Source organism: Paroedura picta, chromosome 4, assembly GCF_049243985.1.
Source record: "Paroedura picta isolate Pp20150507F chromosome 4, Ppicta_v3.0, whole genome shotgun sequence".
NCBI lineage: Eukaryota > Metazoa > Chordata > Lepidosauria > Squamata > Gekkonidae > Paroedura > Paroedura picta.
Genome location: NC_135372.1, coordinates 54,441,464 through 54,871,877, shown reverse-complemented (window position 1 = coordinate 54,871,877; position 430,414 = coordinate 54,441,464). Strand labels below are relative to the sequence as shown.

At 43.1% G+C, this 430,414-nt stretch overlaps 10 protein-coding genes and 1 long non-coding RNA gene across 25 annotated transcripts; 4 read left to right on the top strand and 7 right to left on the bottom strand.

Moving 5' to 3' along the window:
- The first annotated feature begins 448 nt into the window (after nt 1-448).
- On the top strand, nt 449-17,736 carry RTCA (RNA 3'-terminal phosphate cyclase). Its single transcript, XM_077332879.1, has 11 exons — nt 449-958; nt 1,882-1,982; nt 4,997-5,140; nt 7,081-7,204; nt 7,906-7,964; nt 9,364-9,505; nt 11,460-11,584; nt 14,083-14,141; nt 15,115-15,209; nt 16,549-16,653; nt 17,112-17,736. Exons 1-11 carry the CDS (start codon nt 464-466, stop codon nt 17,208-17,210), a joined length of 1,548 nt encoding a protein of 515 aa, XP_077188994.1. The 5' UTR covers nt 449-463; the 3' UTR covers nt 17,211-17,736.
- A 21,266-nt stretch (nt 17,737-39,002) lies between these two features.
- VCAM1 (vascular cell adhesion molecule 1) lies at nt 39,003-53,445 on the bottom strand. 3 transcript variants are annotated; one of them, XM_077332877.1, is made up of 8 exons: nt 53,320-53,430; nt 47,860-47,953; nt 45,927-46,205; nt 44,250-44,564; nt 42,888-43,160; nt 42,018-42,284; nt 41,217-41,414; nt 39,003-40,428 (listed from the first exon to the last, which is right to left on the bottom strand). In XM_077332877.1, the coding sequence occupies exons 2-8, from the start codon at nt 47,909-47,911 to the stop codon at nt 40,268-40,270; spliced, it is 1,545 nt and encodes a 514-aa protein (XP_077188992.1). In that variant the 5' UTR covers nt 47,912-47,953; nt 53,320-53,430; the 3' UTR covers nt 39,003-40,267. The 3 variants fall into 3 exon arrangements, with proteins under 3 accessions (XP_077188992.1, XP_077188993.1, XP_077188991.1); XM_077332878.1 differs by lacking the exon at nt 47,860-47,953 and having other exon boundaries at nt 53,320-53,445; XM_077332876.1 differs by lacking the exon at nt 53,320-53,430 and having other exon boundaries at nt 47,860-48,298.
- A 21,536-nt stretch (nt 53,446-74,981) lies between these two features.
- On the bottom strand, nt 74,982-200,659 carry CDC14A (cell division cycle 14A). 7 transcript variants are annotated; one of them, XM_077332867.1, is made up of 16 exons: nt 200,385-200,659; nt 192,712-192,802; nt 179,981-180,056; nt 173,467-173,559; nt 167,148-167,227; nt 157,047-157,113; nt 154,319-154,381; nt 151,717-151,804; nt 149,759-149,989; nt 144,142-144,280; nt 140,497-140,638; nt 137,537-137,652; nt 134,925-134,972; nt 133,014-133,139; nt 132,004-132,328; nt 121,855-123,843 (listed from the first exon to the last, which is right to left on the bottom strand). In XM_077332867.1, exons 3-16 carry the CDS (start codon nt 180,020-180,022, stop codon nt 123,814-123,816), a joined length of 1,590 nt encoding a protein of 529 aa, XP_077188982.1. In that variant the 5' UTR covers nt 180,023-180,056; nt 192,712-192,802; nt 200,385-200,659; the 3' UTR covers nt 121,855-123,813. The 7 variants fall into 7 exon arrangements, with proteins under 7 accessions (XP_077188984.1, XP_077188982.1, XP_077188980.1 ...); XM_077332865.1 differs by lacking the exon at nt 200,385-200,659 and adding an exon at nt 193,528-194,303 and having other exon boundaries at nt 149,783-149,989; XM_077332864.1 differs by lacking the exon at nt 200,385-200,659 and adding an exon at nt 193,528-194,296.
- LOC143835372 (G protein-coupled receptor 88-like) lies at nt 100,131-104,122 on the bottom strand. The gene has a single exon (XM_077332872.1). It carries the CDS (start codon nt 103,645-103,647, stop codon nt 102,550-102,552), a length of 1,098 nt encoding a protein of 365 aa, XP_077188987.1. The 5' UTR covers nt 103,648-104,122; the 3' UTR covers nt 100,131-102,549.
- On the bottom strand, nt 106,998-114,006 carry LOC143835368 (uncharacterized). The gene is made up of 2 exons (XR_013230115.1): nt 110,712-114,006; nt 106,998-108,986 (listed from the first exon to the last, which is right to left on the bottom strand). It is a non-coding gene; the product is annotated as an uncharacterized LOC143835368 (long non-coding RNA).
- On the bottom strand, nt 115,683-118,908 carry GPR88 (G protein-coupled receptor 88). The gene has a single exon (XM_077336308.1). The coding sequence runs from the start codon at nt 118,534-118,536 to the stop codon at nt 117,439-117,441; it is 1,098 nt and encodes a 365-aa protein (XP_077192423.1). The 5' UTR covers nt 118,537-118,908; the 3' UTR covers nt 115,683-117,438.
- Nucleotides 200,660-206,488: 5,829 nt separating the features above from the next.
- Nucleotides 206,489-227,825, bottom strand: EXTL2 (exostosin like glycosyltransferase 2). 2 transcript variants are annotated; one of them, XM_077332875.1, is made up of 5 exons: nt 227,689-227,825; nt 214,847-214,901; nt 213,722-214,149; nt 211,689-211,759; nt 206,489-209,271 (listed from the first exon to the last, which is right to left on the bottom strand). In XM_077332875.1, the coding sequence occupies exons 2-5, from the start codon at nt 214,849-214,851 to the stop codon at nt 208,780-208,782; spliced, it is 996 nt and encodes a 331-aa protein (XP_077188990.1). In that variant the 5' UTR covers nt 214,852-214,901; nt 227,689-227,825; the 3' UTR covers nt 206,489-208,779. The 2 variants fall into 2 exon arrangements, with proteins under 2 accessions (XP_077188990.1, XP_077188988.1); XM_077332873.1 differs by lacking the exon at nt 227,689-227,825 and adding an exon at nt 219,416-220,206.
- Nucleotides 227,826-227,917: 92 nt separating this feature from the next.
- Nucleotides 227,918-270,515, top strand: SLC30A7 (solute carrier family 30 member 7). The gene is made up of 11 exons (XM_077332871.1): nt 227,918-228,142; nt 229,043-229,144; nt 230,897-231,010; nt 234,929-235,016; nt 237,939-238,065; nt 239,382-239,537; nt 240,497-240,547; nt 243,412-243,547; nt 262,761-262,851; nt 265,006-265,155; nt 265,939-270,515. Exons 1-11 carry the CDS (start codon nt 228,063-228,065, stop codon nt 265,984-265,986), a joined length of 1,143 nt encoding a protein of 380 aa, XP_077188986.1. The 5' UTR covers nt 227,918-228,062; the 3' UTR covers nt 265,987-270,515.
- Nucleotides 270,516-271,179: 664 nt separating this feature from the next.
- Nucleotides 271,180-301,939, bottom strand: DPH5 (diphthamide biosynthesis 5). 2 transcript variants are annotated; one of them, XM_077332863.1, is made up of 8 exons: nt 301,811-301,939; nt 299,642-299,832; nt 298,937-299,061; nt 294,180-294,288; nt 281,154-281,274; nt 275,249-275,288; nt 272,805-272,908; nt 271,180-271,404 (listed from the first exon to the last, which is right to left on the bottom strand). In XM_077332863.1, exons 2-8 carry the CDS (start codon nt 299,774-299,776, stop codon nt 271,202-271,204), a joined length of 837 nt encoding a protein of 278 aa, XP_077188978.1. In that variant the 5' UTR covers nt 299,777-299,832; nt 301,811-301,939; the 3' UTR covers nt 271,180-271,201. The 2 variants fall into 2 exon arrangements, with proteins under 2 accessions (XP_077188978.1, XP_077188977.1); XM_077332862.1 differs by having other exon boundaries at nt 301,721-301,882.
- Nucleotides 301,940-301,983: 44 nt separating this feature from the next.
- Nucleotides 301,984-375,618, top strand: LOC143835366 (putative oxidoreductase ZK1290.5). Of its 2 annotated transcripts, XM_077332860.1 has the most exons (8): nt 301,984-302,140; nt 330,253-330,501; nt 336,699-336,800; nt 351,558-351,649; nt 354,864-355,046; nt 356,750-356,809; nt 360,655-360,758; nt 375,022-375,618. In XM_077332860.1, exons 1-7 carry the CDS (start codon nt 302,020-302,022, stop codon nt 360,748-360,750), a joined length of 903 nt encoding a protein of 300 aa, XP_077188975.1. In that variant the 5' UTR covers nt 301,984-302,019; the 3' UTR covers nt 360,751-360,758; nt 375,022-375,618. The 2 variants fall into 2 exon arrangements, with proteins under 2 accessions (XP_077188975.1, XP_077188974.1); XM_077332859.1 differs by lacking the exon at nt 360,655-360,758.
- Nucleotides 375,619-377,646: 2,028 nt separating this feature from the next.
- S1PR1 (sphingosine-1-phosphate receptor 1) lies at nt 377,647-394,168 on the top strand. 4 transcript variants are annotated; one of them, XM_077332856.1, is made up of 3 exons: nt 377,647-378,941; nt 380,981-381,111; nt 390,857-394,168. In XM_077332856.1, the coding sequence occupies exon 3, from the start codon at nt 391,005-391,007 to the stop codon at nt 392,142-392,144; it is 1,140 nt and encodes a 379-aa protein (XP_077188971.1). In that variant the 5' UTR covers nt 377,647-378,941; nt 380,981-381,111; nt 390,857-391,004; the 3' UTR covers nt 392,145-394,168. The 4 variants fall into 4 exon arrangements, with proteins under 4 accessions (XP_077188971.1, XP_077188970.1, XP_077188972.1 ...); XM_077332855.1 differs by lacking the exons at nt 377,647-378,941; nt 380,981-381,111 and adding an exon at nt 387,222-387,609; XM_077332857.1 differs by lacking the exons at nt 377,647-378,941; nt 380,981-381,111 and adding an exon at nt 387,676-387,805.
- Nucleotides 394,169-430,414: the final 36,246 nt, after the last annotated feature.

The window sequence follows — 430,414 nt, the reverse complement described above, 5'->3', positions numbered from 1 at the left end:
AGAAGTTCTGTTTCATGATATCTGAAGAAGTGTGCATGCGCATGGAAGCTTATACCTTGGATAAAACTTTTGTTGGGCTTAAAGGTGCCCCCGGACTCCAACTTTGTTGGGCTGCTTCAAACCAACACGGCTCCGAACCTGAATCTATCTAGTTTCACTTAAGTCACAGTGCCGCTGCAAAACTTGCACACTGTGGGGTGACCTCCGATCGGAGTCCCCTTACCTGCGTTTGAGTCCAATGGCACCTTTGTCGTTTTTAAAGGTGCCATGGGCTCAAATATTCTTGTTGGCCTATCCACTTGAATCCACTTACCTGAGTGTAAGTCTCAGTTGGGTTGCATTTCAAGGAGGCCTATTTAGGACCGCATTGTGTTGCTGCTTGGTTCAGTGTGGTGTCGAGATTAGCTTTAGGGCAGGGCTAGTCAACCTGTGGTCCTCCAGATGTCAATGGACTACAATTCCCATGAGCCCCTGCCAGCGCTTGCTGGGCATCCCTCCACCCACTCCCGTAGCCCGTCAGAAAGCCTTCATCGCACATCTCGGCGTCCTTTTCCTTCCCCAAGTAAAAAGCACGGCGTTTGGACAAATAGTAATATTCGCACCTCCAGAAAATCTTCCTGGCGCTATTTGTAAATCGGTTGGCTCGTTATTCCCCTTCTGGGCGGGCCTGAGTGCTTGTGCGACTCGTGGATCCAGCGTCGCTGCGACGGCTGAAAGCCAACCCGGCTCTGCGGCTGCTCCTCCTCCGTGTGGCGAAGCGGAGCCAAGGGGAGGCGGCGCTTCCCGGCCGGGGCTGCCCTCGCCCTTCGCCCGGCGCTGCAGCGGCCTGGGGACGCGCCTGAGCTGCCGCGGCTTCCTACGACGTGTGCGCGGGGCTCAGCGCTTTCCGCTTTGCCAGCGGCGCCGCATCATGGGCGACGGAGACGAAGTGGCGGTAGATGGCGGCATTATGGAAGGGGTGAGCTCAGGCGCGGAGGGAGGCTGCCGGGGACCCCATCGCGCAGGCCTCAGGCCTGGAGGAATGAATGGGGTGGGGGTGGGGGTGGGGGTGGGGGGGGCCTTGGGGGAATCGGGGCTTGGTCCTGGCGGGAGCCGGGTTCTAGTCGCAACTCTGACAAGGGTACCCCGGGAGGATTTGAAGAACACCCCTATGGGGGCTGATTTCCCCCAAATACGTCCTGCCCTTTTCTAATAACAGTGACCTACTTCACAGGGTTTGTTGTGAGGGCAGTCATACTGCTGTAAAGTATTTTAGGAGGCTCAACGGACGTGAGTGCAGCAATAACATTTTGGGAAAGAAGCATAGGATGTCAGGTTGTGGCATCAGTCCTGGGGACCTTAGCTGCTTAATGAAAAGTGAAACAATGGCAAATTTAGCCATTGTTTCCCTTGTAATTAAGCTGTGATTGCTCAGGAGTGAGATAAAGATGTTATGCAGATATCTAAAATCTTACCTTTCCTTGATTAGCCCTAGTTTATATGACCCCTGGTAAAAGAAGCTCTGAGTGGCAGCCCCTGTCCACAACAAGGCACAATTGTAGTCTAATTGTTAATGCCCTGGACTGTAGTCCACACATATCGGATAATGCACTGCCATTGTGCTTTTGCAGCTGGGTTTTCCTGTGCAAAACAGGACAATCTAATTCTAAAGTGCATTATCCAACCTGTGCAGAATGTCAGCTGGAGGGCTAAGGTTTGAATCTGCTAGCTAGGTGACTTTAGGTGAGTTTCGCTCAACCTAGCCTTCCTCATAGGTTGCTGTTGTGAAGAAAACATGGAAGCAGGGAGATTGATGTTTTAAGTTCCTTTGGGCCTTCACTGGAGAGAACAACGACTTATATTAATGTCTAAATGATAATTGATCGACCCTTCTCTTTGCAGGGTGGCCAGATCCTGCGTGTTTCCACTTCCCTGAGCTGCCTCCTCAGAAAGCCCTTGCGAGTGAAAAATATCCGAGCTGGCAGGAGTCAGCCTGGCCTTAGGTAATTGTCAACAGGGCGAACAAAGCTTGGGGGGGGGGGGTTTGGGAGTTTTTTGGTGAAATATTGGAAATTGATTATAGAACATCACAAGCTGACAAGTGTCTACACCAATCCTTTTCATAGGCCTCACTGAAGTAGTAAACCTGTATCTTCAGTGGTCCCCAACGTTTTTATCACCGGGGACCAGTCAACACTTGACAATTTTATTGAGGCCTGGGGGGGGGTAGTCTTTTGCCGAGGGACGTTGCTGCCACCTGAGCCCCTGCTCCACTTGCTTTCCCACCGGCACCCCACTGGGGGGCACTGCCAGTAGCAGCTGCACAGTGCTATGCTGAGGGAGAAATCCCAGCCATGGTGGCCACTGGAGAGCACCAAAGGTGAGCTGATGGCAGAGTGGCAGGGCAGCCCCAGAGGCAGCAGCCAGGGAGGAGGACAAGGAGGAGCCACGGCCTGGTACCGACTGATCCGCGGACTGGTACCCGGTCCCCAGACCGGGGGTTGGGGACCACTGTGTATCTTGACTGTACCACATCAGTGACAGTGTCTGTCCTGCTTATTTCCATTTAATCGAATGTTTATAATAACATAACACCTGTAGTGTAGTATATAATTTTGTAAATAAATATATTTTAAAAATATACCCATCTACCTCTTGTCCTTCACTCCTTGTGCTTTTCCCCAGTCTTGTCAGCAAGTGTACAGAGGTTATGAGCCTCAGCATATGTCAGTGGCTTAAAAGTAAAAGCTCCTTTTTGTAAGCTAGAGGAGAATCAAGCATGGAGGAAAATGTTCTGACCGTTTAATAGATGCACACAGACAGATGACACTTGAAAAGGGTTCTGTTTCTCAAGGCTGTTGTTTTTTAAGCAGAGGATGTTATTAACTTCCAGGACATGAACATTTTCAGCTGTCCACACATTAATCCTCTATTAAAATGATAGGACTTCTTTTCCACGCTTGTTAGCAACCCTAAGGAAAGTTGTTTTCATCCCTGTCTGGAAATGAATCCTACCATAGGGAATCCAGACCAGTGGCTGTTTAATGCTGTTTAAGATGCCTTTCACATAGACACCCCTTTTCCCATTCAACAACCTCATACATAGGCTTATATGATCAGGGATCACATATATATCTAGTGAACACAACAATGGCACTCAAATCAGCTGATCACTCTTAAAAATCAGCAGTAAATGTTTGTTGGAACTTCTGTGAATCTCCTGAAAAGAGAAATTACCTTGGCATTAATGTTCTGATTATTTGGCAAAGCGCAGAGAATATCTGGATCAGACCTTTCAGTTAATCCATCAACAGTCTGTAAGAAATATTTCTGTTTATGAGACTGATAGATCAGGCACCAGAAGTCTGTTCAATTAATCTGCTGCCCACAGATGCAGTCTATTTGAGACTGGTGTTTAGGCATGTTTACATTTCCAAATATAGGAAACTAAAGGCTGCTCATTAAGAAGAGTGTCTGGTACCATTGGAGTTGCAAAAATGCTGTGACAGTTCTTTCCTGGGAGGGAAGGAAAGGAATGCTAGAGTGTTATTGTAATGGCTTATCCAAGATCTGCTCGCATGCAGGCCAACAACAAAATCTTTTGTGTCAGTCACTTTTTGTGAAGGAGGGGTGAGTTGTAATAGTGCCCCTTTACACTTTTTAGCTACCACTACAAAGACACACGCAAATGGACTAGCATTTCATCAGTCCCTCTCTGACTGGCAAAAGCACCATAGCATACTTTCTGCTAGTCTCTTGATTGCCTAGGGTTGGTGTGGCATAATGGTCAGACTAGAGTGACCCAAGTTCAACTCCCCACTTTTCCATCCAGCTCACTGGGTAACCAGAGGCTGGTCACTTTCTATCGGCCTTGTCTACATCATAGGACTGTTGTTAGGGTAAAATGGAGGAGAGTGCATGCCACTCTGAACTTTATGGAGGAAGGCGGAGATAAAAATGTAATAAACAGGTAACTTTGCTACTGGTAGCCCAGTAAATAATAGCTTCTCCTTCAGTGGTGGTGGTGGTGGGGGGTCATCCAAACTAGTTAAGTCATGCCATCTCTCACTCTAGGCAGGGCTATGTAAATTTTTGTATGCCTATCCAGGACAGAGTGAGGTAACCCTTCCTGTTTGAATAGCCCCCGCTGCTCCTGCCAGTCACCAGAGCTTAGTTCCACTTACCTGGGAATTATTAAAGTGAAAATCAGAACAAAGGCAGGAAGATCTCACTGATCTATATGGCAGGAGATTCTTCCAGGAAGGTTCTGGATCACCCGCAGGAGAAGCCCTCCCAGTTGGATGCTTTGGATAGAGGAGATGCTGCATCAGCTGGGTCTGAGGTTTTAGATCCCTCCTTGGGCTTCCCAGTGAAGGCAGCAATGGCATGGGCTCTCTCCTGCCCGACAGGAAAGTGTCAGGATGACTAGAGGTTCAGAGGAGGCCCTGGCAATGGCACATGTGGAGTTCTTCCCCTACTCTTGGCTCCTTGTCTCCTCTTCCTCCTCCTTCTTCAAATAGGAGCTGTCGAGAAAAGGCCATCACCAGCCTCAACTACAGTTTGGAGTCAGTGGAGATGCTCATCCTCAATCCAAATCCATCCTGAAGGTTTCTTCTCTTTTGTGGGGATGAAGCCATGCAATTCTCCCACTACAAAAAGGAGGAAGAATGAGTTTTTAACATTTGTGTTAGTGAACTTGACTAATAGGTCAAGTTCTAGTAGTTAATAAAGTTGTTAAAGTTACAACTTGAATCTCATGATGTTACGGGAACGGGGCCATTTTATGTGTGGAAAGTCACCCTAACTCTGACCTGGAAAAACATATAAAAACTTCCATAGCTTTGTGTGGAGCGTGAGAAGACATGAACTTACCAGATTTGGATGACTTTGCCCTGCTGGTAAGTCCAATGTTTCAATCATCGACTCAGTACCCGTGAAAGTGACACATGGTAGTAATATGCTTTGTGATGAATGACTATTGATAGGCTCCATTTCTGTTCTAATTCTGTCTTTGAAGGCCTCAGCATCTGTCAGGATTGGAGATGGTTCGACACTTGTGTGATGGGCAGCTGGAAGGTGGCAAAATTGGGTCAACAGAAATCACTTTCATTCCTGGGAAGATCAAGGGTGGAACCCATGTGGCAGACACCAAAACAGCAGGGTATGTGCGTGGGTATTTATTACACTACTATAGCAGTTTATTCTGAAATAAAAGAAACAACCTTTAGGGACTTACTGTTATGGTAAGGAAACTCTAACTTTACTCTATGAGTATTCAATACTGTAATGAACTTTCTAAAACTAGCCTTGTGTTGGTAATCTTGGTGGACAGTTATTCCCCATACAGGGCCAATAAGAATCAGGCAGACTTTAGTGGCTGTTGAATGGCCCTGCTGAGTTACAACACACACAGAAGACTCATGTGAAGGCAACTGGCTGCAGATCAGTGCATTCTGTTTATTTTAGGATACATTCTGTTCACTTACATCAGCACCATCCCACAAAGGCAGATAACCTTATAATCAATAAACTCCATAAATAGAAAATGATAAATATAATGTTCTATAAAGAGCAATAAAAACATACTTTAAAAACGGAGGCATCTAAAAACCTAAACCAATGTTTAAAATGGGAAATAGTTAATAGTGCACTCAGAAACGATCAAAAACAACTTGGCAAAAAAAGTAATTAAAAAATCCATCAAAGGGATTCTAAAATAAAAGATTTTGCCAGCTGCAGGAAGGCCAGATTTTGAACTTCCTGAGGCAGGAAATTCCATAAGCTGGGGCTTATCACTGGAAATGCCCTGCTCCATATACTGCAATATCTGACCTCCCTCATCAAGAACACATGGCCAAGGGGATGAGATTATGATTATAACTAATGGACTGGCTCATAGGCCTGGAGGTTGCCCTTAAAATATTATGGTCCCAAGCTTTAAAAACCAGTGCCAGTACTCTAAATTGGTCTCAGAAATAAACTGGTAATCAATGCAGCTGACAACAGAGCACAGGAGCAATATGAGAGTAGGGATAAGCACAAACCAGAAAAATGTGATTCCTGTAAGTTTGTGGTGGTTGACTGAACCATGAACCAAACTGAAATGGAAGGTTGTTGGCATACTGAAGCAGTTCATGGTTAGTAGTCCTACAAACCCCGTTGAAATGACTGCAGTCCCTTTAAATAGGGTTTGCAGAAAGTCTAAAAAACCGCTGAGGGCCTGCACAAAAAGCAGTGAAGAACAGCCAAGCAGTGGTGAGGTGCTGCCCACCACTCAGCTGTTTCTTTTTCTTGTGAAATCCAGTTAAAGGGTTTGCACAAGAAACTCAGAAAAACAGCTGAGTAGTGGTGAGGCACTACGCATTGCTCAGCTGTTTCTGCGGGAAACAAAATGAGGGTTAAAGAGACTCAGAGTCCCTTTAAGCCTTTGCGTTCAACTCTTTCCATTAACCTCCACGAATCACCAAGAACTACTTTAAAAGTTCATAGAAAACTGTGAGTAGACCTGACACAAAACTTTAGTTTGCAAAGCACAAATCTTGCTTCATGGTTCAATTTGAGCTTATCCTTCTTTGGCAGGGTCCAGTCAGAATCCTTACTGCTAGTTTCTACCATTTCAATGACAGACTCAAGCAGAACATGTTGCAGTACTGAATTTGAATTTATTGTTGAAGCCGAAGCCATAGCAGTCATGCAAACAAATAAAGCATTAAAACAATAAAATGAAAATATATGTACGTATAGTGAAAATATATACATATAACATGTTGCCATAATCTAATATAATTAATCAACTAGTCTGACTTTATAGAGAATGAGAGAGATGGACTTTCCTTTTAACAATAAGTGGTAGGTTTGGTTTATTAAATGGCATCTACAGTTTTCTTTGCTATCCCCAAAAGACTCCATCCTGTGTTTAGATTTTGGTCATGTGTAAATGTGCGTAATCACGTAGTTGAAAGGCAATGATTAGCTCTTTTATCAGTTGTCAGTGTGAGTATAAACCTGACACTATGAATAATCCTATATGACCTTTGCACGTGTCATCTTATCTTAGCTGCCTAATAAAGCATTTTTGTCTCTTTCACATTCCCACTTCAGGAGCGTTTGCTTGTTAATGCAAGTAGCAATGCCTTGTGTGCTGTTTGCAGACGCCCCTTCAGAGCTTCGTTTGAAAGGTGGCACTAATGCAGAAATGGCCCCCCAGATTGACTATACAGTGATGGTAAGGGAAGGCTCGCTTGCCTGAAGTTGGCCTTTTCAATCTCACAGGTCCAGTTAACATTTGTATCTACTGTTGCCTTACAATGAAGTCCGGTCTTGGTGTGAATCTGACAGAGACCACTACGAAATGATTCCATGAGCAGAGCCCGCAGGTCAGAGATTAGTTATTTGTAGTGCATGGCCTAGAAGGGGATGGGGACAGGAACTCTGTTCTGGATTTCAATAGTTTCCTTTCCTGCTCATGTGGAAGTGATTCTTACTTGTTACAGATGACCAGTTAAGAGGTAGCTCCTGAAACCAGGCAGTTGTATGTTAAAGGTTTTAACCCGATGTTATGAGTGCATTTTTCTTCAGTGTTGGGGCTTTCTATGCATTATACTTTATATATTGTTCAGAGATAATGTGCTTCTACTTTATCCGTGATGTATGAATACTGAAATATATGTGAATGTAAAGAGTAGTGCTTATTCCTGCTACTAGTAGTAGTAGTAGAATGGGAAAAGAGGGCAAAGGAAAATGGCTACACTTAAAAAGGGGAGCAAAGTTATTTTCGTTTACTGCCCCCCCCCCCGTTACTAAGTGATTATTAGGCTATTTGATATAGTCATCTTCCTACTAAGATGTTTTCTTCCTAGCACATTACCAAAGGAAAAGATCTTTTACTCAGATCTGTGTTTTCCAATCAATCTCTTTACTCTCCAGGTCTTCAAGCCAATGGTTGAGAAGTTCAATTTGACTTTGGACTGTGAGATCAAAAGGAGGTAAGCTGCAGGGTTGTGTGACCTCAGACCATGAGTGTTCACTCGAGATGACAAATTAGGATTGTGGCAGTGCAATTCCACACATGCGGGCACTATTTTGAACTCACTGATTTAGAAGGGCATTACATTATTTAGGATTGTACTTTGGGTTTCATTTCCCAGTTGTTTTAAAGTGTTTGCAGTTCCAGGGCAAAGGACAACACCAGTATTTTGGAGATAATACTTGATTTTTTGCCAGCAAACTAGAATAACATAGCTTTGGGAAGAAAATCTAATGGTACCTATGATGAAGGAAGTGGTAGTTTCTCTAATTCAACTTTTAAAAGTTCTGAAATTAAAGCATAGATTGTTTATGCCTTAATTTTTATGCTTTGCTTAGACAGGATTACATTGCATTGTTTGATTTAATTGCATCATAAGTCATGGGTGCTCAGGGGGTTACTACAATTGTAGGCCGTTATAATCCCTGCCATAGTGACTGACAGTGTCCTGTGCTTGTAAAACTGTTTCCAGTTAGGTGAGATCAAGAAGCAACTCTTTCCATATTAGAATTAGGTTATTTTATTCCAACACTGCAGATATGTGTGTTAGCAGTGGCAGAAGAAGCTATTCCTAAGTAGCAGGCACTGATCCTCCGTTCAGATACTAATACCAGGTGTAGATTGGTCACCTTGGAATTAAAATGGCCTTAAATGCCCTTGTGTGACTTGGATTACAAAAACATTTACTAACCTGCTGATGATATGCATCAAATTGTCCATCCTTCCAGTTTTGGGGAAATTTTCCTTGTCTGATCACATGGGGAAATTTCTTAGTTAAGACTACAGATTAGGAGAACTATATATTGATAGCCTGATTTTGATTGCTATGGCAGAAAAATGATTTAAAAATATCAATAAAATATACTATTAGGAGAGTTCTGACAATGCTGATATCAATTGAAGGGCATCTTGTGTTAGTCATGAACTGCTAGGAGCCATTCTGAGTCAGATTGCTTCTCTTTGTTTTGTGAGGCAAAAGCCACATACACAACTCATGTTGTTCATGGAACAACACCCAGGCTAGAAGCAAAAGATTTAGGTCATGTTCCATGCAATGTTTAAATTGCCTTTGACTTTCTTGTGTTATTTACGTTAATACCCGATTGCTGAGTGCCTGAGAATAGTCTGTGCTGGACCAGATCATCCACTTTAGCCCCAGATAGACCTCGTTCTCATAGAGGTGGTCAGCCGGTGACTGGTCTGTACCATTTCTGCCTGAAAAAGCAGGAGAGTGGGTGATACTCTTCCACGCCAATGATAATAATCCCTCCAGATTGAAAGAGAAAATGGCTCTAGAGTGTCATGATTCGATCTGTATTGCTGACAGTCTAGTACTGTTCAATTATTGTGCTTAACAGGGGTTATTACCCGAAGGGAGGTGGTGAAGTGATAGTCCGAACGTTTCCCGTTAAGCAGTTGAGCCCAGTCAATTTAACGGATCGTGGCACTGTGACCAAGATACACGGACGAGCCTTCGTGGCTGGAGCCTTGCCCATGAAAGTAAGTGTTGGTCATAACCTTGGGAGGGGCCGCATGTGCTAAAGCAGACATTGTAAATCAGGGTTACAGCATTCTATTAATTGTATTAGCCAGTCTGTTAAAAATATTAGGTTGCAATCCCAAGGAACTTTAGCTAGCAAGCTAAGAATCATCTCATTCAACATGATATTATACTGGGCTTTAACTTATATGGTCAAGGCGGGTTACACCAAAATGGGAATGAGAAATGTAGAAGCAACGTGTCTAAGGTTTAGTGAGTAGGGCTCAGCCCCGTACACCTGTTTGCAGAGCCATAGCTCCAGATTTGAGCTGCAGACACATGCTGTTGGATATTGCGCGATCACTAAGCTATAGCAGTCACTCACACCTAGATTGTTTGGTTCACACACCCACCTTGGTGTAAGACACTTGTTCTCTTGTGTAAGACACTTGTTTCCTTGTCTACAACCTGAGACCCTGGAGCAAGCCTCTCTGTGATAATAGCTAAATTTAACCTGGTTTTGGTCCAATGGACTTACAGCTACCCATCATAAAGCAGAATAAAGCTTTATTGAAATAAAAAAAGCTTTTAAATGCAGTATTATTTCACTGGTAGGTGCATACACAGAAAATAATAGACTCAAAACACCTTTTCTTGGCATACTAAAACATCAAAATCAGAGAAAACCTAATTAAACACCAAAAGATAAATTATACTGTACAAACCAGAGCTTGTCCCTTCTGCATTGACAAACAGTGACTGACACAGAAAATAATATAACTAGCTGTCTAGATATGCTCACTGGATAAAGTTTTGGTGACATAAATCTTCCTAGAATTTTAGCAAATCCATTCTAAGGCAAGTAGCAGAACTCCATACAGATGTAGCAAAAGGGAAAGCAAGCAATAGGGATGGGCGAAGGATATAGGAATAGCAATATGGCCAATCAACATGAAATACATTTTATAGAAATAACAGACCACAAGCCTTTTACCAATCCTTGAGCTGTCATTGAAGAATCTTCTGGAAAAAGCACAAGTTTCTCTCCCTCCTCTCTTCAGGCAGCTGAAACTGGTGAGCTAATTAGCAGAAGTGAGAACTAAGCATCCATGTTCGGGTAAGGGGGGTGGCTGGCACAGCCAACACCCGCTCCTTAAGTGGAACTTGACTCAGAAGATGGCTTCTGTCTTGAAAGCACAGGACAATCCAGATGTGAATATTGGCTTCTGTACAACTGATCATACAGTATCCAACAATGTTTGGCTGCAGCCCTGCTGTCGTGCAATACGTTACTTGGTTGCTAGGAAATCCCTTTGCATGAGCCAGGAAATCACTTAAGAAAGTCACTGTTCTCTCAGCTGCAGAGTATGGAATTAACAAGGCCAGCTTCCCTTCTAGGGTGGCTGTGTGGATTATTAAACTGAAGTGCTTCAAGTGCTGTATTGCCCAGCAGAAGTGTGAAGGATTAATAGAGTGGCTGTAAACACATTGCAAGAACATTTCTTTGGTTAGTAGTCACAGCTTCCTGGAATATGCTGCAAACCTTCCATGGAAGCTGGAAAGCACCTCTTTACAGGTGAAAACCTGGGATAGTGAGTCTGCTGCTTCTGGTTCATGCATTTAGCCATGTCCACAGGCAGCCCTGGGGAGCAGTTATCTGTCCTTTCAGGGCAGACACTCAGGTACCTGCAGCTGTATTTGTAAATAGCCCAATCTATCACATTTCCTTTAGCTTATGCTTGCTGAAAGATAGGTGGTGACATTTTGAATTAGAGGAAGCTGGCAGGTGGCTTTGAAAGGGAGCCTTACATTGGGTACACTACAGTAGTCCAGTCTAAAAGTTATCAAGGCATGAATTACAGTGGCTGACTCTTTGTTCTGAAAAATGGGCATCTGTGTCAGATCTTTCTTAAATGATAACTGCTGTATCATTTTGTCTGTAACTGCTGGATCATTTTTGCTTGCTGCTGTTAGTTAGCAAAGGACATGGCGTCGGCCGCGGTGAGGTGTATCAGAAAGGAAATCCGGGATCTCTACGTCAACATTCAGGCTGTTCAAGAACTTGAGAATGAAGCCTTTGGAAGTGGAAGTGGAATAATGTGAGTAGATGAGCCCTGCTGGCAGTTCTGCTCAGTGGACAAACCGGGCAACAGCCTTGGCTTCAAAGTGGGCTATTCTAACGGAAGTACCTGATGTTGAATTACTTAGATTTAAACAACTGTAATGAGTTTTCGTGGGGCAAGTTCTGCATATAAAAGAGGGTGAGTGTGTGACCTGTATATAGCTTTTTTTGTTGGAACTGATGTAAATTAAAAAATACTAAACCAAGTTTGCATAGCTGAAAAACAAAGAAGCATTTTACTTATCAACTTCATCTCTGGCATTCTTTTTAATCCATACCGTCCCTAATATAAAGGGGTACAAATGTAGTGTAAAAATCAAGGAGACCAATTTTTTTTCTACAAATAAAATGCACACTTTACAAGGCTACCAGAGCTTCACCTTCAGAATGCAGCACTTCAGAAACCACTCCAAACGGTCTCCAAATTTTGTGTCTGGCCTATCAAGGGGTACGGTGGGCTGAGACTAGGCAAGTTCTGGTGCGTGGATAAGAATGACCATTGTGTGGCTTTGGGGGAGATAAAATTCCCATCTGTTTGTGTTCTTAGTTACTGATTCAGAAATTAAATGTATAAGCCAGTTATCTGTGACTCTCTAGATTTACGCTTCCTAACAAAAAATTGTCAAGAGAATATATTGAGTTTTTTTCCCTCCTGCAATGAAATCATGTTTGATACAGTGCTTCTTTTGGTGTTGGTATCCATTCATTCAGTTGTCTTGAAATGAGAGCTAGTTGCTTCGTGCATCTATGTATTTATATGGTATGATAACACCTAGCTTTCTGTTTAAAAAGAACACTCAAGGCTGCTAACAAATACAAAACGCCATGACTAAATACAAACCAATGTTGAAACACTTACTAATAAAGCAGCCTAAGGTTGCAGCTCCTGTTCAAGGCCTAAGCAGCCAGGGGGCAGAGCTGACCAAGGGGGAAAGCTCAGCTCTTGATAGAATGTTTTCCCCAGGAGAGAGAATCCCATTATGCTTCTTTGTGGGAAAATATGTTTGTTTTGTTACAGTCTCAGTGGCTTAAGGAGGCGAACCTCTCCTATCTGCCTTTTAAACTCGGCATTCCATTCTTATCTGAGCAGATTTCATCTCCATCAGGCCATTTTGAAAGGTCATTTCCCCCTTTTGGTTTGAAAATGTCATATTTTTCTGTGCATAGTAGTTTTCTGAATATGTAGAGTCCCTCTTCTTGATTGTCAGTCACTTTCATTAGCCACACAATTAGATGCAGCAATAATCTCTTTTAACTCAAAGGCTTGTGGATGCATGTAGGTCAGCCCCCTGCCCTCCCCCTTGCAGTAAATTTAAACTGAGTTTCCTTGTGACATTGTCCTGCTTCCACTGACATCCTTGATTCTCCCAGGCTCTGCTGCAGGTTTCCTAAGCCAGGGCCCATTGCAATGCATATTAGAACTAGACTGCACAAGAAAGTCCAGCGCAAAAGCACATTGAACGTGCATAACCCTGCATTTGCAGAATGAGCCCCGGCTTTGGTATGCTGTTTTCTGGAAGGTCATATCAAAAAGGGGTTTAGGAAAGTATGGAAGGGATGGATTTCTGCAGTTCCCCAACACTGTGTTTGGTGCCATTTCTCCACCACCACCACTTGTAGGCTTCTTCTTTTTTTTAATCTATATTTTAGGGCAAAAAGCCAGGTGGGAGGGGAAATTCTCCCCACCTCCCCAACCATCTTGAAATCTGAACACAAAATTGATTCCAGAATTACTCTGTCCCAAGTGGTCAGATCTGGAGCACTCGAGAGAGTTTTTTGGTTAACAATTTTTAAAATTAGTTTTGAATGCTTTGATATTTATTTGTATATGCCTTTTATTGATGTTAGCTGTCCTGAGCCTATTCTAGGGAGAGGCGGCCAATAAATATAGTAATAAAGGTAAAGGTAAAGGTATCCCCTGTGCAAGCACCGAGTCATGTCTGACCCTTGGGGTGACGCCCTCCAGCGTTTTCATGGCAGACTCAATACGGGGTGGTTTGCCAGTGCCTTCCCCAGTCATTACCGTTTACCCCCCAGCAAGCTGGGTACTCATTTTACCGACCTCGGAAGTATGGAAGGCTGAGTCAACCTTGAGCCGGCTGCTGGGATTGAACTCCCAGCCTCATGGGCAAAGCTTTCAGACGGCTGCCTTACCACTCTGCGCCACAAGAGGCTCTTATATAATATAGTAATAAATATAGTAATATGGTAATAATAATAATAAATCTCTATAGGGAGGCATCTGCATTGCTGAGGATGGCTTTCCATGCACAGCAGCAATCTCAGCAGACAATTGTCCTCAATGTAGAAGCTGCCCTAAATTCTTGGTTGGATTTTGGCCTTTAATTTTTAAGAGTTGATTTGGGCCCAGAATATCTGTCAAGTTTGACCCTTGTGTTTTTCCAGTGCCCAGTATGGGGTGCATTCTGTATGTGCATGTTTTGATCTGTAACAGCTTTTTCCTCCCCTGTTTAGCATTGTTGCAGAGACTTCTACAGGCTGTTTACTAGCCGGTTCATCGCTTGGTAAAAGAGGTGAGAATTCTGCTATTGCAGTGAGGTTCTTATTTATTTATTTATTTATTTACTTACTTACTTACTTACTTACTTACTTACTATATTTCTGTACCGCCCTCCCCGGAGGCTCAGGGCGGTTTACATCAAACATAAATAATACATGGAACAGTCTAAAGTCAAGCTGTTTTCTGGATTCTGAGATTTCATCCCAGCTTTGAATACATATTTTCATGCCAACTTTGCAGGACTTAGATACATTTAATGATGACTTCTTATTTTTCCTTATTTGTGTTTTCCTTATCCAGGCAGCTGTGATTTACTGTGAGCCAGTATGGTGTAGTGGTTAGGAGTGCGGACTTCTAATCTGGCATGCCGGGTTCGATTCTGCGTTCCCTCACATGCAACCAGCTGGCTGACCTTGGGCTCGCCACAGCACTGATAAAACTGTTCTGACCGAGCAGTGATATCAGGGCTCTCTCAGCCTCACCCACCCCACAGGGTGTCTGTTGTGGGGAGAGGAATGGGAAGGCGACTGTAAGCCGCTTTGAGCCTCCTTCGGGTAGGGAAAAGCGGCATATAAGAACCAACTCTTCTTCTTCTTAATAACAACTGTCAGTAAAATCCCACATTTTTTGAGGTTTGATTTATAATATACGTCCAGTTCACAGGATTTGTTCTCACATGTTAACTGTAATGTGTAAAATGGCTATTTATCACATGTAGAACCTTTCTCTTCTATCTCCAGCTGAAGATGCGGGTCCATTTGAGACAAACTTCTATATATGTAGTTTCTACTTGTTGTGGACGAGAAAGATTGTGCCTACCAAATGTCTCTTTCCTTCCCCTCCTCCCCCGCCCCATCCTTCTGAACAAAGTCCTGCTATGTTGTAAATAGCATAATGTTGCAGTCTGCGGTTACAGTTTTAATTTATTAAAGAGGCAGTCATACTTGGGAGCTTTTGCTAAATTTCTACGTACTTTTTTCACCCAGGTAAAACCTCGGACAAAGTTGGAATTGAAGCTGCCGAGATGTTGCTTGGAAATCTTCAACATGGCGGAGCTGTGGATGATTATCTGCAAGACCAGGTAAGAATTGGAGCATGAGAAATATTTAAATCTCATTTTAAAGTACCCTGTGTTTTATGCTCTGGTTGGGTTTTAATGCCATATGATGATGTTTTATGATTTCAATATATATGGCCTCGGACAGGTTCCCTGGGGAAGTAGCATAGAGGTTACCAAATAAATACAGCAGTTCTCTCACTTAGTAAGGACTGCAGAGAGAAATCAGAAGAATCATTCATTCTTTTCCTATAGATTGGCATTTTGGGAGTATATTACACCAACATATGAACTGTTTTTCTTTTATTTTATGAGCACAAATTAGCAGATAAAATAATGTACTTTTGATCTATAACTATAGCTATACATATTTTAAAAAAACCCTAACCCCAAAATGTGTATGTATTATGCAAATTAAAGTTTGCATAATTTATTCTCTTCATACTAGATAGCAGGGAGCTAAGGTAGGGTATTCATGTTCTCTTTCATTACCGTATTCAAGCTGTTTTCTGGCTTCTGAGATTTCATCCCAGCTTTGAATACATATTTTCATGCCAACTTTGCAGGACTAGAATTGTGCCTTTTAAAGAAACTGAAATCTGTGGCTAATGCAAAGCAGCTAGGGCGCTATATACATCGCTTGCTTCCCACTTTGTCATTACAATCTATACAATTAATCAAAAGTACCCTAGCTATGAACTACATCCAGATAGCAAAGATACCTTTTAAATGATTCTTGGCGACATTTTCCCTTTGAAATATGTAGGCCTAAGCTTGGAATACTAGGTTAAACTGGTAAATGTAGATTTTAGTCACTTCTTTGATTTTTAAATAATGTTCTATTATGATTTACCTGCACTTCCAATAAATAAGAATGAACAAATATTGATGGGCTTAATAGAGACGACATATGTAAGGGTCAAAGATGTGATGGCATCCTCATGTCCACCATGGGGGTGCCACCACCCTTTTAAAGTCATTTAAAAATGCTCTGAGAGCCTGATTGGGCCTGCAGTGCTCTTATTCCACATCTCTGTGCCTTGTTCTAGTGTTGAAGCAGCTGTGGGGGACGGATGGGTGTCTGGCCATTTTGATACTTGCTAAGGTGCAAAGGGGGAGCAAGAATGTCTCAGCCTGTTGTGTTTCATGCCCAGTCACTATTGGGCCTTCATGGTCATCAGTCCGCTTCGGCACAGAGGGCGGTCTATACATTCAAATAAATACATCAATAAATGGGGAGGCCGTCATGTCTGGTTGATCTTTAGAGCTCATTGATGAGGAAGATTGGTTTGATTTTCTTTAGCTGTCTGGAGAGTAATATGATGTCACTAATGATTATTCTTCATTTCCCCCACTTCTGAAGCTGATCATTTTCATGGCTTTAGCAAACGGGGTCTCTAGAGTGAAAACTGGACCCATTACCCTTCACACACAAACTGCTATACACTTTGCAGAACAGCTGACCAAGGTGAGTATTTATTCAAGTCCACTGGCAAGTCAGTACTCCCAAGTGGGTCCTTTGCCTAGTTTAGCGGCAGGGTTTTGGTTCTGCAGTGCGGTTATTGCAGCTGTGGAATGTGCTGGTGTTTCTTTCCCATTTTGGTGATGTTTCTGTGAGATGTGTGCTATATTGTGGCTGTTTGGACTGCCTTGACTGCAGGGGCCAGAAAGGAGATAAATCCATATTCCCAATATATAAATCTTAACTAAATTCAAACGACAGGTGGAGACCCTTATTTTCCTTATTCAGGCTTTGAACATCTGAGTTTTTGGCTGCCTTGTTTTCATAGTGCATTTTATTATATCAATTTTTTTAATGTTCTGTTTTTAGAGTTTTAATATTGTTAACTCTTGCCCACTGCTCAGAATGATTTTTCAAATAACTGTAAAGTTGTTTGTTGAACATTTCAAATAACTTCATTGCAGGCCAAGTTTACAGTGACAAAATCAGAAGATGAAGAATCATCCAAGGATGCTTACATTATTGAGTGCCAAGGAATTGGGATGCTAAATGCCAACTTGTAGCATTTCTTCTTTTTTCCAAAAGTCTCTGGGATGAATTGCACTCCATTTCAACTGACATGATTGAGAGGGAAAATGGGGGCTGTGATGAGTAACTGGTTTGAAATCATTTCGACGAAGATTGGCTATTTTTGCTCGTTACATTTTGGGGGGTGAAAACCACAAGTACAAAGGACGATATGAGATTCCAAAAAACATCAGAGCAGCTGGTTAACTACAGATACAGTAGAGCTGCAGGGGGAAAAAAAAGATTATTTCAGCTTTTAAAAATGATTCTGCAATCCTACTTGTCCCCTGTGAGTCCCCTGTGAGTTTATCACATGAAGTCACAGGGAAAAAAATCAGCTGGTTACCCCTTAGATTTATTTCTGTAGCTATTTGTTGCTTGATGTCAGACAAAATAATAAAGCTATCTCAGTGAACTATAAATGCATTTGCTTGTTTCTATCAGTGAATGGGCAGAGGTTTGCCATTGCATTTATTTCAGGTAAGAGTACTGTTTTATGTTTCATTTGTCAGATTTTTCAGATAAGGGGTGTAACACAACAGGGGTTTCTGTCCATCCCAGAAACCATTTTGTACCATCCTCTTCTGCATTTTGTTAATATAGTACAATGAGGAATTTGTTGTTTCACCATTTGAGAAAATAAAACAGCAGGTAAAACACTCAACATCTTCATCTGCCTGTCTTCAGCCGCCAAATATATGCATGGGAAGTTAGGCCTGGATTTCCCCCCAAAAAAAGTAATAAAGAAGAACCTTGAGGCTAATCATGTAAGATGCCTTGTGTACCACCCAACCTCCGTAGGATTAGACCAGGGTTTCTTGATGGTCCTGGAAAGGTTTCCTGAACAGGTGGGAGTTAATTAAATTTTATATATTTTTTAAATTTGTTAAACATATAGCAGGTGATGTGACCATATATGGCCATGTTAACCACCCACCCCTCCCCAAATGGCCAATGACAGGCCTGGAGAGGGTGGGAAGGGGAAGGCCTTAGGTGCCACTTCTGGGGCTTCTGAAAGCCTGAAGAATGTTTCAGGGGTTTTTCGGTGATCAAAGGGTTGAGAAAGGCTGGATTAGACAAGTGACTAGGTGCCTTTTTTCACCATGTTTGTAGAAGTTGAGGTAATCAGGTCACTAAGTTACAGCCCTTCTCTCTCTCACCAACATTGGGACTATTGCCTTCAAATGTGAAGGATGTAGTGTGTTGTTATATCCCCTGTCTTGTCTTTTGTCTCCCCTGTAAGTTTATCCCATTGGTAGCCAGAGCAAACCCAGCTGGGGTGTGAAATCAGGACATCTGCCTCAGTAGCAGTGCTTATTTGACAAGCTGCTAAGACTTCCCAAAGAAAGCACTTTTCCGTAACTGCCCTGAGCCCACCGACATGTCAGCCACCATTCCCAGTCCCCAGTATTTGTCCTGACACTTAGCAGAACTCTGTTTCCTAACATGTCGCCCTGGACAGTAATAGAAACAGTCTGGGTGGCTGGAACCAAGAAGAACCAGCTGTTCAGAAGTACTGGTAATGTTAGGAATAGCCTGAAGGAGGCAGCAGATAACTACAATGCATTTGTATTTCCACAAGGAACAATTGTCTCCTGTAAAGGGATCCTGGAATTTTGCCTCATTTCTTTTAGGGCTTTGGATTAATTGATCCATCATTGGGGAAACTGAGAAGATAGCATGTGTCCTGGATATTTGTTTTGAAATAAAGGAGGATCTATTGTTGTGGGATGATGTGGTTCACTGGATAGAGCACTGAGCTTGGATGTGGGAGGCGTGGGTTAATGCCCACCCCTGATGATGGCTTATTAAGTGCCAAATCTCTTGTTTCCTCTTCCTCCCATTTAGCCATAAGCCACCAGGTTAGTGAGGCAGCATAAACGTTCTGGAAAGCCAAAGTGCTGTTGTGACTGCTGCATGGCACTGGAAGGAGTGACCTTGAAACAGGCCAGGGCTCAGACAATGTTGTAAGGTGTCTTCATGTGCTTCCAGGTGGGTTTAGGCCTCTTAGGCTGTTATCTAGTGTTCCAGCTGTTGCACCATTCATTACCTCCCTCCTTGTTTCCAGAGCTTTGATTTCTATACCACCCCTCCCTGCAAGTGGGCTCAGGACAGTGATTTATAGTAATAATAATACAGTAAAACCCAACTCCCTTAAATACCCTCCCCTCCACGGGCTAACTGGACTGGGGATGGTCTAAAATAAGAGAGAGCCAAGGGGAGGGAGGGAGGTCAGTATCATTTCCAGACCACCATGGCCTCGACCAGAAGCCTAGCAGAAGAGTGCTGTGTTGCAGGCCCTGTGGAACTTCTGTCTGCTCCATCAAGGCCCGCTTGCATTCCACCAGGTCAGAGCCAGAAGAACATCTTTAGGACAGGGATTACCTAGTGGTGTTAGCAGAACGCAGTGTTCCCTGCGGGACATATTGGGAGAGGCGCTGCCTTGTCTTCTGAGAGGAGGAGTCTAAGGATTGGTTCAGTAGTATCATAGATGCAGCAATCAAAAGCTGAGTCTTGGAGTTCCTGTTGGAGATTTACAGCGCCTGCAGACCAAAGAAAGGTGACTCCAAGGGGATTCAGAAGGTATAACTCTGCTTAGGATTGCACATCTTGCAGAAATCAATCACATCTTACCATTCACAATCCACAGCTATCAAATGGTGTCTGTCCATATCTTCTCAATGTATGAGCAAGCAGGAAATGGCTGCATGAATCCAGGATCAAGTATGTAATTCACGGCAGTATTTGTGGGAATCAGAACAGCAGCTGTTTCCATATGTAGAATTAAAGCGTGGGTTTCTTCAGCATATGTATGACTTGCTGACAAGGGAGAATATTTCTCCGGGCCTGTATGTCAGTCATCACAGTTTCATCTCCCAAGAAGCACAGTGGGTTTTTCCGTACATTGGCCATTATAGCGTGAAGCCTGCTGTATGGCAAAGCGCTAGAATGAATCGTGACTCACCAGCACTCCGCACCTCTTGAGCTGTCTCGCATGTTTCTGGCTGTGTTTGCATGTCTTGCACTCCTCACTCACTTCCGGAAAAGGGAGAAGATAGAGCAACGCGCTTTAGGCTTATGTTTGGCCTGCTTACCACTGTCAATCACCTTGGGCAACCAACCCCCTTCCAGCACTTCCGGGTGATTTATTCATTGAACTGCCTATTCACATATTCATAGGTAAAGGTAAAGGCATCCCCTGTGCAAGCACCGAGTCATGTCTGACCCTTGGGGTGACGCCTTCTAGCGTTTTTCATGGCAGACTGCCTTCCCCAGTCATTACCGTTTACCCCCCAGCAAGCTGGGTACTCATTTTACTGACCTCGGAAGGATGGAAGGCTGAGTCAACTTTGAGCCAGCTGCTGGGATTGAACTCCCAGCCTCATGGGCAGAGCTTTCAGACAACATTTCTGCTGCCTTACCACTCTGCGCCACAAGAGGCTCTACATATTCATAGAGGCACAGACAATCTTTACACGGGGAGTTCCCAGGCACACAATGAGAATCTTGCGTTGGTGAGGTTGTGTTAAATTGTAACCTGTGTGAAATTTCAACCTGATTATAAAGTATCTGGAGGCTTGCCGAGGCACATGTCCGCCTATTCATTGCTCCAGGCAATTCGTCTTAAAAAAAAAAGAAATTCCTGGCCCCGGGAAGAAGGGAGAGGGAGACAGGTGCGAAGGTGGGACGTTGGAGGCGAAGGGAGCCCTTCTTTGCCTCCATACATTTCTTTTTCTGGAGGCCTGCTGGTTGTCCACTGGGGGATAGTGCTTTTTAGGTTGGTGAATCCACTTTTGTGGATTCACCAACTTACACTTTAAAATGGCGGATGTAGCGAGAGGTTGACAACGTCATGTGGAGCGGCTGGAATATAGCGTCTTCACAAGATAAGCTTGATGTTACATTTATGGCATGCAGAAAAGCCCAGAGTGTACATGGTTCTCTATTCCATCCTCACAACAGTCCTGTGAGGTGGGTTAAGCTGAGAGAGTGGCTGTCCCATGGTCCTCCCAGTTATTTGTTTTATGGCATATGTGTAATATTGCCAGGAGGTCCTAAGATTATCTGGCTGCCAGGCAGGTGTTCAGAGGTAGTTAGTTTACCATTGCCTGCCCCAATGTCACAACTCTGAGGTGTTCCTTGGAGGTCGCCCTTCCAAGTGCTAGCCAGGGCCGACCCTGCTTAGCTTCTGAGTTCTGACTGGTTGGTTGGTCCTCCCAATATTCTTCTATAGTTGACATTTAAACCCAGTCCTAGTCTGGTTTTCTAACTTCCTTCAGGAGAAGCTATGAGCTGCTTTGTTTGTCACACAGAGGGACAATCAATTGGATCGTTGTGTTGGACGAACATACCATTTTTCGCTACAAGAAGGTCCCTCATTTATTTAAAAGTAGTAGATGCCCTCTTTTAAACTAAAGGCTATTCTAAATGTTGAATAATTGACATAGCACTGTCTTAAAAATAGATATCTGTGCACACATGCTGTCTTATGCTAAACTGTGGGCTTCCTGTTTTGACTGACTGAGAAGTCCTGAGTTCTAATCCTAGGACAACAGAACAGAACCATGGTTGATTGGGCATATAGCCTGTATTTCAATCAGCAATCCCAGTATGTGTTATGGATCTGTATTGGTCCCCCAACTTAGTTATCCTCTTAAAAACCATAGGGCAGGGAGTCTAACTCCTCCATACCATTTTCTAGATTGTAAAAGCAGGCCCCTAGTTTCAGTTAACTTTAGAAAGGCCAAGGAGACTGAGCTAACAATACCCTGAAGTGGGGGAGATCAGTTCTGATCCTGGAAACAAACAATTTACAATAAAAACCTGCTCCCCCGCCCCCCACAGACACATCCACATCCACACAACCCCACCAGCAAGGCCAAGGAGCCTCTCAGCTGCTCACAAAGAAGACTGGAGATGGAGCTTAAGAATGCTGGTAATGTTGTTCCAGGCAAAGAAGAAGAAGAAGAAATGAGGTTGCAGGGCACCAGAGCTCTGCATGTGTGATTCCATATCTATTCCGTTTGCTATTTCTCTCATTGTGTTAAAGATTCAGACAGGACTGACTATACAATTAGGCTAAGAGAAACAGTGGATTTTGGAAGGCCACAGTCTCCGCCTCCTCTGTTGCCACCTCACGCTTGCTGCTCTTGCAACTCCTCTCACCTCCACCTGTTCATCTCTACCCTCTTACCCAAGAGCTGGAGAAGTAAATGACCTCTCCACCTCAATTCCTCAGATCTGTTCAGAGCGTAGCACAGCGAGCCATGTATGCTCTGCTGTCTTGCTTTCCGAGTTTCCTGGGGAACTGTGTGGAAGAGGGGGAAACAGCTGAGGGATGGCTTTGAGGGCAGCCTCAGGTGATCCTTCCTTCCTGCTGAGCCATCACCAGCATCAGAGTCCAGCTACCAGCAGGTGGCCACAAACACAACAGCAGTGAAAGTTGCGCTGGCAGGTTTATTTGGGCTGGATTTGCCCAGCTGCTAGCCTAATGTGTTAGGAATGTTTTGTGAAGCAGGACCGTGCCTCAGCAGATGGCTTCGGAATACAGATGATTCTTGCCAGGCTTGCAGTTCTGTGATTGATTTTTGCAAGATGTGAAATGTTTCTTCACTATCTAGCCCATGAATGCTGCTGTTTGCTCCTGTTTAAAATCTGTTAGTCCTTGACCTACTTGGCCCAAGACAAATGGCCTTTCTGAAAAAGTGTACAACGAACACTTTACACAAGCACGGTAGTGAATTCTGAAGTCTAGCTTCACAAATCGCACAGGATCCATCAATCCAGCAAAAGGGATGCGATACCATATCCCATTTAAGTTCAGTGGGAAAATCAAATTGATAGTGAAATATCTCCCGCTGAAATTGGCGAGACTTTGAAGTGTTTAACCTGGCAGGCTTATGCCCAAGTAAGTGCCATTTCATCAGAATTCAAGCTCTTATATATTTGTGCTTTCACCTAGCAGACTAATTTGAGACTAAAATAGTGAGTTTTACAGCTTGGTTTTGATAAATCACTGTGCTTCCATCTTTGCCCTGAGGCTTGATTACTGTAACTTGCTCTATGCACGACTTCTCTTGTCCCTGATCTGGAAATTGCAGCTGGTCCAAAATGCAGCGGCTTGGGTTCTCACACAAACAACTTGAGGAGCCTATATAAAACCAGTTCTTCAGCAGCTGCACTGGCTTCCAGTTGAATTATGGATCTGGTTCAAGGTTTTGGTACTGACCTTCAAAGCTATATGTAGTCTGGGCCCTGCATATCTCAGGGACCACCTGTCTGCATGTCCTCTGGAAAACACTGCATTCAGCCAATGCCCACCAGCTGAGAGTCCCAGGCCTCAAGAATGTATGATTGGCCTCAATCAGGGACAGGGCCTTTATGGTCCTGGCCCCCACATGGTGGGATAAGCCCCCGGATGAGATCAGAGCCCTGACAGAACTCACTAAGTTGCCCCCCTCCCCCCACCCACAGCGTCTACTGTTTATTTTTTCAGTTGTGAATTAGATCGGAAGTTTTAAATGGGTTCAAAGAATGGGTTTAAACTTTAAATGCTTATTTTATTGAATGTTATTGATTACTTAATATTGTATATTGTGTATTTAAAAGTTGTACACTGCTCTGAGACTGGTTTGATGGGGGTGGTATATAAATTCCACAAATAAATAACCCCCCTTTTGATTTCCAAACTTTCTTGTATTAGTTTGAGGATTTTGTTAGACAGTTTAGTTACTTGGGAACAGATATTCCTATCAGCTTTTAGGGTGACAAGATCAAACATTCTGTAGAGAATACATTAACCTTCTGCTAATCATGAGAAATGAGACATCTCTGCTTCTCTGTAAATGTGCCACTGGGTTTGCTCATGTTGTTTGTGCCAATCTAGGTTGCATGCAGAAAGCACCGCAGGTGTTCAGATGAAGCATAGAAGTTTTTCTTTAATATTGCTCAAATGCCAGGGTTGACTCATAAATAAGTGCTTGTGTATTTCAAAGAAATATCTACGATTGTTCTTCTGAAGTTCTGTCCAGATGGCTGCTTTAGAAGCCAAGTGACAATTCTGAAATGAGTAAGAGGAATGAATGTCAAGTCAAAACAGGGAGCAAGAAGCCGCCTATAGAGGACAAGTAAAGTTACCAACATTCAGGTGGGTCCTGGAGTTCTCCTGGAATTATAACTGGTCTCTGGATGATGCAAATCAGTTGTTTATTTATTTAAAACATGTATTCCCCGTGTCCTGAAGAAAATGGCTGCTTTTGAAGGTGGACTGCATGGCATTATAGCCTACCAATGTCCCTCCCTTCCCTAAACTGCACCCTCCCACATTCTACCCCTCAAATCTCCAGGAATTTCCAAACCCTGAGTTGGCAACCCTAAATATGGGGTGATCATAATTTCACAAACACACACACCATGTTATAGCCCACATGATTATTCTTTAGGACATCTGGATCCATGACCGGCTGGTTCACATTTGGGAGTGCAGAACTCAAAAAGATACATGAGCCAACATGGTTTTTGCTAGCAGAGAAGTTAGTTTTACCAGCCGCCCTGCATGACATCACTAAGCTGTACCCTAGTCGTGTCCCCTGACATGTGATGTCACCTGTTCCCCACCCTACTTAGCCATGATGGCCTCCAGGCCTCCCACGGTGTCCAATATTGCCAGCTGTGGCTTCAGAAATTCCTGGGCACATGGTGACAAAATCTGGGGACGGTGGAATTTGGGAAGGGAGTTCAGCAGGGCTGTGATGCCATAGAGTCCACCTTCCAAGGCTGCTATGTTTCCCAGGATAACTGATCTACATAGCCTGAAGATCACTTGCAATCCCAGGAGAACTCCAGACCCCACCTGGAGGCTGGCAACCCTAACATCCAGCCAGGGCACCCATTCACAGGTCCTTGGCCTTGGCTCAGTTAAGAGATATGAATATATTTCAGAAGAAGAAGAAGAGTTGGTTCTTATATGCCGCTTTTCTATACCTGAAGGAGGCTCAAAGCGGCTTACAGTCGCCTTCCCTTTCCTCTCCCCACAACAGACACCCTGTGGGGTAGGTGAGGCTGAGAGAGCCCTCAAAGGAAAATTGCTGTCTTCTGGCTGTGGCTGAGACACTGCACTTATTTATATATTTAATTTATATTTAAACTTGTATCCCGCCTCTCCTGGCAATGCTGTCTTGAGGTGGCTTACAGAATTAAAATTCTGTAAAATTACATTCCCCAAACAATCTCCTGAGAACCATTCCCAATCAATCAAGGTGGCAGTGTCATCAACAATTTCCCTCATTTGACCCAGCTGTTCCAATCTCAGAACCGCTCACCACTTGCTATGGTGTCTACAATATCTCAGTAGGAAGGCGGCAGTGTCTCCTGAGCTTGACTTGCGTAACATCACTGGCAAGCTCATAGGTTCCGTCCATGAAGCAGAAAAGTACAAGTTCTGAATTTTTCAGATCATGGAAGGAGCCCAGCACCTGATCTTGGTACTCTGCTAGGCCTAGGACTGCCTGTAAACTAGTATTCTGATCCTTGCTGCCTCATTCTATGTACAACAGAGGAGCCCATTAGATCTAATCCAGCAGACTGCTGTTGGTCATTCTCTGCTCCAGGTGGCTTTCCCTCAAGCCTTACTTGGGATATCAGAGATCCTCTCAGCCTGACTTGACAGAACTATTCTTCATGTGAATTACACCAGGGTTACACTGATACGAAGGAGGGCAGAATTTTGGCACTAGAACACCTGAGTATTTCTTCCATCTGTTGAAAGACCTTAAGCAAATATGCTGCTTTACTCAATGACACTAGCCAGACTTCATTTTTAAAAAGAGATGTGGTGCTTCAAGAAATCTCGCTTATCTAGAGCAAGATTGCCTGTGAAGCCAAATTTACATTCTGATGGACGGCCAAAGGAATAGATTTACTAAATAATAAACCATCTGCAAATCTTTCAGAATATATTAGTCAGCAGTCTAGTATGCGTTCATAATCTTTATAGAATGGTACCAAAAGAAAGCCAATATATATAACTGACAAGGCTTTATTCTGTCAAATTTACAGGCCAGTTTCTTACATGTCTAAATTGTGCATTTTCCAGTTTGAAAATGCTGGGCAAAATGAAGGGCCTTTTCGCACGGGGATCTTTGTTGCAAATTGTTTGCGGAATGAAAAATCGCCATTTAAAATAGTGGAATTCGTCGTTATGCATACCTGCCTTTGTAGTGGAATCAGTTGCGTTTTTTAGCGTTTCCCACAGGCTTCCGGTCTCGGCAGAAATCGGTAGAAAGGAAGCGCTATTGCCAAGCTCGTCCCGCCCCTGGCCGTCAAGCAGCCAATGGGCAGCCGTTAGCATGCTCCCAAACAGCCCCTTTCCCTTTAAGAAAGGTTTTTTTAAAAAAAAAAACAGACCCATAGCAACGAATCTAGGTAGATTCATTGCAACGGAGAGACCCATCCAGCTGCCTAATGTGAAGCTGTCGTTTGATTGTATGATCGTTGGCACGCTGCCTCGAGTGATAAAAAAAAAATTCCCCCCCCCTCTCACGGGCCCGATTTTCGGCTGAATTAATGTGTAAAAAATAAAGGGACTTTATTTCAGCAAACGGGCTTTTATGTGGTTTGTGCTTAGTGACTAAAGGTGAAGGACTGAAGCCAGGGAAGCCTCTAAACAGAAAGAGGCTCGCTGGTGCGTTTATCCCCGCTCGCTCGGAGAAAAAAAAATGGCGATCGCTTGGCCGGAAGTTTGGAGGACAGGCTCAGGAGGAGGGACTTTGAAGAACCCGCAACAATGGTAACGCACAGGTCTTTAGCGCTAGTGTTGCAGATTGGTTGCAGGAGTGTATCGCTATCCGGAGGGTGAATCCACTTTTCTGGATTCCCCTGAAAGCGCTACAACGAAGCGCTTTTTGCTGATTGGTTTCAGGAGTGTTGCAGATTGTCTGCGACATCATGCGTTAAGGCAAATTAGTAGCGTTTTCAATTAGCAACCATTGTGCTATTTTGAAGCCGTGCGAAATGGCCCGAAGAGTTGCTGGAAGGGCACAGGGTGTGGAAGGGAGCTTATATATCGCCCTAAATTCATTTAAAGAAATGACTGCTCATAAAGTCACCATGAATTGGAAATGATCGAGCTGAACAGCAACAAAGTTCTTGAAGCAAAGGCAGGATGAAATCCACGGAAGGTCATCTGACCAAGGCATCATTGGTTGTAATGTACTCGCTCTTTCCCATCCCTAAGACCTATGTAAACACCTCCACTTGGAGGGCTGTGGAAGTCATACTCATACTGAACCCATATGGAACAATGTTGTGAAGAAGTAGCTCTCACAGAATATAATGTGTGGGGAAGGTATGTATGAATTCTAAGATACAGAAGTGGAGGAGCACTCAAGTCTATAACACACTGGTCCTGTTCAACCTGCTGATGCCACCTGAAAATGACTTCCCGGAGAGAACCAGTAGTAATCTGAATTTATCTTGAGTCATTATTTAAGAGTCTAATATTTCTGTATGTTGGATCAGTTTAAGTTGTTACAGAGTTGAATCTTATAAACAAATCTCTAGGCATCTGAGCAACTAAGTCCCTGATCATAAGTATCTCAAGTGAATGAATCTCACACTGCCGATTTCAACAGTGCTGTAAAATATACCTTTCTTTTGCTCATAATGCTGCCTCAGGAATAGTTCTAACAGAGATATAAGTGTACTTTATGGCACTTGTACAGCAAAAGAGCTTTGCACCAGGCACAATAGAGAATGCTGGTTTTTCCCCCTTCCCAATGGAGCAATATTTGTCTCTGCCGGAAGGCAGGAGAATAATATCTAACCCCATAAGAATCTATTCAAGAAATGCTCCCTTGAGTATCAGTTGATTTCTCCCTCACCATTTTGTTCTGATAAAGCATAAAAACATGGGGGGGGGGGAGCCAGTATCTCCATGGGAACAGCTTATTTTTAACTTGGTTTCAAATTTTGTAGTCATGCACAATTATATTTACAGCCTGCCAGGTGGGAGAAGAAGGGAACTCTGCTCCTTGTGGTCTTACAAGCTGATGGTGACAAAGAAGTTTGGTTTTTACACAAAGGTCCTCTGGAAGCTGAGGAAGCGACTGACTAGGGAATTATTTATTTATTATGGCATTATCTTCCTCCTTTTAAAAAATCCCCAGGACTTCACACAAGAAGTCCAATTGAAGAAAACAAAGTAATAAAAATGAATTAAATACAAATTAAATACAAATTAACCAGAATGCTGGGAGGGATCCAACCAACTTTTCTGTTGGTAAAAGAGGAGAAGGGGCCTCTGTTGACCAGTGGGGAAAAAGGTTTACTGAGGATCATGGGATCTGCACCTGCGTGGACTAAAGCCATGTGTGACAGGGGAAAAGCAAAACTGAAGCTGAAAGCACTTTTTAAAATACGTTCTCCTGATGTCCTTTATATGTACGTGGTCACACACCCATGACCTGGCATGTGTCAGATAATGTTGTATACCTCAGCCCTGAAGTTTGGCTACTCTCAGCATTTTATGCCTTCTGGACCATGGTCACCAGGCTAGTTTTCAAATTCCTGCTTTAACTTAATTTACCAAGTTCCTACAGAAAGTACAGACTCCTGGGGCGTCCATATAGAAAATACAGATCCATATCTTACGTGTCATTAGCCTGGTTTTGCTGCTTTTGTGATTGGCAAGGGAAAGAGCCCCCTTATTAGACATGATAATTTGTTTATATTTGGATGTATAGGACCACCCCTTCCGGGGCACCAGCTCAGGGCAGTTTACAACAGTATAAAACATCACATCCAAAATTAAAACAAACCGTTAAAACCATAAAGCGCATATTGATTCTGTTATATTTATGTTATTATATTTACTAGGAATTAAGCTGTTGTTTGAATACAGCGGGCGCTAGGTACGTGAGGCAAGGTGAGCGAGCAGGGAGACTCACGGTCGTTTGAGTGGCTGGGAGCGGGAGTGGTGCAGGCGCGCAGCGGGACGACGGTGGCGATCTGTAGGTGGGTTGCCATGTGCTGGGGCTGGCGGCATAGCGGCACGGCGACGGAGGAGGTCGGTGGCGATACTGCGGGTGAGGCGGCCATTTTGCTGGAAGCCACGCAGCACGCAGGCTTCGTGGCGTAGGCTTTACGGGGCCAGCGGATCGGGTGGGCGGGTGAGCGGCTCAGTGGCAGCGTTCTTGGAGCTCGGAGCGTCTTTGCAGGGATCTCGTCAGTGTGGCGTGCCTGTTGGCGGCAGGGTAGTGGTGGCTGCGGCGGCGATGCCCGGGGCCAGCCGGGGAAGCAGCAAGGAGTGAGTGGGGGTGAGCAGGAGGCTGGGGGGAGCGGCGGGTGGTTGGGGAGGCAGAGGGGGTTAAGGGGCGAGTGCTGTCACTTGGAAGGGCAGTCGCTGGGCACCGGGAAAGTGCCTTTCCCTGAGTCCAGCGGCGTGGGGTGAGGGTCCTCCTTGGCGGTGATCCTGTAAGGATGGCGGCTCGGGAGGACTGGTGAGTGTTGGGCGCGGCGTTCGGGAGACGGGCCAAGTGGCCAATAGGGAGGCGCTCTTTGCGCGCCTCCCAATTGGCCACTTGGCTCTCAATTGCCACTTGGAGGAGCAAATCAGGAGCCGCTTCGCGGCTCCTGATCCGCTTCCCTGAGTTTTTATCCCGGTCAGGGCCCGCCCTAACTCCTCCCCAAGAGCCCTTACTGAATTATTTAGTCCGCGGCGCCCCAAAGATATACCTCCCTCCCACAGGGCAGTTTACACAGAACATAGGAGAACATATAGATAAATACAAAATAATTTAGGGCCATTTCGCACGGCTTCAAAGTAGCAGAATGGTTGCTATTTGGAAACGCTACTAATTTGACATAACCCACGACGTCGTAGACAATCTGCAACAATCCTGAAACCAATCAGCAAAAAGCGCTTCGTTGTGGCGCTTTCAGGGGAATCCAGAAAAGTGGATTCACCCTCCGGATAGCGATACACTCCTGCAACCAATCTGCAACAGTAGCGCTAAAGATCTGTGCGTTACCATTGTTGCTGGTTCTTCAAAGTCCCTCCCCCTGGCTCTCTCCTCCAAACTTCCGGCGAAGCGATCGCCATTTTTTTTTCTCCGAGCGAGCGGGGATAAACGCACCGGCGAGCCTCTTTCTGTTTAGAGGCTTCCCTGGCTTCAGTCCTTCACCTTTAGTCACTAAGCACAAACAACTGAAAAGCCCGTTTGCTGAAATAAAGTCCCTTTATTTTTTACAAATAAATTCAGCCGAAAATCGTGCCCGTGAGAGGGGGGGGGATTTTTTTTTTTATCACTCAAGGCAGCATGCAAATGATCATACAATCAAACGACAGCTCACATTAGGCAGCTGGATGGGTCTCTCCGTAGCAACGAATCTACCTAGATTCATTGCTATGGGTCGTTTTTTTTTTAAAAAAAACCTTTCTTAAAGGGAAAGGGGCTGTTTGGGAGCATGCTAACGGCTGCCCATTGGCTGCTTGACGGCCAGGGGCGGGACGAGCTTGGCAATAGCGCTTCCTTTCTACCGATTTCTGCCGAGACCGGAAGCCTGTGGGAAACGCTAAAAAACGCAACTGATTCCACTACAAAGGCAGGTATGCATAACGACGAATTCCACTATTTTAAATGGCGATTTTTCATTCCGCAAACAATTTGCAACAAAGATCCCTGTGCGAAAAGGCCCCCTGTCTGAAGAGCTCCATTTTGCAGGCCCTGTAGAACTGTGCTAGCTCTGGCAAGGTCCTGATATCTTCTGGGAACTCATTCCACCAGGTGGGGGGCCAGGACCGAGAAATATCTGGTCCTGTTTTAGGTCAGACATGCTTCTTTGGGGCCAGGGATCACCAGTCAGTTGGAATTGGCAGAGCGTAAAGCTCTTTGGGGTATAGACAGCGAGGATGTCCCTCAGGTACACTAGGCCCAGGCTGCGTATGGCCAAAGGTGATTACCAAGACTTTACGTTTGATCTGGAATTCAGCTGGTAGCCATATATACATACAGTGTATACTATAGTTCCCATGAAGAACTAGACACTGGCATATGAGCTTACTTGCCAAATTACTCATATTCCAGGGGGAGGGTGCATATAGTCTCTTTTAAAAGTTTTTTTTAATGCATAAAACCCCGTATAGTTTAACAACAAGCTCATTCCATTGTGGTCCAATTTGCCACAGCACACATGTTGGACTAGATGACCCATGAGGTCCCTTCCAACTCTATTATTCTATGTCATGAAGGGAAATGGAAACAATTTCTTTCAGCACATCTTTGATCTTGCCCAAGGATTTATATTGTCTTCCCTGAATACTGTGAATAATTAGGACTGAGTCATTATCTTTCTCAAGGAGTTCGTAAAGTTATAAAGCTTGCCAACACAATTCTAACTTCCAAAGTATGTCAAAAGAAAACAAAATAACACTGGCCAATTGATTTATGAATCTGTAGCTTTTCTGATTCATCTGCTTTTCAATGAATTTATCCATCAATTACTTTTAAATAAATGTGCATATTACGCAAAGTTCAGTGTAAATGCCATTTTGACACAATGAATGAAGATTTATTTACAATTTTTTTAACACAAGTTGCCAGTCTTTGCTATTTTTAAGTGTCTTTTTCCTTCCTTATTACGGTAAAAGATTAGAACATAAAATGTTCATCAAAGATAACAAGTGTGATCTTGATTCTCAACTTTGTCCTCTGGCATTGCCCTTCCCCACTTTCCAATTAAGGGCATAATTCATTATATCCTAACTTCAGAGGTACATTCCCTATAGGACTAATTATCTGATTCAGTCAAAGGCAAATGTGTGGCCTTGCTGTCTGGGAAAGTTGTTTGATGTCCTCTTTTTGACCCCTGTTAGTTCTGGGAACTGCAGGGAAGTCACCATTTATGGAATGCAAAAGTATCCAGTGACTGCTTTGTATTCAAACCTTCAAATTCGGACACTGGGCATTCTTGGCTCACAATATCAACTTATGTCCCAGAGGTGGTGGGAGGTGCAGATGGCCTTTCTATTCTTGGTTACATAGTACTGTGCTTAGTACTGAACTAGCCCAGTGGGATAAGAAAAGAGGAGCCAAATGGTTTGATTGTACACTCCGTGGATCATCTCCTATGTCTACCATGTCCTATGTAGTCCATTAAGCTACATGTACAGGAGAGGTCGGGCTGACAAATGGATTTAATTAAAAACGCATATATTTCTTTTCCAGAGTTAAAGTGAGCAGCCCAATGAAAAAGAAATTCCAACTTTATTAGCTGGAAGAATAAAAAAAGAATAAAAACTAACATACTGGTTGTGGTATAAGGGATCATAAAACCTCCTTGTAAGTTAATGCCTGCTCTGATGGAATTTGCCATAAATTATTGACTGACTGACTTATTTCTATACCGCCCCTCTTTGACATGGACCTGCAACAGTTACTCCAGTTTCCTTGCGTAATGGAATGTGTCCTATCATTCTTGGCCAGTAACTATGGCCTTGATCTGAGCCAAGGCAAAGCTGAGGCCAGTTCTGAGTTCTGTCACTTAGTATCGAAACAGAAACAGAACCTACCTGGTGATTTGAGTATAATTTTTTTCATATACATTTTTGATGCCACCCCCATATTATTATAAATTGATTTTGCAATATCCATTGCATAGTGCCACACTGAAGGATTTCTCTTCATATATCGCAGATGTTCAAGGGAGACCTTCACTCTGATGGGATTGTTGCCAATTTTTTGGCATGCCTTGCTTTCTTCCCTGCTGACAGCATGTAAAGATACAAAACAGAATTCCCCACTCTGCATTCCCTCAGCTCAACATACTATGTAGAAAATCCCCCTAATCAATTCAGTGTCGAAATGCTGTTCAAATTTCAATCTTCTGGTTTCCTTCACTTTGGAGACCACTTGTTTATTGGCAAGGCAATTATAGTCCCTAGACAAGAATAAGTGTGAAGGACAGGGGGAAAAATCCGAATGTTGCTAAATAACAATGTCACACAGGTGTTAGCTGTGCTTAAAAGTGCCTTTTAACCAGCTTCAAGTGGTTATCTAGCTGTAGCCATTCCTGGGCAGAAAAGATCTGGCCACTGTAGCTCATGTTTTGGTTACATCTAGATTAAATACATTCTACATGGATCTACCCTTGAAAAGTGTTCACAATGCTGCAACCAGGATGTTAATTGCAGTGGGTCATAGGGACCATATCACTGCTACCCTTGCCCATTGCCACTGGCTCCTGGTCTGTTTCTGCACACAATTCAAGGTGCTGATGATGACCTTCAAAACACTACAGAGTTTGGAAGCAGCATACCTGAAGTACCCCCTAGTCCAGGCTTTCTCAACCGGGGTTTCATGAAACTCTGGGGTTTCTTGATGACTCTGTAAAGGTTTCCCAAATGGGTGGGAGTTAACTGATTTTTAATATATCTTTTAAATTTATTAAACATTTGTTGGGTGATATGACATATATGGTCATGCTGACCCATCCATCCCACTCCCAAAATGATTAGATCCTGGCAGTCAGGATCTAGTTGTGCACTGGCCAATCATGATTACAGGATTATGATCCTGCCTCGGTCCTCAGGCTCACTTCCTTGGCAGGCTTATATGCACAATAAGGGGAGAGAGACAGGACTAAGGCTAGTTACATATTAAAAATTGCATCTTGAATTGGATGCTGGTAGAACACACTTATGTAGAGAAAAATAATTATTCTGTTCCATCCTCCATTGTTGCAGACTTGCAGAACTTTTAATAGTTTGCATTAATTCTAGAGTGATTGGAAAATGTCATTGGAGACCAGGAGCATTCACTAAAGTATATATGAGCCAACTATTGCTCCCTTTTTCTCCTGCCACATTGGACAAGAGGCTGTTTTTGTTGTTGCCTTGATGGATGGACAATAGACTGTTCACTCCCAAGGTGCTTGTGTTAGCTCTATTTGACCTATCCCATGCACATATTTTGTAAAGGATTGTTTAGAATGCTTGGAATGTAGCTTGCTAACAAATGCAATAAAAACAGATCCATCCATTTTATGGGACATGGCAGGAAAGGGGGGAAAATGAAGATTTACCTTGCTGTATTCTCAGGCCGAAAGTCACCATAAAATCAGTTTGCTGACTGATGTAAAAATAGGATGGTAAGGAATGCTATGGTACAATGGAAAGAAAATGGCTTAACATCTTCTATTTCACATCACCAGTGAGAGAGAAAGAGAATAAGAAATTTAACTCACTTTCAAACCTGCCTTCTGGTCTTTCTGCTAATATTACTGACTTTTCAGTGACAGAATTCATTGGGAGGGCTACCCATCACTTTCCCATCCAATGCCCATCACAAGAAGGCACAAATGCTTTGTGACTGTTGGCGGTTTCTCATTCATCACCACAGATTGCCCGTGTAGTTAAAGTCGTCTTGTATGTACTGCAGCAGTGCATCTTTCAGTTACAAATGAAATATTTAGGAACTGATCTGATGGAAAAAGAAGGCAGAAGATCAAATAGAAGAAGAAGAGTTGGTTCTTATATGCCGCTTTTCTCTTCCCACATGTAAGAAGATTACATTCGCATTCCCTTTCCTCTGCCCACAACAGATACCCTGTAAGGTACAACAAAATCAAGCTCACACCTTGAATAAATCTCTGTTGGTCTTAAAGGTGCTCCTGGACTCTGATTTTGTTGTGCTACTTTAGACCAACACGGATACCCATTTGAATCTACCCTGTGAGGTGGGTGAGGCTGAGAGAGCCCTGATATTACTGCTCGGTCAGAACAGCTTTATCAGTGCTGTGGCAAACCCAAGGTCACCCAGTTGGCTGCATGTAGGGGAGCAGGGAATCAAACCCGGCTCACCAGATTAGAAGTCCGCACTCCTAACCACTACACCAAGCTGGTGAACATGGAGAATGTTCTGGAGGGTTTGTTCATTTGGTTTTAAAATATTATCTACTGAAATTACACTGAATTTCTCCAGTTTATTCAAAAAATGTTATTTTGGAGTATTCTAAATATTTTCAGGATGATGGGATATTTGACAGATATTTTACCCTTGACAGATATTTTAAATTTGACATCTAAAGTTCTTGAAGTAGCAGTAAAGATTTGATAATGACTGACAGATGACTTGAAATACAATTTAATATATTTTATTAACCTCATCTATAAGAGCCTCTTGTGGCGCAGAGTGGTAAGGCAGCCGTCTGAAAGCTTTGCCCGTGAGGCTGGGAGTTCAATCCCAGCAGCCGGCTCAAGGTTGACTCAGCCTTCCATCCTTCCGAGGTCGGTAAAATGAGTACCCAGCTTGCTGGGGGGTAAATGGTAATGACTGGGGAAGGCACTGGCAAACCACCCCGTATTGAGTCTGCCATGAAAACGCTAGAGGGCGTCACCCCAAGGGTCAGACATGACTCGGTGCTTGCACAGGGGATACCTTTACCTTTTTATTAACCTCATCTATACATTGAACAAGATGACAAACGTCCGTTTTCAATGAGAAAGATGAATAGCAAGTCCAAACCAGCAAAATGTCTAATGACTATTGAGCATAGGGGAAAGAAAATCAAAATAAGTACTAAGATCCTTTCTGAGATCTGCTATGTCAATACGCATAAGATAGGCACAGTTACTAAAGTTACTAAATTTCAGTTTCCCTCCTTTAGTCCTCATTAAGAAGTGAATCATCTCCTATTTTCTTACAGTCCCCACAGTCCCCACCCTTCCTTTCCAAGAGCCAAGACAGCTGTCTGTCCTTCCACCCTGCATCTCAGGGCTCCAACTACCAATAAAAGAGTTATTCTCTCAGTTCTTCCCATCAAACTCCACCCATTCCACCTGGTGGAAAATCTAAGTCTTCTGGTTCCAGAAGGACACAGCTATTGTCCTTTGTGCTTCAGGAAAGGTGCTATCGTCTTGCTGATTACTTTCCCTCTACACATCAGACACAGCCAGGTCAATTCCTTGTGGAAGACTTATTTCAGGAAACTTGTTCTTAAACAGTCCTTGTTCTCTGAAGGAAATCTATTTTGCACAAATATCTGAGTATTGGGAGAGTGCCAATTGAATATTCCCCATCACACTGGTAAATCTACACAAGTTGTGGAGATTAATTTTGCCACACTTCAGACATTAGCTTCCTCAATAGTGGGGTTCACAAACTGAGAAACCAAGAAGAATAGGTATATGTTTATCAGGTGGGTGAAAGTGTTGGAGTATGCAAGATCTGTAGTTTGCATGACTCAACAACATATATCTCTGGGCCTTGAGGAGTCTAGGGCACATTCTGCCTTCACAGGCAGGGTAAGAGAAACACAGGAGTGGTTTTTGCAGGGCCTGCAGCACCAGAGCCAAGAGCCTCTTGTGGCGCAGAGTTGGTAAGGCAGCCGTCTGAAAGCTTTGCCCATAAGGCTGGGAGTTCAATCCCAGCAGCCGGCTCAAGGTTGACTCAGCCTTCCATCCTTCCGAGGTCGGTAAAATGAGTACCCAGCTTGCTGGGGGGTAAACGGTAATGACTGGGGAAGGCACTGGCAAACCACCCCGTATTGAGTCTGCCATGAAAACGCTAGAGGGCGTCACCCCAAGGGTCAGACATGACTCGGTGCTTGCACAGGGGATACCTTTACCTTTACCTTTTAGCAGAGTACAATTGCAGTAGGAGCAGCCAGACTGGGGGCAGAGGGACCCCCCCCCACATTAGAAAGGGGTGTTATTCAGAGTGTCCTTAAAGAGGAAAAATGCAGGAGGGGAGAGGCTATGGCCTTGATGTATCAGGAGCAAAGTACCGCATGGGGCCCCTGGAAGTGCAAGTCCCATAGCATCTGCTATATAGAATCATAAAATAACGGAAGGCATATCCTGGGTCATCTAGTCCAACCCTCTGCACTGTGCAGGACACTCACATCCTTATCGCTCATCCACTGTAACCTGCCACCCCCTTGAACCTTCACAGAATCAGCCTCTCTAACAGATGGCTATCTAGCCTCTGTTTAAAAATTTCTGAATTTGGAGAACCCACTACCTCCCAAGGAAGCCTGTTTGACTGAGAAACTGCTCTGTCAGGAATGTCTTCCAGATGTTTAGATGGAATTTATTTTCTATCTCAACACTATCAAAGCTGTTACAGGGATGACCATGAACTAACTAAAAGAAGCAGTCAGAGACAGGGGCGCATGGCAAAGACTTTCCTATAGAATCGCTGAGGGTCGGACACGACTGAACGGATGACATCATCATCATCATCTTTTGAATTAATTTCATCCCATTGGTTCTGGTCCATCCCTCCGGGCAAAAGAGAACACCTCTGCTCCACCCTCTATATAGCAGCCTTTTAAATACTTGAAAATGGTTATCAGATCCCCTCTCAGTCATCTCCTCTCCAGGCTAAACAGACCAAGCTCCCCCAACCTTTCTTCATACATCTTGGTCTCCAAACCCCTCATCATCTTTGTTGCCCTCCTCTGGACACGTTCCAGTTTGTCAACATCTCTCTTCAACTGTGGTGCCCAAAACTGAACACAATACTCCAAGTGAGGCTGAACCAGAGCACATTTGCTCACCCTGGGATCTCTAGAAAGTGTGTCTGCAGCATGGTGCAGGGTACCTACCACAAGCATGACAGCACAGGGATTACTATTCCCATGTGCTAAAATGGCTGGTATAGACCACTGAAATATCAGACCTAGTGGTATTATAACCATCCAAATCACTGCAATTGCAGGATAAAGCATGTCTGGAAATGCCATTTCCTCCTTAAAAGCAGAATCATTACCAAGACAAGTTGGCATCCAGGTTAGTAAAATAGTTGCCCTTTATTAGTAGTCAGAATTTGTTCTTTAAGGTAGTACCCCTCTCATGCAACACCTTAGAGATCAATTCTGCATAGGGCAAAAAGGCAGGGCTAGCACTCACATGGCAGTGGGGCTAATCCCCACTAATGCATGATGTTGCTGCCAGCCCGGCCCCCTCCCAGCCCTGGTCCACTTTAGGGCATCTGATGTCCCATGGCAAGGGAATGCGGATGTTTCCCCCTTCCTTTTTTTTTTTTTGCTGTGGATGCCATTGGTGGCCATAGTGGGCTAGGCCATGTGCACAGGAAAAAGTCAAGCCTTCCAGGTCCAGCTCCTTCCCTGCATAGTGTGTCCCAGTAGGGACAGAAAATGCCCCATTTGGCTCTGCAGTACTTTATGGTGATGCAAAGTCAAACAAGGCATTTTTGTTACTTCCACGAAGATGGGATTGTGTTGTGACGCAATCCCACCTTCATGAAAGTAAACCACCCCCTTCTGCTGCTATGGCAAAGCACAGGGCGGACCATGTCTGCCAGGGGAAATTTCCCCCTGTTCGTACATGAGAAGTGGCGGGAGAAAACCAGTGGTGGCCTGGCATGGCCTCCACTGTGCATAATAGGTCAGAGTGTGTTTTTGAGAAAGGATTGCACAAAATAACTAATGTTGTGGCTTTTGAGAGTTCCTCTTCCCACCTCTACTGGTTCCCAATGGATTGCTCTAATTTTGCCAACTGCCCAAGGAGCTTTCAAGCAATTCATTAGCCACGTCTAAGGCACATCCTGCTGATACTATCATCACAGCCACTGGTACAAGTGGCTGATGGGAACAGAGCTACGGCTTTTGTTTTCTTCCAATGGAGGAGAATATACAAAGTGTTCTAGGGGTGGTGGGTGCCAAGTGAAAACTAGTCAAGCTCTGTTACAAATTCTAGATAGCTTTCTAAATTCTGCACAGAGTCTTTAAAAAAGGAGAATCTTTTTTTATTTAAAAAAACATCATCAAGATACAGTATTTTGGCTCCTCCATTGTCCAGGAGGAATATGGATTAACAGACAAGAAATGAAATGTAAAAAAAAACCATACAAAAACATACCAGTACACCCTTATCATACAAGACAACATTATATTTCAATGTATTTAAATATTATTGTACATGAAGTAAAAGTACCAAAAACATGAACAGATAGTGTAATCACACTTTTCCTCACAAAAACAGATCACCCACTCTCCTGGTAATAAAATGGTAGTTTCACATTTAGAATATGCAAATCACCTTTTGTAAAATAATAGACAGTGTATCTCAGGGTAAATGCTAAAATTAATTAGCCACAGTGCATTCTATTGCTTCCTATCTAAAGAGATAATCTTTTGTTAAACTCTCCAACTCCATAATATTGGTTCCACAGTATAAGCTACGGATACTGTGTAGCGGTATTTGTTTATTTAGAAGTAAGTCCCACTTTCAGAAGGATTCCAGCTTCAATTTTAGAAGGTCGTTTAGAATTAAACAGCAGAAAATACCTCCACTGAATTTTTATTTTATACCAGTTTGAATTATTGTAGCTTCCCCTAAAGAATCTTGGGAACGGTAGCTTAGTGAGGGGGCTGAAAATTCTCAGAGAACTGTAGTTCACAGTGGTGCAGCTTCTCAGAAGCACTATTGCAAATGAAAGGAAGAATGGATATATAAAGGAAAATGTAAGTAAGGGTGGTAAGGATGCATGTTAAAGACCTATGGATCTCAGTGGAAGAACTGAGTTTATAATGAATTTAGACTGCAGCCAACAGGACTTTATGGTGTTCACCTAGGATTATGCCCATCCTCAAATGTTATAATGTAAAACATCCTGTTTTTTTCCTGAACTGTGCCAACTACTTTTTCAGCTTTTGTAGAAGACAATTTCTATATACAGTAGTCACAGGCATACTGCAAGTTCTGAAATTTACTTTCAGTTCTGCGTGCTTGGTGGTAAATAAATGCTGGAAATTATACACTATAGAGAAGAAAAGTGAGTTCTTTGCAGGCAGCTTCTTTGCAAAAGGATTGCCCTGCTGTTTGTTGCCTGTATTCTCACCCACCAACCGCCCCCACATTCCGTTTCTTTCATTACAAAAACCAACTTCCTTGTTAAAGTGCATGGTTTTGCCAGGCAGGAGAAGTCGATGTGTTGCACTCTGAGTGACACTGAGGACCACGGAAGGCTCAGAGAAACACATGCATTGTCCATTTGACCACCTCCTAGAAAATCCGTAGTCACGTTGATCTTTATACTTCTGGTTTCAGTGAGCTTACAAGGCTGTAGGATCCATTGAGCTTTGCCTTCCTGGAAATGTAAACCAATATTGCTGCCATGGGGCCTGCCACTGTCGCTACAGAAGAAACCCCAACAATCATGGGAGTCACATAATCCGGATCTTCTGCTTTGACTGTAAGAATAGAAGGGAAAAGGGATGAATTAAATGAATAAAAGTAAAGCCTCCATATACAGGACCACCCTGAGATAGAATGCCACTTCAGGAAACTGCCCTCCTGCTTGCCCTCACGTGCCCTGTTCCCTGGGGTGGGATGGGCAACTGCAAGCCTGCAGAGGAGGGTATCCACTCAAGGGTAGGGTTGCTAATTCTGGAGTGGGAAATTTCTGGAGACAATGGAAATACGATCCCTATGGTACATCACAGAACCACCCTCTAAAACTGTCATTTCCTCCAGGCAAACTGATCTATGAATTCTGGAAGACTGGTTATAATTTCAGAAGTCCAAGTCCCACCATAATCATGGGGTGTGGTGCCAGATGGCATTTAACCCCTTGCCCCATAGTGCCCCACCTCTCCTTCCACTTAAATGTTAGTGGTATCATATGTGGCAATCCTCCATCAAACAAGGCACACGCTGAAAAGTTTGCTTTCTTCCACTTTCCTGTAGTTTTTATCATTTTCTGGTTTGTGGCCTCAATAAAACTAGCACAGAAAGAGGGGAGCACCTGCCCCAGGTACAAGCTGAACTGCGAGTTCCTGGATAAAGGAGTCCCAGAATACACTTTAAAGAGACATTCTGTGGTCACCTAGCTAAAGGTCAGTAGGTCTGGGCCTGCGATCTTCTTGGAACACATCCATAGAATGGAACCATAGAAGAGAGGTAGAAGATAAACAGGAAAAGTGTGATCTACAGACAGAATCTATCCAGAATGCATCGTTCCATGTGAAAAATGACATACCTATGATAATTTCTATCTCTTCTGTACCATTTGTGATAGCATCAAAGACATTCACTGCATATGTGGAACTTCTGTCCTTCGGTGCTAGAGAAAGTGTGTTTTGTGGAGTACTGGAGGATGCACTTGTACTATCAAAATCTTCTGCCTCAGTAATGTTTTCTGGTTGGTGGGTTAATGTTGCAGCAGTTGAGGGAAAAGCTAAGAAGAACAACAAGGTTAATGCTGTTAATAATATAATTCAATGATAAAAATCTGATCATCAAAAAAGAAGGGAATGCTGTGGTGTAATGCAGTGTTCCTCAATCCCTGGGCCATGGACCGGTACCGGGCCATGAAGCCCTCGGGACTGTGCCACAGCGGGTGGGGGGAGGAACAACAAATGTGTCCATCGAGGGAACTGAACTCTGTCTTCGGACTCAATCCCCAGCTTCTCTGTATCCGGCACAAAATCAGCATAGATCCCACATAGGCAGACTGACGGCAGGCTCCCCCCTGCAACCAAGAGCCCTGAAAATGCAGGGCTTTTTATTACCTACAGAGCTTGACACACAGGCAGTTCATAGGGCGTGTAAACTCTATGCCCGTTTTATACTGAATATGCAGATGGAGCTGAGCAGATGCAGTCCTTTTCCATTCCCATGCCTGTGTTCAGTGCACGCAAACACTCACATAGACATAACACTGACCTACTCTGAAGGTTTGTTGTGAGGAGCTATGCAGACTGTGCCCATGAAGGGCTTTTAACACGGAGAAACGATGCAGCAGCACTTGGCATAATAATATCCAACTGGAACAACTTACTTTCCACACTTAGTGTTGCTGCCACAGTCCTCCTCCCGAATTTGTTTTCTACTTCACATTCATAGGTTCCAGCATCATCAGGGGTCACACTTGGGATGTGAACAATTCCGTCCTGGCTTTCAAGGATCTCGTCTTTACTGGCCAGTTTTCTTCTTATGACTATCTGGGCAGCAGGGCTGCTTTCCGCAGAGCACTGCAGTGTAACCTTTTCTCCTTCGTTCACTGTCGCAGAAGGCAGTATTGAAAAGCCGGGCAACCTGGGGGCACCTGCAAGAGAATAAGCATCCATATATAAACCTTGCTTTGCTGTACTTTTCTATAGATCTGTATGTGTCTGGCCAGCAGCTCCATGAATTGCTGAGTAAGGCAAGCACAAGCCTGCACCTGCAGGATCACAGTGCACATTTAAAATGCTCTTTCCCTCTCCAGTCCCAAGCAATTAGTCTCCAATAGATAGCCATAGTGCCCTTTTAAACTAAGATAAAATGGGTGGAAAATCTGCATGCAAAGGAGCCCAGTGATTGTTCTGCAGGACACACAGAACTATGCAAAAAAAAAAAAAAAAAGGCAGGAAATATAGTTCAAAGTCTGCAAGGTATCCGAAAACTTGACTCACACATCTTGACAATTTCCTCACCACATATTCCACTTCCTCAGTTTACTGCCTCTTGGTGAATTTAAATATGAAGGCAGAATTCTGGAAGTTTTACAAGACTGACTGATGGTGGTCAGAAAGAGATACAAAGACAGAGACAGAAAAGGATAGCGCTCTGTAACTGAACCTGTTGCCTATCCATCCATTGTGGAAACGAGTGCATTTCACTTTAGCCTAACCTTGGAAGACCACGTGCCCCCTATCCTGCTTTATACCTTGTATAGAAATGGTCACTGTTCTGTTCTCTATTTTGTTCGTGACTTCATTTGTGACTTCACAGACATAGACTCCAGAGTCCTCAAACTGAACATTTGGAATGAACAAAGTATGGTTTTGGACATTAATTTGCAGAGTTTCATTAGCCAGCTGCTTCTTCCATACAATCCTTGCTGGAGGATTACTTTCAGTCATGCACTGAAGCATCAGTGTGTCACCTTCCAATTGGGTAGTTCCTGGAGAAGCAGTGATGTGAGTTTTCTGTGGACCATCTTGAAAAAGAGAGAGTCATTGTGTTAAACTAGTCATTGTGTTAAACATCATCCAAAATATGGAGTCCGTCAGTTAGTAAATATACAGAGTTTATTGTCATTTATAAATTGCTTCTTTATTAAAAATACTTGAAGCAATGAATAAATGCCAGGCACTTCAGTAAGAATAATCCCCAAAACAAAAACCAGTGCAGTATAAAGATATCCCACATCATCAGGTCTAGACCATATTTTATTTCCTCAAATTTATATACCACTTGGCCACACAAATATTTTCAAAGCAGTTCACTTTTCTTTTTAAAGAAGAAGGTAAAATGGTCAATACTGTAAAAACAGCTTGGAATAGATCCCCAAATAAAGCTAGGTCCAGATATAGTGAATGAGTTTCCACTGTTGTTTCCACTTTGTCCAAATGGCCTCAGAACATATCACATTATTATTCCCTGTGCTTCTGTATTGGCCACAGATAGTTGGTGGGTATCGCTTAAACCAATACTAAGTCTTGGTTGGGTTCATACATATGAACGTTACAGGTAAAATCAATTATATTGTTTCACATTTGGCATGCACTTTTCGTTTCCATGGATCCAAATTGAGAGGAACGGTTCTAAGAAAGATGAGATCACTATAGAGTGATACCTGCATTACAACACCTTTGAGAATTATTTGAAAAGTCTGTCCTCCTCCCCTTGCAGCTCCTGAGATTTTTCTTGTTTCCCGCCCATTTTAGGAATCTTAGAAACTAGCATTTGTTTTAAAATTAAAGTCTCACTCAGTATGGATTTCTATGTTTGCATCATACGATCATAAAACAACAATTATACGACCAGCCTTGCTTATATGAAACAGACTGCTTATAATCCAGCATTAAGCTATGTAAACATTTTTAGGCTTAGCGATCTCCCACTGAAATTAATGGGCTGAAATGGGCTTGGATAGGTTTTCAGGGTGTATGCTACTCTTTAGATTTGTGCAGTACTCCCGGGCCTACAAAAGCACCCAAAACACACACAGTGATGTATCCTAAGCTTTCAGGCACCAATATAACATATAATGTGGACCCCAAGCTCATTGCTTTAATACACTTACAATTCACATTAAATATGTGCCCCGTTTGCCTTTGTTTGGATGCCATCTTCTCAATTGACAGATTGGCCATGCAGGTGATCTTTTGTCCAATATCTCTCTCAGTGGGAGTAAAGGTAGTTGTCAAACTTATTGACTTTAAAGGCTCATTGGTAGAATCTTCAACTGGGTCTCCCGCTGGCATGAAATCCTCTCCTTTCTTCAGGGACATGACCACTCCATAAGAAGGGTATACATTCAGAATTCTACAGGTGATGCTAGCTGGTTTCCCAATAACAAGTGGGCTACTTGACTCAATAATGGGATCACTGGGAAAAGCTAAAAAAAGTGCAAAGAAAAATTATTAGAGAGATTCCAGCAATATCTGAATTAAGATAGGCAATATGGTCTACACTCAGGATTCAAAGTTGTTCAAATCTCCATTGTTCTCCTTATGGGATATTTTGGATTCAGGCTGCCCATAACCAAAATGGCACTAGGATGCTTCCATACAAGTGTTTATCTCAGACAGAAGATGTCCGAACTCTACAGAGAGTTCAAAGACCTTCATACATCTTTCATTACATATGAATCCCCCTGAATTTTTATAAAACACCATGAGAAAATGATCCTGAAGTCTCAAAGTATATGTTCCAGTTTGTAACATGTCATTTCTAGATTCCCTGTTAAGACAGTCAAATGCCAATTGTGAGGCAACTCAGCTCAAAAACATGTTAGGCTCTGATTCATCAGGGGACCATCAGTCATCCCCTAACAAGGTACACCCATCCCCTCCCAGGCCCGTAATTATGGTCCCAAGGCAACCCCTGGGCTGCTGACTGATGCTTTAAAGCCCTGCTCACTGCACCCCGTACCCCCCTGCAGTTGAATTGCTTGGGTGGCCTGGCCAGAGAACCAGTCTGGGCCAGCATCTTATTTTCAGGATAGGAAAGTTTCAAGTTTTAAAAAAAGACGAGTGAGAGCTGGTGCCCTCCGAACCTGGTAGTGCTCAATCCCACTCAATAGAATGGTCTAGCTATGGCCCTCTTTCATGCTCAGGAGGAATTTTTCAAATATTACTTTTATGTTTAAAGTGTAAGTGATCCTGAAACAAGTCTTCCTTTAGTGCTACTGCTGGGAATATGACAGATTGTTTTTTTAAAGGAAGTAAGGGATAATTGGAGTGAATAAGCTTTTGAACATAAAAATATCAGTGAACTCTGTATGTATATCACTGTGTCTGTACATATTGTTTTGTGGGGGAGTAATTACTTGAGGGGGATCTCTCTCTCTCATCTATCTACCTGTATACTGTAGATCAGTTTTAACCATCCTGATAGCCTGGATTAGCATGATCCTAGCAGAGTTGAGAAGCTACACAGAGACAGCCCTGATAAGTATTTGGATGAGAGACCACCAAGAAAGTCCAGGATTGCTACACAGAGACAGGCAACTGCAAACAAGCTCTGAGCAGCACTTGCCTTGAGGGCCCCTTGGGACTGCCATAAATCAGCTGCAGTTTGATCCCCCCCCCCTTAAAAAAACCAACAGAAAAAGTGAGACATAACCTTTACTGGATTATTTACATTTAAAATTCTGGATTTTAAAAAAAACTTAGCATTTTATCTACTACATCCAAAAGTGATGGTTTAGGATAGTTGTAAATGAGAACTGCACAAAACAAAACCACCAGTAACTTACAGAAAATGCGAATGCTGACTGTCCTTTGTTTATTATAGTCCCCACAAGAGGCACTGCAGAGATAATCATACTCATTTGCAAAGCTAACAGGATCCATAGTCAAGACTGAGCGGCTCCCCTGATTGCTCACGGTCCCTCCTAACGGGTAGTCCAGCTGGGTTCTCCAAGAGAAAGTGGGGGATTCACAGCCAGTTGCACTGCAATTGAGTACCAGCTTGCTGCCTATCTCTGCAGCAATCTCGCCACCTGGCACGATCTCCTTCACTTCAAATGCTTTGGCTGAAACGTTAGGAAGAAGAAGAAACAGTCAGATGGATCAGCATCTCTGGGTTACACCTGCCCATTTGCTGCTGCTCCTCGACAAACAGGGGTCCAAATGGTTGAAGAGCCAATCAGCAAACTTGCTCCAGCCATCTGGACAAGTATTTGCAAAAGTCAACACCATTAAGCTCTCTGAGATATGTTGGGATGGTTGGAAGAAATTCAAGTCATCCTTCCTTTCTTTGGTTGCATGATAGCAAACTGCATACAGACAAAAAACATTTAAAATGTATTTCAACATTCATTGTTAGTGCAATCCTATGTAGAATTAGTTGTGACTCTGGCAATAAAGGGGGTGGGGGTGGCGGATGGGTTAAGCCTCACCCCTGCCTGGGGGGACACTGCCTGTATTCTTCAGGGGGGCAAATAGCACCCCATGGGGCCATTTCAAATTGGACAGCTCTATTCTCCCTTTGTCCCATGGCGCTGACCCAAATCAGACTTGAGTTTCCAAAAAGGTATTTTGTTTGCTTTGTGTTGTGTTTTAATAAAATAATCATTCAGTGTCACATATGGTTGCTGGAACTCACTGAAATCAAAGGGCTCCCCTCCGAATCAGCCTCACCAAGCTGTTGGAGCTCCCAATCATGGGAATTCTGGGTCCATCTATTTTGGCCCAGGCTTAGAAGTGCATCTCATAGAGACCAGTTAGATTCCTTTCCAAGGAAACATTGCTGGGACTGGAGCATAACACTGTCCAAAGTACAGTTAACATTTTAGTTAAACCTGAACATTGGATTAATCGTCATTTAAATTTATTCACACCTTACAGAGTACACAGGTTGGGTGTAGGGCCACCAGCATACAGCTGAGGATTGCGAATTCTCTTCAGTTTTTGCACATGCTTTGTCAAAGTTGGATCAGGTCCATGTCCCATGCAGAAAAGAACATGCAGCCTTCCCACGCACACTTTTTTTCCTGACAAGTGGGCAGCCGCATTGGTCGGAAGCAGCAGAACAAATTTAGAGTGCAATGGGCACCTTTAAGACCAACACATTTTTATTCGAGGTATGAGCTTTCATGTGCACCCGCACTTCCTCAGATACAATATAATAGAATACAATACAATGTATCTGAAGAAGTGTGCATGCGCATGAAAGCCCATACCTTAAATAAAACTTTGTTGGTCTTAAAGGGGCCATTGGACTAAAAAAAATGGATGACACCTGCCATTCTAGTAAGCATCTTTTATCTGTCTTTTTAAATATTTATACCCTGCACTTCCCCAGAGGCTCAGAGTAATAAGTTCCAGCTCTTCAAAATATTAATAAATAATGTTTTTAAAACATTCATTAAGTTATTGTCAGTGAGACAATACTTTCAAGCAAGCATGGATCTTTTTCAAAATGTTTCTATTCTATTCTTTCTAGTATAAATTAATAATCTAGTATAAATACTTTGAGCTGTAAAACAGTCATTATACATGTGCCATACAATCAAGACCATCTTGTAATAATTTTTAAAAATATTCTCATCATTAATAATGACCCTTTTCTAAAATGAACAAACTTCCCTCTCAAATACAGCTATGGCAGTACATCTTCAAAGTGCAGTCTAATTTCTTGACCCCCCACTTTCCTCAAATATAAAGCAACAAAGCAAAATGACTCACAGTTCATGAAGAAGAATAAAAGAGCAATCACTTTGGAAATTCCCCTGGCCATTGGTCCACGTTGGTTGTTCTTGCTTTTAAACTGAAATTGGTTCTGCAAAGGAAGCAGCTTCAATTTCTAACGGCTAACAGATGCTGTTCTTTCAAAAGATAACCAAGGATTTGAAAAGGTTTGCTCTGACGCCAGTTTAGGAAAGCAAAGCAGCACACCAGGACCCCCATCTCTTGCTTTTATAGAGATTCTGGACTGGGGGAGGGGGCAAGGTTGGAATTTCCATGATGGGAAATCCCATAAAACAGAAGAAAAGTGAAAGCCTTCCTTAGGAAAAGTCAGTCAGTCAATTTGGCGCCCTCTGCGATTTCCTCTTCTTGCCTCTTGAGGAACTGTCCAAAGATAATATGAGCGAAAGTTTGGGCTATACCGGGAAGCTCAGAGAGGGGGAGAGAGAGTCAATAACGTGTTGAGGCAGCAAAAGAAAGTCCTCACAGTTTTTGTAACTGGTGGTAAAGCATCATTTTCAGCCTCAGAAAGGAAACGATAAAAGAAATTAGTTCAAAAGAATCTATCGACAGCCTCAGAGTACTTCTGAGGCCTCGGGGGGTGCCAGTTGCCCCATCCCATCTGATCTGCTTGGCAAGTGTGTTGTATTAATTAATAAGACAATTGGGGGTAATTTTCAGGAGCAGTTTAAGGATTCTTGGGGTCCCAGCAGAGTACAATTGTGGTGGGAGCAGCCAGACTGGGGGCAGAGAGGCCCCCCTCAGTGGAAAGGGGTGTCACTCCAAATGTCCTTAAGCAGGGAAAAGGGGAAGGAGAGGGGCTATGGCCCTGATCCATTGGAGGAAGGCACTGTGTGAGGGCTCTATATGTGCTACATGTGTAAACCAGCCCTGAGCAGTTTCCCACTGGTGCCTGCTCCTTTAACAGCAGCTTCAGTAGACATCTGAAAGATATAATGGTTAGAGAGGAACTGGCATTTGGGAGATGAGGGTTGCCAACCTCTGGATTGGCCTGGAGATTTCCTAGAATTACAACAGATCCCCAAACTATAGAGATCAGTTCCCCTGGAGGAAGTAGAAGTGTGGGATCTAAGGCATTATACTCTGCTGAGGTTCCTCACCTGGCTCCATCTCCAAATCTCCAGGAATTTCCCAACCCAGAGCTGGCACCCCGATGGGAGACCCTGGTTTGAGGCTGGCAGTCTGGACTTGGGCCATTCACTCACTTTCAGCTTATGTTACTTCACATACAAATCTAAATAATATAAACATACTAAATAAACACGTACATTAGATGAATTTCAACTAATTTATGTAGAACCCCTTGCACTAACCTAATCTACATGTTATCAGGGCATGCACCTCAGTGGCAAGATCTTTTTTTTTTTTTTGCACAGGAAGCTCCACGGCTGGTTCACCACCCAAAGCTAGTGAAAGACACTCCTTGCTGCATTGCTACTTGAGTGTAGCAACATCTCCCAGATATAAACCTGCTTCTTTAGTGAGAGTGCATTCCATCCAGAACACAAGAAACCAAAATGGAATCGAGAGTCACAGAATACCTGTATGTTGGGACATAGCAACCTCTTGAACAGAGATCCTGCAGGGGGCAGCAAGTCCCAGCTAGACAGGACAATAGAGGGGGAGTACCATTCTAAGGGGGCTTCTTGTCTGTCTGCAGAATGCTATTATTGGGCTTTTCTTGTAGAACAGTCTAGAGCAGTGGTCCCCAACCTTTTTATTACCAGGGACCAGTCAACGCTTGACAATTTTACTGAGGCCGGGGGGGGGGGGGTAGTCTTTTGCCGTGGGACGTTGCCGCCGCCTGAGCCCTTGCTCTGCTTGCTTTTCCGCCGGCATCCCTGACTTCCCGCTGCACCCCGGGGGGTGCTACAGCAGCAACTGTGCAGTGCCACGAGGAGGGGGAGCCCCAGCCATGGCAGCCCCCGGAGAGCACCAAAGGTGAGTCAGTGGCAGAGTGGCTGGGCAGCCCCTGAGGCAGCAGCAGGGGAGGAGGATGAGGAGCAGCTGCAGCTCGGTACCAACTGATCTACGGACCGGTATCAGTCACCAGACCGGGGTTTGGGGCTGGTCTAGAGTCCTCTTTCAGCTACTACAGCAGCTAGCTTGATATCTTTTCTTTCCCACCCAGTTTGTTGATTCCTAAATAAAACTTTATTTATTCTTAACCAGTTCAGTGTCCTGACTGCAGCACAGGCAGTCTGCCAACACAGCACATGACTCAGACCAGCTGGTTGTGGCCCAGCTCCAAGAAGCAACAGTCAGAACAAGCAATTAATGGTTACCTTTTTTCATGCTTCCATTGGCTGGAACAAACCTGTGTCTACCAGCATACTGGTACTTTAGCCTTATTTTGGTGTCCTAAGCAGTCACTTGGATCACTTGGTCTAAGAATGAGTCCTGAAGAGATAGGTCCACTATTTCATCTTCAAACTGGGGTTTTACTTGCCAGGGCTTAAATAAGTGGTTGCTGGGCACTGGCAGAAAGGACTTGAATTTGTTTAGGCTTTCTACTAATTCTAATACATCATTTGGAGTTGTCTTAGTCCAGAATCAGAAGACATTCCCAGAGAAAACAATGGTGTTACTTCAGATATGAGGTCTACATTAAGGCTCATAGAATGGAATCAGGAAAGGAAGCGGACTGACAGGAAACAGAAACTAAATCTGAGACTTCCCCTGGTAAACAGACAACCCAAATTCCTAATTTGTGCTTATTCTATATTCTTTCCTGTTGCTTTCGCCTCCAGTATTTGACTCTAGGAGATCATCTGTTGAGCAAGGGGAGGAGTGGGAGTGGAACCTGCCTTAGTCTTTTGCATCTAGCAATTAGATCTGCAGAAAGGGAGGTTTTCATAGGCAAGATCAGCCTCTTTCAGCTTTTTTCCTGTTGAAAAACCCCTGAAACATTCTTCAGGCTTCAAGAAATCCCAGAAGTGGCACGATCATGCAGAATATGGTTGGAAAACATAGCTGTGTACATGCCCACCCAGGGACCCTCTCCTTCCTGATAAATATTTAACAAATTTTAAAAATATTTTAAAAATTAACGCCCACCCATTCAGGAAACCTTGGTTGAGAAAGCCTCGCCTAGAGACAAGTAAGTACAACCTATCAGTCTGCTAACCAAGCCACTGTTATGCAAAATTACAGATGTTTGTTGTGAAACTGGCAAGTGTACTGTTCTGCACTATCACTTCACGTGAGGGCCAAAATCTCTCTTTTCTCAAAACCATATGCTCCATCAATCTTTTCCAGGGCAGGAGTGATAAGAGTGTCTCTTTAGCATCACCAGTCTTTTCATGGATCTTGCCCCATTCTGCAGTCACCAAAATGAAACACAAAAAGAACAGAAACAAAAAGCCAGAAAGATATGGTGACCAGCAAGGTCACCGACTGACAAAACCCAACCTGGTCTGCTCTAGTGGCTTTAAAAAGCACTCAGTCTACAGACCTCAGTTGCTGAAGCCATTCACAGTTTTAAAATAAGCATTATTGTCTGTTAATATTAGAAGAGCTAGTTTCTATGCCCTGCTTTTCAGTACCTGAAGGAGTCCCTAAGCTGCTTACAAACACCTTTCCCTTCCTCTCCCCACAACAGACACCCTGTAAGGTAAGTGGGGCTGAGACCAATTCTGCATGGGAAATGTAGGCCAGGCCAGCGCTCATCCGGTCACGAGGCTAATCCCCACTTCTGGATGATGTTGATGCCGGGCCCAGGACTGGCATAACTCAGGTTCTCAGCTAGCCTGTGGCAAGGGAATGTGAATTCTTTCACATTCCCCTTTTTGGCCTGGGCTCTACCTGAGCCTATGCCAGGCCAAGGTCATCCACCAGGGAAGAGTCAGGCCATCCTGGCCTGGATCCTCCCTCTTATACCCGGGTACAGCATCCCAAAAGGGACAAAAATATGCCCCAGGTGTATTGATTTCTGAAAAGGGTATTGTAACACAATACTCCATTCTTAAAAATTAAAAACTCACTCCCAGCATCCTACAGCATGGCAGAACCTTGCTGCCCTGGCTGTCTCTTCCGGAGGTATATATCTGGGGCAGACAAGGTGTAGCGGGCCAAAGGCTCCCCATACGGAACCAGGAGGAGGCGGGGTGACCTGCCCTGGATTGGAAGCCAGGCAGAAGCCAATCAGAAGCAGAATAGGTGTTAGAGTCTTCTAGAAGAACTGCTCTGCAAGACCAGCCCTAAAAGATTTATAACTAGTCCAAGGTCACCCAGCTGGCTGTATGTGGAGGAGTGGGGAATCAAACTCAGTTCCCCAAATTAGAGTCCCTCACGCTTAACCAGTACACCATGCTGGCTGTTGTTAAAGGAACAGAGATCAGCATAAAAGATGGAGACCTTAACACCCAGATGTAGAATCATAGAATCATAGAGTTGGAAGGGGCCATACAGGCCATCTAGTCCAACCCCCTGCTCAACGCAGGATCAGCCCTAAGCATCCTAAAGCATCCAAGAAAAGTGTGTATCCAACCTTTGCTTGAAGACTGCCAGTGAGGGGGAGCTCACCACCTCCTTAGGCAGCCTATTCCACTGATGAACTACTCTGACTGTGAAAATTTTTTCCTGATATCTAACCTATATCGTTGTACTTGAAGTTTAAACCCATTACTGCGTGTCCTTTCCTCTACAGCCAACGGAAACAGCATCCTGCCCTCCTCCAATTGACAACCTTTCAAATACTTAAAGAGGGCTATCATGTCCACTCTCAACCTCCTTTTCTCCAGGCTGAACATTCCCAAGTCCCTCAACCTAACTTCTTAACTGTAACTTCTTAACCTATTAGTTTTACGGAGGAGCCCCCCCCCCACCAGATCTGACATCATATGATGGAACTGCAAGGCTAAACATATAAACAAACAAACCTGTAACAGAGGGCTCGCTGTTATAATAACTTGCTAAGGGCTAAGTGGGTGGAGAGTGGGCATGGCCAGTGCCCCAGGGGTGGGGGACTCCATTACTGTTGGGCCAATGGGAGCCAGGGGGGAGGGTTTTTTCCCCTTCCATTGGGCCATTAAGCTCTCTCGCCACCTCACAGAGCCCAACCAGAAGCTGTGAGAGAGCCGGCGAGGGGGGGGGGACTTTCTGTTGTTCCTTGGCCCACGAGACAGCTTTGCGGCCCAACAGGAAGCTGGTGGGGGGAACCTGGGGGGGTTCCCTTACCCATTGGGCTTTCCCTTACTCGTTGGACCCCTTTCAAAGCCCATTTTTAAAATGGGCTTTGATACTAGTAAATAAATAAGCAAGAAAGTGCATATCAATATTTTGCTCTTACCTGGATAGCCCAGGCTAGCCCCTTGTGGTCAAACCTCAGAAGATAAGCAGAACGAGCCCCACTTAGTACTTGAATGGGATACCACCTAGGTAGTCCAAGGCCACTACGCAGAGACAGGCAATAGCAAGCCACCTCTGTTTGTCTCTTACCTTGAGTACTCTATGTCTATGGGATAGCCACAGTCAGCTCAACTTGATGGCACTTTCCATATCCACCTCCACTCCCACCCCCCCTATGTAAGGCTACACCCCTGCTAAAGGAATTTCTCTGATTAGGAGTTCAGTCCTGTATGTAGGCATCTTGTACACAGAGTGGGAATGGAATTCAAAGTTGATCCAACCGTTTAGAATGTGATGCAAACATTTGTTTCCATGGTTTAAAGAACTGGAAACAATCGGACATAAGTTCTTGCTAGCATAGCTGCTGTTGACCTTTTATAGAATTCTTATATGTTCATAATTTCAGAGTTTGCCCATATAGAATACCAAATTTATTCTGAATGTCTTTATATGCATTTATAGTAAAAGCATAATCATGGGTATAAACATCCAGTACCACCAAGTATTTGCTAATGAAGGCAATTTTGTTTTGAAGAAAGATATTCTATCTACAGTAATGGTCTCTTATATTTCCTAGTTGCAAAACTGAATTGCTATGCAGAATACAAATACACACTAAAGGCTCATTTCCCATGCCCATATTTTACAGATAGAATAATAAAAAACGTATAGTTTTAAAGTTGTTACTATACTGTTATTGCAGTAGTGATCTTGAAGACATGCAGCCTAATTCTATGCAGCTTTTCTCAGAAATTGTGCTTAAAGGGACTTACTGACAGAATTATTATTCATTTTGCCATGAACACTATAATCTAGAATTTACTAGATTAAAATATAGCAATTCTAAACATTTGTAGCTGGAATTAGGATGGTATTCCTATAGAGTTAGATGAAGCTATGACTATCTAATAGACTGTCATCATGTAACAAGTAGTAGACAATCCATGAAACTTTCTATCACCTCTGATTTTGGCTTCTGAGATTGAATAATTGTCTGAGGAGATCAGAGGCAGGGATTCATGATAAAGGCCATCACTTAACAATTTAGAGGAACTTTCCTTATTTATCAAGTGATGACTTGTGATTATCACAAGCATGACGACACGCACATATGTACTCTTGGCTTCCCTTCAGAAATGTTTTATTTCAATGTTCTTTCAAGCTTATTTTTCATATGGAGATTTCATTTCAGGTATACAAAACAAAGTATAAAGACCAAGTATATAATATGGTTGTAGAATAAGTGGGAAGATATGTAGATTAATAACAAACCCAAAATTTATGGTTGTGTGTACGTTTTCAAAGCTTCATATAGCAAAGGAGTCCTTGGAATTCAGAAACCAAGCTCAGAATGTCTGTAGCAGGGATCCCCTACCTTTTTGAACCTGTGGGCACATTTGGGATTTTGAGAGGAGGTAGTGAATGCCATCCCCAAATGGTTTACCACAGGAAAGAATGCCAAACCCAAATGGCTGCCACAGGAGGTAAAACTGAATGGAATACTTCCCTCCACACAACCTCTGGGAGAAGGAAAGCCCAAAAGGACAATGGAACTACATTCTGACTAAGGAACACTCAGGTGTTTACTAGTCCTGAGTGGTTCACCAGTGGAAAAACTGGCAAATGAAGGCAGCTAATACCCTGCCTTACACGTATGAAAAGCGTAGAGGGCGCCAAGGGAAGTATTTGTGGACACCATGGCACCCAAGCGCACTATGTTGAGGAACCCTGGTCTACAGTATAGCATATTATCCAACAAAGAAGAGAGCAGCTACCATGTAGGGTTTCCAACAACCTAGGGTAAAATGCCTTGACTCCTTATGTGCTGTCAAGTCACTTCCAACTTATGATGACTTCCAAACATTAACGGCTGCCAAAGCATCCTAGTGTTAACAGTCTTTGTCAGATCTTGCAGACTGAAGGCCATGGCTTCCTTGATTGAGTTAATCAGTCTCATGCTGGGTCCCTGTTAGTCCATCTGAGGATCTCCCTCAACACTGAGATCTCCAACATCGAGATCGTTATATTAGAACTACTGGCTTGACTCCCACCCTCTTCTGCGATTTTCCCACCATGTTGATCATAGGGGAATTTGGGATTGGAATTTGCGACCACTGCTGTTTTATGATGTATGATGTAACTTGGGGATTTTATGGGGATTTTATTGTGTTTTAATTGTTTATGTTGTGAACCGCCGTGAGACCTAATTGGTGAACGGCGGTCTAAAAATTAAATTCTATTCTACTCTATTCTTCTGCTTTTCCTGCTGCTTTCAATAGTCCCATCATTGCTGCAGTCTTTGACGTCTCAATTTTTTGGAATTGGAATGCAAATTGAGCATTTCTGGTCTGCGGAACATTGTTTTGTTTTCCATATTTGTTGTGATATTCTTTTAAAGATTTTGAAGGACTTCATTTCTATAGCTTGGAACAGCTCTATCGGTATCCCATCTTCTCCTGTTGATTTGTTTCTCCCAGTTGCTCCCAGTGCAAATCTCATTGCACTTTCAAAAACTGGAAGCTCTTCCTCAAAAATTTCTTCTTGCAAGGAATCTGTCAGCTTTTCATTTCTTCTATATAGTTCCTTGTCCCCTTAACAGAACTATAACAATTCTACAGGGCCTGCAAAAGGGAGCTCTTCTGCCAGGTATTTGGTTGAGGTCGACCAGAACTAACACCTTCCACTGGGCCCCAAGTCTCCCTCCCATGAAACTCAACATCTGATCCGACCAACCACAGGTCTATCAGTATGCTATCATTATGAATTACTGTTTTCATTATTGTTCTATTGTTTTCCTTACTATTGTTATATTGTTATTTACTGTTTATTGTTATTACAGTTATTTATAGCCATTGATTTCCAGTTCTGCTATGTTTCACATGAACCACCCTGAACCTCAGAGGAGGGCGGTATATAAATATAAATACATAAATTTATAATTTAGGTTTTATTAAAGATATATGTTTTCATGAGGCAGTAGGAAACCCTAAATTTTGGTGGATCTTTATGATTTCAAAAATTATTTTATTTTGTTACCCCTTAATGCCAAAAGTAGTGGGAATAACATGTCATTAAACAAAAGTAAATATATATGCACAGAGGAAAATAAAATATTCTAAATACTTTCAGTAGAATCCAGATAAAGATAAATTTAAGCTCTTCTACCCTATGTTCCATTTAAATATAGAAATAGAAATTTGAGTTTTATTTTTAAATATTCTTATGCTATATGCTATATCTTAATATATTTTATCAACAATGTATAGCTATTTTTATTTCAAAAATTAAGCTCTTCTAGGTTCAATTGATGGCAATGGAGTTATTTGACTGAAACAAGGACCAGCCAAATGTGATGAAATGAAAACTTACTTTCAAACCAAGTAATCACCACCCAAAATCCCGTGCAGATAAGTTTGGTTCTGGCTTTAAGCATGTTGTTATTGGCACTAAGTGCATACCGTGGAAATTCCAAGCTCAAAATATGAAAAGGGCCATGTGATCCTACTTAACAATGCCCTGTCTAAACTGGACTTTTTGTCTATATCCTGTTTTTAATTCAATTTGGCCAGCATAGAGTTTCAAATAAAATAGGTACATTACACATGAGGATATACCCAGGCTGAGAGAGATCTTCATTAAGGGTGGAACTTTGAAGAATAAATATTTTAACAGGGGGCTCTAAGAGATATATTTGAGTATATTTTATAAGTGTGGGAGCCTCATTTATATTTTTTCCATCTTATGGTCCCCATTGTTACAATACATGAGTTTATTTAAATATTAGACCAGTGAACCACCCAAGAGGCTCAGTGTCCATGTGTCAATATGCTTTGGATTTGTGCAATAGTGTGTCACTAATGATGTTTTAAAACTGTATATGTGCACATGAATTAAAATAAATATTTGAATGTTAATATATAATATATTCTTTTGCTGCTCAACCTTTTAGGTTCCTAGCTATTTACTTCCATGCCACGAAAGGCTTCACCTGCCCATTCCCAACATGAAGAGTCTGTTTAAGGGACATTTCCCCTCCAGGCAGATAATAATTAAGGTTGATTCCTGTTACATGACAGAGAGGAGTTGCAAGGCAGCTATTAGCTAGAGTTGCAAAGATGGCTGTGGAGCCTATGGTGTGATGTCAGTCCATAGAGTTTCCAGGGTTTCCTAGAAAGGACTCGTGTCACTTCCATGGTTTCCCCAGAAGTAGTGTCAGACTGTTGGCAACAACCTCTCACATAACTCACAGGTCTCCCACTGGTTGCCAGGTCAGGAAACACTGAGAAAAGATAGTGAAGTGTCAGTACAAAATTGGTGTCATGGGACAGAGCCAATCAAAAATGTTTTGGAGGGTTCTCATGCAAGCACAATGGGACAGTACTTTCCAGTTGGGAAAATTGAAAAGTCAAGTATCATGGGTTTTCTGAAACATTTCTTGTTTGGAGGATACACAAGAAAGCTAGGATTATTTTTATTCTTTGGAGAAGAGATTCTGTTTGATTTCAGTTTTTGAGGAAAGGAATTTCTTACTACAGGACCACAGTCCAGAGATGTAAACAAGTCTTTATCTATGAGCCACATGGGAGGGTTAGTATATAAACACAAAAATGCAAAAATGCAAAAAAAAAAAAAAAGTAGGGTACTGTTATATGTCTGCCTGAGATGAAAAGTGTTTTCTTAGTTAGCTGACTTGCTGGGAAATACACTGGGTGGCCGTGGGCTGGTCATTCTTTCTTAACCTAGCCTACCTCACAGGACTCTTAGGATAAAATGAGGAAGAGAAGACAATAATATATGCTATCCTGAGCCAAAGGGAAAATCAAAAGTACTAAATAAGACAAACTTAGCCTTATCAAAGTATACAGATGAAGTGAGCGGAACAGCAGTTGCTGTTAAATATCTGCTAGTTATGCAGTTCTTAGTGAAGCAGGAGTCTTTTATTAAAAGGAATGGATGCAAGAGGAAGCAATTCTAGAGGAGGAAAAAAACTGTAGTCAAAAACAGGATAAGTCTGTTTGGGCTGGCACTCACCCACCTGGCTATTGTCCACATCTGTAGTGCTGGTGCAGCAGGACACCAGTCTGGTCACTGAACCAGGTGATATGGTCCCTAGGATTGACAATGAGGCTGGAGAAAAGGTGGGTTTCATGCAGAGGTAGTGTAGTGTTAGACTTGCTAAAAGCTATGAGATACAAACTATACTTATTGAGCAAACTTCTCAGAAAGAAAACTTTCTCAAAAACCATTTTTGAGACTTTGGAAACTAAAACAAGGAACTTCTAGCTACTACTCACTCTTCCAGTAGTAGTCCCTCAAATCCACTTGTGACAAATGTATTAATGACACGTAGCATGTTTATGTATGCACTAGTAGTAAAGCCTGTTGCATTCTGTAATACAACGGGCGCTAACTTATGGTTTGGCGTGGGTTTAGTGTCTCAGTAGGAAGCTGGCAACCCTAAGAAGAGGTCTCTTTGTGCACACCAGTCTTGACCCAAGTCACATACATGCACACCTAGATAGTGTGGAATTCCAGAACATGAACCTACACTAATCTGGCAACTTATATCCGCTCTGCAATGTTTTCTTGACCTGAAATAGGTCAGGGGGTGCTATGTGGCTAGTTAGGTGGCTGCAGAGGTATTACACTCTTTTGAGGCCCCACTTCCAAACCTCAAGGAATATTTCCAGATCAGGGACAGCCAACCTCCAGGTGGGGCCTGGAGAGCTCCGGGAATTGCTGCTCACCTCCAGACTGTAAAGATCAGCTCCCCAAGCACAAATGGCTGCTTTGGAGGGGTGACTGTAGCATTGTATTCCACTGAGGTTTAGGGATGCCAGCCTCCAGGTGGGGTCCGAGGATCCCCTGGAAGTGCAGCTCATCTCCAGGCAGTTAGGCTGAAGGGAAAGCTCTCCCCCCTCACATGAGCCCCTTCAGAAGGAATGCACATGGCCACAGACACCCCTTGGCTAGCACAGTCTGTTGTTTGGCTGGTGATGTCTGCCCTTCTGAAGCCTGAGGCCTACTGCTGGCAACTGTAGTCCCTGTTGTTGTCCGCAAGGCCAAGTCATTGCCTAATGAAAGTGGATCACCTAGTTCCCCCCAAAGTCTCACTGTCTACTTTCCTGCAAAGCTAACTGCATTTGAAATGCCTTTGATTTTGTAGGACTTTTCCGGCAAATACTGATTTTTATTTACCAGTCAAGCTTGAGAAAAGTCACTTCAGTTCCCATGTCTTTCCAGCCATTTACTTGTTCACCATTTACAGTTTCAGGCTGTACATATTTTTTAATTTAGATCTTCCTGCAGTTTCCAGACTTGCAGGACCCATCATGGTCTGTCTGTCTGTCTGCCTGTCTGTCTGCACCACAAAATACGAACAGTTGCTGGTAAGGGCTGGCCAAAGCCCATAGCCCGGGAGGGACACACCCGCACCACTTCACCCCAACCTCAGTCTACAAGCCTCTACTATCATCTCTAGTATTGCTGCTCGTCTCGAGATTATAATGATCAGCTCTGCAGGCAAAAATGGCTACTTTGGAGGGTGGATTCTGAGGCATTGTACCATTTTAAGGCCTGCCTCCAAATCTCCAGGAATATTTCCAACCCAGAGGTAGCCAACCTTCAGGTGGGGCCTGGAGAGCTCCTGGAATTACAGCTCATCTCCAGTCTATAAAGGTCAGCTTCCCAGGCAGAAAGGGCTGCTTTGGAGGTTGGACAGGGTTGTTGTGCAGAAGAAACACTTAAGGCCTCCCACACAGTTTGTTGTGGAGTTGAAACACTTGAGGCCTACCACATAGGGTTGTTGTGCATATGAAACAGGAGGCAAAAGAACCTCTGTAACAGCATCCAGTTTCATCTGTGTGGTAGGCCTCATCTCTACAGAGAGTCGCAGAGAAGAAATACACATGGTTTGGCTGTGTCTTCCCTCCAGCAGTGAGGCTTGCCACAGCAGTATTTTAAGTGAGAATGCGCATTTCAGTGGCCTCCCTGTCAGCCAGCAGTTAGGCAGAAGGGGAAAGCTTCCCCCTCCTCAAAAACAAAGCACAAGTACGCCCACAGACTCCTCTTCATTGCTCTCGGAAATACTTCCCTCACCTCAGTCAGGGGCTGTTAGAGGCTTTCTTCACAGGAGGCCTGAAGGAAGGGGGAAGTTAGCTGCCAGGGAAGGCTAACTCACCGGGTGAACGACTCCGACAAACTGAAAGAACTGTGAGGAGAAGGTCAGGGGTGGGACACACATGCTGATTGGGTGGCCACTGGGCAGACAGCCTATCAGGCTGGAGGAAAACATACAAGAAGCCGTACAGGCGAACTTATTGGCCAGTAAATAGTGAGGCCCAACTCCTCCCACCACCACCCCCTTACCGTCTTTATTATTGTGCTAATGGTTACAGATATGTTTACACCTCAGTTTTCTCCCCAGCACAGCCCCAAATGGCTTGCAGTATCATTCTCTCCTCCTCAGTTTTATCCTCACAACAGTAGTAGGTTAACAAAATGTGTCTGGCCAGTCAGTGAGCTTCCATTGCAAAGTGTCCCTCCCTGTAACCCAAATAATCAGACAGCTGAACAAGTTGTTCAGGGAGATGTTGAAGGTCCAGGTCTGTATTTCTTAGATTCCAGTATGACATCCTGACCACTTTACCGCATTATCTGTAGCATCTGCTTCCATGAAGCTGTGAACAGGATTACAGCTTTGGACCATCAAAATCTCCATCACCAAATTGTTCAGTTGATTGTTCTTGTTACAGGTACTTTTATCTCTCCCATGCATTTTTAGAAGGTAACTTCTTGGTATACATAACTGGCACTTTAATGTCAAGGGAAAAAATTCAAGTATGTGCGGTTAATAGCCTGATAAGAAATATAGACACCTTGGTCTTGCAGACAAGCCAAGCGAACTGCAACATGAATTGCTGCGATAGTTTCCCTTTCAAGAGACTTCTTTGGCTGGGCATCAAAGGGGAAATTCGTTGTATTCAGATATACATATAGGATGGGAAAATGTTTTGCATGGCTGTGTCACCCTCTATCATAGTACAGGGTGCTCTTTATAGATAAGAGTTAACTTAGAAATATGTGATGCATTGTAAAATGGCTGGCAGACACATTGGATGGGCTTAAAATACATTTGAAGCAAAGGTCAGTGTTTCAAACTGCGACAATTCCTCCTAAAAGGTTCCTTTTAGGGAAGCAGGCATTTCTCAGCGTGTCAGCATGCTCTTGATTCCCAACTTTGCGCCAAACTGCATTTTGAGAAGGTAAATCTACTAGTTTGTAAAACATAAATGCTTTCATTTTAATTAGTATCTATATAGCCAGTGGAAAAAACACAAGATTTACCAGAGGGACTCCAGTGCTTAGCTAGCAATGATGTTTCGCTCCAAAACGTTCTGGAAGATGCAGGTTACAATTTTGCTGAATATAATAAAATAAATAATACATTGTTTTCCTCGTTGCAGTTTGTCTTTTATTTATTCATTGGACTTATAGGCTGTCCCTCTCTTATAAAAAACAGTCAGAAAATCTAGATGCGTATGTCTTAAAACAATAAAACCACAAAGAGGTAAAAATTGATTTCTGTTAAAAATGTTCCAACTTATCCCACTAACCTAGACTCTCAAATATGTATGATGATGGTGGGGAAGGAGGGGGGGAGGTTGTCAGGTAGGGGCTGAGGCCTGAGTCAGTGCTACTATGTGCACTGTATTGGCTTCAGCCATACAGCTGGCGGAAGAATGCCATGTTGCAGCTGCTTTGGAACCTTGGTATTGCATTTTCTGGTGCTACTTCAGTGGATTCTGAAACATTCTTATTTTTTTCCCCATGTTTATGGTGATCAATGAATCTGTTCTGGTTCTGGAATTCCACTTGCAATAGGTACAGTGTTTAGAAGAAGGAAGAGGAGGAGGAGGAGGACTTGGTTCTTATATGCTGCTTTTCTCTACCAGAAGGAATCTCAAAGAGGCTTACCTTCCCTTTCCTCTCCCCACAATAAACACCCTAGGAGGCGGGTGAGGCTGAGAGAGCCCTGATATTACTGCTCTACCAGAACAGCTTTATCAGTGCTGTGGTGAGCCCAAGGCCACCCAGCTGGCTGCATGTGGAGGAGAAGCGGGGACCATAGCTTGCCAGGTTAGAGGCCTTCACTCTTAACCACTACACCAAGCTTTAACCACTTACACCCTTTGCTGTGTCTTTCAACACTGAATTGTAAATTCCTGTTCTCCTCAAATTTTAGTCCATTGCAGCATGAGAAGTTTAGCCCTTCACTAACTTGCTTCACAACAATGTTTAATTTTGCTTTAAAAGCTTTCATTTCAGAATGCAAGCAACATACAAGCTTTCCTTTTCCCTGCAACCTCAGATTCAATGTGTTCAGATGCTCTGTATTAGCAGTTGAGAAAGCCGAATCAAAAATCCATTTAGGGTCAGAAAATACTTCTTGACCTTTTCCTTTCTCCTTAACTCATTCTCTATATTCAGCAGCAACAGCAGCAACAGCAGCAACACTAAGGTACGGAAAAGGGCCAAGAAGAAAATTGTGAAATCCAAGTGCAAGTCAAGACCTATAAAGAAACATTTGCTTGACATTTTAAGGGACTGTCACAAACCGTGACTTGGACATCAATGCCTTGGCTACCAGAAAATAGCTACAAAAATCACACTAAGTAAGCATGTGCAGCTAGATTAAAGGACTCCACAGCAAAACATTTTTCCAAAATGGATTGTATTCAAGTTAACATTTCTTCATTCACCTCTGAATGTTTACTTTTGATCTAAATAGGCAGTTTAATAATTTTGTTACATTTTGATTTAAGACATTGGGCCAGAAGTTTGGGTATCCCTGCTCTACATAAATCTCTAGGGATATCCTAACCTGGAGCTGGTAACTCAATGACCAGGAGGGAACTTGGTAACCCTAGCCCAACTTCATACTCTGTTTAGGATTGCACTGTAAATGTTTTCTTGGCAGTGCTTTATTGTAGGTTTCCAAGCACTAGCTATATTGATGCCATTTGATACTTCATCCGTATTTCTCATCACTTTTGAGAGCGAGGATATTCCATTTTCCAGTAAATATATAATTGTCCAGTTCTTTTCATCGCCGTACTCTCTTGGAACCAGATTATTACACAGGGCATACACTGAAGCAGGCAGGATGTCCAAACAAAACAGATAGAGAAGATGTTTTATTTATAAAATATCAACCAAAGTCCTGACGTGCTCAAGATTTTCATTGTTATTTTTCCTCTTGCCATCAGATCACTGACCCTCCTGTTCTATTTGTCTGTTGTTTTGTAGTATTGTCCATGACTCTGGCTGTTATGGCAAAGGTAAATAGTCCTTGGAAGGAAGTTTCCCCCCTGCCATCCATGCACATTTCCCTCAAGAGCAGCAAAAACATTAGTTTACTGACTTCAGCTCACTGGATAAAAGTGTATGTTTGAACTTAGCTTGAACCAACTGGTTTTAGATAATAGCAAAGAAATTGCCCCAAGACTGGAGAATATTTTTGTTTCATCAATACAGACCAAAGATCCTGCCCATGATAATGGAGAGCATCAGGTGTCATCCCAAAAGGAAGATGACAACCTTGAATGTTGAACTCCATTGTTCTAAGCTTCAGATGGTTTCCTCTCCCATGTACAGTCCATGTGACATCCTAATAAAAATAGTAGATTTAGGGACTTTCTTTGGACAATGCTCCTTCTAACCCTTGTGCGTTATTGTGGATAACAGGTCATTACCCCTCCTCTGATCACTCATTATTATATTTTTCCATTCCAAGTAAACAACGGCGGCCATAGATGTTGAACTCATGAATGCTTGTCAGTTGGGATTAGAGTCAACAAAGTGCTAGGTGAAGGTGCTTGGCGACACAGATTTTTCCTAGCTAGGTCATCACAGTGGTGGTAGTGGTGGGATTCTAACCCCAAATCACAGGTGTACTAGAGGTAAAAAACATTGGCAAAGCAGTCCCAGGATGAACCAACCAACCCCATTAGATCAAGAGCATGTAAATGCTATGAAACAGATAGTAACTGATACAGAGGGGTTAGAACATTTAGATGCCTCTTTGGAAAATCAGACACTATAAGAGGACCAACTATCACTCTAAACTCAAAGCATATATGTTATATTAACACCCGAGGAGAACATGGATTCTGATTATAGTGAACAAACGGTAGTGGATAAACTGCGTTGTTGGTATGGAGGGATTCAGGGTCGGAGGTAAGTGTCATCAAACCTCACCTAATCAATCAGAAAGTCTGATGGAGTGGGAAAATATTAAAGGGCCCACCACTTGAGAAGCCAGGAAGGCAGCAGGTAGGGCAGGGCAGAGTGCATGGCTGACTTCCTGCTGTCTGCCCCAGAAGCCAGGAGGGCAGAGTGCAGGGGGACTGGGACAGAGTGTGCACCCAGCTTCCTGCCACCCGCCACAGAATTCAGGAGGGCAGCAAGTGTGGCGGGGCTGGGGCAGAGTGTGTGCACAGCTTCCCACTGCTTGCCACAGAAGCCAGGAGGGGTGTGGGTGCAGCAGGTCTATGACATAGGCTGGCAACCCGAAGAGGGGGTCTCTCTATGCACAGCAGCCCTGACCCAAGTCAGGTTCATGCACACCTAGGAAGTGTGGCATTCCAGAGCATGAACTTACACGTATCTGGCAACCTTAACCCCTCTCTGCAATATTCTCTTGACCTGAAATAGGCTGGGGGGGGGGGGTGGTATGAGGCTGGTTTGGTGGCTGCAGAGGCATTACATCCTTTTGAAGCCCTGCTTCCAAACCTCAAAGAATATTTCCAGACCAGTGGTAGCCAACCTCCAGGTGGGGCCTGGAGAGCTCCTGGAACTACAGCTCATCTCTAGAGTATAATGATCGGCTCTGCGGGCAGAAATGGCTGCTTTGGAAAGTGGACAGTGTTGTTGTGCAAAAGGAATATTTAAGGCCTCCTGCATAGGGCTGTTGTGCAGATGAAGCAGGAAGCAAAAGAACCCCCACAACAGCATCCAGTTTCGTCTGCACAACAACTCTGCATGGTAGACTTCAAATGTTCAAAGAGTGGTGGAGAAGAGACATGCATGGGTTGGCTGCATCCCCCCTCCAGCAGTGAGGCCAGCCACAGCAGTACTTTAAGTGAGAAGGGGCTTTTCTTTGGCCTCCCTGTCAGCCAACCATTAGGCACAAGGGGGAAAACAAAAAACAGAAGTAGGATGAAGCCAGAATGAAATCTAGATATTACACCGTTTTCAAGGACAAAGCCCTTCCTCAGTGGCTTTTTCTCCCTTCTTGTTTGTTGTTGTCTTCAAGATTCACAAATAAATGTTTTCAAAACTATAAAGTTGTTCTACTATGAAGTCATTCTACGATTCTGATATTTTTTCTAGGAAATTTCAGCCATAGGCTCTTGAAAGTTACATGGATATCTTAGAAAGGGGATTCTTTTTCCCCCAGACAGGCAGCCAAACAAAGGGTTTTCTTCAGAACTATTATTATACTCATATGCAACCAGAAACAGATTTAATTGATTCATTAATTAAAAGTAATGCAATCCAAGGATCACTCTCTAACACAGAGCTGGATAGGCTGAAGCCAGTCAAATTCTAAAAGGCAAGAACAGAAAAGTAAACAACATTGTACAAGATCTAAATCAGCGGTTCTCAACTGCTCCAACTTGATGACCCCAACTGTGGCGGCAGCGGGGTCGGCATGTGCATGTGCGTGGGCAGTGTGCGCGTGTGCATGCAAGCGTGCACGCACAATAGTCGGGGCAATGTGGAGGCGGCTCCTCTTCCTCTGGCTGCCACCTTCTGCTACCGCCGCTGGCCGCCAGCCGCCATCACTAGTCACCACCACCACAGCAGCAACCAACCTGGGGACCCCACAGAAGGGGCCAGGCAACCCCAAATGTGGTCGGGACCTCAGGGTTGAGAATCACTGATCTAAATGGTAGGATATGCAGATAGCTAACCCCAGACAGTGCCTTCCTAAGCAGAGAAGCATCTTTATGAGCCTATTGATATCGACTGAGTTTAAAGGATGTATTTCTGTTTAGAGTGGAAGTTGCTGTGATTCAGCATTGCCTGCGTATCTGAAACTCCCAATCCACTCATTATTGGGGATGAATGTTTCATACATGTATACCCACTGAAGAACCAGAGCAAAAACTAAAAATGGCTAAAGTGCATCTCCTGGAGGTTGCATTATGGTTGAATAGGCAGAAGAATAGTCTAATCTTAATCTGAAACCAATTCTTTTAAAGAAAAAAAAACAATGGCTGAAATCCATCAGGGCAGCTTCAAACGTTATCAGTCTTTAATCATTATCTGTAAAATCAGCAAGTTGTAGCGGGAAATCCAGAAAGGAAACAAGTTTGTGAAATCAAAACCTATTTGGTCCAGATAGCAAAATAGAAACTGATTCCAAACAAGAAGGAAACTGCATTAACAGAATGTAAACAATGTTCCCTCTTCCTAAGGATATTGCCTTAAGGATGTACGGGGGTGGAGGAAAGCTGAATGTGAACTTAGTGACTATTCTCTACTGGAGGCTGAAGGAGGGCCAATAAACTTCAGTTCAGTAAAATAAAACTGAAATGCTGCTGGTTGATAGGAAGGCCAGTTGGAATTTGGCTTCTTATGGATATGGTTGCAGCCCTCTTTAAGGAGCAGGTGTATGGCTCAGGCACACTATTAGACCCAAGATGGAAGTGCAGATCTCCCGAGTGGAACATATCCCTTTTCATCTGTAGCTGGCACACCAGCTAGAGTTGACCTCCCTTAACCACACACACACTGATTACGTCCAAGTTACAACACAGGGTGCTCTAGTCTGAGAGTGCTCAGAAGCTTCATCTGGTTCAAATGCAAGAGCAAAACGGCTGGTGGCCCTTGGGGATCAGCCACCAGCCATTTGCAAAGAATTACAGTCTGCCAGTTTGCTTCCAGGCACAATTCAAAGTGCTGCTTATTACCTGTGAAGCCCCGTCAAATCTGTGACTTAAAGTATCTGAAAGGCTGTCTTATCTGACACAAGCATACTCGTTGTTTGAGGTTAGGTATGCTGAAGAAGGTCCTGGCTTATCTCACGTCATGATCACATGTGACAATCACAGAGCTCATCATTCAATGTGCAGCTCAGGTCACACCTCTGGCTGTTGATGTGTGTGGATGCAGAGCAATTCACACATGGGGAAAGAAGGGGCAAACTGAAGGGGCTAAACCCGCTCTTGCCTCCAGTTGGCTCATTCCCCCCCCCCCCCAATCTCCTCACATTTCTATTTTCTCTCCTCCTCCTCTCTTCGGTCCTGCTTCTTCCACTGATATCCCTTTGGTTTATGATGTTTTTTGTCCATAATATTTCAACATACACAGATTTTGTTGTTTGCTGGAAGGGAGGCTACCCCATTTTTATAAAGTTATAATTTGGGGGTTGGGATTGTTGGGGGGGGGGTTGCAAACCCGGTGCTTATAGGAACATCTACAGTAGCCCAAGGTGGCACTATTGTGTGGCTTTTTAAAATCTGCATGATTATTACCATCTCCTCTCACATGACCTGGATCGTCTGCTGTTACCAGAGCAATGCAGCTTTAGGAGACACCCTGCAATAGCTCCTATATTGCTGAAGTAATCAAAATGGGTCTGGTGTTATGTAAGTGTCCTCTATCAGAAGAAAAAACCCTCTTGTATGTATACAGTGCAACATCAGCTTTTTGGGTAACACTCAGGAATGATCAAAAGCTCAGAACTGCTGCTTATTCCTCCCATTTACTTGAGTAGTAAGGTCTGCCCCAAAAACAACCAGGGCAATTTTAAAGTTCTATTATACTAAAGGGGGTTATTTAATTGAACCTGCATTAAAAGTATTTAAGAGTAAGGTGATCCCTCAACTGCTATATGGATTGGTTATTTGGGGTTGGAATAATACCCAAATTGAGAGGTTGGGGACTATTCAGTTTTTTCTCCTGCAGAAACTCCTGGCCCTCCCCCAAGGAACCCCTGCCACTCTTGTGAGGGTGGAAGAGGGGATGCCTTCGATAAAGAACCGTGTCCATCTTGCCTTATTGAAATATTCCCAAAGTACACAATTTGTACATGAGAATTCACTTTCTAAATTTTGTTTTAATGAGTTAATAAGAATGGATTTAAAAAAACCAGACTGACTTATCTTAATACCCTTTTGGCACAGTATGATATACCTGATGGTCAATTGTAACAGGGATTGCTATCTATGAATGGGCTTATAGTTGTGATGCTGTGAAAGACAGAATAATTATTTATTTATTTATTTATTTATTTATTATATTTATATACCGCCCTCCCCAAAGGCTCAGGGCGGTTTACAGAAAACAGGAAAAGATACAGATAACATATAAATCAAATGAAATTTTCACCATGGTATGGGAAAATGTAAGAGCCTCTTGTGGCGCAGAGTGGTAAGGCAGCAGACATGCAGTCTGAAAACTCTGCCCATGAGGCTGGGAGTTCGATCCCAGCAGCTGGCTCAAGGTTGACTCAGCCTTCCATCCTTCCGAGGTCGGTAAAATGCTGGGGGGTAAACGGTAATGACTGGGGAAGGCACTGGCAAACCACCCCGTATTGAGTCTGCCATGAAAACGCTAGAGGGCATCACCCCAAGGGTCAGACATGACCCAGTGCTTGCACAGGGGATACCTTTACCTTTATGGGAAAATGTAAAATTTTGATTGCTCAGCATATCTAAATAACATCAGTAGCCCGAAACATAGAATGGCATTTTCTGCCCTACATTTCCAGACCATGCTAACAGCTTATCTGGAAGGTAGATATGCCCAGCGACCAGCTGAATCGAGGCCCTGAGTTTGTGGAGATCCAGTTACAGAAGATGCAATCCATTATGGTCTTCACTGCCCCCTCTATCTGAGTCAAGATTTCAATTCTTGGAAAAGCTTCTTGTGAAGTATAATAAATACCCCAGCCCTAATGCATGTTATTGTCGTATTTAGACCCCTGCATTACCTATATTTGTGAAACATTATTTGATTTGATTTGGTTAAATTTAATGTTATTTTATAATAATGAATTTTAGACTGCTTGTATATTTTTTATAGTTATGTAATGATTGTTGTAAGGTTTGCCATGGCCTTTGGCGACACGCAATAAACTTGAATGGACTCGAGTAGTGAGATGTTCCTGAATCAGTGTTATCAGGTTTACTTCCCTTTTGATGAGAACACCAGAGAGTTGTGATAATCCTTAAGATCTTTGCTTTATTTACAAATACACAAGGATGGCACAAATTGGCACTCTTGCAGCTTGTAGTCAGTCCCCAGGCAGCAGTTTAAACAGTATCCCCAATGCTGGATCTCTAGTTTGATTAACTCTAGCAAAACACTTTGGGTTCTCTTTTGCCCTTCCTGTCCCTGTTCATTCAAGTATCAAGATGCTTTCTCTGCAGCTCTCTAAACTCCTTCGTTCAGCTAAAGGGCTGGAGCCTTCTCTAAGCTCTGATTGGTCTCTCAGTCAAAATAAAAGCAATCTCCCGCTATCTGAAATCATCTTCCTATCAGGAGTTCCCGCTGATGACAACTAACCCAGAATCTACCTTAACAAAGTCGGCCAGCAGCTCCAACTCCTTCCCGGAAAAGATTTAGCTGCCATACCGATATCACTGAAATGATTCACAGCTGCAAATTTCTTTATGGGAATGCAATTAGACAAGTTAACAGGAAAGATTAAACATTTTAAATGTATAAGGTTATTCATCCATCTATTACAACACTATCACCAATTCACACAAATATTGCAATGGTATTTTCCTGTCACCATTTGAGTTTTCTATTTTCCCTCACCATTATTTCAAAAAGACACCAATACCTCTTTACTGAGGGCCATTATCTTGTACTCCAGGTATCCACTTGGTGAAACTTGTGCTGCAGGAGAAGTGCCTTCACCCATGCATGCTGAAACTATCTGGGTTCAGAGTGGGCTGCAGAGCTGCTGCTTCAGAAGTCAGTCCTGGCCCCCACAGAGACAGCATGGGTACAGAATGCTTGAGGTGGCCCAAAACAATGCAATGGTATTCTGGAAAATATGCTTATTTAGGAGCATGTGAGTCTTTAATGCAGATATCAAGTGCCTTGGAAATGATATGTTTCATGACTCCTTGAGCCTAGGACATAGCTCAGAATACTCAAAACAGAGTCCTAGAAGCAACAAGCGCTGGTACCAGATGTCCACCCTATCGTCTTAGGCTCCCAGGATAGCTACATGTCCCAGGGTGCCTAGTGTCCAGATGCTGCTATAGCTGTGTGCAGATTTCCCAGCATGAGAATGAAGCATGGTGCCATTTCCTCACCACCAAGGGAAGAGGGCAACTCTGTCATTCTCCTAATAAGATCATTCGGTGTGCAACATGTTGTTTTCTCCCACTACTTCACAACTTCATTTGCAGCCTGTCTTTTGCACAGAGACTCAAAACAGATTACATCAGTCATGCAGTAACTGTCCATATGAACCAAGTCTATGATCTAGGTAGAATATGGTCCAGAATCCTCTATAATCTATAGTCACTTTGTGCCTGGCTGCAGTGTAGGAGTTATTCTGGAGAAAAATCAGCATAGAGGGGGAAATATCTAAAAAAAACACTTGCTGCCAGGATGTGATGGGGTTAGACGCGAAGGAAATCCAAATCCAATTTTTTTGTTGGCATATAAAAACAGTATTACAGGTAAAGGTGGAATAAGTAGACATAAGAGCAAAATTAAATAAAAAGACAAAGACATACACACACACACACACACACACATATATATATAACCCACAAAGAATTGATAAATATACAACAAATTATCCTTAACAGTCCTGATGTAGTTTAATGGCACCTTGCAAAAATTTGGCTACTGTTTCTGCTATTTCTGTGTTGGAGTTATCAATAAGAAAGGAAACCATAAGATGGTCAGGAAGCCCCTGTGTATTTATCAAAATAAGGCTCAAAAGTTTTCTACGAAGTGTAAAAAGGATAATAGAAGAAAACATTCAAGATAGTTTCGATATTGCTTGTTTGACATGGACAGTATCTATCTGAAAATGACACTTTTTGGAATCTTCCTAGGAGGATTGCTGAAAGTAGAGCATTGCATCTGGCCAGAAAGAAAGCTCTCTGATGGAATTAAAAGATGGTAGGAGTATGGAGCTATTTGGACTACTTTAGGTGAAATCCCCAAATTCAGGGCAGAGCAGGTTTTATTAGCTGTACTGATCAGATTCGGAACCTCATTACGTAAGAGCCTGGATTTTATAGCTTGAAAGGCCTCAAATGCCAGAAGAGAGAATATTGATTCCAAGGCAATTCCTAAAGCCCTAATTTTGGTTTCAATACAAACCAGCTAATTTGAAGAATTAGATTCTTCAAACATTTGAAAAGTGAGACTCGACAGGTCTTAATTACGATGTAGACACAGCCAATATTTAATGGTTAATAGCCACACTTTTGTTTCAATTAAACCTTGGCCAGATTCAAAGCATAAGACTGCATATGGTATCCCAAAGCTTTTCTGCAAAAATAATTGCATCCCAAAGCTTTTCTGCAGAAATTTAGATTGGGTACTTTCTACAGAGCGCTCTAAAGCTCCAATCCATAGTGGTATTCCATATAGCAATTGTGTGATTATTTTTGCATTGAAAACCTCTGTTAAATCTTTATTAAAGAAGAAAAGTATAACAGCCAGAGCAGTAGTTTTAGCCAAGTCAGCTGGTGAACAGTCCAGGATGTGTTGTATTAGAAGTGTATACTAGGTACTTGAAGTGCTTGATGTGCTCTAATTGGTTCCCACTGATTTTCCATATATATGGTTTCCCGGTTCTCAAAAACACAAGGATTTTTGATTTTTCATAATTCAGTTTCAAACTATTATTTGCACAGAATTCTAAGAAACATTTTAGTAAATGTTTCAAATCCACCCTGGAGCAAGATAGTAAAATAGCATAATCAGCATTAAGCAACAAAGGAACATGGGGTTTACTAAGTCTTACTAAGGCTATGGCCATCTACTAATGGAACAGGAGCCAAATAGCTTAGGAAGATATTCAATAAGAAAAGTGGGCTAGAATGCAGCCCTGTTTGACTCCTTTATTAATTGAAGTTTTGGGGGTTAATAGTTTGTTGTTGTTGTTATGTGCGAAGTCGTGTCCGACCCATCGCGACCCCATGGACAATGATCCTCCAGGCCTTCCTGTCCTCTACCATTCCCCGGAGTCCATTTAAGTTTGCACCTACTGCTTCAGTGACTCCATCCATCCACCTCATTCTCTGTCGTCCCCTTCTTCTTTTGCCCTCGATCGCTCCCAACATTAGGCTCTTCTCCAGGGAGTCCTTCCTTCTCATGAGGTGGCCAAAGTATTTGTGAGCATTTAATTTGTCAGCTACTAGAGTGTGTAAAGCTTTTTTTTTTTGAGAAATAGTAGACTTTTATCTATATTCATCCTAGATAGTTTATCCCTGAGGAGATCCCATGGAATGGAATCAAAGACTCCTTTAAGATCAAGGAAAACAGGAAAAACCTTGCTTTTTGGGTATATTTATTTATCAGGTGGGATAAAACCACATAATGATCAAAGGTAGTTTTTCCCTCACGAAGCCCACCTGCTCTGAACCCAGTATCTTCTGCTGTGACAGCCAGTTTGGATAATAGGTGCTTGGCATATAATTTCCCTATTATATATAGAAGACTTATTGGTCTAAAATTCCCCTTCTTATATATGAGGACTATAACAAAGAAAGTAGGGTTGTCAACATCCAGGTGGAAGCCAGAATTACAAGTGATATCCAGACTACAGAGATCAGTTCCCCTTGAGAAAATGGCCACTTTGGGGGTTAGAATCTATGGTATTATATTGCCATTAGGTCCCTTCTTTCCCTCTGTCCAGGCTCCATCCCCAAATTTTTCAATCTAAAGTTTGCAACCCCCAAAAGGCTGACACATTTAGGACCATGTCTGGCTATGTTGCTATACTCAGGGTTTCCAGAATACACAAATACAGTAACAATAAGCACAAAAATAGATATAGTGGTATGGCCTATAAACCAGTCTGGAGTAATAGGTCAAAGGTCAGTCCATGGGTCAGGGTAAGGAGGGTCAAGAGTCCAGTTCCAGGACTGGGGAATAGGAGTAAGATGCAGGGTCTGAATCTCAGGCTGTAGGAGCAAGCACAAGTTATCAGGTACAAGACAGCAAGTCAGGGTAGAGTTCTGCTTGCTTAACACATCAACTTCTCAAAGGTACAACATACAACTTGCTTCCACATCAAGTCTTACTCAGCTTGTTCCTTTTATCTGCCTTCTTTGCTGACATCCCCTGAAGTCCAGGTGTTGCTCCTTACAATTAACTTGCTTCCACATCAAGTCTTACTCAGCTTGTTCCTTTGCTGACTCATCCCCTCAAGTCCAGGTGTTGCTCCTTACAATCACCTTCTGCTTCCTGTGGGTGCACGTATTCACTTGTTTCTCCATCAGCCTGTCTGTCCTGGACTCCATTCCAGGAATTAACACTGATAATTGCTGAGCAATTAGGAGAGCACTTAGTTTTCTTTCTAGAGCTGTCAAGCACTCTCTCCTCCTTCTGCGCTCTGCTGGTTTCCTCTGCTGGAGGAAATGGACATACTGGCCTCCATGGTGTCTCTTTCTTCTAGAACACTGAGCAGCTTGGCAGTGACTGGGAAGCACTCTTCCTTCCTGATGCTCGCCCTGTTTGGTCTTCTGTTGGAACTGACTGCTTATGTGGGGATTCCACCCATACAGGGCCTGTTTCTCCCCATTCCTCCAAGGTGGGTGAGGATGTGGTAGTGGTGGTGATGGCAGCTGGCTGGCATTTAGTGACATGCAACTTAGGATCAGTTCCAGATTTTAGGGAGACCCAAACAGAGATTTCCAGGACCCCTTCAACTACCACAAAGTCCTGTTGCCTGCCACCACACCCATGTGCTTAACCATCTACACACACTTCCTTTCTCTGCCAATTCATAAGCTATTCCACCACATTCTCACAGCTCCCTACATGACCTTTCCACAATGGTGCAGAGTGATGTGTCCATCTGGGAATGGTAGGGATGCCAAACCTTGGCTAGCAATCTCTGGGAGCATAGGTGGTGATGGAGAAGACTATTTGGAATTCAGTTCCTGTTCTCATACAGGAAGTGACATCACAACACTCTTAGAAACAGGAAGTGATTTCTTGTGTTGTTCTCTGCCCCCCCCCCCATTTACCCCACTGACTGAAGGCAAGAGACAGAGAAAACCACTGGAAGGTCTCCTGCCATTACTAGATAAGTAGTGACCCTAGCTACCATAACGGCTACCAGGAACAGTGCTGCTATGACCAGCCTGTCTGCCTTTCCCCGGTAGTGATGTACAGCATGTGCCACCAGGAGTGTAGGTGACAGAGCATATGTAAGAAAGGCCATACGTGAATGGCAGGGAAGGCACACAGGCAGTGGGATGGTGTTAGTGGACCTCGCTAGAAACCCTGGGCCACTGCAGCTACCCCACCTCAGGGTATGCTGATTCCGACCCTGGAACTATAGTAGTTTGCCCTAATTTGCAAACCGCACCTGTATGCCACTTCTATTTCCCACTCACTACAGGAACAGAAGAGCTTGCACTCTTTTGAATCAAGCCATCCTGTACTCGCTTTTCCAGTACCATCTTCTTAGTCAAGCTGAACACAAGAGATTTTTTTCCGATTTACTTTAATTAAATTAAGCATTTCGGTTTTCATACAAATTCCCCCTCTTGTTAACTGTAATTCTTGTGACTCTCGTCGCATCCAGACTCTCATTTTGTAATCCTTGGCAGTGTTCCATTACTCCTTTCAAATTCTATCGCACTTTTCATTCCATTGGCCCTAAGATGAAAGGAAATTAACTCTTTTCATTATTTCCCTCAGCACAAAATGCCCAACTCAAAACACTCTGCTCAAATGTGTTCCTTATGTCTTCCTCCGCACTTCATGTCATGGTAGGGGCCCAGGGAGCAGACAGCTCCCTTAAAGGGCAGGACAGGGAAATCAGCTTAATTGAACAACTTCCCAGACCATTTCTGCACAAGGAATATGTTCCTGGACAGCCTTCAAATGTTGGCAGCTTTTAGAGCCCCTTCCACATGACGTTGCCTGTATCCCAATGCTGTCCAGTTGCTGGGTCGCGATTTGGCCATTTTTAACTTGCAGTTTTGGGAATTGGCAAAACTGGATTTACCACCCTAAATTCCATGTCCCATTGATGAGCAACCAGGGATAAGACCATATGGAGGGGGAAATGTGTGATAGCCTTGGCAGCTTTGTCCCGCCCTCCCTTCTCCATTTCCTGCTCGGAGTATTATATATATATTTAAAAATAATGCAGTCCATGTTGCAGTGCAACCACAAACCTACATTGTCAAAGGTGAAATAAAATCTTCTTTAAAGTGTCCATGGTCCTTTTGGGATCAGGCAAGCAAAGCAGGAAGTGAAAAATGAGCTGGGAAAGAGGGGGTGGGCGAGTGATCTGGCAGCCTTCTCCCAATCATACAGGGGTCTGAGTACCTTGTTCTAAAGCCAAACATTTACACCAAATGTCTTTTTGGACTTCAGTTACCTGTCTAGCCTTCTAACAACTGGGGCAGGCAAAACAGTCCCATTTGCATTTTCTAGAGGTGAGAAATGAGCTGACAAAATGAAGGGGTGGATGATCTAATAGCTTTCTCCTGATCATACAGGGGTCTGGGCACCTTGTTTTAAAGCCAAACATTAGCACAAAATGTATTTTTGGGCTCTAGGAATCATGTGCAGCATCTCAGAAATCCACCCAGAGAGAAATAAAGTAAAAAAAATATATATGAATCCCCCCAAGGGGGGGAATGCTGTATCATTCTGCAGTTTCTCCATAGCAACCGGGCAGTGTTTATTTTTTATTGAAAATGCATCTGTGTTGTGGCATTACCGCATAGCAATGTGGAACTGCCTTTTTTAAAAAGAAATTATTTGGGGGGCTGAAGTGGGGAGAAAGTTTCAGTCCACAAGCTGTGCTGTGATTGGTGGCTTCATGTGCTTGACAAGCCAAGGAGTGAAGGGAGAAGTTTGGCTTGTTAACCTTTGCAGCCTCGTCAGGAGTCAAAAAGGGGCAGAGTGCTGAAAATGCGAGATTTACCATCCTGTGTTTGCAAGCAGGAAGACACTTGCATTTCCATGCAGAAATGGTCCCAATGTTACAATAAATGAAAAATGCTTTTGGATTATTTTTGGATTATTTGGATTAACATTATCAAATCTGCAGACACATAGCATGTGTAACACACACATAAATGTGAAAACTTTTTGCACACCATGTGTGGGGAACATTTCTAAATGTTATATCTTGCATCCTATCCACAGTTCTACTAGTGCAAAAGGAAGGGGGGGTCCCTTATGAACCCAAAAATGGGAACTGGGATTGTGGGATGCACAGTGAAGGGAAATCATTCAAGAGTGCCGGTCTTCCTTCTCATCCCGGCAGAAAAGAAATAGGAACCAATCTATATGACAGTTTTGCTGCAAAAACTGTAATACCTGTATATATATTTATCATTATCGTATATTTAAATTATGGCTATGAAGATGCACATTAGATAATAAATAATACTTGATAGGCCCAGCATGTTATTCTAAGTACTCAACGCATTTCACAAACATTTTCTGAGTAATCCTTACAAAAGAAAATCCTTACACAAATGAAAATAAGTTACTATTCTAATTCCTGTATTGCATCTGATAGTGCCAGCAAGCACCTTTTTTGACATTCATTCAGCAAGTTCATGAAGTGAAATTTGAAACAGAGACTTCCTGTCTTACTTGATTACTTGACCAGAATGACACTGGATAACATTTCTGTCTTCCTTAACAACAGCAGGGGCTCCTTAACAGGCATTCATCTTCTCATTATGCTTAGAAGTATTAGACTGGTTTGAAAAATTCCCCACAGGAAACATTAGTCAATGGTGTCATTTCTCAGTTTAGCTGTTATATTTACTTATATTCTCAGGGGCTGTTTTCCATCTTACAGGATGCAACTGCATTTTAAAACAAAACTGGACCTTTAATGTAGTCAGGACAATACTATGTCACCCTTCATATTATTCCATTAAGCTCTAAAACCATCAACAACAGAGAATAGAATTCAGCCACTTCATTTTTAGGCCTTCTATAAGACCAGCATTTTCAAAGTTTCAAAATCAGTGAATGCTTCCAGAGTGCCTTATTGATTTGGGGTGGAGGGTGGCTGTAGAATAAGTGAAGAAACTGGTTATTATTGTTGTCAGTGTTGGATACAGCTGACCTTACCATATTGATCCATGCTACTCTAACCTTTAGACTACTGTCTAAGTATGCTTTGTGGTGCTGCCCTTGAAGATGATGGAACTTACAGCTATTTCAAAAAGAAGTCAAACATTTGTTGACAATGGCCATCAAACCAGTCACATTAAAGCATTATTAAGCCTATCAACTGTACAGTTTACCAGTTTATTTCTAGGTCTAATTCAGGGTAGGGATGCCAGGCTCCAAGTCAGATCCAGGGATCCCCTGGAATTATAGCTAATCTCCAGGTGATAGATCAGTTCCCCTGGAGAAAATGGCTGCATAGCATTATCCTCCACTGAGGACCCTCCCCAGTCCCACCCACTCCTGGCTCTACTTCCAGAGTTTCCAGGTATTTCCCAACCCAGATCAGGCAAACCTCTTTCAAAGTTACAGTTTGTGCATTTTAGAGCCCCTTATGGTATGGTGCTCACATCCTTGAAACAGTGCCTCTTCCTCTATGAGCACAGGCAAATCATGGGTGTCTTTAAGAGATATTCTCAACCCACACAAGAATGTTCTCTGTCACAGCTCTGTCCCTTTGGCAGTAGCTGGCAAATTATGTGAGAATCATATCATCCTTTCTGCAGGTTTGAAAGAAGTGAGGCACTTTAAGAAGTGAGGCCTCTGGTTAAATTGATGGGACTATTATTGGCTGGCATCCATCTCTGGGCCTTCAGAGTGGATTTCTCTTCAACACTGAAGAAAAACTGAAGATGATTTTGGGAGGTTTTTGAGGTTGAATGGAACAATTAGACAGCTGCCAGTTATAACAGTTTTTGATCCACACAGTCAAAATCTCTGCTGTAATCTATAAAACACCAACTGAAAATTAGACCCAGCATATGACCTTTCTGTGTATGTAAAGCCCAATATCTGGTAGGACAGTTCCACAGTTGCCAGGCTGACCAGGAAGTCCTAACATAGCCAGACAACTTAGATATAAGTGTTAAAGTCTCCCAAAATTAACATCCTAACTCCAGAGTCTGCTTGCTCAGCCAGGCCCCTGTTCATCAAAGTAGACAGTAGACCAAGAGAAGCCCTAACTGTCCCTGGTATGCAATGGAAGCAACACACAATCCCTGGGCACCTGTGGCAAGCATCTTGAAAGATTGCAGCCACTCATCATTCTGTCTTCCACTTCAGAATTAACAAAGAACTGCATAGCTGGTTGGTACTACCTATTTCAGTACAGCAACATGCACGTCATCCAGCCAGGTGTCAAACCGAGATAAACCTGCTAATTTCTGATCAAATCATGAAGCAAACATTTCCCACGCACCTGCATACTTCCTGAATGTTATTCTGTGGCACAGAAGATCTGCGCTTGATTTTATTAAGCAGAGTTCAAAGAATAAATAAAAAGAATTTATGATAAGAATATTTTCTAGCTCATAAAATTCGAGTCCAGTGGCACCTTTAAGACCAACAGGGATTAAATCTTTGTTGTTCTTAAAGGTGCCACTGGACTCAAATTTTGTTGTACTACATACCAACATGGCTATCCACTTGAATTTTTCTAGCTCACAACATTCAACTGTCTTCTGAGTAGATCTACCTCATGCATAGAACTTGGCCCCCCAGTCTGATCTTTTTGAAACTTGGGAGATCTTCTGAGAGGCACCAGCAGCTATGCTGTAAATTTGGTGCCTCTAACTAAAAAAAACAGAGCCCCCCCCTGACCCCTGGATACCACCAGATCGATTCTCCATTGAGAATAATAATCCCCGTGGGGTATAATGGAGTCAGAAAAACAGGATTCCTGAAAAATCCTGAATCCCAATACCATACTGGTATTTCCCAATATTCTATACTGTATTCAGATTCAAGAATATTAAGGAATACTGATATTTTTGATCTCCAAAATGCATAAACCTGAAAGAAATTGCACTCTCTTATAGTTGAGATTTCTCATGAAGGTATTTTGTGCTTGTATTATTTGGCATTCATCACGCTGTGCCCAAATCCAGAAGCTGTTGGCTCATGCTCAGAAGTTTATCACTTTAACCTCCCAAGGTCAACTAAATTGGCCTTTTGTGTAAACCAGCGAGATCGATTTAAAATAGCCACTCCAGAAGCTAGGACTTAGCCTGAAGATCCCTGGGGAATTTTGATTTGTCCATTTTTCAAAACTGCTCTCTTAGTATCTCTTAACATTTATCAGTGCCAGCCACCTGACTATAAAATGCAAACCAGAATGAAATATAAAAATCCATGTTATCAACAGTACTGTTCCTGTTAGTAGAGCATATCTACAGGTGTGATTCCAGGACTATTACTCGCCTTGCTAGGGACCTAGATGTTCAGTGATTCAGCAGAAGAACCACAGCAGAAGCACCACCATCTGTACAAATTGTGATACACCTTGATGCTTCTGAACATTCCCCCCCCCCACTCGAAATCTGAACAAGCTCACTCAAGGCCACTTACAGTAAATATTTTTAACCAGCAGGAGCAGTTCAGTCTAAAAGCAAATGAGAAGGAGAAATAACTGTGTTTGTGAGGTTGCCAACATGGGTCTGAGTCTTTCCATTCCTGTCGGGGAAATCGCTGGCTGTTTAGTCATGGGAAAGCGTTCTCTTTCTGTGCCAAGGAAGCTTTGTTTTGTTTGGAGACAGCTTGAGGCCAGCCTTGTTCGGAAAGATTTGTGGTCAACAAGAGGGCAACAATGACTTCCCCCTTGATGGGAAATTATCTAAAGGAGCATGGCTAAAAGATGGCCAGTTGACTCATGTAAGTGTCTAAAAGAAGCTAATCAGTGACATGGCCGGAGAAAAGAAATCTGGAGAATGTGGCTAAGCAGTGATAAGCAGTTCCTCAAGAGGGGATCCAAAGGGCTAATTTAGGCAGTCCTCTCCCAGGAATGGGTGGAACTTCTTCCCTTTGACAATAGCCTGAACAGAATCTCTTTCTGAAAGTCCCCTTGGCATGTGTCACAGGTGGGAGAAGTAAGTCAAAAGGATAAGTCAGTCATAAGCTCTACTGAATGCATGGGACGAGTAGTCCAGTTTTGAGATCCAGGCTGTGGTATTCCCTGCATAGACACACACATACATCTTACAGACCAAAGAAAAGTGACAAGCTTTGAGGATAGCTGTCCCCATTGAGATCTTTTGTGAAATTAATGTAGTAAAGTGAATGTAGTGGGTTAAATCTCTTAAGAAAGCTGGCATCCCTTTCCCCCTCTCCCCAGAAACCTGATGCATAAGAAAGCTTGATGCCTGTGTTTGCTTCAGCCTGATAAAAATAAAACTTAATTACATGGCATCTGTACAATGCACACCGTGTATCGCCAAGCTCCTGGCAATTAAAGGGGAGTTGTCAGGTTTCAATCAAGTCCTCTGAATTCATGCCTTCAGCTGCCAAAAGGTAAGAGAGGTAGTGAATTGGGCTCATAGTTGTTGGTCTGCTAATAATCGGATTACAACCTGGGAAAACAGTCACATATACAGCCACTTTCTAATAGCACACAAATGATATATTTTTAAATATCTCCTCAAGTGTACATAATTCACTGCCTGAGCAATGGAAAGGGATATGGGAGGTTAACGGGATCTTGGATTGTTCATGGGCTACTTTGAGGGAGTCCATGCCTCCAGGACAGATGGTGAAATGGAGCAGCTGCTGAGGACCAGGGCTCCAAGTGAGGCCCACTGCCTCCCCAGCTACCCACCCATTTGCTTGTGAGTCCTCAAACTACCCACACTCCAAAAAGAAGAAGAAGAAGAAGAAGAAGAAGAAGAAGAAGAAGAAGAAGAAGAAGAAGAAGAAGAAGAAGAAGAAGGAGTCTCAAAGCGGCTTACAGTCACCTTCACTTTCCTCTCCCCACAACAGATACCCTGTGAGATAGGTGAGACTGAGAGAGCCCTGATATCACTGCTTGTTAAGAACAGCTTTATCAGTGTTGTGATGAGCCCAAGGTCACCCAGCTGGCTGCATGTGAGGAGTGCAGAATCGAACCCAGCATACCAGATTAGAAGTCCGCACTCCTAACTACTACACGAAACTGGCTCTCTGCATGCATAACTCAGCACAGCACAACCTGGCAATGAAGAGGAGACTGGAAGGGAGAGTATGGGGGAGTGGCTCCCAGTAACCATTAGTGTCCCGAGTCAAAGTCAAATTTACAACAAACAGGATTACATATATGCATCAAGCACAGTGTGGGGAAAAGTGACTACACCCTGGAAAGACAGTCACAGCCCCAGCTGGTCTCCACGGTCACCACCATGTCTGTTTGCATGAAGCAGCCATATTCTTTTATATGGCCTCAAAATGCACATGTAAAAATATTACTCTGGAATGTGACATCTAGGCCTAAGTGCCACCAGCCCACCAGGAGCAGCAAGGACATGGGAAGGAAAGGTTGTCCCTGCCTTAACTGGCGGCAGCCATACTGCACTAAAGCCATTTTATTTCTTAACTGATGATACGTACACTGCAGGTATGAATGGTCTGCGAGGAGTGGAAATACCCTAGCCTAACAAAAAGAGGAAATGATGCTACTGAAAGGAAGGATATCAAAAACGTTTTGTTTTTTTAAAAAATGGTGTGTGGGGGGGGGGAGGCCACACGATTACAGCCAAGACCGTTTACTTTCACTGCTTGTGTATTTATGATTACAATACTTTCAGAAGTCATTCTTTCAGGGGTTTTCTTTTTTTCTTATGGTTACAGGCTCTGTTGCCAGCGATATGTTATCTTAATAACAAGGCGTCTTGCTGTTGGGCTGTGGCTTAGGACTTTCCTTTAGATAATGCCTGCCCTTTAGATCTACAAAGGTGGATTTGTGGAGCTTATATTCTGCAAGATGCATTGGAGTCCCTGCTTCAGCCTTGATCTGGGAGGCCATCTGGCTCATTTACTTTGAACACCTTCCGCTGAGGCTTTCTCATGCTGGGGTGCAGCTGCTCAAGCTGGCTTGACCTGGTCTAGCATCAAATAGCCAAGCTGGGGAGGTAAATTCATTCCCGACTACTCAGCCTCAGAAAGACCCAGAAAGACCCACAAAGGTAAGGAGTGTCCATCAAAGGCTAAATCATCGCTGCGGGTATACATCTCATGACGTGACCTCATCACACATCCCAAAGGCCTCATGTTCATGGCATGACCATCACAGTTCTTGTGGACAGAGAGTCTATTTTCCCAGGATTTAGCAAAGCAGTGGGAATGTGTTTCTGACTGAAATGAGTGTTAATGCCACACTTTTGTTAACAAAATTTTTAATCAACAGAACAATCCAAAACTGTAGAATATTATAACAATAACAATATTTTAACCCACTGCTCCTTGAGCTATCCTTTTAAAGCATTCTATAAGTGGATTAGAAGAGCCTCTTGTGGCGCAGAGTGGTAAGGCAGCCGTCTGAAAGCTTTGCCCATGAGGCTGGGAGTTCAATCCCAGCAGCCGGCTCAAGGTCGACTCAGCCTTCCATCCTTCCGAGGTCGGTAAAATGAGTACCCAGCTTGCTGGGGGGTAAACGGTAATGACTGGGGAAGGCACTGGCAAACCACCCCGTATTGAGTCTGCCATGAAAACGCTGGAGGGCGTCACCCCAAGGGTCAGACATGACTCGGTGCTTGCACAGGGGAAACCTTTACCTTTTATAAGTGGATTATTTTTTAAATGCCTTAATTTTCTAGTGGGGCAGTTCAAGTGGCAAATGTGGTGAAAGCTTTTCTGATATGTTGAGTAGGGAGGCGGGAATTTCTGGCTTCAGCTGTAGGCAGAACAGCTCTGCTTTACAGGCCCTGCAAGACTGTCAGAAGCCCTGCAGAACCCTCGAGGGAGGATGTTCCACCAGATTGAGGCCATGGCCAAAAAGGTCCTGTACTGGTCCAGGATCATCTGACATCCTTGGGGATGAGGATCTTGAGCAGATTCTGCTCACTTGATCTTAAACTCCTTTGGGGGATGTAAGGGAGGAGGTGGTTCCACAGGTATGAACGTCCCAGACCTTTTAGGGCTTTATAGGTCATAACCGGTTATATATTTATTATCCACCATATTGATATTGTGTATTGTGTTTTACCCCCTTCAAGGATCGCTGCCTTGTTGTGGCAAGGGGGCTTGCGTAGTTCAGTGAAGCTATGAGCTATGCCGTGCAGGGCCACCCAAGACGGACAGGTCATAGCTGAGAGCTCTGACAAAAGGTGATCCACTGGAGAAGGCAATGGCAAACCACTCCAGTATCTTTGCCATGAAAACTCTATGGACAGTTCCAATAGGCATAACGATATGACGCTGGAAGATGAGCCCCTCAGGTCGGAAGGTGTCCAATATGCTACTGGGGATGAGCAGACGGCTAGTACGAGTAGCGCCAGAATGAATGAAGCGGCTGGGCCAAAGCCGAAAGGACGCTCAGTTGTGGAAGTAACTGGTGGCGAAAAGACAGTCCGATGCTGTAAAGATTTTTATTCCATAGGAACCTGGAACGTCAGATCCATGAATCAAGGCAAGCTGGACGTGGTTAAACAAGAAATGAGAAGACTGAACATCGACATTTTAGGAATCAGTGAACTAAAATGGACAGGAATGGGTGAATTTAATTCAGATGACCATCAGGTATACTACTGTGGACAAGAATCTCGCAGAAGAAATGGAGTAGCATTCATAATCAATAAGAGAGTAGGAAAAGCAGTCTTGGGATACAATCCCCAAAATGACAGAATGATCTCAGTTCGAATCCAAGGCAAACCATTCAACATCACAGTGATCCAGGTCTACGCCCCAACCACTGCTGCTGAAGAGGATGAAGTTGATCAGTTCTATGAAGCCCTACAACACCTTCTAGAAGCAACGCCCAAAAATGATGTGCTTATCATCATGGGGGATTGGAATGCTAAAGTAGGAAGCCAAAAGATAACCGGGATAACAGGCAAGTTTGGCCTTGGAGTACAAAATGAAGCAGGGCACAGGCTGGTAGAATTTTGTCAAGAGAATACAATGGTCATAGCAAACACTCTTTTCCAGCAACCCAAGAGACGACTCTACACATGGACATCACCAGACGGTCAACACAGAAATCAGATTGACTATGTGCTCTGCAGCCAAAGATGGAAAAGTTCTATCCAGTCAATAAAAACAAGACCAGGAGCTGATTGTGGTTCAGATCATGAGCTTCTTGTTGCAAAATTTAGGCTTAAATTGAAGAAAGTAGGGAAAAGCACTAGGCCACTCAGGTATGAACTAAATCATATCCCTGACGAATACACAGTGGAGGTGACAAATAGATTTAAGGAATTAGATCTGATAGACAGAGTGCCTGAAGAACTATGGACGGAGGTTCGCAACATTGTACAAGAGGTAGCAACTAAAACCATCCCAAAGAAAAAGAAATGCAAGAAATCAAAATGGCTATCTGAGGAAGCTTTACAAATAGCTAAGGAGAGAAGGGAAGTGAAAGGCAAGGGAGAAAGAGAAAGATACACCCAATTGAATGCAGAATTCCAGGGAAAAGCTAGAAGAGATAAGAATGCCTTCTTAAATGAACAGTGCAAACAAATAGAAGAAAACAATAGAATGGGGAGGACCAGAGATCTTTTCAAGAAAATTGGAGATATGAAGAGAACGTTTCATGCAAAGATGGGTATGATAAGGGACCAAAATGGTAGGGACCTCACAGAAGCAGAAGAGATCAAACAAAGGTGGCAAAATTATACAGAAGAACTATACAAGAGCGAGCTTAACATCCCTGATGACCACAATGGGGTAGTTACTGACCTGGAGCCAGACATCCTGGAATGTGAAGTCAAATGGGCCTTAGGAAGTCTGAGCAACAATAAAGCTAGTGGTAGTGACAGCATTCCAGTTGAACTATTCAAAATCTTAAAGGACGATGCAGTAAAAGTGCTACACTCAATATGCCAGCAAATTTGGAAAACTCAACAATGGCCACAGGATTGGAAAAGGTCAGTTTACATTCCAATCCCAAAGAAGGGCAATGCCAAAGAATGTTCAAACTACCGCACCATCGCACTAATTTCTCATGCTAGCAAAGTTATGCTCAAAATCCTACAAGCTAGGCTCCAGCAATATGTGGACCGAGAACTTCCAGAAGTACAGGCAGGATTTCGAAGAGGCAGAGGAACTAGAGATCAAATTGCCAACATACGCTGGATCATGGAGAAAGCTAGGGAGTACCAGAAGAACGTCTACTTCTGCTTCATTGACTATGCTAAAGCCTTTGATTGTGTGGAGCACAACAAATTGTGGCAAGTTCTTAAAGAGATGGGAATACCAGAGCATCTTATTTGTCTCTTGAGAAATTTATATGCAGGTCAAGAAGCAACAGTGAGAACTGAACATGGAATCACTGACTGGTTCAAAATTGAGAAAGGAGTTCGGCAAGGCTGTATACTGTCGCCTTGCCTATTTAACTTGTATGCAGAGCACATCATGAGAAATGCGGGATTAGAGGAGTCACAAATTGGGATCAAGATTGCAGGGAGAAATATCAACAACCTCAGATATGCAGATGATACCACTCTAATGGCAGAAAGTGAAGAGGAACTAAAGAGCCTGTTGATGCGGGTGAAGGAGGAGAGTGCCAAAGTTGGCTTGAAACTCAACATCAAGAAAACAAAGATCATGGCATCCGGCCCTCTCAATTCCTGGCAAATAGAAGGGGAAGAAATGGAGATAGTGACAGATTTTATTTTCCTGGGCTCCAAGATCACTGCAGATGGGGACTGCAGCAAAGAAATTAAAAGACGCTTGCTCCTGGGGAGGAAAGCTATGGCAAATCTAGACAGCATCCTAAAAAGCAGAGACATCACCCTGCCAACAAAAGTGCGTTTAGTCAAGGCTATGGTCTTCCCAGTTGCAATGTATGGCTGCGAAAGTTGGACCATAAGGAAGGCCGAGCGTCAAAGAATTGAGGCTTTTGAACTCTGGTGCTGGAGAAGACTCTTGCGAGTCCCTTGGACTGCAAGGCGAACAAACCAGTCAGTCCTAGAGGAGATCAGCCCTGACTGCTCTTTAGAAGGCCAGATCCTGAAGATGAAACTCAAATATTTTGGCCACCTCATGAGAAGGAAGGACTCCCTGGAGAAGAGCCTAATGCTGGGAGAGATCGAGGGCAAAAGAAGAAGGGGACGACAGAGAATGAGGTGGATGGATGGAGTCACTGAAGCAGTCGGTGCAAACTTAAATGGACTCCGGGGAATGGTAGAGGACAGGAAGGCCTGGAGGATCATTGTCCATGGGGTCGCGATGGGTCGGACACGACTTCGCACATAACAACAACATTGTGTTTTAATTATGTTTTAATGGGATTTATTGTACTTATGGATTGTGTAAACTGCCGCAAGACATTTGAGAGTATATAAATATGGACAAACAAACCTTGAACTTGATCCAGTCTTCAATCTGGAGCCAGTGCAGCTCAGAGAATACAGGTCAAATGTGTGCTCACCACTGGGTCCCAGTAAGGAACCTCGCCACTGCATTCTTGACAAGTTGTAGTTTCCAGAGCAGTTTCAAAGGCAGCCCTATGTAGAGCAAGTTGCAGTAGTCCACTCTGTGGAATGTTGTATGCATCACTGTGATGCAATTGGTTGTATCAATATTCTTTTGGCGTGATGTTTTACTTGTGCACAAATGTAAGTGTGTGACCATGCAACAATAAAACACCACACATACACAAAATCTCAAAGCAATCCTACAGACGACTGTGACATTTTGGAAGTTATTTCTTAATTTTTGTGTAATGTAGAAAAGGGGGAAAGATGGGAATAATTAAGGGACTTGAGAGCTAAGATGTTTCTGTTTGATGCAGAAATCTCCCTAATCAAAGAGGATTTAAGGAAGAGTGAAATGTGGTACAGAACAGCATTCTGGAACCAGAACACCACAAATCAGAGGAAATCTATTGTTTCCAAACCTGAGCTGGGTTGTGTGTGTGTCCAGTTTCTAATGAGAAAAAAAATCCCTGTGTGTGGAAATCTAGCATGTCTGTCTAGCTGCATCAAACTCCTTGTCTTTGTACAGGGATCCTCTATCTGTGGAGGTGATTCAAACATGGCAACTTGTTCTTTTTCTCATTTACAGATGAATATATAAATTGGCCAGAGAAAGCTTGGGCCATTCAGAAAGCTTTGTTCTCCTCAAAGGGGGGGGGGGTCTTTTAAAAATTGATTTTCACTGACATGTGTACTGACAAGTTTTCAGCACCCTAACACTTGAAGAAAGAAGAGTTGATCTTTATTACCCACATTTCACTACCTTAAGGCGTTTCCAAGTGGGTTACAATCTCCTTCCCTTCTTCCCCCCACAACAGACCTAGAGGTTGGTGGGTCTGAGAGAACCCTGACAGGATTGCTCAGTCAGAACAGCTCTATCAGGGCTGGGACGAGGCCAAGGTCACCCAAATGGCTGCATGTGGAGGAGCGGGGAATCAAACTTGGCTCACCAGATTAGAAGCTGATGCTCCTAACCACTACACCAAGCAGTTCTTTCTAAAGAACAACTGAAATATAATGATAGTTAAAGAATACATATTACTGTGCCTTGGACAGTCTTGTAGGGAATTAACAGGGGAAACACACGTTTTGTATTTGGTGGGGCTGGTACCAGAGAGCTTCCTGAATGCCTTTGTCCTTACATGCCCTTCTGCTCCATCTGAGGTCTACGGCTGTCCCCTGCAGGGGTTGTAGCCCCTAACCTTCTAATCCCACAACCCTTGCAGGAGTCACTCATTTTGCGGGAAGGAAATAGCTTGATCTGGAAATTCAAAGTAAGCATCTTTTTTGACATGGGCCTTTCCTAAAAATTAAAATAAGGTGTCTAGACAAACATTAGTAAGCTGCATTTTTGAAATGAGTAGCTGCTGCTGAGACAATTGCAGCGGGATGTACTTCATAAGTAGCAGCGGCTGTGGAGGGTGCAAAAGGAACAGAGTGTTCAGGTTTTATTATTTCCAGGAAACAGAGATAATTGAAGAAGGAAGCCTTCACATCCCTTATAACCAAGTCCTTGGCAGCGTCCTTTGTTTGTCCATGGCCCAGGGATAGCTTGTCTCCTGCCTCTATACCATATGTAGCTTGATCCATATATAACACAAGAATGATAATGATCATTAGCAGATCTTTCCTGCATTTATCTTTTCCGGGCATTTGAGCTGCCATAGATAAGATCTTGGCAAACATCCAAGGCCCATCGGAATAGCATGCATGCCTGGCCTGATCTAAGATCTGCATTAAAAAGAAATGCTTAGCTAACAATTTCAGTAGTCACAATTGTTGGGCCAGGTAAGAACTTGGTGTACTGCAAGTATAGTTCCACACTGCCAAAGTTACACGAAATATTGTAGTCATTTAACACCAGCCTGCCCTGGCATCTCTCATCTGAAAACAGAACTCATATTTAGAAATAGTTGTGTTTTCTTATTTTTATGAATGTATCTTGCAAACACACAATTTAATCTCTGGGCAGGAGTCATAATCCTGAGAAGATTAGTTAAGGGGGGGGGGAGAAAAGAACGGTGCAGCTAAAGCTAGCCATGCCTAAACTCCTTCAAAACTGATGGAACAAATCAGTCATCAAAGACAATAGTCGGGACAGATTGGAAGACTCCTCACTGCATTAAATACAATTTTCCCTTCCATTTTTTCCTGTAATGTTCCCCCTCCCCCAACAAAACACACACACTCTATATGTGTTTTAGAGTTGCCAAGCCCCCAGTTTCCTGCTGCAGCACGGCTGTCAGTACAATGGCACGATGTCACTTCCAAGGAACGCCTAGTACTATTTAGAAATTAATGGAAATGCTATGGTTTCACCATAGAGCTTCTGACTATTCCTAGGTCCTTTCCGCACAAGTTTAATGTAGCAGGGGTGTGGCAAATTGTAATCGCCACTAATATGCAGTTATGCACGACGTCGTACACAATCTGCCACACTCCTGAAACAGTCCCGCTAAAAGCGCTTCGTTGTAGCGCTTCCAGGGAAATCCCAAAAAGTGGATTCACCCTCTGGAAAGCACTACACTCTTGCAAACAATCTGCAACAGTTTCGAAAAAGTTCGAAACATTGTTGCTGTTTCAGCAAAGTCCCTCCCCCTGGCTCTCTCCTCTGAACTTCCGGCGAAGCGATGGCCAATTTTTTTTCTCGGAGTTAGCGGAGAGCAACGAACTGGCGAGCCTTCATTCACCCAGGGAGGCTTCTCTGGCTGCAGTCCCTCCACAGAGCTGCTTTAAAGCTCCCCTCAAGTCACCAAGCACAACACAGCCCCGTTTGCAGGTTCCCTTTATTTTCGGCCGAAAATCGTGCCCATGCACGGGGGGGGATTTTTTTTCACTCGGGGGAGTGTGACAACGATGAAACGGCAGCTCACGCGCCAGCTGCCAGCTAGATGGGTCTCTACGTTAGGAGGAAGCAAGGAATCAAGGAATCAAGGCATATTCATTGCAATGTGTGTTTTTCTTTTTTTAAAAAACCTGTTCTTAAAGGCAAAGAGGCTTTTCTGGAGCATGGTAACAATCACCCATTGGCTGCTCATTTGATTGATGGCCAGGGGCGGGAAAAAGCACGGAAAAACTGCTTCCTTTCTAGCGATTTTTGCCGAGACCGGAAACCCGTGGGAAACTATTGAAACGCAACTGGATTCCACTACAAAGGCAGGTATGCGTTACGCCGAATTCCATTATTTAAAATTCCGTTTTTTCTTTCCGAAAGCAATTTGCCACATTGAACCTTATGCGGAATGGGCCCTAGAGATGCTTGACATCTGCCACTTCTGGATATCTCTGGAAGTGTCATCACCCTGGCATGAACGTTACCCTCATTTTCACTCATTCCCTGCTGGCATGGCATGGCAAACTTTTACAGCAAAAATTCGGCAGTTAACAGCATCAACCGGGCTATGATGTCACTAAGATACCCTCCAATTTCTAGGGCCATTCTGCACAATGACCAATGTTGCTAAATGTTTGCAGTATGCAGAAATGCTATATTTAATAGTGGAATTTCATCATTCCGCATACCTTCAAGTCTAGCAGAATATTGAAGTCCCAGTAGCAGTTTATTCATTCCCCACAGGTTTCCGGTCTTGCCGGAATCGCAACAAAGGAGGAGATATTTTTCCATGCTTCTTCACGCCCCTGTCCATCAATCAAACAGAAGAGCCAATGAATTGTTGTGTTTGTGCTCCCGAAAAGCCCCTTTCCCTTTAAAAACTGTTTCCCTTTAAAAACCCTAAAACACCAGTAGCAACAAATATTTGTTCGTTCAGTGTCTCAGAAAGACCTTTTTTGCTGGCGTAGGAGCTGGCGCTTACCCGTTTACACGCTCTTCAAGTAAAAAAAAAATGAAACTTCCCCCCGATGGGTGCAATTTCTGGCCGAAATTACAGGCAGGGGGCTGTATTATGCTCGGAAATTTTAAAGACAATTGCAGAAAGGAGCTTGTTTTATTGTTAAGCACTTGTGTGGAGGGACTTCAGCCGAAGAAGCCTCGCTTATTTGTTGCTTTTGCCGGTTTAAGGGGGGGAAATGGTGATTGCATCTCTGGAATCTCAGTTGTCTTTTTGCCAGCTTTGAGTGGGAAACCCCCATTTAATCTCAAGCAGTCACCTGCCATGAGGGAATCGGCCTGTAGAACACTGCCATCTAGCTTTACTCCCTATGACTATTCTTATTTATTTATTTATTTATTTAAGAGCATTCTTATACTGCCAGAGGTAACTTACAAAATAAAAATAATAAAAAATAAACATTAAAATATATTAAACAACAACAACAACAACAAACTACCATAGGCCAAAAAAGTGTACATGAGAGCAAACAGAAAGGTACTGATTGGATTACCATATAGCCTAAGAAAGCAACTGCCTGGGTAGATCAGAGTAAGAGTCCAACTAGAGGCCTAAAGCTCAAAAGTACAACACTGCTGTGATAGCCATCTCCATTTGCCAAGAGAGCTGTACTGACAAGAGTGGTTTTATAAATCTAATAAATCAAATCAAGGGTCCACAAATTCAGTTGCAATGGGGGCCACACCTCCTCCACCCATTCACCCCAGCAATCAGACCATTTCTGCATGAGGAATCTGCCCCTGGACAGTCTCTGGTTGCTGGTGGGTTTTAGAGCCCCCTCCACATGACATCGCCTGCATCCTGAGACTGTCCAGGGGCTGGCTCAAGTTTTTTCCTGTTTTGCCTTAGGAGGATTTGCAAAAAGTGGATTTGCAAATCCACTTTTTATCTCGCATCCCATCGGTGAGCAACCAATGAACAACCAGGGGGTGGGGGGAAGGTATGTTAGTCTCACCCTCCCCTCTCCATTACTGCTCAGAGTAATCTTTTTTAAATGGCGCAGTCTGTATTGCAGTGCAGCCGCAAAGCTACATTGTCAAAGGTAAAATAAAATCTTCTGCAAAGTGTCCACGGTCTTTTGGGGATCAGGTGGGCAAAAACAGTCTTGTTTCTGTTTTCTGGAGGTGGGATGAGATGGGAAAGGGAGGGGGTGATCAAGCAACCTTCTCCTGATCACACAGGCATCTGAGCACTTTGTTTTTAAGCCAACCGTTTACAAAAAATAACTCTTTGTGCTCCAGTTACCATGTTCAACCTCTCACAAATCAGGCAGGCAAAACACAATCCTCTTTCTGTTTTCTGGTGGTGGGGAATGAGCTGGGAAAGAGGGGTGGGTGGGTGATCAAGCAGGCTTCTCCCCAATTAAGCCAACCATTTGGAAGCAGGAGGCCACATCCTCTGTGCAGAAACGGTCTCAGTCTTTCCTCCATCTCTGATGCCATCAGAAATATTCAGAAGAACATTAAAGAGAGCCAGTTTGGTGTAGTGGTTAGGAGTGCGGACTTCTAATCTGGCATGCTGGGTTCGATTCTGCGCTCCCCCATATGCAGCCAGCTGGGTGACCTTGGGCTCGCCACAGCACTGATAAAACTGTTCTGACCGAGCAGTGATATCAGGGCTCTCTCAGCCTCACCCACCCCACAGGGTGTCTGTTGTGGGGAGAGGAATGGGAAGGCGACTGTAAGCCGCTTTGAGCCTCCTTCGGGTAGGGAAAAGCAGCATATAAGAACTAACTCTTCTTCTTCTTCTTCTAAATGAAAGCTGTTTTATCCACAGTATCTTTCCACATCCACCAGATATAGTATAAGGCAGGGGTAGTCAACCTGTGGTCCTCCAGATGTTCATGGACTACAATTCCCATGAGCCCCTGCCAGCAAATGCTGGTAGGGGCTCATGGGAATTATAGTCCATGAACATCTGGAGGACCACAGGTTGACTACCCCTGGTGTAAGGTATATCTTCTGATACAATTTTTAAAAGAAACAAAATAATGTAAATTGCCAGTAGAAAATTTTGTTGCTGCATATGCGTATTGTTATTTTGCTAAAAATTATATTGAGGCATTCTGTGTTGCTGCAACCCCTGTGCTACTGTTTATACTTTCTGATCATATAGCAACTGGGGTAAAACCAGCTACATCATAGGTCTCACCCCCTCTCTATATATATCCAGTGACAAATGACATTATTTGTCATTCATGCACCTTCCACATCCTTACAGAATACCTGACCTTTTGAATAGTAGTTGACCTGGAGATCTCCCAGAATTACAACTGATCTCCAAACAATAGCAATATGTCCCCCGGGAGAAAATGGCTGCTTTGGAGGGTCAACTCCATGGCATTGTATCTGGCCTGTCCACAAACCCAGCCCTCCCTGAACTCTCCTTCAAGTTCTCCAGGAATGTCCTCAATTTGGAGATGATAACATTACAGTTGACTCAGCACACTTGTGGACAATGCCTGGAATGCTCTGTGAGCTATAACTAGCACAAAGCTGATCTATTTATTTACAAGAGCAATCAGGAGGTCACCCTTTAGCCAGCATAAGAAAGTCCTCTTCTCTTGTTTCCTCCAACTGCTGTCATAATTCATGGAAATTTCCTCTATCACACTCAGTCTAACACTGCCAGCCTCTCCTTGGGGTCTTGATATTGCTCAGAATTACAAATCACCCACAGAGATCAATTCCCCTGGAGAAAATGGCTGTTTTGGAGGGTAGACTCTATGGCATTATGCCTTGCTGAGGTCCCTACCTTACCCAGACCCCACCCTTTCCAGGATCCACCTCTAAATCTCCAGAAATTTCCCAAATCTGAGTTGGCAACCCTAGTTCCAAACCTTTGTAAGGATGCAGGCAGCTTTGGAATTATAATACAGCATGGGAGGTACAACTACAAAACGGCTGCCTCAGGCAGTAGAGCCAGCTACAAAATGGAGGCTGAACCAACCACAAAATATAAAGGGTGAAGTCATGAATATATCTGATGGTAACTCTTCAATGTTTCAGGTAGAAACTCATAGGGTTACCAACAACAGCACTATTAGGGTATGTTGACCAGGGCTCAGGTCCTGAAAACCGTACTTGTTGGGGCATTCTTGTCTCTTGTGTTGGAAACCCTTGACTTAAGGCCTGTTCACCACTTGCCAAAAAATGGCAGAATAGTGTGGATCACTTTAAAGGTGAGAAAGTATAGTTTTGAATGGTCTTCATGTAAGCCAAGACAAACCAACCTTTCCCCCAAAAGCAGAAAACTAGCTATCAGTGTTTAATGGTTCCAGCTCAGCTCTTTGTCTGCTGTTCTGTTACAGGACACTTTTCACCACATAGTGAAGCATTTAAGTTTCCACCCTCAAGTTGAGTTTGCTTGATTCAGCTGAGTTCTAACACCCTTCTTCTGCACCTGTAGACCAGGCTGAATCTCTGCACCAAACAGCATTTATTTTCTCACATGAAGTTGCCGATATGTAAATGCAATTCATTTCCCTCCATCTTGTTAGCAGTGGGGCAAGAATGTAAACCAGCCTGCCAAGCCTGTCGATGTGGAATTTTGGGGTTTCTTCTAACTACTTTATTTCCATGAAGTGAAGCATAAGGCTTTTGTGTATTAACAACAGCAACAAATTAACACAACGAGGTCCTCTCAATCCTCTTGCTCTGCCTGCTATTTTCTTCCCCCTCAGTTGTCTTTTTGCCAAGCAGGTCTGCTCAGAACTAGTAAGTCCCCTGCTATTCAGTGCCCTCTGGATTGCAGCCTAAATGGCGCCAGTCTTCAGGAGTTGCAGTGGGTCTTTATTACTCTTGCAAGCAAGCTGGCTCCCCATGCAACATGACCTCTGCCTGCCACTGGCAGCGTTGCTCTGATGGCAAAATCTTTGATGGCATAAAGATTTGTCATCCTTAACCCACACAACTTACTACGTTGGGACAAGGACAATACCTTTGATTCTGCATTCTAGAGGCCACAAGCAGCTTTTAACAGCTCTGAATGAATTTTGCCAAACCCACTTTGCTGGGGTAGATCAGCTGAGTAGTCTATTTCAGGGGTAGTCAACCTGCGGTCCTCCAGATGTCCATGGACTACAATTCCCATGAGCCCCTGCCAGCAAATGCTGGCAGGGGCTCATGGGAATTGTAGTCCATGGACATCTGGAGGACCACAGGTTGACTACCCCTGGTCTATTTTATTCAATCAAAAATTAACCAGAAATGTGTATTGCAGCAATTCTTCTGCCCAGAAATGATCATCTTAGGAAAATGTATATGAAACTCTCTGAAAATGGAGGACATATTCATAGTGGATGGGAAAATGCTTGGTTAACCAGCTTGGCCCTTGATCCCCTCCCCAGCCCACCCTTAAATGTCAGAAATGGCATAATTCCAATGCATTCTGTTTGCTTGGCGATGCTGTGAGAGTTCTGTCTGTAATGTCTCTTTCACACAGGCAGGTCACTAATATATGCTAGAACTAACACCATGCTGGACATGCCATGTGAACTGAACCTTAGTAATAGAAAAGAGCTAGATTTTTTTTTGTACCTAGCTTTTTACTTCCCGAAGGAATCTCAAAGCAACTTACAATTGCTTTCCCTTTCCTCTCCCCACAACAGACACCCTGTGAGGTAGGTGGGGGTGAGAGAACTGCTCTAAGAGAACTGTGACTGACAATGTTACCCGGCTGGCTGCATGTAGAGGAGTGGGGAGTCAAACCGGGTTCTCCCAATTAGAGGCCGTCAGTCTTAACCCCTGCACCACGCTGGCTGTCAGAATGAAACACTTTGCTTTCTCATTACAGTTATTAAGTCTGTATCAAGTGGAGATGACATCAGTTGTGGCAGTTCCTCCTACAGCTGTGTCTGTTAAATAAAACTGGAAATGCATATTTTACAGTTGCCGAAGGAGGAGGGCTTTATCACACCTACACCATATCGGAACAGATGCTCTTCCCCTGAGTTGTTTACTTCCAACTTGGCAGTGCTGCTACAGGCTGATATTATATAGCCTAACTTTCCATTTTTAAAACTAGCTAGATCTCATTCTTGTTTTTCTAAATTCGTAGACAAAGAAAGAAGCTGCTGTAAACCGTACAGTATTGACTATAGATCATTTGAAATTGGGAGAATTATTTGCCTCAACTTCAAAGATCTTTGGGGTAACAGTTTATTTAAAGAAAGAACAGAAAAACCTCAGGCAAAGACTTTCAGCGATGAAGTTTGCAGAGCATGGCACATGTGGTACTCCTCACCACTTGGTGTTCTTTATTGAGCACCTCATCATGAAACAGCAGGTAAGAGTGTGTGAGAAGCCAAAATTAAGCACTTTCGATTTGCATATGCATGGGATAGGGAGCACTATGGGAAACTCACAGTTAAGGATTTTTAGCATTTCATGATCTTGTGTTGCCTTGACTTGCTAGATTTCCAAGTGGAAGGCAGGCACACTTTCCTAAATAGACAGTTGCTAGGGGGTGCACCAGTTCGTCCTTCCTGGCTTTTCTTGACTGGCAGGGACCTGAATGCCAACTCACCCTGTCCCAATCTGTGCAGAGTAGGAGACAGAACTCCACCTCCCCTTTCCGTTGCTTCTCTGTGCTGGGGATCTAGCAGAAAAGCTCTTTCCTACTTGCTTTTCTCTTAATGCCTGCTGTCATCTTGTTGATCTCTTCATGTGGCATACTTTGTACAAGCAACAGTGTACGTAGGGTATGGCAGCCATGGCAGGTGCCCTGGGTGCCACTTGACAGGAGGCACCACTAGCCCCCATCCCACCCAGAGCAAAGTCTGGGCTCCTGGGCACAGCAGCAGTGGACACAGCCCGGCTCCTGTCCTGCAGTGGTCTGGCCAGGGTGTGGGGATGAATCTGCAGGAGGATATGGCAACTTGCTCAGTCCCCTAGTCTGGCCATCAGTGCTTGCCAGGGAGAGAGGGAAGGGATGGTCTGGCTGCCCCAAACCCCATGCTGCCCACCCTGAGTGCCCACGGCTGCCTTCCATGGCCCCACCAGCAGCCAGCTGCCAGAACAGACTGCCTGCCCTGCTCACTGCCTGGATGCGCACCAAATAGGTTAGGTAAACTACTGTGTACAAGCATGAGCTTTTGCAGACATGTAGTTTGCTTGCAAACTTAAATGGACTCCGGGGAATGGTAGAGGACAGGAAGGCCTGGAGGATCATTGTCCATGGGGTCGCGATGGGTCGGACACGACTTCGCACATAACAACAACAACAACAGTTTGCTTTAATGAGGAGGTGGTGTTGCCTTGATACCTGCTGGATCCTGACCCAGGAAGATCCCGGTTTGGCCACATATATTGGACAATCCACTGTTCTCTCAACTGCAGCCTAATGTACAGAGGTAACTACATTGGCCTATCTTTCAGGGGTGTTGGCAATATTCTAGGATAAATTTGTGCCAAGTACTGTAAAAACTCAATGCGTTGACTAAATACCAGTAAAGGTAAAGGTATCCCCTGTGCAAGCACTGAGTCATGTCTGACCCTTGGGGTGACGCCCTCTAGCGTTTTCATGGCAGACTCAGTATGGGGGTGGTTTGCCAGTGCCTTCCCCAGTCATTACCATTTACCCCCCCCCCCAGCAAGCTGGGTACTCATTTTACCGACCTCGGAAGGATGGAAGGCTGAGTCAACCTTGAGCCGGCTTCTGGGATTGGACTCCCAGCCTCATGGGCAGACAGCTTCAGATAGCATGTCGCTGCCTTACCACTCTGCGCCACAAGAGGCTCATTAAATACCAGTACTGGTAGTCAAATGCTGATTGCCCACTTAGACTTATATCTGTAAAGGATTTATTATGAACTTATTAGTATATGGCTGTGGTATACCACACAGTGTATGTTATATGTTATAAACACGTAGCAAAAGTGAATGATAAAGGGAGAGTTCTATCACTGTCCTATAATGCTATATGGAAATTTATTACCAGGAACAGCTATACAAACAAGAGCCAAAGGATTAGCTTGTGGAAGAACAACTTGTTCCAATTTCTTCTGTAATGAGTGTTTTGGCCTGGACAGAGCTGGCAGTGTCCTGTTTTAGTCTCTGTCTCCTGTTTCTATGAACAACGCAGGTGATGCCGTAACATACACCAGGAAGGCACAAAGGATTCTCCTGTGTGAAATCTGTGTTTCTTTAGAAGCAGCTCTTATTCAGGACTTATCCTTTGGTATCAGCTCCGACCCCTTGGAGAACACAACTAAACTGGGCTGGATACTACTAGCCATTCCACTCACTCAGAGGGAAGCAGTGATCTCCTTACTGTAGTACCCAGTGGGTCCCACAACCCCCAGCACAGCCATAATGGGGGAGTCTCTCTGGTGCTAGTGGAAAAGCACAACCATAACCATCACACATTTTTTGCTGCCTCACTAATCAGTTTGGCTTGTGAGGTGGTAGAATGCCCCCCGCTCATGTGCTGGAGGCACGAAACCCGCCATGGATTTTCAGATGACTCTACCTGACCTCCAAATTTAGTGAGGATTGGATTCATGGGGTATGAGTTATAGCTCCCCAAAGAAGGTGCCCCCAGGAAACAGCCTGTGTGTTTGGCATCCTTAGCTTGCACAAGATCTGTTCTATACACTCCTGAACCTCCTGAAAAATGACCAGATCCTGTGCAAACTAAAGACATCAAATTCACAGGGAGCCTCCCTGAGATGCTCCTCTACGTGCCTTCAGTTTCTGAAGTTTTGTAAAGATTTTGATTGAGCAGAGACAGTCTGTCTCTGAAAGTTCGTGGAAGTCTGTGCTGGGCCCCCTGCCAAAAACTTGACTTCCCAAAGCATGAACCAAGCAAAATTCATTGTTTGTTCCCATCCCTAGTTGTGACTTGATGGCAAAAACCAGCAACCAAGCCATTATTAACAAATATTATTGCAAACAGCAACACTTAATACAGGACAGGAGTCCTGGGCCTAATAGTGCCTTTAAAACAGGGGGACTTCAGCTATTGCAGCTTCTCCAGTTATAAGTCTGCCTAACAGAGGACAAAAACGAACCTGCTGAGGCCACCCGTACTAAGCTGTTTAGTGGTCCATCTCTTCAACACATCCATTTCTACCTGCAGAACCTCCTGCAGAAGCACAAGTGATGAAATGCACAGCAGAGCAATGTTTAGCAGTACCCCGTGGCAGGCCCTCTTCCCACCTTACTTTTGCAGGCTTCCCACTCTCAGCTGTTGCCAGCCCCTGCATTATGGGGGAAGGCAACATTCATGCAGGCTGGAAAATTCCATATTACAGATGACAAAACATAATTGCTTGTAGATACAGTTAGCAAATCTGCATCTGTAAGGAATAGATCACCCGAAGTATTTAAGGATTAGTCCAGAAAACCCAAAGGTCACATCGCTTTTGGGGTCTATGCAGAGTTGCCAACTCTTAGATTTGGAAGGTGGAGAGTGCTGGGGTTGCAGCGAAGAACCTGCACTGGTTAGAATGCTGTAGAACCCATCCTCCAAAGCAGCTATTTTCTCTATATATCAATCTATATATCGAACTACTGAAACTATGAGAAATATATGTAATATCCCATCTGTGCCCCGGGCCCCGTTCTCTGTAGCTAAGAAACCTTCACAATAGGTAGTGCTGACTTTCTATCGAGTCTTGAAAATGCAGTGCTGCGAATTTCAGAACCATAAATGACTGACTGGAAAACAAAATGGCTGCTGAAAACACAGTGCGGGATGTGGGCTTATAAGGAATTGGCCTGACATGGGATCGATCTAGAGTTGCCAACTTCGAGATGGGGCCTGGAGAAAATCTGCTCGAACAGCCCAGCATGGGGTCTTCAAGTCTCATTCACATACACAACTTTTGAAAGCCATTCTCTTTCCCTTACAAGTGAAAGTATATGGGGGGAGGGTCATTAATGCCACTTTGGGTATAAATGAGGAGAGATTTTAACAGTTAGAGAAAAATGTTTTCTTAGCAAGATCTGGTTTGTGGTTATCTGTTGGATATTACATGATATAATTTAAGAAGAAAATGGAACATATTCAATTGCTTCGGTTGATGTGGAGTTGGGGATGACAGCGGTTAGTGATCATTCAGGAGTTAGTAGGTTAGCTGTTCATTTGGAGGACAAACATTGGACATGCAAAATGCAAGTTGTACGTTCCTTTCTCTGATTAGGAGGTAATTAAAATATATTGATCTTTTTAAAAAATATTTTATTGTACATTTAAATGCATTTCAGAGAGAGCTTTTATCAATAAATGCGTAAATTTCCATTTTAGGCTATAAAGCTCCAGTTGACTCAAACAAATGAACCAAGAGGAAAACAGAAAACTGCCAAAGTCATTAGCCATTCTTAATTGAGAGAACATTCTTTCCTGACTCAAAACATGGATTAAACACGAAGCAAAACCCATTGACAAGCTGCTCTGGGGCACAATAATTATGCTGAATTCTTCTCCACCTACTGTGTTCACCCTAGTTGTGACAGTCTTTGATGTATTCATAGCTCAGCTGCTCAGTATCAAAAAGGTGGCCAATAGGCTGTGAACATCAAAAGCCAAGTGCATCAGTCTCGGATCTTGCATTACTTAGATCAGGTCTTTAAAAACTTCAGATTGAGGATAACATGGGGGGGGGCTAGTTGCATTTTACCAACTCCTACTTTCAAAGCACCATTAATGAACTTAAGAACATGTGAAAACGCAAAGGCAGTATTATAATATTTATATGGGATCTTCACATATTGCAGAGTAGGCAGTGTGGGCCTGGAGACCCCAACCTGTGCCAAACATACACAATCAATTTTAGGATTCAGAGTCAGAGCCCCAAATGGAACTGGACTATACTTAGTGGCTCTACTCCAGGTAAGTCCAAGTGAAGCAAGTTGGCAACATCCCATTAAAATCTCATTTCAGTCACAGAAAACTGCATCCCAATTCTGCACATCCCCCCTTGGAAGTAATCCCTACAATGGGGTTTACTCTGAAGTAAGTGTACAAAAACTATAGGCTTGGTGTTATGCTTAAGAGCAGTGGCTTCTAATCTGGAGAGCCAGGTTTGATTCCCCACTCCTCCAACTGAGTTACCTTGGGCTAGTCACAGTCCTATTAGAGCTGTTCTCACAGAGCAGTTTCTCTTGGAGCTCTCACCTACTTCACAGGGAAGAGGGGAGAAGAAGGAGAGAGGAAGGGAAGGCGATCGTGAGCTGTTTTAAGACTCCTTTGGGTAGTGAAAAGCAGGGTATAAAAATACACTCTTCCTTCTACTATGCTTAGTTTAGCCAGTGCATCACTGAGTTGATTTAACAATGTAAGAGTGTTTCACTTTCATACAAAAAAGTTCAGAAACTTATGAATCAGCTGCTCACACTTGCCTAGATCAAAATCATACCAGGTCAGTAGAGAGAGCCAACAGCTATCTTGGGCCCTTGGCAGTTATACAGATTAGGGGTTTTATGGGATTTTATGGATTTTATATTTTAGGTAATCTGCCTTGAGTCTTCGGAGGAAGGCCGGCTATACATTCAATTTATAAACAAACAAACAAATAACAGATTGAATTGTGTGCTGGAGACTGGGAAGGAACTCTGTGCCCAGGCATTACTCATACAGAGCTGGGGCACAGATAACCTTTACACACCAGAAGATCATGTCAGATAGTTTTCCTTATCATTGCCTGAGCAAATCATTATGCCTTTAAAAATAGTTTTAGCTGAGGGTAAGGTGCTTCTACTGACAAAGTCCTCAACAAGGAGGCTATTTTTTCTACTTACAGATTTCATGTGAATTCATTGTACATGCAGAAGCATGCACACTCATATATTTTTATCATGATCTCTCTTTTCTACTCCATTCAAGGAAGCCAGCATGAGACTTAGTCCAGTTTCTCCTCACGACAAGTCTGAGGTAAAATAAGGTGAGGACAGCAGCTGGTCTAAGGACACCGTTGACTGAGTTGGATTTGAACCCATATCCCCACTGGATCAACTTCCACACATGGCACTGTATTAGTTTTCTCAACTTGTGCTGCTGTTGCTGGTCCACAGTGACAGTAGCTACTTTGCTGTTATCTTAAATTCCTAACACGCTTTGACAGCACACAGACACTCTGAAAGTTAGATTATGATTGGTATCCCAAAGAAATCCACACTTCCTGAGCAGTCGAGAAATACTATTGTCAAGTCCCACTTCTAGCCTCCATGATTCATTAACGTCAATAGAAAAAGACAGAAACAATTGGAGAGGAACTTAACTTGGCTCTGATTGGCAGTAGCTTTTCAAGGTCTCCGGCAGAGGGGCTTTCCCAGCCCTTTGGACCTTATACGCACCAACTATGCCCTCAACTACCGAGCTGCAGCAATTCTACCCTTGCAAGTTGCTCTCTATTGGCACTTCTGGGAGCCAGGGAGGAATGCAAAATTTCAGGCAAAAGTTAAGACACTGACAGGCAAATTGAGGTATATGACATGCTTTCAGCCTGACTACATTAAACGACAGTAAAATTCCACAAAGTAGAAAACTGGTTTGATACAAAAATTTTTATATTATATAAATGTTGAGCTGACAAATGTCGCTATGGCAGCAATTGAGGTCTCTCTTCAGGGAGCTGTTGAGAGCCTTTCCGTGAGTCATTCCCCGTCACAGACATTCCAAATGTCTCTCAGAACATTTTCTCTTCCCAGGTTGGGTCACTGAATCACCAAGCTGCCCATGCTGTCCATCTTTGCAGCCTGCTGAGATGGCTCCTGAGGTGGGAGAGAAACTGTGGGGAGGGGCAGGGTATTGGCCGCCACCGCCGCAGTTTCCCCTCCTGGGAGAACTAAGCGCATGCAGCGCCGGAATTCCTCATTCTTCCATGTATACAGCAGTGGATTGAAGGCAGACAGAGAACAAAAGAGTAACCAGCTGGCTAGCTGGACCCCCCGAGGAGTGGGCTGGAAGAAAAAGTCTAGCAGGCTGACCCACACCAAGGGCTGGGTAGCCAGGAGAAACACGAGGCAGAGGAGCAACACGGAGACGCTGCTCAAGCGCCGCTGCGTCCGGCGTGGTACTTGGGATACAGCTGGGAAGGGCAGCTGCTGAAGCAGATGGAAATTGAGGACACTGACCCGCTTGACGCTGCCCCGCACTCTCCTTATAATCCCCATGTAGCAGTGCAACAGCACCACTGTCTGGCTGAGCAGAGCTAGGGCAAACATCAGGCCTGCGTAACTGGAGCCGTTTCTGCTAGGAGGGTTTCCAGGCCCCGGCTCGTCATGGTGCCATGTCTGCAGTCCGGATGGAATCAAGACGAGGAGCAGGGCGCCCCCCCATGACAGGCCTATCATCCAGGCAACGTGCTTCTGCTGGTAAACCGCCTGATATGTGATTGGAGGCTTGGTGATGAGGACGTATCGGTTGAGAGCTACCAAGAGGTGAGAACACAGTGAGACAATGAGTCCCAGGCCCACCAGCCCAACCCGGAGCATGTGGTACCCTTCTGAGTGAGCCGTAGCAGAGCCTGGAGTTAACAACCCTTGCACCGCTTCCTGTGGCATCCAAAGCCCACACACGCAAAGGTCAGCAATGCAACCATTCACAATGAAAGCATTACTCGTGGTGCGCAGCTTCCTGAAGGTAAAGACCAGATAAATGACGGTGATGTTGGAGAAAGTGCCAGAGACAGCCAACAGGACATACAGAAGAGACAAAGAGATCCTTGAGCCAAGTGAGTCCTCATCACAAAGCAGCAGATGCAAGGAGCTGGAGCTCCAGGAGGAAGAGCTGTTGGGCATGCCGTAGAGCATATATCCAGTGCTTTTGCAGCTCAGCCTCTAGACAGATCTCATCACTGGAGGTGGCTAAGCTGAGCCGTGAAGAAATCAAGATATAAATAAGGACCACGCATAACCCAACAAGAGCAAACGCAGATCGTGGGAAAGGTCCAAAGCATGCTGAGAACAGAGACAGCAATATCTGAGACAGACAATGCCACCTTTTCCCCACTTTAGCACATGCTGAATCCTGAAGTCAGCTGTTGGCAAAAATACATGGCATTTTCTTCAGAATGTGAAACAAGGAGAACAGGCATATTCGCAGGGATGCAGCCATCATGATCTCAGACGAGTGTTCAAAAGCCAGGCAAGCAGCAGAAGACAATGCCAGCAGCAGCATATGGAGGAATGCATCTGACAGAGGTCTGTGGTCAGAATCAAGTTCACAAGAAGGGCCAGAGCATCAAATGCCCAAAGAGGAACAAGCAAACAGAGGAAAGAGAAGAAAGGATGGTTACCTGTGCAAAAAAACGGGTGATGAACGGTCTCAAGAGAACTAAACACCTCATCTGAAAACTCAGGGCTCCTTCTAGTGCTCTACAGCACACACGATGTATATCAGCCGGGGAAAATTCGATGCTTGTACTCTATGAATTATTCAGCAGATTTCAGGCTTGTGGGAGCAAGAGGGAGGGGAGGAAAAGAGCTCAGCAGCACGCTCTGGAAAGACTGCAATTACACAGCCAGAGTATTTCCTCCCACCCCCCACCCCCAGCACCCTGGTGTTAACATCACCCTCCAGGGCACTTCTCTTAGACCCTTCCAATATCGCTGAAGCCCAGCCCAGGAAAGCCTGAAACTCCTCTGCTAAGACTTCATTGTACTTGGCTTCTTCCAGTCTGTGTTATTTCAGTAAAGGGTTTTATGCATCTAATGGCTTTTTAAAAAAATCTAATTTTAGAACAAATCTTTCATTGCCATATGCAGACACACTTCATGCTGCTCGGTAACAGAATCTTGATCATATTGCTATCTATCTATCTATCTATCTATCTATCTATCTATCTATCTATCTATCTATCTATCTATCTATCTATCTATCTATCTATCTATCTATCTATCTATCTATCTATCTATCTATCTATCTATCTATCTATCTATCTATCTATCTATCTATCTATCTATCTCTTTTAATTCAGCATGCTACAGATAATGATGGAAATATATTTTTCTTATTACAACTAACAATCACAGAAATGATGCTTCTTATAGTTACCCTTAAAAGCTGTCAATTTTTAAAGAAATTTCAGAATCCAACATAATAAAAATGATTAACAACGTCAAAAGCAGCACCCTTTCAAAAGCCCTTCTGGATAAATTATTTCACCTTATGGATAAAATCACTCAAGCAACCCTCTGCCCTGCTAGTTTCCATGCAAACACCATCTATTATATTTTTACACAGCCTCCCTTTTAATTGCTCAGAGCAGCGTACAGTTCTCTTCTCTCCAGTTTTATTGTAACAGCCCTGTGAGGTGGGTTATTTATTTGCTTCCTTCATTTATCATCTATCTTCCTCATTGGGACTCAAGCAAAACGAGAGAATTACAGAAACAATGAAGTAAAGACTAGAGCAGTATATAATATACAAGCAAGAATGGTTAAAGAATGAAATAAAAGTGTATTGTAAACAATCTTGTTTTTTTTAAAGAAAACTGCTTAACATTTCCATTGACAGTTTAAACTACAACTCCCCTGCTCTCCTGAACAATTTTGTTTTTAAGTATCCTGTGAACTAATCCAAGTGTAGGAGTCTTCCTGACCTCCTCAGGCAGGCTATCCTTTTTTGAAGAGGGGGGGGGGGAATACTTTTGTCTTCAGTTCTGATTAATTAGGGCCCCTCTGATACATACATTATACATGCAGTCCATTGCGCTATGGGGTGGTTTCCCTCCCATTTAGAAGAATAGCTTTTATATGCCACTTATCTCTCCCCAAAAGTGTCTCAAAGTGGCTTACAGTTGCCTTCCCTTTCCTCTCCCCACAACAGACACCCTGTAAGGTAGATGAGGCTGAAAGAGCCCTGATGCTACTGCTGGATCAGAACAGCTTTATCAGCGTTGTGGTGAGCCCAAGGTCACCCAGCTGGCTGCATGAGTGCAGAATTGAACCCGGCTTGCCAGATTAGAAGTCCACCACTGCACCAAGCTGGCTTTACTGAGAAGAAGCTAGGACAGTCAAGAGCACAGGGATGAATTTATACCAGAGCTAGAAACATGGGCCCTCCTGTTTCTGACTGCATATACAGTATCACAAAAGCGTGCTCTTATGGTACCACTGGCCATCCATTGTAGAAAGTGGAAGTTCACCCTAGATTTTGGAACTACTTTTTATCAGCACATCAAAGGATGAAAATGGAGAAAACACTCGTATGCAAGGAAAATATGGGACAGTATATTTAGTCTAGAATTAATATGATTAGATCAGGAGGTCAGGCCTTTAGATGGATGTTTCTGGAAAACTGTCCCTCTGCACGAAAGTGATTTGTTCTCACAGTGTTATTCCTTGGTTCCAATCCCATCCCAACTCAGTAGATGGGCATGAGGTCTTACTCCTCTGCCCACAGGTAAACTGAGAACAACATAATTCTGTTGGAGAGTTCAAAAGACTAGATCAAGATAATTTGCAAAATGTGTTAGTCTTCAGAAGTGTTGTGCAAAGCTTAGAAACAGGAGTGCAAAATCCACTTTAGTGTTGGTCAATAAATCCATTCCTTGTGACAAAACTCACTCCACATCCTCATGGATATTTACAGCATGTACACAAAGCATTAGGCAACTCACGGAAGATAATAAAGGAAGCACCTGTGTGAATGAAGTTGACCCATATAGAGCACAGCAAGAATGTGAAGACAAGGCAAATGCTGTTTGTCTCAAAACTTCCACTGCAAACTGGACCAGCACAAAAAAATGTAGTACATAACCAAAACAGGATGTATATGAGGAAGTGTGAGAGGGCCCAGTTAAACCTTCACAGCTGTTGCCATTTTGGGGGAAGAGGCTAATACAGAGAATGACAGCAGGGTCACATAAAGAAGAAATATTGGCAGAGGATGGGGAAGAAGGAAACACTAGACTTAGTTCAGGAGAATCCTTGATAAAGACCCCTCTCTTGACTCACAATTAAAGCTCAGTGTCAGGGAAAAAAATTACGAATCAGCTATAACTACACAAGAATCCGTAGTTGCTACCATTCTGAAGGACAGTTTGGGGTTGATAGAACAAAGTTCATGGGGGGCAAAAACAAGACATACTGTGAAACAAAATTATATTACTTAAAATTCAAAAGTAGCTAAAATATTTTTAAATGAAAGAAATAAGCTGTGCAATTTTTACTTTTATTATGGATTAGCATTTATACCTCTACATTTCAAAAATAGTACATCTTTCTAGTAAGTACAATAATAGCAAAATACATCTGAAACTCTGTAAGAGGTAGAATTACCTTAGAATTTGCTGATCACTCATATACAATACATTATGTACATTATAAAAAATTACATTATTGCATTCAGTGATTAAAACAGGTGCAATCGAGAATTTTTTTTACCATAATTATGACCATCTCCCTTCAATTCAATGTATGATTTTTTCTCAGAATGAATTATACTGGCTTGATATTCAATAAAAAAGAACTTCCTTTGCTTTGTTTAATATTGTGTGTTGGGCTTTCTTCCTTAGTATGCTATAAATGGCAAGCAAAACGCATATTACCATTGAGCTTGTTCAATTACACCATTCTGAATGACAGCACCTGGTAGAGCTGCCAACAGAGAAACAAATGGGAAGTTATTCTATTTCAGAGCTATTTTTGAATAATTCCCATACACAGGTACATTTCTCTCAGCAACACTGTTTGAAAGGCTTCAAAGCTTAAAGTTAACAGAGAACTAAAGCTGATATTAACCAGCAACAAGAGCATTTGGGAGTAGAAGCACAGCATGGTAGAATGTGCAATCAACACGGATTTCGATGGAATAGAATAGTCTGTGCAAAGCTTTAACAATGTACCTGAAATTTCTAATGAACGATATACAATAAACCGGCCTAATTTCGCAGCAATACTAATATGCACCTTTGATGCAACACTATGCATCCTAGAAATAAAAGCATCCAGCAAATCTAAATCTGAAGACATTACAAATTCAGAGAAACACAAGGTTTTACCTGCTAGGCACCAGCCCTTTCTGCAGTTCAAAACAATGTGTTTCCTCTGGTGTTTACATTCTGATAGAAGTACAGTTTTTAGCACTGAAAACGATAGACAGAAAACAATACAGAAAGTAAGGCTCCAAGAGTAGATCATCTTTTTAAAAAAAGTTGTTGGACTGAAAATATTCATCAATACGAAAGATTGTTTAAAATTACATTCCCTTTCCACAGGGGGAAAAAAAGAGAACACCACCAATGCAGGATTTCAGAATAGGACAGAGACACCATATCCCTTTTGAAGGCCCATTTTAAGCATTAGCATTTAAAAGCTAGAAAGAACAAGAATGAGAGATTTACTTGTTCCCCACCAGGTAAAGTTCTTTAAACTGAACCTCAGTGATAGATGCATGAAATAAAGTCAGCAAGTTTTGCCTTTAATGGCGAGGATACAGAGCTTTGCAAGTCGCTTTCTGTATAGACTTCTATGCATTCACAGGAGCCATTCACCTCCCTGCTCCTTCGGGGGCAGACCCCTTGCTTTCTGAAGGCTGGATAACCCTCCAGAGCGGCACTCTATGGAACAGTGAGGGGCTGATATCTAAAGGAAATCCCACCCCACCCCCAGCATAAGTGCTTTGTATACACAGGCTTCTCTGGGTACAGGCTAACGTTTGCACTATAAAATCCTCATATTTAAAAATACACATTTTGTTAAAAAAAGCTACACAAATCAAAATATAGTCTACTTTTTTACACAATTTATATATATTATATAATATATATATACACACAGTGAACTTACCAAAGTATTTTACTCAGTACGTATACATATACATTGTAACACTGTATCAGAACTGTACTTACAAATGTATTGCTAAAATTCATTACAAATATCCTTAAGTATTAAAATATCGTATCTGTGCACACAATTATAATATTCAGAAGTTCAGTGCATTTGCAGTAGTCACTAAGTAACGTCTGTGGTTATTCAAAGACCTAGTTGTCTTTAGAGTTCAAATCAGGAATGAGAGGGTCTCTTCCCTGTGAGTTGCTTGTTCCCCTCAGTATTGCTCATCCGTGAAGAACACTGAATTGTAAGAGCTATCCAGCTTTCACCGAAGCAACAAGGCTTTAGTACTGAACATATTCAGACTGAAGGGACTGTACAGATGAGAAACAGAAACTAGTGTTAACATTCCACTGAAGATTCATTCATCTTCAAGCAGCATAAAAACAACCATTCAAATGCAAAGCTTCTCAGCACGATCAAAAATTGCGATCCACCCAAGCTATGGCATGACCAGTTGATGGAGTTTGTCTATGAGATGTGCAATACAGATAGGAATGTGGGGTAAACTTTGGCTGCATTCAGACAATAAACTGCGGTTTGTTTGAACTGTGTCTTGTTTCAGCAGTGGCTTGAACAAAAACTGGTTAGTTTACTAGTCATTTGTATGCAAACCCCCATTACGTTTGCTTCTTGCTTCTTATCCTGGTAGGGTGGACATGCTGTGTAAACAGACACGGTTGTGTCCAGGCAATCCACAGGGTAATTCTACTCAACAAACTGTGGTTGACAACCAGTCAGTATTAGTAAATCCTGTGGCTGCACTACAACTAAACAGTTTAGTTTGATACCCATGATTGGTGTCAAACAATAAATTCCAGTTTGCCAGGCCATCTGTATCCACACGTCCCAGTTAAACTAGAGTTTCATCAAACTATGATAACTCAAAGGTTATCATGATGTCTGAATACAGTCACAGTGTATTCCAAACTTCAGAGAGCACAGGCACACTTTCCCCTCTACATTATAATTAGAGCCACATTTAATGCTTATGCCAAAGTAAGAGTTTTTGAGCCCATTGTCCAAAAAGCCCAATCCCATTCCTCTCCTTGACTCTTTACAATCATACCCAGAATATTGACTCTGTCTGGAAAACACTAGCTAGTTTCCTTTGAGGGCAGACACTCTACTAGGTGTCTCTAGCGGTACTGGCTGAATGCTCTAAAATTACACTCAGTGCAAAGACGAGGTAAGGACAACCAGTACTGCAGTAATAATCAACTGAAAAAATATTTCAGGATCAAAAAAAAATATGCTGAATTTATTTTTAGTGGTACATTAACAATTCTTTCATGGCTCATTACTGTGCCTTGACATAAAGTTGGGAATTACTGCAGTGAACTCTTTTTCTGATACAGATTATAAACGACCCCCTTAAAATTGTAATGAATAGCTTTTGGAATAGCTGTATCATAAATGGGATTCATTTTTTTATAGCTGACAACTGTTCAAAGAGATCAACTGACTACTAGGTAATTCTTCGCATTTTGATTGTTGTCACTAATTAAGAGTTCTTGTTGCCTTGCATACTAAGTACTTTAAAACAAAAGATACAATCACAGACATTTCTAGAAGCCATCTCAGTAAAGAAAAACATTAGCAGGAATTGCAAATTTTTGTAGTTTAATTGCATTTCCTTTTAATTTGAACAATGAAAAGCACTCTGCAGCTTTCTTTTTGGTTCAGAAGGAAATATGGTTAATTTGTGTGAAATGAACAAGGTAGCAGAACATTTTACAGTATATCGCAACATGTTAGATATACTTAGCATTTTGGGAAGTGGGAAGAAGGAGGAAGTACAAATGAGCATGTATAATTATTGCAAGCAGCCAAGTCAAAGAAGGAGAAAGTTAGTAAAGTTAAAGACAAGATAAATGTTATTCTGCCTGTTTATCAACTGCCAATCACTGGACCAACAGAGCATCCTGTTCACATGCCAGTGAAATGAAAACTAAGCTAAGAGTTTAGCTACAAACTGCTTGTAGTACATTATGGACACTTACCTGGAAGTAAGTTCCAGTGAAGCCAATGGGACTTACCTCCAGATAAAGAAGTTAGAAGAAACCCTTCCATCCATACGTAAGCTAAGACAGATAACAGTGACAGCCTCATTCAACTGCAGAAGAAACTTTAATACACTGCTGACAATGAGAGAACTGTGTGCACGTTTGCACATGCTTACAATGGTCCATAGTGTGAAAATTCAGTAAAGTACTAACTGTGACAATTTACCAGAATATTGACCTGGTTCCTATATCTAAACCCTGCTTTGCTTCACTTGGGTAAACAGCTATGTGTTGTAACTTGTGTTTTTTTGTGTGCTGTGCAGTTCACCAATGTAATGATCTCAGTAGTAATACTCAGTAGTAATACCTCCAAGTAGGCTGTTCCAGCCAACTATGCTGTCTCCACAACTACAGACCATGACTGTTTACACACTGGGAACTTCACTGTCCCAGCTCCCACGCAGGAGCACAAATCGGGGGCACGTGAGGTGCATCGGGCCAAATGCTCCCCTGTGTGGATACAGGAAGAGGTGGGGCAACCTGCCACGACTTAAAACTCCAGCCTGCAGCCCAGCATGAAACCTCCAGTGTATAAACAGTTCATGTGAAGAAAGGAAGTGAGACCTGCATGTTCAAAGTAGTCCTGAATGAACTATGTTGACTGCAAATGTTAGATGGCTCCCTGTCTTGCATGGATAAATATCACTCTCATGTAGAGAACTCCACTATAATTTATCTGGCAACCCACAACATTCCTATAAAACATTCAACCATAAATGCAAACAGAAGAACGGAATTAGAATGACAACTTAGGCACCATTTCATTTGTGCCATTGGTGTGATAGGCCTCAACATTAGAGAAAATAAGCACATGGCAACACACCACATGTATGCATTTACAAATACAGCATAAGCAAGCAACATTTCAAAAACTAAACATTGATCTTCCCAAAACCAGAAAATTGATTTTTCTGCATTGAAAATACCCATCTTGCCTTCCTTCTCCTATGGTCAGTTTAAATCAATTTTCTGTATAAACCCTGGTTAGTCTAGCACATATGCCTAATAAACCTAACTTTGTAAATCCCAGTTAGTCTGTTGTTTGCCTCTTTTCCTGCCTCTGAGTGTTATCCTGAATTTCTTTGTATTTCTGAACTGCTGAAAAGTCTCAATATGTATAAAGTCTGCTTGATATATGTAGGCTGTTATAAGTGAGAGAATCGTAGAAAAAGTTAAACCTCTTACACTAACGATTATTCTACCGCTCCTTTCTCACTTGATCAAAATAATCTTTTAGCTTTCATTTCTCCCTTATCTTGACAATTATTAACCCCTTCATCACTTCAAGGCATTTTAAAAATTGTACATGATGGATTTTTAACAGCCTTCAGCACCCAAGCCCAGTTGTTTTGTTAATTCTCGCACTTGGGTTCCTCTAGGCTTAGGGAGAAAACACGTATCATGGCCAGGTCACATATGTACTCACTCTTCCTATGAAATTAACGTTAGAGGAGTTGAAGAGGGCATTCAGGTGTGATCGCAAACGGCAGTTAACAATCCAGATACAAATTCTGGATTAGAATCTCAGATCAATAACCAATAAATCAGTTTTCTGGGTAGCGTGTTTTCAGAAACCACATGCAGGTTGAATTTAATCAAACCATTGCTTATAAACTATAATTTATTGTTTGAAAGCAGCCTGTGTGTGTGTGAAATTAATCAGGTGTTGCAATGATCAATTCAGTTATTAAGATCCTTAGTGTTTCAGAATCCAGAAATTTAATTTATAAGCCGGGAATCCTCAAGGACCTATAGGAGGCATCTCATTTCCCTCCTCTACATTATTCCCTCTTTTGTTCTTTCAGCAAACTGCCATTCCTCTCCCCCTTTCCTGACTCTTTCCTTCCCACCCACCAACATTCCTTGCTAGTTTTCAGTTTTTATGTATTAATTTATACCCTGCTTTTTTTCTCAATGGGGCCCAGAGCAGCTTATATAATTCTCCTCTCCCCCACTGGACAACAATCCTGTAAGACAGAAGAGCAAGATTCAAGTCCAGCAGCACCTTAAAGGCTAACAAAATTTCCAGGGTGTAAGCTTTCAGGAGACAAAAACTCCATTTGTCAAACATCAACAAATATTTGATGAAGGGAGCTTTGACTCTCAAAAACTTAAACCTGGCAAATCTTGTTGGTCTTTAAGGTGTTTCAGGACTTGAATCTTGCTCTTCAACTGCAGACCAACACAGCTGCCCACCTGAACCTGTTAAGTAGGTTATACTGACCATGATTGACTGACCCAAGCTCACTAATTCATGGCAGAGTGGAGATTTGATCCCGGTTCCCCAAGATCCTAGTCTGATACTATTACTATGACACTACACTGGCTTTTGTGTAGTGGCTGCTGTTAAATATTAATAAGTCACCAGGTGATTGCTGCTGGGCCTGGATAGGTCGTGTAAGTTGTGTGGTGGTGAGCCACAGTGGTTGTTGATAGGCTTAGCCTAGTTCTCACTCCAGGACAGGAGGAGAGCAGGAATGATTTCCAAGCAATTCTTGGAAAGTTCTCTTAACTTTTACTGATAGAAAGAAAAGTTTGAAGGTTGGCAATATTGTTATTTGGTTGCTTAGCAACCCCTACTGTAGCCACTAAGGTATCAGAGGGCATCTGTTTCTTAAAGTTACAGGTGCTATTTCTATCATTTGGGTGATGTCTTTTCTTCAGATTTTACTGCAAACCTAGCACTCAGATTTGTAGTATCTTTGCATGGTCCCAGCCTCTACAGTCATACCCAAGTTGAGAATTAGATATAATTATTAGTTATAATTTTTTGGCATCTTTCTTGTCAATAAATATGACCTCTAAACTGCCTGTACAATGTCCATTATCCTCAATTGTGCGTTAGGCTGCTCTCATTATACTTATAATATGAAGTATATTACCAGTACATTACAAGATATCTATCTTGTATGTTCATGGCCCCAGCCTTCAGAGGTAAATGTCCACAGATGGGGTCATGTTTAGAATTTTATATATATACTAGTAAAAAAGCCCATTGTATCCAGAAGACAATGGGCGCTAGCAGGCAGGGACCAGAGGGAGGGGCAGGCGAGGGACAGAGCAAGGGACAGGGTACCTGAAAGAGGAGGCGGGTGGCGGCTCCTCGGCGTCTCCTGGTTTTTGGTGGGGAGTCCCAGGCGTGGTGTGCTGGGCTGCGGCGGGTCCTGTGCGTTTATTTGATCTTCTGCGGCTGGGGGGGGGGTTGGTTCTTTCCGCTGCTTCCAGGAGGCCACGGCCGCGGATCAGGCCGCGCCCGCGGGGCCGCGCCCGGCCGCGCCCGCGGGGCCGCGCCCGGCCGCGCCCGCGGATCGGGCCGCACCCGCGAGCCGCGCCCGCGGATCGGGCCGCGTGGGCGCGGCCCGGCCGTGGTTCCCTCTCGGCGGCTGGAGTCTCGGCGGCTGGAGTCTTGCCGGGGGCTCCCTCAGGGGCCGGCCTGACTCGTCAGGCCGGGAGCAACTGCGAGCCGCGCTGCGCGCGGCTCGCAGTTACTGAGGCTGGGAATCAGAGGGACCAATCGGCAGGCGCTTCGCGCCTGCCGATTGGTCCCTCTGATTGTCTGTCATGAGGAAGGGTCCAATCCGGACCCTTCCTCATCCCGGACACATCCCGCCCCAGAACCCCTTACTATTTTATTTAGTCCGTGGCGCCCGCGGCGCCACGGGCGGTGTACAGATTATATAATACACTGTTGTAGAGGCCCTGAAAACGCTAGAGGGCATCACCCCAAGGGTCAGACATGACTCGGTGCTGGCACAGGGGATAAGTTTACTTTTACCTTAGAGGCCCTTATAAAAATGAACATAATAAGCTGATGTATGCTATATTTTGCAAGCTAGGACAAGGTTTACTACAGACCCCACACACACCTGTACACATCATTCAGCTATTAAAACAGAGATTAATCAAAATAAGTTAATTAAAAGACAGGTGTCACCCAACTTTAAATGCAAAGTTTAGAGTAGCATTTCCACTTTCAAAATTTTCTAACTCCGAGAATAGGATACTCACTATGGAACACAGCAGTTCATATGACACTTTCCCCTTTTTTTCAGTGACTTGAAGAGGGAAGGAATCTGAATGCAACTGCAATGTTGCAACCCAAGACATCTACCATGATTTAGGCTAGCCAATGTGATTTAAAATAACAAAGTCTTGTGGCACTTTAATTACTAACAAATTTACTTAATAACATGTAGGTTTTTGTGAATTGGAGACTACTTTGTCAAATGCATGGGTATTTATAAAAATTATGGCAACTACAGAGGCCATGCCTGATGGTCGTCTCCTATATTCAGGAAGTTGACCTTTCTAACAGTATAATATGCCATCATGCCACTTAAGGTGTTTGTAACCTAAGATAGAAGATCACAGAAGTGGTCCTTTTCAGATGTCCGTTCTACTATATTCTCACTTAAAAACAACAACAAACCTGCTGCCATATTATGGCAGAACACATTTCTTACATCTACTATAAAATATAAAATGTAATGTGAGAAAAGCAGATGTTAGTCTAAAATGGTATGTGTCATTAATCCTATCAGAAGTAATCTTCTTGGGTCACATGGTTTCACAACCCATAAGACCACTATTTGAGAAAAGGAAAGATTTTCTAAGGTTTTTTTTTTGGTATAATAGTGAAACAAGGCAATGTTGCTGGGTGCTCTCAAGACTAAGCCAAATGATCAGAAAAAGCAACAAAACAAAGTAGTAGAACCTGATTTAGTATACATTTTAATGCTCTTTCCCCATGACTAAAAGTCAGAGGGTTGCTGCTGAGGAGGTCTTCCCAACGAGAGCTGAACTGTGGAGTCCCACAGGGTTTCATCCTCTCTCTGAGGTTATTTAAAATATACATGCACTTTTTTGCTAAGAGCAGCAGGAGGTTCGGAGTTGGTGCCATTAGTATGCTGATTAAAATCTCATTTCAGTCACAGAAAACTGCATCCCAATTCTGCACATCCCCCCTTGGAAGTAATCCCTACAATGGGGTTTACTCTGAAGTAAGTGTACAAAAACTATAGGCTTGGTGTTATGCTTAAGAGCAGTGGCTTCTAATCTGGAGAGCCAGGTTTGATTCCCCACTCCTCCAACTGAGTTACCTTGGGCTAGTCACAGTCCTATTAGAGCTGTTCTCACAGAGCAGTTTCTCTTGGAGCTCTCACCTACTTCACAGGGAAGAGGGGAGAAGAAGGAGAGAGGAAGGGAAGGCGATCGTGAGCTGTTTTAAGACTCCTTTGGGTAGTGAAAAGCAGGGTATAAAAATACACTCTTCCTTCTACTATGCTTAGTTTAGCCAGTGCATCACTGAGTTGATTTAACAATGTAAGAGTGTTTCACTTTCATACAAAAAAGTTCAGAAACTTATGAATCAGCTGCTCACACTTGCCTAGATCAAAATCATACCAGGTCAGTAGAGAGAGCCAACAGCTATCTTGGGCCCTTGGCAGTTATACAGATTAGGGGTTTTATGGGATTTTATGGATTTTATATTTTAGGTAATCTGCCTTGAGTCTTCGGAGGAAGGCCGGCTATACATTCAATTTATAAACAAACAAACAAATAACAGATTGAATTGTGTGCTGGAGACTGGGAAGGAACTCTGTGCCCAGGCATTACTCATACAGAGCTGGGGCACAGATAACCTTTACACACCAGAAGATCATGTCAGATAGTTTTCCTTATCATTGCCTGAGCAAATCATTATGCCTTTAAAAATAGTTTTAGCTGAGGGTAAGGTGCTTCTACTGACAAAGTCCTCAACAAGGAGGCTATTTTTTCTACTTACAGATTTCATGTGAATTCATTGTACATGCAGAAGCATGCACACTCATATATTTTTATCATGATCTCTCTTTTCTACTCCATTCAAGGAAGCCAGCATGAGACTTAGTCCAGTTTCTCCTCACGACAAGTCTGAGGTAAAATAAGGTGAGGACAGCAGCTGGTCTAAGGACACCGTTGACTGAGTTGGATTTGAACCCATATCCCCACTGGATCAACTTCCACACATGGCACTGTATTAGTTTTCTCAACTTGTGCTGCTGTTGCTGGTCCACAGTGACAGTAGCTACTTTGCTGTTATCTTAAATTCCTAACACGCTTTGACAGCACACAGACACTCTGAAAGTTAGATTATGATTGGTATCCCAAAGAAATCCACACTTCCTGAGCAGTCGAGAAATACTATTGTCAAGTCCCACTTCTAGCCTCCATGATTCATTAACGTCAATAGAAAAAGACAGAAACAATTGGAGAGGAACTTAACTTGGCTCTGATTGGCAGTAGCTTTTCAAGGTCTCCGGCAGAGGGGCTTTCCCAGCCCTTTGGACCTTATACGCACCAACTATGCCCTCAACTACCGAGCTGCAGCAATTCTACCCTTGCAAGTTGCTCTCTATTGGCACTTCTGGGAGCCAGGGAGGAATGCAAAATTTCAGGCAAAAGTTAAGACACTGACAGGCAAATTGAGGTATATGACATGCTTTCAGCCTGACTACATTAAACGACAGTAAAATTCCACAAAGTAGAAAACTGGTTTGATACAAAAATTTTTATATTATATAAATGTTGAGCTGACAAATGTCGCTATGGCAGCAATTGAGGTCTCTCTTCAGGGAGCTGTTGAGAGCCTTTCCGTGAGTCATTCCCCGTCACAGACATTCCAAATGTCTCTCAGAACATTTTCTCTTCCCAGGTTGGGTCACTGAATCACCAAGCTGCCCATGCTGTCCATCTTTGCAGCCTGCTGAGATGGCTCCTGAGGTGGGAGAGAAACTGTGGGGAGGGGCAGGGTATTGGCCGCCACCGCCGCAGTTTCCCCTCCTGGGAGAACTAAGCGCATGCAGCGCCGGAATTCCTCATTCTTCCATGTATACAGCAGTGGATTGAAGGCAGACAGAGAACAAAAGAGTAACCAGCTGGCTAGCTGGACCCCCCGAGGAGTGGGCTGGAAGAAAAAGTCTAGCAGGCTGACCCACACCAAGGGCTGGGTAGCCAGGAGAAACACGAGGCAGAGGAGCAACACGGAGACGCTGCTCAAGCGCCGCTGCGTCCGGCGTGGTACTTGGGATACAGCTGGGAAGGGCAGCTGCTGAAGCAGATGGAAATTGAGGACACTGACCCGCTTGACGCTGCCCCGCACTCTCCTTATAATCCCCATGTAGCAGTGCAACAGCACCACTGTCTGGCTGAGCAGAGCTAGGGCAAACATCAGGCCTGCGTAACTGGAGCCGTTTCTGCTAGGAGGGTTTCCAGGCCCCGGCTCGTCATGGTGCCATGTCTGCAGTCCGGATGGAATCAAGACGAGGAGCAGGGCGCCCCCCCATGACAGGCCTATCATCCAGGCAACGTGCTTCTGCTGGTAAACCGCCTGATATGTGATTGGAGGCTTGGTGATGAGGACGTATCGGTTGAGAGCTACCAAGAGGTGAGAACACAGTGAGACAATGAGTCCCAGGCCCACCAGCCCAACCCGGAGCATGTGGTACCCTTCTGAGTGAGCCGTAGCAGAGCCTGGAGTTAACAACCCTTGCACCGCTTCCTGTGGCATCCAAAGCCCACACACGCAAAGGTCAGCAATGCAACCATTCACAATGAAAGCATTACTCGTGGTGCGCAGCTTCCTGAAGGTAAAGACCAGATAAATGACGGTGATGTTGGAGAAAGTGCCAGAGACAGCCAACAGGACATACAGAAGAGACAAAGAGATCCTTGAGCCAAGTGAGTCCTCATCACAAAGCAGCAGATGCAAGGAGCTGGAGCTCCAGGAGGAAGAGCTGTTGGGCATGCCGTAGAGCATATATCCAGTGCTTTTGCAGCTCAGCCTCTAGACAGATCTCATCACTGGAGGTGGCTAAGCTGAGCCGTGAAGAAATCAAGATATAAATAAGGACCACGCATAACCCAACAAGAGCAAACGCAGATCGTGGGAAAGGTCCAAAGCATGCTGAGAACAGAGACAGCAATATCTGAGACAGACAATGCCACCTTTTCCCCACTTTAGCACATGCTGAATCCTGAAGTCAGCTGTTGGCAAAAATACATGGCATTTTCTTCAGAATGTGAAACAAGGAGAACAGGCATATTCGCAGGGATGCAGCCATCATGATCTCAGACGAGTGTTCAAAAGCCAGGCAAGCAGCAGAAGACAATGCCAGCAGCAGCATATGGAGGAATGCATCTGACAGAGGTCTGTGATCAGAATCAAGTTCACAAGAAGGGCCAGAGCATCAAATGCCCAAAGAGGAACAAGCAAACAGAGGAAAGAGAAGAAAGGATGGTTACCTGTGCAAAAAAACGGGTGATGAACGGTCTCAAGAGAACTAAACACCTCATCTGAAAACTCAGGGCTCCTTCTAGTGCTCTACAGCACACACGATGTATATCAGCCGGGGAAAATTCGATGCTTGTACTCTATGAATTATTCAGCAGATTTCAGGCTTGTGGGAGCAAGAGGGAGGGGAGGAAAAGAGCTCAGCAGCACGCTCTGGAAAGACTGCAATTACACAGCCAGAGTATTTCCTCCCACCCCCCACCCCCAGCACCCTGGTGTTAACATCACCCTCCAGGGCACTTCTCTTAGACCCTTCCAATATCGCTGAAGCCCAGCCCAGGAAAGCCTGAAACTCCTCTGCTAAGACTTCATTGTACTTGGCTTCTTCCAGTCTGTGTTATTTCAGTAAAGGGTTTTATGCATCTAATGGCTTTTTAAAAAAATCTAATTTTAGAACAAATCTTTCATTGCCATATGCAGACACACTTCATGCTGCTCGGTAACAGAATCTTGATCATATTGCTATCTATCTATCTATCTATCTATCTATCTATCTATCTATCTATCTATCTATCTATCTATCTATCTATCTATCTATCTATCTATCTATCTATCTATCTATCTATCTATCTATCTATCTATCTATCTCTTTTAATTCAGCATGCTACAGATAATGATGGAAATATATTTTTCTTATTACAACTAACAATCACAGAAATGATGCTTCTTATAGTTACCCTTAAAAGCTGTCAATTTTTAAAGAAATTTCAGAATCCAACATAATAAAAATGATTAACAACGTCAAAAGCAGCACCCTTTCAAAAGCCCTTCTGGATAAATTATTTCACCTTATGGATAAAATCACTCAAGCAACCCTCTGCCCTGCTAGTTTCCATGCAAACACCATCTATTATATTTTTACACAGCCTCCCTTTTAATTGCTCAGAGCAGCGTACAGTTCTCTTCTCTCCAGTTTTATTGTAACAGCCCTGTGAGGTGGGTTATTTATTTGCTTCCTTCATTTATCATCTATCTTCCTCATTGGGACTCAAGCAAAACGAGAGAATTACAGAAACAATGAAGTAAAGACTAGAGCAGTATATAATATACAAGCAAGAATGGTTAAAGAATGAAATAAAAGTGTATTGTAAACAATCTTGTTTTTTTTAAAGAAAACTGCTTAACATTTCCATTGACAGTTTAAACTACAACTCCCCTGCTCTCCTGAACAATTTTGTTTTTAAGTATCCTGTGAACTAATCCAAGTGTAGGAGTCTTCCTGACCTCCTCAGGCAGGCTATCCTTTTTTGAAGAGGGGGGGGGGGAATACTTTTGTCTTCAGTTCTGATTAATTAGGGCCCCTCTGATACATACATTATACATGCAGTCCATTGCGCTATGGGGTGGTTTCCCTCCCATTTAGAAGAATAGCTTTTATATGCCACTTATCTCTCCCCAAAAGTGTCTCAAAGTGGCTTACAGTTGCCTTCCCTTTCCTCTCCCCACAACAGACACCCTGTAAGGTAGATGAGGCTGAAAGAGCCCTGATGCTACTGCTGGATCAGAACAGCTTTATCAGCGTTGTGGTGAGCCCAAGGTCACCCAGCTGGCTGCATGAGTGCAGAATTGAACCCGGCTTGCCAGATTAGAAGTCCACCACTGCACCAAGCTGGCTTTACTGAGAAGAAGCTAGGACAGTCAAGAGCACAGGGATGAATTTATACCAGAGCTAGAAACATGGGCCCTCCTGTTTCTGACTGCATATACAGTATCACAAAAGCGTGCTCTTATGGTACCACTGGCCATCCATTGTAGAAAGTGGAAGTTCACCCTAGATTTTGGAACTACTTTTTATCAGCACATCAAAGGATGAAAATGGAGAAAACACTCGTATGCAAGGAAAATATGGGACAGTATATTTAGTCTAGAATTAATATGATTAGATCAGGAGGTCAGGCCTTTAGATGGATGTTTCTGGAAAACTGTCCCTCTGCACGAAAGTGATTTGTTCTCACAGTGTTATTCCTTGGTTCCAATCCCATCCCAACTCAGTAGATGGGCATGAGGTCTTACTCCTCTGCCCACAGGTAAACTGAGAACAACATAATTCTGTTGGAGAGTTCAAAAGACTAGATCAAGATAATTTGCAAAATGTGTTAGTCTTCAGAAGTGTTGTGCAAAGCTTAGAAACAGGAGTGCAAAATCCACTTTAGTGTTGGTCAATAAATCCATTCCTTGTGACAAAACTCACTCCACATCCTCATGGATATTTACAGCATGTACACAAAGCATTAGGCAACTCACGGAAGATAATAAAGGAAGCACCTGTGTGAATGAAGTTGACCCATATAGAGCACAGCAAGAATGTGAAGACAAGGCAAATGCTGTTTGTCTCAAAACTTCCACTGCAAACTGGACCAGCACAAAAAAATGTAGTACATAACCAAAACAGGATGTATATGAGGAAGTGTGAGAGGGCCCAGTTAAACCTTCACAGCTGTTGCCATTTTGGGGGAAGAGGCTAATACAGAGAATGACAGCAGGGTCACATAAAGAAGAAATATTGGCAGAGGATGGGGAAGAAGGAAACACTAGACTTAGTTCAGGAGAATCCTTGATAAAGACCCCTCTCTTGACTCACAATTAAAGCTCAGTGTCAGGGAAAAAAATTACGAATCAGCTATAACTACACAAGAATCCGTAGTTGCTACCATTCTGAAGGACAGTTTGGGGTTGATAGAACAAAGTTCATGGGGGGCAAAAACAAGACATACTGTGAAACAAAATTATATTACTTAAAATTCAAAAGTAGCTAAAATATTTTTAAATGAAAGAAATAAGCTGTGCAATTTTTACTTTTATTATGGATTAGCATTTATACCTCTACATTTCAAAAATAGTACATCTTTCTAGTAAGTACAATAATAGCAAAATACATCTGAAACTCTGTAAGAGGTAGAATTACCTTAGAATTTGCTGATCACTCATATACAATACATTATGTACATTATAAAAAATTACATTATTGCATTCAGTGATTAAAACAGGTGCAATCGAGAATTTTTTTTACCATAATTATGACCATCTCCCTTCAATTCAATGTATGATTTTTTCTCAGAATGAATTATACTGGCTTGATATTCAATAAAAAAGAACTTCCTTTGCTTTGTTTAATATTGTGTGTTGGGCTTTCTTCCTTAGTATGCTATAAATGGCAAGCAAAACGCATATTACCATTGAGCTTGTTCAATTACACCATTCTGAATGACAGCACCTGGTAGAGCTGCCAACAGAGAAACAAATGGGAAGTTATTCTATTTCAGAGCTATTTTTGAATAATTCCCATACACAGGTACATTTCTCTCAGCAACACTGTTTGAAAGGCTTCAAAGCTTAAAGTTAACAGAGAACTAAAGCTGATATTAACCAGCAACAAGAGCATTTGGGAGTAGAAGCACAGCATGGTAGAATGTGCAATCAACACGGATTTCGATGGAATAGAATAGTCTGTGCAAAGCTTTAACAATGTACCTGAAATTTCTAATGAACGATATACAATAAACCGGCCTAATTTCGCAGCAATACTAATATGCACCTTTGATGCAACACTATGCATCCTAGAAATAAAAGCATCCAGCAAATCTAAATCTGAAGACATTACAAATTCAGAGAAACACAAGGTTTTACCTGCTAGGCACCAGCCCTTTCTGCAGTTCAAAACAATGTGTTTCCTCTGGTGTTTACATTCTGATAGAAGTACAGTTTTTAGCACTGAAAACGATAGACAGAAAACAATACAGAAAGTAAGGCTCCAAGAGTAGATCATCTTTTTAAAAAAAGTTGTTGGACTGAAAATATTCATCAATACGAAAGATTGTTTAAAATTACATTCCCTTTCCACAGGGGGAAAAAAAGAGAACACCACCAATGCAGGATTTCAGAATAGGACAGAGACACCATATCCCTTTTGAAGGCCCATTTTAAGCATTAGCATTTAAAAGCTAGAAAGAACAAGAATGAGAGATTTACTTGTTCCCCACCAGGTAAAGTTCTTTAAACTGAACCTCAGTGATAGATGCATGAAATAAAGTCAGCAAGTTTTGCCTTTAATGGCGAGGATACAGAGCTTTGCAAGTCGCTTTCTGTATAGACTTCTATGCATTCACAGGAGCCATTCACCTCCCTGCTCCTTCGGGGGCAGACCCCTTGCTTTCTGAAGGCTGGATAACCCTCCAGAGCGGCACTCTATGGAACAGTGAGGGGCTGATATCTAAAGGAAATCCCACCCCACCCCCAGCATAAGTGCTTTGTATACACAGGCTTCTCTGGGTACAGGCTAACGTTTGCACTATAAAATCCTCATATTTAAAAATACACATTTTGTTAAAAAAAGCTACACAAATCAAAATATAGTCTACTTTTTTACACAATTTATATATATTATATAATATATATATACACACAGTGAACTTACCAAAGTATTTTACTCAGTACGTATACATATACATTGTAACACTGTATCAGAACTGTACTTACAAATGTATTGCTAAAATTCATTACAAATATCCTTAAGTATTAAAATATCGTATCTGTGCACACAATTATAATATTCAGAAGTTCAGTGCATTTGCAGTAGTCACTAAGTAACGTCTGTGGTTATTCAAAGACCTAGTTGTCTTTAGAGTTCAAATCAGGAATGAGAGGGTCTCTTCCCTGTGAGTTGCTTGTTCCCCTCAGTATTGCTCATCCGTGAAGAACACTGAATTGTAAGAGCTATCCAGCTTTCACCGAAGCAACAAGGCTTTAGTACTGAACATATTCAGACTGAAGGGACTGTACAGATGAGAAACAGAAACTAGTGTTAACATTCCACTGAAGATTCATTCATCTTCAAGCAGCATAAAAACAACCATTCAAATGCAAAGCTTCTCAGCACGATCAAAAATTGCGATCCACCCAAGCTATGGCATGACCAGTTGATGGAGTTTGTCTATGAGATGTGCAATACAGATAGGAATGTGGGGTAAACTTTGGCTGCATTCAGACAATAAACTGCGGTTTGTTTGAACTGTGTCTTGTTTCAGCAGTGGCTTGAACAAAAACTGGTTAGTTTACTAGTCATTTGTATGCAAACCCCCATTACGTTTGCTTCTTGCTTCTTATCCTGGTAGGGTGGACATGCTGTGTAAACAGACACGGTTGTGTCCAGGCAATCCACAGGGTAATTCTACTCAACAAACTGTGGTTGACAACCAGTCAGTATTAGTAAATCCTGTGGCTGCACTACAACTAAACAGTTTAGTTTGATACCCATGATTGGTGTCAAACAATAAATTCCAGTTTGCCAGGCCATCTGTATCCACACGTCCCAGTTAAACTAGAGTTTCATCAAACTATGATAACTCAAAGGTTATCATGATGTCTGAATACAGTCACAGTGTATTCCAAACTTCAGAGAGCACAGGCACACTTTCCCCTCTACATTATAATTAGAGCCACATTTAATGCTTATGCCAAAGTAAGAGTTTTTGAGCCCATTGTCCAAAAAGCCCAATCCCATTCCTCTCCTTGACTCTTTACAATCATACCCAGAATATTGACTCTGTCTGGAAAACACTAGCTAGTTTCCTTTGAGGGCAGACACTCTACTAGGTGTCTCTAGCGGTACTGGCTGAATGCTCTAAAATTACACTCAGTGCAAAGACGAGGTAAGGACAACCAGTACTGCAGTAATAATCAACTGAAAAAATATTTCAGGATCAAAAAAAAATATGCTGAATTTATTTTTAGTGGTACATTAACAATTCTTTCATGGCTCATTACTGTGCCTTGACATAAAGTTGGGAATTACTGCAGTGAACTCTTTTTCTGATACAGATTATAAACGACCCCCTTAAAATTGTAATGAATAGCTTTTGGAATAGCTGTATCATAAATGGGATTCATTTTTTTATAGCTGACAACTGTTCAAAGAGATCAACTGACTACTAGGTAATTCTTCGCATTTTGATTGTTGTCACTAATTAAGAGTTCTTGTTGCCTTGCATACTAAGTACTTTAAAACAAAAGATACAATCACAGACATTTCTAGAAGCCATCTCAGTAAAGAAAAACATTAGCAGGAATTGCAAATTTTTGTAGTTTAATTGCATTTCCTTTTAATTTGAACAATGAAAAGCACTCTGCAGCTTTCTTTTTGGTTCAGAAGGAAATATGGTTAATTTGTGTGAAATGAACAAGGTAGCAGAACATTTTACAGTATATCGCAACATGTTAGATATACTTAGCATTTTGGGAAGTGGGAAGAAGGAGGAAGTACAAATGAGCATGTATAATTATTGCAAGCAGCCAAGTCAAAGAAGGAGAAAGTTAGTAAAGTTAAAGACAAGATAAATGTTATTCTGCCTGTTTATCAACTGCCAATCACTGGACCAACAGAGCATCCTGTTCACATGCCAGTGAAATGAAAACTAAGCTAAGAGTTTAGCTACAAACTGCTTGTAGTACATTATGGACACTTACCTGGAAGTAAGTTCCAGTGAAGCCAATGGGACTTACCTCCAGATAAAGAAGTTAGAAGAAACCCTTCCATCCATACGTAAGCTAAGACAGATAACAGTGACAGCCTCATTCAACTGCAGAAGAAACTTTAATACACTGCTGACAATGAGAGAACTGTGTGCACGTTTGCACATGCTTACAATGGTCCATAGTGTGAAAATTCAGTAAAGTACTAACTGTGACAATTTACCAGAATATTGACCTGGTTCCTATATCTAAACCCTGCTTTGCTTCACTTGGGTAAACAGCTATGTGTTGTAACTTGTGTTTTTTTGTGTGCTGTGCAGTTCACCAATGTAATGATCTCAGTAGTAATACTCAGTAGTAATACCTCCAAGTAGGCTGTTCCAGCCAACTATGCTGTCTCCACAACTACAGACCATGACTGTTTACACACTGGGAACTTCACTGTCCCAGCTCCCACGCAGGAGCACAAATCGGGGGCACGTGAGGTGCATCGGGCCAAATGCTCCCCTGTGTGGATACAGGAAGAGGTGGGGCAACCTGCCACGACTTAAAACTCCAGCCTGCAGCCCAGCATGAAACCTCCAGTGTATAAACAGTTCATGTGAAGAAAGGAAGTGAGACCTGCATGTTCAAAGTAGTCCTGAATGAACTATGTTGACTGCAAATGTTAGATGGCTCCCTGTCTTGCATGGATAAATATCACTCTCATGTAGAGAACTCCACTATAATTTATCTGGCAACCCACAACATTCCTATAAAACATTCAACCATAAATGCAAACAGAAGAACGGAATTAGAATGACAACTTAGGCACCATTTCATTTGTGCCATTGGTGTGATAGGCCTCAACATTAGAGAAAATAAGCACATGGCAACACACCACATGTATGCATTTACAAATACAGCATAAGCAAGCAACATTTCAAAAACTAAACATTGATCTTCCCAAAACCAGAAAATTGATTTTTCTGCATTGAAAATACCCATCTTGCCTTCCTTCTCCTATGGTCAGTTTAAATCAATTTTCTGTATAAACCCTGGTTAGTCTAGCACATATGCCTAATAAACCTAACTTTGTAAATCCCAGTTAGTCTGTTGTTTGCCTCTTTTCCTGCCTCTGAGTGTTATCCTGAATTTCTTTGTATTTCTGAACTGCTGAAAAGTCTCAATATGTATAAAGTCTGCTTGATATATGTAGGCTGTTATAAGTGAGAGAATCGTAGAAAAAGTTAAACCTCTTACACTAACGATTATTCTACCGCTCCTTTCTCACTTGATCAAAATAATCTTTTAGCTTTCATTTCTCCCTTATCTTGACAATTATTAACCCCTTCATCACTTCAAGGCATTTTAAAAATTGTACATGATGGATTTTTAACAGCCTTCAGCACCCAAGCCCAGTTGTTTTGTTAATTCTCGCACTTGGGTTCCTCTAGGCTTAGGGAGAAAACACGTATCATGGCCAGGTCACATATGTACTCACTCTTCCTATGAAATTAACGTTAGAGGAGTTGAAGAGGGCATTCAGGTGTGATCGCAAACGGCAGTTAACAATCCAGATACAAATTCTGGATTAGAATCTCAGATCAATAACCAATAAATCAGTTTTCTGGGTAGCGTGTTTTCAGAAACCACATGCAGGTTGAATTTAATCAAACCATTGCTTATAAACTATAATTTATTGTTTGAAAGCAGCCTGTGTGTGTGTGAAATTAATCAGGTGTTGCAATGATCAATTCAGTTATTAAGATCCTTAGTGTTTCAGAATCCAGAAATTTAATTTATAAGCCGGGAATCCTCAAGGACCTATAGGAGGCATCTCATTTCCCTCCTCTACATTATTCCCTCTTTTGTTCTTTCAGCAAACTGCCATTCCTCTCCCCCTTTCCTGACTCTTTCCTTCCCACCCACCAACATTCCTTGCTAGTTTTCAGTTTTTATGTATTAATTTATACCCTGCTTTTTTTCTCAATGGGGCCCAGAGCAGCTTATATAATTCTCCTCTCCCCCACTGGACAACAATCCTGTAAGACAGAAGAGCAAGATTCAAGTCCAGCAGCACCTTAAAGGCTAACAAAATTTCCAGGGTGTAAGCTTTCAGGAGACAAAAACTCCATTTGTCAAACATCAACAAATATTTGATGAAGGGAGCTTTGACTCTCAAAAACTTAAACCTGGCAAATCTTGTTGGTCTTTAAGGTGTTTCAGGACTTGAATCTTGCTCTTCAACTGCAGACCAACACAGCTGCCCACCTGAACCTGTTAAGTAGGTTATACTGACCATGATTGACTGACCCAAGCTCACTAATTCATGGCAGAGTGGAGATTTGATCCCGGTTCCCCAAGATCCTAGTCTGATACTATTACTATGACACTACACTGGCTTTTGTGTAGTGGCTGCTGTTAAATATTAATAAGTCACCAGGTGATTGCTGCTGGGCCTGGATAGGTCGTGTAAGTTGTGTGGTGGTGAGCCACAGTGGTTGTTGATAGGCTTAGCCTAGTTCTCACTCCAGGACAGGAGGAGAGCAGGAATGATTTCCAAGCAATTCTTGGAAAGTTCTCTTAACTTTTACTGATAGAAAGAAAAGTTTGAAGGTTGGCAATATTGTTATTTGGTTGCTTAGCAACCCCTACTGTAGCCACTAAGGTATCAGAGGGCATCTGTTTCTTAAAGTTACAGGTGCTATTTCTATCATTTGGGTGATGTCTTTTCTTCAGATTTTACTGCAAACCTAGCACTCAGATTTGTAGTATCTTTGCATGGTCCCAGCCTCTACAGTCATACCCAAGTTGAGAATTAGATATAATTATTAGTTATAATTTTTTGGCATCTTTCTTGTCAATAAATATGACCTCTAAACTGCCTGTACAATGTCCATTATCCTCAATTGTGCGTTAGGCTGCTCTCATTATACTTATAATATGAAGTATATTACCAGTACATTACAAGATATCTATCTTGTATGTTCATGGCCCCAGCCTTCAGAGGTAAATGTCCACAGATGGGGTCATGTTTAGAATTTTATATATATACTAGTAAAAAAGCCCATTGTATCCAGAAGACAATGGGCGCTAGCAGGCAGGGACCAGAGGGAGGGGCAGGCGAGGGACAGAGCAAGGGACAGGGTACCTGAAAGAGGAGGCGGGTGGCGGCTCCTCGGCGTCTCCTGGTTTTTGGTGGGGAGTCCCAGGCGTGGTGTGCTGGGCTGCGGCGGGTCCTGTGCGTTTATTTGATCTTCTGCGGCTGGGGGGGGGGTTGGTTCTTTCCGCTGCTTCCAGGAGGCCACGGCCGCGGATCAGGCCGCGCCCGCGGGGCCGCGCCCGGCCGCGCCCGCGGGGCCGCGCCCGGCCGCGCCCGCGGATCGGGCCGCACCCGCGAGCCGCGCCCGCGGATCGGGCCGCGTGGGCGCGGCCCGGCCGTGGTTCCCTCTCGGCGGCTGGAGTCTCGGCGGCTGGAGTCTTGCCGGGGGCTCCCTCAGGGGCCGGCCTGACTCGTCAGGCCGGGAGCAACTGCGAGCCGCGCTGCGCGCGGCTCGCAGTTACTGAGGCTGGGAATCAGAGGGACCAATCGGCAGGCGCTTCGCGCCTGCCGATTGGTCCCTCTGATTGTCTGTCATGAGGAAGGGTCCAATCCGGACCCTTCCTCATCCCGGACACATCCCGCCCCAGAACCCCTTACTATTTTATTTAGTCCGTGGCGCCCGCGGCGCCACGGGCGGTGTACAGATTATATAATACACTGTTGTAGAGGCCCTGAAAACGCTAGAGGGCATCACCCCAAGGGTCAGACATGACTCGGTGCTGGCACAGGGGATAAGTTTACTTTTACCTTAGAGGCCCTTATAAAAATGAACATAATAAGCTGATGTATGCTATATTTTGCAAGCTAGGACAAGGTTTACTACAGACCCCACACACACCTGTACACATCATTCAGCTATTAAAACAGAGATTAATCAAAATAAGTTAATTAAAAGACAGGTGTCACCCAACTTTAAATGCAAAGTTTAGAGTAGCATTTCCACTTTCAAAATTTTCTAACTCCGAGAATAGGATACTCACTATGGAACACAGCAGTTCATATGACACTTTCCCCTTTTTTTCAGTGACTTGAAGAGGGAAGGAATCTGAATGCAACTGCAATGTTGCAACCCAAGACATCTACCATGATTTAGGCTAGCCAATGTGATTTAAAATAACAAAGTCTTGTGGCACTTTAATTACTAACAAATTTACTTAATAACATGTAGGTTTTTGTGAATTGGAGACTACTTTGTCAAATGCATGGGTATTTATAAAAATTATGGCAACTACAGAGGCCATGCCTGATGGTCGTCTCCTATATTCAGGAAGTTGACCTTTCTAACAGTATAATATGCCATCATGCCACTTAAGGTGTTTGTAACCTAAGATAGAAGATCACAGAAGTGGTCCTTTTCAGATGTCCGTTCTACTATATTCTCACTTAAAAACAACAACAAACCTGCTGCCATATTATGGCAGAACACATTTCTTACATCTACTATAAAATATAAAATGTAATGTGAGAAAAGCAGATGTTAGTCTAAAATGGTATGTGTCATTAATCCTATCAGAAGTAATCTTCTTGGGTCACATGGTTTCACAACCCATAAGACCACTATTTGAGAAAAGGAAAGATTTTCTAAGGTTTTTTTTTTGGTATAATAGTGAAACAAGGCAATGTTGCTGGGTGCTCTCAAGACTAAGCCAAATGATCAGAAAAAGCAACAAAACAAAGTAGTAGAACCTGATTTAGTATACATTTTAATGCTCTTTCCCCATGACTAAAAGTCAGAGGGTTGCTGCTGAGGAGGTCTTCCCAACGAGAGCTGAACTGTGGAGTCCCACAGGGTTTCATCCTCTCTCTGAGGTTATTTAAAATATACATGCACTTTTTTGCTAAGAGCAGCAGGAGGTTCGGAGTTGGTGCCATTAGTATGCTGATGACACTCAGCTCTTCCTTTTGCCTGATAAACAGCCAGCAGTAGGGCTCTTGGCACTATACCAGTATCTGGTTGTGGTAGTTCAGTGGTTAAGGGAGAGCTGGCAGAAGCTAAATCTACTCAAGATGGCGGAAATATGGCTAAAAAAAAGCCTTAGATGCTGGAGGATCACCCCCGAGACTCAATGGTGTCCAATTGACAGCTGTAGACTCTGTAAAGAGCCTCAGGATGTAGTTAGATTCTGTACTATCATTGGTTAACCAAGAGCTGATGGTAGCAGAGTGAGCATTTTTTCCACTTATGCTAGGCCTATCAGCTGGCTCCTTATTTGCCTGGGTCAGTCCTTGCCACATTGATCCATGCAACTGGTAGAGCTAGATGGAACTACTGCAATTTGCTCTATGTCGGGGCTATCCTTGAAAATGCTTTGGAGATTGCAGATGGTTCAGAATGCAGCTGCTAGGCTGCTGACTGGAACATCATGACCAGCCCATATTACTCCAATTCTGCAGTAACTCCAGATTCAATTCAAAGTGTTGATGCTAATCTTTAAAGCAATTAATGGTCTAGGACCCTCATATCTATGGAACTGTTTCCCCTGTCACAGAACTCCCCCCCCCCCCCCACACACACACACAGTCCGTTCAATCATCCTTTAGATGCCTCTTGCAGATCTTTGGCCCAAGATGACTTAGTTCAATGTCACCAGGGGAAGGACTCTTAGTTGTGGCTCCTACTTTGTGAAATGCACTCTTGGATGAAACCCATGCCCTGCCTGACTTGCTTAGTTTCCACAGGGCATGCAAGGGCAAATTGCTTAGGCTGGCCTTTGAAGAGTAACCTCCAATGTTTGGGCTGTTTTAATTAGATATATGGTAATAACCATATATTTTAATAGTTTAATATTTTATGTTGTTTTTATGGTGTTTTTATGTTATTGGTTTAAATGTTGTTAAGTCACCGAAAGACCCTTTGGGTGAGGAAAATCTGAATTTTAAAAAGGTACAGAAGTTTTAAGGCTTTTAAAAAAGCAAATTACAGACTTAAGTCTATATCCCTTCACAAATTTGACTGATACTTCCGGGGGTGATAATGCTATCCCACCTAGATCAGCTTGTTTAGTAAGTAAATTAAAGTATCCTTTACATCTGTTCAGCTACGAAGATCCTACATTACTATGAGTTTTATAAGATCTCCAATGATTTATTATGACAGAACTGAAATGGACAGACTAATGGGGAAAATGTTGCACTGATGAAAGTTGTTAGAAAAGTAGCACCTCTGGAAGGAACACTAAGGAAGCAAAAGTAAGTATAGCTAGTTGCTTTGGCTAAAGAAATCAGCAAAAAAAAAGCAAAGATGCTGTGCATAAAAAAGGAGCATTTCTTAGACAGAAAAGGCCAGAAAATAAAGTTTAGAAGCTCTTCTGAAGGCGCTCTGGCTGAAGAAGAAAAGTTCTGTCAGATCCCCAGGAAGGCTGCTGTGGCTGTTAACTTACAGGAATTGAGCGACTCAGGTATCTTGTTGGAGAAGCAGCAAGCCCCGTAAAAGATCTGTAGGTGCTGTACTCATCAGTCAGGACGCTGGGAGAATTGGTATAGCTGTTGAGGTTGGTAGCACTACTGCCGCTCCTGTTGTACAAATTGTTGTTCAGCTCATGGTAATTTCTGGCAGGCGGCTGAGCACTGCCATTCAAATGACTGGAGGGCTGGTTTACAGAATAACCTGTCCTAGAGGACGATGATGTCAGTTTGCTCTCAGCATCATCTGAGGCGGCATACAGGTTCCCTAGTGAACTGGCTAGCCTGGAGTTTATGGACATGCTGAATGGAAAACACATGCGGGGAAAAAATACACACAAAATGTACATACACGTGATGGTTAATGCAAAACAGATTAAAAGGACACTGGGGGTGGGGAGTGACGAAGAACCACTGTCATAAAATTAATGGAAGGCAATACATCATTCTGTCTGTGAAATAATGAAAACTATACAGCAGTCAACGGAAAGAAGGGCATAATGCAACTATGACATCACTGTAATAAACCAAGTAACCATGAGAATGTGATCCCTGAGATACTGTGCAAAAGATGACATTTAGAATCTCTTGCAGAGCTTTCATGTCAGCATTTCCCAGCTGGCTCATTTATTTGTCTGTATTCTGACTTGTTAAAAGCCAGAGCTTAATAAAAACACCTGTAGAAGTCCTGGAGTATAAATACGGATCTTTTGACACGTGATCCTCAGGATCACAGCCACAGTTTCATTAGTGCGTAGGGTCACTTGATTCACTGGACACTGTAATTAACTGTAATCAGGAATTCAAACAGACTCATCAAATATAGAAGGGCAAAATCAGAACATCTTTCATTAATAGCACCTCAAGCAAAAAAAATAAGATCTTGATGTCTGAAAAGCATGGCTGGACCACCTATATCTCAAAATTATATATTAACATTCTGTCTTTTCCCCTAACCCCTTTCCAAAATGAAGAAAACAAGATATACCTTTTTAAATTTGAGCTGGTGGATGTAGAGCTTCTATTTATTCTCTTTGCTGCAGGTGACATTGCCATCACTTTGGAGGACTTCAGAGGTGATATGCATCCTTGTGATATTGCTGAAGTATTCAGTCTAAAAATGGAATACATTTCGTGTGGAATCAGTATGATTATATTGTTGATGTATTTATTATTCAGACACACAATTGGCTAGTATTAGTTTTAAAAATTGACCAGGATATTTTTGACATCAGAGACTCTGCTGTGCGTCCTTCAAGCTATAATTCAGTAAGTGCTACTTCTGTACACGGGGCTATCGAAATTATGTTTTAGTCCCTAAGAGAGTTTGGCAAATAGTACCTTCTATGACCATGAGCCAAAAAGACCTGTGCTTCATGGATTACTGCTCTGCAAGTTTCCCCATCTTTCAGCGGCAGTGTTTCACTAGGCTGTTGTAGGAAGAGTGGAGCTGAAACTCTTCCTAGTATGCACAGCAATTCACGTGTGGTCTTTGAAATTCTAGGCTATATATTTTAGTCAACTGTGAGGCATGGGCATTTCTTTTCAGAATTGAAAACTTCAGTGCTGTCTACACATTTAAAAACAAACTGATGCAGATTTGCAGAGCAATAAGCTTCAGTTTCTGGCACATTTGGTCAATCAGCAGCCCCCCGTGCCTTATGAGTGCCGAATAGCAAAGTTTTGCTTGTAAAACCATAACATCAGACACAAAATCAGAGCACAAAATATTATCAGACACAAATACAAAAAGCCAGAAAAATGCCACCTACTGTATTTTATTATTTTTTTAAATTTTTGTTATATATAAAGGGTTTACAGAAAAGTTTAAAAAAGAAAGAAAGAAAAACCAGCTAGCAGAACAATTATTATTACATAGGAGAAAATAGTATGATACTGTCTTAAGGAAATATATGGTCATTCCTCATCGCGTTATTGGTCCTAACCTAAAAATTACTATCTTTCTTAAGAAAGTCCAAGTAATATCCACCTACTGTATTTAATTACCAAATAGCTTCCTAAATGACACATCCACTCACATTTTCTGAAGGCAGACAAGATTGTCCTTACCATTTTCTTTGGAAGAGCCCCCAAAGCCTTTTGACAGCTCATTGAAAGTTTGGGCTTTTATTATATGCACAGCATAAACACATCAATGGATCTCCGTATGGTAAGCCACACTGGCAAAGAAATGTCTACAGAATTCATCAAGGTGTTGCCCCTGGAAATGCCCCTCTTCATTTTCAAAGGGTTGGGCGCATATCTCAAGAAAAGTTATTCTCACATGGACTTTTAACACAATTTTATCATTCCTAGTTTCTTTATCACCATTAGACCTCTGAATACAATATTCTGCAAGGATGTAGTCACTGAAATGTTTCGAAGCTTTTAAGGAGCTAGCTTCGGTATGTTTGAGGCTATATCCCTGAAGAACTGCATCTTCAGAGGTCTAATGGTCTCAATTCGGCCAGGAATGATGAACACAGTTAACTGAGTGTAGGGCCTCATTTACAATCATTAAGCAGCAGGAGCAAGACAGCTTTTCACAGTAATTTTAGATCACAGAAGTGCTCGTCAAAATAACTTCCAGAAATTTACACTTTAAAAGCATAAAAGCAAGATAGATACAAGTGTGCCAAATTGTTCTTCACTCTCTATATACCCACACCTGGCTTGCAAACATAATAGCATAATACATTTCCCTTACAGAAGACTATTAAGAGGAAAGAATTCCAAGGGCAGTTTTCTGGACAAGCAACATGGTACGGGAAGCAGACATAACAAATAACCATTGACCGGATCAATACTGAGAGTAAAACAGAATCCAGAAAATTTAAGAATAGAAGTCAATTAAAGCTGCAGCACCAATAGTTTCCCCATAAATTACTGAAGTATGTACCTGAAAGGCTGCGATACGGATCTGGTATGAAGCTTCATATCTTCCAGCCTAGAAAATCAGAAGATTTTAACATCCAAAGTTTACTTTCTCACAAAAGCCTAAGTAGATACTAAATTAAAAGCTTTTCACATCCAACGTAACAACAAAAAATCAAAATATTTTGTGAAGGCTCAAGGGGGTGGCAGGTTACAGTAGATGAGCGACAGGGATGTGAGTGTCCTGCATAGGTTGGACTAGATGACCCATGATGTCCCATCCAACTCTTTATTCTATGATTCTAAAAACTGATTAAACAGGTAAGTTCAAGAACAGTGCAAGAATGTCAACCAAGTTCTTTTCCCAGTCCAAGAAATTATTCAAGAGGACACCAGACACCTACCGATCACAAAAATGTTTCCTTGGAAAGGGTATTCAATAGGACAAGTGTCAATACGAAGACAAGTTAGGGACCACAGTGGGAGATATCCCACCTACGAACCGTAGATATTCGGTTCATATTCCACCTACGATTTGTAGATAGTCCATCTACAAACTATTTCATATACTCCTCCCCATAAAATCAACTTCTTCAAGACAAGGAAAATACCTTCATTTCTTCTTAGCTAAAATTCAGAGGTAAGTGATACTTTTTAAAGGGTATGCAATGCTTACGTCAGCAAAGCTGCTGGGCAGGGAGAAGGAGAAAGTGCCAGCTCGGGAGCTACTGGTAAGTGCTGCTTTCTTTCTTGCAGTGTGTGAGGGCATATAGGTTGCAGGAAAGTGATGGCAGTTTGAGTGTTGTTGGTTTTTAGTCTGTTCCTTGCCGGGGTGGTGGGGGACTGCAGCTAATTGCATTAGGTGGCTACCGTGATGAGGCTCTTCTATAGTTTGCACCTTACAATGGGGGGAAAATGTCTTTGCGAAGAGTTTTGCAGACCTGGTGAGGAGGGCTTTAAACTAAGTCTAATGGGGGAGTGAGACATACATTCAAAGCCTAGTTTGATGAAGATAACTGTAGATGGGAACACTGCAGATTTAAAGCAGATTTATGCAGGGAACTATTAACTTACAGGAATGTTCAAAAACTAAAAGCCTGGGGTACTCATATGTAAGATTACGATGTCTCTACTCTAATGCACAGAATATGGGAAACAAACAGGAAGAACTAGAAGTTCTAATAAAGGAAGGGGAAGGGGACTACGATCTAATAGGCATTACAGAAACCTGATGGGATAACTCTCACAACTGGAATAATAGGATTGAGGGGTACAATTTATTTAAAAGGGACAGACAAATAAAAAAGGGGGAGGAGTAGCACTATATGTTAAGAATATATACACTTGTGAGGAAACATATGTGTCTGAGAATGACAGTTCAGTTGAGAGTCTTTGGGTAAAAATAACAGTAGGAAATAATAGTGGTATTATGGTAGGGGTCTGCTATAGACCGCTAGGCCAGGCAGAGGACTTGGATGAGATGCTTCTAGACCAGATTAAAATGTTCTCAGAGAGACAGGACCTAGTGGTCATGGGAGATTTCAATTAACCAGATATCTGTTGGAAGATGAGCTCTGTTAAAACTGAAAAGTCCAATAAATTTTTGACTAGTCTTGTTGACAACTTCAATTCTCAGAAAGTGGAAGGGGCAACCAGGGGGTCTGCTGATTTAGACTTGATTCTCACCAGTAGGGAAGAACTGGTTGATGAGGTAAAAGTTGTGGATGCGCTTGGTAGTAGTTAGCATGCAATTTTGGACTTCATAATCTTGGGGAAGAGGAAAACTGTACATAGTTACACTTACAGGCTTGACTTCATGAGAGCAAATTTTATGTTGGATAGAATCCTGTGGTCAGAAAATCTTAAGGAGATGGAAGTCCAAGAAGGTTGGGAGTGAAATACTGAAGTCACAATCAACAACAACTCCCTTGAGAAGGAAAAGTGGGAGGAATCTAAAGAAACCAGGATGGCTCCATAAACAACTTTCAAAAGAATTGAATAATACAAAAGACTAATTTAGGAAATGGAAGGAGGACCTTATAATCAAGGAGGAATATAAACAACCCAGGGAATTGCTAATTGCTGCTGTGGGATGGTAGGTGAAATTCCTCCAGGCCAGGCTGCATTCTGGAGATTTTTGGTGGAGGGATCACTTGGGCATGAAATTGGGGTCACTGTGGGTGGACAGGTAGTTGTGAGATCCTGTGTTGAGCAGGGGGTTGGACTAGATGACCTTGGAGGACCCTTCCAACTCTATGTTTCTAAATCTGAGGTGAACACAATTCTAAGAGTGATTAATTCATGTTGCACTTCTAATAGCTCTGACATTGCTGAGCATCTGCTGCTTTTGATGGGGAAAAAGTATTTAAACGTACTAGAAAGTGCCTTAGGACTGCAAAAATGTACTAGCAAGTACTTTACGACTGCATTTAGTCCAGCCCAACTGGTTTTGAAATTAGTAAAAAACAAACATTTATCTGAACTACAAAGCAGCAAAAGGTATCACTGCTGTAAATAGTAAAATGTCAAGTTTCAGTGCAAACCAGGAGGCCATCCCTTAAGAAAGGTTACCTTAAAAATTCTGGTAGAAGACTATGACACACAAGGAGTAAAATGGAGAAAAAAATAGGAGATTACTTAAGAGTGCCTGTTGTAGCTGAACGTGGCTGCCGCCGAAGTTTTAAGGCACGAAGCTTGTCTCCCTGAGTCATGCCATTCTTCAATTCTACGTCTGCACTGTCTTCCACGTCATTCTGGAAAACAGATATAAAGCTGAGAGTTTTCATGAACACACACAGGTTTAAACTTTTATGCAAATGTGATTAGGTTGGCATCTCTACAAGAGCTTTGAAAATTAGAATACAAGAACATTGGTGCCATATCAGAAATGCTCCCTTGGCTCAGCGCTGGATAGAACAGCATCACAATGTGAATGACTTCAGATTCTTCCGACTGGAAAGCCTAAAATCGGGGGTGTCTGATGCAATGGATATACGAACACGTCTTCAACAAAGAGAAACTTTTTAAATTTTCAGTTTTGATCCTATCTGAATTTCAATATGGACTTTACTTGTTTCCTGTAAAAAATATAGATATATATGTTTGTCCACTTACTTGCCCTTTAAGGTAAAGGTAAAGGTATCCCCTGTGCAAGCACCGGGTCATGTCTGACCCTTGGGGTGACGCCCTCTAGCGTTTTCATGGCAGACTCAATACGGGGTGGTTTGCCAGTGCCTTCCCCAGTCATTACCATTTACCCCCCAGCAAGCTGGGTACTCATTTTACCGACCTCGGAAGGATGGAAGGCTGAGTCAACCTTGAGCCGGCTGCTGGGACTGAACTCCCAGCCTCATGGGCAGAGCTTTCAGACAGCATGTCGGCTGCCTTACCACTCTGCGCCACAAGAGGCTCATTGCCCTTTAATCAGCACTAATTGGTAACACCTGTGCAATTAAGCATTTGTTTAAATATTGACTGGAGATAGCAGTAGCTGGGCAAGCACCGAGTCATGTCTGACCCTTGGGGTGACGCCCTCCAGCGTTTTCATGGCAGACTCAATACAGGGTGGTTTGCCAGTGCCTTCCCCAGTCATTACCGTTTACCCCCCAGCAAGCTGGGTACTCATTTTACCGACCTCGGAAGGATGGAAGGCTGAGTCAACCTTGAGCCGGCTGCTGGGATCGAACTCCCAGCCTTATGGGCAAAGCTTTCAGACAGCTGCCTTACCACTCTGCGCCACAAGTAGCTGGGCACATAGGATTAAATCTGCTTCAAGACAACAGAGCTTACAGCCAAGAGATACGCTGTATTTGACTTATAACTGTTAAATGGAATGTAGGTATGTTACCAAATGGATCCAGTTTGGTATGTATTGCTTTGTACACATTATGATATTTTGTTAATTATTATGAAACTATTTATTTGTAGATTTTGGAGTGGCAAAGAAGGAAGAGGAAGAATCAGAAAACGGTAGAATAATATATACCTAATAAGAGTGGATGAGAGACTCATTATTTTGGCCTTTTGATTCCATTTTTGGCTTATTTAAAACTTAATTTGAGCTGTAGCCTTCCAATTCAGAAGTCACTACACTTTGGCCTCTTGTGCTTTATAACGTTGGGCAAATATAACTCACTGGGTAGTTTAGTAATTTCCTCACAGGTTATCTCACCGTATCTTGGGTAGCAACTCACCATATATACACAAGATGAAATAACAAAGTTGTGAGCATCCCATGTAACAGGAATTTAAAAAGAGGTCCAGATACAGAAAAGGCTGAAGACCAGGGATCTGTCGAGAGCCAGCTTGGTGTAGTGGTTAAGAGTGGCGGCTTCTAATCTGGTTGAACCAGGTTTGATTCCCCACTACTCCACATGCAACCAGATGGGTGACTTTGGGCTTGTCTGTTCTGACTCAGCCTCACCTACCTCACAGGGTGTTTGTTGCGGAGAGAGGAAAGGGAAGGTAAGTAAGCTGCTTTGAGACTCCTTGTGGTTGAGAAAAGTGGCATATATAAAAAAAACCTTCTTCTTCTAGAAGAAACTGATCCGCTCGGATTACAACAGAAGTATACCAGCCTTTTACCCACTCCGGAACCACACCAGATGGACAAAGGCCAGCATCACAAGATACCCACTGGTAACAAAATCAAAGCTGAACATAGTCCCATTGCATCACCATCCATTCTTCTTGTCCAATCCATTATGGCTTTGCACAGTTAAAGGATTACTACCCAGCAATTAACATAAATGCCATTCACTATATGCTGTTGTCTTATCTCTTCACGGAACTATAGCCAAGGGCAATATATAATTCAAATGAATAAAAATAAATGCATGATCAAGCACCAACTGCATCTATTGTTCCTAACTGACCCATGAGGTCCCTTCCAACTCTATTATTCTATTATTCTGATTCTAATTGCTGTATTTTATTTTCTCCTTGAAATCAGTTTATATTATTCATTTAACTCCTTCAACTCAATGATTATACTAAGAGTAACTTAAAACATGTTTTGAAAACTACAGATCAGCTTTGTTAATTTATATATGGTCTTCCATGAATTATCACAGTGCCTCCATTTCTCTTATTCTTTATGAGTCCCATTTTGGCACTCAATCTTTTTTCTCCATTTAGATGCCATTAGGGTAATTACTGAAGCAACTTTTGACAGTTTAGAAAGGAAGTTTAAATAATGGATTTTTGACAGACATCTTTTACCTTCTTGGTGATCAGAACAAGTATATTCAGGAAGATGTACAAAAATTCAATCCCAAATCTGAATCAGTTAGAAAAAGATGAGAGGTAGCATGGGAGGGACAGATGTCTAATTGAGATTCTGAATAAGTACTGCCAGTTGGAGTAAAAGGAAATGAGACCAGAAGGTCTGACACTGTAGCAGCTTCATATGATCCTATAAGCATTACGTGGTTGGAAGGCCCACAAGGCAGCAGTCCTGATGACATTAAACAGGTATGCCTGATCAGTGCCTGGATGGAAGACCTCCTGGGAACCCTGTGGCCACACCATCTTGGGTTAAATGATGAAAGAAAAGCAGAATACAAATGCAATAATAGACAAATTCAGCAAAATTTTACCTCCCCATATCTGTCTAAAGTCCCACTGATAGAAATGTCATCAAAGCTGGACATAACTTTGAACATGCTATCTTCTTCTACTTCTCTTGGCTTCAGTTTGGATCGGAAGATGTCTCCTTGGATCCATAAGGATGTCTGCTTCCTGTTAAAGAATAACAGAAAACAAAATGAACACCAAAAAAATGCATTTCTAAGGCTACTGCAAAAACAAAGACAAAAATGACTTGGTTGTTCTGTACCACACAGCTTATTTAAAAGAGTAGAAAAAGACATTAGCTATGTATGATATCAAGAATTTCTATCAAAATTATGTTGGTGCTATTTTATATTTCTGCTTGATATATCCCAATATATCACACATTTTAAAATATTTTTAAGCTCATTTCCCCATTTTTTAAAAATTTGCTTTGAGTTTATCAACTGTGAAAAAGGTGACAACCAATCATTGATTAAGCAGAATACACCTTGAAAATATGAACCAAACAAGTAGTTGTTAATAAATGTGACAATTCATAAAGTCATTGAAGGTATGTATAGGGGACATACTAACCAGAGATAAAATACACTGTGCTTTAGGTGAAACCCCTTAAACATGTCTTCCACAGAAGACATGCATGTCTGTAAAGTCCAACAACTGCAGACTGATTTTTTTAATTCAAGAAATTTTATATATATATATGTTATATCAATTATATATATTCTAGAGAAGTAGGCAAATGAAATAACTAAATTTTCCACTACCCATTTTGGGCAGACTAGCGTTATGTAAGTCCACACAGCCATATTAGGAAAATACCATTGTGCTCCCTTTGTTGAAAGAAAAATAAACCTTTCAGCTGGTAAATTTTACGGATTTTCTCTGTGAGCTTGTTTTCCTGCAGTATTCCTTATGGAGAAGAAAGTGGGACAATTCTGGCAATGAGCCAAAAGAAATGGCATTACCAACATACTTAAGAGTCAGAGAAAAGCTCCCACAAGGAGGTTATGTAACCAGTGAACAGGATTAGAAAGCTGAAAAAAGCATTCCTGCTTAGAGTGAGGAAGTCGATATATCCAGTATAATTAAGAGTGATCAGGGATTATACTGCTGCCGATGCAAACCAAATTAACCCTGGAAGGAACAAGCCTTGAATGTGTTGTGTGAAAACAGAGACACAAATATGCCTTCCTTCCTATATTCTCTGTGTTACAACACCACTAGCATTCTGAAACAGGGAGCCCTGAAAATCAGGCCACAGAACAACCCCTTCTCACTTAAAATACTGTTCTGGCGGGGGTTAGACACAGCCAAACCATGTGTATTTCTTCTTTGCAACTCTCTGCAGATTTGAGGCCACTGCACAGCGTTATTCTGCAGACAAAACTGGATGCTGTTGTGGAGGTTCTCCCCCCCCCCCCATTTCATCTGCACAACAACCCTCTGCAGTAGGCCTTGTCTTTCAGTTCAACAACAACCTGTGTGGGAGGCCTTAAATGTTTCTTCTCTACCACAACCCTAAAGTAGCCCTTTCTGCCCGGGGGGCTGATCTTTATACTCTGCAGATGAGCTGTAATTCCAGGCCCTCTCCAGGCCCCACCTGGAAGTTGGCTACCCCTGGGTTGGAAATATTCCTGGAGGTTTGGAGGTGGGACTTCAAAATCATACAATGCCTCAGAGTCCAGCCTTCAAAGGAGACACTTTTTCCCTGAAGTTGGGAGGGAGTGATGCAGATGTCTCCCTCTTGGGCTATGGGCTATGGTCAGCCCTTACCAGCAACTGTTTGTATTCTGGGGTTGCAGACAAACAGACCAGCATCAGTCCTGTGAGTCTGGAAAGTGCAGGAAGATCTAAATAAATATTTACAGCCTGAAACTGTAAATAGTGAACAAGTAAATGGCTGGAGAGACATGGGAACTAAAATGACTTTTTTCAAACGTGGTCTGACAAATTAAAAAAGCAGTATAAAAAACCTTACTAAGGTCAAGACTGCTGTGCACAGAGAAATTTCCTCTTAGGGTTGCCAGCTTCCATGTGAAGCTCTCTACCCCACCTCCCTCATGGGGAGTCTGCTATGGGGAGAGGAAGGGAAGACAATTGGAAAATGCTTTGAGACACCTGAGGCCTGCTGGGTCACTGCGGCCCATTCCCAGTTCTCTCAAACCTCTCACAGCCCCACATACATCACAAGTTGACTACTGTGGGGAGACAAAGGGAAAAGGTGTTTGTAAACAGCTTTGAGACTCCTTTGGGTAGTAAACAACAGGGTACAAAAATCCAGTTCTTCTAAGGAGCAATCATGAAAGAAGCATGTGGGCACATAACATTTTATCAACAGTGAAGAAATGGAGACAGAAGCAACAGGGTGGACAGCTGTGTACTGTAACTACCCCATGTGTATTAGGGCAGCGGGACATTTCAGTGTACGTGGCCTAATTCACACAAGGGAAATGATGCAGAACTGGGAGGAACTGGTTGCCACGTAATCTCCCCCCTAAGAGTCTCCAATCTGATTTTCCCTTCACATATCCGAAGACATGGCTCTGGAATCTGTAATCATTATGCCACAATTCCCAAAGGTCAGTCCTCTCCCACACTCAACGCACATTGCAAAACACATGTTCTTGACACCCATATCTCCACACCCATGCCCTCATTTGCCACCACAACCTCCCACACAACATACACATTCAACCCCATGCCCTTACAGACTGGACAACTCTTCCCCTTCCTCTTCCCACCGCCAAACTCTAGAGCCCATTGTATTCTTGGATACAACGGGCTTTGCCCCTAGTGATAGCCATGTTGTGGTTGGCTCTGCTTCCCATGGCAACCATTTTGTGTTTGTGCTTATCACTCTGTCTCAGAATTCTAAAGATGCCTGCAGGCTCAAAAAGTTGGGAACTTTGAACTAAATAAATACACTCATTCATTTCAAGAAAGGGACAAGAGTGAATTGACTTTTTACCTACTCAGTGACTGATCTTGGTGGATGATCTATCACAGTGTTTTTTTTCTAGGGTGCAGTGGCAGGTTTAGAGAGGACCTGATAACACAACCAGAAAGCTAACCCACCCAACAGTTATTACTTTCTAATTTCATTTTATGTTTCTTGCCTATCCCTTCACCTGAGCAGGAGCAGTAGTTATGAAATGCCAGAGGTTGAAATCCACTGAGCAGTTCAAAATTAGAGGCGATATGCAGCATCAGCACAAGCTGATACCTCATCTCTCCTTATTCCTATTGGAGCAGAGAGCTCTGGGCTCAAATTAACAAGAAAAGATCACAAAATGCAAACTAAATTCTAAAGAATAGAAGAATTCTAAAGAACTGAAAATGCAATTATGAACAGGAAATTTATTAATACAATATTGACAACACTTGTCTTTGGTGATGTGAAAATGAGATTTTTTCATTCACCTCTAATCAGCCACTTCATGACCTTTCCCCACTTGATATTGGTTAACAGTCTTAAAACTGTCTTATCCAACCATTTTGTATGATCCTATACAAGAGGTCTTAGGAAATGTTCATAAAAATAATTTAGAGAATTCTGCTATAAGAACAGCCACTCTATAACCTGGTCTTGCTGTAGCTCAATTCTACAGAGAGGGAAGAAAGACATATTTGGTACAGTTTATTGGATGAACATAGGGGGTCATACTTACTCTTCAAGAAACTGCTGCTGGGGTCCAATGATAGAACCAGGACGGCACATTCTTATCCAGGCAATGGCTTCAGAATGTGAGAATCTATAGTGTTTCATTATATAACAGGCTATCAGTGTTCCTGTTCTTCCTAGCCCAGCTAAAGTGAAGAGAAACAAAACTGATATTAGGAACTGAACAACATACTTAAGAATATCAAAAATACTGTTAAACAGGTCATGTTTCACACTTCAATATTGATTTATTACATATTTTAAATGCACCACTGTAATATTTTACAAATTCTACTGCTATCTATTTTAAGCATCACGAGGGTACAAGCATCCTGCTAGATCATACATAGCCTTCTTAATGCTGCTCTTAACATCCAGTGCCCTAACTATTCCGTTCATGGATAATCTAGAATATACTAGTCCCTTCTCTGCTGAATCACATTTCATTAGTTTAGAAGAAGAAGAGTTGGTTCTTATATGCCACTTTTCCCTACCCGAAGGAGGCTCAAAGCGGCTTACATTCGCCTTCCCTTTCCTCTCCCCACAACAGACACCCTGTGAGGTGGGTGAGGCTGAGAGAGCCCTGATATCACTGCTCGGTCAGAACAGTTTTATCAGTGTTGTGGCAAGCCCAAGGTCACCCAGTTGGTTGCATGTGGGGGAGCGCAGAATCGAACCTGGCATGCCAGATTAGAAGTCCACACTCCTAACCACTAGACCAAACTGGCTCTCCGCACCAAACTGGCTCATATTTAAAACATTTAAATACTATCCACCCAAATACTATCCCAACATTCCGAAATCCCAAAGGCATTAAAAATTTAATTTTAAACTAGCATTTTAAAAGTATATGGATAAATATTTAACAATACAATAATACACACACACATACATACAAACACGCACAGAACCAGAGAGGGCTAACAAGTGTTCTAACACATAAACCCAACCAACAGTACATGTTAAAAGTACATGTTATGTACAACCACAGAAATGCCACCCAAAACAGCATCCTGTATCAAATTGTCCTTCTCAACTGTAGGATCAATTATGATGTACTGCGACATCCTGCTGTATATTCCTCAGCACATATCACTGGCTGCCAGTAACAGAGGGCGGGAAACCTGATGCCACAATATAGCAACATTGATCCAATTGTCTTCAGAGATGTCTTTATCACACTCCATGCTGTTCTGGTCTCAACACAATTTTAAGTACATGACTTACTGGTATACATCCAATGAAAAAGAGAGTATGATAATCTCCCCGCTCATCTCTGTCAGCAGAACACCATTACTTAAGAATGCAATCTTATCCAAAATGTGTTTTTATGGTTACAGTAGGGCCACGATCATAATTGTTGCACTGGAACAAGTCTAAGCAAAACCAAAGTGACCTTCAGCTTATAGAACATCTAGCTGTCTTATCTCTTCCAGTTTTTTCACCGACTTGATACTCTGAGAAACTGCCTCATGAGACATGGATTTTATTATTTTTAACTCTGAGTTAAACACTCCTACTTTTTACACCGTCTGTTCTCACTCCAAAGGACCATACAGGTTATCCACTGGGCCCCTCTCTTGAGAAGAGCACAGGAAAACTGCAAGGGAGTGCTGTCTAGATCGGCTAAAAGAAAACCAAAAAACCAAAAAGAAAACAAATTGAAAGAAAACTTTGAGCAATCAAAAAGAAACATAATGGAGAAAGGAGTGAAAAGGACAGTGATACACTGAAACCAAGAACCTCTTGTGGCGCAGGGTGGTAAGGCAGACAACATGCTGTCTGAAGCTCTGACCATGAGGCTGGGAGTTCGATCCCAGCAGCAAGCTCAAAGTTAACTCAGCCTTCCATCCTTCCGAGGTCGGTAAAATGAGTACCCAGCTTGCTGGGGAGTAAAACGGTAATGACTGGGGAAGGGAATGGCAAACCATCCTGTATTGAGTTTGACAAGAAAATGCTAGAGGACGTCACCCCAAGGGTCAGACATGACTCGGTGCTTGCACAGGGGATACCTTTACACTGAAACCAGGCTAAGCAGAGAAGCTGATCTGAATGCTTTCTTCACAGGAAAACAAAAGTAAGATTTACATTGTTGAGGAGAGAATGGGATGTACCATGAATTTCTGCTGTTCCATAGCTAGGAGAATGGCAAAATAAAGGCACCAGCACATTTACTGTGATATGAGTTCAAGTTCCTGTGGACCAGAGCCTACTTTACCAGGTGCAGAGGAGATCTGATAATCATCTTCAAGTATTTAAAAGGCTGGCATATAGAGGATGGAGCAGAGTTACTCTCTCTTGCCCCAGAGGGACCGACCAGATCCAATGGTATGAAATTAATTCAAAAGAAATTCAATCTAAACATCCGGAAGAAGTTCCTGACAGTTAGAGCGGTTTCTCAGTAGAACAGGCTTCCTTGGGAGGTGGTGGGTTCTCCATCTTTGGAAATTTTTAAACAGAGGCTAGATAGCCATCTGACGGAGAGGCTGATTCTGTGAAAGTTCAAGGGGGTGGCAGGTTACAGTGGATGAGCTATAGGTTTATGAGTGTCCAGCATAGTGCAGGGGGTTGGACTAGATAAGGTCCCTTCCAACTCTATTTGTACAATGCTCGGAGAGCGGTATGAATAATTCGCTAAGAGGGGTGGGCCGAGCCCAGGATAGGAAACAGAGGCCAATCGGAAGGTGCGCAGTGCGCGCCTTCCAGTTGGCCCCTTCGTCCCGGACTGACAACAGAGGAGCCAGACTGGCTGCAGGCAGCGCCAGTTGGGAAGCGCGAAGCGCCACCTGGCCCTCCCCAACACTGATAGCAGAGCGGATAGCAGATAGCAGAGCGGAGTTCGGCTGAGTGAAGGATGGTAAATCCGCAGGGGGGGCGGGAGGGAGGACCGACCAATGCTACCCAGCCCCCGTAGAGTGCACATGCCGCCTTGAAGAGGCGATGGATGCGCTCCACGGGGCCTCCGGGGCGCACCACACCACGGGCTGGGGAGGGAGGGAGGGGACCGGGGAACACTCCCCAGGCCCCGCTGCTGTGAAGAGGCGGAGGGTGTGCTCCAATGGGCCTGGGAAGCAGCATGCGTCCGCAGTGTGGGGGAAGCAGCCCCAATCCATGCGGCGACCAGGGAGGCGGGGGGCTGGGGAACGCTCCACAGGCCCTGCGGGCCGCACACACTGCTTCAGAGTCGGTAGGTGCGTTCTGCGGGGGGAAGTGCCCATGAGGGGGCCGGGAAACGCTTCCCTGAGCACAGCTGCACCTTCCCTGGGCCGCTGGATGTGCTCACCGCGGGGTGGGGGCCCTTCCAGGCCCGTCCTTAGGAACGGGCTTGGAATCTAATGATTCTATGATTCTGTGCATGGAACAGTAATCTGAAGATCTATGTATGCAGGCAGGGGAGGAAAAACAGCAAGATACAGCTCAGATCTCAGAAGCTAAGAAGGCTCAGACTTGGATGGGAGACCATCAAGAAGGCTCTGCAGAGGAAAACAATGAGCAAAGCAACCTAGACAGTTGTGACTTGACAGCACTTATACACAGAGAGACAGATGAAAGGAGGGGGACGGAGTGTGAACCATCACAAAGTGAGACCAGAAAAGCTGGCAGACCTGGAGAGATGTGTCACATTATTATACTCGGACAAAATAAAAATAAGGTCTTGTCAAAAGATCAAAAATAATCTGCTCCTAGCAAGTAATGACCTGAATAAATCATGTTTGGGGTTACACTCCCTAGTCCAAAGGTACAGACTTGCAGTTATTGGTGCTAAGAAGTCTTGTCCTTCATATGGTTTATTTAGCCCTATATGATCACATCCAGGCTGGATTACTATAATACTCTCTGCCTCATAAGACAGAAAGCTTCCATTTGTTAAAAATGCAGCAGCAAGATTACTGGTGGCCAGAATGAATTACAGAGAGCATATGCTATTGCTATAATCCTACGATGGTTGCTAATTTGTTTAGGGATACAATTCAAAGTTCTGGAACTTATCTATAGGCTCTGAATAGTTTGGCTCCAGGGTATTAAAAAGGATCACTGTGTTGAAGACACAGTACTGCCATTCAACATTGATCTGCACATGAGGTCTTGTTCTATAACTACTACACAACCTGAAGAAAGATAAGCATCAAGGACAGGATCTTTTCTGCTGTTACACTCAAATGTGAATTTCTGTCTTCATAAATTCACCTAGTGCTAAAGACCAGATGGAAAAAAAGTTTCACTTTCTTCCAGAATTGTTCGTTTTGTTCCAAGTCACCATTATGTGATAAAAATTAGTTTCTATTGTTTGTTCTCTCGGGTTAATTTTATTGCATTCTTGTGGTTTTATTGATTTGTTTAGTTGTAGACTGATTATCCTTTATTTAGTTGGCCTTTTTGTAACCCGCTTTGTGTTATTCATGAATTTGTAATTACTATATTTTGAATTTGTTGTAAACAAAATTAATTCTGTGAATATCTAAAGAGGGACCACAGACTTTCTGTACTGAACCAGCTGTCTCCAATCTAATAATTTTTCATGCATGTGAAGCGCTGGCTTGCCAAAGCTTTTAAAAGTCTCTCTTCATGCCAGACGGTTTTGCTGCAATGTATTAGCAGGCCTACCCTTCAGGATTACATCCACACAAAACTAATTTATCTTTAGTATTTTTAAATATCTTTACCAAAAGAGAAGCAACAGCATCACTCAGTGGAACAAAAAAGGTCTGCATAAAATATTTATGGAATACAAGATTTCAGAATGGACTAGAAGTATTTGAAAAATGCTTTGTGTTTGGTTCTTCTGTTTGGCTTACAAATTGCAACCAACACCAAGGAATTAAAAAAAAAAGATTTTTATATGTTTGCTATAGAACTGAAATTTTCACACTGTTTCTATATTAAAAGAAAGCGTCAAGAGACAGTGTTCAAATCTCTGTGGGTTTGGGGCAACAAGTGGGAAGTCTTTGTGGCTTGCGTCTCTAGTGTTCCAGCCATTCCCCTTCTGCACCTCTGCCTGATTTCCAATGCTCTGTGGGACCTGCAGTTGACAGTGTAATCCTGAACGTGTGTACTGAGAAATAAATCCCACCATGCTCAATGGGACTTATTCCCAGGTAAGTGAGTTTAGGATGGAACTTACTTAGAACTTACTGAATCCAGTAAGTTCTGAACATGCACTAGCACAATGAATGCTGCCAATTAAATAGTACCATGAGCAGTATAGCAGGACATGAACTCTAAGATAACAGATTTGAAGTGATACACACAATGTGTTCATGATGACCTCAAGGCATACGTTATCCAAGCAAGTCAGTAAACAGTGGACATGCATCAATAGTGGGTTTGCAGTCACTCATATACTGAACGCCACCACTGTGCAGATGAAAAGCTATTCAAATTGCTGTTCATTTTGAATCAGGGGCAAATCACTGAGGTGACCATATGAGATGCTCAACTCAACAGTAAACAGGCACTACAAACAAAGGAAGTTTTCTTTTCAAGCACATTTCTCGTGAACATCAAATTAGCCCTCTTTTCATTTAAGGCAACAGATTTTATTTCGTTAAGATCTGGCAGGGTGATTTTTCATAGATAGCAATTTGTTTTCTCTTTATAGCAGTGTATGATCCAGTTTTATCTACCTTTACAATGTACAGCTATAGCACCTTCTGCATTCTCAGAGATGTTCAAGAATCGTCGCACTATGTTATCACTCGGTGTGCTTCCGTCTATGAAGAACAGGTCGTAGTGTTCAAATCCACCATCCGTGAAACGCTTGGCTTCATAAATCTTTTTGTTGAGTCTTATGACTGTTGTTATATTGTGCTTCCTGAAATATGGGAAATATGCTTCGGGTGCATGGAGTGGATAGCCTATAATTAGCAGAGGAAGAATACTTGGGTGTTAATATCCCAACACTGCCCAGTTGCACAAATAGCAATTTAACCGCCATAATTTAGAATGATACAATCACGCGATCTAGAATGAAAATATTACTGATGCAATGAAGTCTCAACATGTTTTGAGAAGTATGCACATGTCAGTAAGAAAATCTGTTCAAGTGCACAAAACTTTGAGAAAATGTTTCAGCTAATGAATCTAAAATCAGCAGCAAAACATTAATGATACATTCCCTGTCCTTATGTAATGGATGATTAATTAGACTCCAAAGAAAATACAACCAAACTAAAGCATTGTGGTTTACAAATATGTTTTTGTTTTCAGAATAAAAGATCATTTTTTTCTATAAAAATGCTGAATATATATAAGGAGGCCACTTTTTTTGCTCAGGCAGTTGCAGAAACTCTGGCTTTTCCTGCTGGGATGTCATGCATCCTCCTGTCGTATTGGACTCAAAGAAGATGCAGTCTTGTTTTATGGTAATCTCTTTTGATACTCAAAGTGTTTTATATATACTCTCAGGAATTTTCACAGCTCTGAGGTGCTATGACCTATATATTAAAAATATAGGGGTTGAGGCTGAGACAGCGGCTTCAACTAGTGTGCCATATTAATGGCACTACCAACATTTTCTTTTTTATTTGCTTAACACAGGGAAATGAAAACTTACACAGCATACAATTGTGAGTTTCATGATGACGTTTAGGGTTAACCATATCTGAAAAAAGTTAAAGAATGCTGGCCTAATGCAACTAGCGACCTGGTGACTGTGTTTAAGCTAGGGATTTCTTTGCTCAGCTCATACTGACATTTTAATATGCCAACCTGATCCTAAATATCTGCAGAACAGGTACATTCTGCAGTAAATTGTAGTGTCCATGTCTACCTACAACACTTTTTATTTATTTGTTTGCTTATAACAATTTTCTTTACAAAGAGTATATCAGGGAAAAACACACAATACTACCTTTTCAATTCCAACAGTCCAAGCTACATAATAAGTTCCCCCATCCTTAACACTATTTCGCTCCCTTATATTTGGGAAAAAGGCTCCTGGGAGGAGACTGTCTGGGGCCCTGTCCATCCAGGTCCACCCTGATTGGCTCTCCCCCTCCCACGAGGAGAGAAGCAGCGACAGAGCTTTGCGGCCTGTAGGTATGCTCCTGCTGGGAGGGAGCGGGGGGGGCAATTTGGAGCCTCCCTGCGGGCCGCAACGCCTTGTCACCGCCAGCGGGGCGGAGTGGAAAGGGGGGGGGCTTTCCACTCCCTTTAGCCCGCTTTGTGGGCCAAAGGGAGCTGCCACCACCCTCTCACGCCCTTCTGCCTACCGCTCCTTTCAAAGCCCATTTTAAAAATGGGCTTTGATACTAGTTATATTATATTTCTGGTACTAAAAGTATCATCTATGAATGCTGTTCTTGTTTGGAATTTTACCCCTGGCATTGATCAAAAACTAAAAACTATCCTGTTTTCCCTGTTGACTAATGCATTAGCTAGATAAGATTTGTGTAGAACAATAAAAGACTATGGAAAAAACCTTCTTCTGATATCTGCCCGATACATTCAAAACTGGAAAATCACATACTGTCCTGGGCACACAAAGTGCTTGGGCAAGCACACAGAGGTCTATTCAACCCAGTCAAAATATAAGCATATGACACACACATAATATTCTATAGAAGACAAGGGGGGAACATACCATTTTCTATTTTGGTCTTTGGATGTGGTCCACTAAATGCTAAAAACTTCCCCGGGACAATCCAATTGAAGTCACCATTTTCTACCCGCTGGTGAAAAAGAGGCATAAATGGTTATAAATCTCTCATGGTTTCAGATCTGCAAATTTTAACCTGTTGTGCAATGTACATTTACTTTTTAGAAAAATACTACCTCTCCACAAAAAGGTGATTCACATTAAAAAAAAACATGTTGCAAATAGCACCAATATCTAAGCAAAACTACAACTCACAGACTTACCAAATTGGACATTTAAAACATTATCAAGAAAATAATTCCAGTTAGATCAAGACAGAACACCCCCCCCCCAATAGCCAAATAAAAAAAAAAACAAACCAACACTTGGCCTGGCACTGAAATCCTCCTTCTCCATAAAACATGATATTATACATAAGGGTCTATCCTAAGTTCAGACCACCTGCCTTATCTCAGAAGGCAATGAGATTTTGAAAGATGCACATCTTCTTATCCAAATGACCTCAAGTTGTTTTGATTGCAATCTTTCCCAAAACATCATCAAACCAGATTTTGGAAAGATCACAGCAAAGTAGAGGAAAAAATAAAAACAGGGTGGACAGAGAACAATATCCTGTGGATAGTTCTGAAAACAGCGGTGCAGTAAGGAAGACAAGGCAGAACAAACTATCATCATGGAAACAACACAGAAGTAAAAGGGCAATGATCTTTCTCCAGTTAAGGGGCCTGCAGTTCAATCCAGCTATTAATTCTGCTGCTACGTTCTGAACCAACGGAAGTTCCTGTCCCTTCTTCAGTAATAATCTGGCTCATAAAAAGGAACTGAATTACACAATAAAAGCTTTCAGGCAATCTCTCCTTTGCAGAGATTTTTGTTTGTTTTCCCCAAGGAAGTTTTATAGGAACTAAGGATGTGCTTTAGCTCTCCTGATGAATCACCATAGTAGGAGCAGGCAATTATATTCCTTTTGGTATTTACAGAAGCAATGGAAGTCTGCCATATAATTAAGACTTGCAAAACAAGTCTTAAAAGGAAGACAAAATTAAGATCAATTAACATGGATAGATTTTTAATATGGTAAATACAGATTATTGTCCATGTAAAATTGTAGTCTTAGATGAACTATAATTCTCATGAATCATCCTCGTTATGTCAAGGAATCTACTATGACTGAGAAACAGATGAAGTCATCCTTGACAACTACCATGTACCTTTTACATTTTGAGGATATATACACTTGTGTATTAAGAAGAGTAAACGCAAGTTCATTGCCTTGTTACCCAAACAGAGGTCTGCTGATAGCAAAAGGCTTGAAAATCCTTAAATGTTGTAATGCCAAAGTCACTGTTAAATGGATCTGAGTACCATGCACAGCCTAAGATCCAAAGAACTTTGAAACTAGTCCTGCAAGAACAGCTCCGGTGGTCTGGATATGCAACATGGCAATTAACTCCTGAAACTTAGTGGATATTCAAAAGACATGAAGGTCAAGAGAAAGTCTAACATTCTACTGGACTGTTACTGTTTGGCCACAAGATGAAATTATAGCCAACAACATGACAGTACACGTGACCTGGGAGGAAAGCAACAAGCCACTCTGAATACAATTTAAACAATACACAGTAATTCTTTGGAAATTCATTAAAGCCAGATCTAGGGAAAGTGATGTTACTATTTTTTAAAAAGTCAAATTCCTAAACAATTTAACCTCAAATTTATTATTTATTTAACAAGCAGTGGAAGAGCTTTATACAGTGATTACTAGCTAATCCATCAATGCTGCAGAAACGTGACCGGGCATGTACTACACAAACATTCCCAAGTACCCTCTTCAAACAAACTCTAGATTTAGAACACATAAAACATCATGGAAGGCAAAGAAAAATGATATTACTTGCTCAGTAAAAACATTTAGCAACAGAGCTTCAGGCTGCACAGAAACCATGATTCAGAACAAGGCAGATTTCTTAAGATAAATACCACACAAGAACAGCCACAAATGTTTTTAAGGAACTGCTCAATTAACTGTATAATTCATTTTCCTTGATTCCCACTTTTCAATTTTTTTTTCTCTTTTCAACTTAATCTTACACATTACTACTTACAAGAATGTGCACTTCCAACAGACTTATTACAACACTGAGCATCATTTGTATTCTGTGCGCTTCGGCCACCAAAGCAGCCATTCGAGCCCGAAGTATAAGTCGGCGCATGCATGCAGGCACAGAACTCTGTCCCTGTGTGCAGGCGATGGGTTGCGTGACGCCACCAGTGCCGCTGCCTCCCCACCGCGCGCCATGGTGCTGGCCGCTTCGGGCTCAAGCGGCTGCTTTGGCGGACAAAGTGCACAACCCTACGTAAGCATCTTTCAGATGACACCAAGACAGTTACCAACCTTCAATTATTTGCTTTACATTAGAGGTACAAGTCTGACGTCAGAAGTAGCAGGACATTTAGAAAGAAGTACCAATTATGTAGTGCCTCCAGTACAAGGATCCCAAGCCTCTCAGCAAAGTAGATCTAGTTATGTGTAATAGGTGCCACGTTCAATCTTGGGCAAACCCATCAATTCAAAACATGCACAAACCTCATAATGTTCATACTCATCTGCATCAAATGTTCTGAAGTCAAAAAATCCATGCTGTAAGGCCTGGAAAAACAAAACAATCTTCTCAATAACTATCTAAAGAAGTTGCATACATTATATAGAAGAAGTTGTCCTTCTGCTCAGGATAGCAGCCTGTGTACATTTTAAAAGTTATATCTGAATCTCTAAGGCTGCTGTCCTGAGCAGGACAAATGTTCCAAAGGTTTTAAAGCCACAAGGAAATACAAGCCAGATTGGGATTCTACTGTTCCATCAGTTATTAGGGTTGCCAGCTCTCGGTTGGGAAATACCTGGTGACTTTGAGGGTAGAGCTAAGAGTGGATCGGATTTGGGATGCGGAGGGAGCTCAGTAGAGTATAATGCTATGAAGTCCAACATTTATGCAACATTTATGCAACATTTATATCCAGTACCTTTTCCACAGAGAACTAAAACTAGAACATGAAGTTCCCAGGAGAACTCTCATCCACGCTTTGGCCAGCCCAGAATATGCTGAATGTCAGCAAGATGAGCCTTAGCTTATTGTCTACCCTTAAATCACACACGTTAGACAGGCCACAATAGTCAAGAAAACTCTGAGCTCTTCAATAGTGGGTCAGAGTCAGAAATAGGTCAATAGACCTACGGGGACTAAATCATCTTAGTGGGGGGTTGCAGTGACAAGCAGATAGGTAAGCTGGTCCTTCTCCTATCAGTGAAGCTGTGGAGGAAGAACAACTGAAAATCTGCATGAGTCTATAAATACAGTATATCCTTATCCATTGGTGCTTTTAATATTTGTCAAACTGGCTGGGGGGTAGAGCTGTCCGGGGTGTCTGAGAGCGAAAACGGGCCAATCAGGGTGCAGATAGCAAAGCTGGCCACACCTTGATTGGGCTGGCCCCTAGAACTCCTGCTCTCTCTCAACGTTTGCTCCCTGTTCACCTGCCAGATGTGCCTGGCTGCCCATGAGGCGCTGCCACATGTGCTCTGGCCCACCGCTCGCCCTTCTCAGGGCCCTCACTGGGGCTGACGAGGTGGCAGACGCTGCAGTGCCCGCGGATGACTCCCCCCCACCATGCCCACTTGCAGGCGGCACTGCCCTCAGAGGCCAGCTGCGACTGCAGCACGTTCTCTGCCACTGCCACCCGGTGAGGACCCTCAGACGCCCAGGCTATGCAGCAGCGGCAGCACAAAACACGCCCGGCTCTCTGACGAGGCGGCTGCGCCACCTGCCGAGGGCCACCGCCAAATGCCCTACACGATCGGACTGTGCCCACTTCGAAGGAGCTACCCAGGTAGGGCGGCTGCTACCAACGCTGCCCACCAGCCTGGCCGCTGCCTCTCCATCCCGCTGCCTGCGGGACTTGGAGGTGGCCAGGGGGGCAGCGGGTCCACGCTGTCACAGACTCAGAGAGGCCGCTAGTATGTGCTGCATTTTCCACTGCAGCGGACTTCGCGGCTAGTATAACAATAATTATTAAATTCTCAATATGGCCAAATCTGTAGATACTTAAATCCAGAAACAGAAACTAAAACAGATCCCAGAATAAATAGAAATTGGAAAGAAAAACCCCCCACCAAAGCATTGGGAGCAGAACCCTCCCAAATAGTAGAAGCAATGTCTGTAGTATTAAAGGAATGAATGTTCTCTGGCTGCTGCTAGGCAACCACAACATTACTCCCCACCTTCAAACCTTAGTTTCTATAGGGTAAGTGACAGTGCTATTTCCAGAGTTGTTTTGGCCTTTCAGTGAGAATTCACTGGAGCCAGGCCCAGCAGCAATTAGTACCACAAAACTTGTGTGACTGATCTAGGACTGGCTGTCTGCTATTGTTCAACAGCAACCACTCCAACAAAGCCAGTGTGGTGTAGTGGCTAGAGGGCTGGGCTATCTGGCAGGGCCAGGTTAAAATCTCCACTCTGCTCTGGAGGCTCATTCAGTGACACAGCTTAATTTACCTGACAAGGGTTTTGCAAGGACAAAATGGAGGACAGGAGAATGATGGAAACTGCTCTAGAACCCCATATTGAAGATGGGGTATAAATGAAAATTTAAAATGTAGCTAGAATAATAGAGTTGGAAGGGACCTCATGGGTCATCTGAAGATGGGGTGCAGATAAAAGTTAAGTTGGTTGGAAGAAGAAAAGGAAACGTGGAAATGGAGAATGCCAACGGAAAGAGGAAATACCATAGGGAGGTAGATACAGGAAAAAGAGAAATCCTCCTTACAAGACCTTGCAGAATTCCTAATGAGCTGGGCCTGACTCGGCTAGTTTTCCCAAGTGGAGAGAAAGCTGGACACAGGGGAGCCAATAAATGTATGTTGGTTGGAGAGTGGGAAGGAGAGAAGGAAGCAGGAAAATGGGAAAGGCCATGAGCGCCTTCAGGAAAGGAAAAGAGAAAATAGTGAGACAGAGGAAATTGAGATGTTCACACCAAGTCCTTGTGGGTCTTCCACTTATTATCAACAGATATATTATATCATATAAAAAGTCTTCACGCTACATTGTTCTTAAGAACATATGTTGACTGAATAAAATTCTGTCTTAACATATAATTTTGTTTTTAGAATGAGTGAAATATGTCATAGGAATTTTCCAAATTGTCCAAGAGATCAATTAGATCTAACGATGGAACCTATAGCTTTTCTAACCCTAGAAACTCTCATATTTACCAGATTCCAGTGATTTAATTTTTATTTCAAATGCACTTGCAGACATTACCTTTTTAATTCCCTGTAGACAATCCAGGATAGTTAGATTATATGTGCAGTTTCCAAATGAAGCATCCCTATGGATAGAAAATGTTAACATATCTGAAATTAAAACACACATGCACACAGACAAGAATGAAGTTGGCATACAGTGAAACTGGAAGCTTTAATATCAAATTATATTTGTCTGTACACCAAAACACACACCTACACAAGTAATTGAAGGTACTGATATTTAACTCAAAATGTCGACAGGACGAAAGCACAAGGTTCATAAACAACAGATTTTTATGCAGCACAGTATCCTTGCCTGTGGAGAATCTATTCCTACTTCAACCTTACAAAACATTTTTATTTTCACTAAATTTAATAACAGCAGTTCTGACTGACTAAACAGAAGGAATATCAGACCTGCTGACCCAGTCAGCAAACTGAAAATTTTCTATTACACTTACAGTAATCACATTTGCCTAGATAAACACTCAGATCAGCTGAATATTCTTGTAGGATCTGGGAGAGAGGCTACGCACCACAGGTGGGAAGAGGCAGTAGGAACAAAGCAACTGAACAATGCCCAGGGCCTGGGGACCAAGTCCTATGAGGAAAGGCTGAGGGACTTGGTAATATTTAGCCTGGAGAAGAGGAGGTTGAAAGGGGACAGGATTGCTGTCTTTATGTATGTGAATGGTTGTCAGAGGAGGGCAGGGGAAAGTTCCTGTTGGCAGTACTAATGGGTTTAAACTACATGTAGAATGATATCGGCTAGATATCAGGAAAAAGATTTTCAGTCAGAGTGGTTCAGCAGTGGAATCAGCTGCCTAAGGAGGTGGTGAGCTTCGCTTCACTGGCGGTCTTCAAGCAGCAGCTGGACAAATACATATACTGGATGCTTTAGGCTGATCCTGCATTGAGCAGGGTGTTGGACTACATGTCCTCTTCCAACTGTATGAGTCTATGGTTCAAAACTGTGGAAAATCAGGTGAAGTACAATGTACTTAGAGCCACTGTGTAGTGATTAAAAACTTGGAGATGCAGTTTTGAATCCCTCTAATCTAGAGAACCAGGTTTGATTCCCCTCTCCTCCACATGCAGACCAGACCTTGGGCTAGTCAATGTTCTGAGTTTTCTAGCCTCACCTACCCCTCACAGGGTGTTTGCTGTCGATAGAGGAAGGAAAGGCTATTGTAAGACACTTTGAGACTCCTTCAGGTAGTGAAAGGCAGAGTTTAAAACCCAACTCTTCTTTTTCTTAGATAAACGCAGAAATAATATAGGCATAGGAAACTGACAAAATTCTACAGAAGACATAGGAAAGAAACATTTTTAATTTTGTCTTGTCTATTTATTAGTTTTAGTTCTGGAAGTTACTTTGGAATTTGGCTTCCATACCAGACTAGACACTGGGAGATACAGTTTTGGATCTCCAAGTAATATGGATGCTTGCTGGGTGACTTTGGGCCAGTCATATAGTCCTGGCATATCCTATCTCACTGAGTTGTTGTGAATATAAAACAGAATAGACAAGTATATGTAAGCTGCTTTGGGTTCACAGTAAGGAAAATGGTGGGGTATAAATGAGCTTATAATTTAATGACCATCAGGAATGACACTGGATAAAGTTCTGGTGAAATGTCACTGGTCCAATTAACTAGAATACAACTGAATTAAAAATGTCATAAACAATATTTTATTTTCACTCATTCCTCTTCTACTGCACTACCCCATTCTACCCTCGAGTAAAAAAAAATCCCAAAAGTCCATAAGAAAAGGGCTAGCACATCAACTAAAAGATTTCTTCTTCTTGGAATCAGAAATCACAGAGTCAGAGCAAAAATACATAATTCATTTCTTGACCAGAATTTTAAATTCAAAAACTATTCAGTATCTTTAACCACTCCCAGCGGAGCGGATTAAATAAAGCCGTAAGGGCCCCGAGGGCGGGCCCTGTCCGGGATGAGGAAGGGTGCCAATAGGCTCCTTCCCCCAGACTGACAATCGGAGGGCCCGATTTGTGCCTGCCGATTGGGCCCTCCGACTGTCAGTCCGGCGGCAAGGGACCAATTGTCAGTCCAGCGGCAAGGGACCAACTGCTCCCGATCCGCCCTTCTCTCAGTTCACTCCGACGCCGCGGGTCGACACCATTATCTCGCTTCCCCATCGACAGTGCAGGTCACCGCCTGCACGCGGGGAAAGGAGGGCCCAGCAGCCGCCGCTGTGGAGCTGGTGCCGCCGCAGCCGCCGCCACCAACGTCACGCCTCCCCGCCGACCTTCGCACATGGCAGCGGGCCACGCCACCACCCACGGCAGCCTCCTGAAACGGCACCGGCGCCGCGGCCCACCCTGCCCGCACCCAACGGAGATCGCCCAGGACACGCGCGGCCGCCAGCACATTTCAAGATATGAAATGATGTTTTCTAAAGGGGTTAAGGGCAAATACTAAATTTTCACTCATCTGACTGAGTAGCTCTATGCTATGAATGGCAATGGCTACAACCCAGAAAGGTCTATTAGAAGTATCTGCCTATATGTGCACTTATTGTCGTGATTAGGAAACACTTTTGAATACAGTCCCATCTCCTAAAGCTAGTTCACTTTTCTGGATCCTTTATGTGGGGAAATCGACAATAGCCTGCAATTTGCAAGGACAGGAAATACTGCTATGGGAAGACAGCATGGGGGGGGGGGGGGGGTTATGGCTAAGTGAAACCAAGTCCCGAAGCTAAAATCTAGACAATTTGGCATTAAACTCCTGGACAGGAGTGGTCAACAGTAAGCAGCTGTGCACACACCCTGTTCTTAAATCTTAAGTGCCTTGATGTTTATAGATTTTTAGTTCCTAATTCATGAAGATTAGAAACCAGGAGTCTGTTACCTCACGGCCATTTTCCCAGCAAAATTCACCAAGGTAATGACTATGACGATGATGTAGTGGGAGTAAGGAAGTAAGTTTATTATTGTTGCAGCCTTATGCCATAAAATTTTTTAAAAAATTAAAATGAAAGAGTTTAGTTAAACTAAATTCAGATTAAAAGATTTAAAACTTAATATAAAAGTTTAAAATAAGGTAAAGAAATGTCACACAGTTGTATATTTGTACAGTTTTATAGTTATACATCATCCAATCTAGGTTGCTTCGGAACCAAACCTTTTCCTAACAGATATAGGTAACAATATAAACATGGCTACCTCCAGGGCAACGGTTGGGAACACATCTGCCAGGAGAAATGTAGTACAATCCTCATCCAAACCAGAAATACAGAACAGTATTTGTTTCAGCCCAGGTCGGATAGAATCGTAAAGAGGACAATAGTGTTTAAGGCCTTCTAACCTGATCTGAACTGAAAGGGCATAGGCATGTATCTAGCAGGAGACTATTAAATCTTCCATATAAATTTGCTGACGGAAAGGTTTGGAGACAGGCCCAAGTAAAGGCTTTCCTTAGTGGAGCCTTGACTAAATCATTTAGGTAACAGGAAAAGCGTCTATTAGGTTTAAGCCTGGGATACCATACAAAAAACTGATTTTTGTGCCAAGTCATAACCACATGCTACATACTTCTGTTGAACCAAAGCCTGAATCTTACCAAATGTCCATGATTTAATCACACATGTCACTGTGTGTGTACTTTTCTTCTTGGCACGGAACCTTGTTTACCACTGTACACTTTTTTCTTCCTTTTAGGGAAAGTACACACACAGTGACCCTGCTACCCCACCTAGCCATGTTGACACACTCAGGGGATGTTGTTCCAGCAGTACTTAGCCTACCCAAATCATGTACCTTGGGATAAAAAAAAAATCACACTTTGAAACTGTGACTCTGAAGTGGCTGGGAATCAGCAAAACTACCCTCTCTTGTGCTACTGGAAGATCCACCTTTATGAGTTCTTGTGCTCTGGTTTGGTTTGTAGGATCTAATGTAACTGTTTTACCAGAAAATTGAATCTTTACACTTTCTTCCAAAGCATTCCCTTGCTAGTTGTGCATCACTACTGGCTTTATTTCTGCATACACAGTAGCCATTTATGTATGTATGTATGTATGTATGTATGTATGTATGTATGTATGTATATATGTACGTACGTATTTAATATGCCGCCACTCTCAAATGGTTTACAAAATCCACGAGTACAATAAAATTGTGTAAAAAAACCATTAAAACATAATTAAAACACAATATGGACGTTAATAAATATATAACCCACTCCCCGCCCCCCATTCAGTATGGGTCTAACACTCTCTATCAATTCCCTTAGCCTGGACTTTCTCAATCAGGGCTTCATGAATCCCTGTCATTTCTTGACAGCCCTGGAAGGATTACTTAAATGGGTGAGAGTCATTTTAAAAATATATACAAAATAATTTTTGTTAAATATTTATCAGGTGATATGATTATATCAGGTCATGTTGACCCACTCCCCAATGGCCAATGATGGGCTTGGAGGGGGTGAAAAGGGTGGCCCTGAGTAGGCATGTACACTGCTATGTTTCCTAACCATATTCTGCATGATCACACCACTTCTGGGGTTTCTTAAGACCGGTAGAATATTTCAGCAGTTTCTTAATGGTAAAAAAGTTAAGAAAGATTGCCTTAGTCTGAAAAGGCACCCAATATTGCTGCTCTAATGCTACAATATAAAACAAGGAGGTGGTCTCATCTATAGCCTTTATTCCTATCAACAGTTTTTTCTTAATAGAAAGACAGACAAATGTTAAAGTTACCTTCAATATCAAGACTTCAGATACCATAAACATCTTCATGCTGTCATTCAGTTGATACAAGAAAATTAAGTCAGTATTATGTTAATCTAGCAGTGGAAAATCTGGCAGAAAAGGCACAAAAGCTATAATGAAAACTCTGCCAAATGTTGATTGGTTTGTTTCTATTAGACATAACAGGGACTACCAGCAACTGAGCAGCTGAGTGTGCTTGGAGGTTCAGCAATTCTACCAGGAAGCTAGGCTGCCCTCAGTCTCATTCACAAGATCTGAAAGATTCACATAACTCCTCATATAGAGCTATAATAAAGCATAAAGTCTGCAGTCACCAGTTTCTGTAGTTGTGCCTCTCAGAAACTTGCTTAAACAAGCAGCATCGTCTTGAAACCAACACAGAATAATAAGCAATTTGTATTTCCTTTCCCACAAGAGATAAGCAAGTTCTGGCAAGCCCAACAAGTGTTTACAATGCCTTATTAACTTAGCCATGCCAATGCACTATAAATCTTCCTCAGTAACAAATGTCAACATAAGCTGGTCTTGTAAATAAAGACCCAGTTTCTTCTTCCTATTTGCAAAGACTTCTAACAGCTAGCGGAAGAGATTTTATTACCCTGCTTGATGAAGAATAAAATCCCAGATTCTTGAGTAAGACCCAGCACAAAGGTACATAGGAAGACCTGCAGGCTGGATCTTCAACCACTCCACCCTTTTCCAAGCACTCTGTGGTCTCTCTGCAAATTTTCTCTGAGGGTTGAAAGTCCCTTGTGAAGAAAACGCACCACAGCTTGAGGTGCAACAGTGATGGAGAAGGTAACCAGAACTGTTGCTTCCTCCTAATTCTGACACAATCTGCTAGTGAAAGAAAATAAAGTACTTTCATCAGTGTGCAGAAGGGAAACCTGATGAAGACAATGTCAATGACCCAACTCACAGGGGTGTTTTTTTTACCCTGGTTCAAATACTCAATCCTGCCCTTCCAGCCCTTAAAAAAGTGGCATACATAGAACAGGGTTCAAACCTAACATTGGCAATCAGACACAAGAATTCACTGAGTGTCTGCATATGTAAGTAAACTGCCCTGGCTGGAAGGCTGTTTTAATGTCTTAATTGTAACTTACAGTTGGGGGGGGGGGGGCAAGTATTGCTCTGTACTTGGTGGGCAGTAGAGGATTAATGGCTAAGAAACACCAGATTCAGCTGCAGCCTCACTTAGTTGTACAGTGTTAATCTTACCTCTTGTCAATCTTACCTACTGGGCTGCTTCCTAATTAGAAAGGACTACCATGTTGTCATGTGACTATTATAGATTCCCCACTTATATGATTAAACTAATACAGTCCCTTTCTCCCAAGCCTAGGTGCCTGTGAATTTTAGTTTCAGGCGGGGAGCCATGTTGAGCTGAAGAACTGAACAAAGTTTGAGTTCAGTGGCACCTTTAAGACCAACAAAGTTTATTCAAGATATAGAAGCTTTCGCATGCATGCAACTATCTGAATATGAATGCATGCACATGAAAGCTTATAACTTGAACAAAACTTCGTTGGTCTTAAAGATGCCAGCAGACTCAAAGTTTGTTCTGCATATTTTAGTGTCTGTGAACAGACTTCATGTGAAACAAATTCACCAAATAACAGTTAACCCACATTCAAACATTTTTTACTTATTTCCTCAGTAAACAGCATCCTTAAGTTGTCCTCAATTCTACTGAAGTACCCTCTTGCACTCAGTGCTATAATATCTAGAATCTACCTTGAACTGTGGGAGTTTTAGGTGGCAAAGCTTACTAGGAAAACCAGCTTTAAAAAACAAAAACCCAGAGAATTTTCTGTTCTAAGAACAGGATGTTATTCTCTCGATGGAAACTCTCATGTCACAAATGCCCAGAAAAATTATTAGATAGAACAATGCCTACCCTGGCGCTTTTGATACCCCTGCGCCCGTTAATGGCCTATGCCAGGGGTAGTCAAACTGCGGCCCTCCAGATGTCCGTGGACTACAATTCCCAGGAGCCCCTGCCAGCATTTGCTGGCAGGGGCTCCTGGGAAATGTAGTCCACGGACATCTGGAGGGCCGCAGTTTGACTACCCCTGGCCTATGCTGACTACTGGGGCAAGAGGATGACTGGTATATAATTACATACACTAAAATTCTACAAAAAGAGAATCCTGAATGTTAGGTAAGTATAACTATTTATTTTGAAAATCCACAGTCTACTGTAACAGACTCTTCTGGAAGGCAGAGTGCCTGGCCGTGATAAAAAGATTGGACTAAGAACATAATGCAAGTGCCCTCAATGCAGTATTAATCTCCTCAGCCTGCACTACCCTGCCCCCTATTCTACCGCACCCAGAGGACTGACATTGGCTGCACAATATATGTATCTGATCAAGCTGTACACAGATATTAAAGCAGCAGTTCACTCCCACAGTCTGTTATTGAAATGATGGCTGGAAGTTTAAGAAGATTAAGATTTTCCAGGTCACAGAACCAAACAATACATTATATATTGAGTACCCTTTTAAAGAGTCATTCATACAGTCATTCTGCCATTACATAAATGCGGTCTACACACATACACACACACCCCAGCACTCTGCACAACAACTCCTTATACTGGCACTGATTCCTTAGACTGAGTAATACTGGTAAGTAACTATAAACATTTAAAAAGATTATCACCTTTCCTGATAGCTGTTGTTAAAAATACACCAGCTAGAATTCAGAGCAACAAGCACTGACCAGGACTGAGGAAAAAAACCCTTTCAAGTATGTGCATCTTTTCTCAGTTCTCTCTACCACACGTCCTATTCAGACAAGGGGAAGAGGCTCTCACATTTATTTCACTATGGGATATCCCAGTTCATTTCAGCTGGACGAAGAGACTAGACAAATATTTCTCCCAGCCTCTTCCCAGCTTGAATTCTAAGCAGAAAATAACACAGCCTAATTGTCTGCAATAGTGAATGTCAAAATAAAAATAAATGAGTCAAGGGCTTGCAAGACGGAGCTCTTCCGCCAGGTGTACAGTTGAGGCCAGGGTGGGGTTTTGATATTCTGAGGATCCCCTCCTCCATGGTTTTGTCAGATATGGCACCTCACTCCCAGTGGAAGAAGGCTTGGCCTTGGGCTGGACGAGAAGGGAAGGCATAGGAGTAATTAGATGGTTTATTTATCGCCTGCCATCTTTGTTGTTGCAAGGGAGAATTTTATGAGCTTTTACTGTATTTTGTTGTAAATTGCTGCAAGCCCATTGGGAGAGCAGCAGTATAGAAATTGAAAAATTAAATAAATAAATAAAAATTAGGTCCTTCTGCCTCCCCTCAAAAGGCCAACAAAAGTGCATTACAAATGATCATGCTGCAAGAGTAAAAAGACTGATTTCACAGATAGCAATCATAAGCAGAGTAGCACCTTTCTAAATATATTAAAGTCAGTGGGCTTAGATGGGTATAACTCTGTTTAGGATTGCACTGCTAGACAGCTGGTCACTAGTTAAGAGCATACACAGGTGTTTCTATGGCTGTATTCAAAGACGTCAAAGACATTCATGTCAGGTATGAATCTGGTTGGCTTGCTCTGCTCCCTCCCATCACACTCAGAGCATGACTGGAGGCTTCCCGCTTTTGGAGGCCCTCAATCAAGCACTAAATGTGCAGTGACATTTGAATGTGGGTACTTGGACAAATTGTGAGCTTGGTCCCTCCCCCCTCTCCACAAAGCAGGATTCTAAATTAAACCAGGAAACATTCAATCATGATCCCGGCACAAAGGAGGGAGTCGATGAGAATGACGACTGGCCACGTTTGCACCGTCATGAACAAACCTCCATTTGTTTTGACCATCTGAATGGAGCCTGTGTTTTACGTACGAGTCCCATGAAACGAGCGTATAGAGTTATGCTGGCCTCAAAATACCTTTCTATTCTTTAAAACAGGGCAACATCAATATTTGAAGCCAGCAGGTCAGGATACATTTCTGGCTGTTATCTAAACTCCAGGTGATTACAAACAGCTCTATGCTGACAAAGCTCTGATCCTTGACATCGTGCCAAATACTCTCAATCAGCAGCAAGTCTGTACTAGTTAAAAGGATCATCAAGATATAGCAGCCTTATGCTGCTAGCCAGCATTGTCTCCTATTCTTCCAGAAACTAGATGCAAAGTTATTGTTGTAAGGCAGGGGTCCCCAAAACGATGGTGCCGATAGGCACCACAGTGCCTCCCCACCTTTCCTGGAGCCCAAGCAGGTAGGGCTACATGCGTCTTTAAGGAGTTCTTGATGCTTACGGCACAAGGCAGGCAGTGGCTTTATATAAAGTACTAGTAATCAAGCCCGCTGTAAAATAAATACAGCGGGTGCTGGGCATGGGAGTCCCCGGCAGTCGCGCGGAGCGCGGCTGCCGGGGGCTCCCTTGGTCGGCGGCCCGACGTGGTGAGAGGCGCTTTGCACCTCTCGCCGCGTCAGTCCGTCGGGCAGGGACGACTGCCGGGGGCTCCCTTGAGCAGTGGCCTGACACGGCAAGAGGCCCCTCGCCGCGTCAGGCTGCCGGCAAAGGAGCAACTGCAGAACAAGTTAGCCGCCTCTCCCCATGATGGTTCAACTGAGCGCCACTGGGTGCAAGGCTCATGCTGGGAGTCATCCCATAACAGGTGTCCAGTGTGGAAAAAGGTGAGCAATTCCCAGTCCTTGTTTACAAAATGCATGTAACGGTGGCTGGAGAAGAAGGGCTGACATGCACCTTTCCCCGCCTGCTCCCTCTGTACCATTGATGTAGCATGCCCAAGATGCTGTTGCAATCATCACTGGCAGTGATGGCTGGAGCACTGATAACAGCAAAGGGGCAATAAGGCAGCAGATGGAGGGTGCATTTGCATTCAGTAGCGACTGCAGAGGGGGTTCCTTCCCTCCCGGGGCATGAGACAGAGACTCCCCAGGAGATTGGGTCCCCTAACACCCTTAGATAGGAGACCCCAGCCGCTCCCCTCCAGACCACAGAGCAGCGACACCCTTTCCTGGGCTCATCAAAGAGAGGGTGGGGCACAGAATCTGGAGCAAGAGCGGCATTTGGCTTGAGGAGAGATATTCCGCCCAAAGTTTTATCAGCAGTTGCTGGACAGATCTCTTGGACTAAAGTACACACAACCCTTTGAAGTTCTATCACTAGCGGATTGAGCAGGGGAAGAACACAAGCAGCTAGAGAGGCAGGCACAAGAAAATAAAAGAACTGAACATGCTATAGTAGGAAGAAGCAGGGCAGGGCAGGTGGAGAATCAGCCTCTATACAACAAAATCTTTATCACTGTGGTTAAAATGTTTAGTATCACTGCAGAAAAACCTGGTAAGATTACAGTTGGAAATGTTAACCATATTATTTCAGTTGCAACCATACCTAAATGGAAGATAAGGTGGATTGGATCCAGATAGAAGTATCCGATAAGCTTCTTCTGGAGTTTTCTTCAAGTAAATCACCTACAAAGAAAACCAAAATAGACAAGTTCTTCCTTGATAAAAGCTAGTCACTGTCTTTCTACCTATACACTATAAATCACACATTAATTTGAAGTGTGGGTTTCTGGGAATTCTGGAAATTCAGTTATTTGGCTTGCGCTATATAGCATTTTTAAAAGTGAGCATTTACAGGCTTCAATAGAAGTCAAGTAAATATTATTTTAAATATACTGACAGCCACATCACATTTAAGATAAGCACCATTAAAATAAATACCACAAGAAACTAACTACATCTGTAAACCGCTCCGCGGGAACGATATAAATAAAAGAATAAGGGGTAATTGGGAGGAGAAAGGAGCAGTGCAAGTCCAGGATAAAAACTCGAGGGGGCCAATCGGAAGGCGCTTTGCGCCTTCCCATTGGCACCTCAGCCCACTGCCAGCCTCCGCCCTCATCCCCTCCCCTCTAAGGTGCTACAGAACTGGAGTCCACAGGTAATATCACAGGTGGACTGAGGTGCTTCCTCGGCGCCTGCCGTTGCCACTGCCGCCTCTCTACTGGGGCGATCCTGGCTATCTGCTCACTAGCCCCCCTGGCCCTGTCTTTGTTTGCGGGTGCCACGGAGGTAAGGGGAAATCCCAGGGTTCCCTGCCGTTCACTGACCACCCGGCACAGAATAACCCCCTCCCCCCCATGGCTCCCCATATTTTTTTTGACACTCCCTGCAAAAATGGCTATTTTGAGCACCTTTTCAAAAAAAATTATTTTAGGTGGGGAGGGGAGGGGGTGGGGTGGGGGAAAATGCAAAACGAATTCCAACCAATCTTGGTACTCATGAGTAATTTTGCAGTCCCTTGGGAAAGCTGCTGAAAGAAAAGAGCTCCTGCGGCAATCTCCCAGCGGCCGTTACTTTTTAAAAAGGGGGTGGGGGGGAGAAAGCGAGAGAAGTAAGCCCTGCACTTCTTTTGCGGAAAGCTTCCTGCTGCCCTTCTGACTTTCTCGGCCTTTCACAGCTCTGGATCCGAGGGGCTGCCGCGGCAGCAATGGGAGAGAAAAGAGGCAGTCAATTAAAGACCAGAAAGTAGAAAGAAGGGGGGGAATGCCATCTTCCGCCCTCACCCCCTCAGGCGCTATAGATCTGGAGTCCATGGGTAAATCGGAACAACTCTGATGCCCTAAGTTCCGTGGGACAAGCGGCACGGGGAGGGGGACTCCATTCTCATGGGAGATCCCCTCCGGCCCCTTGAAGAGCGGCAGCTGGCTTTTCCTGTCTTTTTGCTGGTGGCGCCCAGAACAGTTACAATGCATATCTTTCAAAATATATATTTTCACAACAAAACTTTATTTGATTAATCTTCTAAATTAATTATTGCCTAAATGACTCCGCTTTTTTCTTTTTTCCATAAATCCTTCAACATCCATTTATTTAGAGCATTTTAAGCCCATCGCTCTCTAATGAGGGTTTCCTCATTGAATCATCTTGGGGCTTTTGTACTTACAAATGCCTGGAACAATCCTTGTGGCTTTCTGACAATGACTTCATATCACATTTCATGATCAAAATTTCATCATAGCACATAGTACCTAAACACGACAAAGGTTCTGGCAAGTGGTAGATTATATATGCCTGTCTTTAAACAGTCAAACATTAGCCAAGCATTGCTAGGCAAGGATAGGAGCACTGTTTGCAAATGGTGGGGAGGAAATGTGGAAAAAAAGATCTTGTTGCATTTTTTACAGGCCACAATAGTGATAAGTATAAATTATAACAATAAAAAACACGCAGATAAGGAAGCTATGCTCAAGACAAAGACATGCAAGTCACACTGTGTGCCTGTTTAAGGCACATAGTTACCAATAGAAGTTCTATTTGTAGAACTTAATCTATTGTTTTGCCTCGTCTCATTTTACACATTAATATTTTAGTATCAGAAACTAAAAAAAATAAACCTCCAAACTAACACCATACAAACTTAACAGGAAAGGACACTGCTTTTCAAGGAATAACATTATACATCAGAAAACTAAAACAAGAGGAAAATCTGAACCATAGGAATCAACTTAACTAAACCCTATTTTAATTTTTCCTAAAAAGGAAATTATACTATACTGTGCAGGCCCAATTTCAAAGCCAACATCATCATAAACTATAATCAGTAACACCCCATAGATGTGAACTTCAAAACGGCAGAGACAATCTTCAACAGACAACAGGACTGTGTGTCCCTGCTGAAAATGCTTGCCTCTCATTTCAGTATCTACTCATGGTAAATTGTTGATTTATTCAGCCAACCTTAATCATTAATTTATTAAGTCGCACACTGTACCAAACCAAAGAGTCTCTTCAGTCTTGTAGATCCTTCTTCTTTCCCTCACACCATACCCCAAATAATTCTGCATAGATGTAATACTTATTTCTTCTATCACAGCAGTGACATATAGCAATTATTCTGACAGGACTTGAGAAGGCTTCTGCACGGATCCTCCTGATGGCTGCGGTATCAAACTGGCCTTTTTGCATCATGCTCAAACTGAGATTCTTGGCAAGTTAGCATCAGTTATAATCTCAGTCATGTAGAACATAAACATCATTCACAGATACGGAAACAATTCTAACGTTATAGTTGGTGAAGCAAATAATTCCTTTAATTCCAGTGAGGAATATCAAATGATGCTATGACCTGCTGAAGAAGCTCTCAAAAACAAAAAACACTTAAACTAATCTATACAGATACATGTCTATTTGTAACCTCAGATTCACAAACTAGGCAATCCTGGATGCCTCCCTATTTTATACTCTCATATCAGAGGTTTCTGTTTCTATTCTCAGGACTTATGCCGCAGACTTTCCTGAAGGAACTACAGGCCACACGTTATTCCGGTAATCATGGGTATAGAAGCTCTGCACACTACAACTCCACATAATAATGGAGTACATGTCATCAAGAATGTTTGTATATACAGATTGACAATATCCACACAGCTCCACAATATGCCAATTTATTTATGTCAAACTGTAAAATACTTCCTCATTGTGAACCACTCCAAGCCCACTTTTGTAGGAATGGGCGGTAACTACATAACATTAAATTATAAACAAATAAACATATTTTCCCCATGATGCATAAGCGACATCACTAGCATCTGGACTCACAGGATGGAAGTTCTTGAGAAATTCTAGCAGAACTTTAGTGATCACCATTTTAATAATACATTGAAACCTGGAAAATTCCGTATCGTATAAATTACGCAAATGGAGGAAAAGAGAATATTAGCCAATTTTAGTCTAGTGATTTTAGAATTTAACTTTTATTTTATCTTATTTTTGTATATTCTGTACATGTGACTGTACTGTGATGACCTATGGCTAATACAATAGAATCTATCTACTACCATATAGTTTAAACACTACTGCTCTGTGTAAGACAACTGACCAATATGTATATAGCTACAAGCTTCACATTGCCATCTAGAACACACTACATAATCTTCTGCCTACAGGCAAGACTATAGACATTCCATTTTCTCATATGTCCTTCCAACAATGACTGACACCTGGGAGATTCACATCAGGCATTTAAAAAAAATTATGCTCTCATTAGTCAAAGAAAAAAAACACAAACCTAAAATTTCAGTTCAAAAATACTACAAACCCCAATGATACTCTTATATCCATATTTCTTTGAGCAATACTATCATGGGACCAACACTATCCATAATACCACCAAGAGATTTGCTCATTTCATGCTACCCATTGCCATTTGGGACACACAAAATACATTAACTAGCTTATCACTGGCAAGCACATTTCAATCTTGCAAGATCACTTGGCCTTCTTTGGAACAAGGAAAACAGGGGTACAAACCAAAAAGGACCTCAGATTGTCACATTACAGACATCAAACAGGTAAGCCATGAAGACCATTTCAAATCCCCAAGATATTCTACAACAGACCTTAATAAATGGATTCCCAAACAGGATTCCAGGGAAACCTAGGGTTATATGGCCTTTCCCAGAAGTTCGAATGGCTGCTGACATCACTAGACATCAATGGAAACGGTAAATGATTGATTGATCAGTTGGCTGGTTCCTGCATCTTATTTCTATGCTCACTTCTCTGAAGGGGCATGTCATCACTTCTGGGGTTCCTCAACACCTGAAAAATATTTCAGGAGTTCTTCCATGGTCAAAAGGTTGAAAAAGCTGTCAATGTTATTAGATACCACTCAAAGAGTCTTGCGCTCTGCCACCATCAAATGGCTAATGTTTCCTGGCCCAAAAGAAACCCACTTCAACCAGGGCCAGAGCCTTCTCTCTCCTGGCCCCCACCTGGTGGAATGAGCTCCCAGCAGAGATCAGGGCCCTGACAGAACTAAAACAGTTCTGCAGGGCCTGCAAAAGGGAGCTCTTCTGCCAGGCATTTGGTTGAAGTCGGCTGAAACCAACAACAGCCACTGGGACCCTGAACCTCCCTCCTAGGAATCCACATACCAAACCTAAACCATGGACCTGTTGATTACTATCCTGTTAAACTGTTACCTTTGTCATTGTTATTATTGTTACAATTGTTACTTTTTAATTTATTGACAAAACTGAATTCAGTGTATAGTTCTTTATGTTCTATGTGAACTGCCCTGAGCCTCAAGAGACAAAACACTAGAGTCCTTTAAAACTTTTAGCAAAAGTAATTATGATGAAGCAAATTAAAGCAATGCCAGTACAACTCTAGCAAACACGCTAGTTGTGAGTTACCGCACTATGCAAGGGGTTGAACTAGATGACCCTGGAAATCCCTTCCATCTCTATGATTCTATGATTTCTACAGTTTTACAATGGCACTGAAGCATGTTTTCCAAGGAAGGCATTGATTGCATTTAACACCCTTAACTGCATCTTCTACGTGATAGTCCTGGGATATGTGGTTCTTTCATTGCCAATTTCTAAGTAAATACTGTTCACAAGTTTGTTGTTGTTAGGTGCGAAGTCGTGTCCGACCCATCGTGACCCCATGGACAATGATCCTCCAGGCCTTCCTGTCCTCTACCATTCCCCGGAGTCCATTTAAGCTCACACTGACTGCTTCAGTGACAAGTTACTATGTATATTTTCTCAACAATTCAGACTGGAATCATACCTTTCCAATTATAATAATGCACAGCAAACAGATGAAGTGAAGGTATATTTTCTGAACCTGGAAAAGCTGTGTTTGCATCTTACTATGTTGCTCCATAGAGGGCCGGTTTGTTTCCATTACTATACACAAGAAGACTAAGATGTATTAGCTACTTGCAGAAGCAGCGGTTCATATTCCCTAAGTAGTGTAGATTATCATCTCAGTTTACTCTGCAGAGATATTCTGTTTTGGCACTGATGTTTCCATGCTGCTTTTATACACAAGAGAGCCATTTCTAAACTATATACATTCTAGAAGTGATTTATGGACTTTTAATGATAACAAGATGAGTTTTTAAGGGTAGCCACTAGAAACCTTCAAACATTTACCTTGTAAAACTACTTAGATGAATGGAACATAATGGCAAAGATCTTTCTCATGAATACTGCAATCATAACATTAGCCTCCAAGTTAGCCAACTGTTTTCAGATAGTTGTGCAACTTTAAAGCAGCCTATATTAATACTTTGCTTTAAATTGCTTTAGATTGCTTTAAAAGGGAATCAGATAGATTCATGGAATGGCTGCCAGCCACGACTAAAGGAAACCTCCACACTGACAGGCCATAAAACACTGAATATCCATGCTAGGAGATAATATCAGGTGAAGGCTTTAGCCACTGCTACTGTGTGAAACAGGATGTTGGACTAGAGGCCCCACTGGTGCTTTTTGCTTTGTAATTCCCATATTAGATGACCATATTCTAGTCAGTCTTGTCTCATCCATTTGACTTCCTGACACCACAAGCTATGCCATGCCTGTTAGGAAACACTGCTAAGGTAGTTGGGAAATCTCCGCTTATTTCTCCCACTGGCCAAAATGGAAAGACATTAGGAGCACATTCTGTATTCATTTTTGGGGGGCTGGAAAATGCTGTCAAGTCACAGCTGTCTTACAGTGACCCTGTAAGATTTCCAAAGCAAGAGAGGTTCAGAGGGGGCAAAGCTTATCAGGATGGGTTGAATAACCATTCCCTTGTTTTTCAGTGTAAAGTTCAAGACAGCATAAAGAACAGCAGCAGAAAGACATTCTAGTATTTACACTACAGGTTTTGGCTGAAAAAAACATACATGCAGCAATACTTACCGAATAAGCCCCTATCAAAAATGCTGCATTTGCTCGTTTCCGTTGATCAAAACTGGTGTAATGCACTATTTTCTTCCTTGATAGACTGAATGACTGTTTTAAAAGAGAAATATTAAAGCAGCATTAGTTACTTTTATTAAGTCATATGTTTCAGCTCGCAAATACTCGCAGAAGAGAAATCCCTATCAAGCTCTCTACCTTAGCACTTCCTTATTACAAGCACATTAAATCTCTGGTCATGATAAAGCAAGCATGAAGAAGCAGCTGACCCCTAAGGCTCGCTGAGCAGAGAATTACCATACCAAGTTGCTGTGCCTTCTTAACTTTTGCTCTTTAGCTAACCTATCCTTGTTATGAAGCAGTCCACAGGAGCTAACTTCCCAACACCCACTGCAAGAAGCTCTTAGAATTTGCTGAGAGACATGGACAATTCCCTTCCTCCAGAAGGTGGTCACAATAAAATGCACCGTATGGCAACTGGACCTTAAATACAGTTTATAATATATCTGCTCATCCATGCTAAAGGTTTACCAAATACCTTTAGCTATTATTTTTTTATGACAAACAGTAGACATCTGCATTAAAAGTATCCTCATTCATCACCAATGCAAAAGGCAGAGAGAATGCGATCAGACATCTGTAGATTAGAATTACAACTCAACACTTGTAGATCAGTCCACTCTGTTACCACAAAAAAGCGATGTAAAATGTTAGATCTTTCTCATTAACAGGGTGTACATTTTATTCTTGTGTGAGTGGTAAGAATGGGGAAGAAGTGAATGACCACACAGCCAGGCAACCCCCTCCAAAAAAGGGGGGGGGAAGCAGCAACTTTATTAATGAAATACACTTAAAACGGTTTTAGCTTTATAGCAGTAACGTCTCTGATTAAATGGCTAAAGCAGAGATTGTTTACAGAAACTTGTATATGTATATATCATGTGTTTTATAATGTGGCATATACAGGAGACTAAACACCAAGATTAAAAATCACAGTGCAAAGATAACACAACGTTGTGAAGAAGCATTCTGTCTTCCAGCATACATTAAATACTTAACTTTTTACACTACTGCACAAATATGCTGTAACAATAGTTAGGGATCTCTGTTTATAATTAGCCAAAGAAACAGCAATGGGCAATCAAGCAAATCATCAGGACACAATTATAACATCACTTTCATGTGAGTGTCTTGAAGGCTGAGGCCGACCACCACCAGAAACAGAATGCAGAACTAGCTGGACCCTTGGAGGCAAGACAGTTCTCACCAGCACTGTTTTGATATTATCAAATTTTAGGTTTGTGTTATTTTATTACATTATTTAGCAAAGAAAGTCAACAGTAACTAGCAGGACTACCTGCAGTTTGACCAATATTTTAAAGTGATATATATTTAAAAGCCATCAAGAGATTGACAACTTTCTCTGGCATATACAAACCCTGCTTGTTGTTTTGCTCAGCTGTTCACTGGCACAACTACAGATATGCACTACTGAAGCTTGTATCACTATCAGCATGTTTCTTTAAGAATTCATTTTTAAATGGGTTATTATTTTAATTGCATTAAGCATTTTACGTATTATTTAACGCACCCAATAACTTTTTGCATAGTTACAGCAGAGCAAATACAAGACTATGGACATGATTCAGTTGAAGTATTATTGTTGGCTTCTGTGACAGAATTAATCATCATCATGAGATATAAGACTGTTAAGTGGCAGCTGGGGATATTCTGGTCCAAAACCCAGCCATAAAGTTCACTGAGTGTCCTTGACCCAGTAAACTCAGCCTCCATTCTGGCTCATACTTTGGAGTTCTCTCCGCAGAGAGATTTGGTATACTCCTCTGCTGCTGTCTTCTGCCAGCAGGTGAAGATCTTTTGCTTGGCGCTGCCCTCAGTGATTCCCCCCCCCCCCAATATGTTACCTGTTTCATCTTATTTTAAGCCAGCCTTTGTCAACTGTTTTACCATTGAGAAACCCATGAAACAGTCTTCAGGTTTTGAGAAATCCCAGAAGTGGTACAATCGTGCAGGATATGGCTGGGAAGCACAGCTGGGAAGCACACCCACCCAGTGCCCCTTCCCAGTCCCTCCAGGCCCATCACTGCCCATTTGAGGGAGGGAGAAACAGGTCAACATGCTCATATATGGTCATATCCTCCAATAAATGTCTAACAAATTTTTAAAATATATTAAAAATCAATTAACGTTCACCCATTCAGGAAACCTTTCCACGGCTGTCAAGTAACCCCAGAGTTTCACGAAACCCTGGCTGAGAACACCTGTTTTAAGCTCTAGTTTAAAAATGTTTTAATGATGTACTTGTATGCTGCTTTAAATGATTTTTAAGAAGTGATTTTGATTTGGTACCTGCTCTGATAGCTCCTGTGAGGGCAAAAAGGGGGCGGTGTAAATATCTTGTTAATAAATATCCCCCCATCTCAACATCTGGATGCTGGAATTAATTTTCGGTAAGTAACAAAAGACAGAATTTCTAGCCATTTCCAAACCAAAAAACACAGAGAGCCAGTAGTATCAGATCTAAAAAAAAAAGGAAAGGAAAAGAAAAAAGGCAGTAAACTGTCCATACTTAAAAAGAAATGGTAGAGGTAATATAGGTTGGAAGAAATCTGTGGAAGGACATTGTGCTCCCCAGTCTTGATGCAGTTCAGCTGACACTCACTGAATCAGTTAAGAGCCTTGATGTTATACTTTGCTACTGGAGAAGCAAATTAATGCAGTTGCAAAAAAGGTTTTCTTCCAACTCAGCCTAGACTTAATCAGTCCCAACACATTTCGCTGCATAGTATTATCAAGGGACATCAAATTCTTAAAAATATACAAAAGTATAATGAGTGGTCAAAAAAAATCAATAACTGTATAACAAGAATATACTTAACAAATGACTGCTGTGTCCCTGTGGCAAGTGGGACTGTTTGACAATAGCAAGTTAAGAAAAATCTTCCCTGCAGTCAGTTTAAATGTGGTTTGTACTCCTTGTGCAGCAGCTTCACTGAAGGCTCAAATTTATCGTCCTAACTACAATGTTACCTTAAAACATAACCGTTTTTCTAATTGTGCCAGTTCTTGTGCATTATAATTAATGTTATTCCCTTGTTCCTTGATTTATTTGGCAAAAGTATTCATGCCATAAGAACACGCCTGAGTGAACATAAATCCCACCTAAAAAATTGAGTTTTGTCTGCTCCTATTGTGAAACACTGCCTTATTAAAAGTCATAAATGGGAACAATTACAATTCTATGTGTTTAAAAGGTTGGAAAAGGAAGCTTTAAGAGACTAGATGTTAATCTTTTATCTGAACAGGCGAAAACCCATGCTAGTTTTAAAGTTGGTACTATAGAACCTAAGGGGTTGAATAACCTGTTGGATTTCCGCTGTTTTTGGAATTGCTGACTCATTGCTTCCTTTCTGTATCCCACAGCTGTTGCTAATTACACATGATACTTAATATTCTATTCCACCTGATTCAGGTGTGTCTAAAAGGTAGTTATCCCCTGTGCAAGCACTAGGTCATGTCTGACCCTTGGAGTGATGCCCTCTGGCGTTTTCATGGCAGACTCAATACGGGATGGTTTGCCAGTGCCTTCCCCAGTCATTACCGTTTACCCCCCAGCAAACTGGGTACACATTTTACCGACCTCGGAAGGATGGAAGGCTGAGTCAACCTTGAGCCGGCTGCTGGGATTGAACTCCCAGCCTCATGAACAGAACTTTCAGACATCTTGTAATTTTGATGTGATGCCTCTGTTGATACAGTCCAAGACTGCATTCACCTTCTTTATCATTGCATCACATTTTATGCTTATATTTAGCTTACAATCCATAAGTACCCCAAGATCTTGTTTACACACACTGCTGCCCAGATGTGTATCTACCATCCAGTATGCATGCTTCTCATTTTTGTGACCCAGATGTAGAACTCTGCACTTATCCTTACTGAACTGCATCTTGTTCTTTTTTGTCCACTTTCCCATGTTTAGATCTCGTAGAACTCTATATCTTCTGGGAAGTTCACTATTCCTCCCAATTTAATGAAGAGGCCCCTCCACCCCCGTCATCCAGAATAAAAATGTTGAAAAAGTACCAGACCCAATACTGAACCTTTTGGCACCCCATCCCCTCCCTCCAATCCAATGAAACACCACTCACAACTAATTTTCTCTTCTGTATTTTGGTTATACCATCTGCCAAAAGTAATTGTGAATATGCAATAATGGCCAAGTACGTAGTATTGAATAAACAGCAATGGTAAAACTAATAAGTTATTTGGAAAACAGATTAGCTATGAAATTTGAAATGTAAAATGCTGAACATAAATGTATCCCAACAGGAGTAATTATTATTGTATCTTATGGATACTGCTCCAAAAACCTTCTAATGTAATCAAGAACTTTTATGGAGAAATATTTCTTGTTTTTTGTTAATATTTCGTATTTTTATTTTCTATATTTTCATCACACTATTTGTCTGGTTTCCATAAATAATATATATTTTTTTAAATATCAGGGCCCAGCCTGGTCATACTTGCTTGGAAGACTGCAGCCTGAGGATGCTGACAAGCTGCTTGGAGAATAACTTAATATGAACTGGGTCTGAAAACTGATTCATGCTTTCTTGTGTCAATGGCTCCAACTGTGAGACTCTTTCTGAAGAACCCTTCCTCAGACCCAGATAACATTAATAACTAAAGTTTAGTTGCAAATATATTCTTTATGTGCAAGAAGTGCTTAAACAAATGGTATAATACTTTACCAGGAGACACACCTGGAATGGGCAAATCCAGATTAAATTCCAGTCCCCAAGTTCGGATGGAGGGGATAAGATATAGTAAGGGGAAGCCATTAATTGATGACTCCAATTGCTGGTATTGGCCTCAACCATACACCTGGTAGAAGAGCACTGTTATACAGGTCCTTTGGAACTTTGCCAATTCTGAAAGGACCTGGATCTCTGTTGGCAACTCATTCCACCACTGGCTCTGGTTGAAGCCAGCCACACTTCTAAGGGTCTGGGAACCACTACCAAGTTGGCGTTTGCTAAGCCAACATACTTAGAGACATACTCAGAGATGCGGTCCCTCAGATATGCAGGACCTACACCAAATTTATTTTATTTATTTTTATTTTTGCATTCATTCTCCACTCTTTCTCAGAGGCTCAGAGCAGTTTACAAAAGGAATAAAATACATCTGAAATTTGAATAGTAAATATTACATTTTAATAAAATAAAATCAAGTATTAAGTATTAAATGATTAAAACCACTTTCCCCACAAAGTATAGAGTGGTGGGAAAGGAACATTGTTTTTCCATAGTACTCAACATAGCATTTCAATACCTATAATTAATTAACACAGTTAAGGTTTTACAAAAAATCACAACACTTGGGGAAAAATTGTATTATTCCATTCATAACTTTGCACCAACTATTTACCAGAAATAGTGTCCCATAATATATTTTACAAGGTAATTCAGTAACTGTCTGAGTACTCTATTAAAAGGACTAGTAGAGCAGAGGAAAAGCTACTTCACTTTATCATCATAACTGACCATAGTTAAACTTGGCAGTGTTTCCACAGTCACATTAAGTTCCTTTTCAATGGACTTAATACTGTGATACTTTCAGCCACTAGACATGCTTTTTGTGTTTGTTCATTCCTACTTATATCACAAAAACAAAGTATACAGAAATCGAAGCATTTGGGGCTGTGGTGGCTCCTGGACAACAGGGACTAGGTATGCTATTAATTTAATTTCAGGGTGTTGAAGCATGCATCACTAGAGTCCATTTTAATTCCTATGATGACAGAAATAGCAAGATCACTAGTATATTTTACAGGAAAAAATACATCAGATCATAAAAAAATTTTAATGTCCCCAAAAGCAACAATTATACATAATATACATTTAGCAATTCATACATAATACATTCAGTAATTCATTCCTGAATATAGTACAACAACTTTAGAAAAGTATTAGACCAATAGTCATGAAAACCCAAATGCTATTTCATGTGAAGAGGTAGTATACTGACAATTACCAGTTATGGTGGACAAACAATGAATGGCACTCTACATGGAGCCTGGCTTATCAGTTTCTTTAAGACTGACAATTGTTAGAGACAGAATACCAAGCTAGATGGACTCTACACCTTCAATCAAACAAGGTAATCGGTGTTCTAAATTTCCACTCAGAATTCTCTCTGCTCTCAGTTTCCCTACTTTGCTTTCTGTTACAATTCACCACTGTATCACATGAAGAAGTCCTTTGTGATTTAGCTACAAACATAGGGAATCAGTTTTCAGTTCTAGAATCAGGGAGAAACAGGCCTAAATGGTCCATGTTTAAATCCCAAAGTTTGCAGTTAATCATAATATGATATTGCATTATGTAAAAAAATATATATATATATAACATAAATGACTTTGCAGCATGTTGAAATAAATGAGATTGTTATACAAGCCTATATTTAGCAAACAACAAAATCAGCTTACCTTTAGTTTCTTGTTTAATTTACAGCAGTATCGATAAAGCATGGCCAAGTTGAGAGGACCAAAATCTGCATAAAAACTAAAAGAAACATAAGGAGTGGTCAAAATACTTGTACAACATTGCTTTTTGACAGCTGCCAAATAAAACATTTCAAATATCATTCAACACAGATGTCTAGGAAGAAAATATGGAGGATGCAAAAAACTAGATTAGAACATTATTACAATACTGGATGGATTCTGTTCCAATGAATCTATCCTTAATTGCCAACAAGACAAACTTCTGTGGGAGATTATGATACAACATTCGCAGCACAAATACAGGACTATCATGGACTATATTTAATGGCTTCATCTGAATAGCAGAGAGAATACAATTTAACGCAAAGCTATGTATATTCAATGCAGTTATTGACAGATGCCATACTAACACAGAACACTCTTATTTATTGTTAGCATAGCACATATTCAAATATAACTACTTTTACGACCCGGGGCTGAACAAAAACCTCAAGTGTTAAGAAAGAAAAAAATATCCTATAATATAGGATATATATGATAGCTGATTAAAGTACATTAATTTCTGAATGCATAGATCAGCCTTACTCAACTTTTTACCACTGAGAAACTCCTGAAACCTTCTTCAGGCTTTGAGAAACCCAGAAGTGGCACGGTCATACTGAATATGGTTGGGAAGAATAACCGGAGCCTCTCCCCTCTAGACCCATCACTGGCCATTTTGGGAGGGAAGGATGTGTTAACATATCCATATATGGTCACCCAATACATTTTTAACAAATTTAAAAAATATATTAAAACTTAATTACCTCCCATCCATTTGGGAAACCCTTCCAGGGCTGTCAAGAAATCTCAGGGTTTCACAAAATCCTGGTTGAGAATGCTGGACATAGATATTTCCGTTTCATATGACCTATAGAGTACTGTGTTAAAATATGCATTTCTTCATTTTAGAGACTCTCGGTGCCACTCACTGCCAGAGATCAGTTCTGCATGTGCTAATTTTAAAAGTCTGTCCTTAAATGAAATAGCTGAATCTTGTTAATTGCCCCAGTGAAAGCCTTGTCAAATAAGTGTATATCAGAAGGCCCACACAATATTAAAACATAAACATATAGTATCAAATTATGAAAATATAACCAGAATACCTTACTGTTCCCTGCATATTTTCTGTCTGGACGATTCTGGTCAGGCCAATGCACTTTTGTTTTACACAAAGCTCAGGTTTATACTTTACTAAAGAACCCAATTCCACTGAGCAATACTAACAGCTAGATGCCAAGAAGGCATTTCACTGTATAGGAATCATATTCTGACAGAATATGGCATGTAAAAGTAATAACATCACTGAAAAAGAAGTGGAAAGGGTGCTAGCTTTAGTAAGATCGACCACTTGTACCCTAGATCCCTTTTGCTCATGGCTTATTAAGGAAGGTGGCAAAAAGATTAGGAAGCCTCTCTGGGAGATCATATATCTTTCCCTGTCTTCAGGAACCTTGCCAGGCAGTGGTCTAGCCCCTGCTAAAGAAACCAAAGTTGGATTCACAGGGCCCTGACAACTGCCACCCAGTTTCGCATCTGCTGTTTCTGGGTACAGTGGTTGAGCAGGAGGCTGAGGACCAGCTACAAGCATTCCTAGAGAAGCTTAAGTTCTGGACCCATTCCAGTCAGGTTTCTGGCCTGGTCACGGGATGGAAACAGCACTGGTCACCCTCATGGATGACCTTCGAAAGCAGCCAGACTATGGCGGTTCAGTGCTGCTAGTGTTACTCCACCTCACAGCACCATTTGACAATGTTGGCTGTGAGATTTTAGCTCACTGTAAGGCTGATCTCTTTACTCTAAGGTTGGGGTAGAAGATGGATGTTGGGAAACAGCAGTCTCGTCACTGTGCTCTCCCAGTGGCACTTTAACACATTTTTATTCAAGGTATGACCTTCTGTGTACATGCACACTTTCTCAGATACACAAAGAGATATTTTATTTATGCAATCCCACCAGACTCTTGATAGATACTCAGAAGATAAGTTAGGCAGGGGATGAAAGAAAATTGCCGAAGCAAGCAAGCCAAACATAGAACTTCCGTAAGCACGCAGGGTTAAGTGGCCATAAATGAAATTTCTGCAAATCTCCCTATTAACATTCATCAGAAACAAAAAGTTTGTATTTGCATGCTCTATTGTTAGAATCTTTCATTTTTTTAATGAAAAATTCCTTTGAGGAATATTCAACTTTCATATAATTATAGCTTGTCATTTCAGTGTAGTTGTAAGCCTCAAATGCAGTGGGGAAGCATTGGAAAGGGAAGTAGTCTGCGGCAATATGACCTTTTAATAATCCACAGTCTTATTGGAAGTGATACATGCTGGACACTGCAAAATTCTCTAACAGACTTCTGCAGCTGTTCAAAGAATTGCTGATGAGAAGCACCTGCAATGCTGGAGACCTAGAAAATTCCATGGTAGCAGAGACACAAAGAGTTAAGGCCCTAAAGAGCGAGCTCAGAATGAAACAGATACTGACCAACTGGACAACATGCTAGCCAAATGAAAGCCTATTGTGCATTTGTCAGTCAAGTGTGATATGCCAAGCTCAGATCTGCTTGCAAAGAATAGAACAAGAGCTACCATTCTTTTAGGAGAAAAGGACAATGACCAGTTCTCAACTCATTAATTAGCTACAAGATCTAAGTTAGCTCTGTATTTGTTAATCATGTTTTCTGCTTTATTCCTCAATACCTATATTACAAGTATTGAAATAGAGCACAAATTCCTATTTTAAGTGATTCTTCCCAACCTGGCAGGAAGGATAATTTTCAGAAGGACAGGCACCTTTTAAAGCATAAGAACAGTTGGCCTATTCAATTTTTTTTGTTTTCACTGGACAACACAAAAGTGTCATTTCCTTTTCTAGGCGAGACAGTTTGAGGCTTAATCATAAAATATTTAATTGGACTTGGCACAGCTACAGTAGCGTGTTAAAATAGCTGGCAAGGATGTCATGGTAGCTGCAGTACAAACTTGAATATGAGTTAGTAACGCAGATACCAAAAATAAGACATCCATCATTTACCATTACATTACCAAGATTCCACAAAATAATATTTAGATAAATAACGTTTTGGTCTCTGAAATTTTTAATATGCAAAAATCTGAACATGATTATTAGAATGTTTAACACATAAATGCCTGATGTTTGATTTCTGAAGACAGAGAGCAGAAACAAACTTCTTCCAAGAAAGACAAAAAGCTAGTTCATTTTATGCAAGTCAGAATAAAGTTTTAATGCCCTCACCGAATCAATATGCTACAGAGGTACATTACGATTTCTTCTCCTTAAACAGTAATCAAGGCCAGTTCTTGCTTTTCCTTCCACTCTTCCAACTTTAAGATGTACTAAAGTCTACTGATCTTACTGTATTTTGGCTGTTCCAAGAGCTTTTTAATGTTGAAATGTGTGATGTCATTAAGCTTTTGTAAAGCTATAAAATGGTTGGTCAGATAATCTTTCTAGACACACAACAGAACCTGCTAGATTCTGCACAGTCTGAGTTTTGAGCCAGAGTTTCTATGAGCCAAAATGAAACACTGCTACAAAATTCCACTTTGGGCAGAATTGGCAGCATCACTTAAAAAAAAGGAACTCTTAATCCAAGCATAAACACTGCCTAAAATGTGGTCAACATATAAACATCAAACTATTTAAAAAACTCATGCCACTTTCAAGGTAAAAAAATACAAGGGTCCAATTAATATAACAAGAACATCTAGAATATAATTTCAATACTGGAAATCAAATTTAAAGGAGGCAGTGATATCATCTTTGGAACCACAGGAGACTGACAACTACCGCTCATCTCACATCTAGTATTTCCGGGGAAGTTGGTTGAAAGGGCTACTGTGGACCAAATATCAGCATTCCTGGAGGAAACTTCAGCCCTTGACCCATTTCAGTCGGGCTTCAGGCCTGGACACGGGGTAGAGACAGTGCTTGTTGCTCTGGTGGACGATCTCCCACACCAGCTACACCGAGACACATCAGCGCTGCTCATACTATTAAACCTGTTAGCAGCATTTGACACACTCTATCATGAGCTCCTAGCTCACCATCTAGCTGATGCTGGGATATGGAGAACAGCCCTTAAATGGCTGATTTCCTTCCTCCGGGATCACGGACAGAGGGTAGCGATAGGAGAGAGAGTATCTGTCACCAGCTCACATGTGGTGTCCCACAAGGAGCAATCCTCTCTCCTCGTATCTTATTTAACATCTTTATGCACCCTCTGGCTCAGCTGGTGCAGAGGTTTGGGATGGGTTGCCACCAATATGTGGAAGACACCCAGCTCTTCCTCCTGATGGATGACCACCCTGACTCTCCTCCAGAATCCTTAGCCAGATGTCTGGAAGCAGTGACAGAATGGATCAAGCAGAATCATCTGAAGCTCAACTCTGCAAAGACGGAGGTTCTTCTGAGTAGGAAGGGACCATGGGAGGAAGCACGTCTGCCCACCCTGGACGGTGTGCAGCTCTCAGCAATGCACTCCACCAGGAACCTGGGCATGATCCTGGATGCTTCCCTTACAATGGAAGACCAGGTCACAAAGGTTGCATTTTACCACCTCCTCCAAGCCAAGCTACTAGCGCCCTATCTGACCCCAGACTACCTAGTCACAGTGATCCATGAAACAGTCATTAAAACATCACAGAGATGCCATATCCGTCCTACAACTCAGCTGGCTCCCAGTTGAATTCTGGATTAAGATTTTGGTAATCACCATTAAGGCCATACACGGTATGGGCCCAGTGTATTTGAAAAAGCATCTCCCTGCCTATATCCCCAAAAGAAGCTTACGCTCCACCACCTCCAACCAGCTGCAGATCCCTGGCCCCAAATAAGCATGCCAGACCTCAACAAGGGCCAGAGCCTGCCTGGTCCTGGCCCTCACCTGGTGGAGCGAGTTCCCTGAGGAGATCAGAGCCCTGCCCAAACTTCCACAATTCTGCAGGGCCTGCAAAAGGTAGCTCCTCTACCAGACATTCGCTTGAGGCTGACCAACTCAAAACATCTACTAGTCCCCCGCCCCTCAGATGCCCCTTCCATGACTGAACAATCTGACCTCCCCAGAGATATATCAGTGTTGTTATTCTGTTGAAATACTGTCTGGGTTGATATGCTATGTTATGGCTGTTATCTGACAGATTGTTATAATGTTCTATGTAACTATTTTTACAATGTTCTATGTAAACAGCCCAAAGCTATATGGAAGGGCGGTATTAAAATCCACATAAATAAATAAACTAAGCACACTTACCAAATAATTTATTAATGTTAAAGATGTGCCAGCCTAACATTCGTCCAGGCAAACTTATCAGAAAGCATGCTCAAAGATAGGATTGTCAAAGTAAAAGCCTTGCGAACAGACGTAGTATAATGGCTATAATCTTGCCACACTCGCTTATTGGGAAGAAAGAATAAGTGCCAATGGGATAAGAGGTTCTCTTATGTATTGTTAAATAATTAAAACGAAACAATGGGCATGGATGACCAACAGTTTTCAAAATACACGAGTACCTAAAGATGTGTTTCCAGACCAGTGATGTGGGATTTCTGGGAAAATCTGAAATAAGAATTTTGTCTTATTTAAATAATATTAACAATCTTTAAATGTCATCAAAAGGAGGAGGAAATAATGTACACAAACAAGCACTGGGGATATCTGTTTTTCCACATCCCATATTTAGTTCATCTGACATGATTTATTGGCAGCACAGGAGCCCTGACAGCTATAGATAACAGACTATACTTACATATATGGGTAGAAAATTACCCACAGAAAAAATACAGCCTTGGGATATTTTCTCCCTCCATCCAGATTGGGACCAGTGATGTTTAACATGCAAACGTTAATTGACTTTAGACATCAACAGATACCAATTATTGCAGATGGATCAACCATCCTTATTCTGGACTAGAAAATAAGCTCGCTGTATACACCGGGCGCTAGCGGCTCGTCCTAGCCCCCCCCCCTCGGCGCGGCCTACCTGGAGGCGAGGGGGGCCAGAGTCCAAGTGTGTCTGTGATGGGGTGCGGTGGGCGATTATTTAATCCGCTCCACTAGGAGCGGTTAAAGATGGCAAAATCCCAAGGAGTCCTAAGACTTTTAAAAAGTTCATTCTGAAAGGGCTAATAATACCAACTAAGTTTCAACATGTTTTGAAGAAATAAATCCTAGCTTCACAATATACTGACTGGATCTGAATTGGCAACACTTCCCAGGAAAAAATAACATCAAGAATAAGCAAAAATAGTTCAGCATGGAGCTGAAGAATAAAGCAAAATAACCCTCAAAAGGAGTGTATATGAATACATTAGGAATCATTAGGTGGGGGACAACCCTCCCTACCACATATTACAATATCATTAAACAAATCTACTGTGTGACCCACTTGGAATATTCCCCAATGTTTTGGCTGCCCAATACCAAAGAGGATTAGAGCTTAAAAGATACATGTGTCAAGAACAACTGCCACATGTTCATGCCATATTGATTTTGTGTTCTGAACCTCTGTAAGACATATCACTGTTATGATCTGATGTATTTACCCTGGTTTGCCATTGCTAATGTTAGCTGTGCTCAACCAAAGAACAGGGGTGGCTGGGAAATATAAACCATGTTATTCTACGTAACATTGCGGCCCCAAGGGAGGCTGGCAGTAGTCTCCTCGTGCCTCCCTGCTATCTCATGACCTTGAGTAATAGACAGCACTCCTGTCCCCTTTTGTTTCAGCGGGCTTGTTGAGCAGGAAAAAGAACTAAACCACCTGGGGTGCTAGCTAGGGGGGTTAGGAGTAGCTTAAAGCCAGGCAGGTTTGTTACTATGCAGTTTCGGAAGAGTTTTCATGTGCCTGCTTCATGAATCCTTTAATAAAGAGATTTCTTCATCTAAGAGTCTCCTTATTGGGGAATTCGACTGGAATATGAGAACATGAAAGAATTCAAATAAATCAGAGGTAGGATACCATCTGCACGATGAACTGAAGTTTTAGCTAGAACAATGACTAAGAAACACACGTGCAAACACCAGATTTCTCATAGTAACACTTTGCAGTTGCAGTGCTCAGTGTAATTAAAGATGTCCTGCATATACTGTATCACCATCATAGGAACATAATACCATCCAATATGACAATTGCCACTAATTTAAAAAGAAGATGAGTCTATGGAGACTACACTTACCAATACTTCTGAAAGATGTATGCAGATAACATGTCTCAGTTACTAGGTCTTAGAAGCCAAGTAATCAGAGATGGCTGACATCACTTTTTCTTGAGAATTTCCCAAAAGCATCCAGTTGGCTGCTGCTAAAAACAGATTCCTTAACTAAATGGGCTTCCAGTCTGACATGTGCCCTTGAATTCTACTTCTATTGCATTCAACAGCTCTGAGGAGGCAACTGAAAGCTGGACAGCAGAATAGTGTTTTGTCTTTTTAAGCAATGGTCCCCAACCCCTGGTCTGGAGACCGGTACCGGTCCGTGAATCAGTCGGTACCGGGCCGCGGCTCCTCCTCATCTTCCTCCCTGGCTGCTGCCTCAGAAGCTGCCCTGCCACTCTGCTGCCGGCTCACCTTTGGTGCTCTCCAGCGGCCGCCATGGTTGGGGCTCCCCCTCGGCGTGGCACTGCGCAGCTGCTGCTGGCAGCGCCCCCCCCAGCGGCTGGCGGGAAAGCAGGGGCTCAGGTGGTGGCGGCGTCCCTCGGCAAAAGACTACCCCTCCTAGGCCTCAGTAAAATTGTCAAGCGTGGACCGGTCTCCGATGATAAAAAAGGTTGGAGACCACTGTTTTTAAGAATAATGTACAGAATCTTTAGCATAATTTTGTGAGGCTAGAATGCAGTCAGAGTGTATTCATACAGAGTGCTATACTAATAATATTGGACTACATACTGTATAATTTACTTGAGACAAGAATATTATTCAGATGAACAAAGTACCAGGTAACTGTTCAAGCTACTATTAATGCAATCCTAAACATTCTTCTAAACTTGGCAATATCGAGTGACTTAGATAGATAAGTCTAATTCTGTTTGTAACCTAAAGCTATGTGCAGGCAAGAACAACTGTGGTATAAAAGTTTTTTTATACTTACCTGCAAGGCTTAACTCCTGTAGCTGAAATCTCTTATGATGTTGTAATGCAGTGCTACAGTGAACCACTTCAAAGAACAACTTCTTTGGTTATACCGGAGACAGGTAATTTAGTTGTGTAACAGAGTGCTTTGAGCTATGCCGGATGCGCTTTAAATATTTAATATCATGTAAATTACTATGATTACTATACAACTATTTTAAGAGCTACAAGATGCACAGCTACATTAAGGGGCCAAACAACAGAAGCCCCAATTTTTGGATGACTTAGAAGTGATTTTTGGACTCTTTCTGGTGGTTTAAGTAGCTATTACCAAGAAGTATAATTAGAGCTACACAAAAGCAGTCAATTAATGTAGGTTGACAAGACTACAGCTATATATTAGACAAATTTTAAATTTTTTGCTAAGTTTAGCTAATGGATGCAGCAGGCTGTATAGGGCATTTTAAAGTACAACTCAAGATGCTTAGTTTGCTAAGTCACAAGAATGATTCAGGTTTGTTAAGCAAGTGAAATGTCAGAGTCAAATTGCTTGAGGAGGAAAAGTTTCTTGAATATGCCAAGCATCAGCATCTTGTTTTTCACAATACCAGAAAATATAAAATGCCAAGATTTTATTTTACAAAAACATGCATCACAGCCAAGGATAGAGTGTGATCACTGATATTTTCCTCCTTTTAAAACACATTTATTTTCTATATGCACCTAAGCACATAATTATATTTTAATTTGGCTGGTTTTTGCTGTTTGATGTTACTTGCCCCGAGTCTCACAGGAAGGGTGGGTTAGAAAAATAAAGTTTATTATTTGTATTATTAAACATTTCTTTGGGAAAGAGGGGTAGAAGATAATATGATCAAGGGCTTTGGTGGTTAGTGGATAGAATTTTTTTTTATTCTAATGTTGGAAATTGGAAGACGATGAGATTGGTGAAGATTGGTCTGAGATTGGTGAAAAACTGAGAACCCAGGTGGGGTTTTGATGCTTGTTGTACAATTCAGTCTCATTCTTTCTTATTCCCACTACACTTAAGAATGCTTGATATGGCCACCATTTCATGGATCAGCTATTCATGGATTAGCAGTTCAAGCAGTATTGAGACTAGAAATACCATTGCAGTGCAACAGAAATGTACTTTGACTTACAAGATTTATTAAAATCCCCATGCTGCATTAGGTACTGTACAACAGACACTATCCCTACTAAATACAGCTGACACAGAGTGAGAGACACTTACAGCTTATTCCTACAGATGTTTTACTGGCAAATAAGTATCACTGGGTTCAGCTGGCTTACTGATTTAAAAAAACAAACCACAATAGACAGGTGTTTTTTTAACAACCCACAGTGGACAGGTTTATAGTATAAATCCCCATGCTTGAACAAGCCCTAGGAACCCAATTCAAATAAGGTTTAAGGATATGGAACCCTAAATACTATAATTAATGAGTAAACGTGAAATTAATCATGTTAGTCCAGAAAACAGAAGAAATGACATTTTAAAATACTGTGTATATTTAGAGCATTTGGCCTCTATAAGAAACAGATAAAGTCCTCTCAATTATTTAAAGGGTCAGTTCTACTCACTTGTTGGACAAATGCCCAAATTCAAGTCTGTTCTAGGAGCTGTATTTCCTTTCGTCTTCTGAACACATTTCTTCTTTCCCCTCTTTCATGAAGACTCTCAAGAATGGAACCCATTCAAACCCCATGGCCTACCATATACTACCATCTAATTAAAAAAATTATTTAAATAAAGGGATGTTAAATCACCAAGGAAAAAAGGCTCATTTAATTAACCATTTTTTCATTATTTGGATACTTTCTAAATAAAAGTGCATATTCGTGGCTTTATTAAGTTAGAAAATACATAGCATATTTCTAAGTACGTTTAATTGTCATGGTTGCAAAGGGAGGTCTCTGACAACTTAAAGGCATAGCAGTTTATTGCAGATAGGTGCAAGTTGAAATTAATATTAGAAGGTATTTCTTTCTGTTTTGGTCTGCCCCTTTGTCATTACACTGCCCTGACTCACCTGACAGACAAGTAAATCTCTACCCTAAGCTGCTGCTGATAGTAGTTACTAAGCAGATCAGTGTCCTTTATGAGACTGAAGGCATATGGTCCTGTTCTCTTATTGGTGGATAGAACCATAAACGTTTATAGGTAAAAGTCCTGAGCATATCGTAGAGATGATAATAATAAGTGTATTTGTATAGCCCACCCTTTCTGATTGGCTCAGCAGGCAAAATAAGGTCATCTAGTTGGTCCAGTGGTTAATGCCTGTGATGATTTGCCAATTTCTGTCCCACAGTCCTTTCAACCACAGCAAAGCAGCCCCAATAAGAGCAGGTCATAAATTTGTTTTTAAGAGACTGTATTTGTATTAAATTCAGACTCCACTTTAAACAAGACTAATATTTGTTGTGGTTTAAGCAAAGCAAAAAACAAAAATAAAAATAATTTATTTTTGTCCTCAATAATTTAAAAAAATGATATTTTATTGTACCAAGCATCAGAAAGTAGTGATGAGATCTTCTAATACTCTACAAATGAAGGGTCAAGTCTCATTTGTGGTCAGTCAACATGGAATTGAAGCCAGGAAGTCTGATTGTCATGGACCATCTTGGGTTAGAATGGGCAGATAGAGTAGGAGGACAACCTGTTCCCAGCCCTCAGGGTGGCAGATCCTCCCAGAGAAATGGACTAAAGGGATCCTAAACGAGCAGGACACTCAGGCCCGAGGGTCCCACCATGGACTGGCCCACAATCTCCTGATTGTGGACTGACCCACAATCTCCTGAAGCACATCAAGAGCAGAGGAGGCAAAGGGATGAGGCATGGACCAGGTGCAGGAATATGCCTGGCAATCGGAGATTTCCCCTTTGAGAAAAAATGTTAGGAGAGAAAGATAAGTCACCACAGAGCTAGACCTCAATACTTCTCATGAGTAGGGAATCTGACTCCACTTGTGAAAAGAAGTCCGATGTTCAGTCCAGCAACACTAGCATGAAAACTTTCTTTCTCCCCTTTCCTCAGAAGTACTACAGCCAGTTCAACCACCTCAACATTCCTCCATATAAGTCTGCTTCATATACAGACTAGGCCATTTACAGACTTCTCAACATATGCATCACAATAATACGAACAAGATTTAAAAAGCAGTTTCACTGAGAAATGTTTAAAAGTCAGGAGAAAAATGACAACCAAAAATGAAATATTTAAGAGTAAAGAAAGCCATCAACAGAGTTTACTGTGGATCGTTATCTATCCCTAATGGGCAGAAGTGCAATTTTCCAAACTGAATCAGTCCCAAGAGCAACCAATGGTTCCTGTTCCCATGGTTAGCTATGAGAACAGTGTTGATTTTGTGAGCTCTACTGACAAATTTGAAGTCACCTATTATACTGGGCAGAGAACATTGACTGACGCATGGATCAGCCAATCATGAGACATTTCCATCACTACCCCCCCCCAAAAAAAATTATATGTCAACTTAAAAAAAAATGAATGTCTTGTGGTTAAAAACACAAAATTCCAAAACATAAACATATGCCAGGCACCTACCAAAAAGATTTTAAAGCAACAAATCCCTTTGAAACAAAAGTCCTGAGACCCTGGGGTGCCACCATAATTTCATAATACTAACTTGATAGAAGAGTGGTTTGTGGTTTTTAAATTTTAAGTATCCATCCTCCCTCAAATTCTCATTCCTCTTCATTTCATTCAAGCGCTGATGATCAGTGACAGGCAATAAAGTCATACCATGTAATTTTTCTATATTAATAGATACTATCTCTTCATTTGCTTTATTATAAATGTCTTGTGGGCCTCCAAGAACATGGTTATATCTCAAAGGAAGAGAAGTGCACTATGATTAATTAAAGAAGTCCTCAGTATACAAATATTTTACAAAGTCAATAATTAAGAACTTCTTGAGGCTGTCAGAGTTCTTTGATAACTGTTTGTAATTGGAGCTGAACCAGAATGTTGTAGGGCAGAATAAAGGAAGACAGTCTATGACTCTACAGAGAATTCAACCAGAAACTAATTTTCTTTTTACAGTACCCGCTTCCTGAAATACTATATTAAAAACCTAAACACTGAACATGCATTATTATTGTGAATTGCTAATCACATACAACTGGCATGTGCATAGAAACTGGCCATTTTTCAAATGATAGAGTCTACTAAATTTTTTGAGACAGCTAGAAAACAAATTTTAAGAGGTGAGATTACTGCAACTGATTTGGATACTTTAAAAACAAATTCATTTCAAATTCTCACAACTGTCAGAAGTACTACCCATTTTACAATGAGCAACTAAAATGGGGAATTTTCTATTAAATACTCTAAGAAGATGCAATAACACTCATAAATAGCTCATTTAAGACTTGCAGGTATCCAAAGTCAGTACACTCCTAGCTACTCCTTTTTGCATAAAATCTAAGATAAAGTATGAAGACTACTTGCCAACACACTGTACACACACACTTCAAACTACAAAATGAAAGTGAGCATTAGCAATAAAGAAGCAACAGAAAAAAGGAAAAAATAATAACAAGCTTACTTTTCATAGACAAGTTCCTCATCCGTACAGAAATAGTGGGTGTTTATTGTGCTTTTTGGTTTGTTCCGTAAAGTAGCAAAATACAGTCGGTCTGAAAGAAAGGGGGGGTGGAGTGAGTAAGAAGAGTTGCCGGTGTAGTGCGGTAAACGTTAAAGCAAACCTACTGTCTCAATTTATCATTTACTACAAAATATCTCAGTTCTCACTAAGAAAGACATCGCTGTCTGAAATTAGCATTAGGGAATCCCACTAAAATTCTAACCCTGAACACGCTTCGTAAAATCCCCTCAACTCTAAGAGGAGTAAATGCCGTCTTAAGTCTGTCGGAAGCAAAAACGGAGGCCTGAAATCTGTGAAGCGAAGACGATTTTATTCGAGTATAAACTTTCGCGGATCAGAGTCCACTTCGTCAGATCTGAAAAGGGGGACGCGAGTCCACGCAACCGTAAACTGGATCACGATCGCGTTAGTCAAGCGACCCGGGGCTGCACAAACGACACAAATATTGGGCAATCCACCGTCGGCAACCCCGCGTGCACCGAAAAAAGCGCTGCCGTTGTCCTCGAGGGGAAGGCGAAGCCTCCCAATCCCGCCTCCTCCGCACAATGAAGCAGGGTGTGCGTGTGTGTGTGTGGGGGGGAGAAGAGTTCAACTTTTCCCGTTTCCTTCCTCCCCCCGGGAAGCTTGTTCCGCGTCGCCTCAAGGCCCCGTTTTCCCTCTCGGGGAGGCAGGCGCTGAGGAGGTCCTCTCCCCCCCCCCCCCGTTCCTAACAGGATTTCTTTCTCCCGCCCGGGGTCCGCTCCCTGCCCGCCTCACCTTTGAGGAACTCGCAGGCGCCCACCAGCTGCTCGGAAGCGGCGGGCGGGACCGGCTCCATCCTGAAGAGAGCGCGGAGATGCGAGGAGGCGCGCGAAGGCGGAGACGGCGGCTCCGCACTCATGAGTGGCCCCCAGTGCGGCGGCGGCAGCGGCAGCAGCGGCTCGTTCCACGGCGGCGGCGGCGGCGGCAACGCCACTCGGCCGGCCTCAGCGGCGCAAGGGGCGCCAAGCACAGCGGCAGCGGCGACAGGAGCGGGACATGGCCGGAGCTGGCCGCCTGGGGCTGCGCTGCCACCGAAGACTCCTGCCTCGCCGCCCGCATGGGATGGAAAGGGGCGCGCGCCAGGAGGAGGAGGAGGAGGGAGGGAAGAAGCGAAAGAGAAAGGCGGCGGCGGCGGCTGAGCGCTCCAGGACCCAGCAAGCGGAAAGCGGCAGGCAGGCAGCCGGGCGGAGAGAGGGTGCGGTGGAAAAAGGGCCGGCTTCTTTTTTTTTTTCTTCTTTTTTTTTTAAGACCCCACCCCCATCCCGCCCCTCGGCGGCTTAAAGAGGCAACGCCCGGTTACCAAGCGCCCGGCGCTGCGCTGGCAACCACGTTACCAAGGCTTTGTTACACACGCCGCTCGTCTCCGGCCGGCCCGGCGCCTGTTCAGCTCCGGCCTACTCTGCCCCCACGCGAGCGCTGCGGCTCCTCCTGGGCTCGGCCGCCCCCGTGAGGGCTGCGGGGGCTGCTTCTCCGCCCGCGGGCTCAGCGTGGAACTCTCCGCCGCTTTCGCCCTTTTCGGGCATGGTCGGGATGGAGCCCCCCTGAGTGAGGGGGAAGTGGGGCTGCCTTCCGAGTGCGCTTTTATGGGCTCAGCCCTTAGGCCTGCGCACTCTGACGCGGGAGGGAAGCCATTTCATTCCAGGCTACTAACGCGCAGACTGGGCTTCAAAACAATGCGGTGAGGCTAGGCCTTTTGGTCTGAAGAGAGACGGCTGTGTCAAAACGTAAAGGGTGATTTGTCACCTTTTCGGCGCCTACTTCTAGTGCAAGTCTGTGCCGAGTTCACTCCGATCTAAGCCGTTGGTTCCAGAGGTCTGAACACTTGAACATCGGATGTTATATAAATATTGAGCATGATCACCACTCGTAACAGTAGAACAAATTTGGAGTCCAGTGAGCACCTTTAAGACCAACAATGCTTTATTCAAGGTATGAAGTTTAGTGTGCACACACACTTTCTCAGATACACAAAAGGTCATTTGTTGGTCATAAAGGAGCCACTGGATTCTAAATTTATTCTTCTGCTTCTGACCAACATGGCTACCCACTTGAATCAACACATTCAGTTAGTCATGTCTAAACTCATGAAAATCAACGGATTTAAGACAAGTAATTCCACAAGCTTGCACTGTTCTAATGGAAACTTTAGTATTTACATAACAACAGCACTGCAACCCCGATGTAGAACTGCAATTGGTAGACTTGGAACTCAGCTCACATGTCCAAAGCTTACTCAAACATTACCCAGTTATTCTCCTTATGGTATAGCTAGGAGATTCAGACTCATAATAAAAGATTTTTTAAGTCATCTGGCAAAGGAAGCATTTAAACAAAAACCTTTACACTGGAGACCTAACGTTTATACAACTCTGATTTTGTTTTGAAGTTCTCTTTGAAACAAGTATTAAGAAGTACTTTCAGTGTTAAATACAGTCATTTTGCGTCTGGCTTATGGGGACCCTATTATCTCCAATAAGACTTATCAGTGTTCCACTCAGTTTCCAAATAAATTCCCATGAAAGTGCAACCTTTGTCAATAGCTTCATTTACATAGATTGCTAAACTTAAATTTATTTCTTATTACATTATTTGCTTAATTAAAGGTAGTATGTTATATGCAAGATATTAATTACTATGTACTTCTTAAGGTGAATGGTACCAAATCGAATTTTTATATATTTGGGGCGGTGTTTACTGTCAAATTGCAGCTGATTTAAGATGATTCAATAGAGTTTTAAAGGCAAGACCTGTTCAGAAGTGATCTGCCATTATCTGATTCAGTGTAGCAACCTGTTTTTTGGTGATCACCCATCCAAATATTGAGCAGGAGCCTCTTGTGGCGCAGAGTGGTAAGACAGCCGTCTGAAAGCTTTGCCCATAAGGCTGGGAGTTCAATCCCAGCAGCTGGCTCAAGGTTGACTCAGCCTTCCATCCTTCCGAGGTCGGTAAAATGAGTACCCAGCTTGCTGGGGAGTAAACGGTAATGACTGGGGAAGGCACTGGCAAACCACCCCGTATTGAGTCTGCCATGAAAATGCTAGAGGGCGTCAACCCAAGGGTCAGACATGACTCGGTGCTTGCACAGGGGATACCTTTACCTTTACCTTTAACCCTGCTTATCCTTTGTAATCTGATAAAATCAGGACAACATGGACTATGCATAATATATTTAATACCAATGGGTAACCCAATAGGTGCAGATCATAAAAAAGTCCCCTGGGGGTAGATACTTAGGACATTGGGTGTATGTTTCTGCAAACCTGGGGAAGCCCCTGTTCTCAGATGAATATTAACAATGGATTTAATCCCCCTTCTCAGTAACCTGCAGTACCTCTTTTATATGCAAACTAGAAAATAAGCCCGCTGTACTCTAAATACAGCATGCAATAGCGAGGCTCTCGCATTGGGCGGGGTGGCTCAGCGGTGTCACGATCGCCAACCGCGGACCCAAGGGTGGCGGTGGGTCAGCGTGGGAGCGGTCGTCAGCATTAGCAGGCGCGTGCTGCGGCCTACCTCAGTAGTTGTGGCCGGGGTCTGTGATTGCGGGCAGTGGCGTGTCGACGCTTCAGGGGCCGTCCAGGCCCGTCGAGGCTGGTCAGGCGGGAAGGCGGCTCTGGAGGGGTGGTTGCGGTCCTCGCAGTGGCAGGGGTGGGTCAGCGTCTCCTGGGGGCACGTGGAGCAGCGGGTGCGGGGCTTGGCAATGGCGCGGCCAGAGGCATGACAGAGGCAGCATTGATGGCGCCACGAGGCCAGGAGCATGCATGGACGCGTGTGGCTTTGGAGCGGTGGCTGGGCGGGGCTGTCAGCGGGGCCGCGGACCTGTCCACGGCCACAGGGAAAGGGCAGCAAGGCGTGCGAAGGGCGAAAGGGTAAGTTGGGGCGGGGAGAAGGGTTGGTGGGCGCCAAATGGATGGCCGGGATGGCGTTCGAAGTGGGAAGGGCGCGGAGAGGTGGGGTGGAAGAGTCGTCTGGGCAGGGTGGGGGGGGAAGCGGCAGGTCCCTGGGGCGGGAAGGGCTGTTGTTGTCGGCTGGGAAAGCTGCTTTCCCAGGCTGCAGTGGCGTGAGGCGATGGTCCTCCCTGGTGGTTATCCCCGTCCTCGGGGATGGCCGCTCGGGAGGACTAGAGAGTCAGCAGTGTGCTGTTCAGAAGACAGGCCAAGTAGCCAATGGGGAGGTGCACGAAGTGCGCCTCCCAATTAGCCACTTGGTCCTTGAGTGCCACACGGAGGAGTGAATCAGGAGCCGCAAAGCGGCTCCTGATTCGCTCCTCTGAGTTTTTATCCCGGACAGCGCCCGCCCACTCTCCTCCCACTTAGCCCTTACCCTTTTATTTAATACCGCGAAGCGGTTTACAGATATCACCAGAAAGTCAAGGAGGGATTAAAAAAAAAAATTATAAGGAGCAAAGACCAAAGGGGGAATTTTATTTGGTCTTCACAGGTCCTCTGAGTATCTATGTAAGCTGAAATAACATATACACAGCTTCAATTCATTTTGCTGCATTAAGTGCTGCATTGCACTGATACCCCTCTGCCCTTTTGTCTTTTCTACTATTTTATGTGAAAAATCCATCATCCATTAAAAGCTGTTGAAGAATATTTCATGTACTACTTCAAACAGGAGATTAGGAAAGGAAATTAAGTAGGAAACTGCATTCAAGAACACTTACAATGTCAGGGAATCAGGGCTTATATATGTAAACGAAGGTTAGAATTCTGATTGTCATAGGAACTGGACTCCGTAAGTAGTCCATGGTTCTCAGCTACCTGGTGACACGTTTCCAATAAATTATAATTTATTGGATAATTACCTTTAAAGGTTGCCAGAGCCCTATAAAAGGGGGGGGGGAGATTGCCACCTCGACACAACTGTGGTCCTACAGAAGTTGCGTTTCTGATTTCTGATTAGAATTTTTTTATCCTTTTGTCTGAAATAAAATCATGAGAACCAGGCAGTAATTAAAAGATCAAGAACTAGCCCAATAAGGATTTGCATGCATTTACTGCCTGAGCATTGCAAGCATTTGTTATATCACATATAGATAGGAATTTATTTGTTATTTTATTTAAGAAATTTATTGGCCACATCTATCTACCTATCTACCTACCTACTACCTCTTACCTTTATGCCACCTCTCCCAGTCCAGCTGGTCTGTGGTGGCTTACATTTTATCAGTTCCTTTGGATAAAATGGGGGCTTTGGAGAGAGGACTCACTGGTATTTACCCTAGGCCAATTCTGCATGGGTGGAAAAAGCCAGGGTGGGCCTGCCCTACGGAGGCCTGCAGGGGGCAAAAAATGCCATGGACAGCTTCACAGCACCACAGGGCGGATCAGGGCTTTGAAAAAATTTGCAGGAAGGTGGGATTGTCTGGACAGCAATCCTACCTTCCAGCTAAATTAAAAAAAAAAAAAACATGCCAGCCGCCAATGTGTACTCTGCGACACACATTTCAGCGCCAGAGACAATCTGGCACTGGAATGTGTCCCCTGTAGGGACACAGCACGCTGCAGAGCATGCAGTTTCGCAGCTATGCACTGGCAGTAGCCCGGAGTGGCGCCGCTGGTGCGGAATCTCCCTACTGCAGTTCCTGTCCTCCCCAGGTTTCTCCCTTCTAAAACTCAAGGCAGATTATAATAGGTGCCTTGTTTGGACTGGCAATTGGCTAGGTACCAGAAAATGTTCTGGAATATTAAAATTTGCATAAGCAAACTCTTTGTATAAACCCCTCAAAATGAAACTGTTTGGACCACCAAGTAATTATTTTAGTTTAATACTTTTCACTGCCAGTGTTCTTTGGAATATATGGAATCATGGAATCATAGTGTTGGAAGGAACCTCCAGGATCATCTAGTCCACCCCCTGGGAGAATCCAGGAAATTCACAACTACCTGCCTACCCACAATGACCCCGATTTCATGCCAAGATGATGCCCCTCCCCCCCAAAAAAACCCCACCAGAATCCCTGGTCAGTCTGGCCTGGAGAAAATTTGCCACCTGACCCCAGAGTTTCCCTAGACATGCAAGAAAGAGCCCCAAGAGCCAAGCATGGACCCCTTCTGCCCACCTACTTACAATCTGCCAAAATGCACAGAATCCACATTTCTGTGAGGTGGCTACCTAGACTCTGTTTAAAAACTTCCAAGGAAACCTGTTCCACTGAGGAACTGCTCTAACTGCCAGGAACTTCTTTTTTTTGCCATAGACAGTCATAACCATCTGTTTTAATGATTTCACATTAACTACTAACCCTGTTCCACAAACACATTTATTACATGGGAATTAGTATCCTCAGATTGTTTGTGAGCATACATTGAAAGATTGGAAAACAAAAGCTCTCTTTCTCAATGCCACAGCTTGGATAAAGGATGTTAAGATGTAATTAACCCACATTGAGTGATCATGAGTTCATGAATATTTTTTTCAGCAATCCTTTCAAATTCAAGGGAACTCGTTCCCGTGCAACTGTATGCAGAATTATAGCCTTTGGCTTCCACCAGAATGAGGTTTGTGCATCAGGGATAGTACCAAGGACATACAATACTTTTGATCACACAGTTATGGTGGCTACAGAGTAATCAAAGCATAAGATTGTCTATTGACTAGGAACAAACAAACCCATAGCCCAGCCTGTTCTAACTGAAGGGCCATGGGCAGACAATAGCAAGAGAGAATGCTATAAAAATAACATTATTATACAGCTTTCTGACGGTGATGTTTTGCTGTCGAAATATTTTGTGTATTTTATTTCTCTGTTTTTAAGTGTATGTTGCTGTGATCTAAAATGTTGGGCTGGATGGCTAAGTGAAGTGTATAAAATTGGATGGTACATGTACCTTGGAGGAAAGAGTTAACTGGTTTGTAGGGAGGTGAAAAAGAAGTTGAAGGGGATGAAGAGATTAAGTGGGGTGCTGTGGAGTGTGAGAGAAATCTGTATTACTTGTGGAAGTTACTAGCCTAAGAGAGAAGTGGATTGTAGCTATTTATTTAAGGAACTTTAGAGAAAGGACTGTACGTATTTGAAAGAATTACAAATATAAGCCATTTTATATCTGTTTTGCTGCTTTACTTCTAAGTAAACTGTCTGTTTAAGTAAAAACAACAGTTTTATTTAAAGGATCCCTTTTTACCCCAGAGCCAATCCCACACGCTGACTGTTCTGTAATTCTGCCAGATCTAAATAAGTATTCTAAAACAAGAGACTTTGGTGGCAATGAAGATAAGCAGGAGGTTTTAAGGAAGACAAGGAGTAGGGTTGCCAGATCCCCTCAAGCCACTGGTGAGGAATGGGGGAGTAGGATTGCCAGATCTAGACTGGAGAACTCCTGGAGATTTGAGGATGGAACATGGGGAGGACAGGGGCTTCAGTAAAGTACAATGACATAGAGCCCCGCCAAAGCCACCATTTTACCAAGGGGAACTGATCTCTGGAGATAATCTATAATTCTAGGGGATCCCTAGGTCACACCTGGAGGCTGGCATCACTAGCAAGGAGACAACATACATCATACATAATTTCAGAAAACTACAAACGAGCCGTTACAGGAGTTGCGTATAAGGGGTCTCAGAAAGAAATAAAGGGTTACACTGACCTTCCAAATAGTATGTAAAAATTGGAGAAACGTTGCTAAGGTTGTTGAGGGTAACCCCACATCCAAGGTGGGCTAGTCACAATTCTCAGAGCTCTCTCAGCCCCATCTTCCTCACAGGGTATCTGTTGTGGAGAGAGGAAGGGAAGGCAACTGTAAGCCACACTGAGATTCCTTCAGGTAGTGAAAAGCGGGGTATAAAGCCAACTTCTTTGTATGGTAATTGCTCATAATTAGAACTGCCACTGCTCAGGGGGAAATGTGCTGTCTCTTTAATAGAGATTTAATGTGTTGGAATGAGTAGGTAAAGTTTCTCATAACACAATAACATCCCATTAAGCCTCAATTAAAAGGATATATTTTTCTCTAGGCAGTTGGCAACCATACTTAGAATGCATAACAAAGAGTCTCATCTTGTGAATAAATCCTTCCCTGCTTCCTTCCTTTATAGCAGGCTTTCTTAACCAGTATTTCATGAAACCCTGGGATTCCTTTATGGCCCTGGAAGGGTTTCCTGAATGGGTGGGAGTTAATTTTTCATATTAAAAAAAAACATTTATTGGGTGATATGACCATGTATGGTCATGTCAACCTCCCCCTCCCTCTCCCCAAATGGCCAATGATGGGCCTGGATGGGGTGGGAAGGGGCCCCAGGGGGGCATGTACACAGTTATGCTTCCCAATCATATTCTGTATGATCATACTACTTCTGGGGTTTCTCTAAGCCTGAAGAATACTTTGGTAGGTTTTCAATGGTAAAAAAAAAAGTTGAGGAAGGCTGCTTTATAGCTTATCCCTCCGCACATCAGTGTCTAGTTCTGCTGTGGCAGGATTTACATTTCCCCCCTGGGAAGATGCTGGTTATAGGAACAGCCAAAGCTGTTAGTCCAGCACAAACAAATGCTGAAAGAGATCAGAGAGGCTTTGGGTGTTGTTCACAAGTTAGAATTTGTGTAAAGTGCATGGGTTAATAAGAAAAACGATTAAAAAGACCTGAAGACCTCACCTTGTTACAGCTTTCTAAGACACCTGTGTCCGTAACGGCAGTTACAGTTGAAGGGAACCATCGTATTCCGTAGATCAGTCCAAAGACAGCCAATCATGCACAGCCTCACTGTTTCAGCTGCATCTGATTGGTGGTCTTTGAATCTGGGTCACTCATGGTCCAGATGAATAACAGTTCCACCACCAAAGACTTTTAAAATCACCAGTCTGGCATTCTTGATAAATCAGTTGACCAACTTTCTGGCCAGGAGGTACAAAATCAGTTATGTATGGCTTACCATGAGCACCTTATTCTATACACACACTCCTTTTATACACTGTACATTATGTTCCTATTTATTTTCCTATTTATCTGCATAAGACCTTATCTTGCAAAACTGGTTTTCTGTACTTTCTCTTTATGCAGATGATCTCTATCCATTCTGTGCCTTGGTGGGCAGTGCTGATGTGATATCTGTTTTGCTTGTCTAATGTTAAGGTCACCATATTTTGAAAAGCAAAAAAAGGAGGACATATGGTTACCCTGCGGAATATTAAAACACAGAGTATATATACCCCATCCGCTGCCAATGGCTCCCTTAGTGGTTTCTAAGGACTCCTTAAGAGTGACACCTGCTGGTCAAATGGAGGGGGTTTATGCGGTTATAGTGACAGGAAGTAACATTGGATGGAAAAAACATTTTCCCCCTCTTCAACAGGGGTAGGTGTCCTTATTGGCCAAAGTGCAGGAAAAAATGCATCAACTGAATATATGCTGGCCAACAAAACAGGGTGTGAGGGGAGATATGTGGGCTGTCCTTGGCCAGACATACTGGAAGCAAGCCAAGCCCCAGCAGAGCTCCCAGCGTCTCAGGGATTTGCCTCATACTCATCTACTGGCTGTGCAGGCTGGGAGGAGATGAGACCCCCCTTTACAGCTGGCCCTAGACCTACTGCCAGAGCCATAGTTGCCTGGGCAAACTGGTCTGGAATGCTGTTGTCAGCACACAGGAGATAAACGGAGTTGGTTTGCCATTGCCTGCTTCCACATAGCATCCCTGGACTTCCTCAGAGGCCCCCCATCCAAGTAGTGACAAAGGCTGGCCCTTTGCTTCTGAGATCCAACAATCTCAGGCCACCCTGGTTCATCCAGAGGTTGTGTATCCACAGGGTCAGAAAATAGAAAATAGTGCCAGCTGTTTGATAGGCCTTCAGAAATGCTAACCCACCCCCTTCAATATTTCCATATTGGAATATGGGTCAAGAGGATTACACAGGAAAATATTTCCCCAGGGGTAAGAGGCTGTCTAGGATTTTTCTCCCACCCACCCTAATGCATTCATTAAGCTCAAAGCAGGCCAAGTCTCAGCAATTGAAATTTTAATCTGCTATGTAGCATTTAATTTGCAGAAAGATTGGGACTGCGGCTCAGGCTTGTAAGGAAGTCCTGGGATATGACAAACAAGCTCTGCTCCTTAATCTCAGGACAACAGAGACTCGCTGTAGCTATTATTTACTGGTTGAATTTGCTTCAACTTCATCACAGCTTTGAACAGTAAGTCACATGAAGAGTTAGATTTTAAACCAGTGACTATTGTAGTCAAACAGATATAGATGAAGAACAATAGTTGGTTCTTATATGCTGCTTTAAGAGCCTCTTGTGGCGCAGAGTGGTAAGGCAGCGATATGCTGTCTGAAGCTGTCTGCCCATGAGGTTGGGAGTTCAATCCCAGCAGCCGGCTCAAGGTTGACTCAGCCTTCCATCCTTCCGAGGTCGGTAAAATGAGTACCCAGCTTGCTGGGGGGTAAACGGTAATGACTGGGGAAGGCACTGGCAAACCACCCCGTATTGAGTCTGCCATGAAAACGCTGGAGGGCGTCACCCCAAGGGTCAGACATGACTCGGTGCTTGCACAGGGGATACCTTTACCTTTATATGCTGCTTTACCCTACCCGAAGGAGTCTCAAAGCGGCTTACAATCCCCTTTCCTCTCCCCACAACAGACACCCTGTGAGGTAGGTGTGGCTGAGAGAGCTCCAATATTACTTCTTAGAACAGGTTTATCAGTGCTATGGCAAGCCCAAGGTTGCATGTGCTTGAGCTGGAAATCAAACCCAGCCCGACAGATTAGAAGTCTGCACTCCTAACCACCGAGCTGGCTCTCTGAGTTCCCACACTGAAGACCAACAGTCTAACAACTCTAATACAGTGAATTATGGCTGCAGTGATGAAATAAATTTATTCAATACACAATTAGAAGCATTCTTTTTTCTGTTCAGATCATAGGATAATGATGCCAACTAATGCCAGTGTAGCACAGTGGTTAGAGTAGTATCTCAGAGACTTTGGTTTGTATCCCCATTCTGCTATGGAAGCTCACAGGGTGCCATTGAGCCTGTTTATACACTCTCAGCCTAGCCTAACATACCTTACAGAAGTGGTCCTCAACCCCCGGTCTGGGGACTGGGACCGGTCCGTACATCAGTCTGTACCAGGCCATGGCTCCTTCTCGTCCTCCTCCCCGGCTGCTGCCAGTGGGAAATCAAGTGGAGCAGGGGCTCAGGTGGCGGCATCCCTCAGCAAAAGACTCCCCCCCCCCAAGGCCTCAGTAAAATTGTCAAGGGTTGACCGGTCCCCGGTGATAAAAAGGTTGGGGACCACTGCCTTACAGCAGTGGTTCCCAACCTTTTTATCACCGGGGACTGTTCAATGCTTGACAATTTTACTGAGGCCCAAGGGGGGGTAGTCTTTTGTTGAGGGACATCACCGCCGCATGAGCCCCTGCTCCACTTGCTTTCGTGCCGGCACCCCTGACTTCCTGCTGCCTGCAGGGGGTGCTGCCAGGAGCAGCTGCGCAGTGCCATGCTGAGGGGGAGCCCCAGCCATGGCAGCCGCTGGAGAGCACCAAAGGTGAGCTGGCGGCAGAGTGGCAGGGCAGCCCCCGAGGCAGCAGCTGGGGAGGAGGACCAGGAGGAGCCGCAGCCTGGTACCGACTGATCCATGGACCGGGACCGGTCCCCGGACCGGGGGTTGGGGACCACTGCCTTACAGGATTATTGTGTGGATAAATTTGAGCAGAGAACAATGCAAGCTGCCTTGGCTCTCTACTAGGGGAAAAGACAGGGTATAAATAAAATACATAAATAATTTAGAATAACAAATTGGGGTGGGGGTGGCCAAGAGCTGACACTAATTACTGAAACAGATTCTAGGGTGTTGAAATCCCATATGGTAGCTCATGGTAGCTATATACACCTAGGTAAGGATATTGTTCCTGGTCTGGGAAACCCACATTTAAACAGTATTGGGAGGGGGGTGGAGTAGTGGCAGAGAATGAGAGATTTTCCTTGTTTGCCTAGACAGATGCATCAGTGTATTCACTTCACAGGCTTAGAGCAGAACTCAGATTGAAAAGAAGCCAAACTCGCCCCACCCAAGACACATAACATATCTTCCAGCTAGGTCAAGGTCATGAACACCATACAAGAGTATAAGGACGGTCTAATAATTAAACCAGAGAGAAACAGACCTATCCACTGGCAATATAATAAATATATTCATAAAAGAAAGAAAAGTGTCCTATTTTTGGAAAAACTACAAAAATAGGACACTTTTCTTTCTTTTATGAATATATTTATTGTATTGCCAGTGGATAGGTCTGTTTCTCCCTGCAAGGTCATGAATACACCTTCTTGGGTATCGTTCTGCGGAGCTCAAGGCCATTTTTAAAAAGGATTTTGATCTTGCCTCTCTGTGCAATTCAAGGTAGCGGTTCGGGATGTGTACTACAATGCCTGGGGATGAGTACTGACATTTGAACTAGAGAGTAAGCCCCAAGTTATCTAGCACAGGCTGCTCCCCAGTGGAGGATGTCATCCAAACTGGTTAGGGGTCATGCCTCCTCTCGCTCCAGGCAGGGCTATGCAAATTTGTGTAGACTGTATTGGCTCAGAGCTGACTTTCCAGTTTCCCTGTTGCTCCAGAAGGTTGCTTGAGCCTAGCTTTGCTTTCTTGAAGACTCTTACCTTATTGGTATGTAAAGAATTATGTAATTAGACCTTAGGAAATCCTTCCTTTGTGCTAAAGGTATTTTCCCCTTATCACCCCAGAGAGATTCTGGCATAGACTAGACGTATACAGGGCTCCCTGCATCTGCTTAAATAGGACAGCGCAGAGTAGGCTAGAAGATTTTTTGTGTCTCACAGTAAAAGGTCTCAAGCTGTATATCTGACAGGCATATGAAGTGCAAGGCCTGGGACCTCCAAAAGATGTTATGGCTCACTCCACCAGATCTGCAGCAACATCAGCAACATTTTCCTCCAGGGTTCCAGCGGAAGAAATCTGTAGAGCTGCAACCTGGTCCACCTTTTATACCTGTGGGAAACACTATGAGTGGGATCAGTTTAAGTCTGCAGAAACTTCATCTGGTACAAAGGTGTGCAACATTGTGGTGAAACAGAGTGGTGGTGAAGCCTTCCAGAGCTGGGGGGGGGGAGGAGGAGAAAGGCTTCTGCAGCCCCAGGGACAGCACGGCCCGCCTCACAGAGCTGCCCCCCGCCGCCCCCGGCCACGCAGAAGCCTTTTGGAGTCGGGGGGGGGGAGGGAGAAGCCATCTAGCGCCCATTTTATTCAAATATAAAATGGGCTTTTAATCTAGTAATCCAATATAGGAAGATGAAATATTGGAATTTACCTGAAGGTTTCTTCTCTTCAGTGGAGCATAGTCATCCATACCCCAACACCAAAAGACAACAACAACAACAAAACCACACACAAAAAACAAAAGCTAGTTAGATGCAAAATTCGTTATGGAGCTGGGTTATACTGGGCTCGCTCTGACTTAATACGTGAATTTACAGAGCCTTGCCTGAAGTAAAAGTAGGGGTGACCTAACCAGTTTGGATGATTTTGTCCCACTGGAGAGAAGAAATCTTTGGGTAAGTTCCAGTGTTTCATTGTCAAATTTGTGGCTTGTTTAGCTCCAAGTAAATGTTGATTAAGATCAAGCTGTGCAGCAAGTCCCTTTGCTCTGTGATCTCTGAAAACACATGCTGAAAATAAGGATTTGAGGCGTTTAGTTACTGTCCATCTAATGCATTTCCCCCAATAATTACATTTCAGGGCCATCATTACACATCTTTATTAGCGGTGTATAAGGATGAAGAAACAACAAAAAATGGCACATTAATATAAAAGAGCAGAATACACCGACTTGAACAAAAATGTACATTTTGTTATCATATACAATTGACCTACACAAACACATCTGCAATTGCTGCTTTATTGTACAACAGAAATATAGTAGCATCTTTCTAGCTTAATATCTCAAAAAGCATACAGGAACAAAAATACAAAACTCAAACATAAAAGAAAGAACAGTTGAAAGAACAGAAATAGGAATTTTGGCACCTTATCATATAGGGTTGTGACTTCAGATTCTACAAACAAGCATATATTAATTTAATTTTTTTCCTCAAGGCAGTAGCCCCTCAGTCACCAGTTTCAGGTAGCTGCAGGCTGCTGAACAAATGCACACTAGTGATGCTTCACAGCAAAGCATGGTTGAACTCCAGGGGCTATGTTGGCATTCTTATTTTGTAGCCTGCATGGCTGATGTGCCATGGACCGCTTTAAGGGTGCATTTTCTGCAGGCCAGGCCTAGACATCGCCAGCCTTTCAATATTCCAAACTGTAACAGGTCACCAGTATAGCTGATACACAGTAGATGTGGGTTGCAATCCTACACGGATATGCATGCTTAATCTTGTTGGTCAGGTCAAAAGATCCGCACCAGAATAGCTGGGTGATTCTTTCTTTGTCCAGCAGCTTCCCTATGACAAGGTAACTCCGTTTAAACACAAAAGAGAGAAATGTATTTGCATGTTTTGGAAGGAGGTCTCCCAGTCTGAAAAAGTAGGTAAAGAAGCCATGGCTGCACACACCTGGAACACACAGAGTATGGGCTCAGGATCCCAGATCTTGGCTTCAGTGAAGGGCATGCAACTGAGTAAAGGATTGCAGCCCTTGAAAATGCAGAAACAGAAATAGGATTATGGAAACCAGAATTCTCTGATGGATAGTGTCATGTTTGTCATTATAGAAACAAATGGGAAGGTCCTTGAGTTACATGTGCTGCCTGTTCCCCTCTTCCTGTTTCACACACAGCTGAGTTCCAAGCCAGTTTTGGAATCTTGGTTTGGAAGGAAAAACATGGTGATTTGAAAGTCATTGCAGGTTTAAGTATTAAGCCATGCATGGGAGTTGGGAGTGCTTGAACTCAAAGATTCCCAGGCTTTATTCATGTAATAACAAACCATGGGTTGCTACGTCTGAACTATGCCTTTTCCTCTTCTATCTATACCACTTTGCTGCATTCTCCATGTGTTTTCCATACAGCAATCCCAAAGAGGCCTAACCTAAAAGAATTCATCTATAATAGGATGGAGGCGGCAACTGCATTTTGGTTCTGGTCTCATGTTTCAGCAGGAGACACAAGGACACTGCAGACTGAAGAACTGCATGTTGTACAAGCCTGGAGTTGTTTTACAGTTATTCCAGTTTCAGGCAACTCAAGTAATTCAGTGGCAGTATAACCCTAAAGAGAATCATTATACTAAAATCTGCTAGGACTTAAAAGGATGAATCTCTGTTTAGGATTACACTGCGTATTCCTTGGCTTGAGAAACGTAGCAAAACCATTTAAAAAATATAAACTATTTGTTAAAATAAGAAGACCAAGGAAGTGGAGGGCAACTTCCTTCCATGGGCACAGAACAAAGTACACGAATATGAACAGTTGGCCATGTTAATTCATTCTTAACCATATTTCTTCTTAATTTTTTTACTGCCAAATGGATACTAAATAGAAAAGTGAAACATATTTTACTCCATGCTTTCATAGGTGAAATTAAGTGTGTGAGTGTGTGTGGGGAGATGACGACATTGGAGTAATTTATAGTATGTGAACGAAGTGTTATGAACAGACTTGCTGACATTTGCTGGTCATCTGCAATAGTAAAGATTGCTTCCAGCAGCCAGCCTTCTCTGTTCTTTCACTGTTCACAGATGACCAATATGATGTGAACCAGTTAAAAAATAAATTGGTGGCAATGTAACCTTTCTTATGGCCTTCTAAGTAATGCCAGCCATGGGAAGGTACCTGCATTCTGGGGATATTCTGACCTTGTGCAAGTGCTGTTTAGTGACTGAAGTTGTGATAAATGATAAAGCTAACTGAAGAAGCTTTTGCATGCTGAGCACAGAGATGGAATGGTTCCCCTGGATATCACATCTCCAAACAGCATTGAGGAAACAAGCTCTAACCTACAGATCCCTTGCACACCTACTTCCCTTCTTAGCTTACCATTTCAACCTGCTGAAAAGCATGTGAAAGCATTTGTTCCCAGGGCATCCTTACATTTTATTCTTGTGATTAGCATAGTTAGGAAAACCAAACTGAGAAATCATAATGTTAGAGTATTTTAAGGGCATGTTGCCATAAATACTAACCAGTTTATTTAGGCAGTACGACCTCTGGAGCAAGTGTTCTGCCCGATGCCACATTCCAGAGTAGCCGCTGTTACTTTCTTTTTCCAAATTCCGGATGTCTACTGGCTTCACAAACATGCCTGAAGGCTTTCCAGTATGTTTGGCCACTAAGAAATTCATGGCAATGTCATCACAGTTTTGAGTCTCATCTATCATAGCATGCACAGCTTCAGGCTGTTTTTGAAAGAGTTCTAGGTATTCACTGCTGAAGAATGCTGCTCCAATCAGAACCATGGAGTACTGGTCTCCGCCACCGACAACAGGACTCTGCAGCTCAAAGCTCCCGTAAGTGTAGATTCCTGAAGGGCTGGGGATGTGCTTTCTAGGCACAAATCCCACAATCTCATCTGGAAATTGCTGAAAGAGAAATAGACATTACAAAAGAAAAAGTCTAGGATTTAATAGCACCACTATTCGGAGATTTGTTGAACAATATAGGATGGGCTTCATAGCCAGGTATGACACAGTATGAAACCAAATATGGCTCTCTAAAAAAAGAAAACAAAATCTTTAAGCTAAGGCACATTGCAGGAGTAAATGAGATGCCAGGATGTGGAGAAAATGTTTTGTTTTAAAACGACTATACAAAAAGGCAAATTACAGAGGTGAAGCAGTTGCTAGTAATGCAAGTGTGAACCATGCACGGATTTGTCCCAGTGCACTAAAACAATCAGGGTGATCCTGCATATTCATATTATTGTGAGACATGTATGTAATTTCCTTGTAAAGGATCCATAACAACCAGAAACTTGGCTGTGGAAACTTTTATGGATTATTAATCAACCTGTCAATTATCATTTATTTATTGATTATACTTTTATTAAAAGATTGAATAAAATCTTTTAATGGGAGCTCCCCCATTAAAAGATTTATTCTCCAAAATTCCGTGAAACACATGAGAATGCACTCAGGCTGAAAGAGGGCTATAATAAGGGTGGAATTTTGGAGAATAAATCTTTTAATGGGGGGCTCCCCATATTTGGACACATGTTGTAAGTGTGGGAGTCTCTTTATATTTTTTACCACGTAACAGTCCCCATTACTACATTTGGGAATACCCAAGGACGCCAGTATATGGGGGACAGCCCTCAAATGGCTGATCTCCTTCCTCTGGGGTCACGGACAGAGGGTAGAAATAGGAAAGAGAGTATCTAACCACTACCAGCTCACATGTGGAGTGCCACAAGGAGCAGTCCTCTCTCCTATCTTACTTAACATCTTCCTGCATCCTCTTGCACGGCTGGCATGGAGGTTTGGGCTGGGTTGCCACCAATATGTGGATGACACCTAGCTCTTCCTCCTGATGGATGACCGCCCTGACTCTCCCCCAGAATCCTTAGCCAGATGCTTGGAAGCAGTGACAAAGTGGCTCAAGCAGAGTCATCTGAAGCTCAGCCCTTCAAAGATGGAAGTCCTATGGCTGGGTAAGAAGAGACCAAGTGAGGAAGCATGCTTGCCCAGCCTGGATGGAGTGCAACTAGCAGTAACCAACTCCGCCAGAAACCTGGGTGTGATCCTCGATGCCTCCCTTTCCATGGGAGTGCAGGTCACGAAAGTAGTGCGGCAGGCTTTCTATCACCTATGCCAAGCCTAGCTACTAGCGTCCTACTTGGCCCCAGGACACCTGGCTACAGAGATCCATGCGACGGTCACCTCTAGACTGGATTTCTGCAACTCGCTTTACGCAGACCTACCCTTATCCTTGATCCGGAAACTACAATTGGTTCAGAATGCCACGGCCAGGATCCTCACCCATACACTATGGAGATCCCATATCCGGCCAGTACTCCAACAACTCAAGTGGCTCCCAATTGAATTCCAGATTAGTGTTAAGGCTCTGGTAATTACCTTCAAGGTCATACATGGTCTGGGCCCAGTGTTCCTGAGAGATCGTCTCTCTGCCAATGCCCCCAAATGATCACTACGTAGTAGTAATCCCTGGCCCCAAAGAAGTATGTCGGACCTCAACAAGGGCCAGAGCCTTCTCTGTACCTGGTGGAATGAGCTCCCTGAAGAGATCAGGGCTCTGACCAAACTCCCAGAATTCCGCATGGCCTGCAAAAGGGAGCTCCTCCATCAGGCATTTGACTGAGGTTAATCTGACCTATATACATCCGGTGGTCCCCTTCAAGTCATACCCTCCATAACCTGAACACTCTGTCCTCCCTAGGGGTTCTGTTAAAGTTATTCTATTGAAATTATTTAACAAGTTAATTATGGTAACCTGTTAAACTTATATTCACTGTTAGAATTGTTACTGATATATTGTTGTGACTGTTATTAATGTATGACGTTCTATGTATTCCACAGTTTTCCCATGTAAACCACCCTGGGCCATATGGGAGGGTGGTATAAAAATCTAAGAAAGAAAGTGAATGAGTGAGTGAGTGAGTAAGAGGGGTTGAAACACATTTGGGTTTTTGTGTCTGGTCATTTATCCATATGTCAATATGCTCTGGATTTGTGCAATGAGATTAATGTTAATGTTTCTAAAAGCAGAGGTCTATACCAGACCCTTTTAACTGGACATGCTAGACCTGGGACTTTCTGCAAGCAAACCAGGTGTTCCACTATCCAGCCACAGTTCCACCCTCAAAATCCCAGCATTCCAACTTCTTCATCCATCTGGTCTCCAACCTCCATCACCACCACCCCGTCTCAGATCCCAATATACTTTCAGGAATTCTAATGTTAAGAGACAATTAGAAGGAAAGCAAACAACTCAAATGTGTATTATGTCTAATTAAATGCAGATATGAGAAGCCGACGCTTACCTGCCAAATGGAGAAAGCGAAAACAAGGTCATAAGCACTAACGAGAGTATCATCATCCACCATCAAAACAGCTGGAGAGAAAAAAATATATACATATTGGTGAAGGCACATTTTAAAAAGTTAATTCTGACCAAGATGAGTATGACAAAACGGAATGATTACGCTTGCTAGAAAACACTGGAAGGTTCTAATGCAGCTTAGGTCAAGAAGTGAACCACCATTATGAAGACTGGAAAGATGCCTTCCTAAAGTTACCAGTGCTCATTTATAATATGCCTGTGGGATTCCTTAGCCTTTTTTTAGACTCAAGGTTTTGTAGATTTGTATTGGGCACCTCTGGTATAAAGTATTCTGGAGATGTCCAGAAGGTCCCTTTCAGCAACATGAAAACGAGTTGGTGAACTAGCCCTTTGTGCATGTCAAGAGATGCACTGTTCCCTCTTCCATAAAGTGGTGGCAATCCTGTATGACTAAAAGTAGACCCAATTTTAAAGGTAAATGTATCCTTCGTTGATCAATGGGATTTATTCCGTAATAAACATGCTAAGAATTGCAACTTTAGATTTGTACTGCAGCTGAGGATGTTAACAATGAAAGTGGAAGGAAGTTAGTCTTCATTGTTTTACTCACTGTATATATTATTGCACTTTCTCTAATTGATAATGAAGGCTTGTTGATAAAGAATAATAACTAATGTCTGTGAAATTTTTAGAGGTTTCATATCTTTGTTCATTACATTCACCATAGCATTGCGCTGTTTCTATAATGTTGTGATCCAGTTCTGTTTCACTGTTTGTTCTATACATTAGCGATCCCCAACCTGTGGGCTGCGGACCACATGTGGTCCTTCGACTAATTGGAGGTGGGCCCCGAAGGATGCCTTCTCCCCCCCCCCCCGGCCCTTTACAACACACTTCGGGTGTCATTGTCTCCCATCACTCCCAGATGGGACTATCTCGTTGCAGAGAAACAAGCTCAGGGTTCCCATTGATTTGTCATTGTCATGAGTTAAAATTTCCATGAAAATAAAATGTTCCTTATGTTCATTGTTGTGGCATGTCTGTATCTTATTTTGAAGGGATGTTTAAACATTACCATAGCGATCAGAGAGCATTAGGGCACTGGTTGAGAGTAAACTACCCCCTCCCCCCGCACCAGGCCTCAGTAAAATTGTCAAGCGTTGATCGGTCCCCGGTGATAAAAAGGTTGGGGACCACTGCTATACATTATACTATTTTATTCTACTTGATACACTATTTTAATGCACTAAACCCATTTTGTAATCCTATTTTATTATTAAATTTATTTATTTAAAAGATTTTATGTACCTGCCTTTCTCCTGAGCATCTCGGGGCCCCAGTCAGTTCCTTGATGTGTTTTTCTATTGTCCCTGCAGTGTTTTGAAGTGTACAATACGCTCTGAGAAAGGCAGATTATAAATGAAGCAAATAAATACACACATACTCTGAAGGGCTTTCTAAGGGACCTGGGAATCACAGGCTGGACTAAGGGAAAGGACTGACAAATAAAAAGGTGTGGTTTGGCAAAGAGGCAGGAAAAGTGGGAGATGTAGGAGAGTTAGAAGAAAAAACGATAGCAACTGTTACTACGGAGAGAGCGGAAAATACAAAAGGGCCAGGGAATGGATGTTGGAGAGAGAGAATGGATAAGAGCAGAAAGTGGAAAAGCCGCTGAGGTTGGTGAAGCAACCCTGACTCTTCACCATACAAGACAGATGAAATACAGCTCCTAGGTTTTAGACCTTTTAGGACTTATCCACACCAGCATTTATGTCACTCAGCTTCTCATCACTGGTTGACTCAGAGCTGTACATACAAACTGGCTCAGTTGAAAGACATTGCATTTTAGATGCGGTGATACATAGATTTTGTCTACAGCAATTTTTCTATGATAGCTTATTTGAGGCTACAGTCATTGAGTGATGAACACGTGTTATGTGGAACAACCCTCAGTTGTAAACCACTTTCCCCACCTGAGAACGATATTGCCAGGAGGGAAGGATAACCACAGACCTTTGGTATCCAGCTCAGGGAAAATCTGGAGTCTGTTCCTCATGCGATTTGCAGGTTGCACTTTGAAGATAACAGGGACAGGATGAGGCCCCAGGGAATTCCAGGTCTCCTCAGGAGCTTTCTCCCCGACATTATTCCACACAACAATCACTTTGTGCAAATGGGGGATGGCCTGATAATGATTTAAAAGCTTCAAGAGCAAATCAGTTCTGTTGTACGTTTGCATAATAAGAGTGAACGAATCCGATGCACTCTGGCCTTGGGACTTTCTTTCCCTACGCAGGTTGAGCATTTTATCTTCCTTAATATTGGGCAGCAAAGCAGTTAATGCACCTGCCACAAGCAATAGCAAAAGGATCACTGCTGAAGAGAAATGAAGTAGTCGGATCCCCATAATTCTTCCTGGGAGCTTGCAGGTGTGATAAAACCTTTAAATGAAAGGGAAAGCCATCAGTTATGATCATGCCTTGCACAATTAAAATTGACATCAGCTACCAAAGGCTTATTAAAGTCAGGTGGATTTTTGTGGAGTCAGTGACTGATTGGCTAAGGATGTTCAAAGACACAGGAACCTTTGTCTAGAGCAGGTGTAGTCAACCTGTGGTCCTCCAGATGTTCATGGACCACAATTCCCATGAGCCCCTGCCAGCAAATGGGAATTGTAGTCCATGAACATCTGAAGGACCACAGGTTGACTACCCCTGGTCTAGAGGCTTAGGATAGCAGCCTTCTAATCAGCCATGTTGATTCTTATTTATTACATATATAGGCTGCCTTTCTTCCATCACAGAACTCAAAGGCCAACTGCTTCCCATGCAGGCACTGACCAGATCCAGCTGGTCAAAATGACACTGCATCATAAGCCTTCAGACGGTTCAGTGGACCCATAGAAAAAGGAAATTAATGACTGTGAATTAGGTTCAGTTTAAGAAAATCCCAGAAATTAGAGATGACTGCACCCAAAAAGGGGGTTTGCAGGCATGCTTCATTAATGCAAGCCAAATGTTTTTGTACCACATATGAAACTGCAATAGTGTGAGGAATATCTTTTTCTTCCATGAATTAAAAACAAAGGGAAACATTTAATTCAAAACAATCATACAGTATGTTTTTGCAGGCACTTACCTCATTCCTGCAATAGAAGTTCTATGTTAGGAACTGCTCCGTGTAACCTTTAGCTCTGTTGGAAAATGAGAATAATGCATGATCACACATTCCCAAAAGTCACGATCAGCTTACTGGGTAGTGGAAAATGTAGAGATTAGGGTTGGGTGCTTCAGTGGCCAACCCTAGTAGAGATATTGTTGGGCATAATGGATATGAATGAGCTACCAACAGATTGGGCAGGTTCAAGATATTGGTTGAATCCTGCAGTACATTTCCATGGACAATTTTTTGTCCAGCCAGCAGGGATTTCCTTGCCCTCCTCCCTTGGAAATGGGGCCGACTTGAATATAAAGACACAGGTGGACAAACAAGGGCTAGCAAGTTGTGAAATTCCTGGAGCTAAGCAAATTTATCTATCTGAAGGAAAAGGTAAAGGTATCCCCTGTGCAAGCACTGGGTCATGTCTGACCTTTGGGGTGACACCCTCTAGCGTTTTCATGGCAGACTCAGTACGGGGGTGGCTTGCCAGTGCCTTCCCCAGTCATTACCGTTTACCCCCCCCCCCAGCAAGCTGGGTACTCATTTTACCGACCTCGGAAGGATGGAAGGCTGAGTCAACCTTGAGCCGGCTGCTGGGATTGAACTCCCAGCCTCATGGGCAGAGCTTCAGACTGCGTGTCTGCTGCCTTACCATTCTGCATCACAAGAGGCTCTTATCTGAAGGATAGTAGATAACAAAACCCCTGATTTTAAATAATATGGCAGCCTTTTCTAGAATGCTGGCCACAAAAGTTAAATTTAGGCTTCAACATTTTAAATTGTTATTCTATAAGAAGGCTTTCTTTGTTTAGAATCCAAGATGTTAAGTTTCTCCAAGTTGTAGAGCCAGCTTGGTGCCTTAGTTAGGAGCGTCGACTTCTAATCTGGCGAACCAGGTTTGATTTCCTGCTCCTCCCCCACAAGCAGTTGGATGACCTTGGGCTGGCCATAGCACTGATAAAGCTGTTCTGACCAAGCAGTAATATCAGGGCTCTCTCAGCCTCACCTACTGCACAGGGTGTCTGTTGTGGGGAGAGGAAAGGGAAGGCGAATATAAGCCGCTTTGAAACTCCTTCTGGTAGACAAAAGTGGCATATAAGAACCAACTCTTCTTCTTCTATAGCATCCCAAGATATTTTGTTTCTGCAGTTCTTGAAGAAGATGGCTATTGGCTTTTGAGTTGTTGATGGCTCAGAGTGAGCTGAGACCTAGAAGTGTACCTTTGCTTTGATAGTCTTGCCCAAGAATCTGTTTTCCACCAGGCCCCAACAACATTTTTCCTCTCTCTCAACTCTATTTGGAGGAACTTAACAGCTGGCCTGAAGAAAATCCTGGCACATAGCCTGTCCATAAATGTTCTGATATTGTTATTATTTTATTTAGCTATACTCATGTTTGTAGGATTTTTATACTGCAAACTAGCTCGCAGCAGTTTACAACAATGTCATAAAAACTATACAATATAAAAAATATACAACCCAATGAATGAAAGTTAGCAATCCCACCCCCCCAACAACAAATAAAATAGCAGTACATAAAAACCCTCTCTGCAAATGAACCGTTGGAATTGGTCAAAAGGACAATATAGATATTATAATAAAATTAAATTAAATAGTAACAGGGGGCCATCCTCCAACGGCTCATGGCACTGTCTAGTACTGTGCGCTAGAGCCTGGGGGCCAAGGGGGGGGCCCCGGGGTCATGCAAAACATTTTAGCCCCCACCAGACCTGATCTTCAGGGGCCTTCCAAAAACCCATAAACTATACAAGAATGATAAAACAAAATAAACAAGAGAAGGAACACAAATAAACCTATTAAAACAAAGTTTAAACATTTAGAAAACAGTTTTAAATCCGTAAGCCAAACCAACTACCTCCAATGGTTACTACCAAAAGATGAGAACAGGGCAGACTCTGCTTGGTACCTAAACAAAGATGGTCTAGAAAGGGAGTTCCATTACTGGGTTGCAACCATCTCCAAAAGGCCATCCAATGACAATTATGGCTAGCAGGCCTTCAACTACTACAATTTGATTGTTCAGGGGTTTGAAGGTCAAAAGTTGCATTCTAAGGAAAAGTCACAAAAATCTCTTAATATGGACTAAACCTTCCTGGTCAATCGCCCAGACACCCTATTTTGGACCAGCCACCCCATCCCTTCCCATTAATGTGAAAGATCCTGCTTATTTGGGTTATATAACTTGCTGCAAGTTAACCTGCAAATATGTTTCGAATCAATCTTCCGACTAATGCAGACTCATTGGAAACATCCTCTATTACATACAGCAGGAAAAACATGGATCTTGTACATCCATCCCACTAAATATGGCACTTTCCTTCAGTACAGGGAGTCTTCCCCCTGCTCTGGGAAACTCTTATACATGAAATATAAAGTAACAACAACAACAACAACAACACTAATAATTTTGTTTTTATAGCCATCCTTGGTTGGCTCAGGATGGGCAATAATACAGTTTTAGAATCTTTTCATGGAATCACAGAGTTGGAAGGGACCTCCTGGGTCATCTAGTCCAACTCCTTGCACTATGCAGGACACCCACAACGCTATCGTTCATCCACTGTAACCTGCCACCCCATTGAATCAGCATCTCCATCAGACGTCTATCCAGCCTGTTTAAAAATTTCCAAAGATGGAGAACCCACCACCTCCCGAGGAAGCCTGTTCCACCGAGAAACTGCTCTGTCAGGAACTTCTTTCGGATGTTTAGATGGGATTTCTTTTGAATTAATTTCATCCCATTGGATTTTGTCCCTCTGGGACAAGAGAGAAAAATGCTCCATCCTCTATATGGCACCCTTTTAAATACTTGAAGATGGCTATCAGATCCCCTCTCAGTAGTCTCCTCTCCAGGCTAAACAGACCAAGCTCCCCCAACCTTTCCTCATATGGCTTGGTTTCCAAACCCTTCACCATCTTTGTTGCCCTCCTCTGGACACGCTCCAGTTTGTCTACATCCCTCTTCAACTGAAATATATTAACTAAATTATTAAATTATGTTGTTAAACTACCTTCTTGAAAACCTTATAGAGGGAAGCCAATTCTGTTTTGTGAGCAGGGAGGCCAGTGTTTTCTTGGTGTTAATTTCCTGGCCTCAACTGTAGGCCTGGTGGAACAGCTTGGCAGAAGGCTGCTTTGCAGGACTAAAATGTCACCATTAGTGAAGCCCATGGCTTCTTGGTTTCTATTCCTTGATCACTGGATGGTTTCATTTTAAGTCGAAGCATATCAGGAGATCACTCTCAGTGGATCTGGAAGCTAAATATGTACAGTAGATATACCATCTCCACTCTGTTTATTAAGGCAGTAGACTAGGTACAGACTAGTTTGCAAGTGATCTTTTAGCATAACCTTGTGTAAATCACATATCATATAACTGCAGTGAAAATTCAGTGAAGCCTGTCAGGTTAGTGCATTTACTGACATTTATTTTGCTGACTTCCTTCTCCCTTATTTTCACACAAATGTGCTTAGAATCACAGCTTGTATATGTATTATCAAAGTCTTGTGGTTCAATCCTGTGCATGGAAGCAGCTCTATTGATCTCAATAAGGCCTATTCTTGTGCTTACGTGTGACCACATTTGTGATCCAAAGATGAAATCCTGAGCACACACATACTAGGAAACAGGTTCTCTTGAGCTCAACAGGACTTTTGAGTTAACACAGATCAGGCTTTTCAATTTACAGTCAGATCCTATGGGCTGCTGCAGGTACAGAAATAAAGAGAGAGGCTTATGCTGATGCAGATAAAACATTATTTGAAGCATGATGATAAGTGGGGCAGACAGACCTCTTTTTCTCCCTGTTATATAACATAAGGAAAATAAAACAGGAGCCCAATATTACCTGAAACACAAACAAAATTTATGCCTACAGAAACTGGAAGAAATCTTGGGCAAAGCACTCTGTTCACACAGGAGACTGACCATTGCAAAACTAGGCACCCTTCACCTGAGAGTAAGTTCCATTCCAGAACTGCTACATGCATAGGCTGTTTGTCTGATCCTCAAGGATTTTGAAGATGCAGCTTGCAGGTAAGGGGGGGGGGGGGAGAGCCGGTCTCTAGCAATGCTCTTGTTGCCTAAACTGGCTGAGGATCTGATCTTCCCCACAGCCGACTCTATGAACCGTACAAGAGCATGCAATCTATTAAAGCTGCCCAATATTTGCAAAGGATTTTGCGTCACCTAAACAGGTTTTTTTTTTTACATTGAACTGCCATGCCATCACTTCAGATACCAGAAAGGCAGCTCTAAGCAGGTCTACTCAGAAGCAAGTCCCAATGTCTCCATTGAGGCTTACTCCCAAGAAAGTGTCGAAGACTGCAGCCTCAATCTCTTCCAGCGCACATCCCAGCTCGCCTCTGACCGCGACTGATTTGAACGCCAGAACCGGCCCACGCTCCACATCCCCTACGTACTGTACCGCGCCATTGTCTAAACGCAGAATGCGCCCCCTCTCCCTCCACCACCATGACACCACGAAGCCTCTTTCCAACGAGAGTGACTTCGAACTGGCCTCCTTACCAATCAGTGGGCCAGGCACGCTTTCCCATCCTCAGCGCGGGAGGGCTCGTGGGGAAACGGCGTTCAAAGGGCCGAACGGAGCCGATCCGCGCTCTCGCACCGGTTGATTCAATTGCAAAGGAAAACACACATCGCTCAGTTCGCAACGTGAGACGACCGCAAAAGGGGCCGTGCCGAAGCCTCGCCCCTCCTCTCTGGGTCGCTTTGTGCTTCCTGGTCAGGCCGCAGCTCGCCGCCCTCCGGTCCCCCTCCCACTGCTGGGAAGGCGCGACCCTGGCCTTTCCACACGTTACTTCTCTTTCGCCGGCGTATTCGGAGCTATGCATCCGAGCACGGGTCCCGCTCGTCCCGCTTGATTCTCTCAGGCCAAATAGGATCGCTTTCCCGCCTGCGCAAGGAGCCCGCCCTAAGATCTCCGCGTTCAGGTTCCCATCGAGGCCTGTTTCTGCACTGTCTCGGCCGTGGGTGCAGTTTTGTACGTGGCCAGGCCTGCAGTCCTCTCAACATTACCCCAACATCCCGAGGTGGCAGAAAGAATGGAGCGATTCCCGGCCTGGATTCAAGCGGGACACAGCAAGGTCACCCACCCAGCAGGCTTCCATGGCAACGTGATGATCCGGACCTTCAGCCAGTCTCGCAGCTTCTTCCTCGCATTTTCTGCAGCTAGCCGTCTCCCGCTCAGGAGGGCTGCTTCTTATCTGTTCCACCCTCACTCAAGACCCCATGCTCCAGTGCTTGTTGCTCTTCGAACCCGGATCTCCCCAAGCCTAGTCCCACACACCTATTCTTATCTATTGGGTCATTATGTGTGCTGTGAAGAAGTTCTTCTTTTTCTGGTCTGCATCAACTGCTGATCCATTTCATTGGCTGGCCACGTTTTTATGCTTTGTCAAAGACAAGAAAAAGCCATCTCTATCCATGTTCTCCACACCATGATTTCAAAAAATGCCCCCCTCCTTCATAGCTTTCTGTCCTAAACTCAAGAGCCTTAAAAGCTTCCACTATTCTCAGATGTACAAATTAGTTTTGAAGGTAAGGCAGTTAGAATTCTGCCTTACGCCAAACATACCCACAACACAGATTTGGTGTTAACCAGTTAATTCTCAAAACCCAATAGCATCTAGAATATAATTTGCCTTTTCCCTAACCACCTCTTTGGCCTGTCCACCATCGCTCTAACATCTTTTCCCTGAACTGTTATTGTCAGTTCAGATTTCAAAGCTGGAAATGACAAGGGTTCTAGGCCACAGTAAATTCCTTATGTGTTACTTTAATGGAAGCTCATTTGCCACTCTTGTCCTCTCATCTAGTATGGGGAAATTCTTTTGCAGTTCTTCATAATCTGCTTAAATTTTCTCCCTCCTGAATAATGGTGGCATGGTGTGATCCAAGCTCATAGGGCAGGCTTTCTTAACCAGGGTTTTGTGAAATCTTGGGGCTTCTTGATGGCCCTGGAAGGGTTTCTTGAATGGGTGGGAATTAATTTTTATATTTTAAATCTGTTAAACATCTGGTTACATGACAATATATGGTCAACCCCCTTCCCAAATGGCCAATGATGGGCCTGGAGGGAGAGGGGTTCCAGGTGGGCATGTACACAGCTATGCTTCCCAATCGTGTTCTGTCCCATCGTGTCACTTCTGGGGTTTCTCAAAGCCTGAAGAATGTTTCAGGGGGTTCTCAACAGTAAGAAAAGTTGAGAAATGCTATCATAGGATCTTAGAAGCTAAACAGGGTTTATGGATGTGAGATGGGTCGGGAGGGCTTTGTGAGAGAAGGCAATGGCAAACCACCTTTGTTTCTCACTGGCTGTGAAAGCCCCTTGCTCTGGTCACCATAACGTACTTGTGACTTGATGGCACCTATTCACATCTGCACCTCACTGCTCACCTCTCCCTTCAAGGTGTTTATGAACAAGTTACATGGCATTAGTCACCAAACAGATCCTCGAAGAATGCCATTGGTTGTTTCCCTTCATTGTGAAAACTATTCTGTTTCCTGTGGTTCACAAAGTTATACATCCATGACTGGAGTTGTCCACTGATCCTGATTGAATCAGGATTTTTATGTGAAGGATTTGACAAAGGAATTTTTGGAAGTCAAAGCCAATGAGACAAGATTACCCTTCACAAAGTCATGCTGCTTTTGTAACAAGATAAACTCTTCTTTATGCCTAATAATTCTGGGATGGATACAAAGAACATCAAGTAGAACAGGGACCCCTCATGAACAGCAGGAGGAAGAACAGAATTGACAAATCCCCCTCCCTACAAAAGTGCAATTCCACTGGCATGAGCCATAACATTTCTGGAAAAGAATATTTGGATGCAATCTTCTCTGTCTTTAATCATGCTTTTCACCAGTTTATACACAATAGGATTATCCATCCATCCATCCATTTTGCTTTTGTAGTTACTTATCCAAATTTTTTCATCAACACCTTATACTAGATCCTAGGTACACTCAGGATTAAGTGCACACAGGCACACCGGCATGAGTTGTTCCATGACCAACTGTTTAGGGCACAGCCATTGATAATTTCTGGTGATTTCTCCTTTTGTGGCAACATAAACATGCATTAAGAGCCTCTTGTGGCGCAGGGTGGTAAGGCAGCTGACATGCTGTCTGAAGCTCTGACCATGAGGCTGGGAGTTCGATCCCAGCAGCTGCCTCAAGGTTGACTCAGCCTTCCATCCTTCCGAGGTCGATAAAATGACTATCCAGCTTGCTGGGGGCTCAACGGTAATGACTGGGGAAGGCACTGGCAAACCACCCCGTATTGAGTCTGCCATGAAAATGCTAGAGGGTGTCACCCCAAGGATCAGACATGACTCGGTGCTTGCACAGGGGATATCTTTACCTTTAAACATGCATTTACGCAGTCAATTCTGGTGAAAACTGAGATCACCCATTTTTGTGACCAGTTCTGTTCCAGCTGCCTTCCTGATTCCTTACTCCATCTCAGGATCAAAATTTTGATTGGGGGTGGGGGTTGAGAGTATTTCTCCTGTGCTAATCTACTGCTGAGGCTTGGTGTTTCCACCCATAGAGGAGTTTATTCCCCTAAAGTTTTCCAGTTTATTTGACTCAATGCCCTTCCTGAAGCATGGAACAACCAATATATTATTCCTTTGTATTTTATTATGAGGGATAAATGTGTGACACTATTTCTGTCTGTTCTATTGAGGCACTGAAATGCTCAGTCTTTCTGTATTTTCATTTACCACCAAACAGCCAACCTATTTGTTCCTCTTCCAATTCCAATATCGTTCGCATGTGCATATCTCTCCCCATGCTCTTTGGTCTCTTGACTATAATTTCCTTCAGTATGTTACTCAGCCACTTCTGTTACCAGTTAGATGATCTGGAACATTGATAGCGTCTTCCATTAGGGACAGGCTCTCTTGAACCAAATTCTCAGGCACTGGCTTTCCTCAAGGGGTTAATTAAAAGCTGCCTCTCTTCATCCTGGTTCTATCTTAGCTCGTCATTCTTGTCGCTTGTCCAGGATCAGTATAGTCCCAAATGTTACCTAGTTTTTAACAAATATAATCCGTTCCATCCAACACCATCACCTTACACACTTATTTAGATCCCTTTGTTCCTCTTGCCCCAGCTATCCCTGCCCTTAGAAAAGATGGCATTTCTGAATGCTGTACTTTGGGTGCCTTGAACTTCATGACCCTACTCAGCAACCTAGTATTTTCATCTAGGACCTCTCAGTGTTGTTAGAATCATAGAATCATAGAGTTGGAAGGGGCCATACAGGCCATCTTGTCCAACCCCCTGCTCAACGCAGGATTAGCCCTAGCATCCTAAAGCATCCAAGAAAAGTGTGTATCCAAAAGTGTGTTGATGCTGACATGCGTTACAACAACTCGCATTTCCTCTGCATGACCCACCATCCTATCAACCTGATGACTAAGGGCTGCAGCCTTCATATTAGGCATGCAACTCATCCTGCAATCAAAATGCTCATCACAAAGCTATTCCCCTATCTTCCTCATTAGCAGATCACCCACTATAGTAATAATTGCTATTATTCACATATTGACCACCTCCCTGCCTATACCCCCAGAAGAGCGCTGCGCTCTGCCACTTCCAACAGGCTGTGGATCCCTGGCCCTAAAGAGGCACATCGGACCTCAACAAGGGCCAGGGCCTTTTCAGTCCTGGCCCCCACCTGGTGGAATGAGCTCCCCAAAGACCGTTTATGCACTGGGAACTTCACTGCCCCAGGTCTTGTGCAGGAGCAAATATCAGGAGCAGATGAGGTGCACCGGATCAAATGCTCCCCCGTGTGGGTGCAGGAAGAGGTGGGGCAACCTGCCACGACTAAAACTCCAGCCTGCAGCCCGGCATGAAACCTCCAGTACATAAACGGTCAAAGAGATCAGGGCCCTGCCAGAACTTGCACAATTCCGCAGGGTCTGCAAAAGGCAGCTCTTCCACCAGGCATTTGGTGTGGCTGACTGACCCATAACATCTACAGGACCCCCTCCAACCCCAGACTGAGGGACCAAACCTACTGAGAGAGTGTCAAAGTTATTTTTAAAATACTGTTCTAGTTGGTATGTTATCATTGTTATATTGATTTTGAGAGTGTTCTATGTAAATGTTTCAAAATGTTTTGTGTAAACCGCCCAGAACTGTAGGGAAGGGCAGTATAAAAATCTAAATACATAAAATAAATAAATATTGAGCACTGGGTCTGGCCTAGATGCACACGTTTCCTACTGGGGAAAGCTGTGTACATGCCTTTTCCTGCAGGCTAAACCTGTTCTTAGCCTCAGGGAATGCTTTATACATCAGCCTACATCAATCACCACAGATATGATGTAGATAATTCTGGGTTCATGCAGGTGACAGCCAGTCCTGTTGGCCTACCCCAGGGGTACCCAGTCTTTATGTGCCCAGGAGCACCTTTAGAATTCTTCTGACACAGGTGCAATGAAAAACTGGCTGTCCAATGTCATGGAGTGAGGTCATGCATAAAATGCCAGCAGCTCTTCAACATCTCTCTCTCACACGCACACATGCACAGAGGTAGTCACAATGCAAGGGAGAAGTTTAAAAATCCACTGAATAAGGGGAATTAAAGGATAAAACAAACTCTATGGCGGCAGCTGCAGCTGAGACAAATATGCAAAGCCAATCAGATTTCTAATGGCCAATCAGAATCCTGTCTGGGCAAGAGTCCCACCTGGCCATGCCCACTCTCTAACAACACTTGGTGGGTTCCAAGAGGGCCCCCACAAACTATGTGAGTGACAATGTGGCAAATGAAGTTTGATAGCTTTATGTCCATTTTCTCATTTCCCACTGGTCTAATTCAGCTCAAGGATCTATTGGACTGGAATTTTGTATCACGTTAAAAACATGCATTATACCATCCATTAGCAACATTCACAAAATATGTATGAGAAACTGACAGCATATTCCTGAGCAGAATTGCACCTTTCTAGGTCCATTATATATAGAATTATGTTGCTTTGTTTGTTAACAGACTCTAAGGGATGCTTTTAGCTTTGCTTGTGAAATGCCTGAAATTAAGAGAGAATGTCTGCAAAGCTGCCATGGGTACTAATTTCCCTGAATTCAGAGTTGGTTCAATTACAAAGCAAGGTATGGCTGTTCATTTGGCTGTGCGTCTATATAGGTTGCGATTTTATGCAGGTTGGTTTGCACATATGGCAAAATGAGAGAAACAGACTTGACTGATAGAGTACAATCTTTCAGAAAGTTCTCCTATGCAAACATGCATCGAATGAATAGGATCTGTGTGAGTGAAAACAGGGCAGGAAGGTGCGGTGTTTGCGTTTTCTGATTCAATCAACAAACTGCTTTGTGTTGGCAGAGTTTGGATATGCAGAGGCACCAGGCTGCTAAAAAAAATAAAATAGTTTTGATTCAGAAGAGAAACTACTATGTACAGAAAGCTGTAGTCATTCTGTTCAACTGTTCTGGAGGCAAGCAGGGAGGCTCAAAAAGAGCAGGAAGTCTATTGTTTATTTATCTATTTATTAGAATTTATACTGTCCCTCTCAGCAATGGCTACCTGTTGAACCAATCAGGACACTGGAGAAGATAATTTGAAAATTATCAGGAAGCTCCTATCCTATATGTGCTAAATATACATCTCCTCTGATGCCCCCTTCAGGACACCCTTTACTGTCTGCTCAATTATGCACTCTGCAGATGTTGATTTTTTATTTATTTTATTTAGGAATTTATATACTGCCCCTTTCAGACATATTGCCTCAGTTTTCACAGTCTAAAAGTTCAATAAAACCAATATAATATACAAATATAAAATTAACAAATTCTAAAAGCCATAATTAATTACTGTTGCATCAGCGAAAAATCTATAAAAATCTGTTGCAAGACAGACTTTTAAATTAGGAGGAATTGGAGGGGGAAAGGGGGGTGGGGGTGTGGAGCAAAAGGGAGGCCCAAGATTTGGAAGTAATTGTTGTTCAGTGACACTTTGACCATCATTAAATGTATGCCCGGTAGGCAGGCCGCCAATAAAAATAAAACAGCAGTGAGACTAGCTAATTGGGAGACTCCTGAAATTTATAATGCTAGAACCTAGAAGTTCATAGGGATGATAACATTCCTCATGTTTTTTTAAAGGTGATTGTTCTGGAAGAAGTAGAGGATTGTTGTGATCTCTACCGTCACATTGTGGGGCAGGACTAGCCACTGTTTTGCCTGCTCCTTTGGTTACCATCAACCCTTCAAGTAAAATCTAGCCCCTCCCCCTCACATGGTTGCCAGAAGTCAACCTTGTAGGGGTATCATTCATTATCATGCCAAGAAGCCTGGCAGTTGGATAAGGACTTGTGCAGACCCTCTCTAGTTAAGCAAAGCTTTATTTCTACAAGGCACAGACTCAGGGTGTTGCAAGTGACAGTATATATGCACACTGAAAAAAATAAATAAAAAGACAGATACTAAATAAATTGCTTACAATCCAAGTTGTATTCAATTTAGGCAGCTGCAGGATGCCCCCATCTCTTTAGCATCATTCCTCTTCAATGGCAATATAGTCACTTCCAAGAATTCCGAGCAAGAGTTTGCTAGCCTCCTTTTCCAGACCCCAGCCCACATGTGCTCAGGGGTCTTCAGCCAGTCCTCCAGCCTGGCAAATCTGCAAACTCGTCAAAAGGTACCGATAGGCCAAAGGATTTGTGTATTACCCTGCCCAGCTGGAAGGGATGCTTTGGATAAACCGCCCTGAGCCTTCGGGGAGGGCGGTATATAAATCTAAATAAATAAATAAATCTGTCAAAGAGCATCTTTGCCCCTTGTTCCTAGCTGTGAATTTGCCTGGACTGTATCCCAACATTCCATCATCATAACTATCAAGGCATCTCCCATCCCTCAGATCACCACAAGCACATTGCCTGTGTCGATATGAGGAGCACTGAGGACCAGTGTGTTTACTAGGAGGGAACAGGTTTATTCCCGTTTCACTAGCCTAGTAGCAGCTGAGCTCTAAAGCCACAATCCAAGGCACATTTACTTGTGAGGAGATCCCATTGATCTTAGTGGGATGTACTTCCAAGCAATTATGCTTAGGTTGATAGTGTAATGGTCAGAGTATTGAAGCAGGATCTGGGAGACCTGGGTTTAAATCCTCACACCACTGTGGAGCTAATTGACTCTGAGTGATCATGGGCCAATCACACTGTTAGCCTCCCTCCCTCACAGGGCCATTGTGAGCTTAAAATGAGGAAAGGAAGCTTGTTGGAAAAAGGGAGGAAAACACACATATACTACATAAGCCGAATATGCTTACTTGTGATCCATATACTACTGTATATACTTAGTAGGGTTCAGAAAGAACCAAAAGTGATAGGGATGCCAGTCTCCAAGAGGGACCTTGGGATCCCCTGGAGCAAATAATTTACTTTGCAGGGTGAACTGCACAATATTATACTCCACCAGGCCCCTCCCCATCCCAGATCCCGCCCACTCCCAGCTCCAGCCCTAAAGTCTCCAGGTATTTCCCAACCCTAACTGTGGTGCAGCCACCAAACTATTTTTTTCTCTCTCACAGGAATGTGAGCTCTGGTGCTTTCCAGGGAGATGTGACTGGTGCTCATGTTCTCAACTGCAGTTGCGTGGATTGAAAATTTAGATTTTAATATTTACAAGGATTACCCAGTCCGCCTGCATAACCCTCGTACCTACTTAGCTACGCATTTATTATTATCATTATCATTATCATTATTATTATGAAAGAAAAGATACTTCCAGCGTGTAGCCACACAATGAGTAGTCATCCTCCTTGCCGGAGCAGGGATGAAGCCAAGCGAGTGTAGCAGAGCAGATACAAACGGTAAACGTTTAAAGTGGATTTAGGCGCGACAGCCATCTTCTCTCTCTCCCTCCCCCTCCCCGGTCTAAAGGAGCGCTCCGACTTCATGACGTCAGCAGGCCCGCTCTCCTACGGCGCATGCTCCCGAGAGGCCCATTGGTTCGGCGGTGCCGGAAGTGGCTGCTGGCCGAGCGGGCCGGTTTGTCGACTTGCCAGGAGCCGCCTGGCCGAGAGCGCGGTCGCGAGCGGGGGGCTGCAGCTGTGCCCGGCTAGGCCAGGGGCCTTTCGCGTCCGCGCTCCCCCCCGCCCCGCCCGAGGAAGATGCTCCCTTTGTCCATCAAGGACGATGAGTACAAGCCGCCCAAGTACAACCTGCTCCGCAAGATCTCGGGGTGGTTCAGGTGAGCGGCGGCTGGAGCGGGGAAGGGGCCGGGAGGCGGGTGGGGAGGCGGGCGGGGGCGCCATGGGAGCGGCTGGAGTCCGCGGGCAGAGGCGGGGGCTGGCGAGGGTTTGGGCTTCCGCTCGAGTGGGGTGTGTGTGAATGAATCATTTTTAGACCAAGAGGACATGTGTTGGGAGATGGCATGCTGGGTGTTCTCTTTCCGCCCCCCCCCCCCCAATTCAGTTCCTAGGAGGACTCCGGCTAGACGCCTGGTTTGGCATCGCTTTGGATGCGGGGGGGGGGGTGTACATCCAAGCAGGATCTGGGAGACCTGGGTTCCAATCCCTACGGCCCTGAGCCGCTAGCTGCCCGAGTGATCGTGGGCCAATCACACTGTTAGCCTCTCTGGGAGGTTTGCAGGCGGTGGGCAGGAGGCAGTGATGGAGACCTCAGCTGACTGAGGAGCCGCCTGGGGAAGGGAGATCAAGCCGCAGGCAGTGCTGGGGATGGGCATCCTTTACCTTCAGTCCATGCCAGAGCAGGTAAAGGGAAAGCCTGAGCTGTGTTGGCAGCCCGGCAGGTTGTGGGGAGAGGCGGGAAGGAAGCCTAGGTGTGTATGTGGGGGAGATGTTTGAACAGCCCACGAAGGGAGCCGTGTTTGGGAAGGCTGTTTCCTTCTTCCCGGAGTCTTGGCTTTGTTGCTGAGAATGTTTCTGCTCACAGCCTAGCAAAAAGCATTTGTGGGGATGGGAGCGTGGTCAGGATGTCTGACAGGGTGTGTGGGTGGTCTGTTTTAGACGTGGAAGGTGGTCATGTGAAAAGGTCAGCCGTGCATGTAGGAATAAGGAGAGGCGAGCGATGCAGTGCTTCTCTCTCTCTCAAGGGCCTTTGGCCTGATCCGCCTCCTCCTCCCCTCTAGGTCCATCCTGTCTGATAGGACATCGCGAAACCTCTTTTTCTTCCTTTGCCTCAACCTCTCCTTTGCCTTCGTGGAGCTGCTGTACGGCATCTGGAGCAACAGGTACTGGGGAAGGGAGAGGGGAAGGAGGCGGCGCTTCTCTTGCACCAAGGCTCCGGCTACTGCTGCCACGTCTCCCTCTGGCCTGTGCAGAGAAGGAAGCTCTGGAGCTCAGTGCAACTATGCTGAGCGTAGAGAGAGAGAGCTATTGGTTTAGGGAGGAGGGGAGGGGGAGGATTGTATTGGCTTGGCTTATGTTCTCCCTAGAACAGGTTAACGGTTTGTGTACTTTTTCTTAAGGCAGTCTTTTAGGTGAGAATAGTTTTGTTTTTAGGGTAAGAGAAGTGAGGTAAGTGCAGATGTTCTTCAAGAAAGAAAGGCTTTCACAAGTAGAAGAAAGCCAATGTAGGTTTTGCAGAAACTAATGTGGTCCTTTACTTTAACTGATGTTGGCCAAGGTGCTGTTTATATCATTTTCCCCTAGCATAGCATTTGACAGATCCAGTGTTTCTGGAGAGGTTGCTTGATATATATGGAACTGCAAATAGTGTCCAAAAATAGTGTCCAAGGACTGCTGTGTTACAGTTCATGTAGAGATAGGGCAGGAAGATTTGTGGTGCTGAAGGGTAAGGAAAGTTGAATATATTAAAAGTGCAGGAAAAATGTACAAAGATACAATAGTATTGTTATTCCTTGAGTTGTTTCATGAAGGCTCAATCTCTTATGCAGTTATAAGTTTACTGAAATGGATTTCTGTGGTCACTGGAAATCTTCCTTGCTAATTTGGGTTCTTATCAGAGACACTATGGGTTGATAGCAGCTGTTTACAAGACACAAGGCATCAGATATTAAGCTGTGGCCTTGCATCCTAGTAGAAACTCAAAGCAAAATTCTTATGCCAGCAAGGTCCTTTATTCATACTGCTATCCATTCTTAGAGTCATAACCGATTCCAATTTAAAAGCTTTAGTTTCTAAAGTTAAAATCTTGACATATTATTTTTAATGCCCATCAAGGACTGCATCTCATGTGACTTCTTGAAGTCTTTGATCTCTGTGTAGGAAACATCATAGAGTCTGGGTACATAAGCTTGAGGTCACATATGTCGCAAAATGAATGCTCAGTGGCTGCATTCATATATGACATTTTTATTGTAACAGCAATAAGCCTTGCAAACCCTTAGACTTGTATACTCTTGTCTCTCTAACATAGAGGTTACTATTATGTAGAAACCCTATGACAATAATTCTGTTCACATTTTTATATGCATAATACACATACACTCAACCTTTGAAACAAGCCTAGTAAGATAATTGATGACACGTTATTGCTGCCTGGCCCACATTCTTTTTCTTGCCTGTCTCTTGCCTGCACAAACAGTTCCTCAGCAGATTCACCTGGCATTGCTTCACTTCAGTTTGGTTTGTCTCATAAAATTATCAGCAGCGAAAGTATCTGCAGAATGATACTTAGAGCAGTTGTAAATAGCAGTTGTTAGAAAGAATGGAGACTGATATGGTGAGGCCAGGGAAATATTTGTTGTAGCAGAAGGTATATTCAGAAGTCACAAACTGACTCTGATTTGTTCATAAGAAGGATAATGCTGTGGGTGCTGCCATGCATTACATTTGAATTTCTAAAGGGGCTGTTGTTGTGGGGGTGGGGGGCAGAGAGCCTTTAGATACAGCTCTGGAGAATGCTGTCATTTGGTCAAGTCTTCATACACTAGTATTGCAATTATAATTACATTTATTTGGTTTCCAATTAATTTGCTATGATTTCTGCACCTAACGTTTTTCCCCATTTGTTTTTCCAGTTTAGGTTTAATATCAGATTCGTTTCACATGTTTTTTGACTGTACTGCTCTGTTAGCTGGACTGGCAGCTTCAGTTATTTCAAAGTGGAGATCAAACGATGCTTTTTCCTACGGGTAAGAAACGTCAGCTGGTGGAACACAGATGATCCCAGAAGCCAATATGTTATATCATGAACAGTTATGGTCCAATATGTTGACAAAGCAATACTGCAGATTATAGTTTCATTAAAGCCAGTTAGGTAACAAATAGTTTAAATTTAACTAAAGGTAAATTTAAGAGATCCTTCTTGTCAGGTAGGCAAAATCTTGGTTGTTTGAACAACGCTTCTTTCTTGATACTAATGAAATATTGCTAGATGAACTGTGTTCGGCTGATGGTGGGTGACACGGAGATGTGTAGTAGTGGGCTTTTGTGCTTTTGGACAGTGCCACTCAAGAATCTAAGGCTGCTGTTCTCTTACATCAGTATTTGGGGTACATATTTAATATGCATGCAAGCTGCCTGAAAGATCTGCCAGCAGGGTTGTGGTATTCCTGTTTTTAATAAAAGAGCTGCATGATTATTTGGTCATTCCTATCGCCTAGCATAAGGTGAAGATTCATGCTGTGCCTTTGTGGCTCATGTTTCCTGCTTCATTTGCAAGTGGTTATCAAGTTGTGTTTGATTTTCTTGCTAATCTTCTTAATATTCTTAGGCTGGCATACTTCGTGGCTTATATACTTTGGTATGTTAATCTTGGTGTTCTGTTTGTGCATATCAGTAGTAAAAATATAGTTCCGTGTTGTCGGAGCAGACAAAAAGCATACATGGATGTTAATATTCATTCTCTATAGAGAATGCATTTATATGCTTGTGAGCATATATTTAAAATTTTGATTCTGCATGGTTCAGTTCACTTGGTGGCAGAATATGCGTGTGATGTGCCTAGAATGAATAACCTCTCCTGTTTTCTTGCCATATTAACTGGTTTCAGACACAGGCAGCTTTTTCTTAGTCTGCTATTAGAGTTCTATGCCGGAAAAGGTAGGTGTAAAGAAATATCAGGGGAGGCTGTAGTGAGCAGAATAGCTTTAGATGGTTGTGTGTTCAGTCTGCTCATGGAGGGGCTCATAGGTAGATAATACTACCAGGGTTTTGCCACTGGGCCTGGACTAGAAGGCTGACCTCAGCTCTGTGACTGGATCATTCTAAAATGCATGAATATCCAGTGAACAGGCAGCATCCTTCACTCATTTCTCAGTTTCCTCAGTCTGGCAGGCAGTCCTCTCACTCAGAACTCACTTGCAGAAATTCAAGTCAGTAGCCGTGTTGGTCTGAAGTAGGAAGAGTGCTTGCACTCGAAAGCTCACGCCTTGAATAAATCTTTGTTGGTCTTAAAGGTGCCACTGGACTCTGATTTTGTTGTGTCACTTGGAGAAAGGTATGCCTGGTAAGAATCAGTATGCTGGGCCCTGGCATGGTCACTTAAGAAGGAGTACTCAAGCTATGTGGTGTTTCTCACTTGACGGAATAAAGGCTCTACCATTAGGTGTCTTGGAGTTATATCCTGGTGGGGTCTCAGGGACTGCCTTCTTCCTTGGGTGTGCTCCCAGCAGGATGTGTTGAGAAGTAACACACAAGCTTTGATCTTTTCCTCCTGCTCCCAAACTAACTTGCTTAGAGTAAAATAATGATGTAATAATGATGCTTAGAGTAAAAAAAAAAAGATGTTTGTGGCTTTGTTTCTGCTAAAATCCAGACATTCTAGCTATAGATAATCAGCCTGGATTCTGGTCTGCCCTCACCATACTGGTGGCACTTAATTGAGTATCTGTCTGGAGTGCCTATGTAGAATGTAAATTGGAGGCCTTGTATTCTGGTTCCATTCTGCTCTGGTTTGTCAGGTCCACAATGTGGTACTTTGGAAGTAACCATTTGCCATTTGTGCTACGGAATGCCACAAGATCCCATCTCGCTATTTAACAATTGCATAGCACCCCCCGGTGAGGGGATACTTGGGGATTTGAAGTGATTGCCTTAAACAAGCTGGTGACACCCAACTGCATTTCTTCATTTCCTCTAAATATAAGGTGAGGCGGTGGGTGGGTGGTAATTGGCGGAATGGAGACTAATAAACTGAAGCTTAATCCACACAAGACTGAGGTTGTTGGTATTTAGCCTATTCCATATGAAGCTGCACTCTTCTTGTAAAAGAGCAGCTTTCTATCCTGGGGTGTTGTTAGCTCCAGCAATGCGAACAGCAGTAAAGACAGCTCAGAATGTCCATTATTAATTTTGGTTGATAAACTGGCTGCAGTCCTTCCTGAGAGATGTGACCTTGCCACATCCATGCATGCTTTGGTAACGTCCGTGTTAAATAACCAACATGTTATTTTATATACACTTAGGAAAATTGTTCAGAAACCTCAGTTGGCTTGAAATATATCAGTTAAATTATTAACTGGGACCTGTTCTGTAGAGGTAATTGCATCTTGTACGTGTTCAAGGATCTGTACTAGCTGGCAATGTTTTTTCCCCTGGCATGGTTCAAAATGCTGCTTCAGATTTTAACACCCTAAATGCCTTGTTGCTAGAATTGAAGGACAACCAGCCTGCACATAGCTATGTCAAGGCCTTGCTCTGAGTGCCTCTGCTTGGGGCTACTAGGTTACCTTTTCTGTGGTTTAGTTATATCCAGGCTAATGGAACTCTCAAGAGTGTGTTTTTAAGTACTCACAATACTATAGTTTGGTCATCAGCGAAATTTTTTTGTCCAGGCTCTTAAAGTATATATTTTATAGTGTATTGCATTAAACTGTTGCTATAAGCCTCCATGGAAGCCAGGAGTGGGAGAGAGCTGAAATATTAGTATTTGAAATGGACATACTGGAAAATGAGAGCTTGCCTTGAGAGGCTTACTGCAGAAGCCTTTGGGGAGATGGCCAGTTTTCCAACAGGAGTGGATGAGAGTGAGTTGCTCATTTTGGGAAACTGGCTTCTTTGGCCATGTTACACTTTGGGTTATGTTATACTTGCAGTTCTGGCCGCCAAGCACATTGATTGGTCAGGCCCTGGCCATATAGGCTCAACAAATTGGTCACCCAGCAGAAGACTTAATATGCAACCAAGTGTCTCTAATGAGAAATCTGAGGTTACAAGTGGAGATATTGGGAAATCCCATGCTGTTTGCCCACCCTTTGGACTACCCACTCACTGTCCATCCCACCTGCCTGCACTGGCTCACCTGATGACTTCCATTTGTCTTCTTACCCCACCTGTCAGGGTCACATGGCAGCAGGCAGCTGTTCCTCCCTTTACCTCATGCCACTCACAGCAAAGTCATCCGGCTGTTTGGGGCTGTTTGACAACCCAGGTAATTGTGACATAGCTTCACAAAATCCTTTTCCCGTATATGTTAATTTCCCCCCTTGTTTATATTTTTGTGCAAGCGCGGGTGCTGACTCAAGTTTTTTCCAGACATCTCTGTCCTTGACGCCGGCTTGCATGTTTAACAATCCACATGGTGAAGTCTATGGCTGAATTAGCCATAGGTATGCAATAAAATCAGAGTCCAGTAGTACCTTTAAGACCAACAAAGATTTATTCAAGACATGAGCTTTCGAATGCAAGCACTCTTCCTCAGACTATGAACTGGAATCATAGTCTGAAGAAGAGTGCTTACACTCAAAAGCTCACGCCTTGAATAAATCTTTGTTGGTCTTAAAGGTGCTACTGGACTCTGATTCTCTTGTGCTACTTCAGACCAGCACGGCTACTCATTTGAACCATAGGTATGCAGTCTGTGTGGAGGAGGTATACTCCATTTGTATTTGAATTGATTCTTTGTGAGATATCCGTGTATAAAATAACTTTTGGTTTTTGCTTCAGTTTTTTATTTTAAAAATCTTAAAATGAGGAACATCACTGAGGTTTCTATTGCTGTCCAACTTTTGAAAAGAAAAAAGAAACATGGGATGGCTTGCATACATTAGTATGCCCTTTGTAAGTAAAGTACAATGCTGGTTAATACCTGCTTTTCCTGATTTTCCTAGGTACGTTCGAGCAGAAGTTCTAGCTGGTTTTGTAAATGGCCTGTTTCTGATCTTCACAGCATTCTTCATTTTCTCTGAAGGTGTTGAGGTACGTTACAAAGCCAGTAATAAGCTTTTCTTGATTTAAGGAATTTATTCAGCTCTTCTGGCACGTGTTATGTGATAAGTTTAACCAAAATATAAGTGACTGTCATTCAAAATGAGTATAACTGAGGGAAAGAATGAGCCATATTGAGTTAGTGTTGTGTGAGTATCAGTTACTTCAGCACTATATTATATGGTGTAAATTGCACTGTATCTCGGCTGTCTTGGAACCAGTGTGTTAGTGGTCAGGGATGAAGGTTTTTCTGGTGTCACTACTACCAATTGCCCCACAGGCAGGCTGTATTAATTAAGATTGTCATGCTTTCTGGTAGGAGGAGACGCCTCTTAAATTCTGCCCTATCTGCTCCAGAGTAGCAGGGAGATTTCAGCATCTATTTTTACATTAGAAGAAGGTGGGCAAAGCTGAAATCCTTTTTTAGGCACAATAATAACAACTCATATTCAAGGGAGAAAGGAATCATGATCTTCCTGCCTTGGTAACCAATCCTGAGGCTTCAAAGGTTGTGTTTAAGTGCTAGAGCCATCCAGTTTTGCATTGAGCACTGCATTCTGATGGTTAAGTGACCTGAAACTATGGGTTATCTACTCTCCTAAAGCCATTTTGTGTTGTACTTCACTGCTGCAAGTGGTTAAGAAGTTCGGTCCCTTCTCTCTTCAGATCAGACTAATTCAGCCAGGTTTCATGAAACCCTGGGGTTTCTTGATGGCCCTGAAAAATTTTCCCGAATAGGTCGGAATTAATTAATTTTTTATGTTTTTAAAAAATTATTAAACATTTATTGGGTGAAATTGACCATACACGGTCATGTCGACCTGCCCCCTCCCACCCAAAATGGCCAAAGATGGGCCTGGAGGGGGTGGGCGGAGAGGGACCCTAGGTGTACACACTATCCTTCTCAATCATATTCTCCACAATCGTGCCACTTCTGGGGTCTCCTGAAGCCTGAAGAATATTTCAGAGGTTTCTTGGTGGTAAAAAAGTCAAGAAAGGCTGCTTCAGATATAGAATAGAACAAATAATTTGAAGAAACGAGTTCGTATACAGCATTTAATGAAAGGTGCTGCTCTGTTGGAAGGTGGAGCGCTTTGACCTCTTCTTCTTTGCACTATCCTGGCCCTTGAAATTTATATATCCCATGGCCTTTCCTAACCATCACTCTATATCATCCCTAGGCCTTACGCTCCTTCTAAGACAAAGCACTCCCCAGCCTGAACCATACCTAAGCAAACCCTAATCCCAAACTGAACCCTAATATGAATCTTTATTTTTTGACAAATTTTTTGTTTAACATTTTTGTTCGCCCTCTGGCCCAGCTGGTGTAGAGTTTTGGGATGGGTTGTCATAAGTATCCTGATAACACCAAGCTGTATTTCTTGATGGATGGCCTCCCCAACTTCCCCCCGGAGTCATTTGCCAGATGTTTGGAAAAAGTGTCGGTCTTGCTCAAGCAAAGCCGGCTGAAACGCAACCCTTCCTGTGGTTCAGTAGGAAAGGGACAGATCAGGAAGCGTGCTTGCCCAGCATGGATGGCATGTAACTAAAGATCTCACATACCACCAGGAACTTGGGTGTGATCCTGGAGTCCTTCCTTTCTGTGGAGGCCCAGGTCACTTAAATGACATTTAAGGCCATATGCAGTCCTGACCTTGTGTATGTGAGGGACTGTCTAGCTCCTAATTCCCCACGTAAGTCATTGTGTTCTGGTATGGTGAATAGACTGGAGGTCCCTGGGCCACGCAAAATCCACCTGGCCTCCACTAGGGCCAGGGCATTTTCAGCCCTGCCCCCGGCTTGGTGGAATGAGCTCCTGGAACAGCTGAGGGCCCTGCAGGAGCTGGCAAAGTTTTGCAAGGTGGAGCTCTTCCACCAGGCCTTTGGTTGAGGACAGGTGGAGGAAAAGAAGGGAAGATCTAGCTTCTCCTCTAGAATGCCATATGACCATATTTCCCGGGCATATGGTTGGGGGTGATTTGAAGAAAGTGAGTTAGTTGGGGGATGATGTGTGAGGGTAGCAGGATGGAAGGGTTTTTTTTAGACTTTTTTTTTTGTGCATATGACTGTTGTGATCCGCCGTGAGCCAGCTATGCTGAGAATGGCGAAATAGAAATGTAATTAATAAATAAAAGAAATAAAATTAACCCCAGTATGAATCCATATTTTAAAATATATTTTTTACATTTAAAATGTAAACAAAATTTGTGCAGCCTATGGTCTTTCCTAATCATCGCTCTATATCCTCCCTAATCCTAACGCTCCCTCTAGATCCAACTCCAGGATCTTGTGGAATCTTCCTCTGATACACTTCAGCTGAAGTGTACATTCATCACCAGTTCTGCATTCCTTCCCTGAGGCCATAAGCAAAACACAACATCTCTTTGAAAGACCATTAAAATTCACAAAAGGAGGGGGGGGATTCCTTGCACAGGCTTTTAAAAGCAATACAGATAGCATTGTGTGATGGGAAGAAAACTGAAAATACTTTGGCTCCGAACCTTCTGAATGAGAGCTAATTTTCCAGGGAACAGTCTTCAGAATTTTTCCTGAAGGACGAGGTAAAAGGTCTTCCTGGGGAAGTTTCCCGGGGAAGCTTTTAAAATGTATTTCTAGGCTGTCCAACTGTTTGATGTTTACTTTGTGTGATTGCACTGGTCAAAGGAGCTGGGATTACCCAAGGTGTAGGCCAGATATGGCTGCTCTGATATTATGCAACCGTTCATTCTCCTTGGTTAACATTTAGGAGTTATAATGCACTTGTGAGCTGTCAGGAAGGTGTCTGTCCACTGCTGGTGGTAGTGTCCATATTTAAACCTAATGATGCTATGCAGAACACAGCACCAATGCTTAGGGAACACTTAAAATGTTGGTGGCCTTGCACTGAAACATTCCTGCTCCATTTCATTGTAGAGAGCCCTTGAGCCTCCTGATGTGCATCATGAAAGACTTCTTCCTGTTTCCATACTTGGTTTCCTGGTAAACCTTATAGGGATTTTTGTGTTTCAACATGGCGGGCATGGTCACTCTCATGGCTCTGGTAAGTCACGAAACCTTATTCTTCATCTCCTCAGCTACTTGGGTTCCTGTTCCAATCGCAAGCTTGGTGACATGCTCTGTTGTGGAGCAGGCCACATCTCAGTGATTATATGTTAGGCTCCTACTAAAGTGTTACAAGCTGGCTCGGTGTGTTTGGTCCTGCCATCAGCAGCTTAATTATATCCTTGAAATGTGTCTCATGTTAAGGCCACTCAGGCCTTTTCCCTATAGCATCAGGCAAAAACACTACCATAAAAGACAGGTTGGGCAGTGCACAGGATGCTCTTGTGGTACAATCTTCTGTTGCTAAAGCAATGTGAGGTTGGACTTCTCTGCTGTCTTTACAACTAGTGCTTGCTTGGCTGTTTTTACTGGCACACTAGATAGGTCTGTAAGCTTTATAGTTATAGCTGAGACAGATTTTCCTACCGCTTTCCTAAATTCATTGTGTGAAATTAACATCTGTTTTGGGCTTTAAAAAATTGGTCAGTATGTAAGTTACAATCTGGAAGTGTGAGAATGGTAGGAAATGCCGGCCTGCTGCTAACTCAAGATTATAGTTGTGCTGTATAAACTTTAAGGTGCTTTGTTCGGAATTGATTTGGTGTAGGGCTTCAAGGTTTCAGTCAATTCAGTTGAGGAGATCAGTTCGTTAAAAGCCATATGATTGGGTAAAATTTCTCGTTACCCTTGAAATATACCTAAAACAACTATTATTCTAATTTGGATGGCAGCAAGCATTCCTTTCTTTGTTTGGAACAAGGGAAAGCGTCTTTTGGTGTGCATAGTCCAAAAACTGTTACCTTATTTATTCCTTAATTATGTTACTGAGATGCAGACTGGGGGGGGGGCAGTCCTAAGCAGAATGGCACCCTAGCCCATTGACTCCGGTGGACATACAAGGGTGAAATGCTGCTTAGGGTTGCACACTAAATAATTGACTAAAACATGTATCCAACTGAGACTTCTAAAATCTGGTGTCAGCCTAATATGGAATAGTTTCATATTTTAGAGTTGGCTGTACTGTTTGTCAGGGGACAGCAACCTGTGTTGGTGGCAGATCTTGGGGTGGTATTACCAGCCAGCAGGCTATGCATTGTCTTTCATTTCCAAGGGAATTTGGGTTTTATTTTTATGTTGGCCAAACCTCTTGAGCAGTCTCTACCTTTTTCCTTCTCTCTTATTGTGCAAATGAAATGGTAAGATTAATTTATCATTAAATAAATAAATATAATAAGTAAACTTGGAGGAATTGACATTAGTCTCACTGAAGAAACAGCAGTTCTCTAAATTGACCTAGTAAACCTCTATTCACAGGACATGAGCATAGCCATTCACTGTTTAATGGCACTCTAAGTCACGGACACAGTCACGGGGGACACGGTCACAGTCATGATTCCAAGCATGGGCATGGCCATTCCCATGATCACAGCCAAGGGCATGGATGTTCTCAGAGTAAGGACTACTGTCATGGTAAGTGTGTCAAACGGAAGCCCTAGGGTTATTCTGCCATCTGTTGACACTTCTCACTGATTAAATCTGCAAATGTATTGCAAGATCATGGAATGTTCAGTTTAATAATATCTACAAAAAAACTCTATGAAAATACTTGGATTTTGTGTTCTAGTATGTAATAAAATTCTTTATGGACTACTTTTCAAGAAAGTTCAAAGGAAATGGAAACAAAACAAATACCAAATTTTAGTAATTATATATATGTCTGCTAAATTCACTCAAATTATCTACCGGCCTACTGGAAAAAGAAAAAGTGACACTTTGAAACTTTTGATAGGGCTGTATATTTCTCAGTCTCTACAGGCAGGACCTTCCCGTGGCATGGAAGGAAAGCTATTGGCCAGTCTCCAACACAGAAGAGGTCTTCTGTTTTCCATAAAACTTTTACCCATTATACTGCTGCTTACCTGCTGTAGGCCTTTATTCTTAGGGAATTGAAATACCTGTGGAATCTAGTTGGCATCTGGTTTGGATTCCAGTTATGTCATGGGACGTTTCTTGTTGGAGTTCTCAGAGATTGTTTTCAGGGCCTTGGATTTCACATGTTCTGGCTTTGTTTGACTAACTCTTGGACTCTCAACCTTGTGTTGTTCTGTATTTAGATAGCAGCCACTGTCCGGAAATCCTGATGTATCCATGATTGGAAGACAAAACCCCTTTTTCCTTGGTTGAACCTATAACATTAGCTTCTTTCCAATCTCTTTCTTTGCTTTAAAAATAAGTGCTTAGGAAGTTACCTGTTTTCAAGGGTTCTGACTTCTTGACCTTTCCTCTGTATTTTTCCTCCTTGAACAAAAAAAAATGTTTTATGGGGATATTGTATTTTTTGTTGAGGAGAAGCTATACATGGTATAAGCATTGCTGAATGTGTCAGGACTGAACTCTAAATCACCTTAACCTTTATGTTGTTTCTACAGATGATCACCCATCTGAACTGGCTGTGGGGTCCAGCAAACAGATTTTAGAAGGTATGGTGTCCTTATTGCATGTTTTACATTTCAGGTTTCAGCACACCTGTTTAACAGCCACTGATGTGTGAAGCTGGAAAAAATATATATATTTCATATTGAAATTACTTAATTATGGTCAAAGAAGTTTATTTACTTTCATTGTTAATGAACTAACCATTGCTCTCTTAAGCTGAACTTTGCTGATCGAACTTGAAGCCCTCTTATTCCAAATAACTTTCAGCGACAGCCTTGCCTTACCAAAATTAATGCGCACATAAGTTAGTATCTGATTCACCTGCTACCTTTTGCATGTTCTTTTGTGAAAGCAGTAAGAGAAATAACCAGTGGCTAGATTTCTAAAAGGCATATGGGTGAGTACATCATGAATGTTAGAAATGATAGAAATATCAAGGAAGATATACAAATATCTATATCTATATATATAATTTAAATTGGGTTGCATGCTGCCTTTCGGCCCCCAAGTGGATAATTAAGTAGTTTTGGATAGTTAGGAACTACCGCAATATGTCGTCTTCTGAAGACCGGTTCTCCGTAGATAGTTGTGAACGGCATGAAGCAACTGCAGGATGGAGCTCTTTAAAAAATTGTGTGAAATTGGCTCTTTGTGTTTGAGAAGGTGCTGATTTCAGGGGCCCCGGTGTTCAGAAAGGAAATGGAAAGTGCTATGACTTTTGTGCGTAAATATTGACCTGGCACAGAAGCTGTAGTTGTTGAGTGTCATTATTTTATGGAGCTGCGTCTTTCATAATGCAGCTGATCGACTCCAGCATTTCTGAATTAATTGGCCAGCGATAATAATCTAGTCTTTGATCAGTAATGATTTGTAAATTATTTATTCTGGTGGCTTTGAGTTCCTTGTTAATGCATGCTTTGACAACAATAATACAGTATAAAGCAGTGTGCATGTTTGGTGCTTCTATAGGACAGCTTGATATTTTTCTTTACAAGACTGTTTCTAATCTGCTCTTCTGTCATATCCCTGAAGAGGGTGCCACATGTTCGTTTTGCATTTATATTTCACGTCAGACAGTTTTGCAGGTCTTTCTCGCACCGTAAGTTTGTTTTATTGAGGAATCAGTGGTGTAAAATCTTAACGTCCATTCAGCACCTATGCCTTACAATATCTGTCCATCCTTTGATGCCCTGTCGTCATAATACGGCCTATCACTTCAGAAATAAGAGAGGTATTTTTCTTTCATGACTCAGTGGGTTGGATCCTATGAATGTGTTCTGCTCATGGTGGAGCCTTGTGCTGGAGGAAGACACTGGTGGAATGGATTCATAGGGTCCAGGCTGTATCATGGTATGTGTGGGACACGATCCTGGGGGCTCTTTACAAGCTTGCCGAAAAAGAATTCTTGAGATTTGTGTGTTGCTTATACCCACTACGCTACCAGCAGAGGGCTCTACAGGATTAAAGTTTTGATAGCTGCAAACTGTTTTCTGGAGTTCTAGTGGCAAAAGCTGGATTTGTGTCATTTATTCATTTAAGAACTTGAGTAGTTCATTTGGCAAAGGCATTTATAGCTAGCATTGGCAGCACCTAAAACACAAGTCCATACAGCATTTTTTCAGAATTTGCTTCTGGCAAAATTTGTTTGTATTCAGTAGGTTAAATCTTATGCCTTGTGTGCTGTGGTATATGTGCCACCAACAAAATAATCTGACAGTTTCTAATATGATAATTTGGCAAGAGAAATTTATTTATTTATATATTCGATTTGTATGACCGCTGATCTCAGAAACCGGCTTGCGGCGGTTCACAATAATTTACTACAAATCAATACGTTAAAACCATTATGGTAACTGCACCACTACTACTGTTTAGAAATAGGGGAGGCAGGAATCTCTCATTGGGTAGAAGGTGCTATATATAGCCTCTTCTCATTTGGGATGTGTTGTCGGTTGATCCGAGCCAAGAAAATATCTGAAAAATACCTTATTGGTACTTTTTAGATATTCATTCAACCAGATTTTTTTTTTGATATTTTTCTGGTTACTGAAATGGCAGAGCTGAATAGCTAGAGTTAAAAGGCATTTAAGGGGATTGCAGTCCTATTAAATGTCTTCTGGTGAACTGTCAACTTGCAGAAGGCATTTAAAGGGAATGAGATACCTTTAAACCCTTCCCTCCCCCTCCATTTTCTCCAGGATCTCAAATCAAAGTCTTTTATATCACCTACTACCTTGGAAGCACTGGAAACAATGGAGGATGGGGGCACCTTCTTTGGGGGCCCATAGAATGGGAACCCTGGTCCAATCTCTTTCAACTATGTTGCTAATTTTGTTCCTCCACCTCAAAAAAGTAGCCCTGCCCAGGATAACTTCAGAATTATTCTCTTTATAGCTTATGGGGACCATTGACTGTAATAGTCCCCTTAGGCTATAAGGGAGCCAGAAAAATGGGACATTCCAGAATATTTATCATATCTGAATACCAAACTGTTTTGAGGATTTGGAAATATCAGGAAATACTGATATTTTCCGGGTTCAGTATACCTGAACCCCCAAATACCAATTTTTGGTACACCCCTACTTATGTGTCTGAGAACAAGAACTGCAGCAATGTGGTTCTTCTGTGCACCACTCAGGCTAATCCGCACAGCTCCCGACATCAAATTGTGGCATGAGTAGCCAAAGAGACATTGTTCTCAGGGTTTCCACCTTTGCTGCACAGGAAGGAAATATGTTGTAGCAGCTCCTACACGTAAATGGAGCATGAGAAGGGATCATAGAATATATATAGTTGCATAAACACAGTGGCTAACATTTGTGGTTATCTCTAAATGTCATTGTTAACTGAAAGGCTGCTGATTTTTTTTTAACTCACCTGTTTCGATCTTGCCTATGCTTTCTTGTAGGTGTATTTTTACACATTGTTGCCGACACACTTGGAAGCATTGGGGTAATTATATCGGCGCTACTGATGCAGAACTATGGTCTCATGATAGCTGACCCTGTCTGTTCCATGCTGATAGCCCTACTTATAGGAGTAAGGTGAGTACTGCTGTCAGCGATGAAGCCGTTTCCACGTACAACCCTGTCAAGTTTCCAGTCTTAATAGGGAACACAGATGTCATTAACAGTCTCCATAACTTTGGCAACAACTGTTCTCTTAATTTTTTGGCTTTCCCTTGTCTTGGATTATTGTGTTCACAAAGCTAGTACCATTTCCCCAGTCAGCAGCCAGTTTGCTTCATACATTTTGTGCTTTTTTAGACTTGTAAAAAGGCCCTTCCGATCCACATCATGAAACGCCTTTTCAGCATTGTGTGCGCTGCTATGAACCAATGTACTGTACTACTAAGTGAAGCAGAATGCCCTCCAATTCAGCAGAGTCCAGCCTGCTGGCACACACTGTAGCCTGTCCTTTATCTGGCTAAGCTGCCAGACTTCTCAGGGAAGGCCACTCAATATCTGGGTATCTGTATTTATGCAATGATGTGTCCTACTGTTTTGCTGTAAACTGTCAAGTTAATTCTTTAATGTATTCCACATTGCAAGGGATACTTGAGATGCATGAAAGCTTTTAAGTAGCAGCTACTTGCCCATTATTTTTGCTTTTCGAAAACATTGTAGACAGAAGTTGACGATACTGTGTGCAAGATTTTTAGTCTCATGGAGCACTTAATTAATTAAATATATTTGTTGACCGCCACTTCTGGACCATGCCAGCTTGTGGTGGTTTACAGTAAAATGATAAAGCCATATAAAACTGAAGAAAAAATATACAATGCACTGGCGATAAAGCAAGTCTCCCTTCCCTTCGCCCACCCAACCATAGACACCCATAGACCCCAACCACCATCTCGGGGGGGGGGGGGGAGGACTCCTGCCCATATGACCAGCAAATAGGGCCTATATAGGGAGGGACCCAATCTTCTAGCCTGGCCTCAACCAAATGCCTAGTGGAAGAGCTCCATCTTACAGGTCCTGCGGAACTGAGATAGTTCTGTCAGGTCACTTAGCTCTTCCAGGAGCTCATTCAACACCAAAAAGGTCCTGGCTCTGGTAGAGGCCAGGTATGCCTTCTGGGGCCCAGGGACCACCAACAGATTCAAACCTGCAGAGCAAAGAGCCCTGTGGGGCGCATAAGGAGACAAGCGGTCCCTCAGATATGCAGGGCCCAAGCAGCAGATGGCCTTAAAGGTAAGAACAAAACCTTTGAGCTGTGTAATATATATATAGTAAGTAACAAGATGAACATATGAAATTGCATAAGCCAGATCACATCATTGATTTGTCAAAATCCATATACTACTTGACCCTTTTAATTGGAAATGCCCGGACTGAACCTGGAACTTAGCAGATCACTCTCACACAGGCTTTTGGCCCCTTCTGGTGTATCTGAATGAAGCCATTTAATTAAGCCTTGTTCTCTAGGCAGGATGAAGCTCTCATGGACCTTGGGGTGGGTCATATGGCTCCCTTCTGCTAAACTGGATCCGATGACTCTCTTTCCTGATGGGGAAAATCCATCTGTTGAAGGAAATCTTTTCCTTTTAGAGGAAGGCTTTATAGAAGGGAGCCATATGCTCCAGCCCTTAGATTAGAAGTTTTCCTTCTGTAAAGGTAACATGGAGGCATTCCCTTAGTAAATGTTTATTTAAAGGGGTTAATCCTATCCCTATCTTTTGTGGATCTCTCTTACTATCTGGAGAATATAATCTCAGGCAAAGGAAGCAGGTTATTTTTGCAAGCTTGGCTTGAGGGAAAGTGCCATCCTACTCAAAGGTTTTGTATGCTACATTATGAACACTGGCTGTTTCTAGTACAGATGGTGTCTTACAGTTCCTTTAAGTTTTTAGGCGCAGGATCAACACAGTAGACGCTTCCTGGCACAGCTATTCACAACAGCAACATAAAATTTCTATAAATGACTCAGTACTAGTGATACCTGTAAAGATAAATTGCAGAAAAATTATAGATATGTAATACATTGCAGTTTTTGCCAGTTCTTTTAACTGCATTTGTTTATTACCAATATAAAATTTTAACTAAATTTAAAGTTTGCCTTTTCGGCAAGTCTCACCTGATATAAAAATACGCTGTTGCCATAAATCTCCGGTTGCCAAGTTAGCCATTATTAATTCTTGTAAGATATTATATAGAGGCACAATTGTATTTCAGTTGCATGTGCCGATGTTTTTTTTAAGCCAAGATTACTTTTTTTGACTTTTTTTTGCCTGTAATACAGCTACAAGAAATTGTAAAACAGGGCATGACTGAATGGCTTCTAGTTGATTTTCCTTTGCTCTTTGCATGTGTTCAAGAGCTGCAGGTGGATAGCAGACTGGAATTGCATTTGACCTCTCTCCCCTGTCTGTGTGTTGGATGTCACACTTGATTAGGACCTAAATGCATAGATCTCAGTACTTACTGCCCTGAATCATGCAGTCTAGAAGCTTCAGTTGGGTGGCTTACACATCACTCTGTGCCTTCATCTATGGCAGTGATCCCCAACCCCGGGTCCGGAGACTGGGACGGTCTGTGGATTAGTTGGTACCGGGCTGCGGCTCTGTCTAAGAAGTTAGGTGCTTAAGCCCACTAACGTTGACCCAACTTTGCAGAAGTCCAGGTCACAAAACTCCCCTTCTCCTTTCCTGCTCTGACCAGGACTCCCTCATCTCACGTCCAGGAGCACCTTATTCCCAGGGCAGCCCACACAACTCCACGGTAATGATATTCCTGCACACTGCCTTCAGCGACCATGGCGAAAAGAAACAGAGGCCAGCTTGCTCCCCCGTCCTTCTCATCTGTTTGCCCAATCAGAGGAGCCAAAATGGCCACCAGCTAAGCCTGCCCCTCCGGTGCCATTCAATGACGGGTCTTCTAGTACAGGGGTAGTCAACCTGTGGTCCTCCAGATGTCCATAGACTACAATTCCCATGAGCCCCTGCCAGCGTTTGCTGGAATTGTAGTCCATGAACATCTGGAGGACCACAGGTTTGACTACACCTGCTCTAGTAGACTACCCCCCCCCCCGGGCCTCAGTAAAATTGTCAAGCATTGACCGGTCCCCAGTGATAAAAAGGTTGGGGACCACTGATCTATGGCATCTAGTGGAGCTACTACGTATTGGTATATTTGCCTTAGCATGATTTGTTTCCAGTAAAAATCAGACATGGCTTGTCTTTTGAGAGGCCTTGAGCGGAATAGCCTAGTTTATCAGTCTGTAAGCACAGTGGAATATAATTTCTGAAGTTGGAGGAAATAAGAGAAATCAGAGTTGTTTTGGAAGGCGAAAAAACCTATTGCAGATGTGCTTTCTGGAAGGCAAAAAAAGCAGACTTGTCTGAAGGTCTCATGGATGGCTGCTTTTTCCCCTTGGAGTGAGCACCATGTTGTGGGGCATGCAGATCACAGAATAGGGAAATCACTTTGATCTGTGATGTTCTGTGGGGCTGATAATATAGATCTATGCCCCCCCCCCCCGGGATTCGGACCCGAAGTAAAACATCATCAGGACCTCCTCTCCACCCGCTAGTAGTGGGAGGGGGGGAAAGTTGAGCTGCCGTTCTTTGCCATACCGGTAATATTGGTAACGTTATTATTGTTTTAATGGGGATTCTGGGATGCTGTTACCCACCATGAGCCGCAAGGGAGTGGCGGGAAATAAATCTAATAATAATAATAATAAAAATCTAGATCATGTTGCCATAGGTGGCCTCCCATGATTTAGAGTGCCCCCGAGTTCTTTGAACTTTGAAAAAAACGTTAGGGCATGTAGCCACTAGCAGCAACAGTGGCAGCACAAAAAGCTGATGACTTCATTGACTCAAGGGTCACGTTTGTGTGGGTCTTTTAAAAGAAAAATGTCAGCACCATTACACTTGCAAATCAAGCCCTAGTTTTCATAGTGGAGTACACTATCATTGCCTTGGCTTGCTGCCAGGTCCAAGTAATAATGCTCTGTCTGCATGATTATATCCCATGATTCAGGTTATTATGTGGGGTCTTAAAAGAGGCTAAGTATTTATCTGAGGCTTTCCTTCCACTTGCATATATCACTTATGCCATGAAAAACACAACAGGCTTTTCTAGCCCCTTAAAGGTTTAACAGGCTTATTGTGACACAGGTTTTCAGTAGACTAGAGTCAGTGTTGTCAGATGTATGAAGTTATATCCTCAGCTTGGTACACAGAGGAAGAAAAATTGTAAACAGAGTGAAAAGCGATGGATTGCAGGATGTTATTGACTCTGGGATTTTAGACGCAAGCATAGCTTGCAAATAAGCCTACAAATGCTGATGCTTGATGCATTTTTTTATAGTGGAAATGACCTAAAAGAACTAGTGTTAACACAGCATCATTGCCTGGGCACCTGGAAGCAAGTTTCAGTGATCCTAGGTGATTAGGAAACACTCTTTTGCCCAAGAAAGCATCTGCAAAGGAATATGAAACATAGATGCTGCTAGTCTTTGCATATTGCAACATGACATAGCTTGTTGGATCTGATTCACCAGGACCTAAGTATATGGCATTCAGGTACAAGATATTGCTTACAATACTCAAATGTTGCAAGTAGTACACTATGCAGAAACAGTAGGAGACATTCCTGAACTAGCTTTTATTTGATGCAAGCACAACTAGCTGTACTGGATAGCTTCAGGCTGGTGAAGCAATGTATTTCTTATTGATTGACTGTCCCTTCCAGAGCTCCTTATTAGACTTGTATTGTGTGCTTGCTTGCTATAAGATCATTTGGGGCAATAGGCTATTTAGGAACAGGTCTAATTCTGCTGGGACTTCAGTTGCATTCCTGTAGCATACCCTGTTCTATTTTAAACATCTGAATGGAGAATTACATACTGTAGGTTCAATTGAATTTAACTATGTTATATTTCCTCCCTCAAACAGACTACAATATATATTTATTGACGGCTGCTCTTTGTTCAAGTGGCTCTCAATGGTTTACAACAGTAAGCATAAAATACAATAAAATCCCCACATTCCCATAAAATTCCCACAAACCAATAGTCCCACCCCCAACAGACTCAATAGACCCTTCTACCCAGTGTCTCAGGGAGGGTGTTTGGAGGAGGGACCCAACAGATCTTCTTTGCCCTGGCCTCAACCAAATGCTTGGTGCAGGCCCTGTGGAACTGTGATAGCTTCGACAGGGTCCTGAGCTTTTCTAGGAGCTGGGGTCAGGACCAAAAAGGCCCTGGCCCTGGTTGAGGCCAGGCGCACTTCTCGTGGACCAGGGATCACCAACCTATTCAGATTCACAGGGCAAAGTGCTCTGCTGGGGCATAAGAAGTTAGATGGTCCCTCAGATACACTGGGCCCAGACCATGATGGCCTTAAAGGTCAATACCAAAACCTTGAATTTAATCTGGAATGCAACTGGCAGCCAATCAATCAGCTGCTGCAGCACAGATTGGATGTGGGCTCTCCAAGGTGATCACAGCGGCATTTTGTACCAGGTGTGTTTTCCGGGTCAAGGACAGGGACAGCATATACAGCGAATTATAGAAATCTAGTCTGGAAGTGAACCCACTGTGGCCAGGTGTTCCGGGGCCAGATAGGGCGTTAGTAGTCTTCCTCGGCGAAGGTGGAAACAAGCCAGCCAGTGTTTGAATTCATTTTCATTCATGAAGTATAAGGAAGAGGATGAAAGTTTGGCCTGTAGCACCTGACCAAGGGACTCCTGTGTGAGTCTTCATGCGTCTTTGAGTAGGACTACTGAATTAGTATCATTGGTCCCTTTTTAGCCTTACAAGTTCACTTCATGTTTGGCTTAGTTGTGTAGTCTGTCTACTTGATGGGGGAGACTGAATCTTGGATTTGATGCAATCCTCCACAATGCTGAGTGTGAATAGAAACCTGCACTCACAATCTTGGGGTATGCATGTATAAACCAACTTCAGCATGGCTGTGCTTCTGCTGTATATATTTCCATTATAATCTGAAAAAGTGTGCTTGTACATGAAAGTCTATATCTTGAATAAAACTTTGTTGGTCTTAAAGGTGCCCATGACCTCAAACTTTGTTTGTATACTTTCTTTAAGTTGGTGAAAGGCATTGGTTCAAGCTGGTCAGGTGAATATTAGCAGTTGTTCAAAAAGCAGACTCAAGTTGGTGAAGATTTCCCATTGATAAATTTGATTAACTAGAAATATATTTTTTAAACAGAGGCTAGATGTGAAGGCAAAGGGATGGCAGGTTAGAGTGGATGAGCGATAGGGTTGTGAGTGTCCTGCATAGTGCAGGGGGTTGGACTAGATGACCCATGAGGTCCCTTCCAACTCTATGATTCTATATGGTGCTAGACATAGTGTACTTTTGTTGCCTGTCAAGAGTTTGTGTGTGTTGCAAACGTTCAAATTAAGAGTTGGATGCACAGTTCAAATGAAAGCTTTCCTCTTGAAGACATGTAGAAATTTGCATGAAAAATATAGTTGCATTTAAGATAAAGGTGTCTATAGAAACACTCTTCCTTTAAAAAAAAGCAGCTTATAAAACAAATTGCTTTTTTTCTTCTCCTCTGGCTTGGTAATATGAAATAGTGAATGTCTGTATCAGAAAGTAGCTTTCAATCTGCTGCAAACCCCTTAATGACTTATGCAAGCCCTCATTTTCCTCAAGATCGAAACAGATCTACTTTCAGACCCCAGCCAGCAACTCTGTGTGTTGGTCATATCGTAAGACAGAGGGTTCACTGTGTAGCGCAGAGTAACAGTTGCCAAGAGTACTCATGGAAACCACTCTTTAGGCCACAGCGGTGACAGGGAAATAGCAAAGACTGAAACACAAGGCTCCATCTGCAAGGGCGTGTTGGCTGCATATTAAGTGGGCAATGTAGAAAGCATTTTCCTGATGGCTTAATGGTGACATGCATGCCTAAACTACTGAGGTGGGAACTCTTTCCCAAAGAGTAAGACCTTTTTTCTCGTCTGTTTCCTTGTTTTTAGTTCTTTGCAGGGCAGTGTTTTTCAGCTATCCCGAATAACAGCATGAACTGCTTAAATATGCCTTTGAATTCTTATCCTTATGCCTTCACTCTGCTACTGCATTTTCTTTAGTTTGAAGTCTTGGATGCCAGTAATAGATGCTCAGGGATAATCGTGTCCAGTTTAGATTGTCAGATATTGCTAAACTAGCAGCAAAGCCTGTTGCATATGACAGTACAACAGACCTATGCCCCCCCTCCCCGGTACAGGCCTCAGTGAGTGCCATGTGGAGGGGGGAAGTGCCGGCAGGGAGCCATCCCCTCCTTCCGCTGCTCGAAAAATTCCCGGTGAAGTCTGCAGTGGCCTCAGCAGGGGAAGCGCCAGCAAGGAGCCCTGACTCCCCGCTACTGCCCTCAAAGCACCCGCCAAAGCCTGCAGAGGCCTTAGTGAGCACCTTGGGCAGGGGAAGAAAGTGCCAGCAGGGAGCCCTCCCTTCCCGCCACTGCTCGCAAAATGCCCAGTGCAGCCTGCAGAGGCTTCAGCAGGTGCTTTGCGGGACAGGGGGAGGGGGAGCGGGCAGGGAGCCCTGACCTCCTGCCACTGCCCACAAAGCACCTGCCAAAGCCTGCAGAGGCCCCGGCGGGCATTTGATGGGGCGTGGGGGGAAGTGCTGGCAGGGAGCTAGCCACGGTTGCCACCGGCCACCAAAGGCCAGCTGAAACTTCTAGGGGGCTTGGCAGACATTTGGTGGCGTGGAGGGCACCTGCCCCGCGTGCTGCCAGTTGCAAAAGGCATGCCAAGCCCTGTGGAGGCAGCAGCTGGCCTTTGGGGGGGAGGTGCCGGCAGGCAGTGCTGCCCTCTTCCCGCCAGCCGAGCAGCCCCACCAAGGCCTGGCAAGGCTGGGGCCAGAGCTGCTCAGGGCAGCAGGAGTACTCCCTTCCGCCTCTCCCAAGCCTGAGACTATGGCTGGCTGGCTGGTTGTGCCATCTAGGGTAGCGATCCCCAACCTGTGGGCCGTCAACTAATTGGAGGTGGACCGCAAAGTATGCCTCCCCCCCCCCCGGCCCTTTACTTCATCAACGATCCGGCAGGCGCACATGTGCAGGCTCAGAGCTCCGCGCCTATGCTCGCTGCCCAGCCACCCCGCCTCCCTGAGCAGAAGCGCCACCTCGGCTTCCCCGCCCCCCCGGAGTCCCAGCGCTTAGGCGCGCTTGGTTGATTGCCAACGGCAATCCCCCCACCAGGCCTCAGTAAAATTGTCAAGCGTTGAGTGGTCCCCGGTGATAAACAGGTTGGGGACCACTGATCTAGGGGCCAAGCACCCTGCCGGGGAGGTCCAGCCCCAGGGGCTGCTGCCCTCCCAGGCAAGAAATTCACAGGCAGGTGCAGCTCTGACTGGGCCGGGACCTAGAGCCAGAGGGAAGTGCAAGGAGGAGGTGGTGGTCGGGTGAGGGGCGAAACGTGATTGGATGCCTGTTGGATGGATGGGCAATCCAGTTGGAGGAGGAGGCATGCAGGGGCGGGACAGCCATCCTGAGTGGCAGTTAAGCCATGGGACCAACTCCTCCCATCAGCATTTACCAGAAATACGTAGTGGTACAGACAACAGATGGGAAGATGTTCTGTTGTTCCTTCTTTCTGCTCTTCCTTTTTCTTTTCTATTTTTTTCCTGTTCTTTTCTCACTCTCTCCCATTATCCGGTAGCAAAATCCTTGTTTAATTGTGCTTTAGAGAGAACAGCAGTTCTGCACTATAACTCCTTCCCCATGAGTAGAATAGTTGTTCTTCTTGGATAGCCTTACTGTGTGTACCGTATTTGCCGGCGTATAAGACGGCTTTTTCCCTCTCAAAAACATGCCTCCAATTGGGGGGGTCGTCTTATACGCCGGGTGCACTTCAGTCTGGATGCGGCGGCGGGCGGCGGGCGGCTCCCCCCCCGACACTGAGCTCACGGCAGTGGCGGGCGGCGGCAGCTCTCCCCCACTGGGCTCACAGCGGAGGCGAGCGGCGGCGAGCGGTGGCGAGCGGCGGCGGGCGGCGAGCGGCGGCGAGCAGCTCCCCCCCACTGGGCTCGCGGCGGGTGGCGGGCGGCGGGCAGCGCCAGCTCCAGCTCCCCCTCACTGGGCTCACGGCGGCGGCAAACTCCACATTTTGAGTGAAAATGTTGGGGGGTCGTCTTATACGCCCAGTCGTCTTAAGGTAAAGGTAAAGGTATCCCCTGTGCAAGCACCGAGTCATGTCTGACCCTTGGGGTGACGCCCTCTAGCGTTTTCATGGCAGACTCAATACGGGGTGGTTTGCCAGTGCCTTCCCCAGTCATGACCGTTTACCCCCCAGCAAGCTGGGTACTCATTTTACCGACCTCGGAAGGATGGAAGGCTGAGTCAACCTTGAGCCGGCTGCTGGGATTGAACTCCCAGCCTCATGGGCAGAGCTTACAGACAGCTGCCTTACCACTCTGCGCCACAAGAGGCTCTACAGTCGCCTTATACGCCGGCAAATACGGTATATATAATACAAACTTGCTGTTGAATGTTTGCAGTTAAAAAAAGATTGTAGTTTGATGTAGAAATTATTTTCTTGCAAAATGTCTTATTCAGAATGGGGCGTTAGAAACCGCAGGATGTTACAGCAGAGGCTACTGAGCATACACAGAGGGGGGAGTAGCATTCCGCCCACTTCCCCCCCCCCCCCCCCGTTTTCTGAAGAGCATGATCAGGAGTCCTGCTTTTCCAGGGTTCACCATTGTGGGGGAGAGAGCCTATGCATGTACAGTTTGCATGCATGTAGATTCTTTCAAAGCTGTTATATACATTTATCTCTTTATGAGGAGTGAGCATGACCCAGGGGTCATGGTCCCACTGACCTCTTTAGACCTCTTCACTTACTATAATTTTTAGTGCATTGTTATCTTGCCCTTTGCTGGCTCCCATTACCGCCATCCTTTGTTTTATCTTCACAACAGACCTGTTAGGTGAGGCGGCAAGAGAGTGACTGGTCCAAGGACCCCTCCCCCCCAAAGCTTCATGGCAGAACAGGATTTGAATCTGGGACTACCAGGTCTTTTCCCAGCACTCCAGCTGCTAGTGAAGAAATGAGAATTTAGCACCTGTGACTTTTAGGGGACATCATCTGAATGCTTGATGCGTGATTCTGGGTACCTAATGACTATTTCCAGGTTGTGGAACAGTTGGCTTGTTCCCACTGAGTCAACACTGGGATGACAGCTCAAGTGAAAGAGTACCGTATCAGTTAAAGTCTCCTGTGACCCGTTCTTTGGGGCTAATTCAGTTCTAGTTCACTTGTTGCATCAGGACTGTTCCCAAGCAAGTACCTGGGTCTGTTCATGTGTAAGTGCCTGTTGCACAAAGGAAATGCCTCCTGGAGGGGCTGTGATGAAGGCACTGGACAGCGTAGAAAAAGAAAGTTCTCTGGTCTGACTGTATTTATCAAAAAGGAAACCACCACCTTTTCCAGATGTACTGTCAAGAAAATATACAAATATGTACGGCAGTAAAAAAAATTTTTTTTTTGAGGGAGATATGTAATTTTTAGGGGCATCATCTTACTTTCAGGATTATCTTCCTTTTTGTGTAAATATGGTAGCTATCTTGACACTGTAGGCCAAACTTGTTTTGGTTTTTTTTTTTTGGGAAGGGGGGGTCAGACGTCTTTAAAACCAAGTGATTGAAGAGATAATGCAGTTGCCCAATTATGCACTTACTTTAGGGGCGGAATACATCTGCCAAAATGAAATGGTTTTGAAATTTAGTTAAGGCCCTCTGTGAGTACAGTATAAGACTGGATGCATTCGAGGTATTCAGAGCACGTAGATTTTGTTAGAGAAAAAACCACCACACAGTTGCTGACAGTTATGAATTTCCTGTTTGTGGACTGGCTATGGTGACTGTGTGGATGAAGTTTTGGCCCACAGCGTTCCACTTTCCCTGTCAAAGGTTTTGTATATTGTAGCAAACTTGGGTTGTCTTCCCTGCAACTCTTGCCTGACTCCCATGGGATTAGAATAGAATAAATGTGGTTAGGATGGCAATGATAGCAACACAGACTGCATGCCATGAAGCCTCATAAATTATGGCATCAGTATTTACAAAATTGCCAAAGCCCCTCATTCCCTACTCTTGGGGAAACTGTCCAAAGTCTTTTCGTCTATTTGTTTAGTATCAGCCTTTCTGCTATATTCTTTTATCTTGGGGATTCTCTCTTTAGTCAGGTTGGATGCTACTCTTTTACTTGCTGTATGGTAGAACTGGCTAAAAAGCCTGAATGCCTTCTCAAAGAGAAAGAGACCTTTTATGATAATGGTGTTGATGGGAAGTGCCATCAAGTTACAGTTGTATGTTGGCAACAGTAGAGGGTTTTCAAGGTGAGCGAAATGGTTTGCCATCACCTGTCTCTACATACAAACCCTGGATGTCCTTGGTAAACTGTCCCATACGAGTACTAATCAGGGCCTGACCCTGCTTAGCTGCTGACAAAAGCAGGCTAGCCTAGAGCAGGGGTAGTCAACCTGTGGTCCTCCAGTTGTACAATTCCTGTGAGCATTTGCTGGCTGGGGCTCATGGGAATTGTAGTCCATGAACATCTGGAGGGACCACAGGTTGACTACCCCTCGTCTAGAGCTCTCCAGGTCAAGGCCAATGGCAGGGATACCCAAGTTTAGTGTCTCAAACTCACCCTGAGTTGGCCTATGGCAGTAGTATACCTCACACCACAGCCTATGTTTGGTCCCATTGTCTTGCTGCCTTTGTCTAGATTCACTTGCTGGTTAAGTTTTCTTCTGTTTTTTGTTTGTTTGTTTGTTTTCAATCTTTCATGTGGGGACTGCTGCAATATGCAATCCTTATGACGTTTCCCTGAGCAGCTCTTTGGACTGTTGTTTACTTCAGTCAGGAGAGGAGCTAATAATAATAAAGAGAAGTCTGGATGCACGAGCTGCCTCACAAGACACAGCAGTGCAGTTTTCCTGCATCCCCATGACTAATCAAAAACCCATGGAAGATTAAAAGATTTGTAGTGAAGCTAAATATCTGACCTCACCTCTGAGCTTGGTGGGACAGCCCTTATGGCAGTGCTGCTAAAGTAGGGGGAGGGGAAATATCAGTATGCTAATTGAATATGATATTCCAGATGGTGCCCCAAAAGAGGTTACTCTTGAAAATGTGTATTCACTTCAGACCTTGATAGTGTAGTGGGAAGCTTTTGATGACTAACGATACCTTCAACATTGATCAGCTTTTGTAGTGAACTGTATCAGAGACTTTGCACCACTCAACCTTCCCTTAAACTAAGTTTTTTCACTGTAGTGGCAAAAAATAGTTCTTAAACATGATGATTATGTTAGCCATTCAGTCAAGTCCGATTCTTGGCAATCCTATAGCACAGCTGCTGTCACGATTTCCAGTCTTGCACTGCTTCTTTTAGTTGTGTAATGTTCTGGTCAGTGTCCATTTTGATTGTATCTAACCATCGTGCCCTGGGTCAGCCTGGTTTTCTTTTTCCACTGACAAATCCGGGCATAATTGTTCTCTCCATTGAGTTGGATCTCATGATACGGCCAAAGTAAGTGAGCCGGAGTTTTGTGATTTTGCCTACCAGTGATATATCAGGCTTTTATACACTGTAGTATTTTCTTATTTGTAACTTTTGCCATCCATGGAACCTGCAGAATCCTTCTCCAACAGCTCTTTAATTTGCTGATTTGAATTGTAAGTGAAATGTGATCTTGGCCAAGTCTAAGATTCATCTGGACATTCATTACAAAGTGAAAGCAAGGACCTCTTTCTTCTTTAGGAAGCACCACCTTCCTGTTATTTCTTAGGCTGTGATTGATGTGAATGGTTAACCGTATGATCACCTGGCACTGCTTTCTTCTCTTATGACGCTTTACCAAAGACATTAGAAAAAGGATTTATGGGGTAAAGGAGCTTAAAACCCCTATTTCACAGGTAATCTCTGTGGAGCTACTTTATAGAGCACAGATGAAAGCATAATAGTGTGGATCTGGATGTCTTGGCAAGGCAGGATCGATCAGAATAGTGTGTCTCTTAGGGGAAAGCAGAACTTTCTATAAAGAGTTTAAGTCCAAGTCTGATAGTATATATCTGCATATAAATTCTAGCTTAGGCACTTTTTGCTGCAGTTTTCCTTTGAAACATTTCTGTTGAAATACTGCAACCTTTAAATCTATTATCCAGGGAGGTGAAGTCTATTACCTATGCAAGTCTGTTATTATCCAGGGAGGCTTAACAATGCTCCCTCACAGAATTGTTTACCCTGTCTGTATATAATGCGTGTTCATTTATTGACTTGTGTAGTGTCAGGGTGGCATAGAGATTGCGTAGTTTGTCTAGAGTAAATGGCAGAGGACAATTGGGGGGGGGGGGCTGTGATAGCCTGTGTCACCGAGCAGCGTCCCCCCAACCTTGTCAAGCCTATGAGCACCTTTGAAATTCTGCCTCCGGAGGTGGCGCCAGCCACAAAATGGCTGAGGGTGAAGTTATGCATAATTCTAATGGTAACTCTTCAGCATTTCAATCAGAAACTTTTGTTTAACAGGATGTCTTTTAAAACGACCAGCTTGTGTTCGGTCACATAGGGGAAGGTCCCTTCTGCTGGGATGGCAGGTTCTGCATGGCCAATTAGGCCTTCATTGACCAATCAGAAGTGCTGTTGGGCCAAAGTGCCATCCATTCCCGCTCACTTTCTAAAAGCACTTGGTCATCAGCAAGTGTGTTGGCAGATCCCACATTTGGGGCTCCGCTGTAGAAAGAGTACAGGGGAATGAGCCTTTGATGGAGTGGCTAGTGTTAAGTGAGACCTTTGAAACATTTGCTTGATTGGCAGGGATGATGTAGGTAGAAGAAGTGTTGCAGAGGTTAGTTGCTGGATTTGTATTCTGGCTGAATGGTCCATCATTTGTTGGAGATCAGGTTGGCTACCTGAAGGGAAGGACTGCCATCTCCCCAACCTCTCAGGCCTATGGGAGGAGAAGGATAATCTTCTTGGAGACATTGCAGATTTTAAAAATTATCTTGGAGAGGGGCATCCTGAAGATTTTTTTGCTGGATCTGTCCCAGAGAAGGTAACTCCTAAATACCTATCTAGGCTTATAGACTGTTCATCCCACTAGGCAAGTGCTAAATTTTTAAGCACTCTTGATGTTACAGGTACATGACCGAAAGGATGATGCAGATATAATTTATGTTGGTTTGGCTGTCGACAATGGATTGTATAGTTACATGGTATGATCATTCTAAAGAGTTATTTTGAGCCAGAAAAATCCTAGTATTTGGAATGGTAAAATTGTTGGTTTGCTGTCCAAGCCCCTTCATCATGAAAAATTGTGTGCCTCCTGGCTTAGTAATATTGTCACTTTTACAGTTGCCACTGGTGAACCTCCTAATTGCTTCCAAATGCTCACTGGTTGATTTCTGCTAAAATCCCTGGATTCTCCGACTTCAACATAATGCAGAGCTTGCTGTTCTAGACAAGTCGTTTCATTGTGGCTGAACTTGTTCCTACTAATTTTTGTTTTATGACATTCCCCCTCCCCCTTTTCCCTGATTATCTTGGATCGCAAGAAAAACATTTCCCAAGCCAGACACAAAGAAAGGATGTTTTTCACATTTCTTGTACATTTTTGTGGATGCTGTAAAGTGCTGTTGAGATTGATCTTAGGTATAAAATGTAAACTATGAGTTTTATCAACACATCATATTCCATAAAGATTTTTGGGAAGAGCATAGCTTCTGTAGCTTTCCATTTTCATCTCTTAAAGTGGCAGAATAGGAACTAAACCACTGGCTGCAGTCTTTATTAGAGAGTAGAGAGGTTTCTCTTCATATCCAACAATTCTCCTTCAAAGCAAGCTGGGAGATACGCTGGCAAAGTAGGAATCAAAGCTATATCTTACATTGTCAGTTTAAATAACATTTTAAAGTACTAGAAGTTGATAAGAATCCAATGCTGGTTTTACAAAGCCATAGCCTGTGAGGGCAATGTTAGGCTCACTGCTCTAGTCCTCCAATTTTCTTGTTGTCATTTGTAATGCAAAGTAGGATTCGAGAAGTGTTAAATATCAAACATTGAACCATTTAGAATTATCCAAAGGGTTAAATAGGACATTAGATGCTTACACTTGGCGTGCGTGTGTGTGGAGGAGGAGCCATTAATTAAACCAAGAAGTCCTGTAGATGTTCTGATTGATTTCTGGAACAAGGAAATGACCTGAGCTTCTGGCACAATTGTTCCCAAGTTGCCCTTCTTAGCTTTTTAGAGTCTAGATAGGTCAAAGAAAGCAAACCAAAATCAACCAACAGTAAGATAAATATTAAAATTAAGAAGTTATGCATCAATTTTAATAAAGTAGAAAACAATAAAATGCAGGAATTAAAATAGTAGATAGGTATGTATGGCAGCTATTATCTCACCCTTATGTTGAAAAATTATGGAACAGAATACATCCAGAATAAGCTCAGTAATAAGCTCAACTGGCCATATTTGTGTTGATCTATATAGCCTTCTTTAGTGGTCACTGATAAGTTGTTGAACATCCTCAGTCTGTTTGTTACATAAGACAAAATAAACCAAACAGGTATAGAAGAAATAAAAAATAGTAAAGGCGGTCATGGGATGGGTTAATACAAAATCCAGTCTTCTGAGTAAATCATTTCCACACAGTAGGTACATCAATGATGATAATGCTCATACTTCTATATGTAGTAAACATTAAGATCATCTTCCAAGACCCTTCCAGGTTAGCTCTACCTTCTGAGATTAGATGGTTGGCAGTATGCAAGAAGACAATACCAGATGAAGTCTCCTTGGCCATGTTGCCCAAACTCTGATACATTCTACTCATCTATCCCTTTCTGTCATTGTCTTCTGCCAGCAGGTAAAGACTCAGGACAAATGATTGGATTTCCCATTAACAGGTTACAATGACATCCTTTCTCTCTGACACTAGCTTTTAAATGAAGCATTTGAGAATAAAATCTCTCTTCTGTCCTTGTGTGTACAATTTCTAGTAACAAATAGTCTTGGCCTTTTGACACAACTCTTGATCAAAATCAACTGTAGCACTCCCCCCCCCCCCCCAGGTCTATTTTTATATATAAATTTGAAAAGTTGGAATTTGGGCTGACAATAAATTAGGCACCACAGTTTCTGTACAATTAAGGAAAATGCGTACAAATCAAGCTTGTTGCTGTCTTCTTCCCCTTCCTTTGTATCCCAAGAATCTTGGTTACAGATGATAAATGAATGCTGACACACACACAATTCTGAACCTGGATTAAACCATGTTTTAGAATCCCAGATATATGGGAGGGGGGGGGGGGTTGCATAGAGTTGGGTCAGTTAACTCCAGTTCACCTTCACACCCACATGCATGTTACATGTTCTTAGAGCTGGTTTATTTATTCATCTTCATCATCCACCTTGCTCACCAAGACTCAGGGCAGCTTATATCATGCACGTCAGCACAATCGGGACATCTAATGAACAATGTCATAAGAGTAGCTTTGTAGAAATCTAAAACAAGGCATTTCAAGCTGTAAGTACTAAACTTGGTGTGTTAATGCGAGATATAAGAGTTTTATATTCTCTTTTCACTGACTGAAGGAGTCTCAAAGCGGTTTACAATTTTGTTTCCTTTCATCTTCCCACAACAGAAACCCTGTGAGGTGGGTGAGGCTGAGAGAGCCCTGATATTACTACTTGGTCAGAACAGCTTGATCAGTGCTGTGGTGAGCCCAAGGTCACCCAGCTGGCTGCATGTGGAGGAGTAAAGAATCAAACACCAGATTAGAAGCTGCCACTCTTAACCACCACACCAGTGTTACCTAAGAAATACAGTGCACTCACAGAGAGATAAAACATACAGCAGTAGATAACACATATTAGTCCTATAGGCCACATCCCCATTCCCTTTAATGAAGTGCCTTTAAATTATTTTGTTGCATTGCAGGCCTATTTTCTTTTTTTTTCTTTTTTCTTTTTTTAATGCCCTCTAGTACACTTCTGTTTTATATGGTTTTTGAAAAGCCAAAAGTTTGGAAGTCTCCTTGACCTCCACAAGCAGGCTATTCCATTACAGAGAATGCATGTGTGTAAGCATCTGTGATCTTACCCATTTCCAGGTTGGCACCTGTAGGAGGCCCAGCTCAGATAAGCAGAGTTACCCTGGTGGGGCAGACTAGAAGAAGCAGCCCTGTAGATGTAAGGGTCCAAGGCTATGTAGGGTTTTGTATGCTATAGCTAGTACCTTGAATTTGATGAACACTGCAAGTAACAAGCAGCCAATGGAGTGGCTACAGAATGAGTTTAGTATTTGGTTTATGTATGTTGTTTATGGTGTTTGTACTCTGCCTTTCTCTGAGAGACTCAATGCAGATTACACATAGTGAACCAGCACCATCAACAAGGAGGGCCATTCAGTAGCCAGAGCCTTTGATTTTAGAAGCTTAGAATCACTAGAAAGAATAGAAGCGTGGGCATAAGTATTCACATGATACACTAAAATTTATATAAATAAGATCTGGCATACAGTAAGCCATATGCAGCAGGATAGACTGCATTCTGTCTTTGTCCAAGCAAGCTTGTAGAATTGTTCGTACAACTTCTTTACCTGCACAGAATAGCCTTCTCAAATAGTTCAGTTTTGCATCGTTTTCCGAAAGCCAGGAGAATGGGAGTGTTGCTGACCTCCTCAGGCCAGCTACTCCACAAGGTGGGAGCAACATCAGAGGAAGCACATGGATGGGCAGTTGCTACGTTTGCTCATTTGCAGGCCAGCACCTGCAGCAGCCACTGCCAACTTGAGCAAAGTAGTTGTGGCAGAGCAGAAGGAAGGAGAGAGGGAGTCCTGCAAATAAGAGGGCCAAGGGATAACCAGTACCTTATACTGAGCCTGATAGCAGATGGGCAGCCAGTGGAGCATCTGCAGATTGGGAGTAATATCCATGCTCCATCAAGCACCAGTTAATAGTTGGGCCAGCGGGAGCTTCCAAGCCAATTTTTGAGGGGAACCCCTTTTTACAGCTACATTAGCTTGCTTCTTCAGTAATAAAGCATGACTCTAAGACTTTTTAACTGAGTTCATAAGCCCCTTTGACCATTTATGCACTGGAGGTTTCATGCCGGGCTGCTTGCTGGAGTTTTAGTCATGGCAGGTTGCCTCACCTCTTCCTGCACCCACACGGGGGAGCATTTGGCCTGGTGTACCTCATCCGCCCCTATTTGTGAAGTTCCCAGTGCATAAACGGTCTTTGAAAGTGATAGAGCAGGGGTGGTCAAACTGTGGCCCTCCAGATGTCCATGGACCACAATTCCCAGGAGCCCCTGCCAGTGTTTGCTGGCAGGGGCTCCTGGGAATTGTAGTCCATGGACATCTGGAGGGCCGCAGTTTGACTATCCCTGTGATAGAGAATAGTGCCCTTTAAGATCTTCCCCTTTCAAACTAGCATTACCTCTATTTTCTTAAGATTTCATTTCAGTTTGTTACTTGCAGCCAGCTAACCTCTACCAGATCACCAGATTTGGAAGGGGATATAAACCGCCAAGTATTATCCTCATATTGACAATGACCAACTTGTTCTAAGGGCCTTCTAAAAGCCACATTGGAAGTGTAAAAGGTGCATCTAGAATGGCTTGTTCTGTGCCGCGTTCAGTGCACTTCTATCACCTTCGGAACATTGTAAGACCAGAGTCCTTGGGGAGCATTGTGTTGCTTGATTAATTTGGCCAATGGCTCAGCCTCGGCAGCCGCCTCTTAACTCACAACATTAGACGGCAGCTAGAACGCTGCAAGTTGCGAGAGAAGAATTGGAGCGATTAATCAGCGAATGCTTTAATTGTAGATTAAAATGTCCTGTAGATTAAATTCCGCAGATGAAAATGAGTCCCATGGGCTCCAGACTGCTGATGGCAATTTTATCAGTACAGTCTCTGAAGGGTTCATAGTTTATGTACTAAGCGCAGATGGCTTCAGGAAACTCACCAGAGCAAGTCACTTCCTTTTCAGAAGCATTTTGTTCACCTTTACTGATCTAAATTTTTTTCATCAGTTGATGGACTTTATTGTAACATATTGTATGTCTTTTAAAAATCCCATTATATTCTTTTGAAAATCTTTTTCTGTGGTATTCTCTTCATACCCTCTCCCTCACGCACATGAAAGGCATGTTTACTTTTTCATCCATTCCTAAGAGAAAAGAGGGGGCTTAATTCTAACATCCTGAACAAATGCTGGTTTGTCCATGAATCCTTTTAAATGACTTTTCAAATTTCTTCCAGTGTCGTCCCTCTTTTAAGAGAGTCCATTGGAATTTTGATGCAGCGGACACCACCTTCCTTGGAAAGTGCTCTGCCTCAGTGCTACCAAAGGGTAAGTTGCTTCATTTCCAGCTACTTCTCCTTGGAACTCACACCCCGCTAACACAGCACCCCAGTCCGGGTCCCTTAGCTTGTCTTCCAAGAAATCTGTACAGGTTTCCTTAACAAACGATCAGAACTATTTCTTATCATGAACATTTTCACTTTGAACGGCACATAGGGTTAGAAATGCTGTAAAATTCCCTAAAGTGCCTCTTTAGAAACTTTCTGATTTGCAGCATTAAATATCCTGCCTCTTTCTCCACACCTAAGGAAAGGCAGTCTACAGAATGTGCATGTTTTCACTTGTTGAGCTGTACACATTAAGGTCAAGAGATTTAGATTCTCCCCCCTCCTTTTGTAATGGCAATAATAGTTCTGATAAAATTGCCTTTGAGGCAGAGCATTGAAAAATAATGAGTTGTCTTCAGTGATCTGCTCACATAAAGGTTATAGATCATCCCCTTTTTCTCTTCACTTTAGCAATCCCTTCCAGATATTGGGAAGTATATTAATAGCATCATGGTACTCACATGGAATGGTTGCTGCATAAGCTGGTGGACTGCAGGAAGAAGGGATAATGCTTTTTTTCATTTGCCCAGTTTCACTGGCAAAAGAGCCAAGAGGGTGATTTCACCCCTTTCCCCCTTGCCGTTGTATTCCTCCAGCCCATGTGGGTACCGTGATACCAGGGATCAACTTTCTCAGGACTGGAAGGAACTTCTCTTCCACTAATGGATTATTTATCATATGGCATGTGTGTATTGTAGGCAGGAGATCTTAACGTTGCAGGATTGTCCAGCACCAGGCAAGAGATGCTTGGAGGCGATCTGCCATTGCCTGTCCCTGAATCATGGCTCCTGTTTTCCTTGGGAGGTCTCCCATCCAAATATTAACCAAGGCTGAGGCTTGCTAGCTTCTGAGATCTGACAAGATCTGGCGTGCCTGGGACTATCCTGGTCAGGGCACTAATGAATTGTTAGATCCAAACCTGAAGTCCTGCAAACATTCATACAGAATACAAGGCAATTATCAGTGAATTACTACAGATTGAATATCCAGTTTTAGAAAAGAATTGTGTTTTTTTTAATAGAAAACCCAGGGTTGTTTATCAGCTGTAGTCTTGGCACCAAAATAATTCATTTAAGCACTTTTCAAATACGGAGTAAAGCTCTTTTTCCTGTTGAATATGATGCTATATAGAATAATTGAGCCTTGGGTTCAGCAAAAGGAGTAAATGTATGTAGACCATCTATGTGATGTTTCACATACTCCAATTTAAAAATCATCAGTTGACAGCTGAGTCAGGTGGGTTGATGGAAGTCCTGAACAGATCCCTGGAAAAGGTGATGGGATGGCTGAGGGTAGGAAAATTGTAGCTTGTAAAGGCAAGACTGGGGTGCTGTTGGTCAGTAAAGAAGCTTTGGAAGGAGCTGGTCTGTCCTTAAGGTGGCTGCATTCCTCCAAAGCAGCAGGTTCATGGCCACAGTGATACATGAGCTTTATTGCATTTACATCAGATTAGGCTGTTTGTGGGACTGCCTTTGAAAACTGTCCAACTGGTCCAAGATGTACAGGCAGGGTGCATGTCTGGGGCAGGATACGGAGATGTCAATCACCTCTGTGCTGGAAGATCTGCACAGCCTGTCCTGGTTCAACGCTCTGGTGCCCTAAATGTCCTGGGACAGTACCTGAAGGACCATCACCATCCCTACAGTCACCAGTTATAAGGTTCTCCTTACAAGCCTTGTGTTTGTGTCTCTTGCTTGCACGAGGTGACCGGGAGAGGGGGGGACTGTGTTTCCCCTTGAGGCTAACCTCCTTCATACCATATTGTCTTTCAGGTACCAGGACAAAGTGTGTTTTTTCCCCTCATGCTTTTAATTAAAGTGTTTGAGCTTTTAAAACTGCTTTTGTGGTCTACTTGTATTCTGAGAGCTGTGTTGTGAGAATCATGTTAAGCTGTTAAATGTCTCATGACATTTTCGATAGTATTTTAATAGTTTTAAATAGTTTCTCCAATGTTTATGTTCTTTTTATGATTTTTATCAGATTTTACTTTTTAAGCCCCCTTGAGCGGGTTCCCTAGATAGGGGCGTAGAAAAACTTTCTAAATAAATAAATTGCTTTAAAAATACAAAAACTGAATGCCACTTCTGTGTTTTAGGTTCAGCAGTTGCAAGGAGTTTATAATTTACACGATCCGCATTTTTGGACCCTTTGTACAGACGTTTACATAGGGACTTTGAAACTGTTTGTTGCTCCAGACGCTGATGCAAAGTGGATTCTAAGCCAGACTCACAACATTTTTACTCAGGTATCATCAGATAACTATAAATGGGGCAATGTCTTCCACTAGAAAAGAAGTAGTGTGTGTGTGTGTGTGTGTGTGTGTGTGTGTGCGTGCGTGCGTGCACACGTGTGTGGGTTTTTTGGGGAGGGTAGATTATGGAATCACAGGGCAAGATGATTAATTTCTTGAAGTTTCCAAAAGCCTGAGTGGGGTTCATAAATTTAATTCTAGCAACTGAGGGAATCGTGAGCATTTTTATGTCTGTGTGGAGAATACACCTTATGGAAACATTTAAGCAGGAAAAATATGCTGACTTTTATTATACTGAATGTAACTGAGAGAGAAATGGGTTGTGAAGCCTAGGATTGAATTCTTGTGAAGCACTTAACATTGTGGCCCAGTTTCTGTGAGAGATGGGGATATTGTCTGCTGGTGGGGGGGGGGGAGTGGGGAGGACTCCCCAGAGGCAGAGAAACTAAAGGAGGAGTGTATGGCTTTAGCAAAAGGTTCAGAAAGGGGAACTGAGGCAAGAAGAAGCTGTTGAGGGAGGTTCCTTCAGAGCTGGAAGTAGTTTAAATTGTTTACAGGCCCTGGCTCAGGGGTTTGTCCTGCCTCAGGTGAAGAAGAGAGGGTGCTTGTTAACATAGGCCCCCATCCTCAAACACCGCCTGGAGCAGGGGGGCAGTTGTAAGCTTCTAAACAGTTTCCTAGCCCATTTTAAAACAAAAGCATGGCAGGCAGATTTGTGGAACTAGTTTATGTTTCTAGAATTGTATTCTAATGTGGTTTGTTCTTCTGTATTTGCAGGCTGGAGTCAGACAACTCTATGTACAGATTGAATTTGCCACTATGTAGCACATACCTTACTGTTCCCTTTGGACCAAAGTTTTCTAGTACTGTAATGGTTTAAGACTTTGTACTTTCAGTGGAACAGAGGCCCCTTCTTCTCAACATTTCTCCAAACCCGAATAGAGACTGCCAACTTTTGGCTGCATAACGAGGAAAGAAATTGAAAGGGTACAGACCTGGATCTTCATGAACCCCAAACGTTTTGTGAATTATTTGCTGAGTTCCAGCAGCAAACTTAATAATGTGGTATTGTAATCATTGGTTATGCTTTTTCCGAAGCTGCTGAAACTATTGCTCAATCCCACAAAGCCAGTGTTGTTATGGGAAGGGGGTTGAAAGAAAATTTTATTTTGCTCATATGTCACAGTGGTTGACATTCTACAACCTGACTGTATGTTAAGACTGTTTGTACTTTTGCAAACTTAATGAACCAAACCATATTGGGTTTTAGTGCCTTTCTATCAGAATATCTGCCAGCACAGATATGGAACATTGGGGGAAATTTGTATTGATTTTTATGGCTACTACTTGTCCCAATAGAATTCTTGCTTGTGATTGGTGTGACTTATGTGTAATTGCATAACAGTAGCTATTTGATTCCCTTCTGACTATTACATTTTAAATTTCCGTGGAGGTGACTCTTCAGTTTTATAATGCAAAGGTGAAACGATTTCAGGAGGTTTGTTTACAAAGTGCTTGATTACCAAGAAGTACTACCAGACTGATAGTGCCTCAGCTCTCTCACAGTCCTGTAAAATTACAGTGTTCAGTCATTAGGCTTGAGGAAACCCTGCATGAAAGGGTCCTTGGCCCTTTCTGTTTTTCTTCTTTCCTTTGCAGACTTCTTAACTTTTACATAAGCCACGCTGCTGCAAAGATTATTAGTTGACATGCTTTTTAAAAAATGTGGCACTTGGAAAGGATGCTTTGTATGTACCACCTCTTCCTGGTGTTATTGGCTGAGGAGGGGGTGCTCTTCCTTGGCTGACTAAATTGGAAAATGAAAGCTTTATAGATGCTGGCTGATAGATGATACGAATTTTGGCTTCCAGTTCCTCGTTGCACCTAGGATTCGCAAGCACTTCAGTCTGGAACAACCTAAAATATTCAGCCAGAATGTTTGCCCAAGAAATTCCACAGGCCTCTATCTGCAGTAGTGCCTAGAGTTATATGTGGATTATCATGGAACATAATTGGTTTTGCAGAATCATAGACTGCATGTATTGAAGGTGGGCAATGCGTTTGAGTTTAAAACCAGCCACAGTTTTTTTCAGCAAACCCCTATGGCACTTAACAGCAAGCGGTTGTTCTATGGTTCAGCCAACATCTGCTCGAAGCTGCCATCTTTCGTGCTTTGTCTCAATTTGAGGTTTCTTTTGAACTTTACAGGAGCTCCATAATCAATATTTTCCCCACGGGTTCCTCCTATAATGCTTAAAGGCCTAGCGGGGCTGGTCACATGAGTCATGCCTCTGGAATCTGTGCTCTTTTGCTCATAGAACATCCAAAGGGCATCTCAGACGCAGAATTACAAGTATCTCATGAATGGTTTTCTTTGTGTCTAATGTGGAAGCTGATGATGGGGACAACTGAGATATGTGCTAGGAAGCACTCCTTACTCAGAAGAACAACGGAGAAACATTCCTTTGACAGAAGCCATTCCCTTGGTTTTCCAAAGGCTGCTTGCCCAGCTGCGTGGAGTAATCAAGACAAGGTTGCTTTAAGGAAAAACCAGCTTGCTGCTTGATGATGTCATTGCTTCTCCAAAATACATACACAGCAATGGTGTTTCTCAATTCCACCTTAGGTATTTCTGATGCTTACAATAGTGAGTTTGCTAGAGTAATGTCTAGCACGGCCATTGTTTTATGAGAATAAAACACCCTTGTAAACTCATTTCAACCCATTGTTGATCTTAGGTCATCTCTTATGGGCTCCTTAAGTGCCAGCCGTGCTTTGCTTGCTGCCAATTTAGCAAGACCCGAGCTATAATTCAAGATGTGAAGATGCATCTTGGCCCGTGACTTTTCTACAGCAGTGTGCCTGGACGGCATTCCTTTCCATGGGACGCATTCTTTAGGGACTTGTAATACAGCTCTAAGAAACTTAAATTGTACAGGCTCTAACAAGGAGGTGCCAGAAGCAGGGGAACCAAGAAATGTTCCATACAACATCTGTGCAGATGTTTTTGCCTGGAATAGCCTAAGAGCAGCTGGAGATTTCTTTAGCATGTGATATACAGTGTAACTCGGTTTGACATACACAGTGTGCCAAATATCAGTGCCATACATCATTCTTGAGTCACAATAAGTTCATACGGTCTCTACATGGAAACAATCTACCTGAAAAATAGAGTAATATGTGAAATGGCTCTTAGTCCAGCTCAGCCCTGTCTAGTTCACCAAAATGAGCTTTTTTCGTCAAAAACAAACGCCTGTCTCTGCATCTCAGCACTTCACTTACACGGTCAGATGAAGGCTTCCGTCACCTGAGAGTGCATCCTAAATCACTGGGTGTGGCTGCTTAGACTCCTTTTAGTGGTATTAATCTGCTGAAGGCTTTTTTTTATTTGGCAAGGAAGTAATCGTCTTGTTGACTCTTCTCAACCCTGTGACACACATCGATGCTTGTTAAATCATAGTCTCCCAAACACACAACTTTGAAATTTGTGTTTATCTGTTTTTGAAGGCATAGATGAATGTAGTGCATTGCTGTGGTGCAACCCACATTCCAGTGCAGCCATGTCACTACCCAGTAAACCAAATGTGCAGATTTGTCTCCATCAGAACATAAGCTTTTCAGTTTAGCGGAATGAGACTTTATTATAATAGGATGTCTGATCTTGGAAAGAAAACAAAGTATCCTGCCATCTAGTAATAGGATGGTGTTTATGGCCAAGTAAATGGGTTCAGCGTTCTTTTTTTTTTTCACGGAAGGCAGTGATAGATGTCTCGAGACTCCTGTATTTGTCTTCCTTTAGCAATCTGTCAGTAATTACAGCGGTGTGCATATATTGGGAGGGGGAGGGGGAGGTCAGTCCTGTTTATCAGCTGAAATTATTAGAATTCAGGAAAGTGAATAAATATTAATACTCTTTTTTTTAATTGCCATAATGTATTTCTCAGGCACTGAAGAGGTCACAGTTGTGAATGTTTCTTCCTGTTTTCCAAATTGGATGTTATAGCCAGGCCCTCAGTATAGGGCACAGAAGGAAAACATGCATTTGTACTTTAATGCAGTTCAAATAGTGATTCCCCAATTTTTAATTTTCAAGTCAGACTTAACTGCTCCGGTAAATGATTTGCTGCACAATCCTAGCAGAGGTGGGAATCATCTCCTTAGTCCCCCCTCCCCTGATATATATTTCTATTGTGTAGCAGAAAAACATTTGTAAAAGTGAAAGCGTCCAATCGTTTGGACATTTGACCAGCAAATGAAATGTTCTGCAATTCTGTGGTCTAGGTTTTGAAGTAATTTGAAGGATTAAACCTGAAGCAATGTTGAGTGCTAACTGTATTTTACCAAGTCCACATGCGTGCACACACATGCAAATACAAAATAAGAATTTAGTGATTGGCAGCTGTGGTCCCTAGTCATGGAGACATTGTATCTTCATCATTAACCTTGTGGGGAAACAGTACAGCATCAACCTTTGTTGTGCTGCTTTGTTCTGGCAAACATGGCTGTCCTGATTTCAAGAAAATGAAGAACGTTGGACTATGGCCTGTCCACTTTCTGATCAAGTTGCTTTACTTTGTTGACCTTGTCCTGGTTATTCTACGTAGCTATTCCGTTGCGTTTTGAAGAAATCTTTCTCCAATGTACAATTCTGTGTTCCTCATCATCCTCCCTTCCCCAATCCTGGTTGCTCTTTCCTATTGTAAATGCTTGATTTTCACTGTCCTTGCACTTAAGAACTGTCCCATTAATTTTCTGTTTAACAAACCATCATAATGGCACTCTGTTGAAAACACACAGCATACATGCCAAATCTCCGCTGGCAATCGAAAATGCCTTGACCAATACAAAATAACCCTTTACAGTGACTACTGCCTCACAACTTTTTGTTTGGGATCAGTGTTGGGTGTGAAATGCTTAACAGAAGCCACGTTTCATTGTAGGCATCCCAGAAGTCTCTCATGCAGGAAGTGGTGAGCACAGTGATTTTATTGCCAAAATTTAACCTATGAGTTCTAGAGTGGACTGGCTGGTCTGTGAAATTCTGAGTGGCAAAATCTTGCTGAAACTCTTATTTCCTAAATTGCACATGAGGCAAGAACCTTGCTGTCATCAGCCTTTATAACTGTAGGATATGAGTTCCCTGTTAGGTAAATTCAAACAGGTGACATCAATGATTGTATTTGGTATCTGGGAATACTGAAGTGAGTAGCCAGTTTGACTTGCCTAAGTGCAATATTGGATATTTTAATGTGTCTTTTTCTACTTGAATACATACTATTAAATATTTAAACAACTATGTTTGAGACAATACGATCATTTTCCTACCAATAAACTTCCCTTTTACAAAGTCCAAAGGCTGTGCATATACTTCCTTAGTCTCCAGTATTCCTATTGTGCCCCTCGAAGCCACTCAACTATCACCATGTAGGTAGTTGCAAATAACTGTGGAAATAATTTAACTCCTGATATGGTGAAGACAATGCACTGGTGCATTTTTTTTGACTGGTAGGATGGACCCATTGCAAGATGAAAGTGCAATGTTAGGAGAAGGATTCAGAGGACCCATTTCATGGATGTAGTGACAGGTTGGCAACAGTGGGTGGTGTTCAAGGTGGTACTTACCCCAGCTGTTATAATCACAGACTTTGCTGCTAGCTATAGCTTCGTTCTCACCAAAGTGAGTCAATCCTGTGCTCAGGTTGTACCTCTTCACATACTATGTCAGCCTTTCTCAACTTTTTTACCTTTAAGGAAATCTCTTGAAACATTCTTCAGGCTTCAAGTAACCCCAGAAGTGGAGCATTTGTGCAGAATATGGTTGGGAAGCATAGCTGTGTACATATCCACCAGGGCCCCTGTCCCCTACCTCCAGAGGCCCACCACTAGCCATTGGAGGGGGGATTTTTGACATGACCATATGTGATCATACCACCCAATAAGTGTACCCATTTGTGAAAATTAAGAAAGCCTGCTCTAAGTGGTGGCTACTGTGACCGAAGAAAAACTTCTACATGAAGATCAGCTGTATAGAAAGTTTTATTCAGTTTTCAAATATGACTTTATTTACAGCAAAGAGTTTAAGCATCTCTATTTCCAGTGGATGTAGAATGCCGGTTATGATCATAGAGTGTAGAGGACCTCCAAGTTCTAATGTGGTCATTTCCTGTAGCGTGCCTGAAGCAATCTTTTGATCTACCCCACCCACTCTTGCTAAGCCAACACATATGGTATCTTCTGTAACTTCTGTAAAAACAATCGAGAAGAGAATGTTACTAGGAACAAAACTCAGCACATGCCTTATTGATCCAGGAAATGGCTCTGTTGTCTTCCCCTATAAAGAGAGAGACCAATAATGGCCTTGCAAAATCCTTGTTTTACTCTTAAGCAGGCAGACCAGTGCAGGGACTTGTTTGAAGATAATGGAATACGTTGCTTAAGCATGAACCATTGTTACAAATAGGATGTGGTAAAAAAATGGTACAGGACAAACCCAGGAAGCAAGCTGTCATTGTTCTGTGGGGCATAAGAATTACTGGTAGAAGTGACGTAAGTTACTAGATATACAAAAGCTGGATTTTGCCCGGAAACTGGGGACTCACTGAAGGCTTACAATGAAGGAGGAAAACTGTTTGACAGTGCTCTCTCTATGCAATATAAATTGACAAGTAAATCAAATGAACTGATTACAGATTAGGAACCACTGCTATGTGCAATTCACAAAAGAAAAGAAGTGATGTAGAAGTTTCTCGGGAGCATGACAAGAGTGAACTGGCTTCTCTCCATAGAACCTGTAAAGCTAATGTTTATATGTTCCGTCCCAACTACTAAAGCTACTGAGCTAAAACCCCAAGAGATTTTGGACTCCCCCCCCCCCCAAGACAGAATACTATAATAGAATCATAGAATAATAGGGTTGGAAGGGACCTCATGGGTCATCTAGTCCAACCCCCTGCACTATACAGGACACAACCCTATCACTCACCCACTGTAACCTGACACCCCCTTAAGCCTTCACAGAATCAGCCTCTCCGTCAGATGGCTATCCAGCCTCTGTTTAAAAGTTTCCAAAGATGGAGAACCCACCACCTCCCAAGGAAACCTGTTCCACTGAGAAACCGCTCTAACCATCAGGAATTTCTTCCTGATGTTTAGACGGAATTTCTTTTGAATTAATTTATTGGTTCTGGTCCATCCCTCCGTAGCAAGAGAGAAAAACTCTAGTCCATCCTCGATATGGCAGCTTTTTAAATACTTGAAGATCGTTATCAAATCCCCTCTCCGTTGTCTCCTCTCCAGGCTAAACAGACCAAGTTTCCCACCTAAAATGCTTTCTCTTAATTTACATGCTTTTGGATAGCTTTTTCTATGGGGTCAAGAAATGAATGAGGCGTTTCCCACAACTGGAACGATGAGTAAAACCATAGCAGTGTATTAATAAACTCCACATGGGACTGGCTTTTCCACCTATCGAGACCATTCGGTGGCCTTAGTGGTATGCTGCTAGTGCCCCTGATGTTCATCATGGATTGGGGAGTATCTGCCAATTTTGCTATGGCCTCTTTCCATCATAAGCCACTCCAAAGCAGCATGCTCCTTCTGGGTGTCTAGTCTCAGAAGATGGAGGCAAGAACTGACTCTCATACCTGGTTCTTCCCCTTCTTGCCTTCTGTTCTGAACAATGGCAAGAAGCTGTTCAGCTGCTTCTTTCACTCTCATGTACCGTGGCGGTTCATAGATTTTCTTCCCCCTGAAGAAAGACAGAACGTAGGCAGTGGCTCAATCGTCGCCTCATCACAGTCTGTAAGCAATGCTTGAATATGACTGTGTTCCCTTTCACAGTAGCCCTGTTCACAAATACACTTGAATGTTTTTTGTGTGTGCACTGTTATTCTAATGTTACATTCACTGTATGTATTGTTGGATGTGATTTAACCTCCACATCCATCTAAGTACTGGCCCTTGATTTCATTTATAAAGTGAACACATACTGGCTCTTTCTTATAAACACCTGTACATGCATTTGCTATTACCCGTAAACAGAGTTAATGCTGCAGTATGGTTTGGTGGAAGGCCTTATAAAAGCCAAGTTCTGGCAGAAGGAAGGCACTTCCCCTAGGGAACTATTTCTTTCCCTAACAACATCTCTGCCATTGGATACCATCTAGCTGTGTGTAATGACATGAGGTAGATTAATGACATACAACCACCAACATTTGTAACAGATAACATTTTGATAATATAGCACAGGCTTTTAAATTCTCATGGAGACCAAGTAAGAATTGACAAAAAAACCAGAAAGGAGGTAGTTCCAAAAGAAAAGGATTCCCTTTTCCTTTCAGGCCATTTGTAGCTTTAAAATACACACTTTTTCCAGGGTATTAACTTTCATGAGCTTCACTTTGAGACTGATATTTAATGCTGATTGCAAAATTAGAAATGGCAGCAAGTTGTCATGTTTGAACAGATTGCGTTCCTGTCTTCCTTCTCCGGTGGCAGCCCTTTGAGTGCCTCTGGATTCTCACAAGCAGGCCATAAAGTTGATGTCCACCTTTTGCTTTCTGTTTCATGCTTTCTGTAATCAAAGATCTATCATTACCACCTTACTGGTATTTGAAGGCCCTACAGCTCGGTTATTTTCTCTGTCTTCTCTGTTTCTTAGCAAGTGATGCAGAACTAAAAGCAGATCTCTAGGAATTTGTGGGTTAGAGACTAGTGGATGTTGATTTTCTGCCTCTTTGATCAATGGAGGACACAAGACAACCTTTTGCTGCCTTGAAGGTTTTTAAATAGCTCAATCCAGGAATAGTTTTCACTATGGAAGAGCTGTAGTGCAAATATAAGCAGGATACCCCATGGGCTTCCCAGTCAAAGAGCTCTGCATATACTCTGATGAGCTGCCCTCAACAATGAAGTTGGTGGGAAGGATCCCTCCAAATCAGGGCCACCCCAAGTGGCTGTTCTGAAGCTTTCAGTCTTGTCATGCATGCTATAATTCCTAAACTTAAAATACCCTCCATTTCTGAAAGAAATGCACTGCAATAGAAAAAACAGATTCTACTTCAGTCACATAGTTTTAAACCCCTGCTAATGTACAGCTACCTACCCTTGCTTTAGAGAGCCCGTCTCCAGTGCCAAACTGAAAAGGAAGCCTGTATTTTTCTTCCATATACTATATAGTTTCATAATTATAGACCCAAAAGCCAATTCTCAAAGAGTTGTTTTCTATTGAGTTTGCCAACTCTGGATTTGGCCATAGAACATTTATGTAGCATTTCTAAAGTAAATTTCCATCAGACATCATCAGATGGTATGAATGTGAACTGAAAGAAAAGTGAGGACATGCCCCACAATGAGAAATTGTTCCAGCAGAGACGAGCTGGTGGAGACGACAGGGGAAGTCGCCTTGCGACCTTGGCTTGTCTCTTAGGTTAACAATGCTGAATAATCCACAGGAGGAAAAATAAAGACTATTGCAGAAAAAAGGACCTGAGGTCATAGCCAGCTCTGCTTCGTGTCCTTTTTGCAGGCAAGCATATGTTCTGCATCTGAAAGAAGTGGAATTGGTAGCTTGGCTGACCATGCTAGCCTTGCAGATGGAGGATGGCACGCAAAAGGGATTAAGCCAGACTAGATGTCATTGAACCGGCAGGAAGACAGGCTCATGGAGCTGGCACAGAGAGACCTGATTTCATAACAGAAATTTAAAGAGGAGAAGGAAGTGCATGATTGTGCATCTGCCCCTGAATCAAATTTCCTCCTTCTGTCTTAAGTAGAGCCAAGAAAGATGCTGGCAGCCATTAACTAGGTTTCCCCTTTAGTCAGAATTATTAACAACACTCAAACCTTGGTCAAGAATCTTGCTTCAATGGGAAGATGTCCTTCACTGCAGCAGGTATTTATTTTTTTGTGTGGTGGGGGGATGACCTCCCCTCTCAACCATGTATATTATTTTGTCCACTCCTTGTACCTTAAGAATTTTTAATGTAGTTTAGCCTTTAGTTACGTGCCAGCAATAAACTGAATTGCCTGCACAGAACAGTCCTTGCTATGTATTGAAATCACATGCATTTCTGAAAAGTCAGCTCACCTCATGAGATTCTCCAAAGACTGATCCTTTACTTTAATGTCTGCAAAAAAACAACATTTAACATACATTTTATGTTCAGCACAATTAATACTATTTTCACAAACATTTAATATCCTTCAGGATATTTTTTTCTGCATCTGATAACTCCTTCTAATACACAGCTATCTATCGTGGACACACAGTTCCATGATTTTCACTCCCTCCCAGGCACTACTTGTCATTCTGCATTATAGGATAGTATCAACTGTATATAGTTAAATGGGTAGAATTACAGCAAGGTCAATCAGTACAAGAATGGGTAGCTTTTAACTGAAGCCTATTAAATATATGCTGTGATTGACATAGCAATTATAGGAAGTAAATTACTTATTATTATTTATTACCACCACTCTCAGCAAGCCAGCTCGTGGTGGGTAACACAACAGTTCAAGTACAATAAAAGCCCCCCCAAAAACCTCTTTAAAATCCCATATACTTTACAAAAAAAGGACAAGATGGCAGCAGTAAAAATCTAAGCCCTCCCTGAACAGGAAGGACTACTAGCTGGGTGATGAGGGAGTGCAACAACTGGCCACATCAGGTGATAACAGCGCAGTGATGTATCTTCCCCAGGGGCCACCAATAAATCTCTCTCCAGCACTGGCCTCATCCATAGACCTGGAGGAAGAGCTCTGTCTTGTAGGCCCTACAAAAAGTAAGAAGCTCTCCCAGGGCCTGCAGCTCTTCCAGGAGCTCATTCCACCAGGTCGGGGCCAATACCGAAAAGGCCCTGGACCTGGTCGAGGCCAGGTGAGCTTGTCTGGGGCCGGCAATGACCAACAAGTCGGTGCCCGCAAAGCACAGGACCCTGTGGGGGGCGCATAGGGCGACACGCCACAAAGGGCCTTAATACCAAAATCTTGAACCTGATTTGGGCTGCAACTGGCAACCAATGCAGCTGCCTCAGCACAGGCTGGATATGGGCCCTCCAAGGTGTTCCTGCGAGGACCCTAGCTGCTGCATTTTGTACCAGTTGCAATTTCCGGGTCAGAGAAAAGGGCAACCCCATGAAGAGCGAGTTAGAGAAATCAATTCTGGAGGTAACCGTCACATGGATCTCCATGGCTAGGTGCTCATAAGACAGATAGGGTACTAGAAGCCATGCCTGGTGAACATGGAAAAATGCCTGGCTGGCTACTTTCTTGTCTCCAAGCAAATCGTAAATTCCTTTTGGTAACTCCAATCCAAAAATATATAGGAATTATCCAGAGTATTCCAAATCAATAACGGATCTTTTTATTTCTTCTTTTTAAATCATCCAAAATCATAACAGAAATACATCACAACCAAAACAGGTTTGTAGGTAAATAATATCCTGTTTTCCCAAACTTCCTCAGTGATTGTGATCCTTCATAATATTTTCTTAATATTTTCACTGCTCCATATTAATTATCACATGGACTCTCCTAGGTCTAGCTAATTAGGACCCAAAAGCATGATGAGCTGGGAAAATGGGATATTATTTACCTAGGAACCCATTTTGGTTGTGATTTATTTCTGTTATGATTTGGATGGTCATCCAAGATCACCCCCAAATTCATGGCCTGGGGCACAGTGATCAGTTGTGTCCTGGCCAGAAAGGCTGTGTCCTGGCTTTCTGATCCACTCCATTCCTCCCCAGCCATAGGACCTCCATCTTGGAGGGGTTGAATTTCAGACGCTTCTGCTCAAGCCATCCAGTCACTGCTTCCAAACATCTGGCAAATGGTTCCGGGGGGGGGGGGAGAGTACAGGTGGATGCCCATGAGGAGATAGAGCTGGGTGTCATCAGCAGATTCCATACCAGCTGAGCCTGAGGGCACAAATATATTGAAAAGAGTGGAGAAGAGCACTGCCTCCTGAGGAACTTCACAAGGGAGCTTATAAGAGTGCGATAGTTCTTTCCCCACTGCCACCCTCTTTGTCCAGTCCTGGAGAAAGGAGCATAGCCAACTAAGGAACCACACATCCCCCCATATCCCCATCCCGGCAAGGTGATGGGCCAATAGCTCATGGTTGACTACAGCAAAAGCGGTCAACAGATCTAAAAATAGGAAAATGCTCTGTTATATACTATTCAGAGCAAAGTTAATCAAAAATTTTGATTGCTTTATTAAAGCTTAAGAAGCATGGGTGAGCCATGGGCAGGAGCCAGGGACCATTATACCATAAGATTCAAAGCTCTTTCCTGTCACAAATTCTCAAAACATATTTTGAGAGGGTGTTTAAAATATCCTGTTGTCTATTACAGATGCAACACAACATTTTGTAGACTGTGTTCTCTGTTGTAATTGTTCAGGCAATGTGGTTAGCAAAGCCTGTTGCAAATTAGCATTAGATCACTGTCAAATGTGGCTAGATGGGTTATTTCATTGTTTTAAGCTTGGAAATACTCAGCTTTTGTTAGCCTCTTCAAAGAAAACAATTTCAGTGGAAAATATCCGCTTGGATCCCCTGAGCTACCAGTGCCTGCAAACCTACCTTCCCTCCCTCTTCCCTGAGCAGCTTCTTAAAAAGGTGGTGCTTGGAGTTATGGGAGCTCTGGGAACAAAATAGGAATGGGGCAACAGGGGGAAATCACACCGCCCCAATTCTTCCACTGGCCAAGTTTCCACTGAAGATGCAAGGTAGGAATACGGATGATGTCATCTCCTAATCCACCCCCCTCCTCACATTCATCCATAGGACTCATGTGATTCCCAGCATGAACTATTCAGAGGTCTTGGAAAGTTGCTGGTGGAGGGGGCCAATGGAACAGATCTGTGACTGTTGTCTGTTGTGGGTCTAACCCATTAATGTGTGTCTCTGTGTTAAGTGCTGTCAAGTTGCTTCCGACTGATGGGGACATTCTCCCAATTGTGGCCAATTGTTAGCAGCTTCTCTTGGGTCTTGCAAGCTGTGGGCTGTGGCTTTCCTCTTTTCCTGCTGCCTTCAATTTTTCCTAGCATTATTGTCTTTTTCAGTGATTACTGCCTTCTCATAATGTGACCAAAGCAGGATAGTCTCAGTTTATTTATTTTAGCTTCTAGGGAGAATTCAGGCTTGATTAGGTCTAGAACCCACTTATTTGCCTTTTTGGGAGGGGATGGATAGCTGAGATACTTCACTGTGTCTTTATATCCCTGTTTCATTAAAGTCCTGATCTGGATGGCCCAATCTAGTTCAATCTCATCAGATCCCAGAAGCTGGCTAGTATTTTGATAAGATCCTCTCAAGGAACACCAGAATCATGATGCAAAGGCAGGTGATAGCAAACCAACCATCCATCCATCTGCATTTATATACTGCTCTTCCTTGTGGCTCAGGATGGCATACAGAGAACGTTTGATGGGTAACAGAGTACATGTAAATTTAGTGGTTGTCAACAGTTTTAACAACAATTTTAGCAACAATTCTAACAACAGACATAACCTAATAAGGCAAGCTAGTATCAACAATCATAGTGTCAAAATCAACCATAGTATGATATAGCATATTTCAGGTATGTTACTTCTTTTGCAGTCCCGTAGAGTGTGCTCATCTGGTTAGGGGGGGGGGGGGGCTCAACAGATGCTATCATTGGCCTTGGCCAAACAGTTGCCATAAGAGCTCTATTTTGTAGGCCCTGCGGAACTGTGGTAGCTCAGACAGGGCCTGGATCTCCTCTGGGAGTTTGTTCCACCAGGTGAGGGCCAGGATACAGAATGATCTGGCCCTGGTTGAGGCCAAACTTGCTTCCTTGGGGCCAGGGATCACTAGCCAGTTGGTATTGGCTGAGCACCATGCTCTTTGGGGGTATAGGCAGAGAGGCGGTCTCTCAGGTATGCTGGACCCAAACTGTGTATGGCTTTAAAGGTAATTACCAAGATCTGATCCGGTATTCAACTGGTAGCCATTCCAGCTATTGGGAGTATGGGCCAGATGTGGGCCTTCCTTGGTGTTCCCGTGAAGACCCTGGCTGCTGCATTCTGGACCAGTTGTAGTTTCTGGATCAGGGATAAGGATAGGCCTGCAAAGAATGACAATCACATGGATCACTGTGGCTAGGTATTCCAGGGCCAAGCAGGGCACTAGTGGTTTGGCTTGGCATAGGTGGAAGAATGCTAGTCACGCTATTTTTGCAACCGGCACCTCCACAGAGTGGGCAGCAACTAGGATCACACCTAGATTTCTGGTGGAGTGAGCCACTGACAGCTGCACCCTGTCCAGGTTGGGCAATTGCACTTCCTCACTTGGACCCTTCCTGCCCAGCCAGAGGGCTTCTGTCTTTGAAGGATTGAGCTTCAGATGACTCTGCTTGAGCCTTATCCTGAAAACCCTCCAGGGTCACCATGTGACTTGCTGGTACTTTACACACATTTCTCTGAGAAAAATCCAACCAGTGCATTTGAATAGCTACAGTAAATTCCCAATGTGTAAACTGCTTCCAGACTTTGATTCCTAGAGCAATTATGAGTGCATGTGCTGACTGACAAACTCATTATGTGCTGGCGAAACACAGTTGATTTCTAAAACATACATATACATTTCCTTTCAACTCTGAGGTTTTGGGACATGATCGTGAAACTGCTGGCAAGTAAACAAGAAAACCAAAGGAAAGCAGAGTGGCTCTAGATGGTTGCAGGAATCAGGCTTATGTTCATCAGAATGTCTCTACCCAGGGTGAAAGGTTTTTAAACTCATAGGAAAGATATTTGTGTGTGTGTGTGTGGGGGGGGAATAATTCCCTTTAGACTAAAGTCATAGTCAGGAAAAAAATACTCATTCCCACGCATCAACCTCAAGTTTAACAAAAGACTGAATTCTTTGCCACATGCCCATCTGCTATCCATTCTGATCAGTAGATATGCAGTCCCTCTCACTGGCAGGCTAGTGTTTGTCTGAAAAGGACCATACAATTAACATGAGTCCTAGCTTGGCACAGAGGCCACAGAAGGACAGCCATTTTTCTACTGACCCAGTTCTTGATGCTTTCAAGAGTAGCCTAACCACAATACGAGCAGGTGAAGCTTTTCCTGCCACCTCTGCAAGGGCAATCCTCATCAATTTAATTTCTCCAGATCAAATGATATGAAAGCCATAGGTACAAGGCCTTCAGTGCTACTGAAACCTGGCATTCCTTTCAAAGGAACAATCATTCATTCCCTAAGGAGATGAATTATAAGGGATGCTGAACTCTTCTTCCAGCCCCCCCCCCCAAAAAAAAAACACATTAAAATAGGGGGGCAGTTAGGTTGAATGACTGTCTATGGCATTGCTTAAGTTTTTCAGTGTACTGTGTTTTTCTACCATCTCGTGGTAGAGCCAGTACCTTCAGCCCCAAATGGCCCCAAGTTCAATCCTCAGCATCTCCAGATAAAATAATTAAGCCAAAAGTGATGTGAAAGACCCAACCTCAAACACTGAAAAGTTGCTGCCAGGTGGAATAAAAGCTGACCTTGATTGACCACTGGTCCGATTCGGTATAAGGCATTACTGTTCATGAGTGCGTTCATCATGGAGCTCCAAGCAATGTCCAGACCCAACTTGCTACGTTTCGGGATACTGTATCATATACCAATCAATCTTACAAAAAAAAAAAGGGCAGGAGCAATCAAACATGCCCTCTGACCTGCAAATGGATATGGAAGGGCTTGGCTTGGAAGCGCTTGGCCAACATAGAGTGTCAAAGCTAAGATCTGGGAGACCCATGTCCAAATCCTCACTCTGCTATGGAAGATTGTATCGTATACCAATCAGTCACTAATTTGGAAGCACACCCAAGGCCAACAAAAAGTGCTGATGTCTTGATCTAATCCACTTCAGTCTATGCTTTGCTGCTGCTTCTGCCTTTGGGCTAGGATAAGGAATTTTTCACTCCTTACTGGGCTAACCATGACAATTTGGCGCAGACACAGGTGCTCCTTACCAAGCAAGCAGAGAGTGTGCATCCCGTTCTTCTTATTTTTGGTGATTTTATCAAAAAAACTCTCAGGTTTCCAGGTATCTGTCCAGAAAACGATAGAAACTGTTTCTCCAAAACTGTAAAGCTGCCAGGAATATGTGACAAAGAAAACAGGAATCGAAATTAGGCTGTAGTATTTACATGCAACATTGTTTTTTATACTGTATCAAAAGAACCGAACTTTCCCCTAGAATTAAATGGCCTTGGTTTCAAAATACTGCCTCTGGTCATGCAGACATTCCTTGAATTTCTAGTTTCCTTACTATTCCAAAGATGTTTTTTGAATGGTGTCCTTTTACTCTTAGGAATGCCCTAATATATAGTTCTCTCCGCACTCGGGTATTCTAAGACTAGAATTAAACTAGAATTTAAACCTTCCATTATTATTTTTTTCTACAAAGTGGGGAGATTTCATCCCACTTACAGAATGGTCTTCCATTAGTAGGAAGCAACTTTTCAGGATAACAGTTTGTTTATAGCCTCTGAAAAACTGTAAGGTATTTTAGAATCATAGAGTTGGAAGGGGCCATACAGGCCATCTAGTCCAACCCCCTACTCTACGCAGGATCAGCCCTAAGCATCCTAAAGCATTTTAAGCTTGCATTTAAAAGTTTAACTTGGGGATGTGACATGACCATGTTTTTAGACAGGTTTATTACACAGACACACTCCTCAGGAACCCAAGATTGGCCTAGTTCTCTTGAGTGTTCAATGACAACTGGAACCTTATATACTCATTGTAAGGGTTCCTTCTACTCTGTGGACAGGAAGGCATCTATAGGGGTGATTCCCACCAATCGTTCAGGGAGGCAGTACTAAACTCTTCCAACCCCCTGGGTGGACATTACCCCAGCTCAGTTTGTGACTTTATGAGCTAATGAACTCAGGAATAGGAAGCAATAGAACAGTGGTAAAATGACAATCAGAACAGGTAAGCCACAGTTAGAAACAAAATGACAATACCAGAGTAATAATATAAGCAGGATTAAGGAAAGATTAGAGCAAACAGGCATCTTAGTCTTCCCCTTATTCAGGGCTGTTAATGTAAAGAGAATCCATCTTTCTGATGAACTGTAAGTTGGAGGTAAATTGTGAGGACCCTCCAGAGGTCTAATGAGTGGAGATCTTTCTCCTTGTAGTGGCTAGGTGTGGGTATGGATGGGATATGAATTTTTTGACTCCTGTGGAAGGTTGGACACCAGCTTGTCCTTGTGTAGGCCTTTCCTGGCTGACAAGGTTCCCAGTTCTGACACCCCTCTAGCAGAAGTCACCACTATGAGGAAGAGGGTCTTGACCTGGAGCCATCTCTAGGGAACCTCCCTTATGGGTTCAAAGGGAGGTTTTGTGAGGGCTGAAAGAACTACGTGCAGTCTCCATGAACAGGCTCTGTGGATCACTGGATGGTTGCTCTGCATGACGTCTTTGCGGCAAGAACAATATGAAGATGACTGGGTAAGGGGATGCCACCTGTCTGTAAAACAATCATGGCTACAGCTGTTACCTAGCAACAAAATATAGACACCCTCTCTTAAGAAAGCAAACCAGTGGCCCTGTCCCATGTTGAGGAGACTGATGCTCTTGCACTGGTGCCACCTTGTGAAGGCTTTCAAGGTACTATTGCGCTTTGCACAGGCCTTCTGGAGGCCATGATGAGCTGTGCAATCTCTGACAAGTAGCCTAGGGTCAGGAGCCCATTCCTTTCAAGAGCCATATGGTCAGATGGAGCTACTCTGGATCCAGGTGCCAAACTGAAGCTTGCTGTAACATATCCGAGCCCTAGGGGGGGAAATCCTAGGTCCTGGGAGGCCTGGATTTACTCTCTGAGGGTTCCTTCTTGGGGTTAGGCATTTCTGTGAGGTCTAAGGCCAGGATGACTTTGGATAAGAGGGACTGGTATTTATCTGCATTGAGCAAATTCACGGGCTGTTCAGCAACTATGGGCTCCTTCTCTGAGGAGAACTCTCCATCCTCCCTCCCAGATTCCGACTGGGATGTGAGGCTTTCCCCTCCCTGTGCCTGGATCTTTCCTTGGGGGCAAGAGAGGGTGATCTCAGATTGGAGTATTTGGACCCCCAAGATGGGATGGAGAAGGAATGCTCTTGCATTCCTTGCAGCTCTTCCTTCAAGGCTCTCCTTAGAAATTCCGTAAGCTCAGCCGAGCAAGGATTCTACCCACCTGTAACATCAGATGTGGGCTGGGAAACTGTACATTCTCCCCTTGAAGATCCATTCTTGTGGTCAAGGGGTCCATCTGGGTCATGGAGGTCATAGTGGAGGAGCATGTCATGCCATTGTAGCCCTCAGGGGCTAAACTAGTTGCTGAGAGAGTCATTTTCCTGCCTTTTTTATGGTGCATCTTTGTTATTTTCAGAATGGACACCATCTCTTCCCATTTCCTTCAAAGTCTCCAGGGCCTTTTGCAGGGCCATTAAGAGAAAGGAGGGAGGAGGATGAGGAAGCAGAGAAAAAATCTGGACAACAAAGGAAGCAGCAGAGTCAAGAAGAGATGTGAAAAGGAGTTGTGAAGAGAAAGAAGGACAGGCTGGAGAGGTTAGCAAACTCTCCCTCAGGTCTGAAATCGCTCTAGGGGGAAAGCAGTCAAAAAAAGAGCAAGAACTTTAATCCAAAACTGCCCTCCCTAGCAAGGCAAGGAACAAAGCCAGCAGGGTGAGACCCACCCAGGAGAGAGAAAGTTGAAGAGGTTAGTCCTGCCTCACTGAGCAATTGGAGGGAATCACCTATATCAAGATGCCCTTCTCCTCAGAATGAGAACTTGCATTTTCCCTCTATGTAACAAGTGAAAAATCCCAAAGTGTACATTCAAAGCACATATGAAATTGCTCTTGCAGCAAGGGCAAGGAGGAGTGCTCCCATTCCCAAGAGGAAAGAGTTTACACCCTTCCATGTTGGTGTTTGAAGCCTTATATAGAAGTTCTTACAACACTTTAGCCTACCAGGGGTTTCCCCTGCCTCTGCAATCTGGACTTGGCTTTTTAGAGCAGCCTTGAGACATCTATCAAGCCCTTTCACCCTTTTGCATCCCGTAAAAGAGTGCCTCAGTCAGCAATTCCTGCAATATTACACATACAATTTTTTAATACTACCCTCGAGCGAACTAGAAAAAAAAATTTCACAACCCATATGGGCCTGCCAGTAACTTCAGGAAAAAAATGTTACGCAAAGGAGGATGTCACGTGTCACGCCTTGCTATCCCCTAAACATTCAGCTCCCCGTTTCTTCTCGCACCTTAAAGAATTAGGATGCATATGTTAAGTCTGAATATAAGACTCGATTTTTTTTTATGTATTGGTAAAACATTTGAAATAACTTATTCCTCCACTTAAAAGAGATCTAACTTTAGTTTTAAAGAACAAGCAGCTCACATATCTTAGGACTGAACTAGACAGGATGGCAGCGGTGCTCTTTCCTGTGCCACCCTCTTGATCTTTAAAGCCTAGTGTATTTTGCACCCAAATTAATCTGTGGTTTTGTAGCCGGAGCTCGAGAGAACAGGTGAAGAACCTCCTTCCTTCCGTCCCCACCAGTAAGGTGCGTTTGAAACCCCCCCCCCAAAAAAAATTAAATCCCAGTCAAGCTTCCCCCAGACTTTGCAACTTCCTCTTCCTGGGTTACAGCTGTTATGCAGCTACTGCTCCTCGCTCGCTGCTGCTGGTGTCCGTCCAAGCCAAGAGAGCTAGAAGAAACATGCTGCTCAGACGTGGAGGCAGCACCAAGCCCGATGCACCCAACACTCCTCCCACCAAGCCCAAAGAGCATGAAGCATGCAGCTCAGACTCTGAGCTTCTCTCAGAACAGCAGCGGAAACAGAAAACAAGCCCAAGTTGAAACTCCCACCCTCTCTTAAGCATGGCAAACAGGTTTCCCAGTGTGTGCCCATTTACAGATTCGCATGCAACGCCTGCATGTCATGCATTTGCTGCAGGAAACACCAGGATAATGCCAGTGCTTCCTGCAACCATTGCCATGTTGGGATCTGCCCTTAATGTTTACCAGCCATGACTCACTTGCTCAGTTTGGTGTAGTGGGTAGGAGTGCGGACTTCTAGTCTGGTGAGCCGGGTTTGATTCTGCACTCCCCCACATGCAGCCAGCTGGGTGACCTTGGGCTCACCACAGCATTGATAAAGCTGTTCTGACCAAGCAATAATATCAGGGCTCTCTCAGCCTCACCTACCTCACAGGGTACCTGTTGTGGGGAGAGGAAAGGGAAGGCGATTGTAAGCCGCTCTGAGACTCCTTCGGGTAGAGAAAAGTGGCATATAAGAACCAACTCTTCTTCAACTTGTTCAGCAGTGAAATGAATCTGAAATAGCAGAAGTCCCCACAGTTGCTTTCCATGTCAAATGTCACTGGAGAATCAAGCTGCACAAAGATGTTCTTGATGGCTGCCCACATAGAACTCCCTTCCGTTAGAAGCTTGTCAAAGTGTCTTTAATAATATCTATATTAAACTCCTCTGATATATGCCTAGGGCCGCCACTCTTAGCTCAGCACAACATTATAAAATAACGAAGAGTGGTGACCCTAGGCATATATCATAGGATGTGGTCTCCAAAAAAGGTTAAAATTCACATATTGGTTGGAGCCGTAATTTACAGATCCCATTCAACCACTCAGCTACATTTTATAAAGAGTTTAATATACAGTATTTGCCGGCGTATAAGACGACTGGGCATATAAGACGACCCCCCCAACATTTCCACTCAAAATATAGAGTTTGTTACATTACATTACAGTACTATGGGCACTATGGGCAACTATGTCTATCCCAACTGAAGTGCACCCGGCGTATAGGACGACCCCCCCACTTGGAGGCATGTTTTTCAGGGGGGAAAGTAGTCTTATATGCCAGCAAATACTGTAGATATTTTTAATATAGAGTATATTATCACAGTTCTGACCACTGAGGAAGACCCAGTAGGGTCGAAACGCGTTTCGTCTTATGTGCTGTTAGTTCTGTATAGTTTTTATTCTGTTTTTAATTGTGCACTATAATAAATAATTAACAAGTTTTACATTATTTTATTGTACAGCTCAGCTTCTGAGTTCCTACCTGTTAAGGTTGTGTTGTGTTACTTCTTTGGTTTTGGTTTTGCACCTGTTTGGAGGAGCTATAGTATTTGCCAGGCACTCTGCTCGAATCTTTTTGATGCCCAATGCAAAAGTAGCAGCCCTTTGGGACCTGTACAGGTCCATGACAGAAAGCAAATATATTAGTTTACCATTTGCTGAAGATAATACACCTGGAGTAATTTTACACAATTTCATCCCCTGAGATCTGCATAAAGTGGACAATCCAATAAGTAATGCAGGAGATCTTCAGCCAATCAAATCCCACAAATGCAGAGGCATTGTGATAAAGGAATCTATGTCTACCTCCCAGTGAGGACAGCCGAAGACATTAGCTGGAAACTCAGGCTGAGGAATTGCTTATGAAGTGCTGAATGGGGTGGACACAAAGCCCCAACACTCTTGCACTCGTACTTTTTGAACTCGAGTAGCTGTTTTAAAGCTGATCTTTTCCTTGTGGGGTAGACCACTTTCCGTCTTTGAGCCCTAGCTCAAGAAGTGTGACTAAAATAAGAGGGTTTGAAGAAAAAGCAAGAGGGGAAGATGGGTGTTTGACTCTTGTTTCTGCTACTGATGCACTTAAATACCACCACCATACCACCCTATAAGTCAGGTTTTCTCAACCAGGGTTTCATGAAACCTTGGGTTTCCTGACAGCCTTGGAAGGGTTTTCTGGGTGGGTGGGTGTTAATTAATCACTAAACATTATAAAGTTGAAGTTGCCTGCGGCAACTCACTCCCTACCTTATTGGTCCTGGGGGTGTGCAGCCAATAAGGAAGAACACTCTACCAGTGAGGACCAACCAGTTCAAATTGTACTCTGCCAATTAGGGCCAAGCAGTGCAAATTGCACTTTGTCAATAAGGACCAATCAGTTCAAATTGCGATCTGCCAATGATGACCAATCAGTTCAAATTGCATACAGACAACTCAATCCCTACCAGATTGGGCCTCCCTGGGAGTGTGCAGCCAATAGGGAGAGAACACTCTGCCAATGAGGACCAATCATGGGGCTTATCTATCCTCTTCCTGCTGCTTGCTGGGTGAGAGATGTGCTGGCCTTGCTGAATTGACTCAGGTGAGCCAGGTGGGCTGACAAGGCAGGGAGCTTCAGCTGGAGGCTGCAGGAATTAGGAGCTCCTGCAACAACTTTGGAATCTAAGCCTTGGTTTATTTGCAGCTCCATTCCCTCCTGCTGGTCAGAGTTCACTGCCTGTTGAACTGGGCTGGGCTAAGCTCTCATTCAGCTGTTTATAAGATATAATTATACTATGAATACATTTGTGTCCTGGAATTGTTACTTATAAGCATTTTGTTACTAATCAAACACTACTTTTTTTGTTCAGACCATAACTAATGAAAGCTGTTTAGCAGAAATGATAGCTTTGCATGTCACTGCAAGCAAAATAAGATTTTAAAAAGCAGCAAGCAAGTTTGTTAATTGCATCTTAAAATTCTCCTGTTTCAGTCATGTTTTTTCTGTACTGTGTTGGTAATTCCTCAGTTGGAGTCATGGGCTCCCCTGGTTTGGATCCTCTCCCTCCATTTCAGTGCTCTTAGGAACAGGGGGGATCTTAACGTAAGTGGGGAAGGAAGAAGCAGGAAGTAAAAGTAACATTGCTACATCACAGGCATGTTGGTGATGTTGGGGTGTGGTGGGGTATACTCTGTTTTTTTGGGCAAAATTGGGAAGAAGCTAATTCTACCATAGAGGTTTTACCCACAATCCAGAGAATTGCCCCTGATGTGCCTATGTCACTTCTGGGTGAAGTAGCAATGTCATGTTTACTTCCTGCTTGTTCCCCCCATCCCTCGTCAGCTGGTCTGACAGACCTGGCAACCCTATGTGCATCTATACAGAACATGAAATGGTTTCCAGTATGGAAATCCTGCAATGAAGATCACACTGGAAATCCACATTTCCAATCTGCTGTAATTATTTTATACACTAATAAAAGAAAAAAATTGGCCAGTTTAGTTTCTTACTGAGGCAATGTTCCATCTTTGAAGAGTTGTCAGAGGAATGTTTGTTCCTTCTGCTGGCCTTTTGCACAAAATAAATGAAGCAAAGACATATTCACATCCAGTAATGCAACAGCTTGACAGAAATTAAGAAATAATCTTTTTAAAATACAGATATAATTTTTAGTATCCTTTCAAGAATTATTGCCGCATCAGTTGGAACAGTGGAGTCTGCATTTCATTAGAATGCCCCCTATTCCTGCCTAAGAAGTCTGAAAAAGGCTGTGCAATGACCATTTGGATAGAAGGCAAAAAGATCTTTGCTGCAGATCTTCCTACACACATGTACTAAAGCAGTGGTCCCCAACCTTTCCGAGGCTGGGGACCGGCAGGGCATCGGGCCGCGCCCCCGCGGACCGCGCCCGTGCGGGCCACGCCCGCGGATCGGGCCGCGCCCGTGCGGGCCACGCCCGCGGATCGGGCCGCGCCCGCGGGCCGCGCCCACGCTGCGCCCGTGGGCCGCGCCCACGCCGCGCCCGCGGATCGGGCCGCACCCGAGCCGTGCCCGCGAGCCGCGCCCGGGCCGCGCCCACGAGCCGCGCCCGCGGATCGGGCCGAGCGGGCGTGGCCCGCACAGGCGCGGCCCGGCCCTGATTCCCTCTCCCCGCCTCCCGCAGTAAGAAGCTTCCCGGGCCGCAAGCTTGCGGCCTGGGAAGTTTTTTACTGCGGGGGCGGGGCGGGGAGAGGGAGCCGCGGCCCGGTGCCATGGCCTTTGCGGCCCGGCACCGGGCCGCGGCCCGCAGGTTGGGGACCACTGTACTAAAGGACTCTAGGGGGTCTTTCACATGGGGTTCCTGGTTGTTTTAAAGAAATATCCTGTTCCCCCCACTTCCTCACAGCATGGTGATGCATTCTTGTACCTCTGAGGTTTTCTTCAGACTTTCTCAAACTGGCTTCACTCCAAAGGTTTGGGAAAGACTGCAGTAAAGCCTAGATGGCAGCTATGTTGGTGGGAAATTTGGGTTTTCTGGCCCGTATGGGAATTGAGAATTGTTACTGGTCTTGTACTCTTGTTGAAGAAAAACTGTAAGGCTAACAGATCCCCCTAAAGAAGCCTTTTGGCAAAATTTGGTGGGAACTTTTGGCTGAGTAATAAAATACATATGCTCCTTTATTTGCACCAGCAGCCTTATTTTATCAGTGACTGGTGTGGCCCCTTTTCCCTTCTAGCCCACATGGGAGTCATTTTCCAGACCCTGTTTTCCAGACCAGCAGCTATTTCCTCCCCCTGCTATGGGGAGGGGACTTTTTATCTTACAAAAACTAATGCTCGAAAAGCATTTATATCAATATACCACCATCACAATAGCATCAGGTATTCTGAATTCTTAATTTTTCATTCTCTAGTCTAGCCCACTCCCTTGTGGAAAGGTCACCCAGCTGACTGCATGTGGACGAGTGGGGAATCAAACCTAGTTAGTTAAGTACTGACCCAATCATAATTTGCCAAGGGCGTGACCCGCCCTTCTCTCTTATGGATTGCATCAAATGGCTTCCTCCAGCATCCAGAAAGACCAGCGAGGGTAGCTACTGCAACATATACAGCTTTTAGCAAAAACTGTCCAGGACTTTTTTTGTTGTCTCCTTACTGAGGGGTTGATTTTACTTTTTAAAAAGTCCTTTCTCTCCCTAATCAGAAGTTGTTTAAGAAACAGGACAAAAACCAGTCTGGGTATAAAGTGGCGATTCTTAATAAGGGTCCCACTGGGGCTATGTACAAATTACATTCAGAACTGCAGGAGACATTTGCTTCTCACAGACAGTGGAGACAAGTTCCCATGAGCATACAGGAAGCTGTCTTATACTGAGTCAAACCACTGGCCTATCAAGGTCAAAAGGAAATACTTTTTTACGTAGGGAGTGATTAAAATGTGGAATTTTCTGCCAGAATATGTAGTGATGACCACAGGAATAAACAGCTTTAAGAGGGAATTGGATAGATTCACGGAGGATAGTTCAGTGGCTACTAGAGATGCGCCTCCACATTCAGAGACTCTCAATCCCAGAGCCAGGAGGCAACGTCAGGGGAAGGTCTTGGCCTCTATGTACTGTTACTGACCCTCCAGAAGAACTGGTTGGCCACTGTGGGAGACACCATGCTAGACTAAATGGTGCACCAGTCTGATCCAGCAAGGCTGTTCTTAGTACTGTCTACTCAAACTGGCAGTGAGTCTCCAGAGAATTAGGCTGAGGTCTTTCACATCACCTAATCCTTTTAATGGGAGATGCCAGGGACTGAACCTAAGACCTTCTGCGCTGCCAAGCAGATGTACTACCACTGAGCCACAGCCTCTGCTCAGCACATCTCAAAGATCAAATCCCCTATTTCTCCCCCAGGCTTTTAACAAAGGGGTACAAAAATACAAATCAAACGTAAGATGAAGTTGGTTGATGGCCATTCGGTTCAAGGGTTCCATCGAATGCATACTTAAGTTCCACACGCCTTTATACTGAACGACAAGGCGGGCCCCTTGCTTTGGCAGGAGACTCCATTCAATGGGAGATGCCACTACTGTCACATGCTAGGAGGAAAATGGATGCTAGACTACTACCTTGACATGCTGGTTTCACTTTTGGTTCGTGTAGAAAGTGATGTTGTAATACAAGGGGAAGCTGAACTAGTAGGTCTCCATTCCCACCCACCCCCAAATATGCCCAAGGCTGATAACCCTACATATATTCTATCATACATCCTATCCTATATAAACAAAGTTGCTTTGAGGGTGGTTGTTTGAAGATAATGATGAGTACTTGGTGGGTGTTTGAAGAACAAAAGGTAAGAACGACTGGCATAAAGAAAGTGGCCACAAGTGTTTAAGCTCTTAGCCTATTTTCAGTGCCCAAGTTACCCCACAGACATTCCTGCACATATCCCTAATATTTATTTTCAGTACTTCAGAGAACTGATGATTCTATTCAAAGCGACATGGTGCAGGCAGATTATATCTTCACTCTGAAGCACGTCTGACAACCATTCATAGAATCATGGAGCTGGAAGGGACCCCCAGAGTCATCTAGTCCAAGCCCCTGCATGATGCAGGAAACTCACAACTACCTGCCCACCCAGTGACCCCAATTTCATGCTTAGATGATAACACCTGAACACTTCACACATAATGAGGTTGCAGAATTGACCACTGGATTTAATTATATCAGATGCACATGGGGATGGTCACATTTTTGGAATGTTGTGTCACATAATGAGCTTTTTACAATATTGCCTCTGTCCAAAATGCATACTATACTATCTCCCCATGCAGTTTACATATGCTTTATTGATAAAGGTGGGTTTTTTTAGATGACAAAATGTTCTACCACCTGAAGTAATCTGGTCCAAAATTCAACCTTTTCATTGTGCAGAATGAATCATTTACATGTAAAGGTCACCTCGCTGGGCTATGCAGCAGTAAAATGGCCTTCAGGTATGAATTGATGCAGATGGAAAGCAAGCTCCAATTCACAAGACAGAAACAGGTTTTTTTTTTAATGGCTCGCAACACTAAAGAGGGCAGTTCTGCCCAATCACTGCAACCTTCAAAAAGCGTGAGCTAAAGCTTTCTCCTCAAACACTGTGAAACTGGCTGTAAAAACCCTTACAAGACTGAGATGTTTTTCCACCCCCCACAACCATCATTGTGTACCCTGGCCCTTTTAGGATTAGCAAAGGCACAGCTGCTGCCCTTCTCAGACAGAAGGAACCACCCTCATGTGATGTGTTTTCAAAAGAACTTACAAAGGTGTTTCCTGTTTTTCACTTCTGGAGTATGAAGCTGTGCATCGCGATCAGATTTAAACATCGCACCCTTACCCACAGACAAAGAAAGTCACCCCTTTTTTCTTTTAGGAACTGGAGTTGCTGCTATTCCAAGGAAAAATAAGCCAATTAATGGCAAATTTAGAAGGGTGGTTGACAGGCCTTGTATTTTGTCCCCGTCGTACGGCATTAGCAAGTACATGGTTCTATCACTGAGTGGTTGTTTAGCTATACAGACAGGGGCTACCAGCTGCTGGTTGATCTGTTTTCCAGTACTTTGGCCAAGCCACTGTACAATGTCATCTGAGGTAGTGGGCCTTGCCATATCTTGTTGCAGCCATTCAACTTAAGATAACAGGCACTGCACTTAGATGTACTTCCTTTTTTTGCACCAAATTAAGTGAATAATTTGCAAAACCCCATCAGTATGGCAGGCCAGAAGCCTCCCTTCCCCTGTTGCTCGATCTGGAATATCCTTCTGTTCCTAAAGAGGTCAAGAACTGGTGGCTGAATCTATGTTATTAAGTATACCTACGCAGTGCTTCCCAGCCCAAACTCAAAGTCTATTATTCTATGTGACGATGGCAGCAAGACTAGTTCTGGCCAAGAAATGGAAAATGCAAAATGCAGAGAGCCCCTCTATGCTGCTCTGAGTTTTTTATTGGAGATAGGACAAAAACATTAAATGAATACTGTTAATGAGTGGGGAGATATTACTATTAGCATAGCTCTACCTCCCGCTGGTCTCTGTGCTGCAGAGTCTGATAATCCATACTTTTATAAACAATGATGATGACTAAATACCAAGAACCACTATAACACAAGAGTCAACAATGCTTGCATGATACATTACAATTTCACAAGACAGGAAAAACAGTTTGCAATATCCTGTAAATACCTTCTCTCATCTTAGACCAGTGGCACAAGGCTGCCAAGTAGTTTTGGGCCAGTGGGCAACAATGAGCTGCCCCAATAGAACTTCTGGGGTTTCTATAGCAGGTATGAAAAGAAAAGAAAACCCAGCCCTACGTCAAAAGACATTTTATCTGTGATCATCTTTTCCATTTTGGCAGCTGTAGCCCTTTTAACATGAAGCAGCAAGTAAATTTGTGGTAGTCTTGGCGTTGCTCCTCTATATTTACAGGGACCGTAAAAAAAATTGATACAACCATGACCACAACACGAAAAACATAAAACCTGAAAATATCAGCTTTCATATTTAAAAAATCCCACCAAATTTCTGTCCATGCTCTGGTTTTGAACTGCAAAACAGAGCATAAGAAAAAGACTGCAATACCCTTTCCCTCCCATGCTCATTCTCAAGGCAGATTAAGTTTGCCAAGCCCTCAGTCAGCACTTCCATCAGGGGAAGATGGTGCTATTACTGCGGTAGATGTATGAGATTCCACTCAAAACACAGAAAGAGGTGAAAATTAAATTACAGAGGGGAAACAATGAGATGGTCTCTGTTGTACGTCAACTGGGCAAGGAGTCAGAGTACCAGTTCAAAGCCACCATAGCTCCCCCTCTTGGCCCCTTTCTTTCACTCTTCCCAGTGAATGACCAAAAAGGGGTCCGTCAGTCAATGCATGTGGGGTATGGAACAGAGGTGGAGGACAGGAGCACCTCCTCTGGCCACATCAGAGTTTTGAGTTGAATTGGAGTCCTGTGGCTTTTTAAGATGACATTCCCTGCAGCTGCTAGTTGGCTATAGGGAAAGCTAGTCAGATCTGGGCAACCTGTACCCTTCATGAAAAAAAGGGGGGGAAAATCCAAAATGATCAGGTAGTTTGGCTTTGAGAAATCACCTGGTTCTGTACCAAAGGATAAAGAATTGCACTGCTATTTCTATTTTATGCATACACTGGATAAGAAAAAAAACTTACTTTATAAAGATACTGTTACATCATGAAAAAACATTTTGCAGTGCTTGCAGGGGGGCGGGGGGAGAGGAGGAGGAAGCATCAACATATTCTGAAAACCAGGCCAGAAATTACATAACTTTCACAACCACTTCCTGAAGATTTGGTGACATGTCATGACCTTTATTATCCAGAATCCTTGCAGTAAAGATGAACTGATGTAGCAAAGCTTGGGCTGATGTTGCATAGGCAAGCAAGTTACCTGTAACCCGCAGCAGCCGACAGCATTGAGTATAGAAGCATTGTGTATAACTCGGTAGGGAATCCCCAGCTTCACTGCTCGGAGAACGAGGTCGCTGTGCGTAGTAGCCCTGTGGAGAGGAAGCAATGGGTTATGGGATTGCTTTTCAATTCTTTCAGGACCTGTCTGAATCAGTTCTCTCACGACTTAACAATAAATCTGGGATTCATAGCTTCACAAATAATGTCCGCTTGTGGAGAAAGATGGAATAGAACCACGGTAAATAATAAAATGTGCCCACATTATTTAGCTAGCGAGCACAACTGCTGTGCGTGTATTGATCTCATGCTGGTGTTTCCCACAGAGGACGGACCAACAGAATTGGGCCAGGGAGCCTTGACACATACAGAGCCAGATGCTGAAAAGCCTGCACACTTCACCCCCCGACATGGGAGAAGCCGACACATGCCCAGCACCCCTGCTACTCTCACTGTTCTGACAATGGTACAGTCCGGAAGCACGTTGCCCGTTTAATTCTGGGGACTAGATACACTGATCCTAAAAGACAAGAAATAGTAACGTGGGTGCAAGTGTATACTTAATGCATTTCAGCAATAGGGCTGTACAAAAGATCAAGGGGGAAAGCAGAACTGAGTTCTCCATGTCAAATGCCCAAAGGGTTTCCTTCAGCTAGCTAAAACAGAAAAGTACAACACACTCTAAACGGTCAAAATGCAAGTGTTTTACATTTTTACTCTAATAAAGCAAATTTCTGCCTGCTACCTAGATGTTCCAGTTTCTTTGTCTCTCGCAAAGTACTGCAGGACATCTGTTGACTGGCAAACATCAGCTTTGTTGAGTGCACAGAGTAACTTCGGCATGACTCCAATCCTCCTCCTAATTACTGAGGAAACAGGTCTCCCCGAATTGAAAATGAGAAACTTTGCATGCATGCTCTGCATTTGCACCAGTATACTAAATGCCTGTTTTCATGATACATTGAAAAGTGCCATTCAGGACTTCGGGGAAGGTCCATTGTACCCATCCCCACCCCTCCTAAGTCTCAGTTGCTTTGAAAAATAATTCTCTTGGGGGGGGGGGTTGTTGCAGAAACAAAAGGTTGCAAGAAGTCAAGGGAAAAGTGCTAGTGTGCACCAACAGCATGCAAATGAAGGCTCCAACTAGGGAAGTGTAGCCCCCTGTTCAACTGATTAATGACTGAGGTTTGGCTCAAAGGGTCACCCATCTAAATATACGCCGTTTGTGCAAGAAATAACAGCACTTTAAAAAGGCAAGGGTAGCCACCATGAAGCAGGTTATGCCTGGAAAGGCATGAATACTGAAAACACTGCATTTGTAAAGGCTGCTCTCCAAGTACGTATCCATCATATTTATTGCATTACGTACTCAAGTATGGAAAGTCATTTAAATAAAGCCCAAATCTGAACAATAGCTTCAGCTGCCCTCTTTTCCCAAAGGAATCTTCGTTCAACGCTGCCCGGGCCCCAGAGGTGAGCAGCATCTTGCGGAAAACAGGCATCAGGCAGCCTTGCATGGGTCTCAGATACTTCCCAGTGTAAGCTAGAACAGTGGTCCCCAACCTTTCCGAGGCTGGGGACCGGCAGGGCATCGGGCCGCGCCCCCGCGGACCGCGCCCGTGCGGGCCATGCCCGCGGATCGGGCCGCGCCCGCGGGCCGCGCCCACGCCGTGCCCGCGGATCGGGCCGCACCCGAGCCGCGCCCGCGAGCCGCGCCCAGGCCGCGCCCACGGATCAAGCCGCGCCCACGGGCCGCGCCCGCGGATCGGGCCGAGCGGGCGTGGCCCGCACAGGCGCGGCCCGGCCCTGATTCCCTCTCCCCGCCCTCCCGCGGTAAGTAGCTTCCCGGGCCGCAAGCTTGCGGCCTGGGAAGTTTTTTACTGCGGGGGCGGGGCGGGGAGAGGGAGCCGCAGCCCGGTGCCATGGCCTTCGCGGCCCGGCACCGGGCCGCGGCCCGCAGGTTGGGGACCACTGGGCTAGAAGATGCTGTTCCACGGCTACCATTTGTTACTTAGAGGTCTCAACTCTGGCTGAGAAATGTGTCCCCCGCCTTCAAGCTCAGTCAAAGGTATAAAAGTATCCAACAATGCCATCCAAAGCAAAGTTACACTTGTCTAAGTGCACTTACTTCAGTGGACTTAGACTACAGTAACTCTGCTTAGGATGGCGCGGCACGGGTCCCCTTTCTTCTACCACATTACGTGGGAGGAGGGAAATGAGTAGGGAGAAAAAGAAATAAAAGAACTTTATTAAAAAATAAGCTTGTTGAACTAGGACATCAAGAGAGAAGACGGGTCTCCATCAACTGCTCTTCCTGGATGGCTAGCTGACTGTTGCTTTTCCCCTTTCCCCCCAAATAATTTAATAACTAAAGTTAGAGAAGCACATACTAAATGGTCAAGCAGCCAGATCTTGGAAGTCCATGAAGCCTACTTGGTTGGGAGCCTATTTGGTTTCCAAAACACAGCTTTATGTCCCCTGCTGGCTGTCTGCCTTTAGTTTTACCTCAAATATTAAGTGACTTGTCAAGTAGGGGAGAAAAAAGGAAAGTTTCAATAGTCCTCTAAACAACATAAAAAGTTGATGTAGGCATCTCTTTTCTTTCCTGCTTCCTGAAGGCTATTCATTTATTCTGAACTGAAATCCTGTATTGTTTTGTTCCCCTGGCAGCGCATATTCACCTCCAGTTTGCTATGAACAGGAGGGGCAGCATGTAGAGGTTTTAAGTTCCTTTGGCTAGCTCCTAACATGGAGATGTTTAAAATGTGATTTAAGAAGCAGCAAACAGAATCTCACACATCAAAAACTGCACACCTTGAGGGCTGCCACTGGCCTCCAGTTGCCAAGGCAGAGGCAAAAACAGGAGTGTTGTAAGTGACAACTATGACTAAATTGCAGAATTCTTACAGGGTGGGAATGGGGGCTACGGCCCATCACCTTTGCTCTGCTCTGTTCTCAGTGTGGTCCTCTAGCAAAACTAGCTCTAGACTAGAGATGCACCTAATGAACAAGTTCTGCAGTCAATGCAGGTCTGTCCCAGCCTCACAAAGCCAAGTGTTGGTGTACAATTTGGCTTAGAGACTAAGGGCTCATTCAAAACAAAGCACGGCTCCCAGTTCTCACAGAAAGTCAAAACACAAACAAGCACTGGTGCATGTGACGGAGGTTGCCCACTCCAGTTCTAGTACCTGCTTCCTCGTCCCTTCCTGCCCTTCATCATCCTCCCATGCCTTTGCCTTTCCAATTGCTCCAAATTCCATGGTAAACCCCAAAGTGGCCTTCGGATTCTGAGTGTGTTCCAAGAACCTGTACTTGAATTTTGCTCCCAGCCCTTCCCAGCACAATATCTATGCAAAACCTCCCCATTGGTGCTTCAGTCAAAGGCTTCTCTTTGGGAGACTTGAACATGCCCTGTTGCTGGTGTGGTTTCCAGTACAGTACAATAGAGCTTCCGCGTGGGAGGCTGACCCCACAGTTTCCCTGCCCCAGTCACCTGACAGCGGCTAGCTTCATCCCCTGGGCCACAGAGGCTTTTTCAATGTTTTTCTTTTAAACTGGCAACATCGTATTGTTGCACTGACATTCTGTTATAACAATACATGTAACAAACTCTGAATTCCCAACTTTCTTTTTGGGGGCCAAGGGGGGAGGAGATAAGCCTCTGGTCCCTTCTATTGCAGAGACACCCCTGCAACAGAAAGGGCTGCAGGTTTACCTTCTTAAAGACAGGCCAAGATTTTAATAATGCCACTGCTTGCTTGAATGGTTGCAATGACTTTAACTCTCAAAGGCTGGCATCATCTGCAGTTAAGTACCCATTCAATTAAAAAAGACCTATTCTTAATATCCCTCAGAGCTATATTTACATAAATTACTCTTTTTAAAAAACACATACACCTCTTTATGAAGACAAACTCCTTGTGCGGCATATACGGTGATTACATTTCCCTAGTGGGGCCCAACCCCACCTTCCCCCCATATTAATTTTGATTCGCCAGTTGGAGACAAAGCCCTCTTCTCTGTGGCTTGACATTACAGATTGATGATGCTTGACTGGTCTGGGTAGGAGGACAGCCTTCTGGAGCACGGAAGGCCTACCATCTCCAGTGGGAATAAAAATTGGAACTAAGAGGCTTAATCAGCCAAACTGATAAATCATTTGCAATGACCCAGATGTCCACATAAGGCTACAGCACATGAAAGCCACCAGGAAGATGCATACAACAGATAGGCAACATCACATTTTAAAAGCAACCACATGATTTGTGGCCAGAAATGTTTGAACAAGCATAAGCAAGAGCCTCCAGCAGCAAACACCATGCAAGAAAAATGCAACCTGGGGATTTATTACAACTTGCACATTTTTATTGAGTTTTCATTGTTTAAAATATTTAATGTATATTTGCATTTTAAATGCTTCTTAATGTCTGAACGGCTTTAATGTATTTTTTAAAAATACATTAAAAAAAAGATACATTAAATCCTAAATAGGAGATCCTGATTTGGGTGGAAAGGCAATAGAAAAATGGTTCCAAATAAATTAGCACAGTATGAAGTTAAAATGAAATTAAAACATGGGAACGATGCAGTGAGTCACTTCTGTCAACAGTGCAAGAAGTCAAAGCAGTCTTATCTCATACCAAAAATATAAGTCCTTGGAAATGAATTTTTTCCATATGGTCAGTCCTGAATTTACCACCACCACAAACAAGACTATTTATAACTGCTGCTGCTTCTTACCCAAAAGGATCTCCAACTACAAGAAAAGCCACGTCACATTGATGGGCATCCTTCAAGACTAAATCTGCATTCTGTTCCACCATTTCTCTGTCAGCAAGAATTAGTTCTTTGCCATAAAATTCCTCCTAGAAAAAACAAAAAACATGATGTCATATTTAGTTCCATTCTTTTCCCCAGGGAATTCCAGACAACAACTATGCTTCAATAAAAATACCTGAATATCACTTAAACATCCCTGCAGCAACCTCTGAGGGAGGCTTAGAGTCAACAATTGGACCAATATTTCCCAGTAAGCTTTATGGCTGACCAGAAATTTTTCACTCAGACCAACTAAGTTCAAAGTCTACAACTCTGTTCCTTACACAACAGGCCTACCACGGCAGCTTCTTGACCCACATTACTCCATGCAAGTCCCATGACCCTGGGAATAGAGTTTCCTAGGGTAGAAGTGGCTGGTGGGGGACAGGGGGAGCCAGGAAGATTGAAAATCCTTATAGGGTCCTTGAGTTGGATTCAAACTATTGATTTACCCATAGTAACACAGTAAGTTTATAGCAGACTGGGATCTGAACCAGGTTTTCTGGTCCAAGTCCCCATTCATGCTGTCTCTCTATTCTCTCTATTATTACCATATCTATTAACACTATTATCTCGTAGTGTTGTGGTAGATTCCACAGCTTGTTCTACACGTCTGTAGTCACCTACCAGTGCTTCCTTTCCAACGGTGAGAATCGAAGTGTAGGCCTCCAGGTACACTCGGTTACACTGTTGCACAACCTCCAGGCCTTTCACTGTTATATCTTTGGCATCTCCAAGTCCAAGTCCAATCAAGTAAAGCATTTTTGTTAAATCAAGGAGTGGAATACGTGTCAGGTCTAGAATGGGGATTTTGGAACCTGTGAAAGATGAATTTAAGAGGAGGGGGGTTAATGTTGCCAAAATAACAATTCTGTTGGCAAGATTTCTCACAACAGAAGTAAGCTTGTAGCACAAGTGTTTTATAAACATTCTGGAAACAATCATTTATTGTAAAGTTCCTTGAAATAGCCTCAGAATACAGGGAAGGGATATCTTTTATATTCTGATAACTTTTGTTTGTTTGGAGTAGGGAGGTATTAATGGAGGAATTACTGAGGCCTGAGAAAACAATGCTAGGTTTGTAATATTGATGGCACAGGCGCAGGTCAATAGACACTCTCATCTTTTTCACAGTTTAGGTACAACTCTTACATGTTTCATAGTGTGCAAACAGTGGAAAGGAAACAGAGAGAAGCACCAGTGGATATTGCACATCAAGAACACAAGCCATGTAATACCTTATGTTCAGACTAACTAGCCAACCAACTCAGTGACTCATAACAGAACACAAACTTTTGAGCTCTTTATCAGGTGGGCTTGAAAATTTGCACATAGTTATGTGCTAGTAGGTTGGTTGGTCTGAACAAAAGGTATTACATAGACTGAATTCTTGATTGTTTGGGATTTTACTTTTGGGTCTGCATAGATATAAATAACAAAGACCAAGCAACAGCAGGTGCTAAAGTTGGTAATCTTAAAAATACACACTGTAGCTGTCAATTCCCAACTGTGAGATGAGCCCCACACAGCACTTTTTGAGATCCTGAAAACTGGCTTACAGACCAGAAGCATGGTTTCCAGGTATACCTGAGCCTCAGCATTTTGCTTTTGAGAAATTAACTACTAGGGCACAATCACATTCTCACACACACTTCAGCCTCTGTTTCCATCCCCTCCCTGACTTGTTGTGAGAAATGTTGACATCTTATCAAGGATTCTGTGATTTAATCAAAACAATGGTTTCTAGCATAAATAGATATAGGTCAAGAGCAAAAGAAAAAAATCGTAGCAACTGAGCCTGAACTTTATTTGGAAGTAATCCCAAAGGAAATTAATGGGACTTTCCTTCAAACAGCTCAGAGTGACTTTCTTGAGCATCAACACTGGGTTCTTTGGACTTGCTCCTGAGTAAACATCCATAGTCAATCTGACATCACTGAACTTTTATTTAACAATGCATAGCCCACTCAGTCCTAGAGGAGATCAGCCCTAACTGCTCCTTAGAAGGCCAGATCCTGAAGATGAAACTCAAATACTTTGGCCACCTCATGAGAAGGAAGGACTCCCTGGAGAAGAGCCTAATGCTGGGAGCGATCTAGGGCAAAAGAAGAAGGGAACGACAGAGAATGAGGTGGCTGGGTGGAGTCATTGAAGCAGTCGGTGCGAGCTTAAATGGACTCCGGGGAATGGTAGAGGACAGGAAGGCCTGGAGGATCATTGTCCGTGGGTCGGACACGACTTCGCAACTAACAACAACAAAGCCCACTCTTTCCCTGGACACTGACTTGTAAATAAGGCAACAATCCTTCATGCATTTACCTCACTAAAAACTGATATTGCTTCTAATAAAACATGCATAAGACTGCACTTTAAACCCCATTCATTTGAATAAAAATGTATTTCCAATCCAGTGCAGCCGTAAGAACATTCACATGGAAGCTAACCCCACTTAAACCAATAAAGCCAGAGCTGCAATCCTATGCAAACTTCACTCCACCGAAATCAATGAGCATAGACTGAAGTAACACTGGAATCGCCCCGCAGTGCTATTAGGAATCAGCATGCATCGGATCAGGCTGCACGGAAGTTTCAGATGTAGCAATGCTGCCTATTTGTCAGAAATATGCTCCTCTGAATTCAGTGGCGTTTCATCCCGAATACGCGCCAACACAACATGCCCCCTTGCTGCCATTCCTGCCCACTTACAAGCCCGCGCTTCTGCCGCATGCAAATCAGTACTAGCTACTCCAATCTCTATGGGCCGGAGGTGGGAGGCTCCCGCGCCCCCCGACTCACGCTGGCGGCGTCAACCCCTTCTATTGGCCTCGGCCCCGCTCTTCCATGCTTCCAGCGGGCTTCGCGAGCGCTTTACGGTCTGCCGTAAAGAACCCCTGGCCTCTTCTTTACGATATTTCGCGTCCCCCGCGCCCGTGAGGGGAAAGTCCCCAAGAGCTCTGCGCGGGGCTTTGCGGCGGGTTCGGTGATGAAGGAGGCGAGGCGGGCGGATGGTGCCCTTGCTGCTGAGGTGTAGGTGGTTCAGGATGAGTGCCTGGGAGGCTGGCAGGGCGCCGGGGATACCCACCGTGCCCCTCGCCAATGGCCTAAACATCCCCGTGTTGGGGTTGGGTAAGTGCAGCTTTGAACGTGCCCCTCGGTCCCGGTTGTTCTCTGAGCCAGGTGGGCAGAAGCTGCTGGGAGAACAAACTCGAGCCGAATGCATGCCCTTCCCAAGCGCCCCTTTCTGCTTGGGCGCACGCTGTGAAGCAGCGTTCTTCCCAAATGGCATTCCTTTTCTGCATTAAAGTTTGAGTCACACTTTCCCTTCTTTCCTCTCCAAAGCTTTATCCCTGGAGTGTGTAGGAAGAACATTTACTTTCAGGGGAGTCCACCTTCTGTGTTTCTGCATGAGTCACTGGATATGCCTTCTGCCTAGTGGCACCTTAGGCCCTAAGAAAACTTGTCCCAGTATAAGTTTTCAGGATTCCAGAGCTCAGTTTATCAGATGTGCACACCAGCAGAGTTCTAGCTCATAAAAAAGTTATGCTAGAAGATCTCTTGTTAGCCTCTGCTGTTACTAGACCCCTAGTTTATCTTGTTGCTGTGGACTAAATCCCACCTGGAATTAAACCAGAGCAGAGATTCAGCAGGCAGCTTGCAAGGATAAGGAATCATTCTGTTGGACCTTTGCTTTTGCAACAAATCAGTTACGCCTGATATAAATGAATGATGCAGTCAGTTGATTAAAAGAAGGTGGCTCAGGGCTGTTTCCAGATTTCAGAGGGCCCTGGGCAGAGAGTTCTGACCACGATCAGGACTCCCACTCATGCCTTCCTTCCCACATGTTCACATTCCCACCTGCCTGTGTATCCTTCCTTTTCCCACCTTTGTGATCCTCCCCATTGGCCAAGTGTGTATCCCCAGTGGTGGTGGGTGGTGTATGCAGATCAAAGTATCATCAATGTGCTTGGAAAAAGTGCCACCACAGTATGTTACCTACAGCATGGGGGGGGGGGGGGGGCTCTGCAACAGCGGGCCCTGGCAGAAACTCTGAACTCTGGCAGCTGCATCACCTTGGGGTATGATGCTGCTGGTTCTGAGGTGCTACCAGAGCACAGTGCTTTGTATCAAGGCACAACAAGTGTCCCTGAAGTCACACAAGTGTTTAGATTCTTAGCATGCAATGCGTTGAGTAGTTTTGAGGCCATAAACATTTGAAGATTATCATAGAATTATAGAGTTGGAAGGGTTCTCCTGGGTCATCTAGTCTAGCAATCCCCAACCTGTGGGCTGCGGACCACATGTGGTCCTTCAACTAATTGGAGGTGGGCCCCGAAGGATACCTTCTCCCCCACCCCCCCGGCCCTTTACTTCATCCCCCCAGCCATTTACAACACACTTCATTGTTGTGGCGTGTCTGTATCTTATTTTGAAGGGATGTTTAAACATTACCATAGCGGTCAGAGAGCGTTAGGGCAGTGGTTGAGAGTAGAGGAGTAAACTACCCCCCCCACGGGCCTCAGTAAAAGGCATTGAGTGGTCCCCGGTGATAAAAAGGTTGGGGACCACTGTCCATCCCCCTGCACTATGCAGGACACTCACAACCCTATCACTCATCCATTGTAACCTGCCACCCCCTTGAACCATCACAGAATCAGCCTCTTCATCAGATGTCTGTCTAGCCTCTGTTTTAAAAATTCCAACCACCTACTGAGGAAGCCTGTTCACTGAATATCTGTACTGTATCTGTTTTGTAGATGAAGCATTATGGGTGACAAATGATTTCCCTGATACATATGAAATAGGCCTGGTGAACTCTTGTTGGCATATCCTTCTCTCCTAAGTCTCCATATTTGTTGGCTCATGACACACATTGATTCAACAGGTATGGTTTTCTCAGCTTGAAGAAAGAACTGTACCTGTAAAAGTTCTTTCTGACATGTGGTGGTAAATGTGTCTGTCAAAAAGAAACATAGTTAGGAAATGGCTATGTTTAAAAGACTTAACAGTTTAAGGGACTAATTTGTACAAAATGTATGTGGAAGACCTTAGAAATATAAAAGATTATTATCTATCTGGAGGTGATCCTAAAATGCTATATGTGTTTTGTTGACACAGGAATTCAAAAACTTCAGCCTTAATTAAGGGGAATTAGGATGAGGGTCATTGAGCTCCCTTACCACCCATTAAGTCCTGTTCTTCTTTATTTAAACTGATGATTTTCTGTACTTATCCTAACATACGTTGATGAAGAAAGGTGGTGTGGGGGAGTGGTGGTATTAATAGAATAGTTTTGAATTCTTATGGAATATACTGCATATCAAAAACAAAAGTGGTATAATATCTTATTAGAACCCCCCAAATACGAAAAAAGGATTGAACAAACTCTTGAGTTTCCCTGAACTCTTTTTCAGGCTCATGTTCACTGATTATGCTAGTCGGCTTTGTATTAGCAATTATTTATAGTTGAGAGACATTTCATTTTATCAAGATACATCAAAGCCGTTACATGCAAAATTTTATTGGCAGTTGCATAGTACATTGCAGGTGTTCAAAATGTTCCACATGAATTTAGTGATCCTTTCAACAGTCCTGAAGATCAGACCAGTGATTTAACTCCATATTGAGATTAGAAAGCTGACTGTGCATTCAAGGTTGAGGTGGGTTTCAGCTGGGTCTCCTTGGTTCTCAGTCTTATCTTTCCACCTTCATATTTTGCTAAGGAGTAAGTGGGTGGATAGTGGGCGGGGCCTCTCACCAGGACAGACAGCAGTTCTAGCCAATTGGGTGAGGATACAATCTAGGCCCTGGGGGCAATGTGTCTGCTGGGCGGCCATGGCATGGGGGGTCTTTCAAAACTCATTCTCACAAATGGGCATTGAATCTAGTTTATTATAACTCACTTTTCTCCCCAGTAGGGACCAAAAGTGGATTATATTTTTCTCCATTTTATTCTCACAACAACTTTGTGAGGAAGGTTAGGCTGAATTTCACCCACAAGCCCCTATGGGCAAGGTGGGGATTTGAACCCGGGTCTCCCAGTTCATAATGTAACACTATACTGACACAAGTCGCACTGTTTATTAACTTTAGATATATAATATACTCCACAGCAGAGCAAAGGTTTGAAATGTATGTTTTATAAGCAAGGCTACATAGCTTTTCAAAAATCTTGGAACAAGTGCAAATATAATCCTTCCTATACTTTTCAATGATGAAAATGTATCAGAAGAATATAAACTTAATCCTATGGTGATATGTTAGTGTGCATGGTTTACTCTCCAAATGGTGACCCCAAAGAGCATTTACACTTTGTTATGTTAATACTTGTAGACCTCTGTATATTGAACACTGTAGACCCATTTTTCATCATTGAAAATAATTTATTTAAAGAGGAGTCATTGGTAAAATATTAGGACTATCACATGTCACTGACGAAAATACCGAAAATGGAATATACCTTGAAACTCAGTTCTTTTGCTTGTATCATGGCTGGCAGGTCTCATCCTGCGATGGTGCAGAGTCTTAGACCTTGCAAATTCTCATTAAAGGGACAAAACCTGTAAAAAAAAGTGGGCTGTGTCTATATACATGAATTATCATTATCTAATCCTGTTCGATAGTCTTATATCAAATTCTGCATGGTATACTTTTTGAGCGAGTCAAATCTCTCCTTCCCCGATTTCTTTCCCCCCTGCACTTTCACATTGGTGCATGCCATGGCAATATAGCCAGAAATGATATAAAATAAGCAGAAATGTGCTTTGCCATGGTCAGGCACCTGAGCTTTCACTATGAAGTTTAGTAAACTTTTGCCTCTATTAGCCGGGGAGGACAGCAAATAAATATTGTCACTTCCTGTAGTTCTCTGCAAATCAGAGACAGCAATTGTTCTTTTCAGTAAGCCAATTATGAAAGTGTTTTCTTGGATTCGGATGTTTCTTTTGGCTGACTGTAGAACATGGCATGGTGTTCCTTTGAAAAGACTGTTTCCTTCCTATGTAGCCATCAGGACTGGCACCTTGGCTCACTGCTCATCAGAGCCCAGGCGACAAGGTCTTGCCCTGTTCATCCGATACAAGACCTCTGTGGAGCTGGTACAAAGGGAGAGATGAGGAAATGGGTACAGCTGGCAGTCTGGGAATAAACAATGCAATACAGACTGGAAGGCGGCTGGATGATGCTAATTAGTGAAGGCAGTGGTTCTCAGTCCCTGAGTCAGGGCTCCAAAGTAGATGGCGACTCTCTTGCAGGTGGGTCATGAAGCTGACAGGACGGAGAAGGAGCAGGGCAAACTGGCAGAAGAGTCTCTGAGTGGCTTGTGTGCATGGCTGCTCAATGCCACTTTATATATCATAGTTCTCTCCATGTTTTTCTTTGACATGTTCCTCGCTATATGTTAACTTGGGACACTTGTAGAGAGGTCCCTGATCCTTTATAAAGCAGCTTTGCATGAATGTTGATATGGGATGTTAAACAACTCTTTGGAAGGCTATGATCTCTTCCTTTGAGGGTTTCATACCTACTACTTGGTTAGTCCTCCCAATGTTGGACTGCACAGAAGCCATGATGATAAAAACAGGGTTGCATTTACTTTTAATTTTTTCATCAAGAAGTCTTCTGTGCAGGCACACATCCCTCCTTCTTGCCTTGCTGTGATTGCTTTGGCACCTTAATTCCTTAAAGTCTCTGGTGGTAGTATGAAGAGAACTGAGGGGGTAGCGCCCCTCCTGTGGGTCTGGTGATGGGTTTGCCTTTATGTAAAATATGAAGTTGCCATGAAACACATCTGGTTGTTTGCTTTGTAATTATGCATACTAAGCATGGGGGGGGGGGGATGAAGACTTCATTGTTAACTGGTGCAAAATTCCTGTAGGAAAACTTGCAGAAACAGTTGGGTTACAGAATGGTACAACCAGAGAAAATTTGCAATGAGCAGTGTACCACTGTGCTAATAGGCTTAATTGTTGCTAGGAGCTGGAGTATACTGTTCTCTGGCATTATGCTGGGAGTAGATTTTTTGTTCTTGATGGCTGTGATGTTGGACAGAGAATTTGGAAGAGCCATCAAGTTACTATATTCAGGCCCGGATGTATGTTACAGTTCTGCAGAACCTGGTGCCAGGTGCAACATTTATTATCCAGGGAATCTCATTGCAGGATGTACTGGGCATTCCGACATTACCAGTTTTCTTCTTCAGAAGGTCATGAGCATTGTCCAGTGAAATCTGAGGCCAGCGATTGTTGCTCATGAAGGGCTTTGGAGCCCTGAATAACCCCTTGCCCAGAACTTTCAGGATAAACCATCCAGACCTAGGAGAATAAGTCTCCCCTGTTAGTCCTGGGAAAACATTTCATCAGGGCTGAGCTTTTCCATCTACTCAGTCCCACCTCCTGGCTGCTTAAGCTTGAAGAATAACTACAGTCTGGTGCTATATTTATGTATGTACGTACGTATATACTATACTATACTATACTATACTATACTATACTATACTATACTATACTATACTATACTATACTATACTATACTATACTATACTATACTATACTATATGAGCCTCTTGTGGCGCAGAGTGGTAAGGCAGCCGTCTGACAGCTTTGCCCATGAGGCTGGGAGTTCAATCGGCTCAAGGTTGACTCAGCCTTCCATCCTTCCGAGGTCGGTAAAATGAGTACCCAGCTTGCTGGGGGGTAAACGGTAATGACTGGGGAAGGCACTAGCAAACCACCCCATATTGAGTCTGCCATGAAAACGCTAGAGGGCGTCACCCCAAGGGTCAGACATGACTCAGTGCTTGCACAAGGGGATACCTTTACCTTTACTATACTATACTATACTGTACTATACTATACCCCCTTGCCACTTCCTCTATTGGATCTTATGGGGGGTTGGATAGCTGATTTATACCACCATGTTTCTTAATTTTTAATGTCCTGTCTTAATTTTAATGGGATTTTATTGGGGGTTTTATTAACAGACTGCTGTAACCCACCACGAGCTGATCTCGGGAGTGGTGGAGAATAAAAATCTAAAATAATAATAATTATAATAATTATTATTATTTCTATACTGCACTCCTGTGAAGTTCAGGCTTATCCCTTAGAGACCTATGCTCCAGCAGTTTAGATAGGCCAAGTTGTTTAGGAGCACTTTGACAGATTGTTAGACAGACATAAGACAAATAATATATAGGATTATTATGAAGGGAAACTGGTTAATTTACAAACTACGTCACTGCAATCCTACGTCACTGTGGACCTGTAATTAAAGTCCCACTGAATTTAGTAGAACACTATTTTGGGCAAACAAGCATAAGGTCACATCATAAATGTTGTGTAATCATTTTTAGTCCCTTAGTGGCTTTTCTGAATGGCTTTTTGATGTGGCTTTCTCAAAGCACTTCTTCTAAACAGCACTTCCATATTTTATTTATTTATTTATTTATTTATTTATTTATTTATTTATTTATTTATTTATTTATTTATCATACTTCTATACCGCCCTCCCCGGAGGCTCAGGGCGGTTTACATTATAACAGAGAACCATACATAAAACATACAATATAAAGGTAAAGGTATCCCCTGTGCAAGCACCGGGTCATGTCTGACCCTTGGGGTGACGCCCTCCAGTGTTTTCATGGCAGACTCAATACGGGGTGGTTTGCCAGTGCCTTCCCCAGTCATTACCGTTTACCCCCCAGCAAGCTGGGTTATTTTACCGACCTCGGAAGGATGGAAGGCTGAGTCAACCTTGAGCTGGCTGCTGGGATTGAACTCCCAGCCTCATGGACAGAGCTTAAGACTGCATGTCTGCTGCATTACCACTCTGCGCCACAAGAGGCTCTATTTTACAATATAGCTTAGTGCAATATTGCAACTTTGCCACAACTGTGAGACTATACACTTTCTAAGTAGGCCGGAATTAAACCTAATGGAACCTACCAAGTGAGGTTATGTTGTGACATAAATGGAACATTGACCATTCTGATGTATGTTAAACTACAGTTTGCATTATACAGTTGTGCTGCTCTTAAAAAGAACAGTGTAGGCAGTGTAGAGCTGACACTGAATGTGCTGAGCAATTTGAACTTGTAGAAACCCTTTGTATATCGTTTGATCTACTGAGCATCCCCAGTGTATTGCAGAGCTTCTTATTTTAGGCCATATTTTCAGGTAAGTTAGGCACTTATAAGGCTGTTATGTCTTATTACCCCACTAGAAATAAAGCCCATTTTATAATCAAATAAAATGGGTGCTAGGGGCCATTCCCCAGGGAAGCCCTTGCAGGGTGAAGGCTTCCCGGGGCTCGTACCAGGGCCTTCTCCTAGCCCCAGGAGAAGGCGGCTGGGCCCCTCCACCGCGGCGCATACTGGGGCCTGATCCTTTCTGAAGGGGGAGGAGGACCCGGTCCGGAGGACTCACCGTACGGGCTGCCAGCTCAATCTGCATGGTGAGTTCCCGGCCGGGCTAAGCTGCCAATGGGCAGCCGTGCTTTGCGCGGCTCCCCATTGGCAGCTTGGCCCTGGATGGACACTCGGAGGGCCCAATCAGGTAGCCGCTTTGCGGCTCCTGATTGGGCCCTCCGAGTTTTTATCCCGGACAGGGCCCGCCCTAACTCCTCCCCAACAGCCCTTACCCATTTATTTAATCCGCTCCACAGGAACGGTTTAAGATGGTAACTAAAAATATATTGAAGAGCAGAGGGTAGACTAGAGTTTACAGGCCATTTTCAGGGAAACACATGAAGCTAGCTGATGTGGAAATTGTTTAAAAGAATGCTAGTCTAGAGGAACTTGTTCTGCCATGAGAATTACTACTTGAGCTCTTAAACTAGAGTGCATATTCATGCAGATTAGCTATGCCTTAACTTATAAAGAAACTTTGAGGGTATATCCTTAGTTTGTAAATGTAAAGCTCATCAGTGGTTCTGGGGGAAATTCGTCGACTCTTCAAGACTGAGGTTGGCCTATTGTTGTGTTAGGTAGAACTTTCTAGCAAAAGATCAGACTAGGTGAACAAAGCTGTTTTCCAAGTATGATTCTGACATTAGCAGTTTTCTTCTTCAGAAACTCATGGCAAAGAATCCCAGGATCTTCCAGAAACACAACAAGCCAGAGGTCTTCCGAATAACATCTGCAGAATACCTTGGCTTACACAGACTGCTTCATCTCCCTTTAAAAGAAGTCTGTGCATTGTTCTATAGAAAGCCAAATTCTTATAAGTAAGGAGACCTCACTTCCTGGTCTTTATCAAATCTTCCACCATGGCCTTGTAAAACTTTTGTTTGTAAAGTTTTGTTGTTGCAAAATGCCTAGAGCATTTTGGGAGAAATATCCAGTAAGTTAAGCAAACCTGCTCTTTGGAGACTGCATGACACATTCAGCGTGATGACATTCTTTGTAAAAAGACTACGTGGGAGGTGAAAAACATAATAAGTGGAGTCTCCTGGTGTTACAAAGTATTTGATTAGCTACAGCCTTAGAAAGGCAGTTCTGTAAACTTTTAATCAAGTAAGAGCAAAATTGCCCCACCATGTACTGCTGCTGCAAATTTGTAGGTGCTGTGCTTGTTCCAAACAAACTGTGTATGACGTCTGTAAAAGCCTCCAAAAGCTGTCTTTTTCGTGGTCTAAGTCTTGTTTTTCCTTCCTGTGAAATCTGAAATTTTATTTTCATTGCATATTCTATAATTAAACTAAAAAGCATTTTCCAGGTGCAAAAAGGTTAAAGATTTTCCATCAATCTGACAAGAGTCTGTGTGATAAAGTAGATAAAAGTACTGACCATGGTCAAAAAGAGTCAGGTTTAAATACTTGGCATCAAATCCTCAAATTTAACCAAAGTATTTACTTCCCCCCACCCCTTTTTTACATCTATAATTAAAGTGATTACATCAGGGCTAATTAGTTGTTTCTTTTAGGTATGTATGTTTCAGTTGGCTTTAAAATCATGACATTTATTGCAGGCTTCATTTTACCTATTCTCCTTCACCTTCTTGTGAGAAATTAAGTCAGATTAATATATATAATGGTTGGAGCCATGAATAAGATCCAGCATACTAAGGTAAGGTGACCAGATTTTAACATTCGTAAAACGGGGCACCATTGACCCGGGGGGGGGGGGTTCTGGATTAAAAATTTGGTCTATATGGAGCAACAAAATGTTTCATAGAATAAAAAAATAGTATTGTAATATATATATTTTTTACTTGCAACATAAGTACAATTTGCCAGGTACCCCCAGATGTCCTTCCAAAAGTGGGACAATCTGGTCACCACTAAGGACAGGGGGAGGGGGACTATATTAATATACTATAATTAATATACTATTAATATATTATGTTAATTAATATAGTATAAAGTATATATGACTGTACCTTACAAATCCACCAAGTAAAGCCAAAGTTATGATGAACACTGATACAGAGCAGTTTTGGTTTGTAAAGCATAGGGCCACTATTTTTATTTATGACTTATAATATGACCTTTTCTGTAAGAGGGTGAAGGTGATCAGTAGTTGTTACTGTGCGGATAGAATAAGCTCAGAAAATGGCTAGTTCAAAGTCATTAATGAGCTCTTGGAAACATTACTCGCCGAGAATCTAAAATCAAAGAAATAATGGATCATACTGATCCTGAAAGTTTACTTCTACTGTGGATGCCATTTCTAGTTAAAACTGAAAATAATAAGGCACTTAACAATATGCCACCCCCAATTCATCCCAGTATTTTGCTTGCTGAACTTTAATTCTTAATGTAAAGCAAAACTCTTGTTATATTTAAGTCAGACATAGTTGCATAGAAATATGGTGATGAAAGTGTTAAGATTAAACATAGTTCAGAATATTTTTGGTAATGAGTACTTGATTTGTATAATAGTCCTATACAAAGCACTAAAATACATTTATTTATTCATCTGTTTATTGTGTGGCATGTGTGTGATATAACCAAGAGATCCTAAGATTGACTGGCAGCCAGACAAGAGAGAGAATAGAACCATTGAATCATAGAGTTGGAAGGGGCCATACAAGCCATCTAGTCTACCCCCCTGCTCAATGCAGGATCAACCTAAAGCATCCCTAGATATTCGGAGAAGATTTGCCATTGCTTGCCCCCACATCACAACTCTAGTATTCCTTGGGAGTCAGGGCTGTCTTAATACATGGGCACATGGAGATGTTGCCTGAGGGCCTCACGAGCATACGGGACCCATGCTAATCTATGTATTCACAGTTTGTGATATGTTAAAAGACAAGTTGTTTATATAAGATGTGAAAATTGTAGAATGTAGACCTACATTTAGAATGGTACTGGCTAGATATCAGGAAAAAAATGTTTCAGTCAGAGTAGAATCAAATGGGTATCCATGTTAGTCTGAAGTATCACAACAAAATCAGAGTGCAGTTTTACCTTAAAGACCAACAAAGATTTATTCAAGGCGTGAGCTTTCGAGTGCAAGCACTCTTCCTCAGACTAAGAACTTCCATCATGACAATGGGAATATAAAGCAAAAATTAATTCTGTTAAATTAGTAAACTGTGTCACAACATCCACATACAGCCATATGACAATATGATAATTCAACAAGGACATAGGTTTTTATCTCACTATGGATGCTAACCTTGTTTAACTCGTGTATCCACATTCCTCACAATTTATTTTATTTGGGACAATGTGACTATAAGGTGATGTTAGTAATATATAATGTAATTTTGAATTTAACTCTCTGGTCTCAGGATAAGATAGTTGCCAGCACAGCTTTTTCACTTGCAGGAATGTTTCACACTTGGGTAGAGACAGATGGGGCCAGCAACAAATGGTAAAGTGAAAGCCATTAATCACGAACATAGGCAGTTTTATTTCCCCTATGTTTTTGTGAACTACAGCTGAATTCGAGGGGACTGATTGACTGTTTTAGCAAAGAATTATCATATGGCTGTATTTGGATGTTGTGACACGGTTTACTAATTTAACAGAATTAATTTACTTTATATTCCCACTGTCATGGTGGAAGTTCATAGTCTGAGGAAGGATTCTTGCGCTCGAAAGCTCACGCCTTGAATAAATCGTTGTTGGTCTTAAAGGTGCTACTGGACTCGGTCAGAGTAGTTCAGCAGTGGAATCGGCTGTGTGAGGAGGTGGTGAGCTCCCCATCATTGATGGTCTTTAATCAGAAGCTGGACAGATACTTATCCTAGATTTTTTAGGATAACCCTGCATTGAGCAGGGGGTTGGACTTGATGGCCTGTATGCCCCCTTCCAACTGTAAGATTCTATGTTTCTAGGTGTCAAGTTTATGAGTCAATATGCAGTAGAGCAGGGGTAGTCAAACTGTGGCCCTCCAGATGTCCATGGACTACAATTCCCAGAAGCCCCTGCCAGCGAATGCTGGCAGGGGCTTCTGGGAATTGTAGTCCATGGACATCTGGAGGGCCGCAGTTTGACTACCCCTGCAGTAGAGGGTTTGGATTAAGAATAAATACTGAAGTATAACGCAGGAATGTTTGCATGCTAAAATCTTTCCTATGATTTGAGTTTGAATTCTGCTTGTGTAGTTTTTATTCCTGTGAGTGGTTGTGTAGACTAGCAATCCCCAACCTGTGGGCCGTGGACCACATGTGGTCCATCGACTAACTGGAGGTGGGCCGCGAAGGACGCCTTCTCCCCCCCCCCGGCCCTTTACTTCATCCACGATCCGGCAGGCACGCATGGGACTATCTCGTTGCAGAGAAACAAGCTCAGGGTTCCCATTGATTTGTCATTGTCATGAGTTAAAATTTCCATAAAAATAAAATGTTCCCTATGTTCATTGTTGTGGCGTGTCTGTATCTTATTTTGAAGAGATGTTTAAACATTACCATAGCGACCAGAGTCACAGCGCGTTAGGGCAGTGGGCCTCAGTAAAATTGTCAAGCGTTGAGTGGTCCCCGGTGATAAAAAGGTTGGGGACCACTGGTGTAGACAATGTACACTGCTTTGCCTGGGGGCTATAATGCGATAAGGAAAGTCCTGCTGGAGATCGCCCTTCCAAGTGCTAGTTTATTGTGAGTAAGCCTGTGAGTATCCTGGGCTTAAGAACTTCTTCAAGTGTAGTTCAGAAACTGAAACCTCTTTTATTTGAAATCATTGTTTGTTGTTTCAAGCCAGGACTGAATCAGTGTTCGGTATCATGGTTTGGAGGAAACACAACAAATAATAGTTTGTGGCTTGGCTATAAGAAAAAAATGGTTTCCCATGAAAGTGTAAATTTCCATCTTTCAGTTGTTTTCCCCAGTAGAAAAGCAGGACAGAGAGAAAGGGCAGAAAGCCCTCCCCTTTTCTGCTGGTGAAATGGTGTGGGAGGGAAACTGGAAACTCCACCCCCCTCACAGCACCAGGAAATGAATGCCTTTTAAGGTGAATTCACCCAATTGAAGTCTGACTGCAAGCCGAGTTATGCTCACTTGACCTGCCATATGTTAGGTGTGTCATGTAGTTATGTCCCTATGTCCCACTGTATCACAGGTCTGGATTGGCTATAAAGTGGGGCCATTGATTGGAATTTGTTGATAAAATGTAAACAGCCAGATAATGTAGAAGAGTGCTTCTCCATAAAGTATGCTTTCCCATCTTTGTCTTTGAAGTGTGTTCCTTGCAAATACATGTCTTTAAAACATGGTTGTATTTACTTGAATCATACTAATATCTGAAAATGGGTACAAAAAAGGGCTTCATTTCTATGGAACCCTTGGTCTTAATGGAATTTCTCAGCAAGGGAAAACACTGTTTTTCCCACCCCTTCCTACCGGAACAATCCATGCCCTGACCTGAATGGCACAGCTAGCCCAATCGAATTGGATCTCAGAAGCTAAGCAAGGTCAGCCCTGGTTAGTTATTTAGATGGCAGACCACCAAGGAATACCAGGATTGTGACATGGAGGCAGGCAGTAGCAAACTACCTCTGTCTGCCCCTTGCCTTGAAAGCCCTACTGAGTCTCCATAAATCAGATGCAACTTGGTGGCACTTTCCACCACTACCATGTTTTCCAAAATGGAATAGGATCAGATGATGTGGCTATCGCAAGCCTTGTTAGATATGGAGCATACAGAGTTCTTAAAATCATCTGGATATAATGGAAATACATATATATCAATAAAAAATCGGAATTTTATAGTATACAAACCAGATGGGTTGAGTATTTTGTACTGCCTGCTTTGTAATGCCAAGAATTTTGTGGTTACCAGAGAAATCCACTCAATTGCAGCTTGCACCATATACATACATTTAAAACTATTTTTAACCCTAAAGTAAGTTAATAGGTGCCTTATCCATATCTATGTTACAGTTATCAGAATTGCTCACGAACAGTTTGAGCTGTAAATCTGCTGTCTGAAACTAGGAATTTCAGTAATATTTCCATAGTTGTGATTCCTCTTCCTTCCCCCTCCAGAACTTAATATCTTAATGAAAATGCTGTTATTTACAGATGTTTCTGCTGCTAGATTTGGTCTACTAGGCAAAATAGTTCTGCTATTTTCTCCAGGAAAAGCAGTGTCACTTTGCGTGGCTTATAGGGTTGCCAAGTCCCCCTTGACTCCCCTTGTGGGTGGTGAGGGGGGGTAGGGTAGCCAGGTTGAGAAACTCCTGGAGATTTGGGAATGAAACTCAGTGAGGGTCTGTGCCACAGAGCCTACCCTCCGAAACCCCACTTTTCTCCAGGCTATCAGATCTCTGTAGTCTGGAGATGACCTGTAAATCAAGTGGATCCTCAGGTCCCACCTGGATGCTAGCCTCCATAGAGCTTTAGCTTCCAATCTATGGAGTTGGCAGTGCAGCATCTGTAAGGTAGGCCTGAAGGTGTGTCATGATCAGGCTTTAATCTTCAGGCCAAGAGGGCCATCCCATCTTTATTTTGTGTCACGTAGACCATTTATGCACTGGGAACTTCACTGCCCCAGCTCCTGTGCAGGAGTACAAATCGGGGACGGATGAGGTGCACCGGGCCAAATGCTCCCCCGTGAGGGTGCAGGAAGAGGTGGGGCAACCTGCCACGACTAATACTCCAGCCTACAGCCTGGCATGAAACCTCCAGTGCATAAACAGTCTGAGAGGCTCAGGGCTGGTCAGCCCCCAAATCAGTGGATGATTTCATTAAATAACTTAGGCATGGTGCTTCCCATTGGAGTGAAGACCACTTTGTTTAAAAAATAGTATGCAATTCTTTTGGTAAATTAATCTGATGAAGAACACCGTTAACCCATGGTTATTTAAACAAAAAGTGAATGTTCTTAAAACTGATAATGCTGTCTCCCCTCCCCCCAATACTTCTAAAAGCTAGGAAGGTGGCCTACAGCAGTTCTTTTTACCCTGTAGTCAAAGGCTCTTGGCAGAACTGAATGGCTGTATCATGTGAAGCCAAAACTTGGATTGCAGCCATTGTGTCCTTAGTTGAGTCAGGGGGAGAATGCTGATAGACATATCCACCTTGGGGTCATTGCTGTGTGTGTATTAGAGGTCCGGGGGCGGGGGTGTTACAGTGCTCAGTAGATGCTATTACCTGGATTACTTGTTTTAAAATCCACCTCAATTTTTTCTTTGTAAATGAATGGAAAAATAGTCTTTAGAAGACAATTTCCCCCCCATGACCATAACTTCTAGAAATAGTGGAGCAGGAGAGAATGTTGGCACTAAATACATAAAAATAATGCATGTCTGCTTGGAGACACCTCCTTTGTGAGAGTAAAGTCTTCCCTGTCATTTGACAGTGGGTGGTCTGATTGCTGCTTAGTGAGTTCTGCAGGTTTCAAGGTTGTTGTGGTGGTGCTGGGGGGGGGGGGCAGGGGCTTAGTGCTTATCTGTTAGTTGGAATTTATACAGTATATATTGGTATTGCAGACACTTTTCTAGTTTTTAGACATCATCATATATATATAATAAACAAAAGATTTCAGAAATTAAAAGCATTATTTATTTATTTAGGATATTTTTATAACAGCATCCTGCTCAAAGTGGCTTGTAAGTGAAAGCACCATAAATTCATCATAAGTGATCAATATAAAAATAAAACAAGCCATTAAATAAAACAGAAAGAAATTTCCAAGCTGGCGATGGCAAAAAGCTTTATTCAGAACGAGTTCCTAGGTATAAAACCTTGTTTTCGTATTTTACTTCCTCAGTAAAGTTATTTCTTTATTGTTTTTTTTTTCAGGGATACAAAGTCTTCAACCCACTACCTTATATTTTATATACTTTATACTTTATATTTTAAGCCATATAATTTGGGTCTATTAATATCAAAGGTCCATAAAGGTAACTATCTTATAAACAGGGCATGGGCATAATGAAATTAATAGTACTCTAATAAAACATGCTGGTTTAACGACTGTGGCTTTCTGTAATTTAGTGGGGTTTCTACTTAAAATTCTGTAGGTGATCTCTAGCCTTTAGTGTGCAGAATCACAGTACACTGTGGTGATGAGGGAAGCTTTATAGGCAGAAAACCAGTCGAATGCTGCTATACCCAGGACAATAAGTATATATCTAAAAAATGCTTTCTAACTTTCTGAAGTATTACATAGAATTTCTATGGGGAAAGCAGCCTGGTATCCTGTTTTCTGATCAGTTAATCTCGGAAGGAAAAGAATTTGATCTTTTGTTGAAAGCTATAAATCATGGCATTCTTTTGATTGGTCTCATTAGCAAAACAGTTTCACAGTAAGATTACAGGTCTCACAATACTCTGACAGGCTTCTCTCTCTGTCTTGTCAGGAATTAAAACAAGTCCAGGGAGATGGAGAACCCGTCCAGGTGTATGAAGTACGGAAAGTGATTTCACTTGGCTTTAACAAAAGGAGTAAAGTGAAATCATTTAAAACTGGTTCACACCAGCAATTCTTCGTGCACTATTAACTGTTCAGATCTAGTCACAAAACATTATTCTGGAGATAAAAGGTTTAGTGAACCCTAGAAATTGGATTTGATTTATGCCAGAAAATCTGCCTTTTCACTGCTTGAGTTTTTCTATGGAAGAAAGCCACAGCCTTTTACCAAGTGGTTTCTAAGGAAACATCTTATAGCAGAGCATCTGAAAACAATTTGCTTCTTAATGAGAAATAGTTCTCACAACGGTGGGAAAGTGTTGAGCAAAAAGAAAAGCCTTCAAGATTTGGCAGTTTCTCCATAAAGACACTGAAATAAAAGTGTGCTGTAGCTTATGAAATTTCTACATGGAGTGGGCTTTCATCACCTCCCTTTCAGGGTTTCCGTACTCTGGTTTCAGATCTCCTCTTCCACTTCCTGGAGATAAATGCTTTTACGGGACTATGCGCAGAGGGAAATAGAAGTGTGTTCTTTAAAAACTGCAAGTTAGATTCTTGAAAAAATCATCATCCTACGAAGGTTTTTAAAAGAATCTATTCTCAGCTTTTGCTCTGCTACTGACACAATTTATAATTCAGTGAGTAGAGCTCCATGTTGCCAGTGAGGAGCTCAAAGGAGAGCATCTGTTCTTCCTATGGTTGTCTCTTATGGCAATCCATTTGTCTCTTGGGGTGGAGGAAATATTACCCCCCCCCCCCACTCCACCCTGTTGGCTTTGCCTGCCATGGTTACAAATCATCTCACGTCTAGCCTGGGATGAGCAACTGCCTGTACGTGGTGTGGTCTTTGTGGTTCCTGAAATCTTGTGAATTTCTGCCTTTCCGTCTGACTCTAGTCTCAATGCCTACCTACTTTAGAGATGTAGTGACCTTAGGGCTGCCAGTTTTGGGTTAGGAAATACCTGGAGACTTTGAGGGTAGAACAAGGAGTGGGTGGGATTTGGGACAGGGAGACCCCCTCAATGGAGTACATTGCTATGGCGTCCACCCTCCAAGGCAGTTATTTTCTCCATGGGAACTGATCTCTGTTGCCTGGAGATGAATAGTAGAACTGGGGGATTCCCATATCTCACTTGGGGAGTGGCATCCCTAGGTAGCCCAGAACAAAAATTGGGAAAATCCAAACAGAAGAATATCTAGCACCCTCCACCCCCTGGCATGAGACTCCAATTTTTCCAGTGCAAAATAATTGAAAATTTGGAAGAATTGGGGGAGAGAGTAAAGATTTTTTCTCCACTTAGAAGAAGTTAAATGTTGTTTCAAGACAAGGCTTTGCTTGCTCAGAATGCTTTCTAAGAGCTATGTAATTATTCATTGCATTACATAATTCCTGTTTTACTGTAGATATGTGCAACATATTTCAAGGATATCTTTATTGTTTTGAATGTGACTGATTCAGTTTTAAAAGGCCAGTGTTTTCTTTGGGCTGAATCCAATGATGTAGCTTCACTGCTTAAACTAATTGAATGGTGCTTACATTGATGGGGAAAGATTTTGGCCAAGTTCTCTCACTGCAGACCTCCACTTCTCCTGAGGTTGTCTGTGAGGGTCAGTTGACCCCAGGAGTACAGCGCAGGAGGGTGAAAGTCCTTTTATGTGAACGGCACTCTAGTTGCGGCATTTTGCATCCAACCGGTTGATGTTATATTGAACTCAGTATGTTAGCCTGCTGACAGTCCTTAATGAAAAGTGTTTTAAAGTTCAAATAATGAGCCATCTTTTCTTGACTACAAAAATTATGGTTTCTACTTTCAACATTTATTCTTATTTTGCAGAAAGCAAAACTAAGGTATATGTGCTTAGGTAGTGCAAGGTGCAGTGGTTTGCTCTCTTGTATCAGATATATTTTGAATTTTGTTTTAACAAGCCTGAGATGTTCATATTCCCCAGCGTTGCAAATAGTAGTATTGTGGATGCTGACAGGAAGTCTATAATTAATGTTAAATCAGTAAAATGGTAAAACATAGTAAAAAAAGGGAGAAGTCCCCCTCCCTGTTTCAAACATGTGGAGTAGATGTGCATGTTGACTAGCTGCTGTTCCAGATTTGGGAGGGTTCCTTGTCTCTCTTCTGCTTGCTGTTCCATTTCTTTATGTAGGTGGACTTTTTGGCTCAAATTCTGGTCTATGGTTGGCTCTGACCTATGGTTGTGACTGACCTTCCTGTACTGGATCTTCCTTCATAGGGTTGGTTTAGGATTAGCTTTTGGATTTGCTTTTGTCTATTCCCAGTCTTTATAAGATTTGTACTTTCAACCTTCAGCTGAATATAGGTCAGCTTGATAAATAATCTGGAGATTTGAGGAGTACAGAGTTTGGAAAGGAATTCAGTGGAGATGCAATGCCTTAGCATTCACCCCCTGAAGGCACCCTTTCTTCCAGAGCAGTGGTCCGCAACCTTTGCCAGGCTGCGGACCACTGCGCCGGGGTGCAGGGAGAGGGTGACCCGGGGCCCCGCGCGTGCGCGGCAGCCCCGGCGCGAACGCACATGCGCGGACTTGCCGTGCGTGCGTGTGTGCGCCCCCGCCGGACGCAAACGCGCATGTGCGGCAAGTCTGCGCGTGCGCGTTTGCGCCGCTGGAATGCCAGCGGCCGCGGCTCCCTCTCCCCGCCCCTCCAGGCCGCAAGGAAATCGGCCGCCGAAGTGGCTGATTAGCTTGCGGCCTGGCAAGCTTCTCTTCCCGCCCCCTCCCAAAGCAAGAAGCTTGCCGGGCCGCAAGCTGATCGCCTGCTTTGGCGGCCGATTTGCTCGCAGCCTGGCGAGCTTCTCGCTGTGGGGGGGGGCGGGAAGAGGGAGCCGTGGCCCAGCGCCGAGGCCTTCGCGGCCCGGCACTGGGCCACGGCCCGGGGGTTGGGGACCACTGTTACAGAGGACTGGATTTCTGTCGCCAGGAGATCAGTTGTAATTCTGGGAGATCTCCTGGAGGTTGGCAGCCTTGCCTGGGTATACCTAGTGCTGATACTGTGGCAGTAATAATGCTAATGTATAGAACCATTTTTTTCTATGATGCTGTTGAGCAATTTGCTACAACTCTTAAAGCCCGTTCTTTGAACTGTGGTGGGATTATGGGAGCCACATGTGGTATGGACCTGGAAGAATTTATAATGAATGAACAGAGCAGAGCAGTGATATTCAGAAGGACATGCCAGCCTTTAAACAATCATGTTTGTGAAAAAAAATGCATTCCTAAGGCATTCTGATGCCAAAAACGAATGAAATATTCCAGCTTCAAGTATATAATTACGCATTAGCCATAACTACAGCACTGTCCACAGTCTATGATTGCTGAATGCTAATATTTCTGGTTTCCTGTTCATTTTGCTGTATTTTTCCACTTATTCTTTCTTCTCTGCTTCCTGTTGTTCTTATCTTTTTAACATGTTCCCTTAGGTGTGCCAACTGAAAATTTCAAAAGTCAAGAATACATTGGAAATGGGAGCCAGCTTGGTGTAGTGGTTAAGAGTGATGGCCTCTAATCTGGAGAACATACAGCCAGCTGGGAGCTAGTCAGAGTCCTATTAAAGCTGTTCTCACAGAGCTGTTTCTCTCAGAGCTCTCTCAGCCCCACTTACCTCACAGGGTGTCTGTTTGAGGAGTGTTCTATCATTCTACAATACTGTTTGTTGTTATCATTGTATTATTATTATTATTATTATTATTATTATTATTATTATTATTATTATTATTATTATTATTATTATTATAAACTGAGTTATCTGTATCATTCCTGTTTTATGTAAATCACTCTGAGCCACCGGGGGGGGGGCGGTATATAAATATAATAAAAATAATCTTTAAACCGCTCCTGCGGAGCGGTCTAAATAAAATGCTAAGGTCTAAAGGGGAGGAGAAAGGGCGGGCCCTGTCCAGGATAAAAACTCGGAGGGTCCCCCACCCACTCCAAGTGTCAATTCAGGGCCAAGCAACCAACGGGGAGCCGCGCCTGGGCTGCTCAGGGACTCGCCGTAGCAAACAAAGAGCCTTCGCTGCTGGTGAGCACCCAAGGGGTGAACTGGGGGTGGGGATGGCTTCCACACGCCAGGCCTTCTCCTTTTGCTGCGCTGAAGCCAGCAACCACGGGGGGGAATGGCTTCAGTGCGGCGAAAGAAGCAGGCCCGGCGCTGAAGCCAGCGGCCACACACACACACACAGCCACCGCGCTCTTCCCCTGCCTAACCCCCCTCGCCCCCACAATCTACCACTGCTCTTCCGGCGCTTCCCCGCACACAAACACACACACATAGCCACCGCGCTCTTCCCCTGCTCACCTCCCCTCGCCCCCGCAATTCCCCACCGCTTCCCCGGCGCTTCCCCGCACACAAGCTAAAGGGGAGGAGTTTTTATCCTGTCCAGGATAGAAACTCGGAGGGCCCAATCAGGAGCCGTGAAGCGGCTCCTGATTGGGCCCCCCGAGTGTCAATCCAGGGCCAAGCGGACAAAGGGAACTCTTTTATGTAATATTGTTGCTTTGGCAACGATGGATTTCTTAAACAAAACCCTGGAAATAAAAGGGCCTGTCTGCTATTTACTCACACAATTCCTATGATGAAGTCCAAATGTCGAGTAAACCCATGGGCTGTTAGTGCTGCTGTACATCAGACAAACTGGCCTTCTTATACCTTTACACCGTTTGCACTTTATGGCCAGGTCCTGCAAAGACTTTCCTCAGTTAACTGCTACAAACATACATTCTCATTGTTTTACTCAAGGTTAATGAATCCCGGATAACTAGCCACGGGCTTCCTTAGCACACATCCTGTTTTCATGGAAGCAAAGAAACTTAGGAGACCATAGATAAGTTTGCTCATAATTAGGCTATGATTCCAAATTGCATTGTAGGAAATTCAGGATAGAAAGTAATTTCAGGAAGACTAAATATATGACAAATGATGTAACATGAATTTCTGAAAACCTTTACCAGCCTCTTGCAGATGTATCCCATTTAGATGAAATGACTATGTAATCAGCTGTTTAAAAAGATACAATAGTCTATGATTTTATTTATCATCTCCATATGAGTAGTTCAACATTTGAAATGTTTTATAGTAATGTTTGAGTTTTGTGTTTGAAGGGGTTGCATGAAATTGATTTGGTTCCTGTCCAACATCATACACAGCAGAAAAATATCACCCTGATTGTGGAGTAAAAGACCTTTTGCAAATTACCATAGTTAACTTATAATACTCTTATTTTAAAAAAGAGGAGTCCCAATTTTGTTCCACCACATGCATGCGAGTTCGCAAGGATTGGTGTAAATCTGAAACAGACCTTTACCCAGCACATTACTTTAAAGCTATTAGTTCAGGCTCAGTATACACTAGTGACTTGCAAGCTTAATATGGCCTGCAGAAAGATGCCAGCTGACCCTTGGAATAGTGCTGGGGGTAGAGAGGGAGGCTTTGGCTTCTTTTTGCTGCTACTGCTTCAAATTACCGTCCAGTGATATCGGTGTGACTTTCCAGCTGGTCCCCACTTTCTGGTATTTGAATTGGTAGGCTTGGAAGTATGGGGAAGGGGAAATAAGTATTTGATTGTTCAGTAACGGCACAAAGCATTGTCTTTTGTTTCCATGTTTAGAGGAGGCATTAGGAATGCTTGCATGGTACTTAAGCCATCACACACAATTTTCACCTGTAACCATTTTGGATCCAATTTCCTTGGATGCTTGAAAGCCTTCCTGCAGGTTCTCAAAAAGCTAGCATAAAATTGCCTGGTTCTTTAATGCTCCACTGTTGTCCTGGAAAAGAATACTCTCCTAGAGGTTGTCATGAAAGGTTTGGTTAGGTTTATTTTGTGGGCAAGAAATTAGAATTTGGCTATACAAGCACTAGCCGGTCAGTTGCTAATCAATTCACTTCTATATTACAGATTTCCGTACAATGAAATGATTGATTTATGTTTATATACGCATAAAATGTATATGTCATCCCATTCTTAATTCCTGTTGCTGAAGGACTGGCTCATGTGCTGATTAAAAGATCCACAGAATGAAATCAACTACGGCTGAAGTAGAGGGTTCTGCAATTTGCGGGGAGGGGGGAATAGATATAGATCCAAGAACAAGGCCTACCCCTCTACTATTGTATGCTGATGGCACAGTGTTATTATCCAGAACAAGAATTGGTCTTAAGCGTTATCTTAATAAATTTACTGAGTACTGTCGAGAAAACAATTTAAAAATTAACTTTGAAAAGACCAAAATAATGTTTTTTTCAAAAAGGCACTATAAATATTCATGGATAATTGGCGGAAATAACATTGAACAGGTTTATCATTTTAAATACCTTGGAATCACTTTAAATTTCAATAACAAATGGCTCATGCACAAGAAGAAAGTTAGGAGTTCCATGAAAGGCCCGTTGGCTTTATTAACAAAATTTTACTCTCAAAAGGGCAATCACGACCTCTATGCAGCGCTGAAAATATATAAGGCCAAAATGGTTCCACAGCTGCTTTATGGGATACCTGGCCCCCTCCCTCAGGAAGGGAAGCCCCTCCCTTTCCCCCCACCCCAGGGCAGTTACATGTCTCCTGGGGACAGTCAGGGGCAATCTGCTGACAATGGCAGCAGAGAGCCCCTCACCCGAACTGGCCACACCCACTCTCTGCCCACTAAGGCCTTAGCTGTTTATGTAAACAGCTGTTTACAGATGTTTGGAGTAGCTAGCTGTTTGCTTTGAGCATCCCCAGCAACAAGCAAATGATTCAGGTTACTTTGCAGAAAAATAGTTTATAAAAAGTTCTGTGTGTCTAAATTTCCTTACTGGAAGCTGTTACGTCTGAAAAGGGTCTTGAGCCGAATTACAGGACCTCTGAATGAACTCCATTCATTCTGTGCTTGGAAATGGCTATTCAGTCACAAACAGACAAAATAATTACAACCTAATTTCCTTGGCGCCAAAACCAGCTTATTAAAAGACAATAGATATGAAAAAGTGTAGTAGCTCTTCTGTGGTAGTTATGTAATCTAAGATTCCTTTAATATCTCCATGGGGTAATTATATAAGCACATTCATTTTCTCATGTGTCTGTAGTATGTTGATTCTGGATTCTTCTGGTTTTCTTCACAGTATTAATATGGGATTTATTGTAGTACACTATTGTAAAAACATATGTTTTAGTATGGAACACATATTTCAATTTCCCAGTTTCCATATTATAGTCATAATTAACCTGTGCCGTTAATACTATTAAGGCACTTAGTTAGATTACACAGAATGTAATAAAATATAACCAAAGCTCAAATCCAAGAATTGTAGCCTGTGTAATTCTCAGAGTGGCATCTGTCAGCAGATACATAAGCCCTTGAGCAAGGGCTCTGACAGTGATGTCAACACTGCCAAAGCATACACAACTATTTAGAGTTTTGCTAGCAGGAGACTATTCAATTCTACCACTACTGACTGAGTTTCATAATTAAGTTTACCTTATTTATTTGCAGGAGTAAAAGCCACAACAGAAATGTAGGTGTCAATAGATAGATGCTATATAAAACAAAAGAAGGATGGCATGCATTATATATTTAGAACACAAAACAGTAGGGCAATAAAAATCAGTAGGTCCAAATGCTATTGTAGGAAAGAATTGTAGGGTTAAATGTAGATATTTATGCATAGTACTTGACAGGAATAGGAAACTTTCTAATATTCCTGGAAAGAGGGATGTTGAGGTATTAGTGGGCAGTGTATAATTATGGGAGTCTTCTGTAGAAAGGAAATTAGATGGGAAGATAAATGCTTCAGAGAGTAGTAGGCCTCAATTATTTCTGGGTATGCTGGATGATAAATACATTGTTGCTCTACAAACATGGGAAAATATTATGTCTGATTTACTGCTGCTTATGCAGATAAGGCTACTTAAAATAGAGTTTGATAAATAATCTTGGTTGAGTTGTCTGTGTTGACTGTTGACTAGAACTGCAACTGAAGCATTCGATCTCAGGTAGCAGCTCTTGAATAGCTGAAAAGCATAGTTGATAGAAATTTAGACATTTAATCATTGAGTGCAGAAGACACTTAGAGTTTCTTTCAACTGGCACCATATACATTATTATCAGTGAATACTGAGCAAGGCACTTAACTAGGTAAAGCTCCACATTTAACTGAATGAATAATGCACAGGATACTCTGAAAAATAGAGCATAGGCAATATGGCAAGTGCACAATTATCAAGGAAGTTAAGTCCAAATTATGCATACAGTCATGCGTGTAGTTGCTCTCTGATAATATCTCATTGGCTTCTGATACTATCTAGTTGGAACAACTAGATTTGCCAAATCAATGTAAAGAGCGGCTTTATATAATCTCCTTACAAATGAGATAATGCTACCAAGATGGTTGCAAAACAAACAAACAAAAGGAATATTGTGGCACTAAACATTTATTGTGACATCAACTTTTGTGGACAAGATTCTAGTTCATCAGATATACAAAGGGTGCCTGTAGCTCTGGACACAGAGACAGAATTATTATTTATTATTATTATTATAGTTGAATTTATTTCCCACCGCTCTCGGCCAGGCTGGATCAGGGTGGGTTATAGATTAAAACTGTCAAAATTACAGTAAAACAGAGTAAAAGACCCAATGACCCTTACAACAGAACAAGGAATAAAAGCACAAAACGGTGACAGGCACATAACCAATCAAAATTTGACAATTGGGGCAAAAGGATATGAAATGTAATTTCAGGTACCATTTCTGATGCAGCAAGCCATTTCATTTTTCAGTAATAGCATAACATGGCTACCATTCTGGAATAGGTATTACAGTTACAGAAATAAATATTTTTTAAAAATGAACAGGCACAGTATACATAGTAAAAACTGGACTGAGAAAAACATGAGCAGGAAGAAAATCATTACTGGCATTATACAAACATAAGAGCTGTTCTGGGATTAATTTGTCAGGCTAGCACTAAAATGAACTAGTTTTACACCCCCACTCAGCCATAAAACCCACTGGGTGTCCTTGGGCTAGCTACTCTAAATGGATTTCTTATGTCTTGTGCACTGACTTTCCATCTTTGGGTACAGTCCTAAGAATGGAAAGAAGATTAAAGATGTGCTCAGTGCTGTGACACCTTTTCTGAGTTTTAACGAGGGGACAGTTCTGAGGGGCTGGTGTTCTGGCAATTATGTGGGGAAGCATAATGCTTCCCATCTCATCAGAACAGGCAATAGGCGACAGTAGCTCATTAGTTCCATCCATGAATACCAGGGCTGTTGGCCCACCATCTGAGATGGTTTTAGGACATCAATTAATATTAGGACTTTGGAAGAAGGAGTTTGTGAGGCGTGAGGATTAACAAGTGCTATAACTATTTTCAGGGGAGTACAGACTCCCCAGTTACTGACAGTCCTGTTACTACAACTTGAGTATCAAGGAACTGAAAGATATGGAGAAAGTGTATGACATCTAATCTGATACTCTCTTTTGAGAAGATTCCAGTGGTTAGCCGTGTTGGTCTCAAGGTAGCTATTGAGTCCAATAGACCTTTAAGACCAACAAAGATTTATTCAAGGTGTGAGCTTTCGTGTGCAGGCACACTTCCTCAGACAAAATGGAACAAGGATCATGAGAGTACAGATTAGTAAACAGTGTCACAGTATCCAAATTATGCCATATTACTATGCAATATGATAATTCTTTGCTAAAACAGCTAATCAGTCCTTTTGAGTTCAGTTGTAGCTCACAAAAACATTGGAGGAATAAAATTGTCCATGTTAGAAATTAATGGCAGACAATTTTCCAGTTGTGAAAAGAAATAATTAAAAGAGACCAGTTGCTTGCCCTATCCATCTCCACCCAAGCGTGGAAGCATCCTTGCAAGTGACAAACTGCTGGCAAGTTATCTTGTCCTGAGACCAGAGTTAGATTTGAAATTACATTACATATTACTAACATCACATTACAGTCACATTGTCCCAAATAAAATTAAATAAGAAGAGGGGATTGTAAGGAATGTGGATATTAAGTTGAATGATATTAACATGCATAGTGAATAAAAAGCCTATGTTGAGCCCAGGGTATGCCATTGTTTTGAGTGTTGTAATAACTTGCATTTCTGCACTCTCCCTTTCTAGTCTGTTCTTGAAGTTCCTTTGCAATAAAACAGCTGTTTTGAGGTCCCTTATTGAATATCCTGGAAAGCTGAAATGTTCCCCTACAGGTTTTGAATCCTGTGATTTTTGATGTCCAACTTATGTCCATTAATTCTTTGGCAGAGGGTTTGACCTGTTTGCCCTTTCTGGAGAACAAAGGGGTACTGTTTGCATTTAATGGCATATGCAATGTTATAAGATGAGCAAGTGAATAAGCCTTTGATGGTGTAGGTGATGCTGTTAGGTCCAGTGATGGTGTTATTGGAATGTATGTGGCAGCAAAGTTGGCATCTGGGTTTGTTGCAAGGTCTAGCACCAGTGTCCATGTTCAAATTAGATATTGCTTTGTTATGGGTGACGAGTTGTTTGAGATTGGGGGGTTGTCTGCACACGAAAAGGTTCCCCCCTAGTACTTGGGAAAGAGAACTGTCATTATCCAGTCGAGATTGTAAGTCACTGAAGATGGCATAATATGGCATAATTTGGATACTATGACATAGTTTACTGATTTGCCACTAATTTACCTTTTCTATATATCTGTACTCTCATGATCCTTGTTCCGTTTTGTCTGAGGAAGAGTGCTTGCACAAGAAAGCTGACACCTTGAATAAATCTTTGTTGGTCTCAGAGGTGCTATTGGACTCAATTTTTGTTGTTCTTATTTGAGAAGGCTGTGTACTTCTTTACACAAAGGAAGCTAAGTGTATTGAAGTCCTTATGGGTTTTAACAAAACATTTTACTTGGAGACCATATGTAAAATATTAAACTGCACATGTTGCCAGCTCAGTAAGATATGAGACAAAAGGAATAATATGCAAGATTTTACAAGAAGGTAGACTTTTCTAGTCTAGCTAGAAATAATCAGCATTTTTTCCCTTTCCAGTACTTGGTGCCCTTAGGAGGGGAATTAGGAACATTGGTGAAATGTCAGTGTGACACCAAGCTATGAAGCATTGTTAATATGGAGCTAGACCAGGAAACAACACAGAAGACACTGGACAATTTCAGGAAATGGGATAATTGATTCTAATTGCAGTAGTGTACCTTTGGGCTTCCTAAGATGAAGTCAACTGAAATGAGCATTGATTTTACTATGCATTACATTATGTGTACATAATTGTGTATATATTATTGTGAGAACAGGTTATGTAAACTGTGAACACTGTTCCACCTGCAGAAAAGTTAGCATGATTGCAACTGCTGAGAATTATAAGAACAATCACATCTATGGCTGGTGGCTCACAGTATGATCATCACATGGATGATTCTCTTTTCCTCATGGTCAGTTGCTCAGGAATATTTGGAACTGCACACCTGCAAATCCCAAGGACAGGGTAGAACTGTAGCTTAATGGGAGAGCATCTGCTTTGAATGCAGAAGGTCCCAGGTCCAATCTTGGCATATTGGTTAAAAGGTTTGAGTAGTATATGAAAGACCCCTGCCTGTAAATCTGTAGGGTTGTTGCCAGAATAGACAACACTTCCCTTGATAGACCACAAGTCTGGCAGCTTCAAGTGACTTCAGCATATACCAGGGGTAGTCAAACTGCGGCCCTCCAGATGTCCATGGACTACAATTCCCAGGAGCAGTCTGTTTTGATTAAAGATACTCTATGCTACTCTATGAGTCAAGGTTGACTCAGCCTTCCATCCTTCCGAGGTCGGTAAAATGAGTACCCAGCTTGCTGGGGGGTAAACGGTAACGACTGGGGAAGGCACTGGCAAACCACCCCGTATTGAGTCTGCCATGAAAACGCTAGAGGGCGTCACCCCAAGGGTCAGACATGACTCGGTGCTTGCACAGGGGATACCTTTACCTTTACCTTTATGCTACAAATGTAAGCTTAGCTTTTTTTGTCCCTGAAGAAATCTTAGTACGGTGGTTCTGTTAGGAGGTGCTGGTGTCATTTTAACACATAAAGCTGCCTAAGACTGAATCAGACTGTTGGTCTACTCATGTCAGTATTGTGTGCTCTGACTGTCAGCAACTCTTCAAGGTCTCAGTGATCTGATCTTTTTAACTGGAGATTCCAGAGATGGAACTTGAAATGCTCTGCATACAAAGTGGTTGCCCTGCTTGAGGGCCATGGCCCCTCCTCCAAACTGTAATTTTCAGGGTTATGAGTTAAACACATGCATGCCTAGATATGCCCTCCAACAAACAGAATTGAGGATTGCATCCATACAAAACAGTAATGTTCAGTTTAATTTGTTTCATTTTAGAATGTGTGCATTAAAATCATACTAACAACTAATGATAATTTTGCCTTTTGTATTTTTAAGGAACATCACATCATGGAGGCTACTCTCATGATGCTGTGGTATATGCACTACAAAGATGTGGTATCCGTCATATTGACACAGCAAAGAGATACGGTTGTGAATCGCTCCTGCACAAGGCTATCAAAGAGAGCGGCATCAAGCGAGAGGATCTCTGGCTAACTACCAAGCTCTGGCATATGGACTATGGCTATGAGAAAACAAAACAAGCCTGCTTAGAATCCTGCAAGAGACTTGGTGTCGCATACTTAGGTATGGCCTTCTTCTGATATTCTTCTGCAAAAACGCAGAAGCAGCTGTTGGCTGATTACACATGGAGGTGTTTCTTCATTTAATTTCCTCTTGTCATGTGCTTTTTGGTTGTTCCCAAATAATGTCACCCTCAATTCCTTCACAAATAATTAGTAACCAAAAACTCTAGGGTTTTTTAAACCTGCAAAAAAAAATCTTACTGGGTATGGTGATGTTCGGACAACTTTTTTCATATATACAGAGACCCTGCTATGTTGAAGGCAGCACTCCTGAGAACCACCATGTTGGTTGTAGGGCTCCCAGCAACCGGCAGGGCCTTGATCTGCACATAAGCAGAGACTATAGAATCTGAATGGTTAGCATCAACTGAGCACTTGAGAGCAAAATGCTGAGGAGAAATCCAGTCAATTCAGGAGTATGGGTACAGATTAAAGTATCCCAGCCTTCTGATAGTAGACTGACTTCCTCCTCAGCATGCAGCTCTAAAGTCTTTCTGTGCTCACTAATCAGATTCCTTGGAGTAGCCTGTCACTGATTCTGTGAAGAATTAACCCTTCCTTTACTTGTTTGCACAGCACTTCTAAGCATTGATTGATTGATTGATTGATTGATTGATTCAAATGGGTAGCCATTTTGGTCTAAAGATGCAGAACAAATTTAGAGTCCAGTGGTACCTTTAAGACCAACGAAGTTTTATTCAAGATATATGAGCTTCTGTTTACATGCACACTTCCTCAGATACAATGACATTCAAGCTCATACCTTGAATAAAACTTTGTTGGTATTAAGGGTGCTGATGGACTCTAAATTTGTTCGAATTAATTGATTGATTGACTGCTGCTCTTGGTCTAGCTGGCTTGTGGTGGTTTACAACAGTAAGCATAAAATACAATAAAATCCCCATAATCCCATAACATTCCCACAAACCCATAGTCCCACCCCCTATCAGACTCTATGGACCCTTTGACCCAATGCCTCAGGGAGGGTGTTCGGGGGAGGGACCCAGCAGATCTTCATGCAGTTTTAGAAGTTCAGTCCATCACAATAACCCTCAAGGACTTGGGGAGTACCCCACTTTCTCCTTTCTCACCTCATGGGAAACCCCATATCCTCTTCCCTTTCTCTGCCTCATTGTCTTCTCCTCAGCCAATCACCAACCTATCTTTTATCTAAAACCCATCTTAATCTGTACTTATTATTTAATTCATTCATGCCCTGCCTTTTTCCACGGTTAGGACTGAAACAGCATTCTCCTCTCCTCGTTTGTATCCTCACAACATGAGGATAAAAACACATTTGTGAGAATAAAACCTCTCTTTATTTTCATTCTGCTTCTTGCCCTATGCCTGGTGCTGAATGTCGATGAAAGAAATCTTATTTCAATTCCAGGAAATAATTTTGTTTGCTTTTGGTAGTACCTTTTGAACGCCACAATTCATTTGGGGAACTTAATCACTTCGAAGAGGACTCTTCTTTGTGTTTGCTGCTCTAAAAGTCTGTGCCTCAATAGATATTCTCCCCTTTTGTTGGCAGAAGTGCTCTCAGAGCAGCAACCAAAGAGAACTCTTTGCAAGCATGTGTCTTGATATCTGCCCTGTTTGAAGGCAGTCTGTGCAAATTTACAGCAGCACAGCTCCAGTGATTATTCTTGACTTGAGCATTAGTATGCCAATAAAAGCACTGTACTGTGCGTGTGACTTGAGCATGTGACAGGGTGCTGAAACAGGCCCCAAATTCCTGCACATTCCCCCCTTTATGCACAAAAGGTGTGGATCTGATATGAACTTGGGATTCTGGCAGCAATGTTACCAAAGCCTCTTTGTCCTAGATAACAAAATAAGATTAAAAAAATCCTGAGGTGACAGAATGGACTGTACTGCTTTGGTCAGCAAACAACAGATATCTTAAAAAAACCCCAAAACCTGCTCTCCTGTGTGGGACATTGCCCCACCAATACAGAATGCATCAGAGAAACAGATTCCAGCCTTGCCTATGTCTTGCAAAGAGTTTATAATAACCCTCATGAACACTAAAACGTGACCCCCATGTCTCTCTAAGGACGCCCCATCTAAAGAAGAAGAGTTGGTTTTTATACCCCACTTTTCACTTCCCAAAGGAGTCTCAGAGCAGCTTACAATCACCTTCCCTTCCTCTCCCCACAGCAGATACCCTGTGAGGTAGGTGGGGCTGAGAGAATTGTGAAAGAACTGCTCTGCAAGAACAGGTCTAACTGTGAGTAGGCCAAGCTGGCTGCATTTAGAGAAATGGGGAGGGGAGGGGCCCCAGGTGGGCAGATACACAGCTATTCTTCCCAACCATATTCTGCACGATTGCACAACTTTTGGGGTTTCTCAAAGCCTAAAAAATGTTTTGGTGGTTTCTCAATGGAAAAAAGGTAGAGAAAGGCTGGCATAGATCCTTAGATCATGTTTGAGTTGCCCTGTAAGCAGGTAAATATATTTTTGGGTTTAGAAGCAAAAATGTTAAGAACTGAAAATTATGCAGTAATTCGGATTAATCAGAATCAGCAGCATTCACCTCCCTCCCTGTCAGGTTTTACTTTTTGTCAAATTACAAATATCAAGTCTTTTGAACTGTAAAATCCTAAAGACATCTTCTATTTCTCTGTTAACCAACAAGCACAATCCACTAAAAAGCAGCTCCCTTCTAAAATTAATATTCACTGTAGCAGATAGTCTCTGCAAATCTTGCAAAGGAATTACACAGCAATTATTTCCAAATCCCAGCCCCCAAACTGTTGAATTATCTTTGTAATATATAGCTGTGTTGATCTACACAGAATTTCTCATTTCCTGATTTTGAGTTAAAGTATTTCAAAAAGTGTGTAGGCAAATGATCATCCTGCAGAAATAATCGTCAAGTTTGTATCACAATCACACAAAATTACAGAGCAATAAGAAATGTAGTCAGTTGTGGGATAGTATTTTAATAAACACATTCCATGTCTTGCATTTCTTTTTGGTATACAATGATTCTCAATCCCCCTCCTTTGATTTCTACTGTGGTATTTCTATTATATTAAATCAATATAAAATGACAGAAATATTCTTTTGATTTGGCTTTGAGGGTAACATTTCTTGGGGTTTAGGCTCTTCACTGAAATTAACATTTTTTCCCTGATATAATTTAGGGATTGCAGAATGTATAAATTCCCACATCTATGTAAAATCAGTATTACCTTTTTGAAAAACAAAGAGCTTTTTCTTCTAAGCTTTGACAATTCCAACCACTGAACATTAATGAGGCATTTATCAATTTGCTACCACATAGACTATACCTATTGAGGTATATTGATTTCCTTTTTGGTGTTCCAAGCTAAAGTCCAGATTCTCCACTGAGTAACTTCAACTAGATTGTAGTGAACATACAATGTACGCCCAAAGAATGTGGTTTTCACTCTCATGTGTTTAGTGTAGAAGCTACAGTACCTTTAATTTCCTAGGAGAACTAAACGCATGCTTAATTAACTCTCCCACTGGAATTAGTGGAACTTGCAGTCTAACCATAGGCATGCTTGCTATGACATAAACGTGCGTAAGACTATGTTAGTATATAAGACTATATATATTAGTACATCATACCATTTCCATCTGCCAGACAACTTACAATTAAAATGATAACAAAAGCAACAATATCTAGTTTTAAAGCAACATAATGAACCTTATAAGTGGCAATAAAAGCTGTGCATAAAACCAGCCACAGGATGCTTTAAAATTTTTGTTTAGATTATAAGGTGATATTGTTTTGCTTAGTAATGTCTGGCCAAATTTTCATTTTATTTTTAATATCCAAGTGGTGTTTTCTGACTAGGCCCTGGGATACCCAAGTATGAATCTTTACTCTGCCATGAAAGCTCATGGCATGACCTTGAACCAGTCACTCTCTCAGCCTAACAGGGTGGTTGCATATATTTCATAATCCAGTATGTATAAAATGCAAAGGGTGTCACTTCTCTTTCCCCCTTCTAAACAATTCATTTTTAGCACGGTTGCCTGAGGCTGCAAATTTCGCTATTCTAAATGATGAGTAAGCATTTCCTGAGTCATTGCATGTCTTGATTGTTGCTGTGTCAGCTGTAATCCTGGATTCTGTCCCTTACTACAGCTCAATTATTTTTGTGTTTGGTTGTTAATACAGGAATGATGCATCCACTGGGTATTTACTATAGCAATGGCAAACTGAATACTTGTCTCTTAACTATACTTGCTAGTGAAATTCAGTTATCTGCATTTTTAAATCAGCAAGGACAAGAGGGTGGGATACTAGACTAGGACCTGTGAAATCTGAGTTCAAATCCGGGCTTTGTCATAGAATAGAACCATAGAATCATAGAGTTGGAAGAAGCCATACAGGCCATCTAGTCCAACCTCCTGTTCAATGCAGGATCAGCCCAAAGCATCTAAGAAAAGTGTGTATCCAGCCTTTGCTTGAAGACTGCCAGTGAGGGGGAGATCACCACCTCCTTAAGTTGTTGATTCCACTGCTGAACTATTCTGATTGAAACATTTTTCCTGATATGCAGCCAGTGCCATTCTACTCATAATTTACTTTGAGTCCTACCCTCTGCTGCCAACAGGAACTGCTCTCTTAAACTTAAAGAGAGCAATCATGTCCTCTCTCAACCTCCTCTTCTCCAGTCTGAACATTCCCACATCCCTCAGCCTTTGCTCATTGAGCTTGGTCCCCTGGCCCCTGATCATCGTCATAGCTTTCTCTGCACCCCCTCAATTTTGTCCATCCTTTTCTCTAAGTGATTTGGTTGTCAGCTGTTAAAAAGAGAATAATAGTGAACCGATCCTTTTAGTTAGAGGCTGCACACGTTTTTGGGGGGAGTGGGACAAGGAGTGATGCACACTCTTGTTTGGGGGCAGAATCCTACCATAGAGTTTTGCCCAAAAGCCAGATGACATTTTTGTGTGTGGTCAGCACATTGGGGGGGGGGGGGGTCCCGGTCCATGTCCCCGAAATTCCATCCCCCTGCCAGCCTGATTCTACCTGGCAACCCTATGCTCGGTTCGTGTCATTACAGAAATAAAACAGATAATTTTCTTTTGTGACTTATAGTATTTAACACGCATGGTTGGGAATATGTGTGTGCCCTTCCCTACCACCCCATTCCGAGTGAGAGTCAGGTGATGAGAAACAATGTTTGGCCTTGTATTCATGGATGAGTCTCCCTTGGATCTTTTGCTGGTGTTGCTGGTGTTGTGACTGACAGATGTACACACAGCCCAGCATCAGTCACATACGGAAGCCGGCATGGATCATAGATTGCCTCCTGGTTCTGTTATTTGCCTGGGACTGGCAAAAGAAAGAAAGAAAGAAACAAACAAAAATGTGTATCTGGAGTGTGGCATTCATCTTGGTAAATCACATATTTTGTAGGCCTTTATAAACGCTGCATAACCACTAGCGTGCCATGACAGGATTTAGAAGTAATCTTACAAACAAAGCCATTAACACTCCCTTTCTTCTGCTGTGGTGAATTAAACAGGCTAATGGCGCGTCTGATGTTTCTCTCCAGTATTCTTTCCTTTACATTCATTTGTTGGTTCAGCTTAAATATATGTAGTGAAAGAAACCTTATACAGTTGCAGGTGAAACATAACCTTCCTTAAAACCAAATGAGACTCAAGATGCTGCTTCTTTGCAAAATCACAGAGACTCAAAGAAAGATAAAAAGTCTTGCATACTGAAGCAGGCCAGAGGTCTTGGAGTTCTCATGCTTGCTAAGACTTTCTCCTTGGAGCTGGTTTCAGCATACAAAGCTCCTTTGTACTTGAATATCTGTAGAATAGATGCTTCTGTATGTCAAAAATGGCACTTACCTGGATATTTAGGCTTCTGCAAAAGAATCTGCAGAGCTGGAATTTTGCAAAAAAAAATTAAAATTGACAAGTCAGCTGTCTGTCTTCGTTTTGTTTTGTAATGGGATCCTTTTGTAATGGGATCTTTTTAGTTGTGGTGTTTATGCTCTTTACCATGGATGGCAAAACTGTGGTCCTCCGGATATCTATGGACTACAATTACCATGAGTCCCTGTCAGCATGGCCAGTTGGCAGGGGCTCATGGTAAATGTAGTCCATGGATGTCTGGAAAGCCACAATTTTGGCCATCCCTGCAGTATAAACATTTAGTTTTTTTTTTTAACTAATTGGATTTTCTCTCCCTTTTAGATCTTTTTTTGGTGCATTGGCCTGATGCTCACAACCCTGGCAAAAGCAATCGAGAAGTCAGAGCAGAAACCTGGACGGCAATGGAGGAGCTATATGAGAAAGGTGGGATGACTTTGGCAATTCTCAATTAGCAGGATGAGCTGTGATGCACCATACAAATTCAAAAATGCATATTGAGTTGCTACTGGGGTAGCACCCATAAAGTCATTTGTGTCATCCTTTCCCTCACGATGTATCCCTTGAAAACCTGTTGCCATTCACTTCCAATGTGAGGAGCCTCATTGAATCATACTGCCCTTCAGATTGTCATTACATCCCATAGTGATCATAGGAAGCATTGCCTTTCTTTTACCTGTTGGCTGTTTGTCTGGCAAGATGGACATCTAAACCTTTTTCATGGAAGATCCATAGGGAATAGGATTGGTTCCAAAGCAGGCTCTTGTCCTTTTCCCACGTGTAAATCTGCTGGTTTGAGCTGCTTCATGCCCTGTATTAAGCTAAAGAATATATTGAAGTCTCCAATGGGAAACTCTTAAGCAATGTTCATGCTGCTGTTTGTATTTTTGCACTGCACATGCACAAGTAGCAGGAGAAAAACTTATCAGGCAAGAAAGCTGTTTGTCTGAGCATTGTCAATAAACTATTCCCCTTCTCCTGTTAAGAAATGTACTGCTCAAGCATGGCTTTAGAATAACACTCATGGTATATTGGCTCTCCTCCCCCCACCCCAAGGTAGAGGAATGCCAAAGATACAAGACAGCTGGACGGAAGAAGTTATATTTAAGGGTATCTAAATCCAAGTATTCCAGTTTTAAGTGGATTTGTGAGTCTGGTTGGAAGTCATTCAACACTCTCTGAGAGTTATTCAAAGGGGATCCTTCTGGAGGCGGGGGAGCGAAAGAGGGTTTGCGGTGGTAGCTGTGTTACCTGTGGTGCAAGTCAGTGTTAGCAGTTGAAGAATAAATGGGCTGTTTTTGGCTCAATGAGGAACTGAAACAGAAATGAATTCATATTCAAAACATCTCTTGAAGAGAGTTCATAAATCAAACCAACTCTCTCTCAAAACTTGCTGTTGCTCTTGCTGCTTTCTTGTTCATGTACAACAATTTAGTTGGGCTTTAGTTTGTACCTAGTCGGGGGAAGGAAAAGAAAACCACCAGGAATTAAAGTTAGATGGCTTTCTGTGTATTCACCAGAGAGTTTTGTTTTTGTTTTGTTTTGTTTGTTTTTTGTTCTGCTGATTATAGGACTAGCTCCCCTTGGAATGCTAAGCATAGTCTATTGCCCCAGTAACAACTTTATTCAAATGAACAGCCTATCCATTCCATTCCAATTACGAGTGTCTGTGGCCCAGCAGTTCCGTTATCTCATCCCATCAGCTCCTTCTAAATGCTACGAATCACTACTTTTCTGTCTTGAGCAAAGCAGAATTTTGAGACCTCTAGCCATGTGTTTCTGAGGTGATATGCAACTGCTAATAAATGTGGAGGTTTAAATGAGTGGGGAAAAAAAGATAAATAATTTGCTTGCATGGTTAACCACTAAACTTTCAGTTGACATTCAGCTAGTGCTTAATCATCCTGCTTGACTTGCAGCACTGGCCTGGGGTTTATGGGGCAGCCTTTTAATTAGCATTGCTGCTTGCAGTTATAGTCTTCACATGAGACCTTCTGGTGCAATGTAATAAAGCTGGGAGGTCCGTGTTTGAAAGCTTTTTTCAGGCACAAACTTGCTAAATGATGTTAGGTAAGCTGTCCTCTGTCTTAGGTGCTGACCATTTTTTTGTAGCATGAGGACTGTGTTGGGTAGTGGAAATCCCTGTCAAGTCACACCTGACATGGCAAGCCCACAGGGTTTTCAAGCTGAGAGACACTCAGAGGTAGTTTGCCACTGCCTACCTCTGTCACAGCCCTGGTATTCCTTGGAGGCCTCCCATCCAAATACAAAACAGGGTTGACCCTACTTAGTTTCTGAGATCTGATGAGATTGGACTTGCCAGTCTGAAGTACCACTGGTCTATATTACATGGTTTTTGTAGGTAATGTTTGCAGTTATTTGAATGCTGAGTGATTAGTATTATCAGTTTGTTCTAAAATGGGAGATTAAATAAGAAAGCTGAAAAGGATACCTGCAATTTCAGTGGCAGATACATATGCCTTCTTAATTAAGTAAATGTTTCACTGCCTGGTTGTTTGGTGAAGATCCTAATTTGACATAGATGAAGAGGCAACTGCTAGGTATGTGACTCTTCTAGGCCATACAGTTTGAGGTCCTCCACACTTCAGGTTGAAGGAATATATGCATATCTACTTGTTCACCGGTTCAAAATCCCCAGGTGGGGACAGTATACACAGGACAGTAGTGTTCCTGAATTATCATGATTCTTTCGTCAACATGGACCATGTGTTCACTTGTCCCATCCCAGAGTATATTTGACAGTTTATGATCTGCTTCTATTCCAAATGCAAATCCCATAGAACTAGTCACATTTCAGGGATTGACAATAGTGGGCCAAGTTACTTGTCCCCTGAGCCTCTGGGGAGGGTCGTATCTAAATGTAGTAAATAAATACAGTGTAATGGGAAAGTGGTCAAAAGCACAATAAAGCATCGTGTTGTACGAGGATCTAGGCAGGCCATCTAGGTCTGTGATTTTTTAAGCAAAGCACCTTTTGACAGAAAAATGCTCCAGCTAGTCAGCTAAGTTGGTGTGGTGGTTAAGATTCTCATCTGGAGAATCAAGTTTGGTTCTCTACTCTTCTACATGCAGCCAGCTGGGTGACCTTGGACTACTCACAGCCCTGTTAGAGCTGTTCTCACAGAGCAGTCTCTCTCAGAGCTCTCTCAGTCCTACCTACCTTCCTTCCAGGGTATCTGTTGTGGGGAGAGGTAGGGAAAGGAATTGTAAGCTGCTTTGAAACTTCTTTGGGCAGTGGGGTATAAAAACCAACTCTTCTAGATTTTTAATCAAATGTGACAGAAAAGGAGAAGATCTTCTAGACTTCCCAGGATGATTCATATTTTATTCCTGAAGTGTTTTCTCACTGAACTACGATAATTGGACTTGCTGTGAATTTCCATTCAGCCAGTGTGCCCCTCCTAAAGCTTAGTGAACAGACCAGAATCCGTCTCTAACAGACTCTTGAGGTCCTCCAGCGTGGTTCCTCAGCATTCTTCAGCTGTGTAGTTATTTCTTACTCTCCTGGGAATGCATCTCATTCACTACTTATGGTTCTTTTTTTCTCTGTGCATTGGTTTCTAATCATGAGGTTGATTTTAGTAGTAAGTTTAACAATTACTGAAGAATCCCATTTATTTCAAGAGGTCATGGTTCTGTGTTCATTTCAGAGGTGGGGCTACTCCTTGCCTCCTAGTATCAGATGATTTTGAGCCCTAGCAGGTATTGTTCAAGAGTCAACCTATTTGTAACTGCTTAGGAAAGGATGGAAATTAATGAGAAGTCCACTTTTCCTTTTCAATGCTGTTTTTCTCTGATCCCAATATGTTTTTTATTTTGTTTATAAAGAGGCCATGTTTCTGTACAATGACAACACTATGCTTCTAAATATGCAGTGGAAACTGTTCCAATCCATTCTGTAGTGTGATTTCAAGTAGTGAATAAAATACCATAGTATTTTATCCTTTTAACTCCCATGAGTCAAATCTGTGAAGCTGTGCTTTCAAGCTTCCGCTCTGCTGTTTCAGCACATCTGAACTTTACAGCATGATGACTAACCCCTGTTTAAAATGGAGCTGGTTGTTGTTGCTAACTTAGATAGCTTTAAAATGATTCGACAGATTCAAGGAGATTAGAGCTACTTTCAACCATGACAACTGAGGTGAAGTCTAACTGATAAAAGTATATTCCTGGATTAGAGACCATGTCTGGCATCACCATATATATTGTTTGTCATGAACGCTTATCAGATTGTGTAGTTGAAAGCCCAAAGATTTCTTATCCCATAAATCTTTGGTTAAAGGGGGTTGTAGAAGACTATATTTTAGAACAGGGATTCCCGACTACGGTTCTGAGGAACCCTGGTGTTACCAAAAGCTCCCCAGGGATTACATGGTCTTTCCCAGAAGTTTGGATGGCTGCTGACATCACTAGACATCACCAGAGCCCACTTCTCCTGTTGCTCAATAGGCCTAGTCCCTTTCTCCAAATGGAAAACGGTAAATGATTGATTGGTTGATTGATTGGTTTGGTTGGCTGGTTGGTTGGTTGATTGGTTGGCTCCCACATCTTACTTCTCAGAAGGGGCATGCTACCACGTCCAGAGTTCCTTGGAGCCTGAAAAATATTTCAGGGGTTCCTTCATGTTCAAAAGGTTGGGAAAGGCTGCAGAGTACTGTCTGTCTGCAGTGCAAATAGTTAAGACTGGCTAAATATTGGTTCAGTCCAGTTGTGCAGTCAGTTTGTTAGGCTCATGGGTCAAAACTGCTCAAAAATTTCCACCAAATTGTGGCAAAAGCTCCATCAAATTTCATAATATATTTTATATAAGCTTTAAAACTGTTCAAAGCATGTTACCTCAGTAACCCTTACAATAATCCTTGATTCCCTGTTGTCTGTTGCCCAAATAATTTTGCTTATAAGCCTGCTTTCCTTCCTTGACAGCTGTGTCACAAATGATTTTCTGATCAATGACCACCCGGATAACAGTGCTGTCCTCATCATATTACCCTCTAGCAGGAAGCTTAGGCTCTGCAGTCAGGACTCTGGCTTGCTTCTGTCCCCAAATCAATTTCACATTGGAATTTCTTGTGTTAAATCTCTTGTCCAGCCCTAGCAACAAATGGCAGCCAAAGCTTGCCCACTGGGTGCTTGAGTAGGTCAACATCATGGGACTTAGAGTGCTCCTGTTGGTCAGCTGTTTGTTAAATTACCTGACACTCCCCTAGGTTAGCTGCCCACAATGATTATAACAAATAGATAAACGTAGTTTGCAGACAAGATTAAATGTACAGAAAAATAATAAAATCAGGTCAACTAATCAAAATGGTCCATAGCATATTACATTGTTTTTGATGCTAGAAACAAGCTCATATTTAAAAAATGCACTCTCACTTGTGACTCAGCCAAGAAAACTTTGCTGATATAAGGTCGCTTTACACAGCTCTTGAAAGGGAACTAGAGAGGTGCCCTGTGCAGATCTTTCCATGGGGTAGGGGAAGTCATGGAGGATGTCACGGATCTCATGGAGGATGATCACACCGCCTGATAGGAGGTCACTCCCAACACACTGGGCTGAGCAACATTGGTGGGTAGGTCTTCAAAGTTCCCAGGTTGTAAAGGGCTTTTAAGGTTGAAAACAATACCTTCATTTGCTGCCAGAAAGAAACTAGCAGTCAGTGGAGTTGTTGTAAAACAGAAGTAGTATAAGACTCACCCTAGCCCAATTTAACTGCAGTATTTTCCACAAGTTTATGTTTCATAGTTCCTCTCAAGGATACCCTCACAAAGAACCATGTGCCAGTGTGCTAACTTATGGGGGGAGGGAGTTCATAGAAAGAAGCCAGTTGCCAATTCTTCAGCCCTTGATCAATTCTAAATATGACACTTTAGTTGCTGATGTCGACAGAAATACCTTGTCTGTTTCGAATGCAAGCTTCTGCTGATGTTTTAAAATCCCCCCATTTCCATTTAATATAGAGCTGTTTCAAGAAACTTCCATTAGTTGTCTGATTGTTAGGCTTCAAGAAAGTACTCCGTAGTTTGCTTTAAAGGAAATGGGAAATTCCACAGAAGAACAAAATCAAAATGTGAATGAAGACCATAAAAGCTAATGTGAATGTTGTCCTTGAACGCTAATTATTTGTAAAAGTATCTGACCACATAATCTATTTATATGCTTTATTTTCTCTTCTGAGAAATTAGGAAGATGATCTTTGATAGCCTTTGAAGCTTTGGGATTTGTAACTGAAGCAACATGTTGCATTTTAAGGGAGTTATAAGAAAAGTGTGACCTTACAAGTTGACCTCAGAGTGAGGAGGTTACACATTTCAACCTATTGAGCAATCACAGGTCCAACATCCCTTAGGCTGTTTCCTCCCAAGTGTTCTGTAATGGTCTTGAAGACCCATCAATGACCTCTCTTAACAACACCATCTAAGTATCATGCTCAAACAGCAGTGACATGAAGGGAGGTATTCTTGACTGCTCTGAGTTTATCTCCTTCTTAAGGCCAATTCGCTGAAATCCAAGTGAGACCTGTCAATTAACCCAGAATCTTTGAGCTCAGCATTACATTTAGTGAGTTCTATGGATTCTAACCATTCTTGTAAGCCAGGCCACTGATGTATGGGTTGCACCAATGTCGGTCGGTCTTCCCTCTTAATTTTTTGCACAGACAAACGTTGGGTGAAGTAGAGTTGAATCTCCTGATTGGGAGACAGCTCCCACACCACACATCATGCTTATGCTAATGGCACCCTTGTTTTTCAGTAATAGCATGATAAATGAACATGATAAAGATTCACATCAGTCAAAGCAACCTCTTGTGGTTCAGGGTGGTTTGTGAAGGATATCCTCTGTACCACACCCAGTAAATCAGATAAGATATTTTGAGGCTGTCTCTTGAGAAAATAAACGTATGTGGCATGCATAATCTGTTTTAATTGTAACGATTTGAGAAATAGAACTTTGTAAGTAATAGTATCAGTTGAAACACATTTGCTAACAAAGATGTGTTAGAACAATATATCCTAAGAAGATGATAAATATTCTAAACAAAGAAGAATGAGTTATCTGAATGGCAGCTTACTGCTACAGTCTGCTTGTCTCAAGGCATCTCAGCAACAGGATTCTTCTGGGTGACGTGAAGTCTCACACATACCCCTCAGTACAATATAGTTATTTCTAATCCACAAGAGAGGCTGTGTTTCTTCTGAACTTGGTACAGTAACAAAGCATCTCTTCTCTGAAGAGGAACGTACCCATGTTTACAGTGTGAAATTGAAAGCTGTGTTCTTTGCAGAAGTTATTCAGTTGCCACAGATTTCTGTGTGGCCTCCTCATTCATTTCATCCCCTTGGTTTCTGAAATCTAAGCAGAAGTAGTAGCAGAATTTCTCGAATATAAGTTTTAATTATTTTATTGAAGATGTGCTAGCTTGAATATTATTGAGCTGGAGCTTCCGGGTACTGCCTTTATTTAAAACTACTTTTTTCTCCCATTTGCTTCTATTTTCATCTGTCTCTAAAATGTAATATTAATGAGATTAACACAGTAGTCTTTTGAGAGTCTTGAACTGTGGCTTATAGAGCTCTACCTGATAGATCCAAAGTCTCTGTTAAGCACATTTTTGCTCCCTTTCGGGAAGGACTTGTTACTTGCACACATGCATAGAGAACAAAGGCACATGCTGAGTTTGAGAAGAGTGGTGGGACAGTGAGGAGAGGTTATTCAGTGGTGGATCTGACCTTTGGCTTTCTTGGTATCCTGCCCACAATACTGACCTTGATGCTGCGGTCAAAGCACTGACTCCTCCTCTTCCTGTCACATGCTTGCAAGTCCTGACTCTGGAAAGATTCATGGCCAAAACATTCATGTAGTAGCTTATAGTAATATTACCATTATTATGTGCAAACTAGTGGCCCTCGTTCAGCTTTCTCTTATTTGCAGTTTTGCCCCTCTTCAATGTACATTCCTCCTGATGAAAAGCACATCAGAATCAAGCATGTTTCTTAGTGTTCATTCTAGGAAATGAGACCAGTTGGGTTGTGTGTGTGTGTGTGTGTGGCTACACTAAGGGGAATTCATAATGGACTTGCTCCAAGTTCAGATTTTCTGCCCTCCTTCAGGCATTCAACAGAAGCCTGCCAGCTGCTTCATGGACCTCCCGAATTGGTGTGTACCTAGACGCAATGTCATAGCTGAATGCATCACCTTTGGGAGTCCTGCCAGTAGCTACAGTTTTGAAAAGTCACGCTTGGCTGCCTGCCAGACAGTTGATCCTTGTGGGGCCCAGAAAACCATTTCTCTTCCCCTGGCCCCACAGCCTTTTGCCTGCAGGAAATCTGTCTTTCTCTGATCCAGGAGGCTCTTCCCACCTTCTTCATTTCCTTCCTTAGCCCCCAGCAGAAGGCCTAGGCCTCAGATAATCTGGGTTGGTCTTTTGGAAGCACACTGCCGTATGAATTAATGCTACAGTTTTATGGGTCCTGTTGCCACCTCTCGCCACACAGAGCTCAGCATGGCCTAAGGAAATGTTATGGGGAACAGAATTATTAACATACTGTTGCACAAAAGTCTCCAGAAATGTTTTTGTTACCGTTGGTAGTTAGTTTTATAGGAAAGCTTAAAAGCCCTGATAAAAGCTCATGGGAGTGTTTAAGAAAGATAAGGCATGTTATTGTAGTCAAACAAAGCTTGTGTGCTCAGACCGTTTATTTACAGATCTTTGTGGTAAGATCAATGTGTCCATTTTGTTCTGTAGCTTTTTCTTTTAAAAAATCTTTTCATGGAGTTTGTTTGATAGATGCTTTTGGCAAGTAGACCGGGGGGGGGGGGGGGGGCAGAATTCAGAATGCTTACCTGAATAAGCCACCACCTTACATTTGAGGCTGACTCCCACTAATGGCAAGATTATTATTATTATTGTCATGGCCCCGCATCCCCTTCCTTCCCAGCCACAGGATCTCCATCTTGGAGGTGTTGAGTTTCAGTATTACCATGGTGAATTTGGTGAATGAGATTGTTGGCATTTATCAGTATCTGTCTATCAGTGAATGCTGACATGCTGACATTCACAGAATTCTTGTCAGTGCCTATTGTCATTAACAAAAGTTCAAGCATTCACTGTCACATAAATTGCTTGCCCTCCATTTCCCACCAAGCTGCGGTGTTTGTTTGGCATTCATCTACCTTTTAAGTCTTCACAAACCTTCTTTGGATATAATCTTTCCTGAAATTTCTGCACCTCCCCTGCCATCTGGTGTTATTTCTCCTTTAATACCTGCCTTCCCCAGTGTAGCTTGTGGCTGGCAGTTTTAAAAATTGGTAGTAGGTATTATGTTGGTACTCTAGCAATATATACGCTGTACATTATCACACCCTTCCATGGCTAAACAAAAGAAAGAGTGATGGCAGAACTCTAGGTCTTTCTGGGGGACTCCTTTGCTCTAGACCAGGCTGCAGAATAGCGATGATATTAATGACTTCAGTCAGCGATTGGTATTTTTATGTGGACAAGGACCATGTACCTCTGTTGCTCTTGCTGAATTTATTAGCAGTGTTTGACACTGTGAACTGTACCATTTTGTTGACCCACTTGGAGGTAGATGTAGGGATTAAAGATTCTGCCTTGGATTGTTGTAAATATCTGGTTATTTGGTTAGTCCCTACTTTACACACCTTATTGTGGCTCACATTACAAAAGTTGCCTTGGCTTGGATGCTCCCCCTGGACCAAGCTGATGAGGGGGCAGAGATCATGTGGGGGTGGCGCTCTACAAAAAGGGAAAGACTCTGAATCCCATTTAGTTGGGGAGCAGTGAGGGATCCTTCTGGGATGTGGGAGTTCCTCACAAAGTAACTTCATCCCTATCTTCATTCCTACCTTTTTGCTCAAGGGATGTGCGCTGGAGCAGGAAGAGAACGGCCTGGTTGGTTACTAGGACAGAAGCATCACCTGCTTTAAGGACACTGTCCTATACATTGTAATCCACTCTCTGTAATGCGTTAGTTTGTGGTTTGCATTGTCCTCCTATTCTGCAATTCTAGTCATTGTCCATTGGTTGACTTCTGCTGTCTGATAGCACTGCTTTATGGCTTGTGATACGCCTACTATAATCTGCAGGAAAGGCAGGTTATGAAATAAGGAAACAAATATATCAGAGATACTTAATGGTTCATTTCAAAAAGCCTGCCAGTGATGGTGAGGAATGCTGGGCATGCAGAGAGACCACAGAGAACAGCCCTGGGTGGAAGCCCCGTTGCTGTTGTCAATGCCTCTGTAGCCACAATAGCTGTGAGGACAGAATGGGGAATCATCCCCATGTGGAAGCAATCATATGTAGACATATGTGGTCAGATTTGAATGTCTGTAGCTTCTATGAGTAAAACACACACACAAAAACCAGTGGATTACTATGCTGCTGTTTCTATAGCATGTAAATTATAGACTAAGCGAGGCATCTGAATTGCAAATTTTTTTTGCACATTAATACAAATTTATATTTAAATCCTAGACAAGTCTCCCCCCCTTAAACCCCCCAAATCCTATTAGCATTAATAGGTGTTAGGTGTAAATGCTGAGCTTAACAACACAGCTGCTTGGTGCTCAGAAAGAGTGGGTTCCCCTGGCTGTTTCGTTTGGATGGCATTCCCAGGAGAGCCCAAACCAGAGGTGGCTGCATGCCAATTCGTTAGTATGCTAATAACCCTTCAAAAATTGTCTCATGCTGTACTTTCTAGATTAGCTGCTATTTGTCTTGTTGCCACCTATTTATCAGAGAAAGAGACTGCCGTGCACACAACTGTCTCAGCATTTCTGGGAGCTGGCAAGCTCCCTTGCCTCCCACGCAGTGTTGTCCTTCCTCTGTTTGAGACTAATAGTCTTCTTGAGCCCACCATACTTTCCTATGTCCTGTTAACCTCTCAGTGAGCAACGGTACAACTCTTTGGAACTGCTGCATTGGTTTAGCAAATGAGGGACTTTTGTCTTTTCCCTTGCTTATGAGCCTACCCGTGTAACTCCAATGTCTCAAGATGCTAAACTGCCTGCGCATATTTATGACGACATGGTGGTATGCAGCACTGGAAATTCATATGTCCACCATATGAATTTAGATATCTAGGAGTGAATTTTCAACACAATGGTGGTCAGCATGCCTATATACAATCAGTGGCAGATTCTGCACAGAAAAGTGCCTTAGCTATTCCTAGATTCTTTCAAGTTAAAGGAGGTAAATTCATTCCGTCAGCTCTCAGACTGTAATCTTGCAAAGGTATTAATGCACTTTACACGTGGTACCCAGTTGGGCCCATGCAGAAGTTATGCAGTACTTGAAAGACTGCAATCAAGATTCCTAAGAGATCTATATAAACTCCCCAATTGGACACTGAATATTGTAATATGTTAAGAATCTGGCCTTTTGAGGGTAGAAACCTGTGCTTGGTTGATAACCCTCAATTATTGGTTGAAAATCCAGCTCCATCCGACAGGATTAATTCCAAAATTTCTAGCAGTTTCCTTACAGTTCCCTTGGAATATTGAAACCATTGAAAAAAAATCTGTAACTTTGGTCTTCATCTGGTTCATCTAGTTGAACTTGGATTCAAAACAGCTAAAGCTGTTGTACAATAATGTCTTCTTGATATAGATTGAATCCCAGGAGGAAACTGTAGCACTTCCCAGATTATATAGTTCACTGAAAGGCTGCTCAGGAAATACTCCAGCTCCTTATCTATCAAACATTTAAATAGTAAAATACCATTAGGTCTTTTCAAGAGCATGTTTTAATGCATTCCCTTCAGCTCTCCTTGAGGGTAGGTTTCATACACATCTGTTGGAGTCACATTTATGTCCTTGAAATACTGATCAAATTGAGACAATCTCACATAGATTATTATATTGTCCCCTCTACAGTAGTATCAGGAATAGTTTAAATTTACCATTGCTATCATTCTTTACAAGATATTCATCTTACATCTTATAATAGTGACATTTTAGTTAAATTTCTGTTAAAGAATAAAGACCCATTTATCTCTAATATGATAGCAAAATTTCTCTATATCTCTACCAGAATAAGATCTATAAGAATGTCTGAAACATCCTTACCATTGTTCTCCCTAATATTTGGGAAAGGCCCCTGTGAGTAGAGTGCCGTCCAGGATACATCTGGTGTCTGGACTATGCTTCCGCTCGTACGGGCCAATCAACCAGGTGCAACCGGATTGGGCCAGCCCCTGGAGCGCCTGCCTCCCAAGGCTGGCTGTGAGCCACACAGCCCACCTCGCCGCCACATAGTGCCTAGCTGGTGCAACTCCTCCACTTTCCTGTCTTGGCCACTGGCCCGCTGAACCCACCCAGCCGCACCCGGGTTGCCCTGGCCCTATGGAGCCCACTCCTTAAGCCGGATGTGAGGCGAGCTTGCTGCCTTGTGCCCACATGCTCACCTGCCACCAAGGCCGGCCAGGATCCAGTGGCCTAACTATGTCACCACCACGCACACCCGCAAACATACCCACCCACCAACCTCACCCATGCCACCACCTGCTACATGCTGCTGACCCACTGCTGCACTTGGGTGGCGGTGGCAGCAGCCCCCGAGATTTGGTGAACCCGCTGACAAGGCAGCAGAGAACAACTGCGCCAGGCACGACCCGCACTTCAGAGCAGGTGCCACCATTAATGAGCCACCGTCACTACCAGCGAGCCGCTTCTGGAGCCCCAACAAGCTGTCGCAGCCCCAACTGCAGAGGGATGGTGGGCCCGGCGGCCAGCCAGCGGCATTCACCCGCTGGAGGCGGCAGCGACCCTCCCTAAGCCCGCACCATCACTGCCACACCCCCCAGCCACCGCCCACTTGCCCTGCCACCTCCCTTGGGGGATATATGCACGAAAGTCCAGGGAGGCTTCTCTGCCTACCACTGCCTCCCCATCCCACCCTGCTAGCGCCTGCCGCATTCCTGACTGCAGTGGGCTTTTTTACTAGTAGATAAATATTATTTGATTATCTGATTATGATGTCCTTTGCACATGCTTAATGGTTAATGGATTGAATAAACAGAGTTTACATTCTTGTAGCTAATATCCTATTTCTCCTTTATATATATATTAGAACAAGAACATGGCTATCCAGTAAATAATACCTTTTTTCTTATGGTAAACAATTTATCTGCTCTTGATACTTACTTGGTTTAACATTGCTCAGTTTTCTAATACTTTTATGTTATAATATTTTTGTATTTTATCCATGACGTTGTAATTATTATTTTTTGCTATTAATTTTTATAGCTCTCAGCTTTTGTATTATTTAGATGGGTCAGATTGATTGAATAAGTCTACCTATCTACGTATACACAGTCCATGCTCCTCATTTAGGATGCACAGAGTCAGCATTTGTTAGTTTAATGTGAGGTTTACTTCTCGGACTGTTTGTCCTCCTGTTTTTTTCTTTTTGTTCTTTTTTGCTCCCACCCTATTAGTCTTCGACCAGTGTTCCACTTTTCTTTAGCTTTTGGCAGGCTCTTCAGAACGCCATTTCCTCCTTTTCAACCTGGTGAAGTCCAATTGTTCTTTGCTTACACTACGTCAGCCTTTCCCAGAATTTAGCCTGGAGCTTGAATCCACAAGGGAGCTCCCAGTGTGTTTAGATAATAAAACTGCTTCCTAAAGGGATCTTGATTGAACAGTGTACTCAGATAATGCTGTCCAACTTGATGTTCAACATTTATTTCCCCCCGTGCCTCCCAGTGGCGCTCTACCGTACTCTATTATGCAGAAATTGGTGCATGTGTGATGTTTCCCCCTCCCTCTTATCTGATGATGAGTGTTCAAAATGAATATCCGTACGCTTTATAGGTCACCCTTCTCTGAGAACTTAGGGTAGAGAACAACCTTTTCTTAGCTTTTGAGGGGAGCTGAGAGATGCATTTAAACTGGGGTGCAAAAGTACCTGCATTTAAATGCCAAAATACATGTATGATGCCAGCAATTGCAAATGAACTATAGATGATTTAATGGTGGTGTTTCTTTGCATTAAATATTAATTATATATGTCGGGAGGATTGGACTTTCCACTTTAATAAGAAGCCTGCCATTAAAATTCCCTTGTGTCTGTTGAACGGTCCAGTTCTGTATGCTTGCTTTTGCATAGTTGTTTTGTTCTTGTTTGGCTTCTAAAGTAGAGAGTTTTGCGTTTTTATTATTATTATTATTTATTATTATTATTTATTAAATTTCTAGCTCACCATTCCCAAAAGGCTCGTGGCGGGTTACAAACATGCATAAAAACCCCAATAAACATTACCCCTAAAACAATCCCATAATCTATAAAGTGCACAACAGTCCATATACAAAAAGTCCAAGACATAACGGCAAAAAAAACACAACCAGATCCCCTCACAATACCACCCCTGGGTGTGGGCAGTGGTTGCCGATTTTAATCCGCCAGTAGAGTAACCCGGGGGGAGGGTCTAGATCTTCTTCAGCATTTTGTTTCCTTGAGCATCTACATGAATGTCCACTTTGCTTTGGTTCAGTCTTTTCCTAAATCTGGTTTGATATGATCAGTTTGGAAGGATCAGAGTGAAAGCTTGTGTGCAAACTGTGTGGATGGGAAGGAGTGCACTTGTTAAAGTCCTGCCTACCTTGATGCTGTTTTTCCTGCTTCAAGCTTCCACCACAACCACAGAAGGGTTTTGAGGACTATTCTTAAAAACTGGCAATTCCTAGATCACTGTAGTTCAGTAACAATGATGCATTGCCACATTTTGCTACCTTCTTTGAATTCTTTGCTCTCAATTTTTTAAAAAAAGGAAGCTGGGAATTCAGAGGAGCTACAAGGTCATGGCGAAAGATCACTATAACGCAATTGTTTTGTGGTGATCTAGCAATTACCAATTAAAAAGGAAAGGCCTCCATTGTTTGGGAAAAGGCAGTGGGGGGAATCTATGCAAGGAAAGTGCATAGAAAGCTGCCCACTGGATGATCCATTGCTGGTGTGAATGCCATTCCATTCAGAACAGCCATGAGATCTTCACAAAAAATTGTCATCCTATAGAAGCAGCCTGTATCTTGTTTTTAGTTCCCTCATTTTAAAATGTAAAGCCAATTTTAAGCAGTATAGCATTCTGACTAAGATAGACCATTACAAATATGTAGTGCCTCTTTGTTTGTTTTAATTTAAGGCTTTTGCCGCTCTATTGGAGTAAGCAACTTTCTCATTGATCATTTGGAGCAGTTAAAGGAAGACTGCCAGGTAACACCTCATGTGAATCAGGTGAGTGTATTATACACATTGATACATGTGTCTAGTGGAGGGAATTGTTTTGCCCACCCTAGATTGACCTGAATTTGACATCCTCTGTGAAGAGTGGGAACATATGACACCCATATTCACCTGACTTCACTGGTTACCTATATGATTCTGAGTCCAATCTATAGAACAATTTTTTACTTTTAAAACCCTACACAAAATGGGCCCATCTAACTGTGTCTTAAATCATATAATCACTGCCACCATTTCCTTGCTTTTAATTTGCCCGGGAAAGATCTGCATTGAAGGTCTATCTATTGAACCTCAGCTACCTTCAGTTCTTGTTTTCTGGGTGGGGCTTACTGTAGTAGGGTACATGAACCTGACATTGGAATGAATGATGCTTTCAAATGGTGTTTTGCCCTAATTACATTATTCACCCATCTTAAAATATTGCAAAACAGTAAGCAAGAGTACCCCAAAACTGCAATATTTATCTGACAACCAAAGCAGGGGGTGGGTTGAAGGGGAGATGAGGTAGTTCCAGTGTAGAATTTCTGGTTGCATAAGAGCAAGAATACAAGGAAAAGACTATAATAGTTGCTTGTGCTAAGTTACACTTGTATCCACACTTAGGTTTCTGCTTGTGCGACTGACTCTCAGGCTCTGTAATATATAGAGAGGAAAGCAACAGTGGCTACATAAGCAGAAGTGTGCTAAGTCCATTTGTGTTTCCACCTGTGCATCATTGGATCCAAGCCAAGGGTTGTACCTTGCTGCAATCAAGGGGAGCAAGCTAAGTCCAAGTAGTATTGCCATTGCCATGGGGCTTGTTTCAGTCCCTTAGGAGGAGATCCAGTCTTCCATGCCAGGTTAAATGGTCTTCTCTGCTTCCTTTGAGTACTTGTGCCAAGGATTGTCCACCTCTACTTGAGAATGTTGGAAGCGCTCAATATACAGTATTTCAGTAATTCTTACTTGATTCTTAACTTGATTAGGTGAGCCAACGTGTGGTGGCAGTGAGGTTGAGTCCTTACTTCACCCACTCTGAGCCTCTAACTCTGAAATGAAGAAATGAAAATCTGACATATTAAAGCAACAGAGAAAGCAATATTCAGTCTTCAAAACGGTTGAATGGTTTATACAGATAAAACTACCTAGTAAGCTCTCTTTCCCTCTGTGAAATACTCAGCATAGGATTTAGAGATCTGAATTTCTGAAAATAATCCTCAGATTATTGCTCCTCTCTTCTTCCCCAACTTTCTTCATAGTGTAAACTGGGAATATTGTGTAGCCTCTTCAGGGACAAATAAGTAGTTAGATAAGCAGTGTCTCAGCGGTGTCTCTTAATACACTGAAGAATGCCACAGAGAGGTCAAGAAACTTCAAAGGCTGAAAAGATGGATATGTCTGCTGCTTGAACCTTGTTCCTCTATGTAGCCAGGCATTTCTGATCACACAGGGTTTAGGCTGAGTCAGCCTAGCCTTTGAGAGCCTGGGTTTTTCAGAGTAAGTCCTGAGCAGATGCCAGCCTATTGTTCCTGCCTATTGTTTCCTAAAAAGACAACATGTACTAGAGATGAGAAACAGGAAGCAGCCCTTCATCCTCCTCAGGGTGGATGAAATTTTCCACATTCCCTCTGTTGATGTCATCATGTTAAACAAAACTCTTTTTTTCTTCCCATTCTTCATTATCAAAAGTACACAGAATGGTTAAGTCATTGGAACAAGTGTGACGGCCCTTTAGATCGAAAACATTTGGCATCACTTTGATTTGTATGTGTGCAGATAACTGTGTGTTTCTTCAAAGACTGATGTGGAATTGTATGCTAGTTACATAGAAGGGTGGTCAGGTTCAAGGGTTCATGTTTTTTTAGGCTTCATCATATGTAAAGTGCCATCAAGTCTCCGCTGACTTATGATGACAACAGCAAGGGGTTTTTAAGGCAAGTGAGAAGCAGAGGTGGTTTGCCAGTGGCTTAATATTTACCTCAGTTCCCTCTCTTTAAAAAAGTAGATCTGCATGCATTTATTTATGTCCTCACTTTTCTCCCTAATGGAGACCCAAAGCAGCTTACAACATCACATCTTCCCCATCTCCACTTTAGCCTCACATCAACAACTTGTGAGGAAGGTTAGTCAAAGTGACAGAGACTGAGCCAAGAGCAGGGGTAATCAAACTGCGGCCTTCCAGATGTCCATGGACTACAATTCCCATGAGCCCCTGCCAGCAAATGCCAAGAGTTTCCATGGCAGAGTGGGGCTTCAAAGCTGAGTTTCCCAGATTCTACTCCATTATACCACACTGACTGTTGTTCCTGTTAGTTTACTCTGCCCCTCTATTATCAGTCTAGGCCTGGCCTGATTAACACCCAGGCCCAGATTCAACCCCTTTGAATGTCTATTCCCACTGAAATTCCCATCCCTTCGCAGAAGAGAAGGTGGGGAGAAAGATGGAAAAATCCTTTGGGGTGGTATGTTGCCTCAGGAAACTGTCACATTGTTGTGGGATTGCCCATTTGGATGTTATCCAGGCCATCCTGTATGCTTTGTTTGATTATAGTTATGCTTCCCTCAGCTGTCACATTATTGAGTCTTTTCTGCCACATGAGGTTTAAACCCCCCCCCCCCACCCTCTAATGGAAGATCCTGGTAGAGGTTGTTTGAGCTACATTGGCTAGGAGTCCTTGAATGATATCAGATTATTTTACAAAATATGCCCCACAGTCTTGTCATGTGTTGAGGAAATATTTACAGTGAGGTTAATACAGCAGTCATGTAAATATGGACACTCTGCTCACATAAATGACATGAAATTTAGTAATCTGGTAGAATATATGTCTATTGTGCAGTCATTTTTACCGTGACACCATATCTGGAGAACGACACATAATTTCAGATTTCAAGATAAGAACCTGAGTCTAGCTGAGGGAGATGAGGAGGAGGAGAACATAGTGATTGGCCTGCATGTTTGCTGTCTTGGTATTGGGTTGTAATTGCTGCAAAGAGTTTGAATTCATGGTTTCCCTGCTGATGGCAACCAGTTTTCTCCAAAGCACCACATTTCTACCCAAGGATTTCTACCCATGGATTTTGGAAGGGGAGCTGTTTCAAGAACACTTTTGAACAGTTAGTATTCTGCCAAATTAGTAGCAATTCATTTGTTCGACCTTTGGGCTTTAATAGGTTAGAAGCTAAAGAGGGCTTTGACTGTAAGGTTTGTTCTCATTTCTGAAAGGTTGAATACCACCCTTTCCAAAGGCCTCAAGAACTACTGGATTACTGCCGGAGCAGAAATATTGTTTTTGAAGGTTACTGCCCGCTTGCTAAAGGTGAAGCCCTTAGTCATCCTAATATTGTTCAGCTTGCAAAGAAATATGGCAGAACTCCTGCACAGATCTGTATTCGCTGGAGCATACAGGTAAGTTTTGAAGTTGGCAACATCATTATTTCCATTGTTATTAAACAATAAAGTTTTGTTTGTTTACAGTGGTCTGTAATGGTACATCTTTCCCATTCATCCAGGTAAAACTTGTCCAAGAACAGTAAGTAGACTTATCCTCTTGCTGCCCTGAGTCATGCAACCACACTAAATATTGGTTGTGGCCTTCAGCTTGACTCTGGGAATTATTGTTTTTTGAGGAATACTGGAAGTGCATATACTTCAGGCTAATTCTAGCATAGTGATTAATTGATTTATTGATTTTATATACCACCCTCCCTGAATGCGCAAGGCAATTTACATGAAATGGGAACAATACAATTAACTCAGTTTGTAGTAATGTGGTAACAACGGTAACAATTACCCGCCATGAGCCGCAAGGGAGTGGCGGGCTATAAATCTAATAATAACAATAACAATAACAATAATAATAGTATAATGATAATAATAAACATTGTAGAACGGTAGAATACTAGAAACATTGATTAACTCGTACTGAAGCCCAGTGGTTTGGGCATATCTGTAATGATTGGAATTGGAGGGTGGCTTGGGGGCCAGTGGGAAGCAGTGGTTCAGATTGACCTCAACCAAATGCTGTGGGGAGGAGCTCCCTTTTGCAGGCCCTGCGGAACTGTTCAATTTCCGTCAGGGCCCTGATCTCCCCTGGGAGCTCGTTCAACCAAGTGGGGGCCAGGGTGGAGAAAGCTCTGGCCCCGGTTGAGGTCAAGTGGGCTTCCTTAGGGTCAGAGACCACTAGGAGGTTGGAGGTGGTAGAGCACAAGGCTCTTTGAGGGGTGTAGGTAGAGAGGCGATCCCTTAGGTATACTGGGCCCAGACCACATGTGGCCTTAGCAGTGATAACCAAAACCTTAAGCCTGATCTGGAATTTGACTGGAAGCCAGAGCAGCTGCTGGAGGATGGGCTGGATGTGGGACCTCTGAGGTGTTGCCGTGAGGACCCCAGCAGCCGCGTTCTAGACCAGTTGTAGTTTCTGGGTCAAGGATAAGGGCAGGCCAGCGTAGAGCAAGTTGCAGAAGTCCAGTCTAAAGGTGACCATTGCGTGGATCACTGTAGCTAGGTGTGCAGGGCCAAGTAGGGCACTAGTAGTTTGACTTGGTAAAGGTGGTAGAATGCCAGCTGTGCTACCGACGTGGTCTGAGCCTCCATTGAAAGGGAGGCATCAGTTATCACCCCCAGGTTCCTGCCGGAGTGGACCACTGATAGCTGTACTCCATCCAGGTTGGGGAGGTGGTGTGCTTCCTCACTTGGACCTTTCCTGTCCAGCCACAGAACCTCCGTCTTTGAGGGGTTGAGCTTCAGACAACTCTGCTTGAGCCACCCCATCACTGCTTCCAGGCAGCTGGCTCATGTTATTAGGGAGAGAGTCCTTTTTGCACTGAGAACTGCACACAGTACCCAGGTACGGTCTGACTAATGCAGAATACAGTGGGACTGTGACATCTTGTTTTGTAGTCTTCTTGCCTGAGGACTGTATAATGATACTTGTTTTTAAGCTGTTAAATGTTTTATGCTCTGGCTACGGGACGAGAGGGAACCCTTCTGTATCGATACTGTCATGTCAACGCTTGACTTGCTGAATGGTGTCCTAGCTTTTTTCCCTTTCATCCCATTTTTTTTAAACCCAGCTCTCTGCAATAAAATTAATCTATTTTTCCTTCCAGAATAACATTGTAACTATTCCGAAGTCTACAAAACCAGAAAGAATCCAGGAAAATTGTCAGGTAAGAGTGAACAGCCTTTTGCGAAGTATATTTGGCTTCTAATATTTAACACTTCGAACTGGACCTTCCAGTCCTTTATATTTTTTGTGTGGCAGCCCAGCTCTGTAAGCATCAGTGGAATTACTCCAGCATAATATGTAAACTCTGTGGAATTTATGCAAACATTAGTGTAAAAAAATGTGATTTACAGCAGCAAAGTGCCACAATCCTAAAAACATGGTGTCAAGAAAAAGGTAAAAAGGGAAGTATCTATGCAAGGAGAAATTATGCTTTGTTTAAAGTTAAAGCAAGGGCTGAATACCTTATTGAGTCCTGGAGGGGTAATTCTGTAGCAGCTTGCACATCATCCCGCCCCCGCCCCCCCGTATAACAATTATAAGTGAATAAGAGTGAAAATTTTAATTTAAAATTGATATCGTTTTAAAATGAGAAAGGCTAAATAGACATCAAAGATTAGCTCCAGTCTTAAAGAGATCAAAGGATAGGTTTAAATCTGAAGTGTAGGCTTGGCCAAATGTAAAGTGGGACAGACTTCTGTAGTTCCAAAGAAACCCATGTGACCTTTAATTGCCTTTCATCTCCTGTAGCTGTTTGTTTTTGTTGTTGTTGTTGTTGTTATTTTTGCTTACCTGGAATATATGTGTATTCTGTGGCAGCTGGATCACTTGGCTGTACTGAAAAACCTTGGGGGCTGCAAGCTAGGTCCTGTTACCCTAACTGCCTACCAAAGGAATGGGCATGGGAAAGTGAGATATATACTTAGAGGTAATTCAGGAAGCAGCCCCAATAACAATATGTTGAGGAGGAGGGGTAGTGAGCCAAGCAAGGTAAGCCCATTGAAGTTTTGGCAGCCGAGCAAGGAAGAGGCCTGGAAAATAAAAGCCTTTTCCTCACTTCAGTAAGCTTGCAAACGAACCTCAGGTAACTGCACTGAACTGTTTTTAGAAAATCCTTAAATATTAAAACAATCTATAAAGCCAGAAGCCATCAGAGATCTGAGGAATATGGGCTGTTTTGTATCTGGTGCCACATGCCGAGTAGAAGTCATGAGTTTAGTGCTGCTTGCTCTCAAGACACAGGTTAATTTATTTGAGGGTAGGTAGATGAAGCTTAGAGAGAAGCAATGAGTTATTGTGGGGAGACTTTAGCAGCATGGGGAAGTGGTCCTGTTTCCATGCTCACAGTGTTTCTGTTAGTCTGAAGAATGGCAGGAGGATATCACTGTGAAAAAAGAAACAATCATGAAGTGATACTGAATTTATACATTTCTGCCATGGATATATGCATGTGTGGACTGGAGCTCTGGTCATGAGAGAGTCAATAATTAGGGTGATGGGTTTGGGATAAGTGTGTTGAAACTGAGGTGACTGACTGGTCCTGCAAAGACATCACATAGTACAGGCTTTCTGGGAACATGGCAGGGAGGTATAGCCTGCTGACATCACTTCCAGGGTTTCTCAAAGTCTAAAAATTGTGTCAGGGGTTTCTCAATGGTAAAAAGGTCAAGAAAGGCTGATGTAGTTTTTAGACACACTGATAGATAATGTGAGGAGTCAGTGGCCATAACACACCTCCAAATATATAGCAGTGAGATCCAGGAATTAAAATTAAAGTAGCTAGATGATAAATAGAAATCTAGGACCAACATGGAGACATTTTTAGTGATGCCCAGAAGCTGATGTAAAACAGCCATACTATTAAATTACTTAGGAAATTTTAATTCTGGATTAAACCCCATTTGTGTGGAAGAAACAACATACACTCTATAGGGGTGCTGAGACCCAGCTTGGTGTAGTGGTAAAGAGTTGTGTCCTCCAGTCTAGAGAGCTGGGGTTGATTCCCTGCTCCCCCACATGCAGTCAGGTGGTGATCTTGGCCCAGTCACAGTTCTTTCATTGCTTTCTCAGCCTCACCTACCTCACAGGGAGGAGGTAGTGTATAGAGGAAGGGTGATTATATGCCACTTTGAGACTCTTTCGGGTAGTAAAAAGTGGGATACAAAAAACCCCAGTTCTTCTTCATTTGAATATCATGATAAACTGGAGTTTGAACAATTTGTAAAGTTCTGCATCAATCACTGTGTACAAAGGGAGATTAGAAGAGCTGCTGGTGTACACAAGCAAAACAAAATTGATGGCTCAATAAAGTTTGTTCCCAAACAGATAAAGATTGTAGGTAGCTAGGCTGGTTGACAAAAAAAATCCAAAAATAAAAGTTCTGTAATATTGGTTACTACGAACAACCAAATATCCACGTATACCCAAAAGCTTGTTGGATTCACAAGGACCAAGATTTCAATCTACTATCTTTGTCTATTTTGGAAGCATTCAATCTAATAAAGAGTTTTGAAGAGCTCAAAAGATCACTCATTGTTTTGTGATAGTGTGATCAAGTGTAATAAAATACATTACTCAACTTTTGTTCTTGATATTTTTCTCTGAACTAACACAGCTACCTACATTCTTTATTGACACTTAATAGGCATTTGCTACCCCCAAGATTTAGTCATTGGTTTAGATGGCTTTAAAGAGGGATTAGGCAAGTCCATAGGATTTATCTACTAGTGATGGTAAGCTATAACAGCTATATGGAATTTCTATATTCTGAGGCACTGTTACCTTTGATTGCTAGTTGCTAGGGAAGAAACCATAGCGGGTATTTTTCCCCCCATTCTTAAAGTTGATTATCTACTGATGAGCTCTCTTGGTGCTTGCAACTTCAGTTTTCAAACTGTCCTGAATTATTCTTCCCTTTTAGCAGGAGGGATGCTAGGTGACTAGTCTTGAAGGGGTGGGAGGGTTCATTGTAACCAAGATTACTGAGAAAGAAGAGTTTTTAAATAGGAATATACCAGTTACACACACTGTGATAAAAACTGTATGTCTGATGTGGTGTCTGCCTATGTCCATGCACACAGTTTACAGGAATTTCCAGATCATGATCCCAAGCGGGGGAGACAGGCAGACAAGGAAGTGGCCTTTCACCATGTACTATCTAGTCCGCATCCCTCCTCTCCTTCCTCCTATGACTGTGCTTAATCTTATAAAGCTCTAGGGAAGGGGCTTCCCTGTAGTCTGCTTCTGTCCTTCCCCAGGAATGGTTTTAACAGTTTTTCATTTCTACGTGCCAACTGGTGTGCTCCAGCAGCTAACCGTGTGCTTCTCAGGCAGCCTATTTACAAGGAGGGGTGACTGTTTTGCCCCACCAGTAAATAAAAAGCCAGGGAATCCCCCTTGGCCCGAAATCAACTTTGTGTGTGAAAGTTCATTACATGACTCTCTCATAATGCTAATTTTATGAAGTAGTCTCAAAAGTGTAGCAAGCATGTTGAGCATCTGTTTCATTTTAAATTTTCTTAATATCCCTCTTTCATTCTGTTTTGGCACATCTTCCTGCTGAATCAGTGGTGTTGTAGGCAATCTTTGAAGCTGTGGAGGAGGAAGATGAATCAATCCAGATCCCAACGCGGTGTGTGTGTGTTCATGTTAGCTTCTCTTCTTGCAGTTAAACAAACCACTTTATAGTTTTTTAGAGATCTTATGACATTATAAAGTCAGAAATATATGGCCCCAGGCAAGGAATAGTTCAATTAAACAATTTAGTTGACTCAGTCAAGTGTGCCAAGTCATATAATTAAACTCCTTCCAGCTTTCTGAGATCACTGGAATTCCCTTCCCTTCACCTTTATCCAGATAACACTCTAGCCATTACAGCCCATCAGCTTATAATACAAAATCTTGAACAGAAATAATAGGTTGGGGTATCAGTCAGAGTAGTGTAAAGAGGCAAGAGACAGGTTCGTGTTTTAGTCTACGTTCTACTAACTGCATATGCATTTCCCTTAGGTCTTTGATTTTTCATTAGCAGAAGATGATGTTGCAATTCTAAATGGAATGCATGATGGGAGACACATTTCCTGGGATCCAACCCCAATTGTTTAAATGCCAAGGTTTGAATTTTTTTTGTCTGTTATTAGTCAGCAATCAACTTCTAGGTCCTTTGGTTGCATTGGCTGTTTTTAATTTGTTTGGATATCTTCAATCTTTAATAATAAAACATTTGCTACTCAAGCCATAATTGCCTCTGATCCCCCCCCCAAGGGGCAGGGCTTACTTAGTGCATGATAATATGATTCTAACGTGATATGAAAGACAATACTGCACAGCTTATTATTTTGGTGTGAATGTAGGGGCTGTTTGGTATAGGAAACACTAATAAGCAAGCTTTGTTCTTTCTGTATTTTGGAAAGCCCCAAATAATCCCAGTCTCATTAGGCATACTGAAGAGTATGCCTCACATTATATGTGAGCTAATGTTGCAAGACAGCTATATCTGCACAGTAGAATCTAACCCTAAAATGTCTGAGTCTAACCCTAAAATGTCATTACAATAGTGATTTGCCATTGCCTGCCTCTGCATCATGACCCTGGTGTTCCTTGGAGGTACTCCATCCAAATCCTTGATTTCTCACACCCAAACACTAGCCAGGGTTGGCCCTGCTTAGCTTCTGAGGACTGGCAGAATTGGACTTGCTTGAGTTATTCTAAATATGCCTAAGATGAATGTTTCAGTGGCTCTTCTTTTCAGAGCTGTTTTTCACATTGACTCTCATGAAATTCCAACGGAACAGAACGACCCAAAAGTGCCGTTTGCAAGAGCTTTGAAATTTCAGCAGTTGTACTATATGTTTCTTATCCTTCATCATAGTTTGCCACAGTAACTTTCATGCAAGTCATTGTGTTGGCCTCCCTTCCCAAGATTCCCACATGGATCAAGAATCTTTGAGGAGAATGCATCTCTGGATTCCATGTATACTGAAGCCTGATCTCTGATTTCAGTGTAGGGACCAGACACAGTATATAACTATGTCACTAGGTCATTCCAAAGCTGTTACTGGTGTTACTAAAAGCAACAACAGCACTAAACATTATTTATTTTTCCATATTTTAATAATATAGGAGGGAAAGGGGAAAGGATGAGGTTGTTTATATACTCAATTAAATACAAGTTAGCTGAACAAATGGATCAGCCCTTCCTTTTTTAGACAGATTGATGGAAGGTAGATCCATTGGTGGCTACTAGCTATAATGACTAAATGGAACCTCCATGGTAAGGGGCAGCATACCTGTGAATGATAGTTTTTAAGGGTAGAAATAGATGGAAATGCGTGTTCCTGTAACCATCCTTTCAAGACATCTTATTGTCCTGGGTGGGAAATCAAAGTCAAAGGACTATTGATCTAGTCCTGCAGAGCTCCAGTATATTTTGTAAGAACTAAAAATCTACAGTATTGTGGTCAAAACATTAACCTTTGCTGTGGGATTTCTTTGTGTGCACCCAAAGTATGCTAAATCTAGATGATCTCTAACAGTGCTTTCAATCTTTGAAGAAGTATGAGCTTTCCAAGCATTTAGGACCATTTGATTAGCTGCTTGAACTGTTCATCTTACTCAAGGCTGAGCTGACTTGTTCAGCTCAGTTCCAAAGCTAAACTGGCAAGCAACCCCTTTGCTGGTCACAAGTTGTTGGGAGCTTCTCAGTGCTGTACTGGTGAAAGCCAAAATCAGAGGAAAAACTTCTTACAGTACCTCCCCCACCCCCCAAGCAAGAGAAGCTGTCCAGTATGAAGCATTCCTTTCATCCATCTCATCCTTCCCACACACACCACAATAGGAGGATGCCAAACCAAAGTTGCAATCTTCTCCAAATCAAAAGGCAGTGTTGGAAACCAGCAGGGCAACAGTAAGATTCTTGCTTTCCTTGCCTAACTGGAAGTTCATCCTCTGTGACCCCAGTGGAAGGAAAACTTTCAACATTTGCTGACATCTGGAGAGCAATGATCTCAGTTTGGTGAATTCTGCAAACAGAAAGATGCCTACTTTTTCTCTCATGTGCCACTGAATTGGTTCATCACCTCTTTTTGATCAAGCAGCTCTGAGGCCATCCAAATCATCTGGAAAAAGGATCATAGATGAGTATGAAGCAAGCAATGAACATTTTACAGAAATGGCTTTTATATTCTTCATCTAGATAAAAATCAGGAGACACTGCAACAAGATGAGCCTGAAGAGAGTGAACAGATTTGGAGTGGAAAAGGTTTTCAGGAAGGAAACCTGGCATTGCATCTTGCTAATCCTGGTCTAGGGAAATTTAGTGAACATGAAGTCTACTCTCATGTTTCCATCCTCTTTGCCTTTACCACTTTGTGAGGGTCAGGTATGGTATTGACAGGGGACAATAATCGGCTTTCTATTTGTGTGTGTGGGTAAGTCCCATCAACTCAGTTCTGACCTCTGATGACCATCCAAATGATCTCACAAACATCCTGTTATTAACAACTTTGCTCAGGTCTTGCAACCTGAGGACCATAGATTGGATCAGTCCTTTTCAGGTCTTCCTCTTTTCTGGTTGCTTTCACTTTTTCCTTGCCATATTGTCATGCCTTCTCAGATTGTAACCAAAGTATGATAACTGCAGCATAGTCATTTTTGCTTCTAGGAAGAGTTCAGTCTTAGTTTGATCTAGACTTACATGTATTGTAGGCAGTCTGCCATATCCATAAAACTATCTTCTAACACCATCTTGGCTGTCTCTAATCTGGAGAACCAGGTTGGATTCCTCACTCCTCCACTTGAAGGTTGCTTGGTTACCAGTAACAGGTTCTATCAGAGCTCTTTCAGCCCCACCTAGTTCATAGGATGTTTGTTGTGAGGAGAGGAAAGGTAGGTGATTGTAAGTCACTTTAAGAGTCCTTTGGATAGTGAAAAGAGCAGGGTATAAAAAAACAACTTTCTCTTCCCGTCAACTTTCTTCATTGTCCAACTTTCACATCCATTCATAATAATAGGGGATACGATGATATGTATTATTTTGATCTTGGTTGTCAATGACTTATCCTTACCCTTAAGAAACTTTTCTAGCTCTTTTATGGCTGCGCTTCCTATTCTCAATTCCCATTTGGGATGTTCTTAGTCCTATGTGTCTTCATGAAGATTCTGATAGCCCTCATAGATTGTGGGCAACAGAAGAGTATTTTTAATACTACCTCAATGATCTTTTGATCCATTCTCTAAAATTGACTAAGGGGCTTCAGGATATCATTACCATGATTTTAGTACTGAAAAATAGGGTTTTCTGATTTAAAAAAACGAGAGATCCCTTCAGCTATCTCAAGGCATCCAGCTCCTGGTAGTTGTAATAGATAAAGTTTATCTATTTTTTTTCTGAACAAAGTTTATCTTTTTATGGAGAGAATCCTGTGCTGAAACTTCTGGTCTAAGCCTGCTTGCTTCCTAGATCTTTACCTGGTGCTGCCATTTGGTAAAGCCTGATTGCAGGACTGCATCAGTCAATGATGTATTTACTCATGGATATTGTTGCAGCTTCATTAGACGTTTGTTGAGCTTTACTTTAGGTTGGCTCTTAAGAGGTTAAATACACTGTGAACCCCACACTGTTACTGGATCCTGTAATTAAAAACATAACTGTGAGTTTCTGTAGTGCACAGTTAGGGTTTCTGCAGGCCCATTTGATTATCGGCCTGGCATTTGGTATGTAGTCATGCTGGTCTGATATTTTAGGAGTTCCTGTGTCTAGAAGGGTATGGAAAGTTTGACTGTGATTTATATTGTTTTTGGACTTCCTGGAGTAGTTTTCCCACTGCTGCAATGTTTTAGTCATATCACAAAACAATACTCCTTGTTTTTTTAATCGCGTCCCAGTTTGTAGCTAGCTGGTATTACTGTTTGTCACTGAAATGTAGTTACTTCTTAACTGGAGATGCAGTTTTTTTCCTCCTCAGAATTTCTGGAAAATTCTGCAAACTTTCCCATTTTTCTAGATATTATGAGGCACTTGCTTTTGAGTTCTGTCTTAACCTCTCATTACAGTGTGGTAAGGTCACCAGATTTTAACATTGGTAAAGCAGGACACCATTGACCGGGGGGGGGGGGGGGTTCTTGATTAAAATTTGGTCTATATGGAGCAACAAAAAGTTTCATAGAATGCATAGAACGCAAAAATAGTATTGTAATATATATATTTTAATTTCAACATAAGTACAATTTGCCAGGTGCCCCCAGATCTCCCACCAAAAGTGGGACAATCTGGTCCCATTAAGTGTGCGGCATTTCACACAAAAAACAAACTAATGTTTGTCTTTGCTTGGTCTACATGCAGCAAAAGGAGGTGGTAGGACCCTGAGGTGGTAGACTTTTCTGCTTCAGACTGCAGAGGAGGCTGAAGGGCCTGCTGTATAAAAACACACTACACTGGATCTTTTATCCATTTTATTGTGGGGGTTTTAAGTAATGTAGCCCGCCTCGAGCCAGTGAGTAACTGGAAGTGGCAAGTAATAAACTGAAACATAAGTAAATAAATAAATATTGGAGGAGGGAGGACTAGTGCATAAGAAAGATATTTTAGTTCCACTTGCTGTGCTTCCCTGTAGGAAGTTATTTACATGGAGCACGGACGTCCTTGTAGTCCAAAATGGTCCCATCCTTCTTGCGATCTCACTCTTTTATGTGTTTGTAGACCACTTCAGAGTATCCTCTGCAGAAGTAGCAACAGCCAGTCCTAACTCCCTGACAAGGGCATGTTTTTGGTTGTGGTGGTTGTTTTAAAGCTGTACATTTAAAATGTATGAGTCTCTTTGGGCCTGTTCTGAGATGACAGATTCTTCACACTTTACGTGGCAATTGTGCTCGCCATAGTTACACTGCTGATAGGCGAGTACGTATTAATAAAGTTAAGGGGGCATGATTCATAGAACCTCCTGCCTACATCTCCTCAGCTTGTATTCATTCAGTGATTAGAGACGCATGCACACTCTTCACATTTGGATATCTGCCAGAGTCACAGTTCCTGTTCTCCATGGTAAAGGAACAGATGGGTGTGCCTCCTCCTGTCACTCTTGCAATGTGACGCATGGTGCTGGTGCTCCCCAGAGATGCCTGTAGTTCCATAGTGGGTGTGGGAAGAGGGAAAGATTGCACTGTTCAGCCTTTTACGTGGTGTTTGTTTCCTATAATGGGAAAGAATAGTGTGAATTTCAGTCATGACTGAATACAGGTACCCAGGGGGAGCCCCCCAGGACACGAGACTAGTAAAAGAGGATGTGTGTCTTTGCAGCTGCTCATCCATCACATTCATAGTTTCTTTGGCCCTTGTACATATCTGAGTGAGGGGGTTGTACGTAAGGTTTTCAACGACATTGTAGCCAGAGCAAACAGTATAATCACACAAAGAGTGAAGTCATTGTAAGATTCTGGTACAGAGCACATGACTGTCTATGGCAGTGTTAAACCCCACTTAGTAACATTGCCAGAGGCTGGGTCTAGTTTGCCACAACAATTTATCTTCTCTTCTTTAAAGGCTAATTTTAGGGCCAGGAGAGAGGGTGAACAAATGAAATCTTTGCTTGTGTAGCCACAGGTGCTAATCGTGCATGGAGATTGTGTGGAAGAGTCTGCCTTACTCACACACTTCCTTTCCAAGAACAATTACTGAAAGTAACAGTTGTGCTCTGTGATTTTTTAAAGCTCCTTCTTGACTCCCCCACCTTTGCCTCATATTTGTTTGACTTTCCCAGAGTGCAGCAAGGTTGGCTCTTGAGTAAACTTGCTTAAAGCAAGAAGAAAATGAGTTCCTGTTTCCTCTACTATAACTGTCAATTCGGTGATAGCAGCAGTGAGACAGGGGTTCACTTATAATTCAGTGTACATTCTCTGGAGTTTTCTCATGGTGAAATTTACCCCATCAAAGAAGTACTAGGGCTTCATTGTCCACGAAGTAGCTACTATCTGTCATACCAGTGCTTCTCCTCGGCTTTGTAGCCTCCAACAACTAAGGATCCACAAAGGTGTGGGGGGAAGAGGGCTATGCATTATGGAGGCTGGTGCAAAACTGCGCTGTCCATGGACAAAAGTGATGCAACGAAGAGGAACTTGGCTGTGCTGGCAAGTGAAGGGGTGCTGCCAGACAAAGATCTGAGAGGCTTCTTGCAGCACCTTTAGATTTGCTCCCTGGAAAAGGGGCATTCCCATCGGCATATGTCACAGATTATGGGGAAGTGGGAATGGTATTCTATTTTTCTTTAAAACGTAAATGTCTAAATTAGTTTAAGTCTTTCTTTAACAAGTGGCTATAATATGGTGGTGGAGTTCCCCACCACCACCCACTTGATGTCTGCCTATATTTTTAACAGCATTTGGAATGACAAAAATGAAATTTTATTTATTATTTTGATTTATATCCCACCACTGTCCGTAGACTCATGGTGGGTCTCACGAAAATGGCCTAACCTGTCATTAGAATGGAGCTGAAGGGGCTGCACTTAATTTTTGTTGCTTGGGAGCAATTCAAAAGTTGTCAACTTTAGAATTAGACAGGGTTCTAAGAGGTTTGTATTCCTTAAAGTGCTCTTTCAACCTTGCAGATAAAGCCACAAAAATACCCTGCCTGCCCATGCGTACCTAAGTTGGTCTTCTGTGGCATGTCATCTGTCCTGAAAGAACAACCAGCTCTTTCCCCATTTACATAAGCTTCCTATCAGGATTCTGTGGAAGCAGGGCTTAAGCTCAGAGTCTCCTGGGCCAGAATGTATTTCAAAACCTGGCTCTTGGAGATGTGTGGGGGAAGTCAAGGCAATAGTGTGGTTCAAGTTTTTTTTCATCAACATCATAAATAATTCGAAAGGAGAGCCTAAAAAAAGAGGAAGGAGTTCCTCAGCTGTGTCAAATGGCACTGCTGCCAGGATGTGCATGAGCAGTGTTGAAATCCTATGTATGCAAGAAGTAGAAATGCTGCCAAGAGAGACGGGTTTTTTAAAAAGCAGCTGCTAAAGGTATGCAAACCGAAAAACAGACTCCGCCTCCAATCTCCACTTAGCACCAGGGAAAAAAGGCACGCTTCCATTGCATCGTTCACTTTTCTCAAAACTAATCACACCACATCAAATTAAGAAATGCAGTGTTCCCATTTAATGTCATTTTTAAAAAAATAGGACTCTTGTTATTTTGATATGTGGTTGCTTTCCCCACTTGTCCGAGTTGTCCGAGGCTGCAGTTCTGAAGGGAGTAAGCCCCGCTGAACTAAAGGAGACTTCAGAATAAATTAGCATGACATTGGGAGGCACAAATATTTACACAAGTGCAAGGTGTGCAGTTGAAGCGCTATACAGACATTAAGCAAACATTGCATTCATAAGAACATACACTCAAGTTTAAAAAGCGGTTTTCTTCCATGTTGTGTATTGTTATCAATGAGTTGTCCACAAGAATTAACACAGAGAGAAGGGGAGGGCATTCATAGAGCTCCTTTAGGTATGCCAGAGAAGAACTACTTGCACTGTCATACATCTAGATCATGTGACATAAAATATATATCCCATAGATCTTGGAGCAGAACAAGTGTCTTCTTGCAGGGACTTCTTTTGACAAAACCTTAAAAACAAGGTGAGAGGGTAAACCATTCATGTATCGTTTTGACATTTCTCCATAGCTGTGATTGACAAGCCAAGAATCGGGGAGAAGTTCAGCTTGTTTTCCCTTTGCAGCCTCGTCAGGACGTAAAAAGTCGCAACTGGGCAGAGGGAAAACGCCGGAGGGATCTCCCCATAAGAACAGCTGCAAACATGAGGTTTACCATCCTGCGTTTGCAAGCAGGAGGCTACTCGTGTTTTAGCCCTCCATGCGGAAATGGTCAGGCTTTCCAAGTTGGAGGTTTTTTTAAGTTTCTAGGGTTGGATATCATCAGCACATTGATGATACCCGGCTCCGAAATCCCAGGTGACCTCCCAAGGCAGCCACATATGGCTGATAGAATAGACCTTCATTGAAAACTGAATCAGACTCTGCAATTTAACCCAAGCAGGGAGCTGCTCTGAAAGCTCATTTTCAGTTACCTACATAGATGCAACCTCAGTTTTAATGCTGGGTTTTCTCCAAAAGAGTTGCAAAGGTCCAGCTTGCATACATTCTCTGTGGGTTTAGTTTCTTGTTTCATTACTAGAGGATATCTGTACTGGGAGCAGTGGAATGTGGTGAAATCTTAAGCTTTCTGGAGCATGACGAAGAGTGGGAATTGGGGTAGGGGGCTGGCTAAAACATTTTAATTGAGATCTCAGCATATGTTCCTGCTTAACCTTGAATCCTGGTTCAGCTTCCATTCTACCCCATTCCTATTGAAAATTAGCAGTTTATAGCCTCAGACTGTTTGAATTGGCTGAATTTCCCAGTCTCTGGCCTCTCAAATGATAATGCCGTTGTGAATGCTGTGGTTTTTCTGAGTCAAACCTAATGGAAGGCATCATGAATGAAATATTCAAGGAAACCAGCCTGTGGAAAGCTGAATTTTGGGACTCTACCTCAATTGTAGAAGAAGAAAAAGAGTTGGTATTTATACCCTGCTTTTTACTACCTGAAGGACTCTCAAAGCAGTGTACAATTGCCTTCCCTTCCTCTCCCCACAACAGGCACTCTGTAAGGTAGGTGGAGCTGAGAGAGCTATGACTACCCCAAGGTCACCCAGCTGGCTGCATGTGGAGGAGGAGTGGGGAATCAAACTCGGTTCTCCAGATTAGAGGCCACCCCTCTTAACCACCACACCACACTGGCTCTCAAACAGAAACTAAAGAAAGTTTCTGCCTTTGATTCCAAACCTTTGACAACCCAGATGTAAAACTGAGAGTAAGTTTATGCAGATAACTAAAAACGATCTGTCAGGACAGCCTGTATCAAAAAGCAACTGTCCAAATAAGGCAAAATCTCAAATAAGTAAGCCATAATCCAGCATCTTTTGCAAGGATGTTCTGATTAGTGTAAGATTGAAAGCCACTTGGAAATAATAAATGAGGCCAACAAATGAAAAAAAACAGAGGGGAAGGGTGAGGCCCTTTCTGATGGCAGCCGAGCTAGGACATTTCCTGTCTCATTTTCCAAGGCCGGGGTGTGTTTGTGTGTTCACCTACTGTATTTTTTTTTTTACAACTTGCTATTAGCTGAGCGAAAGGCAACTCAAGTCCTCCAGCTGAGTAATGCTGGTGGTAAAATGCGCGTGCGAGGCGTTTCTGACCGGTTATTGCAAAGAGCTGAAGATGCTACAGCTCCTTTCTCTTCCCCACAACTTAAGCTAGGAGATAATGATGTCACTGCTATGTAGGCAGTAAACAGGCTGCAGTAATTATAAGTTCATGATTCCTCAAAGTCAAAAGACCTGGGGTAGGCAGTGGTAAATACAAGTCTGTTTCCCTTTAAAGTGGTAGCGTGGCATCACTTTGACAAGAAAGACAGTGAACTCCATGTATTCTAAGCATTGCTTTCAGGATGAAAGTGCCCCTGCTGATGTAAACAAAGGCTTGCAAGTCTTTTTTGCACTTTTATTATCTGAGCAAAAGGGGGTCTGATTCCTCCACCCCCCCACACAAAAGTTTAAAATGGGCTCACTTTTATATGGCTCCAATGAAGCTTTGGTTTGGAAAGTTTTTATGTGATACTTGAGCACATTTCTCAAGGATCTAGAAAATTGTGCACTGCTCAGGGAAACGGTGAACCTGTTTTTTAAAAGTGGGGTGTGATACTGTAGTGAGTCCGTATGAAATGTACAACAAAAGCTGAACAAATTGCTGACATATCTCCATTTTTCTGCACCTCCCGGGCCAGGAAACTTGCTCTACTAGGTACCCTTTGCTGCTTCTCCCTACTGGTGCTGCTTTCTCCTCCAGACTGCCACTTTCCCCCTCTCCCCAATCTTAAGGAAGGTGCCTCATTGTGGGTATTCAAAGCAACCTGAATTGGTGCCCAAATGAACTATTTTGTGCTTTAAAAAAAACCCCAAAAATGGTGCACACACAGAGCTCAGGGTCAGGAGTTGGGGGGCAGGGTGGAAATATTTTCTGAAAACATGGATTTCCTGAATTTGCAGTTCAGTCATAGCTGCCTTGACTCTTTTTCTCTAAATAAGACCCAGTCTTTTGGGGATTACATATAGCAGTACCATTCATGGAACCATGGCTTTGATGTAATTTCCCAAACCTGCAAGGAGCTGAGTTTAGGATTTGACTAAACTTAAAATATTTGCTTGAATGCTCATTAAAGAATATGCTGGCTAATACCAATTTGTATAGTTGAGTACAGGTCCCTAGTGCCCTGATTCCTGGGCTTTAGAGAGAAATGCTGTCCTTTATGGTAAAGAGGAAAGGTAGGATCATATGCTTAAGTCCCATTCTGTTCCACTAACAAGCTGACTTTAAGAGTGGACTGAGACTACTTGGGAGAGTGGAGGAAGTGAACGTCAAGCTGGAGCATCATAAGAATCGGATGGAAAGTTATGGTGTAGAGCTGGATTTGAATTGTGCATAAATTGTGCATCTACTTTATATTCTCACTGAGGCTGAAGGGGGATAACATGCTTTAAGACATTCATGCAAAGGAGATGGTGGATGAATGTGTGTGTGTGTGTGTCAGAAGTGTTACCAAGTCACAACTAACCTATGGCAGTGGCCACAGTGTTTTCCAGGTGACAGATGAAGGTGGTTTGCCATTGCTTACAGAGGCCCTGGAATTGCTTGGTGGTTTCCTATCCAAGTACTAACCAGGACCAACCCTACTTAGCTTCTGAGATCTGATGAGATTGGACTAGCCATTCAAGTCAGGACATGGTCTTGCATGTGTCCAGTAAGTGATGAGGCAGGATCTAAGACGTTTGGGCTGAGCAAAGAGCTTGGGTTACAAAAGCAGAACTCAGGGCCATTTCGCACGGCTTCAAAATAGCACAATGGTTGCTAATTGAAAACGCTACTAATTTGCCTTAACGCACGACGTCGCAGACAATCTGCAACACTCCTGAAACCAATCAGCAAAAAGCACTTCGTTGTAGCGCTTTTAGGGGAATCCAGAAAAGTGGATTCACCCTCCGGATAGCGATACACTCCTGCAACCAATCTGCAACACTAGCGCTAAAGACCTGTGCGTTACTATTGTTGCGGGTTCTTCAAAGTCCCTCCTCCTGAGCCTGTCCTCCAAACTTCCGGCAAAGCGATCGCCATTTTTTTTCTCCGAGCGAGCGGGGATAAACGCACCAGCGAGCCTCTTTCTGTTTAGAGGCTTCCCTGGCTTCAGTCCTTCACCTTTAGTCACTAAGCACAAACCACATAAAAGCCCGTTTGCTGAAATAAAGTCCCTTTATTTTTTACACATTAATTCAGCCGAAAATCGGGCCCGTGAGAGGGGGGGGGATTTTTTTTTTATCACTCGAGGCAGCGTGCCAACGATCATACAATCAAACGACAGCTCACATTAGGCAGCTGGATGGGTCTCTCCGTTGCAACGAATCTACCTAGATTCGTTGCTATGGGTCTGTTTTTTTTTTTTAAACCTTTCTTAAAGGGAAAGGGGCTGTTTGGGAGCATGCTAACGGCTGCCCATTGGCTGCTTGACGGCCAGGGGCGGGACGAGCTTGGCAATAGCGCTTCCTTTCTAGCGATTTCTGCCGAGACCGGAAGCCTGTGGGAAACGCTAAAAAACGCAACTGATTCCACTACAAAGGCAGGTATGCATAACGACGAATTCCACTATTTTAAATGGCGATTTTTCATTCCGCAAACAATTTGCAACAAAGATCCCCGTGCGTAAAGGCCCTCAAGTTTCCTTCTCCCATAGCTGAGAATATGGTAACATACTTTCTCACCTAATGGTGAGGAAGACCAAACATGGAGGAAACCAAAAGCCAACCTCAGTGCACCATCTGTATTCATCTGCCAAAGATTGATAGTGTTAAGGGAAAGAAAGCAGAAGAGTCATTGTGTTTCTCTGTCATCATAGGCCTAATTTGCAGGGCAACCTGACTCCGTTATGAGTAAACCAAGCAAAACACAAAGGTCTTGGGAGCTTCCAAAAATGCTTGGACACTGTTGCAACTCCAAGTTGAGGGAATTCCAATATAAACTTTGCCTCTATTTTCAGCCTGCTCTGTGAGCTGTTTTGTTTTTATTTTAAATATGGTTGTCAATACTGGATGTTTTCCTGCAATAATGACATTTTACAGTCCACTTCCCTGTCTTTTTTGTGTAATGTATGAATCATGAGACAGAAATCAGAGATACTCTTTAAAAGCAGTTTTTTCATCCTGGAAAGAAACAGAAAATAGAGATTTTAATGTATGTTTTTCAAAACAACTTCAGCTGCAGGCCCTGCGGGTTTTGTCAGCTTTCCGCAGGGCCTGTAAAACGGAGTTCTTCCACCAGGTCTTCGGTTGAGGCTGGGGTCAGCGAATTAGGGACATTGCCCCCCCCCCCGGAGTTGGAAGTTTACATTGCTCCCCTCCATCTTCTTCGTATTGATAGTGGGGGAGGGAGAGGAATGGGTTTTCTTTTCTTCTTATCGTCATGTTGGTATTTTTTAATGTCTTTTAATGGGGATTTTAAGGGGATTGAGACTACTGTGACCTGCCTCGAGCCTATAAGGAAAGGCGGGAAATAAATCTAATAATAATAATAATAATAATAATAATAATAATAATAATAATAATAATAATAATAATAATACTTGAGTAACATGATTGCTGCAGAAAGACCCTCTCCTATCACTTTGGCCCTGAAAGCAGACGTTTGAGTGAAGTAGCACGTTCTCATCATAGGAACCCCCCCCCCCCACACACACACACACACATACACAAATACATACTTAAGCACTGCACACAATCAGTACAATTGTAAAAATGTATGTGTTACAGATATAGCATGAGAATTTTTTTTATTGGCTTTTTGGTCACAATCACAGCACAGCCGTTATAGCAATCCCTTTTGCTTCCCTCCCTTTGGAATGGTGGACAGTTGATTGGTATAGCTGAATATTTATTTATTTATTTATTTATTTATTTATTTATTTATTTATTTATTTAATTTATATACCGCCCTCCCCGAAGGCTCAGGGTGGTTTACATTAAACTAATCAACAATACATGAAACAGTCTTCATTAAAAACATACAGTAATTAATAACAGTATAACAATATAACAGTATAACAGTATAACAATATAATAAATAGTATAACGATGCAACATTGCAATACCACAACAGGTCCAGAGCGCTCTGGTGGAGTTCTGGGAGGAAGGGGGGGAGCGGGGGCCCTTCATTCGCTGTTGGTTGTGCCTGGTCTCAACCAAATGCCTGGTGGAAGAGCTCCTTTTTGCAGGCCCTGCGGAACTGTTTAAGCTCCGTCAGGGCCCTGATCTCCTCCGGGACCTCGTTCCACCAGGTGGGGGCCAGGACAGAGAATGCTCTGGCCCTGCTGGTAGCCAAAAGAGACTAGCGAATCTGTATTCAATTTAGAAATATGGTGTGTGTATTTTTTGTTAATGTGAGCCAAATGCACATGTCTAGTCTCTATGAATTCACTCTACTCAACATTCTGGCAGGAGCATTCTATACCAATTGTAGCTTCTGAACACTCTTCAAGAGGAGCCCCGTACAAAGTACCGTATTTGCCGGCGTATAAGACAACTGGGCGTATAAGACGATCCCCCAACTTTTCCACTCAAAATACAGTACTATGGGCCACTATGGGCAGCTATGTCTATCCCAACTGAAGTGCACCCGGCGTATAAGACGACCCCCCCCCCCACTTGGAGGCATGTTTTTCAGGGGGGAAAAGTAGTCTTATACGCCAGCAAATACTGTATATTGAAGTAGGGTAATCTGGAGGTCACTAAGAAATGCACCACAAAGATCTTTTGCTCAGGAAAGGCCACGGCTGTTAAAAAGCACCCCTAGCCACCTTCACTACCTGTTTATCCTACCTGGGCAAGCAATACCTCCAAGCTATGGACATTTTGCCTTAGGGGAAATTTAATCTGATCAAGAACAGAAGCCACTCTTCCTGCATCAGTCCTTTTTCATAGTGTTGTGCTGGCTTTATGGTTTATTTATGCCCTGTCTTTCTGCTAGTCGGCACTCAATGCTTTCTAAAAACCAGATGGGAGACAAACATTTTTAAGAGCTGAAAGTGGTTTGATGGGACTAATGGTACATGCACTTTTGTCCCACTGTCACCTGCTCAGGATTTTGGAAATTTAAAACAATAGAGAAGATTGTAAAGCTTATTATGCTGAAAAGCAAAGTTGGTCAAGTAGCAATCCTCCTTTCATGCAGTCTTCAGTGAATGGATCCAAGAATGGATGGATAGTTTAATATCCTCTTTCATTGTTCTTTTCAGGTCTTTGATTTTAGTCTGGAGAAAGAAGACATGAAATTTTTAGACTCAATGAACATCAACCGAAAACTGATCCACCTTACCTACCCTTTGTGGAAAGGATAATCTTAAACAATATACTTGCAAGTATCAGTTACTCCAAACTTTATCTCTGAACTGTTCCAAGCCTTTCTCCACCAACTTGCTTAATGCGTTCAGCACTGTGGGAAATAGCATGTGATTCTTGAATAGTGCATGTACAAGCTTGTCAAGCTTTTATTAACAAATTATTTAAGTAATCCAGTGTTCTCATCACAAAATCTCACTAAAATACCACTTTGGAAAGTTATGAGTCATTCTTCTGTCCAACCAGATCTGAATTTTTTTTAATAAAAAAATTATATTGCTGGAGCCCAAGGGCCTCTTACAGCCACATGTTCGTGCCTGTGTGCAGCAGGTGGAATTTGCCATTGGAAATTAGCAGGTCTGGTTTATTTAAGTTCTTGGGTTTTGCACAAAAGTAACAAAATAATTTTAGAAAAACAGACACTGTTAAACTATTGTAATTTAATTTTACGGGAAGCAAAAGTATTTAAACCAATACAGCTTATCTTCATGGAACTCCTTCTCAATTTCGTTCTTTAAAAAATGGATTCAATTCAGTGGCATTTTTCCACCAGTGGAAGGAAGCGTTTTTTGTTTCTTGGTGTCTGTGTGTTGTTGTTTTTTGCTGACTCCTACCCTGTCCTACTCCAGATGTCAGTTCACCCCTGATGAGATTCCTGGGGGTTCCACATTCTCTAAGAGAAATATTTCAGGGATCTCTGATGGCTGGGGCCAGAGGGGGAGGCAGGAAATGTATGTTCCTCTGAGAAAAGATCCTTCCTTTAGTGCACTGTTCCCCAACCCTCGGTCTACAAACCGGTACCAGGCTGCGGCGCACCAGCGGGTGTGCCTCCCTCCCCCCTGTGGTGTGGTTCCCAATTCTGCTACAAGCATTTATATGTCAGTATTGCGTTTTGTACAATTTTTGTACAATTCAGACAATGAGAAACATGCAGCTTTCACCATTTCAGTCTTGCAGAAGCAGGGCTTCAACAAGCTGTATTTTACAAAAAAAAAAGGAACAACCAGGCAAGGTGCTGGGAAGATGAGTGAGTGGCAGGTGGCTGGATAGAAAGCAGCACTGAAATGTGACTGCCTGGAGTTGGTTTGAGGACTCACACCAGCTGCAGCGACTACGAAGCTTTCCCCCCAGCAGACTGAATCATGAACAAGAAAATGTACAAACTGGGCTCCTGAACAAATGTCTTGAGACCTAAAGTACAATTGAAGAGTAGTATTGATATGTTGATGGTTGATCTCACACACTAGGGCTCTATCTATAGGTTCAGAATTCAGTCTTTCTCCTGACCATATGTAGAATGAATTCACTTAGTGTTTCAAGTAACCACTTCAAACCTGGCATAGTATTAGTGCTATACCACAGGCTGCCACAGCAATCCCAGTTCACATTTCTGTTTTCCAAGTGATGCCTTGCAGTCCTCTGAACTCTCCTTGGGGCAACTGAACTGTCTTGAAGCTCCCTGTGGAATGACCACATCTAAGCCATGGTGGTTCCAGAAACAGCTTTGAGGGGTCTCTTTCCATACTTGCTTTGTTTAAGGAATAAGCATAAGTTTGCCTGCAATGACTCAGATCACTAAATCCATAAGTATAGTGGGATGGGAGTATGAAAGTGATCAAAACAAAAGAGGCTGAACTGTGGAGGGGAACAGAGGGGAAAGAATTTAAATTAAAAAAAAAATAAAGAACATGATGCCATGGTTCAAATAATTTTATTCTGCTCCTCTATCCATTACTGGATCTGCAAGAAAGCTGGGAAATAATATTGAGAGCACATAAGAAAACACAAACAATTCTACCAAGAATGTGGAGAATGGTTTTCACACACTAATGAAAAACTACACCTAGCCCCATGTTGGACAAAGCAACACCAGTCTCTTCTCCCAAGGGCTAACATGTGTTATGTCAAGTTGGTTTGATCATGCAGGTGTTCCTAATTGAAACCTGGCTGCCTCCTTTCTCTTATCTTCAAGGACAAGGCATAGCCTGGGATAATTGTTTATATGAGAATCAGGATGCAAGGGGGAGAGTTAGAGGAATGAGGTAGTTTTCCAACAAGGATGGATTCTAACTGGTTCATTGTCATCGCCTGACTCAGGTAAGATAAAACCTATATCTGACTGCAAGAATGCAAGATTGTGTCTAAAAGTATTAGATAGTATGGCAGCTGTTATTAGTTTATGTGTTGCTTGTTTTAGAGTTGTGTTGTACCTAATATAGTTGCTAAAATTAACATTTCTATGTTTTTTCTGATAAATTACATATACATATCTTTTGCCCTGGGGACCCACAGGACTCAGGCAGGAACTCCTAGATACCCCCATACATATATATTCAATTAGAAGCAAAGTTTCCAGAATGCAGGGATGCTCCTAACCCCACCACAAACAAAACCCGTAGGAATAGTAGCCAGTATTTTGAGAAAGGGTGGGATAAAAGTCAAAACATAAATAAGCATGAACCAGAAGAAGAAGACGAAGACGAAGACGAAGACGAAGACGAAGACGAAGACGAAGACGAAGACAACGACGGCTCAAAGCGGCTTACAGTTGCCTTCCCATTCCTCTCCCCACAACAGCCACCCTGTGGGGTGGGTGAGGCTGAGAGAGCCCTGATATCACTGCTGGTCAGAACAGCCTTATTAGTGCCGTGGCGAGCCCAAGGTCACCCAGCTGGCTGCATGTGGGGGAGCAGGGAATCAAACCCAGCTTGCCAGATTAGAAGTCCACACTGCTAACCACTACACCAAACTGGCTCTCCAGAGGAGACAAAATCATGGCAGGCTGAATTTGAGCAGGTGTGAAATGTACCCACCAAAGCCTACGCTGAAGAGAATCAGGAATGTGACTGCCCTCCTTACTTAGACCTCTATGAAACTGGTGGCCAAGTCTATATGAATAATTACTATAAAGGGGTAATAAAATATCTTGGATCCTTCTGATACTGAATTAAGCAGGGGGTTTGACTAGATGGCTTGTATGGTCCCTTCTAACTCTATGGTCCATTCCTCACAACTTTAATGTAGCAGAAGGGTTGCAAATTGTAATCGCTACTAATATGCAGTTATGCACGACGTCGTACACTGCCACACTCCTGAAAAAGTCCCGCTAAAAGTGCTTCGTTGTAGCGCATCCAGGGAAATCCCAAAAAGTGGATTCACCCTCTGGATATAGCTACACTCTTGCAAACAATCTGCAACAGTTTCGAAAAAGTTCTGTACGTTACCATTGTTGCTGTTTCACCAAAGTCCCTCCCCCTGGCTCTCTGAACTTCTGGCGAAGCGATCACCATTTTTTTTTCTCGGAGCGAGTGGAGAGCAACGAACCGGCGAGCCTTCATTCACCCAGCGAGGCTTCTCCGGCTGTAGTCCCTCCACAGAGCTGCTTTAAATCTCCCCTCAAGTCACCAAGCACAACACAGCCCCGTTTGCAAGTTCCCTTTATTTTCGGCGGAAAATCGCGCCCGTACACGGGGGGGGGGGATTGTTTTTTCACTCGGGGGAGCGTGGCAACGATGAATCGGCAGCTCACACGCCAGCTGCCAGCTAGATGGGTCTCTATGTTAGGAGGAAGCAAGGAATCAAGGAATTAAGGCATATTCGTTGCAACGTGTGTTTTTCTTTTTTTTTAAAAACTGTTCTTAAAGGCAAAGGGGCTTTTCCAGAGCATGGTAACAACCGCCCATTGGCTGCTCGTTTGATTGACGGCCAGGGGCGGGACAAAGCATGGAAAAAATCGCTTCCTTTTTAGCGATTTTTGCCGAGACCGGAAACCTGTGGGAAACGATTGAAATGAAACTGGATTCCACTACAAAGGCAGGTATGCGTTATGCCGAATTCCACTATTTTAAATTCCGTGTTTTTCTTTCCGTAATCAATTTGCCACATTGAACCTTGTACGGAATGGGCCTATGATTCTCTGGTGCCGATTCCGCACTAGCAGCACCACTCCAGCTGGAAGCTTTACAGTGTTCTGTGTCCCATGTCCCAATGGGGGAAACATTTCAGCTACAGATCAGCTCCGGCACCCAATCCACTGCTGAAATGTGCCTCCCGGGGGGAGCAGCCACAGTGGACAGGTTCCACCACGCGAGGGGGGCAGGGTTATGTTATTTTGCAGAAAGTTGAGATTGTGTAAGAACGTGATCTCACCTTCCTGCAAAAAGCCTTCCTTTTAAAGCCTCGGTCCGCCCTGTGGTGCTGCAAATGGCTGCAAAGCTGACTGGGGCATTTCTTGCCTTCTCCCAGCCTCTGTAGGTGGGACAGTCCCCATTGGCCCCTGCAGCTCAAAAAGGGAATGTGGAAGAATCCACATTCCCTTAGCATGGGGCCACTGAGGGCCCGATCTGTGCCAGGCCCAGGATTAGCCCTATGTCCACATGAGCCCCCTCCCAGGCTTTTCCGCCCATGTGGAATTGGCCTGATTAACTTACCTCTCACTAAGGCTGCATTCACAGTATCACAAGTCAACAGCATTAGGTACTTCCACTCAAGCCTTCAAGGACAGACAAACCTAACCTCTTTCTTTCCAGGAGGAACATGTATACCCACATTATTTTTAGTGGAGAGAACCTAGAAGTAGTCATGGTTCTGCTTTCTATAACACATCTGTATTCTTGGTGGAATCTTGAAAACATCTGGGTATGTTCTTTACAAAGGAGTTAATACTTTGGTTCTTGCCTCACTTTACTCCTCTCTGGGTTAAAAGTTGCATGAGTTATTCAAGCTTAGGCTGGTGTAACTCATTACAGGACCAAATGTAGCTGTTGAATTTAACCAGGGTTTCATGTAAATAACATAAAGAAAACTGATGGTATCATTATAAACTCCTTTTAATATTTTCGGCGGAAAATATTCTGACCGGGCAGTGATATCGGGGCTCTCTCAGCCTCACCCACCTCACAGGGTGTCTGTTGTGGGGAGAGGAATGGGAAGGTGACTGTAAGCCGCTTTGAGCCTCCTTCGAGTAGGGAAAAGCGGCATATAAGAACCAACTCTTCTTCTTCTTCTTCTTCTTAATAACTTTATCCCTACAAACTATTTAAAAATAAGGGATATCCACACTCTTCCAGTTACTTCTACAGGAGTATTTAATGCCATCTGTCTTTGTCCATATGAATCTTGCTTCTTTAAGTCATGGTCATGTCAGGTCAAATTTTAGGCCAGTATTTAAAAACAAAACCTATATCCCATTACCCTTCTCGTCATTCCATCTCGTCCAATTATTCTGATGGATCACCCGCTCAAAACAGGATGTGTAAGAATACGTTTCATAAAGAAAGGAACTTGTTTTCATAGCCTATTGGTTCAATTCATTTTGGTCGTCTTTCTAAATTAGCTGAATGAAATAAGACTGTGGGTTAAAATGTGCTGTCTGTGATAGTGAGGCAGTTGCCAGAGGGGCCTATACATATGTAAAGCTCAAATCAGTGGCTTGTTCTCCGGGCCTTCTCTCTGACAGTTGCACCTTAACGGTTCTCTCCTTGAATCCTTCATATGACTAGTCAAAACACAAGTATTTGTGGTCCAGAGCTGATGTGTGCTTGCCACTACAGTCTTATCTGAGTCATTCAGAAAGGGGTGTGGAGGCAATTGATACTGGACTGTGAGCAAAGAAAATAAAAACAATCAAGGCGTGGTTTTGCAGTTTTCTGATAACGCTAACTGTCAAGAAGCATGCCCAGGACAGCCTGTCCATTTAACAGACATTTCCAACAGAATCCTCTGAGTTATATTATTAGTGCGTGATTATGTTAGTCTGTCATGCCTAGTTTACTCTGGTGGTTGAAGGGTGCTCAGTCTATGGCCTGTCATGCTAGTCTTTATTTTTATTTATTTATTTATTTATTTATTTATTAGATGTTTATACCGCCCTTCCATAGGGCTCAGGGAGGTTTCCGTGAAAGTGGAGAAGGTGAAGATCACACGTCTCCCAGCAACCTTTTAAGGCAAATTTCAGGAGTGTGCAGGTCTGATTTGGGCCAGGAAATGTGAGTTGGATTTGAATCCTCCATCTATACAATTTGTTGAATATATGGTTCCCATATGGGGCTCAAACACATGTGACACCAAGTTCCCAACAGACCGCCCTCCCTCCCTTAATCCATCACCCATGGCAGGGATCTGATTGGGACTGTGTGTGTATATATGTTAAAATCCGTGCTTGGGGCAGGGATTTGGCACTGTGTCCATATCCAAATCAGTCTGTGCATGTGATTGGGGGGGGGGGTAGGTGAAGAAGAAAGAAGCTGACACCCACCTTTTTTCCTTTCAAGGATATTAGTGAGGGTGGGCAGCCATATAGACATGTAGGGATTTAACTTCCCCTTTGTGGACATGCCTGAGTTGTACGTTATATAAATGCTGGGGAGGTCTGAGCATAGATCTCCCTGGATATGGTTTGTTTTGGCTTTTAATCTAAAAAGTAGATTCACAGCTTGTTGAGTGAAGTTGTTTCAGAATGAATAGTTGCTCCTTTTTTGCTCCTTCTCACCTACTTGACCTGTTTGCAAATAGCACACGCTACAAAAATAAACAGCAGTATTTGTGGCACCTTAAACGTTTAACACTTTCATTCTAGTATAAGTTACCATAGACTAGACCGCTGGATTTCTCTGATGCAAACTGAAAGGGCTTGCCAGAGGAGGGCATCTCATTTCCCCTTCCACAGTCAGAGCAGTTCAGCTGTGGAATTGGCTGCCTAAGGAGGTGGTGAGCTCCTCCTCACTGGCGGTCCTTAAGCAGTAGCTGGACAGATATTTATCAAGGATCCAACTCTATGATTCCCTGAAAGCTGTTATCACCTGTCCCCTTTTCCTTCTTACTTCTCTCCTTCCCTCTCACCAGGAAATCTACCTTTATCCACCCCTCTCTTCAGCATTCCTTCCTTTCCTCCCCATGACCCATTATGCACGGGTGGAATAACGCACATTCGGGGTGGAATGGCAGCACCTAAAATCACCGATAACGCACGGTGCTGGCTGCAACCGGCTGCAGCTTCGGTGCATGCCGCCGAAAAAGCCACGTTAGTGAAGAAAGCGCAGCTTCCGGGTGACCAGGGCTCAACCAGAAGCGGCGCCGGGATCGCCGCGTGCATAATCGGTTACTCTGGGTTTTGCCACCGTCGTGCCCCGTCCCATGCATAACCGGTGTGCTTCGCATCTTCCCCCTCCACGTTTTCCATGTGACCCGAAATCGCCAATTCGGCGGCCGTGCATAATGGGCCCTTGACAGCCTCTATCTGAAAAACTATCTGAAAACACAGTTGAGCTATGGGGACACTTCAAGGACTTACAGGGGGCACCTTATTCTCCTTGGTATCTTCTCCACACTATTTTCTCTTTCCCTCCTTATGGCAGCCCCCATACCCTCACATTTTCTTGCTTCCTTTTCTCCTTTCCATCAACCAGCTTACTTACCTTTTACCTGCCTAGAGTTTTCAGCTATACTTAATATTTATTTACTTTATTTATACTCTGTATCCACAGTGTAGACCCAAATCAGCTTACAGCATTCTCCTCTCTTCCATTTTATCCTCATAACAACCGTATGAGATAGGTTAGGCTGAGAGAGCATGCCTGGCCCAAAGGCACTCAGTGACCTTCCACAGCAGAGTGGGGATTCAAACATCCTAGTCTGAAATCTGGTCTGAAACTACCCTATACTGGATTTAATTGAGTGGCTGCTGTTGAATAGTAGCAAGCAGCTGTCATGCAAGCTGTGTGGTGGCCAGAGGTTGCTGCTGGATCTGACCCTGGCAAGTCTTTGCCCAAAGGCTAAAATTGCCCTGCCTTTTACTAACAAAAACCAAGGCTTGAAGGCTAAAAGTACTGTTGTGCTGACTAGCAACAGCCACTGTGTGCATTCATTTCTTAAAGCTACCAGCACTGACACACACATACACACACACACAGTTATGAAGAAAAAGCATTATAAACAGAAGGTTAAAGGGTCATTAAATAAAGGAAGTACAGGGTGTGATGTTATTTTTGCTGCAACATGGTTACCTCTGCATTTGCTAGAATAAAATGGGGGGGGGCAGAAAAACAGACCTGTACAGGCTTCCCCTGCAGAATTGATACCATATGTCCACTTTCTGTGCTGAGGATGAAGACACATGGAATCTACTAAGTAAGCACCTAATGGCCACAAGACAAGAATAGGGGGGATTAAAATTACTACCTCAATAATCATGTCTTGGCCAAGACAGGGTATAGGAACATACATGAACGTAGATGAAACTACCTTATATTGAATCAGACCACAAGCTCTTCTCCTGAGCCATAGCCCCTCCCCATGCGAATAGACCTTGTGACCAAGTGTTGTATCAGAGCAAGAGACAAGCTGAGGGTCAGTCATGTAGGTATCCACTTTATGACTGAGTGACCTGGCCTGACTATCTTGCAGCTCTTCTCCCATGTACACTCGCAAAGAGAGGTAGGAGGTCTAACACCCTTTCTCTGTACACACAAATGCTGGCAGCATTTGTTCCAAAAAGCAAACAACAAGGTGGTTATTTGGTGTCACCCATCTATAAGAAGAAGAGTTGGTTCTTATATGCTGCTTTTCTCTACCGAAGGAGTATCAAAGCGGCTTACAGTCGCCTTCCCTTTCCTCTCCCCACAACAGACACCCTGTGAGGGAGGTGAGGCTGAGAGAGCCCTGATATCACTGCCCGGTCAGAACAGTTTTATCAGTGCTGTGGCAAGCCCAAGGTCACCCAGCTGGCTGCATGTGGGGGAGAGCAGAATCAAACCTGGCTTGCCAGATTAGAAGTCCGCACTCCTAACCACTATACCAAGCTGGCTCTAGTGACAACTCCATGATACCCCTTTGGGTTCCAACCCATAGGCTGAGGACTATGTCCTAGGACAGGGGTCATCAACCCCCGGTCCGCGGCCCGGTGGCGGGCCGCAAAGGACACGGTACCGGGCCGCCGCCAGCCACGCCTGCCTTCCCCCGCCGGCAGCAAGAAGGAAGGGAAGAAGCAGGCGCCGGCATGGCAGTGACGCAAACGCGAGTGTGCGCTGTTGCCGCGCATGCACGTTAGCACCCCTAGTGGCGAAAATGCGCACGTGCAGTTGCCGCGCATGCACGTTAGCACCACCTGGTGGTGAAAACACGCATGCGCAGTAATTGCACGTGCGTGTTTTCGCAGCACCCGGGCCGTCGGCTCTTCCCTCACTCCGGAGGCGGTCCCTGACCTGAGAAAGGTTGGGGACCGCTATCCTAGGGGGACAGGCTGTAGACTGTCATTCATGCTTTGTTTGGCTAATACAGCTGACAGTGTGCTCATAAAGTGACTATGTCAAAAGTTGGTAGAAGAGAGAGTTTTTATACTCTACTTTTCACTAGCTGAAGGAGTCTTAAAGTGACTTACACTCACATTCCCTTCCTCTCCCCACAACAGAAACCCTGTGAGGTAGGTGAGGCTGAGAGAGCTTCAGAACGGCTAAGTCAGGGCCATGACAAGCCCAAGGTCACCCAGCTGGCTGCATGTGGAGGTGCAGGGAATCTCCAGATTAGAAGTTGCCACTCTTAACCACTACACCACACTAATGTAATTTTCGTGGGTGGTGAAAGAGACAGGCCTCCTTTGCCATTCAAAATGAGGTCAGGATTTAATCCCTACTTCAACTGTGGCCACAATAATTCCGCATTCCAAATATGGGGAATACCTGGAATCAGAGATGCAAGACAGGTCTCCTTCCTTTATTCCACCTGCTCCTCCCCCCTACCCCACCCTGACTATACTGGGCTTTAGAATAACGCAGCTTAGTCTGTCTGATGGGAATGCTGTTATGTCGCAGGAGATAGCAGATAACTATTTAACAGATAACACGATAACCAGCCTGCACAGATGGAGAGGGAAAAGGTACTGTTTGGGGGCATTTACAAACATGGGTATATCCACACATGTGAACACTTCAGGAGCAAGTTAGTTACCACTGAATGAATCCTGTGCAAAGATGAGAAGACTGCTTGAGTAAACCATGACATCTCCTCTGCTTTCCCTTCAGTGCCTGCAGCAGATCATTTAGCACATTAATTTCTTCGAAGTTTATCAGCCAAGTTTCACTCCAAATTAGGACGCTACGTTATTTTTTAAAACCTACAAATTTCCCATGCAGCGCTTGTATATCTTACCAGTGTAGCCTTGTGAATGAAAATTTTGATTCATTCTTGAGACAGTAGGTGCAGAGGCTAAGATGTGGTTGTGATTCCATATCAGTTAGTAGCTTACAGCAGCGGGACATGGGATCAACTGTGGCATCTATTCTATGTAGTGAACGTTATAGTATGGGGTGCAATAAAAAAGCTATTAAAATATTACACTGCACACCTAGAAACAACAGGTTTCCCCAGAGGGAAGGTTGATTCATTTCATATTCAAAAAACTGCATATAAAAATGTATTAGAAGCTGCACGGCACAGCACGGCACAGACTGCCCCTTGATACAAGCATGCAGTGAAAAGAGGCGTCTGAGACCCCTCAAGGTAGAATGGACTGTACCACTTGAGATGACAGGTGGAAGATCTGACTTTGGAATACTCCCTTTTGTCACAATTATTTACAAACAGAGAATCAGCACAGTAAACTGCTATGCTAGTCTCCTATCTGGGTGAAGTTTCTTAACACATCTTGCCACCTCAGCATTCTTACCCCCTCATTTTCCTGCATGTGTGAACCAGACTTCAGCTGGGATCCAAGAAGTCCCTAGTCTAAGCCTCTGCTACAAGCTACCTAAGTCCTGGATGGCCAACATGAGACAGATGTGAAGTACTTGAGGTGGCAGCAGGTTGAGACATGCCTGAGCAGAAGCCAGCAGAGCCAGATCTCCACTCCTGCCTCCCTCTTCAGTGCTGCACTGGTGTTTTGTTCCTTGGCTCAGGAAGTGGCAGAAGAGAAGAGATCCCCTTCATCCCAGACAGCTGCTTTTAACCTTTTCCCAAAGGCAAGAAATCCATTCACAGCTCTCCTGCTGCCTTCTCTAGCTTGGCTTATGCACAAATACAGAAGTAATTGGTTCAAATGTCTCCTCTGCCAAGGACTCATTGCATGACCCCCCCACCAATCCTACACATGCAGTATGACCATAATAATACTTTAGAGGTTTGTCATTAAATTAGTATTAGGGATGCCAGCCTCTAGGTGGGACCTGGAGATACCCCAGAATTCCAGATCATCTCCAGGCAAGAGATCAGCTCCCCTGTAGGACATGTCCGCCTTAGAAGGTGGACTGTATGGCCCTCTTTTAATAAAATAAGAAAGACTGAACGCTCTAGAGCAGTGGTCCCCAACCTTTTTCTCACTGGGGACTGGTCAACGTTTGACAATTTTACTGAGGCCCGGGGGGGGGGCAGTCTTTTGCCTCCCCCCCCCCCATGGGACATCACCACCGCCTGAGCCCCTGCTCCAATTGCTTTCCCGTCGGTGCCCCTGACTTCCTGCCGCCCGCTTAGGGATGCTGCCAGCAGCAACTGTGCAGTGCCGTGCCAAGGGGGAGACTCAGCCATGGCAGCCGCTGGAGAGCACCAAAGGTGAGCCTCCGGCAGAGTGGCAGGGCAGCAGCCAGGGAGGAGGACGAGGAGGAGCTGTGGCCCAGTACCAACTGATTCATGGACCGGTCCCGGTCCCCAGACAGGGGGTTGGGGACCACTGCTCTAGAGTAGCCATCATTGCACATGTTTTTTGCCCTGTTTGCTGCAAGTACTTCCTTCGTGGATGACATCGGGGACAACTTTCTGAAACAGGCCAGAGTGGCGCAAAGCCCCAAGCAGGGCTGTTGACCAGGGAAAAGGCAACCGCCATCAGCTGTTCGGGGTCTTTGATGGGGCTTGGAGGGGGCACGAGGACAACCCTTCAGCAGCTGCGAATCGAGGCACGGCGGCGATAGGCCGGCGCCCTGTTTAGGGAAGGGACATCTCGGAGGGGACAGAGAGTGGCTCGGCGTGGCTGGGAGACCTCTGGGGGGGGGGCACGCGGCTTGGCCACTGGCCTCAGGCTGCGCCCGCTCGCCATGCCGCCCGAGGGCTCCGAAGCGGCTCAGCCCCCTTCCTGCCTCCCTCCGCCCGCCCGCCTCCCATGCGCGTCTGCCCCGCATATAAACCCCGCCAGGGAGCGACCGGCCAGACAACTTTGCGCCAGCCTCTGGGCAGAAGGGGAGGCAACAGGTGCCGCTAACCCTGCGACAGCCAGCGCCCCCCCCCCAGGCGCGCCCCCAAGGCCTCGGCCGCCACGCGCCGCCCCCCCCCTCACTCCCCGGACTGGCGGCGCGCAAGGCCCCTCACGAGATAGTCGGAGAGGCGCTGGAGCGTACCCCGCTGGCGGCGAGGACCGAGTCGGAAACTCGAGGGGTGGGGGGAGGCCGCTTCGCCGAGAGGAGACACTTCCCAGGCGCCCGGGCTTTGTTATGCAAGTGCGGGGGCAAGATGTGAAGCGCGGACTATGCAGCGCCCCTGAGAGAAACGCTCCGTGCCGAGGCGAGGTAAGGGCTGGGGAAGGGGCGGCGAGGGGAGGGGACTCGCCCCGAGAGACCTGCGCCCGTCAGGGCTCCCCCCGGGCTCTCTTCGAGAGGCAGCAGCAGCAGCAGCAGCGACGGTGGCCAACACGTGCGGTGCGTGGCGCGGAGCGGGCTGTTGGAAGCTGCGGCCAGAAGCGGCTGCGATTTCCAAACTTGGCGAGTGCGTGTGCTTTTGCCGCGGGGCGGAAAGTGGATCTGGGGCCGCAGAGTTCCCTGAAACGCCGCGGCCTCGGCGATCCCCGCGTGCTTTTGAGCCAGGGCTTGCTTGGCCCTCATCAGCCCCGGCATGGGCGACTTGCCTCCGCCGCCGAGCACTGGCGTTCGGGCGGCCCCGAAGGGCTTTCTTGTGGCGCGGCAGATCCGAAGGCTTCAGGAATGGAGGCGCAAAGGCTGCACGTGCAACCTCCCCCTCCCCGGAAAAAGTTTGGGGATGAAGCTGGCAAGAGTGGGTTAGCGCCTGTGAAGATGCTGCCTTGCATGCTCAGGCGGGCGGAGGCAAAGTAGCGGATCAACAGAGTTAAGGAGCGGGAGAGACAACGGCAACTTGGCTTCCTAGCGAAGGCAGCAGCGCTAAGCGACGCGTCTGCTGCAGAGAAAGGAATGGGATGCCCACAATGCCCGTTAGTCTCAAGAGCTCAGGAACTTCGGGGAAGTGGAGACTCCCTACAGAGGGTTTGGGAGTGGTTGTTTTTTTTTAATGTTTAGAACTAGGGATGGTGAATATGCATTCAGAGAGAAAGATGGGTGGTCGGAGCCCATTTAAGTTTCCTGTGCAGACCTTTCACATCAAAGTCCTTGCAGGACCAAAACGCTTGGCTGAACTGACTTGTCACCACCCAGTTGGGTGGCCCCGAGTGGGACGCAGTGACTGGGTGATTCAGTCGCTTTGACCTGATGCCTTGGTGCTGGACTGACTTCTCTGTGCAGACAGGTTCCCTTTTTCCGGAGGGAAAACCAAGGTGAGCACAGCTTGAGAAGGCAGGGAAGTCCTTAGGAGCCCCACCAAGCTTCTCAGAGGATTGAAGGAGGGGAACGCTTTATTTTAGAACATTGCAGGCGTTTGAGGTCATAAAGAAATTTTGTCTGTTTTTTCCACCTCCTCCTTCCCCCTGATTTGCGTTGAATTTTACTTGTCACTTTTGGAAAAAGTCAGTAGTACTGCTTTCTGGGCTGAACTCTAGCTGATAGGCTGCAAGAAGGATCCAGCTAATTAGATTCTTGAGGTTTCTCAGATATATTGTTTCGATAAGTGCTGGCTAGGCGAGAGTCTTAACCCCAAATCATTTTTTGCCAGTGTATTGCTGTGACAGGGGAGGACCCTAGACAAAGCCCAGATTCTACAGGAACTTCTGAAACTCGGGTACAAAGAGTGCCCAAGTTTAAATGGGGGGAAACATGGCCACATGAATACAAGAACGCAGGAAGCAGAGCCTTTCTCGGTCACTTGCATCTGAGTGTCTGCACGTTTAACACGGAGCAACCATGTTTGTATGATTGATAGTTAACCAGCTTGTGTCAGTGGGCTTGCTGTTTCAGTTCTTGTGTGTGGATGTGATTTGGCACTTCTTTTCACTTAGGCTAAATCACTGATTTCTAGCTTAATGTCTAAACTTGCAGCTCTGAACTCCTGGAATGAAGGCTGGGAAACCTCCATTCCTAGATAGCTGAATGAAATCTTAACTGGGCTTCCTCTGACATTAATGACTCAGCCAAGCATTGCCGTGAAAAAGTTTTCTGTTCCATCTCTCTGTCTCCTACCCCTCCCTCTTTTGGTGGGCAATTTAGGATTTTCAGCCTTTTGTTGAAGATATACATCACATCAGGCTGCTTAAATCACCATCATGTTAGTGGGACCCAAAGCTCCTGTTTGCTCACAAGTTTGTAGCCAAGGGCATTTGCTTTTACTGTGGTTCTCCCCTCCCCCCCCAAAAAAAAAATTATCAGGAGGTTTGCCTGCCCTCTCGGAGTTCTTTCCTCCCGTTCTACTGACATTTTCACTGGCATTGCTTTTGCTCTGTTCTTGGTGGTGAAGGAGGCCTTTTCCCCCCTGTTTACCAGCTACGGAGCCTTGGAACCTGTTCAGACTCTCATTTATAATGAGGTCGTTCCTACCAAGCAATTCTAATGCAAATGTTACTTTTTTGCACATGCAGAACAAACCAGAGCCTCTTTCCTTCCATCACGGGACTAAAACAGCAGGTTGTTTGCACTAAGATCATGAAATTATTCAGGCTCTAAAACAAGCTTTGGCTATATGTGGAATTAAGTGGAGACATTTTTCAGCAGATGAAATCCTGAAATTCTGCAGTTCCCGTGCCCCGTCACTTCTTGCAAATGATATTCTTGTAAATGATATTTATACCCCCTCTGTTCTACCCAATGGGGACTCAAAGCAATTGACATTGTTCTCTCCTTCATTTTATCTTCATAACAGCCCTGTGTGGTAGGCTAGGCTGAAAGTGGGTGACTGGCCCAAGGTCACCTATCAAGTATCAAACCTGGATTTCCCTGGTCCTAGCCTGCCGCTCTAGCCATGACCCCCATGCCATTGGTCTGTAACTTCTCCGGTTAAAGTTCCGTAGCTCTTTAGAGGCCAACTTTTCAGGGTATAAACTTTTGAAAGTCAAAGCTCAGTTTGACAGGTTATTCTCTATGGTGGTCCTGGACTCTCACTGTTCTATTGTAGACCAGCATGACTACTCTCTTCCAGTTGTGCACCCCTGAAATCAACCGGTTCTCTAGGATGCTTTCAGTCACATTGTCTGGAGCGAGCCTTTTAACTGAGGACATTTCTAATCACTGCGCTGCAATCTGAGCGCCGCCTGCAGAGTTTGACTTCCACTCCATTGCTCTGAGGGTATAAGTTGGGAGAGACACTCACTCTAACGTGTGAAAACGATCTCTCTCAAAGAGGAACTAGATGGAAATTAGTGAGATTTCATATACCCTCCAAGGTACCAGGCTCTGTCGTCTGCCACTATAGTTCTCTAGACACAGCATGCAGCTGAGCATAGGTGGCATTGTCTCCTGTTCCAGTTTCTGCTGGTGTTGGACGTTGTTCAACAAACCATGTATAGAATATGGGCAGAAATATTCATATCACATAGTAAGTTTTTCAGGATTTGATGTCTGCACTTTGGAATGGTGAATTATAAACTAAAATGTTATGTTGGAATTAACCCTGTTTTGCTCACATCTCCTGTTTTTTAAGGACCGTGGCTTCTGAGGTGGTGTCCAGAAGGTGCTGGATGTTGGAGCTGCAGACATTTGGTTGTTGTAACCAGGGCAGCTGGTGAAACTCCAGCTCTGCGTTGCCACTTGGGGCAGCTGGCTGGAGTAGAACCACCCAGGCTGGAACCATGAGCTGTACCAGGGACCCCCATGTGAAGGCCCTCAGTGGCGTCCATGACTACGTCAACTATGACATCATCATCTTGCATTACAACTACACCGGGAAGCTGAATGAGAAAGCGGATTGCGGGATCAAAGCCTCTTCAGTGGTCTTCATCATCATTTGCTGCTTCATCATCTTGGAGAACATATTTGTCCTGCTGACCATCTGGAAAACTAAGAAGTTCCACAGGCCGATGTACTATTTCATCGGCAACTTGGCACTTTCAGATTTGCTGGCTGGGGTGGCTTACACTGCCAACATTCTGTTGTCCGGCGGCAAGACCTACACGCTCACCCCTGTTCAGTGGTTTCTTAGGGAAGGGAGCATGTTTGTGGCACTGTCGGCTTCTGTGTTCAGTCTCCTGGCCATTGCCATTGAAAGGTACATTACGATGCTGAAAATGAAGCTCCACAATGGCAGCAACAGTTTTCGTTCTTTCTTACTGATCAGTGCCTGCTGGGTTATCTCAGTGATCATAGGGGGCCTCCCTATCATGAAGTGGAACTGCATCGGCAACTTACCAAGCTGTTCTACTGTGTTGCCCCTCTACCATAAGCATTATATTCTCTTCTGCACCACGGTGTTCACTGGTCTCCTGCTGTCCATTGTGGTCCTCTACTGCAGAATCTACATCTTGGTGAGGACTAGGAGCCGTAGGCTGACCTTTCGGAAGAACGCCGCTAAAGCCACCAGGAGTTCAGAGAAGTCCTTGGCTCTGCTTAAGACGGTGATCATTGTTTTAAGTGTGTTTATTATTTGTTGGTCTCCCTTGTTCATACTACTCCTGCTGGATGTACGGTGTAAAGTCCGGGCCTGCCCAATCCTCCTCCAAGCTGAATATTTCTTAGTTCTGGCAGTTCTCAACTCTGCTACAAATCCTATCATCTACACTCTGACCAACAAGGAGATGCGGAGGGCCTTTGCCAAGATTGCGGGCTGTTATAAGTGTCCCACCACAGACTCTGGGGCCAAGTTCAAGAGACCAATCATTGGAGGGATTGAATTCAGCCGCAGTAGGTCTGACAATTCCTCTCACCCACAGAGAGATGAGGGCGATGCTCCAGAGACTATGATGTCATCAGGAAATGTCACTTCATCATCTTAGGAGTTTCCAGAAAGGACCTTGACATTGGACCTGGGGGACCAGTTCTGCTCACGTGCCTGTGAGCCAGAATGAGAAGGGCTGTGGGACTGAAAAGGCAATGGGATAAGTCTGAACAGTGGAAATGGTGCACTTCCTTGGATACAGTTGATGACAATGGGGAAAATCATCCCATCTGATAACATCTCCTCCCTGGGAGCTTATGCCTTATTTTTGGGAGTTGGGTCCAGATTTAATCATAAGTAACTGCATGATTGAAACATTGGAAAACTGATGCATGTTGGGTAAAATGTCTGAGTGGATAAAGTAAGCCTTTTTATTGCCTCCCACCGCCACCCCCCACATTTGAATGCTGGCAGTCCCTAAAATAGAGGCCTTACTGTGTTAAATGATGGCCCTATCCTCTCGAATCCTGCTCAGTGCACAGAAATGTGTCAGGGTATTTTGTGTAATATAAAGGGAAAATGTGCCTCAAGACTGATGAAGCGGCAAATGATACTTAGGTATTTAACTTTCAGTTGAGAACCAGTGAGAATTGAAGGTTATTTGTGGAATCTAGCCTAAAACCACCTTGGTTTAACTGAACTTTACTGAATCTAATTATAGGGATGTTCAGTCTTTGCCATTTGCACCTTGGAACTAAACTGACAAACATGCTACAGGCAATATGGCACCTTGGCCAACAACAAGCATAACCCCTCCTAGCCGTACAATAATCTTGGGATACAGTTTAGGTGGAGAGATACTCAAAGCCTCCTGGAGGCTTCTATGACTGAAAAAGGCTACAAAGCCAAATCTGCCTGCAGTCATAGCCAACAATGTATATTCCACTCCATCGTATGCTGCATCCTTTCAGCAGTCTCACACAGGTGCTCCTATAGGTGTCATGAAGTACACAAACACCTTTCCTGGTGTCCCACCAAACATTGCTAGAAAGTGGGAGGACCAGGTGAGGCTTTGTCACACAGGGCTTCTGATCGGCCGTGGCAGATCTGATTGGTTGGGCAGATTTTTAAAAAATTGTTTTCGCAACAGCTGATAAGGATTATGCCGAATGACTGAAGGTGAACCCTGCGTATGCGAAAAAGCATTTTAAAACAATATGTCCATTTTGAAAGTCATCCTGTTTAACAGGGTTTCTGCCTTGAATGTTGAGGACTTGCTGTTACTGATGGGTAACCTTACTCCCATTTTGTGATTGCATCTACCAGCCTGGATGAGAACTCCAAAACCTTTAAACGTTTGGGGACTTCAGTCCTAACGACCAGGAGTTCTATTTCCCACATGAAACGTTTTGATTGTTAACTGAATGTAACCTTTGCAGCATAAATTCTGCTGTTTCAGTGTGTGCATATATGTACAAAATACATGTTTTTTTTTTCCTAACCAGTTAACTGGGTTGAATGTGTACCTTGTATATAACTCAACAGGCCTGGGGGCTGTCCAACAGGCCTGGGGGCTTCAAGTAGTAACCTTCAAACGTCAGACCCAGGAAGCCACCTTTAATCCAAACCGAAAATGGGTCGTCCCCCCCCCCATGTCTACATCATTCCGCCTCTGGGTAAGAACAGCAGGGCTAGTGTGATTTTAATGGTCATATGGAAGTGGGCATTTCAGTTGGTTATAAATGCCAAGGAGGGGTGAAGAAAAAAATTTCCTCCCCCAAATCACCTCTGCTCCACAACTTTCCGAAGAATAGCAGTCCCTATGCCTTCTCAGTCCCTGGCAATTCTCCCCTTGGTAGGGGTGGCAGCATGTTTGGTGTAACCCATCTGAAGTCAGGTCAGGCCCACAGGACTTTCCAGACCCCGGGGACGTAGAGGAGAGACTGTGCAGGATGGCTGAAAGCAACGTCTTAATATACTGATGGAATTTAAAACTGATGGTTTTATATGACATCAGATACCTTTTTAGTATTTTCAGTGCCGTTCTTTTTGAAGAAATAGTATTTAAAATATTTCAGTGTTGTACAATTTGCACATAGCTTTGATTTCTAAACATTAATAAACTGCTTGGTTTTTTTTGTACATGCTCTTTGGCTGGTTTTTGCCCGTCTCCTACACATGAAATACAATCAGATCACTTGGAGAAGTTGATAAAGAGCCTCCTCAGTGTTCCTGTGGTCGGCAGGTCAAATTTTGCCAGCTTATCTGGTACGGAATGGATTTAGGGTTGTCTTCTGCAGTTTCTTGGGGCAAGGCAAGTGTTCCCTCTGTGTTAGAAGCCTTTTGTTAGTTTGAAATCTAGAAACTGGACCTTCTGAAGAACAGGACAGCTTGTCCCTGTTGCCCCTCATCCTTCTCATCTATTGGAAACAAGCAGCTTTGCCCCACACCAGACAAGAAAGAAGACTTGACAAGACTCTGGGAAGGACAGTATAGGAGGTACAGTTTGGGTTGTTACCTAACAATGTATGTAGCCTGTGGTAATGAGCATCAATGCAAGAATTATGTGTGAGGGGCAATTTGGGATACACTGACATTATTTTCATTTCAAAAAATATTCAGATTTTTTGTGGCCTGTATTGAAGGCTTGAGCATAGTTGCTGTATTTGTTTTTGTTTTTTTGTTGCGATGGGCTTAAACAGTAGACCTGCTTCTAATTTAATTTCCTCCAACCAATTTAGGTGGATTTCTTAGGATTTCTTTGCCCAGAAAATCTGCCCTGCTGAATTTCAGGTAGATAACAAAACAGCTCATTTTTTAAGCAATAACAATTCTTGTATTCTGAGCAATTTCAAGAAGGTGTGATTATTACTAACATGTGAGCCTCCCTTCCTTTTTAGGATCCTTCATCAGGAGGTCTGTGTGGAGGGGGATTTCCAAAGAAATCAGAGCATGTCAGTGAGGAGAGCTAACCAGGATACCTTCAATTTATCCTTTTGTGCCTGAAAGAAAGAAATCTAGTAATAAACTACATGCTTTGAGAAGGAGGGGAGAAAATCCAGCATTAGGTTCCTTCCCCCACATGCTCTGTTTTTGCTTAAAAAGAGGCCCACACACAATATTTTTTTGCATGCCTGTCTTCTTAAATCCTTATCAGGACTAATAGCAGCTGGTGCTAGAAAGAGGTCGAAGGCAGCATCTTTTTGTTGCTTTTGCCTGGAAGTAAAAATAGTTAGATCAAATTTTTGATATCTCTCATATAGAGACCTGTCATGAAAAAGTGTTTGATACCTCTTCTGGTCTGACCCTCCCTTCCTTGGAGGGAAGTGAAAAATTTGCCCATATCCTTTCTGCCTGATCTACAGTAATCTGCCTTCCCGAAGGTACAGCCAACACGTTTTCTCTTTGGGAGAAATGCTGAGTCTAGTTACAGCCTGCAGTGCTTTTCACTCCAGCATCAAACATCTACTTTCAGAATGTAAAGAAAACATTTGTGCCTGTACAAAGTGTGGCATTAGAAGCATGAATGGATTAACAGGCAAGCAAGATACACTTTTAGTATAGAATCAGGAAAGCTTCTACTGAGATCTGTCCTACAACGATCAGCAGAAAGTGAAAATGCTCTGTCCATAAACAGGATGGTCTTGGGTGGAAATCTACCAATTCTAGTCGGAATTAAGTCTTGTTAGAGTATCCACCGAGTCATAATGCTCTGTGCTGCCTCTCTCAACCATCACTTTTGGAACATACGATGTTTAATAATCCTATTATGGGAAAGAATGGTTTCAGTATGGATTTTCATTCTTTGACTATTAAAGCGCTCGCTCCTTATAGATCATAGTACATTTTAGTACTATTTATTCCAATGCAGCCTGAAGACTTTTTAAAAAGTTGTCAAATCTGCTTTGTTAACCTGTTACTAATAGTCATGGTTTGTTTAATTAACTTGAACAATCTCTGATAGGCCAGGCAGCAACTTTAATGTATGCAATTCTTTTATTATTATTATTGCATCTGGGAACTTTGAGATCTGGCAGTGGACAGAAAACTGGAATTAATCCGCTCCAGATGATTTATGTCATGATTCAGCACTCTTGATAACTTGTTGTATTTCTTCCATGTGTTGGTTGTCTCATTTCCTCTCTTTCCATCTCTCTAGGTAATGCCTTGGAATTTTACTAAAACATACAGGATGCCATTGGGTTGCAAAGATAACCCTCACCTTTTAAAACTGTGTGTAATGCCTCTGTAACATTTATGATGGGAAACTGGGCTGCCTGACTGCTAAAGGGTTTTAGGTCACACTGTTTTACTTCCTGAAGGAAATTCCAGAAGTGCCCTGAAGACAAAAAGGGGAAACAGCCTGGGATTTCTCTCCATCTGTCTGCTTGTTCAGAAGGAATGATTTCATGTATGATCACTTCCTTTTCTTTTTACTGGTGTCCTTCACAAAAAGTTTCAGATCTGTATTTACGTAAATGCTAAAATGTTTTTGGCTTAGACATTTATTTTTAGCTATACCATATTAATGTTCCATTTTGATCCTGATTTTTCACTTGGTTATGGTTACCACCCTACTTATGCCCTCAAGGTAACTTGGCTGTGTGTGTGCGTGAGGGGGGCGTTATTTGAGAGACTACCTCTTCTCAGGGCTGGTTTATTCATGTAGCACGTGCTGTGGGCCCTGTACTTCCAGGGACCCCACACAGTGCCTCCCCCCACTGGATCAGGGCTATAACCTCTCTCCTCCCTCCTTTGCCCTCTTTAAAGACGCTTGGAGTGACACCCCTTTCCACTGTGGAGGGCCCCTCCATCCCCAGTCTGGCTGCTCCTGCCGCAACTGTACTCTACTAGGGGCCTGTGATTCCTTAAACCGGCTCTGATGCTACAGGCCTCACGAATTCTTTAAACCATTATTGCCTCTTCTGTCTGCATGGGTTATTTTCTGCATGCAATAGCATACACACACACACACACACACACACAAAATAAGTGGGGTCAACTGGCTTAATTTTGCACAACCAAGAAGAGAAAGTAGTTTTGTTTTGTTTTTAAAGAAGTGAATCCACGGTAAGAAATATTTGCAAAAATGTGAGCATGCAACAATAGCTCAACCCTTTTTGTAGTCTCAGTCAATTCTCCTTTTCGCTTTCTTGGCAGTGTTTCTGAGGTGTTCTAACAGAAAAGGAGGAAAGAGGTACAGTATCCCATACCCATAGTCACACACCCATAGACAGCAATGAACTTGGCTACCAATTATTTCTTTCCCTACCATGTCAGTTAAGGGTATTAGAAATTGCCCTACAGAGTTTTGCCCTAGTTACGTGCTCTAATTGTTTTTCCAGCTGTGGCTAGCTTCTCTTCACCATATATATATTTCCATCATCCCACTGTTGGAGCTGTGCATCTCTGACTGTTGATGGGCATGGTTAACACAGCATGCCCTGCCCAGGGGCTTCCCAGGGCACATGGCTGAGCAGTGTTGGAAGCAGGATGCTGGGCTAGATGGGCCCCAGACAGAATCCAGCAAGGCGATTGTTGTGTTCTTTACCTAAATCCTATTTTCTGTTCAGGACATAGAAGCAGCTTGCATTCACACGCCCTTCCTAGACTGCTCTTGCCTGACTCAAATGCCAACCATGCAGCTCTGAGGTTTCAATTCATTAAGCCGGGAGTCAGGATACAGGATGGGATGTGTGTGTGACACGATTGCTGATTCTCCTGCCAAGCCGCATGAATCACACAGCAGCTGGGTGCATTACAGTAAATGGAGCTTGCTTTCTCTTGCATTGCTTCCCTTACATCATTGTCTTTTCTGCGGAGGTTTCTGGAGGAGCTAAAAATCTTGATAATCCCCTCAGTTGCAAGCAGGTCATTATTTCTCAGCCCAAAGTACCTCAGGTGGGAGAGAGGGAGAAAGAGAGAGAGCTGGATTCTCAGGAAATCCAGATAGCAAAACATGTGCAGACTTCCTATGTGGGTTTTATTTGGGGGGGGGGAGATGTGGATAATCTGTGATAGGGTGTGAGTAATTGAAGAAAAGGCTAGTTCTCTCCTCTAAGCAAGCACTGTGGCTTAAAAGCCAGAGACTATCCCCACCTCCACTGAGTAATGGGGAGGGGGGCTTTTGCTGTGAAGTTAGGGGTGCTGTTCTTCTAGGGGCATCTGGGGGATCACCTGGAATTATAGCTCATCTCCAGACTATGGAGATCAATTCCCTCAGAAACTGAATGGAGGAGAGGGAGACTCGATGGTATTGTACCCTACTGAGGTCCCTGTCCTCTCTCAGCTCTTTCTCTGAATCTCCTGGAGTTTCCCAACCTGGCAACCCTACCTCCATCCCCTGCTGTTAGCTAGTGGGGACCTGGCAACCCTAGTCAAAGTCATCAAATGGATACGGTACACTTGCAGCTTTTCCCTGCCATTCCAAATCCTCTTATTCCTTCTAAGGGTTCCCTGCAAATTTCACAGGTGGGCATTTCTTTGTTTGCAGCCCAGATTAGGTATTCTGAGCTGTGTTATTCCAAGGAAAGGCCCAGCATTCCCTTCTGGTCTGTGTTCTCTTGTCTGCACTCAGCCAGCTGAAGTGTGACTTGACTTGCTTACCTTCCTCTTTCTTTAGCTGCTGGAGTAGGAAGGAATACCAGCAATACAACACCGTTAGACACAGCAGAGAATTCCTAGCTAGAGCTAGATGAATGCTCCAGCAAACTTGATGAATGCCTTGCAGAAGCTCCACACTGATACAAACATGCTTTCGTATGTCGTGACATGAGGCTGGAATATGTCAAATTAGATGTGATAGACCAGTCACATGTATTTATCTGTTCCGTTTAGTTCCACTTAATATTTCCAGTAAGGCCTAGGAAGAGGAGCTGGTCTCATGGCTTAAGTGGCACTTAGCACTTAACATCCACTCAGGGTGGCTGTCCCGCCTCTAAGTGCCTCCTCTTCCAACCAGGTTGCCTGTCTGTCAACAGACCTTCAGTCCCCCACCCCTGACCACCCCATCCTCCTTCTGCTTCCCTCCAAGGCTCAGAGGCTGCATATCCCTGCTGTGTGAGAGCTGCCCCTGCTGGTGAGTTCCCTGCCTGGGGGCCTGCAGCCATTCCAGGTCCTGCGGGGAGGGGAAGGCCATCTACAACGGGCTTTGTCCCTATTTTATGTATAAATCAGTGTGCTGGGGTCCCTTTGAAAGATGAATTGCTCTCCTCAAGCCTTACTGCCCTGTGTTGTGTTGTTTCAAACACTCCCTCCCCCGCTGCCAGTGTGTGTGGCTCAAATCAGAGCTGCATCGAGTAAAAATACTTTCATCACAGGAAGTCGATAAAGCAAAGTCAAAAAGGGGTTAGGGTCACTCCCCAGGTATTAGGGTTGCTAGCCTCCAGGTGGGTGAGAATCACCAAAGTTAGAGATATAAAAATGTATATAGAAAAATGTAAACAATTTATTATCAGGGCTCAAAGTGTTTAAAAACCATCAAAGAATATCATCCATTGGGAATACACAAAGCATCTCGGTGTGTACACCTCTGCTGCCAACAAGTTCAGGCCTAATACATGTTGATTGTATTGATCTTTTCCAGTTATACAGGAAAAAATTCAATTCTCAACAGGAGGATAAATACTTTGTTAATCTGTTCTAGCTGGTTCTGGTCCTGCAATATATTCATATTGATTGTTATGCGCCAGGTAGAATTCTCAGACAGCATATATTTCTGTTCCTCCCCTGGGTACTGGAAATATCCTGCTGTGTTTCTCTGCAAAACGATCCAAAGTCATCAGCTGGAACAGATAACAAAAGTGTTTACCCACCTCTTGAAAATTTCCCCCTGCAACACTATGCCCCACTCCCCCCCCACACATCATCAAGCCCCACCTACCTGCCTGCCCCAAGGGACAAATAAGCTAGGTGATAACAAACTTAAACCAAAATAACTTAACAAATAAATGCAGATGTTTTAAGCACATTTCTGCCAAATGATATTAGTTCCCCTGATTAATCAACAGATTAAACCAACCATAAGCATGTAGCCCTATTTCTGAGGATAAATAAACCCAATCGGATTTAGTACTTTGTACACAAAAGATCCTCTTGTGGCGCAGAGTGGTAAGGCAGCCGTCTGAAAGCTTTGCCCATGAGGCTGGGAGTTCAATCCCAGCAGCCGGCTCAAGGTTGACTCAGCCTTCCATCCTTCCGAGGTCGGTAAAATGAGTACCCAGCTTGCTGGGGGGTGAACGGTAATGACTGGGGAAGGCACTGGCAAACCACTCCGTATTGAGTCTGCCATTAAAACGCTAGAGGGGGTCAGACATGACTCGGTGCTTGCACAGGGGATACCTTTACCTTTACACAAAAGATCTCTAAAGATGATAATAGCCCCCTAATTGTCATAAGCACAGCACCTGACAAAAACCTGGACAAAATGGCAGCTGTTGAATTCAACACAGTAAAAGGCAAACATTATCTTGTATTAAATAAATTAGATTTTTATTTGAAAAGCCTTGTGTTCAAATCTGGCCTAGACATCCACCCTTCTAAGACATGCTGGCATTCCAAAGAGCAGACTTAGCCATGAAGTATCACAGGGGGGCTAAGTTTATCCGTAAAATATCTGCAAGACTCAGTATGCTTTTCTACATTGGCTTTTGTATTATGATCGCTTTAGCCCTACGTTTGCCTATTAGAGAAATGCTAATCTGTTGGTAGAGTGGCACTTCTCTCCCTGAGCAAGATACTATCAAGATAATGCTGGGAGAAGAGTCGTTTCAAGCCAGGGGGGATATATTCCTTCACACCAGGTCGATGTTTGAATGAAAGAGGAAAAAAAGTAGTCACCCATTAAATTGATACAATGCTGTTAAAGCACAGGAGCAAGTCCAAGAGAGGACAGCCTTTAAAAATGAGAACAAGATGCAATTCAATAGGGAGAAGTGCAGAGTTCTACATCTGGCTCTCAAAAATGTGAAGCATTCATACTGGAAGGGAGATATACTTCTGGGTAGCAGTGTGAGTGCTTGTGGACCGTGAGCTAAATATGAGCAAACAGTGAAGAAGGCGAATATAGTCTTGGGCAGTATCAACAGAGGCATCACATCAAAATCACAAGATGTCATAGTCCTGTTGCATATCACCTGGAATACTGTCTGCCATTCTGAAAGCTTGGATAGGACTGGAAGTAATGGCTTTAAACTATATGTAGAACAGTACCAGCTAGATCTCAGGAATTTATTTTTTCATATTCAGAGTAACTCAGCAGAGGAATAGGCTGTATAAGGAGGTGGTGAGCTTCTTTTCCCTAGCCATCTTTAAGCTGTGGTTTGACAGATATCATGGATACCTTAAGGTGATCCTACACTGAGGGGTGTGTTTGTGGATTAGATGTCCCTTTCCAACTCTATGGTTCTATGACTCTATGATACAATCAAATGTAGTCCTGTATTTCTTAGCTCTTCCTTTACCACTTCATGTTACAAGTATGATATGATTGAATATATTTTTCAGAAGATACAATTTCTTAGAAATTTTATCAAATGTATTTATTTAGTATTTATATAGATACTTTTAGTATTTAGTATTTATATAGATATTATTATTATATAGATTTAGTATTTATATAGATATTAAGGAGAACCCAAACCAGCTTAATATCATTCTCCCCTCTTCTGTATCTCACAAAAGCTCTGTGAGATAAATTATGCTAAGAGACAGTGAATGGGCCAGCTTCATGCTAGAGGCAGAGGTCTCCCAGATCCTAGTTTGGTACAATAACCACTCTGACTGTATTCTCTGATTTTCTTCTGCCAGCTGCCTGAGGTTAGTTGACATGCAATCTCTATAATTAATTGATGTATTTGCACTCACCTTCCTCCCCAGTGGTGACCCAAAGCAGTTCAGGTTGTTCTCCTTGCCTCCATTTTCTCCTCACAACAAACCTGTGGGGTAAGTTAGGCTAAGAGAGTGTGACTAGCCCAAGGTCAGCCAGGGAGCTTTCATGGCTCGAGTGGGGATTTGAATCTGGATCTCTCAGATACTAGTTGGACACTCTTAACCACTACATCACACCATAACACACTGCAGCTAAATAAAAGCCAGCTTGGTGTAGTGGTTAGGAGTGCGGACTTCTAATCTGTCGAGCCGGGTTTGATTCCCTGCTCCTTCTCCATATGCAACCAGCTGGGTGACCTTGGGCTCGCCACAGCACTCATAAAGTTCTGACCGAGCTGTAATATTACGGCTCACTCTGCCTCACCCACCTCACAGGGTGTCTGTTGTGGGGAGAGGAAAAGGAAGGCGATTGCAGGCCACTTTGAGAGTCCTTTGGGTAAATCTTCTTCCTCCAAATCTGGGATACCCAATGTGGTGCCTGCAGTTTCTGTGGATACCTTTTCTGGTGCCTGCCAAGTGGTTTTAGGAAGTGAGCAGGGCTAAATAGGGCTTTTGCTCAGCAAGGCATCTGATTGACTATTGGAGATTAATTGGCCAGGCAGATTTTTTAAATGTTGCTTTGTTTGCTGCTGCCACCACAGCACAAGAGTCTGCACAGTTTTACTGAAGTTAAGCTGTGGCAATCATTTTGTGGCTGGTGTGCTGCCTCCTGCAGCAGCCATTTTGTGACAGCCATTTTGTTGCTGCCTCCACCATGTTGTGGTCAGAATTACAAATGTGCCCTCAGGTTCCAAAAGGCTGGGGACCCCTATTCCAAATACTCTTTTAAGTTGCCCCTTTCTGCATTTAAGAAACCCTACTAACTTTGATAATATTGCATCTACTTTTATTATCAAGTTCTTCCACCTGTCTTCAAGGATATTAAGCTCTAACTGCTCCTGGGTTATGTCTTGCTGTAATTTCAGGCAGATGCAGGCTGATTACTATTTTGGACTGTACAATTCCTCTGAGGGACGAGGAGTTAGAAGGAGTTAACCCCTCCTATCAGGACAATGATTAATGTTTGATTTCTTTATACATATATCTAAATCTTGTACATCAGTGGTTCCCAAACTTTTTCAGGTTGCCACCCCCTTGGTTCCCAGGCCACACCCCTGGTGCCCCTTCCCCCTCATACAAACACACACTTCTTTGCTGGTGTTAGGTCTACTGAAAGTTCAAAATATATTATATTGCCTATCATTCTGTTTTGGTTGTTGTGCAGTGGCCATATTTTAGTCTGGGGGGGGGGAAAGCCTGTTGTAAAAGTCCTTTGTAAAATCCACTATGGGTTCTCATTGTGGGGGGGGGGAGAGAGAGAGAGAGAGAGAGAGGCAAGCAATGGAATATCCCATGGCCAGGAGCAACCAGGAGAAGGCTTTTCAAGCCTCCCAAAGATGGAGACTTGTGGAAAGGATTGCCAGCCCGTCAGGAAATTCCTGAAGATTTGGGCTGGAGCCTGGGAAGCACGGAGTCTGAGGAGGGGAAGGGGCTTAGCAGGAATATGAGCCCATCCAGTCCACCTTCTGAAGCTGTTGTTTTCTTCAGGAAGTTAAGCAGGGTTGGCCCTGGTCAGCACTAGGGTGGGAGATCAACAAAGAAGTCCAGGGTTGCTACTACCCAGAGGCAGCCAATGGCAAGTTGCCTTGGAGCACCTTTTGCTAGTTAAATGCAGCCACAGCAGGAAGAGTCAGACTGTTGCTCCCCCCTACTGTCCTAACATTTCTCACCGCCTCCTTACTTTCCCCAAATGTCTCAACATCCCCCTGGATCCTTCCACCACCTCTGGGGGGCATATCACCAATTGGGAACCCCTATTGTGGATAGTTTCTTTGTTAATCCATATTTTATAGCTAACCATAGAAGCAGTTCTGGTGCTATTCTAACAATGAAATAAAAGGCTGTATGGGAGATTGTGTTTCAATTTTTTAATTCAGGGGTTTTTAATCTTAAAAATTACAATTAAACAAAATTTGGACCATTTTTTCCAGCATTCTCTACTTCTCATAAATATTGTTCAGTATTGCTTAATTTCCATTCCTGAACCCTCAGTTGTTTAGTGCATTATAGATCTTTAGTTCAAAACTCTTGAACTGGGATTCTAACATTTTCTTAGTTTCTCAAATTAACCTTGTGCATTAACTATGCTGCCCCAGCTTGATGAATTAATTGCATAAATACCACGTTCTGGTACATCACACTTAAAAAAATGTCACCAATGTGGGTTTTTGAAGCGACTAAGCTTTGTATTCTGGAGCTGAATAATTAGTACAAATATCTTTGGCAGTGACATTTGCTCTGTCTTCATTCTCTGGAATTAGGCAATTATTATGTAACAGAATTGGAGGTGGGGGGTGTAACAAGGGGGATATAGACACTTCCCCTCCGAGAAACAAGATAACACAAGCTCTCCCTGTTTCTGGAAACTGAAATAAACCTTCGGCCAATGTAGTACTGGTTTACCTTCATTAACAATACAGCATTGCATTTAGCTTTCCACTAAACTTTGGGGGGGGGGGGGATGTGGAGGCCCCTGAAGAGGGTTCAGAGAAGGACAACAAAGCATAAGAGCTTTAATAGGATGAACTAATATAAAAGGCTCAGTGAGGAGAGGCCTTTTCCCACCAAGTTCAAGAGATTTCAAAGGATCTGTGCTTGCATTGCTAGGAAGAATGTTTAAAGAGGCAGCTGGGGGTGGGAGTGAGTTCTAGCAGGAGAGATGGGGAAGGAATACAGAAAAGATTTATTTCTGTCAGGAATACAGGCTGGCATATCTCCAGTTTTATACCTGTAGTCTTATTATTTTGTTGACTTGAAGCATAGACAGTGGAAATCCCAAATGAACAGTGTTTGCAGCACTGAAAAAACAAAACAAAAATTATAACGTGGGAAGAAAGGGAATTAAGTTAAAAATGAGGAGAGGGAAAGGTAGCTGTTTTGCAGTTTGAGCAATGTGTTCCAGCTTGACCTGGTGTTGGTGATCCTGAAACCCATTTCTATTAGTCTCCCTCCCCTTATTTTTAGGGTACAAATTAGAATCTCAGAGAAGATTTCAATAAAGTGTATTTGAACAATGTAGTGGGCCTATAAAGAAAACAGTAAAATGCGAAAATTGCAGTAAAAACAAAGCCTCATTTTTGAACATCAGGATATATGGAACTGAACCCAAATGTTGGTTGATTGATCCATTTTGGACTATCCCACTGATTTCATTTATAGCCCGCTTTTTTAGAATCAAGGAACTCAAATTCATTTACATAGAAAGCATAATTTTTTCTCCTTATTAAAGGGATAGGATTGCTCTGGTATAAGAGGAAAAGGAATGGGTGGGTATGCACAAATATTTTGTAGAGTAGGAAGGATGTTTATAACAATGGCCAGGTTACGAAACATAATGAAGCATTTAACTGAAGAGAAGGAAGAAATATCTCGGAAAGGTTAGTTCCTGTTTAATGAAGAACTGGCTTTCGTGAGAAGAAACCCGGAAATGGAAGGATGTACATAGAACTGTATACAGGCAACATGTGCAATGGGAGCAGCAGGTTGCAGTGCTTACGGCTGGTTCCAGGTTTTGGAGGGACCTTAGACACAGAGTGCCCAGGGCCTTCCAACCATTTCTGCCTACCACCTGGCCCTCTGCCCATTCCTGCCCACCTGCCCCTATACTCCTCCACCTTTCAAGTCTTCCCTCCATTTGTGCTCAAAGCCACCTGTAGCCTTTTCCCTGACAGTGCAGGGTCAGTAACACAGCTGTACCACCTCCATGGCTGCCAGTACTGCGAACACGTGGACCACTTGCATGCCCTTCTCTGGTAGTGCTGAGCATATTCAGCTGAGAGCAGAGGAAGCACCTGAGGAGTGGTTCTGAATGGAGGTGTTAAGGGTAGCAATACAGCGGTGGGCCTGGGCATGCCCGTCCTCCGGCTATGCTGATGGCTTTGCTAGCCAGAGAGCCAGCTTGGTGTAGGGGTTAAGAGCAACAGCTTCTAATCTGGCGAGCCAGGTTTGATTCCCCACTCCCCCACATGCAGCCAGCTGGGTGACCTTGAGCATGCCACAGCCCTGATAAAACTGTTCTGTCTGAGCAGAAATATCAGGGCTCTCTGTCTCACCTACCTCACAGGGTGTCTGTTGTAGGGAGAGGAAAAGGAAGGCGAATGTAAGCTGCTTTGAGAGAAAAGTGGCATATAAGAACCAACTCTTTTTCTTCTAATTCAACCCTCCACTAACCCTTCATTCAACTATTCAACTAAAATGGTGATCTCTTAACCACTATGCAAGCTATGAACAGATAAAATTTAAAAGAAGGCAAATACAGGATCAAGATAAATCAGACAGACCATACACATACACACTTCAACTATAACAGTCTTCTGCAAGGATCTCTAAAACGTGAAAACAGTATTTTCTATAAATTTCACAAAACAGGCAAGACATCAACAATGTAAACACAATACCAATTTCACAACCAGCTAGAGAACAAAGCCCCTTCAAGGATTTTCTTTTTCAGGATGTGTGGATGGTGCCAGCTTATTGTGGTATTTCCAGGTTGTGTGAAAATGAGTTCACACAAGCATAGGCTAAACTGGACACTTGCCAGGTGTTAGGGGAGAGCAAACATAGGCAGAAATGAGCGGTCTTTTCAAGAGACCCACTACAGCCTCCTTCCCTCTGTGCTTTTGAAATTGTTTTTTTTGCTCATTCTTTCTCCCCTCCTTCAGCATGGCCCATCTTCTGTTACTCATTTCTTTATCTTGTATTTTACTACGTCCTTCCTGCCACTGTTTTCCCCTCTTCATTGTTTTCTGCTATCTCATACGTTGTTTTGTCACCCCTCCCCATTCAGTCCATTCTCTTTTGCTGGTTGGAAGAGAAACCTCTTGGAATTCCGCTCTCTGAATCAGAGAGAGCAGGTTCCTTTGAACTCTTGGCTTTGCTGTGCTCGTGGCAACCCATTGGAATTCACCAATTACAATTGTGCCCTTGTACCACTGGGAGGTGGGAGTGTGGAGTCTGCTGTGATGTCCCTTGTGCTGCCTGGCTTTTTACACTGGAGAAGCGTTTACCATTGCACACTTTTCCCTCTCGAGCAAAGGCAAGACATCGTGGGGGACTGAAAGATATTTGTAAGATTTAAAGAACTCTACTGTAAGATTAAAAGAATTCTGCTATAAATTGCCACTGTTGCTTTCCACATTTACATGGGATAGGCAGACAAAGCAGAGAAATATCCATTGCATCAAAGGGAAAGAATTAATGGATGCCATATATTTTCCAAGGCGTGGCCCTTTGACTTCAGTTTTGCCCAGAATATATGTTTAATTTTTGCTTGCTGTTCTGTTCTAAGGGAGAACAACAGCAATTACATATGAATACATGGGTTCTAGATTATGTCAGAAAGGGAAATTACTTTGATATATAATTCTGTATAAGGTTCTTGCATATCTGTGAGATATTTTGTTGGACCGTCGTCAGGAGTGGTTTAAGGACTTGCGGGACCTGCAACACCAGAGCCAGTTTAAAGATTAGTGGGGCCCTAGCAGAGTACAATTACAGCAGGAGCAGCCAGACTGGGGGCAGAGCCCCCCTCCCCCACAATGGAAAGGGGTGTCACTCTGAGTGTCATTAAAGAGGGGAAAGGGAGGGGAGAGGCTGCAGCCCTGATTCATGGTGGGAAGGCAAAATGTGGGGCCCCTGGAAGTGCAGGGCCCATAGCACGGGCTACATAGATAAACTGACTCATGCTATGAGAACAGCCTAGGTGACTTGGGGGCGGTCCCCAGGGGGGGTGGAGCTTGGGGCAGGGAGGGATCTCAGATCTGATGTAATGCCATAGTCTGAGTCGACCTTCCAAAGCCACCATTTTCTCCAGGGGGAACTCACCTCTGGAGATCACTTGTAATCTAGTGCCCGGTCCACTTGGAAGCTGGCAAACCTTAAGAGTACAGATATCCTCATATAGTTTTACAGCAGGAGTCTAAGAAGGTCTTTACTCTTGTTTACAGACTTCTTGTTTTTCTCTCCCCCCTTCTCTCCCTGTCCTTCCTCCCCTGAGAAAAAAGACAACAGTTTCTTAGGTCAGATGAGAATCAGGGGTTGGTGGGAGCTATAGTCTCTCAGAAATTCCATTATGTTAGGAAAAAGCTCAGTGAGACTGCGCTAATGCTATGCTACATAGGCCCAACACAGCAACCATCTAAAAGGTATGGTGGCTCTACAAAAGTTTGTAACACTTAGTAGTATATGATGGCTGTCTTGTTTGGAGATGGGCTTAGGTCCTAAGTGAAACGTCCTTTCTTCACATGAATGGGTGTAACTTCTGGAATATACTAGTTAGAACCAGTTGTTAATAGTTAGGATTCCAGCATTGTTAAGTCTGCATTGTTCCTTGCCTTGCTGTTCTTCACATTGAAGAAGATTTTGAAGACATCTTCCTTGCTGTGTCTCTCTGCCCTTAGGGCAGACCATTTATCCACAGTGGGTACACTTAACAGAGGAGCCAAACACCATATGTGGGTCTGTTCCTTCGTCAAGGTTGACGCAGCTCTCCCAGGGCCTGTGGTTTCTCTTCAAGTCTGTAAATATGCAGTCTTTCAAGTCTCCATCTGAGTTGGTCTTGACGTCAGCATGTTGGGATGTTCTTCCTACTCCTGGTAAATGCAGGAGAAGAACATGGGGGTGAGAATTGCTATAATAGTGCTTGTTTTGGGGGAAGCAACACAAAGTGGGGGTTCCCTTAGCCTAAAAGGGGCCTGGCATCCCTACTGCTGTCTGACTGTACTGCATTGGTGATAAAGCATTGGTAATATCATTATCACTATATATTTCATCATCATTATTATCGTTATTAAACATCATAAAGCTCAAATAGACAACTCATTTCCTACCAGATTGGCCCTCCCTGGAAGTGTGCTACAAATAGAGAGAGCGAGCACTATGCTAATGAGGCCCAATCAGTTCAAATTGCACTCTGCCAATAAGGGCCAATCAGCTCAGATTTCACTCTGTCAATGAGGGCCAATCAGCTCAAATTACATGCAGACATTTTACTCCCTACCTGACTGGCCCTGTCAGAAATATTTCTCCAATAGGAGATGGTTCTCAGGAAGGAATGGCACATCCTGGTAGTTTAGCCCCACTCAGGAGGGAGTTATCAGCAAGGAAAGGCTAATAAGGGATCAGCTATCCACTTCCTGCCAGTTTCAGAAGTCTGGTGAGTGGAAGAGGAGCCAGCCTCAGAGCATGCCCTGCTGCCAGTTAGTTGCCCTGGCCTCTTTCAACTTGGTGGACGGGGGGGGGGGGGGGAGAGCTGCTCCTGGCTTAGCCCCTTTATGTCTTCTGGAGGGGTGTGTGTGGGGGGGGAGGCCCAGAAACAGTTCCCTGCCAGCACATGTGAGGTTTTCAATTTGCAATCTGAGACAGGCAGAATGCTTTGTGGGTAACCATCCCAAGTAATTGCAGCAGGGAAAATAATGCCGGTGTGGATAGGACTGGGAAGATGTAGACTTTCCTTTTACATATGCATGCCTCCTTGGTCTTGTTTCAATCTTTCCAAGACCATAACAACAAATCAAATTTGAGACCAATGGCATGGAAGATGGGGTGACCTTGGGCTTGCCACAGCACTGTTAAAGCTGCTCTGACTGAGCAGTAACATTAGGGCTCTCTCAGCCTCACCTACCTCACAGGGTGTCTGTTGTGGGGAGAGGAAAGGGAAGGCGAATGTAAGCCGCTTTGAGACTCCTTCCGGTAGAGAAAAGCGGCATATAAGAACCAACTCTACTTCTTCTGAAGTTCAGTGAAGCAGAGGATATTGATAGTCTTGTCACACAACTGAAGTGCAAAGCTCTAGATTATTAGTTTGGAGCAGAAGAGGGCATTATGATTAGGGATAAAATTGACTTTGGTGTTACTGGTAATAAGCTAAGGGAGAGGCTGCTAGAAGATACTGATCATACCCTTGCAAAAGCAATTGAAATTTGCAGAGCTTAAACCTTAGTGCAAGTAGAAGCCCCTGCAATGGCTGCAGTCTCCAGCGTCTCTTCATGCAACCTCACAGCAACAAAGGCAATATCAGTCAAGCCCGAAGCAGCTAAGTTCCCAAGTCACACCCCAGCCCCAAGAGGTAGCTGGCCTGCACAGAGATCCATTTGCTAGAGTTGTGGTTGCCATTGTGATTCCCATGGGGAAGTTTCACCGATATGTGTCTGGTTAGACCACAAGCCTCTGGAAGGAATCCTCAGTAAGCAAGGCTCTTGCTCGGCTTCAGAGGATGCTCTTGCAACTCTAATAGAATGGCTTAAGAATTGTCTATACAAAAGGCAAAGATAAGTTTATTGCTGACACATTGTCCAGGACCACTCCCCAGGAATATGTACATGTTCTCCTTGACCAAAAAGTAATCCATGCTATTACAGAAACGGATCCAGTTAGCAACCATTTGTTGCGCCAGTTGCAAGAGTCCACCAGCACTGACCCTGGCCTGCAGAGTCTCTAGGCTCAACGCGTGGTCCCTTAAGCAGAAACAAGCCATACCAGAATTTAGAACCCAGTGGTCTCTGTAGGCCCAAATTCGTGTTGAAAATGGCTTGTTAACGTTACACTTTAGAGAGCAGAATACCACAATCTCATACAGTCCTATGCCTATAAACCTCTACTGCCATGCGAAACCATTTCTGCCTATGAGCATTTGGTTTTGTGGTTAATTTCAGTGCAAACCCCATTTCCATTAGAGCACAGGGTGGGGCTGAGGTAAAAAATGTTTGCCTCTCATTCTGAAACTTACGATTACCACTTGTCAACTGTTCTCATTATAACAGGAGGAAAACGACTTGTTACTTTTAAAGAACCTTATGTTGACCTATTCTCAAGAGCTCTGCAGAGTTGAGTTGGAAACCTTCTGCTCATAAACCAACAATGTTAAATCTCTGTTCATAACTAGGCTGTGTCCCCTTCAGCCATTATTTATACTCCCTCCAGTTAAATAAAAGAAGCTACTCCTCTGTGTACAAAGCTGCCTTCTCGCGCTCCATACACTCCACATGCCCGCTTGAAATGGTGGAAGAGATCAATGCACTTTACGCGCTGGCAATCAAGCCAGGCAGCCAATCCCCTTTCTCCATGCTTTAAAGCAGTGGTCCCCAACTCCTGGTCTGGAGACCGGTACCAGTCCTCGACTCCTCCTTGTCCTCCTCCCCAGCTGCTGCCTTGGGGGCTGCCCTGCCACTCTGCTGTCGGCTCACCTTTGGTGCTCTCCGGCAGCCGCCATGGCTGGGGCTCCCCCTCGGCATGGCACTGTGCAGCTGCTGCTGGCAGCGCCTCCCCAGCAGGCAGCAGGAAGTCAGGGGTGCCAGCAGGAAAGCAAGTGGAGCAGGGGCTCAGGCGGCGGCGACGTCCTTCGGCAAAAGACTACTCCCCCAGGCCTCAGTAAAATTGTCAAGCGTTGACCGATCCCCGGTGATAAAAAGGTTGGGGACCCCTGCTTTAAAGGGTCCACAGTGACAGTTTTTTTTTAAAAGTAAGTCTTCTCCATTGAAATGCCTATGTATCTAATCATAGATGCATAGTGCTTTTTATAATGCCACCCCTTATGGAATCACGAGTCCGTAACCTTAAAAAAATCTCATTCCTGATTTTTTTTGGGGGGGGCACACTTTAGAGTGGCATACTTTGTGTTTAAACTATGGGGAATTTTTCATTCTTTGATGGCACAATTTAACACCTATTAGCTTTTCCAGGAAGTTTGCTTCAAAAAAAAATCCCCGTACCCTAGAGAAGGGAGAGGGAGGTGGGTGTGAGGGTGGGACACTGGAGGTGGAAACAGTGCTTCATCAGCTCCACACATTTCCTTAGCATGTGGCTTGCTGGTTGCTCTCCTGTGGCTTGCGCTTTTTAAGCTGAGGAATCCACTTTATGCTATTCCCCAGCTAGCGCTTTAAAATGGCGGACGTTGCTTGAGGTTTGCTGGATGGACACAGGAGGTTGGCCACGTCATGCAAAATGACAAAAATATGGCATCTGCATTAGGTAAGCATTTCACTTTATTTATTGGGTGTAGAATGGCCCTATGTCTGGGTCAGTGTTGGTCTGTATTCTTGTTGCTTGAGGGGCAGCAATGGGAGGGCTTCTGGAGTTCTGGCCTTGTTGGTGGACCTCCTGATGGCACGTAGGCTTTGACCACTGTGTGTCACAGAGTGTTGGACTGGACAGGCTTTTGGCCTGATCTAACATGGCTCCTCTTATGTTCTTACCTATTTGCCCTTTTCAGCACCTCAGGTGCTCTCATACTGAGTGGTGCAGCTGTCCTTGCATAGCAAATACATTTCCTGTAGACATCAAAGAAAAAAAAGTATGGCTATGCTATATCTTGTTTTATTGAGACCCCTTGGTAAGAATCTCAGAAATCCAAACTATGTATTTGGAAATTACAGTCTGAGTACAGTATGCCAGTTAAATGAACTAGAATGTATTTATTGTGAATAATTCATTTTGGCTCCAAGGACCCAGTTTGTAATGATCAATTTAAGCTACAAACCAGGATAGGCGAGTACACGGCTAAGAAAGGAATGGAGGGAGAGAGGGTCCTGGAGAAAGGGGAACCCCAGAAAGAGGGAGGAGGTAGCTGCTGGCAGTGCATTGCAAGGTGTTCTGTACATTTCCAGTCTGCATCCAGAGATAAAAAGAGACATTCTAGAAATCGTCAACGTATCTGATTCCCAGAATGATGTTTGGCATCTGCATCTGCAGGAATACACAAGGCTGTGAATACATGTAAGCTTTATTTGCATTTTAAGAGATCAAAACAATGCTGTAGCAAAAAAGTTATGTATATAGCCGAAGGAGAGGTGCTTTTCTCCTCCAGTCACACTGACTTTTGCCTCAGAGGTCATATACCAGAGCAGCCTTATTGTTTGTTATCTAACTAACAGACTTACTGCTAGTAGTCTCCTGCAATCTGATGGGCATGTAATAAATGCACCTCAATGAGTGAGCAGCCTGATTTGGCATGATTTTCTTCATAGTGAAAAGCTCTCTTGTTCTGTTCTTAATTTTCCTCCCCCCTGAAGCAGAGAAGTTCACACGCTTAGCCATTATGACTTCATTTTCACATGTTAAAAAACCATTTTAAAACCTGTGAAACACAGCAGCAGTGTTTGTGCAGAATGGGGAAAATGCTGAAAACTGCTTTTCCGCTCGACTTGGTAGCTGCCGTGAATATGAGGTGGTAAACCTGAGGCATGTGGGTTCTCGCCTCAAAAATAAATCCATAAATTGACCTAGACTCTAAAAATGAGAAAGGTCATTGTATCAAATTGGGTTCCCTCTTCCCCTGAAATCCAGCTGAATTCCCTCATGTTGTGTATAATCCTCACAGAATTCAGTGAAAAATGCATTAAGTCTAGGGTTGCCAAACTCCAGGTGGCACCTAGAGACCTCCTGCTATCACGGTTGATCACCAGACAACCAATCAGTTCTCTGTGGCATTTTACCCTCCTGAGCTCCCTCCCCTCTCCAAATCCCACCCTCCCCAGATTCCACCCCCAAAATCACCAGGTATTTCCCAGCCCTGATTAAGTGTTTCAATAATTCTATTATGCCTGGCCACAGAAACGCTTTTTGGTTATGTTATGCGTGGTCCAACATTTGGAAATCTTTCTGATGAGACTGTGGGACTCGTACACATCCTCGGGGCAAAATGGACTGTGTGCACTGAACAGATCACATAGGCTTCACTACCTTATACTGAATCAGACCATTGTTCCATCTAGCTCAGGCCTGTCTACTCCACAGTCCTTTTAATTATAAACCTTTGTCCTTTCCATCTGATGTCCTTGAATAGCTGCCTGAACTGAGTCTGAAGAAATTAAAACAACCCAGATGAAACAGGATGGTTCAAGGTGGGTGGTCCTAAAGCTAGAGAAGCTGGAATTGCTGGCGATGGGTGAGGCTGTGCTAGGGTTGCCAGGGTCACTATGGCAGGAGGCTGAGCTGTCTGCCACCTCTCTGAGAGGTGGTGAGAAGGGGACAAAAGTTGGCCTTGCATGTACCATGATGTCACTTCCAGGGGAAAAGCAGAAGTGATATCCGGTAGCTCTAGGGGCCAATTCCGCACCTGATAAAAAAGTGAAATACTCACCTTATGCAATCACCATATTTTTGGCGTTTTGCACAATGTCGCCAACATCTAGCATCCCAGCAGCAAACCGGCAGCTACATCCTCCATTTAAAAGTGATAGGAGGGGAATCCACAAAACTGGATTCCCCCAACTATGTAGCACGAGCAGGAGGAGAGCAATCAGCAAGCCATCTTCCAAGGAAATGTGCATAACCAAAGTGGGCAAAGTAGCGCGATCTCAGTCTTCAGTGCCTGCCCTTGAACCCACTTTCTTCTCCCTTCTACCCAGTATGGGGCTTTTCTTTTTGTAGCAAACTGCCTGGAGCAATGAATATGTGTTGCTTCATCCAGGCAGAGAAAAAAAATTCCCCCACCAGTTGAAAAGCATGCCTCGCAGACCCCCCTCCCCCCAAAAAATATCATGAAAAAAATTACTTTTCTTGAGCTTCAGGGCTGGGGGGTAGCATTAAAATAAGCACTATGCATCTATGATTAGATGCATGGTCATCCCAATGGAGAAGTTTCACTTTTTAAAAAGGCTTGCATTGCTGTCCCTTTAAACCAGGGTAAACGTTGATTGGCTGCCTGCCTGCCATAAGCGAAAGGCGGGGGGGGGGGAGAGTTGCATACGTAGCATGTTCTTCCCCTCTGCCATTTCAGGCAGCCATGCAGAGTGCCAGAAAGCACCAAAAAGCAGCCGAAGAAAGTGGGAGAGCAAGAAGGTGAGAAATGGCAGGGGGCACCATTTTTTATAGTGTCACACAATTTTGCTGGCGTGACGCTATATTTTATATATGCGGAAAAGCCCTAGAAATTGCTGGAAACTCTAGGGCAGTGGTTCTCAACGTTCCTAATGCCACGACCCTTTAATACAGTTCCTCATGTCATGGTAACCCCCAACCATAAAATTATGCAAGTATTCTTTCACAAAACCTAAACCAAAACTGACCAACAGTGTGAAGATCCATTGTTCAAGAATGTATATAAAATGTATATAAATTGGTGGGCGCCTTCAGGAGGAGTGGCAACAGTGATGGTGCCCCCGCTGGCCAAGCTGCCTACCCTGCCGTTACCCCTGTGAAAGTTTCATTCGACCCCGAAAGGGGTCCCGATCCCCAGGTTGAGAACCACTGCTCTAGGGTGCCACAGTTTCATGGACCATCCCAGTTTAGTTTGAGAAGAATAGTCCTTGGAGGAGGAGGACAATCTGCCCCAAGCCCTACCTTTTCAGGCCCTTCCTGTGAGTCTGGTGTCTGTGAGTCTAGTGTGAGTCCAGGACTCACTTCCTGTGAGTCCAGTGTCTCTCCAAAGGTATCTTGAGTCGGCACTGGTGCTGCCGCCTAAGCCAGACATGACTTCAAGCCAGGAGGTCCCAGCATAGACCTGCCCACTGCCACACCTGCCAGAGTCTCCTGTAGGATTCCAGGTGCAAAGAAAGCAAATGGCCAAGGTCAAAGCTTGGACCAGGTTCAGGAATGTACAGTTGGCTGCCCAAGGCCTCCCCTCTGCCAGAGGAGTGCCAACCTCCCCCTGAAAAGTTATTGTGGGATCTAAAATCAAGCTGTATTCATATGCGTGCTCTACGGCTATGTTCCCTGCCTCAATGTGATAAAATATTTGCCTTTGGGAGCTACTTCCTAACACCTGACTACTGTGTGAAAGTTGCAGCCAGGAAGCACAGAATGTCAGCAAGGTAAAAGATATTTTCTTGTTCAGAAAGCTCACAAGGGATCCCACATGCAAATGAACTGTTAGTTTAGACAAATTGTCCCCAACAGATTGATGGTATGCTATTATGTGAGCAAGGATTGTTCTAAACACGGTCCAGCACAATTAACAGATAATTAGTGTTTATGATTGGTTGCAAAATGGCAGATTAGAATCTGATCCAGCCTCTGACTTGTGAGCCCATTTCTCTTGACAGTGGGACAAGGTGGCCATCTAGAGGCCCATGTGAGACACTGTGGACAAAGAAAAAAAACTCATTTGGGGAGTTTGCCTTGTTTTGCTTGAGGATCTAGAGGAAAAATAAACTAATGATACTAACTGGAGAGAACTAGCCTAGCCCTCCTCTAATTTGTTTTACTACCGTAAGCTGTGCTTGTTTAGGAGGAAATCACTCCTAAACTGTTTTAAATGTGTACTATCTTTCCTTCTGACCTTTTCTTGTGCTTTCTGGCTTGGCAGCTTGCAGACTGGTTCTCTGGCCAATCAATAGAGAAGCTGCTTAGAGAGGCCAAATAAGGAGGCCAGCAAAAGATGGCAAGGGCTTGGCTTGCTCTCTCTTGGTGTTTTCAGTCAGGTAAGGGGTGAGGCTAAGGATCCTCAGGTTGCACCAAACTGACATTGACAGTCAATGGAAAAACGGAAGATGTTTTTCAAGAACAATGGGGCCCTTACCTGAGTTACCTAAGAAGATAAACTAAAATGGAATATTGTATGGAGGGGGTTTATAGCAAAACATATGTAGAGCATAACTTACTTGATGTTTACTAACTCATATCTTATATATCTATTCTATTTCTTTTATGAAAAATAAACGTATTTAAATTAAAAAAGAAGGGGGGTCATGTTCGTTATGGCAGGGATGTACATAGCACTTCCTGCAAATTTTGCTTATTTTAGTATTTAAAAAGACTTGATTTCCATTTGTCATGATTTTAGGAGCCAAGTTTTCACATCTGTTTTTCTCTTCCTTTAGTTCAATGGGAAACACATTTCTAGTTATGTGTTTTCTTTTCTATTTGGACATTTCTTTTTTTTTTGGAATTTACCCCTGACCCAGGAGGTTGTGTCTCTCGGACACAAAACATCTGCATCTCAGAGACGATTACATTTTTAAGCTGCAGAGCAGGCACAGGAAAAATAGTGACGTTAGTGAGTGACTTTTCCTTCTTTCGCTGAATTCTCAAGCAAAGGCGAGGTATAAACCTTCTCTCACCCTCTGCCATCTTGCTGATTTTCTTTTCTCTCAGCCCAGCTGACTTCTGGTATAAGATAAAGCAGGAGAAAATGTTTTGCACCCTGATGCGAGATGTGTGTGTGGGTCAGGGTTTAGCCCTTTGACCACATGTTCTCATTGTGTGGGGAAAAGTGACCGCAAGCCCTGCCAGCAGGCAATAATGCAAGCACCAAGAAGCAGAAGCCAGGTAAAAGAGAAAGTTGGTCAAACTAGTTATGTTGTGGCCTCTGTGTGTACTGATGGGGTAGTGAGGCCTGAGGCTATTGCAGGATGAGGCAATGGTACGGGAGAGCTTTAAAACCCCTCTCCCTGCATTGTGTAGTCCCAATCCAAACTGGATGACAATATAGATTAAAACAACCAAGTTATTAAAAACCAGTATATTCATTAATACATCTCTCTCTATATCACATCTGCCCCATTCAGTAAAACTTGCTGAAGCATCCAATGAAATTGATGGACAATAGATTGAAAATGCACAAATGGGAGGCTTTTCTTTCCTCATCATGTAATTAAATGGTGGGCTTCATGGCTAACCGGTATATTTATTAATTCTTTGTACCACCCTTCCCTGTGGACTCACTACTTATAGTGTATTCATGGCCACTAGCATAGGTTACTTGAAAAGAGGGACTGGACAGCTTAGTGGAGGTTAGATCCATGAATAGCTCCCAGCCACGATGACTAAAGTGATCCTTGACATCCAGAGGTAGTAAACCTTTGCCCAGCAGAGGTAGGAGGACCTCTATGCCCTGTTTGTTGGCTTTCAACGCCAGCTGCTTGGTTACTGTGTGAAGAGACAGCTTGGTGTAGTGGTTAGGAGTGCGGTCAGAAATTTGGGCTTCTCTATAGCAGCACATAAAAGAGCCTCTTGTGGCACAGAGTGCTAAAGCAGCAGACATGCTGTCTGAACCTCTGCCCATGAGGCTGGGAGTTCAATCCCAGCAGCCGGCTCAAGGTTGACTCAGCCTTTCAGCCTTCCATCCTTCCGAGGTTGGTGAAATGAGTACCCAGCTTGCTGGTGGGTAGATGGTAATGACTGGGGAAGGCACTGGCAAGGCCACCCTGTATTGAGTCTGCCATGAAAACGCTGGAGGGCATGACCCGATGCATGCACAGGGGATATCTTTACCTATAGCAGCACATGGGAACAGTCTTCCAGAGGAGGTGTGAAAGCCTCCCTGCCTAACAGAGTGGGATAAATTGTTGACGGCTGTTCTGTTCCAGCAATCATTTTATAGCTGTCAGACATTAGCCTGTGATGTGGTTTGTACTATTGTCTGCTGCTTCTTTGGGTGGAAGTGTTTCTTTTTAGCTTCTTGTTATTTTTGTGGCAGCATTTTATGATTTCTAAAAGCCCTTTGGAGTGCTAAGAGAAATGTGACATTCATTTATAAAATATGCAGAAACTCCAGCGACCATATGGAATTGGGCTGTAAGTCCCCTGGTTTTCTGGAGTTAAAAGACTGGGGCCACCCGCTGGAAATCCTTTAGGTTAGCATCCATTTTCTTAGTTTGCCCATCTATGGCCATGTTTCCATTTTAACGTTGTGGCTAACATGAGCTATTAACATTTTTATCATCATTATTAATTTTTATGGCAAGCCTTTAAAAGCGACATAATGGATAAAGCGCAATCCCTTGTGGAGGCCAGGCAATTAACCATGGCTCCTGTAGGGAGGACCTTGCAAGTGTATTTACATGGCTCTCTGAGTACTGTTGAACTCTTTCATTTCACAAGTATGAGATACCAGTCTTTCACGAGACACTGCCCAGGGTATGAACAGTTTCTGTTCTGCAGATGACGCGAGTGTTCTTTGCAAAACTGACCACTATCCAATTTATTATTTTTCTCAAGACCATTTTGCACACAATGCAGTGACAAACACAATTCCAGGGGCCCTGGTTGTCTGGGGGCAAGGGCAGGGCAGGCTGGGGTCTGTGGACCCGGGCAAGGTGTGATTTATTTTCAAGTGATGGTTATATGAGTTCTGGTTAGTGTGAGGGGTTATTATTATTTATCATATGGTGTGTGTGTGTGTAATGTAGCCAGGAGATCCTACGATTGGAGGATTGTCTGGCAGCCACACAAGAGATGTTCAGAGATGGTATGCCATTCCCTGCCTTTGCATCATGACGACTCAGTTTTCCTTGGGGGTCTCCCATCCAAATACTAACCAAGGCTGACCCTGCTTAGTGTCTGAGATCTGACGAGATCAGGCATGCCTTGGCTATCCAGATCAGGGATGTATGGGGTGGATTCTTTTGGGGACTCATGCTGCCCTTTTGTCTGCCCTTTGATATAGAACAGACTACCCCCTCCTCCTTTTTTTTGCTTGTCGTTTTCTCCAGGGGCAACAGACTTCAAGAAGCGCTCTAGAATCCTCAATGATTCCCTGCAACAATTAAAGGGTGGCCCAGTTTGAGGTCTCTAAAGTGGAAGGGAGGAAAAATCCATTAAGCAGGGTCATGCAAGGATACTTTCCTCGGCATTCGCACTTGCTTTGGAACATTGGGCTTTTAGTTATTCTATTCACTTCTGCTTGGAATCTTGGCCTCTCGGTTGTTCCCTGCAGGCTAGCAACTGATGAACAAACCCTCATCGATTCTCTTAACGTCTGAGCCTGGCAGCAAGAACCATCCTTATGGTCCAATAACAAAGCTGCCTTTTCTGCTAGATAATGTCTTAAGTGGGAGTTTGCCAACTGCTGTGCAGCATCTCAGACCAAGATGATGCACCAGCATGACAAGAAAGTTCTGGTTTAGCATCTCTCAATTGCAAATGGTGCTGTGAACACATCCTCTTGGCTTAATGGCTGTTTAAAAATGTATGTGTGGGTAAGGCCCTAAAATATAGCTTCTGTCCCTCAGTCTCTGTTTATGTATGCTTACCACCTTCTCAAGTCATGAGTTTTATTTACAATGCTAAGGCTAATAAGTGACCCGCAGTTTCTTTAAACCCAGCTACCAAACTTAAGAAAGTCTAATTTGTTAAGTCATTATGGCAGCCTCGGGTAATTTGCCTTATGAGTGGAAAAGAAAGCTTTACACAATTCTCTTAATTTTCTTTAGAGAGTACAGTTGAGGTTACCTGGCCAGCTCACCCCTGGCATAAGGATGCCACCTATAGGTGGGACTTGGGGATCCCCTGGAATTACTGCTCATCTCCAGACTATAGGGATCAGTGCCCTTGGAGAAAATGGATGCTTTGGAGGATGAACTCTGTGGCATTGAACCCTACTGAGGTCCCTGTTCTTTCCAGACCCCATGCTCAAATCCCCCATGAGCTTCCTAGCCTGGAACTGGCAACCCTATCTCCCCCCCCCCCAATCCCTGTCCAGTGACCAGACATAAGCGACAGAAGGGGAAGCTCTAAATAATAATAATAATAATAATAATAATAATAATAATAATAATAATAATAATAATAATAATAATAATAATTCTGGATTTTATTGAATCATTTTATTGCATGCAATTTATATTTTGTGGCCAAGGCTCAGGAGGTCAAAATGTATATGGTGGTACACCAAAGCTGTTAGACCCTCCCATTTGGTTGACCACTGTTACACCATTGGTTACATATACTTGATCTATGTTGTCTAATTTTTAAGAAGGGTAAAAATTGCTAAAGGAAGTTCTGGAGATGTAGGAGCAGCAGATTTAGCACTAGGCTTGCCAACATCCTTGTGGGACCTTGAGGTCTCCTGGAATTACAGCTGATACCCAGACTACATAGATCAGTTCCCTTGAGTAATATGGCTGACTTAAAGGGTGGAAATCCGTGGTGTTATACTCTGCTGAGTTCCCTCCCTAAACCCTGCCCTCTTCTAACTCCACTCCCAAAATCGACAGAAATTTTCTAGCCCAGAGTTGGCAACACCATTAGCCACCTTTTGGACTCTTGTAAATCTCCCTCTGTATGGACAAATCCATTAATCAAATGTGGAAGGGGGGAAATGCTTTCTAAGCCAAAACTCAAATATGTACCTCTAAGCCTCTCTGCTGGATGAATTGGGCAGCTGGAAAGTTGAGGTCAATGATGAAGCAAAGAGCATGTGAGGACCAGTACTGCCAAAGGGTTTTAAATGCTCCTTAAGAATTATTTTTATTGGTACATGGATAGTGCATTTAAGGAAAGAAATGTATCTGAGGCATGGGCCAGGCAACCTATTTGACTTTATGTGCCGAGCTGGGTCTACACATTATCGAATCACGTGTTTGGATTTTATCCATCAAATACTGGCTCCATCTTTTCTTTAGCCCTCCGCCAAATAGTCTCCTTGCACTTCTTCCATCTGACCATTATACTTCGAAATGGTCTCAGGCCATTGCCTCTAAAATTAAATCATAGAATCATAGAGTTGGAAGGGGCCATATAGGCCATCTAGTCCAACCCCCTGCTCAATGCAGGATCAGCCCAAAGCCCAAAGCATCCTAACGCATCCTAAGGCATCCTAAAGCATCCTAAAGCATCCTAAATCCATAGGCATTGACCTTGATTTTTTAGCTAACTCTGGAGAGGATCATGTTTTTCAAACTATCCAAAGAAGAATCCAGGATATTGATCTCCAGATAATTTATGCTGGTGCAGGGGGACCTTGCTCCACACAAGCTTTTGGTCTATCCTGTATCCCAAACACTATGCCACACTATTTTTCCAACCTTATAATACCGTCAAACCGCAGAGCGTTTATGTTAGCCAAACTAAACATATTTCCTTCTGCAATGGTTGAAGGCAGGAACAGAATTCCCCGCAATGAAAGAATTTGCAGGCATTGCAATACAGAACCAGACTCAGTTTGCCACATCATTCTGTGATGTGAGTCGTATAACAACAAACGTTCTGACTTGATCTCCCCACTGTTACCCTTCCCTAACGTCTCAGATGGCAGGGCTCTTGAATTGCTGCTTATCGATAATTGCTCGGAGACCACTGAACGGGTAGCCAAGTTTTTATCTATAGTAATGACCCATAGGGTAAAGAAGTAAACGTCACTGGCTTCATCTTTTTGTATTTGCTGCTCCCTTGCCTGTTGTAACTTTCCTCACAGTTTTTTAGACTTGTATTACAGAACCGATTTGTATATTGTTTTATATTGTGAATGCCATTAAAGGTTTTGTATTGTATTGTATTGTAACTCCCACACCACTTAAGAGCTGTGCTTATGCTCTGCTAATGGACTAGAGAACTGCATTAACACAATGCCAATGTATGGAAAGCTTCAAGGAGTATTACCACTTGGAAATGAATCAAGGGACTCCATGGGGTTTTCCCTGACTGGAAAATATTACAATGGGTGATGAGTGAATACACCAGGGGAGCTGCTAATTCTGGGCTTCCAGGACACTCTCAGGATGCTCAATAATGCATTGATGTTACAAGTAGCACCCGGCCCCCTCCACCTACCCACGCCGAGCATGCAGCCTGGAGCCTGGCCTCCTCTCCACCAGCAGCACCCTTCTTCCACTTCCTGCAGGGTCAGGAGCTGATGCCCAGATCCAGTACTCCTGGATGTCAGCCATTTTAAAAAAGACACTCCTGTGGAAAAAGGGGTGGGAGCGAGGGTGGGATGAGACAGGCACCTTTAGAGTGTTTGTGCCTCCATATCTTCCGTCTGCTGGTTGCTTACTGGTTGCTCCCCTTTAGCTAGCGCTAAATAGGTTGGTGAATCCACTTTTTTCGGATTCACCAACTAGCGCTTTAAAATGGAGGATGTAGCTGGCCAGTTACTGCTCAGATGCTGCATGTTGGCGACGTCATGTGAAGGAGCTGGAATATAACGACTACATAAGGTAATTATTTCACTATATTTAAGGGGTGCGGAAATGGTCTTTATATAGGATTGCACTGTATGTCTGTTCCTGCCAACTGGTAATGCAAAATTGTAACAGTGCAATCCTGCACAAAATCACATTGGCCTTAGACTATGCAGTGTTTCTGCATAGGGCTGCATTAGTTAGATCTATACCTGCAATCTCACATTTTTACATATTCTTTTGCATTTTTACATATTTTTGTCATATTCATACAAAAATAAAACCTGGAGAATAAATTAAATTCCAGCAGAGGGTGCTCTTTCTCCTCTCTGAACTGCTGCATAAGGTAGAAAGCCAAGCTCCCTGGAACCGGAGGGAGTGGGGGGTGGGGGGTGAGCAGCACACAATAAAACAGGAGCAGCAAATTTTCTATATTGCGGCAATAAATTATGAGTATTTTGAAAAAAGAAAAGAGAACTACAAAGCCATCTCATATGAAAACAGCACTTTGAGAGGAGCCAAAACTCTCAGCATCAGCCATTTGCTTGTCATAGGGCTATTGGTTTGTTATGCATCCTTCTTTTTGATATATTGAGCCATGACATCAGCTCTTATTCTCCTCGGTGGTCATTCTAGGTCGATTCTCTAGCCTTTAACTCATACAATGAAGCATAAACAAGTGCTGGCTCGTCCATTTGGCTTAGCTTCCGGCAGCGTACAATGAGATGCAACAAAATCATTCTTCCTTTTATACATGTTCATTTTCCCTAACGGGCTTAGGTGCAGTAGTCTTTAACAGCTCATAGCTCTAAAAAACTGTGTAGCAAAGGGAATTCTGAGCGGTGCAGCTTGTCATGTAATAGTGCTGCAGGGCTAAGAAGAGTGTTTTTTGTCAACATTTCCTTACATTAAAGGTATGCCAGCCTTCGTCTTCTGTTGGTTTTGAACAGTCTATTTTGGCTGCTGTAAAACCTTTTTATAAGCACCCCACCTCCCTGTACAATAATTGCTTCAACAAGCTATGCGGTTTGCTGATAGAACCTGTCTTATAAAGTAGAAACAGATATGAGGCAACAGTGATTGCATAACAAAGTTATTTGATTTTGTATGTATTTAAAAATATTTCTACAATACTTACCCCAGAATGTGTATGATATTGTTAGATTCAGGAATCTTTTTATAGTTACTTTCAATTTATTAAGTCTAGGTTGTTGTTTTTTTTTTGGAGGGAGATGCCTGTAATTTGTTATCATCATCTTATACATGTCTATCATGCCTGCCCTTCCAGCGTGGAGTACATGATTCTCCCTTCCTATATCATAGACTCACAATCACTCTGTGATAGGCTAGACTGAGAGAAGGTGATGGGTTTAGGGTTATGTACTAAGCCTCACAGCTGAGTGTCCCAGTTTTAATTTAGTTTATATGTAGTCTTTCTAAATTAAATTGGGGCAATAAAAGGGGTTATCAATGTTTTAAAAAACAGCTATACAACAACAAAATCCCCGAAGAGTTTAACAACCATGTAAAGAATAGATTTGCATCATTAAATTCAAGTGAACAAGAACTCAAAGAACTATGGGTAGAACCTAGAGAGATTATCAAGGAAGAATGTGCAAAGACTATTCTTGTATCAAAAGAAATGAAAAGCCTTGCTGGATGATATGAAACTCCTAAAATTGCTGAAGTTAGACAAGAAGCAAAAGTGAAGAGTGATGGAAGTAGAACATGTAGAGACAGAAACCTAATAAGAGTGTAAAGAAGTAGAAGAGAACAATAAAAATAAGAGATCTGTTCTACAGAATCCAAGAAACCAAAGGGATATATAGAACATTGTTAGATATGCTGAAAGAAACTTAGAAACACATTAACTGAGCAGGAAGAAATAAATAAAAGATGGGAACAGTACACTGAAGAACTATAAAGAAAAATAGAAGGATGACAAATTCCTTCAAAGGAAAATTCAAAGGACTGTGTAGATCATGAAAAGCTATGATTGCTTTTAAAAGAGATGGGTGTGCCACAGCCAGAGACTGTTTTGATGTGCAACCTATGGTCTGGACAAGGGGCTATTGTTAGAAGAGAATATGGGGAAACAGAATGATTTTCAATTGGCAAATGTGTCAGGTAAGGATACAGTTTATCTTTCTATCTCTTCAGTCTGCATGCAGAGTGTATTCTAATGAAAGATGGATTATATTTGATATCACATTATTGGCAGGAAATAATTAAGACCTGAAATGACTTCTGATAAAGGTTAAAGCAGACAGTGCTAAAGCAGGATTCCAACTGATCACCAAGAAGACAAAAGTAATGAAAATTTCACAATGTTAAGGCTGACCATGAAGAAAGTGAAATTGTTTTTCTATTCCTTGGCTCCATCACCCAAAAAGGAGAATGCAACCCAAGCAGTCAGGAGACTAATATTGGGAAAGCTTGGATGAGTTAAAAAAGATCCTTAAGTGTAATGATGTGTAGTTGATGACCAAAATCAAGGTAATTCATGTTATAGTATTCCCCATTACTATGTATGGGTGTGAAAGATGGAAGCCGTGGCCGGATGGGTCTAGCAGAGTTGCCTGAAACTCAACCTGACCTGGTGGAATGAGCTCCCAGAAGAGCTGCGGGCCCTGTGAGAACTTCCAACATTCCTCAGGGCCTGCAAGATGGAGCTCTTCTGCCAGGCTTTTGGTTGAGGCCGGGCAGCAAGGAAGATCTGCCCCCCTCACAAAGTGGCGGTTGCGTGTATCATCAGCTCCCCTCCACCTCCCCTTTTTAGCAGGGTTGCAGAGATTGGATGAAAACGATGAAACTTGCCACCATTCTTGTCTTGTCTTAATTAATTTTGTTACGGATTAGTTTCCGTGGGGTACCATGTTTTTATTGTATTGGTTTTAGGGGATTGGTTTTATGTGATCCACCTCGAGCCTCCAGGGAGATGCGGGATATAAATAAAATGATGATGATGAAGATGATGATAATAATAACATTGAAGAAAGCTGACAATAAGTCTATTCATTTGAAATGTAGTACTGGAGAGCTTTATGGATACCATGGACAACTAAAAAGACATATACAAAAAAGATTCTAGTTCAAATCAAGCTTGAACTCTCCCTATAAGCTAAAATGACTAAATGAAGGATATAATACTTTTATTACATTATAAGAAAACAAGAAAAGATAATACTGGAAAAGATAACACGGCCAGGAAAAACTGAAAGCACCAAAAAAGAGGAAAATCCAGCATATGATGGATTAACTCAAAGGAAGCCAGAGCCCTTAGTTTGCAACACCTAAGCAAAGCTGTTAACAATAATATGTTTGGGAAGTCATTTGTTCATAGAGTTACCATCAGTCAGAAGCAATTTAATGGTGCTTAATATGCAAAATCTGCAGTGTGCATGATTCAACAGAATATAAAGGGTGTCCTGCAGGAGGCATTGGAGGAGATGTGTATTTAGCATACTTAGAATAGGAACTTCCTGATATTTTTAAAATATTCTCCTCCAGCGTCCTGATTAGCTCTTTAGGAGAATTCTTGCTTCTTTGAGCATGCTTCCTCTCTGATTGCCTACTGAACATACTGAATAAACAGATCAGAGCAGTTAGAACTCTCTTCTCTCCTCTTTCAGTACATAATTGTTTCTCCCCTTAATACAACTATTTTATTCTTTTAAGCAGCTTAGTGCTTTAAACTTTTTGCATGTTTAAACTCTGCCAACTCTTAACAGATACAGAAACATCTCCCAAGTCCTAGTTCAACACACTAAACCAGCCTTTTTCAACCTTTTGACCGTGGAGGAGCCCTTGAAATAACTATTCAGGCTTCGAGGACCCCTGGAAGTGATGTCAGCTAGCCATGCCTCCCTGCCACACCCCTCAGAAGTAACATCTTAACACAGCCCGCGGTGCCGTGGGCGCTGCGGACTCAATAAAGCCGTAAGGGCTGTGTGGGAGGAGTTAGGGCAGGCTCTAGGGCGGGATGAGGAAGGGTGCCGATTGGCCCCTTCCTCTGGACAGACCATTGGCCGGGCCAATCGGCAGGCGCAAAGCGCCTGCCGATTGGCCCGGCCGATTCCCACCCTACTGACAAGGAAGCCGCCCGCCGCGAAGGAGCCGCCCGCCGTCGCTGCAGCCCTCTCTACGGTAAGCCACATTTCCTCACCCTGCCCTCGCCAGTCCCTCGCTCTCCCCCCCCCTGCTAGCGCCCATTGTATTTGGGATACAATGGGCTTTTTTACTAGTGTAACCAGAAGTAACAACACCGCCAGCACTCTTAGCCCTCTTTTCACTGCCTCTACTTGCCTTTACTATTACTATCACAGCTCTGCCTCATGTAGGCTAGGAAGAAGGGCAGGAGCTGAGAAGACAGCCCAGACCCACATACCATGGCACAACTAACTCCCCCCCTAGATTTTTATGCCTATGGCCTACCTACAGAGTCCTCTTGGTGGAGTTCCTTAGCTTGTGGCCAAGTCCATTAAGGTAGGAGCGGAAAGGCTGTGGACCCCCTCCGGAGGTCCTGCGGACCCCCCCCGGGATCTATGGACCTCTGGTGGGGAATCCCTGTACTAAAATGTGCACCACTCTGGCTTGCTGGCTGTCAGTATCTCTTTCTCACCATGCATAGTATTTTGGAGGATACAAAGACTGCCTTGAGGGGTTTATTTGCTATAACTGGAGGGAAAAAAGACAACAATGAGATCAGAGGCAGCAGGAAATCGGATTTAAACAACAGAAGAATGCACATCCATTTAAGTTACAGGTACCTAGACTTCAGTAGGGGGTGGGGATATAAGGGTGTGTGCCAAAAGGCTTCATGGCCAATTCTACACATGGTCTTTGTAGTTAGCAGAAGGGAAAGTTAACCACCTGTGACCTAGCTCTGCAAGTGATGAAGGTACCTTTCCAGCAATTCAAAACACATCTCCACAGGACAGTGTAGGCAACAGATTTCTAACTTGACAGCCCAGATCATAGCGAGACAGCTGTGGTATAAACAACTGAGGTTAGCATATGGCTAGCTGATTTGGCTTTCATTCAACGAGGAAATATTTTATTTAATCTAAAAAATTAAAAATGGTTCACACATATGCCCCAATAGCCTTTATTTCAATACCTGGCCTGTTTGACTTCCTGCAGTCCTGTATTTTATCATAGCTTTTTCTGTGGTTTTTGTATATATTTTAAACACATTTTGAAGGTCAATAAGCAAATACTATTCCTGTGTCAAAACAGCATTATAATAATAGCTCCAAATGGGGTGGTATGAAAAGCATTTTATTTTTGTATAGACCAAGGCAGGTTGTTATTTAAGAGATTCATATCTTGCTTTTATCGAGGGGAAACAAAAAGGATTAAGACAAGTATTACATAATATAAAATAGTAATACATTTGATCCATTCTAGTCTGTCTTCTGACCTGGCATGGAGTGGAGATGGTGATGGTTACTCTGATTGATGTCCTCTGGCACCAGCAGGATCAGACTGGGTCAGTGCTGCTCGTTAGATCTCATGGTAGTATTTGACGTGGTAGACCATGAACTTCTGGCTTGCTGCCTTGCAGACACCAGAATATGGGGGATAACCCTTTAGTGTCTGGGCTTCTTTCTCTGGGGTGGTAGACAGAGGGTTGATGTGGGATATAAACAACTGCACTGTTGCCAGCTCCCATGTGGATTTCCGTGGGGTATAATTCTGTCTCACACTTTATTTAACATCTTCATGTAACTTCTTGCCTAGCTGGTCCAGAGATTTTGGCTTGGGTGCTATCAACATGCCAATGACACCCAGCTCTATCTCCTGACGGACAGCTGCCCAGATTGATGGATTTACATTTCTAGACTGTCCCAATTGAACCTGTCATCTTGGGGAGGTTTACAAAATTCATAAAATACAATTAGAACAGTTAAAAGGTTAAAATCAATAATATTCACCCCTAGAGACATTAAGCAATGATGGCTGGGTTCAAGCAGCGCTGTCTGAAACTCAACCTGGCCTTGGAGTACCTTATCACAATGATCCACATGATGGTTAGGCTCCAGGTTAGACTTCTGTAACTCACTCACTTGCTCAGCTCTAGCAATATTTTGTACTTTGTTTTAGGCCCAAAGAACAATATTGTAGCCTTGTCTGTAGGGTTGCCAGCTCAGGGTTGGGATATACCTGGAGACTTTGGAGGTGCAGCAAGTGGTGGGCAGGATTTGGGCCAAGGAGTGGAGTACAATATTCAAAACAGCCAATTTTTTTGCCAGTTGAACTGATCTATTTACAGTATTTGCTGGTGTATAAAGACTACTTCCCCCCCCCTGAAAAACATGCCTCCAAGTGGGGGGGGGGTCATCCTATACGCTGGGTGCACTTCAGTTGGGATAGACATAGTTGCCTATAGTGGTCCATAGTACTGTAATGTAAAGTAACCAACTCTATAATTTGAGTGGAAATGTTGGGAGGTTGTTTTATACGCCAGCAAATACGGTAGTTTGGAGATGAGTTATAATCCCAGAGGATCCCTAGGTCCCACCTGGGGACTGGCATCCTTACCTGCCTGTCTTCCTATCATTACTGGTAGTCAGTCTACATACCTTTTCAGTTTCCAGCACAGGGGTACTGGCCTCATTTTGAACCAGCAGTTTGGCTTCCTACCATTTTATGTAAATTCAGAAGGCAGGCAAAGATGTAAAAGATGGAGGCATGGGAGGGCTTTCTGGTCAGATATCATGGCTTCCATGAAAGCCTGAGTTTTGGCAGGCCTGCATCATTTTTCAGTACATGCTATATAGCTTAGATGAGAGATTCTGAATGTCTCAGACACAGCATGGCCCCCGTCCAAGGCTCTCTACAGATAAGTAACATGAAAATGTTTCATTTACCTGATTGTATTTCCATTTATTCATCACCTGCAGGTAAGTTGTCTGAAGGACAAACACGGGAGAAGGTTTTTATGCTGTAAATTCTATTGGGTATCTAATCTATTGTAAGGCAGCTGAAAGCATTTGGAAAAAATGATTTTCCAGTGGACTGAAGGAAGTTTACCTCGGGGTGCAGGAGATGATGCTTTAACTGCAATTGCTAGAAGAGGTGAGGGTAAATTTTCCTGCCCCCTTCTCTGACTGCTTCTTGCAGGGACTGAGAAATTTATAGTGCAAGAGAAGCACCTCATGTTTCTTACCTTATGCAACTCATTGTGGAAGGAAGTGTGGAGCTGCTTGCATTCAGCACAGCCATGTTTCAGCTGGAGGGTCTAGCCTTTTAATCCCAATCAAGGGACTTGTGTGGCTCTGGTGCTCAAAATAATTTCACTCTAATCATGGGGAAATGATAGGGTGAACCAAGTTCCAGGGCTGCCACCCTCCAGGTGGGATCTGGAGGCCTATTATTGATCTCCAGACTACAGAGACCAATTCCCCTGGAGACAATGAATGTTTTGAAGGAGCCCCTCCACCAGACCTTGCCTCCAAATAACTAGGGATTTCCTAGGCAATCAGCTGGCAACATTTCTTCAATCATAGAGAAAAAAAACCCTCCTTGCTTCCATAGCTGTGCAGTTTGTGGCTGTATTGTTTGTGGCTGTATTGTTTGTGGCCCAGCTTGGTTTACAGTGACATTCCCCTTCATGAGCTGT

Bases quoted from the DNA above. Each gene is read 5' to 3' on its own strand.
- VCAM1 (XM_077332877.1), bottom strand. From the start codon at position 47,911: ATGGCCAGGGGAATTTCCAAAGTGATTGCTCTTTTATTCTTCTTCATG. The intron at 46,206-47,859 runs GTGAGTCATTTT...CTAACGTTTCAG, and splicing joins TTTATTCTTCTTCATGAACT to CCAAAGCATTTGAAGTGAAG. The intron at 44,565-45,926 runs GTAAGTTACTGG...CACTTTTTTTAG, and splicing joins AGTCAGCATTCGCATTTTCT to CTTTTCCCAGTGATCCCATT.
- SLC30A7 (XM_077332871.1), top strand. From the start codon at position 228,063: ATGCTCCCTTTGTCCATCAAGGACGATGAGTACAAGCCGCCCAAGTAC. The intron at 229,145-230,896 runs GTACTGGGGAAG...TTGTTTTTCCAG, and splicing joins TACGGCATCTGGAGCAACAG to TTTAGGTTTAATATCAGATT. The intron at 231,011-234,928 runs GTAAGAAACGTC...TGATTTTCCTAG, and splicing joins AACGATGCTTTTTCCTACGG to GTACGTTCGAGCAGAAGTTC.
- CDC14A (XM_077332864.1), bottom strand. From the start codon at position 193,651: ATGAGTGCGGAGCCGCCGTCTCCGCCTTCGCGCGCCTCCTCGCATCTC. The intron at 167,228-173,466 runs GTAAGTATTGCT...TTTTCTTTGTAG, and splicing joins TTTTGATAGGGGCTTATTCG to GTGATTTACTTGAAGAAAAC. The intron at 134,973-137,536 runs GTAATCTCCTAT...CTGATTTTCTAG, and splicing joins GCTACAACAGGCACTCTTAA to GCTGGAAGATATGAAGCTTC.
- LOC143835366 (XM_077332859.1), top strand. From the start codon at position 302,020: ATGGTGCCCTTGCTGCTGAGGTGTAGGTGGTTCAGGATGAGTGCCTGG. The intron at 330,502-336,698 runs GTATGGCCTTCT...TCTCCCTTTTAG, and splicing joins ACTTGGTGTCGCATACTTAG to ATCTTTTTTTGGTGCATTGG. The intron at 351,650-354,863 runs GTGAGTGTATTA...CATTTCTGAAAG, and splicing joins TAACACCTCATGTGAATCAG to GTTGAATACCACCCTTTCCA.
- DPH5 (XM_077332863.1), bottom strand. From the start codon at position 299,776: ATGCTTTACTTGATTGGACTTGGACTTGGAGATGCCAAAGATATAACA. The intron at 294,289-298,936 runs GTAAGAAGCAGC...TCCTCTCCACAG, and splicing joins GTAGTTGGAGATCCTTTTGG to GGCTACTACGCACAGCGACC. The intron at 272,909-275,248 runs GTGAGCTGACTT...GTCTTTCTTCAG, and splicing joins TCTTTGGAGAATCTCATGAG to GGGGAAGAAAATCTATGAAC.
- LOC143835372 (XM_077332872.1), bottom strand. From the start codon at position 103,647: ATGCTCTACGGCATGCCCAACAGCTCTTCCTCCTGGAGCTCCAGCTCC.
- S1PR1 (XM_077332856.1), top strand. From the start codon at position 391,005: ATGAGCTGTACCAGGGACCCCCATGTGAAGGCCCTCAGTGGCGTCCAT.
- EXTL2 (XM_077332875.1), bottom strand. The intron at 211,760-213,721 runs GTCTGTGGTTAT...TTTTCTCTCCAG, and splicing joins CCCTGAGCTGGATACCAAAG to CTGTTTTGATGGTGGATGAT. The intron at 209,272-211,688 runs GTAAGCGTCGGC...TTTCTCTTTCAG, and splicing joins TCGCTTTCTCCATTTGGCAG to CAATTTCCAGATGAGATTGT.
- RTCA (XM_077332879.1), top strand. From the start codon at position 464: ATGAGCCCCTGCCAGCGCTTGCTGGGCATCCCTCCACCCACTCCCGTA. The intron at 9,506-11,459 runs GTAAGTGTTGGT...TGCTGCTGTTAG, and splicing joins CTGGAGCCTTGCCCATGAAA to TTAGCAAAGGACATGGCGTC. The intron at 16,654-17,111 runs GTGAGTATTTAT...ACTTCATTGCAG, and splicing joins TTGCAGAACAGCTGACCAAG to GCCAAGTTTACAGTGACAAA.
- GPR88 (XM_077336308.1), bottom strand. From the start codon at position 118,536: ATGCTCTACGGCATGCCCAACAGCTCTTCCTCCTGGAGCTCCAGCTCC.